Here is a 576,716-nt window from a genome sequence, read left to right as displayed (position 1 = left end):
GGCTGAGGCAGGGCCTGGTTGGCAAGGTATTACATGCTATCAGGCCTGGACTGGGCTGAGAGAACAGACTGTGCATTTTGCAAGTCCTGGGCCTCATCCTTGGATGCCAGGAAGGGGGTAAATGATTGGGGGGGGAGTATCTAGGAGCATTACTACAGAGGCCGGTAATGCCATTTTGTAGAATTTGAAATAGGGCTGGGTGGGGAAAGTCTGAAACACTGAGAATTTACCCAAAATTACTAAATTAAGCCAGAAGGAACTGTTCAATGGACAGAGAACTGAGTTTCCAGGAGATTTTAAGATATCGTTCACCACTGCCATCCATGAGAATAGAGATTTCAGCTGCATATGAGAACTTGTATTGGGGTTTCCCGTCCTTGGCATCATTGACAGTGTAAAATTTAGCAGCATCCATACCCTCTAGCCTCTTCCCACTAGATGCCAGTAGCAACCCCCACAATCATAACCATTTGTCCCCTGTAGGGCAAAACCCACTTTATTTTAGCCATAAAGAATGCCATGTGTTGTACACATATCTGAAGACAGAGGATGAGTTTTCATGATATGAGCCAAGCAACTTTCTCTCTTGTATGACTTCTTACCCTTGTTGACCACTGTGAAGAGCTTGGAAGCCATAGTCTTTCATGTATAATACATGTCTTCCTTTGTATGCAGCCTTGTTTCTAAAATTAAAATGAAATCTTGTGTCTTTGCTCTCAAAGTCTCACAGGCTCCATGTTGTTCTGAAATTATTTGTATTCTATGTTCTATGTTCTGAAATTATTTGTATTACCTGTTCTGAAATGCACTTTCCCCATTGGTGTGATTTTAGTGAGTCCTTCTTGGTTTCCTTTGACCTTCCTCGTCTCTCTCCTCACCTCTGCTGCCTCCCCCCAGTAGCTGCTACTCCTGCCTTTTGCTTTGTCTCCTCTTGTTCCAACTGGGCCCATCTATATTGACTCATCTCTTTTGTCTTATTCTCCATTGGCTTCTTGGAGGCCTACCTTCTCTCCCTGTACTCTGCTGCCCTTCTCTGTGGAAACTGGCAAACCATGTCTTCTGACTGAAGCAAGGTTGAACCTTCCATTCATGTTCCCACCTCTCTTTTCCTGACCCCTCTTCTTCCTGTCTAGCATCTTTCTTTGTTTTTCTTTGTTTCTTGTCCCCTGGCAGCTGATACGCAGCTTCTTCCTTCTTTACTCCAATTGTGACAACATGTCTGTGGCCCTCCAGTAGCCGGAGTGCGGACAGCCTGGTGCAGTATATTCTACGCGATATGCTTTAACATCCAGTAGATAACAGATTGAATGTTTGTCAAATGCCTGAAAGTTGGCATCACCAACATCCAGCCTGATGCCTGGAGCACAGCAAGTGCTCAAGGCAAAAACATACTTGAACTGAACTGAAGCAAACTCTCCTTTCCACAATAGCTTCCACAGTCCAGACCTCAAACCTGAAATTTCCTTCCTTCCTAAGTCACAACATTTTCTTCTTCAGGCTGAAAACTCCCCTGCATCTATGATTTGATTTCTCAAATCAAAGACATTATCTGAACCTACTGCACAGAATCCTTCTTCCAAAAAAAAAAAAATCCTTTTGCTTTTTCTCCTAGTGCACTCTCCAAAAGAAATCCAATTTTTTCTGCTGATCTGAAGCTTCTAGCAAACCCCTTTACTTCCTGGGATTTAATTATGATGAATATGTCCTTAGGGCTAGTGCCAATTGGATTAGTAAATCAGCACATGATCACCATGCAACTTTTGAAGCTGTTCCACACACCCATCCTCTCCTTGGTGGACTGTCCCCACTTGCTTTCTTGCCCCAGTGCAGAAGCCTCTCTCCTCTTCTCTCATACTCTGGCTTCCTCTCTGCCTGCAGCTTTCATGGATGGCCAAGTGCAGCTGCTGCCTACATTATTCACTTTTTGGTCACTTCCTGCTTCCTGTTCCCCATTCTCTCACCTCCCTCCACCCCTCTGCCATTTTTCAGATTTCTCTCTTTTCCCTTCTGGTTATTGAAGTCAGTTTAAACCTGTTGGATGAATTGAGCCAGTGGTATTAGCTCTGCTGGCAGATGAGGAAACAAGGATGAAGGGGTGAGGTGACCTGGTCATGTCATAGAGCCACACATCACTGGCAGAGCTAAGATGACAAGTAGCATCCCCCCCTTAGCCTGTGGATTTTTTTTACCTTGTCTAAACCATATTGACTTTATTTCTTTAAAATATTTAATTATTTATTTGAGAGAAAGAGAGAGAGACAGCGCGTGCATGTGAGCGAGAACGTGAGCAGAGAGGAGGGGCAGAAGGAGAGGGAGAGGAGGACTTCCCCATGAGCATGGACAGATGAGGGGTGGGACTTGATCCCAGAACTCTGGGATCATGACCTGAGTCAAGAGAGACGCTTAACCCAACGAGCCATCCAGGTGTCCCAAAACCATATCGACTTTACATGGATCATCAGGAATGGCAACAGGGGTCATTACTCAGTCCCTACAGAATCTATGAAATGCTGTGTTTTTACCCTTAAAGCTTTAGTTAATGCAAATCCTACAGAAGGGATCCACATGAATTCCCTCTAATACTTGTATAGAGGTGGTGGTGGTCAGCCACTTTAGTCATTCATTCTTTCAAAAATTATTTAAATACCTACACAGGAAACAGTAACTTCAAACATATAGTTCTTCAAATTTGCAAAGTCCTTTCATGAGCCATCATTTCATGTGAATCCTTAAAATGATCTTGCAAAGAGGGCATTATTAACTCCATTTTACAGATCATGAAACTGAGACTCAGAAAGCTTAGGTGATTGAATGCAAGACACAGCAAGGAAATAACAGAGCTGTGACTTAGACCCCTTTCTTCTTGACTCCAAAGCTCATATTTTTTCTATTTTAGCATTCTACTTTACACATGAAGGGGCTGCATTTCTAAAACCCATTTAGCTTAGTTTATGAATATTTATTGTTAAGAGTAGAAATGCATCAAATTTACCGACAAACAAAGTAAAGGCAAATCAGTAATATTATGTTTAGCTATTGATATGAGATGGAGCTGCTTGCAAAATTAGAATTCATTACAAGCAATAGATCTTTTTCATGACTAGGTTTTGCTGGATCTTATTATCTTGTAAATAGCACCAAAATAAAAGACTTGGAGTTTAATAGGGTAATGAAACAAGTTGATTTAGTCCCCAGATGAGCACAGTGGGCAAAGGCCTGCCTGATTGCTCACTCACAGTACCCTGGAGGGCTGTGGCAGGGTCTGGGGGCCCAGACTGGGCTCTGCAGAGCTGCATGGGAGACACCTGCATTTTTAGCATTGGGAGTTTGATCAGGATTTTTGTAATGAAGTCAGAGGCAAGGAAGATTTGGGTTATATTATAAAACTGAATTATGTACCTCTTTGAAAACTAAAAGGTGGTTTCTATGAATCACTGGAACAGAATCAAGCCCCAAATGCCTGAATCCGCCTAGTACAAGGAGATGTAGTTTCCTCTAAGCCAGAGACTTAGTCTTGGGTCCATGGAGGGACTTCGCATGCATGTGTGTGCCCTGAAGGTCAAGGGTCACATCAAGGACATATATGCTTATTTGCGTGTTTCTTGAGTTTCAAAGAGAGGGCAGAGAAGAATGGTTAGCTACTGATAAAGAGGGCACAAGTGAATACTGACTAAGGAGAAAGTAAGCTCACAGAGAAAGAGTGGGGATAGGAGAAGGTCCCAGGCAGAACCTAGCAAATCGGCCAATGGTAAGATATGTCCGATATTTTACTAAAATGATTCTCAAGTCAGTGCCATGTGAATCACAGATGGTATGATTGGATCTCATGACAGGGGGGATTATTGATGCCTTTTGACCTTGGCCTATGGGGGCACTGTATGAGGTTTATAAACTCACTAAAATTATATGTGATGTTTTGCATATACCTGCACATGAACATATTTCTAAGGAGAGGAGCTCCAGTGTTTCATGAAAGTCTTAGAGAAGGTCCTTAATCCATAAAGGTTAAGAACCACCGAGCTGGAAGAATTGTTCATGAAGCTTTGAGTTTCTGACAATGGCAGTGATTCAGCCTTCTTTTTTTATTTTAAACAATATTAATTTTTTTAAATATTTAATTTATTTATTAGAGAGAGAGAGAGAGAGAGAGAGAGAGAGATCACAGGTAGGCAGAGGGAGAGGGGGAAGCAGGATCCCTGCCAAGCAGAGAACCCAATGTGGGGCTCTATCCCAGGACCCTGAGACCATGACCTGAGCTGAAGGCAGAGGCTAAACCCACTGAGCCACCCAGGCACCCCTCAGGTTTCTTCCTATGTCCTACTTCATCTTTATATAATCTTTTTTCCTTCTCTCTATCTCTCTCTCTCTATGTCTCTCTCTCTCTCTCTCTCTCTCTCTCTTTCTCTGTCTCTCTCTCTCTTTTTACTCAGCACTTGAGTCCTGCACTGGCATATGGGAAGAAGACCACTTAAGTAAAGAGGCACAGACAGGAGGGCTCGGGCTGACCACATAATTGAGGATCAAGTTCACACACAAGACAGGGGATTTCCCCTTTGATTGTGTATGACACTATAAATGAGGGAGGCCATTGCCAGATGGAATACTTCATGGGCTATTTATCATTATAAAGTGGGCAGGAGGAATTGACTGAGCTGAGCTGGTGGGTTAATCAGAATTCTGAGCAATGGCTTCGTTACATGATAATTCAGCACATAAGATTGATACAACCCCTGTCTTCATTAACAATATAAATATTTCTTTAAAATAACATTTTGGAGTGGAACACAGAATCATGATAAGTTTCCTCTTTCACTGAACTGCTAGGAATTTATTCGCACCTAGTTGGGTGGATGGCACTTAGGCTTCAGTGCTCCCAAGAACCATCCACAAGACATGAGATACTGTGTTATAATTCTCACCTTGCCAGGGTTTCTAACTTGGAAGGTTAGAAAGGAAAGGAAGCTGTCCTTGGCATCAGTAGGAAATCTCCAGGAGCAGATTGGATCTGTGACAGGACTGCCTCAGAATAATCTAGAATCCAAGTGGTGCTCTTGAACTTCTCAATTCATTCCCAGTAAGAGCCAGAGGCTGTTGCTGGTATGCCCCATTTATGGAAGAGGTATCCTTCTGAAAATTAGTGAGTAAATTACACAAACATATACATATATAATGAAGCTTAAATTAACATATTATGATCACTGTTGCAGAACAACAGTATATAACAACAGTTATAAAGCAAAGCATCTTTTTATAATATGAATATAACCACTGATTTTATAAGTTTGTGGTTTTGTATATTAAATTTGCTTAAACTAAAATCTATTTGTATGTGAGCCTAGGGAACCAATAATTGCTGCTTTCATGTGTTCAAGCTGATTGGGTCAATATTTTCATAGGGTCTCTAATTCTTTTTGTAGGGAGCAGATGGCCCTGTTACATGACTAATAAACTATGAAAATTGAGCATATAAGAAAACATGAGTATTTATAATCAAATAAAACTTGCAACAAAGTTAAAATGAGACATGTCTAATGGTTTGCATGATAAATGTATCAAAATATCAAGTGGTTTCTATAAGTGGCTATAATTAGCATGACTCCTGCAGGCCAATGAAGCATTTATAGGGACAGAGGTCATTGAAGAGAGAAAGGAAAATGGACTGGTGGCCTCTTCAATGGTTCCTAATCCATGACTTAGGGAGACTCAAGTCTTTCCTTCCTTCATCTGGGCATAGCATTGACCCAAAATTCATGGAGCTCCTGATGAACAGAGATTTAATGTGTCAGACCTAACCCTACAAGAACAAACCAGGTAAGTCGTATTTACCAATGGGTGGTTCCTTAACTTGTGTAGAAGTCAGAACCTCCAGGAAAGCTTGTTAAGGCATAAATTGCTGGACCCAAGTTCCACAGCTTCTCATTCATTAAGGCCTAGGGTTGGACTCAAGAATTTGCATTTCTTTTTCATATTATTATTTTTTTATTTATTTTTGAGTAAGCCCCATGCCCAGCACAGAGCCCAATGTGGGGCTTGAACTCAACCCTGAGATCAAGACCTGAGCTGAGATCAAGAGTTAGGTGGTTAACCAATTAGCCACTCAGGTGTCCCCCCCTTTTTAATTAAATTTATTTATTTATTTTCAGAAAAACTGTATTCATTATTTTTTCACCACACCCAGTGCCCCATGCAATCTGTGCCCTCTCTAATACCCACCACCTGGTACCCCAACCTCCCACCCCCTGTACCTTCAAACCCCTCAGATTGTTTTTCAGAGTCCATAGTCTCTCATGATTCACCTCCCCTTCCAATTTACCCCAACTCCCTTCTCCTCTCTATCACCGCATGTCCTCCATGCTATTTGTTATGCTCCACAAATAAGTGAAACCATATGATAATTGACTCTCTCTGCTTGACTGATTTCACTCAGCATAATCTCTTCCAGTCCTGTCCATGTTGCTACAAAAGTTGGGTATTCGTCCTTTCTGATGGAGGCATAATACTCCATAGTGTATATGGACCACATCTTCCTTATCCATTCGTCCGTTGAAGGGCATCTTGGTTCTTTCCACAGTTTGGCGACTGTGGCCATTGCTGCTATAAACATTGGGGTCCAGATGGCCCTTATTTTCATGACATCTGTATATTTGGGGTAAATACCCAGGAGTCCAATTGCAGGGTCATAGGCCCTCATAGATATATACAGAACATTCCACCCTAAAACAACAGAATACTCATTCTTCTCAAGTGCACATGGAACCTTCTCCAGAATAGACCACATACTGGGTCACAAATCAGGACTCAACTGATACCAAAAGACTGAGATTATTCCCTGCATATTCTCAGATCACAATGCTTTGAAACTGGAGCTCAATCACAAGGAAAAGTTCAGAAGGAACTCAAACACCTGGAAGCTAAAGACCACCTTGCCTAAGAATGCTTGGATCAACCAGGAGATCAAAGAAGAACTGAAACCTTTTTTTTTTTTTTTTAAGATTTTATTTTCAAGTAATCTCTACACCCAATGCAGGGCTCAAACTCATGTTTTTCCCTTGGCTATCAAGACATCACACTCTTTGGGTTTTACTTTTCACTTATTAGCTGCTAACTTTTCAGTCTTCATTGCTGGTTCCTCCTCTTCTTGACTTCTAAACAATGGAGTTCGCCTGGGTTTAGTCCTTGGCAGCCTTCTCCTTTCTACTATGTTCACTTCCTAGGTGATGTCTTCTGGCTTGAAGACTTTAAAATTTTTAAATATACACAATGACTCCAAAGTTACTCTAATGAATGTATAATGCAAACTCTAATCAGTGCTCTGAAGAAAAGATCACAATATTGTAAGATCATGTACGAGGGGTTCTCACCTCACTCTAGAACAGAGTTCTGTAAACTTTAACCTGAGGGATTGCATTCAACCTGGGACCTCTTTTAGCCATATAAAGTTTTATTAGAAGTTAGCCATGCCCATCTCTTGGTATCATTCGTCTAAGGTTGCTCTTGCACTAAAATGGTAGAATTGAACTGTTGCCACAGAAACTATGCACCTTGCAAACCTGACAATATTTACTATCTGGCCCTCGGTAAGAAAATCTGTTGATCGCTGGCTAAGAGATCAAGGAGTAAATGATATTTGAGTTGTGGTTAGAAAGGTCAATATGAGTTATCCAGGCAACCAAGTGAGAAGAGTGTTCTAGAATAGCACTAAGTGGGCCCTGTGAAGGAAGGGAGCTTGGGGAATCAGAAGACCCAATGGAAAGCTAGTGTGGCAGGAGAATGAGATCCTGATAAGACTGGTCTAATATGGAGGTAGTTGTGTACTTCACAAACACTGCCTAAAGCAATGCTTCCAAAACTTTATTATGCATTAATGGATTCTGATCCAACAGGCCTGGGATGGGGTCTGTCATTCTCCTTTTCAAACAAGTTTCTTTTTTTTTAATTTATTTTTTATTTTCAGCATAGCAGTATTCATTATTTTTTTCACCACACCCAGGGCTCCATGCAATCCATTCCCTCTATAATACCCACCACCTGGTACCCCAACCTCCCACCCCCTGTACCTTCAAACCCCTCAGATTGTTTTTCAGAGTCCATAGTCTCTCATGGTTCACCTCCCCTTCCAATTTACCCCAACTCCCTTCTCCTCTCTATCTCCCCATGTCCTCCATGCTATTTGTTATGCTCCACAAATAAGTGAAACCATATGATAATTGACTCTCTCTGCTTGACTGATTTCACTCAGCATAATCTCTTCCAGTCCTGTCCATGTTGCTACAAAAGTTGGGTATTCGTCCTTTCTGATGGAGGCATAATACTCCATAGTGTATATGGACCACATCTTCCTTATCCATTCGTCCGTTGAAGGGCATCTTGGTTCTTTCCACAGTTTGGCGACTGTGGCCATTGCTGCTATAAACATTGGGGTACAGATGGCCCTTCTTTTCACGAAATCTGTATCTTTGGGGTCAATACCCAGGAGTGCAATGGCAGGGTCATAGGGAAGTTCTATTTTTAATTTCTTGAGGAATCTCCACACTGTTCTCCAAAGAGGCTGCACCAACTTGCATTCCCACCAACAGTGGAAGAGGGTTCCCCTTTCTCCACATCCTCTCCAACACATGTTGTTTCCTGTCTTGCTAATTTTGGCCATTCTAACTGGTGTGAGGTGGTATCTCAGTGTGGTTTTAATTTGAATCCCCCTGATGGCTAGTGATGATGAACATTTTTTCATATGTCTGATAGCCATTTGTATGTCTTCATTGGAGAAGTGTCTGTCCACATCTTCTGCCCATTTTTTGATATGATTGTCTGTTTTGTGTGTGTTGAGTTTGAGGAGTTCATTATAGATCCTGGATATCAACCTTTTGTCTGTACTGCCATTTGAAAATATCTTCTTCCATTCTGTGTGTTGTCTCTTTGATTTCTTGACTATTTCCTTTGCTGTGCAGAAGCTTTTGATTTTGATGAAGTCCCAAAAGTTCATCTTCGCTTTTGTTTCCTTTGCCTTTGGAGACATATCTTGAAAGAAGTTGCTGTGGCTGATATCGAAGAGATTACTGCCTATGTTCTCCTCTAGGATTCTGATGGATTCCTGTCTCACATTGAGGTCTTTTATCCATTTTGAGTTTATCTTTGTGTAAGGTGTAAGAGAATGGTCAAGTTTCATTAACACGACAAGGATGCCCACTCTCACCACTCTTGTTCAACATAGTATTAGAAGTCCTAGCAACAGCAATCAGACAACAAAGAGAAATAAAAGGTATCCAAATTGCCAATGAAGAAGTCAAACTCTCTCTCTTCGCAGATGACATGATTCTTTATATGGAAAATCCAAACGACTCCACCCCCAAACTACTAGAACTCATAGAGCAATTCAGCAACGTGGCAGCATACAAAGTCAATGTACAGAAATCAGTGGCTTTCTTATATACTAACAATAAAAATACAGAAAGGGAAATTAGAGAATCGATTCCATTTACTATAGCACCCAGAACCATAAGATACCTTGGAATAAACCTAACCAAAGAGGTAAAGGATCTGTATTCGAGGAACTACAGAACACTCATGAAAGAAATTGAAGAAGACACAAAAAGATGGAAGACCATTCCATGCTCTTGGATTGGAAGAATAACCATTGTTAAAATGTCTATACTGCCTAGAGTAATCTGTACTTTTAATGCTATTCCGATCAAAATTCCACCAGTATTCTTCAAAGAGCTGGAGCAAATAATCCTAAAATTTGTATGGTATCAGAAGAGACCCCAAATCGCTAAGGAAATGTTGAAAAACAAAAGTAAAATGGGGGCACGTTACCTGATTTCAAGCTTTACTACAAAGCTGTGATCACCAAGACAGCATGGTACTGGCATAAAAACCAAACAAGTTTCTAAGTGATGCCTAAAAGCCCAGTGCCATATGTCACCTAGAACATAGAAAGACATTATTTCATTAAAGCTGAGGGGTCAGATGAGGGGCATGAAGGAGATGAAAAAATCAAGGATGATTCCTGGTTTCTGACTTGAGCAGCCCAGTGAGGCTACTTTCTGGTAAGGGAAGATGGGAGCAAGCCAGTGTGAATATGGAAGTAATGAGTTAAATCTTGGATAAGTTGAATTTGTGATGTCCTTGAGACATTTACATGCAGAGAAGCAGGTCGCTGAATGTTAAAGGTTGATGCTAGAGGTGGGGGGATTAGGATTAAGGAAGAGTTTTTCAAAACTAGGTGAGTGAATATGAGGAATTTAAGAAAGGAAACAGATGAACACAAGGGAAGGAAGAAAAGAAAAGAAAGAGAGGCAAACTGTAAGAGACTCTTCACTATAGAGAGCAAACTGAGGGTTGATAGAGGGGAGGTGGGTAGATTCCTAAATGGGTCATGGGTACTAAGAAGGGCACTTGTTGTATGTCAGTGAGGAATCACTAAATTCTACTCCTGAAACCAATATTATACCATATGTTAACTAAGTAGAATTTAATAAAAACTTGAAGCAAAAAAAAAAAAAAAAACTAGGTGAGTGAGACTTGAATATTTTCATAGGCTTAGGGGAAGGTATAAGTGATGAGGCAAGGTCTTATGGGGCTCAATCCAGAGGAATTATTCCCCATGGCCAGGAAGAGGTTGGGGTATGACTGGTAAGAATAGGTATTTATGCAGGTGTTTTGGGTGAAGCTTGAGGACACTTACTTGTCTCTATTTTCTCTGTGAAAAAGGAATCAAGGCCACCCACTGACACTGAGGTGATAGGGTTGAGAAGGGAAGAAGAGCAGGGAGGGATTTATGTGAGTGAGTGTATGTGCAAAATGTTAAAATTTTGTGTCTTTTAATAAGATTTTATTCTTTTTCCTTTTAAGTATTGTGGTTAAGTGGAAAAGAGCACAGAACTTGGAAAGAATTAAAAAAACTGCTATTGACTTTGTTTGACCCTTGACAAATCCTTTCCTTTGAGTGAGCCTCAATTTTCTCACTTGTAAAATGATAGGGGTTGGAATTGATCCCTAATGTGTCATCTAGTTTTATGGTTCTGGCTCAGTATAAGAAAAGATGTTTAACTTTAGCATACAGATAAAGAAATATTTAATAGAAGTGTTTACATTTTATCTTACATCTTAATGAGGAGTACCTACTCTGTCTAGAATTGGATGAGAGTCAAATAAACATTTTATTTCAAATCATCCCAGAGGTATTCAGTGCATTACAAATAATAAGAAATATGTAGGGATTTAAGTCTTGCAGAATTTCTGACTGAAGGTACACAACACTGTGCAACACTTACAATCTTCCTTTTGTTGGGTAATCCTGAGTCCATCTTCACCAAATGTGGCAATGGAGGGAAGGGGATTGTGACCTATGTAGGGCTTCAGAGGGAATCTTTTAATCCTGTTCATTCGTTCTAGGGCCTGAAGAAGAGTCATGTTCTGCTGATTTTCTTTACTTAAAGTGAAAGGGCTCTTGGCCACATTACCTTCACCTTCACATAATGACATGAAGCATATCCTATCAAAAAAGCGTTCATCTTTCAGAAGATATTGGAGGAGATCCTTGAGATCTGGGACCACATACAACTTGTCTTGATATTTCTACAGTAGTTGAATGAGGATTTATTTTGTTTTAAGTACTGTTTCTTAGAATGAGAAAATTAGATTTTTCCCAGCTAAGGTCTGGCTCACAATTAGGAAAGTCATGACTGATTCTTGTGTTTGTAATTTTACTTACAGAGGATATGATTCACAGCAATAGTCTTTCCTCCTAGCTACCTCAGAGGCTTTGGTGACCATAACTATTGAGTATGCTGAGCTCTTGGAAGCAAAGTGTTATATACATATACAAGGTATTTTCCTATGCATTCTAGACGCTTTATAGCTGAGGTAAATTGTAGAACCAAAATAAAAAGTTTGTAGAGTACTACTTAATAAATATAAATGGATATCCTGGCCATATCTGCTTCATGGGGGAGTTGAAAGAACTAATTGATGCTTCTAAATTCATTGAAGTCTTTGAATTAAAGAGCCTAGAATCCACAGGGTATGATTACCTTCAGTATTATAAATGTTATAATTAATACACACATATTTTCCAATTCAGATGCATAGCTAGGACTTGTTCAAAATGCATAAACATTTTAAAATGAATATTTTGGGGAGTAGCTTTTATATCCTCCAGAGTTCTGACTCATTTGGGTGGTCATGGATTGATATGGACTCTGGTCTCACCCAAGTACATTTTACCACCTGTGTTTTATAATTTTAGGAATCTGTCTTGCGTTCGCAGCAGGAAGGAGTGAAACAGCCTTGTGTTGTGATTTATTCATGCTTGACAGAAATCAGGAGCCAAATAAAAGGGAGGACAGATATTTCTCTGTCTAACAAGGTTACCTCAGATTGCTTGATGTTCTCTGTGACATTTGCTTGCAAAACATTCTTCCAGCTTCATTAAACTGTCTTTGGTAGATAGCAACTAAATATGCCTTGTAGTCTAGATTTTCATGTTCCCAAATGATTGGCCTTAGGGTTGGAATGGGAGGAGGGATGCACAAGGGAATGGGCTCCGATGGGGGCAGACAACGGAGAAGGTAGCAAAGGAGTGGTCTTTAAGCAGCAGAGATCTTTGGGACTTTTTAGAAACATACTGTATTTACCTTCATTTACAGAGAAAAGACATACAATTAGTTCAAGATTACAAAGGAATGTCCCATTTAGATACATCCTGTTCAGAGAACAGAGAACAAAATGCCTCTGCCCAAGCCGACCTGGTCAGAGTGTTCCAGGGAAAATGAAGTGAGACTAATGTTTTTATACTTCAAAAACACTTGAATGCTCTTAACTTTAAAGTTCTTTAATTTTTCTAATAAATTGTTTACTCCTATGACACTACCATCTCTCCCTACCTCAGACTTTAGACACAGGCAGCAGATACAGGATCAGAACATCCCAGATCTACTTCACTACCTTGTAAGTTACATATTCTAGAATGTCCTTTGCTCTTCCAATGTGAACAATAGGCATTGCTCTCTCCTCATATAAAGGGATGACAATAAGATGATCAGAACTACCTACGCTAACAGATTCTCAAACACACTGACTCAGACGTGAAATAGGAAAGACAATAATGACAGATCTCACTCATTATTAACACCCAGGTTGCCAGAGGGGACCTGAGATTTTCCTTCTCAGAGATGGGTGTGAGTGAGAAGGGAAGGGGAGAACAGTAGACAGTTAAATTGACTGAAGCAGTCTCAGCTTGCTACTTCTCCGCCATCTTGACTCCTCTTAAATTGAAAAGGTGATGGTGTTCATGATGCAATATGCTAAGGAGGTTCTTTAAAAATGTGAATTGACTATCTCCAAAGGGTACTAATTGACTCTCATCAAATGACTATGGCAACTGCGAGGATTGTATTTTCCAATCCCAAAATGGGAACACATAATTTGAAATTGGTACTGCCTGGAAAATGCAGGATATGTACTCTATCCCATGCTCTGGTTCCCATCTCTGTCTTTGTACTCCCAAAGGCTGAAGGAAAACATTTGTGATAAAGTTCTAAGGTTTGTCATGAATCTCATTTTATGTGAAGGGACATTGGCATTTGGAATTGGAGTCCTGGGGCTGAAAGCACATGTGCATAATGTAAATATCTTAGTTATCATTCATTATGCATCTTTGGGAGGTACATTATTATACATAATTATGCATATGCCTGTAAAGAGGTATGGTGCTTACCTACAGTGACCACACTTCCTAAATCTGAAACTGAGAAGTATAATCAGAAACGTGGTCTGACAAGGAGATTGGATTTTTAAAAATCTGGGCTGTCTTGGAAAAGCTCAAATGTCCCTCGGCGGTAAACTGTGCCCAATGTTGACATGCTTTTTAACAAAGTACTAGGGGACTTGAAGCTGGGCTCAAGTCTGTAAGACCCTAAAGCATGGCAGCATGGGCCTGTTCTTCAGAGGGGAAATGTTAGAAGGAGGTCATGACTGGGTAACCCGAGAGCCCTTTGGTTGTGTATCTTCAGCATCTGGGAGGAATGAAGGACACTTGTAACAGAAGATTTAAGAACAGAGAACATGGTCTCCATTTGGTGGGGGTGGGGAGGGGTGAGGAAAAGAAGAAACTAGTATTTCCAAGGGGAGGTAGTAGCCTAGCATGGGCTGGGGGCTGGAGCCAAAGACCCTGGCTCACCATGTGTCAGCATGCAAGCCATTATGGGCAGGCTTGTGTCCCCCCAAATGTGTATGTCGAAGGCCTTGCCCTGGGTCCTGCAGAATATGATTATATTGAGAGACAGGGTCTTTAATGAGGTAATTATGTTAAAATGAGGTCAACAAAGTGGGCCCTAATCCAATATGACTTTTATCTTACAAGAGGAGGTTAAGGCTCAAAGATAGCAAGGGGAGAAAACAAGTGAAGATACAGGTCGGAGATAAGGCCAAGCAGAAGGGGCCTCAGAAGAAACAAACCCCACCAGCATCTTGATCTCCAGCTTGCCACCTCCAGAACTATGAGGCCATACATTTCTGTCATGTAAGCCCTCCAGACTATTCTGCTTGGTTAAAAAGCCGTAGCAAACTAACACACAAGCATAATGTTGATATGATACAGGGGCTCCAATAGGAAGGAAGCCATGTGGAACTGGGAGAGAGTAGGCCCCCTGGGAGTGGCTTGGCCCTGGAGTTGAATTCATCTGCTCCTGCAAGTGAGCTTCAAGGAAGAAGGTAGAAAATGTGACACTCTGTGAGACCTTACAGGCTGTGAGGTTTTTATCTCTGGCTCTCATGTGCCCAGAGGGATTTGAGCATCATGTATATCCAGTATGAAACTGGACCAGAATTTACATGAAAACAGTTTGCAAAGACACGGAGAAGGTTTGTGTGTGGATTCCTGATGCTATGGCTGATGGATGTTATTATCCACTAGTACCCCTACAAAGGGGTATAGGATCATGAAACAGCGTCATCTTCAACAGATAACTGTAATAGTTGTGTAAATTTGATGGTCCCCAAGGACAAAGTTCACTGGCATCTTGACTAGGTACATTGAGAGGGATCTGGGAGGAAGAATTTCCTCTGCCCTTCCAGGTCTTTCTAGATGGATTAAGAATCAAACTGACATGAGACAGATGAACAGGAGAATATCAATTTAATAGCATACATACAGGGAATCCACACAGCCATGGAAATCCCAAAGACAGTGAGGCAACATGATGCTTATATGAGGTCAGGAGAGGGTCAGGGGTCGGAGGATACAAAGGGGAGAAAGACCATTAGCAGGAAGGTGAGAGGAGGTGTTTGGAAAGCAAAGGTTGCCCTATTATGCACGTAAGTTTCTCAGGTAAGGAGGAGTCTGCTTTAGCTCTCTTCCTGTTACCAGCAAGCTTTTCCTGAATCTGCTGGGTTTGGATTACTTTTAAGTCAAAATGATGTTCATGCCAAAGGGGTGCATCTTGGGGAGGGGGCCTGCCCTTGGCCCTCATGAAGATCTGGACTTGGCTTGGGAATACAAAGCCTGAGGAGAGTAGGAAACAGGGTGGGGTTCCTGACACCTCCCCCTGCCATGTGTCCCCATCCTCTGCACCAAGGCCACTCTCACTGCTGGATATGCCCTGTCTCTTTTCCTTCTTACATCCAGCATATGAGGAAACAGGCTCAGAGAGCCAAAGGGACTTACCTAAAGCTGCAGAGCCAGTGAGCAACAGAGCCAGGGAGAGAAGCCAGGTCTGCCTGACTCAAAGCTTATGCCCCTGCTTACCCCACATGCCATCTCTCCCCCTGAAAGTATATAAATAGACCATCCTGGACTTACTCATTAAATCCCAGGATGCTAAAATGAAAGAACAACTTCCTTCCCTGCATGACTTGAACACATCCTGAAACTGGAAGGAGGCACTTTAGAACAAATGGAGGGGAGGGGAGAACAAAAGTTCTACTTTTTTTTTTAACCTCAAATTGCAGAGCCTGCAAAGATTGGCCTGAGAATGGTTGTGAGGGGTTCCTTAGATACCTGGAGGTCTGTAAGGTAGAAATGGGGGTTTTGCTATCCTCCTGGCCAAACAAACAAAAATGCTCGCAACGTGACAGAGAATAGATCTATGTTCTCCTCAGGACTGTGCAGGCAGCCAAGGCCCCAAGTGCTTTGACCTTGGGCTGGGATTCTGTGGAATATCACTTCTGGCTTTGGACTGGTGACTTAGCCTCATCATCACAAACATTATAGTTCATCAATATCAACCACTCTCCTACCTCATTCTGTTGTCACAATGGTCCTGAGGTGGTGGCTAGTCTCACCTACATTTTACAGGTGAGGAACTGGAGGCTGGTTCACACTTAAAAGAAACTGGAATCACCTGATCCTTTTCATTCACTTTTTTTTGGGGGGGGGTTGGAAAGGAAAGTTTAATTATTACCTCATATGTGCTATTGGTTAGAGAAGATTATTCAAATAAATAAATGCAGTTTGATATGTCAGAATGTTTCAAGATGTGTCGCTCCTGGTGGGGAAAACCTAAAAAAATGGTGATGACTGGTAGGGCTGTTTTCGGCTTACTTCACATCCTGAGGGCCTAATGCTGGGCTATTAGAGAAGTCAGGGAAGTTTAGAATAAACCCTAACCTTTGGGGCCACCTCAAGGAGAGTGGTTTCTGAGCTGACTGAGTCACTGGAGTAACCTACTTCTTTGGCAAAAGCACAGAACACAATAGATCAGTCCTCCCATACCACAAAAATAACTCACAAATCCACAAATATGCACAAACTCTACACCTGTACATGAGCAATCTGTGGCTCGAGCCCCACTCTGATGCTAAAATATAGCACTCTCACCTCCTAGTCTCCTCCCTGTCGCAGGCTACACTTTGCTTGAATGCTCAGATCCATTGGGGTTAGAAATCCCAAGCGTAGCAACGGTGTCCAAGCAGAAGCAGCAGTCAAATGTCCCTGACTAGCACAGGAAAGGCCTGAGTGCAATAATCAAGCTCAGGAGCCAAATCAGAGTGGGTTCAGTTGTAGCCGGCATGGCAGTGGGGGTAGGAATGGCAAGGGGGGTGCAGGCAGCCCCTGGCTTTTAGGTTTTGCCCCAGACCTAGGGAAATCTTGTGCTTCCTGCCAGTCCAGATGAGGGCATCACAGCTAGTTAGGAGAAAAACACCAGCAAAAGATGCTTTACTTTCCTCAGAAGTAGCAATAATTTCCATTAATGACAATTAATGACAGCTTACCATATGCCAGATGCTATTCTACGTGGACATGATCTCATTTAATTTTACTGAGTGACCAGTGACAACCCTGTGTGGCAGGCATACTTATGCCCCATTTTATGTGTGGGGAAACAGAGACTCAGGAAGTTTCAGTAAGTTCTGAGGTGACACAAGTTCATAGGAACAGAATTTCTGATGAGTGTGAATTCTGAGTCCCTGTTGTACCCACTAGGGCAAGGGACTGCAACCTTTTCTGTAAAGGGCCAGATAGCAAATATTTCAGACTTACAGACCACGTTCTCTCTGCCACAATGACTGAACTCTGCCCTCCTCCAAAGGCAGCCTAGATGATATGTAAATGAATGGGCATGGCTGTGCCAATAAAACTTTATTTAAAAGATAGGCAGTGGGCTGGGTTTGGCTATAGTATGCTGACCTCTAAATAAGGCTTTAATACTTGGTCTTACAATTACATGCCCTGAGACAAGAGCCTGATCTTTTGGAAGGAAAGAGAACTAAGAATTTGGGGTTTGGCCCCTGAATCATGACACTACATTCTGTGGGAACTGGGGGGAATTCTGTACTGCCTTTTTCCCTTAGTTTTCCTATTTTTTTAAAGATGTTATTTATTTATTTATTTATTTATTAGAGAGAGAGAGAGAAAGACAGAGACAGAGAGACAGAGCATGAGCAGAGGGGAGGGGCCGAGGGAGAGGGAGAAGCAGACTCCCTGCAGAGCAGAGAGCCTGATGTGTGGTTCAGTCCCAGGACCCCGGGATCATAATCTGAGTCAACGGCACACACTTCACTGACTGAGCCACCCTGGCACTCCTAGTTTTCCTTTTTATGGAAAAAATGAGATTACTGTGAGATCTATCTCTCTGGAAAACATGTTTTCAAGGCAATGGGGAAAACATACATGGCCCACATGTTGAAAAGTGAAATTACTGGGCAAATCTTGAGTGCTAGCTTTTGCTTCCACAGGGGAGTGACTGGACCACCAAGCCCTGATTTCCCCACAGATTATGATGACACCCTGACCCCTGGTGTCTTGGGACAGAGCAGCAGGTGAGTCAGTGGCACTTGCATATCTGTATGAAAGTCAATTCCTATGGCAACAAACAGAATCAGAAGCAGCTCCCTCACTGTGTGAAAGAACAATGGGAGGGTAGGAAACCAGAAGGTGAAAATCAGACAAGATAGGGAATTGCAAGGAGAGTCAGTTAAGCTCAGCTTGAGTGGCCAATGCTGATACCAGAATAAACTGCTGATGCTGATAACATGCCGTCTCTCTCAGCAATAAGGGGTTGTTTTCATAGGGTGAGAGAACACTCTTCTTTGTGGAAGCTTGTGTTCGTGACACCATCAAGCAGTCAAATAATATGCTCCTTCCTCATGAGGAGCTCCTTGGTGCCGGTGGCCAAGAGAAGGCACTTCCTTTTGCCTTGCTGTCTGTCACATCTGGGCACTGGGAAGATCTTCAATAGTCCCCAAAAGCCCATCCCTAGAAAGAATCTACCCATAGGGTCCTCGTGCTCAGGGAGATGGTTTTATCTAACCATCTGTATTTCCAGAAGAGCAACTGAAGTCCGAAAGGTGGCTAACAGAAGCCTCTTTGATGTACAGCAAGACTGGCTCTAGAAGCCAGGTTTCCTGAATCACTTGCCCAATGAGTTGTCCCATATTTGGAATCTGAAACATTTATTGCAACACACTCCTGTGTATTACAGCTATTTTCATGGAAACAGCTGGATTTGGGCCAGTGAAAACCCATCCAGAATCTCCTTACATATTATGCATGTTGGCACATCTTTAGTTCATAGTCAATTATTGGGCCTCCTTCCTCCCGAAGAAAGGAAGAGAAAAGGTCCTATACACTTCCATGTTCCCATGAAGTCATTTAAACATGTCTGCAGACAGTACCTTGTTCTTTTGCCTTTGTTCCAGTGGTTATGACTTGAGGTCACATTGGAAGCAGTTGAAACTGCTTCTCGATCTGCATCTAAAGAACAAGTATTATCTATTATATGATACCTTTTTTTTTAAAGCTTTCCATTACTAACAACTGCCAGATTTAACCACTCTGTACTACCTTTTAACTAATACTCAGCAAATTAGGCCACTGAAGTTACCAAACAATTAACTATTTTTCTTGCAGCTTTGCCAGTCCATGAGGAACTTAAACAACAAAACCCCTTTCTTCCTGGACATGGCAGGTTAGCTTTTAGACCTATTTGCACAGAGCTGTAGTAGTTTTCTAATATTAATTTGTTATTGAGAGAGAGAAAGAGAGAAAGAGAGAACATGTTTACCACCTATAAGTGTAGGGGGTACAGAAGGAGAGAGAGAATCCTAAGCAGGCTCCACATCCAGTGTGGAACCTGATGTAGGGCTCAATCCTAGGACCCTGAGATTGTGACCTGAGCTGAAATCAAGAGTCAGATGTTTAACTGAGGTGCCCCAGGTCTCTAATAATTCCAGGTAGTGTATTTCCTCCACATTGCCAAGGGGTGTGTTTATATCCTATGCACTGTGCACTTGAGGAAATGTGGGGGCAAGAAGAAGTTAAATATAGAGGTGAAGAAATTGGGGTTTGGAGAGTAGGAGTGGAGCAACAGTGGGAGAATTACCCCAACTCTGTCCTCAGCTTTCTCATTGATAATGTCAAGAAAATAATGGCACCTGCCTCAAGGGACACAGCCGCTGGTGAAATGAGCTGATGCCGTCGGTATGTGGCAGACATGTGCTCTGAAAGTGTTAGCCATTATTTCCTTGGGGAGCCTGAGAAGTTTATACTGATTATTTGCTGTGATGTGGGAAGAAATAGGAAATATTTATTTTGAAGTCGTGAACAGTGTGAAATAAAAATACAGAAATGCCAATTGTTAGTGGTCACACACACACACACACACCCTCTACATTAAGCCTACTTAAAGTCAGTTTCTTCATCAAAAGTTCTGTGCCATGAGAGAATTTTTTTTCTCTTAGCCCAATGCCTTCTGTTTTCAATGCAGTGGGTGTGTTTTATTATTGCTACATCATTTCCCACTGAAACATCTTTCCTCCAGAGTATTTCATGTCATTTATAGCTACTGGCAGAAACATTTTTTCCATATTTTGTCAATTAAGCATATCACCCAATATAATATTTACAGTCTTGTATCATTTACTGAACTACTTGGAGAAAAAAGGGAAATAAGAGCTGAGGGTAGAAACCTACCCTGTTGATTTCATTAGTGAAAATTAAATATAATTAGGAGGCTTGTAATGAACATACTGATAACTTTGATAAGCATTTCAAAGAACAAATTAATATTTAAATATTTAATATTTGTAACTCAAACTTTTACACTGATGTTTGCCAATTCTCTCAAAACAGACAAGATCTGCCTTAGGAAGCAGATGGCACAGTGTGCTTATGCAAGGTAAGGTTGCCTATTGCCAAAACCTGGGTAGCACAGAGTCCAGTTCATTTGTGTTGGTAAGGTTGGTGTGGTAACATGAGCAGGTCACAGAAATCTTTGGTTTGGGTATAAGCTTATGATTAGGTCTGAATTGTGTTCCCCCTAACTTCACATTTGTCAATATGTCAGAATGTGGTTGTATTTGGAGACAGGGTCTTGAAGAGGTAATTGAGTTCCAATGAGGTCATTGATGTGGGTCTTAATTCAGTCTTAGCCTTCCAGTCTCCAGAACTGTGAGGAAATGACTTCTGTTGGTTAGGCCTTCTGGTCTCTGGTACTTTGTTATGGTGGCCCCAGGCAATTAATACAAAAGTCCAGTCATTGATGTTGTGATCCTGTCAGCTGAGGCAGAGAATTGTAGCGGTCAGTTAGGATTTGTATATCCTTCTGCTTCCATGACTCAGTGCTTGAGGAGCAAAGCCATCACATACCCATCTTGTCCAGAAAAATGGTTGCCCCTTGGGTAGCAGAAGAGCCGGGCTTTCCATACACAGGTCTGGCACTGGGCACCGGGGAGTGGCCAGGAGGTGGGAAACCTGGGTGAACGACGTACAGGCTAAGTTGACATGAAAGTATGAGGAGTCAGTGCACTGGCACTTTCAGTGACTGCTGAGTGAGCCGGGTGAAGCTGAAAGTGCCAGTGATCGAAATGCTTAGCCGTGAATGTGAGTCAGAGGCTGAGGTCTGCTTTAGCCAGAGGTTCCCCTTCCTCTTCCAGCAGTGCAGGGACGATTGCCAGAATGGGCAGCGTTGAGCTGAACAGACAGCATGCTTCAGCGACAAGAGCATCGGGCCTCCAGTCGGGAGGCCTGGTCTCATAATTTCAGATTCCAGATATTTGGGCAACTTGTTGTCCTAGAACGTATAGGGTATTTATTTACAAGGATTTATCATTATTTATAATGATTTATAATGATTTATAATGATCAGGTACTGAACAAGAGGCAAGGAACACAAAGGAACTTGTGGTCTAGAGGGAGAGGGAAGGAGCTAAAGAGGGAAACTGTAGCAGAGGTGGGAACTTCCACTTAAGCTTAGTCAGGACACCCCCCCCCCATGAAAATTTAAAACACTGGGTAGGACCAGTGTGCTCAAACTTCCCAAAAGCAAGAAAGAAATAACAGGCTATTAAAGTATCAGCAGGTCAAAAACTCAGGGAAATGGGACTGAAGTGTTTTGCCAATCCAGGCAAACTTTGTTTTCAGTTGTGACCTCACCGGGTGAGGGGGCTGAAGTGAAAGCCCAAGGCCTGCCCTAGAGAAAGAGACTAATAAAAGACTCTCTCCCATATTAAACTTAGACCCCAGAGGATTATACTCTGGTAGAAAGTAGGAACCAAAGGTATTCTCCTTCAGGGTTAACAAGAGGAGTGGAAATAAAAGAAATAAAAGAAGAGAAGCTTGTCACTGAGAGTTGTGGCTCTGGTCTGTCCTCAGAGGAGATTGGAGCCTGTATTGGCATTGTCTGCACTGGCATTAATGGGTTGTCAAAGAAATATCAAGCTGTGAAGTATACTGAAGGTGGTCTTGGACTGGTAATGGCCCCAAGCACCTGGCAGAAGCAAATGCAGATCCTTCTGGAAGAAACTACCTTCATGTTCAGTCTAAAAAAATGCCCACAAATAATTCTACAACAATGATACATACACCCCACCTCAGTTTAAAGAAAAATAGTGAAACATTTGGACAATACATCAAATAAATTTGACCTGATAGATTATGTAGAAAATATTAAAATCCACAACTATACTACACACATTCTTTTCAGGCACATCTGGAACATTTTAAAACTTCAACAACACCTTGGGCCAACAGCAAGTCTAAACATATTTCAAAGTATTGGAATCAGCTCACTGAAATAAGCAGAAATCAATGGGAAAAATACAGCTAACATTGTCCCATGTATTTGGCTTTTATATTTTTCATCACTTAACTTTATCATTTTTTTAAAGTAGACTTTGCGCCAATATGGGTCTCAAACTCATGATCCTGAGATCAGGAGTCACACACTCTACCAACTGAGCCAGGCTTCCTCCCCTTATCTCTTAACTTTAATCGAAAATGTAGACATAAAAATATGGCACAAGTCTTAATTCTTCTTAATTTCTTCATTTTCCACTGAGTTACAAGATGTATACAGTAATGTATAAAGTATACTAAACTTTGGTATCTGGCTTTACTTTTTTTTATTTTTAGAATTAACATATAGTAAAATCGACTCTTTGGTATAGAAGTCTGTAAATTTTATACCATTTGTAAATTCATATAACTATCACCATGATCAAAATGCAGAATTATTCCATCACCCTACCTTTAACCTCTGGAAAACCCTGATCCAGTCTCCATTTTTACAGTTTTAGTTTTATCTTTTCAAGACCATCATTAGAAAAAAAAAAAAAAAAAGAAGAACATCATTAGAGTATAAAAATACATACATGTGGACTGTAACCTTTATAGATTGGCTTTCATCATTCAGCATAAATTCCTCCAGATCTATCTAAATTAGCGTGTGTATCAACACTTCATTCTTTTTTTATTGTGGAATAATATTCCATGATATGGATGTACCCGAGTTTGTTTAATCATTACTTATTGGAAAGCATAGGGTTTTGTTTCCAGTTTGGGCTGTTTTTAATAAAATTTCTATAAACATCCATATACAGGTTTTCATGTGGATATACATTTTCTTTTCTCTGGGCTGAATGCCCATGACTGTGATTACTAGACCGTATATTTAATGTATATTTAATTTCATGAGAAACTGTCAAACTAATTTCTAGAGGGTCAGTAATATTTTAAATTCTTACCGGCAATGTGTGAGTGATTTGCCAGCACTTGGTATTTTCAGTAGGTTTTAGAAAACTTTTTGTTTTGAAATAATTTTATTTTTTAAACAGGCATTTAATTAATTAATTAATACATAAGCTCCACACCCAACATGAGGCTTGAACTCATGACCCTGAGCTTAAGAGTCATGTTCTACCAACGTTTGCCATGTCTGATAACTAATTTCCTAACTCCATCATGACAATTTTCTCCAATGTTATCTGCTAAAAGTTTCATGGTCTTAATATTATGTTTAAATTTATTATCCATTTGAGAACAATGAGATATGAAGTTTAAATTTAGATTTGATTTTGTTGCCTGTGCATGTCCAATTGTGTCAGCATCATTTGTTGCAAAGACTATCCTTCTGCCATTGAATACTTAAGTTTCTTTGTTAAAAGTCAGTTGGTCATTCTTCTGTATGTCTATTTCTGGGTTCTCTATTCTGTTCCATTAACTATGTATTTATTTCTCTGCCAGTACCATACTGTCTTGAGTATTGTAGCATTATGATAAGTCTTCAAATCAGGTAGAATGATTCCTCTACTGTATTATTCTTTCACAGACCTGTACCCCTGGGGATAAAAATATATGTTTATAAAAATAAAAAAATTAAAAAAAAAAAAATTGTTTTGGCTATTTTAGCCTTTACCTTTCCATATATATTTTAAAATCATTTTGTCTATAATCTACAAAATGATCTTGCTAGGATTTTGGTAGGCATTGTATTAAACCTTATATCATTTTAGGGAGCACTGACATCTTTACTATGTAGCGCTTTCTACTCCATGAACATAGTGTGTCTCTCCATTTATTTAGGTTTTTAAATTTCTTTTATTAACATTTGGTAGTTCTAAAAATATTTAGTGCATTTTTTATTGGATTTATATGTAAGTATAAAAAAGACCAGGGTTTCACTCATATATGGAACATAAGGACTAGTGCAGAGGACATTAAGGGAATGAAGAGAAAACTGAAAGGGGGAAATGGGAGGTTGAGATGAACCTTGAGAGACTCTGACTCCAGGAAACAGTCTGAGGGTTTCAGAGGGGAGGGAGTGGATGGATGAGGTACCCTGGTGGTGGGCATTAAGGAGGGCGTGTGTTGTAACGGGCACTGGGTGTTATATAAAAACAATGAATCATGGAACACTACATCAAAAGCTAATGTACTGTATGGTGACTAATATAACATCATAAAAAAAAGAAAAGAAAAGGAAAAAAAAAAGACCAGGGTAATGAAGGTGGGGGTTGTAATTTCAAGTAGGTTAATCAAGGTAATATTTGAGAAAGGACATGAGGGTGTAAGTCATGCCAGTATCTGGGAGAACATCATTCCTGGTAGTAAAAAACTTGCCAGTGCAAAAGCTGAAAGGTGGGGGGTATTCTAGTCATGACAAGAGTAGGGGGCTAGTTGATGGGTAGGGTAGGGCAAATGAAGGGGAGAGTGGTGGGAGAAGCAGCCAGAGAAGAATGGAGGGATAAGGCTGTACAGAGCCTTCTAGTCTGGGCCTTACACAAGACTGGCTTTTATGCTGAGTGACTTGCTGAGCTACTAGAGGGATCTGGGCAGAGGAAGACCATGAGCCAACTTCGGTTTTAAGAGGACCTTTGTGGTAGGTGTGTTGAGAACAGACTGTAAGTGATCCAGGATGGAAGAAGTGGGACCACTTTAGGAGGCTTGGGCAGTAAACCAGAAGTGGTTGGGTTCTGAAGATTTGGTTCATTCAATAAATGAGCATTGACCAATGATGAAGGCTGTAGGGAGTCGTCAATAATGCCACCAAAACTCAGATAATGAGCTGGAAAGTGACAACTATGAAACCAAGTTTGGAAAGGAAAAGTACATTACAACAGCATGAATAACCATCTAATTGCAAGTGTTAAAACCTAATTAGTATTCAGTTTATAACACTTAAGGTGCAAACAGCAGTGTGTGGGAAGTGTAGGATGCTGTCGGACCCCTCCTCTTTGCTTGGACGAATGGCCGAGTCTCTATTGTCTGCAATGGGTCACCACAGAAATATGTATGGCATATCTACTAGCTTTGAAAAAATTGTAAGGACTCAGTATTAGAAATTGGCAATTAATTCAGCTGAAATCATACTGCACCATAGGTTTACTCCTTGAGAAAACCAAAACTTGAATTAAACTGAGTCAATCCTGTTAATTTGAGAAGCCAAGCAGAAATTTACTCAGCTTTGTTTCTGCTACTCAGCTGATGATATGTGACCCCAAATCACACCTCCAGTTTTTGATGTGTGCATTCATAAATGCTTGTCACTGGGCCTGATATAATTAAATGTATTTTGAAATGTTTTTCGAGGTACATTGCCCCTCCATCCTCAGAGTACTATGGCCGTTATACCATAGATCCTCATTAGGCAAAGGCTTACAAATCTTCAGTGACTTCATAAGGATGGATTATAAAATTAAATCAGGGTTTTTAATGTTGAAACTTATGAGCTGTAATTTTATTAAGGCATATTTTTCTTCCTCCAACTGCACAAATCTGCAAATATCTTATACCGTTTGTATAATCCCAGTACTAGTTATAGACTATTTACTTGTTTTAAGAATTAATTTAGACTTGAATGAATAACTGTATCTTAATATATATAAAATATGTTGAACTTATCCCTGTGATTACTTCATCATTTTCTGAAGTGGGGGAGAGTTATCCATAAGGTGACTTAAAACTTAGTGGAAGATTGAATTCTGGTACACTGAAAAGAAATTTTTGAAAATTTAAAAATTAAAAATAAAACCTAGTGGAAGCCTCCTGAAATAATGAAATAATAAATATGAATTCTCTAGCTTTTTATAGAATCACTGGGTAATGTCATCTTAGAGGTAGAAGGATGCTTAGCCATTATCTAGACCCATCTCTTCCAAAGGAAAAAATTATTTCTCCAGGTTCCCTAAGATCTGGTCATCAAGCCTCTGCTTGTACATCTTCATCAAGGAGCTCACTACATATTGGAACAACCTAGTCTCATCAAATCTGTCTCCCAAACCCCTCTGTCTACTGGCTCCACTGGATTAAATCAGAGCTGGTCTCCTCACTTCTACTTGAGAACCCTTCAGACACATGAAGCCCACTGTCCCTGACCTCTAGACCTTTCCCCAAGCTGATAGCCTTCCTCTGGATGTATGTATGTTAGTTTATACCTCAGTATTGACATCCTTAGCTTTGAATATCAAACCCTTTGGTATCTCTGTTAGGCCTTTCCTGGAGCTTCCCGAGGGTTCTGTCTTAGAAGGTCATTTACCTTAATAAGAAAAAAATATATCCATATATATATATATATATATATATATATATATATATATATATATCCAATCTCCTGGAAGCCAACCCAACTCAGAGTCATGCAAGCTACTCTTCAAGTGTGTATAGGGTACCAAAGAATGTAAATACAGTTAAATCTTTGGGTTCCTTTACACAGATATAACACTCCTCCCCAGGTACAATCACACAAATGTATTTGCTCAAATTTTCTGAAACCTTGCCACACATTCTGTCTCCCCATCCTGTAGCGAATTGCTAGCAGTTAAATTTCAGAGTAGTGAATTAGGCAACTAAATGTCCTATTTGGTTAATAAGGGGACAGAAGTGGCCCACAGAAAGCTAGGGTAATATTATCTCAGACTTCTCAGATGCTGAACTGGATCAATTAGTCAACTGTTTGAACCACCATTCGGTGACTAACCCTGAGAAACAAATGCTAATTTGCTTGATTTGGGTTTATTAATAATAGCTAATATTGATTTATGGCTTAGTATGGGCAAGACCATGTGTTAAGCATTAGATTATTTAATCCTCAATTTTATTAGGGAAGTTTCATCATCTACATTTTACAGATTAAAACCTGAATGTTCAGAGGGGTCAAGTAAATTTCCCTGGGTCACACAGCCAATAAATAACAGAGACAGAATTAAAATCTCAATCAGTCTCACTTCAAAAGCCCAAGGGCTTGATCTCCGCATCATTCTGTAGTGGTCTAGGGACTACATATCTATAGCTGTAACATCAGATTTAAGGCACATCAGGCAAGTCTGTGGCAAAGGTGGCAGTGGCGTTTTGGTGAGTAAACTGAATGCTGGACCATTCTAGCAGAGATATTGTCAGTTTATTACTAACTATTCCTCTATTTTTCCCCTCAGCATCATTGTCCAGGACTTTCCACTCCCACGACTCATTCCTGGATCTTATCCTTCACCGAAAAAGTTATCTCTGGATTCTGAAATGTGAACTATATGATAGGGTAAAAAAATTCATCCTAATATGTGAACAAGGGAAGGAGAGAACACATAGGACTCAGCATCTTCCTTATCCTCTCTGGTAACATGCTCTTATTTAATGGGAGATTTCTGGATGCACACCTCTGTGTTAGATATTTAACCTTGAACACTGATTAAAATGCTGGGGTTTCAGGTCACGGAAACTCCTGAGCATGCTGGTGGAGGAGATACATTGGATCAGATATGACCTTGGGAGCCTTCATTGAGTACAGCTTTGTGTAGAGTTAATTCTACAGAAACCTGATGAAAGCCTTCAGTTAAAAATTCTTATATCACATATATTTTGCACAAGAACATACACTTCTTGGGGTGCCTGGGTGGATTTAATCAGTTGCATATCTGGCTCTTGATTTTGCCACAGGTCATCATTTCAGGGTGGTGTGATCAAGCCTGGAGCCCTGAGTACAAAGTTGGGCTCTGCACTCAGTGGGGAGTCTGCTTGAGATTCTCTCCCTCCCTTCCCTCTAAAATAAACAAAATCTTTTTTTTTTTTTTTAAAGAACATATGCTTCATGTACAGAATTTGAGCAATATTTTCATCTGTGGAAAAACCACTGATCAAGCCACTTAACCAGATCAACCGGGTTCTTCAGTTTCTTAACACAAAAAGTTATATTGAATAATAAAGCTATATTCTTGGCTGAAAAAATAAAAGATAAGGTGATGCATGTGTATTTAAATATATTTCAAATAATAGCCAGATTACAATCACAAAATTCTAGGGCTTATTGGCCATAAAGTGATATACTAAATATTGCTTTCCAATTTTTAGTTGTAACATGTGAAATAGATAAGCACATCCTTTTGTCAACAGCAATAGGAAATGCAAATCTATTAGAACAGTGAAGTGAACTATTTGATATTAATGAAGAGGGAAATTTTTTAAAGGAAATAATAGGTGTTTGGGACTCTATCACTAAAGATCTGTTTCAGAAGTTAGAGGTTGTTTTTTGCAATTGATTCCATGTGGGTAACTGTCTTCCAGCAGTTGTTCTCATGTTTTTCCAAAGTGAGCAGAGAGGGGAATGTAGAAACTAGAAATCTAAAGAAGCAGAGTAATATAAAAATGATAAATCAGGGGCGCCTGGGGGGCTCAGTGGGTTAAAGCCTCTGCCTTTGGCTCGGGTCATGATCCCAGGGTCCTGGGATCGAGCCCTGCATTGGGCTCTCTGCTCAGCAGGGAGCCTGCTTCCTCTTCTCTCTCTGCCTGCCTCTCTGCCTCCTTGTGATTTCTGTCTGTCAAATTAATAAATAAATCTTTTAAAAAATGATAAATCAAGTGAGGTATGTGGAATTCATTTAGCAAACAACAAATGCTTTCATTTGAATGTCCAGTCTGCACCATGGTTATCTAGAGTTTATTACGAATAAATAGTATAGCATAATTAAAGCTTCACCCTAGTGGTCTTGGAAAATGGTATAGTTGGGGCACCTGGGTGGCTCAGTTGGTTAAACATCTAACTGGTGCTTTTGGCTTGGGTCATGATATCAAGGTTGTGGGATGGAGCCCTTCATCTGAGTCTATACTCAGCAGGGAGTCTGCTTGAGATTCTCTCCCTCTGCCCCTCTTGGCACTCGTGTGTACTGTCTCTGTCTCTCAGATAAATAAATAAACCTTTTAAAAGAAAAGTGGTATAGTTCCCCATTTGGGGTCCCCATTCAGAGTAGTTTAGTATTAGCATTCCATTCTTAAAATAAGCAAAAGAGCCAAAATAATTTTGTTCAATGGGAGACTCACTTTGTTCCTTAAGGCAAGCCAAAGCAATAGTGTCCAGATTCGTTTCTCAGGGTTGTTGTATCAAACTGCCACAACAGAAATGTATTGTCTCCTGGTTCTAGAGGTGAGAATTCTGAAATCAAGGTGTTGTCAGGGCTGAGCTCCTCTGAAAGTGCTAGGGGAAGAAAAACACTTGCCTCTTCCAGCTTCCGGTGTTGCCAGCATCCTTGGCTTGCAGATACACTGCACCAACCTCTGTCTTCACCTTCACATGGCCTTCTCTTTTGTGAACTGTATCTTTGAATCTACACTCCCTTCTTCTTATAAAGGACACTGATCAGGGGCCACACGAATCCAATAGGGACCCATCTTCTATTGGTTATGTCCACAGAGACTCTGTTTCCAAATCAAGTCACCTTCTTACGTGTGAGGGGTTAGGACTTCACCTGCCTTTCTGGGAGACACAGTTCAATCTACAGGAGTAGCCAGTACAATCTATCCTATTTTTGAAAATTTCTTTATTCACGAAAGCAATGCCAAACAACTGTACTTCAAGGGCAGAATCTCTGCAAGACTGGACTTTGGAAACTTGAATGAGAAACTAACAAAGGGCCGAAACAAGAACTGGAAAACTCTCTCCTAACCCTGACATAACCTCTTCCCACCCACCACCTCTGCTGCCCAGGGTACCTTAGTGTCTTCTGAGGGACTGCACACCCCAGCCCTAAGTTTTGATAGCCATTTCTCACATTATCCCTGGTTAAGAGCATGGGGTGCCCTTCTTCTGAACTGTGTGTCCCTCAGTACCAACTACCAGGCAAATTGGAGGGGCTGGCACAATTCCTTTAATTGAGTTTCTTACAGTGAAGTTGTTTCATGACTTCTATCATATGGTGTCAAACTCACTGCTCCAACTCTATTATCTTTGGTACACTTTATTTTTTTTATGGTTTCATCAAAAGAAAAATACACTTCTTGATGCATTCCATTCTTTTATTCGTATACAACTGAACGCCTAGCTCTCTATTCTGAACCTACAACTCAACGTGGGGTCTGGCCCATTGACCTTTACAGTCTGGTGGAAATGAGCACAAAAATATTTTCTGGGAGTTCTTTTTTTTCTAAATATTATTTTTGACAAGTGCTGGGCATTTTAACTGATCTTTGACTTAAACCCCGGCAGTCTTATCTTTTATGTCTTCCTTTACTCTCATGGTTGCATTTGGGTAATTATTCTGAAAAGAATGTCAAAACACAGCAAATGGTTTAGAATAACTCTGTTTATATCCCTTAGAGTGAGAGGGGAAAGGTCTTGGGAGAGAATTAATAATGTCCTATGGCTGCTTGCAGGGGACATCAAACAAATTGATAGTGATCTTGTTTGTACTGTAAGATAGTACTGAAATTCATAAAGATGAACTAAAGCTGCAGAGCCAAAGGCCTGGACCAGATGTAGAGGGTGTCTCTGTGTGGGGCTTGGTTGCTCATTAGCAGAGGAAGGAAATTTGGATACAAGATGGGTGGTCAGTAGGCCCGTTGGAGAAACGTCTTTGTGGGTGCAATGAAGGCATGATTATTTATAGCAAGCTTCAGGGTATATTTGCTTTTGCCTACATTGTGAAATTATTCTGAACAATTTTGAGAATCACTGGCTTCCATCTGCATCTCAAGGGAATCCTTCCAGGCCACTCTGAAAGGAACTTTATCTTTTTCTCCTCCCAGGTCACTGACTATTAGTGGGACAAATCATCACTCCATGGTACCAGCATGTGGAGCAGAAAAGAGCAAGTTGTCCTTTAATAAAACTAGAAAACAGCAATATTTTCTCAGAAGAAATCACAATTTTCATTTTTAATGTGTTCTGATAAAATTGCAGAAGATTTGGGGCTTTCTTTGCTGCTCTCAGGTCAGTAGAGGTCCTTGACTATTATTTCCAGGCCTTCAGTTGAGCCCTCCTCCACCTCCTGGCCTCCCAAAGAACCCAATCCACACCCAGGGAATTCTATTTCACTTATAAAGCACAACATGCAATGAAGGCTTGACCTTTAGGGTGGGAAGTGGCATGAATGTACCTGCAGCTTATTGTAGATATTCTAGGAGGAAAATAGTTCCCGTTTCCAAACAAAATTTGTACCCAGGAATGGGAAAAATTTTCCAGAGCTCTGGGTAAGAAGACAGTGGCCAGGGTTCCCATCCCAGCTCTCACCCCGACTCCCCATGTGGCCCTGAGTAGGCAGGCCTCAGTGTTCCCCTCTTGGACATGGTTAGGTTGGACTATTTGAGATCTAAGGGGCTTTTCTTGGTCAGAAGCTGACATGCTTCACAACACTCCACAGCTGGCTTCTTGGACCTATCTATGTGGTGAGGATCTTCCCCACCCTGCTTCAGAGCCAGCTGTATTCCCCCACTCTGCTCCTTCCCTTTCTCATTATTTTGCCTTTTCTCTTTCTTTTTGCTGATCCCTCTTCTCTTCCCCCCCTGGCCCAAATTAGGAACAGGTAAATTCCTTTTGGGCTCTGCTCAGTGTGCAAGTGGCATTTGGCTCTAATGAGGCTGTCAACCTCTGTTCTGTAAACAAAGCACACTTCTTATTTCAAACAAGTTTTACTATGTATTTGGGGAGGGCTTTTCATACCACTAGAGGAGGCAGAGGCATCTGAAAGATACTGCAGTAAACTCGTTTTCAATCTAGGACTTGGGGGTCCCTTCATGAGGCTGCTGATGTCAGGTCTGCCCTCCATAGTCTCCCTATCCTCAAGCCCTCTCCCCTACCCCCAGACTTCAGGGAGTTTCCCAGGGCTGGAGAGAGAGCTGATTGTATGGGACTCCTCTCTGAAAGCAAGATCCTCTAACTGAACAAGTACAGTTATTGGTCTGGAAGCTCTAGGGGCCTATCCATCTCAGGAGCCACTGAGACATTCTTCCGATGGGTGTCTCCATGAGCTGGCTGTCACAGCCTTGTTCGGGCCACTACTGTGAAGAATTTGCAATCCTCCCTCTCCACTGAGCAAGTAGAGTTCTGATTTGTTTTATTTGTAGAGCAGATTTTTGTAGCCTTTTAGGTTTTCAACAGTCACAAAATACTCTCTCTGCTCTGATGTGGGACCTTGGAAATGAACAGAAGCCAACATGTATTTGTCACATGCTCTGTGGCCCCTGGTCACAACTCCGTAGGGTAGATGCTGTGATTATCAGTCCTATCCTGCAGCTAAGGAAGTTGAGGCATGCCTTCAATAGCATGTCTGCCTTTATATAGCATGTTTATATAGCATGTCTGCCTAAGAAGGAGTTGAACTCGGTGTCAAACACAGGGAGTTGGGACAAAGGGATTGACATGCAATAACCATGAAATATTCCCACGTGCTTTCCCACAGGGCTATGTTCGGGAAGTGGTGGGGCTGGACCAAGAACCCATGTCCTCAGCCATTACATCCTGCTGGGGCATGGTAGAGAGAGGAAGGGGCTCAACTATGCTCTGCCCTCACTCTCTTGGTTCTGTTGCTACAATAATTGAAGTATCGGGAGGCACCAGGGTGGCTTAGTTGGTTAAGCATCCAACTACTGATTTCAGCACAGGTCATGATGTCGGGGTCCTGGGATCAAGCTGTACATTGGGGTCCATGCTCAACGGGGAGTCTGCTTGAGATTTTTCTCTCTCCCTTTCCCTCTCCCCTTACCCTCCACCCCTGTTCCCACTCTCATGAACTCTCTCTCTCTCTCTCTTAAATAAATCAGTCTTAAAAGAAATAAATAGCTGAAGTGTGGGGAAAATTCTCTGAATGCAGCCACCAGTGGTAGGCTTCCATGCTTTGGAGTGTCACTCTTTAAAGCATAAACCTGAAAGTAAAGGCATACCTTGAGAGTTACTAAACTGGGAAACTAAAATGGCAGGTAAATTGTAATACCTAAAGCCTGGGCTTGAGGCAGAAACCAACAGGGCAGGGGTGGGAGGAGGCAGGGTACTCAGTAAAGTAGACTTTTAGCGTTCATACAATGAACTATCTGATAAACTTGGCAATTGTCATAATATTTGGTTTCATTGAGAACACAGCCTGTTAGCAACAGGGAATAGCTTAATCTGTTAATTAAATACAAAATTCAGTTCTCATAAAAACATCATAATTAGCCTTTTCTTACCTAAGGATATCTGCATCACCAAATACTGGATTTTCTCAAGAAGGGAAATAAGGGGCTTCTTACTTCTGTGATGCTTACCCTGGCTTTGTCACTGTAGCTTTGCAAGTTCAGCACTCAGGAGACTGTTTTTTCCTTCTGGATGCTTTTCTTGAAATTAGGGTATGCTACTATCCAGCGACAGCAAATGACTCAGTTAAATTCATTGCTTGAACTACAAAAGATTCATATATTATAAGCATGAGTCTTGCTGTGAGTTTCCACTACTTTAAACCCAAGGAAACCCTGTCTCTTCCCCCCTCCTGCTAGAAAAACACCTCCTTTTAACTGTTTTAAAAATCAAATCAGCTAACCATCAATGGGTAAAGTTGATCATTGTATAGAACGAAATCAAAGGGGCAAACACTTGAAGATGTAGAAAATCATAAACATTGGTGTAGGTTGGATGGTGAAGTGGTTAGGTACCCAGGGATTCTGAAGGACCTGGTTTCACAATCCACTCTTTTATTTGTTGAGCCACAGGATCATCATTGGTAAGCCAATTATTTAACATCTCAAAACCTCCTTCTCTTGTCTGGAGTTAATTATACGTACCTATTGTAGTTTCATTGTTGTGAAGATTAAGCAAGCTAGTATAAATGAGAGGCTTGATTGGCCCAGGACCAAGGTCATGCCATGCTCCCGTCACTGAACTACCTGTGGTTTTCCACAAAGCCAGGTTAGGCTCTCTCTTGGCTCTTTCAAGCCCTTCTAGTCCCCTTGGCCCAGCTGTGCCCTTTTCATTCTCCTGGCATCCACGTACACATCCTCTAGGCATTCAGAAGTCAGCTTCCTTAAGAAGTCTTCCTTATTGTTAATTGTGTTAACTGTGACAGCAGTTATGTTTTGTTTTAAAGTCCTTATAGTAAGTTACAGAAGCATAATAAAGTAATTATAGGTGAAATGATAGAATGTCTATAATATGATTTGAAATACTACAGGAAGAAAATGAGAGGAAGGGAATGAAGGAAAGAAGGTTGGCAACTGTTATGTGGAATTAATTAGGCTATGAGTATACAGTGGCTTAGTGTGCATTTCTGTTTACTTTTCAATATGTTTAACATTTTCCATGAAAAGCAAACCTCCCTCCCCAAGTGGATTAGGTGTTTTTCCTAGATATTCCTTAACAACACCTTTCTGTTCTCCCTTAACCACTCTCCGAATCACCTGGTTCCTGGATAGTCCCCACTATTGGACCAGGAACTCCTTCAGGGAGGAGACCTCCGCCTCATTCATGTATGTGTCACTGTGCCTAGCACAAAATATCAAAATGTAGAAAGATGGCTTAGGAGAAAATTGTCCATTGAATCTAATATACATTTTGTTTGGAATGTTTCTTTTATGTTTTGAAGCTTCCTTCTCCAAGGAACTTGTTTTTAGGACCTTCCCAAGGTAATTTTAGGAGCCGGTAATCCTCTCCTATTTCAGCCACTGGCTTCAAGAATTAATTAAAGAAAAAAAGCCATAATAACACATCATGTGCTAAGAATCGAACACTCTCCATCACCAGTTGTCTTTAATTAGAAGGAGGTGATTTTCCACTTTACTCAAAGAATGAAACATCCACATTTTCCCAACAGCTTCAAGCTGCAACTTTGATTTTACACATGTGTATGGAACACTTCCTTAACCACTCCACAGCAATGGCCGTGGCCTCCAAAGCAGTCATTTTCTAGGTCTTGAATATAGACTGAAGGCACATTTATGACAGTATTGGTGCTGCCTTATGGGTCTCCCACACATCTGCTTGCCTGGACCTTTTAGATTATGTATAAAAGTAACAACATATATTTAGAAAATAATGTATGTTCCTGAAGATCCAACTTCTGATGTTAGGATGCATTCCACCTAATTGTCAAAAGTCTGGAGTAGTCTTTTCCCCATCTTGAAGCACTGAGTCCTTTTATCATTCAATAATTAGAAGCAAGTTAGTAATTCCTTCAACAAGTATCTGTGAAGTTCTTACCATGCATGCCAGGCCCTGTTCTAGGCTCTGGGAACACAGCAGAGGACAAACCACATGAATGCTTCTGTCCTCGTGGAGCTGACACTTTAGAGTTCCACTACTCCCATTTTAGGCATGCAAACAACTAGTATTGGAAGTTTTTTGGGGACTGCCGGTGAGAGTTATTAATTCATGCACTACATTTTTCCCTTCTCACCTACTAGTCAAGGACCTAAGGTAGTTATTCTCCTCTCTCCCTCCTGTATCGTTGGTTTTCTTTTTTCTGTGAGATCATTTCTATCAGCCTACAGACACTTCATGATTTCTCCCAATTAAGGAAAAACTGTTTCTCTCTAGCAACCACCTGCTTTCTTTGCCCCTCTATACAGTAAAAACTCCTTAAAAAAACGTTGTGTGTACATACATGTCTACTTTCTCTCCTTTCATTTTCTCCACTCATGTCAGCTGCTCCCTTCCACTGTAAATGTTTTTGTCAAGGTCACCAATAACCTTCACTTTGTATAACCCAATGATCAACTGCTAGTCTCCTGACTTTCCTCTTTCCTGACTAGCCCCATTCCTTCTTAGTCTTCTGGGCTGGTTCACCTCTTCCCTCCATCCTGTATCTTTACTCCACCGGTACTCCTCCCCCCTTGCTGCTGTCATCAAGTCTCATGGCTTTATTTGTTTTTTATTAAAGATTTTTATTTATTTATTTACTTACTTATTTGACAGAGAGAATGAGCACAAGTAAGGGGTTGGGAGCAGAGGAAGAGGTAGAAGAAGGTTCTCCCCTGATCAGGAAGCCCAATATGGGGCTCCATCCCAGGACCCTGGGATCATGACTTGACCCCAAAGCAGATGCTTAACTGACTGAGCCACCCAGATGCCCTAAATCTCATGGCGTTAAAGACCAGCTGTATACCAACCACTTCTAAACATCTCTCTCCATGCTAGAAATCTCTCCTGAAATCTGGGCTCACACATTCACCTGCCTGCTCGATATTCCCACTAGGGTGTCTAGTAGACCTCAAACTCTGCATAACCCAAATTGACCTCCTGATACTTTACCCCCCTCCAGTGGCTTCCTGTCTCCTTTAGAGTAAAACTCAAGTTTCTATAATCACTTATAAGACTTTCTATGCTTGTTCCCTCATCCATGGTTTCCTCTTGTCCTTTTTTCTGGCCTTTTCTCAAACATCACCTTCTCAGTAATACCTTTCCTGATAACCCTATTGAAAAGTACGACCTGGGGGTGCCTGGGTGGCTCAGTTGGTTAAGCATCCAACTCTTGATTTAGGCTCAGGTCATTATCTCAGGATCCAGGATAAAGCCCTACATCGGGCTCTGCGCTCAGCGGGAGCTCTTCCTCTGCCCCTCCTCCCCTCTCAAATAAATAAATAAATCTTAAATAAATAAACAAAAAAACCTGAAACCTTCTCTGCCCCATACTCCCTACCCCCTTAATTTTTATCCATAGCTCTTGCCATAATTTAACATGCTGTATATTTTACTTTCTTGCTCATTTTCTACTGCCCCCCCGACACTGAGAATATAAACACCAGAAGAGTCAGGGCTTTTTTCTTTAATCTGTTTAATTCATCACTGAATCTCCAGTGCACATGGTAGGCACTCAGTAACTAGTTATTGATTTCTTGGAATGAATGAATGGATGAATGAATGAACGCTTTTTAACCAGGTGCAGGAGATAGAGTAATCAACAAGATATGGCTCTTACCCGGAGACGCTCACAGTGTAAAGAGAAGAAATAGAAAGGTTAACAGAATTTCTATTCAATGTGTTAATTTCAATACTAGGGATACATGCCAAGAGGGCTATGGGAACACACAATAGACCTTCAGTAAATGCTTGGTAAATGTTCAATGAATGATTTCTGGTTAGTTTTATTAATAACAGAAATACTTTTCTTGAAACACTGTCAGCCTCCTAATGACTCTTGTCCTTTTGAGCCCCTGGGGAAGTCCTGAAGCTAAAAGAGGCCCTGTTGATAGAACACTGTCCAGCTCTACCCTGCAAAACCTAAAGCACCAATCCTTGTTACTTGCTAAAATCGCAAAGTGAAAATGGTGTTAAACTGAAAGCCAAAAACAAAAATATGCCAGGCTACGTACCTCCCAAGAGAACTATAAAAAGACTTATTACTCTGAATTAAGATGTAAATTGCATAGTCTTTTGTGTCAATATTTGCTGATTTTATATTTCTTTTAGCCAAAGGTGAGTCAGTTTGAGGTGGGGAAAAGAGAAAATAACAGAAGCGTGAGTAGCTGAAATGGAACTTTCCTCCTGCTGCTAAAACTTTGCACTGAAGCTGTGTCTGACAACAAAGCAATAGATTGAAAAATGAAAAATTGAGTCGACCAGTTGTTCTGTCTGCATGACATGTATTCTTTGACTTCTTTCCCCACTGAAATGATATCGCATATACGTGGTTTGAAGGCTTGAAACTGGGCCAGTGGCAGGGAGGGTATCATGAGAAGCATTTGGCTTTTCTTGGGTAGTAGGAGCTTGGCAGTCAGCATAAGCTGTTCTACAGCTATCCTAACACATATCTATCCCAAAGACAGTGTGCATATTGGGGTCCCCAGTACTCCTGTTCCACTTTTTTTTTTTTTTTTTTGCATCCTGAGAATAGTATCCCTTCATCTGTACTAGAAAAAGATGACGTTTTCACAGGAGCCATTGGTAGCTGGTACTGTGGGTATAGTACCCACAGAGAGGAGCACAGAGAATGAAGAAAGAGGACCAAGTCCAGTCTCATGGGAATCTCTTCATTGAAGGGGCCTGTTAGAGAGAGGGCATGAAGAGAACAGTCAGAAAAGCTGGGAGAGTGGTTCATTTCAGTAGTCAAGGAAAGAAAGGACTTATGATGGAGGTAAGCAGCATCACATGTCTCCAAAAGGTCAAATAAGATTAGCCATAAGTTTGGATCAACCTAAATACCCATCAACTTATGAATAGATAAACAAAAAGTTGTATATCCATGCAGTGGAATATTATTTAATCTTCAAAATAACAAAGCACTGATTTGTGCTACAGTGTAGATGAACCTTGACAATGTCATTCTAAGTGAAAGAAGCCAGTCAATTAAAGACCACGTAGTATATGATCCTGTTTATATGGGGTGTCTAGAATAAACAAATCTATAGAGACAGAAAACAGGTTAGTGGTTTCCAGGGGCTGCGGAGGAAAGAACAGTGACTGATTAATAGGTATATGATCTCTTTTTAGGGTAATGGAAATGTTCTGGAACTAGAGGTGATAGTTGTACATGTGAAGGTAATAAATGCCACCAGATTGTACAGTTTGAAATGGTTAACTTTATGTTAATGTGAATTTTACCTCAATTGAAAGAATGCAATTAGGCCTGACTAGTGGTCATGTGACCAGAAGCCAAATTCCCATCAGTGGAGGCATGACTGACTGCTGAAGAAGGGGAATGCAGGGAATATAGAGAAAAGTTTCAAAAAGTTGAAAAACAGGGTTAAACTGGGAGAGTTAAAGGAGGGTGTCATTCATTCATTGTTAGATGAGGGAGACCTGAGCCTTTGTATTAGCTGAGGAGGAGGAGTCACTGAAGAAAGTAAGGTTGAGGATACAGGGAAATGCTGACTGTCTAATGGAGCAAGGTCCCTGCAGAGGAGATGGTGATGGGGGCCAAAGCAAAGGGATGGGCCTTAAATAAAAGACAGAACCATTCCTTCATTCATTTGGGAGGCAGGAGGAAAGGACGCCAGGGCAGGAAGCTGTGAACATTCCCATCTATTGGGATTGCCTCTATGAGATGTGATGAAAGGGCAATACATAGAGAAATGATTAAGATTGGTCACTTGAAATGGCCCTGCGTGGTTCCCAGAAGCTAGCTGACATCTTTTCCCATAATTTTTAATGAGGGAACAAAGACTGGTCTCAGGAGTCTTACAATTTTATTTATTTCAATTGTCTAAATTAAGGTCCCAGTTTTTCACCTTAAAAATTTTTATCCCCCCCCCACACACATGAATTTAAGTTTTTAATTCTATTTGTCTAATGAGTATATATAATGGTGATGATAAAAACAAGAGTAAATTCAGTGAGTACTCCAACTGTAATAATCTGCAAGTACAGTGTCTGAGGCATCGAAAGTTCAACACCTTAGAGAGTTAATTAAGTCAAGTTAATTGGAAAAGATCTAATCTCCAGATAGGTAACATGGTTGATTATCTTATTTATGTTTAAACAGAGTAACAGAGGTCATTACAAGACTTTTTAGAAGATTATTGATTGATATATAGTTTCTTAATTAATTTTGATTGACAATATCTCTTGCTACTTGAGTTTACCCTCCCCCTCTTTGGAATCTCCTCAGCACAGTTTATGTATTGAAATCATGATGATTTAGCAAATGCTTTTTTTTTTTTTTTGTATAACCTAGTTTTAAAATTAAAAAAAAAAAAAATCCCCTGCCACTGGCATTTTACTATGACTCTCTACAAATCAAACATGTGTAGCATGCAGCCAAGGGCGGAACTGAGGAGATGGAAGTTTCTGGGAGCATTAGAGATATTAATGCATGGTTTAGTCTCCTTTGATCTTCCTAACATTTTCCCACTCCCAAACTATGTGAAATAAACACACACTTCAGTAAAAAATACCAGCATAGGGGAACCTGAGTGGCTCAGTCAATTAAGTGTTGACTCTTGTTTTTGGCTTAGGTCACAATCTCAGGGATGTGATGTTGAGCCCCAGTCAGTTTCCCCACTCAGTATGGAGTCTGCTTAAGACTCTCTCTCATTCTCCCTCTGCAACTCCCCCAAACAAATAAATAAATAAATCTTAAAAACGAGGGGTGCCTGGGTGGCTCCATCCCTTAAGCATCTGCCTTTGGTTCAGGTCATGATCCTGGGATCGTGGGATCGAGTTACGCATCGGGCTCCCTGCTCAGTGGGAAACCTGCTTCTCCCTCTACCTCTCCCTGCCACTCCCCCTGCTTGTGCTCACATGCTCTCTCTCTCTTTGTCCAATAAATAATCAAAATCTTAAAAAAAAAAAAAAAGAAATGCTAGAGTCACTTCTGACCACTCTGCTTAAAGCAATCATTTCCAATAATGGAGCTGGAACTGGCTGCTTCGTCCCTAGAAGGCACTGTAAGTAAGAGAGAGCATCAACTTGAAAGGCTGTAGAAAGAGTTTCTAGTTTGGATAGTTTAGACTAATGGTATCTTCTAGGTGCATTTAATGATAAATTCTTTCATTACAAGATCTACAATAAGGTTGAACCAAAGTGATCTTGAAATCATTCATCTATGTATGTATCTGTGCAAATTTCACTGAGATTTCTGTGGAATGACATGACAACTATTAAAACACTTGTTTATCTAGGGGTACCTGGTTGACTCAGTCAGTAAAACACATGGTTCTTGATCCCAGGGCTGCTAGTTCAAGCCCCAGGTTGGGTGTAGAGATTACTTAAAAATAAAATCTTTTTTTTTAAGATTTTATTTATTTATCCATTTGACAGAGAGAGATCACAAGCAGGCAGAGAGGCAGGCAGAGAGAGAGGAGGAAGCAGGCTCACTGCTGAGCGGAGAGCCCGATGTGGGGCTCGATCCCAGGACTCTGAGATCATGACCCGAGCCGAAGGCAGTGGCCCAATCCACTGAGCTACCCAGGCGCCCCAAAAATAAAATCTTTTTAAAGAGAAAAAGATACTTGTTTATCTAGATCCCTCTGTTTCCTCCAACATATTAATTATGCTAAAATACATTTCGTATCTTTCCTTACAACAGTAGTTGTTTCTAAAAATATTCCCAAAATACATTCTAAAGACAAATTAAGTTTCTTTTCTGCAATATCCCATATATTAACACTAATGATTTCAAAGCATCTATCTGGAGCACACCATGGGCTTTTGGAGAAAAGGAACTCACGTGGATTCTAACTCACTTTAATGTGCTTGCTTACACATTTGCAAGTTACCTTCACCAAATGCCTGCTATTCTAACCATTTTAGAAGCTTAAAAGATGAAGTCCAAATGATCAAATTGAAAAGAATGGAGAAAATTGACAATAATACATAAAGCAGCTGTGTTTAAAAGAAACCTTTGAGTATTCCCCACCTCATCACTGGCACAGCTGGAGGGGAAACTGCCGTAAATGAGCATGTTTTACATTTGGACAGTATAATGAATTTTCCCATAACACTTAAGCAATTAGCTAAGCATTGGTGTTTTGCATAGAATTTTGTCCTTGTTATAATAATTTCTTACATGTTTATATCACTTTAGGGTTTACGAATGTGCTTTGATGTATATCGTCTTACTTTAACAAGTTTCGGCACCAGACACTTGCTGCACTCCGTAAGACATCTCATTTAGCCCTCGTGATGACGCTTGCAGGCCATAGGGTCCGGGATCGCAGTTTGTAAATGAGCAGACCAAGGCATGGCTTCTCACCCCAATCCAAGTGACCCAGAACCCATACTCTTGGACACCATGCTGTGTGGCCTCTGAGTCTTGCTTGTCCTTCCTGCATGTTGTACCCACTCTCTTACTCACCTGCTATCCCCTTCTGTGCAAAAGCTCTGTGGCTAGTTACTGTGGAGGAGTAGTCATGTAAGAAAGACGTGCTGACCGCTGAAAAACATTGCTACAACTGTAATAACAGTAATTGTTAGTATTTACTGGGCTCAGCTGACTATCTGGCACTGACTGGGGGCTTAGATGTCTAATCTCCTTGAATGCCCACATCATACCTATGTTGCACTTGAACCTGACCCACTTCTGGGAGGCTCGCAGCACTAGTGTCATTCTTCATTTTATAGATAAGACCTCAGTTTCCTTGAGCTTAAAGGACATGTCTAAGGTCACAGTGCTTAGCAGTATGGATTCAAGAGTCTGGGTCATCTATCTTCCTGTCAGTACCCTAACTCTCTCCACTACACCTCACAAATACCAGCCCTTGGCCACTCTGCCCCACAGATGATACTCTGTATGTTTGTTTTACCATTTTATTTCCACAGCAGGCACCAATACTGCAGTAAAATTAATGATTGTGTCCTTCTTTAGTGCTCCTTTATTCAAATTGCTTTATGCCCCAAGGATAAGCAAGTGATGGCCTCTCTGTGCATCTGTGTCTCTTTTTTTATTTCATCTTGTTCCTGACAACAAATTGAACTTCTGATGGGGATAGATAAGATTCTGACTCACTGAGCTTCAAGGCAAGAATGACTCAGTAGAATGAATGTGTTCTCTGGGAAGTCTCCAGAAGTGATCTTAAGGAAGAAGAGTATGTACCAAGAAAACTATTTCTCTTTACAGGATAAGGGACTGAGTCAGTGCCCCAAAGCATATAACCCATTTTGTTCAGACTTCTGTGAAACATCCAGCTACTTTGCTTCCATTGTCTGGGAGGAAGCGAGCCTAGAGAACAGAAGAACTGGGTTCTAGACCCAGCTCTAGCACTAAGCCTGTCTCTTCATTGGTGAAAAGAGGGTGTTATACTAAATCATCTCTGAATGAATGTCTTCCTGCTTCAAAAATAATTGTGGCTACATTTGGTGGAAGTCTTTATGAACCACATTTATGAAACCCATTCCAGGGGCACCTTGGTGGCTCAGTCATTAAGGGTCTGCCTTCAGCTTATGTCAAGATCCCAAGGTCTTAGAATTGAGGCCCACATCGAGCTCCCTGCTCTGCAAGGAGCATGCTTCTCCCTCTCATACTCCCTTTTCTTGTGTTCCCTCTCTCACTGTTTCTCTCTCTGTCAAATAAATAAAATCCTTTGAAAAAATGAACCCCATCCCATTTGCTCATCATTACAAGCCTACTAAGTGGGCATTTGTCTTTCTCCATTTTACCAATGAGGAAAGGACGAGGGCTCAAGACCTAAGTGACTATCCAAGGTCATACAGCTAGAAGTGGTGGAACTAGAACAAACTCAAGGCTCTTTGCTCTAGAATTCTATCTTCTTTTTTACTATCACACATCTATATTGGCTTTTTCTATATCTGAGGTAAACATTGATCTGGGTCTTACTAATTAATGTGATAGTCCCAACAGTTGATTCAGTTGTTTGTTTAGAATTTTTTTTTTTTTCCAAATGACCAATCATTACCTTGATTTGCTGACTTTCAAGGTCGAGCAGACTATGCTACCATATTGTGGGAGAATAACCTTTTTAGAAAGTAAATAACCTCCTGAATAGAAGTTGATATTTATAAACATTTCCCTATAGTTAGAGCTTAAAATTACTCAGAACTCAATAAATTTCAAAGAGACTTGCTCCTCCTGCAAGACGAGCCAAGATCTGCTTCTGAACCTCTTGCAACTTCTGTTTTCCACACAAAGTCTGAGGTAGAGACTCTGATTAATATGTGACCTATCATCCATACCTTCTGACAGAGCCCCGGGGATTGCAGATGTAGCTAGAAAAAACACCTAGATGGACTTTTGGCTGGGGTTCTATAGGGTAATTCTATCTCAAAAGTAGAAAAAATGTAAGTTACTCCTTTTTATTACTTGGTGGGGACTTTCAGGATCTATGGTTTCAAAGAATCTTGTTAAGTTTGATTCCATAAACATGCTCTCAAAGACAGAAAGTTCTGTGCTAAGCATGGGCAAGAAGAGGGATGAAGAAAGGGATGGTTCCATTCTGAAGGAGCTTTGATCCAAGTAAGGAAGACAAGCAAATCATAGTTATACTCCACATAGGATGGAGGGAGAAATACATGAAAATATGAACCAGGCATGGGTTATGGAAACCCAGAGTAAAGAATAAAGTAAATCTCACTTGGTGAGGATGGGGGCTTGGGGAGGTGATAAAGAGTGGGCTTGATGATCAGGTAATGAAGGAAGGTTTCATACAGGGAGCAGCCACTGGAATGATGACTTAAGGAAGGGCATGGCTGCAGGAGACAGAATGGAAGAAAGATCATGCCAGGCTGAGAAAAAAAACAGCATGTGGAACGTCACAGAGGCATGGATATACATATCAAGATATTGATGGTCTTGAATTTCACACTTTATTCTGTAAGCAGTATGGAAACATTGTGGGTTTTTGAGCAGGAGACAGATGTGATTTGTCTAGGGTTTAAGAAAGAAACCTTAGGTGGCAGCATGAAAGGATGAATTAGTGGACAAGGGAGATACAGGAAAAATTGGATGTAATCATGAGGTTATTATGACATTGATGATGAGATTCTGAGTGCCTAAAGGGCAGTGATAATGAAAATACAAACATGAGTGCAATTCTTTCAGCAATTTTACACTGAAGAGGGAGAATTCAATCATTTGGATGTGGGGGTGATGAAGAAACCTATCAAGGATGACTTTCAGGTTTGGGACCTTGGGAACTGAGTCAATGGCTCCCTTCCACCAATAATAACAAAGATGATTTTTAAAAAAACACAAAACTTGGGGTGTCTGGGTGGTGCAGTCAGTTAAGCATCGGACTCTCAGTTTCAGTTCAGGTTGTGGTCAGGGCATTATGAGATCTAGCCTCACATTGGGCTCCGCACTCAGCACAGAATCTGCTTGGGATTCTCTCTGACCTTTTCCCTATCCCCCTCCAGCTTGTGCACTCTCTCTCTCTCTCTCAAATAAATGAATAAATTCTTAAAAAAATTAAGAAAAAATACAAAACTGGCATTGCAGTTATAATGAGGCAGGCCCTGTTCTAAGTGCAGTCCATAGATGGACTTGTTTAATTCTTACAGCAGCCTTTATGTGGTAGAACTTCTGATCATCCCCACTATAAAACACGAAAAAACTGAGGTAAAGGAAAGTATGGTTATCTGTCCAAATTCGCACAGATAGTGTTGTAGGAAACTTGACACTAGAATCCACTTTGGTTCTTGAAACTTGAGCTTTTTAATCACTACACTAAGTCACCAAAAGGACATGAGAGTGCCTGTAACCCCAGGGCCTTGAAAAATCTTCATGTATTGTCAAAAACTATTACTGATGTAAATACAAAAAAGTACCTCATAACTATTTTAATTTCTATATTTTTATTGTTTATAAGATCGAACAGTTTCATGTATTTATTGACCATATAAAATACGTTCTGCCTGTTGGTATCATTCACTAATTTCCTTATTAGAATTTTTTTCATTATTGTAGACTGATTTATACATAAGGAACATCAGGTCTTTTTTTATATATTAATTTATATTTCATGAATTTGCCAATATTTGGCCATGTATGACTTATAAAAATGGCAATTTCAGATGGTTCAGCCTCATATATTCATTCCATTAGTCATAGTAACAACTGATATATATTTTGTACTTAATATTGCCAGGCACTGTGCTTTACTCACATACATTACTTCATTTAATTCTTATAACTACTCCAGGAGGTATGCATTCACAACTCCATTTTAAGATAAGGAATCTGAGGGACAGAGGGGTTAAGTAACTTGCTATAATTCATGAAGCTAGTTGATAGACATGTTTGGGAGGCCTATTGGGAGCAAACCATGGACTTTCTGGGGCGCCTGGGTGGCTCAGTGTGTTAAAGCCTCTGCCTTCAGCTCAGGTCATGATCCCAGGGTCCTGGGATCGAGCCCTACATCGGACTCCCTGCTCAGTGGGGAGCCTGCTTCCCCCCCCCCCCTCTCTGCCTGCCTCTCTACCTACTTGTGATCTCTCTCTCTGTCAAATAAATAAATAAAATCTTTAAAACAAACAAACAAACAAACAAACAAAAAACATGGACTCTCTGACTCAAAAACCTATGATCTCAACCACAGCATGATATTGCCTTGCATTCTTCTTCTTCTAGATAACTTTTAAAAACAAGTTCCTCCAAAAAAAAAAATGCTGGTGGAATTTTAATTGGGATTTCCTTAAGTATAGATTAGTACATGCACAATTAATAGAGTCCTCCTATCTAAAAGCAAGATATGTTTCTCCATTAATTCATGTATTCTTTATCCCCTTTATGTAGTTTTATAAATTTATTATAGGATATTCAAAATGATAATTCCAAGGATTGACTGAAGGTTATCCTTTGGGCTTTAAACTTTTGTGTTGCTAATGAGATAGGATTTTTTTCTTCCATTATATGATCTAAATGTTGATTACTTATATACGGAAAAGCTATTGATTTTTGGTACATTACTTTTGTAGTTATCCATGTTATGGGATTTTTCTCTAATTATCTCTTCCTTCCTCTCTGTCACAAAGCCACCATCTTCTCAGCTGGATGACCACCTTTCTAGCTGGCCTCATTGCTTCCTGGCTTGCCCCCCTAAAATTTGTCCTCCATGCTGTTGTCACAGTGAACTTTCAAAAGTACCAACCCCATGCACCTTGCTGTAAACCCTTAGGTCAATCCATCCCTATCCCTTTAGGAGATATGTATGCCTCCTAATAAGGTACCCAAGCCTCCCTATAGCCTGCCTTGGTCTGTTCCACCTACCTCTCTGATAATGTCTTCTGCTACTCACCCACGTGGATTCAACATTGGAGCCAGACCAACCATTCATATTTCTCATAGTACGATATGAACGCTCAGGACTTGCCACATATTGCACTCTGGATGTTTTCTTTCCATCTCCACTTTCGCCTGGGGAACTGCCTTTCAGGTCTTAGCTCCTTGACTCTTCCCTGAAGTCTTCCTTGAGTGTCCTAGGCAGCTTTCCCATGCCTTTCTTTTTGTCCCCACCCCACACCATGTATATACTCCCATTATCACAGTTGCCACACAGGAGTGTCGTTGTTCCTCTACACCAGTTTGTGGTTGAAATGGATTTTAGAACTAGACAGACCTGGGTTTATACTCAATACAACCACTTGCCATTTGTGTGACCTTGGCAAGGGCATATTGCCCCTTGTAAATGAGAATAAACACTCCGCAGGGCATCTGTGAGGATTACTTAGGACAGTGTGTGCAAAGTAGATAGCCCAGGGCTGGGTGCATGGTAGATGCTCAGTATTTCTTTAAATTAACAGTGTAGAAGATGAGAAGAGGGGAGACTAATCAGTAGGTGTGGTCTTCAGGGACAGAGGTGTTGCTAAGGAAAATTGAGAGCAGGGAAGGGGATAGCTTATCTCTGGGCCATTATGTATGAGGGCTACGGGAAAATGAGCACCCTCCATGGAAGGGTATTGCTAGATGATGACATCTTAAAGGAGATTCGAGTTTTAGTTAAGGCAATGGAAGCAGCGGAAGGAGAAGAGTTTAAGGTTTCCACCGGGAGTTGCACGTGATGTTGTGCAACATCACCACCTGGGACCCTCACTCCTCCTACACCAGAGACAAAGTTGGCCTAATAGCTTGAGATAAAAATGGAATCATAGCAGTAAGTCTGGGAACAGAGTCCAGATGTGGAGCCACCGCACATGCTAGTCAGGTTGGGAGTGACGAGAGTCTTACTTTACCAGCTGCTCAGGGTTCTGACAATCCTGAGGCCAAAAACTGCCTGCGCCTTCCTTCTGAGTCAAGTCCAGAAAACAAATCCCAAAGCCCTGCCTCACAATATGATTTCCCCAGCCCTCTATCTGATAACCTTATTTCCAACTCCAGTAACAAGAGGCACTCTAATTACTTTGTACCCCTTTCTCTTGGGATAATCTGTATGGCTTTAGTTATCTAGCAGCTGCGATGCCATGATGGTGGGACAAGAACACCATTATCTTCTGTTATGGTCTCTGGCCCTTAGGCATCCTCTGCCTGGGAAGGCCTTTCTGAGATTTTGGCTGATATCTTAATTTTGGTGGAATGTAAACCCTGATGCTCTGAAGTCTAGAACCTAGGCAGGCCTGGATTGGAGTTGACCATTTCCTTGTCAATAATTTTGCTTTTGTTTGTGTAGCTCAAATCTTTGCTTTGGTAAGGAAAGAGATGAGAACAAGAGTGAGAGTGAGTGAACGAGACAGAGACAGAGAAAGCAAGGGAGGGAGGGAGGGGTGAAAGCAATTCACTGTGTCTTTTGTTTGGAGAGATAAGTCAGTCAAAACGCAGATGTTGGAGACCAACAGATGTAGGTATAGGCCCACCTTCACACTTTTTAGGGCTGTGGTGTGGGCCTGGTTATTTAATGTTTCCATGCTTCAGTCTGTCCATATGTAAAATGAAGATATCATTGCATGAGCATGAGCACTAGCAAATAAACATACAAAGAAACTGTGAACTTTTTTTCATGAACTTAGAAAGAAATTTTTCACAAAGCAAAAACCGGCCTGGAAATTGTCTGGTCGAGGGCACTGTGGACTCAGGCTGCACCCAGATCTGGGCTGGAATCCTGGTCCGTGTGTTGCTAAGAAGGTCACATCACATTTCAGAACCTCGGTGATGTTCTAAGTATTAAACTTCTTAAATCGAATTGAAGTCAACATAATGCATGCATAAAATGCCTAGTGCAGTTTCTGGAAAGCAGCAGGCCCTTAGTAATTGTCAGCTCTTACTGTGGTCATCATCTTTCTCCTCCTCCTCCTCCTCTTTGTTTTATGAAAGGTGACCCAAGCAGGGAGATGATAATTTGGGGAAGGTATACTAAATATACTTGCTTTTCCGGTTTTGGTGTCAATAGCAGCAGCAAACGTTTGTTACCCCACTGGGTGATTAAGTGTTGAATAATCTCAAATAATGAAAATGAAAGCGATATGGTGGTTTGGCTTATGTCTAGTCATCCCCTATCAGAACACAGGACAACATATTGTCTACAGAGTCCCTGAAGTTCTTCATCCTCCAAATTGTGAACCCTCCCAGCATGGCAGGGATCAGGTAGTAGCTCCGTGTCCTGAAGCAGCAGTTATCTATTTCTAGTCCTCACATTAAAGAGCTTTTTCCCTCTTTTGTGTGCATGTGTGATGAGTGGGTGTGTTCAAGGAGACTGGCTAGAGCGTGGAAATGTGCCAGATCTTTTCCCTCTTTGTCATTTAAGAAAATGATTCAGGTTTCCATTTGGGGAGTTTCTAAGGGTCATCTTCATCCAATTATGACTCATTTTCTGTTTTTGTGTTATATTCTTAGACTTGAAAACTCATACAAATGGGATTTTATACACACACACATACACACAGGTTTTCGTAATAGTGGTAGTGACTAAAACTCACTAAAAATCAAAGAGCTTTGTGAGGGTGTCACTTAAAATTGGAGAAAGAAAGCTTTTTTTGTAAAAAAAGAAACTCTATTATAGGTTGTAATAATTCCTTCTCCTCTAACAATGCCAAGGTGGTGAAAGAATTATTTCAGATATTTTTTTAAAAGTATGGATTTAATTTGTCAAGTCTTGAATTATTAACAAAAGAACAATAACAAAATATTTCAGTAGGTAGGCATGGACACACACCTGGGACCAATTAAATATTTTTCCTTCATCTTAATCAGAATGCTCAGGCTTTATTTCATGGTAGACCTACATTCCCCAATTTTGAGGGTTTTTTTTTTAAATGTTATTTTTAACAAGCCAAGTTCAGTGATATTATTTGGGGATTTATTTAAATCAAATAAATGACTAGATCTAACGGTAGTTATAATATACCTCATATTTGAATTAATTTTACAGATTTCAAGTGACTTTCATATACTATTTCATTGGATTCTTACACTAGATAGCAGATAAGTCTTGAAAGGTAAGCTGGCCAGGCAGTATTTTCTTGTTTTATAGGTGAGAAAACTGAGTTTTCCACCAGTTAAGATCACACAGGATTACACATCAGCCACAGAGCCAGACTCAAACTCAGGTCATCTGACTGCCAAATCAATGTACTACCCTTCACCTTGATCTCTCTTTGTTTCCTTTCCATTCTTTTAAAATGGTGTGGAGAACTGTACCAGTTTCCTGCAGCTGCTGTAACAGAGTCCACAAACTTGATGGCTTACAATAAAACTTTATTTTCTCATAGTTCTTGAAGCCAGAAGTCCAAAATCAAGGCTTCAGCAGGGCCATGCTTCCTCTGAAAGCCCTAGGGGTATATACTTTCTTTCTTCTTCCTAGATTTGGCGATCCTTGGTATCCCTTAGCTTGTAGCTATATCACTCCAGTCTCTGCCTCCGTTGTCACCTGGCCTTCTCACTGTGTGTCTTACTGTGTGCCTCTGTATCTGTGTCCAGATTTCCTTCTTTTAAGGACGCCAATGATATTGAATGAGGACCCACCCTACTTCAGTATGACCCCATCTTAACTAATTGAATGTGTAATAATGCCATTTCGAAGTCAGTTCACATTCTGAGGTCCTAAGCATTAGGACTTGAACTTCAATCTTTTGGGGAGACACAATTCAGCCCATAACATGAATGAATGATGGCTCTCTTCTTCTTCTTTTTTTTTATGGCTCTCTTTTTTTTGCAGTATAATTTCATAAATTATGCTAAAGGCCATACAATAGGATCACACCAAGAATTAAAGGACAGTGAAACAGAGTAGAGAGCCCAGATATGGACCCTCAACTCTACAGTCAAATAATCTTTGACAAAACAGGAAAAAATATACAGTGGAAAAAAGACAGTCTCTTCAATAAATGGTGCTGGGAACACTAGGCAACTATATGTAGAAGAATGAAACTGGCCCATTCTCTTACACCGTACACAAAGATAAACTCAAAATGGATAAAAGACCTCAACATGAGACAGGAATCCATCAGAATCCTAGAGGAGAACATAGGCAGTAATCTCTTCGATATCAGCCACAGCAACTTCTTTCAAGATATGTCTCCAAAGGCAAAGGAAACAAAAGTGAAAATGAATTTTTGGGACTTCATCAAGATGAAAAGCTTCTACACAACAAAGGAAACAGTCAAGAAAACGAAGAGGCAACCCACGGAATGGGAGAAGATACTTGCAAATGACAGTACAGACAAAAGGTTGATTTCCAGGATCTATAAAGACTCCTCAAACTCAACACACACAAAACAGACAATCATATAAAAAAATAGGCAGAAGATATGAACAGATACTTCTCCAATGAAGACATACAAATGGCTATCAGACACATGAAAAAATGTTCATCATCACTAGTCCTCAGGGAGATTCAAATGAAAACCACATTGAGATACCACCTTACAACAGTTAGAAGGGCCAAAATTAGCAAGACAGGAAACAACATGTGTTGGAGAGGATGTGGAGAAAGGGGAGCCCTCTTACACTGTTGGTGGGAATGCAAGTTGGTGCAGCCACTTTGGAAAACAGTGTGGAGATTCCTCAAGAAATTAAAAATAGAGCTTCCCTATGACCCTGCAATTGGTAAATACTGGGTATTTACCCCAAATATACAGATGTCGTGAAAAGAAGGGCCATCTGGACCCCAATGTTTATAGCAGCAATGGCCACAGTCGCTAAACTGTGGAAAGAACTAAGATGCTCTTCAACAGATGAATGGATAAGGAAGATGTGGTCCATAAACACTATGGAGTATTATGCCTCCATCAGAAAGGATGAATACCCAACCTTCGTAGCAACATAGATAGGACTGGAAGAGATTATGCTGAGTGAAATAAGTCAAGCAGAGAGAGTCAGTTATCATATGGTTTCACTTATTTGTGGAGCATAACAAATAGCATGGAGGACATGGGGAGAAGGAGAGGAGAAAGGAGTTGGGGGAAATTGGAAGGGGAGGTGAACCATGAAAGACTATGGACTCTGAAAAACAATCTGAGGGTTTTGAAGGGGCGGGAGGTGGGAGGTTGGGGGAACCAGGTGGTGGGTATTAGAGCACGGATTGCATGGAGCACTGGGTGCGGTGCAAAAAAAAATGAATACTGTTATGCTGAAAAGAAATTAAAAAATTTAAAAAAAGAATTAAAGGACACTTTTTTTGTAGACACTGACAAAAACACACACACACAAATAACTTAATCCTGGTATGTTGTTTGGTTATTGGAATCTACTACAAAAGGCCAGGAGGTTATCGCTTTCTGGTCATCTGGGCATGTTTTCTCCCATAATTGACCTTTCTTCTTTGAGGAAGACCAAAACCTTTTAGTTCCCAAGGGGAAGGAAGGTTACTAAAGTCATAAATTTTTGAAAAATGTCTTTAGGCATTTATTTGCATCTTTCATAATGTGTTCTGGGTACCACAAGAGCTGGAATTGAATTCATGTTTAAGTGCGATTCTCATGAGCAGCTGCTTTGAGAGGTGTTTGGAGGGATTTTATCATTAGAGAGGAGTCATCAGAAGGTATTTCCTTCCAATTTGGGCAGGAGTGTAAGTTTAGCTTTGAGGGACAGCCTGGATCAGTGTTTTGTAGTGCAAACCTCCATTTTCTTCATGACCACAGGTCTTGCAGAAGGCCTCTAAATAAATCATGGAGATTCAATGAAATGGACATTTATTGAGCCATTCATCTGTACAAGGCTGTTTACTGTGGTGGAAACAGAAAGGAGTCAACCAGGCTTCTTACCATATGGGAAATCTAGCCAAGTTGTTTAATTAAAAAATACTGGCAACCTACTATGATTCAGGAACTCACCTGCTAATGTGAAGGATGTGGAGAGAGAAGGAAGAGGAAGGGACAAGTTCACAGAAGGTGCTCCATTTCTAGTGCACTAGGGAAGGCAATTACGAGGCTTTCCTAATTTAATGGGTTCAGACTATAGATGGACAGAACTGGGGCACCTCACACAGCCTGGGGCCTCAGGCAGAGCCTCAACCTGGCACAACTTGGAGGGCCCTTATTCACAGACCTTGTGATATGTGGGTTTCTGCCTCCAGGAGGAAAGGCTGCCTGAGCAACTCGGATGATGAATTAAACTCAGAAGGTAGAGCAAGGAGAGATCTGCCACTAGCTCATTCTATTCTGCCAATTAACTGCTTTCTCTAGGTATGTGCAGCCTGGCAAATGGCACATGGAAGTCTCCATCTGAGTCTGCCAGTGGGGTTGGGGACAGAGCTCTGATGATAACAGGAAGAGCAGGAACTTCAGAAATATTGCCCTGGCAGCAAAACAAAGAAGAGTGGAAGGGGGAGAGTGTGGAGGGAGTGAAGCCAGAGGCTATTCATCACAAGGGTCCGTTTGGAGGGAAATGCCACCATTTCCAGTCGAGCCAGTAACACGGTCTCCCCACTCCTTGTCTGCCCTGCTACAACCCATTCCCCATCCAGCAGCTAAATTCAGTGGTTTAAAGTGTTAAGTCAAATCATGTCACCTGCTGCTTGCTGCCTGTGAGTGTCTTCTTATTGTCTCTTAATACAGATGACCTTGGTGTCCAAGGCTTGGGAATAGCCCAGCCTCCTTCTTCAAATTCTTCCCATTTCTCTCATCCGTCCCTTTCACTTTCTGCTCTCCAGCCAAACTGCTTTCTTTTTAGGACTTGAAACGCAAAGCTCCTATCTGCTTTAAAACCTTTGCACTGGCTATTCCCTCTACTTGGAGAGCTTTTCCCCAGATCTTATTATCCTAATCTGTCAGATTTCAGATAAAATGTCATCCACTCTCACAGAGGGCTTTACCTCACCACCTTATCTGAAGTATCCTCCCTATTGCCCTATCTCCTCATCCTACACACTGGACATTGCTGATTGCCTGGCCAGCAGGAATCCTCCAACCCTTCCCACTTCTCTCCTAACAGAAAACTCATTTAGTTCTCGTCTTCATTCCTTCCCCATTCAACCCTGAGTCTTAAGGTAAGCTGATGGTGCTGCAGGTCCAGGAATGGACATGCTTGGTCTATAGATTACTGTAGCTCACTTGCCAGTACAGGTTGAGGAATGGGCATAGGATCCAACTCTGGAAAATTTATTCAACAAAACAGAAATGTTCTGCACACTGTTCTATGTCCTGAGGATGCTGCAAGGAACAAAACAAAGAAAATGTTTTCTTTCATGAGGCTTGCATTCTGGTAGGCAGACAGGCAAAGAGCTAGGGCAGAAACATGCAGAGCAGCTAAAAAATTATTGCAATAATCCAGGCCTGTGATGGTGAATGCAGTGACAGTGAAGGAGTGCAAAGTTGTAGATTCTGGATATGTTTTTAAGGTATAGTTGATAGAATTTTCTGATATATTGAAAAGAGAGTAATCAAGAGTGATACCTACATTATTTTCCTAAGAAACTAAAGAATAGAGTTGCTGTCCACTAGATGAGCAGATGGTAGGTGCTATGGTCTGAATGTTTGTCTCCCCCACGCACCCCCCCCCCAATTTTGTATGTTGAAATCCTAACCTTCAAGGTGATGGCATTAGGAGGCAGGGCCTTTAGAAGGTAATTAGGTCATGACTGGTATTAGTACCCTTATAAAAGAGACCCTGGAGAGCTAACTTGTCCCTTCTGCCACATGAGGTTTAATGAAAAGACAGTCATCTATGAGGAAGCAGGTCTTGCCAGACACCAAAACTACCAGTGTCATGATCTTGTACTTCCTAGCCTCTAGAATTGTGAAAAGTAAATATTCATTGCTTATAAGCCCCCAGTTTATGTTGTTTTTGTCTAGCAGCCTGAACAGACTCAGAGAGCAGGATAAGCTGGATTTAGGGAGAAGGGTGGGAGATGGCAGTCAGGAATTCAGTTTGGGACCATTAAGTTGGAGATGCCTATTAGACATACAGGTAGATATATCAAATAGTCAGTTGGTTATCATGATTCAAAGGAGATGTCCAGATTGGAGATATAAATTTGAGGGTCATAAGCATATAGATGATGATTTAAGTCTTGAGAGTGGATGATATAACCACAAGACTGAGTGTAATGGAAGAGATAAGGGATAAGAAATGAGTCCTTAAGCTCAGATGTGTGGCAAATGAGAAAAACCAGCAAAGGAGGCAGAAAAGAATGGTAAATTTGTGGTTTCATGCAAGTCAAGTAAAGAAAAGTTTCAGGACAGACAAAATAAGTGATTGATCAATTGTGTCACAGGATAACTAAAGGTCAAGTAAAGTGAAAATAGAGAAATAACCATTGAGTTTAGTCATATGGCAGTCCTTGTTGACCTGAACAAGAATAGTTGGGTTACAGATAGGTTGAGCCTGATTGGTATGGACGGAAACAGAACTTACAGAAAAAAAAAAAATCAAAGACTGGGTTCATAGGCTATTCTTTCAGGAATTTTGCTGAGAAAGGAAGGAGAGAAATTTGGGTAGAACCTAGATGGAAAATCAGTCAAAAGAAGATTTTGGGTTTTTGTTTTTTTTTTTTCTTTCAAATTTCTATCAAGACCAAAGAAAGAATGACATATTTTTATGCTCATGCAAATGATCCATGAGAGAAGAAAAACTTAAGATGGAGAAGAGATGGGAAATTGATTGGAACAAAGTTCTTGGTTCAGTGAGAGGGCATGGAGTCTACTGCACAATTCATCCATCGTATCTGGGCAGAGTACTGTGGGTGCAAATATAAGTAGGTGGGCGTTTGTGGGAGTTCTCTTCTGTTTTCTCATTGAAATGGGAAGCCAGGTCACCAGCTGGAGGACAGTAGAAGAAGTATTGGAGGTATGGCAAAAGAAAGGAAAATATCAGAGTTTTCCACGGCAGAGGAAGAGAAAATGGAGTAGGAAAATATGATCCCAATGCAGTATTGAGTTCTCCAAAGGTAGTGACCATTAATCTCCAAGTGAGACCAGTTGTTATGGCTGTATGGTTTTCTCCTGGAACATTCAGCTAAACAGGTAGAGAGTGAGTATGAGAGAAGATGGCTACAATGAGATAGAGAAGAAGCCTACTACATAATTTCTGGGGAAAATTTCCTCTCATTTGAGTAGGCGTAGATCCAGATTGTGTGGGAACTGCAGCCTTTATAGTTTGAGAAAAATGATACAAAATTGCAAATATAAAATTATTTATAAAACTTAATGTATAGAATGAGAAAATACATGATGGGTTGTGACTTTTAGAAATCTGACCTCACAAGTTCAGCAAAACAGCACATTATTTTTATTAACTGCCTGACAAACCACTAGAATGCTTTTCCCTCCCTGAATTTTTGGCAGAATACTATTTGATTACCCCTTTTAAAAGCATGATTGTGTAATATTTCTATAGAAAGATAAACTAGTCCTTTCTCTAATGTTTAAAAATTTATATTTTATCATTGGTAACTTACAACAATACTTTTATATAATTTAGAAACAATTCAAAGCTTTTCATTGGACATTTTTAATTAGTGAGAACTTCCATTTTGGTAGGTTTGAATGAAAACCAAATTTTCTCCTTATGGTTTTACATGTTTGATGGTAGGATACATATTAAAATTTGTGCCCAGCCCCTTCATTTCATGATTCAAGGCGAGTCCCCACAATGGGCATTGGAAGTATTCCTGAAAGCCATTGCTAGTCTGGAATGGCTGATGAGAACTTAAGTTTGCGTAGAAGTAACTGAGAAAGATATAAAAATATATTACTAGATTCATACTAAATGTATCTACAACTGAAGTCTCCCTTGGCTGGATCCCTAAAATTCCCATGGTCATTCTAGTGCCCTCTGACATAAGAGGAAGTGTGACAGCAGAGGCCAGAGTGGAAAGAGACAGAGGCCTAAATGAAAGTACTTAAAATACCTTATCTTTGCAAGTTTTACAAAAACCTATGGCCATGTGATTGCTAGGCTGTCCCCAGAGTTTGCATAAGAAAAGGACCCCAGGCTTAATTGAGCTTTATTAGCATCGATTAGCCTTTCTCTGTTCTTGAGACCCCCACCCTCAAGAATGTCTCTCTTGCTCTTCTGGAAGTTGTAGTCTTTTTCAGTGATACTTAGAATTGCTGCAGCATCTTGCTCCCCATCCTAGGATAGAGCCAATTTTAAGATGGCAGTGTGGAGAAGGATACTAATTGGATCCTTGGTGATACTGTTGAGCCATTGATAACCAACCCTGGAACCTACTTACTTCTAGACTTCCTGTTACACAAGATAATAAATTACCTTACTCTTTAAACCATTTTGAGTTGGAGATTCTACTACACATAGCAGAAAGCATCCTTATTCCCATTGTTTCTTTTCTTCTAAGCATTTATTTTCCCTAAAATTACCTTTGGAGTTTACTCTTTTTTGGGGGGGGTATCTAAATGTAAGTTCCACAAGACTTTCTCTTGTCCAACATGATAGCTACAAAACCCAGAACAGTGCGCAGTTCATAGTAGATGTTCAATAAATATCTGTTGTATTGGACAAATGAATGAAGTATGGCATTGACTGTGAATGAGGCCGGCAATGAGTCTTCACTTTTTTTTTTTTTTTTAAAGATTTGTTTATTTATTTGACAGACAGAGATCACAAATAGGCGGAGAGGCAGGCATAGAGAGGGGGGGAAGCAGGCTCCCTGCTAAGCAGAGATCCTAATGTGGGGCTTGATCCCAGGACCCTGGGATCATGACCTGAGCTGAAGGCAGAGGCATAGCCAATTGAGCCACCCAGGTGCCCTGAGTCTTCGCTTTGATTATGCTTTACACTCCCAGCTATGCACCCTCACGGAAAGAAGCTCATTTCAGTAAAAATATTCTCTTGCTATTTTGAGTTTGCTGTGCTGAGGCACTGCAATTGTAGATGTTTCTCTGTCCCTCTCAAGGTAAGTGGTCACTTGTTTTAACCTGTTGACAAGGTCAGTCTGGGAAATTGATATGTAAGCACAATGGTTGCATTGTCTTGTTTCCATATGAGTACTAGATTATGGGCTCTATATCAGTTTAAAAAGCTAGACCTCTTGGTGGGGAAAAGAAAGGAATTTTCTTTGGAGAGTAACTTTTGGCTCCTCAGTCTGGTTTGTTCCTCATATTCCATCTGTCATCATGTTCTGACATTTCCCCAAACGGAACATCATCTGTGTTTGCCCTCTTCTCTTTATTCCCTGAGTTGGCTCCTTCTTGGAGTTATCTAGTGCCCTCAGCACTTTCACAAATGTTCTTCACCAACCCATTCTCTATCTCTGACCAGTTTCATCCTTAATTCTCTACGTTCATAATTGCTTTCTGCCAAAGAGTCTTTAGTGGCTCCCTGGAGTCTTAGGGGGTAAGGCCACATTAGTTTCCTCACAGTTTTAAGGAAAAGTTATTGGATTCCCTGGAGACAATGACTGGGGACATGTAGAATTAGTGCTAGTGACACCATGCAATTCCAATTAGAGGATTAGCAAGGCAGAGACAGGACAATTCTGCAAATTAAAGAATACTGCCTAGGTACAAATATTTTCTTTCTTTTTTCCTTTCTCTTTCTCTCCCTCCTTCCTTCTTTCTTCTCTCTTACTCTTTCTCTCTCTCACTTATGATGTGCCAGGCACTGAGACACTATGGTCAAACCTGGGCATACAGGAAAGAATAATACACAGTTCTTGTCTCAGGGTGCTCACTGTGTAGTTGAGGAGACAGACATAAGCTGATGTTTATTGTGCAGTGTGGTGAGGATATGCATTTAGTATGAGAGCCTTTGAAAGGGACACCAAGCCCAGTCCCAGTAACTCAAGGAATGCATAGAGGAGGTGAATCCTGTGGTCATCTATAATTGATGAATATGAGTTAGTTCAGTTTGTGTAGACTATTGATGGAAGATATTCCAGGGGTGGGGAAAAGCATGCACAAAGGTTTAAAAGCAAAAAGGTACATAACACATTCAAGGCAGTTTGGTTGATAGAGTGGCATTAGATAAAATAAAACAAGTAAGAAAGAGCCATAACATGGAAGACTCCAAAAGAAATGTTTAGGCATTGATGGGTTTCAGCAAAAAAAAAAAGACATGGTCAGATTTACATTTCAGAAATGTCACTATAGCTTCAGGGTAGAAAATGGATTGGAGAAGATTCTCACATTAGGGAGATCAATTAAGAGGCTGTTGTAGTAGCTTAGGTGAGAGACAATGGTAGCTTGATGTGGATGTTAGCAGTGATTGTGGAAAACACTGAACATATGTGGAATATATGAAGATATGGTTTACAGGAATTGGTGATTAATCAGTTATTGGGAATTTGAAGGAGAGGGAGAAGTCAAAATAATGATGGGGATAGGCAAGGATTTCTTAAACAGGATACACATTTTAAAAAACACACACAAAAATGAAAGATTGATATATTGACCTCATTGAAATTAACAACTTCTGTTTATCAAAAGACACCTTTCTTTTGAAAGTGAAAAGGCAAGCCACAGACTAGGAGAAGATAGTTATTTACATATATCTCTCAGAGAACTCATGTCTAGAAAATATAAAGAAATTCTACCCATCAAGAATAAAAAGGCAACCCAGTTTAATGTCTGAGTAAAAACTTAAATAGCCATTTTATAAGAGGACTTCCATAGGGCCAATAAGCACATGAAAAAGGTGCTCAGCATCATTACTCATTAGGGAAATACACATTAAAACCACAATAACATACCACTATACACCCACCAGAATGGCTGAAATTTAAGTCTGGTGATATCAAGTGCTGACAAGGATGTACAATAATTAGCCCCTATATACTGCTGGTAGGGCATGTAAATTGGTACGACCATTTGAGAAAATTGTTTAGCAGCATCTGCTTAAGTTAAATATACCTATTCTGTGACTCAACAATCCCACAGCTTAAGTTAAATATACCTATTCTGTGACTCAACAATCCCACTTCTGGGTATATACCTGAGATAAGCAAATGGCTGTGCCTACCAAAAACAAGTACAAAAAATGTTATCATTGTTATTCATAAGAGCCCCAACTGGAAACAACCCAAACATCCATCACAGAATGGATAAATGAATTATTGTATATTCATACAATTGAGTATTACACAATAATAAAAAAGAGCAAACTGTTAATACATATAGTGACATGGGTGAATCTTACAGATATAATATTTGGGAAAGTCAAAAGAGTACCTACAATATGAACCTATTTACATGGGCAGACAAAATAAATCAAAGCTGATGGATGTCAAAATACTGGTTATCTTTGGATGTTGGTACTGACCAGAAAGGGCACTCAGGAGACTTCTAGGTACTAAAAATATTCCGTATCTTGTTATAAGTGGGGGTTACAAAGGTATATACATATATAAATATTCACTGAACTTTGTACTCAAGTTGTTTGTACTTTACTATACATGTGTAATACTTTATAAATAATGAAATAGGAGTCTATTTCTAATAGACTAATCCTAGAAATAGGATTTCTAATCCTAGAAATAGGATTTCTAATTTGAGGAACTGGGTGGATGGTAGTGGATGGAGTTGAAGAATATCATTGTAGAAGGCTGGGGCAGGCATAAGGGTTTTAGGGAGAGGATGAGGTCAGATTTGGACACTCTGAGTTACACGTGCCTAAACACACTGAGATAGATCAGACTAAACCTTGGGAAAGAGATCCAGACTGCCCTTTTCAAATTAGTGGCTATTTTATGCTAATTGTACATGATGGCCATAAAATAAGATAAAAGGATGGAGCCCATAAGATTCAAAATATGAATGATCTTTGCTTTTAGAAACCAGAAAATAGTGAAGTAATGAATAACATTGGTGGAAAATAGTGGAATCGGTTGATAAAGGGCCTTAAATCTTCATCTGAAGAGTTGGGGATTGATTCAACATGTAGTTGAAAGCTATTATGGGTTCTTGAACCTGGGAGGAACCTAATAAAAATCCTCCTTAAAATAGATTGTTCTTGTAGTCATGTGAAGGATGCACAGGGGCAGGCCATGGCTGGCATGGGAAAGACCAGCTAGGAGGCCAGGTGCAGTCACTCAGGTTTGAAGTCAGAGGGGTGCCTGGGTGGCTCAGTGGGTTGAAGCCTCTGCCTTAAGCTCAGGTCATGATCCCAGGGTCCTGGGATCGAGCCCCGCGTCGGGCTCTCTGCTCAGCAGGGAGCCTGCTTCCTCCTCTCTCTCTGCCTGTCTCTCTGCCTACTTGTGATCTCTGTCTGACAAATAGGTAAAATAAAATCTTAAAAAAAAAAAAAAAAAAAAAAAGGTTTGAAGTCAGAAAGTCCTGGCCAGAAGAGTCCACTGGGAATGAAGAGGAGAAGATTCAAGGATAAGAAATGGTAAGGAAAAAATCAACAGCACTTGTTGCCTGATGATATAGGGGTGTGAGGGAGAAAGAACACTGAAGTCTAGCTCCAGCTGAAATAATATGAGTTAGCGGACTTCTTCAAACCAGTGCTTGAACCTGCTTCACAGTTATTGAGCACATTTAATGAGGTAACATGTGTAAAGTGGTTAGCACAATGCCTGACACATGCGAAGTATTCAATTAAGTTAGCTGCTATTATTCTATCCACAGCTGCTCACTGCTGGAGAATTTCACACAAACAGGTGAGTTGGTTCCACTTTAAATTGATGTTTACCCACCTCAAGTGGGTCCTTAACACAGCTTACTCTTTCACTTGCTGTACCTGCTGGTATAAATCTTTTCCACCTTCCCCAAGCACCTTGCCTCACTCCACTTTTCACTCTCAGTATATGACCTAGCCTCTTGCATAACAGAGAAAATAGATGCCATCAGAAACCCTGTCAACATTTGAGCCACCCAGCTCACATGTTTATGCCTGCCCCATTGTCTTCTGCTCACCTGCTACCATGCAGATGTGTGCTATACCAAAGACTAGGACCCTAGATGGCACCACTCCCTGCCTACTCTGAACCTTTAGGAAACTTGGGGTCAACCCATCACGTGTCTCTTCCACCTCTTCATTTCTAGAGCACAGCAAGTAAATGCAGGGCTCTTAACTGCTTGGATTCCCATGCTGGCTTTGTCTCTTACCAGCCATGAGCAAGTCTCTTCACCTTTCAGCATCACCAGGTCCTCAACTGTGAACTATCCTTTGCTGTGAGTAAGGGCCATCTTCTTGGGTTGATGTGAGCCTTTAATGAGATCATGAGTGAAAAGTGCTCAGCCAGTGCCTGGTATGTGTGTTATCTATTACTTCTTGAGTCTTTCTGTCAGCACTTAAATATTCTCAATTCTATTTAAAAAAAGGAAAAAAAAGCTGTTGTGTATCCCACAATCTCCTCCAACTATTGCTTCATTTATTTTCTGCAATACAATGAATGAACAAATATTCTGTGCATGTTGTATTCAGTTTTACCCTTCCCATTCAGTCTTCAAATCTTTTCAATCTTGTCAAGGTCACCAATAACTGAAATGTTGCAGGATCTGCCAGATACTCTTCTGTTCTCATCTTATTTAACCTTTCAGCAGAATTTCTATGTTTTCTGGCATGCCCTCAGATTGTAACACTTCACTGCCCTTGATTTCAGGACCCCTACATCTTAATTCTCTTCCTACCATCTGGCAGATCCTATACAGTCTTTACCACCCAATCCTCCTCTACCCAAACTTTAGCTATTGGTATGCTTAAAGCTCTGTTCTAGATCCTCCCATGACTTTAGTTACCATCCAAACCTGTTTAAGTCGGGACTCTCAGTTGCAAGTGATAGAAATCTAACTCAGATTATTTATGGGGATAAAATAATTCATTTGCAAGAATATTAGATTGTCTTGAGAACTCTAAAGTCTGATCTATCTGTCTGCTAAGAATGAACTGGAGCCATGGAAACTAGAACCTAGGGAAGACTGTCCATCTACCACTTTATTCCTCCCTGTATGTGTGTCTACTTCGTGATTTTTTTCTGGTTCTTTCTCCCTGAATGCTTCTCCCCCCAGTCATCACGGCAGAACATGACCACTGCCAGTACCTTGGTTTCCAAGTTCTCTTTTCCTCAGTCCTGTGTCCCAAATGCTGAGAAAGAAAGTATGTTGTCCAGCCCAGGGCATGTGCTAGGTCCCTGATTAATTCACTGTGTCCAGAGTGTCTGTCAACCAAGTTAATGATGAATGGTGGGGTGGGCAGCAGGAAGCCAATCCCCAGAAATTGAGGGAAGTTTGGGAATAAATAAAAAAGCAGATGTCAAAGAAAAAGTAGTTATACATTTATCAAATAGTTAATGAGTGCCTACTATATTCCCAACCCCATTATGGGCAGTTATTGAACACAACAGAGCCCCTGCCCTCTGTATTCTGGTGGAGGCAAACTAGGGTAAAGAAATCACAATATAATCTGAGGTGATGATGAATATTAGGAGACAAAATGAGATAAATGGATTAAAGAGTGGTATGGAGGGACATTCTTGCCAGGATGATCAGGGATCTGCTAGGATGATCTGAAGAGGTTATTTGAACAGAGACCTGGATGAAATGTGAGAGCAATTCATGAGAATATCTCGGAGGGAGAGTGTTCCAGGCAGAAAGAAGAGCAAATATGATGGCTCTGCAGCAAGAGTGAGTATGACATGTCCTAGTAAGAGCCAGAATGTGCATGTGGCTGACGGGGTATGATGGAGCCAGAATGCATGTGTGGCTGACGGGGTGTGTGAGCTGAGGGCAGAGTGATCAGCACTGAGCTTGGAGAAGCTGGCAGGGTCAGGTCATGAAGGGACTGCTTAGCTCTCTAAGGAATGGTGTTATAATCAGAGCATCCTGGGAAGACTTTGAAGAGGTTAGAGAAGCAGTGTAACATGATCTGATGTATATTTTTTAAAGATTGTTCTGGCTGCTATGTTGGTAATAATCCCCAGCAGGGTGAGAGAAGAAGCTGGGAGAGTGGGAGGAGCCTGAGAGACTATGGCAAGGTCCAAAAGAGAGAGGACAGTGACTGGAACCAGGGTGGTGCTTTCTCTGCCGGGCCACAGTGATTTCCCACAGCCCATGTCCCAAACTGGGGTCTAGGTTAGAGTGACAACTCCTGGAGCAGAGGGTGGGGGCTTCAGTGGGACCTACAGATAGGCTTCAACACTCCTATCCTAGTCCCTTCAATGCAGAGGGGAGCTCACTTAAATACCTCCTCCTTCCAGGTGACCTAATCCACATGCCCAAAGGACACATCAAGATTTGCCAAACATGGCTGTCTGAACTCTTACTATGGAAGAACAACATTATCTGACTCCAGCTGACCCAAGACTGCTCTGGAGGTAGTAACATTTTACTCTGTTATGCGGAGCAGTGCCAAGCCCTCTTTGTTCACTTTAGTTCTTTCTAGATTGTGCCTAAGGGCCTGTAGGTACATAAGAAATGGAAGCCATTACTGGGCTGCTTACCTCTTAATGGCCACCACTTAACTACACAAACACCTGGCAGAAGCTTTGAAATGAAAGGGTTTCCTTTGTCTTGGCTTTTTTTTTTTTTAATTTCATAAATTTGACATATTACATTTTGTAAATTTAAGGCATACGGCGTGTTACTTTGATATATTTATATATTGTAACATGATTGCCTTCGAAGCAGATTTATCACATCACATCATTCTAGTATAATATTAGTGTCTATATTCATTACAATGTACATTATATCTCTATGGCTTATTTACTACTCCTTACAGGTTTATACCCTTAAACACCATCAGTCTTATTCCCCACTACCTGCAATCCTCTAGTAACCACCATTTTACTTTCTGATTTTTGTGGGTTTTTAAAAACTGGTTTGAATTTTAGATTCCATGTGTAAGTGATATCCTGCAGTCCTTGTTTTTCTCTGACTCAGCTCACTAGGGATAACATGCTCAAGGTCCATCTGTGTTTACCCAATAACAAGCTATCCTCCTTTCTCATGGCTCAATAATATTCCTATATAAATATATATGTGTATATATATATGTGTGTGTGTATGTATACATATACTTTTATACACACACACTGTATATATATACATATACATATATATATGTATATACACACACACTGTGTATATATACATATACATATATATACATATATCATATATACATATACATATCTTTAAAAGGATATATAGAGAGACACACACACACACACTGTGTATATATATACATATATATGTATATGTATAGTGTGTGTGTGTGTCTATATATATATATATATATCCTTTTAAAGATATGTATCCATATCTTGGCTATTGTGAATAATGCTACAATGAATGTGGGTAGACATATATCTCATCAAAATTCTGTTTCATTTCCTTTGGGTATAAACCCAGAACTGGAATTGCTATCTTGTATAGAAGATCTACTTTGACTTTTTTGAGGAATTGCCATATTGTTTGCCATAGCAGTTGGACTAATGTATATGCTCATCAGTGGTGTTATGTGTTCCCTTTTCACCTCCTTGCCAGCACTTGTTGTCTCTTGTCTTCTTGGCAATAGTCATCCTGATGGGTGTGAAGTGATAGCTCACTGTGGTTTGGATTTGTGCAACCCTAAAGATGTGTGCTGTTGAGCATCTTTTCATGTGCCTATTGAGCATTTTGATGTTCTCTTTGGAGAAATGTCTGTTCAGTTCTTCTGCCCATTTTTTAACCAGATTGTTGGGGTTTTGTTGTTGTTGTTGAGTTGTCTTACTTTCTCATACATCTTGGATATTACCCCTTATCTGACACGTGGTATACAAAAACTTTCTCCCATTCTGTAGGTTGTCATTTCATTTTGTTGCTTCTTTTGCTGTGCAGAAGCTTTTGAGTTTGATGTCACAGCAAAAGCAAAAATCAACAAATGTCACTACACCAATGTCTTGCTTTTTGGAATATGGTAACTTTGCTGAGCAGGGTGCTCAGCTGTAATCTCAGTGGGCCAGAAGGGGCTCCAAAATGAGGCTCTTATATCCTTTAGTCAAAGTTACTGTCTGGGCTAGAGATGGTGATGGGACACTAACGTGCTGCCCTTGTGGTTACCTATGATTTAAATTATTATTTAGTGTCTATCTTCACCTCAGACTGGATTCTCCATGTTTGATTGCATATCCTATTGCCTGGCCCATAGTAAGTGCTTAATGAATATTTGGTCAGTGAATGGATCTTCTGGAAATATGAGTAGGTCATTATACTTTTAGAGACAAGTGATGAGGGTAGTGGAAGATTCAAGAGGAGCATTAAAGAGTCTGGCTAAGTTCAATTGGTGTTAAGGAGTAAATGCATTTATCTAGGAGGTAAATCAGTATAGGATTTGTATCGCTAGTTACCACTGGCCCAGTTGGGGAGGTCAAGTCTAGAGGCCCAGGACTGGAACACAGAAACCAGCATCATGGAGTGACAACTTTTCCCGGAAGTAGGCAAATGCAGGGGGAAATGGATGAGTTCCAGATGCCTGAGCAAGCACCCTTGGCTGGGGAGAGGAACAGTGGATAATACAAGAAGCTGGATACTGGCAACTGGAACCTTAGTGCGGGACAGCTGGGTAGCAGGAAGTGAATCTATAATCCTAGGTGGACTCATCAACAGAAGTTGCCAATTCATGCACCTGGAATGCGGATCCTAAGCATAGAAGTATTGGGTCTGAGCAGCAGGCCCTGAACTAACAACAAAATTTGAGTCTACATTACTGCAAAGCATCTTGTCAGAGGCCAGAACTAGGTTCCAAGTGTTGGCAGGATGGAACTGCCAAGTGCAGACTGACTTGGTTGTGGGAAAATTTACAAACTGAGGGAAGCAGGCAGCTCCTGAAAGCAGAGAATGATGGGAGGAAAATGGTACCTGAATCATCCTGACCTCCTGGGCATGGTCTCGTCACTCTTCTTCATGTTCCTTTGGTTTTGCTCTTCTTTTTCCTTCTGTCAATTTCATTCTATTACTTTTATTATTAATTATTGTTATTAAATAGGTAATATACAAATACTTTTTGTATTCATTTATATAAAATTCTTTTTTTAAGATTTTATTTATTTGACAGAGAGAGATCACAAGTAGGAAGAGAGGCAGGCAGAGAGTGGGGGAGGGGGAAAGCAGGCTCCCCGCTGAGCAGAGAGCCCGACATGGGGCTCGATCCCAGGACCCTGAGATCATGACCTGAGCTGAAGGTAGAGGCTTAACCCACTGAGCCACCCAGGCACCCCAATTTATATAAGATTCTGATGTTACTATTAGTTCTCTGAAGTCCAGTATGTTCTAAGAAGTCTTTCTGACCCTGACCCCATTCTGATGTTTTAATGTATTTCTTTGGAACTTGGTTTTTTTTTTTTTTTTCATCTCCTTGGAGCTTCTGATACTATTTTGTTGCTGTTTGTTTTGTTTTGTTCTGTGTCCCATTATTATGACCTCAATTTTGTAACAATGAAAACTTTCTAGAATTTCATTTATGGCTATTGTAAGCTTTTAAAGACAAGGTCTATTTCCTTGGTAAACCCTGTTGTCATCAATTCATTCATTCAAAACACCTGTTGAGTCCCTCATCTGTACTAGGGACTTGTTTAATCTACAGAGTCATTGCTTTCAGAAGGAGAAGCCACTGGCCAATATAGAAAATATATTTATTGTCTGAGATCTTTTAAAAAAAAGAATAAAAGAGGAAAGCAATTAATATTGTGAATGCTGAGTAAGCAACCATACTTAGTCCAATTTTATTTTAGGACTAATAGTTGGTCTAGCCTAACGGATTGGCCTTTTGCCAGCTCTTTCTGCCCAGCCTCAAATGCAGCCCTCTGATACCTGTTCCACTGACAGGGAAGTTAGCTGTTCTTGCTAAAGGTCATCATTATTGCAGGCTGCTCGAGTTTATTGCTCCTAACCGGGGAGAATTCCCTTTAATGGGTTCAATTTTCATAAAGTCTTTCTGCTCTTTGGAGCAGCCATAATTTAGTGCCCCCAATTAATTGAGGGAGCTAAAATTTCATACATAGTTAACTACACCTTCAATCAGTATTTGGTGCCTAGAAAATAAGCCCCCAGTGGACATTTGCCCCTACAAGTCATGCTGCACTGAAAAGTTGGTGCCTGTTTGCAGACTGTTTCTCCTTCAAATGTTCAAGTTCAACAATGATAGCAGTCGGCAGAGTGGAGAGTGTTTCCAAGAAAAAGAGCACTCAATGCTACTCTAGGGTATCCAACAGAGAAATGGACGTGACTTTAACTTCCTCCAGGTAGATGAGTCAATGGTTATATTATCCACTCTTCAACTCATGCTAAATGAGTGAGGATCCCCAAGAAGCAATCCATTCTCTTTCAATGGGTTGTAACTGTTTGGGAGAAGCAGTTACTCAACCCAGTGCCTGACAGGACCTCACCAATTATGGATTGTTCAGATATGGCAGCTCAACCTATACACTCCTTCAAACCCCTGGGGAAAAAAATAGTTTGAAAAGGTTCACACAAGGGGCACCTGGATGGCTCAGTAAGAAGAGCATGCAATGCTTAATCTTGGGGTCACGAGTTTGAGCTCCACGTTGGTTGTATAGACAACTAAAAAAAAAAAAAAGTTAACTTGAAAAAAAAAAAAGGTTCACACAGATTTCTGACTAGAATGACCACTGTGGAGGAAGGGATGCTGATCATTGCCAACACACTGCAAGAGAATTGAAAACAGGTGTCCTCACAATGATTTCTCATAGTAGCATTATTTATAATAGTCCCCAAATTGAAACAACCCACATGTCCATCAACTGGCAAATGGTTAAACAAAATACAGTCTGTCCGCACAATGGAATACTACTTAGCCCTGAAGAGGAATGGCACCCTGAGACACATAACACAATAACACATAACACATAACACAATAGATGAAATTTGTATACGTCATGCTAAAAACTAGATTAGCAGTTATCAGGACATGGAGGAGTGGGAAAGGGAAGCAACTGCTTAATGGGTATAAGGTTTCCTCCTGAGAATGACAAGCATGTTCTAGAATTGAATGGAGGTGGTGGTTGCACAACTCTGAGAATATGCTAAAAGCCAGTGAATTGTACACTTTTAAAGAATCACCAGAGTGGCTTGTTTAATATATGGATTCCAGTCCCCTCCCTTATAGATCTGACAATCAGGAAGTCAGGGGTGGGTGCTGGGTAATCCATATTTTTAGCAAGTGGACATGTAACTCTAATTGTTAGGGAAATTTATAGAACACTGCTGCTGTAATGGCTCCCCTAAGAGTTCTTTGCTCTTCATGTTATTCATTCGTTAGTTCATGTGCCCTGGACTGTGCAATGGGGAGACAGAGATGGGTAGATGGGTGGTATAAATGGTCCTTGTCCCAGAGGAACTCACTTGTTGTACTTTGGGTACAGGCGATGGTTCTAAATGCCTTTTAAATTCTGATTCACCTTCTATTAAACAGCAACCAATCTAAAGAGAAGGCCCAGAACATCTACCCAATAAAATCTTTTTTAGGTGGAAAAGAAAAATCAAGATATTTGGCTTTGGACCAAATCATCCTCCTTCAGTCTCATCCTGCAGAGTCCACAGCCAACTTCCATAGTCCCTTTGGTTAAATTAATAACTGAGACACTTGATGGATGGTTTTTCAGAGGAGTGCGATAATATGGAAGACTCCACACTGAGATATTGTTTCTGAGGGAGCTTTGGTCCATGGCAATATAGATGGCTGAATAGAGCCAAAGTTTGGGGTGGAGGGTGGCCTTCCTAACTGATCAGTGGGAGGGGGCCTCACAGCAGATGCCTCTCTTGGCACTTGGAGAGAGCCACTTCTTACACTATTTGTTGCTGTCACAATGCCTTGAAAATTCTGAAGTTGATCTTGTAAAAGACTGAAACTTCTACACAACTGTGAGATTGATGCATTAATGATTGCTGAAGGTTTGGAGACAAATTGTCTGAAATGATGCTTGTGTTTCTGAATGCAATAGAAAAATGGATATTTTCTCTTTTTTTAGATTTATTTATTTATTTGAGAGAGAGAGAGAGAGAGAGAGAACATGCAATGAGAGGGAGGGGCAGAGGGAAAGGGAGAGAGAAAATCTTCAAGCCGACTCCCTGCTGAGCATGGAGCCTGACTCTGGGCTCAATCCCAGGACCCCGAGATCATGACCTGAGCTGACATCAAGAGTCAGATGCCTAACTAACTGAGCCACTCAGGTGCCCCTGGGTCTTTTCACCTAGTAAGTTTTTAAGAATTAAACTGAGGAAAAAGAAATCATAGCAGAAAGCTTAAGAAGGGAAGGAGGTACACTAAAAGAATTCACAGTTTCAGAATCCTTTGCTAATTCTGCTGCTGTCCATCTTCTCTTCATCTGGGGAGTTCCAAGGATCTTTAAGGAGGCCTCTGCATGGCCATTGCTGCTCTGGATAGAGCAATCAAAGACCGTCCTTTTTTTTTTTTTTTTTTTTTTTTTTAAAAAAAAAAAAGAAAGAAAGGAAAGAAAAACGTAGAATGCTGGAAAACTCATGAAGCTTCCAGTCCCTCTGCCTCTTGAGTGAACTAGGCAGGGCAAACTGGAAATGGAAGCCCCATGGTGTGACTTCCCTCCATCTTGCTGGCTACCACAGGGACCCACACTTATTTGTCCGCTCCATTCCCTTCTCCTTCCTCTCTTTTCTTTCTCCACCTCTTGTCCACTCTCCTTTGGGCCCTTATGAACATTCTAAGAAACCAAGGATGAGTTAGCCTTGGGAGCTCCCAGGATGTAGGAAGACATGGACAGCCAACAAGTGAATACGAGGCAAGATGACACTTGCTGTCAGATGCTTGGACAGGAGCCTGGCCCTGCATGCACCATACACTGCTGGTATGAGCCTTGCCAGGAATGTGAGATGCAAAAGAAGCTGACTTGCTGGTTTCCACTGGGGACTCATGGTTATGTCTTTCTCCTTCTTGCCACTTGGCCATAGCAAACATCCTAGGAGGCATTGCTTGCAGGAGATGTAATCAATACTTCAAAGTAAATGCCATTGGTGGAGGAGGAGAGAAAGTTTGTTAAGTGTAAAGAACAGGAAACAGGGTAGTCTTTTGTTTGAACAGGGGACAGGGTAGTCTTTTGTTTGTTCATAATAGAAAGACTGCCTCAAATACCTGGAGCACCAGAAACTAAGGACAACCATTTCCTTCCTTGGAGGAAATGCTTTGAAAATACAAGACCCCTTCCAGATTGCTGGGGACTCCTGGGTTCCCAGATGGTTATGTGATACACATTTTCGGGATGGAAATGTGCCTACTAAAAATCACAGAATAAGAATGCCTCTCTCTGACTACTAAATACTCAGGCTGTAGACTGTTCTATGTGACAAGCTAGAATTAAGGCCGGGAGTCTCCTGTCTTCTGTGCTTTTCGGATATTAATAAAAGTGCTGGGGAGCTCGGTTACTCACATGGGGCCACTGTACCGCACCTGCGCCTGAGAGCTTCCCTCAAGGGTGACCTGGAGTTCACACTGATTAATATTTGTTTGACTGGTCTCTGATGGAATCCTTGATTGCACAGAACTGGGAAAATTAGAGCTGGACCAACCCTGGCATGCTTTCTTCCTGAATTGTGACTGTTAAATAGGCCCTTGATGTCTATTGTCAGTTCTCCAAGCATTGCCTGTTATATATGCTATTTTATACGCTCTTTAAACTCTAAAATCTATAGAAATGGAAATACAGTCATGAGATATTGCAAGTTATCCGATGATGAGAAAAACAGAGACATATTGCTTATTTCTCACTTTTTTCTCATGTTACCAAATGCCCTTTTCTCCTCTAGTTGTTTCCTTGTGATTCTATGCCATCGTTTAACACCGCACATGTCCTAATTCTGCAATACAGTTTGCCGAGTATCTCTAGGCGTGGAGAATGGAGCTGAAGTAAAATGTATTTTTAGCCCATCATTAACTCCTGATTGCCCATGCACACAGATGCTATGTTGCAAAGGATGCAGGTTTTAGAGGAAGACAGAGCTGCCATTTTTAACTCATTCAGTGTGTGAACTTGGGTAACACCCTCACCTACAAGATGGGAATAATAGCTATCACTTACTCTGTGCTGGGGATTATTCTGAGTGCCTTACACATATAGCTAACTCCCTTAGGCATCAAAGCAACCCTATTCCTATTTTAATAGAGGAAGAAACTAGAACACAAAGAAGTTAAATAACTCACCCATGTTCATAAATTATTTAATCTCCCTGGGTCTCAGTTTCTTCATCTGTAAAATGTGATAATAATAGTACCAGATTTATAAGATTATTATGTTTATGTAGGCTACACAAATAAAGCCACTTAGAAAAATGTTTGGTATAGAAGAAGCCCTCTCAGTTTCCGTGTTATTATCTTTAAGGCACTTGGCCCTTCCAGAAGTCACCTTTTATATGTACTTACTTGCTTATTTTCAGTCTCACTCCTTAGATTCAGTCTCTCTCCTGTCAGATCAGGGCCTCTGTCTGGGTTCTTCCCTGTTATATCTTTTAAATGCCTATAACAGTGACTGTACATAGAAGGCAGTTACCAATTATTTTGTGAATGAGTGCATGACCATGTTAATGACTTCTGCAATGATCTGCCAGGAAAAATGACAAGTTCATGTTTCCATTTATTTCCTCCAAGATGACTAGTTCCCACAGAGCAGTAACTTGATTTGCCATACAGTAAATGGCCTTATATTCTTTTTTCTTAAGATTTTATTTATTTATTTGAGAGAGAGAGAGAGAGAAAGAAAGAGAGATAAAGAGCATGGGGGGGGGGGTGCAGAGAGACAGAGAGATAAGCTGACTCCCTGCTGAGGAGCCCGATGCAGAGCTACATCCCAGAACCCTGAGATCACGATCTGAGCCAAAATCAAGAGTCTGATGCTTAACCAACTGAGTCACCCAGGTATCCCACGCAGAGTTTTTGTTAAAAGTTTTCAATCTCATGTCAGAAGACAATATCTTCTCCGTATCACACTGTTATTCTTTGCTACCAGTCCTTGAAGTAATTTCCCTAGTTTCCTTTTTCTTTGATGATTTTTAGCTCTCGTTCACAGTCACTGTTTCCAGTGCTACTCCTGTATTAATTCCTGGTGATTCCAGTGCCAATATAGATGGTCCTCCCAATACCCTGGCTTCTCAGGTCCTTGACCTCTTCCCTTTGTCCAGTAGACTCATTTTCCCCCCATCACCAGGCACCCCCAGGGCCATACCTGAGCTCTTGTCACTGCCAGTAATTGCAACCCTCACTACTATAGTTTCACACATCCTAGTCTCCTTCTGCTACTCCCTGTCGTTTGGGTGACTCCGTCTAATACCTGGTTTCCAACTGCCCCTTTAGCTGTAGAAGATGCTGGAGTCTTCTGATCCTCCATACTTTTCACTGTCTTTCTTCCACCTGATGTCCTTTCTCTCCTCCTGTATATATCCTCAACTCCTTTGCTCCCCTTTCACTGTGTATAGCAACACTACAACCTACTTTATAACTGTACTTGCACAACTGCTCACGAGTGAGAAAAAAACCCACAAAGATTCTCCCTGGTTTGACTCTAAATTTACAACCATGACCCTGACATAGATCCTTCATGTGGCTTAGCAACCACACACTATTTGTCAGGTCCTTACACTTTCCTACTGTCCAAGATAACTATTTTTTACCTTCTCTTGACTCCTCAAATGTCCACCTCCTCCTGTTCATCTTCATTTCAGCAGATAACCACGTTTCTTCTTGACTAAGGAATAGAAGCGATCAGAACAGTTTCCTCAGGCTCCCACCATGACAACTATCTGTCTGTTTTCCCTCCTGTTAAACTGATGAACTGTACTAAATAGAATGGTCAAGTTTTAGTTCTCCTCATACTTGACTTAGCAGCAGCTTATTGACACAGTTGAGTATCTCTTCTCCTGGAAATGCTTTCTCAACAGTCAGGATGCCCCAACTCTTGCTTTTCTTCTCTTGCTACCTGTTCCACTTCAATCTCCTTGGCAGATGCCATCTCACCTCCCCAGTGTCTAAACACTGGAGTTGCCTTGAGTCAGTGTCTACACTCTTTTCCATGGTGATCTCAGTGAGTCTCATAACTTTAAATACCATCTACACATTAACAACTCCCATTTTATATCTCCAACCCAGACTTGCTCATCCAGCATGACATAATGCAATAGTTGCTACTTCCATTTTGTAGGTTATGTTTTATCCACACAAATTGTAGCAATATTGAACATGCTAAATGATTCTTAAAAATGTTTCTTTCTTCTCTTGTTAAAATATGCCCCACTGAGAATTTTTTTGTCTGTGTGCTTTTTCCATCGAGGTGTCCTTATTGCTCAAAACAGTACCTTCTTCCATGCAGTAGACGTTGAGACTATGAGATCAGAATTTCTGCAAGAAAAGCCCTGGCAATTGGTATATTTAATGCAAGGTGATTGCTATGTATCAGGAAGTTGGAGGAGGTCTCACCTAATCAAACCTATTAGTTGGTCTTCCTCACCACCCTGACTTAACTTTGTTCATTCTCTACCTTATTCATATTGCTCTGCCTCATTGGTATTTGATTTGTTTTTCTTTTCTTTTCTTTTTTCTTGAAGTTTATCAACATAACATTATATTAGTTTCAGGTATACAATGTAGTGATTTAATATTTGTATATATATTGCCAAAGTATCACCACAGTAAGTCCAATTAGCATCCACCACCATACATACTTACAGCAAAATTTTGTTTCTCATGGTAAGAAATTTTGAGGTTCACTACACTGCATTTTTTATGGTTCAGATAACGTGCCAAACATCCTCCAACCCCAGGGCCTTTGCAATTTGATATTCTCTCTGCTAAGAATGTTTTCTCCATGACTGGTGGCTCAGTTTACTCAGGACAATAATTGAGTTTATGCAGTTTAATTCACTTTATTCAGAGCTAATAAATATTAAGGACTATGCTTAAAAGATGCTGTAAGAGGAGGCCTTTCCCATCCCCATCCTTCTCAATCCCCTACCTGCTTTATTATTCTTCATAGCAGTTACTACTACCTGGGATTAGGTTATATATATATCTATCTATATATATATATAGATAGATAGATAGATATGCAAAGCACTTCAAATAGTACCTGGAAGAGAGCAAGCATTAGCTATTATTATGTTTACATTGTAGTCCACACAGACAGAATATATATATATATATATATATATATATAATATATAGTCCATTTGTCCATATATTTTGTCCATATATATATATATATTATATATAGTCCATTTGTCCATATATTTTGTCCATATTTATATATATATATTATATATTATATAATATATATATATATATATATTCTGTCCGTGTGGACTACAATGTAAACATAATAGCTAATGCTTGCTCTCTTCCAGGTACTATTTGAAGTGCTTTTCATATAATAATTTTTTCAATTTTTCAGCTCTAATGTTACTCTTATTTTACTAACTTTGTAGATGTAGAAACCAAGGCATGGAAAGTTTAAGTAGCTAGCCCAAGGTCACACCACTAGTAGGTAGCAGAACCTGGGCAGTTTAGCTCCTGAGACTGCCTCTTGTGAGGTGACCTAAAAATAGAGAGATTTGTGTCTGTTTTATTTCCCATTATATCTCTAGGGCTGAAACATGCCTCATACATAGTAGGTGCTCAATAAATAACAAGTTAAATGTTGAATCATTTGGGGCTTTTATGAGTCTTTTAGGACTGATATAACAAAATGCCACAGACTGGGTGTCTTAAGCACCATAAATCTATGTTCTCATACTTCTGGAGGCTGGAAGTACAAGGTCAAGGTGTCAGCAGGCTTGGTTTCTCCTGAGGCCTCTCTCCTTGGCTTGCAGGTGCCCACCTTCTCACTGTGTGTTCACATGGCCTTGACTCTGTGTTGTGTACAGCCCTGGTATCTCTTCCTCTTCTCATAAGGACCCCTGCCCTATTAGATCAGGGCCCTTTCCTTATGAACTCCTTTAACCTTAGTTACCTCTTTTTTTTTTTTTTAAGATTTCATGTATTTATTTGACAGAGAGAAATCACAAGTAGATGGAGTGGCAGGCAGAGAGAGAGAGGGGGAAGCAGGCTCCCTGCTGAGCAGAGAGCCCGATGCGGGACTCGATCCCAGAACCCCGAGACCATGACCCGAGCTGAAGGCAGCGGTTTAACCCACTGAACCACCCAGGCGCCCCCCTTAGTTACCTCTTTTAAAGGCTTTAAGACGACATGCCAAGGTAAAGAGAAATTGATACACCATGTAGTACATTGGTTTTCAAATTCTTTTCTTTTTCTATTAGTAACTGAAGCCCTTTCTCAAATGTAATCCCCCGAGGAATCCTACTACAGTAAGCCTGCAAATAGGGGCTTCACTTTGGAGAGCTGAGTTGAAAGCTGGGTGGACCCCCAGTGAGTTCTGCCCCTGAAAGGCCCCCTGACCAAATCCTAGGCCACCTCACTTTATGGAAAATGCTTTTGAGTCTAGAAAGCAGCTCAAACACTTTCCCTTCTCCATGTCTTGCAACAGGTTTGGTCTCAGCTTGGAGAGAGGGTAACTAAATCTTCAACTCAGGACTCATGGCCTTACCTTGCACCACTGGTCTCAGTGGAAGCCCAGAGACCCAGGCCATAGGGATCTAGGTGGGCCTTAAACCTAGACCAAGGGAGGGAGACAAGTGCCCATCCCAACCATAACAGGTATAGCTGGGGAGGCCTGACCTCACCCCAATCAGAATTGTGACCAGGCTGCTACCATCTTTGTATTAGTATCAGCCCATCATTTTTATGAAAGGCTTAGGCAGAGTTTGAGTGAGACAAACCTGGCAGTCCAAGTTCTCCTATTGTATGGATCTCTATCACCTTCATTTGAAAGCATAGGAACTGCTGAAAACATTATAAATTACTCCCAAGTGCCTCAGTTCAAATATTATTTCGGTATGCAAACTACAGTCATAAAGCATAATGAAATGCATTTGAATATCTACTTCTTTTTTTAAAGATTTTATTTATTTATTTGACAGAGAGAGAGATCACAAGTAGATGGAGAGGCAGGCAGAGAGAGAGAGGGAAGCAGGCTCCCTGATGAGCAGAGAGCCCGATGCAAGACTGGATCCCAGGACCCTGAGATCATGACCTGAGCCGAAGGCAGTGGCTTAACCCACTGAGCCACCCAGGCACCCGCATTTGAATTTCTGGTACAAAAGTCACCGTATAAATATAAAATATGAGTGAATGAATGTGGTCAACGTTGTATTTTATAAATGCAACTTGCCTCCTGAAGATTTTAAAGAGCTCCTGGACAATACTTGGAGGACCCCACTAAATCTATGACCAGGAATTTCATTGTTTTAATTTGGAAAGAAGCAAGAATATGAATATATATATCTGCACATGTGCATGTAGGTATATAGATGTACATAGAGACAGGGATCTAGATAGGTATAATGTAATCTTCTTCTCTCTATTTCCTACTGGTGCCCAGGTTTTAGGTAGCTTCTCTGGTGTGGCCATTCATTGCCTCCGAGATTCACACAGGTCAGAAATCAGAAGTATGCTTTGGACCACTTGCTGGCAAGGACCATAATGACTTTTGTCCCATGAAATGTTAGCATGGTGTACTAGAGTCCTGCTCAATGCTTTGGTGTGACCTAAGTCTCGGGGATTTTTGTTTCATCACAAGTGGTAGAGTCCCTATAGATGACTGAGTTTGTACAGCTTATATTCCAGTAGTGTAGGACATCAGAAGTGGAATTCAGAAGGTTTAAAGAGAATATTACAAAGATAATACAAAAAGTCTTTCTTATATTCGAGCCCAAACCCGTGTCCATCTCCAAACATAAATAAGAAGGAAGGTCTCATCCTTAGACCTGTGCTTTGCTTTTGCTCCTGTCTTTCCTTCCTTCACTTTGTTAGTCATATCCCATTACATCTTTTATATTACACAGGTAATACGAGAGTACACTCATGTCGTATGAGATTCTGGTTCCCATTGCTTCAGATTTATGTATTCTAAGAAATCTTTCCCACTCTGATACCTATCTGATAGTTTCATGACTGCCTCCTTAGAACTTTAGATGTTACTTTGTTCCCCATTATCAGAACTCATTGTCTATCATTTGGAAACGATTCTAGTGTTTTACCTATATGTTTTTCTCGCCCAGTAGATTACCATCTTTTCAAGCAAAGGGCTATATAAGGACCTTCTATATATTCTTTGATAATGCCCCATGCTTAATCCAATAATTTATAGTATTTGTAGCATCCCTGCTCTGTGCAAAACAATGTATCAAGTACTTTTTACATTCATGAACGGATAAATAAGTTTTGGAAGGAGAAGCTTCTGATTAGATTTAGAAGAGGTAAGCCTCAAAGACCTAATCACCCAAGCTTCATGACATTCTCTGACCTCATAATCACTTCCTTTGTCCCTGGATCCGGATGATTCTATGGTTCTTGGCTTGAGGAACCCTATCCTTGTCCCCAAACTACTCTTTGTCTTTTTCTGTTTGTTGGGAGCTGAGTTTCTATTCACTGTCAAAGACAGACTATCCATTACAAAGGCCTCTTCAGTCTTTGTTCTAGACTATTGTTTGGGTCAGTCTCTCTAGTGTGAGTTTTCTCAGTATGTGATTCAGTCCATAGTGTGCTTGGTAAAATGTAGATTCCTGAACCCAATCCTAGACCTTCAAAATAATATCTGTGATGGGGTCTGAGAAACTGCTTCTTAACATATTTACCCCCAGTGTTTCTGAAGCATACCGGTGTTTAAGAGCCTTATTTCTAATACTTTGGTGACTGCTGTTATAAGGTCTATCTTGACCCTTAGTGTCTCCACTTTGCCTCATCTTCTTTCAGCCACACAGAGCAGACTACTTCCTCTCTCTAATGGCTGTTTCTAATCTGTGAAGTCAGCTCTTGCTGATATGCAAAGCAGATCTGCCTACCAAGGACTGAACTCAGTGGCAAATGAAAACTGTCCTTTACATAGTTCTTCTATTGTCCTTTTCTTTAACTGTTTTCCACTAATTTTGGAACCCAGGTGCCTTCAGGGATGTGGTCTTCCAGGAGTTTTCATAATTTGGGCCATAACATAATATTTTAAATGAATATGGATCATGGTGTAGGCAACAATCCCACCAAGGAAAGGGGGAAGTTCTGTGTATATACAAAGTCGTGCTCACACAGAAACTCTTTTCAACATATTCAAAATACTGTATATTTGCTTTAAGTCCAGTACTATTTATTGTGTATGTTTTACATCCTGGATACTATACTAGGCAATATGGGGTTAAAAAAAATATTCAATCAGTTCTTACACATGATCTGTATCTTCACATTCTGATTGGTATTTGGATGCTCAGCTTCCTAGGCAGTTGAGTCAAAATGAAGGAAATCACTTATTCAGCAAATATTTAATGAATACCATGTGCTATGCTAGGTCCCAGAGACACAGTGGTAACTAGGACAGATATGGTGTTGCCCTCCTGGAAATGACAGTCTATGATATTTGGCCAATATATGGTGGGAGATAAAAGGTCTAAATTAGATATGTTATAGTTGAGATGTTTTATGAGAAATGCAAGAGTATATCTGGTTATGTGCATATGGAAGGCAGCAAAGGGTCAGGGCTAAAAATTTACATTTGGGCAGAGAATGCGGAGAGAGAAGAGAGAAACCAAAAAGCTAGAAAGTATTTGAAGAGATGCTTAAACTCACTAGACACCTGAGAAATATAAATTAAAACTACAATGGGATCACCCAGTAGAAAGACAAAGTTTGAAAAGTGGAAAATGGCAAATATGGATGAGGATGTGGGATCAAGGAGCCCTCATATAGTACTGGCAGAAGTGGAGACTGGAGCAGCCATTCTGGGTGGCAATCTGGTTAGCACATGATCACATTCAGTACATACTCCATGTCATAGGGATTCAATCCCTGAGTGTGCAGCTCAAAGGGTCAATGGGGGACACTAGCAAGGATGTTCATGGCAGCACTGACAATTATAATTGTTGTGGGGAGCTGGAGATTATCTTTGTGTCTACCTCTGTGGGAATGGATTGGCAGGGTGTGGTATGAGTAAGTACATCATGGGATATTATGTAACAGTAAGTAACAGATCAGATGGATCTAACTGATGTTGAGTAAATAATGCAAAACAGCATAGCACATATAATGCAGTACCTTTGCAGAAGTTAAAATATGTGCATACAAAATGACTCTGTATTTTATAAGAACACATACAAACAAAAGGATACACATGGACTACATTAGAATGATTACCCACAAGTCCACGGGAAATGAGATTGGGAGGTGGTGATGAAAGGGAGTAAATACATAAATAAAACAAGAGAAGACCTTTGTGCAGACCCAAGATAATGGGCCGTGATTGGAGGACTAATAAAACCCAATCCTCCAGAAACCCAAATCAAAAGGAAATATAAGATGGAGAAAGCAGTTTCTGCCAGACTGATGAGCACAGGCATTCAGAGGTTGACAGAGGTGAATGAATGAATTCATTGGGTAAGTATCATGTTTGCCATGCTCTGAGACTCCATGCAAGATGCACCCAGATGTTGGTTCCCTACAGGAGGTCAGGAGTTTATCCTTTCTCATTTTCTGGAACTCCAACTCATCCTTACTCCACCAAGGTTTTTATGTTTTAATTCTGGAGATAAATGATACACAAGTCAGAATGATCATTTCTGATCTGTCTCAGAAGATACTATCCTTCAATGATTTCAGAGTAAATGGGGCAACAAAAATATGTTTTGTCTCAATCTTCTCAGATATGAAATGATGATCATATGGCCCTCATTATCTCTTGCTGATTTATATCAACAGCCACCCAATCAATCCCCTTCCCTGAGAATTCCCCTACAATCTATCTTCTATGTCACCAGGATGATATTTCTAAAATATAAATGTTATCAACTCATTCTCTTCATTAAAAATGTTGTGTGACTCACTAGTGTGATCAGAAAAAAAAAAATCCTGCCAGTAGCAAGGCAGAATGATATTAGAAGAAGATCAGGGGTTTGGGGGTTAGACAAATCAACCTGATCATTAATTGGTTATTTGACCTTATGTAACTTACTATACCTCTCTGAACTTAATTTCTTTTAAAAAAAAAACTTATTTATTTGACAAAGAGAGAGAGTTCACAAGCAAGCAGAGTGGCAGGCAAAGGGAGAGGGAGAAGCAGGCTCTCCACTGAGCAGACAGCCCAATATGGGGCTCCATCCCAGGACCCTGGGATCATGACCTGAGCTGAAGGTAGATGCTTAAACAACTGAGACACCCAAGTACCTCCCACCTTTTTAGAAGAATTTTAATTTCTATACCTGTAAAATATTGGATAAGAATGCTTAACTTATAGGGCAGTGGTTCTCATGCATGAGTGTGTGTTAGAATTCCCTGGAAGACTTGTTCAAATACAGAGTGCTGGGACCTATCCTCAGAGCTACTGACTCTGTAGGTCTGGGATGGACTTAAGGAGTTGCATTTCTAGCAAGTTCCTAGATGATATTGATGCTAGTGCTACTAGTCCTAGGACCACACTTGCCATGCCACTATTACAGGTTCTTGTGAGGACCAGAAATGATGCATGTCCAGAGCTTCCCTGCTACACCATGCATAAATGGGCATTACTGTCATTGCTTTCATGTCCCGCTGTCTCTGGTTCTCTCCTTCTCAATTTTCATTGCCTACCCCCAGCCTGCACACATCCTGTGTGCCAGCCACAGCCAACCACTCACTGTTCCCTGAAATTTCTGTGCAGTTTTTGTCCTTGGGGGCATTATGTCTATTCTTGTCTTTCTTCCAAGAATTTCCCTGTCCTCCCCCCCACCCAACCCATACCACAATCCTACTTTGGAAGAACCTCCTCCTTTCCGAGGCCCAGCTCAAATGACCAGGAAGTTTTTGCATATCTTTTCCAGTTGGTATTATTGGTCTTTCCCAGTAACACTTTATCCATCTCTTCATTTATTGATTCATTTCATAAGTATTTATTAAGCGTCATTATGTGCCATACTCTGTGCTAGTTGTTGGGAGTACAGCAGTAAGCAAAAATGGATATGATCCCTCCTCTCAAGGATTTCAAAACTTTAGAGTGAAAAAGAGGTGACACTCAAATAAACACAAATGACTGTAAAATTATGATCATGACACGCAGTAAGTGGGGAGTGTGCTCCTGCTTTAAGCACCGTGTAACAGAGGAAGATTCACAGAGGTTTAAAGTGGCCCCTTTTGTATAGGAATCATTGAACTCTGTAAGGTGGAATGGGGGAACAAACAATCCAAAAATGACTTGAGCATGCACAGTGCCTTGTATACCATGAACTTATTTTCTGGCCCTTTACCAGATTATTTCATTAATTCTTATAACAGCATGATATATAATCTCCCAGTTAATACTTGCTGAGCACATAAAATATCCTTGCCACTATTCTAGCTGGTATCAGATGTGTCAAGATAAATAAGATGCTACATTTAATTAATCCCCCACCACAGTAAAAAAAAAAATAATCCCCCAAACACAACCACTTAACTCTCTATTTAAAACCTTTTAGCGGTTCCCCCTGTGCTCTTGGGAGAAGTCCAGACTCTTTACATGAGCTGTAAGGCCATTTGTGATCTGGATCTGGTATATATCTTCTGTTTCAACTGCTGTCCAACCCCAGTGCCCCCCATGTAGTCCAGCCAGAGTTGTGGTTCCTTAATGTGCCAGACTCTTTCCTAGAAACTCCAATCCTTATTCCTGTTTCCATTGGTCACTACTGGTGAATACAAGCTAAAGTTGAATTTGCCCACATTGGCATAAACCAAAGCCTAAAGACTTCTTTAAATCTTTTCAAGGGGAGGTGGTGGGTGAGAAGATGTTGCTATTTATTAAAGACAATGTCATTAACAATTGAAAGAGCATTCCAGTGGTCTTATAGTATCCCAGACACTTGTAGCTCCTGATTTAGCAACCTCATCTTCAAATTAATTTCAGATAAATATGTAATATTTTGATGAATCAACACAGCAATTTCTGCAGAGGGAGAGGTAAGTAATAGCAGCCCTGTCCTTCAAGAGAACCGCCCCTATTTTGTGAATCAACGAGGGACCAAGAATGTTGTCCCTTGTGGCTCTGCTGGGGACAGGGCATATCTCTGCATTTCAATTTTCTTAAACTATAAATGGAAAATCAATCTGTGTCCTTATCTGCAGAGTGCTTCAGGATCCCAAATGGGTCTGCTCCATAAATTCAAAGCATACCATAGAGAAAAGGCAGACACAAAGGTCGTGGCCGGATCATGTGGCTGCTCCTGGAGGGAAGGTTTAGTCCCTTGGGAATGTCTGCATCCTCTTCCTGCCATGCTGTTGACTGTTAACACCTGGCCTTTCTGTGCCATAAGAAGAAACTTTATTAAAATATTTTGGCACTTCTGCTTTTAGTAGAACTAGGAAGCCATGAAGCATGCAAACAGGGCACAAAAATGAAACACATCCTGAGGAGAGTTATGAAACTTTTTTAGACCCAAGAAAACTTTCACTTTAGACTGTATGTCAGCTTGGATGGGAGTCGGACTGGTTTCCTTTCATGTAAGCTAGCAGATCCATGGCTATTTCTGATTGTTCTCTTCTTGGCTAAAATGACCTACTGGCCTCCTAGAGACAGAGGCGGGCAATTCTAGCAAGGTTAAGCTGTGGAAACTCCCAGGTAGAGATGGGCCTCTGCTTTCCATTGCCTCCATCCTAAAATGTCAAAAAGTCAAGGTTGACTCACAGACTTCTGAGCCAACACTCTGTGAGCTGAACCAAATTCAGTCAGTTTATCTCATAATACGGTTGTTTGGGTACTTCTTTTCTCCACTAGAATGTGAGCATCTGGAAGCAAGGACTCTAATCCATCTTCTGTATTCTCCTCTTCCAACCTCCCTTTACCACTCCCACCCCACTCCAACTCCCCGATCCACCTCTTGCTTCTGGCACAGTGCATTACAGGCCTTCATGGAATTTACTGAATCAAAAAGTTGCTTATATTCATGTTAGTATGCTGACCTCTCACTACAGACCAACCTGTATTTGCTATAGAGTTGAATGCAAGGTACCAAGGGGTCATCTGGGACCTCACTCTTCTGGACGGTTCTAAGAAGTATTCCCAAAGCACAGGTCTTGAGTCCAACACTGTAGGGAGGCTTCCAAGGTGCAAAATTATGCCTTTTCCCCTCAAAATTTTCCTTTCATGTAATGAGTTAAAAAAATGAGTTATTTTTCCTTCTTTACCTGATGAGAAATATGGCAGTCATGCCATCCATTTATAAATAATATCACCAGTGAAATATCATGATATCTAATTTTCCTACCCTCTGTCATACCTGAATCCTATTCCTGATGTTAATTCACCTAAAAAAGAAATGGCCCCTGCCACTCCTGTATCTGCCAGTCTGGCAAGTGACACATACCTTCCTGGACACATCTAGGCAGGACCTGGAGGTGTAAAATGTTCCAGAATTGTAAATGATGCTGCAAAGCCATTCTGCCACAGCCAATTAAGAGAACAAAGAAAAAGGAGCTCTGGCCACTGCGTTCTGGTAAGCTGCTGGCAAATGAGATGTGTACAGCATTATCTTGTCCTCTCTGTTTCTAAGAAAGGAGTTATAATTATGAAAGGGCAAACCACAACGTTTGGATGCTTAGATAACTGTATCTTTGATGAGCATCCATGCTGTCTGAATGTGGGCTGGGAATCCAGTTAGATGAAAAGAGTCAAGAGATTCCCATTCGAGAACCATTTTGGAAGTTAGTTTGGCCTATCCCTGAAAGTGACAGTGTGAATAATTTTCATCTTAACTATTTATTATTGTTGTTTTGGACACCAAAGGCTGTAAGTAAAAACTAAAACAGAAATACGTTTCCAAATAAAGCTCAGGTCTTAGTTGATTGTTCCCATTCCAACTGGGCCCCTTTCAAATGAAAGTCATTTGCCATATTTCTGTCTTCCAGGTCCTCTGGACAAAAGCCTTGGAGTGATCCTTGAATCCTTTCACACTTCATATTCCAACCATTGGGGAATCTTATTGGCTCCACCATCAAAACATGTCCAGAATGGGACCAATTCTAACTACGTCCTCTGCCATTACCCTGATTTGCACCAATAAATTCGATTACTCAGTAGGAGTTTTTTTCTTGGATCTGAGGGCTTATAATTTTTCTCAGAATTAGAAATTTTCTTAGTATTAATTCATCAAGTATTTTTTTCTTCCCCCTCTCTTCTCCTTTGGGGACTCCAGTTACGCATATCTCAGGCAGCTTGAAGCTGACTTACTGCTCATAAAGGCTCTTGTTTAATTTTGTGGCAGGATTCCTTTTTCACTTTGTTTCATTTTGGATGATTTCTATTTCTATGTCTAGCAGATGTATTAACCTTCTCTCATGCATTGTTGAATCTGTTGCTAATCTTAATCCAGGATATATTTCATTTCAGACATCATTATTTTCATCCCTGGAAGTTCATTTTGGATCTTTTTTGTATGTCTTCCATGTCTCTATGGAATGTTCAGTGTTTCCGGTAGCTTCCGAAATATATGAAGGAGAGTTTACTGTTCTTATCTCCTAATTCTATCATCTGTATGAATTCCAGGTCCAATTTAACTGATTGGTTTTTCTCCTCATTATAGGTATTACTTTTCTTCTTTGCATGTTTGATAATTTTCGATGGGATGCCTGACTTTCTGATTTTTTTTTTCTTCATAGGGTGCCATGTCATTTTTAATTCTCTACAGATATTGTTGAGCTTTGTCATGACCACATTTCCACTTTTTGAAGGGGCCAAATCTGTGGCCTTCTTTATGGTACCCTCAACTTTTTCTATTAGATAATCAGTGTTACTGTGGCGTTTATTCCTTTGACAGAAACAACTATCTAGAAACTTCCCTGTGAAGTTGCCTTTGAACTAAAATTCTCACTTATAGGGCTCCTTTGTCACTTTTTGCATTTTGAGGGGATTTTATACTGCCATTGCCACTAATTTATTCATCTCCTTCCCACCTTTACTTCTTCCCTATACAGCTATTCCCCCCACTGTCCTTGTAGCTGTGTGTGGTCCTAGCCTCTGGCTGTTAATGAGCATGGCTAAGTGCCTGCCCAGATTCAAACTCCATATCCTTTTCAATTGGAACATTTAAGGCATCACTGAACAAATAAAAAGTAGATGTTGATAGGTTAATCCAAAGAATATAATTATAAGCAGGATTTTCCAAATTTCTTAAAATTTACCCTATTTGCTTCTGATGCATCTACACTATATCTTAATCAATATATTTAGTAAGAGTTGCACCTTAAATATATGTAATTTTCAAGTAGATGCAGATCTTGTTTGCTAAGGGAGGACTGCATGATGACAGATGAATGGAACCATAGCATTTCCTGAATCCAGTCTATTGAAATATAGTGTAAAAAATTAGGTGGCACAAGTGTATACCCTCTTGAAAGGCTTTTGTTGTATGATTTCTATGTGTGGAAAAAAGAAAGATAGATGACAGTTAATAGTTTTTGTAAATGGAAACAGCACCAAGAGTCTGCCTGAGGACAAATTGTCTATGAAGATCATATTTCTGAATAAAAATGGGATTTCCTTTGTGGCTTAATTTAATGAGCAATTATGGGAAAACATTATTAATTCAGATATACTCATTTTCCCAGTGGACTGAAGCTTACTTTTGTCTCACAGGTTTCTTCTTTACATTTGGCTATTATCTGTAACTTTGTCTTATTAGGCCCCCATCCTAAATTCTGCTCTGCTTTTTTGACATTCTAGCTACCTACCCTTCCACACAGTTCATTTGTGGCTCATGTTCTCATCTTGACCTCAAAGCAAAGACCCCATGAGCTACCTTGATAATGGTCCTTTAGATGTGTAGAGCACTTTTCACTTTACAAAGACTTTTAATTTATATTTCTTTTTATCTTCACAAGAGGTGCTTTTTCTCCCCCATTTTACAGAGAGGAACATTGAAGTTCAGAGTGGGAGTCATTAGTACTGTTCACCAACTGTTTGCACTTCTCCTCCCTTCCCATGCAGATGCTAGAATGGTACTTCCTGGCTTCTTTATGGTTATGTGAGGCCAGATGAGTGGTACTCACCAATGAATGGCTGGTGGAAGAGACACACATCACTTCTAGGCTGATAACTTAGTTATCAATATCATACCCTCCAGAGTACTCTTTTCCCCTCGCCACAGTGATTGGCAATATTTGTGACAATGGCTAATAATAGCATGATCTATTGGGATTTGGGGGCTGTAAATTTATCGTAGACACCCTGAGTGCTGCTTTCAGTAATATATATAAACTGGACTATAATGCAAGTCTCCTCACCCAAACCACTTTCTACTACACTGGTGTTTCCAGAAGGCAAAAATGTCTTCTAGCAAACAGAGTTAAACAGTGTTCTGTTTTAAACAGTGTTTTTTTTTTTTTTTAAAGATTTTATTTATTAATTTGACAGAGAGAAATCACAAGTAGACAGAGAGGCAGCCAGAGAGAGAGAGAGGGAAGCAGGCTCTCTGCCGAGCAGAGAGCCCGATGCGGGACTCGATCCCACGACTCCGAGATCATGACCTGAGCCGAAGGCAGCGGCTTAACCCACTGAGCCACCCAGGCGCCCCATTAAACAGTGTTTTTAAACAGTGTTCTGTTTAACTTGGTTTGTCCGAGTCTCTAAATGCTAAGATGCACTGTGAAGCTCCAGAGATGAATAGGTGTAAATAGTATATGAAACTTTCCAAAATTACTTGAACAGGAAAACCTATCTTTTTGTGCATAAGAATCACAGGATTTGCATTGTGCATAACACACTTTGGAGAGCATTGCACTAGACACCCTGTGCTGCTTCTCTTGATGTACCTTTTTGCATCTTCCTGGGGTTAAGAACTCTGGTTAGAGATGTGGTTAAGGAAGTTAGGTAGAGGTCTTGAGGAAGATTACGGTTAGACTGAAGACCACTTATCAGCAAGATCAGCCAAGTTGGGGAGCGTGGTAGCTGGGGGGTACGTAAAGGAGTAAGACAAAGACAGGCTGTTGGTATAAGCACAGTGTGAACATCAATAGGAAGAGAAAGGCAGGTACCTAGAGAAAGCTACAGATGATGAACAGCCAAATGAATCTCTAAGACACGTGGTTGGGGGGGTGCCTGGGTGGCTTAATGGGTTGGGCCTCTGTCTTCAGCTCAAGTCATGATCTTGGGGTCCTGGAATAGAGCCCCACGTTGGGCTCTCTGCTCAGCAGGGAGCCTGCTTCTCCCCCTCTCTCTCTCTGCCTGCCTCTTTGACTGCTTGTGATCTCTCTCTGTGTCAAATAAATAAAGTCTTAAAAAAAAAACACGTGGTTGGGGAAGATGGCACAGAAGGACAGTCTGGCATTGAGCACGAGAAAGGCAGGGTCAGAGGTGTAGCCTTGCAGACAGCTATGATACCAACCAGGAAAGCCTGCAGTTAGGGAACTCCCTAAGTACTAGGTACTTTGATTAGCACTTTATACATTTCCTCACTTAATCCTACAGGCATGGTTAGTGTCCCTGCTTCGCAGCCAAGGAACTTAGCCATTGTTAACCAAACAGTAAGAAAGCAAGTTGGAATTTGTATCCTTATAAGTCTAAATTCACCATCAGGTGTTTAGCCACGATGCCCTACTGCCTCCCCATAGTTCATGAATCTAGGTCTTACCAAAGATACCTCCTGATACATTGGTTTTTCTCTTTAATAACTTAGTTAGTGGACTTTGAGTGTATTGTCAATGGAGAATCCAGAACACTGGGCCCATGGGGTATACCAGAGGGGCCTTTCATGTTTGGATAACTAAGTATTCTGGTTCTCTTCTCAGAAGTCAATTTTACAGATAAATCATCTTCCTACATTGGGATAGTCAGTAAACAAAATGCTTTCAAAACACCTTAACAAAGAGAATTTACTTTCTAATTTAAGGCAACCTCATTTTCATCTCAAAAAGTAAGTGGTCACAAGCTGATCTCTTCTATGGATGGTCTCGGTCATTTGTAACTGACAAATAGTTTTAAGCTAAATGTTATTTTAAAAAAGATTTTATTTATTTATTTGAGAGAGAGACAGTGAGAGAGAGCATGAGCAAGGAGAAGGTCAGAGGGAGAAGCAGACTCCCCATGGAGCTGGGAGCCCGATGCGGGACTTGATCCCAGAACTCCAGTATCATGACCTGAGCCGAAGGCAGTTGTCCAACCAACTAAGCCACCAGGCATCCCGCAAATAAAGTTTTAAATTACTAAACCTCTAAAAGAAGGTGACTTCTAATTTCAAAAGTTTTTTTTTTCTTCTTGCATTTCTAAAAGATTGGATTTGGATCATTTTGTTCTCCCCACAATATTTAGTTTCTGTGATTAAGTCCACAGAGATGAAGAAACATGAGTCATAAATTTTGAAACTAAAAATCCTCTGATTCATCTAGAATTTTTTGAGTAGATGAGTCAGTGTATTGATTAACTTGAGTGGCTATGACATTTTCCCCTTTCATTACTAATCATCCAGATCCAAAATTTGTAGCAAGATACTGTTTCATGTTTTTTGATCCTCGGACTTAGTTTGCTGTGGTTTGGTTAGTGTTTTTTTTTTTTTCTTGTCTCTTCAGAGCTGAAAATCAAGCTATAAACAAAGGCATTGATTGACTCAGTGAGTTGAATCACTTGGTGTTTAATTATGAACTACTTGGAGATTGTTAAAAATTCATGCAGTTTTGTATTTGTGGTGGTACAGGTTTAAAAGTCATTAAGAAACAGCATGACTAGCTTAGATAATTAATATTTGGCTTAAAAAATAAAAACATTGCAATTATGAACAGCATGACCCATGGTCAATTATGTATCCCATTTTTTTCAAGTAAACCCCATAATTCAAATGGATACATTATTAAATTAGCCATTCATTCACTCATTCATTCATTCATTCATTCAACAAGTTTTTTTTTTTTTTATGATTGTTAACTACTAGTGACAGGAGCTATGCTGCAAACTGTCAAGGTTACAGAGATGAACAAAATTCTTTCCTGTCCTCTTAAAGCTTATAGTCTAGGAGACGATTTAATACTTCTGAAAAAAAAATACCCAATTGATGCAACATACATGTAGAAAAATGAGTAATAGCAGGAAAATTCCGAAGTAATTCGGAGAAGAGATATCTTACTTTCAGAGGGGAATATAGGAAAAGCTTTAGAGGACATATGGGTTTCTGAGAACCAAGAGTGGACAGAGAAGGCATGATTAGAAAGAAAAAAATCATGAAAGATAAGGGACATTCAGGGACTGAAACAAAGATATTTTAACAACTATGAAAGCAATGTAAAAGGCAGTGCTTCCCAAATTCTATCATTTGTAAGAAATGTGAAAGTCTTATTAAAATGCAGATTTCTTTCTTTGGTAGGTCCAGTGTGGGGAATGCAATCTGCATTTCTAACCAGCTCCCAAGTGACATACATGCTATTGGTGTGTAGACTGCATTTTGAGTAGCAAGGTCCTAGGGCAGTGCATTAGGAGTCAAAGACCATGGCGTGCTAATGGTCAACAGTATGATATGGACTGGATTTTATAAGTTGAGGTCAATGATCCCTGGAGTGGTTAGAGAATATTTCAGAGGAGAAGCAGAGCTACACCTAGGATGTGGAAGGGTAGAGGACTCAATCAAACCTGTGTGAAGAGGCAGAGACTCTAGGAAGGTAAAATATGGTGAACAAAGGTGCAGAGGAAGGAATCCATAAGGTGTCTCCAGGCAACAACAAGCAGACTGGTCTGGCTGGCATATAGGCATTGTGGAGGGGATTAGTGGGTTATGATGCTAAAAGCATAAGGTCAGGATGACATCATGGAGGGCCTTGGTAGTGAGACAAAGATGCCTGGGTATCAGCTTGTATACAAGCTTGGCATGATGGGAGTTGAAGTCAACAAGAAACAGAAAAGTACTATCGTATTATTAACACATGTACCCACTTCACTGGGCCTGCCTGGAGGGGATGGTTTCCCCATTTAGTACAGAGCTCCAGATAAGTACCTAGGAAGGAAGGCTGGTAAGGTGAGTGTCTGGCTGGATTGGGCTTCCACAGAGGGTATATTTGCTAATGCTCAGTACTCCTGTAACCAGAGAGAAATATCAAGGCTTAAGGGACTGAAGATTGGGAGGAAGGCAATCATTTCAGCCTTGGGGGATGCTGACACTGTCCAAGGAGGAAGTCTAGAAGAGGAGCTCTTAATGTTCCCTGCAGGATCATGGACCCCTTTGAAATCTGATGAAAGTTGTGGATGCTTTCACCCAAATGAACACACACAGGCAAGTGCAAACACCATCTGGCATAAACGTAGAGGTTTCCTGGAAATCTCTGGAGCCTGTCCATTTATTCAGAGGTTTGGAAACTTCCTTCTGGAGAGGAAAAGTGAAGAGGTAGAAGTACAAAGCCTTTGAAGAGGAAGCAGTAAAGACCAATAAGGAGCCCTCAGGTAGGAAGAGTCTAAACATTTCAATATAGGATTGCCTGCATCAAGGGAAAAAAGAGTTTCTGGGGGACCACATACGTCAACATTATCATAAGTCAATGAGGGAAAATACACTGGTCAGTCAAAGTCAAGGGCAATGTGCAGAAAAAATTGTAGTAGCATGCTGAGGATACAAAACTCTACAAAGGCAGTTGAGGCTTACGTTGGCAGTGAGGGAGTGAAGTTGGAGAGAAAGAAGGACTTTAAATAAGGGGAGAGATGGCAGAAAAGATGAGTAAGGCAGAGAGAAAGTCCAGGGTGAATATGATGAGAGTTCAGGAAGCTCATGTCAGTCAGTTACGGTGTGAGGTCATTGACCAAACAGGGTGTGTAGAGTGGGCAGTTTGAGAAAATGCTGGAATTGGCATTGTGAACATAATAGGGAATCCTTCAAAGATGAAAATAAGATTTGTGATCAATACCTGACGTAGTACTAATGATGAAATGTATGGTGCTATTGAGTTTGCAATATTTCTCTGTGCCAAGTGACCCCAAAGATTGACCCCAGATATCTGACAGTCTCCTGCAGAGCTAGATACTTGGGGCAAAACGTTGGTCATACAGGTTCCAAGCTATAATCATCTCATGCTACTGCAAGTTTGGTTTCTGTAAACAACTTCCCAAGAGTGGTTATTTCACCCATCTAGCCAAATTCTTCCTGTGGAGAAGCGGTGATATCTGTACAGCCGATCTATTGGAGAGGCAGCCATTGACAGTGAAATCAATTAAATACTGCACCTATTGTACCTAATTCACTTAATTGAAACTACTGTACACACATGCAGATGGGGTGCAATTTCATATTAAAATGTGAATGTAAATCATGAGCATCAGATAGCCAATCAGCAGGAATTTGGAATATATAATGGTTACTGGCATCCTACCCAGTGGAGTAATAACAGTCCAATTTGAAGCAGGCTGAATACAGGCAGATTGGGGTTTCCCCTGCTTCCTGGTGAAGGGTATAAAGGTCCTGAGGGGGAAGTTGTGCAGATCAGGAGGGATAGAGAATGATCCAGGCTAACATGGTGAGGCACAAGTGCATCTTGCAGACGAATTATAGGTTGTTCGTGCCTGCCAAAACTGTGAGTGGATTTGCAAGATTGATTAAAATGATGGCCCGCTGTGTAGATAGTCTGAAATCATCACATTCCCCTTCTGTCCACTCTGACATAGGCGCTCGCTGAGATAGCATGACCACAGCCCCTTGCACAGGGCCTGCTATGCCCAGTGGATTCTCGAGGAGGGCACTTTCTCCTTTTTCACAGGTGATTGCAGGAAGGAAGCACTGCTGTTTTGATAACAGCCCAGTGAATCCAGTTTTAGCAATGAAGTCTTCCACCTGTGGTAAAACTTAAGTTTAACTAATAAGTAGTTAGAATTTTGAGCCTCCATGTGAATTTTGTTGACATTTGTCCACATTACAGAAATGCAACATCTGATGACAAATTTTGTTACTGCATTTAATCTCCACTTGAGAGACAGAGAATGGTAATGGGGAGTTGGCAGAGGTGTGTATCTGCATCTCTAGCTGGTGGTAGCATTCTATTCCTCTTTGAAGCATTAGAAGTTCTCACTTCTCTTGAGCTGTGAGAATACAGCTGGACTCGCTGAGATGCCAATATTTTACCATTGTCAATTCATCTGGTACCCGAGAACACACTCATCAGTCATCTGCAGTGTTTTAATGAAATCACCAAAATGGAGTGTTGTAAAATTTGGGGTCGCAGCCTATCAACCACTCAGCTGTTATGTGTAATAAAAACCTAACACTGTATCCATCAAAAACATCTGCAGGAAGAGAAGGACATCAAACCTAAGCCTTCAAAGAGGAAGACATGGACCCGGGGCCCTTAGAGGTCACAAATGCTATACAGGGCCAGTGGAACACACATATGGAGAATCGAATAAACATGCATGGTCCACATGACTGTCCAGTCAGGCATATAGCAAGTAGACTGTCCTTATTGGGTGTCTTTCCTCTGTTTTGGTATCTCACGACCAGTGAACATGTATTTTCGAGGGCCTACTCTGCGTAGACCCTCATTTTTATGTCTGTGGTGATTTGCCCAACTGACTAGACTCAGAAAAGACCACATAATGGCCTTGGATATAAGTCACCCTCCTTTCTCCAGAATTTTCTAGGCCTTTGACGAAGTGTGAAGGGGTGGTAATGGGGACATGAGCTCAATGTTTTCATAAGGCCAGCAGAATCTTTTAGTAAAACATCAAATATTAATGTGAAATCATTTTAGGTAGAATGGAGTTAGTTTTATGTAGAGTGAGTTTCTGTTCTGAGGGTAAAGTCCATGACAGAGCATTTAAAGAAGGGACGGGTGATAGCAGTTACTGAGATACTCTGTATCTGTGCTTGAAAAGGTGCAGAGAATAGTGTACCACCTCCCCCCATCCCTCTCTAAAGGCACACACACCATGCTGGACTGTGCGCCTAGGCTGCCCTCTTCAATACCACAGGGAAAGGATGCTACTACCCTCTCTCTGGGTCAGTACTTTCTGAGAGGCAAAACGTGATTGTTGGAGACAGGCCATGTGAGTTCAAATCCCAGCCCTGCCACCTTCTAGCTGCATGACCTCGGGCCAGACCCTTAATGGCTCAATGCCTCAGTTTCCCCATCTGTAAAATGGTGATGACCACTATTGGCCCTGTCTCACCGGGTTATTCTGAGGACTAAGTTTGTAAAGAAAGTGTTTAGAACAGATGGAAGCCTATCATAATAGCAATCACTGTGTAAATGTAGTTGGTGGTGTGGGTGGTGGGGGGAGAAGGCACTGAGTGGGGTGAAGCAAGAGGGTAAGTCCCTGAGACAAAGACCACCCTTGGCTTGGAGGTTGAGGACAGGAGGATGTGGACACTGCAGGCAGGTTCTGGGATTCTGAGAACAGATGTGACTTGGGCAGGAGCAAGACTCAGAGTGATTTCCCTGCAAACCCAGCACGGCTCAGGAGCACAAGATTAGAAATGATGGGGATTTCCCCAGGCCAAGGACACAGAGACAGGCTCCCAGTCTTCCTCAGCTGAAGAGGTGCAAACAAGAAAGCAAGAGAAGCTGACAGGACTTCCAGAGCTGAGGGGGAGCCAGGGTTGGGGGAAGGCCAGCAGTGGGGAGTGCGGGACGCAACAGTGGCAGCTTGTGTGGGTGTCAGCAGGTGAGGACAGTGCGCACTTGTCCCTGGAACCCCAGTGGTACCTGAGAAGACAGAGCCCCTGACCTGACTGACAACATGTCTGCCACCGGGCAAAATGGAGAGCAGAAAAAGGGGCAACTCTGCTATGTGCTACTTACTGTTAATGTCACTTTACAGATGAGGAACGGGAAGCAGAGGAAGATTATGTAACTCACTCAAGGTCACAGGGCTATGGAGGGACAGAGCTAGGATCCCAACCCTGTTTCTGGGGCTGAAGGCCTGGAGGGAGTGTGCACATGCAGAGCTCAATAAAGCAGGACTCAGTCGGGCTTCCTCCGATTATAGAAAGCATGCTCTGTACCTTCTGCTGGGCCTTCTTCCCTGCCCAGGACTTGAGCAGGTCCATTTTATGTGTCAGATTGAAGCTTCCAGCCAGGGTGCTCACCTCAGCCCTGCTAGCCTTTCAGAGCTCACCTGGCAGGTTTCCCAGAACAAAACAAGGCAGGGTCACTTCATTGCCAGGAAAAGAACCAGATAACACTCATTCGAGCTATTTTCACATGGTGTTATTTCTTACTCTATGAAATAAATATGTCAGGCATCAGACCTGCAGTGACAAGAAATCTCCAAGAACATCTTAGAGACTGTTTCTGAGGAAAGGCTTAATCCACAGATTGAGGTGTCATTGGAACAAAGATACCGTAAACCTTTAAGCCTAGAATTGTTTTGGCAGCCAAGCCCCATGCTGCCTTCTGACTCAAACAGAAAGTTCCTCTAATTGATTTAGATATCTATAGGCTATTTTACCAGGCCTCTGTTTCACCTGAAATGTTGTGCCTTCTTGACTATAGCTCCTATAATCTGACGTCTTAAGGCATGAGTGAATTGGACAGGAGAAATTCCAAGCTAACACATCAATCTGGACACATGAGAAATCCTGGGTTGAGCCTCTACCTCGATAATTCAAGGCCATGCTGGAACAGAATGGGGACAGTGGAGTATCAGCATTGGAGGGCTTAGCTGCACTGGGTTTTGGTTGTCTGGCCTTGGCCTTGTAGAGGCCCCTGGTAGAGAGCCATTATCTGAGTTGAGTCTACCTTATTCTCATCAAGCTCTACACAGTCACACAAGCCACAGAATTTAAACACTTTGTAGGGGCGTGCACACATAATACCTGTTGTGCTTTTATTTGTAAAAATCTCCCCTACTTATGCAAAGAATATTGAATCTTATTTTCTTTCTATGTTTGGAATTCTGGCTGAGCTTATTTAAATCTTCACTGACTTACCTTTAAGCAGTATCTCGTCTGAATGCTTTCATTGCCTAATGCTAATAGTACAGTTTTTCTTGATGCTTTTGGTTTCATTTTGCTTCCTACTAGGTGATGGCATTTTTAGGTATAAATGATCACAGGCAAAATAATGCAATGAGGGATTTAGAGCCACAGAGAAATATTACTGTGTGCTTTCCATAGATAATAAAACTCTCCCTATAGGTATGAAGGCACAAGACAGAGCAGGCACACCTCTGGCCTTCTGAATATAGTATAATAGAGTCAAATCTTGATTATCCACATAGACCTTATCCTATTTGTGAGTAGTTTGCATTAATTTTTTTAATGTCTATATAAACTTCCCACACCCCCATTCAACCTTCTCCCTCCCAGTCCAACTCTACCCATTGATGGGCACAATTTATATTCTCATTTGCTGGGAGTAGTGACCAAAGTTAAAGATGTAAAACAGAATAAGGAATGCAGGGTTAAGTAAAAGACAAAATATTCAAAGCTAAGACAGTACACTTTCAAAACAAAATAGCAACAACTTTGGGCTTTTTGGACAGCTTGAGTTATCTGTACTACAATTCCTCTCCCCTTTATGGCTTACCAGGAGTTGGCTACAATTACCATTTGGTGTTGAATCATGCACATGTGAGCAGACCTAAGCCAGGGAGCCTGTACATCTTCCATATGGAGCTGTTACAGAAATTATCCAGCTAGGGTTTAAACAGTGAAATGAAGAGGCCAGTCTTGCTGGAACAGTAAAGTAATGTGAAGATAAAATACCAGGGGACAGAAGAGTTGACCTCCATTTACTTATTTTTCCTATGCTACTCATTATTCTATTTTTCAAATAAAAATGGCTGTCAGAAATAGAGCTTTGGGTGAAATTCATTAAAAGCTGTGTTCTGCGGGCATGTGCACTCACGTTCTCCTCTCTCTGAATAATTGGTCACAGTGAACCAAACAAACTGTGAGTGGACTGTAGTGAACCTAGCAAACCATTCTTCAGATAGCTGTGAAAGCCTTTTCTCAGACTCCTTTTCAAATAGAAAAGTGATCTGTGTATATGAGAAAAATACTGATAAGGAGATGGTATGTATTATCCAAGTAAATAGTTAAGACTTTTCAAAGGATTCTTCTTGGAGACTGAACATTAGGTTTTGTAAAATTATACAGACATAAAATGCAGTGAGGCCATGTTCATCCAAAAGGAACTTGGAAATCGGTGTTGGTTGTAAACTTTGGTTAGATTCATTCTTCCTTCTTTCTTCTGGGTCTTTGTGAGTAGTTCATAAAAATCATTCTCGGTAAAGCACCTTTAAGCAGAATCTCATTTGGATGCTCTCATTGCCTCATGCTAATTTCACAGTTTTTCCTGATGCTTTTGGTTTCACCTTGCTATTATTAAATAGGGGGATAAAGAAGAAAATCTAACAGTGGAGGCTGTATTTATTTTTTCCTATCTCAGTTTCATCTGGCATTACGTGGCTACGTGATGGAAATACCAGTGTTTTCCTTTTGTGCATTATCCGTGGATCTTGCTTTTCTAGGTAAATCATATTATGATTGCTGTGATCATGTTGCAAGTGACCTGTCAAGTTCATGTCCAACTGGAAAAGAATGAGAGCCTGTACATGAATGACAAAATGTCTTTACTGACAGTACCTGTGGACCAAGTCATTTAATGTTGGATTAATTTCTTTGAAATTTAGTCCCAGGTGCCCTGCTGGGGTAAGACTTCAAGTTTATTTAGCATGACAGAGGAAGTAAAATAGTCAGAAGCACATCATTTCAAAAGCCTGAACCAGGAGGTAGTCTAGGAAATAGACTGAAAGGAGGGAAAGGACAGTAAGATGAGGGCTCAGGAAAACTGGGGGGCTTTGGACTAGTCACTTGCCCTTCCTGAGATGATATTTATCCTCTGCAAAGTCAGAGCAATAATATACTCACTGTGTTCTTGTGAAGATGGCGTGGAAGAGTTTTCCAAGCCATAAAATACCAGAGGTTTGTACTGGATTCTTATTATTGAGAAAGGGGATTGCTATTCTCTAAGAGAACAAAGAGACTGTTGGTTATTTATCTTTATGTCATATGTAATATGTGATTTGTTGTTGTTTAATAACTATAGAATGTTTATATTCCACTAGGATGCCAGCTGGCAGAGTTTACACTGAAGTCAAAATAGATAAAGAAGGAGATGGATCATATTGGAAGGAATAGTGGGAGTGTTCTTAAGAGTTCTATGTTAATAGTTATGTCTTAATCAGTTTCCATACCCGATTTTTCAGTTAGCAGTTTATGAGATGTGTTTTGGTTTCTGTGAGCTTCTAAATTCTATTTGGATACGCTGTTGTGCCCCAATCCAAATTCCCTCATTTGGAAAGCCAATAAGCCATTAACAGCCTTTATAATTCAGTTCCTAGAACATGCGGTGTTCTCTGGGTACTATCATCTGCAGATACTCAAGAAGGAACCCAGTCATTTCCTGGATTGTTTTTTTTTCAGTGACACAATGTCATAGTGACATTCTCAGTTCTCTTAGTCACTCAGGTTAGACAATGAACGTCACTGACTCTAATCACTGTGCCTTGTATGCAAACTCTCCACACTTCCACTGAACACCCTGTGCCACCTTTTTTTTCTTTCTTTTCTTTTTTAATATTTTATTTATTTATTTGACAGAGAGAAATCACAAGTAGATGGAGAGGCAGGCAGAGAGAGAGAGAGGGAACAGGCTCCCTGCTGAGCAGAGAGCCCGATGTGGGACTCAATCCCAGGACCCTGAGATCATGACCGGAGCCAAAGGCAGCGACTTAACCCACTGAGCCACCCAGGCGCCCCCTTGTGCCACCTTTTCAATCAGCCCCATGTGTTGGTGTGACTTTATATTCCTTCCTGAAGTCCCATGAGGCATAAGTACAACAGGCTGGCCAGAATAAGAAAAACTTGGAAACGTCATACCTTGGTGACAGGAAGTCCTAAGGTGTTAGTGACAATGACTGCTATTTTAGAAGCACTTAGGCTGAAGGTAGCCTTGGAAGTCTTTTCCAGAACTGCTAGGGGCAACTATTCTAGAATCATTAGCAGACATTGTTGGTTGGCAAGTTCAACAGCCATTTTCAGCTCCCTGTGGATACCAGGAAGTGAGGTATCTGTAGCTAGGTTTGGCAGTGTGGTTCAGTGCAGGACCATGAGACATGAGGGAAAATCTGTTGTAGGACCTGGGGAATGCTTGTGGTTTCCTGATAACAGGGTATGTGTGGCTCCCCCTTTTTATTCATTTTTTTAAGTTTATTTATTTAAGTAATCTCTACACCTAACATGGCGCTCAAACTCACCACCCTGAGATCAAGAGTCACACTTTCCTCCAACCGAGCCTGCCAGGTGCTTCCCGCATTTCATTCTTCCCACTAAAATGTAGACACAATGTCTGAAGCTGCAACTGCCTTCTCCTGACCATGAGGTGATAAGACCTCACTACCATACGCATATACACACAAAGCCCAAACTTTGAGTGTAGCAAAGTAGAGATGAAAAGAGCCTAAGTCCTTGAGAACATTATTGAGCTCTCTGCCCAACTCTGAGACTGCCTTATTTTATACCTTCTGTTAGGTAAACATGAATGTTCTTACAGTTTCAATGACTCTTCTGCAGGTATTAGTTACTTTTAGCCAAAAGCATTCCCAGTGCATGACACTTTCAAAAAATAAAGATGGAGGCATTTTTCCTTATAAATACATAGGACTTCTATCCCTTTGTTTGCCAACAAAGCTTTATATAGTTGAAGGAGGCATCTGACAGTAGAATGATTTCATTAGACATCATTTTATATCTACAGTTTGGATTATTGATTGCTAATGGGCAATCCTCCCACCGGAAATGTAAATGCTCAGACTTCTCCATAGAGTCATAGCAATATTGCTATTTTCATTACTCCCTTCCACAAAGGAAGTAAAGTTAGTTTTTTGTAAGCTGAATAAAAAGCATCCTAAATAATAAGAAATAAATAAATACAAATTAACATCAAGTAGCTGACAAATAGTCCTCCAGACAGATTTTTTAAAACAGAAGGAAAGAGGGAGTCTATATGAAAACCATGCCCTTAGCATAACTTGAAGACAATGTCCAAACTTCAAATAACTATAAGTGAAAAGGCAAAATTTACCGGTTCCCAGAACGTGATCTCTCATGGTCTTAACCCATGTCTGCCCTGCGAAGGCTCTGTGGCAAGCAGAGGCAGATGAAGACAAACTTATGGGAAGATGGAACAGGGAAGTTAACAAAAGGTCCTAAGTTTGTTTTAAATCTACTTTCAGAAAGACTAAGTCAACACTGAGTTTGAAAGTATTAAAAGGAAAACTTTCTAGGAAGAGCAGAGCATAAACCACAAGGAAGGAACTTGAAATTATACATTATTGAAGTGATATATATGGTCAAGGCCTAGTTCAACAGGCATGCATGAGGTAAAAGGACAGACAGAGTATAAAGGAACAGCTTTCAAAACACATAGCTTTTGGGGGGGAACACAGAAAAGGAGGAGAAAAGAATCTTTTGGCAATAGGACAGTCAAGAGGAATACAAAAGAAAAGGGGAGAAATTCAGGACCCTGTGAGACAGAAGAGAGCCACAAACCCTAAAAACTTTCAACCTCCCCAACCTCTACAGAATTACCTGAACTTTTCTATATACTGACAGAAGCAGCTACCTATATTAAATCAGCTTGATTGCCATAACAGATATCATAGACAGGTGGCTTAAACAATAGATACTTATTTTCTTGCAGTTCTGGAGGCTGGGAAGTCCAAGGTCAAGGTCTGGCAGGGTTCAGATTCTTTTTTTTATTGTTTTTATAAACATACAATGTATTACAGGGCTCAACTTCTTGTGATGGGTCTCTTCCTAGCTTGAAGTCAGTCACCTTCTCATTGCGTCCCTCCATGGCCATTCTTCTGTGCATGCATGAAGAGAGAGAGAGAGAGACATCTCTTCTTCTTATAAGGTCACCAGTCCTAAAGGATAAGAGCCCTACACTTACTTACCTCTTCAGAGGCCCTATTTCCACATGCAGTCACATTGGAGGTTAAGGCTTCAATGTACTCAATTCGAATCAATGAATTGAGTGGATGCAGTTCAGTTCATAGCAGTGTTGTTAACTTAAAAGTCCTATAAAATGCCCTAATAACATAAAAATGAACAAAATAAAAGAAAGCTATGGCAGAAAAATCAGGAAATAAGAAATACATATGAACTGAGGGTAATACCCCCCCAAACCAAGACAAAACATGACGTCTAGAAAAAAAAATAAAATAAAAAATATGGGAACTACCAAGCATAATTAGGTGTACTGAAACCAGCTCTTAAGGCTATAAAAAACCACCTTGAATCAGAAATTCAGAAACCAAAAGTAGGAATGGAATGAAAACAAGGAGAAATAAGAGCCTTGAGGGACTTTGGAAATATATGGAAGAAAAAGGCAAAATTATCTCATAAAAGAAGAATACATTACAAGGGGCCCAAGGGAGGGAGAACAGGTTGAAATGAAAAAAGACAGGGAGATAAAACCAATAGAATAAAAATGCCATAAAAAATAAGTAAAAATGGTCATGGAGAAGGAGGTAGAAAGGGAAGAGAGATAAAGAAGGAATAATATTTGTATTATTGGAGTCCCTGGAGAATAAATGGCAAAACACTGAAACGGAGCTAAGATTTAAAATTATACAGTAAGAAAACCTTCCAGAAATAGAAGAAGACCTGGATTGACCCACGGCACCTAGGGAAATTAACAGAGAATGATCAGCTCCAAGACATGACCTGGTAAAAGTATTAGATTTCAAAAAGAAAAATAAAATCTCTAAGGCCTCCAGTCAAAAAGATCAATTAGCTTACAAAACAATTAGACTGACATAGACTTCTCAAAACCAACATACAAATTAGGGCAACAATGGAACCCCACAGCATTAAAAAAAAAATAACAACAATGAAAGATAGTGTGAAGCAAGGATGATATATCCAACCAGACTATAGGCAACCAGTGTGCAACATACAAGAACTCAGGGAATTCTGAATTCCTTAGCTCATTTTGAGGACTATCATAGGGGGTGACCTTCATCCAATTGTTATGACTGGGGAACTTCTACAAAAGGACTGACAGCGAGCATATTAAATACATATTAGACAGAAATTAAGAATTGTGGTGGGATATTAATGCACAAAACTACATATTGTGGCAGTACAAATAATTCAGTTACCATTAGGAGGAGGAAGGAGACTGAAAGACAACATAGGAAAGGTGATAGGTGTATGTTACAGGAACTGAGAAGAACACACAGGTAAACCGAACAGTAAAAGTTTATTTTTTTTTTTTATTTTTTAAAAGATTTTATTTATTTATTTGACAGAGAGAGATCACAAGCAGGCAGAGAAGCAGGCAGAGAGAGAGAGGAGGAAGCAGGCTCCCCACTGAGCAGAGAGCCTGAAGTGGGGCTCGATCCCAGGACCCTGGGATCATGACCTGTGCCGAAGGCAGAGGCTTTAACCCACTGAGCCACCCAGGTGCCCCCCAAGCAGTAAAAGTTTAAAAAAGAAAGTCAAGTATGTTAAGAAACAAAAAAGTATAACCACAATAGAGAATGCTAGGACCTTCCTAAATAAATAAAAAGACCTTCCTAAATAACAGAAAAATTATAAACAAAAAGAAAATTATTTGTATCTTTAGAGAAATGCATGGAAAATAGAGAAAATAAGCATAATGATATAATATTATGGCACATTTGAGAGAAAACAGATGCTGATAAGCTAAACTCATCAATTAATTTTTTTTTTGAGAGAGAGAGAGGGCATACAGCATACTCACACACATGCGTGGGAGTGGAGAGGGGTACAGAGAGAGAGAGGAAGATCAAGAGAATCTTAGGCAGGCACCATACCCAGTGTAGAGCCCAATGTAGGGATTAATCTCTGGACCCTAAGATCATGACCTGAGCTGAAATCAAGATTTGGAGGTTTAACCGACTGAGCCACACAGGTACTCCCATCAATTAATTCTTAATTAATACCTTAGTTGGCTCATAACAGAGGATCCAACTATAAGCCATATACAAAGCTGGACCTGAAACAACTTGATGTGGCAAGACTACAAACTAAGGGATGAATGAAGAAATAACTGACAAATGGAAACCAAAAGACATGTGATACTGATACCAGACAAAGCAGGTTTCAAGCCACAGAGCATTAACTGTGACATAGTAGAAAATGTTTTTTATTGACGATTTTTTCTTGGCTAGAATTTTATCAATTTTGTTTATCTTTAAAATAACCATCTTTTGGTTTCACTGATTTTCTACATTGTGTTTATTTTCAATGGAATTGATCTCTCTTCTCATCTTTGTTTTTTTACTTCCTTTTCCTTGTTTTGGGTGTTCTTTGTCTATATGCTGTTCTTTGTCTATTTAAGGTAGGAACTTAGGTTACTCATTTTAGATCCTTCTCCTTTTTTTTTTTTCTAACTTATGCCCTTAAGTTATACATTTCCCTTTGGCATTGTATTAACTGTGTCCACCAATTTTGATAAGCTGAATTCTTATTTTCATTCAGTTCAAAATACTTTTTAATTTCCCTAGAGGATGGCTCATTCACCTATGGGTTATTTAGAAGCAATATGTTGTTTAATTTCCAAGTATGTGGGCATTTTCCAGATTTCATTTTGTTATTGACTTCTGTATCAAAACTGTAATAGTCTAAGAACATAATTTTATTTCTTCTCTTCTTTTAAATTTAACTTTTATTTTATGGTTCACATTAAGACCTATCATGTTGAATAATCCATGTACCCTTAGAAAGAAGGTATATGTATATATTGTAGCCAGGTGGAACATTCTATTAATAACAGTTAGGTAAAGGTGGTCAATAGTGTTCAGGTTATTGGCATACTTTCTGAAGTACTGCCTACTTGTTTTATCAATTACTAAGAAAAGAATCTTGAAATCTCCAATTAGAAGAACAAATTTGTCTGTCCTTTTAAACTGATCTGTCTTTTTGCTTCATGTATTTCAAAGTTCTGTTGTTAGGTATATAAACCCAACAATAAACCTAACCTTAAAGATTGTTATGTCTTCCTGAGGAATTGACCTCATCGTTATGTAATGTCCCATTTTATCCCTGATGGTATTCCAATGTCTACTTTGTCTGAAATTAATATAGTTTTTCAGTTACTGGTTGTTGGTTATATATTTCTTCATCTTTTATTTTAAACCTATTTATTTCTATTTAAAGTGGGTTTCTTGTAGATATAAGGATACATATTAGGGCTAAAAGCTATGATTTACAATAAGGATATATCATTTATGAATATTTATATACCAAATAAGACATCAACCACCTTTAAGAAGCAAAATCTACAGGAGATAGCACTAATAATGGAGAGATTAATAAATGACTCTCAGCATAAACAAAATCAAGTGAACAGTAATTAAGTAGGGAGAGAGAAAAGCTAAACAACACAGTCAGTTGGGTGGATTTTATGGATATGTATTGAATTCCCATATAAGAGCAAATGCACATTGTCTCAATAAACCATGGCACAGGCACAATATTGATTGATACTAGAGCATAAGGAAAATATCAGTGACTTCCATTAAACAAAAATATTATAAATTATACTCTCTAATCACAATGTAATAAAAGTAGACATTGTTACCAAAACAAAAAATAGAAAATGCTTTTCAAGTTGAAATTAAGAAAACCTTGTATTAAACTTTTCAATAAAATAGAAAATGTAAATTGACACTATAGAATTTACAAAATAATTACACTGAAAACACTATATATCAGAATCTGTGGCATAGCAGTGGTTTAAAGCAGTGATCAGAGAATAATTCAGTGCACTATTCACTTCTCTCAATAAAAATGAAAACTGAAACTAAATGAAATATTTAGCTCAAAAAAACCTAGGAGAAAAAAAATCAGAGTAAGCAAAAAATGAACAAGGAAGAAAATAATAAAGTTAAAAACAGGAACTAATGAAGCAGAGGATAGAAAATGTAGACATAATTAATAAATCAAAATCATTGGAGACTGTTTCTTGAAAATTATCGAAATACTCAAACAGTAACTAACGAAAAAAGGGTAAAGTAAAATTGTACAAAACATTCAAAGATAAGAGGGAAGAAATTTAAATAAAACTTAAGATATTACTTTCCATATCTGTATGTAAAAATATTTGAAAATCTTAATAAGGTGATCACCTACATAAGGTGAAAATCTTAATAAGGATGATTTCTTATGAAAATGAAAATCTAGATTACTGAAGATGAGCTTTTTAATTTTTTTTTTTTAGAAAGCTCAGCAGACCAATTTCCATCAAAAGAATACAGAAAGCTTAAAGGTTTTACACCCATACCAAAAGAAACACCAGGCTCAGGTGATTTTACAGGGGAATTCTACCAAATCTTCAAATAACAGTTTGCCCAATGTGCTGTAAATTCTTCCTGAGCAATGGAAAGAAAGGAAAATCTTCTAGTTCCTTTTACAGAGCAAGTATAACATAGATACCTAAATTAGATGAAGGTGATATTAAGAAACAAAACTAGAGAACAGCATCACCCATGAATATCAATGCAAAGATACCAGATAAAATATTAGCAAACAGAATCCAATACCATATTATGAAAACAATACGCCATGACCTTGTGAGATTCATTCCAGGCATATAAGGTTGGTTTAATAATAGGATATTCATTTATACAGTGTACTAATAGATTTAAGGAAACAAGTCATATAATTATCTCCATGGATACTAAAAAACTTTTGACCAAATTTATTATTCATTCATGAATAAAACATTGAAAAAAAGAGTAATTTAATATGTGATGAAAGTGTTATCTCAAATCACTGGGGTCAAGCTAGTATAAAGATGGACTTTTCCATAAGAATTTCTGGGAAAACCAGGAAGTCATTTAAAAAAAAAAAAAGTCCTTTTTTTGTTCACATAAAAGACATGGATAGACTCCAAATAGATTGGGATCCAGATGTCAAAAATGAAACTGTACAAATACTGGAAGAATTTTGGGTGAATTCCTCTTAACTTTGATGTAAGGAGTGCCTTTCTAATTATGTCTCAAAATCCAGAGCCAACAAAAGAAAAGCTCAATGAATTTGACTATATACAATTAAAAAATACATGGCAAAGAACACTATAAACAAAGTCAAAGACAACTGACAAACTGGGAGACAAATATGCAACATATACCACAGACAAAAAGGCTTCTATCTTTCCTATACAAAGAACTCTTAGAAGTTAAGGGACAAATAGAAATAACCTAATGTAATAAATGGGTAAAAGATAAGAATAGACAATTCACACACATGAACACATGGACATGCAGACACACACACACAGAGCACATTTCCCAGCGCTGTGTGCTGAAAGATGTAGGAGCAATGATACCCCAGTAGCAATGAATACACCTAATGCCCAGATTTTGTTTTCTAAATACCTTGCTCCCATAAAACCAATTGGGGACCCTCAAGGAATTGGTTGATTCCAGAGCCGGGACAAAGCAAATGCAAGAAGAGCATGGAACATGTTGTTACTAAGAATAAAGAATTGCTCAAATGAATGGGTGTCAATAGGAAATCAGGTCTCAAACTAAACCAGCTCTCAATGGCCAAATATGGTATAATCTGAGAAACAAAAGAAATAATGAAAGTATTAGTTTATAACTTATGAAAGATAATAAGTATACATGAGTCCGTGGTGATATAAATAATTCAATACATCAGGGTTGTTCTTAGAGAATGATGACAGTTGATAGAAGAAGAAAGAGGGAAATAAAAAATCACCATTAAAACATCACAATAATTGTTGTAGTAACATCCCTTAATGGATGTTAAAAGAGATGGGCAAAATTTTGTGGAGAAACAGATTATTTCTACAGTCTAAAGGCTCTTCCTCAAGGTCTTTATTAATTATAAGGGGAAAAGTCATTACTTTACAGTGGAGACACCCAGTGGACACTTTAACCAGGTGATCAAGGTTATTATCACCAGTGATAACGTTAGCACCTTGACCTCTGTGATAAAATACACTGAGGAGGGTACAATATCACTTCTTTGATATTCTTACCAGAATTGCATGACCTCACCCTAATCATGAGAAAACATCAGACAAATACAAGGACATTCTCAAAATAAGCAGCCAGTGCTCTTCGAAAGTATTAAGGTCATTAACATTAAGAAAAGACTGAGAAACTGTCATCACAGATCAGAGGAAACGAAGATGACATGTGCAATGTGGGATTCCAGATTGGATTCTGGAACAGAAAAACAATGAGATTGGGGGGGAATGGTGACAAGTGAATGATTTCTGTAGTTCAGTTACTCATATTGTATCAATTTTAACTTCCCAGTTTTGATCCTTTAAGGACGGCTCTGCAAGTTGTTAACAATAGGGGAAGCTGGGCAAAGAGTATGCGATAGCTCTCTGTACTGTTTTTGCAACTGTTCTGTGTGTCTATAATCATTTGTAAACAAAAAGTAAAAAAAGAAAAAGACAGACAAATACACGTCCCCTTCTGAAGCTGCCATTCTGATGGAGAGAACAGAAAAGAAAGCATAAACAACAATACGTTTTGAAAAAATGGAACCTATCTTCCCAGGAAATATATTGATAATCTGGAGTGACACACAACTTTAAGACATCACAGGGGGGAAAAGGGACTTAAATTCCTGCACTTTCATAGTGTCTCTTTGCTGTCTTGAGTTGCTGTCGTGGTTCTTTTAGGAACCCTTGCTGAGTTTTGGGTGTTAGTATGAATACATGGAGCCTTAAACAATTTGAATCAGGTGTGATGAGGACCTGGCTGTCATCTTTCCTCATTCCTTTCTATTTCGTTTGATGGAATCCTCTCAAAATTACTTGTCCTTCTCATGCCTTCCCAGGAATACATCTCCCTGAGGGAATTCCTACTAACGGACATCTCTTAGAGAAAAGAAGGCAGGGTCTTGGTCCCCGGGATTGGGTGGGGGTTGGCCCTGGGGCTTCTAAGTTCAATCTGTGCACAAATTTTTTTATATGAAAGTTTAATTTTTATAATTATAAGGTAATACAGGATAATTACAAAAATTTCTGAAAAGCACAGAAAAGTAAAGGAAAAAACCATCCAAATCTCACCCCATCACCTTCTCCCAGAGACTACTATTTACTTGTTGGTGCATTTGCTAACAGTTCCTATGCACCTGTTTTGTGTAGTTGGGAGCCATACTGTTTATATAATGGTGTAACATACCTTTCACATTCCGAACGCAACTTTTTGGGGGGCTAATACAAATCTTTTGTAAATATAACTAGAGTGATCAAATAATGTTTCCTCATGTGCCTATGGCCTAGATACCTCCCCAAGCTCGGGCTATTTCATTTGGAGGACTGACTTGTTCTTATAAATGATGCCAATTATTGGCCGGCTTTGTGGAGAAGCTTGTGATGGAGAGGAACGGGCCCTGGGCTTAACACCAGAGACATGGCTTAGAAGTTGGACTGTGTTCCTTACAAAGCTTTTAGACTGGGTTCTGCTCATTTTCCCTCTCTGATCTTTTTTCTTAGCTGCAAAATGCCATCATCGATCCACGATCCCCAAGGGTCCTTCAAGCTCTAACATTGTAGGAGAAGAATATTAATTTTAGCTAAAGACTTTTGCGAAATTTTTCAGCAATTTTAAAATTCTGTATGTCCATGTATCAATGTTGACACTGATATTTACATGTTGATACCTTGAAGTTTATATAGGACATATTTATGTGGTTTAGAATGTCAGGTAATGGCACTCACACAGTCTCGTTTTGCCAGGAGGCACACTCTTTGGCACCTGGTAACTCTAAAAAAAAAAAAAAAAAATTAAAGTCTTATATATTATCCCCTGTTTAGTATAGAAAGCCCCTGTTTATACATTACAGTAGCTTGCATGGTCTTAAGCACATTCCAAGAGGAATACTAAGTCCTTATTAATGGACTTACCGTGAGAAGTTTGTTCCTTATTTTATGGTTATCTTCAGGTCTCACTGAGATTGCGAACTGTCCTAATGCCTCTTCAACCTTAGAAAATGTTAACTGTAAACAGAATTCTTGCAGCAAGTTTTTGTCCTTATGCTGCTGTCAGTGAACTTTGAGAAACTACACTTTGATGAGTGCTATGCATAGGTTCTAACCAGCTACGTGGAAGCTTATTAACACAGGCTAAATTGTTCAGGGGAAAAAAAAAAACACCAATTGCTCATTAAAAATGTGCTTTAGGTCAAATGGAGATACTCTAACCAAAACTGTGGCACGTGAAAATGGAAGGGAAATACTAGGTCACATGTTGGGCCTTCACTAAATCTTGACCATGGGATCAAAAGATTTTTTTTTTTTTCAAAACCAGATTTTCTTCACATACACCACATTTGTCTCTGATGCATTTGAGATGGATAAGCAAAGTAAGCAAAGTTTTTGCCTGCTTCAGGGAAAGAATATGGTTGCTGTTGGGTCTAAGTGAAAGATTTGCTCAAACACAGCCCAGCAAATCAGCATGGGGAAGGAAGAATTCTGTCCTGATAAAAATCAATAGAGGGATTTTGGGAAATGGGAAGCATATAAGTCCTACATTGGCAGGATTTTCATAACCCACATATACTATGTAAAGGCTATCATGTTGGAGAAAACACACATTCTTTGTGAGATTAATGGTTTTGTTTTGGTTTTATTCTTTAATTGAGAACTACTTTGGTCCATTACAGTACAGAGAGTTGGCATAACTCATTCCAAGAGGGTCTGCTTTAAATAAGGTAAATTGCACGTGTTTTCTAAGTAGAGCCTGCATTTTCTCTCTTTAAGCAGTGCTACGGGGCAAAGTGTCTACCTAACTTAGGACCTTCTGGAGCTTAATGAACACTTGTTGACTAGAGACTATCAATCCTCAGAACAAACAGCCACCTCAATATTCTCTTACAGACTCTTGGATGGAATTTGCATTTTTCTCCCAAAGAAAGGAGTTTCCTTAATTAACAGTTTAAATAACAAGTATTTTATCATGTAGTTAAAAATGGTATAAGATGCAATGGTTTGAGATTTCAGGACTGCAGAATTTTGGCATTCAGCTGAGACTTGGAAGACATGGTTATGTTGCCAATTCATATAGAACTAGCTGTGTGATCTTGGTGAACAATCTGGGCCCCTGTTGGGCTAGGGGAGGGATGTGGCCCTCTTCTTGCCTATAGTCAAGGAGTTTGGGACTGGAGGAGACCTTTTAATTGGATTCCTCATAGCAAAGCCAAGTAGACCATTGGGTGGAGATGGACAGGACCTACTGGCCTCCTCCCAGTTGATCCTGTTATCGCTGGCTGTAGATCCAGAGGGCTCTGATTCATGGAGGTGGTTGTAGGTTTAAGAAAGGAAGAGCCTAAGCTTGGCCATTGGGTAACTGGTGGAAAGCTTCTCGGCTGTGCATCTACTTCCATGCTGCCGACTCTGAGTCTCTCTTCCATCATCGCAAGCTGATCCAAGTGCTGTGGAAAGAGCAAGAGGCAACCACCAAGTTGACTGGGCAGCATGGCCTCTTTGGGGCAATAATTTCCAGGACATCAGGTGATGAGGCAAAATTTCCCAGTGCTGATACCTCTGTTCTCCCTCCCCCACCATGGAGCAGCTGGACTAATTGTATCTCTGATGCCCATCCTTGAAATTTTCAGTTAAAGGATGAATGATTTCTGGGGATCTAATATTCGGCTGATGTATAAGAATCTAGGGTACAGAGCTAATGGTAACTGTAGTTAATGAAACCATACTATATACTTGAAATTTGCTAAGAGAGTAAATCTTAAGTACTCTCACCACACACACACACACACACACACACACACACACACGGTTACTATATGAAGTGATGGGTATGTTAGTTTGATTTGGATCATTTCACCGTTTATACAAATTTCAAACCATCCCTTTGTATACCTTAAATCTATATAATTTTTATTTCTCAATGACACCTCATTAAATCTGAAAGAAAGAAAAGATTACTTCAAAGCATAAGGGACTTACCAGTGCATTCCACTCCCTGAAAATAGAAAGGCAGAGCAGCTTAAAGTCTACTGTAGGCAGTCATTTCATTTCTCCTAATGCCATTCCTAAGGATTTGATTGTTAGCAACTTAATAGTAAAATAAAGGTTTCACATGATGCTAAGAACCAGGAAGCTTGAAACAAACACATTGATTTAAAACTCTTAAATGTTTCAAAGTGAAAATCTATAACCTGAATCCTTTCCAAAAAATATTCCCAAAAGATGATTACTCAATAAAAAGAAGCTTCTACTTCTTAATATTATTTTGACAGCATCAAAACTTATAGCTTATTAACCAGACGCTGGCCCCCACAGCATGTGTGTCCTTTTACCAAAGGAAAACAGAAACAAAAACACAAACACAAAGGAAATCCCTACAAACACAGCCAGTCCACGCAGTGCTGCTGATTCCCACCTGATGGAGAAGTGTTTATATGGGTCTTTTGACCATTTACGAAACACTTTCATAGACATTAGGTTCCCTCTCTCTGGCCACTGGGAAAATGCTTTAACTTCCCTCTGGAATTCAGCCCTTCAGCCTTGCAGAGTGAGCTCCGGGAAAAGACTCTTGACAGCCATGCTGCTCAATGGGTTTTTGAGAGCAGCCCAGGGACAGGGCTTGGAGCTCCAGGAAGCAGATTTCTCAATCACCAGACCAGGAATGGAGATGATTGATCTCGGTGACTCTTCATTTTACCTCTCTCATCATTATAAATTACCAATCTGCACTTGGCCATGGATGGAGGTTGGGGGGTGGGTGTTGTACAAAGGGACTTCAAATCAAGGAGCCCTAGAATGTCAGAGCTAGAGGGTTTCAATCCCCTTAATTTATAGACAAGGGAATGGAGCCCTCAGATGCAGAAGTTGATTCCCCAGGGACATCTCAGAGCCAGCCACCCGACACTCTCCCCTACCCCAGTCAGCCTAAATATTATCTTGAACCTAGATTTCTAATCTCCAGGAAAAAGACCCATGTGAGTCTCCTTAAGTGATGAAGCAAGAATTGCTCCACCGTCTTCTTTCTTCCTCTTGCCTGACTGACTTTCTTTCATATGAGGGCATGGCTCAGCAAACTGCCTTTCCCCCATTCAGCCACAGTTGAGATGAGGGAAATTGCATCATGAGAATTTTTTTTTTTAATCCAACAGTTAACTGATGCCACTGCAGTCCCAAAGTCCCAGGGTGTCAGAGTTGCTGGGAGGGGCCACAGGACTGTAAATAGTAATGTGGTAAGCATGGATGGGGACCTGAGCATTAATAGCAAAGAAACGTGGGGACAAAGCCTGACTGTGGTGCTTATGAGCTCTGTGACTCTGGGCAAGTCCCCAGGCTCTGAGAGCCTCAGTTTCCTTTCACCAGATGTGTAGTAGATAATGGCAGTGCCTACCTCAGAGAATCATGATGCAGGAGTAAACAAAATAACATAAGTAAAATGCTCAGCACAGCTCCTGGTGCTTAATAAAGGCTCAGTTGACATCATCTCTTTATTCTTAGGTTAAATATGTATGAGGAGTCACAGGAATATCCCACAGAAAATCATAACAGCATCTTCTTCAGTACTGTATACCTAATTAAGCAGTGATTGATGTAAAGTTATGTGGTATTTGATATTTAAGACCCAGTAGGAACCGAGAGCCGGGAACAGAGGAGAATCTCTGAAATGGGGTCATTGTCTATGATCATCAGAAAGCCCAAGAGCAGGGACTTGCAATTTTGACACCAGATTGAGATCCACAAGACCGAAGGGTAGAACCAGAAGTTCAGAGAATTGTCCTGATCTAATTTCAGATCACCTCCTGGGATCACCACCTTTAGGGAGACTGGTGGGCTTGACCCTGCAGGGACTTGCTACCTCTCGGATCCTGTGCTCGGCTTTGATGACATGGAGGAGGACCTCCTGTCATGAGGCTTACAGTTTTGGTGGGGTGGGGGGCTCTGCCACGCATGGCTCTGCCGTGGAACAGGCACAGAGATTCTGAAGTTAAGAAGGGTTGTACCAGCCACAGGAGTGGAAGGTGATGCTTCCCAAAATGGAGTCCATGCTTCCTCAGATGAGCTGTTATCTGGGCCAGATTTTCCTTCCAGAGAGTAACTTAGCCAGGTCAGAAAGAAATGCTTAATGTTTTAAGTGGAAATCTGAGGTGTGACAGGATGACACATGTATCACACGCTGTTGATTTGTTCATTTCTCAGAACGGACATTCACGGTGAAACTTTCTTAAATTAATCTTAATTGTAGACACTATCTACCAGAGCCCCTGTGATCTAGCCTTTACTGCAGCTCTAAGAATGGAAGATTTCAAGTTCTTTGAAATGAAGATTAGTACCTGGAGACTCCAAATTAAACTCCTTTAGAAGTAATTCAAGACAAAAATCTCACTTTAGAAAGCCAGAGAATCAGCATTTCTATACAACCAAGCCTCTTAAATGATTTCTGGTTTTATCCCCAAGAGATAAAGACCCATCCAGTCTCCTTGAGTCATGAAGTCTTCGGTTTTGATTCTGTTCTCCTGGGCCAGTGGTCCTCGCAGGAGGTTCTTTGCATCAGGGTTTGTGAATCTGGGATATTGGTGAGGTGTAGAGCGGGCCCAGTCAGAGAGAATGGGAGAAGCCTACCCGACAGGGGAAGGCCCCAGGGGAGAGGCTGTGACTTCTGGAAGTTGGGCCAAACTCCCAGCTTGGAGCTGTGTTGCCATATCAGAGAGGGACAACAGCCTGGCCCAGAGGAATCTTCCACTTTCCTGAGGTGCCCCAGGGAGTGGAATGGGAGGAACGCAATGGGACTGGAGGGACTCGATGGCTGAGCCACCAGGAGGACAGCAGCGGTTCCTTGGCTCTGATTTTGTGCTTCCTATAGCTCCTGCCCTCCCTGAAACCTGCCTTCCCTTTCCTCCACTGGCTTGCTGCAGGAAGCTTGGCTCAGAGGCACATCTGAAGGTCCACTCAAGAGCTCAGTTCTAAGGCTCTAGGGCCCCATCAGAGCCCGAGATGCGCAGGAGGAGAAGGAGGAGGAAGGGAGAAGGCAAGGCTGCTCCACTGCCTGGGAGCTGGTGTTGACTGGGGGCCAGTGCTGGGCCTGGGCAGGCTGGCCAGCCCCTACCACGCTGCCTCTCTCAGCATCCTCTCCGTTTCAGGAGGGTGGCTGCGAGTAAGGGCTCCTTCTGCCCAGCCCAGCCTTCCCTCCTGGTTTTGATCTCAGGAAGAGAAAGCCCCTGCCCCTTTTCCGAAGCAGCAGCAGGCACCACTTGTCTCTTCTCTCCTTCCCGCAGGCACTTCTGTTCCAAGTGCTGCCTCTTGCTGGCTCCTTCTGCTTCTGCTTGGTCCTCCTGCTGACTGGGAAGAAAGCGCACCAGTGCAGTGATGGGGGTCTGGAAATCTTAAAGAAGCAGCTTTATTACCGTTGGAATTTTATTTACCCAGCACATTATTATTATTTATTGTTTGTCTTTCCACAATCAATATAATCTGCTGAGAAAAGTGAATATAAAGTGACCATAATCACCACATTTAAATGTTAATTGTGGATATTCTGAGTTTCCTCTAAGGATTTTCTAGTAGATCAAGTTCTAGTCCTGGAAACAATCATTATTAGCAATCAAGTCCAATTTGAGAATCATTTACCGAGGGCACGGAGGTTGAGGGCAGTCAGTCCCCGCCACCTCAAGGGCTCCCAGTGGAAGGTTTAAGACTGGAATGCCCACGAATCAACAAGCCACAGGGATCATTTGAAAATTCCCTGTACCACTTTTGCCCATAGTTCTTCGACGGTGGAGGCTTTGACCAGAGGAGTTTACAAGAAGTCAGACTGATAAGGCTGTCAACCTGTATTTGGTTAAGAACCTGGTTTTATGCAAAATAAATAAACATTTGAACAAGGCCCCCCTGGGTACTGGAGGAGCTGTATCTTAGCCCCTTGTTTCTGTATGTTAGCGCTGTGCTCCTTTCTCAGACTGAGATTACAGAAGAGGTGAAACTCTGGGCCCCTTCAGGGTCAGACTCTGAAGGCAGCCGCTTCTTGTAGCACCTTCTACTTCATTAAAGCCGCAAACGGGCTTCCCGGATTCTAGGTTCCTGTCTAGTTTCTCCTCAAGGAGAAATGTCACATCTTGAGCAAAGTACCCAGTCTCCGTGCCTCCGTTTCTCCTCAGGGGAGGGGGAAGTAAAGCAGAGCTATTTGGACGATTTTGAGAATATGAGATAGTATTAGAGAACAGGATGAAGAAAATGAGCCCCAGAGAAGAGACTTTGCTCAGAGTCACACAGATAGGGTCAGAACTGGCACCCTGCTCTGTCAAAAAGCTGTCTACTGCGATTTCTAAGAGTCCTAGCCTTAGGATTTCAGTAATGTGCCAAGACGATTCCCTCTGTATAATAACATGAAGAAGGTAAATGAGAATTCTGGGACTACAGAGTACTATTGCTCCTGAATGCTGGAATCAAGCCCTACCCTTTCCTACACCCCTTCTCCCTTTGGAGGCCAGGAAGCCTTCCGTGAGGGTGTTGGCTAACGGGGTGCACCCTGTCCTGGACCACCACTGGAGGCTGTAGGACAGGAAGAAGCTGCACGTGGAGGGAGACAGATTCTCCGGCCAGAAGGGAGACAGGCAGCCGGTGGGTGGGCCAGTGGGCACATACCCCACGGCTTTCTTGTTTCCCAGAGGAGGAAAGAGCAGAAGTCGTTTGCCCCAGGCAAGCGGCGGTTGTGCGGGGAAGGTGATCGTGCCGCCGACTTTCCCAGCGTCCTAATCCCGAAGCCACGGTTCACACAGTCGCAGTCGCTAATGCCTCTCCTCGCGCCCACGGAATCCGGGGCCCAGAGCTCGCGCACCTACTAGGTGCGCGCCGCGTCCCGCAGCCGGGCCCGCCACTGCGGCATGCCCGGCCGGCCTGGGTGCAGACACGCGGCGCCGCGGGGACGGTGAAGGTGACCGTCTTCTCCTTTCCGGCCGCGCGTGTCCTGCGCTGCGGGCCCGAGGGATGCTCGGGCCCGCCAAAGTTTGCTCCGGCGCTGGGGAGCTGGAGGAGAGTACCTGAGCTGTGTGGGGGTCGACCCCGTTCCCCGTAGCAGCTAGTGCGCTCTTTTTCTGGTTCCAAACAGTAACTCCCGTAGTGGGAGTAGGTGGGGGTGCACAGGGGGGGTCCCCTTCTCGGAGCCCGGGTCCCAATTCCCCGCCCGCATCCCTACAGCTGTCCCCCGGGCTCGGGCCCGGGGCCCCGGCTCCGCGGCCGCTCCCACCAGCTGATTTTGACAGAGGGGGGTCCCGGGCGGCGCAGGCGGGCACAGCGAGCCCTTGCCAGATCCGGGGCCGATAACGTGCCGGCTCCATGTCGCGGCTTCGGGCTGCCCAGGCTCCGCCCCCTGTGAGTGTGTAAGTGTGTGATGCTGCCGCGGCCGCCGCCGCCTGTGCAGCCGCCGCCGCCGCCGCTGCCGCCTCGGCTGCCGCCGCTGCCCGGGTCGCCCCCGCCGCCGCCGATCCCGCCCCCGCCGCCGGCCAGCAGCCCGCCAGGCGGGCGGCCCCTCCGGCCCGAGCCCCCTGCGCCTGCCGCCGCAGCGTCGGGGCGCTGGGTGCGCGGGCAGCCGCGGAGCGAGCGGACCCGAGCGGGCGACCGGGCACTCGCCCGCCCGGTGCCACCGCTGCCGCCGCTCCGGAGCGCAGGACCCGGCACCTCCGGCGTCCGCCGCCGCCGCCGATGCGGCCTGGGCACTTTTAGCCGGGCGGGAGGGCCGGAGAGCCGGGCCGCCGAGAGCCGCGAGCGAGCCGCGCCGAGAGCCGCGCCAACCCGCCGCGAGCAGGGACGGACGCCCGCCCGCCGCCGCCGCCGCTGCCGCCCGGCCGCTATGGATCTATTCGACTTTTTCAGGGACTGGGACTTGGAGCAGCAGTGGTAGGTGTTGAATTTTGCCTTCTCTTCGGTACGCAGGTCCCCCGGCTGGGGCTGGGCTTTTCGCCTTTGTTAAGAGGAGCCGGGGCTGTGGTGGGGGCGCCCCAGACGCCCTCCCACTTGATCTCAGCCACCGCTGGCCCCGCCGCCACGACTCCTCGGTGGGGTGCCCGGGTGGGGAGGGGGGGAGGTGCGGCCCGGGGGTGGGATGACGGTCCCGAAAGCGTCGCTTGGCACCTCAAGTGCAAAGAGTTGCCTTTGGCCCGAATCGGAGCCCGTGCCGCCTGCGGGTGAGCCGCACGACCTCCGCGGGGATTTTCTCTGCGCTCCGCGGGCCCCGCCGGCCTCCCGGCGCACCGGATCCTGCCTGCCCCAAATGCTTCAACTTTCCAGGTGACCAGCGCCGGCGGCCGGCAGCAGGGACGGGCGGCGGCCAGGTGCCGCCGGCCTCCCTCGGCTTCCTCTGCGGCCACCTCCCTCGCCGCCGCCGCCGCCGCCGCCGCCGCCGCCGCCACCTCCTTCCCCGCGCCGCGCGCACACCTTTCCTTCCACTCGCTCAGCCCAAGTTACCCGCTCTCGGGCGCCTGGTGGCTTAGGGGGGCCAGCAAGCGGGGGACCCCGGGTCCGGGCCGATTTCAGCATTAGCTTTCAAGACTGAGGGTTTTTGAAGTTGGCCCCCGAAGTCCGCTGCCCCAACGTGTACGCACGTGTAATGACCGGCTGGACCCCTGTCCGCCGCCCCCACTGGGAGGCAGCCGCAGGTTTGTGGCCAGCTCGGACTAGTCAGCTTTTCCCAAAATACCGTAAACTTGACGCTCAGAGGTTTTGAAAGATGCTGCAAAGGTGACTGGAGAGCCTGAAAGTTGTTACTCACTGCATGCTGTGAGCGCGCGTGTGCATAAATAGCGATATACATATCTATTAACTTTTGTAAAAACTCCATCTTCTGCCACATGCGTTATTATTGTTAATCCGTCACAACATTTTAACATATCAATTGTCCCCCCTCCCCCCACACACAGCCCAGGGAATGGTGGTGGGGACAGGATGCGACTGCAGCAATTTAGAATTGCATCCTTGCTTATTGCCTTTTTAAATGTAGTTAAGATAATCTACCATACCCACCGATTGTGTGAAATCTTCTGCAATGTTAAACTGCTGGCAGCCGTTGACTATGACTGCTGTGTATTTTTACAAGGATTTCCCTTGCTGATGTGATATTTTAGGCAATTTCCTTCTTTAGAAAAGGGTCATACTCTTAGCCAATAGCTTCATTATGCCAATCGTGACTCCTTTAGTTGCAAATCCAAGATCATCAGAACTTAAATACATTTTTTTTTTTACAGCAATTCTGGATAAATCCTTGAAGCCACCAAATTACGCTGTATCAGTATTAATCTGTAAGGCATTTTTTTAATACCATGCAGGGTTTTATCAGCCCTGCAGAAAAACACGATATTACAATTTTTAATAACCATGCTGTTATTTAAAAGTAAAGATCACAATAAAATTAGTCCTCAATTAAATATTACGCTCCTGCAAACAGCCTTTACTCTGCTTCGCTAATTTATTTTGCAGACAGCTGATAACCAACGCATTACTATTTGCATACAATTTGCCTAATATATGGTGTGGGTAACATCATTAATTTAACAGACGTTGTTATAATTGATTTCGTGGGTGTAGTTCAAATGTTAAACATTTCCAAGGTATTAGGCTTTTTTTTAAAAAAACGTTTATTATATTATTTAACTTCAGTTTAAAACACGAAAACATGCAGTTGTATATTTAAAGAGGATGGACACTTGTGATTTCTTTTTTCAGAAAGACACATTCCCCCCAATCTGGGGACTTTTTTTTTTTCTTTTATTAAGGAAAATCCAAAACCTTTTTCCCTCCAGTTCTGTAACTATGCCACATCAGTTAGGAAACACGCAGACTTGGACAGTCCGCAGATATGATGTGAAATACGGGTGAATCAATGTAACAATGTAACACATCTGCATAAATAAGCCGGCCTTTTCCCTCTGTGCCCATGCACCAGGAAGATTTCTCCTTCTTACTGTGTGATTGTGAGGGGCAAACTTCCTTATGAATCTGTGTGTAAACATTTGTAATGAGGATTGTGCATCTGTTTTGACCACCCCCCACAACCACCTGTAAAAAGGGAACATAAATGTGACAATGGCGGATGAACTAAAAAACTTGATAGTGTCTTGAATGGAAATCTGTACCTTTCCAAACTCTGAGGACATCTAGAGCATGCCAATTACATGTTCGTTATATGTTCACTGCCCCTCCTGGGGAGTAAGGAGCTGCTTAGAGTGCTGGCATCCTTTCTGCTCCTGCCTCGCAAGAGGTCCAAGGAGGAAACAGGCGCCAGCCAAGTTAAGGGTCTCATTTACATTGGATCTTTTCTCAACATTCACTTGTGGAACAGCAAACTCTGAGCTCTGTCTACCGCAGCCCTAGATGTCTGACAACAAATGGATCAAGCTAGCTAAAAGATAAACTCATTTACCTAGACTTAATGAAGGAAGAATTTACATACACAGGCATATGTGTTATTTGCAAACACTCGACTACAGTAAACAAAAAAGTACATGCTCATTTCTAAACACACATTTGTCGGGATGGATGCAAATGGGAAGGATGGGGCATGAATGACACTGCAGTGTGCTCCCGCGCTGGGTCTGGGAGCACTCCAAGCCCAAAGGAACATAGCCCTGGATTTCACAAACTGCACGAGTATCTTAATACGTTGTGTTCTGGACTCGACTGAAGGGCGAAAGCACAAGTTCTTTAAGATTGTTGAATGAAGGAGCGCTGTTTGCCTGAGTATGAATTTAATATGAACCATTCTGTGAAAGAAGAGGAAGGTGCAGATGTCTGCCTGTGTGCACATGTCTGTCTGTGTGCACCAAAGACACCATTGCTCTTAAAAGAAAATGAAAAAAGATGAAGACAAAAATGAAATGTGATTGTTTATGTGATCCTATAGGTTTGCCTGTGGTTAGCCAGTAAATGAATTCTTGAGGTGTCCGGAGATCCCGTAGCTAGGTTTAGGCTTGTTTATTACCGGGGGGATGTCATTAATCCCCATTTAGGAGGGCATAAAAGCAAAATCAGAGGACCTACCTAGTGTGCAGCCTGTCAGTCCTGGGAGCTTCCCTGCCCATCCTGCCCCATATTGATTAGGTATCGCTTTGTGACAGGCCAAGGTCCTTTTGGGGGAAGTTTATCTTCTTTTCATTATTAAACACCAACAACAAACCACAAGAAAGGACAGACAGGTACGGAAAGGAACCACAGAGTTCCACACCAAAAATGAGAAGCAAACCACCACAACAGCAAAATCAGACTGTGGAAAAAGTCTCATGAAGATGGTGGCAAAGCCGAGGGGAGGGTGGCTGCATCCTGGCTGCGAAGGATCGTTTGTAGTTTCTAAGCGATGGCTCACAAGTAGCCTCATTAGAGGCCAGCTTGCACACGGGCAGTTATACAGGAAGAGACTTAAACTCACTAAACTGTTATATAAATAGAAAGTTCAAAGGTCTGCGTGGGGCTGTCAAGGCTGCGAAGGGGCCATGTGCAGGCCAGGCTTCTTCTCCTGGGGGAAGGGTGTGGGGCAGAGGGGGAAGGAGCCCCTGGGGGCCTGCCCCAGCAGCCCCTGCTTTTCCCTGTTGGCCTCGACTTTGCGGGGGAGGGGGAGACCCAGGTCTCCAGACAAAAGTGAACTGTTTCAGATGCAGCCTGGCCGCCAGCAAGGCCTGTGTAGCTGTAGTTGTGTGCAAGAGTGGCCCAGACCTGGTTATGGATGGGAAGGTGTCTGGCAGGTGGGGGGCGGTACACAACCTGCGCCAGCCTTGGGACTGGTGGGGTAGCAGGAACGTGGAGGCCCCCTGGCAGGGTCCTGTTTTGACTAAGGACTACAGGTTGCCAGGATTTCTCATTCTCTACCTGCATCCATTTCTCTCTCCTGGTTCCCCTCTCTTTGCCTTCCATGCATTCATTCAGGGAAGCCTGTGGGTTTGAGTCTTTTAAGGGAGTGTCTGGGGAGGCTAGATGGGAGGCAGTGAAGTTAGCTAGCGTGATAAGAAAGGTCTCCTCTACAACCACCTCCCCGCCCCCTGCCCCTTGCAAACATCCCCAAAGAATAAAAGCTATCTCTGTACATCTTAGAAAGGCACATCTATTGGACAAGAAAGAAAATGATCTCATGTTCGAAATCAGTTTAATGATACATGAATTGTTTTGCTAATGATTCAGTCAAGCATTTAATAACTTTAAAATCTACAAATCAAAATTGAAAATGACTGCCTTAAAAATGAATCTGTCATTATAGACATAAACGAGATTCCAAACATTTAAACATTTTGCAGATGGATAAAAATTATATTGTATTTAAACATGCTAATTATTGTTGAATAGAAATGGCTTTAATGTGCTGAACCTTTATTTTATGCCCATTATTCTTAGCTAAGACTATTTCTTGCTTGCAAAATTTGTATACGTTTCATGTAATTTCAAAATCGTAAAGGTCCAATAAAATGGCCATCTCTGGAATCATCTAGAAGCTGTAGCCTTATGAGCTTGTAGCTCATACCTCGGAAAGTGAAACTGCCATATCCTTGATTAGCCTGTAGCCATGTAGACAAAACATTGTTCCAGTGATAACATTTTTTACTTTTAATTTTGTCTTTCTTTTTCTGATTGTTGTGGGATAAAGAAAGAGAGATTTTAAGAACTTGTTTACTGATAGCGGGAAGGAATGTGTTGCTGATTAAAGAACCTGAGACCACAACTTGAGCAAGCCTTTTGACCAGTGTGTGTGTATGCATGTGTGTGTGTTTCACCTGTGTATTCTAGAATACATCACCACTGCTGCTACTATTATTTGTGTGTTTAGTCTGTGCCCCGGGCATCAGTGAGTGCTTTGAATAGTCAATCTCACTTTATCCTTCAGACATCTTTATGAGACAGGACCTGTTACGATCTCTATTTTACAGATGAAGTAATGGAATCACTAGCATTGGTGATGCTGGCCAAGTTCTACTTGAGATGGAGTTGACCCCAGAGTCCATACATACCGTTGACAACTGACATTTTGTCTGAGCCTTTTCAACATGTGGAATACTTTCTTGTGTGTCACTTCATTTGGTCCTTATAAATTAGGGTGTGCAGCTGTCATTCCCATTTTACAGATGAGCCAACAGCTCTAGAGAGGTTGTTTGACTCACTTAAGTTCACACAACCTGGTTAGTAGTAGAGCTTGGTCAGAAATCCACACCTCCCGATTTCCAGCTCAGGTATCTTTCCCCAGAACCTCATTGCCTATTTTTTATTATTATTGTGTGGGTCTGTGCCCTTAGTTGCCATTGAAACAAATGGTTTGGATTATGTATACCATACTGGTGTAAAAAACAACAACAACAACAACAACTATGGAATTAGCATGTAATTGACTAACCATGGAACTCTGCTTTTTTTCTTTTAAATAAAATAAGAACAGTTTGTGTACTTACATAATCTCTTAGCAATTCTTTGGTGAATGCCCCTTTAATGAAAACATGTGAATCGCAAAATAAATATATATATACACACACACACACACACACACACACACACATATATATATATATGACTTGAATTTTGCTTCTTTTGTGTGTGTGTGTGTATACACATATATAATATATATATAATATGTGGAATATATATAGAATATATATACATATCCTTGGGAACTGTCCATTTAAATTTGAATGCTTTAATTTTGAAGATCTGATACCTGAACAAAAAGAAGACCATGGGATATTTGGTTGTTTTGGAACCTCAAAGCTGGGAGCCTGAGGTGGATAACATTTCTTTCTAAAGCTTTGTAACCTCCACATCTGTTCTTTGATTTGATCCTTACATTAACCTTGTGGGTTTCTCAGGACCACTATTATTAGCTGTATTTTATAGATGAGAGAACTGAAGTTCAGAGAGGTTAAATGACTTGCCTAAGTTTACACAGTAAGTGGATGATCTTAGGATTTGTGTTTATTGCTCTTTTCACTGTGTTACTTGCTGTTGTATTAAGTCGTTTATGTTTAAATATCCAAACTGCTTCCTAGGGAATGGTATATCACCCTCCTACATCATCTAGCACAGTGCCTTTCCCATTATAGGTGTTCAATAAACATCCGTTGATTGATGTTAGAGCCCATCAGCTCAGAGGGACCTATGCAAATGCTTGTATCTTTCAAAGATAGTTGCTCAGTAAATCCTGGTGATAGTACTGGCCCTCTGCCTCTTTGATAGTGTTTTGTCTATAATCTTTTTGAAGGTCTCCTAGCCAGTCTGGTCTCTTTTGCAGAATGTAACCAGGAATAAAAATTGTTACCAAAGAAGCTTAAGAGTAAGAGGCAAAATTAGAAACTTTGCTATTTATTGGTGTGATTGAAAAAAAAAAAAACAGCAGAACTTCTGTGAATTCCAAGATATGCATAAAACTGAAAAACTCAACTTTTAAGGTACTGAGCACGGGAGTTAACGGACTAGTACTGTGTCTCAATCCGTACGGAGAACGTTAAAGAAGAATGTGTGACAAAAATCTGAAGGAACTGAATGGTCAGAGGTTGGGATTCCTCCAGCTTTCCTTGAGTTTCAGCCTTCATGACTTGTATTTCATCACGAGAAGGCTGTTTTTCTACTTAACTGTAGCAGATCCATGCCATAAATTATCATGACTGTTAAACAAAGGTCCAGCACTAGGTTCCTCTAATGTAAAACTTTTATGTTGCACTTTAATGAAATTTTATATGCATGTTCAAAGCAAGGCACACTTTACACTGTGGAGAGGCCAATGCTCTGAATTGTTGAATTTATTTTAAAGTAAATCTTTTCGATGACCTTAGCTGCTAACATCCACCTACTTACTGAGCTGAGAAAAATTATCTGAGGGCTTAAATAAAATGGCATGATTTAAGCAGAGCTGACAATAACACTACAGCTAGAATCTGATTTTGATTATGGATTGCTTGGTTTATGGAATGCTATTTTTTTTATATACCTGTGCATTTTGCTTCATTTGAAAAGAAAATCAGCCAGTGATTTAAAGTAATCTTTGATTTGGTTCTTCAATAGGCCTGTGCTCGTAGATGAAGGTATAAAAGCCACACATTGGGAAATAAGCTAAGGAAACAGGTTTGGCTTTCATTACAAACTCAAAATCACTCATCTGTTTATTTTTCTAATGTTCCTCTTGCTGGGGAAAAAAGGAAAAGAAAAAAAAAGCCACATTACTTTCATCCTATGAAGAATGATTCGTTTCATTGCATTTCCAAATAAGAATTTTCTGTACTGTCTGTCATCTTCCATCAGTGGAAACCAGATCTCGGTAGCAGATACTGGTTCGCTTGGTGGCCTTGATTAAACTCTATGACTGGAGTCCGAATTTTGGGTTCTATAGGCGACATATCTTCTGGAAAGAGCATTGAATTTTTTTATATAAATCAAAAGGTAAAAACCTACTTATCTTATCGTAACACTGCCGCTGCGGTGTCTGTTTTAACAGTCATTGGAGGAAGAAGTTTCTGAGGAGTCCGATGTCTCCCTGGTCTTTGGATCTCTTAGCATGGTTTGATCAAACCAACCTGCCAGAAGGAGCATGTTACAGACTCAGTTTAACCTTCTGACTGTGGTAATATGTACATAATGACCTGGCTATCTAGTGACTGATGAAAAATGCATTCACAGAAGCTTTACTTCTCCTTTCAGGATGACAGTCAACTAATTTTTTAAAATACATTAATTTTCCAAAGGAACTGACTGGTGGGGTTTGCATGCCAGGTCGGCATGGCCATAGTAACTAAATTAAATTTCGGGATGATGGATGTTTCTGATTACGTGCCATGGAATCATGGCGAGGTCTCATCAATTTGCCATTATTTATTTGCTGGCAAAAAGTCTTGGCTTCTGGATGTAGAAATGAATCAGTCCCTCAAACCTGCCTCCTCATGGGATGGATGAGGAGACTGAGGCAGAGGATGGGGAAAAATGGCTTGCTCAAGGACATACACTGGGTAAGTGATACGGCTGGGTTGGGAGGCCTCATGCCGTGGTCCCGTGTTGGTCAACTCTACTGAGAACTGTTTCCACTGTGTACCTACTCTGTGCCCAGTGCTTTGTGAGGCAGTCCCTTTTAGGGGAGTTGAAAGGGATGTAAAAACGACCTTCTGGTTCTGCTGAGTTGACCGTGGAACATAGAACTAGATTCGGGGAGATAGTATATTATGGATAGAAATAAAATAAGAATTCAGAGATAGCGAGACTGTGAGCTAGAGGAAAAAAAAACGTGTTCTTCACTGAGGCCTATGAAACTTTTTTAAAAAAAGATTTTATTTACTTGACAGGAAGAGAGAGAGAGAGCACACGCAAAAGCAGTGGGAGCAGTAGAGGGAGAGGGAGAAGCAGAATCCTCACTGAGCAGGGAGCCCAATGATGTGGGTCTCGATCCCAGGACCCTGGGATCTTAACCTGAGCTGAAGGCAGACACTTAACTCCCTGAGCCACCCAGGAACCCCCTTTTGTTTGTTTGTTTTTGTTTTTAAGATTTTATTTATTTACTTGACAGAGAGAGAGAGCACAAGCAGGGGGAGCAGTAGAGGGAGCAGGGAGCCCGGAGATCCATGAAACTCTCTGGAGTACCATTAGCACAATCCAAATTGAAAGCCAGAAATTTGGATTGTTTGGAGGACCAGGAGTAGCCAACACTTAGTGTTAAACAATGACTTTGGACCCTGAGTTCTCTGGTTTGACAGTAGCTCACGTTCATCACATGATTACTGAAGTTATGTTTTGCCATGTGTATTCTGACCACCATTTGCTGGGGGAAGGGGACAAGCACAGAACTCTTTTTTTTTTTTTTTTTTTTAGAATTTTATTTATTTATTTGACAGAGAGAGATCACAAGTAGATGGAGAGGCAGGCAGAGAGAGAGAGGGAAGCAGGCTCCCTGCTGAGCAGAGAGCCCGATGCAGGACTCGATCCCAGGACCTGAGCTGAAGGCAGTGGCTTAACCCACTGAGCCACCCAGGCGCCCTAAGCACAGAACTCTTGACAAGAGACAGAACTCTGAATTATGGAAATATTCATGCGAACATTCTTCAAATAAACACCAAATGAAAATTGTTTTCTCGAATCCATTGAAACTAATGTTTGTAAATTGGCCCAAATGCTAACAACATCTCTGTTTTCAAAAGAAGCATGTATTCTGGCTCTCGAGATACACCCAAATAGATCCCTTCTTTTGTTCTTTCTCCATTTTAAACAAATAATGCTCTCATTTTTCAGGAAAGTAGGTACCAATATTTTGATTTCTGCATTTCCTTCCTCTAAAGTGTGAGTTGGTGCCATCTAATTGGGGTTTATAGCTCTGTTTATGATTAGTCATTTCACCACCAAATAATTCTTTTTCTGACTGTCTCATCCCTCAAATCTCAGCTGTGTCTCTGGGGAGCCACTAGTTGTCATCTTCCCACTTCCTCTGCCCACTGAACTCCCTCCAGCCTTGTCGAGTTAGCCTCCCCACTCAGTGCTGCCATAACACCCTGAACAAATTTGTGACATACTGAAATTGATTTGAGGGATGGGAGTATGGCTTTTATCTCTGTATTCCTAGTGTCTGATCCATTTGGGGTGCACCATCGTTCATCTGTTCGATTCATTCAGGCACTGTTCTAGGTCTCAACATTTTAAGTGTAGGTGGGAAGCCATAGTAATCAAAATTCAAGTGAAAGTAATAAGCAGAGCTAACATTTCCTGTGTAACAGGCTCTGGTTTGTGTTATCTGATTTCCCAGTTTTACAGGGTGGGGAGATTGGGATATAGGAGTTCACTGACTTGCCCAAGGTCACACAGCTGAAATGAAATCGGGCCACATGAATCTTTGGCTTCTCTGCTAACCAGTGATGATACCCTGAGAGAGAGGCTAGAGAAGTGGCAAGCCCTGCGTGGTGAGATCTTTGTCATTGCAACTTTGGTATTTACAAATCAGGTTGGGTTTGAGACCATAACCAAATGGAACATGTAACTGACGTGATATGGACAGCAAGAGACGGAAAGATTCTGCTCCTCTTGGATGTAAGCAACAGATTAGGTGTTTGGCAGGGAACTGTACTGATCTGTAAAGTTGGATTTAAATCAAACTTGACAAGAACAGGGGCTCAAGGAGGGTGTGGATTTTGTTTGTTGTATTCACTAGTGTGTCTGCACTGCTTAGAACCTTGTCTAGTGCACAGTAGGTGCTTAGTGACTTTTGCTGAATAAATAAATGGGTTGATCTACAAGAACCTGCTTAATGCATTCTGGGGTCAAATGTGTACAGAGATAGTTTAGAGCTGCAAGAATGAGGTCTAAAAGAAGAACTAAAATCACAGAGGTCAGGCAGAGTGGTAGGTACAGGGAGGTAAGTTGCCTTACCTTCAACAGATATATTTTTGAAATAGCATGCTTATTAATGTTTTATAAATTAAACACTCTATATGTGCACCTTGCTTGCCAAGAATCCTGTGGGGGAATTCTTTACTGATGTGAATAATCCCTCCCAAATAGCCCTAAACTTATGAAGTTTGCAATTTTAGATTTTTACATATAGCATTTTTTCCCATAAGTTATGCCTACATTTAGTATCTATAGTAATGCTGTAAGAGTAATTATGCTGACTTAAAAAAAAAAAAAGATGTCTTGATTTATTACCATGATTGGATGAGGCTTTTGTCTAGTAGGGGGGGAAGCACACACCTTCAACTTTGTGAGCCAGATGCTTTGTTTATTTTATCTTTCTTATTCTTTAAAAAAAATAGTTTCTGCTTTGCAGGCTAACCTAGGATTTGGGTTTTCCTAACATATATTTTTAGACTGAGCACATTTTCTATTTAAGCCTCTGGAGGATTCAGATTTCAGTTTCATCCCAAGGATGTGCAGAAAAGTTTCCATATGTTCTGTAAGATGGTTCGATAGTCAAGGTAGGAGAATCAGCATTTACAGAGTGTCATGTCATGTGCCTTATGCACATGATCTCTATTGAACAAGCAACCCCAAAAGATAGGTGTTTGTTTTTACCCCTGCCTTCACAGAATTGGGATCACCTATGTCTGAGTTTGATGGATGATGGGGAACATTTTGTGTCTGTTGGCCATCTGTGTGTCTTCTTTGGAGAAATGTCTGTCTGTGTCTTCTGCCCACTTTTTTCATTCGATTATTTGTATTTTAGGTGTTGAGTTTGATGAGTTGTTCATATATTTTAGATACTAACCCTTTATCAGATAGGTCATTTGCAAGTGTCCATTGATTGATGAGTAGATAAAGAAGACAGAATATTACTCAGCCATCAAAAGAATGAAATCTTGCCATTTGCAATGACATGGATGGAGCTTGGGAATACAGTGCTAAGTGAAATGGTCAGTCAGAGGAAGACAAATGTCATGATTTCATTCATATGTGGTATTTAAGAGACTAAACAAGCAGAGGGAGAAAAAGGAGAAAAAGAGAGAGAGGGAGAGAGAAAGAGAGAAATTAAGAAACAGACTCTTAACTATAGAGAACAAATGGAGGGTTACCAGAGGGGAGAAGGTGGGGGATGGGGATTAAAGAACACACTTATTATGACGAGCACTGAGTAAGGTATGGAAGTGTTGATCACCATATTGTACACCTGAAACTCATGTAGCCCTGTATGTAACTCACTGGCATTAAAATTAAAAGCTTTTAAAAAATAGTTTGATGGGCAACTTTAAAGCATTAAAAATAGTCTTGGGAGAGCGCCTGGGTGGCTCAGTGGGTTAAGCCGCTGCCTTCGGCTCAGGTCATGATCTCAGGGTCCTGGGATCGAGTCCCGCATCGGGCTCTCTGCTCGGCAGGGAGCCTGCTTCCCTCTTTCTCTCTCTCTGCCTGCCTCTCCATCTACTTGTGATTTCTCTCTGTCAAATAAATAAATAAAATCTTTAAAAAAAATAGTCTTGGGGACAAAAACCCTTTAATTTTTTTTTTATTGTTTTCTCTGTGTAAAATTAAAGGTGACAAAATACACATTAAGGAAGAGATAAATGGTGTTGAGAAAATCTGAGACATTTAAGTGCAGATAAAACCCCCAAGTAGTTCAATTAATCAGATACTAAGATACATACTAGGAAGAGAGACAGTAGGTACTTATGAGTCTTTAATAAATTAGGTCTCATAATCAGAAATGAAAAGTGCCTGAATATTAAAGATCCAGGAAAAGGGCACGAGCCACAGTGGACCTTTTTCAAAAAGATCTATTTATGTATTTTAGAGAGAGAGTGCAGGGAGGAGGGGCAGAGGGGGAGAGACTCAAGGAGACTCCCTGCTGAGCGCTGAGAAGGATGCAGGGCTCGATCCCACAACCTTGAGATCACAACCTGAGCCCAAACTGAGGGTAACAAACTGAGGGTAACACCCAGGCATGCCCCACGATGAACTTTTTAAAGAGTTAACTATCATATATAAACTAGGTCCCTTTTCCTATAGTTAAGTCATTTTGGTCAGCTGGTTTTGAAGTTCTGTAATAGTGCGCATGTATTCAGACCGCAAGTGGTAGAAGTTCCCATCTAGAATGATGAAGACCATTATTTTTGGATTTTCATTAGGATTTTTCCCAGAAATACATGAAATGCCAGTGCACACTCTAATGTCATTGAAAATTGACAGAAGCGGCACATGTCTACTATTCAGGCTTTTGTAAATAATCACAGTTATTTATATATTTTGAGCAAAAAATAGAAATTTGATGAACCTGTTTCAAGGGGCTTGAAAAGTTGAAGTGAGTTCTAAATGTTGATTACTACCAAATGATGACAGCCAAGCCAGTATTACCTCAGTTGATTAATTTATAAGGATACTGGTCAATGATTTTAACCAACAGCTATGCATAGTAGAATCCTAATGGGATCTGTCTGTTAAAATTACATAAAGTCAGGCATTTGATTTATTTTGTAGTTTCTCAATGCTCAGTTTTAACTTCATACAAATAACGCATTAGTCACCCGGGATAAATGACACATTGAATAAAGTTGTGATTTTGTCTGCTTCTCATAATCTGATTTAGCACAGGATTACATCTGACTCTGTAGTTTATTTCTCTCCTAAATGTTTGGAGGGAGAGTGGGATCCTTACGTCTCCTGCTTCATATCTCAGCAGATGAGACCAGACCGTATCATCCTTACCCTGCCTCCTGTGTGTGAGCAAGTCTTTCTGATTCGGGTGTAGTATTAAGAAATACTACAGCTAGGGCACCTGGGTGGCTCAGTCAGTTAAGCATCTGCCTTTGACTCCAGTTGTGATCTTAGCGTCCTGGGATCAAGCCCAACGTCTCCGGCTCCCCTGCAGATGGCTTCTCCCTCTCCCTCTGCCCCTCCCCCAGCTCATTTGCATGCTCTTTTTCTCTCTCAAATAGATAAATAAAATCTTAAAAAAAAAAGAACTATCACAGCTACAGTGAAGCAGATGGAGAGATTTATAGACAACACCCCTGTTAATGCATGAGGAGCCAACACATTTCAGTTTTGGTTGGTAACCAATTAGAGATTGGTTAAATTTTCAGACCTGGAATATACATTATTATAAAGTAAAAATGTGAGAGACCACTAAACTTCACGTAGGTGCCTCATTCCAGCCCAACTTGTGGTCATGCCTTTACTCTTGACCCTGGGGTTAGGGTGTCTTTCCCTTGGACCATGAATTGGGGTAGTGGTTGTTCCAGGAGGTACATCCATCTGATCCTTACAACGTGATCCCACATTCAATTGTTGTGCCAAGACCTGACAACATTTTCTACTCCGATCGCTGTTACTGGAATCTTTCGTTAGGTTCATTGCCTTAATGGAAGGTGGAGAGGTGAGTTTGTGCAACAGAAAAGCTTTGAAATCTATTTGGTCTGCAGTCGCTTACCAAAATTTGAGGAAAGGAAGGATTTCACATTCATGGCTGACCGGAAATATGTGGGCTTATATTTTTAAGATGTAAAAAACACGATTAGTAGAAAGTTCATAGAACTTCACGGACATCAAATAACTCCTAAAAACAGGTATATGATGAAATATGGGCTAAGTTTCTCTAAATTAAACGTAATCATAAAAATTCAGGGGAAAAGCAATATATTCTGAAAAATTTATGAGTTTTTCACAGGGGGAGAGTTTGCAGAGCTTGACAGCCCCCAGTGCATCTGGCCCTGGCACATTCCTGTTTGTAATGAGAACCTTATGAGGTTCTGTGCCTGCTCCCCAGGGGGTATCATAAATGATATGCAAGTCAGAAACTTCATGGCTCATGGCATTTCTCAGAGATGTTTTACGTAAGCGGCCTCACCCAGCTACAGGGGGAGAAGTTGGGAAGAGAGTCTACTCATAAATCTTCACTGAGCTTTAATTAAGTTATTTCTTTCATATTGCTCATAAGAATTAGAGAGGGGGAGACCTAACTGAATGAAAGTGACCATCTGACGACACAAAAATGGTCCAGGTTCTTGGGGTTAATGTGATTCTCTTTATTTCATAAGCACCCATTTTTTAAAAGATTTTTATTTATTTATAGACAGAGAGGCAGGCAGAGAGAGAGGGGAAGCAGGCTCCCTGCTGAGCAGAGAGCCAGATTCGGGACTTGATCCCAGGACCCAGAGATCATGACCTGAGCCAAAGCAGAGGCTTTAACCCACTGAGACACCCAGGTGCCCCAAGCACCCATTTTTTTTTTTTTTAAACAGCAACAACCAGAAAACCACAGAAGAGTGAATACCAGTAATGAAAAGTCAAACGGACAGAGACACAAAAAGAAGGGAAAGTGCAATCCTAAAGTTACAGCCATCTTTCCAGGTGTTTTCTTCGTCTCGTTTTTCCTTTCATTCCCTGTGTGCTGTACAAGATTGGAAATGACCACAGTTTCACTTGTGTAGATGAGTGATGTTGGGGAGCTGGAAGGTCATGCAACCAACATGTGTGAGTTCATTGGATTTCCTGAATGTAATTGTGATGTTATTTTATCATCAAGAGATGGGTGTTTATTCCAACCCCGATGCAGCCTCTTGGTAGTGGTGGTGGTGGGAGGATTGGGGGTTGGAAACGTTCAAGTTGAATTGGCTTGTGTATTGATGACCCTTGAATGTGCTCCTGCCTCCTCTGGGAATTCTGGCCCCTCTCTTTGGATGCCCAGAGCTTAGCAGCCTTCAAGAAAAGCCTGATGTTGCTTTGAACTGCACAGCCCTCAGGGGTGGGGTGCAGAGAGGGCACCAGGCTGGCTCCATCCATAGAGTTCATGACTCTCAATCTCAGGGTCGTGAGTTTGAGTCCCACGCTGGGTGTAGAGATTACTTAAAAAATAAAAATGAATTATACAACCTTCTGTCCTCTTTCCCTTACCTTGTTGTCACCATCTTTCAAATTGTTGACATTTATTCCTCAAACAGCTTAATTGTTTCAGTTTTCTTGACTTCCTTGGGTAGGTCTAATAGCATTTAGAAAAAGACAGCATGAGCATCGCTGTCCTTTTCATTATCTTCTTTTTAATCATATCTGTTACATCTGAACAATTTTCAGACTTGTTTACCCTTTATTAGTGAGCTGGGATACTTAGAGCAGTGTTTCAAAAGGGGAAAAACAATGCTGCTTCCTGGGAGTCATTTAACTAATTTCTCCTAAGGACTGTTTGTGCATTTTACCAGAGAAATATTTAAAAGGTTGTAGTGAATGAGGCAGCTACCTGGAAGACTGAGGAGATTAGACAAAATAAACATTTTTTTAAGATTTTATTTATTTATTTGACAGAGATCACAAATAGGCAGAAAGGGAGGCAGAGAGAGAGAGGGGGAAGCAGGCTTCCCGCTGCGCAGAGAGCCCGATGCGGGGCTCGATTCCAGGACCCTGGGATCATGACCTGAGCCGAAGGCAGAGGCCTTAACCCACTGAGCCACCCAGGCGCCCCAAAATAAACATTTTTAAAAAGATTTTATTTATTTATTTAACAGACAGATCACAAATAGGCAGAAAGGTAGGCAGAGAGAGAGAGAAGGGAGGAAGCAGGCTCCATGCTGGGCAGAGAGCCAGATGCGGGGCTCGATCCCAGGACCCTGAGATCATGACCTGAGCTGAAGGCAGAGGCTTTAACCCACTGAGCCACCCAGGCGCCCCATAAAATATTTTTTAAAGGGAATAAAATAATTTCTGCCCTTCATAAGTTTATTTTGAAACAGTGTTGAAGAAACCATTCCGTTTCCTCTCTGAGGAAAAAAAAGAGAAAGGGCAGAAATGACATCTTGCAAAGTGTTTCAGTGAATTCCAAATTGCAGGTCACAAACTGTTGCAGCTGATAGAGATTTATGCCCCACCAACTTGAAGAATCAGAGAAATCCTCTTGTATTTAAGTTCTCAAATTATTCGATCTTCTTCTTTAAGAAAATGGAAAGATGCGGGAAATGCCAGGCATTTTGCTTCGGCCACTTAAGCCACACTTGTTTCTATCTCTGGTGTCTAATAGTGAGGCTGAATTTCCATCAACAGATAATGGATGAGGGAGGCTTCCTAGCATCAGTCCTGATACTCTGCCGCCCTTCCTTGTTTATTGACAGGAGAATTCAAGCTCTCTGTGAGCCACGTTTCTTTTCTTTTCTCTTTTTCCCCTAATAATGATACTTCCCACTTAAAAACTGAAATGTAAAAATCATAAAAGCTATAAAAATATATAAAGAAATATGATCAATTGTCATGAATCAATTTGAGCTCCTCTTAGTGGTGTGCGGGCACCATGATAAAGGCAGCTGTGGCTTGATTCTCGAGAAATGCGAGATTGGCAAGAGCAGTTGCGGTCTCGGAACTTCAGGCTTGAGGAGGTCTTTAAAGGGCTTAGAGCCCTTTTCTCAATATCCCTGCCAGTGGGTACCCAGCGTCTGCCAGTCTCAAAAAACTGGAGGAGAATGAAAATACCTCTTGAGGCAGCTAATTCCATCCTACATGGGTTATATTTCTGCCCTGGAGATTATGCGGAATAAATGTAATCTCTTCGGTTTGCCTGAGCCCTTCCTGGGTCTGAGGACAGCCCTCCTGTGTTCACTGTGTTCTCATTTCTCAGGGTGAATGCCCCAGCCTGGGGACGATTGCTTTGAGAGATTCATAGCCACCCTGCCTTGAAACGCAGGTGGGAGATGGCTATGCCCCAAAGGCTCTCGTTCTGTTTCTAGGGTGGACAGAACAGGGGGAGGCCCTCTGCCTTGTACACACAAACTTCCCTCTGGATAGCTTCTCCTTTAATTGCCACAATATGGGAATCTGAACAGATCGGAAGACTAACAGGAACTTTTCCAGAAGGAATCAAATAACTAATGTTGAACGTGGGTGCCATACTGACCCACACTTGGCAGAGGCAGTGGCCCCCATGTATAGAGCAGCAACTGCACATCAGACAACCCTCTGACCGCTTTCTGAGCGTGAACTTTGCTAAACCTTCCAGTAACCCTGTGAGGTAGTAGACATGTTTATTACTGACATTTTTACAGTGGGGAGATTGAGGCCCAGAGAGGCTAAGCCGTCTGCTCCAGATCACATAGGTAGGCGTCGAGGCCGATTCGAACCCGGATCCTGTGACACTGCACTGTAATAACACAGTTCCTCAGAGACAAGTCTTGAGGTGTTACTCCATACTGGTCACCTCTGAGCAAACCACTACTTGGATGGTGGGAAAAGCCCCTCTTCTTCTTGCTGGGATCTTCACTTTGTCTCACAAGAATGAATGAGTCCTAAGTATGAATGAATGAATCCTAAGTGTTTCGTCTTCTGAATTGTGGAGTAGGACGTTCACTCATTCCTTCAATTGTTAAACATGTTGTGAGTGTCTCCCATTGGCCAGGCACTGGGGATCTCGTGGTGGCCATTGTAGAGATGGCCCCTGGAGTCCGACCATGAAATGCTTGAAGCAGGAGGAGAGTTGGGCAGACGTTCCCTCTGAAGATCCTTCCAGCTGCAGGGATTATGGCCCTCTTTCAGATGGCAAAAACAGATACCCCTTTACCAGTCCTGCTCAGTCTACCCTTTGGTATCCCTGCTCTGGTTGATCCACGCTGGAGATTTATGTGAAGGGGGCAAGCATGAGAAACAGGATCTGGCCGGAACCACATTTCCAAAGACACCATTCTGAAAGGGCTTGAGTCATCAGTCATTTGTTGAAACATACGACATGGGGCATCTGGCTTTCTTTGTGGTTGTCAGGAGGCTAGGCTGACCCATTGCTACCTCGAATATTTTCTTCGGTGTCTAGTACTCATTCCCACCTGTTGCACCAGAGGGATCTTAAGTCACAACCTAGACCTTGTGACACGGCACTACATTGTTGATTACCGCAGACTTTCTTTCAGTCAGTGTTCATCAAACCACATCCCAGGCTGCACAATTGATGGATTTACCATAAAGCCCTGAATTCTTCGTGCCAAAAGGAATCTAACTTACAAAATAACTTTTTCACACCTTATTGTCACTGCTATTAGTGGGGCATCCTAAGGGGAATAATTTCTTGCTACCCAGGGCTCTTTTAAATAAATATTTAGTTTAGAATCCAGACCAGAGACTCCACCTGGGGGCTTAGCCTAGTAAGGAGACTTGCGATTCCGTTTTGTTTTGGTCGAGTCTTGGCCCTGGAGAATGAATTTTGCTAACAAGACCGAACACTGCCAGCTGTTTCTCTAGAGAGTCACCTTGACTACCAGTGTGGGTGATAGATAATGGCCCTTGTGTTATGAAGTCCATCATATTTAACTGGTCGACCTCTTCCGCAAGAAAGTTACACATAACTATGGGCCGAAACCTTTCTAAGCCACTGTCCTCTGCCCTCAGCACTGACCCGACAGGTGACCGACCTTTGATGGGGACAGGAAGGAGTAGCAGGTGGTGCTTGGTCACTTTCTACTCGAGTGGAGGTTACTTTGTGGAGTTTCAGGTAGGGGAGTGTGTATGTCTTGTGTTTAACTTAAGACTGGCTGACCCTTATCAGGAAGGTTGTAGAGGGGATCCCTGCAGTAGATAAAAGTTGAACTAGATGACCTTTAAGGTTGTTTCAACTGCTGAGTTTTTATGATACTTTAAAATCCCATAGGAGAAAAGCTGTGGTATAGGGCACTGGCGGCGAATCTCGGGCTTGGCATTGGCAGAAAATAAAGCCCCAGTCAGATCATACTATATTTACTTTACAGTTTAGAAATGTATGGCTCACAATATTTTGCCTGATTTGGGGGGAAGGACTATGGTGAGAGGGAGACTAGGAAGGGTACCGTAATGTCAAGTGCGGCAGACAACAAAAACAGCATCGATGCCCCAAACTTCAAAAAAAAAAAAAAAAAAATTAAACGATGGGGATCCACCAACACATATAGTGTCCAATACATTCTTGCCTCATTTGTGAGCTCAACAAATGGAGCCTATTAATTACGGTTTCCGTGCATTGACATTTAAATGGTGCCTTTATCTAACTAGACACGATGAAGCTGGTCGTTGTACTCCCAAACCTCTTCGTTCGTGCACTCCTGCTCGGTGCTGGGACCACACTCCATTTGGTTATTGACATGCTTGTTACAGAAGTGGCTTAGCTCTTCTCTGGGTCAGGAGGGAGATGCTAACATCCTCACAATGGAGAAGGTATATTCATCTCCCTCTTACCCACTCACTTTCTGTGTGTTTTCCAAATCAAACCCAGGCATCTTACTCTTCTTTGTTTTATAACACCATGGAATAAATACTACAGTCTTGAAAACACATTCTTAATGAAATCAGTTTGGTTTGTAGGAAATGTCTTGACTCGTGTAGACATGAGCATAATACAAAGCAAAAGGAACTACAAAATGAACCAAAAAAAGTAAATGAGAAAAAGAGAGCTTAAAAACTCAGGGAGGGATTTGAACAGTCCCTTGTGTCCCTGCATGTGGCATCAGTTAATGATATTAGGATGGGCTCTTCAGAGACACGAGGAAGTTAATAATAATGTTCACCTGTGCACGTATATCGTGTATACATGTCTGTGTAAATATATGTACAGATGCGTGCATACATAAATTAGCTGAAGATTCTAGGCTTTTGTGAAACTTAAACTCTTAAGCTAGGTGGTCCTGATACTCTCTTCCACCTCCCTCCCCAGTCTATACAAACAACCCTTCTTACTGGGTTAGACTTTTTGTTTGGTTGAGGACTGTTTTGTCTAAACAACTTATGTCATTATTTTCTTTTAAACACTCTTTATTTTAAAAACAGTAAAATAATCAATGCCAGCTGCCCCACACACTTATGCATTTAAAGGAAAAAAAATGATATAAAACCAGCTTACATCTGAGATGCTTCAAATGTATAAAGTCTCTTCATGGCCAGGCCGTATTCTGGGTCTGCTGCTTGTCAAGAACTATTTTCAAATTGTTTTTGGATCCAGGGAAAGCCCAAATTCATGTTGCCCCATGGCCTTGGCCCCTCTTTAGTTCCGAGACCCCTGTGTATTTTAAGGGAAATGTAATCCATATGTTTCTGATTCATTTACATTCAACTCATCAAAATGTTGTTTTGTAAGAGCCATTGGATGTTCAAGAAGCTTCCCCACCACCCCCACGTCTCCTCAAGAAGGGCATGTTTTGCTGAAGGTCAACAAACTGGAATGGCCCACAGTTCTGAAGTTCTCAGTCACAGCGTGCCTGGGGGCTCCAGGGGCAGGCGCAGGGCTCCCACGGTTTTCTGTGGGGTTGATGGGCTCGTCAGGTCACATAAATCTTCTGGCTCTGTTTTGGATGCAGTAGAAGGGATTTCTGAATACATTTACACTGAACAGGGAATGGACTCCCCTTAACTGAAAATTTCATTCAGCTCTTCAGAGAAGAAAGGCGTTTGTCCCAATTTGTCATCTGAAATAAAATGTCAGAAAGTGGAAATCACTCCATACCTCAACTGTAATGTGCTTTTTACTTTACGCATTTCAGCTTTTGAAAAAATCGCATTCACTTCCCCTGCAGTTAATTTTTTTTCCCTACTTACTAAGCAATGTGATATAAAACAATCAGAAATATCTTTGATTGCTGCTGGTGGCAGACAGTGTCCCTGAGAAGAAGTGTGCATGGAGGTCAGTGTAGTGGAGAGTAAAGACGGCACATGTTACGAAGGCCGTGGTGGTCACTTAGTGGTACTCTGCCTTCCATGGCCCGAAAATGAAATTTGGCCTGATGGAAGCATGTACAATTCCAGGGAAGCCTCTGATGGTGCCACTGTCACCTTTCATGCACCCTGGAACAACACAGAGGACTAATGGCAAACCCAGTACAGCCTCTAGTGATTACTTGATCTCAAGGTTCAGATAAAACTCATAGTCGTTCCACAGCCTGGAAAAGAAACTTTTGTCTTCTTCTTGCTAAGAAGTTCTCTCTCTCACTCTCTCTTTTTAAAATTTGTTAAAACGTTATTTTGTTTATTTTTATTATGTTATGTTAATCACCATAGAGTATGTCATTAGGTTTTGATGTGGTGTTCCAAGATTCATTGTTTGCGTATAAAGATGTATTCATTTGGGCACCGGGTGGCACAGTCACTGGGCCTCTGCTTTCGGCTCAGGTCATGATCCCAGGGTCCTAGGATCGAGTCCCGCATCGGGCTCCCTGCTCTGCAGGGCGCCTGCTTGTCCCTCTCCCACTCCCACTGCTTGTATACCTTCTCTCAGTGTCTCTCTCTGTCAAATAAATAAATAAATAAAATCTTAAAAAAAAAAAAGATGTATTCATTTATTTAAGAGAGAGAGCATGAGAGAGGGGGTGTGCATGCAAGTGAGGTGGGGAGGGTCTGAGGGAGAGAGAAATTCCTCAAGCAGACTCTCCGAGGAGCATGGAGCTGACTCGGGACTGCATCCCAGTACCCTGAGATCACAATCTGAGCTGAAATCAAGAACTGGATGCTGAACTGACTGAGCCACCGAGGCACCCCAAGAAGTTCTTTTAAAAAATAATATGTCTACTTCCAGGAATTAACACTGAAACATATCATATGAGATCATTTGGGTTTTCAAGAGATAATTTCCTTCTATCACAAATATCAAGAAGTCTTAGAACCAAACAATATATATCCTTGTGTGTGTGTGTGTGTGTGTGTGTGTGTTTAAGTAATCTCCAGGGATTTCTAAACCTGATAATGCCAATCCTTGGGTTTGTCTCAATGTGGAACCCTGTAGCTATATGACTACCTAGGTTCTCAGTCAGGGCCATGTGAAATTCACGTGACTCTCTCAGGTCAGATTCGATCTCATCATAAATTCATACTTTTATAGCTTGTGAGCATGTGGCTTCAGGGTGAAAGGGGAGAGGTCAAACAAGTTGTGTCTGGGAGTCCTACCGTAAGTTGAAAAGGCACTGCAGGGGTGGAACAGGACCTTGCTCCCTCCACGGACAACCCCCTGCTCTCCCCTGTTATGGTGGGGCAGCTTTCTGTGGAGCTCCTGTCCCTGTCAGCTCGGGGCAGTGAGCAGGGGCAGAGAGCTGCCAGTGAAACCTTTGCCCAAATGTGAGCATCTGTCCCCACATGGCCTGTGAGCCAGAGCCTTTCCCTTTGTGCTTGTGGCTGCCAGAGTTCACACAGCTGGTCTCCCAGCTGTGTTCTGGTCCCAGCGGGTTCTGGCTTGCCTTTGGGCTCTCAAAAACCTCCCCCAAAAGGTTCCAATGCAAAATAGTCAAACCACGGCTGTTATTTGCTGGCCACCTGTCCCGACCTAGAGTCTTCACTTCTCCAAGGGTGGCAGGTGCACAACACTTTATATTTAACTTTGTGGGCTCACGCTGAGGCAGTTGACACGGCTATGTAGTCATTTGTGTGGGCTGGATGACCAGCTCTTGTCTCCGGTCCATCTGGTGATAAGGATAGTTTCACATTATGTGTATTTTGGGGGCTTTTTGTATTAAGAGGTGAGAGCGGGCTTCCTGAGCACGTACTTGGTTGTTTATTGAAACAGGCACATGGTGCATCTACAAAGAATCTGGGGAAAAAAAAAAAAAAAAAAAAAGCTTTGAAGGGAAACTTTAGTTCCTTCCTGCAGGGGCTGCGATGCTATAGGGACCTTTTGGGGTTTTGTAGTCACTGTCTTACTATTTGTTCTGGGGCTCCATTGAGTGGGACTTAAATTTTAAATGCACATTACATCCTTGAAAATACTTGTAGTACACAGTTGCACCACACTTGATTTCCACAGACTCCAGCCAGGCAGAAATAGCATCACTAGCCCGTTCCCAGTGCTGGCAAAAAATCCCTCAAGAACCTTAATAAACTTTTGGGGGAGGTTTTAAGATCTACCTATCTTGTTGATATGATCATGCTTATTTTTTTAAAAAAGATTTTGTGGCGGGGGGATGGGAGGTTGGGGTACCAGGTTGTGGGTATTATAGAGGGCATGGATTGCATGGAGCACTGGGTGTGGTGAAAAAATAATGAATACTGTTATGCTGAAAATAAATAAATTAATTAAAAATGTTTTTAAAAAGCCATATTAAAAACAATAGGAAAAAAAAGATTTTGTGTATTTATTTGAGAGACAGAGAGCATGGGCAGGGGGTAGGAAGAGATGGAGAAACACGTTCCCCACTGAGCACAGAGCCCAGTGCAGGGCTCGACCCCAGGACCCTGGAGATCATGCTCTGAGCTGAAGGCAGTGGCTTAACTGCCCGAACCACCCAGGCACCCCATCATGCTTATATTCTCATTTATTGCAACTTCAGCCTTTTGGCACATCCTCATTTATAAGCCATTCCAATACTTCAGTGTACACACAAGAACACACATACATAAAAAGGGAAACCGAGGCACAGAGAAATCATGTACCTTTCCTGAGGTCAGATTTTATGTTGGTGTTAGCATTGAGAAATCATCTCTGAAATTGGCATTCAGCCGCAGTCGCTAAAGCATTTGCTCCCTGCAGCATCTTTGTGGAATGCAAGGGTGATGTATACGCACATAAATCTTCATTAAGATTAATGTGAGATATTATCATAACTGTTAATGTTAATATCTATTTTCAACATTAATAACCAGATGAATAAAATGAGGCCAATAGATCTTGGTTCTGTATGTGATTAAAATTATTTATTTTCATTTTAAGTGAAAATGTTAAGTCAATTGCATGGTTTCCTCTGGATTTGTAATAGAGACATTGTGAAACATACGCATGCACATACACCCCATTCATGTAATTAAACCGATTCATCAAACATATTGTTGGAGAATCTCGGAAATGTGTAGGACAGAGGATTAATTAACTCAGAAGCATGTAAACCCTAAAAAGTTTGTCAGTCTATTTTTATTATACATATGCTCTTCCATGTATGATTTGTGACAGCTTAAGGACAGATGGCCAAGTGATTTACAACTCTGACTTCAATTATATACCATGTAGTTCAAGTGAAAATAGCTCTCTTGCAGCCCAAATAGAGATGTTAGCAACCATTTATAAGAAGTGTTTTGAAATTCGAATCAAAGTCAAAGCCCGATTTGTTTGATTTCATGCACAAAAAAACTGGATCTCCTGTGCCTAAAATAATCTCTGAATATTAATCTCTGTTCCTTGGGCGGTTTTAAAATTGTGCAAGTTTAAAATTAATGTTTTTCTTCTCTTTTGTGTAATTCATAGCAGATATTTCAACCCTATCACCTCTCAAGAAAGCCCTTGGATGCAGCTCCTCTAGATTGAGAAAGAAATGACACACTGCTCATTGTAATCATGTACACAGGGATAAAGAGGATGGTCAAGGGGAGAGAATTCTTTTTTATGTCTTGACATATAAAGGCAACCACCCCACCCTCATATTTTCATTCAAAGGACCCTTCTTTCTTGCCACTTAAAGTTACTCTGAGTATGTCAGCACTGATGTACAACTTATGTTAAAGCCTGTGGGGTGTGTGTGTGTGTGTGTGTGTACATGCACACGCGTGCGTGCATGTGGTCCTCGTGGTTGTCGTGATTTGAGGAGCATGAGTCTCCCTCCTGCAGACTGTAACCTAGACTTTTAATGTGACGGACGAAGGTAAAAATAAATATATGCCCCTAGAGAGAAGAGGTGGTAATATATTTTTGCCTTTCCACTTTTAATTTGCCCATTCTAAATACTGTACCTGTAGGGTTTGTATAACTTTATACTTTCCAGAAATATTCTATTTTTGTAGGCTAATCATTCAGTTTACTTCTCATTTCTTCATTGCCTTTCAGATAAGTACTTCCCCAGAAACTTAGTATTAAAATTTGCCTTTCCAAATGTACCATATGGAATTCCCAAAGGAAATTATTTTCCAAGTGTCAGTCTCACTCATGAATTTGGCTATAGACTTGAGTTCTTTTCCTAGCATCACCCCCTCCCCAATTTAAAACATTTTCATAAATGAAGATACAGAGGGACTGACAAAGGATCCCCAGATACTTAATTTCTGTAAACATTTATTTGTGTAGGATTTTCCAGAATATTCCCATCATAAAGGGAGTGTAGAGGCAAAGTCTGAACTGAGAAACTTTGAATAATCTGAGATGCCTAGCGTAAAGAGCACTTTTCCATTCTCAGGGCTATTTTCCTACCTATACTCAGAGACATTTTCTATCTGGACTGCTGATGCCTTCCAAAGAACAGGCGACAGGCCTCATGTGTGTCCTGGGACACTGGGCTTCTCTTTCCCTGGACTCAGGGGCTGTGGCTGCCACATCAACATTTGGAGCTACAGCTTAGAATGTTCTCTGTCTCCTTGTCGACAACTGGTGCAGACACCCCTCCCTGCAAGTTTTAAGAAATCAGGTCAGTTGAATTTTCTAGTATTTTTGGAATGCAAATTACCCCTACACAAAGCTTCAACTGCAGTTGTAATTGTAGCTTGTTAAAAGTGAAAAACAGAGTAGTCAGAATTCTATTAGGAAGAAATAGTTTGGGTAATATTTTTCTGCTATATTGACCTTGATAACTCTATAAAAAGCAAGTGAGTACATTTCATTTGTGTGTGTGTGTGTGTGTGTATGAGAGACAGATAGACAGAGACAGAGACCAAAAGACAGAGATAGAGAGACAGAGGTGAGTCACTGGTTTCCTCTTCTTCCTTTCTGTAACCAAACACAAGACACTAAAAGAGCCTTGACATAACATTTAAAATCTAAACTACAGCCAATGTCAATATTATATAGCTAATATTGACTTTAATCAAAAAGGCCTGGCTAATGTTAAAGCTTATAAAGAACAAATAAAATTGTGACACTTATCACTAAACTACCACTATTCAAGTCTAATGGAGCTATTACTCAGATTTGGTCATTTTACCTCATCTATATTACAGATAAATAACTCATACTTAAATAATCAGAATAGAAGCCTTCATAAATATACATTAGGATTTTGACTATAGATTTCAACACTATCTAGCTGTAGATATAGCTACAAAGAGATGGATGTTAAATGTAGTAAGTTATCACTTAAATATTTTGTAGTATCACTGAAAGGGATCACACCCAAGCCATAGTTGGAAAGAGTTTAAATGCTAGAAAAACAACTGAATTGTCCAATTCACAGAGAAAGACCGGAAGAGTGCTCTGAATAGTTAAGCCAGTTTGGAGATGAATGAAGGAAGCAACAAAGGTTATTCTGTGTGTGTATGTGCGTGTGTGTGTGTGTGTGTGTGTGTGTGTATACACAAGCACATACTTACATATATAATTCATCTCATGGTGGGGTCCTAGGGTGTCAGTCGGCTCTAATGATGTCCAAGAAATCTAGAAGTCCCAAGTGAGTGCCCTGAAGACTCAGAACCTCCACAGAGCTGGAGGTCTTGATGACTGGCCAAGTTAAGGACTTCTGGGACTCTGCAGTTGCCCAGGCACAGCTCAAAGAGACAGACCCTTAGACGTAGTGACATCTGTAGAGGTTTCTGAGAGCAATTACAGTAGTCATTTTGATTCCATGTAGTATCATTGGAGAGCAAGAAAACTTTGGTAGAAATGGCTTAGGAAATATGGGCAAAACCCTTGGTGTTCTACTCTAAGAACTTTCCCTTCTCCCCTATTGAGGGGTTTAAATACTTCATCAGTTTATTCTTATTTTATTCCAGTGTCCTTTGTTTTGGAGATTATTATTTCATTTTTAAAGATTTTATACATTTATTTGATAGAGAAAAAGAGATTGCACAAGCAGAGGGAGGGGTGGGAGAGAAGCAGACCCCCTGCTGAGCAGAGCACCTTACTTGGACCAGGGGATCATGACCTGAGCCAAAGGTCGACACTTAACTGACTGAGCCACCCAGATGCCCCAGAGATTATTATTTCTGTATAAGTACTCCATCCTGTATGGGTTGCCAACTAAGTGTGCATTCCCCTCACCCCCATGGCTTCTGGCATCTCCCCATTGATAAACAGTACTAAGACAATTTTTAAAAATACCTTTGAAAAAATACATTACTGTCACTGAAATTTATCTCCAAAATGCAAGATAACTATCAATTCACACACAGTTGCAAGAAATAATACACAGAGATCCTCTGTACCCTTATCCAGTTTTCCACTTGAATAGCTTACAAAACTTATAGTACAGCATTACTGTCATTATTTTGAAGCACATTTTCCCAGACTTCACGAGTGGGAGACCCTTCAGGTTGATCCCTGTGTTCTTTTGATCTTTGAGCATGTTCTTAACTTCTAGTACAGTGAGATGTTCTGGTTTATCTTGTTCTTCCTGGCTTCAGCCCTGAAGAGCTTTGATTCCTTTTATTGGAAAATGGTACTTAGAGAACAAGACGTGGGGATTAGGTGTGCTTTTTAAAAATTTAATTTAATTTAATTTTATTAATGTATAATGTATAGTTTGCCCCAGGGGTACAGGTGTGTGAATTATCAGTCTTACACATTTCATAGTACTCACCATTGCACATACCCACCCAAATGTCCATAACCCTGCCACCCTATCCCCCATGCCCTCCAGCAACCCTCGGATTGTTTCCTGAGAGTAAGAGTCTCTTATGGTTTGTCTCCCTCCCTGGTCCCATCTTGTTTAGTTTTTTTTTTTTCCCTCCTTAATCCTCACAACCCCGCATCCTGCCTCTCAAATTCCTCGTATCAGTGAGATCAGATGATAATTGTCTTTCTCTGATTGACTTACTTCACTTAGCATAATACCTTTTAGTTCCATCCACTTCATTGCAAATGGCAAAATTTCATTTTCTTTTGATGGCTACATATTATTTCATTGTATATATATACCACATCTTCTTTAACCATTTATCTGTTGACGGACATCAACATTCAGGTGCACATACCCCTTCAGATCACTACATTTGTATCTTTAAGGTAAATACCCAGTAGTGCAATTGCTGGGTCATGGGGTAGCTCTATTTTCAACTTTTTGAGGAACCTCCACACTGTTTCCAGAGTGGTTGCACCAGCTTGCATTTCCACCAACAGTGTAGGAAGGTTCCCCTTTCTCCGCATCCTCTCCAGCATCTGTCATTTCCTCACTTGTTAATTTTAGCCATTCTGACCGGTGTGAGGTGTATCTCATTGTGGTTTTGATTTGTATTTCCCAGATGCTGAGTGACGTGGAGCACTTTTTCATGTGTCTGTTGGCCATCTGGATGTCTGTTTTTGCAGAAATGTCTGTTCATGTCCTCTGCCCATTTCTTGATTGGATTGTTAGTTCTTTGAGTGTTGAGTCTGCTAAGTTCTTTATAGATTTTGGACACTAGCCCTTATCTGATATGTCATTTGCAAATATCTTCTCCTATTCTGTCCATTGTCTTTTGGTTTTGTGGACTGTTTCCTTTGCTGTGCAAAAGCTTTTGATCTTGATGAAGTCCCAGTTGTTCATTTTGCCCTTGCTTCCCTTGCCTTTGGTGATGTTCCTAGGAAGAACTTGCACAGCTGAGGTCCAAGAGGTTGCTGCCTATGTTCTCCTAAAGGATTTTGATGGATTCCTTTTTCACATTGAGGTCCTTCATCCATTTTGAGTCTATTTTCATGTGTGGTGTAAGGAAATGGTCCAATTTCATTTTTCTGCATGTAGCTGTCCAATTTTTTCACCACCATTTGTTGAAGAAACTGTCTTTTTTCCATTGGACATTCTTACCTGCTTTGTCAAAAATTAGTTGGTCATAGAGTTGAGGGTCTGTTTCTGGACTCTCTATTCTATGTGTCTGTTTTTGTGCCAGTGCCATACTGTCTTGATGATGACAGCTTTGTAATAGAGCTTGAAGTCTGGAATTGTGATGCCACTGACTTTGCCTTTCTTTTTAAATATTCCTTTGGCTATTCGAGGTCTTTTCTTGTTCCATATAAATTTTAGGATTATTTGTTCCATTTCTTTGAAAAAAATGGATGGGATTTCCATTTCTTTGTGTCTTCCTCAATTTCTTTCATGAGTACTTTATAGTTTTCTGAGTATAGATTCTTAGCCTCTTTGGTTAGGTTTATTCCTAGGCATCTTATGGTTTTAGCTGCAATTGTAAATGGGATGGACTCCTTGATTTCTCTTTCTTCTGTCTTGCTGTTGGTGTAAAGAAATGCAACTGATTTCTGTGCATTGATTTTATATCCTGACACTTTACTGAATTCCTGTACAAGTTCTAGCAGATTTGGAGTAGAGTCTGTCCGGTTTTCCACATATAGTATCTTATCATCTGCAAAGAGTCATAGTTTGACTTCTTTGCTGATTTGGATGCCTTTAATTTCTTTTTGTCATCTGATTGCTGAGGCTAGGACTTCTAGTACTGTGTTGAATAGCATTGGTGATAATGGATATCCCTGCCATGTTCCTGACCTTAGCAGAAAAGCTCTCAGTTTTTTCTCCATTGGGAATATTAGCAGTGGGGTTTTCATAGATAGCTTTGATACTATTGAGATATGTGCCCTCTATCCCTACACTTTGAAGAGTTTTGATCAGGAAGGGATGCTGTACTTTGTCAAATGCTTTTTCAGCATCTATTGAGAGTATCATATGGTTCTTGTTCTTTCTTTTATTAATGTATTGTATTACATTGATTGATTTGCAGCTGTTGAACCAACCTTGCAGCCCTATAATAATTCCCACTTGGTCGAGGTGAATAATCCTTTAAATGTACTGTTGGATCCTATTGGCTAGTATTTTGGTGAGAATTTTCACATCTGTGTTCATCAAGGATATTGGTCTGTAATTCTCTTTTTTGATGGGATCCTTGTCTGGTTTTGGGATCAAGGTGATGCTGGCCTCATAAAATGAGTTTGGAAGTTTTCCTTCCATTTCTATTTTTTGGAACAGTTTCAGGAGAATAGCAATTAATTCTTATTTAAATGTTTTGTAGAATTCCCCTGGGAAGCCATCTGGCCCTGGGCTTTTGTTTTTTTGGAGATTTTTGATGACTGTTTCAATCTCCTTACTTGTTATGGGTCTGTTCAGGTTTTCCATTTCTTCCTCATTCGGTTTTGGTAGTTTATATGTCTCTAGGAATGCATCCATTTCTTCCAGATTGTCAGATTTGTTGGCATAGAGTTGCTCATAATATGTTCTTATAGTTGTTTGTACTTCTTTGGTGTTGGTTGTGATCTCTCCTCTTTCATTCATGATTTTATTAATTTGGGTTCTTTCTCTTTTCTTTTTGATAAATCTGGCCAGGGGCTTATCAATCTTATTACTTCTTTCAAAGAACCAGCTCCTAGTTTCATTGATTTGTTCTATTGTTGTTTTTTGTTTTTGTTTTGTTTTGTTTTGTTTTGTTTTTGGTTTCTATTTCATTGATTTCTGCTCTGATCTTTATTATTTCTCCTCTTCTGCCAGGTTTAGGCTTTCTTTGTTGTTCTTTCTCCAGCTCCTTTAGGTGTAGAGTTAGGTTGTGTGTTTGAGACCTTTCTTGTTTCTTGAGAAAGGCTTGTATCACTATATATTTTCCTCTCAGGACTGCCTTTGCTGTGTCCCACAGATTTTGATCCATTGTGTATTCATTTTCATTTGTTTCCATGATTTTTTTTTCCCAATTCTCCTTCAATTTCCTGGTTGACCCATTCATTCTTTAGAAGGATGCTGTTTAGTCTCCATGTATTTGGGATCTTTCCAAATTTCCTCTTGTGGTTGAGTTCTAGCTTCAGAGCACTGTGGTCTGAAAATATGCAGGGAATGATCCCAGTGTTTTGGTACTGGTTGAGACCTGATTAATAACCCAGGATGTGATCTATTCTGAAGAATGTTCCACATGCACTAGAGAAGAATATGTAGTCTGTTCTTTGGGATGGAATGTTCTGAATATATCTGTGATGTCCATCTGGTCCAGTGTGTCATTTAAGGCCTTTATTTCCTTGTTGATCTTTTGGTTAGATTCTCTGTCCATTTCAGTTAGGGAGGTGTTAAAGTCCCCTACTATTATTGTGTTATGTCTATGTGTTTCTTTAATTTTGTTATTAATTGGTTTTTATAATTGGCTGCTCCCATGTTAGGGGCATAGATATTTAAAATTTTTAGATCTTCTTGTTGGATAGACCCTTTAAGTATGACATAGTGTCCTTCCTCATCTCTTATTATAGTTTTTGGCTTAAAATCTAATTTATATGATATAAGGATTGCCACCCCAGCTTTCTTTTACTGTCCATAAGCATGGTAAATTGTTTTCTACCTTCTCACTTTAAACCTGGAGGTGTCTTTGAGTCTAAAATGAGTTTCTTGAAGGCAGCATATTGATGAGTATTGTTTGTTTGTTAGTTTGTTTTATCCATTCTGATTCCCTGTGTCTTTTGATTGGGGCACTTAACCCATTTATATTCAAGGTAACTATTGAAAGATATGAATTCAGTGTCCTTATATTGCCTGTAAGGTGACTGTTTCTGTATATTGTCTCTGTTCCTTTCTGGTCTGTTACTTTTAGGCTCTCTCTTTGCTTAGAGGACCCCTTTCAATATTTCCTGTAGGGCTGGTTTGTTGTGTGCAAATTCTTTTAGTTTTTGTTTGTCCTGGAAACTTTTTAATCTCTCCTTCTATTTTCAATGATAGCCTAGCTGGATATATTATTCTTGGGTGCATAGTTTTCTCATTTAGTGCTGCGAGTATATCATTCCAGTTCTTTCTGGCCTTCCAGGTCTCTGTGGATAGGTCTGCTGCCAATCTAATATTTCTACCATTGTATGTTACAGACTTCTTGTCCTGAGCTGCTTTCAGGATTTTCTCTTTGTCACTAAGACTTGTAAGTTTTACTATTAGATGGTGGGGTGTGGACCTATTCTTATTGATTTTGAGGGGGGTTCTCTGTGCCTCCTGGATTTTGATTTTTGTTCCCTTTGCCAAATTAAGGAAATTCTCTGTTATAATTTGCTCCAGTGTAACTTCTGCTACCCCTTCTTCTTCCTCTTTTGGGATCCCAATTATTCTAATATTGTTTCATCTTATGGTATCACTTATCTCCTGAATTCTCCCCTCCTGGTCCAGTAGCTATTTATATCTCTTTTTCTCAGATTCTTTATTCTCCATCATTTGGTCTTCTTTATCACTAATTCTCTCTTCTCCCTCATTTAGTCTAGCAGTAAGAATTTCCATTTTTTTATTGTACCTCATTCATAACTTTTTTTTTCAACTTGGTTAGATTTAGTCCTTTTGTTTATCCAGAAAGTGTTTTTATTTCTCCAAAAAGGTATTCCCTAGTATCTTCCATGCTTTTTCGAGCCCAGTTAGTACCTTGACAATTGTTATTCTGAACTCTGTTTCTTTTTTTTTTTAAGATTTTATTTATTTATTTGACAGAGAGAGAAGTCACAAGTAGGCAGAGCAGTAGACAGAGAGAGAGGGGAAAGTAGGCTCCCTGTTGAGCAGAGAGCCTGATGTGGGGCTCGATCCCAGGACCCTGAGATCATGACCTGAGCTGGAGGCAGATGCTTAACCCACTGAGCCACCCAGGTGCCCCCTGAACTCTATTTCTGACATCTTACTAATGTCTGTATTGATTAAGTCCCTAGCCATTGGTACTGCCTCTTCTTCTTTTTTTTTTTTTTTTTAGGTGAGTTTTACCACCTTGTCATTTTTCTAGATAAGAATAGATGAATGAGAGAAAAAAATACTATAAGGGTATCAATGACCCCAGAAAAATATACACTAAACAAATTGGAAGAGACTTGAAACCAGCAGGATAAGAAAGGAGGAGTATATATATATATTCCTAATATATATATATATATATATATATATATATATATATATATATTCCTCATATGGTGGGGCTAATATATATATATTAGCCTCGTGAGTGGAATGGAGCCAAACACTTGATTTTGCATGCATGTATTTTGGTCTGTTATAAGAGACTGCCTCCCAAATTTTTAAAGAAAGAAAAACATATATAGATAGATAGATAGATAGATAGATGAAAATAAGGGTAAACACAATGAAGGGATGGACTATGAATGTAAAGATGAAAATTAAAAAAAATTATAAAGGAATTGATAAGAAGTTGGCTGAAAAAAAAAGAAGAAAAACAAAGAGGAAAGAATGTGATTAGGCTGGAGACTGGAACGAAGTCATGTGCTAGATTTAGGATATATTTTGATCTATTAGAAGAAACTGTATCTCAAAATTTTAAGGGAAGGAAAACCTTATATGTATACAAGTAATAAGGTTAAATACAATGAAGGGATAAAATATGACTATAACAATGAAAATTTAACAAGGTTTTTAAAAGTTATTGATAAGATAAATTAGTTATAAAATGTTAAGATAGGAAAGAGGAAAAAGTTTTTAAATAGAATAAGAATAAAATTAAATTAAAAAATTTAACTTTGAAAGACTAAGGAATCATAGGAAAAAAGCCATGAATTCTCTGTGCTATATTCCTGTAGCTCTGAAGTTTTGCAGTTCTTGTTGATCGGTGAACTTGGTCTTGGCTGGTCTTGCTAATCTTCTGGGGAAGGGACCTCTTGCAGTGAGCGTCAAATGTCTTTGCCCGAGGTGGAATTGCACTGCCCTTGTCAGGGACCAGGCTAAGTAATCTGCTTGGGTTCACTTTTGGGAGTTTTTGTTCCCTGAACATTTTCCATAGAGCTTTGGAGGATGGGAAAGAAGATGGCAGCCTCCCAGTCTCTGGCCTAAAGAAGCCAAGAGCTTGGGGCCCCCCTCCTCAGTGCACCCTCAGAGACAAGCAGTCAATCCCTCCCGTCTCCCTGGTCTCCAGCCACACTCCATGCTCACCCTACCTGTGAATGTTTCTATCTCTGGTGCATGGTCCTGTTTGGAGTCCCCAAACCCAGCAGATTCCTTCCATGTACTCCTGTGCCACTCCTCCTGGGGGATAAAGGTGAGTCTCCCTAGATCTGCCACTTGTGGGGTCCCTGCTCGAAAAGCAGTGGTCTAACTGCCTTGGATCATGGTTTAAGGTAACCCTGAGCTGAGAGTTCCCTCCATGGCTCTGTCTCTGCAGCAGCTTCCCTTATCCAATACCTGGGAGCTCTGCTGCACTCAGACATCCCTGGTCTTTCTGTGACCCTACAGATTCTGAGACCACACTGTCCCCATGAGGACTCCACCACCTACTTAGACTCTGGAGTGACATCCATCAGTGGAGCAGACTGTAAAAGTTCCAATTTTGTGCTCCCCTGCTGCACTGCTTGCCAGGAGCCGGCCCCTACCCCCATGGTCTCTCTTCCCGTATATCACCAGAGAGTTACTTCTTTGCACGACCTACCTTCCAGAAAGTGGTTGCTTTTCTCTTCCTAGAATAGCCGCTCTTCTTTTCTTCGATTTCCTGTTGAACTTGTAGGTGTTCAGAATGGTTTGATAACTATCTAGCTGAACTCCTGGAACCAGACAAAATTCAGGTCTCCTACTCCTCCACCATCTTGCTCTCTCCCCCAACCCTGCTTTTTTTTTTTTTTAAGATTTTATTTACTTGAGAGAGAATGTAAGCATGAACAGGGGGAAGAGGCAGAGGCAGATGAGAGAGATGAGAGGTAGACTCTCTTCTGAGCAGGGATCCTGATGAGGGGCTTGATTCTAGGACCCTGGGATCATGACCTGAGCTGAAAGCAGATATTTACCTGACTGAGCCACCCAGGCACCCCTAGGTATGTTTTTTACCAGAATTCCATTATTTCTATGCCATATAAGAATATGCTGTCAAGAGATATTCATCTCTGCATATCTGCAGGTACATGCATATATGCATATCTATATCTATGTCTGTCCATCCATATATGTTAGCATACCACGAGGTTGTACTTATACCACCTGTTCCAGTCAAAGACCACCTCATTCCTGTCTCCCCTCTTTGCTAACTGCTAACTCCCTTCTCTAAAGTTTAGAAACCTAGCTCTCTTGATACACAACACACGTTTTTATTTGGCTCAATCCTACCATACTAACCCACACCATTATGAAAAATTGATTCAGGCAAGAATCACTGATAGATTCTGAAAGTAGTGAATGGAAGCTTGAGGAGGAGTTAGATATTTATACAGTTTCTAGGTATCAGTCCACAAAATGTTGCAAGAGGAATAGTACCTTGGCAGTGGAGAAACCTGGGGGATCCCACCTTAACCAAGTGCTTAGGGATGCTATCTCTGATAGTAGGACACGTGGACTTCCTATACCTACTGGTATGAGGTATTGGAGAGGAAACAACATCACTTCTATGTTGTTCTTGATGAAAATATGGAGCTTGAATCTAATCCTGAGGAAACATCAGACAACAAACCCAAACTGAAGGGGTCATGAAAAGCAGAAGAATGGAATAACTATTTCAGGTTAAAGAGACTAAAGGCACATGACAACTATGTGTAAGGCATGAACCTAGATTGGCTCCCGAGTCTGTTTTTATTTTTCTATAAAGTATAGTTTTGAGGCAATTGGCAAACTTGAAATAAAGTTGGTAGATTACACCTAATGATAGAGAATCAACATTTAGGTCTTGTCTGGAAGATTGAATTGTTTTCAGACTAAAAGTGTTTTTAAAAAGAGATAAGTAAGGGACTACTTGTGTACCACTATCATTTCCTGGAATAGTCATAGTGTCCCTTCTAAGCCACCTGGTGCCATCTTATCTAGTTCAGCTCTGATGAGCCTGCCTCTATATTCCATTGTTCCTGGAAGTTTCATTCTTCTGACCACAGAGAAACATTTTCAGGACAGTGTACATATTGTCCCTTTGCTCACCTCTCCTCACGAGCTCTCCAGCGACCATTTGTGTCTAGCTAGCCTGAGAAAGTGATGATTCAATGAACTATAGGCAGTGTCCTTAATTGCAGATTTCAACTTCCCTGATATGCCCAAAGTAGCTTATGACAAATAACAATTTGGTAGGGGAAGAGCAAAGACAATTGTAATTCATTTTGTTTCTTAAATTCATCTCTGGAAAAGGAAGAGCAAGAGGACCAGTAAAAAGTTGAGGATTTGTTACTTAATTAAATAATTGATTAATTTTGTATATGAGCTTTCTTTTAAGATTGTATTTATTTGACAGACAGAGATCACAAGGAGGCAGAGAGGCAAGCAGAGAGAGAGGGAAGCAGGCTTCCCGCAGAGCAGAGAGCCCGATGTGGTACTCGATCCCAGGACTCTGGGATCATGACCTAAGCTGAAGGCAGAGGATTAACCCACTAAGCCATCCGGTGCCCCCCCCCTTTTTAAATTATGTTATGTTAGTACATAACATTTAATTATGTTATGTTAGTACATCATTAATTTTTGATTCAGTGTTCCATGATTCATTGTTTGCAAATAACACCCATCGTTCCATGCAATCTATGCCCTCCTTAATACCCATAACCAGGCTCACCCATCCCTCCACCCCTCTCCTTTCTAAAACCCTCCATTTGTTTCCCAGAGTCCATAGTCTGGTCATGGTTTGTCTCCCATTCCGATTTCTTCCCCTTCATTTTTCCTTTCCTTCTCCTAATGCCCTCCATGATATTCCGTATGTTACTCAAATTAGTGAAACCATATGATAATTGACTTTCTCTTTGACTTATTTCACTTAACATAACCTCCTCCAGTCCCATCCAAGTTGATGCAAAAGTTGGGTATTCATCCTTTCTGATTAATAAGTAATAGTCCATTGTGTATATGGACTATTAGTCATGAAACTATGAGTAATAGTCCGTTGTGTATATGGACCACATCTTTTTTTAGTTGTCTCTCCAAAGGCAAGGGAACCAAAAGCGAAAATAAACTTTTGGGACTTAATCAAGATAAAAAGATTCTGTGTAGCAAAGGAAACAGTCAATAAAACAAAGAGACAACCCACAGAATTGGGAGATGATATTCATTAATTTATTTATTTGATATTTATCATCATAGGTAGACCTCACTTTATGTATTCTGTCTACTTTGGGAAATCATTAGTACATTTGTGAAGTCTATGGTATTTTTATGTATCATGATGGGCTTCCCATTTAAAGAGAAATTGAGGGATGCCTGCTTGGTTCAGTTGGGGGAAGGTGTGGCTCTTAAATTCAGGGTTTTGAGATCAAACCCCACATTGGGTGTACAGATTACTTAAAAATAAAATATTAATAAAGGGGAATTGAGATAAATTCCTTTGTAAAATAAGTCATTCCTTCTTTCTTTTGACCAAGTAAATATTTTCTGTGTTCTTCTGTCTTTTACTTCAAAATATATGTATCTGTTAGGGAAATCCTTATGATGTTCTTGGTGTCCAGCCTAGACCTCAGACAGAATCCTGGTCACAAGGTCTTAAAAGGCAGAGAGTGGAAATTGGTGCTGGGCATAATGTTATATGGGAATCAGCTGGATCAAAAAAGATTCTAGAACTGGGGAGGGAGGGCAGTGCCTTCCCAACAGCATTCTGGATTCATTTCAGTTCCTTGTTGTTGTTTTTGTTGTTTTTCCTAAGTAGCTGCAATAGTTTAAAATGATGGATACCGCTAAAAGAAACCATTGGGCCTCAAGTCACTTAAAACAGTGTGTTCAAAAAGCCACATAGATGTTATTTTCTTTCAACTTCAGCATATTAAGTGCAGTGGTTCCTTTTTTTTTCCTTTTGAACAATAAGACTTTTCAGGGGTGGGGAGGATGGGCAGGTAGTGGATACATAAGAACATCCATACAAATACCATCAAATGTTGAAAGTGAAACGTCCCAAATACTGAAAAATTCTTTTGAAGACTTTTCCTTAGAAACTTCTTTAGTTCTCTTTTTCTGCTAATGAAGTTGAAAATCATAATGCCAGATTATATTGATCCAAAATGTGTCCCAGATTCCACATCTTGAAATCTCATGAAACATCAAGATTTCCACACAAAGCACTGAAAAGAAGTAGACCCATTGTCTGCCTCTTAGTGAGAGAATCTGTGTTATCCCAGGGCTGGCCTTGGTGGGTTGAGAGAGTGATCCTATTATGACGATCTTTGCCATCTCACTGGAGCTTTCCTTCAATCCTGTGTCCTCCTTCACTAAAGGGGGCACTTCACAAATGGGGCAGTGTGTTGTCATTGAATGAGAAGTGGAGTAGGAGGCAGGAGAAGCTCTGCCACCTCCTGGCTCTGGGCTTCAGCTTCTCGAGAAGGACCAGAGAGAATCTTTCAGGCACCTTTCTCAGGCACCTCCTCTGTTCCTAAGAAATGGCGCCTTGATACGCACACCCAAGGTACAGGTGAACACAGCCATGGCAACGGGCATATCAGTAAGTGACTCTACTGGCTGAATGGACATTTCTGTTCTCAACCTAATCATTAATATTTTTAATTGATGGCTTCTAGCCTATCAAAACCGAGCTTAAAAAGTGATAACTTGGGTGTGTGTTGATTCTCTTGTCTCTGATGTGAAATGATTTTTGAACCACCTTTGGATATGTACAGATCCTCCAGTGAGGGTCAAGGAATCGAGCTTTGAAGTTTCTAGCACCCTCACGACCAGGTTTCAAACCAAAGAATGAGATGTCTTGCAAAGCCACCCAGATTTTCCTATGGATTGCCCAGTGTTCATAAAGATGCTTTAAATGGAATTGGAACATTTTTCTTTGCTTCTGTTGTTGAAAATGAAGAGATGTAAGTGTTTCTCTTGGAACAGCTTGCTGCTTCCTCAGCATGTTAGCTGCCTATCTCTCAGGGCGGTTGTGGCTATTAGACAGGTTAATGTGTCAACAAACGGGCTGAGAAGTGGGTCTGGCCTATAATAAATAGCAAGGCCTACCTCACAGGGCTCTGGGGGGCATTAGATGAGTTGATACATCTAATATACATTATAAAGGATCTAGAACAGTTCCTGTTATAATTATTATTCTCAGGTCATCTGGGGGTAGGTTTGCTACTCACTTCATTTGAAGAGTAGATGCTCCAAATACAGTAGCTATTATTCAATGATCTTTGGTCTGGCACATAATAGGTGCTCAATAAATATTAGTTATCATTACTGTTATAGTTATTTATTATTACACTATGAAAAGGCCAAGAAATCTCCAATTTGGTTGAGCTGAAAACATTTTCTAAGGTCAATGATTTGGCAGGTGTTCCCTTAGGGCAATTTGCAGATTGTTCACAATTCCAGTAAGTTTTGTCCCCTCACATGTCCTCAACTGTCCATGAGAATTAACTGGATGCACTGAGATCTCCTTGCTCTGGTAATTCTTGTAAATTACCTCCTCTTTTTAGCCTGCTGGCAAATGTCTAGTATAGTAAAGCTGCATGTCTTTCTGTCACCAGCAGGTGCTGATGACTAACACTTGATGTGTCTCAGTCTCATTTTTAAGACTGGAAGCTGGGAAATCAGGGAAATAAATTTGGGCTGTACTTAGTGAATGGGGACATTGGAACTTACGTACAATGAATCAGTCCACGGCAAGTAATGCCAATAGGTGTGGTCCCCTCACTGTTTTTGTCAGAGAACTTCAATCTTAAAGCCTCCTGCTCTTGTTTGTTCAATCCCTTTGTAAATATTTGAGTGCCTACTGTCTGCAAGACACTCAGCTGAGTGAGTACTTTAGAACTGATGACCAGAGTAGAAAACATACATTAGTAGAAAACAAAGTAGAAAACATACATTAACTTCACCCTGGGCTTTTCTTTTTTTATAGGCACACACACAGGAAAAATGGCTTTAATGGTAGTTTGTTTAAAAAAAAATAGAAGCTCTGTCATTAAAACATACTTTCTTTATTAAATGTGTATCAGAAAGATTAAAGCAAAAAAATAAAATTAATATATAGTTAAAGGGGTGTCTGGGTGGCTCAGTCAGTGAAGCATCTGCCTTTGGCTCAGGTCATGATCCCAGGATCCTGGGTCTAAGCCCTAGGTCGGACTCCCTACTCAACGGGGAACCTGCTTTTCTCTCTGCCTGTCCCTCCCCCTACCTTGTGCACAAATGCTCTCTCTCCTTGTCAAATAAATAAATAAAATCTTAAAAAATATAGTAAAAATCTGAACAGAACATTCAAATGCATTTTTGGGATGATGAAGTGGAGGTGAGCCTCGATGGCACAGTACCGCATCCCACTGCCCTTTGCAATTAGTCTTCACAAAACACTGACTTTATGAGGAGGACTGAAAACTCAACCTCACAAAAGAAGCTAATTTAACTTCATACTGATCTACATAAAATGAATTCTCATGTTCCAGAACTCTGAATATTTTCCTGCTGTATCTTCCTTGTGGCAATGATATATAAGTCACATTTTTCCAACCTGTCTTTGACCTTGCATTTATTTTTTTTAAAAGGTGTATTTATTTTATATAGAGAGAGGAGCAGAGGGAGAGGGAGAGAATCCTAAGCAGACTTCCCACTGAGCATAGAGCTTAGAGCCTGAGCTACCGAGGCTCCCCCTACTTTGTACTTTAAATAGAAAATCTGTTATATATCAGCATATTCAGGAATGCTACTGTGCATGTCATTGGAACAAGAGGAATGCAAATATGTATTCATTCATGCATGAGCACTTCCTATAGGTGAAACATGATATAGAGCGAGGAGAGTGGGACCTCTAAGAGACTCAGTCTTTCCATCTGTGATGGGACTGTTGTGAAACTCCTAGGAGGCAGTATAGGGGAAAGCACTTGTAAACTGTTGAGCACTATGCAAATGTGGGGGTTGGTTAAGGGGTTAGCTCTTTTCCATTGTTAGTTTTAAATTTGGAGATGTTATAGCCATACGGCAAGTCTGTCCACATAATAAGCTGGAAATATTTGTATTCTTATTATGAGGGGATCAGATATTTGGCTGCTTCAAAAGGCATGCAAGTCAGCTGATTTAACTCAACTTTTATTTTTATTTTTTATAACAGCTGTGTACTTTTGTGTATTTACAAGAGATCATGAATTGCCCTTTTAAAAAAACAAAATATTGGACTAGCATCTGCCTGTCTTATTTGTTCAAGTGTTGTTAACACTCTTCAGGGGTGGTGTTTAATCAGTTCATCATCATCACCAAAAAGTACATCATTGAAATCTAGATTTAGTAACACAGCTAAGGCAGATCACACAAATTGACATTTGTACATTTTCCTGATTCTCATTTTGTGCAAAGCTAACTTAAGATGCCAATGACTCACAAAACATATTGTTTAAACATGTTCAGATTGCTAACAGACCATACTGTTATGCCTTTTAGATTCCAATAAACCATATGAAAATGCTAATTATTGAGTCTACATTAATTTGTATAAATTATGCAAATTGAGTAGCAATTAAGCACTACTCTGGTTGAGGTAGATTCCATGCTATTTTTTAACTTAATGTTGGACTGACATAGATTCTGTTCACTAAAATAAATTGTTTTATTGTTGAGTGTTTACAAAGCAATTGCTGATGGTAATTGGTTATAGATGACACTATTGTGCATTTCAGTAAGATTTATTTAGCACACACACAGGAAGCATGGTCAAGGAACGGCTTTATGGCAGTCCATTCAGAAAAAAAAAATAAAGCTTCTGTCCATTAACATAGACAGTCCTTGTGAACGTTATTTTAGAAAGATGAAAATAAGATAAAGGGAGAGCACTTGGAGAGATGGAGTTAAGAATATTTGAAAAAAATAGCCTGCAGCAGGAGGTCAAAGCATCTTGCTCAGTCTTTTGAGCAGAATACTGGGGAATAATTGTAATTTTAGATGCCTTCTTGGCATATGGATGAGAAATTCAGCCCTGATTTGGTCAAGGCAGTTGCATGTGCTTTGCTCTGAAACACAGTGCTTTCTCCCAAATCACAGAGCCATGCACAAGCACCCTACCTGACTAGTGTGCCTGGGGGTGCGTGAGGGTGTGCACGCACACATGTGTGTTTTCAGCAGTTGGTGGCACACCATCTTCATACGCAACCAAACATTAGTTACATTATTAAGGGTCAGCATCTTGGGAGAGCTTAGCCAATTTTCAACTAACTCTGCAAGAGATCATCTCAACCCGTTTCTCTGGAAGACAGGAATTTGTAGTCTTCTATTCCCACTGAACAGAGCTCCACACCAACCACCTTTCAGTCTTTGGGAGTCAGGTTGGGTTTTTCAGATGCAAAGGTTAAGTGTGTTGGTATGATAATTGTGAGAGGAAGATAAATCCTTCCTTTCTTCCAAAATTATTGTGGGGAAGGAGTGTGTAAATTATGATTTGCAAGGGCAGTAATGGCTTTAATGTTGAAACATGGCATTGTGGTGATGAGCAGAACATGCCAGACTTTGGGAATTTATTTCATTTTAGTTTCTCTAATCGGCGATGGATTTGGGGGACTTCTAGATTCATAGTAATTGATCTTCCTGAGAGTTTGACCAAAATAGTGAGAAGATGTTATAGAATGTCTACGGAGGTCATATTTATGTCATGATTCTAATAAGAACTGTATGGAGACAAATCTAGAAATTGATTAGTTTTACTGACTCCGTGAATGTGTTTTCCATAACCTCCAAACTGATTTTCATTGGATTTCCTTGGCTTGAAATATATCAGAATTCTGAAAAATTCATTGAGTTAATCATTAACTTCAGTTTTGGGTGTGTAGTATTTTAATAATGAATGACAAATCTCCTGCAGACTTTTTTCATTTTTAATTTTATGGCTTGAAATACAGCTCACTAAATCCTTTGGTTTTCCTTTACAAACCATACTTAATTATAATTCCTGTTACTTTTGCCAGATTTTCTGTTTCCCTGGCTAAACCCCTTGGGGGAAGCAAGGTTTTAGAGCAAGTCCTCTACTATGAAAATGTCATTCATGCTAGCTCACTAAATCATTTAGAGCCCAAGGATTTGAATAGAACTCTACTTCCAGCAAAAGAGGTAAATCTATGCATTACCATCAGAGTCAAAATTTTGTTTGGGAGTGGTGGTGGGCCGGCACTGAGCCAAGAGTCCCAAGACCTCTATTTGGGACCAGCTTCATAACTTTATGCATATTCAAATTCTGTGTCTGAGTGTCCTCATCTGTGGCTTCCATGAAGATCAAATAATACGTATATGGGAAAGTTCTTCAGAAATCTGAAAGGACATATAAATGGCAGGGTTTTCACTTGTGAATAGAGCAAGGTATTGAAAAGTTGGCATCATGCGTCGACTGAAGCTCATTCCATGATACCAGACAGGCCTCAGTTTCCATATCTGTGAAATGGTGAAAATAACAGATCATCTACCTCATGAGATTGTTACAAGGATTAAACAGATTCATGTCTGGCACATAATAAGGCACTTAGTAAAGGTTAGCTATTACTCTCAGGACCCATTGTATTGCTGTTGACCAAATAGAAGCATTGCTCATTTCGCAGTACTAGAAGCTCTCTGATAGTTTTATTTCTTTTTGTGTTCATCGTCTCCTTATGGAAGTTTAGATGCTTAAAACTGTTGAATTCTTGGGCACCTGGGTAGCTCAGTTGGTTAAGCAGCTGCCTTTGGCTCAGGTCATGATCCTGGAGTCCCAGGATCAAGTCCCACATCAGGCCCTCTGCTCATCAGGGAGCCGGCTTCTCCCTCTGCCCCTCGCCCCTTTCATGCTCTCTCTCTCTCCCTCTCAAATAAATAAAATCTTAAAAAAAAACCCTGTTGAATTCTAATTTGCCAACATAGTGCCATTTTGTTTCTACAGCTTGAATCAAATCTCGTGACCTGCTTACTCAGTAGAACAGGATGGCCCCACAAATGACATCCTGAGATGTCATGCAGGGAAATGATAAAGAAGTGTAGTTTTGTGGACAGAGGGACATGGATTCAGATGCTGACCTTTTCACATACTAGCTGAGTGACCTTGGAAAGTTAATTTCTTAGTGCCCCAGTTTTTTCATTTGTAGAACAGAGATACTCATAATAGCTGAGTCATAGGGAACCTGATTATGAGGTTTTCCACACAAGGACTTGGCCCATAATACTTACTAATCTTTGCTGCTACTGCCATCATTGTGGTTATTCTTCCAAAAGTATTGTTGTTTTGATTGTTAAGAATTAAGTCCAAATTCCTGAGACTGGCATTGATTGATTGAAGTATGGTTAATGCACACTGTTACATTAATTTCAGGTGTGTAACATAGTGATTCAAGAACCCTATATGTTATGCTGTGCTCAGGACTGTGGTTACCCTCAGTCAGCATACAACGTTCTTGCCATACCACTGACTATATTCTTCATGCTGTAACTTTCATTTCTGTGATCCCCAAGACTGGCATTTAAAAGCTCTATAATATGGTCTCCCTCCATTCTTCCTTCACATGTTGAAAACGTAAAGAATAAGTATGTCCCAAATATTGCATGGGACATAATTATACTGAATAATAAGTCATTATTTACATAAAATTCAAATTTAACCTGGCATCCTGTTCTCACTTGCCAAATCTGCCAGCCTTCCTCCTGTGTGTGCTTCTCCCCTTCTCACTTCCTTCCCTTCCTCCAAGGGGAGAAAGGCCTCTAGGAAGAGAGAGCCTCCCTACTTCCTAAGTCTCTACTTAAGAGCTGCTCAGACCCCTGAGCATGTGATTATAGCAAGAAATATTTTTATTCTTTTCCTTCATTTCTTGGTTAATATGTCTTTATTCTTGCTCCACAAATGGGCAGTATATAGATAAGACAGCCTGCCCACTTTCCTTGTGGCTCCTCGCTGCAGGGGCCAACCCCATTCACTGACCCTCCCACCCACTAGCTCTCCCTGCAGTCCTCCACTCTGGACAGTAGCATCTGCTTCTCTAGTGTTGCATAAGCTCTCCTGCTGCTTCGTGGCAGGGTGGTGAATAATTGCTGAGCCCCTGCTGCAAGCTCTTCCTTCTACCTGGAGTGCCCCCCCCATCCTTATGCCCACATCTCTCTCTTTAAAAGTTCTACTATCCGTGAAGACCCTAAATCCTGTCCCTTTAGTCATCTTCCCTGGACACTCATCCTCACCCGCCTTCCATCAGGGGGCAGCCTTCTTATGCCTGGCTACTTCTCTTATGATGTCAGAAGCCTGGAGGGTTGTGGTGCCAGCTGGGAGTCACTGTCCCTTCCCCTAGTGGCATCACTGAGGTGCATCGTTGGCAGTTGAGCGGAACTGACCATATGTGTAGAGGCCCTAACCTACCATAAGCCTACTAGAGACAGAAACTTGGCATAACTACTCTCAGTATGTTTTCCTGAAGAATTAATGCGGACATTTTGTGATCATTTTATCCCAAACTAAAAGAATTTTTAACTACCTGTATTGAAACTTTGTTTTTTCAATTTTTCAATTATTTTATTAACATATATTATTAGCCCCAGGGATACAGGTCTGTGAATCCCCAAGTTTACACTTCACAGCACTCATCATAGCACATACCTTCCCCAATGGCCATAAGCCCACCCCCCTCTCCCTACGCCCTCCCCAAGCAACCTTCAATTTGTTTTGTGAGATTAAGAATCTCTTATGGTTTGGCTCCCTCCTGATCTCATCTTGTTTCATTTTATTCCTTCCCTACCCCCAAACCCCCTGCATTGCCTCAACTTCCTCATATCAGGGAGATCATATGATAATTGTCTTTCTCTGATTGACTTATTTTGCTAAGCATAATACCTCCTAGTTCCATCCACATTGTTGCAAATGGTGAGATTCATTTCTTTTGATGGCTGCATAGTATTCCGTTCCATATATGTATGGAATATATATATTCCATATGTCCATTAGCATGGTAAATTGTTTCCCCCCTCCCTTACTTTCAATCTGGAGGTGTCTTTGGATCTAAAATGAGTTTTTTGTAGACAGCATATTGATGGATTTTTTTAAAGGTTTTATTTATTTATTTGACAGAGAGAGATCACAAGTAGGCAGAAAGGCAGGCAGAGGGGAGTGGGAAGCAGGCCCCCTGCTGAGCAGAGAGCCCAATGTGGGGCTCGATCCCAGGACCCTGAGATCATGACTTGAACTAAAGGCAGAGGCTTAACTCATTGAGACACCAAGGTGCCACTGGGTTTTGGTTTTTTATCCATTCTGATACCCTGTGTCTTTTGATTGGGGCATTTAGCCCTTTTAAATTCAGGGTAGCTATTGAGAGATATGAATTTAGTTCCATTGTGTTGCCTGTAAGGTGACTGTTACTGTATATTGTCTCTGTTCTTTTCTGGTCTACTATTTTTAGGCTCTCTCTTTGCTTAGAGGACCCCTTTCAATATTTCCTGTAGAGCTGGTTTGGTGTTTACAAATTCCTTTAGTTTTTGTTTGTCCTGGAAGCTTTTAATCTCTCCTTCTATTTTCAATGATAGCCTAGCTGGATATAGTATTCTTGGCTGCATGTTTTTCTCATTTAGTGCTCTGAATATATCATGCCAGTTCGTTCTGGCCTGCAGGTCTTTGTGGAGAAGTCTGCTACCAATCTAATATTTTTACCATTGTATGTTACAGACTTCTTGTCCCAGACTGCTTTCAGGGTTTTCTCTTTGTCACTAAGACCTGTAAGTTTTACTATTAGATGATGGGGTTTGGAGCTATTTTTACTGATTTTGAGGGGGATTCTCTTCACCTCCTGGATCTTGTTCCCTTTGCCATATTAGGAAAATTCTCTACAATGATTCGCTCCAATATACCTTCTGCTCCCCTCCCTTGTTCTTCTTTTCTGGAATCCCAGTTATTCTAATGTTGTTTTGTCTTATGGTATCGCTTATCTCTCAAATTCTTCCCTTGTGGTCCAGTAGTTGTTTGTCTCTCTTTTGTTCAGCTTCTTTATTCTCCATTGTTTGGTCTTCTATATCACTAATTCTCTGTTCTGCCTCATTTATCCTAGCAGAGCCTCCATTTTTTATTGCACCTCCTTAATAGCTTTATTGATTTCAGTTGGTTAGATTTTAGTTCTTTTATTTCTCCAGAAAGGGCTTTTATTTCTCCAGATAGGGTTTCTCTAATATCTTCCATGCCTTTTATGAGCTCAGCTAGCGCCTTGAGAATCGTCATTCTGAATTCTAGATCTGACATATTACCAATGTCCGTATTGATTAGGTCCGTAGCCTCCGGTACTGCCTCTTGGCGTGTGTGTGTGTGTTTGTGTGTGGGGGGGTGAGTTTTTCCCACCTTGTCATTTTATCCAGATAAGAATATATGAAGGAGAGAATAAAAATACTAAAAGAGTGTCAAAGACCCCAGAAAAATGTGTGTTAACCAAATCAGAAGAGATCCCAAATTGTGGGGGGAAAAAAGGGGATAAAAAGAAGTTCAGGGAAAAAAATTAAAAATAAAGAAAAAAAGGAAAAAGAAAATATAGATATTAGACTGGTGAATAGAACAGAGCCACCCACTTAATTTTGGGAGTACTTTGGTCTCTTAGAAGAAACTACCTCCCAAAATTTTAAAGAAAGAAAAATGTGTGTGTGTGTGTGTGTGTGTGTGTGTGTTTGTGTGTGTGTGTGTGTATACACACACACACACACACCAAAATCAGGGTAAACATGATGAAAGGATGGACTATGAATGTAAAGATAAAAAATTTTAAAAAAGTTCTTAAAAAGGATTTGATAAGATAAGTTGGTTGGGAAAAGAAAGGAAAAGAAAGTGGAGAGAATTTTCTCAGGCTGGAGACTAGAACAAAGCCCTGTGTTAGATTTAGGGTATATTTTGATCTATTAGAGGAAGTTGTATCCCAAATTTTTTAGAAGAAAAAACACTATGTGTATACAAAAAAATAAAGTTAGATACAATGAAGATTAAAATATGACTATAATAATGAAGTTTCAAAAATATTCTTTTATGAAGGTATTGTTAAGATAAACTAGATAAAAAAACGTTAAAAGAGCAAAGAGTAAAAGTTAAAAAAAATTAGAATAAGAAAAAAATAAGGTTAAAAAATTAATTAACATTGCAAGACTAAAGAATCACGGGGAGAAAGCCATGAATTCCATGCTTTGCTTTCTCCTCCTCTGGAATTCTGTGGTTCCCCTTGGTAAGTGAACTTGGTCTTGGCTGGATGTTCTTGTTGATCTTCTGGGGGAAGGGGCCTGTTGTAATGAGTCTCAACTGTCTTTGCCCGAGGTGGAATTGCACCTCCTTTGCCAGGAGCCAGGCTAAGTAATCTCCTCTGGTTCACTCTCAGGGGCTTTTGTTCTCTGATCGCTTTCTGTAGAGCTCTGGAGGATGGAAATGAAAATGGCGGCCTCCCAATCTCTGGTCCGGAGGAGTGGAGAGCTTGGGGACCCCACTCCTTAGTGCACCCTCAGAGAAAAGCTCTCAATCACTCCCATCTCCCTGTCCTCTGGCTGCAAACCAAGCTCACCCGGCCTGTGACTGGGCATCTCTGTCTCTGGCCCACCTGGAACCTGACTGGAGTCTCCAAACCCAGCAGATCACCCAAAACCAGCTGCTCTTCCAGGGGGTTCTCCCCAGATCTGCCACTTGTGGAGTCCCTGCTCAAAGAGTAGTGGTCTGACTGTGCCATGGATCACAGTTTAAGGTAACCCCAAGTTGAGAGCTCACTCTTTGGCTCTGTCCCTGTAGCCAGCTGCCTTGCTCTAATACCTGCAAGCTCTGTGACACTCAGACACCCCCGATCCTTCTGTGACCCCATGGGACCTGAGACCAGGCTGTCCCTGCGAGGGCTTCTCCCCGGGTTAGCCTCTGGTGTGATGTCTCTTAGTGGAGCAGACTTCTAAAAGTTCTGATTTTGTGCTCCATTGCTCCCCCACTTGCCAGGAGCTGGCCCCTCCTGCTGTGGTCTATCTTCCTTTCGCTTTGGATTCACTTCTCCACAGGTCCTACCTTTCAGAAAATGGTCGATTTTCTGTTTCTAGGATTGGTGCTCTTCTCTTCTATCTCCTGTTGGGTTAGTAGGTGTTTGGAATGGTTTGATAAACTATCTAGCTGATCTCCTGCGACCTGATGTCATCTCAGTCTGCTACTCCTCTGCCATCTTGACTCTCCCCTTGAGTTTTTTTTTTTTTTAAGATTTATTTATTGATTTGAGAAGGGGTCAGGAAGAGAGGGAGAGAGAGAATCTCAGGCAGACTCCCGACTGAGCATGGAGCCTGATGCAATGTGGAGCTGGGATCCTGACAATCCTGGGATCCTGACCTGAGCCAAAATCAAGAGTTGGATGCTTAACTGACTGAGTCCTCAGGCACCCCACGCCCCATATTCAAACTTTGTAAAGAGAGTAATAGTCTTCATAGGATACATGAATATTAGGTTTTGATTTCTAGTGTTACCTTGCTACCTCAAGATCCATGGAAGTTATTTCAAAAACCAAAAGAGGAGACATTGACTGGTCTAATTGTATACTTCGCAGTTACAAACTTTGGGAATTGTCTTTGTGTGTGAATCCTAGACCCCCATTATGATATCGTGCCTTTGGTTTAATACCGGGTTAAACCAAAAGGAAAATAAAAGATCTTTACCCATCTCAGTGAGCAGCGAAATCTGAATCTATAGTTTGCAATTGAAACTATTTTTTTCCCCAAACCCTCTGAGGGCTGTTACTCAGTCTGGTGTAAACAATTTATTGTTAAAGTCCTAGAACATTTGCATTTTAATTAAGGAAAAATTTAATTAAACTGGAAACTTTGTTCATAAAAGGCAAGTTTGGGCAGATAGTACACTTGCTACAGCTCTCATTCAGAGATGATATACACTTTGGGAGTTCTGTGTTTGGTGTCATTTAAATAGTAAAATGGCATATGTGTCTGTCTTGTTAACCTATTCGAAAATGTCTCCCAGCCAACTTTGGATAGCCTCTGCTAAAGCAGATAGTCAAAAGAAATACATAAACTGTCTTCATAGAAATATTTTAATATATTTATGTCCATTATGACCATGGGAAATAAACTTGATGGTACTGAAACTAAGTATTTTTACTAAATAGACTCTTAATCTAGCACCCCATCAGTAGTTGGTCAGCATGGACACACAGCTTCATTAAGGACCATAGCATTTAAAAAAATACTTTAGTAAGACCTGTAAGCAAATTTCCTGTAAAGTGCAAAAATGGTGAATCAAACATTAGGAGGAAGTTCCTCATCCTGTTGAAATACAAAGTAGACCTCTTGATTTGTCACAATTCTTAGTGCAGCTGTGAGTATATCATGGCCCAGGTTTTGAACTCATTTCCCAACTTTCAGATTGACCATAGTGATGCGTTAATTTCACCTCAATCCAAGAATATTCTGAGTCATGGGATGCTTAAGTTTCTCTAAAGATAAGCATGGAACTGAAAAGGCTTCTTAATATCCTGTAAGCAAGTTCAGCAGAAATGGCAAAAGAGGTCAAAGGAGAGGTTTGGCAAGCTTGGATCAAGGCCTGGGGTAGACACCTATTAGGTGAGAGGTACATATCAACAGGCACAAACACCGAATGAGCTTCTCCCATGTGCTGGGCAACACAAAATCAGAGATAAGGCAGGTTTTTGTTAATTTTCAGGAGCTTTCACTGAGGTCCATTCCCTGTTTATGCCCTGGTGGCATGCCTTGCTTCTTTTTCCCACTGCTTAGCTAATAGCTGCAGGTAGAGCTTGGCTGGTTTGGGGAGGTGAGGATGATGAGGGTGTCCCTCTGTCCTGAGATGAAGTTCTCAGAGCAGAAGGGAGGGAAAAGCAGCAGTTCAGATAGAAGCGGAAGTGGCCCCATCAGTAGCATCAAGATTAAACAGCTCTCCCATCTGATAGTAGGAAATGAGGCATTTTCAGCAGGGCAAACTCCAATAGCTGTGTCCTTGTGGTGCCACACAGGACGTGTGGGGGTGGAGGTGGTTTGTAATGAAGCAAGTTAAGAAACAGACCCAGACATGGGCCATACTTCTCCTCTCCACAAAGGTGGCCTCCAGTGTGATTAGACCAACCCCTTCCTCCCACCCCACACTCTCAATGTCTTAAACAGAAATGCTGACTGATATTTGAGTAAATCCAAGAAAATCTATCTCTTCTAATGTAGTAGCTGTTTATCTAGAAATTAATTCAAACAGATGTCGTGGGGACTTGTATTGAATGCTTACTGTACCTAATAGTCACTGCATGGTGAGAAACACGCAGATTGTCAGGCTCAGCCCCAGAGATTCCAATAAATGGGTCCAGCCTGGGACCCAGAAGCTGCCTTTTTACAAGCTTCTAGCTTACACCTGTGCTGCTGGTCCCGGGACCACCCTTGGAACAGCCAAGTTGAAAGATACCTTTTTACTGGATCTGTGCTTCTCGCACTTGAATGTGTTGAAATGCAGATTGCAGCTCAGTAGATAGAGAGGGGCACCTGTCGAGTCTACCTGACTCTGAGAAAAACCTATTGATGAACTCACCAGAAGAATTTGATCCTTCCAAGAACAGCATTTACAAAGAAAATAAGGCTTGGATTCCCAAATAGCTACCATTTATGAATTCTTGCCATGTGCAGCATGGTTGGGCTAAGTGCTCTGCGTGCCTTCTCTCATTTAGTCCCAACCAGAACTTACTGAGTGGAGATGATCCCCATTTTACAGATGAAAGAGCTGAGCCTCAGATTGCTTGAGTCCCAACAGCTAAGTTCATGGCCGTCTCCAGCCTGGAACCCAGCTGTGACTGACTTTAGAGTCATAGACTTCTCCTTCCTGCTACACTGTTTCTTTTCAAGACCACTCAGTAACCCCCTGAAGACTTCCATTTGATACCTAAAGTACATGTCCTATGATGTGTTCTCTGCTAACAGAATGTTTATGGCTCCACATAGATAAGCAAACCAGCTCTACTGACTGGAAATTTCTGCAATCCTCCAGTAAGCGTGTGATGGATTACAGAGTTGTACTTTTCCTTAAACTCTGGGTAACCTTTAAATTTAGTCTTATGAGAGTTATGGGCAGACAAAACAATGTAATTTATTAGGTCTTATTATGTATCTTTTAACTTTAATATCTGTTTTCCTTTTCTAACTATCTTTCCTGCCTTGCTCAACATCACACAGCTAGAGAAACTGATTTGTGCCCAGAAGCCAGTTCTTTCCCTTAGGTCCTGCTGCCTCTCGTTCCTCATCTGTGAAATGGGGAGAATAAGACCCATTACTCAGGCAGATCCCAGTACTTGGTATTGATGAGGTGTTCAGTACAGGGGAGCTGGTGTTAGTTGGATTATTCTGATGAGGCCCAACATGGATTGGAAGCCCTTGGTGCTCCTTACCCCCAGATTCTCTGGAATTGAAATATACCTTGTCTAGCCTCCAGTTTGGACTTCTATATCTTCCAGCTTGTGGCTTTTGCTACCACCCTTACAGTTTCAGAGAGTACCATTCACTTCCCTTTAATTAAGGTCAGTGCCCCCATGTCACTTGGAAAGTTTCAGTGTTAGATTATGTCTGAACTGTGGGCTTAGAAGGACCTGATCTGAGTTGCCAGATCAAGATGTCATTTCTTTTATTGTAGCCCTAAACGCCAGCTTGTTCCAATTAGAAAGAACTGAAAGGCATCCGCTGAAAATATGTGTACTTTTGTTAATCTGGGGTTACTCAAGAGAATGGAAAAGAGGTTTATATATTACATTTGCTAATAAAGAGGAATGTTAAATATAAACAGTATTTCACGATGAGGACTAAAACAGAATATCTAAAACCTTACCAGGTCCAGCTGGTTCATATTTACATTGCCAGAAGGAAACAGTGCAAGTGCACACCACCTTGTGCATTCTTAAAATTAAAGGGACAAATCGTTATCTGCAGGATCAGTGGGAACAGACTGTCACTGACCCGCTAAAGATTGACTCCCATCCCCACCACCCCAGTTTTTCAGAATCTAAGAATGAATTCCATTAAATTGCGTTATGATATTAGGACCCAAATATAACAAGGAAAAGCCAATATAGTCACAGAAGCGAAGTTTATACTCCCCAGAGCTGAGATTATCCTGTGGTAGAATTCATATCAACTCTGCTTCCTTCAGGAGCAGACACCATTTCCCGGGAGTAAATGAATCCTTCTTGGTAGCTGCTCCCCCAGGTGGCTCTCAGGCCACCAGGGTCCCATTCACTTCAGTTATTGCTTCAGGTCACTTCATGGTGCCCTAGTGGCTCCAAAAGGAATGAAGGCAGCTTCCATGAGATCATAATTTACGGGAGTAGCTAGTGCACAAGGAGAACCTGCTGCGTTGTAAACCAGGCAAAATCCATGCCCTGGGATGCTTCTGAAACTTCCAAAATCCCATTACACCCAGTGTAAAGCTGAAACACAGCCACATTTGATCACCTTGGTGGGTAAAAATCATTGACCTCCTTCACAAGAGCAGAGCTGCCTTCTCGTGGTGACTTGCCCTCTCCATAGCAACGATGGGTGGGAAAACAAGGTCTACAAATGAAGGAGCGCTCAGCTCCGCCAGACACTTTTGAAAAGAAAGAGCTCAGTCATTCAAACAGCCTGAATTTATGAAGTGACATTTAGATTATGATATGACATTGCAGATTTGACATGACTGTGCTAATTGGGAGAAAATATGCTACTTTGATCAAACCAGAAAAAAAAGAAATAAAAAGACATCGTGGTTCAACTTGGAATAGAGTGGCTCATCCTCATGGCTTTTTGATTGTTGCCATTGGTCTCTGCACAGTGTGGCACACACAATACAATTAACGTGTCCCCACCCGTAGCCTGTTGCATGCCCGTTGTCAAAAGGAATTGGACATAGAAGCTTTCATATGAGTTGTTTGCCTACTTCTGATTCGTTGTGCTGACTGGCATGAGACAGGGAGCTGGTTTTATTGTGACATGACTACGATGGATGTGAATCTAACCCTCTATTATTCGCTGGGGAGTGTGGCCGTTAATGAAACCATTAGCTGAGCTAAGGCAGTGAAGAAAATAGGGAAATTACCATTATTCTGAAGCCATTAAGTAGTAATCCACCACTTTCTCTCCTTGCTCAAAAAGGCATCTTCTTTTTAAGGCCTTCCTGACTGTCCTTTAAAGATTCATTAATTCATTAACTTTCCAAGGAGATGGGGGTGGATGGCATAGTTGAAATTTTAATCAGTCCAGCGTATCATATTATTACCATTACACTGGTGTCTGTATTCATCGCTAGACCTCATCAGGTTAATTTTAAACAAACCACACATTGCAGCAGATGTTGTTCTGTTCCATGTGTAACAGAAAGAGCTTCCAATTGTAGAGTGCTTCAGAGTTCACGGAGCCCTTTCATGCTCAGTAGGTACACAGGACAGGCAGTATGTACCCCTATTTCACAGATGACTGAACTGAAGCTCAGCCAGCCAAAATCACCTGAGGAGTGACTATCAGGTTTCATACTCACATTCTCCTTGAACCTCTTTTTTTTTCCCCCTATCAAGACTTGTACTTCTCCCATGTAAATCCCTTGCTGGAAAAGTGAGACTAAACCCTCGTCAGCACACATCTCTTGAAAAGGAACCTCTTGTGTTGGGAAGCTGTACAAAGCATGTGCTGAGAATCTCTCAGTCCCTCTTGAGTCATAGCTAACCAGGGCTTTGAAGAGTTTGTTAAACAATGGCATTGTGATAGTTTCTCTGCTACTTCTGTATTTATGGGGAGGAAAGTCAAATGCTGTATGGACAAGTCATCTGTGTCTTCTGCAGCACCAGGAAGCTTGCCCTGTGGGTGGTTTTAGTTGACGGGGGAAAAAAAAATCAACATCAACGTTCTGCTCACTCAAATTGATTAAGGTCTACTTTCTGGCAAAGCACAGGGCTCTTAAAGACACAGGCCTGGGTCTATGGCCCTCAGGAGATCACTGTGCTCCAAGCAGTCATTAGAAGAGTTTATCCTTTAAAGGTATGGTGAGGTCAATTTCCACACCTGATCCTTGCTATGCTAAGGACCACCCACCCGTACAGGTGTGGTGCATATACAATTGTGATTATACACTTCAGGGCCCAAATGGGTAAGAGCTACAAATTAAAGTCTGCTGCACTAGGGTGTGGGTCCCTAGATCTCCTGAAGAGGAGTGAGCAGATCTCTGGCAACCCACTTTGGTCGGCATCCATCCACACCTGTCTGTGCTCCCGGGCTGAAGGGCAGTCACAGGACGAAGGAAGCGGGATGGGACATGAACAAAGACTATTTCTTGTCACATGTGTGTATGTTTTTCTAGATGGGCTGGAGCCCAGCCCTGAGTGGAAGCTCAGTACAGATTTGTGAAAGGAAAGGGATAATCTTGGGGGCCATCCTCCCCTTATTTACCAGTGAGGCCGTGCACAGAAGTGGTGCTTGGTCGTCCACATCCCAGATCGGGTCGCCAGGGGTAGAAGGGGAGTGAAATCTGTTTTAGATGCCTCCCTGGCCTGATCCTGGCTTCTTGGCCTTGGACATTGCTGTGTGAGTTAGCAGATGGTTTCCTACTCTGGATGACCGAACGAGGTCTCGCTTGCTGGAGCCTGTTAGAAACGCCCAGTCTCGGGGTCCCGCCCGCATTGTCCATTGGTCCATAGGGGATGCAGATGCAAGGTAAGGGCGCAGAAGCCCTGCCCTGGAGTGAGGTGTTGCTAAAGCTTGACCCACACCAAAATATGAATTTTACACTGAACGAGCAAAGATAATGTCTTGCTTTACATTTGCAGAAAAGGAAGGGACCTGACCTTGACTGAGGTCCCACTGAATGTGCTTGGTGTGTTAGAGCTATGCTTGCTCGGCCTGCCTGACCATGCTGTGACATGAGCACTACCTTCTGCATGGAATAAACTAGGAAATCAAGACCATAATACCCCGAGGCCTCAGGTTTGTGGGGCTCCAAAGCCTTCTGAGGCCAGCGAGAGAGGGGAGAGCCGGCAGAGGTGGCATTGCTGAGGCCTTCAGGCGCCGCCAGAGGAATTTAACATCGCTCAATAAACATGCAGTAATTGTTATTTGGGGAAAAATAACAATGGGCTGTCAGTGCTTTAAGTTTAGTTGCTTTTGTCAAGTGCTCCATTATCTGCATGTCTTACCTTCCACTTTTTAGTAACAGGGTTAAAGCAGATGTTCAGACCCTTGGCTGCCACTGTCCCTGTCACTTCTTTATTTTTGTCCCTCCACATTCCATGAAGACAGAAGTCTTTTAAGCCAAAACGTGTAATTATCTCCCACGGGAGGGAGCTGGAAAGACAGAAAACCTCCACAAGGTCAGTTCATTGAAAGCCGGTGATTGCCACTGGCTGAGGTGAGGTGATCCTTTTTGAACAAGGATGGTCACTGAGCAGGGGACCCTCCCAGGGCCACCATCTGCAAGAGGCATGGTGTTTCATGAGGTCTTGCACAGCCAGCCCTGGTTCATTCTGTGGTTACCTTTTCCCTGAACAAGGTACTCACCAGGTTTAAATACAAACTAACACTTGCCTTAATTACTTTTTACAAAAGATTTTGGGATTCACTATTTGAAATACCCACATGACTTCTTACATTAAGGACAGTTTCTTGAAAGCATCCCAGGTGGGAAATGATTGGATGCCTTAAAAAACAAGCATGTTTCTGCCTCTTTTTTGTTTGTTTGTTTGTTTCTTCCACCTGGACGAACAGCATGTGTGTATGTGTATGTGTGTATGTATGAGGGTGCATGCTTGGCTCTTGATTCGTCAATGTTTTAGATTGGGCAACATTGTAGTGGGCAGGTTTGCCTATATGTTTATTACTAATTTTAATATTTTCTCCTGCATTTAATTTTTTTTTAAAGTAGACTTCATGCACAACGTGGAGCCCAGTGTGGGTCTTCAACTCACAAACCTGAGATCAAGTCCTGAGCTGAGATCACGAGTTGGACACTTAAGTGACTGAGCCACCCAGGCAGCCCTTTCTCCTGCATTTGTTCATACAATTCTGTATGAACAGGCTATTGCCTTATTCTTATTTTGAGGCTTTGTCAACTGCCATGCTCTCAGGCTCATGAGTTTTAAGAAGGGGCCTTCTCAAAAAGCCTTTAGTGAGAAAGAAATGAGGTTTTGGGTCCATTAGCTCAGGTCTTGTGGGTTGCCAGGCCAGCCATTGGCAGAACGGGTGTTCCTGTGTGACAGTCACCACAGTCATGAGTCAAGTTGGGAGGAGATACTTTGAGTCTGTGCAAATATCTCAAGCATGGTGTCCCACAAACTTAGAATCCATTGGTGGACGTTGCCTGCAGAAATTCTTACTGTGGTGTTCTAAGAAGGATTTTCATTTCCTTCCTTTCTTCTACTTTGATTAATTGGAATTCTTCTGTAAAGAAGAGCTATCCTTTTCCACCTTTATATCTTTATTCAGTCATTTATTTATATTAGTAGGAACTCATGGGTTTTTATTTTATTCTATGGGTTATAATCTCATACCATTGTTACTTATTTTCTTACTCAAATTGTTTCAGCTTTAGCTACTGCAACTCCTTCATTTCAGATGGGAAGATGGGCTGGAGAGGGGGATGCCCTGTCCCAGGTCATACCATGACTTCGGGGACCACATTGGTGTTAGAACATAAATCTCTTTTTGAACTCCAGGTTCAGGCTTCTGCATTATATTGTGCCATTCTAGAAAGCATTGTGGAAAATATGTAGGTGCATACTCTCATCCTGCTGTACATTTTGCTTATCTTTTTTTTTTAAAGATTTTATTTATTTATTTGTGAGACAGAGAGCAGGAGTGTGCACAAGCAAGGGCTATGGCAAGCAGAGGGAGGAGCAGACTCCCTGCTGAGCAGGGAGCCTGGTGTAGGATTTGATCCCAGAACTCTTGATTCATGACCTGAGTCAAAGGCAGACGCTTAATGAGCCACCCAGGTGTCAGCACAATCCACTAGAGATTGGGATCTAAAATAAGATGGATACATTTTACCTTTAAAGTGTTTAGCATACTCGTTCGCCTGGGACAGTCCCAATTTGTACCTATTTTCCAGGTGTAATTGTCCATAGTGTCCTTTTTCTCCCTCCAAAGCATAGAGATTTGGCTGATCAGTTATACGATTGCCCCACGCCACTGGTTTTCAATTTTTTGCTCCCCATCAGAATCACCTGGGGGGCTTGTTAAACCACAGACTTCAGTGCCCCTCCCCTACAGTTTCTCATTCATTGGGTTTGGGGCGGGGCCTGCAAATGGGCATTTATGGCAAACTCTAATGTGATGCCAGTCCTGCCTTTCGGGGACCCCATTGGAGAACAACCGTCCTAAGCATTGGACAGACACTCCCAGGTGAGTGAACGGTTGAAGCGTGTCCAAGGCGTGACAGGCACCGTGCTGGCTGCTGGAGGTAAGATGTAGTCTGGTGGGAGCACAGAGTCCATGAGGCAGATGCAGAGGGACGAGACCCTGCAATGAGGGGTATAGGGTGCTCTGTGAGTGGGCACGAGGTCTATCTGTTGGACTCTGAGAAAAAGGTTGTATGGAGCTTCCAGTACCTTATCAAATCATTTTTTTCCTCATCTGTTCAACAAGTGTAGTAATCATTCAGTTGATTGGACACCAACCATGAGCCTAAATCAGCATTTCCTACCCTTCATTTTTATTTAAATTCAAGAGGTAAGGAAACAGTTGCTCCCCACTCCCAGTATGGGCACACACTAGTTTTGAGCACAGTACATATCTACTTGTTAGGTTGGATTGGATTCCATTTCTGAGTTATATGATGGAATGAGGATGCAGTCATTCCTTTCTGCTACCTGTCTGCATCTACTAGACATAATAGTGTTCAGAAATGACCTTGAATCTCTACAGGGTCCAGAAGGAGAAGTACCTTATTACTGTACTTATTAAGGGCAGAAACATGAAGGGATATGGCACATTTTCAAAGGAATTTTAGCAATAAGAGATGGAATAAGAGATTTTCAATGAACCCTTTACTTAACCACAAAGTGTACTTAATTAGAACAACCTATCCCTCAAATAGTTTAGTAAAATCATGTTTCCTTAGTGGTTCATAGTTTGAATAGTAATAGGGACGTCTGTCTTTCATAACACCACTAGGAAAAGTATTCCATAAGCCAATCACTCTAGCCATGTACATTTTCCAGTAAGAACCTAGCCTTTGGACTCTGTTCTCACCCAGGTTGAAGTTCGCATTAGACTCCGTCATTGAACGTGGCTTATCCTCATACCACCTGGTGAGAAGAGTTCAAGCTGATGGCATTGTCATTGGGTATCTAGGCTCTTGCTTGGGGTTGGAAATAGTCTTGCTTTCTAGGGCTAATTATTTGGCTTGGCCTCCACCCATACCCTGTTGACCAGAATTACCAACAGGTTTTCTCTATACTGTGCACTGATTTTAGAGCTAAGATGCAAACAACAATGGTGGGACTCTTCACCTTCAGAATCAGGGACATACCATGTCATTAGTATGGTAACATCACGAAAATTTTCACTTGTGGTTTACTATTAATGTTTGCTAATAGGAAGTAATCTTTTATACCACGTATCCCATGGCACAATGCCATGGGATACATTCCTTTAATATATTTTTCACCTTTCCCATCTAGTAAATTATGTTTATAGAGATGTAGTTAGTGACACAGGTGAGATAATAGTAATGGCATTCCTAATTATATTGCTGTACATAAAAAAGTGACATCGATATTATCAAGTACCATTAATAGTCCCAAATGGTGGTGGATGCAGCAGCTTCTGATTTGAACATAGCTTATAAATCTTGCTAATGCTTTTTCTCCCCTACACATTTTCCATTTTGCAGTGACTCTATAGCTAGTTTTTATTTAAAGAGAAACAGAACTGCTAAGGAGAGGCAGCATACCATCTTTGTATAGCAGTGGCTTTGGGGACGGAGTTGACACCTGCTCCCTAGATGGCCCGGGTCCATGACCTTTTTATCTGGTACACTTAGCACAAAGTGATCTCGTGCCCTGGCCCTTCATATAAAGGAAGAACAAAAGATAGGTGTGTTCATGCACACATATTACTGACTATTATGATGACAACAAACTTGGTAGCAATCATTCCTTTCGCTATTTCTTAGTAAAGCCAGTGTTCCATGCTGGCATCTCCAGCTTGTCAATGGCTGCTGCACATGTTCTGCCTTGCTCCCCTTGTAGAACTAAATTTGAGACCCAGTAAGTATCATTGTATCATGCTGTGTTTCCACATTGTTGTCTCCTTGACACTTTATTACTGTTGAATGTTTCAGCAGGATGGTACACATAAATTACATTCCTCTCTGTCTCCAAGGGATGGGTACCTCCCTTCGTTCTAATCCTAGTATCAATAATACAACAAATCCTGAAGTCTTGTGCCTCAACTTTTCCTTCTTGGCAGGCCAGGTATATTTAAGAGTCTTGATGGAAAACAGTGTTGAATGGTGTGACACGGTTTCATGTTTGCTGCGGTCACATGGAAAAATTTAGCCCTGACTAGATCTCGGTAGTAGTTTGTATTTATCAAGGGGCTAGTAAGTGCAAGGAACCATGAGAAATAAACATGTGATCAAGACACTGACTTTTCCCTCATGTCATTTGCAGTATTGTTGGGGAGATTATACGTGCCCACAAACACCATGACAAGTAGACAGAGTTAGGAGTAAAGAGAGAGCCTAGTGGAAATTCAGAGGAAGGATTGCTCCCTTTCCACGGTGAGGGGTAAAGAGTGGCTTTGAGATTGGCTTTGTACATGAGGAGATGAGAAAGGACAGATACAGGAGAAAAAAGGCAAAGAAAAAGGCTGGTGAACCCCTGAAACCCTGGGACCATCCTTTCCAGTGTCCTTTGCCCACCAGCCACCTGCCTGGTATGGGCCGGTGACTATGATGGGGATCCTCTGGCCCTCTCTGATTTTGTCCTCAGCATTTCTCTGTGGCAGAGCAAAAGCAGTTTCCATGAGTTTTATCTGGTCCCAAGGCCTCTCTATAATAAGACGCTTCAAGAAAGAAGTGTTGACTTCCCAAGCATCCAGGTTTAATCAAAATCAAAGAAGGAAAAAGCCCTTCCTTGAAGACCTCGATTGAGCTGGAGGTGCCCTCTTCTCTTTTGGGCTTCCTGTCTCTCTGGGTGTGTACGAGATCAAGGTCACATCTCCTCTTCCTCTGGCATCTGTCACTCTCCCCTGCTTGTCCTGCCAGGATTTCATCACTGGACACTTACTCATGACTTGACAGAGGCCTCATGCAAAACAGGACAGGGCCGCACTGTGTGGCCACTGTGACTCAGCCATCTCCCCACTGCAGCAAATACTTTTGGCCAGCTTAGCGCTCTGCCTGTGTCATGCTTTGGGACACTGTGCTGTGGGAGGGATGAGATCAGTTCGTTCTGTCCTGTGCCAGGTGGGTTTTACCCTTGGATACTCTGTGCTGGGCTATTGGCCAAATGTTTCCTTTCTAGCCACTATTTCCCAGGGTTTTGGCACACATGGGGTTCTTGCTATTTGCATTTCAGAGCTGGCTGCCACTGAAATGTCCATCCACGTCTGAAGAGGTGGCTACAGAAAGCAGCCATTTCCTGTTTACTTGAAAACACAACATTCTATTCTCACAGTGTAGACCTCTCCATAAGGTGGGGGAATACCTTTAGCAGAATGGATCTTGACCTATTAGCTCTTGGAATCAAAAGGATAAAAATGTCATCTTTTCACATATGTGTGCCTTTACATTGGCTAGATAGATCTTCATTGGCTAGATAGATCTTTTATCTTTTTGCAGGGGGCCGGACAGAGGGAGAGGGAGAGAGATCATGTTAAGCAGGCTCCACACCCAGCCTGGAGCTGGATGAGGGGCTTAATCTCCGGACCCTGAGATCCTGACCTGAGCTGAAACCCAGGGTAGACACTGAACTGACTGAGTCGCCCAGGTGCCCCTAGATAGATCTTTTGTCATTTTTAAAAGATTAAAAGATCGACCATGAAAATAATTCTACATTGGTATAAAGGTTTTGGCTTTTATGATTTTTTTTTGTTTGCCTTAATTAAAAAGTATGGATCAAAGAGCTGTAGGGAACTTCTGGAAATCATTGGATTTGTCCTCACCATATAGGGATTAACCATTCTAGGCTAATGGAAATGTAGTTGCCTTCCGAAGGTGTCCTGAGAAATAGTTTTCTCAGCCAAAAGATTGACAGATACTTATCAAATTAACGAATGAGCCTTTATTGGAAACACACTTTATTGGCTAGCACGGAAGTTCTGAACACATATTTGTGGAGTGGACGCCTACTTGGAGAATGGACAGACAAGCTGCTAGGAAATTTTCCAGCTGAGCTAAGGTGATTTTCTCCTGTTGCAGATAAAATCCATTTTTCTTATTCAGTTTGCAGACTGTGAGGTCCCTTGTCTATTCACCGTCCCCTCTATATTTGAAGGAAGTTATGAATTCTTCCCTCAGTCCAGTATTTCTCCAGCTGGATAATTGCAGCCTCATCTACCTTTCCTCAGAGTTTCATCTTCCCAGGCCTGGAAGAGTCTCTGTGATTCTCTGAGCCCCGAGTGCATCATAATCCCCTCTCTGTTGTGGGTCTCAGGCCTGGGTATGCCAAAGTGAGGTTTACAGAGGATTAGTGAACATTTTGTATCTAAACCTGGATGATAGGGCAATCACAGACTTCATTAGTGGATGAAGAAAACCATAAAATAATAGAGGTTTTGCTGGATTTGTGATGACTTTCTTAAAATCTGGTTTGAGCACTCTTCGTTCTTCCCTCTCCCAGCTGCTATTTCTAGAACTCACGGTGGTGATTAGACTGCATCAGGAAAGGAGACTACTGTGTTTCCCTCTTGGTTGTTGAAAATGATATGCTTAATAGTTTATTAAGCATTTTCAAATAGCTTCCTCCAAGAACTGGAGAAAGATTTCTCCTCTCTCATATAATTCTGTGGCTCTAAAATTGTCCTTTAGCTGGAAAATATTGATTTTGCTATTGTTTACCCCCAGTGGATTGCTTCTTATCTCCGAAACTGGATTTTTGTCAGAATGAGAGCTGACAGAATTCAGATTTAGTCAAGAAAAGTGTGTCAGGGTTTGCAAAATGGTAAAAACTGAGAACAAATAGGATGTTAACTTGGGACATTGTGTGTGAATTTTGTGAAATGAAGTTAAATCAGGAATCAGGACCTTTGTGGTATACATTTGTTGAAGATAATTTTTTAAATGCCCCAGCCCCCTCGCAGATGGAAAAGACTGATTTCCGTGGGTTTATTTATATAGATTAAATCATAAAGGGAGACTAAAAAGGGGGAACAGTTCAAATTTTCAACACAGAAGAATTGCCTAAGTTTGGTTTATCCATATCCTAGATGATTATTAATTTTTCTTCTCTGTGCTTCTTAAAAGTGTCCAGTTTTGTTTTACAATGACCCTGTGTTATTTTTTATACATACTCTTATTGTAAGAGTTCTAGGAGTCATTCTGGTCATTCATTGTACCTGAGCTTGGTCTTGGGGACCCCTACACAAAGGAGGGTCCTCTAACTCACAGCAAGTGAGTGGGAAGGTTAGGGGTGAACTGTGGTGTGAAGAGCCCCTATCTATACCCTTGTAGCCTCAGGCCTGTCTCCACCCAGGGAGGCTCCTGCTCTGTCCCCCGTCCTCATGGAGTCAGACACGTGGTGTTAGACATGTGGGTGCATTTGCTAGAGTTTCCTTTGCCAGCAAGCAGAACGTCTGATTGCATTTGGTTCCCAATGTGTTCTGGGCGGTGTTCCTGAACGGCCTGCCACGCTCCTTGGTCTGCTCACTTGGCTGTTTTGTTTTTGAGTATAAGGACCAAGTTTAATATTACAAAGTGATTCTCAGCTTCACCGTACACATACTTCTGTGTAAATGAAAAAGTCAAATCTGGGAGAATGGACAGCTTTAATGGTCTTCGATCTTTCTCTAACATGTTTGGTTCAAAGTCTGTTTTCCTCAAGATATGGAAATCAGGGACATCCCTCACTTACTGCATCTGTAGTGACAATTCCTAAGCCAGTCCGGACCCCGCTCTCTTCTGAGTATTTGCTGCTCTGTGGGAGAAAAAACAGACAGGAAATGAGTGGTTTCTCCCTGATAGCTTGGTCCAGATGGTGAGAGAGGGAGTTACACCAAAGATCTGACATCTAGTGGGATTCCAAAAGTGCTCAAGTTGGTTCTCCCTTTTTCATCAGAACATATCCTTTGAGGGTTAAAAAAGAAGAGACTCTTCTGTGGCCTTCTGTCTTGTGTATGTGTCATTTCTCTAATGGAACTATAATGAACAGACCGTAAAAAGCACAGATCTTGGGTGTTTAGTTCAACGAGTTTTGTCAGTTGCGTACCTCCAGGTAACCAACCACCACACGAAACAAAATACAGGTGAGATCTCTTCATTAGCAATTGATGCCAGGCCTGTACATAGTTTACAGTTTTCTAGAGCCATGTTCAAAAAAGTAAAAAGAAACCGGCAGTGCTAATTTTAATACTGTGGTTTAACCTAGTGTATTTAAACCCTCACGATTTCAACCCAAAATTAATACAGAATTGATACCAAGAAATGCTAACACTTTTTTGAAAACAAGCCTTTGAAACTTGGTCTATATAACACAACTAGCTTTTTGAAGAACATTGTAGAGAATCACACCTAACACAAGGTTTACTATGGTTGTCTCTGAAGGGACATTTTTCTCACATCCCAGAGACACTGAATTCTGGATCCTTGTGGACAGAAGGCAGACCTCTTTCTGTGACATAATCTGAAGACCTGAACTTATACTTGAGCCTCAGGCTGTGCCCTCAATCTCTCCTTTTCTCTTCCCATTTCTGCTCCCCAGCTTCCTTCCTCTTAGGTTACATGACTGAGTGCTTACCACGTGCAGGGAATCCTGTAGAGTTGTTGGTGAGGGAAAGCCAGGGACATTGTCCTGGCTCTGGAGCAGCTTAGAACCCAGTGGAATGAGAAACTTCCCCCACACCATCATAGACAAATAATAGACACAGCCCTTGGGTTAGATGAGACTTCTGGAAGATGAGGCCTAAACTTTAAAGCATGGTTAGAAATTGATGAGGCAAAGCAGAAGGAACAGGCACGGAGAATGAATAGAGCATGAATTAATTGTTAGACAGATGGCCTGCTCCACCATTTACAGGCTGTGTCACCTTGAGCCAATTGCTTTACATCTCTGGGCCTCTTTTCCATCATCTATAAAGTAGTGATAATGAGACCTCTGGACCAGAGCTGTCAAAAAATCAAACAGAAAAAGATTTTTAAGAAGCTGTTGCAGTGATTGGGTCATTCACTCATTGATTCATTCAGCAAGTGCTTTAAGACCTCTACTGCATGCTGGGTGCTGGGCTAGTTTCTGGGAATACTGTAGCATGGTGTGTATCATCCCAAACCTTGATGTCTGAGGGGTGTAATTTACAGTAGCTGTTTTATCAAGAGAAGAGACAGACTTGAGGAAGGGAGGGCTTAGTGAAGGGAGATAAAATTGGGGGTCTAGAGTGGTGCCCACCTCACAGTCTCCCTCCTGTTGAAAACATTTTGAGAATCTTCTTCAGTTTTTACCAATGTTCAGGATTATTTGTCTAGTAAAACCAGGAGAGACTGAACCATTGTAGGGATAACAGGAGCCACTTGGTATAATTTGCATTTGCCATGTCATATATATTATATATTATATATTATATATGGCATGTCATATATAATTTGCATTTGCCATATGACATGTCATATATGATATGGCAAATGTAAATTATACCAAGTGGCTCCTGTTATTTGCATGTCATATATGACATGGCAAATGCAAATTTATATATATATGTGTATATATATATATATATAATTTGCATCATATATTACATGGCAGATGCAAAATTTATATATATATATATATAAATAAATATATATATAAATTTTGCATCTGCCATGCAGATTTCACACTGGGATGGGGGATTGTGCTGCATCACAATCGTTCACCCCATTCTTCTGCTAAGTCCTTTCGTAGTGCTACCCGGATTAGGTTTCTGTTGACTGCACTGAAGGCATAGTCCCAGGCACCAAACCTGGCATCTAATGTTTGCTCCATGGATGCGGGTTAAGAAGCCAAAGGGGCAAATGGGTGGTCTGATACCCGTGCACATCCAAACTGTGATCCAAAGGAGCCTGGGCATACAAACTAGGACATATGCATTGTAGCCCTGTCTCTCTCATTCATTTGCTTTGTGACTTTGGACAAGTCATTTAACTCCTCTGAGCCTGTTACCCAACCTGCAAAAGAATGAGTTTCAGCTCCATGACCTCAGGGATCTCGTTTCACATTCTGTGATCGTCTGGTTCCCAGGGTTTGTGTTTTCCATGCTCCCAGCCCCTAGCATGCACACATTGTACTTTGGTGAACCGAACTCACACCCATGGAAGACAGAGCACATGAATGAGTGTTTCTGTGAAGATGTTTCATTCCACTGTGGCCACAAATGGGAGTGAAAAAGGGCAGCAAGGGGATTCTGGTCTCTGTTGGTTCTGTCTTGTCATCTTCCATGCCCTGAGTGCCTGATCATTGCTCTATGTGACAAAAAGGAATTCTGCTTCCTCCGATCTGCACTTAGAAGTACCCGTTAGCACTATGCTAGAGTGAGTCTGAGTTCTGCCCTCACAAGGCAGTTTCTGTCTTGACCTTTTCAATCTTTAATATGTTCTGCTTCCTGATTTGGGCACCAGATCTGTATTTGTGAAGAGGTGTCTGGCAGCACGATTGGCATTGCTTTTTGTGGCTGGTTACTATGTGAGCTTACAGTACTGGGGAGAGGATTGTGGACAAACAGCTACTGAACTGTTAGAAAGATGATACGAGCCAATGACTGGAGGTGTCCCACCCCATCCAGCCCTTCCATACAAAACTAGAATCACCGTAAGAGATCTGGAATATCTGTTTGGTTTTGCTGCATCAAATCAGGCACATACCAATAACCCTCTAGTTTATGGATGCTTGCTATTAAGTTTTGTTTAAATGAGTTCCTTCCCGAAAGCAACCAGCTTCTGTTCTGAAGAAATAAATAAAATGCATGAGATGAACTTTCCTATAACTGATTTTCAGTGTGGAGCTTTCTGGGTATAATTTAGAAGTAGCTGTAGTAGGTTTAAGACCAGAGAAAGTATATGTAGGTTTGTAGGTAGGAGGCCACACCAATATACTGGTAAATGACCGGAAGCCAGAGGGTAGAGGGAGAGATCAAGCCCTGTAGATTTCAGCTCAGTTTCCCATCTCTACCCTAAGGCATTAGATGCTGCTAATTCTTCAAAAGCCAAAGATTTGTTTTACAGAAGAAGTTCTGATTTGATTAAGATATTGCTTCCAGACCTAATGTTCCTTTAGCAAATCATGCCTACATCCATGATTGGAAATAAACTGCATGTTATCTAAGCATAAAAAAGCCACATGATTTGGAACTATTCTACAGAAGTAACATTTAGTGTAATTACAGTACATTTAGATTAATTACAGTGCTGGTTCCGGGCGCCACCACACTTAAGGTCGTAACAGTGTTTTTGTTATTAACCCTTTGTGGAAGAGGTTTATCTTCTGGCTGTCTATTTTTTCCTCAGGAAAATATTTGCATCCGATATAGGGATGGATCACAATTGAATGGCCTGTCTACTTTTAAGGTAACTTTAAAAAGATAGGATTTCAGAGGAATTATTTTAAGATTGCTGTTTCTGTGTAGAATCTCAGAATAGCCAGAGATTAATTTTCAAAAAAAGTGAAAATGATCAAAATGTGTAGACAGGAAATTGACTTGCTAATAAATGGCTCATGCCTCCCTTTCATAGGCTTTATAACATTGTCTAGAAAGTACAGAGTGGCTGATACTTAATCACCACATCCAGAACTTACCTATCCAACCTGGCTTTGGCTCCATTCAAAGGTTGCTGAACAAGAAAATGGTTGGCAGTTTCATTTGTTGGGAGTATCATTATGGGCCTCAGATTCTCATCTCTTGATAGCATTGGTGATTCTTTTCTAAAACAACCAAAAGTGATATGGAGGCAGATTTGGTAAATGAGGAGGTTGATAAGGTCGAATACACATTCTACTAAAAAACGAGCTGTGTCTCTCAAATAATGAGCTTCATTTTCATGCATGGTTCATAACTACCGCTGAAGGTAATTCCCTCTGAGGAATTCCAGAGTCTGTTGAGAAATGCCTATCTCCTTGAAAACAGTGTGTAGTTTCCTCTTGGCGCTGTTTCGAAGGTGCTGGTATTCATTTGAATGTCAAATTCTGCTAGTTTGTTCTATGAAGAGTTTCATTATTTTATGGTCCTATACCATATCAGTAAAAGGAGGTTTCTTAAAAATACTCAGTGATTAACTTCAATGGCACTAAAAATCATTCTGGCCTGTTATATGTGTTAAAAAAATCCCTCAAATACATCCTTCTACAAATGACTGTAAGTACTCTGCAAAATATTTGTCATGATAGCTAGCATATTACTTACCATGAGTCAGGCAGTATGTTTTCTGTGCTTTTAACTCATTCACCTGTGATTTTCTTTTTCAGATTTGATTTTTTTTTAAAGTAATCTCTGTACACAACATGGCACTCAAACCCACAACCACAACCCCAAGACCAAGAGTCACACTGAGCCAGCCGGGCTCCCTGCCTGTGATTTTTTTTTTTTTTTCCAAGAACTTAAATACCTATCTTTTCAAAGGCTGCCAATTACATCAGCTTGTAAAAGGCCAATCTGATATTTACCCCCATGCGATCACCTGTGATGAGTGTGTGCACCATGGGCAGAACTGGGGTGTACGACTTCCTGCCATTGTAGCCATCCTCTTGGAGGACGACGGCCAAAATACGGACGGTATAGGCAAGTTCTATTAAACGAACAAAAGAATCAGGGCAAAAGCAGTGAATTTTCTAAACTCCTGACCTGGTTTGATTTTTCTTTTCCCTTTCTAGTTTGTCCTGCTGGGTTCTATCTTGCCTTTTCGTAGTGGCTTTTTCGAGTAGCTCTTTTCAGGAACAAATGATGCCATAAATGCGGACTGAAATCAATGAGGTTCTGAGCTCTGAGAGTGAGAGGCACTCTTCCCTGCTTACCATGCTGCATATTTGAAGCCAGAAACCAGAGGCTTGGGTGCTGTTCCACACACAGCTCTCTCATTTACAGACCTATATATAGCTGCTCTGTTACCAAGCTGGGTTCCCAATACCCATCTTCCCCTTTGGAACTGGAGGGATATTTAGAAGAAATAATAGAGAGCACATATGTTCTCATGTCTGTCACCAAACATATAAGAGAAGAAATGGAAAACCACCACTCGGTAATAACACTGTAAAGTAAATGTTATAGCTTGGAATTCTTGGAAGTGTCTCCATCCTTCCCCGCCCCCACCCTCAGGCCCTGGCACTGGCTCTTTAGCTTCCCTCAGCTGAGGGGAACTTGTATACCAGTGCCAAAAGTGTGGATTTAGTCAAAGGGAAGAAAACAGCAATGGAAGCCATTCAACTTTCTGATGACTGGGTATGGCCTTGTTCTGCAGTACAGACCTCACTTAGAGGAAGCCCATCAGCAGACAGCAGGAGTCTCAGGCCCCAGGTAGGCCCTTAGGCCTGGGAGCTGCCTCTTAAATGCTGTGTGCTTCTGTTCTTATGGAAAATATGAGGGCCCACCCAAGGTTGGCACTTCCTGTCATCTTGTAAGTTATGTAGGGGTAGGTAGTTTGGCAATTTGAGTTGGTCTTTACTAGTGGAGGGGATGGAAAACGGGACTGATTTTTCCAGTTCACCATCACATGGATAGCTTGGCTCGGGGAAGGCCGTGTTGGGGGAGAGCTGGGTGAGGCCCTCATTTGAACCTCGCATCCCAGGTGGCACCAAAGACTTGGTAATTGAGGCAAACGATACTGAATGTAGTATTTGTTTAAAAAAAATTAAGGTAAAAAAATCCATGCTGAATGGAAGTTCTAATTGTTAAATACAGACAGGATCAGTAAGAGTGCTGTGTCACTAGCTGTAGGACACTGGGAAATTATTGAGCCTCCTTATGGGAAAATGTTAAGGAATGAGAGAGGAGTTGGCCAGCCCTCACCATTGTTACTTCTTTAGCGTGGCTCTGTCTACCCAATGACAAATAATCACATCTAATCACTTGGCAGGCTGCTCTGGCATCATGTAGACACAACCTGGGCTGTCCTGGGAGTTGTATTTTGATTTCATGTTAAGAAGCTGTGGCCGAGTGGGGACGCAGTCTTACAACACTAGAATACAAACTCATGGCAAAGCAGAGACTCTGCTGCTCAGAGCTTGCCAAGATGCTCAGGAAAGTGTCACCTTTGCCATCGCCTCCTGGCACCCTGTCTCCTGCAAGCAATCTCAGAAAGGTGCCAAAGCGCCTCACCTACAGAGTCCTGTCCCGTCTTATAAGGCATCGAGGAAAACATCTCCCTGGCTGTGCGCCTTACCCTTCCCCAAGCCTTATGGCAACTGAGGCTAAACACACACACACACACACACACACACACCCCTACTTGTCTCTCTTCTTCCCTCCCAGCCATCCCCTCTTGGTCCTCCTGTCCTCCTCTGTCCTTTCTCTCCTGTCCCCACCTCTGGCATGGAGCTAAGGGCTGTGCACCTGTGCGAGGCGCCAAGGGCCTTGGGAGGCTACTGGGTGCCCATTTCTGCAGCGATTCCCTTCTAGTCCCGGGGAGCCGACATGCAGAAATCGACACAGACAGAGAGGATGTCCTTTTCAATTGCAGTGAGTGATCTGAAAAATTAAAACAGGATGATGTGGTACAGCTACAGAAGCGGAAGGTCCTGTCTAAGCAGAGACCTGAATGTGGAGGGGAAGCGAGCGTGTTGGGAAGCTGCTGCAAGAGACGGCTGTGTGCCATTCCAAAAGGCCCCGAGGCGGAGATGTGCTTGGCTTGTTCAAGGCACAAAAGGAGCCTTGTCAAGGATGGTAACCTCACAGTGGATGAGGTCAGGGAGGTAGGCAAGGACCAGATCAGTGGTCCTTCAAAGGCTGAGATAAGCAATTCGAATTTTATTCTGCCTGCAGTGGGAAGGTGTTGGAGGAATTGGAAGAGCCCTCTCCAGCCTTGTATTTGGTGCTGGCAGGGTGGTGGCTCAGTAATTTCTCCAGGTAGGGGCTCCGTCACTTTTCCTGCTTTGTGTTTGTGTGGCGAGAGTGTCTGCTGACATGGTTTGTGCAAAACAGAGTGCCTACTAATCACTGACGTTTAATCTTTGGTTCAACAAGAATAAAATAAAGCAGAACTGTTTGCAGCATGCTAATGCTCACCTCTTACTCCCCACCCACAAGCTCATTTCTAGACTCTCCAGCATCCTGGCTCAGAGAGCTACGTGAGGGTAGATGAGGTACTCTGCCTTGTTCCTCCTGGGGCTTCTGTGGTCATTGTGAATGTCTGGTGCATGGCAGGGGCTTGGTGAAGGCTTGTTGGAAGGAAGGAAGGAAAGACACCTGCCACTCTTTAGGGCTTGTCTGCCTTTTATTCCCAGGGGTTATCATGAGCACGGAGGTGCTATGCAAACGGAAGTGAAGGAAGGGACTATCTGCAGAGTGAGAAGGAAACCTCAGTTTACCTGGAAGGGAAGAATGTGACCAAAAACAACAAACATGTTGTAAATAATTTCTCCTGCACTGTGGAATGATTCAATAAATCTACGGTGGCACTTACTGGTCTGGCGATATCCTCATGGTTAGGACTTAAATTTCACCTCTGCTTGATCGCTTGAATTCAGTCCCAGATACATTTTAAATATACATTTGGTTTATGTCTGAGACACTGCGGATGACAGGTATACTGTCAGAAGTCTATATTCAGTGACTAATAAAGCGATTACTAAGAAAGGAAAGTCCAAATGGCCAGGGAAGTATAGAAGAGCTGCCTCATTCAGTGGATGCAATCAGGGCAATGACCTGTCTGGAAGAAAGGTGTTTTTCTACAAGGCATTTGATGAAAGAGAAAAGCTTTGACATTACTCAACACATTATATTGGAGGCATCTCAAATTGGCCTCACCTGACTTTTCACAGTCACTTTCTACTCTGCTGTTGGACACCATTTCACATTCTTACTTCTTTCCTTCATTTCTCTTCTGTGCCTTTACTTTTGGTTTTCCAATGTTCAGGAAGACCCCTCCCTCACTTTCTCTGTCTCTAGTCACCTAATTATCCTTCAGGGTTCAGCTGAAGTGCAACCTCTTCCAAGCAGTCTTTCCAGATTCTTCCTGTGTGTTTCCTCTGGCTTATGTTATGTTCATTTTTTTAATTGTTTCACAGAACCACACTGTCCCTATCTTCCACAGTCCCTAGACAGTGCATTCCACAAAGTAATGCTCAATAGAGATTATTGAATGACTAAGTGGGATTACAATAATACCACACTCAGTCTTCTCCTCCTCTTCCTCTGTACTGGAAGGAGGGCATGTGAAGAGTTGGCTGCTCTCTGCCATGCTCTTTACAACAGGTCAGAACAGTTGCAAGCTCTGATATATCGCATACAGTCAAAGTGAAGAGGTAAGAACATTGATGCTTGTCATCAGTAGGGATCATTGACTTAACAGGAGAACTTATACCAATGACTGGCCTGTTAGTCTCAACCCAGGAAAGTGGCAGTGCTTGGCCTTGTGACGACAGCCTAAGATTTTGCCACAGTGTGTATCAGAAAATAGTTGAATCTTTCTCAGTGCTTGGAGTAACATTATGTAATTCATCTCTAGTTCATATACATGAGAAGAACAAATTCTGTATCCCCCATATTTTATTTTCTTAGGTTGTAAAAACTGACTTTTTTCAACCACTTTATTCAATATTCCCCCAAAGGCATCCACATCAAAAAATTTATGGATTTTTTTTATTAGAGATGATTTGGTTTTTATTCCTAGGAAACAGAGCTACAAAAATTTTAAGGTCATTAGCCATAATAATTTTAAATACATAGTCATTTGAGTATGTTAGTTTTAGCTTTTAGGTTCTGTGCTATCTTTAGTTTTTTTTTCCTTTTTAAGTTAATAATGATAAAAATAAATCCCATATTTATTAGCTTTTTTATCCTAAGGTGTTTAACAAACCTTAGGAATACAAGTATAATGTAGTAATTCATCTGCCTGCTCCTAGGTTTATGGCCCTGAGAACATTTGATTACAATTAGTTCTATTTCACTAGAATTGTCCACTGGTCAACAGAAGGATTAAGTCCAAAGGTATTTGTCAACCCAGTTAACCTGACTTTTGAGGTAGCATGTTAATACAGAACCTTCATAACTTTAAACTCTAAAATCTCTATCTTTATTCTTCTTTTTCTCCTTTCAGCAACCATTTGTTGCATAACAACTCTGTGTTGGATTCTCAGTTCAACCCTGGGGACAAAAAGGTCACTAAGGCTGTCAGAAGGATGGATAAGTAGATATGGATGTATTGTATAGATAGCTGTATATATATAACAAGATAGGTATATATATAACATATATATATGTATATATATAATAAGATAGGCTGTATATATATAACAATAAGGTAGGTAGGTATCCACACACATACATGTGTGTATATAAAGAACATATGAAAGTATACGTCAGAAGTACATTGTCAGGTATGTGCATATGCTAAGCCCTTGTTTACAGAACATTTCCTCTCTGCTAAGCACTGTGCCAAAGAGTTGACACACAGCATCTCACTTAATCTTTGTGACAACTCCATGAGTTATTATTGTCCCCATTTCACAGATAAGAAAACCAAGACTCAGTCAAACTATGCAATTTGCTCAAGTTTATTTGCTAAAAGGTGGTACAGTAATGGTTCAAACCCAATGTGTGTGATTCCAAACTCATGTTCTTTGCCCGTACTCATTCAGATTCAGAATAAAAGAGAAAAGAATGAAAAGTATGAAATTGGTTGCATGACTATGAATACTGAGGTGTCTATTTGTTTACTCAAGACATGCGTTGGGAATAAAGAGTCAGCCCTCAGACTCTGGTGCTTGGTCCTGATTTGTTGCATTTCAGTGACTGCTGCATTCCCTCCCCCACCCCTTCCAGCCAAAGACCACCTGACTGAATTACTTCACGGTGTGGTCCTTTAGCTATCATCATGGTAGCAAAGGAGGAACTTTCAGACTTATGTGTTGAAACAGCAGATGAGCCACCACGGTAGTCCATGAGGCCCCCATCCTTAAGAAACTCCACATGGAAGAGTTCAGGAAGCACTGAGCCATCAACCTCTCAAGATCTCAGACAGTGTTAATGATTTTGCAAAACACACAAAAGTTTCAAGTTGATTTTACCTGCAGCCCTGTAGACTACCTTTTACCCCTCTTAGGCAGTAGGTGGTTCTGGCTTCATAACATTTCTTATAATTGTGGTTCACTGTTGGTGTCATTATTTGTTTAATGCCTGTCTCCCATGCTTAATCATGACCTCCAGGGAAATGGGGACTGTGTCTTGCTGGGGGCTGCACCTCACCTGAAGCACTGAAGACCCCCATGACTTGCACTCAGTGAATATTAATCGAGCCAGGACTAAATGAATGGAATCTGATGGAAGATGAGACACACAGCACCATGACACAGATTTCATCTTGATGGATGCCACAGAGATCCCCATTCTTAGTTTTTAAGCATAGCCTTGGTTCAATACTTCTTTCATGGCCTAACAGCTTTGGGGGTTTTATGTGATGGAGGGCAAGACTGTTCGGTGATTACAAGAGACAGATACAATATTTACTAGCCTTAGCAACTCCTGAGCAAATGCAGTCCCTGGAGAAGGGCACACAATAATAACGCAGGAAAATCCGGCCGTTATCTCAAAGCCAAGCTCTACAGGCTTCAAGGCCATGACTCACAATTCTGTGGTCGGGGGCTCTGGAGTTCTCAAGGATAATTTATGGTGACACTGATGAGACAGAGTTCATTTAAATACAGTGACAGCTCAAGTATTTTTTTTTTTTTACTTTAGCAAATATTTATTTTTTTAATTTAATTTAATTTTTTTTCAGTGTTCTAGAATTCATTGTTTATGTACCACACCCAGTGCTCCATGCAATACATGTCCTCTACAATACCCACCACCAGGCTCACCCAACCCCCGACCCTCCTCCTCGCCAAAACCCTCAGTCTGTTTCTCAGAGTCCACAGTCTCTCCTAGTTTATCTCCCCCTCCAATTTCCCCCCACTCACTTCTCTGAATTCCTCCCACTCACTTCTCCCCATCTCCCAATGTCTTCCGTGTTATTCCTTATGCTCCACAAGTAATTGAAACCATACGATAAATGACTCTCTCTGCTTTACTTATTTCACTCAGGATAATCTGCTCCAGTCCCGTCCAAGATGATACAAAAGTTGGATATTCATCCTTTCTGATGGAGATGTAAGACTCCATAGTATATTTGGACCATATCTTCTTTCTCCATTTGCCCATTGAAGGGCATCTTGGTTCTTTCCACAGTTTGGCTGTTGTGGCCATTGCTGCTATGAACACTGGGTATAGATGGCCCTTCTTTTCACTACGTCTGTATCTTTGGGATGAATACCCAGGAGTGCAATTGCAGGATCATAGGGAAGCTCTGTTTTTAATTTCTTCAGGAATCTCCACACTGTTTTCCAAAGTGGCTGCACCAACTTGCATTCCCACCAACAGTGTAAGAGGGTTCCCCTTTCTCCACATCCTCTCCAACACATGTTGTTTCCTGTCTTGCTAATTTTGGCCATTCTAACTGGTGTAGGGTGGTATCTCAATGTAGTTTTGATTTGAATCTCCCTGATGGCTAATGATGATGAACATTTTTTCATATGTGTGTTAGCCATTTGAATGTCTTCTTTGGAGAAGTGTCTGTTCGTGTCTTCTGCCCATTTTTTGATGTGATTATCTGTTTTGTGTGTGTTGAGTTTGAGGAGTTCTTCATAGATCCTGGATATCAACCCTTTGTAGTGCCATTTGCAAATATCTTCTCTCATTCCATGGGCTGCCTCTTTGTTTTGTTGACTGTTTCCTTTGCTGTGCAGAAGCTTTTGATCTTGATGAAGTGCAAAAGTCAGCTTGTGGTTGAACAGACACCTTGCTGACCCCTTCCCACTCTATGATATACCATTGTTTCCAGGATTTACTCTAAACTGCCTGAGTCCTAAAGGGACCCAGGAGCGATGAACTGACCTCGACTCCCTGACCACAGAGGATTCGGTTTCCGGAAACAGAGCACATATTCATCTCTACCCAGCCTATTGTTCTTTGACTGGTTAAATGATGCTCTAAATGGAGGACTGTGATAGCAAAAAATAAATGTTTTATACGGTGCTAGAAAAAGCTTTAGGGGAAAATTTTAGTAAAAGATTCTTTCTTGTTTCTATAGAAACCAGTAGCGATCAGGAGGAGCAAGGTGTTCTTTCAAGTGTACATGGGAGTAAGGGGAGTGCCTGTGTGTGTGTCCCTTTGATCTCATTGGGAGTGGGTTACAACTCGCTGCAAATTCCTGCTTCCTTGCAGGTGGAGAAGGGCTGCGGTCCACAGCCGCTCAGCCTCCCAGATCCAGAAAGTCTCTTAACAGGAATCTCTTGTTGAAAGAGGAAGAAAAAGATAAACAGAAGGAAAGCTTTACTATCAGCTGTCAACAGGCCTTTAAACTGCTCCTTACCAGTGAGCACAAAATGTCCTGGGCGCATCCCGCCTAGGCCCCTGATAGCCTGGCTTGAATAAGCATTTGAGCCATCGGACAGTTCAGACAATTTGTTGCCCTGCCAACTTGTCTACTTCCATAACATCTTCTGCTTAATGAAATTAGAATTAAATATGTCCCTTTTAGTTTCATTTGTGAAGCTGTTACATTCTTGACAAGTGAATGGTGGGCACGACTTAAATCAGATTCCCAGGCAAATGCTTTTCTAAAGCCTAATCAATACTACAGCTTTAAAATGAAGTTTAGGTCAAATGTAATGACAGGATGAAACAGGCGTGTTTTGCTTCAATCTGACATGTCCCAGAAGGTAAAAGGAATATCTAGTAACTGACAAAAGGGCTTTCCCTTTGCTTGACATTTACTTTGTATGTAAACAATCCAGTATATTGGCATGTCAGTGTATTAGTTGGTTGTGGTCCAAAACATGAAGTGAATTTCGATAGTCTGTCTTTCTGCTCTCAAAACCACACTCTTGATCAACAGGAGAACATTTATTGCAGTGTTGCCTTGCAGTTGGCAGAGCCAAATGAATCATTTTGATATATAAACTTCCTCACATCTAAAATATATCATGAGAAAACAAAAGACTTAAGAGGAGTGGATTATGAAATAAAAGGAATGCCATTAGTAGTGCACAGGTTATAAACATCCACTGTCATTAATAAAATACTGGGACGAGCATAGAATATTGCATTTACTTTAACTTCCCTGAAGCTGCACTGTGGAGGGCAGGAAGTGACTTCCCACTGGCTGTGTGACCTCAGGTAAGTCACTTCCCCTCTCCGAACTTCAGTTTCTGTATCTCTAAAAGTAACCGCATTAGTAGTGAGCATTTCTCTTGTACCAAGTGTTTAGCTTTCATCTCTCCACTGTTAAAAGATACATTGGCAGAAGAGTAAACAAACTTCCCTAAGTCAGAAGCTTACATGGCATGAGAAATACCAGTGTTTGCTAGACACATTTTATTTCGGTTCCCTTTGTCCTGGGAGTAGAGTTCAAGTATACAATCTATCAAATCCTTCTATAGATTGCAGATGAGAAAACCTTGGGACCCAGAGGTTTTCTGGAGAATTGTGTGTGTTTGACTTCTGGGACTGAAGTCAGATATCAGCCTCATCTGCCATTAGTTCTCAGAAGCTCTTCCTATTTCTGGATAAACCTTGGTTGCTTAGTACGCATATAGTAGGAGCCCAGTAACTACTTGTTGGGTGAATAAATGATGGTATTATGGGATGAAATTGAAAGTGTAATGCTTATCAGATACACCTCACTAAATCTGTTGCAATGATTTTTTTTCCTCCCACACAATCATGTGTCTCAGGGTACTTCAGTTCCTAGATGCATCACTCCGATCCTCTGTCACATGACCGTCTTCTTTCTGTGTCTTCACAATGGGTTCAGGTGCACCCTAAGGATGTTATCTTGCCTGATGGCCTCTGTAAAAGTCTTGTTTCCAAACAATGCCCAATTCTGAGGTAGTGGGTGTTAGGACCCTGGCACGCCTTTTTTGGGGTGAGACACAATTGAACCCACAATGACCTGTCATCCCAAAAGCTGGTGATTTTTAGCTGTGCCTCTAACACTTGGGGCCCAGGGGGAGCTTTAGCCCCAAAAAAGCAACTCCAATTTCTGGACCTCCTTGCTGGACAAACCTGTGGGCTACTTAATTGTTGCTGAGTCCCCACTGTTAGGCCACCTGACCTAAGGCCATGCAGCATTGCTTTCCAAATATTCTGGAACTTGTCATGAATGTGTCACAAATTCAGCCTGGCTTGCCCTCTGCCCCCCTTCCCCCAACCCACAGTTAGTCCAGGTTGGTGAGTTTAACTGGATCTGAATGACATAAAGAAAATTTAAACTTTGAGACAAATTAAATTTAAATGGGAAACCAGATGGCAAAGCTGTCTTGGATTGTAAAGTACAAGGTAGTATTGATTAAAGAAAGGATTTCTAAAAGTTTTGCAGCTACACTGTGTACCAGTGGGAGAAGCTGCTAAAAGAAATCCTCCTAGGTAAATAATGCTCACTTAGAAAAAAAAAAAAAAAAAGAAAGCGCATTTGTTCAGAAACAGGCATTTACAATGCAGCATTATCATTTTAAATACTACTAAACCTTTTTGGGAGGTTTGAGAAAGTTCCTTGTCCTAAGGACAGATGGACACCTGATAAAGTATTTATGGCCCAATCTAATATCAGCTTAGGGTCAGAGGGCCAGTGGTTGTAGGACTAATATTTCAAGGTCCATCTACGTATAGGAAGCACTTTCTAGAAATTATGAAAAAAAATTTGCTGGGGCATTAGTAGTTATATTGATTAAAAATTGATAGGGACTTTCAAAGTACACTATCAAGGAATTGAAAAGACATTCCACAGAATGGGGGAAAGCATTTGCAAGTCAGGTATCTAAGTATATATAAAGAACTGATAGAACTCAATAATCAAAAAACAAACGACCAAATTAAAAATGAGTGAAAGCTCTGAATACACATTTTTCTGAAGAAGATAAAAGATCCATAAACACATGAGAAGACATTCAACATCCTTAGCCATTGATGCAAATCAATACCACAGTGAGATACCACTTTGTACCCTCTGGGATGACTATACTCAAAAGGATAGACAAGAAGTGTTGGTAAGGATGTAGAGAAGTTAGAATCCTTTTCCCATTAATATATGGGAAGGTAAAATGATGCAGCCACGATGGAGAACAGTTCGGTGGTTCCTCAAAAAGTTGAACATAGAGTTACTATAGGGTGCAACACTTCCACTCCCAAGTGTATCTCCAAGAGAACTGCTTTATCCATACAATGCTATTAGCCACAAAAAGGCATGAGGTACCAACACATTTCCGTGTGTATACAAGTACCAATGGAGTAGATCCTTCAAAATGGTGAACTGGATTTGTATGAATTCTATCTCTGTTAGGCTGTTGGAAAAAAGTGTCAGTCCCTGGCTTTCACATTCATTGATGATTCGTTGAAATGGTAACTAGATCCACTGTTTACACCTTAGCCCAGCAAAATTTCTTTTTTTAAAAAAATTTTTAATAAACATATAATGTATTTTTAGCCCCAGGGGTACAGGTCTGTGAATTGCCAGGTTTACACACTTCATAGCACTCAAGTCAGCACATACCCTCCCCAATGTCCATAACCCCACCCCCCTTTCCTGGTCAGCAATATTTCTATCAGGGAGGAGTATTTTAGCACTGGCATTTAGAATCGCTGCTGCACGGTGATAATAAATAGCAGACAGCCTTACAAATTGTTAGGGAAGTTACACTGGAATACATTAATCACCCTAGTTAGGTAAGAATCACCAAGCTGCTGGAAAAAGATACACAAAGAATTTTCAGTGTCAGGCCGGGAGCAGTGGCTTGCTGGCATTCCAGTTGGAAGATTTAGTGTCCTTCAAGCCTCCAGGACCCTGATCCCCAGCACCTCCACTAGAGGGGGAGCAAACCAGATCAGGGATACTAGAAAGTCTGGGCTAGCCTACAGTTTCTGGTGTGTGCCTGTCAAATGCAAGTCGATACTAACCTTGCACTATTTAAAATGGTGATCAAGACAAAATTTTTTGTCCTCAGGAATAGCATAGAAGAGGCATTGAAATTAGAGTCTGTTTCAGTTGAACATTGGGGTTATTTTGAATTATATTTAAAATAAAAAAAATAGCATGTGTGGAGGAAGGCTAACTTTGATGTGAACAACTGTTAGAAACCAACAGCACATTTAAGGTTAACATTGCTCTTATTTCTACACATGGAGAGCTTTAGTTGAAGTTAAATAATATAGGGATTTGCAATTTTATCCTCTGGAAAGAGAAGCTAAAAGGTGGAACACGACATGTTTCTCATGTACATTTTGATTCTTTCTTTAATCAAAACTACTTATAAAGACATTTTAAATTATCCTTTTTGTTTATTGTTTATAGCATTTGTGCAAAAATGGGCAATTATTATATATTTTATGTAACTTAAGATAAATTTAAACTACAAAAATAAAAGGTGGGGAAATGGAATATTCTGTATATTTGGGGAGAAAGAAAAAGCATCATTTAGCAATAAAATTAGTATTAGCTCTTGGGTTCTGATCTAACCACTGAAACTAAGATTGTGTGGCAAATGTGCATTTCTGAAGCTCCAAACTGAAAAGCTTAGAGCTGGATTTTCTCCTCCTTCACTTCATGTACTCTGCCTTAATAAGGAGGAGACAAAGGATAAGCCACCAATCTTTTAAGAGAATAATATAGAAGTTATGTCAGAAGGATAGTGGAGATTTAGCCCAATCTATATTTCTCACAGCAGCAGCAGGGTTTATGATGACCTGAATCACCCAAAGAAAGAATAAATAGTGTTCAGTAAGGATTTAGTAACAACTGGATTTTATCATTGTCTGAGTCCTGAAAATTGGTAACTTATGTCTCTCAGTGTACCCATGGTTCATGAAACTATTCAGTGATCTGCATTAGCTTGTTCAAAGTCGACAGCATCTCATCTGTTCTTACCAATCTATGAACTGATTTTCTGATATGTAGATTACTCGTGGCTCTCATGCCCTCGTGACAAAGGGGAAGGTTGGGGCTTTGTGAATGGATCTGATTGAAGAGCTCTATAAGGTTTGGTGTTGACAAAGCCAAAGTTAGTGGACTCTTCATTATGATTCATGGCCTCTCGTAGGCAGAAACACAACAGACTGAGCCCTAACCATGGCTCTGGGTCTGGTTGCTTTGATCCCAGCCAGTGACCTGGAAATCTCTCTTAATAATAGGAGCTCCTATGTGGGTCAAACTGTTCATGGAAGGAGATGTGCGGGGCTGGTGGGATGAATCAGTGGTGCTTTCTCTTGTCTCTGTGCTTCAGGAAGACAACTGATTAATTTGCTACCAGGTGGTTTTGGCCTTAGTGGCCTCATACCCACTTTCTAAGGTGTGACAGTGACGATTGCAGTTAACTGGTACTGGACCGTGCCCTTTACGCACTTTGTCACTTACTCTTCAGCAAAAAGCTAAGGGGTACACATTATTCTTTCAGTTTTAAAGACAATGATGAAACTGAGAGTCTGAGAAGCCCCTGCTGGTGGACTGATGTGCACATGTGTGTACACGTGTGTGTGTATACACGTGCGTGTGACTGGAACATGAAAAGGACATGAGAAACCCTCAGGAAGTGAAAGCCATACTTCTTTTGTCTTGGACCTCCCTGAGTATTTTGCCAGTGCCTAAGAGGTTCAAGAGATAGTAGGCGAATTGAATTAAAATCTTGCTAACTAGATTTTGTAAGTTGGCTTTCCTTGTGTAATTAGCTTTCTGACAATTTGTTTGGTAATTGGTTGATGGAAAGAATAATTAATAATAAAGGTTGTTTATTTGTAGGGTAAGCATTTATCCTAGTTTTCACTCCTTTCCATCAGCATTTAATTCACGAAAAGGCTTATAAGTTAACTACAGAGAAATCATATTACTAAATATTGAATAGTAATTACAATATATGATATGTTTTCCCTTTAATTAGCAAATAGACTGTTCATTATGTTTTAGATAATTGTTACATATCATTTGATTTTATTTCTTTATCATTTGTGGCAGGTGATTACATTTCCACAGGGTATAATTTTTTATCACATTATTTTGAAATTTGATTGCAAGATGATGCCGTACAGAATTCAGTGTATTCCAATCACCCTGAATTTGCTCACATTCTTTGCTTCCAGAAAATTTGCACTTCTTTTTCTCTTCCCTGTATATGCCTGATACATAACAATTCAGTATTAATGAACCCTGATAATTGTGCAGATCTCTCTAAATGCCCCAAATCAGAGACCTCAGAACTTGGACTTGGGAACTTCTACTTGTTTCCCTTTGTGATAGCTATCTCTTGGGAAATCTGTCTCCTTTACTAATAAATGCAAATAAAATATCAATGTAAACAACAATACAAAGCAATACATGTAATGCAGTCATGTGTAGTCATGAACGATACCATAATATCTAATGGTGTTATAATAAATATGAATGACAGTAAATGCAGATGTTATGTCCAAGCGTCTCTGACCCCTGAGGGAGCTCGAGAGCATAGTAGCGGCGGTGGTGTCTGGTCTCCTCTCCCCCTCTTTGAGTAATTGGGCCGATGATGCCTTTCATTGTCCTGCTGCAGGATTGACACTGCGAGTTTAGCGGTGACAGGAAATCAGTAACGGTATGTGTGTTGCTTGAGTACATTCAGACCTCCCTGCCTCTGCTTTGATAATGTTATTTATGATGAAGGCGAGATCACAGGCTGCACAGATTATGGTTATTGTGGTATTCAGGCGTCGGCAGATACGGCACCCAGATGTCTGGTCACAATTTGTCTTATTAACTTGATTACCTGATTTCCTCCAAGTTCTGCAATGTTGAAGTGGCAGCCCTTGCGGGTAGAGTTTCCCTGGATTAGCAATGTTCTAGGCCAGACAACCGACTTGCTTAAAAATGAGATCCCATCAGAAGAAAGGGCAGCGGCTACAATTATATGGTCTTACAAAGATTGTTAGGATATTACATATGGAAGCCAAACTCTTTCATTCCCTCATTTCATTTTGTCCCGAGGAGTTTAAATAATACTGCTTAATGCTATCAGGACGATGTCAGTACTTCAAGGGAATAACTTTCCTATTTAGATTTGGTCATGCAGTCTGTTTAAGAGCTATTCCCTTTATAATGGCGTGTTGCGGTTCCCATCATTCCTTAGGGCATACAGGGAGAATGGCATGGACCTCTTGAATAATTAATATGGTTTTCAGAGCAGTAGTCATGGAAACGCAAGCAGTGTCACATATTTGGATTATAAGAATTAGGCACATTTTGAATATTACATTGAACCCAAAGAGGTGGCTGTCCCTCAGAGTCAAAAATATTTTTCCCAATTCTCCTAGCTCAGTGAAATGAATCCAGGTTTGCTTGTTTTTTTTTGTTTTTGGGGTGTATGTGAGCCTACTCCATGCTTCAGAATAAAACCATTTTTATACTTTGGTGTTTGGATTGCTTAATTGGTTTCCTTTGCTCTATATTTGGATTCCCTGTTTAATTGAGATGTTTTCACATTTCAAGCTTCTGCTTTCATACTTTATCTAGTGCTGTTCATGGTCACAGGTTATTACTTTTCTATTAAAGAGAAAATGTAGAACTAAGTTTACAATAAAATAGCATAGACCACTTGCTGTCTTGAGTATCTCAAAGGTATCACATGTCTTCTCCTACTGCCCCAAACCTCTGATGATATTAGGATGGAGGGTTAGAGACAGTTGCTCTATACAAAAGGGCTACAGTGTTTCCATGAAGTTTCTAGACCTGTTCTGTTAGACCAGTTCTATAGCTCTTTTATTTGTCTCAAAAAGTGTCTCTTCAGAATCAATATCTAGACCTGTTCTGTTAGACCAGTTCTATAGCTCTTTTATTTTTTCTCAAAAAGTGTCTCTTCAGAATCAATATCGTCGTCATTACCTTGGGGTGTGTGTGTGTGTGTGTGTGTGTGTGTGTGTGTAAGAAGTCAACCAGGCAATAGCAAAAAGCTATCATCCAGTCTTCAGTAAGAGTGTACGTGTAAAGAATAAGAATAAATGGAAGTTATTTATAGAGTGTAAACCTTCTGGTTTCATAAAGCATGTTGTGCTGTTATTTGGTCAGGTCGATTCCACAACAACTGTAGTGTCTCATGCTCCTGAGCCTCTGCTTTCCTAGAAGTGATGAAGGAAGTGATTAGCAAAACCTTTAACAAAGAAACAGTGAAGATGATAAAGGAAAGCAAAGACCTCATTTCGTCGCTACCACGGGTTTTTTGTGTGCTAAAGAAACTTTGACTCATAACAGTGTGTCATCTCAGAGAAGCCTATGCAGGTCTGGGCTGTTCCATTGTGTGGCCTCCCAACTTGCCAAGGACCCCCGAGCTGTGAGGTCCTCCTTGGAACCCCCAGTTCTTCTCCTGAGTTCTGTGGTGTTCTCCCTTCTTCCTCAAATGTTACCGCAGCACCACGGTGCCTCACTTGCAGGAGGCCCCACCTGCTTGTCGCCCCTCAGTGCAAGCTTGGACTTGCATTAGGATTCTGGTGACGTTGCTGGCCTGGGTGCCATCTATCTGTTGATAAGTTGCAGCTCCTCTGTGATTCTTTTTGGAATTACCAGTCCAAGCACTGTACTGATGCTTCCACAGAAGTCCTCTAGTTCTTTCTTTGGTCCCCCAGTGGGTGCATTTTTTTAGATTTATTTATTTATTTTAGGGGGGCAGCAGAGAGAGAGAGAGAAGCTCAAGCAGACTCCCTTCTGAGCCCTGAGCCCTACAATGATGCGGGACTCAATCTCATGACCCTGAGATCAGACGTGAGCTGAAACTAAGAGTCAGATGCTTAGCAAACTGAGTTACCCAGGCACCCCATTACTGTTTTTGTTTTGTTTTTTGTTTTGCTTTTGTTTTTGTTTTTTGCTTTCTTTCTTTCTTTCTTTTTTTTTTTTTTTTTTTTTTTTACTGGAGCTCTTGGCCTTTAAATTTTCCTATGAACAGATCCAGTCAAAAAATTCTAAATACCTCTGATTGGAGGTGCTCTTCCTTCTTTGAAGTTCACAGTCTATGTTTCTGGAGTCTACCTGCTTGCAAGGACTTGTTGACTTATTCCCCTATGTCCCTGCTTCCCCCAGGGCTGTCACTTTGATGTTCTCCCAGTCCTTTCTTCTCTTCATTGTTTCTTAAGGTTATTTGCCATGGCTTTTCAGCCTTTTCCCTCTCTGCCATTGCTTTATTTGGCTTCTTCTTACTCCTCTTTGAAGGTTCCACTTCTGGGTCACCTCTTCCCCTTTCATGATATCTGGTGCTCCCAGACGGAACTAAGTGCCCTGTGTGTAGACCCCACCAGAGCACTGGCAGGTGTGTGGGGCAAATCACCCCTTATGATTGCCCCTACAATCCAGGAACCATGAGGGTCTTCAGGACAAGCACCCTGTCGTGGTCATCTATCCCAGCCCTTAATACAGTGTCCAACACATAGGAGATGCCCAATAAATGCCCCTGGCAATGTTGGTTCCATTTCAAACTATGGAAAGATTATCAAACTGCCTTGTTATGTTTGTTTCTTTCTTTCTTTTAACCTCAGATGATTTGAGCTACCTCTAGATGTGCTCCATTTGGGAAAAAACAGACACATCACAGGACACTCTGAGACACCTCGTCACCTAGCTAGCACTCTGCAGGACCAAGATAGTCAAATACAGACTGTGAAACACACGGATTTATTTATTTATTTTAAATATTTTATTTATTCATTTGTCAGAGAGAGAGAGAGAGAGAGAGAGAGAGAGAACAAGCGCACAAGCTGGGGGGAGCAGCAGCCAGAGCGAGAAGCAGGCTTCCCACCACTCCATCCCAGGGACCCTGGGATCATTATCTGAGCTGAGGGCAGATGCTTAACTGGCCGAACCACTCAACAATCCCAAAACATACTGGTTTAAAATATCAAATTATTTTGAAATGTCTCAATTCAGTATCCACATACATTGAAGAAAAAGTACCCCAAAAATGTGGAGTGTGAATATGAATGTGATATGAATGTTAGAATCTGGCCTCTTTGGCAAATGTTTGAAATGGTACTCCCCACCCTCCTCTCAAAATCACCACTGTCACCTTAATTAAGCACAGATAAAAACTCTCCCCTGGAGAGGGACTCCAGGAGTTACCCTAAGAAGGACACCTTTTCCCAGAGGCTGTGCTTGGGAATTACCTTAGTAGCAGATTTTCTTCCTGGGCTGGAGTCCGCTACACCTGCCTGAGCCACACCTGTGTCAGCATGGTCACTAAGCTGTTTTGAAGCATGAGATGTTAAGGGCGCTTGTGAACTTATGGAGAATGTGTCTATGATCAGGAATACAGCAGCAGATAAAATCAGATAGTAATTTGAAATAGAAATGTTTTGTTGTGACAATTAAGCATCATTGTTAGTCTCCATATGCTGAACTGAAAACCCAACTAGGTCTATAACTGATGGCTGAAATGGCTGAATATAACCTCCGTATTTGTTACCAGATTGTCTCCAATATATTTTGTCTGTAAATAATGTGGGAGTGGGACACATGTCTGTATGGAGCTAAATTTCACCTGAGATGCACACTCACAGTTTTCTCTGAGTTCAGTGCAAGGCCAAGCACAATTTAGTTCAGTGAATAACAGGCTTTTATCAGTAACATATATATCATGGCCATATGTGTTTTGAAAAATAAAGTGATTGTTGTCATTTGCCAGAGTGAAAAGAGAGTTGTCTGTAGTAATATATTTAAATGATGCTGTTAGTCACTTATGCCCCCAATATTAATGCTGTTTTCCTGTTTTATTGAATATAATAGGACAGCAAGAATCTTTTGATGCTCAGAGACCTAACTGGAAACCAGGCTAAATAAAAAAAGAGCAATAATGGGGGTGCTGGGAGTGGCCAGGAGGAGTGACCAGATCTGGTTCGTGGGCAGGGATGGAGGGAGCAGCCAGTTTTGACTTTAGGGATACCATGTGACTTTTTAATTTTAATTTTAAATTTTTTAAAAATTTTCCACGCTCTGCTACTTAGAACCAAGGTGCCGCTACAGAGCCAGATTTGCCTGGCTGCGCTTGTCCATTCATATCCTATTTGCCACTTGGCTGCTGCTGGTTATGAATCAGTGAGGCTTGTGCTTCTCAAATTGAACTCAGCATCCAGGAGTCTCAGCTTTTGAGGGGCTTGGCTTATCCTTGGAATGAGCCGGTCCACCTTCTGAAAAAGGATCCCCCGCCCCAGAAAAACTCCAGGTCGTTGCATATTTCTTTTAAGGTAAAATAGTTAAAGTAAGATAAAAAATAAATTTGGCCCATTATTGAAAATAATGGTGCAGTTCAACCAGGGTTTCGAGGGAAACTCTTTGAAGTTAGACACTTTGTTGAAGGAATTAAGCTTCTGACAGTTCTATTTAAAACAAACTCAGACCAGTGGTTGAAGTGAAACTACTTCTTAGTGTAAATAATAAGAAAAGTCAACTTTATACTATTCTTATGACTTAGTTTTTAACTTTTAATAAGCTTTTAGACATACAGAAGAGTCGCAGGAATCACACAAAGGGTTCACGTATCCATGTCACCTGGATTCCCCCAATGTCATCACTTTACCACATGGTTTTTTCCTTCCTTTCTCTATATAATGATCTCTCTATGCACTTTTTTTCTGAATTATTGGAGAATCAGTCATCAACATGGTACTCCTTTACCCCTAAATAGTTTAATATATATTTCCTAAACACAGACACATTCTCTTATGTGAAATTGCCCTTGGTGCAATACTGTCATCAGATCTGGAGATATTCCAAGTTTGCCAATTGTCCTAACATTCAGCCTTTATGTCTTCTTTAGTCTCCTTTAATCTGGAAAATTTGGTCAGTCCTTGTTATTTCATGACCTTGATATTTTTGAAGGTTATAGACCATTTATTTCACAGGTGTACCTTGTGTTTGGTTTGTCTGATATTTTCTTGTGGGGAGATTCAGATTACAGACTCTTGGCAGGACTATCACAGTGTTGGTTTGTCCAATTACTGGTGATGTTCTTGGATCACTAGGTTAGGGTGTTATCGGTCAGCTTCCTCCCCTGTAAATTTGTATTTTTCTCTTTATAATTAATAAGCATCCTCTGGGGAGATACTTGGAGGCTGTGTCTCCTCATCTCAGTTTCACCCACAACCCAATTGGAAAATGGACAAGAGCATGTAAGTAGACATTTCATCAAAGAGTGTTTGCAAAAGCAATGACAGTCAGCATCCTTGGCCATCAGGGTGATACAAATAAAAACCACAGTGAGATCATACTTCATGCCCCCTGGGATGACTGTAATGAAAAATACACAGAATGATAAGTGATTGTTGAGGAAGTGGACATTGTTGAGGAAGCGGAGAAATTGGAATCCTCAGACATTGCTAGGTGGGAATATAAAATGGCTTAGCTGATGTGGAAAGAAGTTTGGAAGTTCCTCAGAAAGTTAAGCATAGAGTTACCATGTGACCTGAAAACAGGTATCTACACAAGCACTTGTATGCGAGTGTTCATAGAAGCATCACTTATAGTAGTCAGCTAAATGTCCATCAACTGATGAATGGATAAACAACATGTGATGTCTCCATAAAATGGAGTATTATTTAACCTTAAAAAGAAATGGAATTCTGATAGATACTAAACATGGCTGACCCTTGAAAACACCACACTGAGTGAAAGAAGCCAGTCCCAAAAGACTACATATTGTATGATTCTGTTTACATGAAATGTCCAGAATAGACTGATCCAGAGAGACAGTACATTTGTGGTTGTCAGTGGCTAAAGGATGAGGAAATGGGGAGCAACTATTTAATGGGTGCAGTATTTCCTTTGGGGTAATCAAGAGTGTTCTGCAGTTGGTGGTGATGGTCACACATGCTTATGAATATACTAAAAGCCACAAATCGACATTTGTTGATGATTCATTGGTGATTCCATTGAATCAATTATTATGGCGGGTGCTAAGTGGTGATTTTTAATATACTGCCACTCCTGTGACATTTATGTTGGCTTTCTATAGTGAATACAGACTTACCTCTCTTCCTCTTTCTTCCTTTCTTGTGCTTTCAGTGTGGATTCTTCTGTTTTTCAATTGGCTGTAAACCTTTACCATCCTTATGTGTTCTGGTGCTCAAATTGTTCCTCGCTTGACCAGCGAGAGCCCTGTGAGGCTGGTCCTGGTGTCTTTTTGTCACACATTCATCATTCTTTAAGCCTGTTGTTACTTTATACATTAAAAAATAATCCTGGTTCATGCTATATTTTCTCTGTTCCAGCTCTGGAATCAGCTGTTTTCCAAGGAATACCATCAGTGGAAATGACATTTGAAAAGCAAGATCTGGGCACTCCATGTGTTTATTACTACTGGGATGCAATAAAATCCAAGCCCTCTTAGCAGAGAGAGCTAGAAAATTCAGGTGCATAGAAATGTGTGTCTATACATACATGCATACACACATGTATAAACATTAATTACATGTTTCTAGAGTTATCTAAATGTCATATAGACTTCAATATATATAAAGATACAGGCTTCAATATATGTGTATATAAAATACCTACACTTTATACACCACACACACACATACACACATACTTGCACACAAACCCACACAAATGAAACCATGAATTTGCTTGCACTTATGTCTCCCATTCCAATCCAACACTGGGTTTCATTCTATTCTTTTTTCCTTTCCGTATTTATAGTTCCTTTATCTGATGTTGAGAAACCTGGCTCCCTTTACTCACTGTACCCTAACTTATTTGCTCAATTCTAGAATACACAAAAAGTTTCAAAACTGCTAACCCACGACACTAGGAAAAGATGCCTACTAACTAGTGTGCAGTATTCATTTGTAGATTTATGTTTGTCTTTAGCCTGAAGGTGTATTGTTGAAAGACTGGTTTCAAAAGTTACCCTGGTTCCTTCTTCATCTCACCCTACCAGTCCCTGCCTGGAGTGTGGTTTATGTTCTTCATTTGAAAGATAGTTCAGTTCATTTGTTTCTTTGGGGGGTTTTGTTTCCCAATCTTCAGCTATTTATTTCTTTCTTTTGAAATCATTGTGAAACATTAACATGTTTTCAAATGTTAGAGGTTTTCACTTAAAATTATGTCCTGGAGTTCACTCCATAGCAGTTCATAGAGCTCTTCCTCATTTTTGAGCTTATTATAATTAAATCTCTGGTAAAGGAATCTCAAATAATTTATTGCTTCTTGACAAGAAAGGTCACTTAATCTTTTATTTTGAAACTGATTTTTAAATGCCTGTGACTATTTTAAAAGATGGCAGAGAATATACAGGAAATTGTTAACAATCCAAGAGTAAGAACTAGGAAAATGGCTGTTGTAATAATCAAATAATCAAGGAAGAGATTGAAAAACTGAGCTTTATTTTGTCTGCTTACCAGCTGTTAAAGTGAATCACCAAGGTCAACATGACCTAGTTATGTGTCCCTGGGGATAAATCAAATCGTCACTTTTTAATTTTTTTTTTTTTTTACTGAGTATCTGCTTTGTGCCATGTACCATTTGGATATCGAAGAAATGCAAGATATAGTCCCTGACCTTAAAGAGCGTCAGATCTAATTGGAGAAAGAAGCCAAACATGCATAAACAAAAATTTAATATTGCAGATGAGACACTTTTCCAGGATAGTAGATAATTATTTAACAAATGGATCGTTGACAGCTTCCAAGAAGGTCCTGACTGCTCTGAGGGTTCAGAGTGCTGGCCCGGTCTGGTCTGGTTAGGAGATGCCTGAAAACTGGCAATTGAGATGGGAGAGCACATGGCTCCGTATAGGGAGCAGGGAAGCCATTGCAGGATGTGGATCGGCTAGCAGGTGCAAATAGAGATGGTATAGCCAGTGGTTTTGAGGCCAATGCCAGAGCCAGACTGCCTGCCAGTTACCTTCATCTATAAAATGGAGGGATAACAATACCTATCATATCATCATGTGCTCTCAATAAATATTTGCCACTTTTGTGTGAAAACACAAACATGGGAAAGTGGGGGATGTCATTTAGGAAGAGCGAATAAAGCAGTCTGATTGGAGGGATATTCAAGTGTAGTAGCTAATATTTATTATGTGGGGCTTGCTGTGTGCTTACTGTGGGTACTCTGTGCTATGTATACCAGTCTGTCCACTCTTCTCACCAAAGTTAGGAGCTAGGGATTACTAGGTTACTAGATTACTAGACTCCCTAATTTGCAGATGAAGGCAAATTGAGGCACAGAGGTATTAAGTAACTTGCCCAAGTTCACACTCCCCCTGAGTGGAGGATCCTAGGTGTCAGATCAAAGAGTCTGAATTTTTTTCTGGAGACACTGGGGAGCTGTTGGGGGTCTTTAATTGTATGTGTAGGTGTGAGGACAGTTACTTCCATGAACTTGCTTGCTTTCACTATTCAACCTGCCTCTGATATTAGATGAAGCGAGAAAGAAGGGGAGAGAGAAAGAGAAGGAGGGAAGAAGAGAGGAAGGCAGGGAGGGAGAGAGCACTATCGACCGCTAGGCCAGTGAACGAATGATGGCTCTTCACTTTGAGCTACGTCTTTCAGTAGGTATAATGCTGTGTAATGGAGAAGGCATCTCACTGGAACAGTACAACTGTGTGGGCAGTAAGAATTTTGATTGGTGTTCATGTAGATGAAGTGTATGATTTTGGAATTTTTTTCAAACTTGAGAAAATATGATTTTCTTCTCAAAGGTTTCTAAATTAAGACATCTGACGGCACAGTCGGTTAAGCGACTGACTCTTGATTTTGGCTCAGATCATGATCTCAGGGTCATGAGATGGAGCCCCGTGTTGGGTGTGTCCTGCTTGAGATTCTCTCTCTTTCTCTCCCCCCTCTTCCCCTTCCTCCACCTCTCTCTCTCTCAAAAGATTTTTTTCTCAGTTTTTTCACTGGACTCACAAATACTGAATGTGAGGTTGCACAAATACTCTTATAGGTTGTAATATAAGTACTAGCCTTGAGTTAGAGGGTTTGTGGATACTTGGGAGAGAAGTCATTATGTCACTTCCGGGAGCTATTAATTTGGGAAGCAGGGGAGTTAGTGGTGGAGTGCTGGACTTAGCAAAAGATAATCTCAGCCACAGTTTGATAAAAATACTTTTTAGGCTTTTAGAGATTCAAGAGATTAATATTCCACACATGTTCATTTTAGGTGACACTAGCTTTCTTTCCTCTCCTGAGTATACATTATTACAGGAGGATAATACTCAAATTGTTGAACTAGAGTGGTGACAAGTATTTTAGTAAATCTGTGGAAACACTTTGGAATCTGAGCCCTGTCAGTCTACAAATTAAGCAAATATATGCCCAGTTCATCTTTCCAGTGCAGTTTAAATATTTGAAACAAAGAATTCTCCGGTGTTTGGAGAATGGGGCCGATATTGGACTAATAAGGGGTGCTCTTCTGAATACTTTCTCATGATTCATTGGCAAGCTGAGAGTGCTTTTAAAATCGTTTATATTAGCATTGACACCAGTGGGTGGTTCAACTCACAGAATTCGGACCGTCTGCCTTCTTGCCGGCCATCTTTCTTCCCCTCCCTTCCTTCCTTCTTCCCCTGCCCCTTCTAGCCCCTTCTATCTCTTCCCTCCCTTCCCTCTCCTTCCCTGCTTCTTGCTTTTCTTCCAACAAACATTTATGTACCGGGTAGCTTTTAGGTACCAGACCACTGTGAATACCGGGGACCCAGCAGTGAATGAGGCGGTAATTCTCCCTGCTCTCACAGCCCCAGTCTACATTCTTAAATGCCTTCCTTCCGGATTGGAGCACACACCCTACTCTGTTATTCCCCTAAGGATTCACTGACCAAGACCATCTAGAGGGGAAGGTAGTCTCTGCCTTAAACAAAAGCACGTATAAAGCATTTTGCATATTTTGGGGCATAGGTACAGGAAGGGGTGATTCTGTTTATCCTGATTCTGACAGTGTTTCCAAAGCCAGAAATGCCAACCACTCCAAAATTAGATGGCCAGTGGGAAATTACTTTTAAACCTATCACTCATGATGAAAAAGCATGCCTTTTAGTGTATGAATATTTTATTGAGCAAAGTACCTGTGAATAGCTCCAGAATTTTGTAATATGCCACATGAAGAATGTGATAAACATCATAATTGAAAAAAGAAAGGTGATTACAAAAACATGGCTTTGAGGGGCCTAATAACTCCTGAAAAGAGTTTTATTTGTTTTTAAACTAATAACTAATTAGTAATAACTAATAACTCCATGCATAACTGCTTGAGCATTAGTTCAAGGTCAGAGTTGAGTCCTTAAAAGGAAACATCACACTAAAGATACCTTTATTTCATGGCCACGGTAAAGAAGTTGCATGGGGAAGAGTGGCTGATCTGCATAGCCTGGCCCTAAGTACTTTTGCAAATGGGACAGATGGAATCCAGGGGCATGCTGGTTCCTGTCAGAAAAGCAGACGTGTAGATCTCGAGATATGTTAGTTTATGCCCCACAGTTTCCTGGTTCCTGGCATGGGCTTTGCACAGAGGAAGGCTTGTTGATGCCCTGTTGTGAAGGGTTTCTGCTTCCCCCAAACGGCAGTCCCCCAAGGTTGTCTTCAGGGATCTCCAGTGTGCTTTAGCTGTGGTGCCTTGCCTAGTCTGGAGAATGGCTCCTTTGATGCTCTTGGTGGACTTTGAACAGCCAGAACATGGCAGGCTCCGGTGCTCTGTTGGGCACAGGCTGTAAGGCAGCCTGTGCACTCATGTGAAATGTCAATGTTGATCCAGGAGCAGCAACATTTGCTCATATGGGAAAAATGTTGATATTTCTTTTTTTTTTTTTTTAAGATTTTATTTATTTACTTGTCTGAGAGAGAGAACAGGCAGAGGGAGCAGCAGGGAGAGGGAGAGGGAGAAGCAGACTCCCTGCCAAGCAAGGAACCTGATGTGGGATTCAATCCCAGGAGCCTGGGATCATGACCTGAAGCTGGATGCTTCACTGGCTGAGCTACCCAGGTGCCCCAAATGTTTCTAACGTTTCTAATGCAGTGATATGAGCCAGCCAGAGTCACTCTTTGAAATTACAGAATGGCAGCAAGAGCTGGTGCTTTAAGGGTTTCATTCATGAAGTGGGCAGAGGCCGTAGATGTGGCCCAGGCTGTGCAATTTTCACTGTTGTCACCTCATCAGGTCCCCCCTTAGTGAACCCTCCTGATTTTTGAATTTGCCACTTTGTACCCCAAGATCAAACTAGAGACAAGCTATTTCTGTAGGTCAGAGAGTGGTTGGCCTATGACTTCTGGATTCCAATAAAGAATGCACTGAGTCATTGGAGTTGGTCAGCGATTCAAGTCGCAGAAATTAAATGCGATTTTTCCTCTAGACTGGTAATTTCCAATTCTCATTTAAAAAAAAAAAAATCAAAACCCAGGTGTAAACTGATCAGTACACTTTCTTTCCAGCATGGAAAGTTGTGCTTGAAGTTAAGGTGGAAATGCCAAAGCATTATGCAATTTACAGTAGCTCCCCTGGGCAAGGCGGGTGTGTTTGGTCCCCAGCACACTGCTGTCACTTTCTTTATAATCGTCTTGCTCCGGAGTGTTGGAGAGAGCTGATAGGAGATGAGGTTAGATTAAAGTGAGTCCCAGGCACCCGTGGTCTGTCTGTCAGCAGAGTTTGTCCGGCCACAATGACATACTTGCCACGGAGATCAGAGGAGTCGCTGTAGGGTGTTGACTGAAAGAGACAGAGACCATGCCATGTGTAGCCAGTGGAGAACCAAGCAAGGTTGGCACTCCCAGAAGGGGAGTTGGATAATTGCCCAGGTCACACCTAGTCTGGTGGGTCTCTCAGTGTGGTAACAAGACAATCAACTTGATAGACTTCGAGAACTTTCCTCTTCCAGCATACTGGGGGAGACACAGAGGCGGTGAGAGACATTTCACTGCATTAATATGAAGCGAGGGAGACAGTTTCGGGAAAATACTGTAGCGCCTGCCTGGAAATCACCCCGTCTGGTGACATCCAGAAAAGGAGAACGTATTTCTTTGCCTGCTGGAATGGTCTGAGTTTTGCAATACAGTTCTAACCACCTGCTGTGTATGCCCCACCTCATGCTGGCTCTCGATGTATGTCGCCTGAGTGGCTCTTGGGTGTGCATTTCCCTTTCAGGAAAATTTCGCCCTGTCCTTGCAAACTAGGCACTCTTCCACAATGCTGATGTATTATACTGAAGAACTGTCTTGTTACCACAAATAAATTGCAGAAAGTCAACTGCAAAAAATACCCATATAAATAGTGCAGCTCTGAGGCTGTATTATGGGGGAAACCCACCTAGAAATGGAATCAGTTAACCTGTAAAAATGCTATCTTTCAGCCAGACTATAGCCCTCTTGTTCAATGGATTGGGCACCAAAGCTGATCACAGAGTAACTCTCCATGTCAAGACCTTTCCAGAACACAAGTGTTTTAGTAAAGACATCTGCTAATCATTACCAGAAAACACACAGTTGGATAGACATGAAAATATACTACCTTCCATAGAGAGCAGAACCAGCAGCATGAATACAGAGCTCTTCTTGGATTTGCTGGCTGCCTGAGGAGCAAAGGCAGCCATTGGCTGTTAAGAAAAAGAAAGAAGCAAATCCATCAATATGTAATTAACTCTTCCCTTTTGTCTAAAGATCATATTGCTCAAGGGGACCTAGACAGGCACACCCCTGTTACCATATCTGTGTGCTCTCTACCAACTTTCCCTGCCTGGTGAATGGCCATATACCCCAACCTTGCTTCTGATGATCCACTAAGAGCTCTCATAGCCACACTCGGCATGTTTTTAGACCTTTCTCTCTCTCCCTCCCTCCCTACCTTCTTTTTTCTTTTCTTTCTTTCATCTCTAGAGCTCCTGACACATTGGCAATTCTCCAGGGAATGCATTCCTGTCTCCCCAGATTGTCTGCTAGGAAGTGGAAGTAAACACAGTGTCGCATCATTCATGGTCCCAGGGTGTCAGAGTGTGGGAATGTTCTCAGTGGCATCCTTCTAGAAGAACCAGATGAACCTCATGAGGGCAAGGTGGAGTGGAGCTCAATATTCAAAAGGAAAGGTTCCCACATGTATTTTATTTCTTTTCTTTAGGAAATGTTTCCTACACCCAACATTCAGTAAAATGGTCACTTTTCATTATGATCTCATAGCTGGGTAAAGGAAGACAGGGGAAGATCCATATGTACCAAATGATTGGAGCATAACCCCAGAAGCCGTATGTCTCCTCTTGTGATTTTTTCATTAAGAAAACACTGGTACATATCCAAGCAGTGGGGGCAGGCTGGGGTGCAGTCTACTGTGTCACCCCTGTTTCCAGTTTCCCTTAAAAGCATGAGATGGTTGTTTTTGTTTTCCTCTGACTTACTCTTGCCGCCACCTGGGTATCCCAGACACACCTGTATAAGTGATGAGCTTGTGTGTGTACCGAAACAGTGGCAGTCCTTATTCAAATGTATGTTAGGTCTGCTTTTTCATCCTCTTGAGCTTCTCATTCTTGCTTTGCTGTGGTTCCTGGGTGCGTCATCACAAGATAATATCAGACATAATGTCCGTCCACAGACAAGAGCCACAGGGGGTAGGGGACACATAGGTCATCATAATCAGCTGATGGCAAAGTTCTCAGGCAGTCCTGGAATCAAAAGAATGCTCAATGTGTGTGGAAGTTTGTCTGCAAGTTGGTCTACTGGCTCCATGCTAGGGCAGAGCATTCCAGAGCTCTGGATTTGAGCTGAGTTATGGCTAGGTTAGTTCACCTGTGAGAACTTCAGTCTCTCTCTCTCTCTCTCTGGGATCGAGCTGGCTATCATGCCTACCTTGCTTCTGTCACTAAAGATCAAACAAAATACAAAACAAGTGCTTTAAATACCAAAGAGTGATTATTTTTGTGCGTTGTATATTATTATCTGTGTTCCTTCTTTGATAGCTTCCAGCCTCGATCATTAGCGAAGAAAATTCTTTTGCTGAGAAGCCTGAGGTTAGATTCTGTGTTATGTTGCCTTCCCTAGAAGTGACCACTTTCAAGTACTAATTTTACGTGCTCTTGAGCATTTGGCAAATGAGCTGGAACACTTTTGAAAAAACCATCTTTTCATTCAGATAATTGTTTCAAAACACAGACTTCTCCTGTCTGTTTAGAGTAAAGCTACACACCGTTTTCAACAGGAATTCTTTTTTTCATGAAAAAAAGCAGCTCACCCACAACTTGTTCCTGTCTCAGGAAAATGCTTACCACCACATTTCCTCATTAGCTTTGCCTAAGACAGGCTCCTGTGTCACAGCTCATGGAGCTTTTATGAGCCTTTTAGCCAAATGACTGATGTTTGCCTCATTATGTCAGATCTGAGGGCACTCCTGGCATCTCTCTTTATTCCCTGTCTAACACCATCAATCGAGCAGCTGCCGTGCACCCACGATCGGGCTGATTATGAAAATGTGCTCAGGAGCCTGACGCTGCCAGTTGTCTTTTATCTGAAGATGCTGGTACACACACTGCCTAGAGCATGCAGTTCTGTGACCATTGGATTGTGTTCTAGGATGAGCAGCTGAGAGGCATCTGAATCTGTTGGCATTAGGTATGGGCTGTGCGAATGAATTTGGGGTCATGATGGAAGGAGTTTCATTTTGATTTCTTGTCCAATAGATGAGTTCGTTATTCCCAGGGCTACGGGAAAAAAAAAAAAAAAAAGATTAAACAGTGGCCTGCTGAATAGAGAATATGTTTTTCTAAATGTACTTTAAAAAATGCAGGTAGGGGAGCCTGGGTGGCTCAGGGGATTAAGCATTTGACTTTGGCTCAAGTCATGGTCTCTGGGTCCTGGGATGGAGCCCTGCATCAGGCTCTCTGCTCAGCGGGGAACCTACTTACCCCTCTCTGCCTGCCTCTCTGCCTACTTGTGATCTCTCTCTGTCAAATAAATAAATAAGATCTAAAAAAAAAAAAAAAAAAGAAATGCAGGTAAACACTGGTTCTTAGGGAGCATCTTATTTCAGCTGTATCTTTACAAAGTTTTCCTGAATGTGTGATGACAGCTTCCTCCATGGCTGAAGGTAAAGATGCTCCATGAGGTTTGGAGCTTCTGGAACTGCTCCTGGCCAACCTGGCTGGTGGAACACTCTGCCTGTGATGGGGCTCCAGATTCCCAAGCAAATCCGCACCCCACCCACACTCCAGAGCCAGCTGCATGGGGTTAGGGGCTACTGGTCATGGTCTCTGGATAGTGTGGAGAGGTGCCTTGGGCAGCATGACTCTGTGACCTTGGTCTCATCAGTGCCACACGCATCCACCAAAGCTCACGCAGGACGACCTGTTCCTGATGGCAGTCTTATTGCCTGGCTCCTCCCATCCTGCCATTCATCTGAAAGTACAGCCACGTGGCATTTCTCTCTTCGTCCCTGGGTCCAGCCTCCGTTCATATCCTTTCTGGCTTAAAAAACCAGAAGCTTGGCTTTAAAACAATTTCATTCAGAACCTCAGGGTGCCCTAATGGTGTTTGAAATAGAGCATTCTAGAGACCCTGTACGGCAGTGCAGGCTGACTGTACAGAATGAGCTCCCCACATATTCAGGGGAACTCGGGGGAGACTGTAGTCAGAACTTGACATGCTACTTTCTAGTCATTTCTGACCAGCTTTTCATTCTCTAGACCAAGAAGGCCCTAGGGTGTTCAAACAGTGGGTGAGTGGGGAACAATTTTCATATTTGTTTAACCCTTTGTATCAATAGTGTCTCACTATTCACTGGGTGTGAATAAGGACCTGGTGTACATAAAACACAGAATTGAAGGCCCCCTGGGGCCTAAAGAGGAAGTTTGGTAAAGAGCATAAGTTTGCAACTCTGGCTTAGCATCAGACTCACCTAGGGAGCTTGGAAGACAGGTCCAGGTCCAGAACCCATCCCTAACAGTTATGTCCAAACCTCCAGGAAGTGCCCTGGTGTGGGTCTATTGTCATAGCTTCCTAGGGAGGAAAACCACATGTGTGGTGGAAGAAGCATGAGGGTCTGCCTCAAATGGGTACCATCTGTCAGTTTCCTGTGTACCAGCCAGGTGTCCGCTGCATTACCCGTGGGGTCTTCTTGAATCTTCACAAACACTTCAGCACATAGGAATACTATGGTTACCTCCATTATTCGGATGCAGACACTGAGGCTCAGGGAGTTGGGATCGTTTGTCCAGGGTCATACAAATACAAAACGCAGAACCAAGACTCTAAACCCAGGTGACATTGACTCCAGAGTCCCAAGCTTTTCACCATTATTCTAAAAAATATGGATCACCAAGTTCATGGTAGTTTCTTTGCAGAGTTTTTGTCTGTTTGAATAGTCTTTAAACTGCATGTGGATATGCATGTGGAGGTTGTTTATTAATAGTGGTCATAGTCATAAGAAGACTGGGCAGGAAATTTCAGTTTATGAGACATTGGCCCTTTGGAACTGCTTATGCTGAGCCAGCCAGGCTTTACCGAGGTCTGGAATCGATTCAGAAATACATCTGGGACACCTTCCTCAGGACCTCTTTTTACCTTATGTTTATGTCTGCTAAATTTCAGGTTCTTTCTCAGTGTACTGAGCTAACTATGTATCATCAGGAACAAAACTACAGTAGTTTTGTTTTTAAAAAAGAGAGATGTAATAGTGTATTTGAATTAACTGCTTTGACTTTTTTTCAGTGCTAGATTGATCACATGCATCCAATTTCACTCTCTTTCAAAGCTGTACCAAAACTACAGTGAAGGGACTTTTTAAAGGGATAAACTCCCAAGGACATGGGGGGAGATGGGGGCAGAAATCAAATTTGGGAAGCTAGAAAACATTCGAAGACATAGTAACTGATTTAGCAGATCTAAAATAGAAGTCCTAAGCAGGCAGTTGGAAAAGCTGAGAATCAGTCCAGTTCATGTCACAGAACCTTCAGGAAGCCCAGGTATTGTTCCCTGGAAGTGGGAGCAAATAGAGTCTGAAATATAGAGGATTGGTTGAGAACTGTGTAAGAAGATGTTAGACCCCTCATTCTCCTCCCTTACTCTTCCATTCTCCAACCTCTGCAGAACATGGGAGGTTTATTTTCTGAGAGCATAAAACAGAAGCTTGTACTGGGTTACTTGCCTGGAAATGGGGACATTAAGTAAATATACATGCACCACCAACCAAATTCATTGACTGCCAGGCTGCTTCCCACAATGCTAGCTACCAGGATTTGTTGTGATATTCCAGAAAAAAAAAAAAAAAGGAGGTGAAGAGAAAAGTTCACAAGGTTTTCAAACAGAAAGCTGGAGGAGGGGAGGGGAGGGGAGGAGAGGAAGAGGAACAAGCAGGTATCATACAACATGACAGAAATAAGAATGGATATGAACTTCATAGCAACATTGGAAGCTAGAAGAAAATTTTCAAGGAAAATTACTTCTTCCCTAAGGTTTCTACCTAGCCACTTTATTGGTCAAGTGGGAGGGTAGAATGAAGACAGTTTCAGACATTCAAGATCTCGAAAAAATTTGCCGCCAGTAAGCTACTGGAGGATTTGTTTGTTCAGTGAAGTAAGGGAATATATCAAGGAAGAGGATGGTACCCATACAGGAAGGGAACACAGGAGCACCAACATAGGAGACAGGGAAGGGCAGGCTTCTGCAGGATGATGGTGAAATGAATCCCACACGTAAAGGGGACCAGTCTAGGTTGGGCGAGGTCAGGAAGCTCTGAATGAAATTTATCAAATTTATCGAAGATCAATTGATGGTATTTCCACAAGTAGGGAGTTTGGGTTGGCATTAGTATTAATTACATAGAAAAATAAAAGATGAGGATTAACTCCAAAGCATTGTGCAGGAAAGGAAGATCGGAGTTTACTAGATGGCTTAGTGTTGAATAGCATATGTAATCATAAGAATGTTAAAATAAATATTGAGGGGACACCTGGGTGGCTCAGTTGGTTAGGCATCTGACTCTTGGTTTCAGCTCATGTCATGATCTCATGGATTGTGAGATTGAGGCCACATCAGGCTCTGTGTTCAGTGGAAAGTCTGCTTAGGATTCTCTCTACCCCCTCCCCTGCTCATGTGCATACATGTACTCTCTCTCTAAAATATATAAATCTTAAAATAATTTTTGATGTAACCAAACTTTTTCTAAGATATGTCAGGAAGATGGAGGGATGGGAAGGACTTCAGTTGGGAGAAAGAAGGAAGGTGAAGCACTCATCTTTCACTGAGGGACATAAATGGTAAATATCTGAAATTGGAAAATCAAGAAATAGCCATACAGTTGTGTCATGTAGAGAAATGGAGCTGTGTGTGGAAAGGATGAACTCAAGAAAAGTAATGCTTGCCTCTTGAGGAGGGGGAGGGGGAGGGGGGTTAAGGGCAGAGCTGGAGACCACTGTTTGTTGTAACAAATCATTTGGACCTAGTGGACTCTTTAGGATGGTGGGCATATGTAAAATTGATAAAATCCCAAGCATCTTCTCATTTTTGCAAATACCCAGTGGATAATAAATACCTTGAGAGAGACAATGAACAAAATAATAGAAGCAATCTAATAGCAAGGAAATGGGCTTTGTCCCTCCAGAGGAACATGAGCCTGCCCCCACCAGTGATGGTCACTTGCGCACTGGCATGACGGCCCAGTTAAGGGGCCAGGAAAACAGCACAAGGACCCCTTCATGGAGCCAGGTGTCTTCTCTCCTTGCCTAAAAATCTGGTGGTCCTAACACAAAGACTATGGGCACTTTCAGGATGACCTCTGAAAGGAGCAGAAAGTAGGATTCCTATGTTCCAATCTCCTTGTCTAGGGATCACCACTGTCCCTAACTTTGCCATTAGCATCACTCTTTAGTATTTAAGCTCTCTGAATGAGGCTAAATAGCAACATGTTGAACACTGGGACAGATCCTAAATACCAGTTAGCAAGGTTTAATGAAATCCAAGAGCTCAGCGCACAGGAAAATCATATTAACAGACATTTGTAGACATTTACATAATTGATGCGACTCAGTCGTTTAGCCAGGAGAATATGGGAAATATTTGTTACTGTTTTCATTTCCTTTTGTCTTTCTGCATAATAAAGATGTGACAGTGGTGATATATATTGACTAAGTCCTCAGAGAACACGATATATCTTGACACTGTGAAAACTCCCTGATAAACTGGAAGAAATTATGCTGAGTGAAACTCTCACTGTTCTTAATGAATGACTCCATAAAGGTGCTGTGTCAACACTTCCTGTCACCAGGTAGTGACCAAGGGGTTCCTGTGGCTGGACTCTGCAGAGAAAGGACTAGCAACATCAGATGGGGCAGAAGAGGATGAGGTTGTCCAAACTACTGTGTTTTCTGGGGTGCAGCTCCAGTTAGTTCATTTGAAATGGATTGTGCCTTGGAGTTTTCCAGGACCCTCTGTTTGTAGGGCTTTGCAACAAAGAGGAGGGCTTTTAAACTGGAAAGTATTTAATGGCATTTAAAATCTCCAGCCCTGCTGTTTTTTTGAGTTGCCTTAAGAAAGACCCTAGAAGGGGGTGGGGATCAAAGGTGGGCAAAGAAGGGAGTGCAGTAATCTCAAAGAGCACAGTGGGCTGGCCAGGGACTTTCTTTCTGTGCACCAGGTAAAATCCACACAGGAACCCTTAATTGCATGTTGTTCTATGGTATTATTAAGTGAATACATTTTTCATGGCCCACCTGCTAGTGTAACTAATTAACAGCCATTCTCATTAATTACATTGATCAGGATCATAAAATAATTTCAAATTGCTGAACATGATCAGCAGGAGTAAAATGGTTTCACTTTAATCCCTTAATGATTTTTTCATGATTAATCAAACAAAATATATGTAGTTATTTGATCCACTTTTTTCATCTTGGAACTGCAACTCAGGGCAATTATAGTAGACATAAAGTTGATGCAAACAGAACTACATTTCATGCAGTAGCTAATTAAGCAATAAGGCACAATGGGGTGGGGGGATATGATTATCATGAGATAATCACCCCCCTGAGGAGTCACAAAGCAAAAGGTACAGTTGAGTACCTCTGCTCCCACAGGGCTGTGATTACCTTCAGATAACCACATACCCCGTCGGCACCTTACTGCTAATCGGAAACTTTCTCTGTTTTACACAGAAATAAATTGAGGAAAAATGACTTTGATCATAGGAAATGGTTCACTACAGTATAAAGGTTTCATCTATTAATAGGGATAACATTAATAAGTGCTTTAGAAAGTTAAATAATCAATCATACTGTTCTCATGTTATCCATGGGTGTTGGAGCTTATTTTAAATTTATTGTTTACACTTTGGAGAATGCCCACATTTGGTGGTTTGGGTGTGTACAATGGAACCTCCAAATGCTCATACGTCTAGTAATTTTTTATCAAATGGGAAAGTTCTTGCATTCATGGTACCAAATATTTTTTTGATGAAATCAACAAAGAATAGTCGGGCAACTTATGAAGTCTAAGAACAAAATACATCTGTTGGATTTCAGCAGTGATCTCCTCCATCGCTTCCAGCTCCAGACTGAACAGTGGGAAGGCACAACAACTTAGGATAATTCAGACTCTTTCTAGGACATGGTTCCCTTCCCTTCTTCCAAAGAAAAGAGGAACGATAAAGATCACACACAAAGAAGAGCAAGCAAAATGACCAGTATCCTTCCTGTGCCCGGGGCTTGCCGGCAAGGTAGAAGGTTCTGCTCTCTTGGGTCTGTGGCATTAGCTTCTCTGTGTTCCTCACCTGTGCACTCCATGGTGTGGGAAAGGTGAGTTCACCCCCAACCCCAGACTGACTTATTTCTTCAGTTAGCAACAATAATGAGGTTAGGGCAGGGTCATGCGAAAGGAAAGCAAAATAAGAACAGAAATGCCGGGGCACCTGGGTGGCTCAGTGGTTTAGGCTGCTGCCTTTGGCTCGGGTCATGATCTCAGGGTCCTGGGATCGAGCCCCGCGTCGGGCTCCCTGCTCCGCAGGAAGCCTGCTTCCCCCCCGCCCCCTCTCTCTCTCTGCCTGCTTGTGATCTCTGTCTGTCAAATAAATAAATAACATCTTAAAAAAAAAATAAGAACAGAAATGCCACCAATTGTACCAGCAATTGGTCTAAGCAACAAAGAGTGGAGTTTAACGCCTCATGGCTGACAAACTTCCGTCTGGGCAAGGTGGCTCACAGTGTGCTAGTTGCATTTACTGTGCAGAACTATTTCCCTCTTGCTAACTGTAAAGAGATAGCCCATAAGCTTTATTTTGACCAATTGATCTTCCTTTTTTTTTTTTTTAGTAAAAATCACTATATTTGAATTATATTTAGTGAGCAGATCTATTTCATTTCATATTACCTCTCTCCCCCTCCTTTTGGCTAAAAAATTTAGGGCTTTTTCCAGAGCGGTTTTCAGTTTGTTTGTTTGTTTTTTTTCTATTTTAACTATGGAGCAATCACAAAGAACTTGAATGACTGTTGATTGGTGAACACATTCATCCAAATTGGCCCAGGTTTGTTTCAAATTGAGGATGCCCAGTTTAGCATCTGTGGGCTTCCTGAAGGAAATGTAGTAGTGTACTTATTGTGACCCTGCACAATGAAGATAAATTGTGTCACGTGCAGGATACATTACCGACTTTATGACATGCATGAATTGACAATTGAGTGCATCCCTTCCATAAATGCATCCTTCCATTGCTTATATTGTGTTTTTAATGTAACTTTGTTAACGGTGCAATGCTTTGAAAAGATCCAAAGGTAAAACAGTTGGACACTAGACCCAGGGTTTTGCCTTCAAGTGTCGGTAAGTGCTGGTTTTGAAAAGAACAGCCTCACTTTAACCTTGATAAGTATTCAATTCAAGCCATGTTGCTTGATCAGGTCAAACCATTTGGTTCCATGCAGCTCAGCTTGGCATGGGGCTCTCTCCCCTCAGAAGCCCATTTTGGTCAGGGTTAAGAATAAGCAAGATTTTATTGAAAAACAAAATAGGCACAAGAGATAGGCGATCAGTATGATCTGGAAACATTGGCTTCCTACGGAGTGCACTGGTCTCCCGGCTTATCTCAGATTCGCAGCGGTACTCAGGCTCACATTATGCATTACGAAGAGGAAATGTCAGTTATTAACTTAAGTAGAATAGGTACGAATTGTAAAAGGGCTTTTAAAGTGCCAGAGGCTGAAAAAGGAAATTAAATGTAGTTATTTATGATGGAGCTTTAGAAATACTTCAATTTGTTCTTAGGAGACCTGGCAGTTAGATTTGAAACTGTGTGCACTCTTCAAACTTGCACAATTCATGTCCAAATAATAATGCAGGCATCTTCCAGAATAATCATCCACATGTGCCATAGACGTGTTTGGCCGTGAGTGTTCCTTCCCCTTCCCCCAAGCAGCCAACCCTCATGACTTTAGCCGTCTCTATGATGTGAAACATCATGGTAGCTGATGAGTTCACCTGATGATGACAGGTGAATCTTTGTGGATGAATAAAGGTCATTTGGAAAACTCTATCAGTGGGACTGAGTTAATTTTTCTTTCTTTCTTTTTGGTTTGAATCTCTGCTGCTCGTGTACATTTGTTGGAGGCTGAACAGAGGAGTCTGCACCTTCCAACACATTACAGGTGTTTTTGATCTTCCCAGGCTCAGCAGACCTGATCACATCTTTAACGAGACAGCCCACATGATATCAATGAAGTGCCATCAAGGACCTGCTCAATGACCCAAAGAAGTGGGGACTGGCTTCGCAAGACAGATGGAAAGGGCTCCTTTAAGAAGGGATGAGAAAAGGCATTGCTCCTCCACTGGCCTAAATCCACTAATCTGATGTTATTATTAGCGATAAGGAGCAGTGGCCAGAAGAAAATCTCATTCTCTGCAGATGTCATTTAAATAGGACTCTGATATTTTCCGGTCAAGTCGACAGGCTTTAGTCAAATAGTGAGCACTTTATTTGTAAATGCGGGCTGGTTGGGGGGAGGGCAGAGAAAAGCTTCAGTTCAGCAGTTCTTCGGATGTCAGCTTACCAGTATTGATTAATTGTCCAGCAGTGGCAGCTGCTTCTTTATTAAATGTGCAGCTTGCCAGACCAGAGCTATCAGGTGTAGGAAATGTTTGTTGACAATTCACCATTTCTCCCATCATGACGCACCAGACTCTTCTGCGTTTCTCAACCACCGTTCCGGGGGGAAATCACCCTCTTGCCCTCTCCACCCATCGCCCCCCATGCAGGCTAACAATGACCAAAAAGAAGATTTTAGAACTATTTTATCTTTCTTCTTCTTTTTGGTCATTCTTAGCCTCCATGGGAAGATCTTGCTACTGAAGTACTAATTGTAATTATAGATGTAGCACGTATGTTGCTAATGAATCTTGTTCTCAGAATTGTGAAGCTATGCCTAGCTTGGGGAATGAGGGCTCTTAAGAAGCCCTTAATGCTCCATGGGACCAGTGGGGGTCCTATTTAACAAGTTATCTGCTTTTTGTTTTGAAATCGTGCCCCAGTGAGGGCAAAACCTTCTTGGTTTCCTCAAATATCTCAAAGTTAGAGGAGAGTTGACACTTTAGAAGAATCTGACATATATGTAAATCTTCAGTGGGTTTACCCCAAATGCACCTTTAAGAAACACAAATCCGATCCAAAAGCTTTCTAAGCTCTTCCCATCTTTCAAAATCAATTTTCAATGCATTTACCTTTAGGATTCCTCAGCTCCTTAATGCCAAGCGAGGACCCCGGAAGTAGAATGCCATTTGGCATTTGGCATAAATTACACGTGTGTGCTCAAGTGCGCACACAAGTTACAGGTGACTTTCTCCCCCTCCAATGGGAGAATTCATAAGGCAGTGACTTTGTCACTGGAAATTATATATTGTGAATTTTCATGAACAGTTCGTTTTAAAAGATTTTATCTAAGTCTCATAAATCACAATGCCTTAAAAATTTCAATATCTCAGCATCGTATCCACAAACTCTAGAAGGCTGTCTCAGCAAGCAGCATAAAAATGTTTGGTTTTACCCTATGTCCTTGTCCTCATCAGTGATACACAAAATACGGCCAGTACACTGATGATTCATTCCTCATTGGATAAATTACTATTGAGTGACTAATATGTGCTACACATTCTAGTTACTTGAGGTTAGAAACATCATGAGAAAGCAAAAGGCGATGCCTACTCTGAACAAAATAGCATTGGCTGATGTTGCTAGGGAAGGATGGGTTGAAACGGTGGAGTGAGGCACTCCCTTTGATAGTGTGCTCAGGAAATGTCTTTCAGTGGAGGTGATATTTGAGCAGAGACATGAAGGAAGCACAAGGAGAAGATTATTCTGTGCTAACTGTACAGCATTTACAAAGGCTCTGAGATGCGAGGGAGAGAAAGGAGGCCGGTATTGACATGAAGAGAGTGATTAAGTTGGACAGGAACATGAGATACATTCAGAGAGAAAAGAAGGCAATGAGTGAGTGAGGTAGGAAGCCACTGGTGGATTTGACTCAGGCAGTGACCAGATTTGATTTATGTTTCATTAATAAGATGTTGCTTTGACTTCTGAGTGGAGAATGGATTGGAGGGGGCGAGGGTGGAAGCAGGAGGTTATTATGGCCATTGTCCAAGTGGGAGTTGGTTCTGGCTTAGAGCAGAGTATGGACTTATTAGAGATGGAAGAAAGGGAATACATCTTGGAGGTAGACAGAGGATTAAGGAAGAGGGGCGCAATGTAGCGTCATTGTTAGGAGTTCACACATTGGAATGGGGTCCCTTCCTTGATTTTGATCCTAGGGTGAATTAGTTCACTTCTGTAGATCTGACTTCCCCATATGTAGAAAGTGAATAATAGCTACTGCACAGGGTTTTTTTTTTGTTGTTGTTGTTGTTTATTTGTTTGTTTTTTGTTTTATTTTGTTTTTTAATGGAATGTATAAGAACTAAAGCCAGTCAAAGGCTCATTAGCACAGTGAATCCTAATAAGTGCTCTGAAGATCATTACAAAGGGATGTTAAGAGATGAACAACTTTGGAAATTTGTGTAAATTTTTATTAAATTACCGATTAGGGACACCCCCCCCCACACACACACACACAATGTGAACTTTCCAATCCAATGGGTTAAAAAGTCAAGTCAGAAATTCCAGTTAGCTGAGAGTAATGTCAGTAGCATAGTTGACAATCTTGAAAGATTCCCATGCACCCCTCCCCTGCCCCAAACTGGAATCATAAGAAAGAACAGCATTGGAAAAGTAAATTCTACACAAAACCTAATGCTCAGTGTAATTTGAAGATCAAGAATGCCAAAAAGTGTGAAATAACTGTGAGTAAAAAGGGAGAAATGACCAAATCGCAGTGCCTGATCTTATTCTACAGCTCAGTCTCCTGCTCTGACGAAAGGCTTTGTGGAGACCAAAGGGAATCTGAGAAAAACTTCAAAAAGAGCTCGTGAGTGGAATTCCCTGAGTTCTTGTATGTTGAAACATTTTTTTCTTTTTTTCTATAGCCTTGATGAAACAGCTATATACAAAATCTAGTGACGCTCTTTCATTGGATTGAATTTTTTTTTAGAGCTGCTCCATTGTTTCTTTCGTTTTGTAAGCTCTGATGTCAGTCTTAACTCTGTTGCTTTTGTGAGTTACTTGAAGGTTTTTGTCAGGAGGTTTTGAGAGCGTTGTATTTATCTTTCTAATTGAATGGTTCTACCACCTTTTGTCTTTGAGTTGGTCTTCTGGATAATTTTCCTAGGTATGCATTGAGCCACTTTCAGTGAGTTTATTCAGCCCTTGCTTTATGTTTGGGGAATATTTTCTTATATTATAATTTTAAACATGAACTGTTCCAGTCTTGTTTTTCCTTTCCAGGGGCTCCAGTAATATGAGTTTTACTCCTTCTTGTCTTCCTTCCATTTGCACTACTTTTTCTCTTTTTCCCTTTTGTTTCTGTGTCATTGGCAATCTCTCTTGGTTGTTTTACTTTCTTTAAGGTCTCTTCTTAAATTTTCATTTGAAACTATTTTGCCTTGTAATTTCTTATTTTCCAGATAGTTTTGTCTTCTCCATTTTGTTCCTCTATTTCATGGGCTCACTTCTCATTCCTTTCTGTATTTTCTTGTACATTTTTAATTTTAGTTTAAGTTATTTTTAGTTTTAATTTCTGACTCAAGGTGGTTTTTCGTATCTTCAGATCTTTTTGAGAATGTTCTTTTTAGTCTGTCTCTTTACAGTGTTAGGGCAATACTTTTCTTGTTCTTCAAAATGGTTTCTTGGAAAGGGAATTCACACAGTTGTTGAGTATAAATTTTCACTTCCTATGCAATGACAGCTTCACAAAAAGTGATCATATATTAGGTCACAATGCAAACATCAGTAATGTCCATAAGGTAGAAATAGTGCAAATGACATTTTGTAATCATTGTATAATAAAACTTAAAAGCACTAACAAAATAAAAACTAGAATGTAACTTTTACCTAGAAATTTTGAAAGCTCCAGTTAACTCCTTCATGAAAGAGGAAATACACACTGAAACTATAGGTTCAAAGATACAAATGAAAACATCACACGTAAGAATCCATGGGATGCATTTCAAACAATGATGAGAGGAAAATTCATCACAGTGAACACTTTAACCAATAAAAATAGAAGATGGAAATAAATGGGAAAATAGATTTAAAAAACTGGAAAAAGAACAACAAAATACATCAAGAGAAAGTGCAAGGAGAGAAATAATAAAGATAAAAATGGAAAATAATGAGCTAGGGAACAGAAGAAAGAATAGATCTAATCAAATCAAAATCCTGTGTCTTTAAAAAAAATTACTAAAATAGAGAAACCACTGACTAAATAAAGAAAAATAAGGGGAAGGCAAAACTTTACCAAATAGTAGATAGGAGGAAGTATCTATTTGAAAAGAAGAAATTTTTAAAAGATCACAAGAGACTACAGACATCTAGGGAGAGTTGAAAACTAAATAGAATTGACAATTCCCTAGAAAAATACAGGCTGCCAGAACTTAGACAATTTGATTTAGAAAGCTTAAATTTATCAGCACCTATGAAAGCAATGGAGAAAGTTATTAACGAACTACCTCACAAAAGACCAGATGGTTTCATAGTTCTGAAACTATCTTACCTTAGGGTTGGCCAAACTTGTGATTATGTTGTAGATAATGAGTGTAGGTTTCTCACTCTTGGAAGAAGTAGCTAAAAATAAGCAAAGGGAGGAGGGTGGAATGAACTTATTTTTTTAAAGATTTTATTTATTTTATTTGACAGAGAGAGATTACAAGTAGGCAGAGAGGCAGGCAGAGAGAGAGAGGAGGAGGCAGGCTCCCTGCTGAGCAGAGAGCCTGATGGGGGCTCGATCCCAGGACCCTGAGACCATGACCTGAGCCGAAAGCAGAGGCTTTAACCCACTGAGCCACCCAGGTGCCCCTGGAATGAACTTTTGGTGTTGGATTTCATTTGTATCTAATGCAATTAGATGCAATCAATATGTATCTAATGAACTACTGTATTTCAGATAGATAAGTGACAAGAGTATGGATACAGATACACATTTCCTGGCTGGAGCTGCAAGGATCGCCTAAAAATAATGGCATCCTCATAGCAATGAGCATACCTAGCATCTAGATTTTGTTTTTTAAATACCATATTCCAACATAGGAAACTATGAGCACTTGGAGAATACATTGATTCCAGCACTAGGACAAGGAAAAATATGTCTGGGGTGTCCTTTTTTTTTTTTTTAAAGATTTTATTTATTTATTTGACAGAGACACAGAGAGAAAGGGAGCACAGCAGAGGGAGTGGGAGAGGGAGAAGCAGGCCTCCCGCCAAGCAAGGAGCCAGATGTGGGGCTTGATCCCAGGACCCTGGGGCCTTGACCTGAACCAAAGGCAGACGCTTAATGACTGAGCCACCTAGATGCCCCAAGTCTGGAATATCTTGCGTCAGAAGTAAGGAAGTGCAAAAAGTTGTTGAGGCGTGTCAGAAGGACACAGGAGCCAACATGAAAAAGCACATAATGGTCAAATCTCAGACAATTTGAACAATAGAATAAATAATGGTAGTAATGCAGTATAATTCATAGACTAAAATAAATCTCCATGAGCTCTTGCTGCTAAAAAGGAATAAATGAATGAATGATTGAAATACCAAGGCCCCATTTAAGAGAGACCATGCATGGTGTTATCATGACAGGCAAGATCACCAATGGATACTAAAATCTGTAGATGAACATTTTAAGGGAAACAAGATGTTAGCATGACCTCAAAATCTCTCCGCCAAATTTTGATCAGTGGCAAAGGGAAAATAAAATGAAAAAAAAAAAAAAACTAGCAATGTAGCAGATATCTCTTAAACTAAACGATGAAGGTTCCTTCGCATCACCAGTAATAAGATAGATGGACCTGATGAACTTCCTGAGGTGATGTGATGAGCAGAGTAAGATGACTTTAATGTCACTTATGTGGAAATCTTGCCCATATGCCTTACTTACATATAACCGTGATAAAACACTTGACCTTCTCAAATTGAGAGACCATGTACAAAACAGTTGACCAGTATTCATTGAAAGTGTCAAGATCATGAAACTTTGACCTTGAGAGAAAAGTATGGAATAGTCACAAACTGGAGACAGAAGAGACACAATTAAATATAGTATAGAATCTGGAATGGGATCCTGTAATGGAGAAAAGGAGATTAGGAGGAAAACGATGAGATTTAGTGTTTTTTTAATGTCAATTCCCTGTTTTGTAATAATTGGATTATAGTTACATTGGTTAATGTTGTGGAAGCCTGGGCAGAGGATGGACATGGGTTCTTTGTACTAGACTTGCAACTTTTCTATAAAGTCTAAAATTTTTTCCCCAAATTAGAAAAATTAAGTCAGTCTTACAAAAAGATTCATAACACTTTCTAATGACAGCCCACTTCCTATCAGCCCTCATATTTTTCACTATGTTCCCACGTCTTATAAAGGCCGTAGTATATTGTTATGAATGGAACGCTTGGATCTTCCCTAAAGTTCATATGTTGAAACCCTGCCTCCCCATGTGGTGGTATTTGGAGGTGAGGCCTTTGGGAAGTGATTCGGATTAGATGAGGTAGTGAGGGTGGAGCCTCATGAATGGGGTTAGTGCCCTTTTAAGTTTGTTAAGCCCCCCAGTGTGTGGTAGTCTGAGCAAACTAAGAGACATGTGAAAGCTCTACAGCACATTTCTCACGGTTTCTGTACTATGCAAGGACTACCAGTCTTTGTTCATGTAATACTAAAACTATACTGGATGTAAGAAACACTTCCAGAGTTTGCATTACCTCTGGGTCATGATTATGAACATCTAGTTCTCCTTGTACAATGTAAGAGACATGCACGGAAGTGCCAGTTAACAGAGGATTCTGGTTGATACAATGCCATGAAAAGGAGTTTTTCCCCAGATGGAGATCCGAGTTCATGAGAATGAACTTGTTCTCTCTCTTTTTTAAAAGCATGAACTCTGAGGGCAGTTGACCTTGTTTCTGGGCATTACACAGCTCTATTGTCCCAAGGCACAGAGGAGAATTTGGCCTGGTGTGCCAAGCACCATATGTAGGGTCCTGCGCATTTAGATGTGAATAAGAACGTTGAGGTCCTGCTATGTGCTCAGTATTTCAAGATGAGGATACAGACTCTCTGAGAGGAGCACTAAATGGCCCCCATGCTCACTCAGCTTGCAAATGACCCTTTCACCCAGATCTCCTGGATTCCACAACCAAAGTTCTTTGCATTATCCCCCATCGTTTCTAGAATGGGGGTATGAAGTCACTTGAGGACACAGTCAGTCTAGACTTGGGAAACAACATCACAACGGTATGTACCCATACTATGTACACACCACTCTTTACAGATCTTGCAGGAAGGCCCTGTACGTCACCGATATGTGACCTAATACAAACTTACTTTCATTGTCTGAAGATTTAGATCAGTAAGTTTATGGCATAAAAACTTATTTTGTATTTCATCATAAGAGAAGAAAACTCTTTGGAATCATTCTAAAGCTGTTTTCTTTTCTCTTAAGCTACATGCGGATAAGGTTTCCGGTAGGCCCTTGCTGTTTGATCAGACCTAGAGAAGGGTTTGGACTCGGGATGATTCCTACCAGTCATGTGCAGTTTAGAAATAGAATAAGACGAGCCTTGTAAGAAGTGGTTGCTGCCTCACCATCTTTAGAACTCCTGCTAGAAGAGCGTATTTAAAGTATCTTATAAAGAGGCATTTGTATTTTGTGTACTGGGAGCTCACCATACAGCCAGAATCTAGCCCTATTGCTTTTCCTGAGGTCTAGGAGTCAAGATGACCCCTGAGAGTAGGGTCCTCTGTTGGCACTGGCCTTGCTCTCTATCTGGTATTTGATTAGAGAAGTTGACAACAAAGTCATGGTGGGTTATTGGAGTCTATGGTCTGGCAAGTCTTGTTCCAGAGCTAACAGCCCTGAGTTCTACATGCCCCAGCATGTTGATGCACTTGTCCAGATGCAAAGCTAACAAAAGGTTGTCCAATAAAAATTAATTTTAGTTTTATTTAAAATAAATATCTCTCTACATATCTGTATCTTTATCTATATCTATATCTGTATATATATCAGACAGTACTTTTCTATAAGGAATGGGATATGGGGTGTCATGAAGTCCGAGGAACACAGAATCCATGGGAAATTCGGATTGCCTGGTGACTTTGGGGAAGGTGCCTGGTTCTGCAGGAGGCAAAGATATTTGTTTGTTTTTTTGTTTGTTCGTTGGTTTGTTTGATTGGCAGAGGAGTTGGCAAAATATTCCAAACTGTTCTGTGGGCATATCTAAAGTCTGCATTTTACATTCTTGTCCTGAAATTCAATCTTATTTTGTAATGGCATCTGTGTGTAAAGGTGCTTTTAACAATAGGAATGTTTAGTGCAGTGTAGAAAGTCTTTGAGCCAAATCCTGCCTTCGATGTGCACTTAAGTTTCCATTAAAGGGGAGTCGCAACTGAGCTTGCAGAGCTGAGGGTAAAATTTGAATTCTGCTGTAGGAAATCAGAGTTTTAGAAGCTGGGATATAGAATTTCACTTTCCCCCCTGCTGACATTGACTTTCCTCTGGAGCATCACCAACTAGTTCAGTTGCGATTTTTAAAATTTTTATTCACTAACCCAAATCTAGAGATACAAATCCAGGGCTTGTGGGGGGCAGGTGTCTCATATAGATTTGTGATATTCCTAAGGGTCTGTGAGATCTTAATCACCTTCATATTTTATTTATAAAGCAAATATTTCATGACATTAGAACATTAAATGGATTTTATTCAACCATGTGCAATGTGTAATTTTCTAAAATCTCCGATTAATTTAATATGGGTGACTTTCGTTCTTTGATATGTGGCCTTACTATAATTTACAACAAGCTATAAATATTTGAAATGCCATGGGAATGTGTTTTGGATAATAGTATTAACACCTGCCTTATATGCTAGTTGGGTTATATTAAGCTCTGAACATACATGGGTGTGTTTCTGGGATACCATTTGAGTGGTGTTCCATGTGAACTTGTGTATATAATGACTGGTTGGATTACAAGGGGTTCTCACTATTTTCTTAGCTCTTGATCCAAAACCAAGGCTCAGTTTTGGGAATTTTATTGCAGCAGTCCTCCTTTTACACACTTTTAAATTTTTGTCAAAGCAGAACTGCCAAATCCAATCCTTCCCCGCTTCTGTGGAAAGGCAGGAGGAAAGACCACCTGCAGTCCGGAGAGGCGAATTTTCTCTGAGATCAGTGGCCTGCCTTTTGCTCTTCCTGCATCCAGCTTGTCCTTAGGAAGTAGGGGAAGTGTGAAGCACTTGCCCAGCTCTGCTGCTGAGTAATTGGAACATCGCTGAACCTCATTTCTCTTATCTGTAAACTAGGATTGTTTTAATAATTATTACACTCACAGAGTGAGGGAAGGAGGGCAGGCAAGCTCCTGGTATACAGTATGGGTACAGCATGATCACTGCTGTTTTTCCTTCCCTGCTGTGGATAATCCTGATTGGAAATGACTTGGTATTAAGTCACACGTGGTAAAAATGGTCTGTGCACTGGCCATTTGGTCACTTGGATTAATGGCCCACCCACAAGGAGAATCTGGGGTATCTGACTCCTAGTTTAGGGTTTATCCTACTTGATGGGCTTCCTGCCCTCTCTATATTTCTTGGCAAGTGCTGTGTCTGCTGTTATGCATTTCCTTTCCAAACAATACAACAAAACAAAACAAAAGAGAAAACTAAGGTTTTCACATGTATGAACCTCTAGTGAGGGCAGATCTAGTTGTACTTCTCTTCTCTGCTTCCCCCTTGCATTTTGAGGGAGCCATAAGAGTATGTGTGAAAGGTGTGTAGCCGCCTCTTTTGTAGTCTACCAGATTAGTGATTCATGGAGTCAGCTGGGGATCTATTCCTCCAAGTGAATTTCTGACATTCCAACTGCATCTCTAGTGGGTAACTTGCCAGGAGAGTCTTGTGGACTGACGTGCTGATGTGACTGACACACCAGGTGCGGGCACAACCTGGCATTTTGGAAGTGGCATCAGGTTATCTCCGCACAGGGTGACACTGGCTTCAGCTGGTTCCGTCAGCCTTTGCAAAGTCCATGGTGTTAAGAGTTAGGATAAAATCTGTTTTTCATAAATTCCATTTCTCCATATAAATAAATTCCCCTAAAAAGGTAAGTCAGGGACCTTATTAAATGGTAAATACAGCTAAGGAAGAAAGAATACCTTGAAAGAGTTGCATTGCAAATTCCAAGAAGAGTGGTTTATTAAAAATGTTTGAGGGGTGCCTGGGTGGCACAGTGGGTTAAGGGTCTAACTCTTGGTTTCTGCTCATGTCATGATTCTGCTATAAACATAGGAATTCATGTATCACTTTGAATTAATGTTTGTAAATACTCAGCAGTGTGATTGCTGGATTCTAGGGTTGTTCTAGATTTGACTTTTTGAGGAACCTCAGTACTATTTCCCAGAGTGTCTGCACCAGTTTGAATTCCCACCAACAGTGCAGGAGGGTTCCCCTTTCTCCAAATCCTCACCAGCACCTGTTGTTTCCTGTGTTGTTGATTTTAGCCATCCTGACCGGTGTAAGGTGGTATCTTGTGTGGTTTTGATTTGCATTTCTCTGATGATCAGTGATGTTTAGAATCTTTTCACGTGTCTATTTACCATCTGTATGTCTTTGGAGAAATGGGTGTTCATGTCTTCTGTCCATTTTAAACTGGATTATTTGGGGGGGGTTGGGTGTTAGAGTTATAGAAGTTATATATTTGAAAGATTTTATTAGTTTGAGAGAGAGAGATCATGAGTGGAGGGGAGGGGCATAGAGAAAGGGAGAGGGAGAAGCGAGACCCCCTGCTGAGCAGGGAGCTGGATGCCAGACCCTGTTGAGGGAGCCAGAGATCATGACCTGAGCTGATGGCAGATATTTAACTGACTGAGCCTCCAAGGCAACCCATAGAAGTTCTTTATATACTTTGCATACTAACCGTTTAGTGGATATGTCATTTGCAAATATCTTCTCCCATTCTGTTGGTTGTCTTTTAGTTTTGTTGATTATTTCCTTCACTGTGGAGAAGCTTTTTATTTTGATGAAGTCCCAATAGTTTATTTTTGCTTTTGTTTCTCTTGCCTGAGGAGATATAACTAGAAAATATGTTTCTATGGCTGATGTCAAAGAAATTACTGCCTAGGATTTCTCTAGGATTTTTATGGTTTCAAGTCTTACATTTAGGCCTTTGATCCATTGAGTTTATTTTTGTGTGTGGTGTAACAAAGTGATCCAGTTTCAGTCTTTTGCATATAGTTGTCTAGTTCTCCTAATGCTGTTTGTTGAAGAGACTTTTTTGCATTGCATACTCTTGCCTTCTTTGTCAAAGATTAATTGACCATATAATCATGGGTTTATTTCTGGGTTCTCTATTCTGTTCTATTGATCCATGTATTTATTTTTGTGCCTTCCATGGTGCATTCTTGAGATGTAGCTTTCTAATTTATTAAAGTTAACAACAGCTAATGCTCTGGAACTGTTGTAATTTTGAGAATTCTGTACTTTGGAAGGTAACACTTCTAGGGAGGCATTTGAATTTTTGAAGGTAATCTCTTGGGAGGGGATGGCTTGTTGCCTCCTGCTTCTGGATGGTTCTCAATGTCTTGCTGTTATGTCTACAATTTGTTGAAATGAAATACAAATTTAAGGTAGTACGTTTGGTGGTTAACGTGAGTCTGTGAAAATTAGAAATATATTTGTGTATACATATGCAGTATTAGTTTTCTTTGGGTCGATAGGGCTGCACTCGTTCTAGATGCTCTAGGGGAGATTTTCTTTTCTCATCTCCTCCAGTTCCCAGAGGCTGCTTACTTTTCTTGGCTGTTGGTTCTGTCACCCTGACCTGTGATTCTACCATTTCTACCCCTTTCTCCTTCTCTGATTCTGCCTTCTTCCTTGAAGAACCTCTGCGATAACATTGTTCCTGCTTATATAATCCAGGATAATTTTCCCATAGTAGCACCCATAACTCAGTCACCTCTGCAGTCTGTTTTGCCATGTAAGACAACATAGTCCCAGGGTCCAGGGATTTGGATGTGGGCCTCTTTGGGGGACATTATTCTACTGACCACACATATGATTAACTTTGTGCCTCAGTTTCCTCATTTGTAAAGAATGGACCAAAACACCTCCCACCTCCCCATGATCCTTTCTACTCTTTGAAATTTAGTGAGGGGTTTCCCCGAAGTGCTTTAAGCACCTTGGGAACCAGTTTTGATATGAATAAAAGTGGTTAAAATGATGTGCTAGTTGAAATCTGAAACATGAAACTCAGCATTTTCTTGGGTTCTTACCTGCCCTTCCCTGTATTACTTGGTATCTCCCACCACGTTTTCACTGACCAAATGTGACTATAGTTATTCTCCTGCTTGTAGCCACTTAGCCCTTAACCCATTTGACATCTCCTTCCCTGAGCCATTTGAGGGAGCCTCCCTCCCATACCTTCCATGGTGCCCCCAAACTACTTCCTCATACTTGCCTTCCTTTGATTCCCAAAGTGTCCTCTTTCTTCAGACAGACTCAGACACTCACTGTACCCTGAGTGGGCTGTGTAAACTCCCAGCCCTGTATCTCATGTCACCCTCATTCCCTAGGCCTCCTTGGGTAGCCTCCCCATGTGGCAAGCCTCTGGTTTCAACTCATCGATAAAGCCTTGCTTGTCCACTCCAGCCTTCAAGGGTTTCCCTTCTATGAGCCCTCTGCTAGTTATAATCTATATCACTCATTTTGGCCACTGTTAGGGAGTATCTCATTTGGTCAATTATCTTTACGTGTCAATAGGTCTTATTTCTCCAAACAGTTATCCTCTCAAGATCAAGGGCCATACCTTTCACACTGGCCAGCTCTCCACACAGCATTTAGCACCCAGTAAGCCTTAAATACTTGTTTCTTGATAACAGTGTGTGTGAATAGAGATTAGCTTTTCAGACCTTTTGTTCTGGGATTTATTTTCCTGTGCTATTAATCAGGCACTTCAGGCCATTTAAATATATGGACATTTAATTTCTTAACTTACATATGGAAGCCTCCTCTGTCTGCTATAGAAAATTATGTACTGGTTCATTTTTGTGACTATGAAACTATATGAAAGCTCATGTAATTCTGTAGCAAGCTACACAGGCAACATTTTGTAGTTCTGACAATAGGGACTTTTCTTCAGCTTCCCTCCATATATCTGACCAAGCCCATCTAAAGAGCTCTCTTGTCTCTGGATATTTTCTCCCTGCTTGATAGGTACTCTCTCCCTGTGCTCTGTTTTTGTAAGGAATCATCTGTTTTTTGGTTTTTTTTTTTTTTTTTTTTGGAGAGAGAGAGAAAGCATGAGTGGGGCTGGTGGCAGAGGGGAAGAGAGAGGGAATCTTAACCAGTCTCCACACCCAGCACAGAGCCCAATGTGAGGCTCAGTCTCATGACCCCGGAGATCAGGACCTGAGCTGAGATCAGGAGTTGGATGTTTAGCCGACTGAGCTACCCAGGCACCCCAAGTAAGGCATCATCTTTTTAATTTCCTCCAAAGATGCCCCCAATATGAGGCAGTAGACTCTCTATGAAAGCTTCTACCTGCCACCACCCTTGCTGCTGCCAAACTGAAAAGTATATGCAGCCGTATTAGCAAAGGAATACAGATATTGTATGTGTAGGAAAATGTCTCTAGGGGCTTTCAAAGTGATGAGAAGACATGATCTTTAGACCTGTCCCAGGTTTGTGGGTTCCATAAGAGGTGGATTTGTGAGTTGATAATTTGCCTTGGGGCTGACTGGTCGCAGGAGAAAGCCAGCCCTGGACATTTAGTGCAACAGAATTTTCTGGTTAGGAAGAAGAGAAAATAACCAAAATGTACAAATATTTATGAGCTTAATGGTGAAAATTCCAAGTGATTTGAGGCCTCAGAAAATGGCCTTCCTGATCCTGTATTTTTTTTTTAATTTGATCCTTTAAAAGGAAGGGGAGGGAAAGACGAGGGCTTGATCGTCCATAGACATTACAAAATAATCACCATATTTGTGTCAAAGCTGTCTTTTGAGGCTATAATAATGATCACATCACAAATTTTAAGACAGTCTTTCACTCCAGTTTCTAAATTGGAGAGGCTCTTTCCAGGACACTCAATGGTAACCATAAGGATGGTCTTTAGCTTTCATTATGGCATGCCTCCATTTTGTACCCCCTAATGTACAAGGCCATAGAACTCAGATGTATGAATTCAGCCTTTCATTTGTCATTGCAGTTCCCCACTTAGCATTAAAATCCTTAATTTTGAAGGCTCAAGTGGCCTACTGTGCTGGCAATTAGCCAATTGCAGGTGCAAAATCTTGAAGGCATCGATTGAGAGGTCTTGGTGGGAATCATCTTAAGAAGTAGATCTCTCATTATGCACTGGGGTATGGGATTTGTGAAGGGTAGGTATAAAGAATAGTAAATGGAGACAGATGCCATTCCAGGAAAGAATTGTCAAAGCCAGTGAAAGTGAACTTGACATTGCTTGTCTGAGGGTTGACCTTTACTATAAGCCCTTCACAATAGAAATGGCCAGGACAAACTGGAAAGGGAGGCCATTAGAGGCGCACCATAGTGTTTCCATCTGCCTGTGAGAGCTCAGTAGCTGTGCAGCTTTCTACCCCTCTCCATCCCTTAAAATCAAGGCCTGATGTTTGGGCTTGGCTTATAAACCCCGGCCCAATTTGTCCCCCAACTTTGCCTTCCATCGACCCCCAACCCCCACCCTATGGCTCCTGAACCCTGTTCTCTAGTTTCCTATTTTTCCCCACCCAGGTGTTTCCCTCTTTCTGAAATGCCTTTCCCTGCTCTATGCCCTTTGGCCAATCTGTCAAAAACTACTTCTTCAGATCCTCATCTCTTCTGGCAAACTTGTCCAGATCCTGCAGCACCTTGTATCTCTTTTTTTTTTTTTCTTTTTGGTACTTAGGCCTGAATTAGAGTGATTTATGTCTCATTCATCTGTGTATTCCTATAAAACCTAGCCCAGTGTTTTGGCACCAATTCATTAAATTAATAACAACCATATATCCAGCTTAGGAAAAACTTGGCGTAAGAAAATCTGAGCACATTTCTTTAAATAAGATATATGAAGAGTTGAGAGCTCATTAATGACTTAATGGAGAGGCTGGGGGCCATCTGAGACAAAGAGCTGAATTGTTAGGATAAACTATCAATTGGTGATCAATTGGAAGAAGACAAACCATTTTTAAAACTACAGTCAATGAGAAAGTGGCTCACTGACTGATGGTACTTAAATTGGCATGCCCCTTTGCAAGAACAGTGTCACATAGCCCTGTGACACCTCCAAGCTGTGTTCTGTTTTTTAGGTGGTTATGCCTTTCTGAAATATCCGACATTATTGTCGAATTTGATGGGAAACAGCATTGTCCCTTGGAGGGAGAGCAGCATCTGTTAATGGCACTTGTGCATCTAATGTTAGGGGTCTGAGGGAACAAATGAGATCCAGTATTCCTGTTGCCAGCCCCTCTAAGCAGTGATCCCTGCTTGGCATGGTGAGCCCCTCGGCCTCATCCCAGCCAGCTGGACTTGTGGAAACCAAACTCAGCCAAATCCAAATTTCTGTAGCAGGTGACTTCTTGCACGGCTGTCTTTTGTTGGCTATTGATGTTCACTCTTTACTTTTCTTTCTGGGCAAAGAAAAAGGACTGATCATTTTCCCTGAATGAATGATTCTGTGTGAGAGATCCTATGCATTGCTGTCCCATCCTTGCTTTCTCTTTTATTTTTTGTTCCCCAAACAGAAGTCCATTTCTGTTAACCAGAATAATTTTTTCTTAGCTCCAGTGATTTTTTTTCATCAGGTCCTGCATGTCTGCCATGAGTTTATATGACCTTGGACACTCCGCACACTTGCCTGCCTTTTCTTCCTGTCATTTCCAAAGCAAGGGAGTTCAAGCCGTTTTTTTTTTTGGTGAAGAGAGTAAACAGAAGCGTGAAATGCCAGAATGCTCTCAGCGGCCAAAGATAAGACTCTTCTTAGCTCATGCGCCATTGTGGAGTCTCTTTGCAACTAGCTACCTTAGACACAGAAGGCGTATGATAAGTTGGGAAGAGTTATAAAGGAACTTTCCTTTAACAGTGTCATTCTGGGCATTTTAAAGTTTGGAGAGAGTTGTCTGTTATTACTGTGGCTCCACATCATAATCCCTAAAAGAAAATTACTGTATGTGAAATTAAAACGAATTGTTCTTGATTTTCCCATCTCTGTTCTATTTGTGCCTTTAGGGGGCCTTCAAGGACTAGGAGGCAGAACATCATGAAAAGAGATATATTTGTTCTACTCCTGAGAAGGCTCGATGCTCTTGGCCTCGCCGCCTGTGAATCATCCTGTCTTTTCCTCCCTTGAAGGATAAATATGGCATTCATTCCAACCCATTTAGCCCATTATTCTTTTGTATATAAAATAGGCCCAATTAAGACATTCTTGTGTTAATTTCTGGATTCTATGTATGGCTAGAAAGAGTTTAAAAATATCCATCGCAGCAAACGTCTCAAAATGTTTCATGCATACTGAACATACAGCCCTGCCCCCCCTTCCCCAACCGATGGCAATAATTCACCCAATCATGGAGATTTGCGATTTTCTGTTTTCCACTTACCTACATTAAGGGTCTGTCTATGCACAATCCAATATTTAGATGAAAACATGTGTTTGTAAATATCTCGGATTTAAACTAAGAGTTTCAGTTTTTATCCAGATGTCTGGCATTGTAGAGACCCAGACTAGGAGGCTTCTCTCTCTCTTTCTCTCTCTCTCTCTCTCTGTGTTAACTCATTCGTGGCTACTCCAATGCACAGATGGAAAGGGACACACTTCCCTTGTTCTTCTCTTGCTCATCCGCTTCTGCCTCCCCTGCTCCTCCCCACTGATATGGGGGTAGGGTCATTGTGTTTGGAGGTGTCTTACTGAAATTCTATTTTGTGTCTGCAACTGGTTATGCCAAGTCACTAGACAAACCACATTTAGCCAAGTTTGGAAGGTTCTAGATCTTTGGAGACTCATTGAACTTCTCTTGGGATCTGGCTTCTCTAACATGGAAAACAAGAGTACAGGGTTGAACAAGGACCCTGTAAATGTCAAGACTCTATTGTAACCCAAAGTTCTAGGAATTCCTTTTGTTCTACCCAGTATATAGATATTAACTGCTGATGGATATTACTGTGCCTGTGTGTCTTTTGGTATCTCTACTGGTTTTGAAGTTATTTTGTCATCTTGTGGGGAAATTGTTAGAGTACACAATAACTGAAATTATGGTTCTTGAAATTTTTTTTAATAAAAAGACATTTTAAAAGACAATTCCATTTTATTTATGTTGATGTTACTCACAGTCACCTCACATTTACTTCTTATAAAATCTTTCATTATATATATATATTTCAAATTTAACATAAATAAAAATATATACCTTTTCAATAAACTTGACATGTAAGAATCTCATACAAAATATCTATCCCCAAGATACCATAATATTTGGTTACTAGAAAGATCAGCTTCCAGAAGAGATTCAATAGTTTCTCTGAATTATGATACAAAGCTTTGAATTTAAAAATGTTGCTTTATGTTAAAAGGTATCTTACAGCAGGGAGAACTTGATAAGCCTTTAAACTGAAGTGACATCTAGTGAGAATATATAAAGTATATATAGTGAACCTTCTTCTTTATTCATGCTCCCTTGTTGTCTCTCTCTCTCTCTAAGCTCTCTCTCTCTCTCTCTCTCTCTCTCTATATATATATATATATATATATAGAGAGAGAGAGAGAGAGACAGATTATTAGAAGAAGCTGAAAGATATTTATAACCTGAATTCTATCCCTCCTGTAACTAAGTCTTACAAAAATTCTAAATATCTGTTTGAGTCATTAAACAAAATTCATTTTCTTACCTAGGGGACAATCGAAGCTTATAACCTTTGAGATGGAATGAATCTAATTAAAAAATCATACCATCTCATTCCTTTATGAAACGTTCCCTGTCTGATGTCATCAGCAGAAATTGGGACAAGGTAGAATTGACAAGAGGATCTCATTTTAGATGGGAGGGTTTATTTAGTCATGGTTATAATTTTCTTGATGAAGAAAATAAACAAATTCTGCTACTGGAAGACATGGGTGAGTCCTACACTGGAAGAGATTTCTAGCCGAGATGGACACCTACTGAGCAACACTTCTGGAACTAACCCAGTTTGTTGCGCCCTGTGTCTCACTGCAGGCCATAGGCCCAGGCACTGTTGGCCAGCCCATCAGGAGGAAAGAACCACCCAGGCACCTGAGGCAGTTTATGTGTTCAGAGGACAAAACCTGTGTGGGAACACTCAAGGACTCTGGGGGAATTGAGGTGAACATTGTTTTTTCCTATCTCTTCTCTGGCTGCTTGTATTCCGTTTTTCTTCACTAAGGCCTGTTATTCCTCTCAGAATCCCTCAAGCTGGGGCTTTGAGAGGATTCTCCAAATAGCCCTACATACAAGCCCTCTGGCTTTCAGAAAGGCCCTATAATATGTCCTGCAAGAGCCCCGTCTGACCTCTCTTATCCTCGGGCTGCAGACTTCCTTGCAAACGGCTCAGGAGCTAATGGTGGCAAAGCGATGCCAGGAATGGTGGGTGCCATGTATGTGGGGTGTGGCCTTACTATTGAGGCAGGACCAGAACAGGGACTTCTGACCAAATATATGGCTGAGCCCTGAGCTTGCGTTATACAAACAATCCTCTGACTGCCCCCTTTGACTTCTTGTCCCACATAGCTCCAATGTGTTTGGTATACCGACATTTTAGCAGAGCTGTTAATGACCAGTTTGAGAAACACGAGTTTCACCTTTTACTCCTGCTGCTGATCTTCTATGAGGCTGTAGGGTGGCTAGAAGAGAAGGGGGTCAATGGAAGAGGAGCTGTCGCATCGATGTGAAACTTTTCTGTATTGCTTATAACCACATACTCCACATACACATTCTGGAAACAACCATGTGGGGGTGTGTGTCTGAGTTACATAGAGAGGTCAAGGGGATGATACATGCATAAATATATAACATTTGTTTTTGTCACCTTGCCTCTATGGGTGACTTTCAGCTGCTATTTCACATTAGGGATAGGTGGTTTTCTGAGTTCTGTCTTATCTACCAGCACATTTTTGTTTGCTCTAGCAGTTTTGCACAGAAATTCTTAATTGGGTTTATTGTCCTGACAAAGCATTTTTCTCAGTGTGATTAGAAGTTCATCATTTGAGAGAGTGACGGTAATTACCATCTCGATGCAAGCCCTTTTGTGCTTTGTTTGGGAGGACTAAGTCCTCCACATACCACTAAGATGAGCATACAGATGTAGTTAACATCATCAAACCCTGGAATTTGGGCTGGGCAGAGTTGTCACCAAGACAGGAGTCAAAAGCATTCGTTTTTTCTTAGGGAATAATGCCTTGGGCCATCAGTTGTATAAAATAAGGCTTGTCTGTCATTCCTACTCAGTGACCTAGCATGTGATTTTTCTTAGGAAATCCATACATGGTGGTTTGTGGCTGGCAGAAGAGTCGGGTTTGTAATAAAAATTGTTTTCCTGTTTTCAAGAACAACCCTTTGTCATACCATTCTTGTTCATAAGCTATACCTTAGAACTCCTCAAAATATAAGGCCAGGATCATAAACAAAACAAAACAAAAAGAAAACACTATCTTAATTTGTTCACTGGAATTATAAATTGGTGCATTTCATCTTATCTGATTAATTTCAGAATCATTCAACATCCCCAGGTTTCAACACAGAAAATAGCCATATCATCTCTTTTTGGTTGTAAATTAGATTGGCCTTACTCTGAAAAGATGTCCAGATTGGAAGAGCTGGATTCTAGTCTCTCTGACATTCTGATAATGATTTGTGACTTTGAGCAAATCGGCTAACACATCTCTACTGAGTCTTAGCTACTCAGTCCCTAGTGGGGCTCTTTTTTTCCCCCTCTCTAGGAGGTTTCAGAATTCTGCTTTCCCCAAAGGAAAGCCATGCCTGTCTAGTCTCCAAATTTTAGCCACCTGTCATAACCACTCGTTTCATGAAAACCTTTTATCAGAAGTGCCAACTCATACCATAAAGGATTGATGGACAATCTCTTCTTTTTCCTAGTCTGCCCTCCATTGGTAGTATTAGTGAGTATTCACACACTTAACGACTCTGTCAGAGTGCAAAATAATGATGGAAAACACTCTCAAGGAAGAGCTGTCCCAGGCATTAAAAGCTTACAAACCAAACAAGTGTATGAATTCAGAAGAGGTGATCTCTGAGAGCTGTCTTGGCCTGGCTGCTATAGAAGTGTTGTAGAAACTAAGGGCTGACATTTTTTGAATTTTGGTACTTATATTAGAGCAGAAGCCTTTTGGATGAGATTGGGCCCAGTGGTTGGTTCACTAATTTGAAAGTCAGAACAGGGAAGTATTGAAAAACTATAATATATAAAACATTCTACTTTTTTTAACATGCATTTTATACACACACACACACATATAGATAGATAGATACAGATATATAGATATATGAGATTTATTTATTTATTTTAGAGAGAGTTGGGGGAGGCGCAGAGGGAGAGAGAGTCTCAAGCAGACTCCACGCTCAGCATGGAGCCCCAAACAGGGCTTGACATGGGGCTTGATCTTACCACCCCGAGATCACAACCTGAATTGAAACCAAGAGTTGGATGCTTAACCGACTGTACCACCCAGGTGCCCCATGTATAAAATATATTTATTTACTAATTTTTGGTGGTCTTTTAAAACGTATTATATATAATATAACAACATCTAATATATGGAATAATACGTCTCAGGAGATCAGCACTCTCTCTTAGTGAATCACTACCCTTCTCTTGCCCTCGCTTTCCTCACATGTAAAAGAAAGTGGCCACATAAAGTGTTCTTATAACTAACTGCCAGTGATTTTGTCTGACTCTCATGAAGTAGATCATGTGTTGTCATTAATATGGAGAGAACCACACCACAGACTTGGTTTTTGAAACATTTGAGAGGCTTAGAGCTTGAAAAAAAAAATGTTTTTCAGGGCACCCGGCTGGCTCAATTGGTAAAGCACATGACTCTTGATCTCAGGGTCATGAGTTCAAGCCTGACATTGGACATGGAGCCTACTCAAAAAATTCTTTTTCTTAAGATCTGTATGAATGGGCGTGTCTTGAAAAAAATGAAATGATGTCTTTACATGTTTGAGTCCATAGTGGCTAACTTAGTGCCTGGCATGGGGGAGATATTTGCAGAAACTGACTAGAGGAAGAACAGAAGTATTGGGAAGTTTCTTTGAGTCCTTATGATTTACAGAAGTGTATCAATTCTATTGGGTAGTTCATACATATATGTCCTGTGCAAACATTTGAATAAAGATGTCCTTTTTCACTTGGTCTGGAATGAATGATGACTTGTTTAAAACCACCTCAAATAATTTGTGGAACATGGAGAGTTATAACTAGATAAGTAAGTAAAATAATACAAATAAAGAGATGACCCCCACTGGGAAGACTTGGTGAGATGTTAGTCCTTAACAGAAAAGAAACTGCACCTTTCAAGGTGTCTTCGAGGCTTCAGGGGACACGCTAGACCCACAGTCTGCAGCAGAAGCTGCTCTTCTCCCACCCAGCTCCTTTGGGAGCTCTGCTCTTTTCACAAGGGGTTTCCTAAGTCAGCAAGCACGTGTGCCCTTTAAAGCCTACAGGGTCAGTGGAAGGGCTGTGATAAGCTGACAGTTTTATATTCAGATAGTGATTTTGTAAGTGCAATTTGACAAATGTCACACATTTAATTTAGTTCTTAAGCTGTTTCTAAACAAGTAACTCTAGACATTGAAAGCTAGTGATAAATACCATAGCATAGTTTTTTTTTTTTTTTAGGAGCCAAATCTTTACAATTTCTGATTTATTGGGCAATTTTGAAGTGTTGAGAAATGCATCTTCTAAAGTTAAGCTTTTTTGAATCCACAGAGGTGTTACAACCCTCAGCCTTCCCCCGTCACTGCTCTTAAACTTGTCACCAGCCACTCTCTTTGGGGATTCTCTCCTTTACTGCCAATGTATAAAAAAAGAAAAATCTTGTGCACACAAAACTATAATGGCCTAGCTCTATTTGTATTTGATGACAATGTGACATTTTAATTTAATTTTATTTTAAGATTTTATTTACTTAAGAGAGAAAGAGTGTCGGCAGAGAGGGTAGGAGCAGTGGAGGAGGGAGAGAATCTCAAAGAGCTCTGTGCTGAACAAGGAGCCTGACCTGGGGCTTGATCACATGACCTTGAGTTCGTAACCTGAGTCAAAAATCAAGAGTCAGATGCTCAACTGACTGAGCCACCCAGGGGCCCCCCGGCATTTTTTTTTTTAAAGGCTTTGCTTTCTTTTTCAGTGCAGCATTGAAGTTGCCTCCTGCCTTTGAAAGTTATGTAGCCATATCACCAGCATGATTTTACATTCTGTACCTGTGTCAGTATACCTTATATCGCCTATGTAAGTCACAGTTAAGTTGCTGTTCATAAAGGGATGAGTTAGAACTCATTTTTACATTTTCCCCTTTATGTATACATACATTTTTTAAAAATATTTTATTTATTTTTTTGACAGACAGAGATCACAAGTAGGCAGAGAGGCAGGTAGAGAGAGAGGAGGAAGCAGGGTCCCCGCTGAGCAGAGCGCCATGAGGGGCTCGATCCCAGGACGCTGAGATCATGACCTGAGCTGAAGGCAGAGGCTTAACCCATTGAGCCACCCAGGCACCCCATGTATACATACACTTTTTTATAGAACAATAATGACCAGAGGGAAAATAAGACTAGATTATTCCAAATAAATGTATCTAGTATTCACTTCTTTTTACATTTCTTTTTGCTCACACATCAATAGAATTTATAATGTCAAATAACATTCACTGTTACATTCAATGTAAGACAAATTACCATTGTCCAAAGACAGATGGTAGGGCATCTGAAATCCAGGTGGGGATTAAAATCTCTGTCACAAATCCAATCCTATCTCCACTCTTTCCCCATGATGTTGGTCCTTTTTCCATTTGGAAATTATCTAGATCTTAAAACTGTATTCGGAAACATCGATGCCCTAAGAATGGATTTCTGCAAACTCCCGGAGGACGTCTAAAATTTGGTTTGTGTTTAGCCAATAGCACAGTACAAGTGAACATGAGAAACCTGCGGCAACATTCAAGTCTCTGTGTATGAGCTCCATTTTATCCATTGGCTTCACCCTTTGCGTGCTGATCAGACATAGTGGCCTTCATGCTGTATCCATCTGGCAGGCATCTGAGCAGTTTGCTTGGGAGTAGGAGGGACCTGCCACTTCTCACCAACTCTGTCCTTGCAATGTGCTTTCTGTGTGGCCTTTGCTTGTCCACGGGGATTAGATACTCCAAAAAAGGGAGATCTAACTTGAGGATCCCCACCCAGCAGCCAGAGCCGGTAAGGTTAGCCATGAATACAGACCTCTAGGCATTGAGCTGCAAGACAGATGCCTCTGTGGCCAGTGTGACTTGTGGAATTGTGATCTTGTCAGTGACAGATGTGCTTAGTGGTGCTGACTCTTGACCCCCTTCTCCCCCTAAAAAGGCCAAAGGAGCAAAAGGAAACTTCAAAGAACAGGAGAGTTTGGTCACCCCTGGCAGGCCCAAAAGAACACATACTGTAATCAGCCTCATTATCCGTCACATTTTGCCTTGCACTTAATCAAACTGCATTTCATTTCATGATGTGGTGCTGCCTGTCTCTTCCTCCTCTGGACTGGACATCAAAGGATTCAGTTCTTTCATTTCCCTAGTCTTATTAATGTGCTGTAAAAAAAAAAATCACAATTTCTTTCCACCATTGGAGAAATGTCTTTGTTCCTAAAGATAGAGGATCCTTCAGCCTGTCTGACTTCGAAGGAGAAGTAAAATGCATTAGTTCAATTTAAGCACGAAAGACCGTTATCACCAATGACCTGTTTCAGCAGGGCGTATCATGGGGATTAATGACAGACTCAGGGGAGCTGATGACCCACAGCAAAACCAAAGGGCCATTAACCCCCATCAGTCATTTAATTCCCAGGGAAAACCCATTCAGAGGTAATTATTGCTGTTATAATCTGAAAAAAAAAAAAAAAACAGAGGCGCATGAATTACATTAATGAGCTCTGATCATTTTATTTTATAATGTTAGTCCAAGAATAAGTAGATGGACTTAGAAATGTGAGTTTCCTTATTTGGTTTTCAAGGAAATATTCTTTTGGAAATGTGGCCCACAAGTTCAGTGGACTCCCTCCCCTGTTCTGTGCTCAGTTCCTGATCCCAGATGGCATGGACTGCAGAGACACTGACTTCAGGCTGTATAGTCCTAGAGTGGCCTCTCTGGACCATTTCCTTTCAGTGCGTTACTTGTGCTCAGAGTAGGGAGGAGGAATTGGAAGCCAGACAGGCCTTCTGCTTTCTAGCCTGCCGCCAAGTCTCTGCCCACTATGGGAGCAGGGTCAGCTCTGTCTCTCCATCCTTCCTGCCCTCTCCCCTACCTTCAAAAGTATGGACCTCTGTGCGCCAGATGTAGTTTACCAACATGGGGCAGATGCCAAAAATACATATAGATCGATATAAAGGAAAAGTAGATTAGCTGCTAGGATTCTGAGATGGAGGGATTCACTAGTTTCCTCAGACTGCTGTGACAAATTACCACAGACTTGGGGTCTTCAACAACAGATATTTTTCCTCTCGTACTTCTGGAAGCCAAAAGTCTAAAATTGAGGTGTCGGAGGGACGCACTCCCTTTGAAGCCTTTGCCTCTTCCTGCTTCCGGTGTTCCCTGGTGTTACTTGGCTCGTGGGTACATCACTAAGGTCTCTACCTCTGTCTTCGCATGGCCGCTGTGTGTCTCTGATCCCTTTCTGCCTTTCTTTCATAAGGACCTCAAGTCATCTGGAGATCCTTAATGGGTGGCATATACACTACAAAAATCCTTTGTCCAACTAAGGTTCTGGCTGGACATATCTTTGGGAGGTCACTGTTCAACACATGACAGGGAGCAAATTCTATCTGTATAGATAACAAGGGGGAAGAATCAGAAAGAGGAAGCGAACTGCTTTTAAAATAGTCGCCCCGAGAGAACCACAATTGGAAAAGTCATGTATTTGCCCGCAGTCATTCTACTTCATTTGGCCATTTGGAAAAACATAGTTGCATTAGTGGGTTGCTTCCTCTGGTGCATATCTTAGCTTGGCATTATAAAAAGATTCACGGCACTGCGAATGCGTGGGCTCCTTAGAGCCAAAGTGGTCATGTCCATCCTTAAACATCAGAGCAAGAGAAGGTAGCTATGAGATATTCCTTTAGGAGTGCAGTCACAATGCTTATAGATAATGATATGCTAATTGCCGTAAAGATCCAGTGACAGTTTCTTCAAGACTTTGCCGCCTTCTCCGGATTGATGTAACACCTGCATTGTAGTGGAAAACGAACTTTTCCTCGGCAGATGAACTGTGGCGGTCTCTAGCAGGCACCTCTTGGAATGCTAAGCTGTTAGTTTTGCTCTAACTTTTCTTGGATGTGTTGGCTGGCATTGCCCATAAGGATTAGCCTGTGCAGCAGACATAAATGTAGTTTTTGAGAATTATCATCGTCCCAGTTGATAAACTGAAATGAAAGACGCATTTCCTAAACTATGTCCTGTTTTAAAACAATTATCCAAGGGCATCGAAACCTCTTACAGAGTACTAATTACTCTCACGTTAGTCACGAGTCTGTGGTGAGTGAGTGTGTGAGTGTGAGTGTATGTGTGTACACGGCAGGGGGTGGCTGGGAGGAATGGCCTTAGTTTTCTCGTCTGTCAATGAGGGCACAGGACCAGCTGACCTCTGAGAGTACTTTCAAGTATAAATAGTATAAGCCCCTACTATTGTGACTAGAACAGCAACAGGCATGCCTAAAAGTTTGAGATAAAGCCTTATGTGCTTTCAAGTGGCAAGTTGTTAGTTTAATGAGTCAAAACTTTGAAAAGTCAAATATGAGATTAATTGCACAATTAACCTATTCCTATTAGTTGATTGAAACAAATTGTTTATTAAATTAATTTCCAGTTTGTAATATGTAAATTTGTAATCGAATTAAAATCCCTCTGTATTTTCTTAACACAAAAGGCACATTGATACATAGTTTGATGAGTGAAACATAGCAAATGCTAAGAAATCAGCTCAGCTGCAAGAATGATGCTCTCTTACCAAGCTCTTTGCAGAGGGAGAGCCGGGCCAAGCAACCAGACCCTCTCAGAACAGTGGGAAAGCAAGAGTTTTCACGAGTGTGGTGCACTGACCAGTATGGTTCACGCTGCCCTACATGAATTTGAAAAATCAGCATTTCAGAGATGCAGAGGCTTTTCGAGATCATCAGGCTCTCTTCTGGTTCTTTGAATCAGCAGTTGTGTTTGAGTGCCTTTGGGTGAAGCCAGACCTTCCCCTATGTTCCCCTGTCCCCCTGTCGGCCCCTCAGAAGGCTGCTCCTTCTGCCCCACGACTGCCCTTCAGAAATTGAAAACCAGAGCCCCTAGCGTGCCTGGAGCCTTGTCTTTCTTAAGCAAAACATCCCAGCCCTTTCAGTCAGGGTCCACAAGCTTGTGCCAGAGCCCCCTCTGCTTCCCTGGAAGTTGAGCACATTCCATTTTGCTGAGCACTAGCCCATAGAAATGTTCCCTGTGGGGAGTCAGGGTGACCAATTAGACTTTTTCCTTCAAGGTCTTTGTGCAGGCCTGGGAGACTCCTTGATGAGAGGGCAGGTGTTTCCTGAAAACATCCCTAAGTAGGCATTTCCCAGCAGGCATAAGTCCCTCACTGGGCTTTGAAATGCATGGAGGACCCTATGGTGCATTTTGGTTCCCATTTTCTGGGTAAATGACTGGGAGCAGTGGTCAGGCGATACCAGATACATTTGCACTTGCCTTTATACTGTATTTCTGGTTTGTTTGTTTGTTTTTGTTTTTTGTTGGGGGGAAGTATTTCTCTGCTTCGTTGTCCTCAAAGCCTTCCCTCATTCTTGCAGGTGGGAAACCCACAGGTGACCTGGGGGCACTCTCCAAGCTGTTTTCCATGCTGTTGCCAGCTGGCCCTTCGGTCCGCACCCCCCCCCCCCCGCCCGTTGCCCCGCTGTAGGCCCAGGTGTAGAAACTGTCTCTGGGACTTCCCTCCACTTCCCACTGTTCCCATTCCTGCAGGAGCCTGGGAGCCGTGAATGGGTCTGGCAGACATATGACCTCTCTTGCTCCTCCTCTCCTCAGTCCTATCCCCTGGGCAGCTCCTGGCTAACCTTCATTGGTCCGCTCTCCTCACTGTTCAGCAGGTCTCTGGTTCGGCCTGACATCTTCTTCATGGCTGCCATTCCAAAGCTTTCCTTTCTCTGTGAGCCTTGCCCTCCCGTCTCCTAGCTCTGAGCAGTTGGACTCATCTTGTCACCGCATCTCTCCAGCACTTGTCACTTTCTGCCTTAGGAGAAGAGTCCTGCCCTCTCCCCCATTCACCCCTCAGTCTTGGTACACTGGAGCTTTCTCTCCTCTTTATGTCAGTGTTGAGGGTCGTGGAGGTTATATTTGCCTGAAGACTCACCCCCAGAGAAGCTGCAGCCTGAATGCGAATCAGCCCCTTCTCCATCTGAGAACATGTTCATGCTTAAACCCAGGAAGGAACAAGGACACAAAGTCCTGGTTTTGCTAAGATTGCTTTGGGGAAGTTTTCAAAGAAAGCAAAAAAGATATGTATGGCTGTCAGGCACACACAAGCAAGACAAAGCCAAGGCGAAAGCCTGACGGATCTGACTGGAAAAGATACTACAGCAAGACAGTTTCAGATTGAGGTCCCCTCCTGCTGAGTGAACTCAATATAAAGGAGAACTGGGAAGGAAGAGGGGCCGGATGAGCTGTGGGGACCCTTCTGCTGAAGAGTTCCAAGATGCAGGATGGATAGGGATTGGCTCGAACCCAGGTGTTGATGAGAAACTCTATCTTGATGGGCTTCCAGGGAAGGAGCTGAGGAGGCAGGTAGGAGCCGGCCTTGCAGCCTCTTGTGTTCATGAGGAGCACAAGGCATTCTGCCAAGGCTCAGACCTGCTGTGGTTCAGGCCTCTGCCTCCGTGCAGCAGTAAAGGACCAGATATAGCACAGATAATAATGTCATGTCTTTGTGTCTGTTTTCAAGCCTGCCTGTGTGAGATGAGGGATTCCATTGAAATGCAGCCATCATTTTGAGTTTCAGTGGCCTATGAACCCAGTAGTGAAAGACCGAAAACTAATTTCTCTTTAACTTGAATGCTAACTTAATAATCATATAAATACCTTCATGTTTAATGCTTAGGCAGAATTTCATTAAAATTTCTTTGACGTCAAGCCAAATTTTGAAGTGAATTGGAACTGGTTTGCATTTCTTAAATTGGTCTTTCTTTGGAAATAATGAAAAAGTGTTAGAGTCTTGGCCAAATTCCAATGACTGTGACTCAACTTGTTAAAGTTAAATTTTAGTATTTACACATTACATAGTATAATATTTATACTAGGCAACAGATTGGGACTATGGAATTCAAAATAGGATACACTTTGCCTTGGAATTCCAGCACGGTAACCATTACCCCCCAGAACCTGGGGATTATCTAATGCCCAGACTGGGGCAGCTGGAGCAAACAGTTTTAAAGGTAAATGCTGCTAAGTGTGCAGTTCTCGCTTGTACTCGTGTGTTGGGTTTCATGGCACTGTGTACTTTGTATACTGGCTGTTCATTGATTTCTGTCTCATTGAGATACTTGTCCACCACACCAGTGTAGAGGGAGTAACCAAGAGGTGAATAGGATCACAGAAGGACTCTGGAAAGGAACCCCTGCAAACACTGTGTTTTACTTGTGAGTAAACTGAGGCCTCAAAGAGTGACATAATTTGCTTGAGGTCACCAAGCTAGTTAGTTGTAACTCTGAGATGGAAACCCCAGTCTCCAGACTTCTACCCGGGTAGCTGTACCACTCCCAGCAGGAAACCCTCATGCACTGCCCGAAGGTTATGTATTTGTTGCTGTAAAGTGTGTTCCAGGGTCAGTGGGAGGCTGGAGGGCAATTGGATGATACATTTGTTCCTTTCTTCTTTCTTTGTTTGCAGTAGAGAGCAGGGTGAGGGGCAGAGGGAGAGGAAGGGAGACAATCTCAAGTAGACTCCCCACTGAGTGCAGAGTCCAATGTGAGACTCCATCTCACTACCCTGAGATCATGACTCACACCAAAATCAAGAGTTAGCTGCTTAATCGACTGAGCCACATTTCAAACCCTCCCAGTCAGGCTTCTAGGGGAGCTGTGAGAAAAGAGCTCAGGTCCAAAGCCAAGAGGGGAAGGATTCAGCAACCCTTTCTCCCCAGTCACAGCCATGCATGAATGGATTGTCAGGCTAACCCATGAGAGTGTTTTGTTACTGAGTGGAGGGTTGGACAGTTGACCCCGATGACTTCTGTGGTCTTTTCTATTCTTTTTTTTTTTTTTAAGATCGATCCATTTATTTATTTATTTATTTATTTATTTATTTATTTGACAGACAGAGATCACAAATAGGCAGAGAGGCAGGCAGAGAGAGGAAGAAGCAGGCTCCCTGCTGAGCAGAGAGCCCGATGCAGGATCCCAGGACCCGTGGGATCATGACCTGAGCTGAAGGCAGAAGCTTTTACTCTCTGAGTCACCCAGGCACCCTGGTCTTTTCTATTCCGAGATGCTCTGGTAGAAATCTTCCTCACCCCTGAGTTGTGGATGCGCCTGTGTGCCCACACTCATGCCCTTAACTTTCACTGCGGCCCACCATTCAGCCAGACCATTGGGTTAAGAGCCTCATGTTGTGTATACAAGACAACATTGAGGCAACCAGTTACAAAAAACACATTTTGTCACTCACTTGGCCATTAGTCGGCCCCTCTTATTTTATTTAATAACTCTCTCTGCTTTGTGCCAAACCATGGGCTTTCCTTGGAGAGCTTCCAAGTTACTTTTCTCTTATAGTAATCCCACACAGTCTGGAATATGACAGCCTTTTCACATGGAGTTTGTTGCCTGTAGACACTAAGGCCTGTTTAGTTTTTAGTGATCCATGAGCATTTGAAAGCAAATTTCCCAAATACATTTTATTGGCTCAACCTCCTGTTTACAAACCCCTGGAGCGGAAGAATGCCCCTTTCACTTCCTCTGTTGCCTGGCCTTTCTCTCCCAGAGCAGTGAGCTGGGAGCCCTGAGTAGGGGTCAGGGCACCTGAAGAGCAGCACAGAGAAGAGAGCACTAAATTAAGAGTCAGGACTTGGGCTCTTGCCCAAGTCATAGATGACACTGGGCCACCCAGTTTCCCTCTTTATGCTTGATCTGCCCCATAATGGGAAGTGACAGCTTTGATCTTAATACCCTCTCAAGACCATTTGATTGAAAGTTGTTTTCATGCTCAATTTTCTCCCATTTTCGCAACCTCAATTTGTACTACAATAAATTGTTTTGCAGGTGTGTGGTGCCTTTTGGGTTAATTTTGCTCCTATTAGAAAATGTATTGTCATCTCTATTGTAATGTCATGGAACCATCTTATTAATCAATAAAATTGATGGTTTCATATGTGGGGTTTGATAAATGAAAAACAACATCTGACTCTGAAGATGTAATATGTAAACAGGGCGAACCCATCTTTGACTGTTGTATTCGACTACAACGTAAGAGGGCAAGTGTGGCCTCACTTATCTTGAGCAATTGAGCATATAGTCATTTGAAGTAATTTAAATGTCTTGTGTCAGTCTCTCAAGCTACTTGCATATGAATAGAAAACACAGTTTTGGGTCACTTTCAGCTGGTTCTTCTTACTGAGGTTTACTGAGTAATAATACCTTACATCTTTGTGGAAGTGGAACCTATTCCCTATTCTCTCTCCCAAAGGTCTGCTTTGTCTTCTCTTAGTGATAACAAGGATAAGATTAAGTAACATGGACAAAGCAAGTTATCTTCACAGATGTTTTCATACATGTGATCATATTTGAGGGTCACAGCAATACCTAGAGAAAATTACTAGTGAGAAAAGTCAAGCCTTGGAGGGCTGAGGTAGCTTTACATGATAGAGCAGGTGTTAAAGAACAAAGAACATGGGGCTTCAAGCTTTGCCCTATCTCGCCCATTGGACACTCTTTCTGTGTGAGATATTTTTCAGAAGAGGCCTTTGAAAGCTTTAATGGGTCATTCTCATGCATCCATTCCCTTGCCTCTGCTAATATTGAAACCCTACTAATGCCATGTAATGGCCTGAGACACTGGGAGGATGAGAATTGTATCTGTGGTAGACGAAATAAGGTTCCCCCAAAAGACATCTATGTCCTAATTCCCCCCAACTTGTGAGTATGTTACTTACAAGGCAGGAGGGACTTTCCTGGTATCATTAAATTAATATCATCTTCCTGACGATAAGTGATGTTGAGCACCTAGTCGTGTATATTGGTTACCTGCGTATCTGTGGGAAAATGTCTACTCAGATTTAATGCCCATAATTTCATTGGATTCTTTGCTTTTTTATGGTGTTGAGCTGTATAAGTTAATTATATATTTCAGATAGGAACTTAAAAGATATATTATTTACAAATATTTTCTCTCATTAACTAAAAAAAAAAAAAAATTAAGATCCTCAAGCTGGGGAGGTTGTCTTGAATTGAACCAGTGGGCCCTGGGAGGGTGTGTAAGAGAGAGATGCTACACTGCTGGCTTTGAAGATGGCTCCTGGCCTGGATGGAGGGTGCAGCATCAGGTGACAAGGAAGATGGGTCACAAACATCTGGATCTCTCTCAAGCAAAATGAAGAGCCTGAGGATTCCACTTGTCCTGAAGAGTAGGGACTGAGCAGTAGAGGATCCACTGTTCCTGAGGAATATGTGCTCTGTCCCAGTCTTGGCAGAGTCATTCCATCTGCTTCCATGGAGGCAAGCAAGCCCACTAAGCAGCCATCGATTAGGGATCTGCGTGAAATCTACATACATGAAATATATATGAGTGTGCCTATCTCTGACTCTGACGATCCATCTCGCACAACAAAGCATATATATCAGCACAATATTCAACATCCATTAACTTAGGGACACACTGTGGAATTTGAAACAGCTGAAGCTTGAAGTTGATCATCTCCTTTCTTTCCAGTTTGCGTTAGAGCATACACTACGATGAATGGAGGCAATTACAGGCGGATTCAATGACAGTGCCATCATTTATTGGAGTATAATTCTTCTAGCCAATCAGTGCTCTAAGTAATGATAAATTATATTAGACTTCCAAGTATGACTTGAGCATGTTGGTGACTATGGATCAATGGGTATCTGATACTTGAAAAGCTTCAGCATTCTGTTCTTGTTGAATCTGTAATTAACAAATGAAACTAAACTAATCATAGCAAATTGTTCATTTGACTACATTCTTGTTTTTGAGCACACTGCTGAGGAACAAGAGTGTGAAGTGCTGCAGAGAGGGGGCCTGTGCTCTTATGTGTTGAGGTGCCCATCAGCAAATGAATGCAGCTATCAGAGCATTCGGGTGGTGTGTTACTGTGATCAAATGCTTCATCCTTACAGGCTGCTGATTCATCTGGCTCACACAGTATGTGTTAATCAATGATTGTTTTATATTAAAAGGCACAGTTTAATTTTGCTACAGATTGGCTGGCGATTTTCCAAGAAAATATCAGTAAACTTAGGAGTTTCAAAAGTAATGTGTTAAATGTATGTGAAACAGGTAGAAAGAAATTGCTAGTGGTTTATGCTAATCAACATTATTCCTAGCTATTACAATCATCGTGGAAAGAAAATAAGCATAGAAGCCCCTGAAACCACACAGGGTTTAGATTTAAAGGCACAGCTACTGATAGGTTAAGTCCCACTCTATAGATATGAATGGATTTCTATATCTGAACAAATGCCTTTCTCTTATAAAATGAAATTGACATTAGCCTAGAAGAGTGCTTAGGCTCTGATATTTCAGAGATGGGCCTGCATTGGGCAATCCCCACGTGAGCAGGGTGCTTGCCATGCTCATTAAAAATATTAGGGATCACAATGTTCAGCAACTGCTTAGCATGATTTTGGTTTACTAGTTTACTACGTACCAGTGATACTCAGTTGAGTCATAGCATTAATACGCCCATAAAATACAGTGCAGTGTCTCCGTATGGTGCACTGTGTAGAAGCATATTAAACATATTACACAAACAGAGCTCAAGACCTCACATACAATTGATCAACAATGCGCCAATTAGACAATACCACAGTCATGAAAAGAAACACTGGCATATGTGCCCAAGGCCTAAATGAAAATGAGATTGAGGGAGCAACTGAGAATAGATAAGGGGACCGCTGGGTTAGACTGTTACAATGAACCCAAAGGTTTGAAGTCTCCTATGGCCCTGAGGTAGAGCTCTGAACCCAGTCTCATTCAGGGTAAGTGGGGTATTGCCTAGACCTAGAACGTTGCTCTTTTTAGGCCTGTGCCATCCAACAGAAAAATAACAGAGCCACAAACACAAGCCACATAGAATGATTTTAGGTTTTCTAGTAGCCACATTAAAAAAGGGAAAATGAAACAGGTGAAATTAATTTAATAAACTTTGACTTCATGTACGACACATAGCATTTCAACATGCTGTCATTATCAAATTATAAATTCTGTATTTAAAACTGTTTTCATGTCAAGTCTTTGAAATCTGACAGTGCAGTTAGAGATGATCCCATTACAATTTTTCTCCCCCTATATTGTGTATTCCTTTGGACAAGTGGTTCTTTTGAAAACTTGACCATGAGGCTGAATGTGCTGACTACAAAGGCAGGCCAAGAGGGATCCTGGGACTTACTTAAGGGCACATGGCTTTAAGTGAAAGCCTCACTCTCTGAGGTCTTTCCACTGCATAGCGTCTTCCTTCCAAAAGTTCGTTTTATATATGTCCCTCCATTTTATGGGCTATTAGCTGACTATTAGTTATGGACTACTAATAATGATAACCCCTAGAAGTCTATTTTCTTCTCCTCCTCCTCCTTCTCCTTCTTCTTCTTTTGCTTTTTTTTTTTTTTTTTTTTGGAAGACCATTTTCAATAAAACCTTAAAATAACATCCCTTCACTCTCATACTGAGCAATTTTTCCCATGTTCTAGAAGAACAGAATTAGTAAACAGCTAACAGTTGAGCATTAGGCAGTTAGCTCATATGGGTCTCAGTGTCTTCTGTGCAGTGGGAGGTCAGGAGGTCAGAATGAGCACCTGTCCCTCCTGGTTGGCAGGGTTGTTGCAAATCTCATATGAGATCATACCTGTATAAAGTCCTTTGCACAGTGAGAAGTAGCCTGCAAATGTAAGAGTCTGTTGCTTTTCAAAAGAGAAGCAAAAATCTAGACTCCTGGCGTGTAGCAGATTCATTTCTGTATTTATTTTATAATGATGTTGATAATAAGTGAATCTGCTAAGTCCTCCTCAGTCAACCCCCGATTTCTTCTCCATCCCCCCAGCCACCTGCTGCGAGTCCACGTATACAGAACTTTTGTCAAGGTGGGGACATTGGGGTTTGGGCCCCTCACTAGATACTGAACAAGCAGTCAGCACGTGCACACTTTGGAATGACAGGCTTACTGCAGGTGAGCAAAAGGCCCTCCACCTGCCTCTCCTGCAGACTCTTTTCTTTTCACAAGATCTAGAAAAACAAGAAAAGCTAGCACTTTATTTTCCGTATTAATTGGCAGGAATATTGGCCATTAAGCCTTCTGTGACAGTATTTGCTGTAGAGAATTTTCTCTTTATTCAGTGAGGATGGTGGAAGGGAAGAGAAACTATGCTGCCAGACATTGCCATGGCACCTTGAGCGACAATCAGGTAATGATTATAATGATGACAGATACAGACCTGCTGTTTGATCAACAAGAGCATGTTAGTTTTGTTTCAGTGTGAAATAGTAAAACACTAAATTGCAAGGCATTGTCCATTTTTATTCACTGCTCTTTTCCCATCACTAGCAAGCACACCTAGGATAAGCATTGTTAACTGATGTCATTAACATGTGTCATGTTTCCAAAGATGAACATGTTGTTTTAATTTGATTTTTAAATATCCACAACAGTCTCTCTAAGCATTTAAATAAAACAGAAATAGTTCATTAGAACAGAAGGAAACTATCTGGATATATTGGTCACAACTAGCTTGCAAGCATTTCTGACAGCAGCCCTCTGTTGAAGGGAAAATTGCAAAAATTGCTAGTTATTATCATTTTTAATAAATAAGCCTCTTCTATCTTCCTGCCTTGCTTCCTCCCTCCCTCCCCCTGGCTTCTGGGTGATTGTGTTCAACAAGCATATTTTCAGTGGGACCATTTCTATTACAGAGTGATTGAGCTCTGATTTACACATCAATTACCCACCTTCATGGAGATTTTCATGCTCCCCTAGCTGACATCAATGAAGCATAACTGGGTAAACGCTTTATTTCATACCAGTTTTGGATAACTGAGACTGATAACTAATCATATCGAGAGACAATGTGCTATAATACAGGAAACAATAAATGCTTCCCTTTGAAATCTCATCTATCCTTTAGGAGCTCACCATTCACATGCTTATCTCAGGCATCCATTTCTTTCCATATGGCACTTCCTCTCGGTATCAGAAGTGCAATTAGGGTTTTACCCTTGAGTATGAGCATCTGCAAAGACCAAAGTCTGATTTTCCTGCTTCCCTAAAGAGCAGAAAACCTTACCCTCCCACCGCCACAGTCATAGACCAATTTCGCCAGACATGGCCAAGCCTAGGGACTGGGTTTGGCTGCCTCTTTCATCTTTTGTTCACTTGTCCATGTTTGTCTCATGGGATCATCTTTGGTTAGCATGTACTTGAACTAGCCAATGTGCAGGGTGTGAACCCTTTCATCGTGCAAGGCCCAGCTGGAACACAGCTTCCTGATTTTGCTTCCCACCCCACCCCAACCTGAGAATGCTCCCACAGTACTTTATTCCTATGAGCACAGCATGCCTCACCCTGTACTAGGATTATTTTGGAATAGATTTGCCTCCTCTTCTGGGCTGTGACTTTCTCCAAGACTCGCACTGTGCTTTATTTTTTTCCAAGCACCAAACATGGTGCCTGATGTGACGTAGGCACCTAGGAAAGGTTTGTGGATTAAATAAACAAATTCATGAATATATTAATTAATAGATCTTTGTCAACATTTGTCACGAACTTGGGTAGAAAAAATGTGTTTGCCTGTCATTCGTTCATTCAGTCAAAAAAAATATTTATTGAGAACTGAACACTGAGTTTGGTACTTTTCCAGATAAATGGGAAGCAAAAATACATTCGTTCCTCCTGGTGACAGTTTCACTGAATACCCACAGTTGTCTCAGACAGATCAGGAAAGAGGGGAAAACAGAGAGTGGTGCCAGAGTAGAAAGGAGAGGAATGGGTGGCATGTAATTGGAAGTAAACAAGGGAATACTGAGGTCTCCATCCCCTGTGCCCACTGTGATGTGACGTGACATTTTCCCCAGGGACTAGCTCAGAGGTGTGTGAGTAGGCTAGGGCTGCCATATCAAAGTACCGCAGAGGCAGGTTTTAAGCAATAGAAATGGATGGTCTGTCTTACAGTCTGAGAGCTAGAAGTCTGAGATCCAGGCATGGGCAGGGTTGGTTCCCTCTGAGGCTGTGAAGTTGGCGGGGGGTGCTGTGTTTCAAGCCTCTTTCCCTGGCTTGCTGTGGCTTGGCGGACATCTTTGGTTCTCCTTGGCTTGTAGCAGTATCACTCCCATTTCTGCCTTCATCTTCATGTGTCTGGCATTCTCCCCATTCAAATGTCCCCTTCTTACAGTGTCACCAGGCATATTGGATTAGGGGCCCATCCTCCTCCAGGATGACCCCATCATAACTGACCTAATTTCATCCATAATGACCCCATTTCCAAGGAAGATCACATTCTGAGGTATGAGGGTCAGGAGTTCATATGAATTTTGAGGGGAGCACACTTCCACCCCTAATGGTGTGGGGTGCCTGGTCAGGCATCTCATCAAGGCAAGAGGGAGAAGAGGGGTCCAGGAGAAAGTCACCATGCTAGGTCCATGTGACACATGAGGAAACAGGCGTGGGCCGTGAGAGCAAGCAGAGGATCAGAAGAGCAGCCAGAGCTCTGGGGCTGCTTGCCATGGAGAGGCAGAAGCCCAAAGGGTGAGCTCTTAGGAGGTAAATTTTGCCTAGATAAAAATCAGCCAGTCCACGCCGATCAAAGGGTTTAGTGAGACATGAAAAGAGAGTCCACCTCAAACTGTCCATTATCAACTGTTTGTTAAGGACATTAATTTCCTTAGTTGGCAAGTAATTAAGAATATGATTTCTGAGAAAATATGGTTTTAAGTAGTTTTTAAAATTGTCTTGCTTATTGGTAACAAAAAATAAAACACCTTCTAAAAAGTGTCATTTTTGAGAAGCCAGGTTCTGTTAGGGCTTTGACTTGGAAAAGAATTCCCAATATTTAACGGGCATAGAGGCAGCAGGTATGGAGCTGGGGATGTGGCATGTGGGACAGTGCCAGGATCTGCCTTGGCTGGACAAGAGATTGTCAAGAGCAGAGACTTAAGCCAAGCCCTGGCCGGCCCAGGCCAGAGACCTTTTGAACCATCAGGGGCACACAAAGCTTGTCACCACCGCTGTCTTATGTGTGGATCCATGCATTCATGTCTGACAACACAAAGCGCACTCACATTTCCTTCCAGTAGCTCCAGGTTCAGCTCTCGAAGCTCTTTAAAGCTCAGCATTAGCCTCCACTCTGATTAAAGAAAGACCTATAAATGAGATAATTTCAAGTCAACATAAAAGCGGGCATGAAGAAACATTGGACAAATAAACAAGAACAGAATAAAACTGATTATGTGTGATTGGCAGTGGTGAACAGGGTAGGTGCCGACGAGAGAGGGAAAGAGAATGTTCTATGGCATTTTGATTTTTATATGGCTTCAGTTTTTGGACCAGTTCAAGCGTCATATAAGTAAATACATTCACTATATTTGCTCTCTCATTGCCAGTACTCTTGGTGGTAGTGTCCACTTCAGGCCCTTGCTGGAAAGAAAACTGCTTTGGGAAGCTTCTGAATCATGGAGTTGTGTGCAGCTCTCTTGCGTTGGCTATACTGAATGCGAGGTACTTGTAAGACACCAGTTTGTGTGAGCCATGGGTCAATGAGCCAGAAAAAGTGAGAGTGAATTCTCATTTTTAATGGGTGTATCAGAAGTAGAGTTACTTTTAAGTGATTTTCACTAAAATTGGAAGTCAGACACTTAACCTAAGAAAATGATACAAAAGCCGCCGAGAAAACTCAGGGATGTCTATATATGTCTTGTGCAATGCCGTCTTCTTGTAGTGCGGTTCCTGAGTGTGGAAGAGGTGGGGCTGCTTGACATGGAGATGAAGGAGACACAGGCTCACATATTCTGAGCTGCTGGGAAGAGGACGGAGATGACACTTGCTGAGGACACAGAGCCCTCTCTCCAGCAGTCGCGGATATTGGACTATGTCTCTTAACTGACGGTTAGAGTGCATGAGGACAAGAGAATTTAATTTCTCCACAAAGACTGCTTTTAAAGTACATTTTAACAGGCTTCTAGAAAGTTATTGAGAAGTTGAGTGCCACTGCAGGCAGATGAGAACATTTGCGTGCTGGACTCATGGCCATTCAGTATAAAAGTTGCATTTCCATTAAAATGGAATCCTCTGGAAAAAAAACAAAATGGACTTTTAGTGCGCTCTTAGAATATTGTCAATAATCAATATTCATTTGAGTGTCTACCTGTGCTTGCTGTTCTGAGAAGAAGCTTTAAGAGCCCCTGCTAAGCCAGGATATTGTGCAGGGAGTTCAAGTTTTAGAAATTCCCCCTGGATCATTTGTCCTGTGCCTGTGCCATTCTTGCGGTAGCTGCTTTTCACCTTCCAGACATCCGTGCCGACATGTATTAGCAATGTCGATTTCTGCATAATAGAATACATCTGTTCCCCACAGAGGCCTGGTTCTTGATTTACCTTCATGTTAAGTCCATCAGATTTAAGCACACCGAAATGGGTCCAATAAAGAAGTTTATATACAAATGATCCTATCATATGTGAAGACCAAAAGTTGTTTCCTATCCAATGCCTGAGATCCACTCTGGGACCTTCTGATGCTTTTGGCCTGGCTTGTGACCAGGGCGTGAGGATTTATATGATCTTCCCTGGGTGATTTCCATGTACAGCCAGTACTGAGATGATAGAAGATTGGTAATATTTGGAAATATTTTAGATTAAAAAGTTATGACTTTAAACCTCATGTCAGTATTAGTTTGTGACTGAATTCCCTATATATAATGCCTCTATCACAAAGATCATTTTTGAGTCTATGGAGAAAATGTCTCAGAGGGTAGCTGATGACATATTCTTTGCCCTAAGCTGTTACTAGAAAGGCTTTAGACCTCAACAGTAAAAAAAAAGGTGGCTCTAATTTTTGTGGCATGAAGGGAACTTGTGCAAACTACATGTCTCAGACTTTTTACAAGAGCTCTGAATTAGGAATCAGGTCAGTGGTGTCCTGGACATAGCTCTCATAGTCTGGAACAATCTTCTGACCCTCCATTTCCCATCCTTACATGGAAATGATATTTGCTGCCCTGCTAATTTGCTGGGTGTGGCTGGGGCACACATGATTAATGTGCAGTGAAGTTCACAGGGCTGAAGGTCAAGACCGGTTGGGGTGCCAGTGATCCCAGGCATTAGTAGTTTCAAGAGCCTTTCTTATCCACCTTCATATTTAACCTTGATACCACCTGCAGGAAGAGGGAAGAGAAAGATTATTCCCATTTTACAAATAATGAAACTGAGGCTTAGAAATAGAAAGTGCTTTATAAATGATCAAGTGACTTGGAAGTGAAAGAGGTGGAGCCCCAGCTCAGGTCTTCTGAGAATGGTGACCATCATTTCTGGACACCTGCAGAATTCTTGAGAAACTCCATAACCTGTCGGTTGATCTTGGGTTTGGTTTTTACTAGGTTTTGGCCATTCCTAGATGTAATCAACTGCCTTTGCCACTTAAGTATTGTGTATTTGTTAGAAGTACTACAACATTTGCGGAATTTGATAGGCTGGTGTAAATAATTTTATTCTAAGCCTAAGGCAGATGCTTTTTTTAAATATCTGTGTTTGTATGTCTGTATTTGACCTGGCTTATTTATGTTCAAGAAGCTTTGCTGTGGTCACCTGTAGTGTGGTGTCAGTGACTTAGAAAAGACAAACGTTTCCTTTAAGGAGTAAAGTCTAATGGGAGACATAGAGGACCCCGGTGAAATCATTATAAGCTCATAACAGTGAACCCCCTTAATAAGCATGGTATAACATAGTACCAGGAGTATACAGTGAAGTATTAGGTATACAAGGAGTGAAGAACTGATTTTTTTTTTTTTTTTTAATGAGAGCCGGTGTCCATGAGGAAAGAGTCCGTTTGGTGAAGAGAGTGGTTCTATGCAGAGGTCCCAATGAGTCCTACAGTCTAAACATGACTTAGAGGTTCCACTGATTTTAGAAACTCCCTTTCAAGGCTGTGTTCATATCTTCAGATCCACGGTTCTCATGCATCTCCCCTATATGTGTAAAATAATTATGGCTTGCTTTTAACTTTATTTAATAGTTTTGAATTTAGTACTTTATATTTTTTAAAGATTTTGAGAGAGAGAGTGCACACATATGCATGAGTGGGGGAGCAGAGAGAGAGAAGCAGATTCCCCGCTGAGCAGGAAGCCCAACATGGGGCTCCATTCTATGACCCCAAGATCATGACCTGAGCTGAAGGCAGGTGCTTAACCAACTGAGCCACCCTAACACTTTACATTGAAGTGCTGATGGATATTAACAGATAAAATAAGTACATAACTTGGGGGGTAATTTTGAGGGTATTCAATAGCAGAGATTTTTTTTTTAACTAATAGAAGCTGTGTAAAGATTAGGTCAATGTCAAATTGAAAACAGGACTAGCTATTGACAAAAAAAAGGGTAGCACTTAGAACACTGGAACATGTAATAAGTATAAATACAAATTTTATAGAAGGCAGAAATTCATTCAGGAGAGTCATAAGGAGTGAGTTATAGCTTATGTTTGTCCCTTGGGTGAATTAAATATGTATTTTTTATGCTTTTACAAAGATATTAGCCAAAATAAAGAAATTTTAGTGCCAGATGGATTAGATAATGAGATTGAATTATTTACTTTCATATATGTTGTCACTACAGTAAATCCTATATTAATATTTTTAAACAAACTTGTCATTTTAAGATAACAGTGTTTTTAAAATATTTCCTCACCTAGCTTTGTAAAATCACCAAATTAGGTAAACAATGATTATTATTATTATTATTTTTTTAAGATTTTATTTATTTATTTGACAGACAGAAATCGCAAGTAGACGGAGAGGCAGGCAGAGAGAGAGAGAGGGAAGCAGGCTCCCTGCTGAGCAGAGAGCCCGATGCGGGCCTCGATCCCAGGACCCTGAGATCATGACCTGAGCCGAAGGCAGCGGTTTAACCCACTGAGCCACCCAGGCACCCAACAATGATTATTAAACTTCATGAAATACACAGAACAAATGGACTTCAACTGGTTTTCACTCTCCCCCGCTCAGCCTCTTCTTGCAGATGTAGTTAATTTTTTATGATCCCTTTAGGGTGTGTATGTTCGGTGTAAAGAAACTAATGTTTATTCTATACTAGAATCCAAATTTAATTCCTATATATTTTTTTCCTACTGGCAATCTCTAATCAAATGCAATCCTAAGGAAAGTTGACTAACAGAGTGCCAACAGAACCGATATTTATTCTTGAGTGCAATGGGAGCATGGGCTGCAGAAGGCACAGACCATGGGGGTGTTAGGCAGAGACGAGGTGGGGCACTGGAAAAATTGGGTTCTTGCTTCCCAGTGCTGCTACAAACATGATACAAAGCCCATTACCTTTCTGAGCTCAATTTCCTCATCTGGAAAATGAAGAGACCAGAACAGCCTGACTGCCAACATATCTTCCTGCTCTAATAGTCTTTGTTCTAAAAGATGAGCCTGCATCATTAGCTCAAGCATGCTACTACCAGGAGTTAATGAGGATGACCTAATTGAACTTTCTCAATCTCCATGAATCTACATGTGCTCTGGATTTTATCATCCTAGTGATGCACCTGTGGCTTCTAGTGGTGAAAATTGGAGTTACCTATGTACATGATCGGTTTAAGTGCAAGATTAGGAGAGTATCTGAGAGAAGGAGAAGATGAGGAGGAGAAATCACTTGACCTCTGAGGTGGAATAGACCCAGATTCACAGCTTCTTTTGCTTTTCTCTTGTTGAGGGTTTAACCCAACTCCCCTCTTCTCTGGAGCACCTTAGTTTCCTCCTGTGTTAACAAGGGCAGTTTCTCAGGCAGAGGCGAGGGGAATGGACAGATGGGTGAAGAAATCAGAGCTAACAGAAAAGCCCCAATTCCAGAGAGAAGCTTCTCACCATCACACCTTACATTGGAGTGAGTGACAGAGTAACAAGTAACTTGTTATTTCTGTCCTTTTCCTATCAGCTAGTGGGGTGGTCAGGAAAACTGGAATCCTAAGACATAAGATGCAGAGAGAGAGAGAGAGAGAGATCGATCAGAGGTTTTTGGTTAATTGAGAGTAAAGTGAGTTATGAGTGGTGGGTCAGTGGTTTTGATGGCACCATAATGTGATGAACTGTGTTCCGTCTTGGGGAGAAAAAGCTGGAAGAATGTCCTGACTTGCTACAAAGGAAAAAGTCCTCTGGTTGAGCTTTTTGGCTCCACCTCCCAACAGGGAAATAGGTTTTCACACTCATAGGACCAATTCCCCCAGTCCTCCTCAGTGTGAATAAATTTGAACTGTTTAGCCCAATCATATGGTGATTAATTCACATTTCTGGACTGAGCATTTCTTTGGGGGCCATGGAGCACTTCCTTGCTCTGGACAACAAGCCCACAGTGTACGTGGTACATCACATCATTGTGGGACAGCCATATGCTTTTCTCTGGTCCCCACGGGGCAAACAGGTTCAAATGCAACCTGCCTGAATCATAAGAACTTTAATTGAGTAGATAAAGAGGTCTCCATAATTATAAACTGCAGTAGGTATAACAAGAGGCTAAATACATAGCTGTGGTTTTAATTAGCCGGTGCTTCAAATTAGTTATTTTGGTTTCAGTCAGAAATCGGTGATGTGATGTTCTGCACTGTGAAAGCCTTATCACTGTGGAGGTCATTCCCCATTACACCTCGCCCTGTGAAGCTTTCAATACAACACCATGCTGAGCAAAGGAGGAAGAAGTTGGAACGATTTGGTTGCCTTCCAAAAGCGGTGATACTCCATGGAGATTCAATTCATTCTCGCCAGAGATAGGAGAATTAACTATTCTTTGGTATAGGTGTTAAAAAACGCAGCAGGCACTTTGCTTGCAACAGATAACACCCATGTGCACACTCAATCTGCTATTCACATTTTGTCTGGAATTTGGTAGCTAATGAACTGATGCAAAATGGAGCCAGGAGCCTCCCTCACAAATCAAACCCAGGTTGAAAGCGCCCAGAGTGCCCTGGCTGCTGGCCGCTCAGTGTTGCACAAGTGGAAATACGTTTCCTTTTCTTCTCCTCATCCTTCTCTTCCTTCAGGGTTTTCATTATATCTTTCCCTCAGAGAAGAAGGAAGGTAGTTTGCACAGCCAAGAGACCAGAGCACCTCAGTCCTCTTCATGGAAGAACTGAATGTGTGATCTATGGGCCTGTCATTCCTGGCTATCAGATGCACTGAATGAACAGATAGCTAGAAAGCTGACATCTTGCTCACATTTTTTGGAAGCACGAGATTTGGGCTCTTGTTTTTGTGTGAAGAGCCAACTGCTGTGGCAGGCAAAGAAATGAAGTGTCTTCCTTTGCAACAGAACTTCCCGGCTTGCCTCCCCCCCACTAAATATTGCTTTAACTTGGTGCACCTCCACCTCTGATGCTCCACCTCTCTTTCTTATATTTGGACACACTAATGATGGGCTTGGGAGATGCATGGCCCGTGCATCGTGCTCAAGTCTGATCTCATGCTCCATGTGCACGTTCTGAAGATGTAACTCTGTCTGCTTGATCACACCTCAGCCTCCAACACAAAGACACTGCGACCCATGGCAACCGTGTGGGGTTCCGATCTCAACTCATGACCAGTGAGGAGAGATGATGCCAGCAAGTGTCACCTCTGTGGATGGTGTCTGAGACTCTGAAGGACAGACTGCCTTCCAGGATCTGGACTTGTCATCTTTCTCGACCAGACGGGCCCATATGTGGGGTCTGGGCATGGTGTAGTGCTGTCAATCTCCCTTGTTTTCTCCAGATGGTGATAACATTCATTGAGCCCCCTCATGCCTGGCCTAGCAAGCTCCTCTGTGTCTGGCATTGTTTGTATTGTGAAAGTATAATGTACGTCTGAGCATTCTTTAAATGTGGCCACTTTTGAAAATCAGAGGAATGAAGTGTTGTTGATTCAGAAGATAAGGCTATCAAAGTCACTTTGAATCTGTCAGTTCAAGGATTCCTGTGGAGAAAGGGAGTGATTAAGTGTAAACTCATACTCCATGTATATAAATATCTAGTTAAGCATGGCTATTTCATGCTCCGGGCTCTTACTTTATAAATTAAAAGTTATGATACTCATGAGCAAACTAGAAGACCAAGGGTAGGCACTAAGGTCTGGGATGTATTCAAAACCTGTCGACTCTACTCTTCTATCATTTATCTCTTGTAATTCCTTTAGCTATTATGTTCATTTGCATGCCAATTATCTAATTAAGTCTTAACATGGCAGTATTAACATGGGGAAGGAAAGCAACATTTGTACACCACCTGCTAGGCATTTTATATATGTTCGTATGACTTAGATTGGCTCCACTTATATGTGTTCACTTCAGGTAAGATTTTGATCAAAGGCAGGGGAAGAGAAAACCCAATGGACAAAATAAATCCACCACTTTTGAGACATACAGGTTATGGGGTAATAAGTATATTCTTGCCTAATTCTTCTTTGGGAAGCATTTCATACTAGAAAATCCCAGGGCCTGGAGTATATCTTAGATATTGTCTGGAAGCTTCTGTACTGATTCTCCAATGGGAAAGCCTGAAACATGAAGAGTCACAGAGCTATACAGCATTTATAAAACATGTGTGCCTTGAGGTCATTCAAGGCTTTTGATACCTTTTGTTGTTAGCTGTTTGCCATTCAAGCCAGACACTTTCTTTGTGAAGAGTTTCCTAAAGAGGCTGTCAGTCTCCTATGACACAACTATGAGGAGAGAAAAGACACGCCCACCACAAAAAAGGAGTGTGAGCAAATTAGTGGTTCAGTGTTTTGTAGACTTCCAAAAATGCCCGTAAACTCCCCTATGATTTCATTACAACAGGCTAACTTTGGCTGTGGGCTCAGGACAGAATTATAGGTGGCCTGTGACATCTTGGTTAATTCCTTTCCCTTAGGACTTTATGACGTCTGTGAATTCTGAGCCTTAAGCAGTTGGTAACACAAAGCAACTTGAATTCAGCACTTTTTTGCAAGTGGACTGACTTTCAGGGAGCATCTAATTGCCTGTGGTACTCAAGTAGGGACAAGAGAAGAAGATTCTGGAACACTCACATGGGCATGAGTATGGTTGCTAATAAGCATGTTTCCATGTTCTTCTATATTCCAAAGAACTAGTCATGATCTTAAACCCCTTGGGAGTCAAGAAAATGTTTCTCCACTCCCCATGCAGTATATCCATTTGGGTAGCCTTGGATTGTGTTGTTTTTCTTCTTATTGATAACAAGAGAGATCTGAATGACATGACTAATTAATATTTTTCTTCTTTTGTCTTTTTCTTTTCCTATCAGTCACTATGAACAAGACCGTAGTGCACTTAAAAAAAGGGAGTGGGAGCGGAGGAATCAAGAAGTCCAGCAAGAAGATGATCTCTTTTCTTCAGGCTTTGATCTATTTGGGGAGCCCTACAAGGTAGCTGAATATGTATGTAATTTGTCTTTCTGGAAAATGGTTGCTTGTTAAGTTTTTGAACATACTAATCAACATTTCATCTATTATTAAAGCACCCAAATCATTTCCAGGAGAATATATTTGACAAATAAAATCTATAAACACATTGTATTTGGGGCAACTGCAGCTTTCTGAAGAAGTCTTCAGAGGCAAATTCTGTCCTCGGATTTCAATGGGACTAGTGAGTCTTCCTGTTTCCGAGAAGTTCTGTCTCACCCAGCACTTCCTACAGCAAGCAGTGCTCCCTTGATGCTTTTCCCCACCTTGGTTATTGGCAAGGCAGCCCCTGAAGACTTCATCAGAAAGTCAATGGCTGTGTCTTTCTCCTCCCAATCAGTGCCATCTGTTGCAAGCAAGGCCACTGTTTTCCTTTTCCGTGTTAGGTTGTTAGTAGCTGTGGAGTGGTTTGAGTGCTCTTTGAAAATCCTTGTTCTAGGATGAAGGGAAAAGCTGATCATTTCCTCCTGGTGGTTAATCATCCTGGATGAGGATGGGGGGGTGGGCAAAGGGGTAGCATAGCCAGGTGGATTGCCTAGCATAGCCACTAACACTCCTGCTGCTCTCTCTATAACTACTGATTTCATGATGACTGCCTCTGAACTTTCTATTCAGGGTGGGGCTTGGGGGAAGAATCTGGTGGAATAGCTGGCAGCTGGTTGGTGTTTATTGAAATTTAGTAGCAGTGTAATTTCCCATAATGAAACAAAATGATGTAAGAGTTAAAACAACAATAGAGGGAAATTTCTGAGAGTCATGCTTTTAGACGGGCACCAATTAGGGGACAATGACTTCTGGGAAAGGAAAGGACTGCATTGGCACAAGTACCACGTTGGGGTATAGAGTGGTATAGAGTACGCTGTTGGGCTCAGTGACCACTGAGAGCAGAGTCTTGCTGCCTTGTTCACGATAAGTGAGCATCTCTTGAATGAGACTCAGGTGCCTTCCGAGTTCAGGAAGTCTGACAGAGAGAGTTAGGTTACCTAAACTGCTGCTTTCCAATTTGTCAATAATAGTATAATCCTTAAAAAAGCATTTCTCCTATCTCAATTGATTTAATTTACATACTGCCTTTGAACATGTGCATTTTTAAAATATTTTATTTATTTATTTGACAGACAGAGAGAGATCACAAGTAGGCAGAGAGGCAATCAGAGAGAGTAAGGGGGAAACAGGCTCCCCGCTGAGCAGAGCCCAATGCAGGGCTCGATCCCAGGACGCTGAGATCATAACCTGAGCTGAAGACAGAAGCTTAACCCACTGAGCCACCCAGGCGCCCGTGAACATGTGTATTTAAGGATATGATGAGTTTAGTGAACATTTGTTGGAGGCCCACTACATGCTAGTCACATCTTAGACAAATGCACAAAGAGGAGTAAGACATCATGAGCGATGGAAGGGAAGCGTACAGAGCAGCTGCCACAGAGGTAGGCAGGCAAGAGGTTAGTGGAGACTTGGTACCTCATGCCAAGGAGACTGGACACAATTCTGTACATGAAGAGAAGTTACTGCACAGTTTCAAGTAAGGGCATGGCAGGACAGACAGAGCATTTTGAAGATGCTGTTGGCAGTGTGGTGAGTTGGTTGGAGGTGAGGCAAACGAGAAGGCAGATAAAGAAGATTTTGTAGTTAGCTAAGGGGAATTCATGGCAGAGAGGATTTAAGACAGCAGAGGGACAGTGACATGATGAGATTGGATGTCTGACTGGCTGTGGAAAATGTGAGGAGTAAATGATTCTCATATTTCTGACTTGAGAAGATGGCAGTCTCATTAACGGGTTGTTCAGGAGGAAACAGCATTGGTGCTTGCAAAGGAAAAGAAAATTAATTCTGTTTTGAGCACAGTTGGTTTGAGATGCTGGTGGGATATGAAGAGAGGCCTACTGGTAGGCATTGGGTGTAGGGATCTGGAGATAATGAGAGTGCTCAAGAGAGTTAGATGTGAGCAGGGAGGTGGTCATGGAAGCAGTCAGATGACTGAATAAGGGGGACAAAGAGAGAGTCTTGGGGAGGAGCAGGATTTAAGGAGTAAAAGAGGTGGCAACGTAGACACCAGGAAAGGTAACTAAAAAAGAGTGAATGATCACAGAGGTAGGAAGAGAACTAGGAGAATCATTTAATAGAAATCAAAGGGATATAGGGTTTTATGGAGGAGGGATTTGTTAGTTATTTGTGTCTGGGAGAGCAGGAAAGCTCACCCCTGGAAAGTGGCTGTTGGATTTGGTAGTTGGGGGATGGGGGGATCAATGACCTTAGGAAGAGTTGTTTTATTCTGTTGATGGTGGTGCTCATTGTGGGAAGTAAACTGCCTGGGCTCAGGGAGTAAATGGGAAGTAGTAAAACAAAGAAATACAGTAACTTTTTGTGTGGAGGGAGGAAGAAAGGAAGGTAGGTTAGAACCTGAAGGGAGAAATTTTATGGAAAGAGGCTCCTTTTTTCATAATGGGAAAAATGTGAACATGTTTAGAGATTGATGGGAAAGACCAGATGTCAGTCAAAAGGGAGAGGGTAAAGGGACAGGAGGAAAAGGTGACGACAAGTGGAGCAGGGTCCCAGAGGAGATGAGCAGACACAAAGTCAAGAGTTTGTGAAGAGTGACTAGCCATGGCAAGACATTGTGGCCTTCATTTTTTCCAGAAAATGGAAGAGAGGTCAAAGGATGATAGGTGCCTTATCCATTCTTAAGAAAGGAATAACCAGATGAGTTTTATGTCTTAACTTTGGATGAGTTAGAAAAAGGAGGTTTACTCAGAGTCATTCTTAAAGTTTAAAGTCTACTCCATGTTCAATGTTATTAATATGATGAGGTGTAGAGCCCTTGGTTTATCCCCTCTTTATAACTTAAATCATGTTGAATTAATGGTCTTATACCTTTAAGGTAAATGCTATCTCTTATTAAAAAGGTCTGTAATATAGATACATATTTATTTTTAGATGTCAGCAGTGTGTTTTTGAGTAGGCAGTTTAAAAAAAAAAAAAACCCTGTGATCAACATTGCCAGACATTTTCAGAAGTCATCTGTCTTGCTATGACAAGAGTGCATCAGGTAGAGATGCTAGGAGGGAACATTCATCTAGCTCAGGGCCAGGCCTGTTGTGTGATTAGTAGCCTGTTGCCTTTCTGTTTCTCAACAGGTGATAGAGGTTGTGATTCAGTTGAGACTGTATAGGAGAGGAATTGAGCTAACAGTTGGTGACCTAGTGATTCTGTTTCTTTCACCATTGCTTTGATGATCAGCTACCATCTTATACTGTGTCCGTGTTCAGGATTCCCTGAGAAAGCACTAGAGGGTTTGCTTTCCCTTCCCCCTCCCCCAGATGATGATACTAGAACTGATGTTCCCCTCCATCAGCTCTCTATACCTGGACTGGTATGGACACCCTTGGGGTATCTGGACATGCCAGTAGCAGTGGAAGTGTTAGAGCTGGTCCATGGTCCATTGGTAGACCCTTCCTTAGGGTTGTGGTAGGAATACTTATCAAATTAAAAATCAAAACTCCTGGTGGTGGATCAGGACTTTCAGGAAATTTCTTGCCACCCTAAAACCTAAAACATGGCCTATTAAGTTATCTAGTAGTGTTGGTAGTTTGTGAAGTAGCCAATAAGCATCAGTCCCTAAGACCCACTGCCTTTCTCAGCAGTTAGAATAAATGGTTATCTCTCATCATCCTGGATGATTTCTTTCCTTTCTCTGCTTCACCCCTACCATTCCCAGAATGGAAAGAAGGTTGACCACCCTTACATTCAGTTGGTGAATGGGGCTCCATGGGACTGCTTCTATTGCGTATAACTTTCAAATCTGACTTTGTGCTATGGTGTTGAGAAGGATGCCTTCAAAAGTGCTTGAAGAACCTGAAGCTATTTGACGTGTCTAAGCCAGTGTGGAAATACTGGGAAGGCTGAGGAAATGGTGTGTAGCAAGTGGCTGCTATCTGCCAGACACATGCTAGGGCTTTATATGGGCCTGTTTAGTCCTTCCAACATCTGGAGTACTTGTTTTCCTCATGTGGCCCACAAGGAATCTGAGACTCAGAGAGGAGAAGTGGCTTCTCTACAGCTTATATCTGTGCCAGCAGTGAATCTAGAACCCAGTTATGTGGTTCATTACCTGTAACAGGAAGCTGCTGATCTTTCCACAGGGGGTGAGAAGACCTGATAAGCTTACCTAACTCCTGTGTGACTTTGGTGAAGAAAGTTTATTTCTCTGACTTATAGTCTCCTCCTCTCTGAAGTGAATAATAATACCTGATATGAAGTAATCCCTGATAATAATAATAAGCAACAACCACAACTGACATTGTATAGCTCTTTCCACTCTATGAGAATGAGGAAAGTGAGTCACAGAGAGATTAAGTGGCTTATCCAAGGTCATTTTTATTGGGGAGGTAGAAGCCAGACTGAGATCAGAGCTGCTCTCCTGACTCATGTGGTTGTTGTAAGGATCAAATCAAATGAACCGGGGACCTTGCTTTGAAATCTGCAAAGTGCTCTACAAGTTCAGCATGTTAATGTTATTATAATTAAAGAAAGAAATAGCAACTTACAGCTTAGAGAGATTAACTATAAAAATATTACAATTAGGAAAAAAGGAATTACTAAATCATATACAAGAGCCACACTGAAATAAAGGGGGGAAATGAGCCTCAAAACTTAAATTATTTTGCTACTTTTTATTAAAAGAAATACTATGGTACAATTGCCTCCTAGTACATTAATTTTCAATGAACCTCTACTACTGATTTGTAGATAGCATTAGAAGCAAACTGAGGCAACTTTGCATTTCTTAGAATAATGAGAGGCAAAAAGCTTCAATATGAAGGAGTGCTGTTAGTCATGGGCCACAAACCAGACATATAATTTATGCCTGAAAATACTTGGAAAATTAATTTCCTTGATGATGGAGAAATTGTGATTATTTAGAAAATAAGAACTGCAGAGGTTACCTTTAAGAATCAACCAATCATCTAGAATGGGAAGTAAAGAACTGGCCAATGGAAAGAAGCCTATAATTGAATGAAATGGCCAACTTTCATTTTTGCCATTTTTATAATGTCCAATCAAAACTGCCAAGAATACCTTGCTCCTTAATAGGAGTACTAAGAATCCAGAGAGTGCAAAAGAACATTCAGTGCAAATCAAGTCTCTGGGGTCTATAGTCATCCCCATTGTGTAGGGGCATAGAAATGTATTTCAGGCCCCACTGGGGTTTTTGTTTTTTTTTTTTTTTAAAGATTTTTTTTTTTTAATTTATTTGTCAGAGAGAGAGCGAGCGAGAGCAAGCATAGGCAGACAGAGTGGAAGGCAGAGTCAGAGGGAGAAGCAGGCTCCCTGCGGAGCAAGGAGCCCGATGTGGGACTCGATCCCAGGACGCTGGGATCATGACCTGAGCTGAAGGCAGCTGCTTAACCAACTGAGCCACCCAGGCGTTCCCCCACTGGGTTTTTTATCCAGTGGCTCTTCTATCTACATCTAGAGTAATTTAAAAAACTGGTTGACAGTTACCCAGCACTGGTGGTGGAAAGGCAGAGAGGTGAATCAGGTGACCTGGACTGTCCTGCTAATTATTATTTGGAGATTGTTAAATGGTGGACTTTTTGAGGCTATGTGTCTGTGTGTCCTCTGTGCCTAACCCTTCTCGTGACTGTTTTGAATTTACCAGTATGTGTCTTAAGCATGGCCATGGTAATTCCTACTTGTAGCCACAGCACGTCTGTTTTGCAAAGCATATGGATCTTCCTTCAATCAGAAACTCAGAAAGTGTCGCCAGTGAACTCAACCTTGAACTGTCTGCTTCGCAGTTCTGATCACAAGTCCCTGTGAGACCGTTGCTCTGTGAGGAAGCTAGTCTAAGGGAGTTGACACCCTTTCATTCCTCCAAGGTATCCCAGCTCTGGCCCTGTGTCGTCTGTGCACAGGAAAACCCCACACCTGGAGCTCTTAGTTTAGCCCCCCAACTCCACATAGAGATATGCCTTCACTGAGTTAGACTTTAATGCAGTGCTCTTTTTTTAGTCATCATAAGAATAAGCCACATGAAGAACATCTTTGCATCTTCTGTGAAGTTGGTGCTAAAAAATTTGTTTTCTTGTTAAAAGGTTTCTTTTAAAAGGTTTATTTATTTGAGAGAGCAGGAGAGAGAGAGAGAGAGAGAGAGAGAGCAGGGGGAGGAGCAGAAGGAGGGACAGAGTGAGAGGGAGACAGTCTCAAGGAGACTTCACACTGAGCGAGGAGCCCCACACAGGCCTTGAGCTCATGACCCATGAGATCATGACCTGAGTCAAAATCAAGAGACAGATGCTTAACTGACTGTGCCACCCAGTTACCCCATGTTCAAAGGTTCTTATAACTGAACCAAAGAGAAGAATTCTTTTTTACATTTTAGTATCTGGCAACCATTTGTCTTATTTAATAAATTAAGATATGCCTCCTTTCATCAGACAAACAGAATTCAGTACGCTGTGAGTTTTTCTTTTTTGCCTTAGCTACCAGGAAGTTCAAAGTTCAATTTAATGTTCAATCATAGTAACCAAGTCAGCCTGACTTTTGATTTTCTGTTTGTTTATTTACTCCAAGCTATTGCAAAGCCTTTATTTTGATATAGGTAGGCTATGACTTATAATTGGATTCAATTTGTGTCAGCAACAATTTTTTGAGTACCTGATATGCACCTGACCTGGTGCTCAGTCCTGAACTGAGGTGAATGAAAGGTGGTCTCTGACCTTTAAGAGTTTATAGTTTTATGCAGAAAAAGAAATCATTGCTATAGTAAACCCTACATGGTGGGAGGTTGATTTCCTAGATCTATTCAGAGAACTTTAGTTTTCTTCTAATTTTGCTTAAGTAGACATAATTTTACACATTGGCTGGTTTATAAGTTCTAATTTTAAACATATTTTAAAACCTAGAGATGGGGGGAAAAAAACCTCAGCATGCATTGGAAAGCCAGATCATTATAACAGTAGAAGTAAATGAAGAGATATTCAAACTTAACCAAGGTTCTCTCCATTGAAGAAAAGATAAGCACATCCCTTTTATTTACTGTTGAACAGGAACAGGAATGTGACTAGCTTGCTTGCAAGCAAATGAGTCTTAAGATTCTTGAGTCTTGATTATGTTGACCTGGAGAGAGTGAATTACTTTTCAAGAATCTGAGGTATTGTCCTGGTCTCTCTGACATCTCAAGGCAAGGTTCTGATGCTGTAGAGCTTAGTTTCAATGGAAGTTCAATGAGCTTTCAATAGAAGTCCAGTAAACTCCCAAAGAAAGTTCAGTCAGTTGAACTTGGAGCTTTCTGCTAGCTAAGGCAAAAAGAGAAAAGTTCTTATAGAATTCTTCTTGTGTGAAGGAAGGAAGCAACCTCCAAATTCATTAAATGAGTCAGTGTAAAACAAAGGCATTTAACATGAGAAACAACATGGTGTTGTCTCCCGCTTTGCTGGGTCAGATCCTTAAGGATAGCCAGGTATTGGTGTTTGTTAAGCCATCATGTGACCCAAGAGGTAAACTCTTTGAGGGGCCAGAGCAACTCTGTAAGTATTTAAAGCTTGCACTAAATCCTTTTTTTATAAAATATTTTATTTGACAGAGAGAGAGGGATCACAATTAGGCAGAGTAGCAGGCAGAGGAAGAGGGAGAAGGAGGCTCCTCCCTGAGCAGAGAGCCCAATGTGGGGCTCTGTCCCAGGACCCTGTGATTATGACACAAATTGAAGGCAGACGCTTAATGACTGAGCCACCCAGGTTCCCCTGGAGCTTGCATTAAATTCTTACTGGGCCCTCAGCATTATAAAATCACTTTGTTTTGAATTAAGGGACTGAATAGGAGGGAGACTGGGTTTGGCTGCTACCCAAATTGTTGGTCATGCACCATTTATCAAAGGAGACCACTCTACCCAGAGTGCATTCTGGTCTTGGCTGAAGAGTAATTTGTGCCATTAAAATGGACAAACCTAGGGATTTTCAGGGAAGAGAAGTGATCTCTACCTGTCTCTATCTATTAAATAGGCCTTTCAAATGTACTTCTGAAAATGGAGCAATTATTCAGCTGAGGTTTATATGGAATGTTAATTGTTTAATCACTGCTTTAGCACTAAGGTTGCATGTGATGCAATATCAGATGTTCTTGTGGATAAGAAAACTGAAACAGACATTTATTGGATTTCCAAATTCTCCACCCCCAACAGGACCCTCGTAGCAAATATTGAGTGTACTTTTTTGTAATCTCTGGAATCCTATTTCCCTCACAGCCCTTATTTCTTTGGAAATGTCTTATACGATTTCACACATGCCATGAGTTGGATACTGCTTACAATACATGGAGATCATGTTAACAACAAGGCCAAGGTCACCAGTTTGATTCCCTCTCTGGTTGCTCCTTCTTGGTATCCTTTGTCGGCTCCTCTTCTTCTCTCGGTCGCTTAAAGGTTAATGTTCCCCAGGGTTCCTCCTGAGCTTGATCTTCTCATTCTGTATTTTCTTTCTCTGGGTGATTTCATCCATTTCCAGCACTTCACCCTTCATTCATATGCACACTTCCATCTTCACATACAGAGAACAGCACACAGCCAGACAGCCTAGGTCTAGACTGAGATCCCAGCCTTGGATAGGCACACTCCCCATCGATGTCAGGAGCTTGGGCTGGGTTAAGGGCATGTAAGAGTTCTGAGAAGTTAAACATCTATCTTCAGTGGATGCGGTGTCATTGGGGAAGTTGTCACCCCTTCCTGCGAATGGAGGGCATGCCTATGGTCCCAGAGACCTAGAGGCTACATAGGGTGGGTGTCTAACCCATACAGTGGTCCTGCTACCACATGTCTCCATGGAAGCCAATAGCCTTGTCTCACTGCAACATCTTGGGCTAGAGTAGTACAGCCTAAGCACAAAGAAGTCCTTTGCCCTTCTGAATCCAACAGCTTGTTTTGAAAACACCTTTGGCAGGTACAGGGTATAATAATAAAAAGTCACTTTTAAAGATGAACAGCTGAGCTTTCATCCAAGTCATTTCTTCTAAGTATATAGGTATCTACCGTTTTCTAGTTATGAAAGCTGTGCTTTATGTATTACAGAAACCCATGCAGCAACTTAATTATTGGAAGAACAAGCACAGCCATTTTTAACAAGCTTAGTATTTCCTATGGGGGATGATATAGCCGGATCTGTTGATTGTCCATAGAATGATTTAGTTGCCAACATCACTTTGGAAATCTGGCTTTGTTTTCATTTACGTAAGCAATAGCTTAAAATTCTTGAATAATTTTTCTAAATCATTGAAAAAACACAGGAGAGCTTGAGTCAGTGCTGATGAACAATTGCACCACTTCAAAGTAAACAAGTATGAGTCATCAATACATAAACACAGTTGCCCCAGAATATGTGGGCAGACACTAGTAATTTATACAGTCCTTTGATTAAAAGGAATTAGATTCGCTTTAGTCATGTTAGCTCAATTAGATGTTGAGCTTTTCTAAACCAATATATTCATGATCGCACAATTTCACTGACTTCCTGATCCAATGGGCTAAGCCTTTTTCATGGTATAATGTGGCACAAAGGGCTGACATGTCAAGAACAAATATATGTTGAACATTCCATTACAATTCCGGTGATCACTAAGCTGAAGTTGTTCATCACAATATGGAATGTAACCATTCAGCTTATCTGACCTAAAATAAGTTACATTGCTAATAAAATTTATAAGTGATGTAATTTAAAACTTTCTCCCAATGAACATATTTAAAGACAGGCCAGGGAGCATACAGACATTAAGCACACAGCTCATTCCAAGAGGCTCTTTCAATAGTGTTACTGATTTTTTTTTTCTTACATAGCACATGAAAAGTATAAAATTATATAGCAGCATGAGAATTTTAAAGCACCCTATATGCTAGTCTACTTAGGACATCTGTTTGAAACATTAACATTAGGAAACACAAACCTATTCATTCTCTCTCCTCCCACCCCCATCTTTTTGTTATTTTAGACAAACAAAGGGGATGCACTTGCCAACCGAGTCCAGAACACGCTGGGAAACTATGATGAAATGAAGGATTTGCTAACTAACCATTCTAATCAGAATCATCTAGTGGGGATCCCAAAGAATTCTGTGCCCCAGACTCCCATCAACAAAAATGAACCGAGCTTTTTCCCAGAACAAAAGAACCGAATGCTCCCACCTCACCAGGATAGCACTCATCCCTCAGCACCAATGCCTCCACCTTCCGTCATGATACTGAATTCCACTCTCATACACAGCAACAGGAAATCAAAAGCTGACTGGTCACGTGATAGTCATAACGCTAACATTGTCCCAGCCAACCAGGCCAGTGGTCAGCCAAACAAGCTGCCGCCGTCTACACAGGACCAACCCCTAGCCCGACTGGAAGACTTCTTTGTCTACCCAGCTGAACAACCCCAGGTTGGAGCCACTGAAGAGTCAAACGTGTCTGCAAAGGAAGACAGTAGTCTCAAGTCCAGTGCAGGGGATACGTTCAAAGAAATCTTTCAGTCCATCTCATCAGAAGAATCTGAATTTACAGTGCAAGCTCCTGGGTCTCCCCTAGTTGCCTCCTCTTTGTTAGCTCCCAGCAGTGGCCTTTCAGTTCAGAACTTTCCACCAGGGCTTTACTGCAAAACAAACATGGGGCAGCAAAAGCCAACTGCATATGTCAGACCCATGGATGGCCAGGATCAGGCACCAGACGTCCCTCCAACACTGAAACCTTCAATTGAATTTGAGAACAGCTTTGGGAATCTGTCATTTGGATCACTCTTGGACGGAAAACCCAGTGCAGCCAGTTCAAAGCCTAAACTGCCAAAGTTCACGATTCTCCAAACAAGTGAAGTAAGTAATTTTTAAAGTTTTGTTTCTGTTGTTTCTTTCACCACCCCCCCCCCTTTTTTTTAGTTCACTGCTCTAACTTCTATGGTCAAGTATTGACAAGCAGCTCTTATTTACCTTCTTGAGCCAGAAATGAGACTCTTCAAGGTCAGTCTGTGTCCCAATCTTCTGTCGCTTGTGACTTGAGTGATTACCATTCTGCAAATACAGTTAAATCTCCATAATGTGGAATGGCCAAAGACAAGGTCAGTCTGAGTGAGTGAAAAGTTGCACTTACAAAAGAGTTTCAGAGAGCGCACTTGTAGTTATATGTACAAATTAATAACACTGGATATTGTAATCGGTCGTAAGCAGTGTGAGGTCCACGAAAAGATTGGGAGTCACCATAGGCCTTCACTAGCAAATAGCATTTCATAAGCATAAAACACAGAAGCTTCTTAAGGTACAAGAATGTAAAAGTGTGATTTGCTGGCATCAGAAGTGGAAGGCATTCTTTAAGAATCTTGGTTTCTTGAGTGCTTATGGGGCCATTCCTTGGCAAGATCCTAACGTTATCTTCCATGTCCCTCAGTCTTCCCTTCTGCACCACTGTCTTCCACATGTACCTCCATAGCCTTCTTACACTACCTTGATCCCTTCTGTCAAAGCCAAAGGCATTGTGCTCAACCACAATCCCCCTGGGTTTAGAATGACTAAATGTCCTACCCATCTTTGGAATCATTGCCTTATAAAAGAGAAGTTGGAGGGACCCAAGCTTCTCCCAAAGGAATGAATCACTAATGATTGGATCCCAGACCTTGTGGCTGCTGGGTGGGGGACATGTACTGGGTGCCCCTCAGATGCCACCATGTAAGCGGCTGCCTACAGTACCTCCAGCACTTGATTGGAAGAAGCTACTTCTTTTAGATTGGATTCCTGTTACTGGTGCCTGAAGGCTTGAAAAGATGTAGAGGAAGAAAGTAGGTTGAAACTTTTGCTCAATAGGAGGCCCAGACAGTCGATGTGAATTGTTGCAGATTCCAAGTTAGTGGGGTCTGAATTAGAGAAGTCTGACCATGTGCACCTCTGGCTCTTGCGCCGTTATTCATTACTCGTATTCAGCACACGCGGTGATTGCAGAGGACAATGGGACCGTGAAGTGGGAAGGAGGAGTGGGGCTGTGGATTATATTTTTGGAATGCATGCTTTCCATATTGTTTCAACCCTGAGGCGGTTTTGCTTCTTGTATCATCATTCATCAAGTCTTATCAAGCTTCCTCCTAAGTATCTCTCCAGCCAGTCACCTCTTTACCCTCCCTGCCTTCAGAGTCCCCATGGGCCCCTGTGACTGCCCCTCCTCGCTGCTCTCCTTCCCTCTGGTCTCACCTCTCTTCCAAACCGTCCTCCATGTGGGCTGACTTGATGGGCACATCCAGCCATGTCACTCCCTGCTTTTGATTCTTTTGAGCCTTCTCATTGCTTCCAGGACAAGGTCCAGATTTCTTAGTTCCGCATAAAAGCTCTTCACTCTGATTCCACACTCCTTCTCTGACTTCCCATTTTACCATGTCTTTACATGCAAAGTCTCAGCATCGTGGAGCTACCTGTGGTTCCCTGTCACATCATGTGTCGTCACACTTCCTTGCTTTTGTGCCTGCCGTTCTCTCAGCCTAGAATGTCTTTCCCTACCCTCCCTTGTCTTCTGGTGAAATCCTGTTCCTTCTTCAAATCTGCTTGATTGTTCTTTCTCTGTGAAAGCTTCCTTGACTCCACAGGCTTACTGTAGACTGCTTCCTCTGGGCTCCTCTAACACTTTACGTACACCTTGACTAGCACTTTACTTCATGTACTGTAGTCACTCATTTCATGTGTCTATCTCCTCTATTAGACTGTGAACTCCTGGAGAGCAAGGGTTGTCTCCTTCCTCTCTGTGTCCCGAGCGCCTAGCAAATGCCTGGCACATAGTAGATACTTAATAAATGTTTGTTGAATGAATGAATTTCAGAAATGGTTACTCAAGTACATTTTCTAAGCCATGGCATTAATCAACTAACACGAACCAAGGGAAGCAAATACTAGCAAATCCATCATCAGTTTTATCTCTTGAATGGTACCCTGTCTGCCTATGTCTTACTCTGCTCTGCTACTACACAGTTGTTTGGAAATCCTCATCCTAATTTCTAGGGGATGACTTCATATGGGATCATAATGCTTAAAATCCAAACAGAAGCCTTCCTCAAGAGAGGAGTATAATGAGAGGCTTCTTGTCCCTTTGCTTGCCCTGCTATCTACGGCAGTGCCATCACTCAGGGCTGGTCTGGGAATGGCACTGGCACATCAAGAGGTCCATCAGCTTGCATCCATACCTCGTTAGCCAAGTGACAGGTCACAGACCCAGTGAGATTCACTCCATTATAATCCTCTCTCTTGTATCTCTTGTACATTCACAACATGGCTGACCCAGACTCAGAAATGACTTCATGCTTTTTTTTTTTTCCCTTAGTGCTTTGGCACACCAATGAGAGGGGCATTTCCAAAGAGAGTCTGAGCTGTCTTCAGCTCTGGAGATGATGATCCAAGGAGCTGCTATGTGCACTCAGCCTTTGGTGATGGTACAAATAGATTTTGGTAGAGCCTTGTATGAAAAATGGGTCAGGTCCAATAAAGTAATGATGAGAGATCAGTGGAGAAGATACCTATTTTAAAACCTAGGTCTCAAGGAAGTATTTGAAAAAGGGGTGAGACAGAGGCTTAGGGCCCTAAGGTCAGGAGGACATACTGGCTTCAAGAGTAGTGGGAAAACTCAGGATAGGACGAAAGAAAAGAGGTCCAACAGCCTGCCCGGGAGCTTACAAGGGTGTAAATTCAAACATGGGCATAAATATAGACAGGGTTGAACATTATGGAGCTTTGTACCTAATAGAGTTTATGTGGCTGGATGCACTTTTCAAAAGCACTCAGCTTGAGAATTCAGCCCCAGTCTTTGGTGTCAAGAGGTTCAGGCATTGGGATCTGGGTGTCCAGTCAAAGTAGCCATCATTGATGAGTGGTAGCATTATTCCTTGGAGTTACTGCTAAAAGGGTTTGTCCAGAGAGCAGTCACAGGGTCTCTGTGAGTATTTCCCACTCTGACCCTGGATCTAGGGAAAGAGGCTGTTCCATGTATTAGTGAAGTGCTTTTGGGAGCAGAGGGGCAAAGTGGGGTAGGTGGGGGTTTGAACACCAGAAAACACAGCATTCTACGATGTACAAATAAACAGATAGGAATATACTTGTGAGTTGAGGGACAAAAACTATTACTGAAATGGAATGAGCCTGTGTGTGTGTACGTTTGCTTGTATGTCTATGGTCGTGTATACAGTGGGGAAATTTTAATTTCAGCCCATCCTTGTAATAGTCCTTTGGCTCTTAGGATTTCTCTATCAATGATAAAGATTCTAGGAGTCTAAACAACTTTATTGCAGAAGGTCAGCATTTCAATTGAAGCATGATTTTGGAACAAAATAATTTGTTTAAAGACTTAGTTTTACAGAATTTACTAACATTCCAGGCAACTCCCCATTCCCAACCCACCAAAAAAGACTGATATGTTCTGCAGTTGAACTTAGGAGAATTTTCTAGGAACTGCATCTGAGAACAGTAAAAGATTGACATACACCAAATGGAAACTGGGGGTAGCTTGCAGATGGTATTTTATTAGGAAATGAATTTGCTAATAAATGCAGATTTATATGTGATTTCGTGATGTATGTTTTTGCTTACGTTTCTCATTAGGATAAAATCTTTTGGTGTGGCTAGCTTTGCTTTTGGGTGCAATTCATCGGTAGCCTGGTTTGGGAAGTAAATAATTGCATGGAAATGAAAGGATTGATGACAGGTAGTATTTCCATCCTAGGTCAATAAGCTTTCATAAGTACAGTACTAATGTGTAGAATGCTATCACCATAAAGGATTATTTGCCTTACAAGTTGCTCTTGGCTGTGACCTAAGGCTATTCCAAGGCTCTGAATGCCTCAACATTAGGAGGCTCTTAGAAGAGTTTAATGGAACTGATACGAATGATGGGATCTGGCTTTAGCTAATTTTAGTGGCTGGCTTTGTCAACCAGCTAAAGTTATGGCCCACATTTGTGACTGTGCCTGTTTTGGTTTGTATCCTATGCAGTGAACACCATGGGTATAATTAGCTTTATTTATTATGAGGTAGATAGGAAGCTCAAGTCCCTTGCATGAGAACTGCGGAAAACGCTGGGAACTTAGCATTTGTGTGCTGTGTATGCCCAGGCAGCTCCTTCAAAAAATGGTGGATCACCAGCTGCTATGTGCAACCGGGATGATCATTTTCCACTTGATGTACCTCATGAGTTTAATTTTTTGGCTCATTCTTACAGAAGTGAACTAGTATCCAGTCCGAAGCTAGGACAGGTCTTATTCTCACCACAAAATGAATGAATATACCTCTGGAATTCCTCCCCCTTTCAGGGTGCCCCAGAGGCCTTGACCTTAGCACATATTTCCTCTGAGAAGGGAAGCCGGGAATGCAGATAGATCATGGAGCCTTGTGTTGTTTGTGATGGTGAGGTCAGAGGTGCTGCATGATTAGTAAGGGTGTCTTGCTCTGGAGACATCAGCTTTTCCTCTCCATGCTTTCCCAAGGCTCTTTATGGTTCTCAGCCATGTTTTCCTTCCTTGGTGCCCCCACTCCGCGCTGTCCCTTGCCCTCCATTTGCTCATCAGCACTAGGCCAACTGAGGTCTAGAGCTCAGCTTGGGCTTAGGAAAGATCTTGAAGATCCCCAGTTATGTTTTGTTTTGGGTTTTTTTTTTTTTTCCTTCTCATTTCCTCAAGTTCTGTTCTGTAGCATCTGTATTTTCTTTTCTAAGGCTTTATGTGAGTGATTCTTGCCCTTGGCATTCTGGAACAATATCTGCTATTTCTTGGTGTTCTGTGATTTTAAATCCCTTGTCACTTTGAGCATTCTTTTGGTTGGAAAGAAGCCAAAAAATTGACTTATTTTTATTCCACAAGGAAAAACTAAAACCCTTTAATTCCTACACCATACAAATTTTAGTCCTCTTTTATAAATCACACATTTTAAAACATCAGTATGTATTCATCATTTCGGTGCATCTTTAGAAGAGAGCTGAAAGCCAATTTTATGTGAAGAAGCACGTGCTATAGTAGCAAACAGGGTTTAGATGAGGTCCTACTGAGCTGTGGTTTCCAAATCTGGCCTTTACTTGCTCTGTGAACTTGAGAGTGATTTTGGCTCTTGTTTTGTGGGGACTTCACACTAGCTCACAAATGTGGTTTCTTCCAGCGGTCCATCCCTGAGGGTGAGCTAATCCTTTGTGATGGGCCCAAACCTGCCTTGTTTGTGAAGTGACTGCAGCCGTCCCCTTGTCATCCAGACCCTACCAGGAATCTGGGGACAGCGTGGAGGGATGTGATCTCTGCCAGCACCATCCCCTTACTGTCATCCCTCAGAACAGCTGGGGAAATTTTAAGACTAGGTAACTAAGGGGAAACTAGAATTGGATCCTCTTTGGGGATTGGATACTAGTTCGGCCCAAATTCAACTCATTTAAAAAAAAAAAAAAAAGATAAACAGTTATCTGCTATACTTCACTGGAAAACACCAAGCTGTGAACTCAGGAAATAGCCTGCTAATCCCTTTGTCGCTACCCACTCACATCATGAAAGATGGAGAACTTCTATTTTCACATTAATTCTCAGAAAATATTTTGACAGATTCAGCACGCAGTAAAGTGATAAGCTTTTGTTACGTGTGTTCCAAATCATCCTGTTATCACTGGATATATCGATTAGCTTAGTACATTCTGAGCCAGTCATAAAAACAGGCTGCTCACATTCTGTGTTAAAGAATAAGAAAAATTGGCAAGTAGATAACCATATTGATTCAACCCAAATAGTGAATGCAAAGGGCTTTAGAGAGGAGTTATAAACTCATTATGGCTCTTGTAAGTCTCTTTAGTATTTTTTTAATTGATGTGAAAACAAATAATCTTTAATTAACTATCTTTTTAAGAAGTACCATGCTTTGATTACCAAATGGAGTTTATAATATAAGTGACTATAATAGAAACCTCTCCTTTTTCTACTTTATAATTTACAAATGCTTTCACATACATCATCTTATTTTCCCCCACCTGTATTGAGGTGTGATTGACAAGTAATAATTGTGTATGTTTGAGGTATTCAAGATGTTTTGATATACATGAAAATTGTGAAATCATTTCTATGATCAAACAAATTAACATATCCATCACCTCATATAGCTGCTGTTTTGGGAGTGTGTGGTGAGAACACTTAAGGTTTACTCTCTTTGCCAATTTCAAGTATACAATACAGTATTGCTAACCATAGTCACCATGCTGTACCATAGATCTCTAGAACTTAGTTATCTTGTGTAACTGGAACTTTGTACTGCTTGACCAACATCTTCTCCTTTTCCCCTCCCTGTAGCCATCTTATTTGGATACTATTCTATCAGAGTCCAGGATTATCATTATTCCCTTTTCATAGATCAGAAGTGTAGTCTGAGAGAGACTTAGAGTTTTTTGTATAAAGTCACACAGCGAGCAAGGGACTCTCCAGGGACTAGAAGCCAGGTCTTCGGTGCCATTTCCTTGATGGCATTTGGTGCCCAGGATGCTACTGTATATGTATGGCTTAATTTTCTCAAAGTAGCTTCTCTGCTGGCATGTAAGGGGCAAGAGAATAACGAGCTGAATCTAGCTTAAGCTGAAATTCTCTTGCTGGATTCGTATTTCAAAAGTCTGAGGCCAAGCATACCAAAAGAGCAATTTTTCTTGTGGTATTACAGGTTATAGTCATGTGTTTTTCATTTGCAAATATGGTGAGAAGTAGTGTTTTTGCAATATCCCTAAATGAGTAACATATGACACAACTTGTTAGAGGATCTTTTCTTGGTTCATAAATTTTCTGAGTTTTTGCCTAGTTGGTAAGATGACTTTAGCAGACTTTAACAGAGCACTCAGACAGCATAGCTCAAATTTGGATTTCTGGGACTGAAACTCAACCACTGTGGAACTAAACCTGACATGTGAATGAGAGGTCAGTAAAAAGCAGGCATGAACATGATTGCTGTAGAAGGTACAGTAAGACTTCTCTCAAGTGTTTGACTACTCTCCCCCACCCGCACCAAGTAGACTGATGGAAAAAGTTTACAGATCATCAAATTGCAAGAGTAGTTAACAAAGGACAGACAGGATCCCTGGCTTGTATTTGTAGGTACTAAGAGGGTGAGTCTCCCTGGATGTCTGCCTAAGAATGCAGGTCAGCCATGGATGCCTGCGCAGAAAGTCACTGTGAGCTTAAGCAAGCTACATAGCTCTGAAAGGTCTTTGAAAAATGTATAAGACTCTGGAAATGGATGATATATTAGCTTTCTGTAGATGCCCTAACAAAGTATCATAAACTGGATGGCTTAAAATAACAGAAGTATGTTCTCTCATGGTTATGGAGGCTAGAGATCCACAAAGGTGAAGGCAGGGCTGAACCGCCTCCACTTGCTCTACAGGCAAATCTTTCCTTGCCTCTTCTAGCTTCCAGGTGACCCTTGGCTTATAGCAGCATCACTACCATCACTGTCTTTCCAATCACCCATCTTCTCCTTTGTAGGTCTCTCTGTGTCCTCTCCTCTTCTCTTCTTCTTATAAGGACATGGGTAATCAGATTTAGGGCCCACTCAATATCCAAGACAATTTCATGTCTGCAAAGACCAGATTTCCAAACAGCCACACTCTGAGGTTCTGGGTAGACATGAGTTTTGGAGGCCACTACTCAACCCACTATGAGAGGGGTCATTCCTTCCCTTCCCAGACCAGGAATAGAGGGAGGCCAGGCAGTGTTCATTGTGAAAAACCCAAGCTGGTACAGTGGAAGCTGAGAACTACCCCATCTCAGAAACCACTGCAGGTTCGGAGCCTAGTTCTCTAAGCTCTTCACCTTGACTGTGCCTATTAGCGAGATCGTTTTTGTGGATAAATGATTAAAGTACAACTGTGGAAAAGTGATTTTTAAAAAATATTTTAGAATAGTAAGAATAAAGGTGTATTTTTTTCTGATTAAGTAATAGAGAAGAAAGAATTTGTCGATGCAATGGACTCAATTATGAAGGAGAGCTTAGGTGGCCAGGCTTATTCTGTGAAATAAATATTTTCCATTGTATGGGCCATCCAGCCAGTGGCAGGTACTCCACTCTGCCACTGTCATATGAGAACAGCCAGAGATGGTACCTGAATGAATGGGCATGGTTGTGTGCCAGTAAACTTACACTTGAATACCAAAACTCCAATACCATGTATTCCCATGGGTCGTGAGATGTTCTTTTGATTTCTTTCAACCATCTTGGAGCATATGAGCCATACATTAGCTTATGACCCATACAAAACCAAGCAGTGGGCTGGATCCAACTTAGAGAACGTAGTATGCTGACCCCTGGACCAGATCTAGACAAAGCCTCAGAAAGTAAGATACATTTGGTATCCTTTGTGTGTCATCAACAGGAAGATGGCTTTGAGCAGAGAAGGGAGAAAGGTTGGCCCTTCAGCAGGTAGAGGGCAGGATCCTAGAGACAGGAGAGATGTCAGTAGTCAAGGTAGAGCTGGCCCCTGGAGTAGAGGCTTCATTAGGTCTTATACAGGTGGATAAGAAGGCTCTGCATGCAGAATCAGAAATACCTTTCACACTACAAATCCCATCAGCATTCAGGAGGGTTCTTTTTCCTTGGTAACTCATGAGGTAATGATGATTTGTCTTTTGCTGTCTTAGAATGGGAGTGCCTGTGTTCCTGGGGCACTGAAGTATGGATTTGACTTGGGTGTGAGGTTATAGGGTTGTTTTTTTGTTTTTGTTTTGTTTTATTTTGTTTTAGATCCCAGGAAAAGCAAGTCATCCTGCACAGTCTGAGACTTTGTCTTCAATGGGACAAAAGGACCAATGTTCTATGGCAGTCTGCATGGGCTCTTTGGGGCTGATATGTGGGGGTGGGGCATTTGTACACGTATCTCCCTGGGAGGCCTGAGAAGCCAGTGGACTTCTAGGGTAGTATCTAGGCTCTGAAGAGCTGCTAGGAGAAAGGATCTGTCTCCTCCAGGCTTTAAAGATGAAATGAAATTGAGCTAAGGCTTCAAAAAATTAATATATGTGGGTTGATGGAAAGAAGGGAGAGAGATCTTAGCCAGATCAAACGAACTGAAATAAAGCCTTAGAAGTTGGTGGAGTTTCAAGGGCCATGCTCCTGTGATGGAGGGATGCCACAATAGCTCTCTGCTTGAAGTATGTACCATAGAAGAATTGTTACATCTGTGTCATAATTTTATTAATGAGGTCGGGGGTGGCCAAGGCAGCTGCCATCTTGTACAGTCTCGGGAGTCACCATTCACATAGACTACACAGGTGAACAATGACTCCTGAAGCTGTTTTTAAGGAAATGGTGCTGGCTTTAGAGCAAACCTGCTGTTGGACCTCCCTTTCCTGTCAGCATCTAATTCATCCAGATCTTCAGGCAAACTTACCAGTGAAGCTGGCCTCCTCTGGGATACCCAGAAATGCCCTCCCAGGGACTCACTGGAGATGCAGACCAGGATGCTTATGCTGACTAGGGTCTCACTGAGCATACCCACACAGAGTCTCTCTGCAGCTCTGCTTGATTTGCTTGAACAAATGTGATCTTCAGATCTTCGGGATGATGAATAAATCTAACATCCTCCCAGGCAAGATTAATGGGTAAAGAGGATCCATGTTAGAGAATTCAATTTGAATCCACAATCCACCTATTATAAATCTCAAAGGAAATGGTCTTGTTGGATAAGTGAGCACATTTGGCTCAAGAAGGACATTAAAAAAAAAAGTGTAATATTTTGAGTTGTTCACATTGAGTCTGATATTATGAACTGTGATATGTTAAATCTGAAAATATTGTCATCTACATCATTGGAAAGGTCTGTTAGATTATCTATAAGATATTTTATTTTATGTTTGTTTTATTCATTCAATGATTCGACAGACTTTTATTGAGTACCCATTGTGTGCTGGGCGCTATGCCAGGACCTTGAAGGCCGAGATGGTGAAGACATGTTGCCTGATCTTAAGTAGTTTAAGTCAGGGAGATGTGGACACAAAAACAGAAAAATCACAGTGAAATATAATAGATGCTTGTTGAGTATTCTTTGGGAGTGGAGAGAATGGTTAAGACTGTCTGAAGTACTCAGGAAAGCCTCTTCAAGAAGGTTGAAACTGGTGTGCTGGCTCTTGAAGCATGATTGGAAGTTGTCTTGGTGAAGTGGTGGTAAGAACATTTCCTACAATGTCAGCCTACATCAGGCTGTAAATGGGACTGGCGATTCCTGAGAGGCCAAATAATCCACTCTGTTTGGGGAGTTTGGGTAGAAGATTGGTTGGGAGGATTGGGGTCTTAGTGTCAGCCCTAGGTTTTGAAGAGCCTTTTAATGCTCTAAGCATTGCAGATGGTGTTTTAGATAAGTCATGCCAGAAGAGGGATTGGCCAGGATTGCAGGAAGGGAGTAGCAGGCATGATAGGGCTGGTGAGATTTTAGACAGAAAAGAGCACTGAGCAAGCTATTAAAATGTTCCAGGCCAGAAATGCCATAAATTTGAATTAGGGCCATTTTGTTGATTTTTAAGGTTGATTTGATGAGATTCAGGGATCATTGAGAGAAAGCTGGCAGAGAGGTTCTAAAATGACTTTGAGGTTTCTAGCTTGGGCAGTCAGTGGTTAGGGACACCAATTACCCAAGATTCTTTACTTTGATACCCAAATCCTCACAAAGCAAGTAAGTTTCGTCTATCTCTTTTATTGTTATGTTGTCATGATATTATAGGCTTTGAATGTCATGATATTTGATTAATGTTTGCCCAGTGCTTTTTGTGCAAGTCTTTGTACAAAAAATCATGATTATTTTCTCATGCTTTGATGAAGGATTTATTTCCTATAAATGACTTTTTTGGTTCTTCACTTAAAAATTAATATCTTATCTCAGAAAAATGCTAGTACTTCAGGGAACATGGGAAACTATGCTGAATACTTTCATAGAAATCACAGAATTGAAAGTGACAATTTTCTGTAAGTCACGGAGTATATGAAATACCACATTGTTTTGTATGCTATAATTTTTGAAAATTAAACGAACACATTTCATTGAATTTCTCTTGTAATGATTACTGTGGACTCTGCTATGATCCTTCCTGATTTTTTTCCCTTTAGACTCACGCTGTCTCCACAGGGAATGTGCTTTCCATGGAGTGTTGGTGTAACTTTCCACTCAACACTATCCTCCTCCCAGCCATGATAAAATCTTCAGGAAGAAATTGCATCCTTTGACTTTGGTGAAGCTGGAGTACGGTTATTGCAACTGGCTATTTAGATAAATTGTTACCTTAGAAACTGTTAAGCTTTGCTTCCTTACCTTTATTTGGTGGACATGGTCATTGCCTTTTCAGTTAAGGTCATGAATTTCTGGTGGAAGCAGGAGAAAGGAGCAGAATTGAGTTTACAACATGTTTGTGCTCCATGTTAACCAGGATTGAAATGTGTTTTTCAAATATAGGAAAAGATCATAATGTATTTACTATATTTTACTTATCTACACTTCTTCTGTCCTCAACTGTTTTACCTTCTCTCTGTAATTCCTACTTATTTCCTTATTTGAAAATTCTACTATACTCAGACTTCAGGAGCTGAGAGCCTCATTTTTTGGCAGTGGCAAACATAGAAGCCAGGTGGGAAAAGTTCTCATCAAAGGCCTCACTGTATCCAGTTACAGGGCTGAGCCTTGAACTCTAGACTCATAGCTCTGGACATTAAGTTAAAGGAAAAAGTCGTCAGTAGCCTAAAGAGCAATGGTATGGTTTCTAGAATTAGAGAACCTTCATGATGGAAGAACTCTGCAAAGCCAACCAGTTCCACTGGTTTCAAAAAGATGCATCAGTCTGCTATTAGGCTTCAAGTTCCTTGCTCAAGAATAGGCAAGTCCTTGTAAGCCATAAGTGAAACCTTCATCGAAGAGTAATTGCACCAAAAATAATCACGTGCAACATGGAACTTGGCTAGTCTCCACTATTCAAAGATACAGATTAAATTTCCTTCATAGGGTGTTGCAGCAAATATATTACTATGTGAAAAAAATAACATCTAGTTTCCTTATTTTGACTTATGAAGGAAAAAGCATCCCTACCACATAAATATGTTCTTTTTACCTTCTGGGAGGAAAAGAAAGGAAATTGCAGTTACAGTGTGTTATTGAATCTTCTTGGAATTTGCCTGTAGAGTTTGGGAAGTTTGAAAGATTGAAAGCCAATGCCTTCTACACACACACACACACACACACACACACACACATGCACACAAAAAACCAAAACCAAAACCAAACAAATACTCTCCATTTGCTTCAGCACTGTTTAGCCCTTAAATAGAGTTAGTCCTAATCCTATTCAAAATGTCCATGTGTTCTTTATTAAAGCTTTGAGACAGCAAAATGTATAATGAGTTGGGAAGAAATTACCAATGAAATGTTACACTTAGTTTGTGGATTTTAATTGCAACATAATTTATTATGTGATTTCTATAGATAGACATAAATATATTTCTTTTCAAATTGTTATATAACAATATAACACATAAAAGCCATATAATAAAATAAGCAAAAATTATACTTCGTCACTGCTGAGAAAAGATTACTATAATTTTTTTAGTGGCAATCTGATAGTAAAGTCAAAGTGGCATGGGGAAAAAAAGATTTCACTAACAGAAGCTTAAAAATTGCGTCTTCATAAATCAAGAGGATATAGTACTTAGAGCTAGAAATAACAGTGTTGTGAGTCCTGTTTTGAATATGCCATTAGGCATTTTTGTCTTTGCAGTCCTATTTAATCTGTACAACATTATTTATTCCAATAATTAGTGTTAACTTTCTTGGCAGTAGGCAATATAATTACCTTTAAAATTTAAATGGGATAAAAATGCCTTGAGAACATGGTTTAGGAAAACTCTCAATATTTATTTTCAATTGCCTCTTTAATTATTCATTTATGTAGTATTTAGAAAAAAATCTTGGAAACTGGGAGGCCACTGACAGAATGACATCCCAGATATATGGCTTCATTTCCTCAGTTGGTTGAGTAACATCCAGGCCAGCTGAGACCTTAGTCTACACGCCAAATTGAAGTGCCCCTACCTGTGTGCCTTGCCGATCTAAATACCCTTCATTTAGATCAGCCCATGCTGCTTTTTCTTATGCTGTTTGGTTCTCCTTAGAAAAAGTCTCTATCATCATCCCTGTTCCCCTCCCTTTCCAGGTATGTAAAATCGCAAGGTTGTAGCTTTCTGAATTATAAGCTTTGAACTCTCCATTCCCCAGGCAAGGAGGCACTTACTTTAGTTTATTTGAAGCCTCTTAGTGCCATTTATGTGACTCTTGATTTCAAATATAAATATGAAAGCAATTATTTTCTCAACTATATAAGTTAATTAGAAAGTACTTTTTAAGCTTAATAAACCCTATAATTCTGAATAAGCATACTGGTTTCAAAGAAAATCAATGTTTCTAAAGATGGGAGGCCTAGAACTAGCCTGCTCTGAGCCATTATGAAGAACAAAAGAAATCTCCAGGTAACATTGATTGTTATTCAATCATTCATTATGTAGTGAGCACATCTCCATGCATAATGTAGTTTCAGTCTTTATGGAGGACTCAAAAATGTTAGAAGAGATGACTGGGTTTTTGCCAATTCCAGTCAGATGCTTGGCACAGAATAGGTGCTCATTAAACATGTGCTGAATAAGTAAATGGATCCATGGAAGAAGTAAAGAGTCCATAGTGTGTCTGTGGCAAGCAGAAAATAGTCACAAGAAAACACATCTTCTCTGGTGGGGTAACAAGGGACAAACAGAGGGTATTTTAGGAACAGGCCTTTCTTGAAGATGAAGACCCTAAGATTGACCAGCCAAGAAGGCTAGGGCTTGAGGAGGGGAGCCCTCTAGGTGAGGGGAATTAGATGACCAAAGATGAAGAGTAGAAGTAAAAAGAGTTTGGGTAAGGAGCAGCCAGTCACTGAAGCAGCCTTGTTTGACCTTGTCTAATACCCCTGATGTGCAGAGTACGGTGCTGGGGCTTTGGGGGAAACAGAGTTGGACAAGATTGCACACTACATTAAAAAAACTTAACTCTAGCAGGGCAACTAAGATATTCACACAAATAACCACAGAAGGAGACCAAATACCAGGGTTCCAGGAGCCCAGAGAATGGAGAGGGGCAAGCTGGCTTGCAGATCGAGGATAGTTCTGGGGAAGTGTCACCATCTACACCAAGTTCTATGAAGCGCTGAGGTTCATTATCTCCAGGAGCCTTAGACCTTTCTGAGAAGCTGATGAAACCTCCAGTTCCTTTCCCCGATTGAACAAGTCCAAACACGTATATATATGATTGCTTAGATTTCTTGAAGACTACCTGTACAGCCTATAGGGATTCCCTTTACCCCAAACTGAGACCTCTGGCATAGCAGGAAAAAAATGGTTTTGGAAAATGGTAAAGCCACATTCAAATTTCAACCCTGTCACCTCTAGCTATGTGAATTGGGCAAGTTTCTCAAGCCCTCAGTCTTGGCTTTTTTGTCTATGAAACAAGGACAGTAATACCCATTTCAGAGTAGCAAGGCATAAAACTAGTCAGAAGAAGTCACGAGGTTATGTTGCCAGGTGCCAAACACAAGCAGGGGGATTGGCTGCAGAGCTAGGTTGTTGTTTTGTTTTTGTTTTTGTTTTGTTTTGTTTTTTAATGTGTGGTCTTTCTTCTATCCATTCCCACCAACAAGTTATTTGTTTTACAATAATCCCCAGTATATAACAGGGAATGAGCATATGGGGCAAAATTAACTGGGAAATATCCTATACTGGATTCCTAGGAAAAGCAAATTAGAAAATGAGGCAAGTGTTCTCTATTGATGTTGTCCATCACAGTGTGCTGGAAGAGTCATGGCTGTGGGTGTGTGTGCATGCATATTTCTGTGTATTTGTGTGAATAATGGGTATTTGTGGTCTCTTTGTTTTACCCTTCCCTCCAGAGGGCTTTCTGAAACCATATTACCATATTTCCCCATGGTCTGTTTTGATTTACTGGTGGGTGCCTCGATATTTGGGTAGGACATCCATATTCACACAGAAACACACACACAAACACAAAAGTATACACACACACACAAACACAAAAGTATACACACACACACACACACACACCTGTATAACAACAGAACAAAAGTAGCAGGTGACAAATACATACTGTAGTTGTACAAACTCATAACGTAGCTTTACAAACATGATATTTAGAGAAGAAGTAAGAGGAGGGTGGCATACTGGGTATTTACCCTAAAGACACAAACGTAGTGATCTGAAGGGGCACGTGCACCCGAATGTTGATAGCAGCAATATCCACAATAGCCAAACTATGGAAAGAGCCTAGATGTCCATCAACAGATGAATGGATAAAAAAGATGTGGTATATATACACAATGGAATACTATGCAGCCATCAAAAGAAATGAAATCTTGCCATTTGCGACAACGTGGATGGAACTAGAGTGTATCATGCTTAGTGAAATAAGTCAAGCGAAGAAAGACAACTATCATATGATCTCCCTGATATGAGGAAGTGGAGATGCAACATGGGAGCTTAAGTGGGTAGAAGAAGAATCAATGAAACAAGATGGAATTGGGAGGGAGACAAACCATAAGCGACTCTTAATCTCACAAAACAAACTGAGGGTTGCTGGGGGGGGGGGTTGGGGAGAAGGGGGTGGGATTATGGACATTGGGGAGGGTATGTGCTTTGGTGAGTGCTGTGAAGTGTGTAAACCTGGCGATTCACAGACCTGTACCCCTGGGAATAAAAATATATTATATGTTTATAAAAAATTTTAAAAAAATTACAGAGTTCTAAGTACAATAAAAAAAAAGGAGAGTGGAAATGGGTGGTTGGGTTTAAAATCAAAAGTTACTCAGCTGGTCATCATCTAGGTGACTCTCATTGGCTTTGTGTCCTGTGAGTATTTTGATTGCAGGGCTTAAATGTATGTGATCCTAATTTTAAGAAAACTGGTAGAATAAATGCTCATTGAGCAAACAAAAGCCCTTCCATTCAGCTTTTCATTGCTCTGCAGTTATTTTCTCCCAAATAATATGGGTAATTATTTGAAAGTACTTTTAGCACATACGCCTTGGGGGCAAGCCTTGTTCCTGACAGCCATAGTCTTTGAATGGAAGTGCCAAAGACCCCCTGCCAAGATGGGCCACAGCCAAGTGTCATGTGAATCTGAGTCTCACAGGTTACATGGGAAGGAAAAGGCTTAGAAGGATGCAGAATGGAAAGTCTAAAGAAGAGCAATGCGGTCTTGTGTGAGACTAGGCGCTGAGTAGGTATTTCATACATGTGTGTTAGTGGATGGGTGGATGATGGTAGGTGGATGGATGGATGAATGGACGAATGGGTGGCTGTTTGGCTGGAGGATGGTGGGCATTTTGAGCTAGCCTAGTGGTGTAGCAAGATTGGAATCTTCAGAATAGATCAAGGCATGGTTACTCCTTATGTAAAAAAGGAAAATTTTCAAAACAAGATCCTTGGGATTTGGTTTACAATAGTGAACACTCTGTATTTCTCTGATCAACCACTTCCATAAAATGATCTTAACCTGTATTATTTGGCTTTCTTCCCCTTGGTATGGAGAAACTCCAATAAATTGATGATTTGAGTAGGTACAAATTCCTAAAACTCAGGTGTTGGTGGAATGTATCATAGATATTGTGGTGCTCAGGAAATGGCATATATTACTCTCTTGATGTTATTATTATCAGAAATATAGTTGTTCTGGAGCTGGAAGAGTGGATATGCATTTGGCTACACCACACCCTTGCATGAGGTGAGCAGGGTGCAGAGATCAGACAAGAACTTGACCAGCAACAGCTGGTCTAACTTGTGGTCTTGGGTCTTTTTGTATCCAGCAAGTCACATCTCTTCTTTGAGCCATGTATTTCTTGGCTCTGTCAGAGGGAGAAGTAACCCCTGCTTTCCTTTCCTTCAAAGGCTACACAAAAAATATACCAAGGTGATGTATACACGGTAAAGTGCCTTATGCATGTAAGATGAGAGTGTCCCAGATCCTTTTCTCTACCCACTCAATACCACATATATGTCCTTTATTGCTGTGATTATGAGCTGGAGTATATCTGTCTGTGTAGTAGTCAGCAGCTGAATGGATTGATTGTTGAGGTGAAAATGCCATGTTTTGAGCTCTTGTTTTACGTATTTGTGAAACTCAGGAGTTGCCCACGTAGAGTTGCCTTTTCTACTTCACTTTCTTGGGATAAGGGGAGGGTCTGGAGGGTTCCTGGAGCATTGCTACATTAATTAATTAATTAGCTAATTAATTAATTAATGTACACTTTACATGTTGGTCTGGGGTATTTCTAAGCGCAGAGTTTACATCCAGGGCCTGTTCTCCCTTCTCCTTTGCTGAGTTGTAACTGCAGTTTTTGTCAGCTTTCCAAACCTGGCCATGCCTCATTCCACTCAGCCTTTCTTGTGACAAAAGATGAGCCCCAGGTGACTTGCCTATTCCTGGTCAAGGTTTAGGGCTGAGCTAAACTTGTAGTTGTCTTCTTGTCTCTCAGAAGTCCACTTTTCTGGGATTGCTGACTTTGTTGGCTTTTGAGATTTGGGAAACTATTTAGAACATTTCTTTTTATGAGGCAGCATTGCCCGATAGAAACTTGCTTTCTGTTGACTTTACATCATTAGAATGAATTTGTGCCTGCCTCACATTAATTTTACCCATACCTAATTGCCCCCAAAGTTACCCTGTGTGAAAGCCTATGCAAACATTTTAAATGAAGATAAGCTAATGCACAATGTCGATCTGAAAGGCATTAAAAAATTTAAAAGCATTGTCATCAGAGAGGAAGTGATGGGGAGGCTCTTCTTAATCTGAGTGGGATCATTATTGTTAGAAAATGATTAATGAATATAATTGGACCTCCCTAATCGGAAACCTTTCAAATTAGAGTCAGCCCTTAGAATTCTGACTTCTTTCAATTCAGCAATGCCCAACAGCTTTGATTTTGAAGGAGGCTTTTGGTTGCTCTTTAACTTTGGACATTTAGCTTCAAATGCAATCTCTTTCAGCAGTGTGGTGTGTGAACCTAAATAGCATTTGCTGAGAAAATCAATTCATTTCAACAAAATATTTTTAGAAGGCAATATACCAAATCTGATAAAGGGATCACCTGTAAGTACATCATTAATGAGGCAGAGTCTGATTCCCTAACCTGGGCCCTCTCTTCAAAGCATAGATTCCTGTAACTGCTCAAAATGGAACTTAGGCACTCAGAACAAATATATACCTGGCCACCTACAGACCTATTTGATTTACTGAATGTCAGAGCAGAGCTCCAGACTTTAAAAGTGAACCTCAGTAAGCAAGTATCAATTTACAGAATGAGTACCCCAGTTGCTAAATTGAGAAATGCAATTGTAATTATCTGGCAAAGCGGAAATCAGGTCATTGGAGTTGCACGTTGGTGGTTGTGCCATAAAATCAAAAGGGAAATGTCTTGATTTTTTTTAACCTCAGGTGTGTTAGCACCTATTTTTCCATAGACATTATCTATATTACATATGTTTAGACACCGAAGCTGTTCCGAGGATCCAACAGCTTAAGTGGAAGTAAATGTGTAATTGTTAAAAAGCTTTTCTAGTATACAAGGAGGGAACATTGATTTTCTGATTTGAATAGTATAACTTGGGACGGGATCCATGTTGGACATTTTCAACTAAAGATATTTCTGTAGGTGCTTAAGTTCAAATTAAATACATTAAAACCCAAATTAGAATCAATCTGATGTGAGCCAGTTTAGTCTAAGCCACGGTCCTGGACAATGACAAGGGAAGTGCTAGATCAGGGCTTGGTTAGGCTCTTGGCATTGACTCTATGGAGGAGGGCCTGGAAAGAGGGAAGGGCAGTTGGATGAATAGTGACCAGTGGCTAGAAGTAATGCAATAATTAGTTTGGCATACTCATTAGTTCTTGCATTATTTAAACAAAACCAGGAACATTTTCAACCTAGTTAGTTATGCCTGTCCCATAGCAAAGGTTATTGGAGGATGCCAAAGGAACACACTGGGTCACCTAAAGCATTGGCATAGAAATTTTAAGGTTTCATTCTTGTTTAATGCAAATTAGCACAGGGGGTCACTTGATTTTCCTATGAGTTCAGTTTTTTTTTTAATAGTGGTAAGGTATTTGGAATTATGAAGACCTAAATGAAATGTCTGAACTCTAGAATGGACAATAGAATCCTTTTGGACGAACAGCTATTCCGGTGAAATACCACTGTAGAGAGGAGCCATTTCAGAGGTCATGTTCATGAACACCTAAGGGCTTTGAAATTTAATGCTCCAAATTGCCACAGGTCTCCCTTTTTCTGAAGAGCTCCTTCCCCATCCCCTACCAAAACATTACTTTACCTTCATTTTTTAAAAAATTGCCAGTCTATTTAACTCTTGTAAAATTTCAAAACTCTAGTATATCACTTTCATTCATTTATTTCATCCATATCATTCTCTTTTATGTCTCTCTTTCTTTCCCTCTGTCCCTCCCTCTTTCCTCCTTCCTCCTTCCCCCACATTTTAATCCTACACTCCCTCCCTCCTCCCTCCCTCTCTCTTCCTCACCTTCTCCTATACTCCCTCCCTCCTTACCCCCCACTCTGATATGTGCTTTCATTTTCTTCTCAGAATATTTGAAGTCCAAAGGCCTATGTACTTTGTAATTTCAAAAATTGCCGACATGGAATCCAGTAGCCTATTGGCAGTGGAAATTATCAAGTCTGTGATTTTTAGCAAAATCTACATGAATCCGGCCTAACTAATAAAAATGATAATAAACTGTTGCATTTCTATAATGTTTTCCCTTCTGGCAAATTCCTGACAATTTCATATATATATATATATATATATATATATATACATATATATATATACACATATATATGCGCCATTCGGAAACTGAGGAAAGAAGTGAAATCATTGACCTCATTTCACACATGATGAATAAGAGGCCCAGGCAGAGAGAGATACCACACCTTCCACCAGCAGGTCATCAGACTCTCACATGAATGTACACAGCAGCAGTGACCCCTTCTCTTCTGTTCTTCATTTGTCCAGACAGCTCATGGTGGCTGAGCACCTACTCTGTGCTGGATACTGTGACAACATGTGACCCAAATGACAATATGAGTTATTCTGAGTGGGATACTTTGGAAGTTAAAAGAGACATGAACCAGTGCTCAGGCAGTCGACCCCAGGTGACAGACCTGTAGACAAGTGACTTACTAGCCTCTCTAAGCTTCTCTCGTCTCAACTGTGGAAGAGAATCACCCACCCACAGGTAGTGTGTGCATGGTGCCTAACGGTGCCTGGTTCACACAGTAAGTCCCCCCAAAGCATTCATTTCTTCCTCTTCACTGGAAATGTTCCCATCACTGGAATCCCATGCATTTTTGTCTAATACTTAACGGCCCTGAGCACACACTTTCTTCTGTAGGGGTGTGTAGCATGCACACACATCTTCTAATGCTATTTGGAGCGTAATTCATTGGAGAGCTGTGTGTGCCTTATTTATCTCTGCATTTACCAAGAAACCATTAATTAATTGATTAGTTACTGATGAAAAACACTCATTTAAGAGAAATATTTTTGAAAACAATGTGGGTATAGAGAGGCAGGTAAAATAAAGCATGCCTGCATGGAATGAATACATAAGAACTTGGGGGAAATTAAAGAGCTCTTGTGGCCTCGTGCTCCAGCAGTGGCTATGACCAAGGGAATTTTCCCAACTAAATTCTGATATTGGAATCATCAGTTTAGATTTCATAAAACACATATTGCATTTTAATTGGAATGGGGTGAAAGTGAAGAAATGGTCATATGTATATGACAAGGGTTTTATTTAAAAAAAAAAAAAAAGAACATTTTGAGGAACCTCCATGCTGTTTACCAGAGTGGCTGCACCAGCTTGCATTCCCACCAACAGTGTAGGAGGGTTCCCCTTTCTCCGCATCCTCGCCAGCATCTTTCATTTCCTGACTTGTTGATTTTAGCCATTCTGACTGGTGTGAGGTGATATCTCATTGTGGTTTTGATTTGTATTTCCCTGATGCTGAGTGATGTGGAGCACTTTTTCATGTCTGTTGGCCATCTGATGTCTTTGCAGAAATGTCTGTTCATGTCTTCTGCCCATTTCTTGATTGGATTATTTGTTCTTTTGGTGTTGAGTTTGCTAAGTTCTTTATAAATTTTGGACACTAGTCCTTTATCTGATATGTCGTTTGCAAATATCTTCTCCCATTCTGTCAGTTGTCTTTTGGTTTTGTTAACTGTTTCCTTTGCTGTGCAAAAGCTTTTGATCTTGATAAAATCCCAATAGTTCATTTTTGCCCTTGCTTCCTTTGCCTTTGGCAATGTTCCTAGGAAGATGTTGCTGTGGCTGAGGTCGAAGAGGTTGCTGCCTGTGTTCTTCTCAAGGGTTTTGATGGATTCCTTTCTCACATTGAGTTCCTTCATCCATTTTGATTCCATTTTTGTGTGTGGTGTAAGGAAATGGCTCAATTTCATTTTTCTGCATGTGGCTGTTCAATTTTCCCAGCACCATTTATTGAAGAGGCTGTCCTTTTTCCATTGGACATTCTTTCCCACTTTGTCAAAGATTAGTTGACCATAGAGTTGAGGGTCTATTTCTGGGCTCTCTATTCTGTTCCATTGATCTATGTGTCTGTTTTTGTGCCAGTACCATGCTGTCTTGATTGATTATGACAGCTTTGTAATAGAGCTTGAAGTCCGGAATTGTGATGCCACCAACGTTGGCTTTCTTTTTCAATATTCCTTTGGCTATTCGAGGTCTTTTCTGGTTCCATATAAATTTTAAGATTATTTGTTTCATTTCTTTGAATGTTGAAAATAGAACTACCCTATGACCCAGCAATTGCACTACTGGGTATTTACCCTAAAGATACATATGTAGTGATCCGAAGGGGCACGTGCACCCAAATGTTTATAGCAGCAATGTCTACAATAGCCAAACTGTGGAAAGAACCTAGATTTCCATCAACAGATGAATGGATAAAAAAGATGTGGCATATATACACAATGGAATACTATGCAGCCATCAAAAGAAATAAAATCTTGCCATGTGCGAGGACATGGATGGAACTAGAGGGTATCATACTTAGCGAAATAAGTCAAGCAGAGAAAGACAACTATCATATGATCTCCCTGATATGAGGAAGTAGAGACACAACATGGGGGGTTAAGGGGGTAGGAGAAGAATAAATGAAACAAGATGGGATTGGGAAGGAGACAAACCATAAGTGACTCTTTATCTCACAAAACAAACAGAGGGTTGCTGGGGGGTGGAGGGTTGGGAGAAGGGGGGTGGGGTTATGGACATTGGGGAGGGTATGTGCTATGGTGAGTGCTGTGAAGTGTGTAAACCTGGCAATTCACAGACCTGTACCCCTGGGGATAAAAATATATTATATGTTCATAAAATTTTTTTTAAATTAATTAATTAATTAATTAAAGAACAAATGATCAAGTTTCATTTTCTACTATTCAAAAAAAAATATTGCCAAGAACTTGCCTTAAAACTTGTAATTTTGTCCATTTTGGGATGAGTTTGAGGGTTTTTTCTTAGATGTTTAAAAATAACTTACAGAGATTGCAAAAATTGGAAGTTTTCTCATGGTGGTAGCTTTGTTTCTTTATTTTTAATTAAAGTCAATTAGGTGCATATCAACGTGTTGATTTGGTAGCAGCAAAAAATTCAGTAGTGCCTTTCATAGTAGAAAAATGTTGAAAGGCATATTTTCAAATGTCATTTAGTTGATGAGATTTAGAGTTTTCTACATATTTAGTTTGCTCCTTAAGATGATATTGGTACTTAGATAAGAGCTCATTATCTTGAGACTTTGATTTCCCTCTGCTTGATCCTGCTGTGAAACCGAAAGCTTGTGTCTGTAACTTCCTGGTCTCCTTCTATATAGTGTTTTTTCTTTTCTTTTGCCACACAACCCCAGGCATAGCGAAGTGTATCAAAATGTCGAATGGAGGAGCACCTGAGGGGCTCAGTGGGTTAAGCCTCTGCCTTCGGCTCAGGTCATGATCTCAGGGTCCAGGGATCGAGCCACGCATAGGGCTCTCTGCTCAGTAGGGAGCCTTCTTCTCCCTCTCTTTCTCTCTGCCTACTTGTGATCTGTCAAATAAATAAATAAAATTTTAAAAAAAAGTTGAATGGACACTGGTATTTAAACAGTTGAAGGTGTTAGAGAAATCCAGCTGGATAAACAATTTGGACTTACATATGATAAATAAACCTCATTGCCTTCTACTTTTCTCCTCCTCCTCTCCTTTCTTCCATTCTGAATACCTGCTCTGGCTAGACATCAGATGCCCATACATAGATGCCTTTTAGACATCTGGACTTGGGTACTCCCTCAGGTGCCCCATACTTCACTAACATGGAACAGTTGATGGTGCTACTATGTAATCACCGAAGATCCCTTCCCACTCCCTCTTGCTCTGTTGCCTATCAGTCATGAAGCCCTACCTTCCTTTACTTTGAAACTATAGCTCCAGCCCTTTGGCCATCACCTTATGCCAGGTGATCGTCACATCTCACCTGATTGCTATACCTGCTTTTCTTGTCCTCCGTCCCCTCACCCCCACCTGCTCCAGTGCCTTCTCTAACTTGCAGCCAGGCTGACCTGCGAGTGTCTCCAATTGCCTAAAGACAGAGATGAAGCCTTTGGAATCACCCTTTGACCCGACCTTGCTGTACTTGCCAGGGGTGTCTTAAACAAGACACTTAGTTTTTGTTTTGTTTTGTTTGTTTGTTTGTTTTGGCACTTCTTGAGGCTAAGAGTCCAAGTTCAAAATGTCCACAGCAGTGATTTCTTTTGGGGCTTCTCTCTTTTGCCTGTAGATGTCCTCTCTTCCCTATGTCTTCACATGGTCTTCTGTGTGTCTTTGTGTTCTACTCTCTTCTTCTTATTAGGACACTATTCATCAGATTAGGCCCAAATGACCTCATTTTAACTTAGTTCACTTTTTAAAGGCCCTGCCTCCAAACACAGTTATACTCTGAGGGACTGGACCTTAAGGCTTCAGTATACAAGTTTGGAGGGGACAGCTTAGCCTGTAACACTTGGATTTGTGATCCCGGCAGTCCAGGAACGCATACCTGCTGAAGACCTATCTACTAGATGTGGAAACATGTCAAGAGTATGATTTTCAGGGGTGCCTGGGTGGCTCAGTGGGTTAAGCCGCACCTTCGGCTCAGGTTATGATCTCAGGGTCCTGAGATCGAGCCCCACATCAGGCTTTCTGCTCAGCAGGGAGCCTGCTTCCCTCTCTCTCTCTGTCTGCCTCTCTGTCTACTTGTGATCTCTCTCTGTCAATAAATAAATAAATAAATAAATCATTAAAAAAAAAGAGTATGATTTTCACAGTGGGTTCCTGGGGTGTTGGGGAGTCCCCGAGTTTTAAGCTTGTGTGCCCCCAAGACTGCTCCTGGGCATAGTGCATATCTTCTTGTAGTCCGTGGCTTCCGTTGACCTGATTACTTCAGTGGCACTGCCAATGGTCTGTTCTGTAGGGCAGGGATGAATGGATGCCCTTTGATAATGCTGGCTCTACCACTGGATCCCAAGGGCTTTCCCCCAGCATAAGGCCATGCTGATGTGATCAGATCTAATCATTTGCTTTCAGCAAGCCTATTTGAAAAACTTTATCCTTAGCTCCTCTGAGTTGATTTGCTGCCACAGAGTGAACTTGGCTACTCAGAGAGCAGTTACCAAGGTTAACCTTGGTGCATTTTGTCCCCTTCTAAAATGGATGGAATCTATTAGCTATTGGTTGGTTCAGACAGACAAATTATCAATAGCCTATTCTATCCCTGGTATATTTGATTGGCAAGCATTGTTTGCAGCCTCTAAAGTATTCTTTGTGTACAAAATTCCAGACTCACATGCAGTTGAAATATGAAATTAAAATGTTATTGAAAGACTCAGGCTTTCTCAGCCAGGCCTCACAGTTCATCTGATGGGAGGCCTGTTTGAATCAATGGACCCCTGATGTCGTCAGACCCAGACTGCTCTATTCAGAGGAGAAGAAGTATCTAGGATCATAGATCTTCCAAAGGAATAGTGCTGCTTGCCTACACAGACTGCAGTTTGCAGTGTGGGATCATCAGCAAGAGAGAACTTGATCAATTTAACCATAGCATATTTGAGGAAGAGAATGCCTCAAACGGTCAGCATATACAGTTGACCCTTGAACAGTGTTGGGGTTAAGGGGCCAACCCCTGTGCAGTCAAAAATCCATGTCTAACTTTTGACTCCCCAAAACTTAACTATCAATATTCTACTTATTTTACCAGAAGCCTTACTGATAACATAAACAGTAGACACATACTATGTACGTTATGTGTATCATGTACTGTATTCTTTTTTTTTTTAAATTTTATTTATTTATTTGAGGGATAGAGTGAGAGAGAGCAAGCATGAGCAGGTTGAGGGGCAGAGGGAGAAGCAGACTCCCTGCCAAGCAGGGAACACGATGTGGGACTCAATCCTCATTTTAGGATCATAACCTGAGCCGAAGGTAGGGGCTTCAGTGACAGACACCGAGGCACCTCATATACTGTATTTTTAACAATAAAATAAACTAGAGAAAAGAACATGTTATTAAGAAAATTACAAGAGGAAATATATTTATAGTGCTGTCCCATGTTTCTAAAATAAAAATCTGTGTATATGTGGACCTGTGTAGTTTGAACTTGTGCTGTTGAAGGGTCAACTCTATAATCATTCAATGGCAAGTCAAAGATCACTCCGCCATGTGGCAGAAAGCTTTTTGTTTTCCACTGGATCAGCTGTTACCACCAGTTCTTTGGCCATGTGGATCAAAGACTTGTTGAACTACAGGGCATGAAGGAAGGACGCATAGAGATCATCTTGTCTAAACTGCTTAGACACTGGGGGAAAATGAGGCCCAGTGATGAGAGGGAACATGTTGCTTGGGTCAATGTATCATGCCAGCAACAGGGCAGGAACCAGGATTTAGATCTGACGCTCAGTCCAGCCTTCTTTCCTTAATATGCAGAGGTGATTAGAGCTCACCATTTTGAGGGACCGTGACCAACCAGCTCAGTCAGTGGAGGGCAGTAGAGCTTAGTGGTTTAGAGCTTGCATTCCAGAACCAAACTGCCTGAGTCAGGATCTCATATGAGCTCTCTGACCTTCAACAATGTGTTCTGTTTGTATTAGTGTGCTATGGCTGCCATAAAAAATTTCCCAGCCTAGATGGCTCAACTCACAGAGTTATTTCCTTACAGTTCTGGAGGCTGGAAGTTTAAGATCAAGGTGTTGGCAGGGTTGTTTTCTTCTGAGGCCTCCTTGGCTTGCAGATGGCAGTGTTTTCCTGGTGTCCTCACCTGGCCATCCCTCTCTACATGTCTGTGTCCTAATCCCCTCTTCTTATAAGGACACTGGTCATATTGGATTAGGGCCCACCACAGTGACCTCATTTTTCCTTAATTACTTCTTAAAAGGCTTTATTTCCAAATACAGTCCATTTGAGATACTGGGGCTTAGAACATTAACATACAAATTTTGTGCAGACACAATTCAGCCCATAACCATGACTCTAGGTCTTGGTTACCTGATCTACAACCTAGGAATGATGATAGGTCCTACTCCAAGGTGTAGGAATTCAATGAGTTGGCTCCCCTAGAGTACTTAGACAAGTATGTTGTATGTGGTAAGCCCTCATGAAGCCTTGCCTAATGTTCTGGAAAGTTAGGTTCAGAATAGTTTTGAGGCTGTCTTATTGTTGACCATATAAACACAGCAACAGTATACATTCCTCATTTCCAAATGATCTTTAATTCACAAACCAAGACCAGATCTAAAGTACTTTGTTAAATTGGACTGTACCAAATGGATCAGTATAATTTGAAACACACCAAACCTTCATACAGAGGCTTCTGAGAGCCAGGAACATATTATGTTTAAAGAGACAGTCCTAGATAATGTCCCCCGAGGGTAAAAAATAAGTAACAAAAGATAGAATTATGGTTCTCCCGGGGCATTATTTAATAGAACCTTCTTTCTTGATCAGTTGACTAGCACTAGAAATTTCTTTTGGGCCTAGCACCCTGGTGGATGGGATGTATGAAATAGAGACTTTTGGAAATGTACATACATTTTTCTACTTTCATTCATTTACTAAACAAATGTTTATTTCGTGTATCTTACATTGCAGTAATTGTCATCTCTCCCCTCAAGAAACTCGTACTGTACAGGGGAGATACAGGATTAGAATCACATGAAATGATAGACACGAGAAGGGGGCCACTAACTCAGAAGCCCTAATTCAGCCTAAAGGAGCCTGCAAAATTTCCCAGTGGATATGAGTGAAGACCGAAATCATGAACTATGACTATGAATTGGCCAGAGCCAAATGAGGGTATAATATCCATAAAGTCTAGGGAATCTGGAAGAACAGGTCATGAGTGGACCCATCATAGTTTGCTGTTGCTGGACCATCTCATGTGCTGACCAGAGTGCTGAGATTGAAGGTTCTATGCCATTTTAGGAGGTCAGGCTTATACTCTGTAAGGTGGAGTTGGTATGCATAATGGTCAGAATTACTGATAGCTGCACTTACTCCTAGTGAGTCTGAATGAAGCTTCCAACTCTGTCTCTACACAGCCATAGCTACTCATCACCTGGAGATGGCCAGTAGCCTAGCTGTAGGCAGTGGCAGTTATCAACAAACAAAATGAAGTCAGAAATATTTGTCTTTCCTAAAAACAACTAGTCTTGGGGTCATAGTTTGAAGCTATCCAAGTTTTTAGTTTTCTAAATGTTCTTCCTTGCCTGATTTGTAGGTGTGATAGAAAAATTCCTCAAAAGAACTAAATTTAAACGAGAGGCAACAATTTGGGTTTATAAGGGTTTCCTGAATAAAATAAAAGATAGAACTGTCCCCACATGGTCATCTGAAAGTATAAGGTATATACTTATAAGGTATATAAGGTTCATAAAGTACAACAGAATGTTCAAGTAACATCATCATACCATAGCCATGGGTATCTTGGCCCGAATTAGCTGAACTTTCTAATCAGCATTAGAAAGTTCAAAGAATGATTCATCTTAGTATTTTTGCTTTCTCTTATGGACAAATTATTTTTTTTCACAAATCCAAGCAAAACAAAACACCTGAGATTACCTATAATAAGGTAGTCTTTTAGAACACAGTATATTGGTCAGTATTAACCAGTTTGTATCACAAGGGTCCATGGACTGCACATAACATTCTGGAAAACTTGACTTTATTTTCAGTGTGCTGTTTTAATACTTGTGTTTTTGTTCACCATGGAAGAGGTTGCTGTTAAGGTAAATTAAGGTTAAATGGTCACTTCTGGTTTTGGTGAATTTTGTATAATTTTTAAGAATCATGGGTTACTAATTTCTGGCAAGATGAAGTCACATCTGTTTTAACACTAGACATATATACATACAAAATTTAAGATACAGTTGCACATTCTATTTACTTTCTTGTGTTATGTGTGCAGAGATAATGGATGTTATCAACATCTAGTGAGGCTCTCACAGATTAGTTTCTCCAGAAAGCCAATTCTGAGAAGGAGATCTGTACATGGAGAGCTTTTTGGGAAATGATTTTAAGGTCAACACCTATGAGGGAGTAAAGAAACTGAAATAACCTTTCAGAGTTGTCCTGAATTGAAACTAGGTTCCAGGCCTTTAAACCCCTGCATCATCCAGTTACTGTCCCTGGGGAGGGGTACGATTTTGGGTGAGGAGTTCTCTTCAACTAAGGGCAATGCCTGGGAAGGTAACTCAATTGAGGGTAGCCAGCAGCCAAATCTCCGAACTGCTGGAGGAATGGGTGCTTCTCTCTGGAATAGGGACAGGGGTCTGGGACACCGGGGATACTACATGGATCCATGCATTTACACAAATCTGCATATTCTTTGCATCTGATGGAAAGTGGGCTTTCCATTGATGATGGTGCACTTAATAGATGCTTAGCTTAGACTTTTCCTGCCTATTTTTAGTTCTTTCACTGTTCGTCTCTGGAGTGCCCTGATGTATGTATATTTCCTTAAACTGTCTCCAGTTGATGTAACCTGATACTTGTTTCTGGCCCCTTGGACCACGCCTGTTGCTGAAAGGCTATCATTTGCTATATACTGACATAATTCTTTCTTTTGTATGCCTGTGAGTGCCCAAGCCCATTGGTTGTGCTTGCCAAAGGAGAGGAAGTCATTGTTTCAATCCTATGAGAGTTTCTGGTCTCAACCTGCCAGTAAGCTGTCATTTAGTATACACGTACATTGACTTCATGTCCCTTAACTCATGCCACCCCTTCAAAATGAAAGTAAAAATCAGAGTCCCATTTAAGAATGAAATACTTAAGGACAGAAAGCTGTGTTATTGGCTAGGACCAGCCTACTGCTGGTGCATTATTGGTGAAACTGTTCCCTGGATAAGATTGCTAATTCACAGGCATGTGCTCTAGGGCATGACTCTTGTTAAGCTTAAAGGGACAATTGCATACAATCTAGTGTCCATACACCTTGCCAGGAGGAGGTAGAAGAGGGGCAGTGAAGCTCATCAAGTTCCCAAGCTGCCCTTGAGCAACACGCTTGAGTATTTTCATAACTTAAAACCCTGGCTTCATTGGGCTTAAATTACCTGGGGTTTGTTTTAATCTTTTGGTGCTCTAACTCAGGAGAGATACAGTCACAGAAAATTCTAATTCATGGTGCAATTGTCATTTAATTATAATGAATGAGTTTAGGAGAATTATTTGGTTAACAATTTCCAGTAAGGGTTTTTGAGATTCTGTGTTGCTTTTAAATTTGAAAATAGAATGTCTGTTTCAAACTATGCATGGGATAGAGGAAAGCAGGTAATATCTTAACCACCATACACTGTGCCCTGTTAGTTACCATTTGTGTGGGCCAAGTTTTATTTCTAGCCCCATTTCACTTCCCAAATATCAACTGAGCACCTATAAAGTAGAAAGCGGTATTCATCTGATAAGACCCCATCTGGTGACAGGTAGCGAGGCTATGCATTTGGATGGTGCTGATGTCCGGTCACAATGGAATCAGAGCCATTGGAGACAGTGCCCCAACTCTGTCTGAGATAATGACACTGTAGTCTAACGCATGTATAGAGAATCAGAAGACCGCCTGATGAATAACAATACCATCTGACAGCAAATAATCAACACGGGAAATTTAGGCCACAGCAGCTTGCTTGCTCTTTACACTGTCATGGTTGATTGGTTATTCTCATCACCCTTTGTTTAAAATCATTTCAGAATTAATTGGCATTCATTAACGAAAGTCTTTGCAGTGGAATTGCAGAAACAGTCATTAATGTAGCTAATAAACATAAAAAAGAAAAAAAGGTCCTATTACTGGGTCCCTACAGGCTGTTAACTAACATTTTGAATAAGAATACATAAACATAAATTAAGCATTTTTCAAACTGCTAAGATTGTGGGAATTTCACACGACAGTCTGTAATAATGGTTTGAACTCGTTTGTTCCTTCTTAAAATGTGTGCTCCAGAGAAAGTAGTTCAGGTTAGGAATCAAATCTTGAATGACCTTTCATAAGAACGAACTCTGGAAAATATCCACATTATTTTGGAATATGGAATGATGCTGACCTCTGTTTCTCCCCAGGGACCTAGACACTGGGACTTGTAATATTTCAAATGAGCTTTTAACCTGCATCCTTGTATATTTTCATATGCACAGATCCATGAACACCCAAAAGGTACAGCATTCTGGAAGTAATATGCAACCAGGCCAGAGAATCCATCTGAATTTCTCATTTTTCTTATTTTTCCTGTGATACCACCAGGCATTTCCAATGATCTGAATGGAAATGAAAACAAAATATAGTTTTAAAAATTCATTTTACTGTTCAAAGGATAATGGTCATATGGCAATGTGTTTTTAAGAACAGTACAAGTTGTGGGAACGGAGAGAACCTTTGCTCTAACATTAAATACCATAGTGGCTTCCTTAATTTACCTACCCCCAGCTGTGAACCTGGAAGTTTTGTCAGTGCTCTCTAAGCCCTGTGGGCAGTCTCCTGGCTGCCTAGGACCTATGTACTGATGGCCAGAGGCAACTTTCAGACACACCTGCTGCTTCAGCTCCCACTTTTTCAAGCGTATGACTTGCGAGGGTAACATTTGTTCCCAAAACTGTTATTGACATTTGTATTTAGTATTATAATTATGTAATTTAACTCAGCATTGTGTAAGCCAAAGAAAAACAAGTGTGAAGAAAAGGAAGTTGTTTCTTCTATGACATGATATTTGAACAAAATTAGTTCTGTTAGTTTCCTACTATTCCCATAACAAATCACCACTGATTTAGTGGCTGAAAACAAATTTATTCTCTTTTGCTTCTAGAAATTAGAATTCTGAACTGGGAATCATAGGCAAAAGTCAATGTGCCTGTGTTCCTTATGGAGGTTTTAGGGAAAAATTTGGTTCTTGGCTTCTTTAGTTTATAGAGGCTACCTGCATTCCTTAGCTTATAATCACTTCCTCCATCTTCAAAGCCAGCAATGCACCACCTTCAAATCCTTCTCTCTGTGACTTCCACTCCCATCCTCATGTAGCCTGTTCTGTCCCTGCTTTCACTGTCACATCACCCTGACTCTACAGCTTCCCTCTTCCACCTTTGAGGACTCTTGTAATTTTGTTGGCCTGGGATAGTCCAAGGTAATCTCACTATCTCAAGACCCTTAACTTAATCACAGCTACAAAATCATTTTGGCCTTGGAAGCTAACATATTCAAAGGCCCTGGGGATTGGGCTATGGTCATCTTTGGGAGAGGCATTCTTTCCTCTACCATAGTCCAATCTCTGGGCCCCCCAAATTTATGTCCATTCCACATGCAAAATATATACACCTGATCCCAACATACCCACAAGGTCTCAACCTGTTTCATCCATAAATTTCAGTTGATTAAAGAAGTATTGAAGAGGGCACCTGGGTGGCTCAGTGGGTTGAGCCTCTGCCTTCAGCTCAGGTCATGATCTCAGGGTCCTGGGATCGAGCCCCAAATTGAGCTCTCTTCTCAGTGGGGAACCTGCTTCCTTCTCTCTCTCTCTGCTTATCTCTCTGCCTACTTGTGATCTCTCTCTGTCAAATAAATAAAACCTTAAGAAAGAGAAGTATTGATGAGACAACAATTAAAGGTGAAGGAAACAGCTATAAAAACCTAAAATATCCTGGACTCAGATTGCTTCTTTAATGTCTTAAGTTCCTAGTCCACTTGCAAGAATCTCAAATGGCCTATCCTGGAGGATGCCCTAGAGGTTTGCTTCATGTGAGAAGTATGCTGTAGAAATCCAATCTGCGATCTGTACTCAGAGACTTTGACATTGGATGAAAAGATTTATGTATGAGTTAACAATTGTATGGGTAAAATTCTATAGTTTTTAATGTATCAAATGTTGTGATACCCCCTGGAACAATCTTTTGATTCAATGACCCAACTACAGGTTGTACTCAAGTCCAGTTGAAAAAGCTTCTTTAACTCTAGAGTGTATTTCTAGGCTGAGTTACTGTCTCAGATGAATAAAGAAAGTTGGGAATTAGGGTTCTAGTGTTGAGGTCTTGCCACTACATCTTCTTCCATGGGCAGAGTGGGCCAATCACTGACCTCCCAACTCCTCATGCACATTTCTCTCCGTGCCGTTGTTCATACCATTTTCTCTTGCTTGCAGAGCCCTTCCCTCTCCTCTTTTTTTTTCTGGTCACCCCTCTTCCTGGCCAACAGGAGACATATATCTTATCTTTGGTTCTCCTTTAAAAAGAGCCAATTTAGGTAAATTTGCAACTCTGAACTTTGCCAATTTGATGAATAGTCTCTATACCTGAGTATCTGAGGTCATTGGGTCTGCAGCTCTGGATGTCTTGTCTACTGGAAACTATTATGGAGCATCTAGAAATAATGGGACTATAGCTGGCTTCTAGTATGTGTTATAGGTTTAGCCGAGGGAAAAAAATGTTTTGCTCAGGTATTTGAACATAAAAATACCAGGACAGTTCATTGGTAATGGGATGCCCACACACTTTTAATAAAAACCAAATATCCTCAGAACTACAAATGCTGAACATATCACAGCAAAACCTAATTTTATTACCGTGGCAAACATACACATGTGTGTCTGGAGAATACATGTAATTGCAGTCCTCCTAGTATAGGGGATTTAATATTTAACTCTTAACTACAACCAAAGTTAGTCCTGATGTGATAAAGAAAAATTGTGTTAACCTTTGGTAATTAGAATATAAAACCAGGAAGACTAAAAATTGTTAGTCTAACTTTTGTTTATTGACTAGAACATCTAAATGGCTTTAGGCATCACAAAACAATAAAAAAAATGTGACTTCCTATTGGGTCTTTGATCCATTTTAATTTATTTTTGATGCTGTATGCAGTTTCTGAATATCTTTTGTGGCTTGTAATAAAATAGCCGCAGTGCAATTTTGCATGTATGTCAAGCGACGCGTGACCTGCTATGCAAATTTAATACCAAGGTGCCAAAGCTGAATTCATAATGTTTCCCAGCTACAGAGCTGTTTAAGGCAGTTTAGAAATCAATGAATATGTAATATGAAGGTGATAAGACCTAAATAAAAACCCTATTTATCTACTATGAAAAAGTATTTATACACAGAATACTTAGCACAAGCAGAAAATGGACAGAGTTTCCAATTATATGGTTTGCATAAACAAATGTTAAACTGCGTGCTCTGCATAGATAATAACGAAGGCAGTCCCTCTGCATTGTGCTTTCAACTTTGAAAATGTTTACAGATGTGTTCTCCCTCGTAGGGTATAAATAAAATGAAGTGTGCTGCTGAAGCAGTGAATGTCCTCTGAGTTCTAGTATTTCTTCCATGTAATACATCAGCTTAGATTCTGTACTTGGTCTAGGACTGAACTGTGTTACTACCAAGGTAAACAGATGTGTGTTTCGTGGAGTCTTGCTGTCTGTTTGGTAGTTGGAGAGATCGATTGGCAGCAATTGATGAGAGCAGAAAAACCTCATGCCCAGGTTGTTTTCAAATGTGTAATATTATAAGGGTCTCACCTTTGGATATGCCACTATTTGAATCAATGTCATGATCCTGATGCTGACAGAGTAGCCATACCATGACATGAAGAGACATTTTGGAGTTGACCGACTGGTTCCTTGTATAGTTAGTTACTGGCTATCCCACAGATGGAGATGGATGCAAGTGAAAGACTGGGCTTGATCAATGGGAATCAGTCCTAGCTTTTTATCATGAGAAAAATATATTTGTCCTTCCCCTGAGAGGGTTACAAAGCAAGCTAGTGTGTTTGTGTATATGCAGTGTGTGTGTATACACATGCATATATGAGTATGCATGTGCGTGCAGGTGTTTAGGTGTGTGCATGCAGGTGCATGCACATGAACACACACACACACACACACACACACACAAACACACACACACATTCAGTCTGCACTGTTTTATGATACCCCTGCCAGTCAGATTCCAGACATATTTATATGCTTTGACTTAGAGGAAGCTGCCACAGTAATTAGTAGTGTGTAGAGCAGTCGAGGAAAATGTAGAGGTGGGATTTGAAAAAGGCATCCATAATGCCATCTGGGTGGTGCTGATACTTGGAAGGGCTGGGGATGAACCTATCTAGAGGCCAAATGCTGTCATAATAAAGTCAGAAGGAAGTCCAAGTGATCAGGGACATCACGACTCTTGGTGAATAATAATGAACTTTCATACTGGGTCTGTGTTTGGGTCTTTCAGGGGGGAAAAATCAGTTTCTAGAAATGCAGCACAGTGAAAGCCACAATGTGTCCTCAGACAAGTTGCCAGGATAGACGCTATAGAGAGAAAACTGGTGGGTCTCTGCTTTTGAATTTTCCCTTGCCATATGTTTCCCTTGGAAAGGAGCAGATTCACTAAAAGGGCTTAAAAATCAGACAGTAATTCTGAGGAAGGACAAAATAAAGACTCAACATATCCAATATAATCTCAAGATTTTCCTAGCAAATTGCATTTGTATTGGTGTTTGTCATTGTGTATTTTCTGTTAAAGCTTAAATACACAGTAATTTATGCATTTCACTGGAAGGTTACATATTGCTTTCTTAACGAGATGTGATGTCAGGTACTGTTCATCTTATTTAACAAATGGGGAAGCTGTCAGGGTAAGTAATGTGATCCTGCAAAGATTGCTGACATATTTGGGTTGTGGAGACTGGTGAAATGGAGATTTGGCAATTATCTGGGTCATTTCATCAACAGAGACAGCCAAACTTGATAATTCAGACAAAAAATAATCTACCTTGGCCACTTTTATTGAACAGATGACCTGAAAAATAGCCAAATCTCTACTTGCTGATGCTCTCTTCAAACCAGCCTTGTGTGCCACAGGGCCAGGCACGCAGGCTGACTCCCAGGGTAGGATCTCCTTCTACTTAGCTTAATTAAATGTACCAGACACCCAACGTGATGGAGTTACCCACGGGCGTACTTGAGCCCCATATTGAACCAAAGAAACGTATGATGTTGGCGTGAGGAGGTTCAATTTTCAGTGCCCACCTTGTGCTGAATAAAGCCACGGTCTTGACACTTCAGCCTGCTCAGCCTCCACATGCTCCCCTCCCCTAATGCGTTCTTCCCAGGAAGCTATTCTGACCTTGGCCTGTTGCTGATGCTTTCAGGAAGAAGCAGTTCATAAGGGATGTTTTGGAATATAGCTACAGAAAAGCATTAAAAATTGACGTCATCATCATCGTTGTTTAGAAAGAACATCTGTAGACGTTATATTTCAAGATTTGAATTTACTGCTGTGCAAAAAACAGGCCAAATTACATTATCTGTATTTAGCCCTAGTCTGTTGCTGTACTCTTGAGGATTGAATTGGCAAGCAAATGTCCTGTCAGAATACTTTCTGGGGCTGGAGATCTTTCTAGCTCTTAGAGATTGTAAGGCTCAAAATTAACTAGAATCCTCCTAATAAAATTTTTGTTTGTCACATAGGGCTTTTGTCTTTTGTATTCTGTGAAAACCTTTCTTTCATAGGTATAATAATAAGGAGTGTGTGTGTGTGTGAGTGTGTGTGTATGTGTGTGTGCATGCATGTGCATCTCTGTGTGTGTTTTGCCCATGTGCGCATGTGCCCACACCATTATGGTACATTGTCTTGGTGGATTCCACTCAGCTGTGCAAAAATATGCAATGCTGGCAGGAGCAATTATGTCATGTCCATAATATTGAAATAGACCTCCCAGATTGAGTATGACATGATGTTTGAATCAGCAGACAAAATGATGTTCTAAGTGATGTGCTTGTAAGCATTTTGATGAGCATGAGCTTTTGTGAGAAAAACGTCTGACCTGTCTCTCAATACCTGGTCAGACACTGGCCAGTTTTAACACTGAACGTGATCTTTTTTTTTTTTTTTTCATGAGATGTTTAAAAACTGGATAGGGCCCTCTATCTCTTCTGATTTCCACTCCTTCATGGATATAAAAATTCTGGTTTTGGTTGTCATGATAAATAACAAAACTTTGAGGGAATTCATATAAAGTCCAAATGATGAAAATGAATCCAGAGGGATTCAACACCTTGACCATTTAAAATACAACACATTGACCATTTGCAATGATTATCCATGATTTTGGGTTTTCAAAAACCAGAAAGTTTTGAAATTATTTGAATACTCATTCAGAAGAACACTGTTTTCCTGAGTACAGATTTTTCTAGACTCATTGCTTTAGAATGTAGTTTTCAGTGCATCTTATGGACCTATCTTGTGGCATACCCCTGCTCTCATTTTTAACCCTGAAGGGTAATCTACTTAGCAGTTAAATTGATTTCATTTGCGGTTTTGTGTCTGTACATCAGTCTGGGACTTACTGTGAAATTTGCCATCTTTGCCATGACCAACCCATGAAATTTGTCATCTGTCTTTCTGATTTACATAAAACTCCATTTATAATCATCAAACCCAATTCACAAGTGAAAAGTGTCTGGCGACAATCCTCAACATGGAGCATTTTGACTTTGTATTTGGTGTGCAATGAAAACGTAAATTGTGAGAGTGAACCATGTACAGATATTTTGACATTTATATATTTAGGTTTCATTTGATCTTAAGTATGCCATCGTTATGAATTCATTTGCTATTACTGGAAAAGTACTTAATATAATGGATTCATTTCGTATCCATGTGGATGTCACATGTTCTTTTATACATGTTCTACTATAATTTTATCTCAATTTCACTTTAATTCAGAATTGGCTAATGGACTTTATCATAACTATAGTCATTTTTAAAAATCCAGACCTCCCAACTAAATTTTCTTGTACGTAAAGCTATTGAGCTATATGCCTTAGAAACAGCAAAGTTTACTTGGTCCTTCTCAGAACTATGGGGTAAAGCAGCTCCATTAGAACAGTGTGCATTGTTGACAACTAGGAACAGAGCAGTATAAACAGAAATGGGAAGGTCACCTGGGTGGCACAATCCATTAAGTGCCTCACTCTTGAATTTGGCTCAGGTCGTGATCTCAGCATTATAAGATCGAGCCCAGTGTGGGAATCAGGACTGGGCATGGAGCTTGCTTAAGATTCTCTCTCTCTCTCCCTCCGCTCCTTGCCCCCTCGCTTGCATGATCTCAGTATCTCTTTCTTTCTCTCAAATAAACAGATAAATAAATAAATAAATAAATAAATAAATAAAATGATGTTACAGGTTAGTGGTGGTGAGAGAAAAACAAACACCATCTCTAAGCGGCTTTTTTCTGTATTTGATTTTTTTTTTCTGTTAAATGGTGCCTTATCAATCCATCCTTTGTTCTCACTGTCCCGCCACCCAATCTTAGTACTTTTTCTGTCCCTTGTGTGTGCATCAGGAGGGACACTTCACCTGGTAAAGGAATATTTAGCACTGTCAGGAGTGTCATATGAAAGCCCAAAGTGCTGATATGTCATTCCCCTCCAGAGGGTTCTTGTAACTCACTTTGATGCTTAGTGAAACCTTGAAGAGTAGAATTACCTAACATTGCAGCCCAAACCCATATGATTAACAGTGAATCTTCCTAGGGTATTTAAAGCAAAAGTGGCTTCATATCCCATTGTATTAGAAAGAGCAGACAGTCTGCATCAAAGCTTTGGATTGCTGAGAAACAATAGCATAAGGTCATAATTTTAGCTTGTTTGTAGAGCAATAGTGAACTGTTTGCCCAAGATTCAATCTAGGGTAAAAAGCCCCTCTAGACTCTCTTGGAAAAGCCAGCAAACTCACTGAAGCTCTTTGCCTATTAGGCTCAGGATGAAAAGCGAGGCTGAAAGCTGCCAATATTTATATACAGTAATTGATTCTGTTGTTTTATCTTCTAGTAAAACCAGTCAGGGGGAGAAAAAGACTTTGAGGGGCCAGAACAAACAAAAGTACATATAAAAGTATTTAATCACGGTGTGGTGTAAAGGTGTTTAGTCCTCTCGATCCTACTGCCTGGGTTTCTTGCTTTAACAATGTGCCATTTTTCTACTTTAGGATCTACCACAGTCTTCTAATTCAGGAGCAAATTTCATACCAAAGTTCTTTCCCTCTCCTAGGGCCATGAAGACAAAGGACTACTCAGCCTCTACAAGATACTTGTTTTTTTTTTTTCTGGCCCTCATTTATCACTAAATATGAACTACTCCTCCCATTCATGAACAGAAACCATGTGTCATGCCAAATGCTTCCTTTAAATTCATATCTGGTTCCCATATTGTGGCTGGACACGTCTCCCAGAGAGAGTGGGTCTCATGACTTGAATGTGGCCCCCAAAGCACATCAACTTGGAAAAGTAAAACAGTGGGTTTATTGTAGGTGGCTCATGGGTTTTGAAATTTAGTTTTTGTTTTGTTGGCTTTGAGGGTAAAGCCCTTGCTTTGTAATGACTGATCCAGTGGGACAAGCAGTATGTCAGTGGTTGATTCTAAGGTAAAGGAATTTCAGAGGCTTTACCTTAAGGTTCTCAGCCTTGTTTGCACTCTTGCCCTGCCACTCATGCTGATGATACTGAACGTACACCTCCTGTCCACAATCACATTTCCAAATGCACAGGACATTTTTACCTAGATGCTTTGCACATACAAAAAAACCAACTATTTTATTCTTTTTTTTTTTATAAAGATTTTTATTTATTTGACAGAGAGAGATCACAAGTAGGCAGAGAGGCAGGCAGAGAGAGAGAGAGAGGAGGAAGCAGGCTCCCTGCTGAGCAGAGAGCCCGATGCGGGACTCGATCCCAGGACCCTGAGATCATGACCTGAGCCGAAGGCAGCGGCTTAACCCACTGAGCCACCCAGGCGCCCCCAACTATTTTATTCTTAAATGTTACACTTAAATTAATGAGTTATGTTTATTAATAGAAACATATAAAACTCAAAGATTGAGCTCTATATTCTTTTACAACATAGTATTTTTCATTTTTGCCTGCTAAAAGACCACCATTCACACAGGCGCCCAGGCTCAAACCATGCCCCTCACATCCCATCATTTGCTGCCCCATCCATTTACCACCATGGCTTTGCCTGTCACCACCTTCTTTTCATCTCCTGTTGGGATTATTGCAAGAGCTTCTCCAACTACAACTACTATTGGTTCTGCTATCAATTTCTGCTTTCTCTTCCATCTAACTCACTTTCCATATTCTTTCATTGTCGGATTATTCAAAAAACAAAAACCTTTCTCAGCATTTATTTCTGTGCTCAAAAAGCTGAGTGATATGATGTTTCCTGAAGAGTGAAATCCAAACTCATCCTAACCCTCAGGCCCAAGCCCTTCTCCCATACTTCTTCAGAGTTCCATCTGCCCCTTGAGCCTTGTGCTCCCACCTGTGATGAAGGATGATTTCCCACCTCTGTGCTTTGGCACGGAATGGTTTGGGTTGGAATAATCTCCCTTCCTTTCAAAATCCTATTCATCCTTTAAAGTCATCCACAAAAGTTCCTCTTTCTGGGGCATTTTTAGTGCTCCCATATCTCCGAAGCAGAATTGATGATGCTTTCCTCTTTGGACCTTTTTGAATATTTTAGTCATAATATATCTCACACTTTATTTTTTTTTTATTAGACCACCTCTGCCTTTTCCTCTAGAATTTATGTTTCCTGAGTAGGCTTCTTGTTGTATTCATCATGGCATCCTCAATTTCAAACAGAGTATTCAACATCCTCAAATTCAAACGGAGTGGGTACTTTACAAATGTTAATTAAATTTACTGGAATCAAATGGGATCCACAGGCATGACTTCATGGCAGGAGCCCTATGCTTTCTACTGCTTGCTTGGGCTTCATTTTTTATTGTGATCAAAACAGCAATTAGACACTTAGTTGGTCAGGAGGAAGTCTAGCGTTTCACAAAAGGTCAGTGATCATTGTAGTTGACTTGGAACTTTCAAGACTATGACATGTGAGTTTCACTGATGGCTGAGTGCCATAGCTGAAAGGACCATAAACTGGAATGGATGAGAAGGGGGAAGGGGGGGTTCCAAGCTCCCATAGCTTCTCATAGGAAGCTATGAATTCTCTGCTTCTCATAGGAAGCAGAGGCAGTGAACTTAAGGGAACAGGATATACATCTCACAATCTGTCAAATGGAAGGAAAGCCAAATTAAGCTTGTTCTATGTAGTTCTAAGAGATGGAATCCCAGTCAGTCAGGCAGGCCAGTTCTGGCTGAATGTTGAGTGATGTATGCATCATCCTGGGGCAGAGGAGGTGTGAGGTCCCTGTTGGAGAAGGTACATGAGGAGACGCTGCACAGGAGAGTCAAGTATTGGTTGAGGATTTGAGCTAGATGACCACAACTTAAAGACCCTTCTGGCCCTACAGTCCTACAGTTTTGTACATTTGGGAGGGCTCTCCTTGCATTCTGTGTAATGGGTATGAACTGAAGTTGTCCATGGACATTTTAATGCTTTATCAAGCAGCTAGGTTTCTTGAGCCCCTTAACTGGTTTATTTGGTTTATTTATCTAGCTTCTTTCCTTTTTTAAAGAGATTATATTTATTTATTTCACAGAGAGAGGGAGCAAGATAGCACTGCAAGGGGGAGCAGCAGAGGCAGAGGGAGAAGCAGGCTCTCTGTTGAGCAGGAAGCCCAATGCAGGGCTTAATCCCAGGACCCCGGGATCATGACCCAAGCTGTAGGCAGATGCTTAACCAACTGGGCCACCCAGGCTTCCCTATTTATCTGGCTTCTGATGTAACCTTCCTAATCTCAGTGCCAGAAGCACATGTGCTGTCCAGTTAAGTCTGAAACCTTGTTTCTCAGAACCTTGTAGTGCATTTGCAGTTTCAGAGGTGAGGGTTCTTGTGGCCATGCTAACTATAGTTCTTCCTAGGAAGCCATATGGTCAGGATACTGTTTAGGACACTGTCCCTCCAGCAGGGAAACAAGTGCTTAACCTTGGCATATAGAGCAGCAGGATTGTACCTAGAAGGAACTGTTCATGGTTTCTGTAAAGGATCTCCCACCGTCAAACCCACCAGCAGTACTTTTAGCATAAAGGACACATGTCACGTAAGCTCAGCTATTGGAAAATTTGAGAAAACCCATATGTTAATGGTATTCACAAGATGAGAAGAACACCCAATACTGTAATGCCTGTACTTTGAGTTGTCTCCACGTGCTCCATTTTCCAGATCAAGAATGTTCAGGTTAGGACCATGGGGTGTGTTGATGTCCTATCTAGCTTGGAGCCCAAGGATGCTCTTTCTTTAAGGCATAGAAAATGAAATGGGAGAGTTCTTTTGCAAAGAATATGGCTATCTGTATTTCAATGGCTGCCTCACTGACCATTTACAAGGTTATTCCATACTCTATGAGTGAAGCTTACTTTTGAATGTAGTGGGAAAAAACAAATCATCAGCCATTTTGAACACTGTCTACAAATGTGTTGTCTGATGCCCACTTAAACAGAAGATTCTTATTTTCGGAGAGAGAACATTCTTTCTTCCATCTGGTTTTAGAACCAAGCCACCTCTCTCAGTGGTCTGTCATCTCCTTGAGGGCAGAGATTATGTCTTGTCTTTTTTAGTGTTTGCAGAGCCTGTCAGGGCCACCTGCACCCATACTAGTGGCTTTGGAGCCATTTGCTGGAGTAAATGGTATTAGTTTAATTTGGAAAGTTTTGATCTGTTCTGGCTTTTAATTTTGGGTTTTTTTTTCCCTAACAGTGGGTCCAATGCTCAAGTTGGAAGAACCTAGACTGTAGAAGAAATCTCAAAAAACAATATGAATATACAGAGAAACAATTTAATTCTCATTTCTAGGGATAATAATAAGGTGACCGCTGACATTCCTCTCAATTACCCCTTTTTGAGTTGATATGCTCTGCTTGCTGTATTTGTACAAGGATATCTTTTATTAAAGTTTGATCCACTCATTGTAGAGACTGGAATCTGTGCATTGTAATCCTTAACATATTCATCTGTTTTAATTATCCAAAATAGGGTCTCTTTGGCACTTCTGTGTTTGGAAATTCTGTCCCAGAATTAGGCAGACTTATTGCTTTATAAAAAGTGTACCCTGTTACAGAATTTAAAATACTATGTGTTTTTTCTATTTCTTTTTGGTCATTTGGGGAGAGGAGTAGAAGTTGCATTTAGAGAGTATCTTGTATATGCCCCAAAAATGTGATTGGTTTTGGTATGCAGGATTTAATTTCATTTCTACAATTCCTTGAAGCAGGAGCTATCATCATCCCAATTCTATGAAGTTTGAAACTGCAGCTGTGAGGGATTCAAGTATCTGGCCCGAGGGCACAGCATATAGGTGTTGAACCCAAATCTCTCCAGTTTCAAAACTGATGTTTCTTTATACTACAATATACCCATTCAGTTGGACTTTGGCGCTGTGGTAAGGTGTGTGGGTTTTTTTTTTTTTTTTAATTTTTTTATCAGAAGCAGGGAGGGGCAGAGGGAGAGGGAGAGAGAGAATCCCAAGCAGACTCCATGCTCAGTGTGGAGCCTGGCATGAGGCTCGATCTCATAACCTTGAGATCATGACCTGAGCCGAAGTCAAGAGCCAGCCACTTAACTGACTGAGCCACCCAATTGGTCCGGTATGGTGTTTGATGTTAGCAGCTGTTTTAATGTTGATCCTGTGCGTGTCACCATTAGAACTTTGTAATGCCTGTCATTTATTCCAAGAATGGCACAGATAGAAAGAGATGCAGGGGGGCACCTGGGTGGCTCAGTGGGTTAAAGCCTCTGCCTTCAGCTCAGGTCATGATCCCAGGGTCCTGGGATCGAGCCCCGCGTCAGGCTCTCTGCTCATCTGGGAGCCTGCTTCCTCCTCTCTCTCTGCCTGCCTCTCTGCCTACTTGTAATCTCTGTCTATAAAATAAATTTTTTAAAAAGTACTATTAATAAAAAAAAAAGAAAGAGATGCAGGAAGGCTGGTCTCTCAAATTTTAGTGTTGGTGATGTCAGGGAGCTGAGATTTCTAGTGGTTGAAAGTATAAAATAAATTCATAAAATAGAAAGGATAAGCCTTGTTGTCAGAATTATTGTGCAGCACCCCTCCGCCACAGGCATCTTTTAAGCTCCATTAAGTTATTGTGGCATTTGTTGCCTTGTCATTGTTACCATTTCTTTATTTCTTCTTATTTTTTTAATGCCTGCTCAATTTTTGTTCCAAAATGCTCTGATAATTATATCTTAAAAAAAATCTTCATTATATTATAGATGAGCTTGTCTGTAAATTTGCATGTGTTAGAGCCTGAACTGCATGTCTTAATGACCACATAGAGATATTTACAGCATCCTAGGAATTCATGCCATGGAATAAAAAAGGAGTTAAATTGAAGATTAATGTTAAATTGAAGATTAATGCTATCTCATGTCACTCTATTAAAGATAACTACTCACATGTACCATTGTAGTCTAGGTGAAAAGTGAGTTTTACATGTAATAACTTTGTTCTTATATTCTTTGATCAACTCAACTCAGTTGGAAACACAAAAGCAATAGAGAAATCTCCAGCAGGTTAACTCTTTGCCTTTCATCTCCTTCAGTCACAAGAAGAAGTCTAGAAATAGGGAAATATGATACAAAATGGACCACTTCAGACCAACATTTCATGGGTCAACTTTTACAGTAAAATTGTAGGCTAATCAAATTCTAGAATAGATTGAGTATCAGCCAGATGTGCTGGAGTCTTTTCATTGCTTCTTGACCTACTGTTAACTTGAATGTGAAAAGATAGCATTAGAGCACAGGGTGTTATACACAGCTACTGAATCATTGAACACAACATAAAAAACTAATGATGTACTAACTGAACTGAGCTGGCTAACTGATCATAATAAAAAATAAACAAAAAATGATAACATTAGAATGAGTACAATGGCAATTTTCAAAACATGTCTTTGTGTGTTCTTAACACTAAGACTAGTGGCTGGCACCCAATAAATGGTGGGCACTTAATAAATGTGGTTTTTAAGTGTATGAATTAGCATCTTTAATGTGAACCCTTGGGGGGAAAACACAATGTACTATGTACCACCTCTATAAAATTATAATTACTATTATCTCATAGGGTTGGTATAAGGATAAAATTATATAATCATGTGAAGTCCCTTGACTAGTATGTGGCATATTGTAATCACTTAATAAATATTAGAGTATAAATTAGATAGTAATGGCTTCTTACAGTGACTTTGCTGTTGGAACTAAGTTTGAGACACACACATGCACCTACACACACACACACACACGGTGTGGCATACTAGAAAGGGCAACATCCTGGTGGCCAAGAGCAATGGTTTCTGAAACTTGTTCCATAATTTGCATGTCCTCTGACCCCAAGAAAGCATCATTAAATATCTTGCTTCATTTGTCATGCCTGTAAAATGGGAATTATAATACTTGAACTGCTATGAAGACAAATCCTCTCTCGAGGGTTTTTCTATGATATTTAATGGCCACAAGCCAATGATCATCTTAACATAAATTATGAAAGCCTGATATGAGAATAGATTTATGATTTATAAATACTTAATCTGAAAATTGTTATTGTGATGATGATCAGAGACTCTGAAATGGTGACAGATTATTTGAACTGAAAGAATTCTTCAGGCAACAGATTTGAAAATAGAGTCCCAGTTGAGTGACGTAAATTTGCCAAGGCCGGTCATTGTCACTAAGGGGAAGATTCTTGATTAGAAATTAGGTGTTCAGTTGGTGATGAGCTTGATCAAGTTATTTTTATTGCATCACTGACTTGGATGAAAAAAATGGCACAACAGAACAGAAGACAAATAAGGCTCTTAAAACATATGCAGTGATAAAATGGATCTCTTTGAAAATGGATGATTCCCTGTCCCCTTCCTCTCTGCCTCTGTTGATAGTGGTGCCCATCCATCATCTAGGCAATATAGATCCGCGAGCAACATTTATAAGTTTTTCTAGGGTTCTGTTCCATCTTCCTGCATAGACAAATGGAAACATTTAAGTTCTATGACTTTATAAATAACATAGCATTTAAATTATTTTATTGTGGTGGAATATATAGAACACCAGGTTCACCATTTTAACCCCCTCTTTTTTTTTTTATTTTTGGCTGTACAGTTCCATGATATTAAGTACATTTGCAATGATGTCTAACCAGTGCCACAGTCCATTGCCAGAACTTTCATTATCCAGAACAGACATAGAGCATTTTGGAAAATGAACTAGAACTTGATTTTTGGAAAATGGTGTTGGGATGGTGCATTATCTCCATGTAGATAAGTGGGTTTGTTTCATGCATTTTTCTCCTGTTCAATTTAATTTAAACAATTGGTTTTATCTTCTGAGCCTGTGCCATACTCCTCTGAGGCAATCTTCATGATTTTGCATCTGTGAAATCCTAACAGTTCCATAAGATGGGAGGAGACATTGGTATTAGGTCAATTGGCTTGCTGACCTATAATTATATCTCTCTTGAAAATAATGACATGGCTAATTTTAGTATTCTTCATCCTGATTGCTGTTTTTATTTAATTATTTAGAAACCTCTTTCTGTAATAATGAATTGTACCTAATGAAGTTATTAGCATTACCATGTGTTTAAATGTACCAACTGTAGTCAAACATAATCATGAAAATGCTTAATGTAGCAAGTTTAGACTTCATTGTCAAGAGCAGCTGAGGGAACAGGGGATGAAGGTGATAGCTCCATGTACAGTAGTTTTCCCCTTGCTTGTATATATCATAGTCTAAAATTTTCTAAGAGAGAACAAAGTCTTCAATCCAATTTGGCTCTGGGAAAAAAAATCTTTTTGTAAAATGGATAAACTGACATTTTCCATACCCAGTGATTCATCATGTATTTCTAAATTCTGATAAAAATTGTTACAAGTCTTTTCTGTAGCATTATTTGAAAATCTACATTATTATGTATGACAGACCATGTCAAAATAATTGTGTGGGGGACTAGTCTGGGTTAAGGGGAATCATATTTGATGTTACTAATTTTCACATTATTTCACCCATAAAAATTCTTCTAGCAGCAAAAGTTTTATTGCACTGTATTTCAGAATCTCTAATTTATTCATGGGATAAATGTTTCATATAATGAATTTTCAAGTAAATGTATTCTGAAATTCATGGATAACCATGGCTGCTGTAAAACCATAAAAATTTGGTTAAAATTGAGGGATCTCTCCATTCCTCTTGGAAAGTGTAGTGGGGAACCTGAAAGATTTTATGTTAATGAAAACAATATTGTTCAGCTTTCCTTTTTATCCAATATAGCCCTTTTATTGAGTTCAAACCATTATCACAATTAATAACTTGAAATGGAAGCACTTCATCAATTGTGCTGAGCTACTACCACAGTTTAAAATGTAGCGTGTGCTAGGCCCATTTTATGTCATTTCACACATGCCTTTTGCTAGACAAATGCTCTCTTTTTTGCCTTCTGAATGTCTTGAGTGGTAGTCGTTAAAAAACCCTCTCCCTTTTGGTATTCTAACCTGCCTTTCTCCCCACTGTGCCTTGTCTACACCTGTGGATACTTGTGGTGGTGGTGGTGGTGGTGGCTGAACTCTACATTGAATGAGCCTCTATGGGCCTTGCTGAGGGGCATTGCTCTACCTTGATCCATGTCCCATCAAGAGAGGTGAATAAAAGCAGGGGTTGTGAGCCCTGGGTCTCATCTGCCCCCATTCTCACCTATAAAAGTGGGATCAGATTACTCCACCTGGGATTTTACTCTAGTTTTCATTCTTTCTGACTGGCAGAAGTAAGTGGTAATCCTAGGAATTGGAAGAATAGAATTTGTGTTTATCATGAAGATCAGGAATCCCTGTGATGTGGGAATGTTGCTCAGGCCAAACCTGTGGGATTACACTTGAAGATTAAGTTCACCTAAATAACTCTGATTTTGAAAGCACACTCTAATACTGCATTTGAATAGTTTTTAAACAGTATCCCCCACTTAAAAAAAATCTGGAGTTCATGCTTCCACAAGATGATGTTTCCTGGGGACAAGGACAACACAGAAGTTAAAAGATCACATAGTATAGGTTCCTCTGTCTAGACAGCCACTCTGGTTTGGAATTATTCCCTGAATAATGGAATGGGCAACCCTGCTCAGAAAACCAAAAAAGAAAGAAAATGGGCTATCAAATATGGTGTTTTAATGAGTAGAATCTGAAATTCAAGATCTAATTATTTGTCTCATTTGGAGAGAGGAACTGTTGCACATTTGTAGCTGTCCATTTATTCAACAGTGTCTACTGTATACTACTATGAACCTGTCACTTTCTTAGGCATTGGGGACATAGTAATAAAGCCAAGCCCCTGCCTTCATTCACCTCCTGTTCCTCAGAGGGGTGGGAGACGGGGGACAGAAAATACACGGCAGCTCAGTTTTTAGAAGAGTGGTTAAGAGTCCCCATTGAGAAGATGACATTTGGGAACAGACTTAAAGGGGGTGAGGGAACGAGCCATGGGGTTCTGGGGGTGGGGGAGAGCCTTCCAGACAATGATAGCAAATGCAAGAGTGTGTCTGAGAAATATGAAGCATTCCATTGAGGCAGGATCAGAGCACGTGAGAGGGAGAAAGGTAGGAGTAGACAACAGGTTAGGGAGCATCTAGCAGGCCATTTGTAAGGGTCCTGGATTTTCCTGTAAGAAGCACAGAGGCTTTTGAGCAGTGTGAGCTAGGCACACTTGCATGGCATGTTGGTCAATTAAAACAAATACATCAAATTTAGTTGATTTTCCTTAGTATGTGACATAAGCTTTGACATAAGCTTTGGTAAGAAGATGTGGTATAACCTATACCTTTGAGGACCAGCACCTTCAGGGCAGGGGAAGAAGACCAGCCTTGAACTGAAGGATGCCCAGTCTGCCCTGATCTTAAATAATGAGCAATAGATTTCACAGGAAATGCCTCTAGTATAGAATTTCCAGAGGTTTCTGTTCCATCCAACAGGCAGAATTTCCGACAATAAATTCCATTCCCAAACCACAAGCAGTCAGCCTAATTACAGGCATCTGAACCATCCCCTCTCTCCATTGGTAGAAATAAACTTGAAAAGTCTGCCCAGTTATTGACTTGTGTGCCAAAATCAATGTGAGGTAGTCAGTTCTCAAATAGAAGAGGCTGAGGAGAATGTAGGAAGAGGCTTGAAAAATCAGCCTCTTCAGAAATGCAGGAAGAAGATGTTTGCCATCTTGGGGCTGGGGGGGGGTGGCATACTTCCTAGCAGCCTGTGTTGGAGGGGCCCGATGAAGTTAAATGAGTTAATCTTAGTCTGCTCAAGAAGTTAGTTCCATTCCAATGGCTCTTTCAGGGGATGAAAATGCAAAGTGAATCTCTGGATGACCAGATACATGGAAACAGGTTTTAAATGACTACAATGTAATTGATCTATGCTGACATCAGTTGTGACCCAGGTAATAGTAGAGCTAAAACAATTTCAAGTGGGTCAAGACATCCCTGGAGTACTTGCTGATGTGATATAGAAATCTCACAGCGATGTGTCTTAAGTCCTGTAAATCATGTTAGACTTAATGAAACCTTTTGCAGGAGCGTTCCATTTCTATGATGCATTTAACTGCACTTGTTGACATGTTGTATCTGGAGTGAAGAAATATGGAAACTTTTATTAATTACTGTGGGCCTAGGAAGATAAAATATACAGACACCTCGTTTTTTTTTTTTCCAGTAAGATTCCGAGCGTATATCTTTATGTGTAATTACTCCCTAATTATTTAAAACACTCTCCCTTAGACTAATATTTGCACGTCGGCTTTGTGGGTTTAGTCTGTGATGTTTATTTTTTTTTTTTCTGGTAGAAACATCTGACACTCAAGTCTGATCTCTGGTGTGGTCAGTATGTTTAGTTTTGTTGTTTTGGCACAATCAAGTTTGAAAAATACCACCGGTTTAGTTCAGTTCTATTAGATGGATTCCACTGGAATGCCTGTTCTGTGCAACACTGTTTATACGGCATCGTCACAGGGAACCCATAGAGACCACAGCCCCAACACAAGGTTACTGAGAACCAAAATTTAAAGCAACCTGTGTGCTTTTGCTCTTTTGCTCTCTCTTTTGCTCCTCTCTTTTGCTCTCTCTCCCTCCCTCCCTTCGATCAGTCCTCTCTCCATCCTTGTACATGAACATACACTTAATCTTTTGCCTGCAAGTCCTGTCCATTATCTCTTGTCCCCCTCCCAGGGCTTAATAACTATCCATAGCCATTGCTGCACAACCATTCATTGTAAGTCACAGTCATAATGGTGGTGGAAAGAGCAACACATGGGCTCTGCCTTGGTGCTTCTGAAACCTAAATGTTGCCATTAGTTACTCCCCAAAAGATGGTGGGAGCAATTTTCTAGTAATATTTTGATAGTAACTATATAAACATATTTGTCATGCTATTCTGACTCCTACATCTTCATTCATGGAAGAACATTTTATTTACATTTTCAAGTAAGAGGGTGGCAGTTTAACTGAGACTTGCAATTTATCACTTGCTTTGCTTTCCAAGGCAGATCCTGGAAGTTGTTCCCCACCACCTCCTACCCCTCCCCTTGAAATGGATCTGTGATCATTCTTTCAAAATGTGTGTTTTCTGTTATGCTCACAAGGGAAAAACAGATATCTGTATCTGCATATTTTTATTCATATCTATATCAACCCTTCCTTTACATCCTGGGATAAATTTCCTGCCTTGAGAGGCTGAGATGATTCCAGTCCATTGGGGTTTATATGTCTCACTGCCCCTTGGCATTCCAGGCTTAAAACATACACATGGAGAATTCATCTCACTTGGTGGAGCAACTTTCTTTTGAGTGTATATTTCCTAATCAAAGCAAGACCATCCACAGTGTGAAGGGATTTTTTAATCACAAGAGTCAACATGAATCTGAACAAAATTGGGCAAGGCTAGAAGAAACTTACATGTGGATAGAGGGAAACTTGAACATGGAAGTGAAGGGCACATGGCTCAACCACTTATTTGCTTTGTGACATTGGAGAAAGTCTTTTGGGGTCAGTTTGCTCTCCTGTAAAATGTGGATAATAGACCCTGCCTGGGGCATCATCGTTAGTCTCAAATAAAACAGATGCATTGAAAATCACTTGTGAGGATACCACGAGATAAGGTTTATCAAGTGGTGATCATGTGGAATCACTTAATAGACGAGAGCAGCTATTATTGTTGGAGCAGATGGATCCCCGCTCATTATTATAGCGCCATGCACCCAGGGCCATCAGTGGGGGCCATGGAAGGATTGTGGACTAATGATTGTTCTCTGTTAGGGACAGATCATTTCATGCTTGAGGAGACAGGGTAAGCTTCATGGAGGAGTCATGATTTTATTCGTTTTGCTTCACAAGTGTATAAGAAATGTATTGTCACACAGTTCTAAAGGCTAGAAATCCAAAATCAAGTTGATGGCAGAGCCATGGTCACTGTGAAGCCTCCAGGGGAGGATTCTTCCTTATATCTCCCAGCTTCTGGTGGCCCCAAGTGTTCCTTGGCCATGTACTTCAATCTCTACCTCCTTCATCACATGGTCTGCTCTGTGTATACCTCTCTGTCCAGATTTCTCACGTCCTATGAAGACACCAGTCATTTTGGATTAAAGGCCCAACTTCCTGTTGTATGACTGCTCTTAACCTCATGAATTACAGCTGAAACACTCTGTTCCCAAACAAGGTCCATCATAGTCACAGATACTGGTTGGGGGTGGTGGTGGTGTTGCAGCAGTTCAACCTATCTTTTTGGAAGGATGTAGCTCAGCCTCTAACAAAAGGTCTAAACTAAGATTCTGATCCATGCTGGGTGCTGGTATTAATTCAGAAGGACAGGCAGGCAGGGCAGAGTGAAGGAGGACTTATAAGCGAGGGACATCATGTGACTTGAGGTTCTGGAGAAGAAAAGCACAGTTTTGTCCAGGAAATAACATGCTGATATGCTTGTCCAAGCAGTCATTTCCCCATGAGTGTGGCGAAGATGTTGCAGTGAAGGTGGGCCATGTCATGTATGTCCAGGCCTTATGACATTTGGAATCATACTGGTCCCTTTGGCCTTGTTGCCCAACTTGGGGACTGGCCCTTTCCTCCACTTGGTCTTACAAGAAGTGACCCTGCAAGAGGTCCTAGACTTCCAACCTCTCCCCACTTCCACATGCCCCTCTTTGTTCAGTCACTATAGGCTGTCAGGCTGACTTCTTCCTATAGCTTTACTACCTGGGACATGGCTATGCTTCTCTTTCTGACTTGTTCCTCTGCCACCAGGTCTTCTGTCTAGTTGATTTAACATACTGCTGTAGAGCTTATCACCCCAAGCCCCTTCAGTGGTTCTCCAACACCAATACAATGAAAGTCAGGCTCCTTGCTATAGGACAAAGGCGTGAATGTACCTGCCTCTTCATGGTTGGACTCCATTTCCCCATAAGGACTCTTCATTCCCATCACACTGAACCCCTACCCAGAGTGCCTCAACCATCCCATGTGGTGTCATGTGCAATGCCTTCTTTATATCACTTTGCCCTGAGGAGTGCCTTTGTTCATGGTCTTGTTAGTTCCTTCTCAGCCTTCAACACTCAAGTATTATCTCCCCCAGGAAGCCTTTCTTGATCCCCTTTCTGGTCTTTGACAGGTGCTCCTCCTTCTCATGCTTCCCAAATATAGAGCTGTTGTCACTTCTGTGCCCGGTCTCATGGCACAGTGTACTACGGGCACTGATGACCTTGGCTTTCCACTCTACTACATAGCAAGGGCTTGAGAAGGGCCCGTGTCTCATGTGCCTCTTTAGCCCCCATGCCTATCATGGGGCCTGGCCCAGGAAAGACTGCCAGGAGAGGTTCACAGCTGGAGACTGGAAGAGCAGAGGCAGGCTAACGTCATGGCCTAAGAGTTACCCCTGAGATGATTGACCTGCTAATGTCTTCTGGCAAAAATGCAGGTAGAAGCATCCTCTCTAACCCCTATAAACCCTGTACCTGAAGAGGATTTTAATGCAACAGAGAGAGAAGGGGAGAATCTTTCTAATTATACAGCCCACGGGCCCCTGTCGTTTGGCAGGGACCATATGAAGCACTCACTTTTCTCTGTCTTAATCCACCATTTCCCAAAGTCTAATTATTGAGAGAACATTAGGCAGAAGATGGGGAGTGAGGAAAAAACTTCAGTAGACAATCACCTTGTAAACATCTTGTGATGGGGATAGCTATTATACAGGAACGCTCAGTACCAACTGAAGCTCAGGCGAGTTTAGCTGAGCAAATCAATGCAAGTTAATCTTTCAGTGTCAGCTGGCTGAGTTTTGGACGAGTGATGAATGCCTTGACTGGAAAGATGGAATGCCGGAATGCCAGCCAGTGCTCTGACAGCTACAGATGGTGCCAATTACTGCCAGTGGCGCCTGCCCTGCTGTGAACCCAAGATGTCTGATTTGTGGCCACAGGAAAATGAAAAAGAGGCCTTCCAGCTGGGCCTGTCACCTGTCCTCTATTGTTCTGTAACCAAAATTGTATTCAGGTGTAAAGACTTTTTGGCGATGGTGGTGGGGGAGGCAGTTCTTGAGCATGGAGGGGGACAGCGTGCCTCATGTTAATTACACAGCTGCGCTAATTGAAGAGAATATACCTAAGAAGGGTGGGGCAAATCACTAGCAAGGTGGGTGACTTCTTCCCACCCCATATCCAGCAAACGAAAGACTAACTATAAATCATCCTGGATTACAGACAAAAGCAAATGATAATAGCCCACATACTTATCTTTTCTGTGGGACTTTAGACATAGCAGCAGCTCTTAGTGCACTGTTCAATTCGGTGTGCCCTTGCTAGAAGAATTGTTGTGCCTATGTCCATGCTCAGATCATGGTTAACGAATGACCCCACGGTTCATGGCAGCCACTCTTGCTGGATGAGAGCTCCTGATGCACTTTAGCTACATTATTCTTAATCTTCCCAACAACCTTGCCTGTGAGATATTATGCCACTCAAAAATGAAGGGACTCGGCAACAGAGAGACTGAATGACTTTCTAGAGGGCTCAAAATTACTGAACAATGCCAAATGGATTTGAGTACAATTCTCCAACTCTTAAGAATACGTATGGCCAAGAACAGAAAAGAAGACTATGGGTTTCCATTCCAAATAGTTGAAGAATGAAGGGGTGGATCAGTGTTGGCTGGAGCAGTAATGGTTCAGACGGAGAGCTAGGGAGTAGGAGTGGAATAGCAATGGGGCACGGAGACAAATGTAATGAGTACATCATTTACATTTTTGCTGTTATTGGTAGCCACATTTTCTCTCCAGTGAGTCACTGCTAAATCTTAACAGTTCTGGCCTTAGATAACAGTTAGGCACCAGGATGTGTTTCCCTGAAGCAAGTAAGGTGATACGGACAGCTGGCACCCAATAGCTCGAGTCAAGAGGAAATACCACCCTATTCTAGTTGCTGAGCCTTGGAGTGGCATTGGATTCTTCCAGAATACCCGAACAAAGCTTCTCCAGCCACACTCATCAGTAGTTCCATCATCCCTTGGGAGCCTCATAGATGCAGAGTGAGGAGTGGAAAAGGTGGCTGCAAAGCACTGAGCTAGCCCAGGGGCAGTGTCACACCCCCACGGCCTAGTCTTAACCCCCACACACCCCAGCCCTGTCCACACGGATGTGGTCCTCCACACACAGTGTGGTTTCCCTGGAGGTAGGGGTGTGATGGCTCTCTGCTGGAGTTCTCGTCTCCAGATTTGTCCTGGGTCTGGGATATTGTCTGGTGCATTAGAAGACTCTTCCCCCTTTGATAAAACATGAAACAAAATCAGGCTTCAGCGACCTCTGGGAAAGCCTCAAAGACTTAATACATGGTCTTAGAAGACATTCCCTCTGAGTCTGCGAGAAGTTAGAGATGGAGCTGGGGTCCTAAGGAAACTTGGCTCACCAAGAGGCAGCTGGTACCTTTAAATCACTCTGCTTTTCTGACATAACTCTCATCTTTGGTAAACTTTCAGGACATTTCTCCCTTTCCTACTTTGTTCCTTTATAATTTTTTTTTTCCTGATTCAACACAAATTACCATTGACTGCACTTCTACATTTCTGTCTCTTTGTGATATTTAATGGAATGAATCTAGACATCTGTGATCTCTAATTGATTTTTCCCCCGAAAGACAATTTGTTCTAAGAACTTAGGCAACTCACACTTACTTTATTTGGAATATTGTAACATTTTTGGACAAAATATCTGGGTCATTTTCATTTTCCTTCTGCTTTTCTAGGTAGCCAAGAGTATCCTCTAGACTGTGTTGAGCCAATGTATTTTTGGAGGGATTTTATGTAAAACTAATATAGTGGTGACAGTCAAGTTGTCCTCAGTAATGGCCACGTGGTGATCATTTCAGGGGTTCTTAAGATCATCAAGGGTCCCCTGGTTTCCTAGAAGGGCTCATAGGACTGAAGGTACAGTCTTACTCACGGCTCAGATTTATTATAGACACAACAGCAAGGATATATAGCTGGATCAGTACGGGAAATGATCCATCAGGAAGAGTCTGGTGAAACCCTCGTGGGGGCTTCTAATATTGTCTCTCTCCCACCAGGGGCCACACTGAATGCTCTATCCCCAGCAGCAAAAATGTTGCAACATGTGTGACATGTTTCTGCCCAGGGTATCCCCTTTGAGACTTAGTGTCCAAGACTGGGGTCTGGTCACATAGGCCCACTCTGCCTAGCCACTACCAAATTTTCACATTCCCAGAATCTGAGGGTCATCAGTGCCCCGGCAGGTAAAATAGCCTTACACTTAGGGAAAGTTCTCTATCAGTGTGTCTTAGAGAGGCCTGGTGGCTTCCTTCTAATGTCTCCTCATAAACATTTGGACCTGATAGCAAGTTGGAGCTGACCTGAAAAGCTTCCAGGATCAAGGTGCTGTCCTGATAGGGCACACACACCTGAGGAGCCCCAGGCTCTGCGGGCTAACAGAGCCCCCAGTGTGACTGATCTTCCACTGCAAGAGGCCATGGTGGGTCTAAAAGATAGAAGTCATGCTTTCCAGTCCAATTTAGATGTTTGCTGTTCTATTTACTTATTTATTTAAAATTAGTAATGATCTACTGATTGAGCAATTTAAGCATAATAACATGGAGATCTGCTTTCTTTCTCCATGGAATTATTGGGCTGGAATTACCTAACTGCTAATAGTTTGTAAATTGTGATGGAGAAAAAAGCATTTTGTCCTCATTTTATTAAATGTGACCTATAGGAATTGAGCTATTTTGCCCTCAACCTCAAACACAAACATTTCATAGATTTCAGGATCCAGTTAACAGTAGAAATATATTAGTAAACAAATGGCCCTATAAAAACGACCCTCTAAGCACCTGGAAATCAGGTCAGAGGTTCCAGATAAGTTTTTTTTGTTGTTATTTGTTTGGTTTTTTTTTTTTGTTTGTTTTTTTTTGCCAGTTGCGTACATTCTATTTCCAACCATAACACTTTGGAGAATTGGTGGCTTCTGCTCCAAATGACTATGAATAGCTAAATCACTGTCTTTTAAGGGGGAAAGCGGCTTTCGCGTTACAACATTTAGAAGTAAAGGTGAACGGAGAGCATGACACAGAGGTCAATAAGGGTTTTATAGTTTACAAAATCATCCCAGCGATTCTCACAATTACCCTCCATGGTTGGCATTTTTGTTCCCACTTTAGAGGTCAAGAAAAATGGAAGTGGGCACATGCTGAAAATCACTGTGAACAGATAGCGAAACAGAGATCCAAACATGGTCATCCTGCCCTCCTCCCACCAGCCTCTCTGCCCTTCACTGTCACCATGAGGCTCGGAACCATCATCGGGCCTCATCCGGCTTCAGCCAGGAAATGGCTTTTACAGTAGAGAAAACATTCTCCGTAGCCTCCTAGCACCTCAAGCCTGATGTTTCTCTTGCAGACACTCCTCACTTTTTCCATTCAGGGATTCATAGAGTCCCAATAGAAGGTGCATTTTGTGTGTTTTGATGTTTGGGGCAGATGAGAGCTACAGAAGGTCCTTCGAACGAGGGAAGATATCGGGAGACATAAACCTGCGGACTTACCAAATATCACATACGACGTCCCTTCTGAGTATCATGGGGGCCAGAGAAGCTCTAGCTGGTTAACAGTCCTGCCAACAGAGGAGACCTGCCAGGCTCCGGGGCCTATTGGCCTTCCTAGCCAGACCTGCTGCTGTGGAGCTGAGTCATCAGAATTAACACTCTACAGTGGTTTGTGCAGAGCAGAGTTGAGGGTGGAAGCTTGGAGCAAGTTGCCTTCCCTGGGCCTGGCTGCTCACTAAAGGACTCTCTGCCGGCTTCTGAACCCATTTTCATTTCCTGCCAGCAAGAAAAGAAGGGGTAAATCTGGCACAATCCGTAGGCCATAGGCCCCAAGTGGACAGTTCTCTGCAGAACTGGAGAGGACGATGGGCGGGTTTATGTAACATTAAACCCAAGCGGGCACTTACCCACTTTGCCTCGGTGCAGCTCGGTTAGGACTTGGCACGAATGAGTGTGTTTGCATTTCCTTCCACTTGGCCACTGGCCAGCGGGGAGACTCTATTTTCCTTGTGGAATTCCACTTGGCAGATCCTTAAAAGTCACCAGAGAACTTTTCCTAAGTAATAAAAAGCAACTTTTATTGAAAACTAATTATTTCTTTCAGATGAATATGCCAGCTGTTTGAAAATGTTCTGGTCACGTTAAAGCATATTTTAATAGTGTGCTTACAAATGCAGATTCAGTTGTGAAATCTTTTTTGACAGTAACTTATAAGCACTTTATTCCAATGTGCCTTGAAGCCCTAGTTCCATGCAGGTCTACAAATCTGATAAATGGGGAAAATATCCACTAGTTGTATAAATCAGTGATTTGGGGACTGGGCAAATGTTGTAAAATTCAACATATAACCTGGAGCATGTTTTCCCTTTGAGCTAAGACTGACAGAATAAATACAGATTTCATCCATTTAGCAGTTTAAAGCTTTTAGAAGGAAGTGGGATCTGATGACTCGGGAAGGTTTGGGTTATGTTGGGTATACTTGGTGTTGGGTTTCATTATTGGGGAAACTTATTCTGGTGTGTTTCCTGGGTTCTAGGCTGCATCCTAGCCATAGGGATGTGTATGAAACACTCAACTGAATTAGACACTGTCTTTGCCTGCCAGGAATTGACAGGCCCATGGAGGTGGATCAGAAGTTGGGTGAGAACAGATATATAAACAAGTGAGACTGATGTGGGTGTAAAATGAAGGTTTAAGGGGAGTCTTGAGCAAGCCCAGAGCCTGGAGCACATTCTGACCAAATGGACCAAAGGAGAGCATGAGAGAAGAGGGACTATTTGAGTGAAGCCTTAAAGGACTAAAATGTTATTGTTAAATGGACTATGGAAAAAGGCCATTTCTCATGGAAGGAACAATCATAGAGGCACAGAGGAGCACAAGGGCATGGTCTCTAAGGGACACTGTAGAAGGAGGTGAGGCTGGAGGGAGCAGATGATGGAAGGTCTAAATGTTATAGCACAGAGGTTCTCTTTTCTGCAGAAGTTTTGTGAGAAGGGAACTCACATACTTGGACTTTGTTTTAATTCCACTGGAGAATGGATCTGTGGGACAGGAAAGAGGTTGGGGAGGCTGACCAGTTAGCAGCTGTTGTAATAGTTCAGGGGAGGGTTGATGAGAGCTTGAGAGGGGCATTAAAACAATTATCTAGTGAATTTAATTAGATCTGGCTAATCTGGGAGTGGGAGGGTGGGTGGAGGAGGCACTTTAATCTCAATCACTTGCTTTTGTTGACTTGACTTGGCCAGATAATTGTCTCAACACTCCACTTTGCTTTGCCTTGTCAGAATCATTGTATAGTTTGGACAAATTGCTTGGTATCTCTAGGTTTCCTTTTTGCCAGCTGTAAAATAGGGATAAAAATTCTTGCCGCCAGTGGTAATGGCCTCATAGGAATGCTCTACGCATTTGTGTGAGAGCTAGCATATTCTTGGCATGAAATGATCATTAATAACATTTCTAATACTTCTGCTACTGTGCTTCAAGATCTTATGAAAAGTCAACATCCCAAAATACTAAATATTTTAAATACGAGGAAACATTCAGGAGTAATAAAAGGGTGACACCATCTCATTAAGCAATAATTCCTGATGGTTTCCCCTTCATTCGCAAATCCTCTCTGATCCATTTTCACTTAATTCACAGAACTTCATTTTATAAAACAAATGCAACATCCAGTGTTGTCTGGAGAAAATTTCTAGGATTTTCTCCATGAATTGGAGGCTCCCTTCCACCAGCTCAAAAGATGCCCCAAACTCCTAGAGGTTGCCTGTCTGTGGGTGACAGTTGAAATTCAGTGGTTGTCTCAGAGTTGGGCAGAGTCCTTTGCTTGTGGTCCTAGGGCCCAGTGATTGAATGATGCTTTTTTAGTTTTCAAAACGGTGATGACAACTTTAAGGGAAAAAACAAATGCCTTTGCTAATTGATCTCAGGCTATTGTAGAGTGTTAAGGAAATAAATGGGCTGAATTAAGGGGGGGTGGATTTCGTTGGCATTTTCTTTCAGGAATCCAGCCTCCCCATCGTCCCAACACATGCAAGACAAAAATGTACATTAATGAGATGCACAGTTCTGTTGTGATGCATTGACATGGCAAGAATTACATTTTTCAAAATGTCCGGGGTTGGTTGGCCAGGATTAGCAGTGCTTAAAACAAAACAAAATAAAACACAAAATAAAAACACCCAAAGCCAACAACGCATGTCAGTTCTACCACCAGCAAACAAATAGTGAAACTATTCCCAGGGCGTAAAACCAGTTTACCAGGAAACACAGGCAAGTGACAGCTGAGCTCCCCATTGCGGTGAAGTGTGACTTTCTGATGGTGCCATGGCCAAGCTATGGAAGACAGGAAGCTTCGTTTCAGCTATTAACAACCCATGTGATGTGGAAGCACCTTACTCCTGGATGAGAAGCTTAGCAACTGAGAGGACTCTAAGCACCGGGCAAGATCCCAGACACCACTCTCAGAGATCAGCTCGCAGTGGCATGTCATTTCAGTGAGACAACGGCTTCAAGGAAGGGCATCCAGTTTCTTAAGTGGCCTAAATCCCCCTATTGCTCCTCTTCCTCCTCTGTTGACCTTAACCTTAGACCCTGCTAACCTTAAAAATAAAACTATCAGCTATTGTACCAGCAAAAATGTGTTTATTTGGGAATAGCAAAGAATTGCAATTTGGGACACACAAGCTACAGCAAACAATCTGAAGAACAAAGGAAAGGAAGGCTCTTTCATAGAGGACAGAGAGAGTTGGGAGGGGCTGGGGCAAATAAAAAGCCCACTAGAGTAAACTGAGGTTTTGAAGTGTAGTGGCTTCTCATTGGCTGAGTTTCAGCAGTCTCTCATTGGCTGGACTGTTGTCAAGCGGGATAAAATCTTTCCTTCTCCTGGGGTCATAAAGTAGTAGCTTCTTCCTGATGGGATTGCAAGGTGTGCCTGTTTCTGATGGGGTCTGCCTTTGGTAGGGCATGAGAGCTTTCCCCTATTAGCTTCCTGACTCCATTTGAAATGACGTTTCCTTTGAGTAATGTTCTCATTTCCGAAAGATTTATCTCTGTGCTGCTCCAGATGTCTTAGACCAGCTTCTAGAGAAGCAGACCTTTTCATGTACACTCCTCGGGACGTGGCAGTATAGAGCCAAGCTACATGGCCTTCCCTAGCTGGTTTTGGTGAGGGACCAGCTGCAGTGAACTGCATCTGAGGTGGCAACATTTGAATGCATCTGAATGGGTTGCTTTAATAGGAATGGGAAGATTTCGCCTGCAGGATGGTAGGGCTGGCCCTGACTTGATAGGAGACTACTGACTCACTTCTGTACCACACTCCAAACAGCTCAGTGGAAGCATTTTCCTTCAGATTGCAACCTTTGCCCTGTCTTAGAGATAACAGGGGAGGGATACCCAGGTGGCTCAGTGGGTTAAGCATCTACCTTCGGCTCAGGTCATGATCCCAGGTTCCCGGGATGGAGCCCAGCATTGGGCTCCCTGCTCGGTGGGGAGCCTGCTTCTCCCTCTGCCTCTGCCTGCTGATCCCCTTGCTTGTGTTCCCTCTCTCTCTAACAAAATAAATAAAGTCTTAAAAAAATAAGTAACAGGAAAGGGAACATTTGGGACAGAGTGTTTACTTTTGAACTAGATAGAGAACCCTGTTTATTTTTAGAAAGGAAGAGTTTAAAAAAACGTTGGATACAGATTTAAAAGGCCTGAGTTGCAAGGAGAAATTCTGCTGATGGTTTTATTACTGTGATTTGGGGTAAGTTACCATCTGTCTCTTCTCATATAAAAGGGGAATGTCTAGTACCAACTCCACTAGTCTCTCAGCATTGGTTAGAGGGCCAAAGAAGATGTTTCCTATTCTCATTCTTTGGAAACAATCAAGGGTTGTTTGGGGTGAGAAATGTGTTATGAGCATATAGCCTGTGATTGTCCACATTAATTACCTGTCAGTAGAGGCAGGAAGAATCCAATAACCCAGCAGACCACTCATATTCAAACAATAGTGAATGACATGTTTGTGGGTTCCTTTTTCCTTGTATATAAATAACACTAGCTTAGAAGTGAGTTGATCTTTGGTCAAGAGGTTATCACTGACTCTGATTTAGAAATGCAGTTAACTTTCCATCAATGGCTGTGGTTGACCTCAAACAATTATAATAATTTTTTTTTCCCTGTAAGGTTTTGGCTGGAGGTGGGATTAACTCATTTACCCAATCGATGAACTGGTGAGAATAAAGCAATCAAATATTAGTTTATTTTGGCCACTCATGCAACATACTGCCCACAGATTTTAGGTTATCTCATAAGGACATTTGATTATGGATGAGTGATATTGTCGTTCATTTATTCATTAAAATATTGGTAACTCATATGTCTAGGTACTAAATAATGTAGGGTTATTTTATTTATTTATTTTTTTCTGTAAACCATTTTGTCTCTAAAGCCTACCATACTTTTCTGTCTTTTGTGTGTTCATTCATCTACTTGAGAAATTTCAAAATGAATCCTAATTTTTTCTATTAGACTCTGCTAGTACTCCAGAGGTGGGGTTTAGTAGACTTATTATATGATCCCTGACATAGAAGAGTCTCTAAATTGATTTTTATGAAAATGAAAAAATTAAAACACAGCTGATGAGAAAAACTATAATTTTATTAAACCAAAAGCCACACTTCCTTAAACTCCATGATTTATTTTTTTTCTGCTTCTAAGGTTTTTTTATATTTTTCTCCTTTGGAATGCTATCATTGGGTTCCCATATCAGTCGGTGCACAAGTCACCAACATATATCGTTAATGCTTGGAAATTGTAGCTTTCAGTCTTACCAAGCACAGGAAAATGTCTCCATTTGACAGTGGGTTCACCCAAATGCTGATTGGGGAGAAAAAAGAAAACTAACCAGTTATGTAGCCGTGTGTATATGGTCTGGAATCTAAACAGAAGGAGATCAAAACCTACTCAGCTATTTCCACATGATGGCCTCACTTGCAGAAATAGTATCATTCTCAGTAACACTATTAAATATCCTCACAAGGCATCATCTTATGTAAGTATAATGGTGTAGAGCCAGAAGCCTGGAGACAGAACATGTGTGCCCTGGCTCTGTGCCCCCCGCCCACCCAGGGGAGACCTCCAGGACCATATTAACCTCACACAGGAAGGGTGATGGAGAAGCATTTGCTCTGTATATTCTCTGCCTCCAGTTCTGGTTTATGGATTCTTTTCCCATAAGAGGCCCTTTTTGGCTCTTGACCTTGAGGTCTTATCTGATCTCAGTTCAAGAGTTTGGTCCAAGTTTGGAGGAGGGGACCGCAGGGGTGGCAGTGCTATGGCGACTACCCATGGAAAAAGGAATAGTAAAGATTAAAGTTATTAGATACAGACTGTGTGCTTGGGACTCTGCTGGGCCTGTACAGATGTCATCTTATTTGAACGTCTCAATGTCCTTGAGAGTAGGAGCTAGTATTGTATTCCCACTAGTGACCAGCCAGCCTTTCCAAAGCCATGTAGGATGTATGGAGTCAGGATTCAAACCCAAGTTCATGTAGACTCCCCATGTTATGCTCTTTTCCCTATACCACACCGACTCCCTCTCTATCTGTCCACATTGAACCTGGATATGACAGATGATAGCCATTGAAGACAGGCTATTTTCTTGGGTGGCTTAAGTTGACCAATACCATCGTTTTGAAAATGTTCACTGAAACCACTTTAGGACTTTAAAAGATTAAAAAATCTAGCTCCAGATTTCCCCATCAAAAGGGAGAGACCCCCCTTCCCACCACTTCCATAAAATAATGGGGGCAGTGAAACCCATCCACAAAAATAGTCTATTATATCCCTGGTTTTCCTTATATTTTGTGCCTTTGTGTTTTTCATGTGCTTTTAATCAGTTTAATCAGGTGTGAGAACTGAAAGTACCTTTCACGATCATCTAGCCTGTTTGACAGATGACTAAATTTGAATCCAGAGGAGACTCTTCTTACTTGCAAAATCACACAGCAAGCAAGTGGCAGCAGTAAAATGTAACCCTGAAGAAACTGTCACTATGTGCCTATAGCTATAAGTTAGATCACCCAAACTCATTAGGCAGCTGTTAAGATAAGAATAGACTCTTGGACTTTGCAGTGGCTTGACAGGTATGTACAAGTGGCTTGCATGGAGATCACATACATTTTAGGCATTAAAGCAAGAGACAGCACTTTATCTTTGATGATAGAAACATCGGAGACCTAGTAAAATCATTATTCATTGGAGAATGGGTACAAAAACACTATCTCAAATGTTTCTCTTTGAAGATCTGTGTACAGTTATATACCTACCCACTCTTTCTCTACTTATTCTTTCCGTCCTATATTTAGCTCTTCGGAATTTAAACATAGCCTGTGTTTTTTGTTTTGTTTTGCATTTTGTTAGAGCACATTAAAGACTGCATTGGAGGTAGAATATGGCTGAAAAGTGCCTCTACCATATAGTTCATAATTTTTAAAACAAGTCAACATATTCATACATATTAGAATATTAAAATTTACCTTTCCAGTACCTTCACCTTTTTCCTGCTTATTTAAAGAAATGAGTGCAAGTTAGTGTAGTCTCTTTGATTGAGCAGAGCAAATAAATTTCTCTAGATGCACATGAGTTAAAAATCAAGATGGTAGCTCTGTACATTTCAGTCTATTACCTTTAAGACTCTGTTTCAAGTCTTTTACAGATCAAAATACAAGTTAATGTCCAAGTTTACTAGGCAGCTTTCTGCAACACATCCATGTTAGTTTCTGGATAAAAATTGTACTTGATTCACCATGTCCCCTCAAAACTTGGACTTAATGTTTTCATAATGGGGAAGGAGTAAGTGAAATTCTTGGTTTAATAACTCCATTTTATATGAAGTGGAACTCCATTTTGTAGGAAGTGCTAGAAATGACCAGTATTGAGTTTAAAAAGTATAATTAAAAGCGCCAAAGTTAATGTAAACTTTTCATTTTCCGTTTGCTGAGACCTATAGCATGTGATAGTGGAGTTACTGCATCAGAGTCAGAATGCCTTGGACATCTGTTTTTCTGTCTTTAAAGTAAAAATGGAACTCAAATTATCTTTAAGGTGCCTAAAATGCTGACATCATGTGGTTGGTAAACTTGCATCTACTTTGCAGGTAGGGAAATTAAGAACTCTGTTGTAAAACAAAATGTGTTTTGACTATGATTGTTTTGAGTATGATCTTACTACATGAATAGGATGATTGGATCATAATGTTAGTCTTCAAAATAGAATTGCCTGGGGGCACCTGGATGGCTTAATCGGTTAAGCATCCAACCCTTGATTTTGGCTCAGGTCATGGTCTCAGGGGTCATGATATCAAGCCCTGTGTTCAGCTCCATGCTGGGTGTGGAGCCTGCTTTAGACACTCTCTCTGGGATGCCTGGGTGGTTCAGTCTGTTAAGCATCTGCCTGAGGCTCAGGTCATGATCCTGATGTTCTGGAATTTCTGGAATCAAGTCCTGAATTGGCATTGGGCTGCCTGCTCAGAAGGAGTCTGCTTCTCCCTCTCCTCTGCTCCTTCCCCCAACTCATGCTCATGCTCTCTCTCAAATAAATAAAATCTTAAAAAAAAAAAGCATCCCTAACCCCCACGTCTTATTTTCTAAATACCATTTTCCTTGCTCAGTGGGGAGTCTGCTTCTCTCTCTGCCTGCCTGTTTCTCTCTCCCCTTCTCTCTGACAAAAAAATACATGAAATATTCTTTTAAAAAAGATATTCCCTCTTATTCCTCCCCTTTCCCCTCCCCCATCTCAAATAAATAAATAAATAAGTCTGTTATTTTACCAGCAAAAATGGGTTTATATAGGAATAGCAGATAATTGCAATTTGGGACATGTAAGCTATGGCAAACCATGGGCAAGTTCTGAGAACGAAGGAGGGGAAAGCTCTTCAATGGAGGTAGAAGGAGAGTTGTGAGGGTTTAGTAAACAAAATGTCCATTGGAGTAAGCTGAAAGCTGATATAGTAGCTTCTAATTGGCTGAGTTGTGACAATCTCCCTTTGACCGTGGTCTTGCTGGGTGAGGAGAAAATCTTCTTCCTGCTAGAGTAGTCAGGTAGTAGCTGAAGTATTATAGACTTGCAAGGTAGAGCTCTTCCTGTCTGGTCTACTATTTTCTTTTCTTTTCCTTATTTTTTTTTAAAGATTTTATTTATTTATTTGACAGACCTAGATCACAAGTAGGCAGAGAGACAGGAGGGGGGAGGGGAGCAGGCTCCCCACGGTGCAGAGAGCATGATGTGGGGCTCGATCCCAGGACTCTGGGATCATGACCTGAGCCAAACGCAGAGGCTTTACCCCACTGAGCCACCCAGGCGCCCCTGGTCTACTATTTTCGACTAGTAGGGCCTTGGAGATTCCCTCCACTGGCCTTCTAACACCATTTTGAATGAGGCTTGCTTTTATTAATTTTGCCACTAAATACTAGTGGTTCATGTTTTCTGTTCTGGACTTACCATTTCCTTCATGAACTTGTATCACTCCATCTTCCTGCCAGGACTCAAGAAGTCTGCAAGTTCTCTAGACTTACTGCCTCAGAGATTTTGTTTGAATACTGTTATAGCCTATATTGTCTTGATTTATCCAAAATTTACTTCTTTTTATACTGTTACTTTTCTCTTCTTTTATTGATTTGCTTCTATTGTATGTTTATTGGCAGAGGTAAACCACATACTGTTTGTTTACAACTTCATTTTCAGCTGCCTCCTCCCACTCTCACAATCGCTTTCTCTAATCTTGCCTTAAGATTTTCATTTTCTTTTCAGTTTACAGTTGATTTTTCCCATAAAGCTTTTGTGATACTACTGCCTTGTGAACCTGAGTTATAATGGCATGGTATGGTGATGATATAATGCAATCAACTATTGTGTGGATGAGGTGTTTCTCAGTGAATAACAGTATTTCTCAAGTATGTGTTACTCCATTTTGAATAATAGAAGGCATTTGGTGTCCTTCCATAGTAAGAGTAGATGCAAGTGAAGATTTTACTGATCTAAGTTTGTATGTTTTTTTAATGAATCCGAGAATAGCAGTTGTTGCAAGTGTTTAAATAGAACAAAGGAATTCCTTTGTAGAAACACACAGACACACAATTACTCTTCCTGTGTATGTATATTTTGTTCTTCATGTCTTGCTAATCAATAAAAACTGACTGCTCAGTAACAAACCTTTGAATTCTGGGTGAGGAGTGAGTATATTTGGTATATTTGTCAGTGTGTACCTGTGTCTATAGGTTGAAAGTTGTGGGGGGAGCATTGGTGTACAGGAGATAGCTCTGTTTTCTACCCCTTTCTACTATTTTCATTTTACTGGAGGACCCTGAATTCTTTATTCTCTTAACCATGACTACTCACCCAACAACAAACATTGATTGAGGACGTGCATGAAAGAGAAAAGGCTAGAGCTCTCATGTTATCTATAAAAAGGACTCTTTTTCAGCATCAGAATAAGGCCTACTAGTTATTTGGTTAAAAATGAAGTCCTTAATGGTTTCTGTCATAAATAAATACCTACATGATTACGGGGTATAGCATACTGGCAAAGAGTGGAAAAAAACTGTCAACCACAGAATGGATTTCTTTGAATGGCTTTTATAAGAGGGGTTAGAAGCATAAATAAATGCACTTATAAGAAATATATAGAGGGGCACTTGGGTGGCTCAGTCAGTTAAGCTTCTGATTTCGGCTCAGGTCATGACCTCAGTGTCCTGGGATGGAGTTCCCTGTCTGGTTCCCCGCTTAGCGGGGAGTCTGTTTCTCCCTCTGCCCCTCCCCTCACTCGTGTTTATGTGCATGCGCTCATTCTTGCTCTCTCTCAAATAAATAAATCTTTTAAAAAAGAAAAGCATAGAAAGAAATGTGTAACTGTGTGCTTATATTATATTGGGATTTCTGTATAGAAACAGCAAGAATTCTATTCCTAAGCATTTATATCTTATGTGTCCAAAGAAAGAAGTAAGCCAAGGTGCTAAGAACCCCAGAAGATCACCTTACACTTTTTAAATTTCTACCTTCTCCTTCCTGTCTTTCAGTGCCCAAAACAGCTGTGTGTTATGAGGAGCCCCTATGAGGATAATTAATTTGGGGTTCAGCAAGGTTAAGTCGCCATCTGCCCTGGAGTACCCTGCCAGTAAGTGGCGGGGCTGGGACTCCAACTGGACTTAAAACCAAGTGTGTTGTCTGTTTTTCATGATCAAATTTTATTGTTGGATAATGGTGAGAATTGTGCATGTATGTAAAAGTATAAAGAAGAAAACAAAGTCAAGGCATGATATCATCACCCGGAAATATCAGCTCTATTGGTTTAGGTGTGTGTGCACATAGACGACAAGAATTCAGACCATCATGACAGAGTTTTGCACCTTGTTTTACTCCTTTTAATATAACATCATGAACATTTCCCCACATCATTACATAGTATGCACGATTGAAATTTTCAACTCTTAGGGCCTTTCACCTGACTTACGCTGCCCCTTTTCAAGGTGACAGTGTCCAAAAGGGAAACAGGACACATGCTGATGTTCTAAGAGCCTTCGAATATTTATGATGGCATTGTTGTGTGGAAGCATCATGTTAGTGTTTTGTTTTGTTTTTGTCTCTGTTTCTTGTTTGTTTTGTTTTGTGTCAGTTCCAAAGAGGGACAGCATGTTGAGTGTTGAGTGGGGACTCTGTAGCTACCTGTCAGGTTTTTAAGCTGACCTTGCTTCCCTTTATACCCCTCTGGTTGTCGTAATCCCTCTTTTGTTTCTTTTTTTTTTCCTCTTTTGTTTCTTATCTATAAAGTAGGCATGCCCCTTCCCAGTGTGGGGAGGATTCAGTGAAGATTCGGGATCCCTTAACATGTAAGACTGTGGCTAAGGAAATAAAAGATAGGCTGAGATTTCTCAATGTCTCTACAATGAGACACAAGTCTCAAGGTCTCTACAATTTGTCAAGTCTCTACCATGGTATGGTGGGTGGCGACCTTTGCGCCTGACTCCCTGCTTTCCTTACCTAGAGGGAGCCCTTAGGGGATTGTTGCTCTTGTAAATATCCCCTTGTCAATATCCTTTTGTGAATCAACTGGTTATTAGCACTGCTAGGGTTCCCTGTTTTCTTTTTCTAAATGCTGTATGGCCCCTAGCCAGCCATTTCCTCTCTGTGTCTTCATCTTTAAAATATTGGACTCTCAGAAGATTGTACTAACTAATCTCCACATGCCTACAAGTTCTAGACTTGGTATGTGATTTTCATCTGGACCGTGAGCAGCTGACCAAGCAGGAGCCCTCTTGTGCAGCTCCACAGGCAGGGACGGGAGGTGGGGGTGGTGGAAGACATACATTTTCTAATTTCAATTAATCCCTTCCCCCACATATCCCCACTTCAGGATTTCTTTTAGAAGGCAAGTGCTTCTTGGCTTCTTAACAAAACAATGTTTTGCTGTGTTAATTTAAGATGGATCAGCAACATATGGACTCTATTTTCCTTGAAATATCCATTGGTTTCAAAATGAAACAAACAAGAAGGACTTTGGCAAATGTTTTTAAAAGTATTTGGAAACATAACCCAGACTTCCTGTGCCTATGCCTTTCTATGAATGTGATGATTATTGTTCCTTTTTCTTTAAATCCCGAAGCCTCCAGTGTCCATGACGATTATATGTGCACTTAGGAGCCAGTGGGTGTAAACGGACAGTCAGACTGTATTATTGGAAACATGCACCATGTAGCTTGTCAACTTAAAAAAAAAAAAATCATAGCCAAAGCTAAAACGAGGAAATATCAGTTGAAATGGCTCCTTTATGAGTAGTGTGTGGTGATGCTATAGGCAGACAAGGAACAATAGTCTTCTACTTATGTGTATTTTTTTTTTATTTTAAGAGATTTTATTCTTAAGTAATCTCCACACCCAGTATGGGGCTCAAACTCATAACCCCGAGATCAAGAGTCGCACACTCCACCAACTAAGCCAGCCAGGTGCCCTTACATCTGTCTATTCTTAATTAATCTTGAATCCCTGATAGGCTTTTCATTGAAAATTATGCTTTCAGCCTTTGGATATTGGCCCTTGTTTGTAAAAGGTTACTTAGCTTTCTCGTAGCTATAGCCTAACCTTTTCTGGCTGAAGCCTTTAGAAAATGAATTATTTCATAGCATCATTTACCTTCTTTTATAACCAGAGTGTTTGGGAAACTCCAAAGAAACGAACACAGGTTGCAAAGCCGGGCAGAATCCCTCTTACTTTTATCGTATCAATCAGAGTGTTGGTTTCTCTAAAGGGATCAATGCCGTTTATCTGTTGGAGCACATTAAACCCCTGACTAAAGGATTTAGGCTAGTGTTTTCCCTTCTAGAAAAGAATTGCCACAGCCATACAAATCAGCAGAGTAAGAGGTTAAAGGCATTTTATGGATTGACTCATTCATTCATTCATTCCCCATTATCCGCCACCTTCTGTCTTGTGCAGGAGACAAAGCAAATGAGCAGTGGCTGCCATACCATGCCCTTTGTAGAGAAGCGCTCAGGGTGCTGGGAAGTCGAACAAGGAGGGACCCTGTGCCATCGGCGAAGGTTGTTCAGAGTGGATTTAATCTGAAATCTGAGGGCCAATTCATTGGGAAAAATTGGTTGGGAACGTAATCCCAGCAGGTAGAAACAGACTGTAGCGAAGCCCAGCAGTGTGAGAGCGGTCCAGGCTGACTTTGAAATTTCGGCCTGTGGAGCCATTGGCTTGGTGGCAGAGACACAGATGGTCTGGGGACAAGGTTCCCCAACACAACAGAAGCAGTAGACCTTTGATTACTTCTCTCAGAAAAAATACAAATCTTATTCAAGTACATGTTTCACTGTGACCTTCTGACTTTCTTCATGGAACTTTCCTGACTCACTCATGCAGAGACACAGGTATAAGTCAAAGTTATTGTTGGCAGTCACATAGACCATCACAAACTCCTACTCCCCCTTGAAGACCCAGTTGGAAGGGCTCCTGTGCAAGGAAGCCCCTCTTGATCTCTGCCCACTGGTATGCTCATGTAGCACTTATCACATGTGACAGGTATTCCTTTTTAAAATGGCCTGTCTTCTGCCCCAGTCTGGCCTCTCTGTGTTTGGCTCACTGCTGTGTCTCAGAGCCCAGCAGTAGTACCCAGTCCCTAGGAGGAGCTCAATAAGCAAGTTCTGAATGTACAAAAAAATCTGCATGAAGCCCACTAACATTCTGTGAAGGACACAGGCACAGCCGGGAGTGTATATGCAAACAAGAAAAAACCTTTTGGCCTTAAAAGCACATGGAGGTAATTCAGTTTGAGGCTTCCTTGCAAGAAATAACTCTAAGGCACCCAGTAGAAGGTGTTTGGTTTCCCGAGGTTACTTCCCAGGTAGTCCTGCTTGGGACTGTTTTGTGGTCTAAAAGTTTCTTTTTTTTCCCCTTGCTGTGATTTTCACCAACAACAAATACTTCAATGGGATGCTAAACTGAGCTGTATTAGATCAGCTAGAAATCTTTTAGGCTCTCAAAGCATGGGTATTACATATTCAAAACAGGACCTAATGTTTCAGAGCTTCATATTCTACTATAATTATATGGTTCAATGCAAGTGATTATATCTCTTCTTCAGTAACGGGCTGAAAAGTTTTGGTTTGCTGGTTCCCTCATAATTTACTGCCTAGGTATAATAGGCCAGTCTTGCGGAAAAAAAGATGATAAATGATGCTGGCTAGGATTCATAGATTTATTAAATTTCTATCAAACAGTGCAACAAAAAAAATCTGCTTAAGTTAGAAATGGGCTCAAATTTTTTAATCAAAATTCATGAGTCCTGATGCTTGGTTCAGTAGGTCCAAGGAAGGCTTGAATTGAAGACTGATTAAAGAAAATAAAAGGCTTATTTGAAGTAATTTTTCAATGACGGCTTTTAATTGGATGTTAAATCAAATTCTTATCTGCCTTTCTGCAGATAGCACATTATATAAAATACAGTTAGTGGCACTACCACTGTAACCGATACACTGAATAACAATTGACTTCTCACTTTACGCAGAGAGGGGAGAAGGGCTGTGGTTGTCAGCCTGTCAGAAATTAAGTATGTAAATTAATGCTTAAGTGTATGAATATGAATATGATTTACAAGAGGCTGGGAGTGTTGTTGGGGGAAAATACAGAGGTTTTTCCTTCCCCTTCAAGGTTAACAAGTGCTTGGTGACCTTTTCCAGGCGGCATGCAGGAGTGGACGCCTCAGGGGTGGGGCACATGTGCATTTTGCCACTGAGTTCTGGCCGGGTGCTAGAACATTCTCAAAGAGCAAATACTGGACTCATTTTCTCATGTCCCTTTCTGCCATCCATGAATGTCAGCCCATAGAGGCAATTTCATTAGCATTTCCTCATTTTCCAATATAAGCCGTTGGTGAGGCCAAATCTTGGGCCCTCATCCAGCCTCTGCAGAGGACATGTGCTGTGCCTCTTGGAGGGAGGGGCCTGCCAGTGTAGGGGAGGGGGGCTCAGGGAGCACCCCAGTTGCCATATGGGAGCACTGGGGTCCCTGCTGTGGTTTGGGAACCATGGTGGGCTTTCCTGGAAAAGCGTGTTCCCTTCTGGAGGCTTCCATGGGGGTAGGGGTGGAACAAATTCCTGACTTAGGTGGTGGTGGTTTGCAGGAGTTAATGGAACTTTCCCGCAAATGCTGAGTTAACTCCCAGGATAGCGTTTATGGATTGAGGGAATGGGGTTTGCATAGACTGGTTTTCTCATATACATTTTTAATGGTAGATCTTTAGTAGACAGCTCATTAATTTCATGGTTCTTTATTGCCAAGAATAATATCCTGTAGGCTTGGGAAAAGTTTTTCCCGTTTTTGTTCTGATTTTAGAGGAACTGTAAAAGCTGTGCTTCACAGAATTTTAACAGGGGAAACCCTAGTACATAGCTCAGATCCAAATACATCTTCGTTTCCCTGTTACCCTAAATAGAATTGCATGTGTACTGGCTCTCTGTGTTTGAAATGACACACAATGTAGTCATTTTGCTGCTTGAAAATTACTCAACCTAGTGCAATTTATGTTGCCCAGCTAGGTAGTCTTTTTTTAAATTGCATGTTTTGTTGACCTTTTTTAAGAGCAGACTTTAGTTTAATTGCCCGATTCTGAATTTTGTTAATACTAATACTTACATCTGCTACATATTGAGCACTTACATTGGGCCAGGCCAGTCACTTTATTTATTTATTTTTAGACATTTTATTTATTTGAGAGAGAGAGGGCACAAGTTGGGGAGGGGCAGAAGAGAGGCAAAGAGAGAGGCAAAACTCTCTACCAAGCAGGGACCCAATGCGGGACCCCAGCCAAAGGCAGATGCCACCCTGACACACCAGGCGGGTCACTTTAGATTGCTGGTCACAGTAATCTGAGGTCAGTGCTGGGGCCCCTGAGGAATGGCCCATGGCCATTCTAGCCAGAGCTCAAAGTCAAAAAGCCCCGCGTTGCAGCCCTGCATGGGCTGACCCCAGATCCAAAATGCTGCTGCTCAAGGCCCCATGCTTTTCTCCTTCAAATCTTCACTGCTCTTCCAAGGAACTGGCCTGAAGCCCATTTTACAGACAAAGAGGCTGAGGCTGGGGAAGGCGAAGTTATCAAGAGCACACGTGGCTGATGTGTAATTTGAGTCAAGATCTCTCCATTTCTTCCCTGTGGCCCTTCTTCCAGCCCTCCTTGTGCCACAGATAAAATCTCCACCGTGAGGCTAAAGGCCTATAGCCCTGATTCTCATCCAGAGTCTCCTAAACAGCCACCCTTCCACAGACCTCATCTTTCTTGAGTTTAGTTTGTGAAGGAGCGAGTATGTACCACAGTTCCCCATCTTCTCTCAAAAACTCTCCCTGTGATTGTGTTCTATTGGTTCTCTGCACCTCCAATCCACCCCCCCCTAAATCTATCATCCAACGTCTCTCCCTTCTGTGCTCCAGCCTGGGGGTTATGTCCGTGTTTTGATCTTGAGAAAACTCGGTCATTAGATTTATTCATTCCCAGCGCTGCTGGCTGTCCGCCACACACTCCTACCTGTGCTTCCTCTCCCAAGAGTCCCTTCCCATGCTCCTGGCTGGCTGCTGCCTGCATCAGATTCAGATTTAAATCTAAATCCACCAAGGTGCTTGACCTTTAACCTCCAGAAAATCAATGAACATTTGTAAGCCTAGTTTTCTCATTTGTCATCTGGGAAGAGTCAGTGCCCCCACAGAGTTTTGCCAGGATTAAAACCAAAGTAAGGAAGGTAGAGGACTGAGCACAGTGCCCAGCACGTGACACGCCCTTAGCCAATGGGAGCTGTTGTTACTGGTATCAGTCCTTGGTCACCTATCATAGCCTGCCTTACAGTGTCATTTTTAATGGCTGCGTCTTGCTTCCCAGAGAGACCACCAGCACCTTGGAACTATAGGTATCGATCCGTGTAGCTCAATAAAAAGGCAAACCCTTGACTCTTGTTTCCGTGGCCAGCATTTACAGTAGTTCATTTACATTCTGTGAGCTGAGTAGAACAATTTGTGCTTATTTCCAAATTCTCCAGTGTTTACAGACTGTAATTGAAACCACATAAAGATGCCACGGTTAGAACACAGAGCTAATAATTCTGTGCTAACAATATTGTCTAATATTTTAAGGAAAGAGCCAGTTTGAGAAAAAAATGCTAATTTCACCAACATTTATGATGAAGTTACTGACTTGGTTTGTCCAGCTGCAGCCCAGTGACAGTGCTGGATTAGAACCTCTGTAGACAGCAGGAGAGGACCAGCAGTGTTCCGCAATGAGTTCATTAGCCTCAGTCTGATGTGCGGCAGACTAAATACACTCCGTGTATTGTGCTGCTCTCCGAAAGAGGGAGTTGCCTTGGGAATGAGGGGGGTATGGCACTTCTGGAGCATTTAGGAATTCCTAGATTCATAAAGTAGTGTGTGTGTGTGTGTGTGTGTGTGTGTGTGTATACAATAGTAGAGGCCGGGAGCTTATGAATTCTGAATCTATCTTACCTTGGCTGGCCCAATGACAGGTGTTTAAATTACTATAGTATGGATACCTGTCACCCTTAACTTGTCCTCATGGATTCTGCTCCTTTACCTGACATGACTTGTTTATCTGTCCTCCATGCCTTTTTTTTTTTTTAATATTTATTTTTTTAAGTAATCTCTGTATCCAGTCTGGGGCTCAAACCCACAACCCCGAGGCCAAGAGTCACGTGTTCTTCTGATGGAGCCAGCCAGACACTCCTGTCTTCCATGCCTTTTAAAAAACTTTATTTTACTTATTGATATTTTCAGGGGGGTAGGGCAGAAGGAGAGGGAGGGAGAGAACCTCAAGCAGGCTTCACACCCGGCACAGAGGAGGATGCAGGGTTTGATCTTATGACCCTGGGATCATGACCTGAGCTGTAATCAAGAGTGGGATGCTCAACAAACTGAGCTGGCCAGGTACCCCTGTCCTCCATGCCTTTAAATGTGCGCTTCCCACTGTTAGGAATGCCATCCTCCCTCTTCTCTGCTAATTGATAACCATCCCCACTCTCCAAATACAACGGAGCCAAGTGACTATGTGAACTTTGGGAGTCCTTGTGTTTTCTGATGCCAGGCTGTACACTTACCCTTGTGTGTCTGGTATTCAACACATTGCCTTGAACCTAGGATGAGCTCTCTGAATGTTTACAGATGGAAGGAAGGAAGAGAGTGGAAGAGGGAGATAGAAGGAGTGGAAGAGAAGCAGAAGGGGACAACTTAGTCAAACTACCGGGGAATCCAGCCACTCATTAATAATCTGACTATGGAGTTTGTGCATCTAGTTTTATTCCTGAATAGCATCCCAATTAAAAAAAAAAAATTGGATTCTAAGTGAGAATGTCATGGTCACATTAGTATTGAACGAGCCAGAGCACGCTCGTGATTTAATTATGTTATGTGAAAATCTAAGTAGTGATGTAAGAACATACCCCTTTGGGGACATTCGCTGTTTTTTAATTTAACCTTTGAGGCAGTTGAAACCATCTCCTCAATAAAGTGGTATTATCTGGTGAAGACCTTAATGAACATTGGCAGAAATTCATGTTTTTCTTTTAACTGCATAGAAGAAAAATAGTATATTACTTGTGCAGATATGTTTCTAATTATAGCTTTTGCATTATACTGTTTTAATTGTCTTCTTAAATGCAGTGTTTGACATTCTGCCAAGAAGTGCTCAGTGATTTCTTCATTGAGCACAGGATTTTTAGACATCGACTCCACTTCTTAAAACTGTACATTTGAACAACATTAAAATCTCTTCTTTCCTCCTAGAATCATGTTGCCGCTTGTACTCTTCCTTTCCCAGGGCACCTCTTCCCTTGGGCCTGAATGCCAAGGCCAAAGTCAGGGGAACCTGAACATTTGTAAGGCTCCCTTCTCCTTTTTCAGCTCTGAGACCTTGGGGATGTTGTGAGGATATAGCTGTTTGTCAGGGAGGAAATAGGATTAAATGAAATGAAACCATACCAGAATCACTCAACTCCACATTTTTATAGTATGCATAATCTGCTTTTTTTTTCTTCCTGGAAGTCATGAAAGATGTTCTTTATTTCTTGTTTTACAAAAATAGCTGCCCCTGGGTGTTGATAATGCTAGCTTAAATTCTTCAAAAGAATCCATGAATTGTAACTGCTCTGATAGTTCTGCGGCTATTTTTAAGTTTGGGTTTTTTGCTCAGAAAATTATACACTCTGGGGTGAATTTTGTGTGCAATTATATATGGCTGGAGGAAACTTTTGAGGCAAGAACATAAATGGACTTAGCCGATTTTGTGACACGTGCATCTGGTCCCACGCACTTTAGCACACTTTCATATATCTCATTAAATCGATTCTGACCCGTTTTTCATGTAATACCTTTTCTGATTTCTGTGGTTGGCAAAACAGCAACATTACATCTTTTGAGGAAAGATACTACCAGCTCTGCCTGGGTCTCCTGAGAGCTCTCATGTGTGCCCTATATTTTATGGAGTAGCAGAAAAGCTACATGTCCTTGCTGCTTAGGACCAGGACAACTTGTGGACACTGAAATTCTAGCCAGTGTCCTGAACTGACAGTTTCCCAAAGACCACTGATAGAAGAGGCCACGTGGAGTCTGTGTTGTTCCCACATATGCTCCCCATTCTAGGGCATCCACCACTCCCTCGTCTGCCACTCAGCCTTTCAAACCTCGCTCCCACTCCTTCTGGATAAATCTTACCTCCCAATCCTCCTGCAGGCGTCTAGCTAAGATGTATGTAATAAATTTCACAATATCCCTAGATTGAAGCAAGCTCTTCTGTTGCCAAGAAGGGACAATGTGATGGCAGACCTTTGTTTCTGATCAAGAACTACCCGCCCAGTTCATCAGAGCTACTATCAAGAGTAGACCAGGAAAGCAGAAAGCACAACTGGAAGCCTCCAAAAATCACAGAACCTAACAAAATTATGTTCCAAATCCTATTAAAAGAGCACTAATGTACATCACACATTGATTTTACAAGAGACCTCATTATGCCATATATTATATGCAACACACTTGAGCAACTGTACTATTAAGACTTTTAATCTCTATTAATCTAATAAGCTAAATCTAATAAGCATTAATTCAACATTTAATTACCAATAATTGTATTTGGTTTCCTAGAATTCTAAGGAAATTTTGGCAACTGATTTGCTTTTTCAGATCCCTTAAAAGTCTTTTTCTGGGAAATGTGAGCTGATAGCTGTTTTGCCTCTTGAATGAATTTCCCTAGGAAAGACCATCATTACCAATGCTTTGACCTTAGAACCCCTGTAATGTGTGTATCCGGGCTCCAGAAATAGCCACTGATGGACTGAAACCTCTAGAGGACTCACAAGGAATTCCATGATAAAAGCCTGGGGACCAGAATCCTCTTGGTTCTCTTTTTGTCTCAGTTTTGTGCCTCTCTGCAAAACAAACAAACACCTCTCTCTCTCTCTCTCAAAAAAAACAAAACAAAAACAAAACAAAACAAAACACCAAGTGTATCTCTGAAGCACCCAGAAATCACAAAATATCACAGAGTGGTGGCTGAAGATGGTATGAAACCGGAAGATTTATTTTTTTGCCCTGAGGATACAAGGGCTGTTTATGAGCTCCCAGTATGGATGCAAACATCTGACCTTAATGCCACTAATGAAATTAGCCACCATTGACCCCTTCTTCCTGCTTTGCCCGCCCCCCCATTTCCTTTCCAGGACAAGACAGAGAGCCCTGCTAGAGAATCCATTCAGCCTTTGGGTATGGATTCTGCATTGCTGGAGGGACAGTTGGCCACTGTTGATGGGGAGTGTATCAAGTGCTGAAATGTGATGATTCTTCCTTCCTGTTGAGAGATTGTTCCATTTAAATGCACCGTTAAGAAATAATATGGAATATAATGCATTCCCTGCCCTCCAGAAGCTCATCATCTATTAGGAGGACTAGAAATATACAGAAAAGTGTAATGACATCTGTAACAGCATCTTTCTGGGCTGTGTACAAATCAGATGATGGCATAAACAGGCTAATATTGTTCACTGTCTCATAGATGATGATTTTCATGTCAGTTGTACTGGCAATTATGTTTTTACAAGTGTCAGAGGGAGTTTGGGAGTTAAGGGGATAGATGAGTATTTGAAACTTCCTGATTGCTTTCCATCTCAGCATCAGGTTATGCTTTACCTACGTTCAAACCAGAAACTCCCATGTTCAGTCAGTTCTTCCCATATTGTATTTTGGGCCCTATATTGATCATGACTGAAACTGCTTTTGCCACTTTTGTTTTCAAATCATGGTGATGCTGAAGCAGTTAAGTGTTTTGTCTGTGCTTAATTATGATATTTAGTTACAGGAAAATGTTTCCATTTTTTTCCAGACTACCTTAATCAGAGCCTTTGGTCTTGACCTCCCAGCTCTGGATCATGTTGTATTTGCTCTGCAACAAAATAGCAGAGGGGTTCCTGCTCCAGTTACACTAAATCCTAAACGAATGAGTAGTGACAGGTTCCGCAGTAAGGTAGAATCCCCTGAGTGATTTTTGCCTCTATGGGCCAAATTTTGACACAGACAAAAAGACACAGGCGGTCGCTGCCCATGTGCACATAGTCTGAAATGAGGTCACAGCACCACAGTGACAGCACCTTATTCTTTAGGTAAGAGAAACATATTGAATTTTCCAACAGCAAAACTGCAAATACCCAAACATCATTAAAGCTATTCTACAATAAAATACCTATGCATATATTTATATTTGTGTGTGTCATATATTATTAAATATATACATATGTATATTTAATAAAGATGCAATGCTTTTGTACATATCTGTCCACTTCTGTCTACCATGCCATCTTAGGAGACATTTCCCAAATTTTGCTCAGTACTCCTGAATACGTTCTCTGAAACAAACGTGTTGTCTCTCATCTGAGCCTTTTGTTCCTTCAAAAAAAAAAAAAATCACTGAAGCAGAACAGCTAATGTTAAAACATTGGCAAGTTTTAGTGTTTGTGATTAGTGATTATTTAAAAGTTTGACGGACTGAACTTGACCAGCAAAGTATGTCATATATGTACTAACATTTAAATAGAGTGGTCTTGGTGGAAGAACAGGGCTGGCTAGGGTTGGCGGAAGGCAAGAACAGTTAGCAGCTGAATACAGTAATGCAGGTGCTTTGCAGACCTTGAACTGACACGATCTTATATGTGAGAGATCTATGCTTTCTTCTTTGCTGGTGAAGGATGAGAATTCTGAATTTTATGCCTTTGAGTTGTGAACATTTCATTTGATAGTGGTTATTCGCATCCTTTGTAATTTATAAACAATCAACTTATTTATTTGACAGAAGAAAGGCAGTTCAAGAATTGACTGATTTCTCTATGGTATCTCAATCTTGGTAAATCAGAGTCTTCACTCACTGTGTCTGAACAGTACTGAACCTGCCCAGGCACGATCACCAAAAGTATAGCTTTGAATTTTAAATATAAAATAAATAAAACCGATGCTTTGCTGTGAAAACTTCCTCATTCTCTGGATGATTAGATAGATAGATAGAATGAATTTATTTTTAAGTAATCTCTATACCCAACATGGGGATTAAGCTCACAACTCTGAGGTCAAGAGTCACACACTGTACTGAGTGGGGGTTTGGGGTTCATGTCACATGATCATAAGCACATGGAATCAATGACAGGGTCAGAAGTCTTGAATTCTTGTCCTCCAAACAGGGAAATCATGTGAGGAAGTTGAGCTGTAAAAGCCTGTCTGATTAAGTTTCATTCTGATATATTTAGGAAATGTTGTTCTCTAACAGTATTGCCTCAGGGTCTAACTTTCCAGTTGTGACCAGTAGTATATCACATTCATTTGGTATAGGGTAGGGGTTTACAAATTACAGGCACCTGTTTTTGCAAATAAAATTTTATCAACACACAAGCATTCCCATTTCTTCACTCTTGTCTGTGATTACTTTTGTTGGTTGCCTTAGGTGCCCAATAAATGAAACTTGTTCATAGATTCTTAAGGAATAGGGGTACTCCTCATATATTTGATAGATGTTTTTGTGGTTTTGTTTGGTTTTGGGGGTGATTCTTTGGCAGAAATTTCTAATAACTTGCTTTAATAAAAATAATAGGAGTTGATTGTGGAAAAGTGGGAAACTGCAGGAAAGTGTAAAGAATAGAATGAAAATTGCCTATAAACTTAACAACTAATAATGACCACTAGAGACATTCATTCAGTTATTTATCTCTGCCAAACACAATCATACTGTGTATGCAATTTACTGTCATGCTTTTTTGAGCATTCTCTCTTATCATTAATTTTTAAAACTTTATTTTAGAGGCTGATAATATAATATTATGGAACATGATTACATGATCACATCGTATTTGATTTAACCCTTCCCCCTTCATTGAACAGTTAGACTTTCCTTTCTTTGGCACAGTAAATAGAACTCCAATAAATAGTATTATGCATGAGTCATTTCATGCATGTCAGGCTTTTTTCCCTTAGGAGAAAATCCTAGAAGCGGAATTATTGGATCAGAGGTATGAACATTTTTAAGGCTGTTGATATTTTTTTGCTGAGTGTCCTCTAGAGGGACGAGAGAATGCCAGTATCCCCTACCTGCCCTTGACTAACATAGGTAGGTGGCATCACTTTGAAAGTTTTGCTGTTTCAAAAGCTTACATGTATTGTTTTGAAATGTATGTTAATGAAATATCTTCCTTTCCTTCTCCATTGGCTATTGTTCAGGCATTTAGAGATGTTCTGACAGTTAAGGCTGAGTCTTTGCTGTTCAGGAGGCTTTGTGGGAAAAGGTGTTTCCCAAAGTAGGCACATCATATCTCTCTTAGTTCTGAGCCCAGGCCCCCATAATGATTCAGATCTTGCTGCCAGGGAAAGACTATGTTCTAGGTAGAAAGATCAACAATCCTGCACTTCTTTTTTTCTTTTTTTCCTTTGAGAGAGAGAGAGAGAGCACACAAGCAGCAGGGAAAGGGCAGAGGGAGAGGGAAAAAGATAATATTAAGCAGACTCCATGCTCAACACTGAGCCCAACTCAGGGCTCGATCTCACCACCCAGAGATCATGAGCTAAGCTGAAATCAAAAGTTAGATGCTTAACTGACTGAGCTCCCCAGGTGTGCACTCCCCCTTGCCCATCCTGCACTCTTGGTGCTTAACTGGGCAATCCCATACCATTAGACTCTGAACTCACTCTGTTCTGCTTGGTGTCACCTGGACATAGAATTGAATCCTGGAAATGTTAGACAGGGGATTTCAAATGTGAGGGAGTCCATACAGAAAGCTACGTTTCTGTGTCTTTCCTTCGGTTCGCATGATCCTTTAAGATATTTACAAAATTGTAAGCCATTCTGCTTTTGAAGTTTTGAAAAGTTCAAGAACTGGACTTAATTATTTGCGTGACTTTACGGGGTTCTGGGACATATGTTATTTCTTTTGAACTATGGGGGGTGGGGGAAACACATTTAAACCCAAACCAGAAAGAATGAAGGGCTTTGCTCCTCAAGAAATATTGTGAAATGAGTTCAAGGATTGTTACTGAGATAAGAAGGTCTGAATGCAGCGTGACAATGAGGGCACAATGTATTCAGAGAAGCAAAGTGGTTCTGAAAATGACATTTTCTGACATAGTTCTCGACTGACATTATGGTAACTACAGAAAGTGCTGTGTGTAGATGGTGTTGATTCCAAACCACAGTAGTGGAAGTAGAGGTAGGGGTAGTTTTGTTAATGCGAATGCCTCCAATCTCCTCTATATCCATCCTAAATAGACTCTGATAGCTTCAAGGACACTGATCTCTGATCTCGTCTCCCACTGCACTTCACCTGGGTACCTCGATTAGGAGAATGTGTGAGAAACCCAAGCTGCACTCAGGCTGGGATGAGAATCACTGTCCTGCCAAGCGAATCCAGTAATTTCATCAACTTCCTAGGCACATTGTAGGGGGAGGAAAAAAAAAAAAAAACCTGTGAAGAGCTTTTCTTGAAACTTGTGTTTTGAGCCACAGGTGGAGAAAATAGAGGGGAAAACTCTCCTGAATGAGCGTACTCGTTTTTCTAGGAACTTCAGCTGCCACAAAGCCCATTTTATTCTTTTCATAATAATAAATAGCATTTTAAAGTTAAAAACAAAACACTGTAATGAAGCTCTTTGTTATTTTTTTGTTCCAATGTATCATAGTTGGACTTTTGACTGGATTGGAAGTACAGCTCCCTCCCAAGCTCAGGCCTGGTATGTCCGGTTTACTAACCAGAGCCCCTGACCTAGCCAAACAAGGATTTAAAATGGAAACAGTGGCATAGCTCTTTGCATCTGTGAGGCATCATTGACCTGAGCTGTGTAAAAACCCCAGGTGGAATTTTCTATGGGTCTTCTTTTAAAGTATTGATGTGGTACAAGTTCCTGCTTGTACTACCCAGTTACAAAAAGCAGCATAAAGGACAAATGAGAGATGTCCCCTTTCTTCCTTTCTGACAGAATTCACAAAAATGTCCTCAGACTTTCAGTGGTGTCTCTGTGGCTCCTCAGGAAGAGAGATAGCCCTCAAGCCTTGTGGAGAATCTCTTCAGGGAGAGAGGCCATGTTCGCACCTGAGGTGACTCCACGGATAATGGAAGGGCCAAGCTGTTTGTTGCTGAGAAGCAGCGAAATCACTGAAAATAAATAGGGACTTTTCTGTGTGTAAAAGAGTGAAACACTCTGAAACATACTTTTGCATACCTAGACTTTATATCTTTCATCTTCTGGAACACTTAGAACATTTTTAAAGTGCCTTTAGCAAGGCATTGTTGGTTGGAGGGCTTGTCAGTAGAGTCAAATAAAGGCCTCTGCAACTCTTAGGAAAGTTTGAAGTCATTTCTTCAAAACATAAACATGCAGGATTTAAAATATGCCTGTATTAGCCTGACTTTCAGTCCCAAGCCTGCAATGATAACACCTCAGCACCTTGGTTTGCTGGTTGAGGATTGAAGTGGAACTCGTCTGTTTCTGGCTCTTTCTGTGTTACCACATGTGTCCATGTGTAGCGTTAGGAGGAAAATGGAAAACATAGTCTTAAATTGTAGTAACACTCTTCCTAGGTGTTCTGGCCTCAGTGTCTTTACATATAAAGTGAGCCTTATGTCTTCCAACCACTTGGTGGGTTTGTGGGGGCAATTAGGAGTGATTGCATGTTGGTCAGGCCAAAGGGCTGGGAGTTAGAGCTCCAGCTGCAGTTGAAATATTCAGCTATTTGGAGACTTTCAGCGATCATAGTATTTTTTAAATCATTTTCACCTATTCTTTTAAAGTATTTTTAGATATTTTGCAGTTTGAGGACCAGTCATTGTACTTAGAGCTTAGTCCTGTGTGTGTATGTTGGGGGAAGGGAGACATCAAATCACAGAATGATAGAGAAAGGGAACGACTGGTATAGCATAGCATTCATCTGAAAGCATCCACTGTCCAGTCTATCGCGACTTCTTGTCCAGTTCCAGCCCTGACCTTTAGGTCAACTCCCTCCAACTCACAAGGCTCTGCAGACTGCAGACTTTTATTGAAAGTGAGTGCTACGGTTTTCTGTAGTTTGGGACTTTGTTAGCTCTAAGCACCTTTCTCTGCCGATTATGACTCACACCATAGGACTTACAATATCAGGATGCTGCTTGGGCACGGCCCATTGTGTCATTTAGTATCTTATTAGGAATATCTGGAAGACCGAGTTGTCTCAGATCTCTATCCAAGGAGAGGGCTCTTCCTTAGCATCTACGGGGGCCCTTCTAATTTTGTGTCCCCTCTCCCTCTCCTAAGCTCTCAGAGACCCCGTCGGATCCGGCTGTAGTAAGTATCCAGGATTTCATAGAAAGCATTTGGGCTACTAAATCCTGCCCTAATCCCACTCTTTTCATTCCTTGCACTTTTCTGTCATTGTATTAGGGTTATTTCCACAGCCCACCTGTTTTGTGACCAGCCAGTATTGAACTTGGAGAGGATAAAATTGAAGTGTATGGGGGAGTACAAGGCCACTGACCTTCACAGGCTAGGCTGATGAGGCTTTTTCTGGGTTACTCACTTCTGGAACTCTGGGTGTGTTGTGTTGAGTTACTTTATATTTTTAAATACATGCATCATGGTCCTTTGCAGAACCACAAACACTGACTTTAAAAAAACGAACCAAAACAAAACAAAGACTCCTTTTTAGGATTGAGAACCTCAAAGCATTTTATAGGCTAAAGATGTCTAGACTTCACCGTATGCTCCTGGTAAAAACTTTTCTAGCACTTGGCCTGGTGCTGGACACTCAAAACATATTTGCTGAATTGAATTCTGCTGCACATTTGACCGAAGGAATAAAAACCCAAACCCGAAATCTTGGTCCGTAAGATAGGTGTTAAACTGCAGCCTGGCTTTTAGTGCTGGATTCTGGAATCTGTATTTGATGACGCCATACCCCAGACACTCACTACAGGGTTGATTAGCTATTTTTCACGTCTTGTCACCTGATTATTTTTTGTGAAAATCAAGGTAGGAACTTAGTAAGAGAAATCGAGGATGAACACAGGGGTGCTCAAGTTCTGGACCTCCAGATAGACAACGTGAATCCCAAGTGACCATTTTTTATCTTTACCAGTCTTTATAGTGTTTCTGATTGGCAACATAGCATGCAAAAGGTGTCACCCAATAAAGGAATTTGCTCAGGGAATAAACTAACACCATAGGGTTTTCCTGGGAGCAGAGGGAATAATTAGACAATAACTTTTAGAGACTTGATTTCAGAAAAGCTCATGCTTTAATATTCAAATAATAATTATATTAATCTGTAGATTAGTCAGCTGAAATTTTAAATGCTTTGGCACAAGCTTAATGAGAATTGTCCTATTGGTGCCAAAAAGAAATCATATAGTCGCCTTTTAAATACCAAAGAAATTCCCCATTGTTGTGATAAAATACAAATGTGCTTAGAAAGGGACTTGCATAGTGAGCAGAAATAGAATATATAATTAGAACAAAGAGGGCTTAAATCAAATTAATCTTCATCTGACAGGAACAGTTACATTTACATCATTGAGTGCAAAGTCATAGCCAAAATTGAAATTAGAAACAGATAATTATGATAAGAGAGGACACTTATACTGACTTTTCTCATGCATAATTGGAAAGCATACAAAATGCAATGCTTGTTCTAATTAGAATTAGCATTAAAAGATGCCAGTTTTGATGAATTCTGGGGTTTGCTATAGAGTAAGTTGTTTAAATAATTGGACTATGGACATGCAAATTTATTGCCCTGTTTGTTCAAGATCAGAACAGGAAACTAGTTTAAGAATACAACTTTAATAGTAACAGCAATGTGACTTATGTTAATTTCTTTTGTCAATGGCGTATTGTAATTTTGTTGGCTTCGTTTTATTTGGTTTTGAGAATCTGGTTAAAACCTTAAAACCTTTGGGGCACCTGGGTGGCTCAGTGGGTTAAAGCCTCTGCCTTCGGCTTGGGTCATGATCCCAGGGTCCTGGGATAGAGCCCCGCATCGGGCTCTCTGCTCAGCAGGGAGCCTGCTTCCTCCTCTCTCTCTCTGCCTCTCCACCTACTCGTGATTCTGCCTGTCAAATAAATAAATAAAATCTTAAAAAAAAAAAACAACTTAAAATCTGCCTTTTTTTCCTTTTGCAAAGCCTCTTTTTGCATGTATACCTACATATACATGTGCCTTATAAAAACAGAAGACCCACTTGTTCACTTGGCATGCACGAGTTTGTGACATGAAACTCTTTGTGATATTTTACAAATGCAGATTTCGAAAGATTTTGTGATACAATCCCGTTATTTCATCTTCAAGCTGAAATTTGCTAGTTCTGAATGATTGCACTCAAAGGGAAAATTTGCTTCTTATTGACAGATCCTTTTGAAACACTTGTTCCTGAATTCCTCACTAGAATCAATGTCTTTGGCTGGGGGACATGTGCAGTGATCCTGGCAGTTGAGAGAGGCAGGGTAAGGTGTTGGCACACATTCTGGGGCTTCAAATGGGACCCCAGGAAGTCATTACTCTGTGGGACATGATTTACCACTCTGTATTCTCAGCTTTTCCTGATCTCTTGCCCTGTTTCTCTTTACTTCTTTCTTTTTCCTTCTTCTTAGGTGAATCTTCTGGTTTCTTCAGTAGCAACAGTGGGCTGAGCTGTCTAAGTAAGCCACCAGGGACCCTTGGGTATGATTGCATTCTTTCCCATTAGACCCCGTATATCATATGGTGATGCACATTACTTACTAGATATTGGGAAATTCCTAATGCCATCTTTATCAGTAACGTATGGGTTCTTGGTGAGAGAGACAGACCGAAACATACCAGTGGAGTTTGATTTTAAAACCCCTTACTTCTTGACTGCGGGTAGAGTTTTAACTATGAATAAATAAGGTATACCTTAGATGCTTTCTGCAATCAGATGGATCAGGGTCTATAGAACCCCTTTCTGTGTAGCATATGGGATTTCTATGTAGGGCAACATTGAATGCCTCGCCATCTAAGTGACATTGTAGATTTCCTTCCTAAGAAGGTCTATATAAGCAAGGATTCTGATCTGGCAAGGATGGTTTTACTTTTTGTCTTGGCTTAGTGTTCTCTCATGAATAACTTCTTAACTGAAAGGTCTTTTTTAAAAGATGTTATTTATTTGACAGAGAGAGAGAGAGCATGAGCAGGAGGAGTGGGAGAGGGAGACACAGATTCCATGCTGAGCAGGGAGCCTGAGAGCATGACCTGAGCTGAAGGCAGATGCTTAACTGACTGAGCCACCCAGGCGCCCCTGAATGAAAGGTCTTTATTTGAGGAAATGACATCATTGAAGTAAGTGTGAATGTGAAGCGACAAATGGCATCAATGAGACAGACCACCCCAGAAAGAGTTCTGTTAAGAAGCAAGCAGAAAGAGACGTACGGGCCAACTGAAGGCAAGGTCCACTAACACAGGCCTCTCCCGCACCCTAATGGACCCTGCCTTCAGTCAGCCTGTATGTCTCCATCTCTCAGTTGAAAACTCTTCTTCTCAGAGTATCCTTTCAACCATTTGCTGAATGAACTAATTTGTTAAGAACTTAAAAGGGCTGACAGACAAATTACGGCCATGTTGATAGAGGGTGATTATTGGCATTACTGACTCACTTGGTTATTCTTTTTTTTTTTTAAAGTTATTTATTTATTTATTTATTTATTTGACAGAGAGAGAGATCACAAGCAGGCAGAGAGGCAGGCAGAGGCAGAGAGAGAAGCAGGCTCCTCACTGAGCAGAGAGCCCGATGTGGGGCTTGATCCCAGGACCCTGAGATCATGACCTGAGCTGAAGGCAGTGGCTCAACCCACTGAGCCACCCAGGCACCCCTCACTTAGTTATTCCTAATGAAATAAGACAGCATTATTTTCACAACTGGGCTTGTAGTGTAGGTGAAGGATATTTAATGTTTTTTTTAATGAGCCATAGTACACAGCTGTTTTACGTTTGTGGATCTCACTGAAATCAGTTGTAGATTGTTTTGCTTCTGAGTCTTCTGTAGAGAAGGGATTACTGTACAGTGTTATAGAGTGTCTTTGGGATTCCCTTTCCAAATGGAACAAAAATGTGCCTGCACACACACACGTGTTGGTAAGCCCCAGTGTTTTGTAGGACCCTTCAGTTTGGGGGCACTAACTGGCTAGGTTACAGATGAGGCCTTCCCACAGACAACATGTAGAGAATACATTCAAAAGAGAAGTTCCTTCCTTGGGTAGAGATTACAGGGGGAGGGAAGCAGCATTTTGGGTTCACTGGCCAAAATATGCTCAGTTTGGCAGAAAATTACAGGGTACAGTTTTATGTGTTGATTTGTTCGCTGTACAACCTGTCTGTGAGGGAATCAGAGCTTGTATTCTCTCACTTCCTCCTCCTCCTCTTCCTCCTCCTCCCCCTCCTCCTCCTCCTCCTCCTCCTCCTCCTTCTACTTCTTCTTCTTCTTCTTTTTTACAATCCCAGCCTTTGCCATTAAATTCCCCTCCGTAGCCCTTCTCATCCATTTCTGGATGAGAAGGTGGAGATTCAGAGAGGCCCAGGTGCCTGGCATGTGTCTGCAGAAACTGCTGCTTCTCATTTCACCCAGCGACACGGAGTGGGGACCCTGCTTGGGAGGAACTTGATAGGTGAAAAAAACCACATTACAAAATAGACAAATGCAAATTTTTACTGTAAAATAAGGCTTACTAGAAAAATCTTTACCATTGGACTTGCTTTCTGGAAAGGCAGGTGCACCATCCTTCTGAAGGGGCTATTTCGAATACACCGGAGAAAAGGCAGTTAGAGTGGCATGAAGGCTGCGAGCAAGCAGGAAGCATGAGCGGTTTCCCCTAAGGGCAAGAATACAAACTTGTAGCCGAAGAAACTAAGGTGACCAGATAGCAGGCAGGGCTGATGAGAATGTATTTTTGGTCCCTGTTGGGAAACTGTTAAACATTTTTTAAATGGATTGTGCTTCGTGTCCAAGTGTGTTCCTGGCTACCTTGGTCAGAATTATAGAGCCATTTCTGGGTATGTAGGGGACAAAGACTTCGGCCCTGCCCCTCCAAGTTGGACTTGGCTCCTGTCTCCCTCTCGGGGCTGTAGTTTCACTGGGAGTCTAGAACAGACATTCCAAGTGATTTGGAAGCAAGCCAGAGTTGTTAGAGTGATGTGAAAATGCCGCTCCTCAGACTCAGGACTCAAAATTAATTGAACAGATTCCAAACCCAGACCCCTTCTCATTGCCCTGATATTAAATTTTGGGCTGTTTCCCAGGAAAGATCTGCAGATTTCCAGCTGTCCAAATGGGAAATTCATTTCAAAGAAGTACATTCTGCATTCAAGTAAAAACAGTTCTATAGCATTGTGATTCCTGCTGCCACAGGCAGAGCTTTCTTTGTGAACACATGCCTTCTTTATAAGTTCAGTTATCAGCAAAATTCATATGGGCCAGTTCAAAACCTTTCCAGATTATTCCATCATCCACCCAGCTGACATACATTTGTTTGGTGCCCACTAGCTGTGAGTACTGTTAGAAATTAGCCCCTGCCTTCATGCAGCTTGCGGCTAGAAGGGTAAGTCAGGACAGTATATGCGCGTGAATAACCATGACTCAAGGTAGAAACTACTATGAGAGGTAGAGACAGTCCTGCCAGGGTTGCCCGGGAAGGCTTCAGAAGCAGGAGATGGCATTTGGCCTGAACTTTGAAATTTCAGTGGGATTGTAATTGTGGAGTTGGGGGGCAAGTGTATGGTTTCAAGGGCAGGAGGCGGAACAAGTGGAGGAAGCCCAATAAAGACACAACAAAGGGGTAAGATCTCATGCTAATTTAAATTGCGTAATAAGTGATACTGCCAGGGAGTCCCTGATCCTTTGAGACATTAAAGGGATGACCATGGCCTCTGAAGAACTTGAATGGGGAAAGCCTCTCAATCCTTTATGAGGACTGATTGGAGAACATATTTTAATGCAGTGCCTCCCCCTATCTGCTTAAGATGAACCATATAGTATATGTGCATTTCACTATAAGTGTATCTATGCAGTACCAATACCATAATCTTTAGAAAAGTCTGCTTGCAAGGTTGGCCCTTGGCTGGTGTTTGGGAACTTGACTTCAGAAATAGTCCCTAACTATAAAAGCTGGCTCACTGTGCCTAGACTGTTCCTACAAGCAACGTGCTATGTGCTGAACACCTGCCTTCTTTCTGAGGGTCTGGATTTGGAGTACGTGCTAGGTAGAAAGTTCCCACGTGGCCAGCCTTGGCTGCAGACCTTGTGTGCTAAGTCTATAACAGGCTTCCCTGGACAGAAGCATCACATGCATGTGACTGCACATTCACTGTTGGGGCAGAACACACTCTTTCGACAGTAAACTCTGTGTGGCCCTTCAAGGCAGGGAGGGAACATGAGGAAACATTTTTCCCTTATGGTGTTGTCATGTGTCTTTTCACTGTGGGCAACCTTAGCGATGACTCTAACTATACGCTGACTGACTCCCAGGAGTTCTCTGAATACCACAGAAGAGGACTACGGTGTACCTAGGACTAAATGGCTTTTCTGTGTCATCTAAGAGAAGAGACCATCCATTTTCAGATGCAGCAGTTGCCACAAACAGACCTGAGACCTGTGTTTGGTCCTTATCACCGTCTCCTCCTTCTCTTTTCCATCTGTCATTGCAAAAAGGTGGCCCCTGATTTCCATATTGTACTACCTGGTAATGAACATTCCTTCCACCCTATTTCATTCCCAGAATAGAAACCACTTCTTAGCCCATCACCATCTTGTCTGTGTTGTGAGTGGCAGTAAGTAATTCAAGTAAAGACAGTAGTAAATATTTTTTCTCCTCTCACACCAGGTGATCCTCAGTCGATCTGATTGCTGACTCATTTGCTCCCTTGCTGTAACAGATGTTGCATTTGGAGATGGAAATCAATGTTACAAAGTATTAACAGGAGGAGGACTTAGAGGAAAGTGAACCCAAATGGCTCCCTGCTTATTTAATATGGCATGATCTTGGCCTGTTGTTATGTTGGGTTTTGCCAATAGATTTCAAGAGACATAATTTTAAGTAGGCAATTAGTTCTGTGAAGTGCATACATGCATCCCAGATAGCCAAGGTAGGAAGACAGGACCCCAATTTGAAATGCAAGGACAGATCGAAAGTTTACTTGCAAAAGACACCTGCAGAATTCATGCAAGACTGGATGTAGGCAGGAGACCGTTGGCCCTACAAATGTGTTTTTTGACCCATAATAGGTTACAGCCTGATTTAATAGGTCACATTTCACTGCCTTTATGGGCATCCTTACATCTTCTTTTCAGGGTAATTATCTCAACACACATCTGATGCGGCAATGTAATTGACTCTTGCTTTGGTACAGTTATAGGTTAATGAACCAGACTGACTTTTTAAAAACTAAATCACTCATGTTTTGTTTTTGAAATGAAATAGAAATGTATTTAGAAGGCGATGTTTGATACATTAAAAATTCTCAGATGGCTGACAACTTTGATTTCTCATCCTTTATGCATCTCAGTGTGTAGCCATGAAGAAAGGATTATAGAGGCATTTGAAAGGAGCTCCGATGTTTGAAATTTGGAATCCAAGAGGAAAGAATGGCAAAATGATGCTTTTTATGAGTTTAACATGAGATATATAAAATACCATGTGATGATTATAGAAGAGTGGTTTACACTTACAAAGGTTTGGTTTAATTTTTTTTTCTACCCCTATGAATTTCAGGTGTACTATTTGGTGGTGTTAAAATTTCTCTCAAAAACCATTCCAAAAGTCTGTTTGGAATGTAATTGTTTTATCTTCTAATGAAAGCTGTGTAAAGATGTCTTTATTACGAATCTCCAGATAATTGAAAGCAATGAAGAAATAAGGGATATTTGGGCTTAGAAGTGGGAGTGAGAAAACTGATGCCTTATATATTTTATTTTACATTTTTTAATTTGTCATGTAGTTATACTACTATGGAAACAAAACCAGCATAAGAAGACAAAATATAATGATAACAAATCATCCATCTACTGATCAAGAAGCAACTGGTTATGTATGGTATAATATATTTTCTTTCTTCAAGAAGCTTATGTGTGTAAAAATGACAAAACACTAGAAGACCATGCACTGAGATGTTCTCTCTAGTAATTTCTAGGTGGGGTGAGTCTATAGAGTCTTTTTCAATAACTCTATTGCCTAAATTTTATTTAGATACCATGCCATTTTTGGTTGTAAGATAAAATTACATATCTTTGGGGGCTCCTGGATGGCTCAATGGGTTGTGTCTGACTTTGGCTCAGTTCATGATCCTGGAGTCCTGGGATCAAGTCTGGCATCAGGTTCCCTGCTCAGCAAGGAGTTGGCTTCTCCTGGTGCTCCTCTCTCTGCTCCTGCCCTAGCTCTTAAAGAAATAAATAAATAAAATCTTTAAAACAGTATGTATCTTTTAAAAAGAAGTAATTAGTTTGGGGTGCTATGAAAATAATAATAACTATACATTTGAATGCAGTTAATTTCCCCCCATCCCAGATCTTTAAGAGGAGAAAGTGCCCCTCCAATATAGGCTGTTTCTAGCTCTTATTAACCAGCCTCTTGTAACCAGATTGAATGAAGGCCAGGGCAATTTTACAAGCACTGGGTGAAGAGGGTAGCCTCCTGAGTAGTAAATGAGATTCATCCTCAAAATATGCAAAACTGGGGAGAGAATTATTCAGAATGACAAATGCAAATGATGAGTATGCTATAGAGATGAAAAGCTGCTGTTGGAAAAAAACATTGTCAAAGGTCTGGTAAAATTAGCTTGCACTGCAGGAGCCCTTAAAGTAGGAAGATTTTATGGGGGAAAATAGGACAGAAGGTAGTTTTTCTTTTTGTCCTGGATGGAAACCATCTCAGCCAGGTACACTGGCTTTGGAGAGTCCTTCAGTATTAGAAGTATAGACAGAACAAGGATGAAGATGCCCTCAAATGTACAGGAAAGTAGGTGTCTCCCAGGAAATCAGAGGGAGCAGTCATTCATTTTGCAAGGAGTTAAAATATGAGAGATGTGTGACCACCAGGCTCCAATCAGTTATTTCACGCACACTGTCTTGAGCTTTTGGGAGAAAACCTCCATTTCCGAGAGTTTCCTCTTCGAATGAAGATGTAGGATTCAGTGTTCCCTTATTGCAGCTACAACCAGCAGCACATACTGGTCGGAAATGGCAAGGCAGAGATGGCTGCCTCTATCCTAGCAGATAACTCACTCACCATTATTGGTTTATCGCCCAGATCGCCCCCAAAATGAATCAAGGCCATCAAAAATTGAAAATGAATATTGGCAAACATAATTCAAATAATGTTTAAAAGTGATTAAGGCACTATTTAGGAGAGTAAGGAGGAGGCATACCAGAAACCTTCCATACAATCATCATCCACAAGTGAGCACTTATTTTAGCTCTGATAATTACCTTTTTAGCATGAGATAGATGTCTTCTTCTCCATGTAGGAGCACAGACCAACACAGAAGGGAACAGAAGAGTCTGGAGACAGGTGCCTATCCCCTTATTGACGCAGACCATTCTTCTGCACTTAATGACAAGCTCTTTCACTATCTTATCTCTTCCCCTCCTTTTCCTTCTTCCTTCCCACTTTGCTGACTTCATATCCTACCTCTCTCCCTCATTCATCAGCCTTTCTTGTGTCTCCTGCCAAATTGAGATCTCTCTGCTATAGAGTTGGCTACCATGGCTATAATCTTCATGGTCCCTTCCTTCTCCCTCATGTTTATGGGAACTTAGGTTTTGCTTGGGGGGAAATTGCATTCCTTTGGCCTCAAGACCAGTAGGTAGGGAGTGAGGTCCACAACTAGATAGACAGACCAGTCTCTGCAGAGGAATTGCCCAGTGCTGTTCCCTTGTTTGTAGGCCACATGGCAGAAAAAATTAAAAATCTGTTAAGCGTTTCCTCACATAATCAACTTTGGGGGCCTATTCATGATCAGAAGAGCTGGTTGGACTTTATTGGACTGGAACCTGCAGATCAATTTTTATGGATTGGGTAGTTTAGCTCTTTTGCTTGATTCTTTGTAATTATGCACGATCAGTACATCCTTATCTGCCCTTAGTGAAAAGCATAGTGTAACCTTCTCCATTCATTTTTATATGGTTGGTGTCAGCGCTGGAGTGCACTTGGCCTTCCACAATAGCACAAACATGGCGGTTAAGGGTGCCAATCCCCCATGCAGTTGAAGATCTGTGGATAACTTTTTTTTTTTAAGATTTTATTTATTTATTTGACAGAGATCACAAGTAGACAGAGAGGCAGGCAGAGAGAGATAGACAGAGGAGGAAGCAGGCTCCCAGCCGAGCAGAGAGCCTGATGTGGGGCTTGATCCCAGGACCCTGGGATCATGACCCGAGCCAAAGGCAGAGGCTTTAACCCACTGAGCCACCCAGGTGCCCCTGCGGATAACTTTTGACTTCACTGGAACTTAACTACTAATAACCTGTTGTTGACCAGAAAGCCTTGCCAAGAACATCAACGGTCAACACATCTTTTGTATGTTATGTGCATTCAATATCATCTTCTTACAATAAAGTAAGCTAGAGAAAAGAAAATGTTAAGAAATCATATGGAAGAGAAAATATTTATTCAAGAAAATCCATGTATAAGTGGGCCATTGCAGTTCAAACCTACAATGTTCAAGGGTTAACTACTTACTCTTAAGTTTGTCACATTGCATCTGTGAGGTAGACTTTGCTGGCCTCATGTTACACCCAAGCAAAGTGAGAGCCTGGGTGGTATTCATTTCTTCTGTCTGCTGTAATGAGTTAATGCAAACTGAGTGGCCTAAAGCAACCAAAATTGGTTCTCCAATAGTTCTAGGGGCTAGAAGTCCAACTTGAAGGTGTATGTGGGACTTTTTGGAAGCCCTTGGGGAGAAGACTCCCTTGCCTCTTTCAGCTTTTCCATATTCTCCAGTCTCTGCCTCTGTCTTCACATCAGCTTCTCTCTGTGTTGATGTGTCTTCTGCTATTCTATGTCTATCTCAAAACTCTTCCTTACATGAGGATACATGTGACTGTATGATCCAGGACAAATTAACACCTCTGAAGACACTTAAATTAATCACACCTTTTGTCATAGAAGCTAACATTTACAGATTCCAGGGATTGAACATGGACATTTCTTTCTCGAAACCATTTTTTGGTCTTCCACAAAGGTTATTCAAACCAATAAGTGGCAGACCTGAGACTGATCAAAATCTGGGTATCTTGATACCAAAGCTTATTTTCTTTCTAATACCATCTTAAATTATGCCTGCTCTCTGCTCCAGAATAAATGTGGAGATGACCTTTTAGAGTCCTCTTAAGGAGAAATGTTTTGGAGATATTACGAAAGATTTCTTTTTTATTTATTTGAAGGGGGAGAGGGCAACAGGAGAGGGAGAGAGAATCCTGGAGGTGACTCTGCTGAGCATGGAGCCTGATGCAGGGCTGGATCTCATGACTCGGAGATCATGACAGGACCCGAAATCAAGAGTCTGATGTTCAACTGACTGAGCACCTCAGGAGCCCCTTGGAAATACTGTTAAGAAATCAGAATGACAAACATAATAACAAATCACACCCACAGTTGATACAGGCAGAATGTTGTTTTGCCATTTCTCTATAAGGGAGTAAGGGTTTTCCTTGGTGTATTTCACACTGAAGACTTCGGGATATTATTTAGACTAAACTACACTAAAAAAATATTTTATATCATTATGCATTTTAGTGAGCTTATTATCATTAATATGTTTAGCATAAAATTTATTAGTGATATGCCCTTTAATTTAGCCTGTCTAATTGGTGCTAATTTAGTTAGATTGCATTAAATTACACCATTTAATGTAGCTATACGTGGGTCAAGAAATCTATTTCAACAAGATAGGTAATTTTTCATGCAGCTGAACAGTAAAAACATATGACATTGAGATGGCTAAAAAATGCAATATTCCAAAATAAGAATTTTCCTAGAGTCCTGTTGGAAAGAAGTCAGCACACAGAGTTTATCTTCAGTCTCATCTCATTTTCCTGATCTCTAAAAGTTAGGCAAAGTACAAATGAGGAAAAGGGGATTGATTCTTTCCAGCATACGAGAATCTTTACAAATGATCCTTGTTCCAGCCTTCCATTTCTGATTCACAATGTTATGGAGCAAATAACATTGTGGTGGGGGGTGGTCTCCCATCTTTGATCTACAGGCTTTCCTATTCAAATCTAATTGGCTAGTCATAATTTATTGACATTTCCCTTCTTTATATGGAAAAAAGCACTTGATATTCGGAAGACATAGGGACAGAACTAGAACATCACTGCAAACCATCTCAGCAGTGCATGGTGCTTAAAGGATGAAGAGCAGATGCAGGCGGTGCATTGGCATGTCCCCTGCTGCACGGTATCCAGGTCATACCTCCTGTTTCCTTTTACCTCTGCCCTTAAATGATGCATATTACGTATCACCCATAGATGACTCAGTGGATGCCTCAATATGACTGGGGCTCATTCTAGAATATAAGAACAATCTTCAGGTGTGACTTGTGCCTTGTCTCTCTAGAAGAAAGCATTACCTTGGTCCCTGTGAGATCTACAGAATTGCCATTAGACCCACAGGTGGCTTTTTCTGCTGCTTCTTTTTGGATAGCTCAAACTCGGGTCAGAGCTGCTGAATGATACACAGATTGAACAGAAACCTCCAGCTTTTTCTACCAGGGTCCACAAGATCACAGGAAAGTCAAGCCCTGGGTGCCTTGTAAACTGAACGTGGGCACATTCCCTGGGTTTCAGCACAATCTAGCTTCTGCGTTTCCTCCTGGGCTTTCCACAGTAATGGGGGCAAATGGCTTACAGCCCAGTTGGCTTGGTCATCATGTACATCTGAAGCTTGAGCCTTTAGCGAATGTTCTTTTCAGTGGCAAAGAAACACTCACTTAGCCTGTGAGTGAACTGAAGAAAACTTATTAAATGCCAGGGAACTTGCAAGGTGCACCAGCCCTGGCTGTCTGCATCTGAGTGTGTGGTCACTCCCGCCTTTGCCCTGCCCACTGGGGCCTGGCTATGGGTAGTACCCCATTCCTGGCACCGAGTTTCTGGGTATCTTTCTTGTAGGACACAGCTGAGGTGATGTTTTTGTTCAGTGCCTAGTGCTGAGCTCTCAGTTTGCAGACCCAGGACTTGGGGCACAGTGGAGCTGTGCTGAGACAAAGTGCAGGAAGCCAATGAATTTGAAGCGGGTTTCTAAAGGCAAGTCAAGAACAAGTTGGGACTCTGGCAGGGGTGCCTCTGCTTGCTGAACCCCTGAGCTGAATACCTTGATGAGCTGAACCAGTGCCTGGTACCTCATGCTAGCGTGCTCAAGGTTTAGCTCGCTCTCGCTGAGTACCAGTCCTTCTAATAATAAAATTAATTTGACCATTTGGAACAAGATTTAGTAATGGACCTCATCCAAGCCTCTAAATATGCATATTCCACTTTGGAACTGTACATAATTGCTCAATTGCACCTGCAAATCATGTTGTTAGCTCACTAATTATTCAAATAGTGGGGGCAATTCCACAATTGTGTGTGTAATTGTGTTAATTGTTAATGCAGTTAGGTACAGGTGCACCGTGACTAATTACACACGCAGAAGCAGCTCCCAAACAGCCCACTGTCTCCATGCATGAGCCGTCCCTCTCAGAGGCAGGAATAAGTGGGTGACACACACAAAGCCACAGGCCATCAGTGGGGGTCAATCTGGTGAGGCTTCCACTTGGGAGCCACAGCATATACGTCTGGGAAACAATTAGGCCTTTGACTAAATTCAGCTGTTTATGCATTTGCTTCTCCTGCACCCCCTCCTCCGCCCCCCACATTAGCAGAGAGAGGCAGGGGGTGCATGCATAGTTACATGCTCAGACCCGGTCCCACAGTCACACACAGACCCGTTTGGGGAGCTGGCTCTGCTCATCTTTTCCGTAATGGTTTCCTGGCCTGGTGAGATGAGCCTTTAGTCAGGGGTTCTATTACTCTCTTTCCTGGTCACCCATATGGTTCCAGGACTCTCATTCATTTGAACCCAGTGTCAGGATAATTACGCCACTTTCAGGGTAAGCTACATCCTGGGAGGTGAAATTTCAGGAGTTTCTGGGACCCCCTAGTGCTTTATGTCTGTGGGACCAAAACAAGGACTCCTGCCATGTTCATTCTTTCTTTTTTTATTAAATTAATTTATTTATTTTCAGAAAAACAGTATTCATTATTTTTTCACCACACCCAGTGCTTCATGCAAACCGTGCCCTCTATAATACTCACCACCTGGAACCCCAAACTCCCATTCCCCTGCCACTTCAAACCCCTCAGATTGTTTTTCAGAGTCCACAGTCTCTCATGATTCACCTCCTCTTCCAATTTACCCCAACTCCCTTCTCCTCTCTAACTTCCCATGTCCTCCATGCTATTTGTTATGCTCCACAAATAAGTGAAACCATATGATAATTAACTCTCTCTGCTTGACTGATTTCACTCAGCATAATCTCTTCCAGCCCTGTCCATGTTGCTACAAAAGTTGGGTATTCATCCTTTCTGAAGGAGGCATAATACTCCATAGTGTATATGGACCACATCTTCCTCATCCATTCGTCTGTTGAAGGGCATCTTGGTTCTTTCCACAGTTTAGCGACCGTGGCCATTGCTGCTATAAACATTGGGGTCCAGATGGCCCTTCTTTTCACGACATCTGTATCTTTGGGGTAAATACCCAGTAAAGCAGTGGCAGGGTCATAGGGGAGTTGTATTTTTAGTTCCTTGAGGAATCTCCACATTGTTCTCCAAAGAGGCGGCACCAACTTGCATTCCCACCAACAGTGTAAGAGGGTTCCCTTTTCTCCGCATCCTCTCCAACACATGTTGTTTCCTGTCTTGTTAATTTTGGCCATTCTAACTGGTGTAAGGTGCTATCTCAATGTGGTTTTAATATGAATCTCCCTGAGGGCTAGTGATGATGAACATTTTTTCATGTGTCTGATAGCCATTTGTATGTCTTTATTGGAGAAGTGTCTGTTCATATCTTCTGCCCATTTTTTGATGTGTTTGCCTGTTTCGTGTGTGTTGAGTTTGAGGAGTTTATTATAGATCCTGGATATCAACCTTTTGTCTGTACTGTCATTTGTGAATATCATCTCCCATTCCGTGGGTTGCCTCTTTGTTTTCTTGACTGTTTCCTTTGCTGTGCAGAAGCTTTTGATTTTGATGAAGTCCCAAAAGTTTATTTTCGCTTTTGTTTCCTTTGTCTTTGGAGACATATCTTGAAAGAAGTTGCTGTGGCTGATATCGAAGAGGTTACTGCCTATGTTCTCCTCTAGGATTCTGATGGATTCCTGTCTCACACTGAGGTCTTTTATCCATTTTGAGTTTATCTTTGTGTACGGTGTAAGAGAATGGTCGAGTTTGATTCTTCTACATGTAGCTGCCCAGATTTCCCAGCACCATTTATTGAAGAGACTGTCTTTTTTCCACTGTATATTTTTCCCTGTTTTGTCAAATATTAATTGACCATAGAGTTGAGGGTCCATATCTGGGCTCTCTACTCTGTTCCACTGGTCTATGTGTCTGTTTTTATGCCAGTACCATGCTGTCTTGGTGATCACAGCTTTGTAATAAAGCTTGAAATCAGGTAACGTGATGCCCCCAGCTTTATTTTTTGTTTTTCAACATTTCCTTAGCGATTCGCATTCTTCATCTTCTCTCTCAACTCTTCACCCTCTTCATTCTTGGTGTTGGGTATGGGTGCAAGTCCTGCCAGCTATTAGATGAGCTGTGTGCACCCTTCATGCTGCAGGAGATACACTATAGATATGCCTCAATGTTTCAAGACTCTCCCCTTGAATATCAGATATTCTGCCCAATCATCCCCATAAGCCTTAAGTCTTTTACCCTTTGATGGATCACAGTGTATTTTGAGAGTTCAATCAAAATGGTGGAACCTCTTGCCAGAAAATGCCCATAGGCATGCACATGAAATTTTTCACATGATTTCAGATCCCCCGAGACCCCCTTCGTGGATCCCAGGTTAAGAACCCATTCCACCAATCCTTCCTGTTTTAACACCAAGTGAGTCACCCAGTTCATCAAAGAGCCTTGATTGAATTAAATACATTATATTATGGAAGTCTGCTTTCGGATATATGATAACTAAATGAAGTTGGTAAGAATTACAGTCCAAATATACTCAAGTCTCTTCTCTCTCTCTCTCTCTCTCTCACACACACACACACACACGCACACACACACACCTGTGAGATGATCGTTTCTATTTTTTTGTTTGGAAGGATATGGTCAGCATTAGCTGTAGGTTTCTGTTATTGTCATGACCATCTGTCAGTTTCATAGTGCAGCTGATAAATTTAAAATTGAGTGAGTGTCCACCACCAAATATGCATTTGATGATTTGGAGCTTTTGTGCTCAGGAAAGGAGGGGAACATGAGTTAGGGTGGGGGGTGGTGTAGACACATAAGGGCTTGTGTCACCATAGACCCATTTGGACACAGAGTGTGGGAATCCCAGGCTGCGCATTCTACCTCAGGCCCTGTAGGGTCTACTGACTGTGTTGATCCCATGCTCTGTAAGCCTAGCTCTAAGGAATTGGCTTTCTTATGAGAATCTTTACATACCCTGCCTGCTATAAGGAAGACAGGTCTGTAGGAAAACATTATTTGGCACTGGCTCGTGAGCCCAATGTCAAAAGGAAAATGGACTACATGTGAGACAAATCAGTTTGTGAGCAATATGAGAGAAACTTTTTAGGGAACATTGAAGATAGGGGCCCAGGGAGCCACCTGAGTGTAGGCTTGGTCTGGTAGAAGAGATGCAGTCTGCATCATTGCTGCATGGGGGGATGGAATTTACCAGCTTCATATCCAAGTTTGTGGCCCAGCAGGTGTCCAGTGGAACACAAGGATAATTCTTGAACTTACCTCTCAGGATTGCTTTGAGGATTACATTAGATAATCCTTGTGGGGGATTTAGCACAGTGCCCAGCACATATTAAGTACTCAGTAACTGTGGCTAGAGTTTGTATCATTATTAATCATTATTCTTATTACAGTTCTTATTTCTATTGTTGTTACTCTATGAATATGGGGAATTACCCCACAGTACTATTGTCTTCTCCCCCTCCTCCAGTGATTAATACTATCCATCCCCACCACTGAATGTTGTTCTTACCTCCTTTTGTCATTTGCTTTCTTTCTCTATCTCTTTCTTTCTTCTTTCTTTCTTTCTTTCTTTCTTTCATGAGGGAGAGAGTGGGGGTGGGGGAAAGGACAGAGGGAAAGAGAGAATCCCAAGCAGGTTCCCAGGGCTTGATCCCAAGACCCTGAGATCATGACCTGTGCCAGAATCGAGAGTCCAATGCTCACCTGGCTCAGTCAGTTGCATCCCACCTTAGGTCATTTTCTTTTGTCTGCCTTGTAGCATAGGCATTCCTGTGTTTGTCTTATCCCACCAACTAGGCTGTATGACTGAATTAATTTGCTAAGGCTGCTGGAGCAAAGTACTACAAACAAGGTGGTTTAAACAACAGAAATGTATGGTCTCAAAATCTGAGATCAAGGTATTGGCAGGGTTGATTTCTTCTAGAAGGCATGTGAGGGAGGACAGTTCCAGGCTTCTCCTTGGCTTAGAGATGGCTGTCTTATCCCTGTGTCTTCACTGTCTCTTTCCCCTCTGCATGTCTTTGTCCAGATTTTACCTTTATGATCATGCCTCATTTTATTACCCTTGCTTTATTGGACTTTGAAGATACTGTGCTTTTTTCTGTTTTTGTTTTGTTTTTGTTCTTACAAATTGAAGGTTGGTAGCAACACTATGTTGAGCAAGTCTATTGGTGCCACTTTTCCAACAGCATTGTCTATGTCACATTTTGGTAATTTTCACAATATCTCAAGCTTTTTCATTATTATTGTATTTGTTATAGTGATGTGTGATCAGTGATTATGACTCACTGAAAGTCCAAATGATGCTTAGAATTTTCCAGCAATAAAGTGTTTTTATTTAAGGTATGTACATTGTGGTTTTTTTGGACATAATTCTATTGTACACTTTATAGATTACAGTGTAGAGTAAACATAACTTTTATGTGCACTGTGAAACCCAAAAACTCATTTGACTCGCTTTACTATGATACTTACTGTATTGTGAACCACAGTATCTCAGGGTATGCATGTGTGAAGACACCGGGCACATTCAGCAAGCCTGCCCCCTGTTTAATGAAAGGTTCTGGTGACTACTTCTAGGCATTATGAGTATTACAGTTTATATATATGCCAAGCACCAGCACATAATAGACACTCAGTAAAGGGTGGTTATTAGTCACAAATGTTTACTGAATGAATGCATGAATTAATTAAAAACCTAGGTTTCTAATCACAACTGTTGGCCAGAGTTAAGTTTTTTACTTCTTTGTTAAGATGGTATCTCTTTCATTGCATTTCATGATTTTTGACCCAGTCCTATGTAATGGAAAGTCATTTGTGCATCAATATATAGTGGTGTGAAGTTAGTCAACTTTCTGAATCAGTTTTTTGAACAACTATCAGTGTGTGTGTGTGTGTGTGTGTGTGAGAGAGAGAGAGAGAGAGAGAGAACAAAAGTAGTCCAAGCTGCCTCTTTGAGATGTGCTGTTTAATTTGTGAATAGGCAAAGCTATTTCATTATTACTCCAAACTGAAATATGTCTACTGCATTTCAAAAATATCTGTCATTTGGGGAAGGTATGTGCTATGGTGAGTATGGTGAAGTATAAACCTCGTGATTCACAGACCTGTACCCCTGGGGCTAATAATACATTATATGTTAATAAAAAAAAATTTAAATATCAGAAAAAAAATCTGTCATTATGTAAAAAACTCCAAACCTCCCAATAACAACAACGTATTATAGATGATTGGCCTCAACCTCCAGTAGTTAGGAAGCAGAAGACAGGCACTCGTTATGAGACTAGGAAAATGGAAAGTTCATGTTGACATTGTTCTTCATTATATTTTCAGTTTGTTAGCACCGAAGTGTCAAAATCAAACTCAGATTTCCTTTTGCCTGCTTGTGTCAACATTGCAACAATGGCTTAATGGGCATTATTTGCACTTTGGTTGAAATAGATCGGAAAATCAGTAACACCAAAAAGCCAACCTCATAATCACCAATTTTTAACACTGTGTCAATTGCTATAAATCACAGAGCTATAGATATGTGCAGCTGTCATGTTGAAGGTGATTAAAAGGTGCTGAATCTCTAATCACTATAATGAAAGAGATTGTCATCAATATAGAAACTCCAGAGCTGGAGAATTGTATTGATCTGAGTGGAGGAATTTGCAAACTCTCTGTCAGTTAATCTCATCGTTCTAGAACTGTAGCAGATACCTTTACCTTCCACATTTGGTGGAAGACGAAAGTCCATATTTTAGTTAAGGATACTTTGTTCCATTTCAGCTTCCAGGTTCTAATGTGAGCCTGCTTAGTCATTTGTGTGATCTGAGAGCTGATGTATCTCTCCCCACTAAGTGCATTTGGCAGCATATTCTGACCGGTTTAGACCTCATGGAGAAATCATTTGTGGCAGAGAGAAGGACTTTAGCGATTGTTTATCTTCCTCAGAATTATCCACAGGCGGCTGCTGGTTTCATGCTCACTCCAGAGTGGTATAGAATCGTGTGTAAAATGCATACTAAATGGCCTAATGCAATAAAAATGAAGCATGTCCTTCCATTAGCTTTTCTGTTTCCAGCAGTTCCACACAGCCACATATCAAGAACCGGGTCTGGGGGGCTCCCTAGTCCTACAAAAGCTGTGTAATTGCGGGTCCAAGGGGCCCTGGCTGTTGAGAGCCGGGGGGCCTCCACTGGCGTGCCCGGAGCAGGGCCGACCCACCTTCCCGCTGGCCTGACCCTGTTCACACCACCCTCTTCTGCATGCTTGGGTGGTCAGATTCTGAAATTTCCCCAGGCTCGGTTTGTCATGCAGTCACGTTTCTCATCACATCTGAAGGCTGTTGTGCCTTGCATGGTAATGAGGCCCTCTTTGTTTCAGCTGCCGCCCTACTCCCAGGAGCTGCCATCCGTACCCAGTCCACAGTCTGAGGGCTAGCACTGCAGAGCCAGAGAACCTCACGGGGTCTCTCGAAGCTAGCGACTCACCTAGGGCTCAGTAGGGTTTTTAAAAAACTGAATTTACATCAGTTTCAGGTTTGAAGCTGTTATGTGTACTCCGTTTTTTTTTTTTTCTTTAATGCACTAGAACAGATTACCGTGCTCCTGTGTACAACTTATTGCATACTTACTACAGAGGCTGAACTATGTGATGCCCCCTTAGATGTGTTCTAGGGAGAAATGATATACCTGGAAGGCATTAATTTCTTTGTGAAGTTAGGAGCCGGGATGAGATACTTCCCACCAGAATGACTGAAGAATATTATTGTCTGTCATCTCTCAAAATGCTTATTTGGTTGTAAATCACTTTAAATTGTGTCCTAAGAACACACTGCCTTTACAGAGATGCAAAGATGCCCATGCCTTATCTCAGCCAATGAAGAATCTAGTTCTGCCGTCCTCATCAGGACCCCAGAAATGAGTGGTAGCTTGAAGCTGGGAGTGGACAGTGGATTGCATTTTCTACTGTCCCAGTGGGATCTGTGTCCCTTGAGTTGGGATGGAAATACTGGTTATCACCAGAAGTGATTATTTCATCCTAACATTGCAAGAGGTCCAGGGGATCACAGGGATATGGATGGAGGCTCATAGACTGTATAGATCATAGAAAGCCTCAGACCCCTTCATTTCATAGCAAGGAGGCTTTGGCCAACAGAACAGAGGTGATTCACCAAAGACACATACTTGATGAAAAATGGACCCAAACTATCAGAATAAATAGTGAGGGATGCTTCAGGTGATGTAGTTTGAAGCTCTCAAATGTTACGAAGACTGTCTGAGAGTCCAACCCTTACTGAGCACTCTGGGTTAAAGTATAATTTACCTTCTTCAAAGGAATCATTGCTTGTAGGTCATTATAAAATGACTTCCTTTCAGTCTTAGTGGTTTCAGTATGACCAATTCACTTGATCACCAGTCATGGTATTATTTTGGGGAGCTCCGTAAAATCTGGGATATGTGCTCCTCCAGTTTCTTCATTTCCTGGGTGAGAGACCCAGAGAGAAGAGTAGAACCCAGGCTCTTCTGACCTCAGCTGCAAGATTTTCCCATTGGCTACCCTGTCCTCCCTCAGTAAACCATACATTTTAAAAATTCCTTCTCTACTGTTGGTTGAATTAGGCAGGCTTATTATGATGTGTATTTATTGTCCAACCAGGGGGTCTGGAAACAGGGAGATGGGAATAAAAGGATACTGATATGTTGAATTGACCAGAGAGTGGAACTGGTTGTCAGAGGGTCAGCTTGGCCATGATCAAGGTCAAAGGAGCATTTCAAACATGGCTGAACCACAAAGTTTTTCATGATAATACCAGAAAGAGTAGGTTTCCTCTGATTAGAGCCAGATAGAATAAACAAATGAGTACTCAAACCATTAGAGGGAATTTGTGAGAAATGCAGCCTTTGAAAAATTTGGCTTTGAAAATCCCTCAAGGGGGACCCATTTTGCCATTAGATTCTCAGTTGTGGGCCAGTATCTATCTATTTTATGTACATTCACACACGTATTTCACATCTGTAGAGAGAAACACTGAGGTTTCAAATTCAGAAATCCATAGCAGGCTAATTCAAGTTTTCTTTTAAAAAACTTTCACTTCTGAATCAGTTGTCTTCATTCAACAGGCTTCACATAATCTTACCTTCTGGTTTGATTTAATTTGTTATGTACAAAATAAAAATGCCACCAAGTCCTCTCATGGCCATTTTAATCAGCTTCTCTTTGAGATCATTTGAAATAGCCCATTAAGCTACACATTGCACTTTGTATAGATTAATCTGAAGTGCTTGTATTGGTCGTAGTAGTTGTGAATGCAAAGACATAATCATGATATCTTGTTTATCCTACAGAGCTGGGCATATATAATCTTATGCTCATCAGAACAATGGAAAAATTGGGCTTATTGAACTGCAACTTGTATGTTCACTACATTCTGTTATATTGGTACAACAGAGGAGTTCTACAAAGTGAAAATAATTAACACAACTTTAATAAGGGCTACTGCATACCTTTTTTTAGTAACTTTTTTTTTCCTCATACAATGGTTGAAAACACAGGTTTGAAGTCATACCGACATGGTTTTCTGTCTTGGATCTATCACGTTAACTGTGTGACCTTGGGCAAATCACTTAACCTCTCTGAACCTCACTTTCATCATTTAAAAATGGGGATAATAATATATATCCTAGGCTTTGACAACATTATAGTTTGCGTTTTTGAAACTAACCATTAACTTAGTATACTGTTAAGCAATCCGTTGTGAAAATCATTATGCAAATTGCTGTTGTTGGGATGGTCTGCATATAGTGCTCAGTGTGCCTTGGGGGCAACAGTCACCAAGTGTTCACTCTAGAGTCTAGACGGATGAGGCCTGGACCTTGATATCAGGCCATAGTTTGGTTATCGATTTTGTGTTAAAATGGTCATTTAGATGCCTATTGTTCACAGAAATGCTTGTGGGGCACTTGTATTAGGCCAGGCTCATCCTTGAGCTTACTTAATCTCCATGACCATAGGAGGACATAGGCATATGAAGGATCATTTACAGATGTGGGACATGTATAGCTGCTCCAAAACATGTTGCTCCAGAAATTAACAGATACTATTATTTTCTGCACCTTAGTCAAAATTTACAAAATGAGTTTATTCATCTAACTTCTCTTCTCAATACTTCCCTTTTCCTGTCTTTTTGCTTTGATTGGCTCAGGTGTTTAGACTGAACATGGTGCTATCGAGGCCAAGGCAATGATCATGAATACTATGCCCCTCCAGCCAAAGAATCTAAGCAGGAGCTCTGGCCTACTGCCCAGCATACTCGGCTCCAGACTGAGCTGTACTCTGACTTTCCAATGATCCAGCCTCTGGTGGTGCTGGTGGGGGAGGCCGCCAGAAACGGCTTTACCAGAGGTCTTTCATCACAGTCTTAACAATTGCCACAGCATCACACTATTTAAAATTTTTTAAATTTAATTTTATTTTTTATTTTTTACAAACATATATTTTTATCCCCAGGGGTACAGGTCTGTGAATCGCCAGGTTTACACACTTCACAGCACTCACCAAAGCACATACCCTCCCCAATGTCCGTAACCCCACCCCCTTCTCCCAACTCCCCTCCCCCCAGCAACCCTCAGTTTGTTTTGTGAGATTAAGAGTCACTTATGGTTTGTCTCCCTCCCAATCCCATCTTGTATCATTTATTCTTTTTTAAAAAAAATTTGAAGACCATGGCCATTGCTGCTATAAACATTGGGGTACAGATGGCCCTTCTTTTCACTACATCTGTAGCCATGCTCGCCAAACTGTGGAAAGAACCAAGATGCCCTTCAATGGATGAATGGATAAGGAAGATGTGGTCCATATACACTGTGGAGTGTTATGCCTCCATCAGAAAGGATGAATACCCAACTTTTGTAGCAACATGGACGGGACTGGAAGAGATTATGCTGAGTGAAATAAGTCAAGCAGAGAGAGTCAATTATCATATGGTTTCACTTATTTGTGGAGCATAACAAATAGCATGGAGGACAAGGGGAGATGGAGAGGAGAAGGGAGTTGAGGGAAATTGGAGGGGGAGGTGAACCATGAGAGACTATGGGCTCTGAAAAACAACCTGAGGGTGTTGAAGGGGCAGGGAGCGGGAGGTTGGGGGAACCAGGTGGTGGGTATTAGAGAGGGCACGGATTGCATGGAGCACTGCGTGTGGCGCAAAACCAATGAATACTGTTATGCTGAAAATAAATTAAAAAAAAATTTTGAAGAGACACTCCATTTAGATGCCATTTTCAGGGGTAAGGCAGTCACTTCTCTCCCTACTGTCCCCCACTGCCCCACCAGTTCCCAACAGAATACAGAGGAGACTGTGTAAATAGAGCAATTAGATCTTCCAGAAGAAGCTTGAGTAGAGCTGCTTTAGTAGTTTAATGGAACTGAAGTGACTTGAGGCAAATCAAATGGAATCATGAGCTAATGAGTCATCCATCATGAGGATTATGTAAGTTAGTGGTTGTATCATATGATGACAAAAACTTGACATTTTCTGTCCAATGGACCAGAGGTTAGCCCCAGTCCTTCCATTCACCTGGCTGTGTGACCTTGGGCCAATTCTTTTACCTCTCTGCACCTCATTGGTTCTTAGCTTTAAAATAGGCCACATGTTAGAAGGTTGGAGTATATAACCCCCAGGTCCTTTCTCTGACAAAAATATATTGTGAGATGAAAATATCCATTACTGGACAAGCAATTGAGAAGTAGTCCATTGACAATAAGCTCACAGATGACAGATGGCACATGTATCATTAGAGAGTTGTTTCATTTATTACCTGGTCCTTCTCCTCCGTGCCCTCCAGCAGATTTAGTAGATCATGGTTAGAACTTGAACGGTTTGGACCAAAGGCTTCCACCATACCTAGAATGGCTATCTCAGGAGGTTCTTTTTCAGAATGCCTATCTTACTCTAAGGGACCAAATTTCTAAAGATGGAAAGGTTGCCCCTGCCAGCACTATTTGTCTCTTTCCCCATTCCTTGAATGGAATGATTAAAGGGGAAGGGTATGTTGTGTTGAGTGATCAAGTGTCTTCCGTCATTCCAGCCTTGGCCTGGCACCAGTAAGCTTATCTCACCACATACTCAGGACTTCTCAAATCAAGCTTGACCATGACTGTTCATGGGAAGACAGTTTTCATGGCATATTTGGAGAGCCCATGCACCTGTAGGGATTTCTTTCATTTGGATGTAAATGGTGGAAACACAGAAGCCAGAGGAAGAGTGAAGTAGAGTAGCAAGCCACTGACCTCAGTGTTGAACCTAAGACCTCAATGCTTAGCAACTTGGGGGTCCTGGTTGAACCTAAAGGTTGGTCTACTGGTGATGACAGCAGGTGCTCTTCAAAGCATGGACTCTGATTCATGATTGTACAGGTGATTAACCTTCAAGATGCTCTTCTTCCTCTCTCAGGTTTTCAAAATGCCATTTCGTAGGTCTCTCTTTATGCTGTCAGTGGTCTTCTTCCCATTTCTGTTGATGGTTTTGAATTTGTGAGGACATTATTTTCTCTGTCACAAGTATCCTTTCATCCCATGGGGATCTTCATTGCAGTCCATGAACTTGGCTCCTGAAGTCCTGTGGCTTTCATGGGAACTCTGTAGAGTCTATGTTTATAGACCAGCAGCAGGAAATGATGTCACTGGGGAGCTGTTCTTAGAGTTTTGCATAAAGGGGTTAAGATCTTCACATTAAGGATTTAGGAGATCTCACTTGCAGTTGGATTATCATTTACAGAAAAGAGAAACTGAGAATCTTGAGAATGCTAATTTGAAAGCTTTTCATTACAAAATAGATGTTTGATGCTGCTAAAGACCTAGGAGCATTGTGATAAGTTGTCATGTTTGCCTTTGGAGAACAGTTCCAAAAACAAAGGCAAAAAAGTTAGAAATTAATAAAATATGTTGTATAGATATCTGTGTGCAAGGCCAGATAATTTCGGACTGGTGTGATCACAATAAATTTTTATTTCCAATATGCCCTCAGCCCAGGGCCTTTTGGGTACCCAACTAAATGCGCACTAAGTACTGGTAATTACATCATTTAAGTTGGCACATTGCTTGTGATTTTAGAAGTCCCTCTTCTTTATGATAATCCATTCGAATGAAGAATGCCCTTAAACTGATTCTAAAGATTGTCAAATAATACTTAATAGTGTAATATATATCAGTGAGTTTATTTATCTCGAGTCAGGAGCTTTTATAGATTCCAGCTATGTGTCTTCTCCACAAATCTTGTTTTTTGTGCTCATGGCTTCAGTGAGAATAAATGGAAGTTGTGGAGTCTGGAAAGGCCACTGGAGGGGATTTCCCAATCTCCTCATATATCAGTGTCTCTTCGTGTCTGTTTCTGATGGGGTCCAACAGCAGGTCAACATCCTTAGGTAAAGAAAGACTTCCTCAGAGTGAGCAGCAGTCATTGAAAGTAAATTAATGAAAGACAGTGACTGCTGATCTCTTTGACAAGAAGGAGTTCTTGCTGCCAACATTTAGAAACCACTAGAAGTGGTCTCCATTGGAAACCAGGTTTCGACTTTCTGCCCTGGGCTGCCAAAAGTATTGCAGTAGAAAATGTGAAAGTAAGTTGAACTTTGAATTATAATTTCAATAACTGTCTAGTGAAATGGATTCGTGCTCTGGCATTGCACCTTGGAGGCTCGGGGTTGATTCGCATAAGATAAAAATCTGTCTGGTCTGACAGTCGAAAAGGTCGCAAGCACACTTGAAGTCCGGTGGTCTCAGTACAGTCCCAAATCTTGATTAAAAAGGGAAGATTTAGGAACTACTATGGAATTTTTCAAAATAATCTTTTTAAACAGAACCACTTCTACATGTTTTGGCTTCAAGTTTGTTGACTTAGCCAAGTCTAGATTGTATTTTCACTAACATTTAGCAATAACCTCTAACTCAATGAAATTTCCCATGATTGAGACTCTTTGACTTTGGGGTCACCATGTTATTTTTGAAAATGACATCTAATTGTTATTGTGGTCTCCCTGATAATGAAAGTCAAACTGTTCATATTTTAAATGCTTCCACTGAAGTTCTAAAGCATAATGTCTGTCTGTTTCCATTTTGAGAGTATTTGCTGGAATGGCTTGACATTTTTACTTCTGTAGATCATGTGGACACTACACCATTGAGATTCTTCATTTTAGATCGAAGACTTCTTTTTTCTGATACTATTTTTAAAAAATTATTTACTTTAAGTAGTCTCTACACCCAGTATGGGGCTCAAACTCACAACCCTGAGATCAAGAGTCACATGCTCTTCTGGCTGAGCAAACCAGGTGTCCCTAGATTGGAGACTTCTATTAATGAGACATCATCTGATGAATACAGGTTGAAGTTTTGAAATTAATCTGCTTTGGACTACAGACTAATAGACTTGTTTTTAATAGATGGGAGTCACTTTTGAGACTGGGTTCTAGGCCAGCTCCTTTGCTTTATATCTGGAGAAACTGTGACTTGCCAAAAGGCATACTGTGCTGTAGTTGCTACCTGTCCAAATCTGTTCCCATATTGAAAGTTAAGGTCAAGTGTCCCTTCCTTTCCTGACTTTTCCTGGATCTGCAGACAGTTCTGCCTTCTGTGACTTTTGTTACAACTATTGTCAAAGCCAACCATATGTCTTTTTTTTTATTTTATATTTTTAAGATTTTATTTCTACATAATCTCTACTCCCATCATGGGGCTTGAACTCACAACCCCGAGATCAAGAGTCGCAGGCTCCACCAACTGAGCCAGCCAGGCATCCCACATCTGTTTTGTTTTGTTTTGTTTTGTTTTTTGTTTTTTTTTTTTAAAGCAGGATTGCCATGAAGTCTAGATTTCTAGGATAGTATTGACGTGAAATAATCACTTTCATTCTTCCCTTATTAGATATTCTGGAAATCCACATATCTGGTCATCCAATGCACGCCATCCTCATCTCATACTCATACTCACTCAAAGAAAAATCCTCCTCCCATGTGCCTGATTCAGGGATCTGAAAATACATGCTTTGTCGTCACTGTTTTAGGTACGCAGGTTCTGTATGCTCGTCTGGAGTAGATGTTTCCTGTGGACATTTAGTCTTTTATCATCTGCTGCATTTTACTGAATTTCCCATAATGCTTCTTGTAGTGCACTGTGCAGAGTGGGGATGCAATGTATATTTTCCATTCAGGATGGTTTTCTTAATGCAAACAGAGTTTTTCTAAACTCCCAAGTTGGGAAGTACTCCAATGCACTGATTCGGGAGTAAGTGTGGTTATCTCACCGAGTGTATTTTATTTGTATCAGTAATGTGTTGTAATTGTATGTGGAATTATAAACACCGGCCAAGTGCCGTTTATCTTGCAGATTTTCACAGCTGAAAAGTAACCAATCCTGGGTTTTCATGCAGATGTGAGGCAAGCAAAGATCATTGGTGTCATGCATACACTGTCCACGTTGATTGGTATAAAACACTAGGCTCCATAAGCCATGGTTGTCCAACATCACTCCCTCTTTGGTCTTCAGGGTATGATGCAGTGGGCTCAAGATGCACCACAGAGCAGGCCCACGCTTAATGCCACAGACCCCTTCTTTATGATGCTATATCAAGTGTCTGTGTTTGCAGACTAATATTCTGGAAAAGCATTACGCCCTTCCATGAACCAAATGTTTCAGAGTGTCCCATAAATGCTGGGAAGATGGTGCCTTGGGACCAACTCTCAAGCTAACTAGAGATTTAACTAAGTAAGGCCCAGGGGAAGTTTAAGAAACAGGAACTTCTTGTATTTGTTCTATTGATTTTTCTGCCAACAAAATAGTGTGACCAGTTGTGGTGTTTTCAAATAAAAGCATCAGGACTTAAGTCCGCATTTAGGAGCAGTTTCCTGGGCACACGTGCAGGTGCACTTGGAGGAAGACTGGATGGAGCCAGAGACAGGCCCCAGTGCCAGTTCACCTAACAAAGCAGGAAGGATAAGGGCCAGGATTGCAAGTCGTTATTTATAATCAAACGAAAGGGTAATTTTGCCAACTCTCTGTTCTCAAATATGAGACCATCTTTCTGGTAATCAAACTATTATTCTGACACAGTTTACTTATCAGAAGACCAATTTGTAATTGTGACCAGAAAATGGAGGTTGCCTTTCAATTCATTTGAATTGCAAACCAGGTAGACAACCTATAGCTGCCATTGGCATATATTTTAAAGCAAATTCAGGCACCTACATTGACCTCCTATTTACATTTCTTTGAGGAGAAAAAAAGTCGCAAGAAAGCCATCAAAAAACACATTTCACAGCAGGCAAATTAATTGGTTTTACAGTATTTGAATGGAGGGCTTGTCAAATAAAACATGCCGTGACAGTTAATAGTGTCATTTAGAGCCAGAAAATTATTGGCTTATTTGTTATTGGATAAAAGGAAGGCAAACATTTTGTATTAGGAAGTTTTAATGTGTTTAAAATCCTCATTAGGGATTAATGGACATGCTTGCTTAGCATAGTGCCTCGTTAATTTGGGGCTAAACAGTTACTTCTGTGTTTCAATCTCAGTGTTGTTTCTTAACATTTTTTTTTTTACTTCTCTTTAATTAGATCTTGCATTTGAGTTTGGTCTCTATACCATTGGAGAAGTAGAATTAATTAATGAGATTTATAAATCTAATGGAATTTATTCTTAGCTATCGTTTCATTTTAGCAAGCAAAGAAACCACATGTAAGTGAGCACAGATCTAAGAGATTTCAGAAGTATAGAAAAAGATGTGAACTTCCTTGAATATATTTAGCAGTGTCACTTGGCATTAATAGATAAAATTGTTTTAATTAGAGTTATAAATAATAGGAGATCTGGAGAGGATTCAGTCCCCATGCACACGGCTTGTTCTTTGGGCTCATCACTGTGGGAGAAGAGCAACTGTAACTTTATCTGTGGAACCACCGTGTCATCCACTGACAATTAAGATGATCCTAAGTGCAGGGTTTATAGAGTCAAGAAGGCGCCAAGTTCATTAGAGGTTAGTCTGAAAGTGGGGCCACTTACAAACTTACAAAGCCTGTTCCACTTACATGGCTTTAAGGCAAATTTAGCTAGAAGAAAATCCAACTGAAATCTGGGTTTCTCATTTTGAAGCAGACATTTAAATCATTAGCTATGTATTTAGAAGACTGAAGTGGCTCCTTTAGGGTGAGGGATTGTGAATGTCAAGGAAAGACCTTCATTTTGCACAAGTTTGTCAGGCTCTATGAGACAAAGATAGGTATTTAAAAGGTTCTTTTATAAATGGGGTTACAACACTTAATTGAAGAACCGATAAGACAGCCTGTGGCAATGTCTTCAGAAGCTACCAGAAAAACCTGAGCTCCTCCTTCATATTTTTTGCCCCAGTGAGGAAGTCCTTGTATCTTTAAAAACCATAAATGCTTTTGAAGAACGTGTCAGTCCCAGGTATGTTATGAAAGATAATTGCATTTTGAAATATTTCATACTAAGCATCATGTGATAAATATTTGCTTAAATGCAAAATATTTAAAACAGCCCATCTTTACACAATTTGGAAACTTGCCCTTCCAGTGTTGTCTAAGAATGATCTTTCTCAGGAGGGTATGGGTTAATCGGGTTCTCTGCTTCCCTACAGACAGAGTTGAATTCATTTAGCCCCCGAGAGGAGATCCTCAAGCACTGTGGCCATATTTGGCCCTGGGCTTAATTTCATCTGGCCTTCTGAGTAATATTATGGGCTTCGCCACTGTGGGGTCCCAGAAAATCATTACTCCTGCTCCTGGGCTCTCGGCTTGTTTCATGCAGAATGAAGCCTCTCGCAGATTAGAGCAGTTGGAGAACTGTGAACTGTGGGTAATTAGCTAATCAGTGTTGGAAAGGGCAGTGCTAATAGTGGGGAGCAGAGTGTCACCTCCTCCTAAATCACTGGAGCTACTTGGCTTGCAGCTCTCCCCTTTCCCCCACCTCCTTCCTTTATCTCTATACTCAAGATATGCACACTGTCTCCTGTGTTTCCCGTGTAGCTAGCTAGCTCTTTCTCTCTTTCCCTTTGACAACTGCCAGATAGCTCTGTTAGACTTTCCTAGCAAATCCACGTTCCTGTCCTCCAAGACAACTGTTTCCTGCCTTTCCTTTCCCTTTGCATTCCCAACAGGCACCCCGCATTCTTAGCTGATGACCTTGCCACCCACTGCAAGGAGCAGTATAGACACAATCAGACTGTATCTATACAATCTATACAACTGCTGCATCTTCCCGTCTTTGATTGCTCCAACCCAACTGCTTATGTATCTAAACACTCTGCCTTCCCTCTTCTTACAATGGAAGTGTCCATGCTCCTATTTTAGGCTGTCCTCTCCAATTGAGTCCCAATGCGCTCTCTCCTTCTCAAGGACTTTGCTTTTATAACCATCCACTCTCTCTTTTGCAACACTTTTTTCTCCTCCACCCACTGGTATATAAAATGCCTTAATATCATCCCTCTTTTTTTTTAAAGATTTTATTTATTTATTTGACAGAGAGAAATCACAAGTAGATGGAGAGGCAGGCAGAGAGAGAGAGAGAGGGAAGCAGGCTCCCTGCTGAGCAGAGAGCCCGATGCGGGACTCCATCCCAGGACCCCAAGATCATGACCTGAGCCGAAGGCAGCGGCTTAACCCACTGAGCCACCCAGGCGCCCCAATATCATCCCTCTTAAAAACAAAAAACAAAAAGGAAAAAACCTTGACCTGGCCCACATCACTACTTCCTCTCCCCCCATTTGTCCTTTCCCTTTCACAGGAGAAATCGATTATCCATTCTCTACTCCCATCCTCCCACTCCCTCCTCAACACACTCCAGTCAGCTTCATGCTCACAGCGTGTCACTGAAACAGCTCTGACCAAGGTTGCCCATGACCTAGACCTTGCCAAACTCAACCGCCAAGTCTGCATCCTTATCTTACTTAATGGTCACTTTCTCTTTGAAGCGCTTTCTTCTCCAGTCTTCTGGACACTGTGCTACCTGATATTCCTCCCGCCCCCCCTCCCAGTCCCTCCTAAGAACTTATGTTTGCCTTTGGAATCCATGGCATATGATAGATCACATGCTATGCTATAAGGAAGGTGGACTCTTAGCAAAAGACACTGCAGATGTTTTTTTGTCAATGGTCTTCAGGTTCATCTTGGGACGACTAAGGTGGGAGATCAGTTTCACAGGTAAGGCCCACAGGGTGTGCGTGCTGTGTGTTCTGTGTGACTCGTTGTGTTAAGAATTGCCTTCTTAATTATTCTGGCATTGATTGGTCTAAAAATTAATTTGCCTCTCCCATGCATTTCAAAAGCATCAGCAGGAAAAGATAAAGTATATCTGGGATTTGACAATGATCATTCGTACTCCATGGAGAGAATAGTCCATGGATAGGAGATAGAGAATTGAATGTTGAGAAGTCTACTGCAACATAGAATAAAATGTATTTAGTATAACAGAATAAAATAGAAGGTGAATAAAATTACAAAATCTAAAAGATGCCCAAGAGATTATCTCACCTGGCAACGTGTCTGAGATGAAGGTTTTTCTGTGGCAAAATGGAAACTGTAAGAACAGTGGTATGTGTGAGTATGTTTGATGTTGGTATAAGTTTGCTGTCATAGACCTTGAAGAATCTGTCATGTATTTGGAGATTGTACAATTCCTACCTTTTGGATATTGTTTTCATTATGGCCTTCATGGCAAATGAAAAAGTTGGTTATCTTATGTAGATCTCTGATTATTTTTATAAAGCTATGTGAGGTACAAAACATTAGGAACTTGTGATATATCCTCTTGCATTTGTCGTGGAGGCTGGAGAATGAGGAAGTGAATTGTCCCAAACCAAACAGCTAGTTAGTAGTAGAACTTGGACACTTAAACTCTTTCCTGTCAGTATGTCTTTCTTCTGCTACTTTATTAAATCATAGTTAGCTGAAAGCGAGATGGCTGCCTTGCGGTGGCTTAGCTGCTGTACATTGTGAGAATATGCTGTGATTGTGGAGTGGGTAGGAGTATCTGGACACTCTAAAAACTCTAAATTTCTTCTTTAAATGATAAAATTCAGAAGTGAACTTGCTTCTCGGCATTCCTTCTTGACATGCTTAGATCATGCATGTTGGCCTTAACAGCTTTAACAGCAGCCATTGACAGAGTTCAGAAGCTGCCTGACATCACTCCAGTTTGTCCATCTGTAGTTTAACAGTTTCCTCTTTTACCATAAGAGATTTAGGCCTGGGACACAATTCAGCCATTAGCATGAATGGCAGGCAGTACAGCAAGAAGGGATTTAGTGGGATCGAGATCTTAATTTTAAACAGTTCTTGGTTGCAGTGCCCTAACACCCCAGACAAGACAACACTGGGTATCCTGCAGGCCCTGAGGGGTTTGTTGCAGGCCTAGAAATGTCAAAAGGAAGGGACCATGGCTAGAAGATCCATGGGTTTTAGGGCAAGCACCAAGAGCCGGCAGAAGGCTAGAAGCACAAGCAGGAAGAGGCAAACAAGGTGGAAAGTAGCAGCACATTTAAGGAATCTATGCACAAAGCCTTGAGAATGTGTATGCAGGAGGTAAGGCCCCAGGGCACCTGGGTGGTGGAAACACAGTAGCAGCAGTTGGAATGACCTCACTGTCCAGCTTGGGTGACCAGAGGAATGAGGGGTAGGCGGCCAGGCACTTCCAGATAGGCTCTTGGTTTCTTAGGGCAATCTTGCTAGATGTGTACCTTATTTTTCTTTAAGACCATAACCCTGCTCCCCATTTATAGCTCACTCTTCTATAGAACTAGTTATTACACCAGATAAATGAACAGTGAGCTAATGGCTATTCAGAGCTCACTGAATTAAGTACTCTTCACTTGAAATTCCATCTGCCATTAGGTCCTCTCAGCTGATGATGGGCCTTTCTGCATATGCATCCCGCCCTTGCCCATGCCTAATGTAATCAGGGACAAGATGTCCTCATAATGAAGCACATCACCCGCCCTTCCCCCACTCCTTCCACCCTTACTCCCCCTTGTCTCTCTGTTGTCTTACCCCCTCAAGTTCCCTCTCCAGCCTCCTTTGTCGTCTTCAGGGAGAGCCACCAGATGGAGCAGCAGCCCGAGACTTGTTATACATTGGGCCCCTGGATAGGCTTTTCATAATTAGTTACCTGCACGGGATGTTTTGGGGGCCAGTTTACAAGGGGTTCTAAGTCTCAATGTGATGATGCCTCGCCACAAGCCTTAGAGGCGACTTGGGATAGAAGTCGGGGAGGGAGCTTACGATGTACATCTCAGCCCCATAACCACTGTAAGAGTGTACCTTGTATTCCCCTCCTATAGACACTGAAACAGAAAGCCAGGCAGGGAAACAAATGCAGAGAAGTTCAAGTACCACAAAACAAATTAAGTATCAAAGCTGGGATTAAAATCCAAGTCAGCCCAGCTTCAAAGAGTGTATTCTTTTCACTACCTCTTGATGCCCCCAGAAAATATAGTAAATTATCTCATTTATTTGCTCAAATAAATAAAATGTAATTGCACTCACTGCCTTTTTAGTTTTGATGCCATGGAAGAGTCTACATAAAAGGTCATTTTTTTTTTTTAAGCCGGCCTGAAATGGCAAGGACATTAAATTCCTTTGATCTTTATGCTCTACTTTTGTTTCTTCTGTCTTAGAGGGAACCATGACTACTAACTTATTTTACATGGGGTATTTGGACCATGTGACTCTCTTAAAAATGGACGGGAAGCAGTATTTGAAAGTAAACTCCAAATTTGTGGGCACCCAGGATTTCAGCTGTATTAAAAAGAAACTGGAAGATGAGCTGTTTAGCTGTACCATGTAACAGTTGTGAAATCTTTTTTGTTTTGATTAAAAAGTCCTATTACCTGAGGACTTCTGTTGGCAGCTTATGTAATATTAACTGTTCCTGTTTAATCAGGGCCTCATGAATACCAACTAGAATAGGGATAGATTAAGGTGAGGCAGGAAGCAAGGGACTGACAGATCCTAATGGGAACTGGGTTTGTACTTTTCCAAATTGGAGACCCAGGATTCCCTAGGTCGGGTGGGGAGATCAAGGGATCAGAACTGCAGAGGCTCCTCCCCCTTGTTTTTACAAATGACAGACCGTGGGGATTAAAAATTTTAAAAAGCCGGCAACTCATTTGGTAATGCAATATCATAACCTGACTTTTCGTTCTATTAGTAATGCCACATCAGGGGAACTCCGTGTCCCGTAAATCAATCATGGGGATAAATGCGGCAATTTGTTAATGAAAATACAAACGGAATTACTTCAGAAGCTGCCATGGATGTCAGTCATGCATATTGTTTGACTGGGCCGTTGGCATGGTGTTTGACACTCTGTGTCACTTGCACTTGTTAGGGGAATGCAAGCATTCGCTGGCAATTAAACCTGTGACTTTTGAGTTTTGCTTCACGAAGTCTTTGTCAAGGTGGAATATGCCTGGAATCATGAGCTTTGATTGCCAGATATTGTGGGACAACCTCAGGGTGCTTTTAGGGGAAAAGAAAAAAAAAAAAGAATGACCCTTCTCTTGCAGTCCCTTAATAATAAATACACTGACAGGCAGGCACTGAGCTCTCCCTGGCCCCAACCCTGGTTAATCATGTGATGATCATTATTCTTTTAATGTTTTACATTAATCTCCATGTTTTCTATTAGTGCTAGCTGCTGCTTATGTCTCTCAATGCCACAATCAGGGTATTTTTGATATCTTGTATTACCCTAATCGCCAAGAAGTATGCTCCAAACTGATTAATTCTGGAATGATTAAAACATCCTATGCAATTCATTTATTGTTGCTGCAGTTAATTGAATATTTGATGATTTAAAGGTACCCTCATTATTTCCAAAGATATGTATTTATCACCAGGCAGATGATCTGTGCGTGGTCTTTCTGTGGGTACATGGGGTGGCAGACTGCGCTGTCACATGCCAAGAGGGTAGGCACTTGGAAGGGCTCTCCATCAACGCCCCCACCTGCCCGCCGTGTGCCTGCCTTCCCTGGCCCTCAGAGGACCTGTGCCCAGCACGAGAGGGTCATCTGGGGCCAGGCGGGAGAGCACAGGCTTGCCTCTGCCACGCGCAGCCTGCTCTCTGCTCTGGGAGGAGGGGGCAGAGAGGGGGATGGAAAGGCCGCTGCAGCTCTGAGTGGTTAACTTGCGCTTTGCGGACTATCTGAATGCTCAAGGGTGGATTGAAAGAGAGGAGAAGGTGGCTCGGGAATTAAGCAGCAGCTTGGCAACTCAGCGGGCAGCAGTTCTAATCCCCGTGTCACCACTAGTTCTCTTAGTCTCCTTTCCCACCTGTCCGAGTGACTCCAGAAGTACTGCGAGAGGAGTGTGTGCGTGTGTATGTGTGTGTGTGTGTGTGAGAGAGAGAGAGAGAGAGAGAGAGAGGAGGGGGAGTGCCACTGGGCAAAATTCCAGGGCTGAGCCCCTGCCTCAGTGCAGCTGTCTTCAGTGTGCAGAGTGACTCCCCCCAAACCTGGAGTGCAGCTCCGCAGGGGATCTCAGAGACTGGAGTGGCCTCAGGTGGCTCCACCACTTTTCAGCCATGACAGATCCTTGGTCTCTCACTCCCATGTGGAGTGAGGACTACAGTGGGGACCTCGGCAGCTGGGAGCTTCTGTCGGACATGACTCTGTCCGTGAACCCGGTAGGTACCCTCTCCCTGCCACCTGATCAGACCTCCTGTTCTGTATTGTCTATTTCCCGTGTAAATGTTTGTCTTCTCAGTTTGCATGGAGTCTCAAAGCCAGAAATTATGTTGTCTTCAGTGTCTTCAGACCCTCCCCCTTGGCACCATCCTGAGCACAGTGTGAGCTCAATCAGGATTTGTTGTCTAAAGAAATAAATGGGAGAACTGATGAATAGGCGGCCGGGTGGTAAATAACGATCCTATTACCCTTGTCAGGACTACCTTACAATGTCTGTCCTGGTGGGTCTCTAATTGTTTGTTTTGCCATCCCATCCAGACATTTAACTCCCAGAGAAAGAGGCCAAGTCTCAGAGCTGTTTGTATCACTGCCCCCCTGCAATGCCTAACACTATTCTAGGCGCAGAGGAAATGCTCCGCTGCTTAATTCAAAAGCACTTGCAGGGGGAGAAGCATTTGCTGCTCAAATGTAGCTGTCTTGCAATGGAAAAAGCTGTGGGGCAGGGCTAGAGAAGTTTGCAGGACTAGTGACTTCATGCCAATGCTGGATTCCGGGATTTCTTAAAAAGAAAAAAAATCTGAACACTCGGTGTGGACACAGACTTATTTGACTGCCCTTGTCAGCAGTCCTTCCCAAACCTGAGTGCTACTGACACCAAGAAGTCGTTATTAGATTTGCTGCAAAACCCCAGAGTTGACAACTCTTTCTATTTTGACAGCAGATCCCCCATAAGGAAATAGATACTTTATAATATCAGGTGTAGGGATGATATTTGCAGGGGGAGAGAGTAAGTCAGTTCTTTCCTGGAAAAGATGAGAAAACTCAACTTAGTAATAAAGCAGTGAGGAGAACAACAGGACAAGGGGTACAAAGCACGTTTACATTACTTATATGCTGCTCACAGAAACCCTGTGAGATTTGAAAAGAGTGGGTATTAGTATGATGGCGATTTTATTTTATTCTACTTTATTTTACAGTTGGGAAAACTGGAACTCACAGGGGTAAAGTTACCAAGTCCTGTTCCCAAGTGGTAGGGCTGGAACTCCCACCTAGTTCCTTATACACCCAGAAGCAAGTGTTCTTGTGGTGTCTGCACATTGCTTGAATGTTTTTCTCTGTGGTTGGAAAATTAACATTATGTTTTTTGTGTGGGAACAAAAAGAGCAAGGGCCTTTTTCCGAGAGCGGGACATACATTTTTAGCCCAGGAGGCCCACACAGACAGAATGCAACAATGATATTGAAGATTTAATTCTGCTAGAATCATTTTGACCTTTGGCAAAGGTTATTTCTTAGAAGTTCAAGGACTGTCTTGGAAAATACAGTTACTAGAGCATTGAGCAATGGGATGAGATTGTATCTGTGGTTAAAACTAATCCGTTGAGTTCTGCAATACTGCAGGGCGTTAGACATCTGCCGGTGCATGTTCCACAAACACTCATTCTGCATGGAATGGTGGTATTTGATGATTGGGAAACAAACAAACAAAAATCACAAAAACTAAAAAGCCCAGAATTCAGCGGTCAAGAAAGTTGGGAACATGTGTTAAACAGTTAGATAGATGTCTTGGAGCCTTTAATTCGCACCATGGATTTCCACATAGGGGTTGGATGGCAGTAGTTCCCACACCTATCTGGACAGGGACTCTTTAATTTTGCACAACTAGTGGCTGTGAGATGGTCTTAGGGAGCGGTACACACAGTTTCAGTCCTACATGAACTATGTGATTCCTCCTATTTACCTTTCTCTTGAGTGTACAGACTCCATGAGGGAGAAAGCTGTGTCTCCTTTTGCTTTTCATGGTACCCGCGCCTAGCATAAGGCTGGAGGCATAGTCCCCGGCCCTCAGAAAAGTTGTTGAATGAACGAATGTACTGTGCTAGGCCAAAGCATACCCATAGTTCCCTATTGCGGACCTGCATTTAAGGTCCTCTGGAAAGTAACGCCTGGCCCTCTTTTCCTGCCTTTCCTTCTACTGTTCTTTCTACCCAGTATTAGAATGTTACTGTGCTGGGAAAGAGTGACTATATGATGTATCATCCAAACTGGGACATTTGTGAGGGGGATCTGTGAGGGGAAAAAGGAGATACTGTCAATAATGACTCCAGGATAACAGGTGTAAACCGGAAGTGTACCGAGTACTGGATAGTCCCTCCTTTATGGGGGACTCTTTCTCAGCCTGCCTCCCCCACAAAGGATTTTATGCTTCTGAATCAGGGACTTTTACATGAAGAAGGTACTGAAAAAAATGCAAGGTGAAATTAATACCACTACAGCAGTGAATTTAATGCTGAATTAAGATTTGCTGATGGTTATATCAGGTTTTCTTGCAAATTTGAGGGAGACTGGGGCCATATTCTATTTTCCATTTCCCCAAGTAGAGTTATGTTCATCCTTCAGTCTATTGGAGTACTAGGGGCTCATCACCTAATTGCCCCTGCGAGATATTTGGGATGTATAGTCTCTGTGACTGTGCTGTCTTTAGAGGACTGACATTTCACCTTCTGAGGCAGTGATTTAAAGAGACCAAATGTTCTCCTTGCCAGAACTGGAGGGAAGCAGAAGTGACAAATTGCAGTCCTGGAGAGGGGGAGGGTATGAAGGAGAGAGAGAGATTTGGGGGATGCCTGCAACTCACACAGGTGATGTCACACCCGGCAGACCTTTCTTCGAGTGGTTGTCCCATGCCCACATCCCCCGCCAGTCACTGCCTTCAGACTGGTGCCTTAGTTTGGTGCCGGCTTCTGGCTTTCACTGATTATAGAGTCCCTGGAGGATAAATCCATGTGCCAGACCTGCAGTGAGTCCTTGGGACATTTCTTCGAGTTGCTTGAATTTTGATTGATCAGGAAGATGTCACGCTGGGAAAGACAGCTCATGGGATTCACTTTGTATGGTTGTGAGATGCTCTCTCAGTGCCAAGGCATGCCTGCAATTTACACAGGAGTCTGAAACTTGGTGTTTCAGATAAAAATTGCAGGCAACTGGTTAGACTCCTAAATTTGAAAAGAACTTAATTCAATCATAGAAGTATGTCCTATAGGCCTCATGTTTTTAAAATCTATGATTATGAATAATATATTAAACTGTGGCAAAGGGCCAAATGGGCCTTCAAGATGAGGAAGTCGAGCTCCTTCTTTGGATAGATGAGCAAAGTAAAGCCTGGGTGATGGGGAGGGTGGGGGGAAACAGCCCAGCATCCCACAGAAAATCGGTGTCGGAACAAGCTACTCTCTTTCTGCACCTTGCACTATGGTCTTCCTGCTTCATTAAGGCAAAACAAAAATGGCCACTAGCAGATACTTTCAGCTTTGTACTTAACAGGGGAAAGCTCTATTTCCTTTCTTTACAGTTTTTCCTACCGTGTAAACTATGATAGAACAAGCTTCTCTGAGAGTAGCTAAATGATGCTTAATTTCTGTTTGTTTATTTTATTTTAGGTAAGCCTTCCCAGTGATCCAAGCTGTGTTGAAGAAATCTTGCGGGTGAGTTTAAACCTTTATTCCTGTGCCTTTTAATAATGAAGCAATCTATCTGCTTCAGCTGTTTCAAGTAATTACTGTGCTGTTTCTGGGAGTATCCTGGTGGGGAATCCTCTCATTCCACTTCAAGACCCTTCTGCTTATACCTCCTGGCTCATTTCTCACTTATCCTCTCCCCATCCCTGGCCAAGCTAGTCTTGTCATCTCCCCAAGCTTTTCTTTCATCCTTGCACCTTTCCTGGTCTTTCTTTTGATTTTTTTTAAATTTATTTTTTATTTATTTTCAGCATAACAGTATCCATTATTTTTGCACCACACCCAGTGCTCCATGCAATCCGTGCCCTCTATAATACCCACCACCTGGTACCCCAACCTCCCACCCCCCCACCCCTTCAAAACCCTCAGATTGTTTTTCAGAGTCCATAGTCTCTCATGGTTCACCTCCCCTTCCAATTTCCCCCAACTCCCTTCTCCTCTCTAACTCCCCATGTCCTCCATGCTATTTGTTATGCTCCACAAATAAGTGAAACCATATGATAATTGACTCTCTCTGCTTGACTTATTTCACTCAGCATAATCTCTTCCAGTCCTGCCCATGTTGCTACAAAAGTTGGGTATTCATCCTTTCTGATGGAGGCAGAATACTCCATAGTGTATATGGACCTCATCTTCCTTATCCAATCGTCCGTTGAAGGGCATCTTGGTTCTTTTCACAGTTTGGCGACCGTGGCCATTGCTGCTATAAACATTGGGGTCCAGATGGCCCTTCTTTTCACTACATCTGTACCTTTGGGGTGAATACCCAGGAGTGCACTTGAAGGGTCATAGGGAAGTTCTATTTTTAATTTCTTGAGGAATCTCCACACTGTTCTCCAAAGAGGCTGCACCAACTTGCATTCCCACCAACAGTGTTAGAGGATTACCCTTTCTCCACATCCCCTCCAACACATGTTGTTTCCTGTCTTGCTAATTTTGGCCATTCTAACTGGTGTAAGGTGGTATCTCAATGTGGTTTTAATTTGAATCTCCCTGGTGGCTAGTGATGATGAATACTTTTTCATGTGGCTGATAGCCATTTGTATGTCTTCATTGGAGAAGTGTCTGTTCATATCTTCTGCCCATTTTTTGATAGGATTGTCTGTTTTGTGTGTGTTGAGTTTGAAGAGTTCTTTATAGATCCTGGATATCAACCTTTTGACTGTACTGTCATTTGCAAATATCTTCTCCCATTCCATGGGTTGCATCTTTGTTTTCTTGACTGCTTCCTTTGCTGTGCAGAAGCTTTTGATTTTGATGAAGTTCTTTTGAGACTCCCCTCTTTTGTTAGTATTATCCCCCTCTTCAAGCAGCCTACCCTAAATCTTGGGCTTTCTGCTCTCTGGAATCTCAAGCCTCAACTTCACTGCTGCCTCCCTTGCCAACACGGGTTGAAGAAGGTTGTGGGGGTTGCAGACTTGTTTCATCCTTGCACAAGGATGAGGGGACAAGATGTGGGAGGGTGGAGGGCAGTGAGAAGGAGAGACTTGAGAGAAGGTAAGCTGTATGACCTGTTCCCAACGGGAGGGAATGTGTATGTAAGAGTGACAAGAGGTGGCAGTGACCTCTCCAAGAGCAGTGCTTAAACCAAAGGCAATACCAGAGCCTAGCCTGGAAAATGGGTCTCCCATCTCTAGCTGTTAGCACCATAAGGCAAGGCAATGTGGCACGTGAAGAACGGGAGTCATGGCACTGAGTCCCAGGGCCAGCCCTGCTGTTTGTCACTCTGCAGTTTGGACAGAGAACTCCATCTTTCAGAATCTCCATTCCTTGTCTGTGAAACAGGATGATAATACCTGTTCTAATTCCCTTTGAAACCACCAAGAGGTAGAGATGCTCATTATTATGATAAATGATGATCAGTGTGGCCATGAAAAAAGCACACAGTCTTGCCCACTAGGGAAAAGAATAATCTGTGTGCCATTGAGAAGTCTGCCCCCCATCCCCACACTTACCAATGTGAGGAACTCTCCCCACTTCTTCCTGAGACTCCCCGTGCTGTGTTACCTTCTGTGACAGCACAGCCCAAGGAAAAATAAAGAGGACAGAGTTGTTTATTGTCAAGTTCACCTGGCCTCCAGTTTTACCTGTCGGGGATATGCGTGCCGCACTTTCAGCCTATGAGCATTGTTACCCACAAGATGATACTCTGATCATAGATGAAAGTATCTGAATTGGGGATATACTGGCCAATTTTTACAAAAAGATCTATTTATTTTAGAAAGAGACAGAGAGAACACGAGAAAGGGGAGGCAGAAAGGGAGAGGGAGAATTTCAAGCCCACTCAGGCTGAGCACAGAGCCTGACATGGAGCTTGAACTCATGACCCTGAGAACACAACATGAGCTGAAACCAAGAAGCAGACACCCAACTAACTGAGGCATGCAGGTGCCCCTCTATGCTACTTTTGGAAGCGCTCAGGAATCCCTCTGTCATCTTTCCTGGGGCCTAAGGGTTGGAGTGGAGGGTGGGCAACTGTTGAGAAATCCACTGGCGTGCTCCACCTGGGGACCACAGCTGCCTGTTCCTTCCATTGTGTGGAGATGGTCAGATCAACAAGAGACACAAAATGCTTGCTCATGTGTGTGTTGGCTGCATTCCTGAAAGAAAGGTAACACGGCAAGAAATCTCTTCCTCTCTCCCAAATGAAATCAGTGGTCTTTTCTTAATTCCCAAAGAATGTGGTTCCCATTTCAAAACTTTCACCTAATTGGTCGCAATTGGAATCTCTTCTTAAGAGTGGCCTGGCCCTGGGGTATATGGGGCTCCCACGCTGCCCCACTGCCCAAGTGAGGAGAGCCTGGTGAGCACCTGGCGGAGGCTGGGGGCCCCTGTCTGCTAGAGGAGCCACTTAGAGAAACAACAGAATGTCACTTAAACAGGAAAGAAAAGAAGCAGGTTGCCTTAATAAGCTCGTAAAAGCTAGCACCCTTTGAGGAGGTAACAAAAGTCCTTCTGTTCTTGAAAGAGAATCTAGGGAAATGTCTTTTTTTTTTTTTTTTTTGAAGGACTGTAGATTGTATAGAATCCCGGGTATTTTTCAACAGCATCATTAATGAGTTGGCTTTCCTTCATTGAAGAATGACTGACATGTCTCATGCTTAGAATAAAAATAAGCATTCCAAAGTTTATGTCCTAAATTTTATGAGTAATTCTTAAATTTGTATAGCCCACATTGTGTGGCACAACAGGTTCATGGTCATGTTTGTTTGAGGGCTGTGGAGCCCAGCGGATAGTTCCACAGCTCTCTGTGTGGCCGTGCTCCCCAACTGCCTCCTCCCTGGTGGGTATGGGGGGGGCTTTTCCCTTCCTTTTCCCCTCCACCTCTCTCTGACACCATCAGCGTTTTTCAGATCAGCCAAGAGCAAGGGCACATTCTGCCTCATTAAAGCGTAGCTGTGGGGAGGAAGGGGTTCTGGCCCTGGAGTAGGAAGCCCTGGGTCCCTCACTTTCTAACTATGTGGCTTCTCGATCTCTTCGTGCAGCAAACAGGGGTTAATAACTCACCCTCCCACCATACGACCCACCTGCAGTGAGAGAATCATTAAAGTGTGCGCACGGTTTGCGCGGGGAACATGGAGAGCTCCGTCTGTTTGCTCTCTCAACTTCCCCACCTCACTGATCTCCCCCCTTTTTGCCCTCCACAGCCCAGCAGGCTAAGCATGCAAACCCACTTCATCTCCCCTGGGGACAGACTTCTTTTATAAACCAACTACAACAGAACTGGTCTCACCCCTCTCTCAGTCCCTCAGTCCCCAGGCAATGGAAATACTTTTCCCTAATGCATTTTATTTTTGCCTCCTTTTCCAAAATGCTGTTCCAATTCAAACTGGTTGGCTTTCTTTGTGCTCCTGCTTCTCATAGCATCTTAACCCACCTCCTCTGGTCTTCCAGGGCTAACTTGACTGATAGGGTGACCATATTTTTCTGTGGCACATGACTGCCTTTGAAAACACTTGAACCACATTACGTTATTTTGATAAGAGGAAACATGGGGTAGTCCCTATTTTTTTTCAGGAAAGTAAGGCCCAGAGAGTTTATAAATGACCTGCAACGTGGGTGAAGCTAGGTTGTGGTGGAAGCAGAAAAGGAACTTGGTCTGCATTTTACTATGCCAAACCAGCCACCACCCTCTCACAACCCTCTGGATTAAAAAGAAACAAAACAAAACAAAAAAAAACTGCCCCAGATGCTGGCTGACTTAGTCCTAACCACTCTAAGAATCCCACCAAAGCAATGGAATTTGAGCAGGCATCAGGAGTTAATTCTTTCTTCCTAACATTCTGAATATATTCGAATATCACGTCAAATAATAAAATAATAACAATGGCACATAACTGCCACTGATAAAAAAATAAGAGCAATGTGCCATTTCCAGGCAGAACACTTGAGAACACTAGGTTGCGTACATCTTGCGGCAGTCCTAAAACTCTGCATCTTGAGTCTGTGATAGCGCAGCCCAAGGAAAAATAAAGAGGACAGAGTTGTTTATTGTCAAGTTCACCTGGCCAGCAATTTTACCTGTTGGGGGTATGCATGCCACATTTTCAGCCTGTGAGTGTCGTTACCCACAAGATGATACTCTGATCATAGATGAAAGTATCCGAATTGGGGATATACTGGCCAATTTTTACAAAAAGATCTATTTATTTTAGAAAGAGACAGAGAGAACACGAGAAAGGGGAGGCAGAAAGGGAGAGGGAGAATTTCAAGCCCACTCAGGCTGAGCACAGAGCCTGACATGGGGCTTGAACTCATGACGCTGAGAACACAACATGAGATGAAACCAAGAGGCAGATGCCCAACTGACTGAGGCATGCAGGTGCCCCTCTATGCTACTTTTGGAAGAGCTCAGGAATCCCTCTGTCATCTTTCCTGGGGCCTAAGGGTTGGAGTGGAGGGTGGGCAACTGTTGAGAAATCCACTGGCGTGCTCCACCTGGGGACCACAGCTGCCTGTTCCTTATGTACACTAGGTCGCGTACACCTTGCTACAGTTCCAAAACTCTGCATCTTGAGTCCCATTTTGCAAAACAAATACCTCGCTATGCATTTGGCCCTTGTTGAAGCACTCTAGTCCATTCTGCCTTCCCCAACTGTGGTCTCCTTTATGACTAGTATCATGATGGCATCAGCTACCCATTCCTTCCAGCTGCCGTTGTTTCCCTGATTCGTACAAATCCAGTTATGCCAAAACAATTTCAAGTCATTTTTCAAACAGACCAGAAACCACCAACCCACAGCACCTCTCCTCCAACTGCCCTTCTGCCATAAAACATGCTGTGTAGATCCACTTGTCTTCACTACTTGTCAAGTACATTGTTGCCCTAGTCTAACATTTTGCAAATCAGAAACATCAAGGTGGGTTCCTGGGTGGTTCAGTGAGTTAAGCCTCTGCCTTCAGCTCAGTTCATGATCTCAGGGTCCTGGGATCAAGTCCTGCAAGAGCTTCCCCCTCTTTCTCTGCCTGCCTCTCTGCCTGTTTGTGATCTCCTCTCTCTCTCTCTCTCTCTCTCTCTCTCTCTTTCTGTCAAATAATAAATAAAATCGTAAAAAAAAAAAAAAGATAAACATCAAGGTGATGATGGTCCCAGACTGTGCACCTGCTTTGGTCAGTGCACCATTTGCTCTTTCAACTCAAGCTACCCTCAAGTCCAAACAGAAATGAAAACTAACAATAACTCTGGTGGTGTTCTGCAGTTACAATTCATCTATCAGATAAGGGACTCTGAAGCTGCTCATATGTAATAATATGGGCCGCAGCAGCTTCTCTCCTGAGCTCCGCGGGGTTTGATGGGTCCTCAAGTAATCATTTCTGGAAGAGTTCAGCCAAGGAGAGCTGCATGCACTAAATGCTACTAGCTGAGGATGGATGTTCAGTGATTATTTGCTTGGCAGTGGTATGATTTATTTGTTCCTCGCAAGAATTTACTTAAAAATATCAACAAACTATCAATTAAGTCCTTTCTTGAGTCAAAAATGCAGATAGAGCATGTCTCTTAGCCCTGACACTGAACAGATTGTGTTTCCTAGCAAAGTACCTTCAGTAGTTGATAGTTTCATAGTCTAACATCTGTAAGCGTAATTCACTGTTTATGGGGAATGCTGAATTTGCTAAGATTTACGGAACTTGATTTGATAAACTGTATAATATTACAGATCTCTCCCTGCCATATGGATCAGGTTGGTAAACATCGACATGGGTACCTCTTTTGGATGACGGCATGATCTGTGTTTACAGCATTCTAAATTAGGGCAATTCCACATATTAGGTCTGTGTTTGGGTGTACAGTTTTAGCATGGAGAGATCTTACCAAATAATTACAGGACGACTGTGCACAGTACTTGCTATTTTTTTTTTTACTTTTAAAAGGGGAAACAAATGAAGAAGCCCATCTTAAGAATGAAAAAAAAATGGATCAGAGAACAAAATTGGTCGATTATCTCTGAAAGGAAATTTGATTATATTATCATAACTATGCACCATAATCAAGCACCTTTCAGTTGAATTTCTTTGATAAATTTAACCAATAATTAGGCAATTGATTTTATATCCTGTCAAATTAATGTATAAATAATTTTCAAATTGGAATCATGCAAATGATTTTCTGTATAGCAGTCTTAAATACTAGTCCTTCCAGAATGTTTCAAAAAGCATCTATCCTATTCTGGTGTGGACTTTTAAAATTATAGTTTCTTGAAATAGTAATGTAGTGTTCCATCCAAGAAAGACAACAATTGCTAAATATAATTTAGACTATAATTAATGTTAACATTGATGGTGTCAAATAAATGAACTAACTACTGATTGCACCCTCTGCTATTCTGATGACTAGCTCTTACCTAATGACATTGGGGAATATGTAAATTTGTCAGCAGGTGAAAATGTCCTTGACTGGGTAAATTATGTGGAGTATTACCTTTTCTGAAGCTAATTCAAAGCACTAATGGACTTAATACGTAGCATGCATATGTGAGGTGAGCAATTCATGGGAGCAAATTAGCCCATAAGAGATATTAGCCATTATTTGCCTCCCAGTAATCATTCTCTCTTTTCTCAAACACAAACCAACCCAGAAGAAAGATGCTAAATTTAATTATAACAACTATTATGTGAACAGTGTATGTAAGCCATCCAGTATGCTTCCAAATGCACTTAGAGCCTGTCAAGCAGTTTAAATATTTTCATGTGGAATCTAGGGGTTTGCAGCCAGTGTCTGATGTGAATTTTAAATGGTTATACAGACGTCATTGGGAGAATGAGTAACGTGAGTAATGAGGTGACTGGCCCAGTGATTCATGGGAACCTGTCAAATGTGGGACATGTCAGGGAAGAGATGATGTCAAATACCAGCAACTTAGCAACTCAGCATTTAGCTGTCCAGGGAGTGAACAAGAGTAGCCCCTTTAAAGTCACCAAGTCAATATATGAGTCCCTGAATTTTGTAGGTGTGCTATATAAAAAGAAGTCTGTTTTCTGACAACCTGTTTCCTTCTGTGAATATGGTGATTTATTATTTTCTATTGAACTGAATGAAAGCAGGTGAGAATTTAAGCCATGTGTAGAATTTACACCTGCTTTCTGTATCTTGGGTGTACAGAGAGGGTAATGAAATAGTGTATTGGTTTGCCAAAAAGCAGGCTAGGCTTATCTGAAAGAACTAATAGCTTCCAACTGTTGTTTGAGAACCAACCTCATTGTCCCAGCTGTGCTAGTGGGATTGGATTGGAAAAAAAAAAAAAACGTAATGCCAGGAGGTTGGCCATTGCACTTGCATCTGTATAGATGTAAGATAAGTGTCTCTGGAAAATACATTGAGAGTGAAGCCTCCCAGATTCCATTGGTAGGCATCTTCAGTTTTGAAATGAAAGAATAGAACAAAGCTCACACCTTCTCCTGTTAATTGAAAAAAGCATCATGGGGAATGAGGAAAAAAATGTGAACCCCACAACTGGTCTAACCAGAAGACATACATAAGCCTAAGTCATAATTTATTCTGTGAAGGTCAGACAGGAAAGAATCCAAAGGATGGTTCCCATGGTCATGGCTCTAGAGCACAGCTGATGATTCACTGCTTTTAGGATAAGTAACACAGGGGCACCTGGGAGGCTCAGTAGGTTAAGCATCCAACACTTGACTTTGGCTCAGATCATGATCTCAGGGTCCTGGGATGGAGACCCACATTGGGCTCCCTGCTCAGTAGAGAGTCTGCTTGTCTCCCTCTCCCTCTGCCTCTCCCCTTGCTGTGCTCTCTTGCCCTGAGATAAATAAATAAATCTTTTAAAAAAAGAGTAAGTGACATACCATGAAAAGCAAAACCAATATGGAAATAAGGGGGGCTGAGCATGAAGTTTTGTAACTGGAGCTTCTTTGGACTTAGTCTGGAACATACAGATCCTAAGAAGTGGGAAAGGCAGTATTGAATGAGAAGTGACATAATTAATCCACATTTGTGGAAAGCACTTTGCTACTGAGGCAACGTGGCAGATTGAGATGCTACCTTATGAGCAGCCTGTAGGCCTGATGTCTCTTGATAAGACATAAATAAAGGCCAAAGGCTTTGAATGTACACATGGGTGTTGAGAAGAGAGCTCTTGCTTGTCTGGGACGGAACCACAGCCTCCACTACCACAGAAAGATCCTACAAACAACTCTTGTCCAGGAAGAACTTCTGTCACTAGAAAAAGTAGTAATAATAAAAAAAGAAACACTCAAGAGCTATGCAAAAATACCAAGAGAAAAACAAAGAAGAAAAGGAAAAAAATGTATAAAAATGTTGTTAGGGAACAAATCAAAACTATGACCATCACAGTAGCAGGAATTATTAAAAAATGAAGCAATTTTCATCAAGATCAAAAGCTTCTGCTCAGCAAAGGAAACAGTCAACAAAACAAAGAGGCAATCCACAGAATGGGAGAAGATATTTGCAAATGACAGTACAGTCAAAAGGTTGATATCCAGGATCTATAAAGAACTCCTCAAACTCAACACACACAAAACAGACAATCCTATCAAAAAATGGGCAGAAGATATGAACAGACACTTCTCCAATGAAGACATACAAATGGCTATCAGCCACATGAAAAAGTATTCATCATCACTAGCCACCAGGGAGATTCAAATTAAAACCACATTGAGATACCACCTTACACCAGTTAGAATGGCCAAAATTAGCAAGACAGGAAACAACATGTGTTGGAGGGGATGTGGAGAAAGGGGAACCCTCTAACACTGTTGGTGGGAATGCAAGTTGGTGTAGCCTCTTTGGAGAACAGTGTGGAGATTCCTCAAGAAATTAAAAATAGAACTTCCCTATGACCCTGAAATTGCACTCCTGGGTATTTACCCCAAAGGTACAGATGTAGTGAAAAGAAGGGCCATCTGTACCCCAATGTTTATAGCAGCAATGGCCACGGTCGCCAAACTGTGGAAAGAACCAAGATGCCCTTCAATGGACGAATGGATAAGGAAGATGTGGTCCATATACACTATGGAGTATGATGCCTCCATCAGAAAGGATGAATACCCAACTTTTGTAGCAACATGGACGGGACTGGAAGAGATTATGCTGAGTGAACTAAGTCAAGCAGAGAGAGTCAATTATCATATGGTTTCACTTATTTGTGGAGCATAACAAGTAACATGGAGGACAAAGGGAGATGGAGAGAAGAAGGGAGTTGAGGGAAATTGGAAGGGGAGGTGAACCATGATAGACTATGGACTCTTAAAAAACAATCTGAGGGGTTTGAAGGGGCGTGGGTGGGAGGTTGGGGGAACCAGGTGGTGGGTATTAGGAAGGGAACATATTGCATGGAGCACTGGGTGTAGTGCAAAAACAATGAATACTCTTATGCTGAAAAGAAATTTTAAAAAATTAAAATATTAATAAAAAAAACAAAAAATGAAGCAATTTTATCTAAAAGGATAAAAAAAAACCCAAGAGCCAAGGCAGTGATACAAGAGCCTAAAGATACTATTTTATTAAAAGTAGATAAATCAAGGGCTGCAAGGAAATGAATTACAGACAGAAAATCATTAGAATTAGCACGTTTAAGATCTGTTTTTATTTTCCAAGATAAATGAGTAATAGCAATCAATCATTTGTTAACCTCAGCAAGGGAGAAAAAAAGGAAAAAGCACAAATACATAAAGGAAGGAATAATAAAGAGTAATAACTTTTCAGATACAGAAGAAATACAAATAACTGTTAGTGACAATTTACTCACCTAGGCACAAATAAATATGAGAACCTAGATGAGACCGACAATTTTTCCGGTGAAATATAATTGACTCAGACTGTCTCCAGAAGATAGAAAATCTAAACAGACTTTTCACCATCAATGCAATGAAGAGGAATCCCACTCATTCATGAAATCATCAGTCCTAGGCAGGGTTTCATAGGGAATTTAAACCAAACCATGGAGGAATAATACAGCTCAATGGTTTCAGAACATGGAACGAGAAGGAAATATTGCAAAGTATTTTTTTAGAAGAGTCAAATTAGCACATAATATTGATGCCAACATCTGACAAAAACAGCATACAAAACAGAAAATTACAGAGTAACATCACTTGTGAATATTGATGCAAATTTCCTCAATGAAATGCTAATGGAATCAGACAGAACTTTAAAGGATATGCACCATGACCAAGTGGGTTTTATTCCAGGAAAGTAAAGCTGGTTCAATATTAAGAAATCCAGGTATATAATGCTTTTTATGGATAGGATAAGAAAGAAAAAACTACATGATCATCTTCATCGATGCTAAATTATACTTGACAATACTCAACACTTACTCTAGATAAAGTAGAAATAGATGGAAACACCCTAAATGTGGTAAAATGTATCCATTTCAACCCAAAAGCTAGTATAACATTTCACAGAGGAATTCTAAAAGCGTTCCCATTGTAGCTGAGAAATCAGACTAAATGTTCTTTATCACCATTATTATTTAATATTGTCCTGGAGGTGAGCCAAGGCAATTAAATATGCTAAATAAATAATAGGTATTAAAATAGGAGAGAATGTGTAATATGATTATTATTTGTAGATTATATATGTGTGTGTATAATGTTTTCCTGAAATCCCCAAAAGAATTAACCAAAAGCACTATTACAAATGATACAACACTTCAGCACTATTTCAGTGTGCAGAATAAATATATTGAAACAGTATTTACATGTAAGCAACCAATTGTAAGATAAAATGGGCCAACAGGCTCCATTTATATCTTATGAATTCATTTAACAAGAAATGTGCCAGAAGCTATATGAACACACTAAGTCACTACGAGATACATCAAAGAACATTTTTAAAAAATGGAAAGGTCTATTATTATTTTTGGATAGGAAGGATGATATGGCTAACATTTCTGTTCTCCTCCAGTTGATCTTGGATTCTTACCTCACACCACATAATACTATTATTTCTAGGTACATTAAAGATTAAAAATGTAAAATATTAGAAGTAAATGTGGGAACATTTCAGAATTCTTTATTTCCAGCCCAAGTCTCCTGATGAGCCAATGGAGTTGGTGGTAGTCAGAAGAAAGTTTAGAGTTTTGAGGAAATTGGAAAAAGTTAGAAGTAGTCACTGACAGGGAGAGAGGTGGCTACCCAAGGAATACTTTTAGTAAGATTATGAGGCAATGTCAAGGTTCTAACCTGTAGATTGTATGATTTTAAGGATTTTATTTATTCATTTGAGAGAGAGAGAATGAGCAGGGAGGACACAGAGGGAAAGGGAGAAGAAAGCTCCCCACTAAGCAGGGAACCCAAGGAAGGGCTCGGTCCCAGGACCCTGGGAGCATGATCTGAGCTAAAGGCAAACGCTTAACCAACTGAGCCACCTAGGTGACCCAAGACTGTGTGATTTTTTTTCCTGGAAGGCTTAGCTCATTACCCAGAAACCACTGACTGATGGGTTGAGAGCAGTCTGGAGGCCTCAGAGAGATTAAATAAATTATCTCAAAGCACATAATTATATAGCTACTAAGGGAACGAAACAGGATTGGAACTCAGGTCAGCCTGAATTTAATGTAGACCCTAATAATAATATCAAATAGTTGCATAGCCATTCTTTGGTAGCAAGTGTTATTATCAGCCCCACCACTGCAGATAATGAAATTGAAGTAATTTGAGCCTAAGTAACTTTCCAAGTTCAAAAGCTAGCCTGTGGCAGAAGGGGCGCTGGGGGTCAAATGTATGTTTAACCTTATTTTTAAAAAGTGCTGAACATTTTTCAGAGTGGCTATACCATTTTGCATTCACACCAGCAAATTATGAAAAACTTAACTCACATCCTTGATGGCACTTGATCTTATTATTATTTTTTATTTAAACCTTTTTAGTAAGTAAGTAGTGGTATGTCATTGTGGTTTTTAAATTGCAATCCAAAATTGTGGTTTTAAATAGCCATCCCAAATGGCTAATGATGTTGAACATCTTTTCATATGTTTGTTTTCATTTTTGTGTGTCTTCTTTGGTGAATTGTGCATTCAAATCCATTGCCCACTTCAAAAACCAGATTGTTTGTTACCTTAGTGTTGAATTTTCAAAGTTCTATATATGTGTTGGATAGAGGTTTCTGGTCAGATATGTGCTTTGGAAACATTTTCTTTCTTTCATTTCCTTGACAGTGCCCTTCTAAGAACAAAAGTTCTTTGGTGAAGTTGAATTTATCAGGCTTTTTTTCATGGATTATGATTTTGGTGTCAAGTCTGAGAACTTGTCATCTAACCCAAGGTCATAAAAATTTTCTCCTGTGTTTTGTTCTAAGAATTTTATAGTTTTATATTTCTAAATTTAGAACTTTAACCTGCTTTGAATTAATTTTGGTATCTATTGTGAGGTATAGGTTGAAACTCATTGTTCATTGTGTTTCAGCACCATTTGTTGAAGAGACTGTCTTTCTCTATTGGATTGAATTTGCATTTTTATAAAAAGTAGATTGACCTTATATATGTGGTTCAATTTCTGGATTCTTTAGTCTCATCCATTGGTTCATGCCCCTGGTCTTTCACCAATACCATAATGTCTTCAATACTGTAGCTTTATAGCAAGTCTTAAAGTCAGGATAATGTGAATCTTCCAACTTTGTTATTTTTTCCAAAGTGGTTTGACTGTTCTAGTTGCCTTTCCTTTCCATATGAATTTTAGAAACATGTTGTCTGTTGTCTGTATTTATAAAATATCCTGCTAGTATTGCATTATATCAATAGATGAATTTACTTGTGCCTTTTTATTTCATGAACATGGTGTGCCTCTGTATTTATTCAGGATGCCCACACCATTTTTAGAAGGACATTGATAATCTATCATTCCATTTTGGGGGAATGATGCTGCAAGGAAAATCCAAAGCCCTAGAAAAACTGCATGAACAAAGTTATTCATTACAATATTATTTGTAATAACAAATATGCTACTATATGTCCAACAATAGGGGAATAGTTAATAAAATTCTGATTTATACATTCAAAAAATAATTGGCCATTAGAAAAATGGTTTTGAGGATGATGTAGCAACATGGGGAAAAAAACAACCTTACAATATACTGTGAAGGGAAATAACCAGACTATAACATTTTCTGCACTTACTTTTGATAGCCAGGTAAAGATATGACTAAAAAGAAACTAAAGGAAAATACCCTGAAATAATAGTTCTTATTTTGTTAGAGTGACAGAATTATGGGTGAGATTTTTTTCTTTTTCTAAATTTTCTCAATTTCTAAAATTTTTATTAGTTTTATAACAAATTTTAAGAGGTATCTGCTGAACTGAAAAATGCATTTAGCAAGAAGTAAAGTAGGATATAGTGAGTGGATCCACAAAGGGAATGGCGGGAGAGGCTAGCCAAGAGAAGATTAAATCAGAAGAGGGAGCAGGCCACTGCTGCCTGAGGGACTTGCAGTGTTGGAGTGAGGCTTGAGTCCGGATTTAGGCTAGGAGGACTCAAATGGTGGAACCCAACCCCTGAGGGGCAGTTACAAGGAGATAAAGATCCTCGATCTCACTCACAAAACTGGAATACTATGACCTAATTTTCAGGATTAATGGGAGAATCAAATGAGCTAATGTATGTTATGCCCCTAGAATGTGCTTGGAATGCCAGGAAAATATTAGGTGTGCCTGGTAGACTCCCGTTCCCACCATGCAAGAGCCAACACCAGGACTGCTTCCTCTCTGAAGCCTTAACTGTACAAATGAAATGAATCCCTCTTTCTTTTGGGTCCCCCCACCACCTTTTCCACTCCCCACTTGTCACTTTCATGCAGTGGGGTGGTTTGCCTCTCGTGGCATGATGTCACATTCCTTAGATCAGAGTCTGTGTCACACTCATCTCTCTGTCCCCTTAGCTTAGCCCAGAAGCCCCTCTATCCACCCCCCCATATGTACACAAAGGTGACAAGAGTAGGTGTATAAGAAGTACAGAGTAGCTGTTTATTGGGTGACTGAAATTTGTAGAGAAATGGTTAGAGAAAATGGCCTCACAGTGTCATGTCTGCCCTTGGTAAAGTAATATGTTTTCCATGGAGCTATTGTAAGTTAATAAGAAGATGATAATGTTTAGTAAGTAGAAGAGTTATACAAACACTAGGCATTATAATGACTCCATTTCTTATTTCTTCAGTTAATATATTTAGTGCTACTTTTTGTGCTAGGTTTTTCCATTGCCAAGCATTATTTAATACCTTTGCTCTAACCTATTTTTAATATTGCTCCTCAAAGTACAATAATGTTGGCATTATTGCTTTAAATAAGACACTGATTAAAAGCAGAGGTAGAGGCCCCATATGCTACTATAACTGCAGAGAGCTGATTCAAATCTCTTAAATAATGTTGAAGGGGCTGGTTTGGTACCATTCACTGTGCTTATTATCACTGTGGTTATAAGAATGATGCTTCCATGACATGTGGATTTTTTTTTCTCTCCAAAGGGAGTTTTCAGACTTTTTTTTAATGGCTAAAAAAACTGTGTTTTGCTTCTATTAGACATACTCAACCTTACAACAAAGGTTGTGTCAAAACAGAGCATCCCCCTACCGCTCAGTAAGCCCATTCCTGGGATAAGAGCACTAATACAAACCAGCTCATCCCACTTCCCCCTGCCAACATGTTAATTAGAAATTGTCAGATCACAAAATATAGAATGCAGGCCCATCGAAAGTTAAGGCAGACAAAACCACCTCAGTAGGGGTGCCTGGGTGGCACAGTGGGTTAAAGTCTCTGCCTTCAGCTCAGGTCATGATCCCAGGGCCCTGGGATTGAACCCCACATCAGGCTCTCTGCTACACGGGGAGCCTGCTTAAAACAAACAAACAAACAAACAGTCTGGACCTCTGGTGGTTTTCTCTTCAGTACCTTCCAACTTCTCAGGACCTGATGGGACTGAAGAAAACCCAAGGAGCTTGTCCACCCTCAAATTTTGCAGCCTCTTCCCCGCTCTTCAACCCAACAGCCCTCTATAGGGCACAACCTCACATACCCAGCACTTTTGATACCAAAGTAAATGGTGGTCTGTGTTCCCCAGCCAAGACCACAAATCCCCTGCCTTTGGAAGAACTGGGATTCAGAAGAAGGCACTGGACTGGGCATCAGGAAACCTCAGAGCAAGGCCTGACACATCCACAACCTGCTTTTCAACCCTTGGCTTGTCTCTGAAGCATTATTGGCTTTGGGTTTTCTATTTGTAAAATCGAAGTGTCGACTAGTCTGCTCTGTCCAGTACAGTAATGGTAGCCACATGTGGCTGGATAGTGAAGTTTAAGTGTGTTAAATTATAATAAAAGTCAGTTCCTCAGTCCATGAGGCACATCATAAGCACTCAAGAGCCCCATGTGGCCAGTGACTATCATTGGACAGTACAAAATAACAGCATTTCCATCATGGCTGGAAATTCTAGGGAAGAGAACTGCCCCTAACTTATCTCTTAAGATCTCCTCTGGGTCTTCTTTCTGAGTGTGATCATTAAATAAAACCAAATCTAGTTTTACTTTTTGACTATGTACCCTTAGCCATGTTTAGAGTCTATCTGAATAATTTATTTCCATCTGAGGCTTATGTAGAATCTATTAGTCAAATTCTACTCTAGTTCTAAACAGTACTCCTACTATATAAAAAAGGACCAAAAATCAGACTAAGTAAGTAGAAAGAGATAAAGTTAATGGCCCCATAAAACAGAGAAGAGGAGAGAAATTGAAGGCAGCACAGGGAAAGTGCCAGGCCTCAGACAAATTCTTTCCCCTGTGTTCCACAGGAGTGATAATGCCTTCATCCCCAGGCTCTGGGAAGCAAAGGATATGTAAGACCTTGGCAGGGCCCCTTCTGGAGAAATGGTACTATTAAAAACCTGGCACCTGGTTCATATGTACCCCTCCTTCCTTCTCCTTCCTCTCTTTCACTCCTCCTTTTTCCTACCCTCTCCAGTTTCTTCGTCTTGTGAGATATTCACCTAAGGTATCTCATGAAAAGGCAACATTTGGACAGTTCTGGAGACTTTAGATGACCCGTTACTTCAAGGGGGAAAGTTACTCACCTACACCATGATCCATACTATCACAGGGACCTAGATCTGGATTATTAACCTCAATATGGCCTAAATCCTAGCAATAGCCACTAGGACTTTACATCCATGGCAAGGCTCATTTAAAAATCCAAGGCTCCTCCTTACAGGTGGACTTAATTGGCTTTGATTTGCCATCTAGGTTGTGTGATGCACACATGTGACAATGAATTGAGAAAGTAGTGTGAGTAAGGGCAGTGGTTTCTAAACAAGTATAAAGGAGCTCCTAACCACCCCCAAATCTCATTGGCCTACAGGAAGGTAACAATGCCTGCTTCCTGCTGTTTGACAATGTTCCCTTATAGAGAGCCCATCCTTATGGAGCTCAGTGGTGGCAAAAGCCTGGAAGGCAAAGCCGCCACCTGCATGGAGGTCCTGCATCTGCCACATGCTGGCTGTGTGACTCTGTCCCGGAGGTGGGTCTTCACTGGGACTTGGGAATCTGCTCTGAGATGACAACAAGGAGAACTGCTTGCCTGGATTCTTGAGTGGATGGAACACAGTAACAGAAACGAAACATCCAAACATCCAGGGACTTCTAACCACTAAATACATGCAAACTTTTATTGGATTTAATTGTGACTCTTCTGAATGGTTCATCAATTCCGAAGATTCCCAAAGTGTGACTTTGAATTCGGCATTTCAACCCTTCATAGGCTCCCAAGCTGCCTTTGCTGAGGAGTATAAATTACCCCACAATGGTTTTTCCTATTTATTAAATATATAAACTCCTTTCATGTCTTTTAATACAGGGCATTTTTCTTTCCTTTTGGTTCATAAGGCACTTTGCAGCTTTTCAAATTGTCACATTTGTTTAATTAGCCCAGACACCCTGGCACATCGATTGCTGTCAGCTGTCTAACAGTCTCTGTGGGTAGCTTGCAAATCCCTGTCCGGGTTTGTTTTTAATGATTTTGCACATTTCTTTTCTTTTTGAAAGCAAATGAAGGACAAACTAGTTGAGCAGGAGGGAGTGGCAGGAGAAGGTGGGGTGCTGTCACACTGGGGAGAAGCATGTGACTAGAACCCAGTAGAAAACCACCAGTGGACAACTGGCGTTTGGATGAGAGATATAAACTGATCACACAATTTGTATTTGTCTGAAGCCCAGGGGAGAGTCCTCCATGTTCATTTATTTACCTCAAGCCCAAAGTGACCTTTGCTCGAAAGAACTTTTCCCTGGAAAAGTTCTCTTTTGGTGTTCTCTTTGGATCTTCTCTTTGGTGTTTTCCTAAATGTGTAGCAGGGAGGAAACGTATGGATCTGGTTACCCCCAAGAGATGGTATGGGCTGAAAACAGATGTTTAAAGAGGATTTAGAGACATCTATGGACAGTGGATTCTCACAAGGTCATTAAAAAACAAAAACAAACAAAACAAACAAACAAAAAAACCTTGGCAGGGTGGGCAAATCGTTTCCTTTTCATCTCCCTGGCGCTGTGATTCTGTCATTCTAAGAGGAAGGACAATTCCATACAAGTCATATTGGCTGGAGTTTGAGCTGTATTGGTGGCCTGATGCCTTATTATTACTAAGCTCAGAAATAATGAGAGAAAAAAGCTATGGCCAAGTTGTTCACTGGAGGATCTTTCCATGAAAATAGATATTCTTTTTTCCTCAGCAATTGAGCCTTTGTTCGATCTAAAGGCAGTTATCGTGAACTCCTCATTACCATTTTTCTTAATGTGATAAGTGTAAACTACCAGAAAGCTATCATGTTTGAAAAGCTACAGCAGCCCTTAGAAAGGAATACAGATGCATTGTGTGTCTTTAAAAAGGCTCAGCCTGGGGATTGCACGAAATGTCTCCTCCTGCCTCCCTTTGCCTGGACTTGTCTTTCACTTACCGTAGAATCCGAGTCTCTGCACTTGCAGTCCCCATCTGTCTGTCCTACAGCGTGAGATCAGCACATCTCTTTGGTGGTTTCTGGAACATAATAACAAATTGAATGTGACTCTTTTTTTTTTTAATCCAGTTCTGATGGGTTTATTTTAGTTCTACTTTTGAACAATAGCTAGTAATTATTATCCTATACCTATTCCAGTTTCAAATACTCTAGTTATGTAGTTAGAGCTCAGCTGCATCCTGTGCCTGGATCTGGTCCAGCTACTCAGCTCTTAGATACCTTGCAGATAGTAGACACCCAAGAAAATGTTTTTTTCTGTTTGGTGAATGGAACCAAATGTAGATCAATAAAGATGGTGCTGGGGGAGTGGCCAATGAAGGTGTGTGAATTTTATCAGATCGCTTTGGCTGACGTGCATCTAAAGGAACAAATTAGAGGTTAACCAGAAAGAATTCTTTCATGTTATGAGGGTATGGTGTGGCGTTCCTTCCAGGGAAGTTGCTCTGGGGAAAAAATGGTTGTACTATTATATCATATTTTAAATGATGGTCATTTGGATGTTGGCGATGGCAAAAAAAATTTGAAACACAAAAGCTAGAAACTGAACAATAAAGTTTAGAAGTCACTTTTGAAAGTGAATAATAGTTGTCAAAATTAGCTTCTGGATGAAGAAAACAAATTCCCAAGTTAGGGAAGAAATGGCCTTCAGGAAACCTCAGACTCCTCTGATGCCTGGACTGGACCATCGAGCGGAAGCCTTTACCGAAGAAGGCAATTTAGATTGGAATCAATCTTGCAACATTTCCTAATGGGGTGGCCAGTCTTCTGTACTGATTAGTTCACCTAATGGAGACAAATGTCCTGAGAAGGATCCAGATTTACAAGGCAATCATCTCGTTAATTAGGTGGGCTGTGGCCTTAGGTTGCCACTGCCAAAAACATGTGTAGAGATCCAAGGGTGTGGTTGAATTCTGCCCAGTATGTCACCATGGTGGTTTGTCTATCTGTTGCTGCCTTTGAAGAGGTTTCTTGGTGGACTTTGAATATGGAGCATCTGAGTCCTGGCCCATGACCATACACATCCCCATTATATTTAATGAATGAAGTGGAATTCATTGCATCTGGCAATGACAAGAATGTGGACTGATTGTCTGAATGAAAACACGATGAAGCCACAGGATCATCGATCACCATGGTCCCCAACTGCAAATTAGAATTAGGCCCTTTAAAAGTAGAACAATACATGTACAGCCCTGTGGCTGATGGAGAAAATTTTGAGATTCCCTGAAACACCCACTGGGACTGAAGACTTTTGCATAAAGCAGTCAATTATTTATTTGAAAGAAAGAAAAAGCACCAGGATTTTTATACCATGTCAGTGAAATCATAACTTAGTGTTAGAAACTTTTAAAAGAATTAGCCATTTTTCCCCCCTGGTGGATTGCATTTTGTGTTGGCTCATTGTTGGGAAGTTGTGTTTAATAGGACAGTTGATTTTATATGTCTTCCCTACCAGCACTTGCATAGAAATCAGAGATGCAGTCTCAGGAGACTGTCTTAAGACCATTACAAAGAGAATAATATTCATTCAATTTCAGAGAACAGCAAGCATTGTGACCACTAGAGATGCTTGGCGGGAGTATTAGTGATCAAGCCCAGAAAAGTCTATAGTTCTACTGTTTTTGGATTTTCCAAGAGCTGAGCAAATAGTCAGACAAATGGGGCTGATATCCATCTCACTGTAAGATAGAGGGCCCTCCCTAGGACTTCTCCCCCACTGTCCCTGGGAGAATGATGAATTTCCTTAGCCAATTTGGTCAGCCATGTTTGTATGTCATGTAAACAAACAAACAAACAAACAACAAATGCTGTTTCAGATTTGGTTTTGCATCATAAATATCCTCAATTTTACTGCGATGAAGAATATGATCATAGGCTCATAGAAGGCAGTACAGTTGGTGCATAACCTCCCTGCCCCGCCTTTCTAAGAATCCCTTAAATCCTCCTGCCTTTAGAGATGGGCCTGCATTACCTTCTAAAGAAATAGGCTCCGTGATTGGAAAGCCCACAGGAATGGAAAATGTTTTATAGTTTGAGCTAAAATGGGTTTCCTGCTAACTTTTACGCATAGGATGGATCTTAACCTCTTAGTCCACAAAGCAGATCCCAGATCTCTTCCACATGAGAACCCTTACGGTATTTGAAGTCACCTCTTAGACCTTCCCTCTATCTCCCTCTTCTGTAGACTAAATGTTCTCTTTTAAAGTGCACTTATACATGTGATGAGTTTTCTAAGCTCTTGTGGTCCTCATAGTTGTCCCCAGTAGAGAGTGCATTATTCTGATGTCCTTGCTGAAATGGGCCATCGAGATTGGCATTCGCTTTCCAATGTGGTCTCTCCCATATAGGATACTAGTGTGTGCGATCAACTACTGACAACCACATTGTGGGCGTCACACTTACCTTCCTATCACCTGTGTTGGTATCAGTTCTTTTGGCTGCTAACCTCCCTGCCAAACTCAAATCCTTGGGGTTTTAGCCCAGGAATCATAGCCAAGTCAGCTGGGCTTCCTCATTCTGCGTGTTTATGCTTGGTTTGTGGAACATATCTGTGATTTTTGTTTACCTCTGCTAAAATTTCATCTTCCTGGTTTCAGGCAAGGTTTGTAAGATCTTTCTGAATTTCAATTATTCGCCATGTAGTCTCACCTACAATTTGGTTAAGAAGACATTCTGTATTTTCTGAAGCTATTGATTAAATGAGATAGCGTTTCTGACAATTATTTCTTTCAATCAAAAAGTATAGTAAAGGGGTGCCTGGATGGCTCAGTGGGTTAAGCCGCTGCCTTCGGCTCAGGTCATGATCTCAGGGTCCTGGGATCGAGTCCCGCATCGGGCTCTCTGCTCAGCAGGGAGCCTGCTTCCTCCTCTCTCTCTCTCTCTGCCTGCCTCTATGCCTACTTGTGATCTCTCTCTGTCAAATAAATAAATAAAGTCTTTAAAAAAAAAGTGTAGTAAAAAGTAAGGCATTATTATCATTAAAACTGGTAAACAGGGGCACCTGGGTGGCTCAGTGGGTTAAGCCTCTGCCTTCAGCTCAGGTCATGATCCCAGGGTCCTGGGATAGAGCCCCACATCGGGCTTTCTGCTCTGCAGGTAGCCTGCTTCCTCCTCTCTCTCTGCCTGCCTCTCTGCCTACTTGTGATCTCTGTCAGATAAATAAAGAAAAAATCTTTAAAAAAAAAAAACTGGTAAACAGGGAAGGACCCCAAATGACAGAGCCCCATGGAATATCTCTAAAGGCAGCCTTCTAGCTTGACTTTATGTACTCAACAGTTTGTGTGAGCTTATTCTGCTGCTCCGTAAATCCCCCTTAGCACACAATAACACAACATAGCCCCACCCTTAGCTGTAGGAGTTCTGTGTGAGGTTTGATGGATGCCTTCCTGATGCCAAGATGTGCTGTGGCCACTTCCAGTCTCCAAATTAGGATCTCATTTCCCAAGTGCTGCCCATGATCGAGACTGTGGCCTGACTACACTTAAAAAGGCTCTCGAATCTTAAGTAAGCAGCCCATTTTATATGAGCATCTTTAGGACAAAACATTTTGGGAAATACAATGTCTATCCTGGGAGGGCCCAGAGGAGAAAGGAAAAGAGAGAGACTGACCAATAGCTCTTCCCATGTGCCCTGCTTCCTTTCATGGGAACTTGTATGACCCTGGCCAAAGGGCTCCATCCTCCAGCCCTTGTCTTCCCAGGGCCTGCTAGGAAGTGGAGCCTGCCAAGGGAAGCAGGCAGGTGCATGTTTCTGCAGGGGTCCCGTGCTCACTGCCCGCACTGGGATTGACAGGCTGTGCAGACTACGGTCACCCTGTGGGTTCTCTCCCAGCTGCCAGCTCGACTCCCTATGGGGGACCCAGGCCAAGGCCTGCTCCAGCACCCATGGTTCATTTCCTATTGAACAGCTGGCCTCACTGCTGCTGCAGAGAACAGTGCTAAAACCCCTGCCTGGGAGAAGCAGAACCTCCTGCAGGCCTGTTAGCAATTGATAGTGGATTGTGGACTGAAGAATTGTCCTGATGCCCAATTCCCCAGTGCCGACCCTGCTGGGAACACCAAGGGCCTTTGCCTCTTTCTGCCTAGCAATCTTTATGCCTCACTCCACCTCACTCCCCATTGCTGGCTCTTCAGAGAACCATCAGGGCCCATGAGTAAAAAGGTTCTAAATCATTTATTCAAGCAAATTAAACTTTCCGGTAAGTTATTGACAGCCTCCTACCCACCCACCCCCGAAATATATGAGGTTTTGCTCTGGAGGAGGAAAGGCCCTTTGAAGAAGCAGCCTGGACCCTAGTGAACACACCCACATGCAGAGCTGGGACCCATGGACTGGAGTTCCTAGTTTCAGGTTTTCATCAGTTCTGGAGTAAGGAAGGTGCCGATGTTCTGTGTCCTTAGGCCCTGTGGCAACCCAGACTATGCCGTGTCTGATTTTACTTTCCTATTATGCTTCCTGGCACTAAAAACAGGAAGAAAGCTATCCTCTCCCCCAATGGCAGTTGGAGTCCAAGGTCACTTAAGTCTAAGTCTCTGAAAATAAACTCCAACCTAATTTTGTGGGCTTCGTCTGTTCAATCATATTTGTGTTTTAAAACCACTCAGTTGCTCCCACTGTTATTCTTCATCACAAGAATTTGTACTTCCCAAATTGCAGCTGTTTTGGCCTTTGCATTTCAATAGAGGGGAGGGGCAAGGTGTATGGAGCCCCTCTCAGCTGGAGCCCTGGTCGGGAGCCTGAGCTGCCTGTCTGCTAAGCTCATGCGGGCAGTGCTCAAGGTCTGCTTGCAGGGCTCGTCCTGGCGGGTCTTATGCATATCCAACGCCATGTCGTCCAGACCCTTGAGCCATGCAGTAGCTCCCTTTCCCTTGCGGCAGGCCTGAAGACGTGGCGGCAGAGGTTAAGAGTGGGGACAGCTGCGAGAACCCCTGGAGGCCATCTCAGCCAAAGCCCATGTGCTGCAGGTAGGAACACTGAGGCTCAGAGAGGGCAAGCAGCTTGGCCAGGGTCACTCAGGTAGCTCTCTGCCAATCTGAGACATGAGTTAAGTTCTCCTTACTTTTAGTCCAGGGATCTTTGGGGGATCATTCTGGCTCTAACAACAATAATGAAATATGTAAGATCGCACCATTTCATTCATGAATATAGTTATATGAAAAATTAATCATCTCTTTAGTTAAATCTTCACGGTAAGGACCTTAATATTTATGTTACCGCTGTTTAACCCAAACATACACCACTTGAACATCTACCACATAGAATGTTCCTCTGAAAGGAATACACATGCAGACACACACATGCACACATGTATGTGCACACACTCGGCTCCTCTCACCTTCACTATGAAGCCTTTCCCAAAAGCCTCACACAATAGATTCCTTCCAGAACCTGGGCATATTCCCCTTGGGAGGTGGTTAACATGTTAAGCAGAGTGAGTTCTTCTCGAGGAGGAGCTTGACTTCATATCCTTTCTAGATCCCAGGATCTTATACATAATGAATATTTGGTAGAAGTTAGTAGAACAAAACAGACCCAGCCATTTACTAATTGTGTGACCTTGGATAGGTCACTTGATCTCTTGTGTTTCCAAAGGAGTTATGATGGTAACTCCTGCCTCTTTATTTTGTAGCATACAAAGACTGAGTGTGGAAACTGAGTGCTTGGCACACTCTAAGTGCTTGGTGAATCTTGCTATGATTCTTATTATTAATTCAAACACAGAAACTTAAGACACTAATAATAATAATATCTCATATTAACTAGTCACTATATACTAGGCACTGGAGATACAAAGTTGAGGAAGACAAGGCTGGGACAACATCCTAGTTACTACAAAGAACAGCTAGCCAGGCAGCTCTGTGTTAGGGGAGCCTGGAACCCAGACTTTCTTCTGCTCCTCAGCCAGTGGTGCACCCAGCTTGTGTGTCTAAGTCCAATAAAGTGATTCTCCCGACAAGTTGTTTTAGATTCACCAGAGTTCTAGCCATGAACTATGATACGGATAATATGGTATAGAAGTAATCACTTGTGGAAAACTGGGCCTTATCTGGGCCATTGGAATGGCTCAATTAGTTGAGCATCCAACTCTTGATTTTTGGCTCGGGTCATGATCTCAGGGTCCGGAGATTGATCCCCCTGTTGGGCCCTGTGCTCAGCAGGAGTCTGCTTGAGATTCTCTCTCTGGGCCCCTCCATACCACCCCTCTCAAGTAGATTAAAAAAATCTTTAAAAAAAAAAAAAGAAAGAAAGAAAGAGAGGGATGCCTGGGTGGCTCAGTCAGTTGAGTGTCTGACTCTTGGTTTCAGCTTAGGTCATGATCTCAAGACCATGGGATCGAACCCTGCACTGGGCTCTGTGGTCAGCATGGGGTCTGTTTGAGATTCAATGCCACCCTCTGCTCCTCCCCCAATTAGTGCTCTAAACAAGTAAACAAACAAACAAATAAAATCTTTTAAAAAAGAAAAAGAAAATTGGGCCTTTTCTGATTTTTCTGGGTTTGACATTGAAGTCTTCAGTTCACACTAATTTAAGCATCCACACCATGGTAGAGATCACATAGAACTCTCTGTCGCTTGTGAAACCTATTCTTTGTCAAATGCTGAAAGATGATACATCATTTCTTCCTTCGTTCTTTCTCCATTAACCATGGTAGTCAACTCTACAATAATAGTCGACCTATCTGGGGTAGAGGAAAGAATGTGTGCTTTGGAACTGGTCCCCAGCATTCACTTGCCACTGTCCAGTGGCAAGATGAGCCCCTGCTTTAGTTCTTTCTTGGGGAGTATTGAAGGAGGCTGGAGATGAAGGAGCTTCAGACCCATTTCATGTGCATGGATGCCTCCATCTGTGTTGTTAATGGGACTGGTGCTTGGTGTTCAGTACGGGTGCTCAGCCCTGGAGCCGGTTGTAGAAGCTTTGGCAATACTCTGCAGCAGGTGCTCATCCCTACCTGATGAACAGGCAGACTTAGTATAGTTAGATCGGGATGCATGGGTGTTCTTATCTTGAGAATAGCAGAACATAAAAACAGATTAATATCCTTCAAGTGTGATTGAAAAGGATGACAATGGAAAATCTGCTGTGAGCCTTTCATACTTTACAGGGCTAGCTCATTTTGATAAGTGAAAGAACTTGCACCAAAGTTTCTTGCTGAAGATAGCCTTTCAGGAAATTATATTCCTTTCAACTACACCTTCTGTGCTTTAATCAAATGCATCAGTGGTAACACAGAATTGGCTTGCCATTTCCTGAAATCTCACATTTCCAATAGAGAATCAGTTGCTGAAAATTCAAACACAGTCATGGTTCCATGTGGCCTGGCTAGCAATGTGGCATGCTTGGACAGTGATTTGAGATAACCCCATTCTGCCACAGAGTAAATTCAGATGACCTGAGGGAGAGGGATACACCTCTGAGGAGGGGGTTCATCCTTTCAGGTGTCTGAAATACATTTTCTTTTTTTTTAAAAGATTTTTATTTATTTATTTGACATAGAGAGAGAGATCACAAGTAGGCAGAGAGGCAGGCAGAGAGAGAGGGAGAAGCAGGCTCCCAGCTGAGAAGAGAGCCTGATAAGAGGCTGGATCCCAGGACCCTGAGATCATGATCTGAGCCGAAGGCAGAGGCTTAATCCACTGAACCACCCAGGTGCCCCTGAAACACCTTTTCAAAAACCCAGGGGCAGTGCCTAGTTGCTGATAAGAGACAACTCTCCCTGATCCCAATGAGGGCCTTCCTGCCCCTTGGCTAAATAAGACCTGTATGTTTTACCTGAGACAGATTTTGGAGAAGACCAACCTTCATCAATAAAAGGAAACACCTAAAATGTAACATAAATCCTTCAGTAATTAGAATTAGGCTTCCAACTCTTGTTGCCAAGAGTTACTTTGGGCCAGTGTTGATGAATGCAGAAGTAGCATAGGAATGTTATCAACTGCATACAAATGCACAACTCAAAAACACTTGAAAATAGTCTCTCTCTTAAGTAGGTTAAGCATCCCCTCTAAATCTCATATGCATTTTTAATGTCCTTAGCACCTCCTTTTAAATAGTGCTAGGTAGACTCCAACCTGTGTCAGCCCTTGTCTGAATCATACTTACGAATTCTGCTTCAGCACTGCTGCTGTGAATGAATCCATGAAGTACCTCTTCATACATCAAAGGCTCTTTTTGAACTGGGTAATTATAGAAGGGGGGAAAACACGTTTTAATGCTACCTGAGAGTTCTTATTAATATAACCTTTGAAATGACTAATTATGTTACCTGTAAAGATGGGGAGAAAGTGTTATGTAACTGGCTCATTAAAAATAAATAAATAAATAAATAAAAAGACCTTTCATAAACTTTGATCCTCTCCACTCCTCCCCAAAGCTCTCTTTTTTGTCCATTATTGCCCTGGTTTTTATGTTGAGTGTTTCTACACCAGAATGTCTGATGAGTGCAACACAGGCTGGTCTGCTCCTGCTTCACAAACTGTGTCATCCCTGGTGCTGGGACCTTGGGCCTATGATTTAGTCACCCTTCTTCCCCGAGTAAATCATGTTGGCCACGAACCTTAAGACTCAAGCAAGGTTTGAACAGCAGCTCTTTTCAAACTGGGAGTTTGAATCAAGAAGGTGCCCCTGTTGATAATGGGGAGTGGGAGCTGCAGGGACCTCTCCTTCCTATGTTGAGCCTTGAACTCACAGGAGCACCCTGTGTCTGGCTGGGCGGAATGGCACTACCAATCTCATAGTAACCTTCTCTGTGAATGAGAACAAATTCTCCTCAGTGGCCTTGTCTTTGCATGGAGAAATCAACGACACATGTCCAAACTTGTCACTGTGAGGCTCCGCCAAGGGAAAGGAGTATCAGAGTATCCAGACTGAGGGAGCAAAGGTAGTGAATGTACTGCTTTCCCCCTCCACCCCCCGCTGAGCTGGGCAGATCACATGGGAGACAGGATACCAGGAGCTGGAAGAGCCCCAGGTCATCAGAAGGTCCTCCTGGAAGCACCTAGGAGAGTTGACAGAATGCAGAACCCAAGCATTAGAAGAAAAGTTAAAGGTTCCCAATGAATGAATAAAGAAGCTACAAATGTCTCAGACTAGAGAAAGGCAGCACCAGGGGATAGGATTGCTGTCTTCCACCAGCTGAAGGCTTGCCATGCGAAGAAAGAGGAGATGAGATATATTCTGTGCGGTTCCAAAGTGTGATCCTTAGAGAGTGACTCCTGGGAGACAGGTGTTTAGCTCACAACCAGGAGGAATAGTGAGATCAGACTGTCTCAATGTGGGACAGGCTGCTTCAAGACTTAGTGAGCTCCCTGTTCCTGGCTCTGTGGGAGTGGATGTCAGATGGCCCCTTGTGTCATAGATAGGCTTCCAGAACTACAATGGGGCAGGGGAGCAGATGGAATTGATTTAAGTTCTCCTGAAAACAATAAAGGCCAGCTGAGTCCTTAAGTATTTATAAAGAACCCTACTATATTTAGTGCCAAGAAAGTATTTCATTTGCTAAGTGCCCCAAAATAAAGTTTCTTTGTTTTTCCTCACCAGGAGATGACCCATTCCTGGCCTGCTCCTCTCACTGTCATGCATACTTCCGGAAACTCCGAGAAGAACTCACTTTGCATCCCAGGACAGGTCAATTCTCTTGCTACCTCCATTTTCCTTTATCTTATTTCAGTTGTACCAGTCTTCCAATTGGAGTCTTAAAAATACTGATGGCCTCGATGTTCTAGTGCTATAAAATCTAGACTTCCTCAGGGTGCCGGTGTAGCTCAGTCAGTTGAGCATCCAACTCCTGGTTTCAGCTCAGGTCATGGTCTCAGGGTCATGAGATCAAGCCCTGCATTGGGCTCCATGCTCAGCACAAAGTCTGCTTGAGCGTCTTTCTCCCTCCCTCTTCCTCCCCATCTTCTCCTTTTCCTGTTTACCCTCTCTCTCTCAACTAAATAAATAAAATCTTTACAAAAATCCAGACTTCCTCTTGCCCCTCGAGATAATATAAATCTCCTTTTTCCTGAAGCAGAGTCTTTTTTAGAAGATTTTATTTATTTATTTGAGAGAGAGAGAGAGAGAGAGAGAGAGTGCAAGTGAGAGGGAGAGAGAGAAAACACAAGCAGAGGGAGAAGGAGAAGCAGGCTCCCTGCTCGGCGGGGAGCCTGCTTCCTCCTCTCTCTCTCTCTCTGCCTGCCTGCTTGTGATCTCTCTCTGTCAAATAAATACATTAAAAAAAGCATATATACTCAGATGTTGGCCTGTATATTGTACTACCTAGAGCCCTGTCACTGTCCAAGTTACTGTGTCCAGAACTGATGAATTACAATAATGAGCTCATCCATTTAAGAAGACCAACTTGTTGATGTAACAACAACATCCAAGATTTTTTTTAATTAAAAAACCTATACTCTTCACCCTAATGGGTCGATTTTCAATTTTGTTTATCACCTTCCATTCCTTGCTCATAAGCACACAGATCTTTACATGCCAGCACATCATATTGATGGAGCTTCAAATTTTTTAAAGACTTTATTTATTTATTTGACAGACAGAGATCACAAGTAGGCAGAGACACAGGCAGAGAGAGAGAGAGAGGAGGAAGCAGGCTCCCTGCTGAGCAGAGAGCCCGAATGTGGGGCTCAAACCCAGGACCCTGGGATCATGACCTGAGCCAAAGTCAGAGGCTTAAACCACTGAGCCACCCCAGCTCCCTGACTTCAAATGTTTGTTTTCCTCACCTTCTCCCAGTAAGATTTTTTTCTCACCATCAGTTTTTAAAATGCTGAAATCACCATGGCTATTCTAATAACACACTTAAAAAAAAAAGTAATGTTTTTCTCCCTTCCTTCCTTCCATCCAATTAACCACCCATTCATCTATCCATCCATCCATCCATCCATCTGTTTATCCAGAAACCACTTTCTGAGGTCATATAATAAGACTTAAAGTTAGGGATGAAGAAAACCCCTCCATGGGTTTTTAGCTAAATGACAAAACAGTGCAGGAAGTGTCTTCACAGAGAACTGGAGGTTCAGAGAAGTATCTAACAGTCCCTGGGTGTTGAGGAACTGCTCAGAGAGGTGGCATAATTTGTAGGATGCCTACAAGTTTGACAGGTGAAGGACTGGAAAGAAGAACACTCCACTGCATAACAGGATGGGCTAAGGCACAAGAAGATGTAGGATCATGGCATGATCCATACTGATGCGGTCTCAAGTGGCTGGTTCAGAATTCATGTAATGAGAAGCAGAGAGAGATCTGAACCCGAGGCAAATGAGTGCATCTCTGTAGAAGACCTTGAGTACCAGTCAAGGAATTTAGACTATTTGTAGAAGGAACCCCATCATCCTTAACATCCCTGCCAAGGGATCCATCCAGACATTTCAGGAGTTGAATCCATCTCTGGTTCAGCAATTGCAGTGTTTTCAGCTGTGTTCTCCAATTTTGTAGATAATTTGTGCAAGTTGCAATTTTGACCAATAGAACTGGTTGTTTAAATGGGCCTTTGTAGTAAGTGCACAATTTGGAATCAAGCACAAGTTGCATTTTCTGCCAATTATCTGTGCTCCCATCGACCCCATGATAAAGGTAGAGGCAACTGGCATGAAATGGTGAAACCAGGATGGATATATACCCACTCTTTTGTTTTACTTGGTTCCTGCCAAAATGTTGGTTTGAAAGAAAAGTATATCAACACTGTAATGCTGTGATGTGCATTGCCTCATTCTAAGCACAGCGTATCTAGTAAATAATTCAATCCTCATTGAAACCCAAAGAGATTGGTAATCCAACTCTCCCTAACTCACAGATGAGGAAACTGAGGCACAGAGTAAAATAATGTTCTCTGAATCACCCAGCTAATAAATCAGCGAACCAGCATTTTGATTCAGGTGTTATGACGATGTATTTATCAAACAGGTTTACAGATGCCTTGGTTCAAAGTTCATTTTCCAAAACATGGCCATGTACAGTAAATACACTTGTCTAGGTTCACCCCTTCCCTCAGCACTCTTTCCGGACCCAGGTGTCACCATCCTCTCAGAAAGCATCCGTGTTAGAGCCGGAGAATCACCTTGGGGGCTGCAGACCCGGCTGCTTTTAATCCTGGCTCTGCCAATCACTAGCCAGATGGTCCAGCTTTAGTTCTTATGAGCCTCAGTTTCCCCATCTGTGCTATCTGTGCATGTATCTGCGCACGCATGTCTGTGTGTACCATGTAATCCCCATGGGGTTTTCAGCTCAGAGAAGCAGTGAGTCTGCAGACTTACAAAAACAGACACAATTGAAAATTCCCAACATACTGAAATTTATGCTCACATTCCAAATTGAAAATGCCCTTTTCTCAGAAGGAATAAAAGGACCCACAAGGAAGAGAGTACACTGCTGAGTAGAAGTGAGGGAACTGATAGTGTCCCCAGGGGAAGTTCAGTAAAGGCTTCACAGAGGTGATCCAACTCTGGTGGCTATAACTCAAGCTTTCTTGGAATCCAGCCACACTGATTCATTTACATATCAGCTGTGACTGCTCTTGCAGGGCAGTGACAGAGTTGAGTACTTGTGACAGAGACTATATGCCCAATCCACCCCAAAGCTTAAAATCTTAAGTATCCTGCCCTTTACAGGAAAAGTTTGCCAGTCACTGCTCTGGACCAAAATCCTGTGGGAATGTCTGATTGTGGGCTTATCATCACAGTTATTACTGAAAATATTCTCACTTAAGCTTGTGAAACAATTGGATATCATATTCTGTTACTAAAATCACTTACGTGACATGCCTATGAAAGAAACACACAGACCAAAGTCAGGCCTCTTTTTAAAAAAATTATATTATGGTTTCACTTATTTGTGGAGCATAACAAATAACATGGAGGACAAGGGGTGTTAGAGAGGAGAAGGGAGTTGGGGGAAATTGGAAGGGGAGGGGAATCATGAGAGACTATGGACTCTGAAAAACAATCTGAGGGTTTTGAAGGGGCGGGGGTGGGAGGTCGGGGTACCAGGTGGTGGGTATTATAGAGGGCATGGATTGCATGGAGCACTGGGTGTGGTGAAAAACTAATGATACTGTTATGCTGAAAATAAATAAATAAATAAAAGGAAAAAATTATATTATGAGCATCAATAATTATGGCATGAACAATGAAGATTTTTCACACAGCCAAGCTATTTCCAGTTGGGATTGGGTGTGTTTGTATGGTAAATTGGGTGTTATCCAAAGGTGTTTCATTTGTTTGGAACTCTGGTTTTAAAAAGTCTTATGCAGCTTAACATTAAAAACAGTAATAAAGGGGCACCTGGGTGGCTCACTCAATAGTAATAAAGGGGCACCTGGGTGGCTCACTCAATAGAGCATCTGGCTCTTGATCTCAGAGTTGTGAGTTCAAGTTCCACGTTGGGTGTGGAGACTACTTTAAAAAAAAAAGTATCAAGAATGTATAACTCCAGTAACCCTAATACATTAAATATTGCAATCCTCAAATTCATTTCGTAAATCACTGCCCCAATGCCTTGAACAACTGACTGTTCAGACCTAAAGTCCAGAATACTTGGATGAAGATTAAAACTTCGGGCCACCTTCCTGGGACCAGTACAGGGACTGGCTAGCTGCATGTGTCACTCTCTAACCAAGTGTTTGGTTTATTTGACTTCTGAACTTGTCATTTGATTCCCAGTGGTATAAGAGCCCAAATTTGCCCCATATGATTGTAATGAAATCCCTTGTAAAAAATAATGGGTAGAAATATTGTATATAGTGAAGGTCATACAAATGGTTAATCCCCCATTTATTTGGCATCCTGGGAAAGAAATGAGGTGTTCTGGGCAATCAAAATTCTTGGATAACCAAAGGTCCATCCTTCCATAGGAATCATGTAATACAAATCATTTTGAGATATAATTAATATTTTTCTGACTTCTTATAAATATTCTACTAAACATGCTTTTGTCTTTCTTGATAACTTAGACATTATGGTGAGCACCAGTTATTGGACTATGCTATAATTATGCCCTCAGGAGCTATTAAGATGCATAGGAATACTTGCCTCTATATTAAATAGCCATAGATTCCCGTGCTTTGTTAAGTTCTAACTTGGCTGTGTTATCTTTTTTGGCCTCCTTTGCTATTGGTTTTCATGTCTCAGTGTTCCCAGTGGCTGTGCCTCTAGGACAGTTTCCCCTTCCTCGCCATCTATAATTTGCTAAGGATTGGGAATCAAATGGCCATCCATGTTAGAGTTTTCTGTCAAAAGTCAGTTCTCTATCAAGTGAGGGTAGAGAAGCCTTTGAGAAGCCTTTTCCATCTCATGTGGAATTTATGGTAGTCTTCTGGAGTGGTAATCTTGCTGGAAGCGAAGTCTCCTTAGCAACAAAATCATGCTAAATAGATCAAAACATTCACTTGCCATGAAAGCATGGCATTATTGTTCTTGATTACTTCTCTTAAAGACAAATGCTGTGACTTTGTTTTTCCTTATATAGGGTGGCACGATTTGGCTTCAAAGCTAGATTACTTACAGCAGCAGTGGACATAACCAATTCTTGTATTCCCTTGAATTCGTTGTCTCCCTTTTGAAGTTCTTGTCTTGTAGTCAGTTCTTTCCCTTCTATCCCTATGGTGCCATGCGTGCTCTGTCCATTGTCATAGTGCTTCTGCCTGCGAGTTTGGGCAGGATCCACACAGGTGTGCCGTGCTCCCAGAAAGCACCATGTGTAGAAATCTGTATTTCTCAAAATCAGTGAATGAGTTGCGTGCAGGATAACTTTAAAATCAAATCTAAATCCCTTTAAATAATGTGCTCCACTCGCATATTTCAAATGGCTTCCTGTATGTCACCAAATTTGTAATGAAGTTTTAAGAACACTTGTCTTGTGAAAACGAGATCCATCTATCGTGTATGTATCACAGTTAAGGTAGAAAATTGGAGTTGTTCCTATAAAAGGGAGCAACTGAGCACATCTATTAATTTTGGTCTTGTTTACATTTCAACAAAAACCAGGATCATTTGTTAGTTTGAACCAGAGCCCCTTTCCTTCCCTAGAGATATCATTGCTAGCTAAGTGAGAAATTAAACACTTGAATTTCACACATGTGGGTCATTCGTTCCCATGTTGCACACGTTTCATCAGTCTGATGGAATGGCAGTTATGGTCATGTTATGGCAGGTGTGACTAGCAAATGTTTATCCTTCAAATAGACCTAGGGATAGAAGCCGACTTAAAGGAATTGTTAAGAGTGGCTTCTTTCTGGCGAACACTAGGCAAGTTCTGCCTTCAACAATAACAAATACACCTTTTGTTCCCTCTGTAGTATTTCACTAATATTTGTCTCATGTGTTCCTCCTTATAGGAATCCCAACACCTGACTCCAGGATTCACCTTACAAAGTAGGTGTTTTTAAAAAATTATACTTAGTCCAAACATTCATGTCATCTCCTCCCCTACTTTCTTCTCTTTCCTACCTGATATCATGAAAACATGAATTGACAGTGGTAAAAAGTCATATTGTGATATATCCAATTGGTTCCTTTACTTTTTCATCTGTGATTTATGACAGAATGCTAAAAATGTGTGTGTGTGTGTGTGTGTGCGTGTGTGCGTGCGTCTGTGTGTATAACTGGAAGGGCTGCATGTTTGAAGATCGATCTCATTCAGAGTGATCATTTGACAGTAGGAAATGTGGGTAATAATTGAATGTGCCCTTTCTTTTCAGAGTGGAGTGACCCAACCAGCAGAGCTTCTACGAAGTTAGTATCACTGGAGGCGTGAGTATTGGGTTTCCAAAGCAGGCTTCTTCAGGGGCATTTGGAAAGGAAACATTGCCTCAGTGCTGAGTGAATCTTGTTCTCTCTCCTGCTCCTCGAAAATAGGACACTTGGCTCATAGTAATATGGAGTTCGATTAGAGAGGGGAACGAGATCTCCCACAATAAACGAGTAACAGTAAAAATGAATGAGGTCACCATTAGACTCTTTAGTGAGGTAAATACAGGCTGGATTAATAAGACCTGGAATATGAAAACACCTGTGATTCTTGACTAGTTGTCTGAACATTATGTAACATCCACCACAGACCTCATCATACATGATATTCAGACATGACCAGCTAGGATGAAGTAAGGATACATCTCAGCAGCCATGTTGGGACATGAAGTGTTGAGTGGATTGTTATGGCCAGTCAGCTTGAGACCTTGCTCTTTGCATGTCATCTGGTGACTGTATATTACAGACAAGCAAGTAGATCCAGGAAGAGGTGGAATAAGAGATTACGTGGTGCTGGGTTAAAGTTCAGAAGCCAGGGCCCTGTGATTCTCTCAGCACTGTCTTCATTTGTTATAAATGCTAACTAAAGGAGGGGTAAGGAGAAACCGATTTTCTCAGATTAACTACTGTAGATTTTGTAATATCCATTTGTCCGAGAATATATCAAGGGAGTATTTCTCTCACAACTTCTTCCATTCCTAGTAATGGAAAATGAAAGTCAGCTTTTCTATGTGAGTAATAGTCACATAACTTGAAAATGTTTGAAATGGAATAATTTATGACATTCAAGTGGTCTAAGGGCACATTTGAAGTAAATCACTTACCTTTTGGAAGATCGCAAATAATTATCTAAAACAACTGGGAATGACTCCCAAATAGACCATGGTTCTAAGAAAGGCAATGGCATTTCTGTGTTCGTAGTTCCATTGAACAGCAAAGCCCCCAGAGCCCTGGCCCCATCATCAGTTTTATTGTTTGGTTTTCTGGCCTGATCTGTGCTTTCTCATTCCAAGTTCAATTTCAGCAACCAAGAACTCTCATTTAAAGAGGTGAGAAAAAAGTAAGAAAGGGGGGAAATAAAGCCCTAACCCTGAATTAAGGACCAAATTATGTGGAAACATGGAAATCCAAATCGTCTTTAATATTGTTCATTTCAGCTTTTCCATTCATTGCATCTTTTTTTTTTAACTTTTTATTTTTTATAAACATATATTTTTATCCCCAGGGGTACAGGTCTGTGAATCACCAGGTTTACACACTTCACAGCACTCACCAAAGCACATACCCTCCCCAATGTCCATAATCCCACCCCCTTCTCCCAAACCCCCTCCCCCCAGCAACCCTCAGTTTGTTTTGTGAGATTAAGAGTCACTTATGGTTTGTCTCCCTCCCAATCCCATCTTGTTTCATTTATTCTTCTCCTACCCACTTAAGCCCCCATTCATTGCATCTTAAATTGCCCTTCCCCTTGTGATTCTGTGATTCTAGTAAACAATAGGTTTTATTCTCATACTTTGCCCTCCTCCCATTAAAATGTCAATAAAATTAATACACATACACACACACACACACACACACACACACGCACGCACACACACTTGAGTATTTAGGAAATCAACACAGGTTTCCAGAGTTGAAAAAATATAACAGTATTTTTCCCACTGGAAAATGATCTTACTCCTAAAGCAAGAGTATTAGTTTCCTGCTGTGAAATATGCTGATTTCCATATAGAACATAAAATTCAATATTTCAATAGTTTGTAACTAACAGAAATAAACTCGTCAATTGTGATTTATAGTTAGAAGCTGCATTTCCAGAAAACAGCATTTCATAGCACAGGGGTATATTGCGTAATTCAGTAGGACTGAGGTTCTCTATGGGAAGAGTCAATAAAACTGGAAGGTGCTGAGTCCACTTTATGAATGAGCTGCTCTCTTTTTTAGCTACTGGATTTAAGGGCCAAGTGTTGTCCATCAGATTTGAGCTGGAATAAGTTCCCTTCTTTATTGTAGGGTGTGGATTTATTATTTTTGCTTTTAGCTTCCAAACTATTATCTGCTTAGCCATTTCTATTACTCTCCCCTATTTTACTACTGTGTGCTTTTCAAGCCAGCTTCTAGGATTTTCCATGTGGCAGGGTAATCCTCCAGGCAACTAAGAACTTTCCCTGTGTAGATGGCCATTGGTGGCCTGAGTTGGGTGGGAAACAGCCCCGAAGTTAGCCCTTGCTGCAGGAGAGACACCTTCCTGAGACTGGCAGGAAGAGAGTAGAGATTCTTGCAAAGCAGAATCCCTTAATTACTGGGAGACATTATTAGTTTTCCACGTATTTGCTTATCTTCCCCAGCTGATGAAATCCAGACCTTCCATTTGGGCCTGGATTGTTTGTAAGGACTGCATGCATGGGTAGCAGGTTCAAAAGCACTAATCTAAGTATGTCCAAATCCAAACTGGGAACCCGCCAGGCTCCCTCTGTGTTCCTGACAGCCACGCTTTCTCTGGGCCTGACCCCAGAAGTCTGACTGGCTTTTGGAGAACTGGGTCTTTCCTTGCTCTGTAGATTTCACTGCCATACCATGTTTTTTATGGGATGTCCATCCATGAGGTGCTGTCCTACCCGCTCTGTTTAGAATTCTCACCGCCTATTAGGCAAGAGCATTAGACAAAGGGAGTTCCAAGATCTGAGTTTGCTTCTCTCTGCAATGGTAGTTACAGTATTGAGGGGAAAGCATTGATTCAGATAACAGGATTTAGATAATATGAATGTAAATTATGGGGGAACTTTTAATTTCAAAATATACAGATACAGCCCCCTAGGGGAAATTCAGAAAATTAATGAGCTATGTGTATACACATAAAGGTATACACACAAACACTTGTCAGAATTCAAAAATAGAACTTCCCTATGACCCTGCAATTGCACTGGGTATTTACCACAAAGATACAGATGTAGTGAAAAGAAGGGCCATCTGTAAGAAATTAAAGAAGACACAAAAAGATGGAAGTCCATTCCATGCTCTTGGATAGGAAGAATAAACATTGTTAAAATGTCAATACTGCCTAAAGCAATCTATATTTTCAATGCCATTCTGATCAAAATTCCACTGGTATTTTTCAAAGAGCTGGAGCAAATAATCCTAAAATTTGAATGGAATCAGAAGAGACCCTGAATCGCTAAGGAAATGTTGAAAAACAAAAATAAAACTGGGGGCATCACATTACCTGATTTCAAGCTTTACTACAAAGCTGTGATTACCAAGACAGCATGGTACTGGCATAAAAACAGACACATAGGCCAGTGGAACAGAGTAGAGAACCCAGATATGGACCTCAACTCTACAGGCAAATAATCTTCGACAAAACAGGAAAAAGTATACAGTGGGAAAAAGACAGTCTCTTCAATAAATGGTGCTGGGGAAACTGGACAGCTATATGTAGAAGAATGAAACTGGACCATTCTCTTACACCGTACACAAAGATAAACTCAAAATGGATAAAAGACCTCAACGTGAGACAGGAATCCATCAGAATCCCAGAGGAGAACATAGGCAGTAACCTCTTCGATATCAGCCACAAAAACTTCTTTCAAGCTATGTTTCCAAAGGCAAAGGAAACAAAAGTGAAAATTAACTTTTAGGACTTCATCAAGATCAAAAGCTTCTGCACAGCAAAGGAAACAGTCAAGAAAACAAAGAGGCAACCCACGGAATGGGAGAAGATATTCGCAAATGACAGTACAGACAAAAGGTTGATATCCAGGATCTATAAAGAACTCCTCAAACTCAACACACACAAAACAGACAATCCTATCAAAAAATGGGCAGAAGATATGAACAGACACTTCTCCAATGAAGACATACAAATGGCTATCAGCCACATGAAAAAATGTTCATCATCACTAGCCACCAGGGAGATTCAAATTAAAACCACATTGAGATACCACCTTACACCAGTTAGAATGGCCAAAATTAGCAAGACAGGAAACAACATGTGTTGGAAGGGATGTAGAGAAAGGGGAACCCTCTTCCACTGTCGGTGGGAATGCAAATTGGTGCAGCCACTTTGGAAAACAGTATGGAGATTCCTCAAGAAATTAAAAATAGAGCTTCCCTATGACCCTGTCAATGCACTACTGGGTATTTACCCCAAAGGTACAGATGCAGTGAAAAGAAGGGCCATCTGTACCCCAATGTTTATAGCAGCAATGGCCACGGTCGCCAAACTGTGGAAAGAACCAAGATGCCCTTCAACAGACGAATGGATAAGGAAGATGAGGTCCATATACACTATGGAGAATTATGCCTCCATTAGAAAGGATGAATACCCAACTTTTGTAGCAACATGGACAGGACTGGAAGAGATTATGCTGAGTGAAATTAGTCCAGCAGAGAGAGTCAAGTATCATATGGTTTCATTTATTTGTGGAGCATAGCAAATAACATGGAGGACATAGGGAGATGGAGAGGAGAAGGGAGTTGAGGATATTGGAAGGGGGATGAACCATGAGAGTCTATGGACTCTGAATAACAACCTGAGGGTTTTGAAGGGGGAGGGGGTGGGAGGTTGGGGGAGCCCGGTGGTGGGTATTATGGAGGGCACATATGGCATGGAGCACTGGGTGTGGTGCATAAACAATGAATTCTGTCATGCTGAAAAGAAATTAATTAAAAAAAAATAGAAGAGGTTGGATTTGGAAATTAGTAAATAAACAGTAAATATATCCTAAAAAAAATCAAAAGTAAACAGTTACACTCTAAAAAAAAATTATACTCTTTAGTAATTAGACTTAACAACATAAAACCTTTAACCCTTAATAAGTTCTAGAGGGAAGAAGACCCGATGGTTTTTGTTTCTCTCCCCCTCTATGAGTCTTAGAACAGGCCTTACCCAGGGCTTCTAAATCCAGCGGAGTTTCTAGTCTCTTAAAAAAGGTCCCTCTCCCAAAAGAGGGTAGGTCATGGGCATCTGAAGGTCAAACTGTATTTTTCAGGACTCTAGACTCATATATTTGTGTGGTAATATCATGTCCATTCTGCCTCTGAAAGATCCGTTTATTTCCATTACGAGATTCAGGGTCTGAATGTACACACCAGACATTGTGTTACTTTCTAGTTTCTTAATGAAGCCATTGAGGACTGATGGAGGAGAAAACTGAAACCAAACCCAAAGAACTTGGATTGTCTTTGTCGAGTTGGATTGCTTCATCTGGTTTATAATATCTTGTCAATTCTTTGTCAGTACAGTGGCTTTACAAAAATTCATGACCTTGTTGGTCTTTTACAAGCCATCCTAAATAGGAACAGATAAGATACATTCAGTATCCCTGAGAAGCATTTTCAGACAGCATCCATGTACTCAAGTGTATCTGTGTACTTGGTCCTTGACGTCAGCTAATTTTGTGAGCACTGTTGAGAAGATATAAGCTCCAAACATCCAGCGCCTTCGTTATACTTGGTTGTTAGCGTCTGGACCCTGTCCAGTTGGAAACCCTCCAGACCCCCTTTTAATCAAGCCACTCCTGTGTTTTAAACCCTGTTCTCTCAAACGTCTGGATGGTTTCCATAAAAGCCCAATATGTAGGCAGATGTAGCCATAATGCCTTTCTTGCCATAAAAACAGTTCTTTCACTTTCAGTCTTAGCCACAGGTTTTTAAACATTCCAGCCATGAACCCAGAGACTTGATGGAAGGCCTCACAGCGACAGACTAGTTGTAGCCAGTCTCCATTCCCCGGCAGGAGATGGGTATGTACACTATATGAATGGATACTTGAAGGTAGTGCTAGTTAGGAGGAAAAGGAAACATTTTGTCTATGAGGGCCCAGAAGGGCAAAGTGAGTATACTGCTCCTTGGCAGGCAAGCCTGAAGGTAGGCCTCTTTCCCCCCAACCACAGCACCCTTTCTCGTGGGCGTTCATGAGTTCAGGGATTCAGAACAACCCATTCGGCATGTTGAACATGGAAGACTTGGATGGCTGAAGTTAGTTATAGCCAAACCTGCTCAAAATTGCCTTAAATAAAGCATGGTTTCTAAACTCTTCTCTATGTGGTAGGAAGACTACAAGGACTATTAGAATGTTTTCACTTTACTATAACCAATAACAAGCATTATATTATTTCTCAGGTGAATTCTGGATTTTTTTAACCCCCTCAAAAAACAAAACAAAACCAAACAAAAAAACCCTCGTGTTCATTACAATCCTCACCATCCTATCTAAAATTTCCTCATTGAAAAAATCTGATTTGAGATTCAAGGACCACCAGGGACTCTTGTGGAACACTAGCCCACGTCTCCAGCAATTTTATATACTCTTCCATAAGTAGATGTTTGGTCTGCTTTTTAGCTACACCTCTGGTAGCAAAGCTACTATGTCATGAGGCAAGGGGATGGAGGCTGTGATTTTCTTAATCAGATGAATTCTTAATCAGAATCCGTGATTTGGCACTTGGAATTTGGATCGGCTATTGAGGAGTGTGAAGCTTACCAACACCCAACTCAACCGCCCTGACGACCTGGCCGGTTATCTTGATGGCTTTTACTAGTTGTAGCCATTCCAGTTTTCAGGCCAAGATGCCTGCCAACTCTTGCTTTGAGCCTGTCTTGTAGGCTCTGCATCTTAGAGCTTGCCAGCTTTTCCTAAGGACTTAATATTTTTCTGGATGTTCTCCACCACATCAGGGACAGCCACCTGGGAGCAGAGAAAACAAAATTTGGCAGCCTGTTCAAGCTGTGAATTAAAGGTAATTCACAGTTTGAAATGAATCAGCATGAGGTCCTTAAGAAGAGTAATCAGACATTGAGAGGATTTTATTTTGAGGATTGTATATTGGCTAATGGGACAACAAGCAATATTGGCATTTGGAATGTTCATGTCAGGAAGTGCTGAAGCTGCTGGTACTTGACAGGCGCCAAGACTGAAAAGTGAGGCTTCTTCAGCGGGAGGAGTGGGCTTCCACTTTCCTGACAGAAGCTCAAAACAGGGATGTCTTGTGCAGTGAGCATAAATCTTGAAAGATCAGATTTGATTTCTGTGTTGTTCACGTGCCCAAGATTCATCTGTTTCTGGTGGATTGTGAGAATCTGTAATTAGAAGCCAATGTCTCCCTCTCTTTCTCTCAGGGAAAAGTCAAGTATCTCTTTTTTTCCACCTGATTTGCATCCATTTTTATTCATTCATTCAGGCTTTCTTTCCTTTCCACAAAAATGCATGAAGCCACTGGTTTGTAAAGCTTGGGGTGAAGCCTTGTGGTAAATTCACACGTCTTTCCTTCCAGGAGCTCCCAGTGAAGGTTACACTCACACTGATGACACCAGTACCTCCACTAAGTCATATCAACTGAGTGTCCACTATATGCCAGGCAGTTTGTCTCTTGATAACAAGCCTGTGGGAGTCACCTTGTTTTTTTGCCACAGGGGCAGTACCAAACCTTGGAGACATTGAGTGAGTTGCCCAAAGAGCTACAGTACAAAGCCAGAATAAGACAGACTTCAGAGCACATGCCTTTAACCTACACTAAAGCCATTCCATGGACACTTTGGAGATGGCCCTACTGATTTCCATTCAGTTGTGATCTTGCCCAGGCATTAGGCTAAAGTGGACTGACCATAGCTGCAGACCAGAATGGTAGCTGTCAGTTTAGTTTAGATCAGAGAAAGTATTAGATCTTAATACTGCATGTGTGGACATGGACACCGTGTAGGTGAGCATGGGTCTGTCCTCAACTCAGGGCCAACAGCTCAGTTGTGTCATCATGCCTATAGAATGAGTTCTTCAGAGAGGTAGAAGGATCTGTGACTCTGAGGGGACTTACACCACCATGTCAAATCCCTGGGAGGCCGATTTCTGTGACCTGTGGTAGGAATAGCATCTCTCTCTCTCTCTCTCTCTCTGTTTCCAGAAAGCTCCATTTTGCCATATTTAAGCCAACATAAGCCAGCTGATACTTAGGTCTATTTTTATGAGAAACTCATCCATGGCCTTTCATGCTTACCAACTTGGTTGATAATCAAAATGTTTTTCTATGTCTTCATTGTGAAATAATGTTAAAAACTATTCCCAATGTGATCAACCAACCCCAACTTCTCTTTGATGTTTTGAACAATAACTGGGAGTGAAGGAAGTAACACACGTGGAAAACACCAGAATTAAAATAATTCCACTTGCATAATTGAATGTAGCTACAACCAAGGCTACTTTCCTGTGCACTGTGATTTTTAAGATTTTTTTTTTATTTATTTGATAGAGAGAGAGAGAATGAGCACAAGTGGGTGGAAGGATAGAGGGAGACAGAGAGAGAGAGAGAAAGAGAATCCCCAAGGAGACTCCCCCCCTAAGTGGGGAGCCCAATGTGGGGCTCAATCTCATGACCCTGAAATTATGACCTGAGCTGAAATCAAGAGTCAGATGTTCAACCAACTGTGTCACCCAGGCACCCCTGTCTTTCATTGTCCTAAAGACCCTCACAAAATATGTTGGCCCTACCTTGGTATCACAGCAATCCCGTTAGCCCCAGGTGAAAAGAAACCAGGTTGGGTTTGGGGGAAATCCTCACCCAATGTCCCCGAGCTAGGGATGAGGGAGCTGGAGCTAGAAGCCCAAGTTCTGCATGCCCATTAGAGCATAGTGCCTTGTCCCCAGATCCCCCCGATGGCCACAGGACTGGAGCACATCAACCAGAGTACCGACTAGTCTTCCAGGAAAAGAAACAATAGCCACAGTATAGACAAGCCTCTAGATCATTCCCAGAAATTAAAAAGAAACAAGCAAACCAACCCAGCAGAGGCTGGAGTGGCTGTGAAGGAGTATCTGCCCTGCTTCTAAACTATTCATTCTTCTTTTCCATCTTATCAAGCATTTCACAGCCAGCTCATCTGCCACAATTACGTTGTCAGGAGCACTATGTTTAAATGGTCTGCTCTTGACACCTTCCCAGAGCTGCTAAAAGCCCTTCCATTCTACTGACAAGTGGGGAACAGTATTGGTAGAATACTGCAGATGCTTGCACAATTCCAGCTGAAGAGTCAGTTGAAAAATCTGACCAATGCTTTTCTTTGTGACCCATCCATCCATGTCCATAAAGAGGGCCTGAACAGGAGAAGGTCTCAAAGCTATTCGGTGGACATCTCCAAATATGCTGCCAAGATGGGGACCCAGAGGGACAGAGGGATGGTATACCTTGTAAATCCAAATGAGCACAATATCATTTCTTTGCAACCCCCTGGGATCTTGGCACCCAGTATCCACCAGTGCAGCCCTTAATACACCGTCTGGTCCTTAGCTCAGGAAAAGGGGAATCTAGGAAGGGGGTGGTGGGGGGAAGGTAATGATTTACCCAGAAGTCAGCCTGTAGTTCTGCCACCTCCATTCCCCAGCTTCAGGACCAACCCCATTTCTGCATAGGTTGGCCACTTCTTAAAATTCCAGACTGGGATCTCAGTATTGTAATAATGTGAAGTTACTTCTAGATTTTCAAGAGAAAAATCTTCCCAAAGTCCCTCATACTCATATCTAGAAATTCTCTAGGATATGTGGAAATTGAAAAGGTTATTCTAGGTGTCTCCAAAATCAGTTTTGTGTAACCTGTAGTACGGTGAGAAAGGAAGCACAGAGACTATATGTGAACTTGGGTCATTCCAGCCATCACTTCCAGCCACCTTCTGTATGCCCTTTCTACTACTCCCAGGCTTGTCCCTGCCAGGCTCTCACCCCAAACAGCCACATTCGCACAGCCACCACTAGTCCCAATCCTGGGGACCTGGCCTGCCCTGTTCCCCTTCATCCTACAGTGCTTCATAACAGTAAACCAACCTTGCAGAGGAGTTTTCCTCTTAGCAGTTGAATGACCTGCTCAGGATCACACACCTAGTTAGTGAAAGAGCTAAAATTTCACTCTAGGATTCTTGGATTTCAAAACTCGGACTTTTAGGGCACCTGGGTGGCTCAGTGGGTTAAGCCTCTGCCTTCGGCTCAGGTCATAGTCTCAGAGTCCTGGGATCCCCGCATCGGGCTCTCTGCTCAGCAGGGAGCTTGCTTCCTCTCTCTCTCTCTGCCTGCCTCTCTGCCTACTTGTGATCTCTCTCTGTCAAATAAATAAATAAAATCTAAAAAAAAAAAAAAAACACCTCACTTTTAGCTCTTCTACTATAACTGCCACACTGGCATCACATTTCAGTTGAATAATCATTAATCATTAAGTATGAAGGAAAAGAACACTGCTAATAATAATCATGCTTTCTAATCCCGTGAGGCTTTCTGTTTCTACACATACTGTTATAACCAGTCTCTCCCCAGTCCTGGGAGCCAGAAAGTGGGGCAGCTCAGATGCCAGCTTCCTCACTCCTTGCCATGTGACTTCATGACATCACTTAGTGCTTCCCCGGGACTTTACTGCATCATATATAAAATGGAGCCTCGATATCACTTGGGTTCCTTAGTAAAGTGTGCTGCTCTCAGAGGAGCTCATGAATGGAACTGCAGGCAGTTATTCACATCCCTTCTCTCCCCGTGGTAGAAATCAGGCAAGTCACACTTGCAGGGGTTGAGTGAGGTGCTCTTTTTGCTAATATCTGCCATTGCATTGATGTGCTTTGAATCAAAGATAGACACCCTGGCGCTGACAGAGCCCTTGACTTAAAATGAATCACTGTCTGTGCCACTCCTTTCCTAGTTAGACCAGCCGTACCCAGAACGTTTCTGGCCATTTCACCACATTCATGAGACTGAGTGCATTTTCCAACCTCCGCACACCCAAGGTTCCGTTTATCTGGTTTAGTGATAGTTTGTACATTTGTGGACAAATTTGAAAACGTTCCACCCAAACGCATATGTGTTACAGTTTCACTGTCTTAGAGCATGCAATTTGGGGTTAGGTCAGCCCTTCATCTTCATGCATTTTGGGGGGTGCTCTCTAACTTTGAGATTGAAGAGGACCTGAAGCTGTGATCTGTCTTGACCTTTACTATCAGATTAAAATTCCAGTTTGCTGTTGTGGTAACTATACCTTGAAAATTAGATCTCGACAGTCACTACAAAATTTGAAAGTGCACTGCTGCCATGAACTTTGAAAAAACATTGCTTACCATTGTCAGCGACAATCGCTTAATAGAAATAATCTGCCTTGCCCTCTGCTAGAAAGAGTTTGGGGGGATGCAAAAAGATTATATCTTGACAGGTTTTTTTTTTAGCATAAAAAATGGTTGTGCTTTGAAGCAAAGCTGTTTTCCACATGAAATTTAAATCGACTTCAGCTTGATTTATACTATTCAGAAAGAACTGTGATATTCAGGATGGCAGGAAGCCAAGATGCACGGTAAAGACATAGAGGCACAGAAAATCTACTTTTGGGGATCCATCCCAGACAAACCCTCATGGCCCTGGGGTTCCAAATGGCAGCCACTTGCCAAACAGATATTGTGGGACCCAGGGCTCAGCACTATAAGGAGATGTCCAATAGCCCCAGGACAGGGAAATGAAAAAAGCAATCCAGGTTATCTCGCTCGTAAAGAAGATGAGGCATTGAGGCATTTGAAATTTCAGGGATTCTCTGACTGCCCTTCCTTTTCAAATTTTCCCCAAGACAAACATGTCACAGTGGGTCTGACTTTATAATTAGCTGGGGGGGGGGCTCTGTCTGTGGTTCCATAACAGGATTTTTTTTATACAACTGGGCCTTTAAAATTTACTTTTTGACATGTTCATAATAGGATTTCAACATGTCTTTCCTACACAACATGTGGAAAATCTCTCCCTTGAATGCTCTGAAAGGACCAATTTCTGACACAGGTGATGCTCTCACTCTGAGAATTGGGCATACTCATTCCCACACAGCCAATATCAAACATTAAACCTGTTAGATGGTATCAGGTAACTGGGCATGAGGGATGTGGAATAGCAGAAGACTGAGGGGTAGCTTGGTCTAAAGGCACTTGGGGGCAGGGGCGGGGAAGTGGGGATACTTGAGAGCCTCTTCCTTCTGGTCTGGTCAGTCTGTGTGCTGAGGAGATTGAGATAGCGCTGATTAGACTGTGATATTCCTCCAAACCCAAGGAACTTTCCGGGAAAGCCCAGCCGGTAATCCCTTCCACTCATAAGGACTGTGGATCCCCCAGATAGCATCTTGAACAAAATAGGCCCACAAGTCTACAAGCTTCTTAGGGAAAGGGGTGCTATAGATTTGCCTGAATGTTCTCACAGCTTATACAAGACCAACTACACAGGAGGTAGACAGCAAACACTATTGAGCAACTGGCAAGTAAAATATCCAGAAAGCAAGAATGATCCAGAAGGTCTCAGTTCTTTTAAATGAATATTTACATTTTGATATATTTTATTCTTCTATTCATCAATCCACATTGAAGAGGTAGTATCATAAGAAGAAATATAGAGACACATGTCGGTGTGTCTGAATATGGTGGAAAGCCATATAGTGTAGAGATCGAAGTGGATATGCCCTGGAGGCAAATTGCCTAGGTCCAAATCCCAGCTCCATCATCTTTAGTCATGTGATCTTGGGCAAGTTGCTCAACCTCTCTATTACTCAGTTTTCCTCATCTGTAAAATGGGGATGGTAATAGCACCTACATCATAGGATTAAGTGACTGAAGTGCTTATTGCAGCAATTGGTACATAGAAAGTTCTCGGTAGACATTAATTATGGTGATTAATTATGCTCATAATTAGTACTGTCGTTATTACTGAGTGCTCCAAGCCACTGTCATTTGCATTGTGTTCCATCTTTGGCCACTACAGGAGCCATTCACTCAATTCCCTGAACTGTCCTGGAGGTTCCCAATTAGAGCAAGACCTCTCCAGGGCTAAGAAACCCAGACTACATTGAACATTTCCTCTGTTGACCTACCCCCTCCAGCCCCCGAGGATAAAAATGATGAAAGGCTAAAATATCTGGAATGCATACCCCTTGGGTACTAGGCACATTCTTCTTCTCGGAGTACATTACAGCATCTTATCACAGCCACAATTGTACTTTTAATTCTGTGCTAGTTTTTAAAAATAAAAGCTGGGACTTCTTCCGTGCCAGGCATTACTCACAGTTGTTTCTATCCCCAAGGTAACTGAATTGTCCTAACCCGATAAGATGTAGGCACTGCTCTTATCCACGTTTTACTTGGGAGGAACTGAGGTTCATGAATTGAAGAGACGTTCTCATAGCCAATGATGGTGGGTTCGTGTCTTGGACCTATGTCTGGCTGAGTCCAGGAAGAGACCCTCGAACCCTGGCCTTCTTAACTACTCATGGAATGATCAGTCCCAGAGTCCACCTGAACTTGGTTGTTTGGGACTATGGCAGTACCTCCTTCCTCAGACGTAACAGAGAGAACAACAGAAGACCAGAACTTGACCAAAGACATTCTTTGCCCCTGATGCCCAGGATCCCCTTTCACCTTTTATAAAATTGCCACTGGAGTAATATCCTGAGTCATAATTGTGGACTACTTGGTTCACATACATATGAATAACCACTTCTGAAATATTATAATAAGCATGTTGGCAGTTGAATAATCAGGTAGAACAGAATCCTTTCTTGAATCCTCCCCTCTTCTTTTGAATGCATAAGAGGATTCATCTGAATCAGAAAACAGAGGAATGAAATTTCATGGGCTAGCCCCCACCATTCTGTGAAATAAACACTTTATTCCCTTGCCTGGACAAATCATTCCTGAGTTGCATCTCTGCTTCTGTTTCCTTGGTCTGAAAAGACATTGCAGACTCTGCCTTTAATTATGATCAGGCTTGACTATGAATCCCTTGAGAAATAAACTTGTTTTTGCTGGGAGGGAAGGTAAAATAACATTTAAATAGGTTTTAAAAATAAGAAAGAATTCTCAGAAGACGTACTATTGTAGAACATGCTGTATATCAAAATATATAAGCCCATAGTTGTAACAGTGACTTAGTAAACACATTGCTGAGTGAACTATGAAAAATAATCCACTGAGGTGCTGTTTCCCTTACCCCTACGCACTGAGTTAAGAGAGCATTGCCATAAAGAAGATATGCACTGTTTAAAAATATTTGTGCATTTTTTAAATATCTCTTTTGGACCCAATAGACTAATCTTTTTTTTCTTCCCTTGCTAGGAAAAGTACACTGTAAGGAGTTTAGTTGAGTGGTGTATTAAGCGAAGGTCAAAAACACTTTTTTGAAGATAGCATTTCTGAGCAAAGAAATGCCTTTCACACTATTAGTATTTAGTATTGCATTTACTACTGGCACCTTTATTAGCATAAGATCTTGAATTCTGTGAGTAAAATAAACATATCAGTACAAGGAAATGAATTTCCATGTTCTGGAAATTGATCTTTCTCTGGACAGCATAAATTCTGCTGGTCAGACGACTACCTCTGTGGAAGGGGAACCCTCTCAAAAACCATTCTTGGCATAGAATCTTGTTTTAAACTCTTAGAAGCCCTGTCCCCAAGTGATAGACTAGTAGGTTTTCCTAAGCATATGTCCTGCTATTGCCCTTGCTAAACATTTAGCTCTGAACTGTGAAGTAAGTTGGCTTTTAAAATCATACCACAATTAAGGTTTGTTGTCTTTTAATTCCACATAAAAAAAAAGTTTGATGAGATATGAGAGAGTTCATTATACACATTGGAGTGTGTCAAGCCATTTCCAGTTTAAAGCCATTACATAATCTCCCACACTTGAAGGCGTGGCATAAAACTCTTTTCTTAATTGAATTCCAGTAAAAGATTTCAAAGAACTGTTTCTCATAAATAGCAATTCAGCAGTCCCTCCTTCTCAAAAGAAGGCAAAGCAGAAAGCAGGCAAATCATGACAGTCTCTCATAATGAAAACACTGAGAGAATATTCACCCACGAATTCGCTCAAGTACCGTGTCGTTTGGCTGCATGATGGTTATCACCAAGTGATTATAACTCACATTTTATGTGGGAGAGAAGAAAGACAGACATATAGAGATGTTTTCCCACTTGAAGCAAACCTGTCACCAAAATTCTAGCATATATTTCCAAACAGATTAAAAGGTAATTTTTCCATCCTTAAAAAGAATCCTTCACTTTGAAAATGATTCACTGCAGGTTTCCTCTAAATAGTATGCTCATCTCATGCATTTACAATATGGTTTGATTTTCAAAACATCAATTTACATGCACTATCCAGAAACAAATCTATTGTGCAAAGTGGTGCTTACTTGTATAGCATCAAAAAGTAAAAATTTCTTTTTTTGAAAATTGGGGTCCATGGTTTATAGAGTATGCTCATCATTAATATTAATGATTTATAGTCTAGTATCTTTTGCTAACTCAAGTAGAGATGAAGATGTCACAGGCTACTTGAGAGGTAATTCCATAATGCTCATTCAGAATTGGCAAAATGTCGTATTTCAGCAGCAGCCAATCAGACGCGACCTTGTTTTTGTTCTCATGGGAATCTAATCCTGGAGTCCCTTCTTCCCCCTTCACTTTGCCTGGCCCATGAACACATTCCATGAGCTGAACACCAAACAATAAATTAGTGAGAAAATTAGGGCAGTTTTCATTACTAACATCTGGGGTGGAATGCAATCCTTGATGGGCAGAATATTCACAGTCACTGCTAAGTAGACAGATAGGACTTGGAGATGGGGCATAGCATCTCTTGGAATGTGAATTCTCTAAAGCATCCTGGCAGCCCGTGTGGAAAGTTTCCCTCGGAGCATCATTTTGAACAGAGCAGGGTGCCATATGATGTCTGTGAGCACATCCAGGTTACAGAAGACACACCTCCCCACGTGCCCTAGGATATGTTCATCCAGGTGCTGGATCGTTTGGCTCTTCAATGTGTTCAGTCTTTGTTGGCAAGAGGGTCAAACCATGCAGGAACACTTACAGCAATATAGAGATATGCACTATATGGATTTTCTCTTCTAAGATGCTTTCTTTGGGAAACTCATATTACTTTGCATGAAAATAAACAGCCCCAGGGGAGCCTGGGTGGCTCAGTTGGTCAAGTTTCTGCCTTTGGTTCAGGTCATGATCCCAGGGTCCTGGGATCAAGTTTCGCATCAGGCATCCTGCTCAGCAGGGAGTCTGCTTGTCCCTCCACCCACCACCTCACTCATGCTTGTTCTCCCTTTCAAATAAATAAAATATTTAAAAAAATTTTAAAGCAAAGAGCCCCAGATATAGATGCAAGTATTTGAAAACCCTCATCCAATAACTTGGCTAAACACGGTTTTGAACTTCCATATGGAATTTAGCTTGAGCAGTTTTGCCAAAGGTTTTTTTCAGTACTGGTTATACAGGGTTAATCCTGGGTCTTTTATTTATGGGACACTGGTTTCAGACTTTGTTTTTCTTTCTTTTTTTTTTTTTTTTAAGGAGTCATTTATTTATTACAGAGAGAGAGAGAGAGGAGGCGCAGAGGGAGAAAGAGTATCTCAAGCAGACACAGGGCTTGATCTCAAGACCCTGAGATCAAGATTTGAGCAGAAATTAGAGAGTCAGATGCTTAGCCACCTGAGCTACCCAGGCACCCCTTCAGACTGCTTTTTTTCAAATATAGTTTGTCTCAGATAATTTCTGAGATCACACGAGCTTCTTAACTGTAAAACAAAAAGGTCCGTTTCTGCACCCAGTTGTGAGCACTGGGAAGGTTGGCCAGAGAATCAAGGAAGCTTTGGCTATATGGTCTTAAACTTATGTCACACAAACGATGTAAACATTTGAGGCAAATCTATTCAGCAGGAAAGAAAATAACCTCGCCTTTCTGTCCGCGATGTGGGCATGTTAAGGCAAAATTATTTTAGATATGAAATATCTAGCTTCACTCTCCCTCTATCATTTACCATCAACCATCACCACGGAATAGTAATTGTTTTTCAGGGGGAAAAAAAAAAGGGCTTTTATGATCCAACATTTTTGGGAGCCAGTGGGTTAAAAAAAAAAAAAAAACTAACAAGTCTTTTCATTGTAGAAATCCTTTGAGCCTTTAATATGCTAATGTTCACTGTGTTTCTACAGGAGGGGTATAGAATATGAAGTGTTTCCCAAACTAGGTGGGCCATAGAATTTTTCCCCCGGAATACCAACCAAGGTCCATGCAGATGTAGCCTCTCTTCCTTAGCCTCCTGGAGTGGAGATGCCCCGTTTGTGGACCTTGCCACTCCTACTTGGCTTCCCTCTAATTATCCCCCCATCAGAAGTTATATGTTAAATCTAATGGCCCTTTTAAGCAGCTTGGTGAAATTACAGTGTGTATTTGGAAATCGTGGAGACTTTATTTTTGCATCCGTGACATGGAAGGTGTTCCAAAATCCCACCAACTGTCACTGTGAAGGTTTCCTTTGTGAGGCACCTTTTGTCTGGTTTTGGTTTTTCCTCCCAGACCACCTGCAACTGTGAGTTTTCTCCTGAGTGGGTGACTCCAATCCTCCCATCAGCTTCCCTCCCTGTGGGGAAAAAAGCTGGCTGAATAGAGAAAGAATCGCTACACACTCACTGAACATTCTTGGCAGATAATTTGCTGCCATGTTTTAGAAAACCAGGGACTGGATGTGCTTAAGAGATTTCTATTAGCTATTGCCGAGAGAGATAATAGTCCTATTATCCTGGTGACTTTTGAGACCATTCTGAATGCTGGTATTATTGAAAATGCAGTAATGAAGTCAACTCTCAAATCTAAGCATGTGGATTGTCCACTTCAAACTGTGCCTTCCCGAGCTGACAGCTCTGGGTGGTCTCTCTGCACACACGCACCCTTTTGTGGGGGTGTGTTTTTGAAATGCGACCTTGCATAATGTTAGATTGAGGAAAAAAAATACAATTAAGATTTTTTTTTTTAATTTTGAGAAGGAGGTTGCATCTCACACAATCCAGTAATCCAGAGCTGATATAGTCCTTCCTGAAGAGCCAAACTGTGTTTTCAACAAGGCCAAGAATGGGTCCTTTATTTAAGCACTTTCTTTAGAACAGATCTCCTATGACAAGAGAGTTACCAGGTAATGAAGCTGGTATTCTGGTCTTCTGAATCTACATGCTTAAAATGAGGGTGTTTCTGTGTATAAAGTCTGCCATTTAATTATCATTTTGAATGACTTTATTGACCAAAGCATCAGTTTTGTACACATTTTACAACAATAACTGTAACATGCAAGCCATGTATAATTTTCATTATGTCTTGTGTCATTCACATTATCTGAGGCATGATAGTAGATAATTAGTTGATTGGGTATGAAAGCACCCGACATATTGATGGGAAGCAGAGATGAGCTCTGACTAGTTGCCTTCACCAATTACATGTTGTTATTTGTATTTATTCCTGATGTATACTCATTATTGGTAACATGCGTCTTGTAAAATTGGTAGAAACTGAGATCGTTTGGTGGTGGCATTTGGACTATATTATGGCACCTATCTTATGCCATGGAAGAACTCAAATATTGACAGTTTTTATTCCTGGGACTAACTTTTTGCCTTTAGGTTTTCTCATGCTTTTTATCACTACTGATTTTATGCCTCTGTGTCAGGGACCCATTTTTGCAAATATCATGTTTCTCAGCAAATTGATAGGGTTAAACTAGAAAATTTGGCAGTAGAAGAATGAAACACACACAAACACAAATAACAAATATAAAAATACAGATTGCCAAGAGGCTGGTCCAAAAGTGCAGTCAGAAGTTGTGAGGCAGGACAGCTGATGGTCACACATGGTGATCTGTGCACAGCAAAGCTCTTCTTTGCACTATCTTGGTTCCCTGGACCAGGAAGTTGCCATCCAACTCCGTGTAGTGTTTACAAAAGCTGGTTGAGTGAGTGTCTTATTCGTTGAGGTTTGGGAATCTCGGATTGAAACATCATCCAGGTGATAACAGGTTACCTTTCTGAGGGAATTTTTGAAAGGCACCCCAGTAGACTTCCTATCTAGATTCATGATTATTCTTTGAGGAAATACCTGGAGTAGATACAGAAGCCCAGCTTATTTTGTCAAGTCACAAAGTCATCCTATGAAAGGTATGCTTCTTACTCTGAGTCGAGCCTTCTCTTGCTGTCCTTGTATTTTCCTTTGTCCATGGGGAGAATGAGGGGGAGAATGGTTCTGGGAAAACAGGCAGCAGAGTGAGAAGGCATGTGTATTTTCATCTACGAAGAGAAGTAGAAATTAGATTCTTAGCAGTCAGAAGACTCTTATGTCTGCCATCAAATAAAGTTCTGCCAGCAAACCAGCTGCAGGTGGACCTGGCGTTGGGGTGGAAGGATCCTTATTTTTCATTTCTCTCACTGCAGCTGAGTTCTGATGAAAGCCAAGAGACAAGGTGAAAAGAATAAAACAAGGCCTCCGAGATACGCTGATGCTGCACTGTGTCCTTTGTTAAGGTCCACCACCCTCTGAGCACATCTTCATCATTTGGTGCATTGTTAAATTAGTTCTTTAACTCTTTAAAGAGAGATCTTTAACTCGAAGAGAAGCAGGCAGAGAACTGATTGAATTGGACTCTGCCAGTGGCCTACCTTGAAAGTCCAGAGTGGATTGGCTTCCGCTGGGTAACCGGTACAGTTTTTCAAAAGGATGGCCAACTCCAGCTGGTTGGGGATCCAACTCAGTGACTTCACATCAGCCGGAAAGGGTGGAAAGGATTCTCTGTGTCTGTAACTGACTTAGCAGTCGAGAACTGGGAGTCTTGTTGATGTGGTTAATCTGGACAAAGGGTGTTGCCTCTGGGGAAAGGAATCTTTCTATTTGAAGTGAAGCCCAATGGTTTGACTTTCCCCAGATTTGACAAAAACAATAGTCTGAATGTGTTTCTTTTTCATGAACATGCATTCCAGTGTCCTAGAAACAGGTATAGATTTGTGCAAATTAATTTAGCATAGTACAGCAAATTGCTGCTGTGAGATATATTTTAGAGTTACTTCCTAGCTCAGGCTAATGGCTAGAATCAAATAAAACATAAAAATTGGTTTACACAGATTGTTTTATAAATCAGATAAGGCTTTGTGTTACCTACCATTGAAACTGGACGCATTTTTGCAAGCAACGTTAAGGGTTGTTCATGTAATACTTTCATTATTTCCAACAAGAGTGAAACAAAATAGAAATAAGCCCATTGAATTTAGCCACCATTAACTACCATTAACTGCAATTTTTCCTGACAAGCTCGCTCTCATCTGATGATGAGTGAAACATTGGGGGAAAGTCGCCTGAAAAATTGCATAAATGCTAATGAAATATGCCCTTTATTTTAAGGGTGCCCAGTTTGGAATTTAAAATAGAGCAATTTATAATGTGTTAGTAGCCAGAACTCCATCTTATTTTAAATAAAATTTATTTTTCTGCTTCTGGTGAGACTCTAACTCATTGTGGGAAGGCTCATGACATTTCACTGCACTATGCAAGTTGCAAATGGAGTATCTGGAAGTAACATTATTAGGGAACCGAAGACAATGATAGGGCAATAATGCATTTTACAGTAAAATTTGATGGTTCTCTGAAGATCAATGAGTGTGTTTGTTTACTTTGAAGTGAAAGGACAATGGCTTCCTAATGGAATCTGGAGAAACGCCTGAATTAAAGAAATCTTTGCCAGATGAAATAAACAGCTTTCCCAGTCTGCAACGAATTTGGAAAATACAGCAAGTACTTTGCAGTAGGAAGAAATATCCTAGGTGCTGTCTGTGATAACACATCATTATAAAGCTACCCCGGGAATGCGTGCAAGTCCTCTCATGGCCACACAGAATAAAACAAGCTGCAAGTCCCATGGGTCTTGTCCTGTTCCAAACATTGATGGAAAGGGCACTTTATAAAAGGAGAAAGAAACAGCAGGGCACCTTCATTTGCATCACCAAACCCTAATGATGGAGGAGCTTTTATGGACACACTGTGTACACAGAATAGGTTCAATTTAAAAAGAAGCTATTTTACACTGGCCTTTAACCTGCCAGAATTTAAAAAAGAAGAAGAAGAAGAAGAAGAAGAAGAAGAAGAAGAAGAAGAAGACAACAAAACAAAGACCATTTATCTATGTAACAATACATTAAAAAAAAAAAAATGAGCCTGAGTGCAGAATATAGGGTAAGCAAGAGCATGGGTCTCCCATGGTTTTCCTCTTTGCCACTTCTCTTCTCAACCAGTACACATCTTAGACTTCACGAAGCTGTATGTTTATCAAGATATGGTAAATGTGAATGGTGACTAGGCTATGCAGGAACTCAGTAGCTAAGCCTACTAAGAACAGGACTCAGAACTTGTCACGAGTTTAAAACTAAACTGCATTAACTGGGACCAAAAATGAACTGCTGTCTGATATTTCTGGCCTTGATAAAATGAGTTGGGGAGATTTGAGTTCAATGCCTATGGACAGATGTTCCACAGACAAAAAAAAACGAGGGTCTTAATTGGCACGAATTAGCACCCTCCTTGACAGGGAGGGAGTGACAAGGTGATTTCTATGGCACCCTTTCCCCTGCTGACTCCCAGAACTGTTTTTTCCAGGACAAGGGGAGGGCAATGTAAATAAACTCCTGCTCTTAGCCTTCAAGGATTTACTTGTGCCCCCAAACAAAGAGAGGCTTCATATTTCTAAGCTGTCAACTTAGGGAGATTCGTTGTCTAAGATATACATTGGCTTTTATTTTTAATTAAATAAAGTGTAATTAGTAGGAAACGATCAATACAGTAGAGTGACAGGCACTTTTTTTGTTGGTCTGTTTGCCCTTGCTTAAAGAAGCAGAAGTGAAAAGGAAAAACAACAACAACAACAAAAATGCACAAACACACACAAAAAAATAAAAATAAAAAACAGAAGAAGGTGTATTAAGGATGAGAACAACAATCTTGGCACATTCTAGATGCTCACATTCATATAGAACATAGGTGATGTTTTGTACTAGCGCAGATCCCTGCAACGTGCTGTGTGTAGCTCTTGTCACCGCTCTGCTTCTTACCCTCCCCTCTGTAAAATGGGAAGAGCCAGCAGCCTTGTGAGAGGGCACCAGTATTGCGAGGATGAGGGAGTTTGGACAGTAAACGTGAGGGAGAAGGTTGTGACTGCATTCTAATAAATCTTAAGCAAAGCTATGTGGAAATCTGCTTTAAGTTTCTGCAATGCTCCTCACTCTATATAATTGCAAGCTTGGGAATTATGCAAAAGTAGTTATTTTGCATTTATTTAATTTAGTGCTAATAAGGAATTCAAAGAATGGATTAAAGCCATTTTTAGTAACACGACAGATTCTCTCAGGCTGTAGCATGATGGTATACATTTCTGAAGAGCTAGAGAGGGTAGTATGTCTAGATAAAGCCTTTATTTTCTCCCAGGAAGACTAAGGGATTAGATTTGCCCAGCAGAACAGACCTGAGACATCTCATTAACAAGACCCACAGTTGTGCAAAATCCTATGTGGGGTTGGGGCAACCGGATGTCAGGTTCCTTAGAGGCAGAGCCTGACTTAGGCATTTCCTGAGAATGCACTTGAAGGAAGAGAAACCTTCTGAGGAAGTGAAGAGAGCAGGATGGGACAGGGGAAGACAGCTAAGCAAGGTGGCAGTCTCAACTAGAGCCTGCCTTTCGGTTACAGAGCAGCTTTCAGAAGAGCAGTGGTCAGTGCCCAGAGGCGCTAACCAACATTTTCTTCAGTGTGAATAGCCTCCTTTTGAGTACAAAAAGACAACACACGTGCTCATTTGGGTTCCTATTTGTTTACATGCTATGGAAACACAGGAGATGTTAATCCTACAAATGAGCTCTTCTTCATAGCTGTCCATCCTCCTATGGGTTTCCTGTGCTTTCTGTGGCACTGCCACTGAGTCCTGGTCTTACAATCCTCTCCCAGGATTGTCCACAAACAGTGGTGAGGCCTTCCAGAACACCGGAGCATCCCAGCAAGAAGTCACTGCACATGCTATGTAACTATCTTCTCCGAGTTCCCATCCACACCCTGGAGTGTAGGGCCCACCCTCCTGCTGGCTTTCACAAACCTTGCGCCCCTCGCAGCACATTTCTGCTCCCTGAGTGTGCAAGTGGGCACTACCAGGTCACTTTTCTCACTGCTCCACAGATTCTAGACAGCCCAGCCATGACTTTCAGAGACTGTGGCCTCTGTTGCCCTTGAAGGGATCTCACTCAAAAGCACTGCTTGCCAAGAGTTATGCTCCAGAAAAATCCCAGTGGTCTGGATGAGGGATGCTGAAGGCCAGAAATAAGGTGAGGCTAGGGACAAGAGGACAAATTGGAAAGGTGGTCTGTGTCCCATCAAGAGGAGAGGATGGCTGACAAGATGATGGGAAGGGTGGGGTAGAGATCTTAAAGTTACTCAAAGGGGTCTTGCTTGGAAATTCAGGTAGATGGTGATGCTATCGAGAGACATAGGAAGCAGAAGGATGAAGTGCCGGTCTATGCTACAGCATGGATAGACCTCGAAAATGTCCTGTGAAGTGAAAGAAACCAGACACCAAAGGCCACATATTGTACGATCCCTTTTATACAGAATGTCCAGAGCAGGCCAATGCAGAGAGACAAAAAGAAGACTAGAGGTTGCCTAGGGCTGGGAGAGGGGCAAGAATCAGGGAGCGATAGCTCAGTAGTACAGAGTTTCTTTTTGGAGCCATGAAAATGCCCTGGAACTAGGTATGGGTGATTGCTGCACAATATTGCAAATGTATGCAAAAGCATGGACTAGGGACACCTGGGTGGCTCTGTCAGTTAAGCATCTGCCTTGGGCTCAGGTAATGATTTGAAGGTCCTGGGATCAAGTCCCACATCAGGCTCCCCACACAGGAAGCCCACTTCTTCTCCCTCTGCCATTCCTACTATTTATGTCAGTTTCTTTCTATCTCTCTCTCTTTATCTCTCTCTGACAAATGAAATCTTACTAGAAAAGAAAAAGCATGGACGAGACCCATTTTAAAATGGTAAGCCTTATGCATATTTTACCACAATAATACATGGATAGCTGAATGGCTAGATCATAAAGTGGGTAGATGGGTGGATGGATGGACAGATGGATAGATGGTTAAATAAAACAAAGTAGGAGGGAGGACAAGCTAGAGATGATGAGTTCAGTTTTGTTTTCTTGGGCGCGAGGCATTTGTGGATTGTAGTGGTGGATTGTCCAGGAGGAGAGCTGGATCTGAGTCCACAGTTCATGACAGTGTTCTAGACTAAAGATAAAGATGAGGGGATCAGGGCAGTGGATAAGGCCACCCAGAAAGAATGGAAAAGCAAATAGATCAAGGGGAAGAGTGCCATTTGCAAGCAGGTAGATGGGGGGAGAGCCATGTCTGTACCCCCTTTCTCTCTCAACTCCTTATGTTAGGAGACATAAACCCCTTTACTGGCCATGCCTCCAGCATCAGTAATTATCTTGTATTCTGCCCTTTTCATTTATGTCATACTCTCTGGCCTCTGACCTTTCATGCTATGTGGCTCGCTTTTTGCTTTGAGGTCTTCTGTCCAGCATGTGCCAAAAGGGTGAGGTTTTAATCTCTGTACGGGGACAAAAACATGCTATAGCAATGTTTTCATTCTAAAATTTCACATATTTAAAGAGTTGGAATCTGCCTTCCAATGGCATTGTCAGAAATAACTGGAAGCAAAATTCAGCTTTGCCCCTCACAAGAATAGAAATGAAATCAATGAGGTTTACCGAAACAAAATGACAATAATCTCTCTTAAAAATAATCAGTATCTTAAATAGGGTAAAGAGAGAGACGGGGTTTGACTAAGTTTAGCTCGGGAGATATTTTCACTCAAGAGGTTTGGATGACCCAAGTTTCAGTTATTTCCTACTTCAGAAAATTGGTCCCTGGGACACTCCCTGCCATCAGCTTAGTTGATCTTTTCTCTTAGCAAACGTGTTTTTGTCTCACCCCTAAATGTTTCTTTCCCTAGGTCATTAGATGGTGAGGCAAGTATATAAAAAGGCAGCGATTTGGGAGTGTGAATGAATGCATTCCCCCCAAGCCATGTATCTTAAGTGGGGTAGAGAGCCCTGTGTTCATTCTTTGGGGTGGCCATAACAGGGTTCTACAAACTGGGGAGGCTTAGGATGACAGAAATGTATTGTCTCCCACTTCTGAAGACCTGAAATCCAAGATCATGGTGTTGGTAGGATTGGTTCCTTCTGAGGACTATGAGGGAAGGATCTCTTCCAGGCCTCTCTCCTTGGCTCGTGGATGGCTATCTTCTCTCTGAGTCTTCACATTGTCTTCCCTCTATATGTCTCCCCCTTTTTATAAGGACACCAGTCACATCGGATTAAAGCCTACCCTGATTACCTCTGTAAAGACCCTGTCTCCAAATCAGGTTGCATTCTGAGGTAGTGGAAGTTAGAACTCTATATGATTTGGATTTCAACCCATGAGGTACTGGTTCCTGATTTTGCCAAGTTCAGAAAAGCCTGCTCAACCACTACTTGGGCAATTCCCAGCAGATTTTCTTTTTGCTGTGGAGACAGACTGTGTTGGTAGAAAGCAGCCCCCATGTTCTTTGTGAGCTGGGCTGCTATGGTGTTTCCTCAAATCCTGAACCGAGCTGAGCCTCCAACCAGGCTGCTTCCCTGCCATCCTTCATTCTCGGACTTGGCTTTGCCACTTGATGCCAGGAGAACCGGCTGGAGACCAAGAGACAGACCAGGCTGTTGCCCCACATTGTCTCGCCACCAAATCACAGGGTTGTTTTGTTGTTGTGTTTTTTGTTTTCTTTCCAAGGGAAGGTAGCTATGGTGAAGCTGACAACCAGGCGGGCTGGCTGGGGTTTGGGGGATGGCAGGCGAGCAAGCGAGTTGTGTGTCTGGTTCTTCCTGCCGACACTGCAGCCTGAGGGTGGTTGTGAACCTGTCTGGGGTTGTGAAGGCTAGACATGGACAGCCAGAAGACAAAGGGAAATTTGCCCTCTGCAACTTTCAAGGCAAATTGCAAGGGGTTCTAGGGATCCCTGACTTAAATTGGGTGGTCATCTTACATTACCGGAGAGCAGCTCCCTAGCGTTGGCCCCAGTAGGAGCCCACTCCCCGATCCTATTTGTCAGGGTCTGGAAAATCGATTCCAGGCCTGGTTCTGGCTCAACAGAGGGGTCGCTGCTGCGTCTCTCGGTGGCCAGCTGTCAGACCAGCAAGAACGAACTCTTTTCCCTGACCTGTAAAAGGATTGGCTGAGGGCCACTCCTGCCTCCTTGTTGGGGCTTCTCCGTTCTTAACTGCTAAACTGCAGGGCTCCTGCCATCAGTCCTGATGTCCCCTTACATCAGCGCATCCAAATTGTCAGCCCACATTATACATGGACCTGCCTCTGGGTTTCATGGGGTTTGGGCAGGGGGAGGAGAGAGGAGCATCTGCGTGGATGGAGGCCTCTCTTTACTAGCCTCAGGCTTGGAAATTCTGAAGTCAAGGAGGGGTAGAACCATCTTTGCTGAAGAATTCCTTGGCTTGGTCTCTGCCCCATCCAGACGGCTGTCTCTTTAATGTAATGCTTTGTCGCTCCTGGAAAAAACAAAGCCCTTTTCCCTTGGTGCAGCTTCTGTTGGCTTTATCAACGGCAGTTTTAATGTAGGAAAAATGGAAGGCAAGAGGGATTATGTGTGTGTGTGGGGGGGGGGTGGAAATAGCTCTTTTTCTCTCAGCGTTTTTCTCTGTAGTTGTGAGAAGGAATGCACGTGAGACCCTCTGCCAATCTCTGTCATTCAGAGCAGCCTATGGGGTGGTTAGGGACCCGGACTTCGGCATCAGGCAGGTGTGGGTTCTCATCCCAGCTCCCTCTCTCCCACTTGGCCAGCTGTGTGACTTTTTTAAATAACAGCTTTATTGAGATTCAGATACCATAAAATTCACCCTATGAAAGTGAGTGATTCAGTAGTTTTTCATAGTCACAGCATTGTGCGCCCATCATTTCCCTCTCTGATTCCAGAATACTTTCATTACCCCCTAAGAATCCCTATGCCATTAGCAGTCACCCCCCCTTCCTTCTTACCCCAGGTCCTGGTGACTAGTAGTTTCCTTTCTGCCTCTCTAGATTTGCCTGTTTGAGACAGTTCACATAAATGCAATCATTTAATACATGGCCTTTCTTGTCTGACTGTAACGTGGACTAGCACTTCACTCATGTTTATGGCTGAATAATATTCCAGCACAGATTGAACTCATCATGTTTAACCATTCATCATTTCATGAGCATTTAGGTGGCTTGCACTTTATGTCTATTTCCTGATGGCTGACAATACCAAGCTTCTTTTCATCTACTTCCTGGCCATTTGTAGATCTTCCTGGGAGAAATGTCCATTCAGATCCCTTATCAGTTCTTTAATTGGGTTCCCTATTGTGTTCTCATTGGGGTTTCTAGGCTGCTTTACGTACTGTGGTTACTAGACCCTCATCAGATATCTTACTTGCAAGAATTTCTTCCCAGCCTCTGGACACTCATCTTAACTTCTCTGAGCCTGAGTTTCCCTGCCTAAAAACAAAAAATATATATACAAATACAACCTCCCAGATTTCTTGGAAAGAGTCAATGGAGTGGCCCATTGGTGCACTTGGGCAAGTGAATGTCTGGCATGCCTTAAGCTTCCCTGAGTAAGCATTGGCTAACTTAGATTCATTGTGAGATGGGGCAAGGTGTGAGCTCTCAAGTCATAATGACCCCTCTGACAGGTATTATGGAAAAGGTTCGAAGTACTTTGATTTGGCTAACATGTTATTCCTACAATGACTGGAGCAGTTTGGGGGGGGGGACTGATAACATTTTTATTCCAAATACATTTTACAGTCGTAGAAATGAGGTAATAACTATTGGCCAGTATGGGGATCTGCCACTCTTCATATATCTGTATTTATAGCTCTCTCTCTCTCTGTTTTTCTCTATCTAGACAGCTAGGTACCCATCTATCACAAATCTGAGTTTGTGAATAAGAGGATAGAAATAGCCTAGTACTGGAGCAGGGTATTCAGACTCTGCACTTTCTTAGCTAAAGCCAAATCACCAAAGAATGTATTTTAAATTTTCTACAATGTTCACCTCCTGTATGTAAAACCTACTTTGCTGGCTCTCTGTTGTTCTTAAACTACTTTCTTCCACCAAAGACAGATGATTTCCTCTGTGGTGATTCTTTATTTTTTTTTTTAAGATTTATTTATTTAGGGGCGCCTGGGTGGCTCAGTGGGTTAAAGCCTCTGCCTTCGGCTCAGGTCATGATCCCAGAGTCCTGGGATCGAGCCCCGCATTGGGCTCTCTGCTTGGTGGGGAGCCTGCTTCCTCCTCTCTCTCTGCCTACTTGTGATCTCTGTCTATCAAATAAATAAATAAAATCTTAAAAAAAAAAGATTTATTTATTTATTTTAGAGTGGGGAAGGGGCAGAGGGAGAGGGAAAGACTCCTCAACAGACTCCCCACTGAGCAAAGAGCCTAACGCTGGGCTTGATCTCAGGACCCTGAGGTCATGGCCTCAGCTGAAATCAAGATTGAACCACCCGGGCACTCTGCTGTGGTGATTCCTTTAACGCTGCTTCTGAATGTATTGTTCTCAGACTTGTCTCCCATTCATACTTACATCAGCAATAATAGAAGTAGTAGGATTTATTAAGTAGTAGAGGTAGTAGGATTCTATTAAAAATAGAAGTAGTAGGATTTATTTAGTAGGATTCTATTAAAACATCATCAATAATAGAAGTAGTAGGATTTATTAAGCATTCACCATTATACTCTTTTCACATGTTATTTAAGTTACTGTTCACAACAACCAAGTGAAGTACGTATCAGCAGTCTCCTTCTAGAGATAAACAACAGAGGCCCAGAGAGGTCAATCGGTTGGTCTAGATTTGCACAGTTAGTAACCGCAAGAGCTCAGACTGGACCTCTAGTCCATCCAACTTCTAAGTCTTTGCTCTTTCCTTTATATAATGTTGCCTCTTAGGTGATTGGATTTATCAGTACCCTGAATCAATAGGCATCTTGCTTGTTTCTGTGTTTCTAATTAGAAAGCCAATCCCTTCTGAGCCATCAAGGAATGGTAGTACATAACAACTGAGTTCAATGTCACTCAGTTGTCAACAGTGGGCCCTCCCCTATTTTGAGAATCCTCCTTTCTTAGAAATACAGCTCCGCTTTTTGGATCAAAGGCAGTGCTCAGATGAGGGCCTTAACCTATATTCAGCAGGGTCCCATGGTTAGGAAACACTCCCAGTGTGTCGATGAGCCACAATGAATTCATTTGCACCAAGTCAAAGTTTGGAGAGAGATGGCCAAAATGACTCAACATGGCTGGCTTTCTGCATCAATGTGATTGTGCCGTGTGCTGTAATTTATAGTGTAAACAAGTTTTCTACAAAAGCTAAATATATCATGCAACTCATTTAACATGCACAGAAGGAGCCATTGAATTCTTTCAGTCCCATTACTCAAAATGTTCAGAAAATTCCTCTGTATTAGAGCCAGTGCTGGATGGCTCTGCAGCCAAGTGCATCAACATAAATGTTGAATTCCTGGAGGATATGCATGTTTTAGGGGGAAAATATATGCCCAGACATTGTGGAGCCCCTTCTAAGACAATTCTCATTTTGTTCAAACAATAGGATCAGATTTTCAGTCCTGTTACCCAGCATCTCTACATTTGTAAGGCTTGCTGGCAGATGTGAATGTCAATAAACTGCTGATGTATTTTGAAAGGATTAATACTTTATGAAATGTGGAAGTGGAAACTGAGGTTTTTTGTGTCACTATCTAATTTTGTTTTTACTTACATGGAAAGAATCCCTTGTGGAAAACCATATGTGGTGCCTCAGAACTGCTTAAATTGGAGTAATTATCAGAACAAATGGTGTCATTGGATGATATTAGTCTGTTTGTATTCCTTCTGTCTACCCAGTGAATTGATATTAATACAGACTTTTAGAAATACTTGAAACATAGTCATCTGTGATTCCATTTTTGCTTTAAAATACATGTTTAAAAATTGATCTAACCTCCCTCCCTACTTAAAACCTACCTCTAGATCGATACTTTTCCTTTACATATTTCCTTATCCAGAAAGGATGTACCCTTTCTCTACCTCAGTTTTAAAGGACCCAGGTCAGCAATGGGGATGAAGTGTTATCAAGTATATTTTGGGACTCACAATGACCATATGGTTTTTATCATTTTATTTTTGGATGACATGATGTAGCATATTAATACATTTCTCAATATCAAGCTGTTAATGTACTCCTGGAATCTGTTAGATTAATATTTTGGATAGATATGTGGTCCAGTTGCATTTTATGTAGATTTGAACATTCCAGATTTGAATATATCGATATGACAATATTAATAAAAGCTCTGTACTCACAAAATTGTTCTACTTACAGCCTGCAAAAGCTATCTGTGGTGAAGGTACAGTTCTGTTCCTTCCAGTAACTTTTGCTGTAATACAAGGACATGTTTCTCTGGTTTTTCTTGTTTTCAAATAAAATGACACCTGATATGTCTCAGATAATCTAGGCTAACTGTCTTGAGTCCGTAACCAGAACAGATGATAAAGATTGGCTGATTTCTGTGTGCTAGAGACTTGACGTGAGTTCTTCCATTTAATTATTACAGAATCCGTGAAGATGGGGCTATTATTCATCCAGGCACTTAGAAGTTCAAGGGATTTGGTCAAAGATGACACAGCTACAGCTGGGGAAGGTTGGACCTGGGCCTGTCTGTAGGGAAGATTCAATGATGACACTGAGCCCATCACTGTGCTCAAGAGTCATATGCAAGTAGAGGGCTTTGCAGAGAGGGAAGCTGCTGGTCTCCCAGGACTCTGAATATTGGCTAGTTCCTGTAGATGTGTTTCCTTGGACTCAAGCTATGGCTAGCTTAGCTCACATTCGTCACTCTGAGCAGAGAAACAAGTCCATTAGCCATTGTTATGTGTTTATGATAATGATACCATGAGCCTTTGCTAGAACTTAAATGTGGCAGCACATTTGACATGAAACATCAGTAAATGAGAATGTTCGGCCTGGCACCAGAATCTGAAAAGCAGCTCCTGGGAGGAGTCATTCTTGACTGCCTGGGGTGTTTTGTGGCAGGGGGGAATAGCCCTCCCACAGCACCACAGACACCGTGCAGATGACCACACGGGCCATGCAGGCCAAGGCTTAAACCACAGCTCAGTAGAGTCTTGGCAAAACACCCAGTGATCCTTCCAAAAGAGGGTAGGACAAGAAGCTCCTGAGATATACTTCAAGTCCATCTGCCACTTGCCCCCTTTCTCTTGGGGGAGGCTGTCATGAAACCATTTCCCATCATCTTCCTAGTTTTGATGAGGTAGAGAATATTCTGTTGCACCCTTGCCAGAACAGACCCGCGGCCTACACAGCCCCTTCACTGAAACCTGGAATTTGTTCCTCGATAACAGAATACCCCCCAACTCCCTCTGCTGTCATACGATATCTTCTGCTTTGCTGTGGTCTTTTCTGGTGTTGGGGACAAGGATCAGGTGAAGCTGGCACCATTGGCAAGACTTCCTCTCTCTCATTACGTGAGTATGAAATGGTCTGAATCAACAAGTAAATCACTGTGTCTTCACCAGTTCAATCACTCTGGCCTTGGCCTTAGCTGTGGCCTAAGATGACTTGTATAGTCCTACTGAAGAGGGCAATTTCAAATATTAAGATCCACGCTTGAGATATTTTTTAAAGGCAAAAGATTCTCTTTTCTCCTTTGAAATTATCTCAACATTTGATTTCAGGTCCAGATGGGCTCACTGGGCTATGGTCTTCTCTGGGGCAATCTACTGTTAGATGTTTTTACACAAACACACCCCTGAAAAATGATACAGTGGTGTTATACTGTGCGTGACATTATTGAAAACCATCTGAATTCTATTAGGCAGTTTGTCATTTGCATGATAACTTGAGTTCCCGCATTGGGAAAATTATATAACCCAGAGAAATATACCAAGAAAATGAAAATCAAATTCAAAATAATGACCATGCAGCAGAAAATTGGTATGGTGCTGAATTTATGTGATCAATTCTAAGAAGTCCGATGTTGAAGAGATACAGTTGTTACAAGTCAATAGTCATATATATTAAAGCTCATACTATTAGCTTTGGCTTATGTGTACAGTATAGATATAAATCTACATGTACCCCAGGTACATCTAGAAAAAGAATATTTATTCTTTTCTTTTTCCTACTATTGCCTTTTAGTACTCAGCATTCTGCCCAAAGTGACTGGTGGGCATTTCCAGATCTCCAAGAGACATATTGTTTCATTCCCATTGCACAGGGAAGTAAATCAAGGTTTGGAGAGGTTATATAAATAAAATTTAGGTTCTCAAACTAAATTCCATCCAGTATCCATGAAGCCAGCATTACTCCCCAAAATAAGACTCAAGTAGTTATCGTGAAAAGGCACTCTATAGGCTTTCAACATACACATTCAGGGCTCTGAAGGTTGCTTCTGAGCAAGGATTCTAAATCAACCAACAGCCTCTGAAGCCCTGCTTTTTATATAAAGGTTAGATACAGGTGTATATTAGAAATGCCTCCTGAGAATGGCAAGCCCAAAGAAAAGCTTCCAGTGCAGGCCATCTTTGGCTCATTTCTCTGGATCAGCAGGTCACCCCACAGATAGAAGGAGAAAGGTATCAGGACCACTCGTTTTTGTTTTTTTTTTTTTTAAACTCTCACTTGGAACTGTGTGTTTCATGTTATGATGGGCTTTCAAATCTCTGGGGCATCTTAAGCACTCTGGGAGGATCTCAGGAAACTCAAAACAGCCATGATGAGTTTAGAACATTTTTGAAAAATAAATGAGAACTGAAACTTTCCAAACTCCTTAAGGATCTTTGAACCATGCCTCATCAAGCATCCAGTGATGCTTGCTCGTTGGTTCCTCTGCCAGTCTTTGGGTCACCAACAGAGCCTTTTGTGTTATTGTTCCAACCTGTAAAGCACTGTTTCTTGGGTAGTAATAATGACAGCAACAGCAATAATGACCAGGATGCCAACAGTAGCTACGTATGCTAACTCCTAGGCAATCTGTAAAAATTTGCTTTTTCTGATCATTCCCAAACTCTCCAGAGTAACATATTATTGTCGCTCATTTAATACGTGAGAAAATTGAGATTCGAAGAGTTGGACTAACTAGTTGAAGAGAGCAAACCCAACTGAAGGCTCCATTGCCATAGAACCATCTATAGTAATGTTTCAAGCCTTCTGTTTTTTCCCTCTTCATAATCACCTGAGCATTCCAGTATATGATTTTATGGTTATAATTCACATAGAGCCTGCTGCAGCATTGTGTCCTGCATTGTCCCAGTGAAAAGAGCTCTCTGAAGTCACCAGTTTCAGTTCAAGACCCAGAGAGTTGGGAAAAGAGATGACCATGGGCACAATTCTCCCTTCCTTCCCTAGGGCCCCTGCAGTGTTTTCTTTGCTCGTTCTCTCTCATATGCCCCAAATTTCATTATTGGAGCTTCTATAGGGTCATCTCTTCAGGACAAGGACTTGGTTTTGTTGACATAGTTTTGGGGGCCATTTTACTTCTTAATAATATAGAAATTGTAAGTCGTGGTGAAAATAAAAACCAGAGCATTTTCGTGCAAAGACAGGCACCGTGAACTACTAGATCCCTAACAAATATCTAAAGTCACTAAGGAGGCTTTGTTCAGTTTTCATCTCTTTGAAAAGCAGAAGAATGATTGTCACTTTTTAAGATTACACACACAGGCATACATGTAAACATGATTTTCTCACATCGTGGGTTACCCAGTGTGTGATGAATTTGTCTATGGAGCTGTGACCTCGTGAAAAGAACTTACCATTTTTTTTCTGCTGAGACTACCTTAACTGCAGTGGGTGTGAATGGTGCTGTTATAATAATTAAATCCAAAATCTTTCATAATCCTCCTCTTTCCCTAGAGTAATGTTCAGTATTAGCTATGGAGAGAAAGGCAAACAAGTACATGTATATTCAAGAATAAAGCTTAATAGGTCAGTGAAGGAGCAGAATGAAACGAATGCCTAACACCTCCAGAGATAACGAATGGTGGTTTGCCTTCCTAGTTACTTCTTGACTTGTGTTTACTGGGACTTGAATATATGCATCAAATTGGCCTTTATTAATAACCAAATCCATACCCAGCTTGTTGCTTGGGGGGGGGTGTTTAATGTCAATCGCTATGGAGATTGTTTGCCTATTTCCAAAATTTTACATTGGAAGGCCTTTCATTTCCATGCTAGAATCACATAGAGTTGGTTGAAGGGTGAAATAACTGAAGAGTAGTCCGAAGACCATAAACCCATTTCTGTGTTCAGCTTTGAGACTTTGTGAGACATTGCCTGAGTCAGCATGGGTTACCATGAAGCTTACCTTCAGACTGTTCAGCAAATGAAGATGAGAACAAAGTTTCACAAAGGCTTTGCTTGTGATTACTTGTTAGTGGTGTTAATGGTGTACATTATTTCTAACTGTGATGACGTAGTTACAAACCTATGATACCCTGCATTCATTCTGCACTTTCATAAAATATTTCACCTGCTTTAGTTGACATTATGTCCACTATGGGCACCACCCCATCAATGAGCTTAATTACCATCCCATTTAACACACAAGAGACACAGATGAGGTTCAGAGATAGTAAATGATTTTCGCAAGATAGCAGTTTATGATTAGCCAGCAGTTGAATCCAAGTATCTTGACTCCATGTCAATATGTTTTGTGGGTTTTTTGTTGTTGCTGTGGATTGTATTTAATATACCATCCTTTGTAAATTATACCTTCTGGGAAGACATTATATACTCTGGAGTTCTGGCTGGAGATGGTCTAAGCTCCATGTTGGCCTCCATGATTTCCTCACTGTGTGATCATGAGAGGTTCCTTGCCTCTCTAAGCCTCAGTGTTTCAGTCTGGAAGATGGGGCTAATGATAGTCCCTCCTTCATAGGGTCCAAATTACAAGCTTCTGGTCAAATACTTAGCACTTTCCTGACACATAAATGGATCTTCTGAATGGAATGAATTGTTGATAATCTGTTTTGCTCAACACTTCTATCACTTCTATGGAAATTAACTGTAGGCATTGCCTACCTGTATTGAGATACACAGAGACACACACACATACACACACATGGAAAATGAAACCCTTTATGACCAGCATAGGTAGTTTTAAAATATCTGAGTTCTGTAGCTTATGAGAATCATACAGTCTTCATTTTCCACAATGTGTTATGAAGAATTATTTGTTCACAGTCATTGGCCCATAACTGCAAAAGAAATGGGAAGATACATTTTGTCTTCTTCTCTAAGATCTTCAAAACATCCATTAGTCTCATGAAGGACAGTCATAAATCCTGCAAGTTTAGTTCATCTGAAACCAACTCTAACACCTACCCTTCCCACCAATCAATCTTTATATCAGTCTTTGGTTCTCAGACCTCAGGGAACATATCCTGGTCTTAGGTGGCTGAGCATGAAAGTGGGGGAGCCATGCCTTCTTCAGAGATTTAAGAGTGGATACCCATACTGAACTGAACCTCTTTCCAACATTTGAACATAACTTCTAAAATAACGTATTCCCTAATTTATCAAATTAGAAGTTGCCTTTTGTCTTCTGGCTTCGCTTCTGGAAAAGATACATCTATCTGTGTGACCTGGCACAAAGCACTTGGCATCTCTGAATCTTTCTTCCCTTATCTGCAAAATGAGGGTGGCGGACTGTATCATTTCTGGGAAGACAGAAGTGAATAAGTGGCAACTGCAGCCCATGCAGGGATGAGGGACTGGTGTGGGGACACTCGGTGGAGAAGGCCATGCTGTGATCCAGCTGGAGCTGGGGCTGAGGAAGAAGGAAAAGGTCTACTTTTGGAGGTGGAGATTTTTTCTCGAAAGCTTTTGTGGAGAAGGTGGGATCTGGCTGAGCTATGGAAGCAAAATAGGAATTTCAGAGTTGAAAAGGAAATTCTAGCCTGGGAGATGAGCCTGATTCAGCATCTGGAAGCAAGAAAGAGCAAAGCACGCTCAGAAAATGGTCATCCATCCAGGGAGACTGGGACTGCCTTCTGTTTGAAGGCTGGGAACAAGGTCTAAAGTTGTACTGAATACATAGAAATACTAATACCGATTGGACTTTGAAGGCTGTGTGTATCTGGAATTTTAAGATAATAAGTCACTCTTCCTGGTGTGGCTTGAGTTTGGGGACAGAACAGGTGACACTGTAGAAAACACGTATTTTTCAAGTGTCTTGCCTTAGGAGAGAAAGATTTCTCATCCACATCAAGGGCTTACATCTCTTGGATCAAATTTTACAGGAAGCAATTGGTCATATATCAAAAGGTTAAGAACTAGCCATTTCTCACTCAGGTATTTTGTGGCCACAGAGCTGCCATGGTGCAGAGGGCTCTGTGAGGCAGTAGAAGGTCACTGGGCCTTCTGCCTCTGTCATCCAGAGAGCCCCAGCAGACTACAACAACAGCCTCTTGAGCTTGAGGCTGTTACCCTGGCCCAATTCTTTCATGGGAGACGCAGAACACGTTTTCCTGTAGAGATCTAGTGTCACGTTCCACTCCACAGTGATTGATCAGTACATTTATTACACTTTCAGTAGTAAAAATATATAGACTCTAGTCATCTCTGGAGATGCTGAAATAGTCCTTTTTCCCCCCTTGATTTAGGGGAAGATAGAGAGGGAAGATGTGTGCGGAGTATGACATAAATATAAGTGCTCAAATATCTAATTAGCTGAAAGAATCTTGGTTCCCTCTGCACCTTTGACAGAATTGCAGCTGTCCGATTGTAGCTCCAATATTTTATCCTCATTGCAAGATGTATCTGAGGATGATTTAGAAAAGACACTTTCTAACATGAACATCACCCTGCTTTTTTTGTAGGATGCTTGAGGACGACCTGAAGCTGAGCAGTGATGAAGATGACCTTGAGCCTGTAAAGACCTTGGCCACTCACTGCACCACCACTGAGCTCTACCAGGTAGGAAGAGCTTCACTCTTGGTTTGGGACCTCAGGGGAGGGAACATAAAGGGCCGGGAGGGTTTTGCCATCCGCCAGCCTACCCTCTGCTTCATCCCTGGGCTGCGGAGAGAGGAAAGGAAGCAAAGTTAGGCACAGTATTCCGGGACAGGTGGAATCAGCTCACAGTTTCATTTAAGCCACAGTGAGGAGAGGCTGAGCTCTTAAACGTTGCTTTCCCCCCCTCCCTCCGCCCCCTTGTCAAACACACGTACGGGTCGTCAGTAAGCAAGAGCGTGTCCTTCCCTCCCTTGGACTAAGCATTGTCTCAGGTGAATGTAACTTTCCTTTAGTGATAACAGTGCGAGGCTTACAGCCCATGTTCATTAATTAATTAGGGCATAAATGCGATGCTGCACTCCCCTCTCCCAGGTGCACCACTCGACAGCACATGCCGAGAACTGGCACCCAGCATCCCGTGGCATGCGCGGGACTGCAGGCACAAGGACGGTTGGCAAAACTTGCCACTGCACCTTCTTCTTCTATTCTGCATTATCAGTGTTGCCAGCACTTCCCATGAAAAAGATGGCAGAAATGTGTTTTCAGCATTTCTAGTGAAACTGGACCTGTTGGTTGGAAAAGGCCAAGGGGTGGTTTCTGAACCATGAGAATGGCAGTGTAGTGCGTGCTCTGGGTGGTGTGTGTGCGCTTTCTCTGTGACACAACTACTTCACATGTAGGCTCCTTGTTTTTTTTTTTTTTAAGATTTTATTTATTTATTTGACAGAGAGAGATCACAAGGAGGCAGAGAGGCAGGCAGAGAGATAGAGAGAGGGAAGCAGGCTCTCCACTGAGCAGAGAGCCCGATGCGGGGCTCGATCCCAGGACCCTTGAGATCATGACCTGAGCCGAAGGCAGAGGCTTAACCCACTGAGCCACCCAGGCGCCCCCACATGTAGGCTCCTAAAGGATATGTTTGTAACCTTGGGGGAGGATCACAGAAGGAGCGCCTTTTCTTTTAAATTTTTTTAAGATTTTATTTATTTATTTGAGAGAGGGAAAGAGAGAGAGAGAGAGAGCATGAAAGGGAAGAAGGTCAGAGGGGGAGAAGCAGACCTGAGCTAAAGGCAGTTGCTTAACGGACTGAACCACTCAGGTACCCAAGGAGCGCCTTATATTAAAAGTCGGTACTTGACCAGGTTCTTTTTACAGTGGAGTCCACTGCATGAGAAAACTGAAAGCAGACTGTTTTAAGGAATGCTCATGCACTGGTATACCAATATCATTATCAAATGCCGAATTGCAGGGGCGCCTGGGTGGCTCAGTCATTAAGTGTCTGCCTTCCACTCAGGGTCCTGGGATCGAGCTCTGTTTTGGGTTCCCTGTTTTCCCTGCTCAGCGGGGACTCTGCTTCTCCTTCTGCTCCTTACCGCCCCCGACCCCTGAACTTGTGCTCTCTCTCTCCCCTCTCTCAAATGAATACTTAAAATCTTAAAAAAAAATACAGAATTCCAAATTCACTAAATGTGTTATGAAGAGTCAACAAAGAAAAGCTTAGGAAAAACTCTCAGGGCTCACCTACTCCATTCTCATACATAGTTGTTCACCATATCGGAAGCCCCAAAACTTGGTATAATTTTAAAATTGAAAAAAAATTACAATACAATAAAATTGAGGTCATTTGCAATGTTATGTGGCCAACACCTGACTCCCTCTTACTTTCTTCTCCTTTATCCACTTGCGTTTTTGTTAATATGTAACAGTTGCATTTTTGCACGGTGGGGCCTTGTCAAGATCAATCACCCTTCATCTCCCAGGGGCTTGCTGTACCTTCCTGGATGCAAGCAGTCCCTCTCCTATGCGAGCCATGGGCTTTAGAGCTGATGCAAAATACACACTGAAATTCCAGGGTCTGTTATTCCTGCTTTCTGCATTTACTATGCCAGGGACAAGCACAGCATTGGTAAATAAAACCAAAAAACCCTAGATCATTGATTTTGACAGATGTGACATTACTTTTTAATGGAAATGTTTAAAGCAATAATCAACAATAACTGAAAATAGATTTTGCACATTGAATTCCTCTCTATGTGATTAAATAAACACGCTCTGTTTTTTCAGCTTCTCAAGTTGTTTTATTCTGTGTTTACCTGAAGGAGTGGCATTTGTGGGTCCACTGGCCCCAGTCATCTGGGTTTTTAGGATGTGTGTTCGGTAACTCCGTGTCAGTCTTGGGACCATCAGATAATCCTGGTTGGTGCATTGGCTGCTCTCCATGGTGTTCCGCTCTTAGCCCAGTCATGCTTTCATCAACTGAGCTTCTCATCTGAAGCGGAGATTGACCTGGGAGATCCAAGTTAAGGAAGAATGACAACTTATTCCCTCTTGCTGGGCCCTGGAAGCAAGAAGTAGTTGTGAGCTTATAAACATTTACAGATAAGCCTTCCTCGTGGCCCTCTTAAACACTGATTGGAAGTCCCCTCTTTAGGAGCCATTGGTACCTAGACCTTCATTTTGGCTTTGGTGTCTATAGCGATCTGCTAGGAACAGGACTGAACATCCTAACTGTCCCCATCCAAAGGCCTTCACTGGATGTGAATGACCTTTCATCCCCTCTGACCTCTGACAAGTTTCAAATCAGAAGTCACAGGAAGAAAAGGCCAGGTTGCCAATGACAATGCTCCAAGTCTCTTCCAGGAAAATCACGTGACTCAAAACAAGAGTTTCTCTTCAGAAACTGACACAGGTGGACAGCTGAGTCATCACCTTTTCATTATATTTCTTTCTCTCCCTCTGCCCTAGAGAAAGACAGGACATGCTGTGATGCTATACTCATCATGGCTTTCTCTTGGACCTTCCCCAGTTTGGGAAATAATCCTTGAAGTTGACCTTGGACACTGGAATGTTTCAGAACAGGGTTCAAATGGGATACAGTGTTCTGTACTTAGCATATGCATAAATATCCGTGTTGCAATGTGTTTCATTTTTCAAAGCTGGCTATCACTAACGCAATTGCCGCTCTGATCATCACAGATATGAAACCTGGTCCAGTTTTCCTTTGGGTCAAATGTGTCTTTGTGTGCTTCTTGGGACTTCGAGGACCCCTGAAAATGAGGAGTTAAACCTGGAATCAATTTTCATTTAAAGCTAAGGAGCAGTTATTCATGCTGTGCTGGCAGTTCAATGAAAGATCTAAAGATAGAGACCTTGCACTTCTCTTTCGATATAAGCAGCCTAATCAGTCTCAAATGTTTTCTTAACAAAGAAATTGTATTGACAGGTTTATTAAAATTGCTGTCTTTAAAGTTTTAAGCTATCCACAATTTGACCTATTCCAAAGACTTCTAGAATGTGTGGTGGCCAAACTCCAGAGCTCCCTCCAACATATATCCGCAGAACCAGGTAAACGTCCACTTAACATTTCACTGACTGATGATCTTGTTGTTGGATATGCGCAGCTCTGGCCGTGCGTCATCATACTCCACCAGCAGGATGGTCTGAGGGGCCCTGGGCTCTCAGGCCCTGGCCATATCACACTGGGATCAGAAGCAGCAGACTTTAGAAGTACAAAGGCTGTAAAGAAAGGGGTATTGTTCGAAACCACCTTCAGAGCATTTAAATTATTAATACCATCTTGTTATTAATGCGAATTAGATGGAAATGTTAGAGGACTTCATTTAGCTCCATAAGAAGTATAGAAAGTGAGTACTGTGATGGGAAATGTTGGGTCAGGGTCTAGGCTCAACTCTTGAGCCCAGCCAGAGCTTAGAGTGGTATTGATGCTTTAAAAACAGCAGAACAATTCAGATTTGCTTTGAGCACAAAGGCATTCTAATGAGTTGTGTCTGGATATGTTGTTGCAAGTAGCCCCCTTGTTCCTCATTTTATTTAACCGGATCTTTTTTTTCTTTTTCTGCACCTCACACACGTTAACATATACAGAACAATTGTGTCTTCTCTCCACTTCTTAATTGTATTTTTTCGCTCAAGATTGTCATTACCTCACACACACGTAGCTTGTTTTTAACCCAGGTTCTTGATTTGGGTTTTGTATTTGATCCAGTTTTACTTGTTTGTTTTTATTATTGTTGGGACAGCTCCGTGACCAGGTCGTTCCCAGATCATATTGCAGATGAGCTGAACTCTATGGTAGCAGAAGTCTCGAATATTCTGGCCGCTTTGGGGGGATGTGTTCCTTATACCTGGGATGCCCCTTACACTTTCGAAACACAGTAGTCAGCTGAAACTCAAGCCCATGTTCACGTTTAAAGTTTGCTAATGAAAACAATGCAATGCATTTTGCTCCTGCTCTCAGACGGCTCTTGGGAAGCTGATGTGCTGTCGCGAAGGCATTCGTTTTGACAACAGACACTCTTCCCTGCTGTAATCGGTCCTCTTGTTTTAGCTACAGTTCTCCCTCATCATGCTGAACAAGTTGTTACCTCCCCGGGGTTTCTCTGTATTTCCATTTACTTTGTTATCAGCAGAAAGGCTGGGGAAGGCCCCCTTCAGCAATGACATCAACATGGCATACACAGCAAGAGAGGTCAGCCTGTCAAAGCCAGGGAAACAGCAGATGGATTAGGATGAAGCCAGGTGCAAAATAACTTTGATAGAGTCTCGTAATGTAAACAGTTTATCTTTCATTGCCTTTCGTTGAAACCCCCCACAAAATGACAGAGTTTGGGCAGTTAAGGCTGTGGAATATAGCTGAATAAAATCCGTATGTTGTCATACTCTAACTATGCAGCAATTAGAGAATGAGAAGACATTTTAATTTATTCATTAAAGATAGGAAAGTAAATAGGATAACATAAGGTTAATAGAATAACATTGGCCTTCATATTCCCAAGATTGTGTTTCCCATTTGGCTGTATTAGCATAGAGACTAGATTAATAAGAAACTGCTTAGGGCTTGTATGATGTGATTTTTAATATGCTCCAGGCAAGTCTGTGACTGTTTAGAAACCCATGTGCTGATTTTTTCATTGTAATTAGCTCTTCTACTTTTAGTACCAAATATTTTGAATTGCCTTTTTATTGTGATCTCAATAAAATGCTTAGAGCACACAGACATGCAGAGAATCACCTTGTTTTTACATGTGGTGCTTGTCACAGTTGATGACCAGATACTGGATAATGTCCACTACAGCTTATGAAGTTTCCATCTCTGAGCATTCCAACTGCAAGCCACTGGCCCCTTTGCTTAGCTGAACACTCCCACAGAGAGTTGAACTCAGACATGGGTGAGGGTATGCTGCACACCCTAAGAGCCAACTAGAAGCAAAAATGGGTCTGACCCGTTATTTCAGAAAAGGTGAACCTCATGTAGAATAGGGAGCTATCTGCGAAGGCAGAGGCAGGGGTAGCAGCCACCCCTGGGAAGCGGAGGATCCCTAAGTTGACTTGAATTAAAGTTACCCTTGTCACTATCCCTGGGTTGGTCCAATCGTTTTCTTTCTCTTAGTCCCCTTCGTTGCTCCAGTTTGGGTCCCAGATCCATGCTTGGAGCCTGGAGGTCCTGGCTCAGTCATTCTCCAATAAACTCCAGACAGTGTACCACAGGTACCGGAAGTTTATTGGAAGTTTCCAAGTCTTGAATTTAACCAGGGTTCTAACATATACCAGAGCAATATGAACATCTCCAGTAAAAGCTGGGTAATAAAACACCACCCGTCTGAAAATGTGAGATTTTGAAATTCATGCGCTGGCTTTGCAAAATATACTGGGGCTTTGATTTAGGGACCAAGAAGGCTTTATTCGTCCCCGAAATATCTACCATCTGTTGGAAAAGGTACCAGGCAGGCTACAAACACCCATGACATTGTCCTGAATGGGAAACAGAATCTATCTTATTCCTAAACAGCCATATATATTTTTCCCTATTTATTTAGTAAAAGCAAAGAGCTTAGGCATTGTAAATACACAGAAGAGGTATCCAAATTTGAGATTAGCTACCAACCTAAGATTAACTATTCTGAATTCAAGTAGATGGACAGATAAAAAGCAGCAGACACTTCCAGAATCTATGGGATGGCACAACCCATATTTCACAGAGTACCACACAGGACTCTCCGGAACATCAGATAGAAACATTTATGAACTTGGTAATAAATCTTGTCTATTGCTAATGGAGGTAGGCTCAGGTTCCATATTTATCCCTGAGTCATATGTATATAGAGATACTACAGTACTTTGTATGAATGTAGAATACCAGACCTTAAAATGACCATAGAGAGCCTTTGCTCCAGCTGCCTCATGTTACCAGTAAGTACACTGGGGCACAGAGAAGTCAGTTGGTATTTGGTGTTGTGAGATAATAGAAAATGTATATTGATATATTGGTCTTTGTGCCTGGTTCCTGTCATGGGACTCTTAAGACCCTTGTCATTTCCTAATTTGATAAGAGCACTAGGAGCATCTTTTGTTCTGACATTTGGTCTTTGACCCCAGTTCCTGATACAGGGCATGAAATCCCTTAGAATTTCCTGGGTGATAGGAGTGTTCTGAGGAGGTGATTCTGCATGGGCTCCTGGATGGGAGCTTCTCACCAAAAAGACCAAGTCATGACTAGAGGCTTGTAACTTTCAGCCCTCTTCTCCCACTCACCCCTGCCACACACACACACATTTCTCTGGAGAGGGGAGAGAGCCCAGAAACTGAATTAATCATTAATTGTACTTATGTGACAAAGCCTCCATAAAATCCCAATAGTGTAGATTTGGAAAGTTTCCAGGTGGGTGAACACACCCACATCCCAGGAGGGTGATGAACCCTGAGTCCACAAGTATAGAAGCTCTGACACTTAGGACCCATCCAGAACTCACCCTGTGTATCTCTTCACCTGGCTGTCCATCTCTCTCTTCAACCATGTCCTTCAATGAAGTGGTAGACATGAGTAAACTGTTGGCCCAAGTTCTGTCAGCCCCTCCAGCCAGTTAGTCGAACCTGAGAAGGGAGTCGTGGGAATATCTGGTTAATAGCTAATTGGTTAGAATGAAAGGTTACAACCTGGGCCTACCAGGAGTATCTGAAGTTGGAGCCAGTGTTGTGGGATGGAGCCCTTTGCCTCCAGAGTCTGACATCATCCCTAGGGAGAGCATGTCAGAAATGAGTGAAATTGTAGGATGCCCTGCCAGTGTGACACAGAACTGCTTGGTGTGGGGACAGCCCCTCACACATCTGGTGTTAGAAGTATTGCAAATGTGGTAGCAGTGTGAGAGGAAAGGAGATTCTCAGGTGGGAGACTAGTGGGTTTTCTAATACAGGTATATGGATAACGATGGCTATGGTGTGCTTACCTGGAGTATAACATGCTCTAAAGGGACAGAAAGCCTGAATACATTAGGATGTTCATGCTAAGGATGCATCATCAGTATTCACTCCCATGTAGGTTGTAGAATACTTTTATACCATTGGGTACCTACTATGCACTAAGAATATCCTTCCCATTTTCCTGGTCACATGTGGTAAGGAGAGCATCTCTATTAGGTATTGATCATCTCCCACCACAAGATACAGGTCCTTTTGCAAGGGGGGGGGCTCTAGTACCAGGGGCAAGAGGGCTTGGATTGGTCAGGGAAGGGGGGGGAAGAAAATTCAAGTTTCAAACCCATACACCATGGGGGAACAGAGTAACCGAGTGCCTCTTACACTGACCCTTGTAATGGAGAGAATAAATAGGTCTTTATTTATAAGTCTTTGCATCTTCCCCCAAAGACTGTGCATTTTTCATTTAGTTACAACAGATCAAAACCTTAGTTAGAAACCAAATCGCCAGCTGACACATGGGTCTTGCTAAAGACACTTGACAGGCTCCTGTCAAACTCCACTCACGGGCCCAAGCAGGACCCACTCAGGGGCTGCTGTTTGGCCAGCACTGGCAGGGACTTGAACCTAGGTGGGTAAAGCTGAATAGGAATTCAGCGAGTGGTGGGAAACCATAAAGGACTCTGAGAAAGTCAGGGTGAAAGTGGAGCATCAACGTAAGACCGACAGTGTGGTGAAGGGGCAGTTACCGATGTCTGATGTCCAGGGGAGTGGTAATGAGGATGGAGTTAGGCACCCTGGACTCCTCATCCTCTCTGGGTGTGAAGATGAGTCTCAGGGGCCTTTGTGGCACCTCCAATCCAGACACATGCATCCTGGAGCTCAGCTTTGCCTCCTGCGTCCACAGCAGGGCTGAGACTGCTCAGACTCCATGCTCATTCCTCACTTGTTTATCTAGTCAGTGTTTATTAAGTGACTATTAGGTACAAGACGGGGTGCCCTCCACCTGGGATGAGTTTCCTCCAAGCTCTGCCAGTCAGGCCTACTTCATAGATGCATGGAACACAGCAAATTAAATTAAAATGGGAGAAGCTCAATACTCTAAGGAGAGGGAACATGGAAGTTCAGGGTTAAAACACCTGACATTTCCACATTTCCTTCCGGGTCTCTATCCAAAGGGGAAAATACAATAGGTGGTGTTTTCCTGAAGATTTCAGGCCCTATTTATGTAGTCCGAGATTCAGGCAGGCATCCAGGTGTTGGAAAAGACTGAGTCACATTTTCTCCCCTTAATCTGCAATTCTGACTCTGCATGTGTGTGCTCCCAGCTGAAACCCCAGCCTATAGGAGATAATATAAGCCTCTGGCTGTTCTACTTATTCCAGTGAAATCTATTTAAATGCTGTAATTAAGCAATTCATTTTTATATTTGGGCAAGTGTTCTCAGTATGTCTCTTTAATTGATTTAACCAGTTCTGTAGATTGATTTTAGACCATCTGAATACCCTAATGATGAGTTCACTTGTTAATAGAAGAGTTTTCCCTTCTGAACTTAAGCGACCAATACAATTTACCAATACATATCATTAGGTTAAGGCATGGCTGTGTCTCACAGAACGGTCCTGTGAAAAGATAAAAAAAGACAAAACATAGAAACTCAAAAGCAATGGAATTGATTGTTCTTCTGCCTCATTTCCATAATGCCCAATGCGTAGTTATTTAAAATTATCTGAGTGATTGACTTCTCTTTTTTTAATCAAGAAATGTATTGATTAGACCCAATTTGAGTGTATCTGCTAGCAGAACACCAGGAAAAAAAACCTAGAAGCAGGCAAGGTAAAAGCTACAGAGAGCAATGCTCATAGAATCACATTTTTTGCTTGATTGACAGCATGATTACTGACTACGGAAAAAAGCAGCACCTGAATACATAGCCTTGTCAAATGATTCCACCACTACAATATGTCTAGGCCCTCTAAGTGCTCACCTCTACAGTATCAACAAAGAGGAAACATATTGTATTGGGTCTGTTTTCTGCCAATCTGGGGGCAAGGGGAAGGTATTATGGTAAGTCCAGATATCTTGGTTTAGGACATGCTTCTTAAAAACCCGAAAAGATCCTCTCATTTTTAAATTTTTTAAAGATTTATTTATTTATTTGAGAGAGAGAGGGAGAGAAAGCGCATGAGGAGGAGAGGAGCAGAAGACGAGGAAGAGAAGGAATCTTAGGCAGACTCCCAGCTTGAGCATAGGGCCAGATGCAAGGCTCTATCCCAGGACCCCAAAATCATGACCTGAGCCTAAATCAAAAGTCAGACACTTAACCGACTGAGCCACCAGGTGGACCAAGAGTCTCTCATTTTAAAAAATAAATGTAGTATGTATGTTTGTTGGATTAGAATAACACTGGGACAGAATCAACAAAGAACTTTTTTAAAGTTAGATCCTTTTTTAGAAGATGTCAAACAAGTATATGTAGCATTTTCTCCCTAAAAACACATGATGTTATGTTTGCCATGGAGGATGGGACTCAAGAGACAGCAATTTTCTTTTCTTCCTTCTTTCTTTCCTTCTATTTTCTTATGACAGCTCTACAGTTTTTATGGTTCACGTAATTCGGTATGGTCCCTGAATTGCTTGGACCTTGGTGGAACCAGAAATTTCTCTGCATAGAAGAAAGACAAGATCCTTCTTATTTTTAGGAAGACAGTTTTAATGAGTGAGCAGCTATGAGCAACTATGAGCATGTCCTTAGCCACATCATCCCTCCTGAGGAAATAAATTTTCTGCTTAGCAGGATACCATGGATCGTACAAGGCTAGTAATAAGAGAAGAATCCGTTCATACACATTCCTTGGAATGAGAGAAGTGCATTCTCCCTTGGTATATAATTTTCCAAGATACCATATGACAGAGGAGGCTCACCTCAGGGCTTCTCAACCGCAGGGTCAAATGTTAGTGAAAAAGCAAAGCACAATCCTCCTGGAGTGAGATGTGAAAGGGGGGACCGCTGATGAAGAAATCACTGGAAAGGATGGAGGTTTCCTAGGCTTCCTTGAGGAGGAGGGGTGGGGGAGAAGGAGGGAGACAGAGAGATTTGAGAATATGCACCTGCATTTGTGTCCCCATGACACCTCAGGTGCCCTGGCCTCTTGGCCACCAGCACCAGACCCGAAGAAGTTTCAGGCCAGAGGCCTGTGCAAAAGTACAGGGGTCTCTCCTGCTGGCCCAGACAGGTCAGGCTCTAAACATACCCAGATCTCTCTCGAGTAGGACTTTCCAGACAGAAACATTCTATTTAGCCGAGAACTGCTCCTGACATGGAGAGAGGAACACAGTGGCTCCCAGAAGCCTGGTTGGAATAACTGTATGGGTTCAATACCACAACCCTGCCCAGAAGTCATCAAGCACATAAACTCTCTGGCCATGCAGATGTGTGCCCCAAAGCCCAAAAAGCAGGCACAGTCCACATTGCATTTACATGGCGCATGATGGTTTCTAGGGTGCCACCGTGGATGTTGGCTGCTCCCACCCACACTTGATATAGATGGGACAGGAATGATTATCTTCATTTTTTAAATGAGGAAACAGACTCAGAAGTGTCAGCCGCCTTGCTAACATCCTGACGATAGTAAGTGTCAAAGCTGGGAGCTGAACCCAAGTTTCTGAATTTCCCGCCCATCACTCTTTCCACTGTAGCCCACGGCCTTTCACCACAAACAGTGGAATCTGTTTTCTAGAATTTTAATTTATCATATCATCCTTTCTTATAGTGGAGCTTCCTTAATGGTAAGATAAGTATCATGTTAGGGAAATGTGGCACAAAATAAGTAGAATATAGCTTTTAGAAAGCATATAGATGTTGCAAATTAAAGCGGCATGGGTGTTAACTATCTAGCCTCCATCTTCCAATCAGTTTAAATTACTTTAATGTATGTTTTTAAACTCAAAATGAGCTGTAATCCCAATATGCAACCCTCTTAATGTGTGGCAAATTACATGAGATCATTTCATTTTGATTCCCCTCCTTTTGCATGTTTCGGAACTTGGGCTGGTGTTTTCATGTCCCGTTATCTCAAAAGAGGAATGTTCTTCTTGCATTTTTTTTAGACTACTTCTTAGACCTTAAAGGCATATATAGTTTTCCCACAGATAATTCACTTAACTTTCTCTCACAGTCGCTGAGTTGAATAATTATAGCAGGCGGAACACAGTATCACATTAAAGCAGGAACAAAGAACGCACATTGTGAGCTCTGTCTCAGGTCTGGTGGCGACTCCCTGTAACCATTTAGCTTAGACATGAAAGGTGATGAGCACACAGGAGGATGATGTGAGCACGTCTGACTAAAGCGATTGGCTCTCTGGAATGGTCCCAAGTTAATTTCCAAAGAAAAGAGAACTTCTCAGCAGAGACATTTTCAATCAATAGCCAAGCAGCCCAGAAAACATTAATTTGAATGAAGTTATTTTCCTATGATGTTCTGTATGAAAAGACATAGGTTTCAAAAAAACCTGGCCTTGGACATGATTATGTTCCTCCTGATCAGAGAAAACTAACTGGGTCTAACTGACAGTCCTGAAGCACAGAAAAGAGAAGACATTTTCAAAAACCATGTCACTGAATGAAAGCTAGGTTAAGCAATGTCACTGTGATTTCTCCCTCCCTGTCTTCTGCCAGTGGCATGCCCAGGCTATCACATTCTGTGTGCTTTCAAAGGAAACCCCTCGAACACCATGCTAGTGCCTTTACAATAACCAAAGTCTTCCAAGAACAGACCTGTTTGGATTGTAACAGACAAGGGAACATGGGTCCCTGTGATTTCCACAGTGACAGGTCTTCATCTCACTACCATACGCCATTCCGAAACAGCGAGGAGTAGGGGAGAAAGGGTGATAGAGAAGGCAAGTGTGGGTGTGCACAGCTGGGCAGACTGGGCCCAGCCCGCCTCCACACCAGCGTCCACCTGTTCCTTCTCGCATCCGTTCCAGGGCCAGATCTGCTCAGAGACACACTTCTGTATCCTGCCTACCTGTGAGATGTGACTTGGGCTGACCACACACACATTGCTTATTGTATCATTTTCACCTGCTACCTCCCGCTCTCGCTTCCTTGCTGCTCCACTGTTGGCCAAACTTCAACCTCAGGCACAGATGGTGAGAAGATGATTTTTGCCACTGAGAGCCAAAGAAAGTGCCCAAATATTAATGGATATTTACCTAGCAACAGAACCTGAGATTTAATAGAGAAGGACTTGAATTTCCAGTGCTAATCTCTAAGCTTGAGAAGTGTTTCATTTATTTAAAAAAATGGCTCCAGAGTGTCTTGAGCTGTTGTGAGTAGAAAGTCCGGAATACTTCCTTCCACACCGGTTACCCAGAATGCCAAGTCTGGTGTTACAAGGAGCTGCCATCGCCCACCTGCAGGATTCACAAATATAAAGGTCTCCAAACAGATGCTTCTTGAAAGGGTCTGAAGACCCCAGAGAGTACCAAGCTGCTGCTTAAATGCTCCCCATATTACACATTATTTCTATAGTCTGCAAAAGTCTAGGGGAGTACAAGTTTGGTCCTGATTACATAATTATGCTACAGAAGTATGAAAAAAATCATCGCTAAAACCCTCCAGGTGCTTAAACAGTTTGATAGAATGTAGCCATTCTGCCATCAGTGCCCCCAGCTGTGTTGCTTAGCAACATTTTAATTCCAGAAGAATCCAAGGAGATGCAATCCCTGTGGAGAGGGAAACAGAAATAAGAGGGCTGTTGACAGATGATCTGAGTTGTTTCTTCTAATATACTGTGAAGATCACTAGCTCTTTTCATGAATGATAAATGGACTGTACACAGATCAATGGGTTCAGCAATAAACTGGAGCCAGGCTCCGTGTCTAAGGTGACACAGGCCGAGAGGCCCAGAGGTTTCCTCATTTCAGTGATTTGGTGTGTGTTTTCTTAAAGGTTCCACCAGAGGAGATTGATCTGAGGGGTCGGTCATCCCTTGGCCTTTTGTAGTATACACTAATAAAAATCATTTTAGAAGTGGCTACTTTGGCCTTGCTCTCACCATGCAGGTGCAGCCAGGGGTCAGGAGTTGCTCAGGGTAAATGGGTCCCCACCACAAATCTGAAAGTCCTGGATGTGCCCATGACAACCCCCCCACCACGTACCTGCTTTCCCCCCACCCCCCCATCATAACAATCCAAGCAGGCCCACCCAGGGGCTAATATCTGAGTGCAAGGTGGAGAGAGGAATGAGTGCCTGTGTCTGAAAGCTGCACTTAGACAGGTACCCATGTGCCCCGGGAAAGGAAAATTGCTCCATGTCTCCAGTCTGCTTATCGTAAGCAGCCTGCTTCCGTTAGCTCCTTGTGTTTCGGAAGAGCAATTTACATTGCTTATTGTTTTGGTAACTAGTTGTGAAGATTATGCCTGCTAATGTTGTCTAATTGCATTTTTTTTTTCTGTTTACAGGCTGTTGAAAAGGCAAAACCTAAGAATAATCCTGTAAAGTAAGTTATTTTTTTATTAGTTGGAAATTTTGATTTGAGTGGACCCCATGCACATGTCACAAAAGAGACCTTGAATTTTTAGTTCCTCTCTATTTATGATGATCAAGAAACCAAAACAAAGAAGGAGGAGGGACCACCAAAACACAAAACCCCAATCTCCAGTTGAGTAGGGATCAGCTTTTATTTTGATTTGATTTGTGCCTGTGATCCTGATGAGGCAGTGCCCCAGGTTGTGCCCAGTTTACATAAATTAATATGTGCCCTCCGTGAAGAGCTGCCACATACTATTATAATCCTATTCAGTGCATGGTACTTCAAGCCTTTGGGTCTTGCACATGCGAAAAAGATTATATTTTTAATTGCAAACCTTGGACCTATGACAGGGACTGAAATGGCTGAAAATGTGCCAAGTGATTTCCAGCCACGTGGGGAGGTTTGGCACCTTGGCATCAAGTCCTTGCTTCTCTGTTAATGAAAAGCTCGTAAAAATATATTTAACCAAAGGCTTTTCTAACTAACAGAGAGCTGTTTCCAAGGCATTTTATGGGATACTCTTAAATTATAAACAAGCAACACAGCACTCTTTTAAATATAGTATATCTTAGATATCCCAACTCTTCCAGAAAGGAGACTTTCAAATTAAGAAGGATGTTTGTCTTATTGTTTGGGTTTGTGACATCTGATTGCAGTGTTATGCGGACTGGGCCCACCAGCCATGTGGCCTAGGGAAGCCCTGCTCTCCTTGCTGGGTTATCATAGGCCTTGCGATGTCACATCTCTAGGAACTCCGTGTTAATCTATGATGGCCGACTTCCATGGTAGTGGGTACCAAATGCAGAAGTAGGGAGTGCATTGGTTTTTAATTGTTTCTTAGAGAATGGATCAGCTAATACCAGTGACATGGAGGCTGCTTTTCCAAGTCACCAGAGTAGTGTTTAGCCCACCATTATATCCAAACTCTAATTCATTTTTCCAAAAGGTTCTGTGTACTTTGTTTTTAAATTTAATTTTTCATAGGCTGCAGAATATACCGTATCAACTTTTGTAGTGTCTGGAGAAGCATCTGTAGTCTGGAGATATATTGTGCTCTAGTCATCCTATGGGAGTATTTCCGGTTGCTGAGTTTTTGTCTGGTTGTTTGATTGGGGTTGAAATCTCCCCTGCAGCCTGATTTCTTTTCTGTTTGTGCCCTGAAGGCTTCTCTACTGTACACCTGTGGTGGGATTAGAGGATGGTGCTAATGAGTCCAAGGCCAGGACTGCTGGTCCCTGGGTGGGCCATTAGCGATCTTCTTTCCCCTAGTCCAATTGCACCCTTTCCTCTAGTCCCCCCGTGTGCAAATGTTTGCCCTAGGTCACAAGGGATGGGGAAAGGGCTGGAGGCCCTCAGTGGGACAAACATCTCCAAGTTCAAGCCCTCCTGATAGGAAGTAAGTCCCAGGCTCCAACTTGGCATGCACAAGACAGCCCATTGGTAGTGTGTGGGGCTGCATAAAATCGGACTCTTGTGGCCTGGAAGTGGGACAAATTTTGTCTCTGTTCCTTGTGAGGATTTGACCTTACAGGTAATTATATTTTTTGTAAGCTCTGGTTAATTCACAATGCAGACTCTAATGTCAAGTGCTTTAAGGAATAGCATAAAGAGAAAACAGGAAAACTAGAAAAAACAAAGGATTAGTAATAGAATATGGAGCTTTTTACTTTTAAATAGACTTAAAAATCTGCTTAGTAATAAGCCTCAGTTGTGATCAACTGGTAGGTGTTTAGAATTGCCTTCTAATTGAATAAGGTGCCCTTCTCGGTGTGCATTTGGGTTTCCTATTGGACATGGCTCGTGATACCTACACCACCTGCCCAGCCACAACCACTGGGCACTTGAAGAAGAAGACCTCTTCAGGACCTCAGCTCAGGGACATAGATCCCAGTACACAGTTCATGAACACTGCCTGATAGCAAAGGAGAAGCAGGGTTTTTTGAAGTTTTATGTATAGTGGTCCTTTTATTATTTTGGATGTCTGACCGAGAATTTCGCTTACACATGGTGCACTGAAACCCCCAATACATGCTTTCCTGAATGAATGATGAGGTAAACAAATTAGACACATCCCAGAGAGCAGTCCTTCCAGGAACTGGCCTAGAGGCTTAATGAGACTGGTGGTCCCACGCTAGAGTGTCAGATTGGAAGGGGCTATGTGTTGTAACTGATCAAGTCATCCATTCTCCTCCTATTCTTGACTCACACCATGTTGCTCCGGTTCATTCTCGCTGCTCTGCTTCTGATGGGTACCGGCTTGCTCTTGTATGTCAGAATTAACATTCGATTGTGCATACAACGAAAAATGTGTACGGGCTTGCTGGAAAAGTCGAGGTCTGGAGGCATTTGCAACTAAAGCCTGAACACAGAGTGGCACATATGATCATATGTGTGATTGGATGTCATCCTCTGGTGCAGAGTTTGGCAAATGGCGGCAGAAAGAAATCAAAAGAATCGTTTGTGACATGGGAAAATTATATGAAATTCAAATTTCAGGGTCTTTAAAAAAAGTTATATTGACACATGGCGACACTCATTTGTTTCCATATTGTCTGTGGCTCCTTTTGTACCATGGTGTCAGAGATTAGTGGCAACAGAGATTGTACAAATCACAAAGGTGAAACTATTTACTATCTGACCCATTACAGCAAGCCTTTGCTGGCTCCTACTCTCGTTGGTCAGGAAGAAAAAGGCACAGAGGTGAGCTTTTCCCTGACTGTAAGGGTTAAACTATCACCCCTCTCTCTCTCTCTTTTGTCATTTTAAACATAGAACAGGCATTCACCAAGCCCTTTTCCTGTGTTCTGGACTTTCTGGGGCTGATACACCACCCAGTTCTCATTCAGAGCAAAGAGATGGCTCTGAGTTTACTATCTTTGAAGTCATTCTGGATATGAGATCCATTGACAGTTCAGTGATGTATTCCAAGTTGTGAGTGGATGAATCGCTTCCAAAAGGCATATGCACATTCTTGAATTCTGTCACTTCCCAAGATCTAACTCAGCCTGAGCATACTTTCCATTAGAGCTATGGTCAATGATTCACAATATCCATTTAGTTTGCCTGTTTTCCTCTCTAAAGGTTTGCCTCCTCTCCCTATTTCTCAGCCACTTGTTCAGTTTACTCTTAATACCTTCATGGTCGTAAGCCTCTTTCATCACAATAGGGAGACTGTGGTACACATTAATTACATGCCATATAAAGGAGAAATTAAATATATGCTTAGTGAATGTAAGCACATAATGTATCTGGATACACTAATGATTTTACCTTGGAACATTAAATATTACCTCTGAGAGTAAGAATCAAAATTGCATGTTCTTAAGATCAGTGATCAGGACAAGAGATGCTGGTGTATTTCTAAGTCTGCTGGAGCTGTGCAGGTATCCGATCTTGATTAGTTTGTTCAAACTGTGGCTCTTTAACATGTCAGAGAGACTTTCACTTGTATGTTAATGTTCTGCAGCAATTATCTTCAAGCATTCATTGTGACAACAAGGCCTGAGAGATGTACAGATTTCTTCTACCATATGTGACTTATCACATACATTTTTTTTAAAAACACATTTCTGTTATTAAGACATATGTGATAGTACACTTCTGCAAATGTGAATTGCTTTTGGCTAAAAGCCATGCACTAATAAGTTGAGTGGAATCTAACCAAGGTTGACATCTGTTACCAAAAGAGGGGGGGGAGGGGAGAGCAATCGAGAGAATGGTTGTCAAGCATAACATTCTTTCTTGCCTTTACACTTTAACAAAGTTAAACAACATGGTTGTTGTCTTTCGCAAATCAGGATCAGAACCCGCTCTGCTTAGGAAATTACAGCTTTATTTAGGAGCCAATCTATCTTACAGATATGGTGGTTTCATGATTGAAAATGACAAATAGCCACGAAGACTGTCCTGACACTGGTGTTTGTGCATTATTCATTTATTCATCCAATGAATATTTATGGAGAAGCTACAGTGTTCCGGGAACTGTGATAGATGCTGAGGGAATTAAAAAATAAATCTGACACAGGTCTTACCCTCGAGGAGTTTAGAGTCCAGTAGGAGAGATAAAATCAGTTTGTAAAGAACTAAATACAAGATAGAGATGTTTGTTAAGTAGGAAACAGATAAAGTATGAAGGAAGCTCTAAGGACAGAAAGCACTTCCAGTTAACGCTCTTGGAGAAGGTGGGGGTGGGAGGGACATTTTGCAATTGGAGTCCCTGTCTCCTGTGATGCTCTTGGAGCTGTGCAGGATATCACTGGAATCACCGTATCTTCTAGAACCAAGGAGGCGAAGGATTTTATACTGTGTTCTGCCAAACCCTCGTCCTATGGGATCATCTCCTTTAGGAATAAAAGGCTCCAGTCCCAGGGTTTGGCGTATGCTATCACATCCCTTTCCTGGACTGCTGCTATGCACTTTGAATAACGCAGGCTCAAAGAAGTCCTGTTTGGCCAGAGGATAGCCTTATCTGGCATAGGGCTTCATGGAATGCAGAACTGGATGTTCAGCTCCATGGGCAGCACAATGACCACACGGGAGCCTGGTTGTTTGAGAACCCTAGGGCCTCATACCTTGCATCCCATCCCTAATAAGAATATTTGAAATGAGCAGCTGAATTACAAAGTCAACCATGGAAAGGAAAGAAATCTCCCAAGTCTGAAATGATAGAGTATCTCCCATGTCCCTTTTATGGTTTCACACTAAGTGATTTTCATGGATTGGGACTATGCTGAGGGGCAGTCCTCAGTGACGATAATGGACATTTTAGGGTTATGTCCCTCAGAGTGAGATCTGTGACCACCTGTTTCCTGGCATTGAGGCACCCAGCCTGATACTCTCCCTACACTGAAAGTCTAAGCTGTCTTAAGTGGACTCTGGCCATTTTAAGGGTAAAGGAATTATAGCAATATGTTGTCCAGTAGCTATATTTAGATGTGGAAGGTTCCAACAGTCAGCTGCACAGCACAAATTTCTGGACATTCCCATTTCCATTGGCAATTGGAGTGGCATCATCTAGGCAGTCCCACACAAGGTAACCAAGACCCAGAGAGCAGACTGCTCAGAACTTAGAGGTGCCAGGAAATTCTCTTCACCTTGGATACTCTGCCTCTTTCTCATCACCTCTTAGGACACATACATTCGCTTTCAGACTTGTGGTTGGTTTTTAAAGTAATTTTAGCTAACTTTGCATAACAGCTTGTTTTCTGGGAGTATGACATCAAACATTTTACGGATTGCACAGAGCACTGGGTATTATACGTAAACATTGAATCGTGGGACACTACATCAAAAACTAATGATATGGTGACTAACATAATATCATAAAAAATAATAATAAATAAGGCAAAACAAACAAACAAACAAAAAATGTTTCCAGAAGTAATAAATCGGGAAGCTTTCAGGCACTTGGACAGTTAGGCCAACTTCCCTTATGGTAACTTTATATTGATAAGGAAGAGTTTCTTCAATACCCCAAGCACATTGGTTTGTCTCATTAGCATCATTGATCTTTGCAAAAGCATTAGTGCCTTTTCTTATGATGAAATGAAAGTAGAAAGCACACATCTATTGGTGAAGCAAAGGGACCTCACACAAGCCAGCAAATGTGGGATCAAACCACTTTAAAGGAAGTAAAGTCACTTTTTAAACAACAGCATTCATAAAATACTTCTTTATCCCGTCCTTCATAGAGTACTGTCTTACTTTCTAACTCTATGCTTCTTATCATGTGCTGCCTAGACAAGAACAGACAATTGTTTCATCCATTTACATGGTCCAACCCATCACATAGCTGATCTGCTGGAAATTCAAGCAAGCCAGGTGCATGTGTTCTTTTGACAAACATGAATTGTTCCAGGCTCAGTTGATGGGAAGATGAGTAAGGTACAGTGTCTGCTCTGAAGGTCCCCACGCTGTCCTAAGGAAATGCAGCCCTTACTGCACTACAGAATAGACAGGGTCTGCAGATAATGCAGAGGAAAGCATTCCACAAGGCACAGACAAAGGAAAGAACATCTGCTTGGAGTGAGCTCCCGCTCACTCCACAGGGGTCCCCAGGTGAATAGAGCCGATGAAGCCATTTAAGAGAGCAGAACAACACTAGCCAAGGGCCTGAAGAGAAGAAAGCAGAGACTGTGTTGGGAGCTGTGTCCGGTAGGTACGGGAAGGCAAGGAGGGGGGTCACTTCTTTTTTCAGTGCAAGGAAACACGTTTGGGGCTTGCAGGAGAGAGAAGGGAAGGAGTAACTGTGTGTGTGACATGACCGGATCACCCCAAGCATGACGCTGCCGGAGGTTCAGACCCACTTTTGACATTAAGAAGAGAGCAGTGCAGTGTAGATGGTACTAAGAAAATGCTCAAAAGGATTCTTTTGTTCTAGAAAGGTAAAGGTCAGAGTTAGGGAGGGATTACAAACCACCCTTTTTAAACTGTTTGCAGAGAAATAGACATATCAAATCCTTCCTGATTAGATCTGGCTAGTCCTTCTCAGTGGACTTTTATGTAAATCTCAGCTCACAGGGAGGGTTCCTCCGGCTGTTTCCTTGCGGCTTTATCCACCCTTGATTGTTTCTTACAATTTTAAACATTTTGCTCTCATACGGTTCCTTTCACATTATTCAAATGTCTAGTATTTTAGGCATGACACATAACACTATTATTTTAGCTTCATTTTCTGAGTTCATTGCATAGACATAAAAATTCTTTCTGAATTTATTTTTATCTGCCACAGACATAAGCACAGTAGGTCTATTTTGATTTCTAGGGAAATGAGGTGTGCCCCCATGATAACCACACATGGGGCTTCAACCAGTAAATCAGCCCTCCATTGACCAAAAAATATGTTCATAATCAGGAGCCTGGGGTCATAAGTTATTATTTAGTTGACTACTAGTTGTGCGAGGGGGAACAGAAAACAATGGAAATGACTCCCTTTGGCCAGGAACTGAAACAGGAAGTAAAGATTTTCTGCTTTATTAAACCTTTTGCAGAAACCAACAGCAGTTGTCTACAAAGCCAAAATTAAAAAAAGAAAAAAGAAAGGTAAACTATTTTCCCATAGGGAAGTGCTTCCATTTGTAGAAGTTACATCATGAGGGTAGATTACAATGTCATTACAACCCAAATTTTTTTTTTAAGATTTTTATTTATTTATTTGACAGAGAGAGATCACAAGTAGGCAGAGAGGCCGGCAGAGAGAGAGAGAAGAAAACAGGCTCCCTGCTGAGCAGAGAGCCCCATGCGGGGCTCGATCCCAGGACCCTGAGATCATGACCTGAGCCGAAGGCAGAGGCTTTAACCCACTGAGCCACCCAGGCGCCCACAACCCAAATTTTTATATACACTCCCATTTATATACTCAGTGCCTTAATACACCCTCATGCTCCATGGTAATTTACATCCAATATAGAAGCAGTGGTGATGGGCAGGCAGAGAGGCTGTAACTATAGAAGTTGTGAAATCTTTTCTCTTTTTCTGTCTCCCTGTCCTCATCACTCCCTAATATCTGACTCTTCTCCTCCTCCCAAGACCATATTCCTACATGTGTATTTATTCCACCTAGCTGGGGAAGATATTTCAGAAAAGCCTTGGGGCTTTTGCTCCTTTTTTAGCAGCTCTAGGAAACATATGACTGTCCACCTCCATGGAAGCCCAGGGCAGGCAGGGGGCTCCTTCCTACTCCCTATTGTGCCTCATCTGACCCTGCAGGGCAAGTTGCCAGGAATCTGCTAATAATAGCACCTCTGCTAGACACACCTTCTTCATCTCTCTCCTGCTCACTAGAGATGCAGATTACTACCAATGCTGGGGCTGGTTAAGTGTTAAATTTCACTTGCCTCACACCCTGATGCAAGAGTTTACTAAACAGATTAGACCCGCTTGCAAATCTGCTTTAACAATAGGTGCAGATGAGTGTATGTACTCTCTACACATATACGAATGTACACTGCTCAAATATAGATTAACCCACGCCTGTTTCCAAAAATGGATTTGATGTCATGAAACAAGATCCTCACACTATAAAAATATCTGCTTACATAGATGACGCCACTAGGAAAAAGCTATGTGTTTTTCTTCTTCTTTTTTTTTTTTTTCAAAGGATGTGTTTTTTAATCCACCTCAGTGAGGGCCCCCCCTGTTGCCAGATCAATGTGCAGAATACCGTCGCACATGTGTGAGCTTCTTCTGCTGGTGCTTAGTGATGGGTGCTAAATCTTTGAATGTAGCTTTAACTTTTGAGAACTCATCCAAGAGGTGACTCAGAGCCATGGGTGTTGAAAAAGTGGTCAGTCAAGGAAATGAACATGGCTATTTGTTCAAAATAATAGCGGATGTCTCCAAGAGGAATTTTGAAGGCTTTGTTGCAAAGAACGACAGCACTGGATAACCGCCCCATGCAAAATAGCAACTCCTCCCACATGTACCCTCACCATCCCCTTTACCCTCCTTTAACCCACTTTAACAATTATCACACTGTATCAGTCTATCAGATCCATCTCTCGAGCTGTCATCTCTCTGAGTTTTGAGGTTCACTTCCCATAAGAATGTAGAATCCATATGAGCGAGGACTTTGTATTCACTACTGTAACCCTAGCACCTCAAATAGCACCCATAGAGTAGGAGCTCAATATTTGTCAGATGAATGAGTGCAGGCATTGGGGGGCAGTTGGGGGAACTTCGAAGTTCAGCCATTCTTTTGAGTTCAGTATGAATATGAATTTAGTCTTAGAGTAAGCCTGTTTTTTTTTTTCCCCTGCCTTTTGGACAATTAATGAACACCTTATTAGCCCTACTGTGAGTTACTTATTTTTCCTGGAGACCAACCAAGCTTTCTTTTAAAATATTCTGAATTCCATGTTGCTTTAATTCTGAGGCATTTTAAAGTTTGGTTTACTGTCTTTATAGCACTAGAATTTTACCTCACAGATGGTGATTCCTTCTTCTGGTCTTATACCCACCTTCCTACTCAGAGTAACTTCCCACTCTTGCTTTTGAAGGGAAGGCACAGGGATATACATGTTGGTCTTCCTATGGGTTGGGATTATGCACAGGTGATTGCATTAGATGTCATTAAGCATTTTCAAGAATGACAGAAATTACCTTTTTGTCACTGTGGTACAAGGAAACAGAAAGGTTATTAAGTTAACAGCTGACAACACATGCTACTTCCTGTTTTTGAAAGGCCATCCTGATGCTCAGAGATTAGCAGGATGGGACACACAGCCAGTGCCCAAACACCTACACTTGCCCTCTTCCTCAGAGCTGGGGAGTCTGAGAAGCCCCGATCTCCCCTTCATCCTTCCCACCATACTTCACTGTCATGGTGTGAAGATGCTTTTGGTAACTTGCCCCACTGGTCAATTATCCCAGGAGTTGGTTGGCTCTGCTGATCCTTCAGCCAGGCTTGACACACAGACTCACAGACATTTCCAGCCACAGGCGTGTAGGCAGTAACTCCGAGAATGAGAACTAAACAAGCTTTCCTGAATTTCATGTTAATTTCATGAATAAGTAAGTACCGTCATTATTTCCTTTGGTCACATCTCGGTGATGGGGTTGAAACAACTTCCCTCACATTATATCAATGTGTATGAAAGAAACTGAAAACCCAAGACCAGGTTTCAGGAAATAATCCTACTACAAGGTTAATTTTGCCTCATACAGCATTTCCTAGAATTGAATTGCCCAATCTCCTCCCTCGAGGATTGCTCTTATGCTTGCAATAATTGAGGCGGATTTTAGTGGAAAATCACCTCTGGAGGAGGAACATACTTCAGAAGAGACTTTCTATGGGACACACTGTTTTCTGGTTCCAGGGGCATGTTAGCCATGCCTATGCTGTTCGAGTTTCCAATCGTTCCATTCCTTCAGGCAGCATGTTCAGTAGCAATCCTTCAGGCAGGGTAGAATAACTGGACATATTAGGGGAATTGACTCTGAATTGTGCTCGGGACTTACCAGGTAACAGGGCAGTAATCAAACTCTAGTTTTAACATGCACATGAAATGTTTTCCTAGTCGTGGCCAGACTCCCTGTAGTTTTTACTTTCGATGCTTACCACAAAACCACTTTGTGTAATGATTTAAGTCTGCAAAGATCCTGGTGGACAACAGGACAGAATTATGGAGGGTAGGATAAGAGGAGAGGGGACAGTGTTATTGCATATTGAAGCTGTCATAGTACCTTTGTAGGCATAGCACATCTATCAATCATTTCCTGCTTGTTGACTTTGTTAAGTATATAAAGAGTCTAGAATTCTCATGGCATGGTGCAGCACAACTAACCAGAAGACCCCGATTAAGAAATGTACCCCAACTCTCAAACTCCTCCCTCAAGTGGAAACTGGGACTATTATAGACAAAATATATTGAGCCTCTAAGATAGAGGAAGGGAAGGAGGAAACTGATAGGGAAGCAAAACATCAGGGGAGTCTGGAAACCTTGTGATGGCATTGATTCTGAAGGCTGGATAAAAGGTCCTTGAAAGAAGATTTGATTCATGGAGACAGAAAAGGTGGGTGTGGGAAGCCAAAAAGAATAGTTTAATGTGTGAGAGAGGGAAACAGAGCAGAGGGGATGTTTATTCGCTAAAAAGCAATATTCCTTTGTTTCCTAGGCAAAACCTACAATAGGCAGGAGAGAGACAATTCTCCCTGTTATGCTTCTGTTATAAGTCTCAATGCTTAGGCCACTCATTGGAGCACAAGAAAACTTGATCAGAGATGATGTGTCTAATGCCTACTGCCGGGTTTGAAATCATTCAGGCACTAAGAATAAAAGCCCAATGGCTGATCTATGCTGATTGGTTGGCACCCTTCTTTTGTGAGTTTTGTGCTCCAGATTATTACTATTATTTACTTTAACCAAGAGAGGGAAAGTAAAATGATTCCCATGATCCAGCCAGCACACAAAGATTTTTAAGTACTGATGTCAGTGGCATATGGTTTAGTACTTGGGTTTCCAGCAATCAAGAAGCAACCTTGTACAATATTACGGGAGCTCAGTTCCCCAGTGGGCATAACAGAGATGATTAGATATATTGAGTTTTTTGTGTCATTCAGGGAAAGCAGAGTCTCATGCATGTTGGTGTTAGCTTCCCCTCACTTCATTTCAATTTTCAATAACCAGTGTCATCACATGTAACAGCTTCTTTGTAATGAAACTTCATGTCAAATTGAATTTGTCTTTCAGGTGAAACGTTCTGAAATCTGATTTTTAAAATAATTTTTACTGCCGCAAAAATCATAAATATACCTCAAGTTCCCCCAAACGAGAATAATGCAGCCAATGAACAATAAAAACAAAATCTCTGTGTTTGAAAAAAAAAAAAAGTTATATTTCTGCTTTTGATATTTGACAGGACTGGGTAAAGAAATGCTCTGGTTAATCAAACTCATTTGGTTAACAGAGCTATCAAACAGAGAGAGAATGATTTTCAAGGAATTAGGAGAGAGTGAATACCCTTGACAAGAAACAATCCTTCCTCTGTGACTCAGTCATCAGCAATTCACTAACTGGAGCACACAGTTACCAACAGTAAGCACCTAGAAGTTCAGAATAACCAAGATTCTTGTGCCAATAGCAGGATGAGAGCCATTCATAGTGTTCTCTTATTTAAATAAACAAACAAACCAAAATAACAAACAACCCCCCCCCAAAAAAATAAAGGTAACAAGTGTCAGAAAAGATGTAGAGAACAGGGAAAACTTGTGCATTGCTGTTGGGAGTGTACATCAGTGTGGTCATTATGCAAAACAGTATGGAGGGTCTCCCCAAAATTAAAAATGGAACTACCATACGACCCAGCAATCCCTCTTCTGGTAATATATCTGAAGAAAGTGAAATCACCATCTCAGAGAGATAGCTGCACCACCACCCCCCCATGGTCATTGCAGCATTATTCATGAGAGCAGAGAAATGGAAATGGCCAAGACCTGGGATGGATGAGTAAAGAAAATGTGATGTTTGATGGACTATTACACAACCACAAAAAAATAGAAGGAAATTCTGCCATTTGCGGCAAATGAATGAACCTTGAGGGGATTATACTAAGTGAAATAAGACAAAGTCAAATACCGTGGGATCTCACATATATTTGGAATCTAATAAAACCCAAACTTCTAGAAACAAAGTAGATTGGTACTTGTCAGGGGAGGGTATGTGGGAAAATGGGTGAAGGTGGTCAAAGGGTACAAACTCCCACTCATAAGGTGAATAAGTTCTGGGGACCTAATGCCCAGCACGGTGACTATGGTTCATACCACCATATTGTATATCTGAGTTGCTCCAAAAGTAGATCTTAAAAGTTTTCACCACACACACAGGCAAGTGGTAACTATGTGAGGCGATGGATGTGGTAACTGAACTTACTGTAGTATTCAGTTTGCAGTAAAGCCCATCCAGTCACCGTGTTGTACCCTTTCACTTGCACAACCTTATATGTCAATTATATCTCAGTCAAGGTAGAGAAAAAGTTTCAGATGCTTAGATGTAAACATGCCCAGTTGGATTCCTCAAAGTATCCGATTCTGCTCCTGGATTTAACAATTTGATGTTCAGTCACCCCGTTGCTCCACCTGCTTCCTCCGACCTCAAGAAAAGTATAGCCACTTTTACACAGATGGGAAAAACATGGTGGTAGCATCTGTACAAATATGCCCATGTCCAGAGAATTTGGGTATTGCCTCCACAGTTTGCGTGCTCTCAAGCATGAAAATAATTGAATGATGGTGATTTTGTGATGGGTTGTCCAGAGAAGAACTTCCCTGCAACTTCTTAGAGGAGTAGATGACAGAAATGCAGATATGCTGATCCTTGTGAACCTTGGGATAGCAGGATCCAGGAGCCCTGGAGTCTCCTGACTGCAAACCCTACTATTTCAGTCCTTTCCTATTTGGACCATGATGTGGAGAAGGTCAGGAAACATCATTCTAGGGATCCGGGTGTTGTGCCTCCATGTTCATTTTCTTAAGGTTGAGCTTCAAGGTCATGATTCTCTCTTCCTCCAGCTAATTGGATGGGCTAAGTTAGCTTTTCCCAAAGTGTGGTCCATGGAGAGTGTCTTGAAGGATGTTCTTGAAGGATGTTAATAGGTGCTATCAAGGAAACAAAACAGGCAAATGTACGAGGATGGGGGCGTGTGATAAAGAATGTTCAAATAAATAAGGGAAATGCTAGGTTAAAAATGTTTTCTTCTAAGTTAACTCTGAACCTTTAATATTCTAATGTACAGTGTGCATGTCTACAATGGGAAAATGTAGTTTGCTGCAGCACTTCCCAAGCTCATTTGACCCAGAAGGCTTTTGTCAATAGAATCTCAGAATCTGCTTTGAGATATGCTGCAGTAAATAAAACTGGATTGCATTAATGATGTCAACTTATCAGTGGGTTAAGCAAAGTAATTCTCATTTGAGGGCAGCTCCCTGAGCGAGAAACAGAAGTCTCTTTAGCTAACCTACTTTGGGTATATGGAACCCCTGGGGCAGAACCTGGGAGGTTCACCAGGCTGCCAAGGGAGCCACTAAAGGGACCACTAGTCTGAATCAGCAGGCAGTGGTCCTGAGCAGAGTCTTCAAGCCACAGCCACACCATAAGCAGGTAACGTGAGCTGGAAAATTGGAATTATGGTCTAATGGATTAGCTAAATACAAATACCCATATTGTCTAGATCAGCATCCCCTGTATATGTCTGCCCCTGTCTTAAAAGTTTCTTCTTTGCAGATGTGTAAAGGGGGGTTTCGAGAGGATAGCATAATTTTTAAAGATAGCTATTTTTGAGATATGATTCACATACCATACAGTTTGCTGATTTCAGGTGTACAGTTCAGTGGGTTTATATATTCACAAATTTGTGCAACAGTCACCACAATCAACTTGAGAACATTTCCATCTCCCCAGAAGGAAACCCTGAGCCCACTGAGCCGTCACTCCCCATTCTTCACCCTGCACAACCCTTATCACCCTATAGCTATGGGTTTTTCTCTTCTGGGCATTCCATACGAGAGTGCCCTTAAGTGTCTGGCTTCCCTCACTTAGCATAATAGTTTCAAGGTTCACCCAGGCCATGGCATGAATCAGTACTTCACTCCCCTTGATGGATGAGCAATACTATTGCATCTTATGAGTAGACCACATCATGTTTGTCCATTCATCAACTGACAGACATTTGGGTTGTTTTCTTTTGGCTATTGTGAACAATGCTTCTGTGAGCATGGGTGCACAAGTTTTTGTGGAAACCTACGTTGGCCAGCGCTTTTAGGTATATACATAGTAGTGGAGTTGCTAGGTCATATGGTAACACTGCGTTCAGCCTTTTGAGAACCTGTCAGACTATGTTCTAGACTGGCTGATCCCTTCATATTCTCACCAGTGGTATATGAGCCTTCCCATTTTTGGACAACATCACCCACACTGGTAATTAACTGTCTTCTGATTGTTGCCATCCTAGTAGGTATGAAGTGAGAAACCACTGTGGTTTTCATTTGCATTTACCTGATGACTAATGATGTTAAGCATCTTTTCACATGCTTATTGGCCAACTTTATACCTTTAGAGAGATAGCCATCCAGGTCCTATGTCTTTTTATTATTTATTTGTAATAATTCTTTATATGTTCCAGCTACAAGTCCCTTATCAGACATAGTATCTGTAAAAATTATAAAAATTTTCTCCTATTCTGTGGGTTGCCTTTTTACTTTCTTGATGATGTATTTTGAGGCATGAGAGTCTCTGATTTTGATGAAATCCAGTGTATCTATTGTTTTTCTTTTGTTCCTTGTACGTTAGTTGTCATGTCATGAAGGTCTGTGCCTATGATTCCTTCTAAGAGTTTTAGTTCTTAGGCCTTATTGTTAAGTTTTTGATCCATTTTGAGAAGATTTTTATGTATGGTCTGAAGTGAAGGTCCACCTTAATTCTTTTGTGTGTAGAAATCCAGTTGTCCCAGCATCATTTGCTGAAAAGACTACTATTCTTTCCCTATTGAAATGTCTTGAGGCCTTTGTCAAAAACCAGTTGATCATAAATGTGAGAGTTTATTGCTGGGCTCCTATTTCTGTTCCACTGATTTATATATATGTCTTTATTTTAATACCACACTGTATTGATAACTATAGCTTTGTAGTAGGTTTTGAAATTGGGAAGTGTGATTTCTCCAACTTTGTTCCTTTCCAAGATTGCTTTGGCTATTCTGAGTCCCATTTACACATTTTTTAGCCTCACTTGACTTGTAAAGATGCTGACTTTTAGTTTAGAAGGCAGCCCTTGAGCCAGTATTTGGACTTTGTCTTTGGGACACAAAGACAAAAAGCCTTCACTCAGTATGGAAGTGGGTATTTCCAATTCTGAATTCAAGAACCCCAAGAGAACGGGACTGGAAATTAAGCCTCAAATGTATGCAAAGGTCTCTGAACCATGGTGGAATCAAGGTTCTCTCCAAATCCATGCATTTACACTCATGAATTGCTGTGATTTCAATTTTTCTTACAACCATGCGGGAGTCTGGGATTCCCCAGCCTCCATGGTAGGTAAGACCCACTAGTTGACTCTGCCCAAGGAATGTCACCCAGAAAACAGGAAAGCTTTCCTTTATTTTCCATTCCAAATGTCTACTGAGGGAGAATTTAATAACATTTTAAGTATGTTGGAGATACTGCAACAAAAGTAAATTATGACTGGTTATGTAATGCTTAGAATAAAATGACTAGATCATGTGGATAAAGCATCTCACATCATATGGTTTGGTAAGCTGGTGTTAAGTATGAATGGTGTTCTTCAATTCTATAAACTGATTCATTCTACTTACAAAACAGGGGGTGGTGTGGCTGTTGTAGCCCATAGTCAAGACCTCCCAGTCTGTGTTCTTACTTCTTAGCAGTTTCCTGTAATTTTATGAAATATTTTAATATGACAAAATCACTTCAATTACACAGTCATTATAAGTTTTTCCAAGGTTGAGTATGGATTGTTTTGTGTTCATTAGAGTGCAAAATTAGAATTTTCATTGCTGCAACTATAAACACTAGTTCAAAGGGATCAAGCATTTTCTTATAAAATCTTGGATAACCGATAATTGGTATTTTTACTATTTTCCAGCATCTTTTCATTTGTTGACACTATTGGCTGTTTTCCCTTTTTTGGTATATTTCAGGATGTTGAATGAGTGATTCTCTCCCAAATGGACAGCAGCTTGTGCCAGTGCAGGCACTGAGAGGCACAGAGGGAACGGTCCCCAGAGTCAGGAGAAAGAGAATAAATTATTTCTTTAATTTTCTCAGCTTTAGTTGGCCCAAAGTCTGGCAGTTAGACCTGAGTAAGTCTGGAAAAACCATCTGGCACACCTACATCTGTTCTCACATTTGCCAATCAGGCTTTATCAAAAATCAATGGCTCAAAACCATAAAGCTCTTAAAAGGTGCTAATTTGTGGCTAAAGAATAATTCAAATGCTGCACCATTTGGTCTTTGTGGAGTATTGTTTTGGTTTTAGGGAATTTAGTGAACCTGCTTAATCTTACTGTCTTGTGTTTTCTGGACAAAGAAGACAAAATGGAAAGTAGTTCTTATCCAAGGACTTTTTTCCCCCTCCTTTTGTCTCTTCAGATACCGGAATGGCAGTCATTGGGGTTTAGAGAACTCTGTGCTATTAATGGACAATCAGACATCCTTACTCTCTTCACAGTTAATAGGATTTTCCCAGCCAAACACCAATACTTGATTCCTTTTTTTAAAAAATATTTATTTATTTATTTACTTACTTACTTACTTACTTACTTACTGGAGAGAGGTTGAGAGAAAGAGTGTGGGGAGGGATAGAGGCAGCCAGAGAAAAAGAATTTTCAAGCAGGCTCCCCACTTGAACATGGAGCCTGACGTGGCTCTATCTCATGACCCTGAGATTATGACCTGAGCCAAAATCAAGAGTTGGACGTTCAACTGACTGAGCCCCCAGGTGCCCCACCAACACTTGATTCTAAATCATTGCCTACTTACTATCTCTGTTCTCCTACCTTCTTCCTGCCACTCGGAGTCAGTCATCTGTAAAGAAGCACCACCTTCACCCCTCTCCCTCCGCACCAGCAAAAGGGAGAAGGCATTCATTTATTCATTACTCTGTTTCCTCTTGGCCAAGGTACAGTCTCTTGCTTCAAACTCAGAACAGCTCATTGGTTTGTGGTGATCCAACAGCCACGGGTAGAGGAACAAGTTTATTATGGAAAGCACATGACTCTGCCAGATTTCACTGACAGATTTTGAAGCCAGAGCAAAGCAATTGGCTGGCACTCTTCATGCATTAATGTCCTTTGGCCCTCACCATGCTCATTGTTACACAGGTGCCCCTTATAAAGCACAGAGACATTTATAAGATAATGAAACAAATCATACCATTCACATACCAACAACTCTGGGGAGTTGACACCTCAAAAACAAATCCATACTATGACGACCCATACGTAATAGATGAAATTATGGTTTGATTCGATTATTGATTGCTTTTGTCAGACCTTATAGATTTGAGGATTAAATGGTTTGCTTTTGTACCTTAAATGCCTATATGCCTGGCACAAGGGGTCTTGTCCCTGAATTGCCAAAAGCACCTTGTTGAAAGGTGGCTTCCCAGTAAGTAAATGACTTCCAAGATCTGCTTTATGATGTGAGATTTAAGTGCATGAATATTAAACTCTACTTCTGTTTGCTGAAATTTGGAAACTGAAACACAGCAAACCATGTCTAACTTACTAGTAAGTAAAAACAAAGCATGTGTGACAGATCAAATATGGGCATATGTGAAAAATCACAGTGTGCATTAGTGGAGTTGAACAGGGTCCCGCAGATAGAGTGTAGGGAATCGAAATATACTTCAGCTCCTAGGAAAACACATGATTATTTGCTTTGTTGGATGCATATAGCCTCTGCCTAGAAGGGTTTTATTCTCTGCCAGGGAATCTATCATGTACCAAACCTCTCACAGGGTATCTAGCCATGGCGTGAGCTTCTAAAGCCAACCAAAAGCTTATCTGACTGCACGTGTTTATGAGGCTGGTGAGTATCTAGATCTTAGAAGGAGGAGGACTGTCTGCATGGATTTGTTACAGAAAAAGGAAGTTAGGAATGATTTTCTGGGATGGTTATCTTTGGTGGAGAAACTGGGCAAGGTCAAAAGGGAGCCTTTGGCAATCGCCAGCAGCCAAATGGGCCTAATTATATTTAAGACTTCAGCTCTCTTGACGGTAGATCAAGTAACATTAGAAACAACCCCTGTATTTTAGAGTCCTCTATAGAAAGTGTATTGAGTCTTACCATTCTGCAGATGGCTAAGCCTCAAATCCTCTTCAGGTAGAAGGGCAACTGTGGGAATTCAAAACTGAAACTCTATTGCATGCATTTTTTATTTACTTCAGGGACTTAACTGGTGACCAACAACCGTGATTAAACCCACTGACTAATGAAAAGAGAATAGTGAGAGTTGTAAATGAAAAAAACAAAAACACAACAAACTACCACGTATGCATGTCCATGTTTTGTAGGTATAGTTTTAGCAAACATTGGCTTTCTGTCACTTAAGGCAAACCTGTTGAGCTTCAGAGTTCTGACCTGTATGCCATGCCTTCCGTGTAGACGAACAGTGCTTGATTTTTTATGGGGTTGCGAAAATGGAGATCATTTGCACAGCTCCTCCCCCTCCCAGGGAAAGCATTCTGTAGGATTTGATGCACTTGAATGGAAGTATGTTGAGCTTCTAGTATGTGAGATACCATAGGGGATGCCGAAGTGGGGACGCCAGCATCCGCACACAGGGGCATTAGAGTTTAATGGTGGGATTTGGGGTTGGTGTTCAGATGCTTCCACTTCAAGATAGATCCCAACCTAAGTGTGATACAGAGTAATTTTTTTTTTAATGTTAGAATCAAGCCACACCTTTGAGTAATGTGGGCTTGTGCAGCTTCCACTGAGGTCTAAGGTCTATGTTCTTCATCTGTGTCAGATGTTACCAAGAGGGTCTTCATAGGCTGAATATCAGCAAACAACCCAACCAGATCTACTCCAGAAGGGATGCACATGCCCCCAAATCTAACCATTTCCCAGACAGTGATAAAAAGTAGATCTGTGTGATACTAGATCAAATCATTTTCACAATTTGTTTTTAAAAGCTGCTGTCCAGTTTGCCCCCATTGCCCCCTCAATCGAATCAAAGTGGGAACTGCATGAGCTCTGAGGCACTAGGCAGCTCTGATCTTGTCTAATCTATGAATCTGTTCTGTTAATGTACAACTTCCTGTCATTAAGCAGCAATATGGAGAAATCTGAGAATATCTAGTTATTTTATTCCAATTTTTTTAGGGCCCAACACAGGGCTTGAACTCACAACCCTGAGATCAAGATCTGAGTGGAGATCAAGAGTTGGATGCTTAACTGACGGTGACATCTGGGCAACTTTTTTAATGATAGCTTCATAATGACATGTTGTTGTCATCTCTGTGTTTAAAGAAAACTAGAAAAAAATGGAAAAATAACTTGAACTTTGTAGCCAACTTATACAGAGTCAGTGTCTAGCACACAGTAGGCATTTAATATTTATTTCAATGAATGGATGCAAGAAATAGTGAAGGTGACCTTAGCCTTTGGTACAGCAGTCCGCAGTGCACCACACATGCACACTTGTCCCAAGGGATGCTAAAGGTCACTTCCACAGCACAACTCTGGCTGTTGGCCCTGGCTTCAGGACTCCACACCCTCTCCGAGGGGCTTCCAGAGAGGCTGGTGACAGAAGACACTGAGTAAAGAAATGAGGAGCATAGGATATAGCAACAGTTCAAATCCCAGGACTGCCCCTTCCCCACTTTGGACAGATTTGTTTCACTTCTCTTTGCCTCCTACTCCTCATCTGGAAAATGTGGATCATGATAGAATCTGTTCCATAGGGCATGACAGAGAATAAATGTGTTGATGATGCATAAGGCCCTTGGAAGAGCGAGCTGTCCACATAACTGCTCTGATGTTGGTCCTTGCATCAGAAAGCCTGCTGGCTGGGTTCAGTGGCAAGGGCTCTGGACGTGGTGTCAGAAGACTGGGATTGGAAACCTAGATAGCTTTGTGGCTTTGGGCAAGTTCTTGAACTTTTCTCAGTCTTAGTTTCCTTATTTCTAAAATGGGCTAATGCCTCCTGTAATGTGTATAAAAATCCCTGGCATATGGTAAGTGCTGGATAAACATCTGCCGAGTCTGCTGGATGCAGGTTCTTAGAGCAATTGCCCCAAAAGCAAGCCATGGTTCAGTCGATCCAATATTTCTAATATTTTCCTTGCCTCATCTTGTGGCTCCACACTTCCCATGTTTTGCGCCCTATGCCAAGACTAAGTTGGGAGGTGGGGAAGCATCAAGGCTGTACTGTAAATTCCATTTGAGTTCAAAGCTTATTGTGTCATAAAAGAAAATAACAAAATATGCATTGGGGTCTTCTGCCAAAAGCAGCCTCGCCTCATCAAAGCCTGACAATTCTATTTACTCCATCTCTTCTGAAACGAGAAGTCTGGATAGAAATTCCCCTCCTCTGTAGCACTCTGGTTGCATGAGCTCCACACTACTAACAGTGTCCAAGTGGTGCTTATAGCTCAGGAGGAAGACGCCCTCCCCAAATCACATCACCTTTCTTACGCCAGGCAGAAAGGGAAATCTTCAGAGTTCATGGGAGTCACTTTTGTTGAGCATCTGTGGGGATATCAACTCATTGCAGAGCTGAGGTGGAAGCAGCCATAATGCCATCATTTCTAAATGAAGAAGGAGCATAAGGAGAATGCGGAGTGGAATTTATAGCTCATAATTATAGAGGATTTGTGGTTGAGTCCATCTTGCTGGCGTTTGCAGCAATCCACTCTCTCCCACATCAAAGCATCACCAAATTGCAATGACCCCCTTAGCATTTTTCTGACAGTTGAACCTTGCCCACCCCACTTCAATTAGTATTCATTGATTTTTGTCACTCAAATGGAAGCTTATTGGTGGATCTATTTGGGCGACCTCTTAGAATAAAAGTCTTGGTGTCACATGGAAAGCCCAGCTTATGAATTCTTTCCTAATGTTCTAATTGAAAAGTCTAGAAAGCATTTGGTTGATGCCTTCCTCCCAGCTCTGTTTCTTCCCTGATAATTTAAGATTCTCCAACCCTGAGACCTAAGGCTTCATTTCTTCTAGTGATTGTGTTTCCGGTTTTTTTGTTTTTGTTTTAATGAATTCTAATAATTGGTTTACCTTTTGGTGCCACTTTGAGTAATGTTAGGATTTTTTTACAGTATGCCCAAGGCTCACACTTTTCAGTTTATCCAGAGAACCTTTAGATTCTGGGACGAAAAGAAACTGGGACCTTGAACATAGACATACAGTAATAGCTACTAATGCTATAGCTGGAATTCTTGCATGAGAGGCAGTACAGCCAGAGTTGGATTCAAGGCAGGAGCTATGTCTTGGCAGAGACCTTACAGCAACCAGACCGAGAAGTTCCATCATTTTTGTCTTTCAGGAAGCTAACTCTGTTACTGCAAATCAGTCTTCTCTTTCTACTTTTTTCTCTCACCTTTGTCTCTTTCATCACATTTTCTCTTTCCTCTTCACTGTGTGCCTGTCTCCCTCTCTTACAGATTTTCCTGGAACCCTCTTCTCTTTCCCTTCTTGCCAGGACTCATGCTCAGCCTCGTTCTCATTATATAGAAGCCCACAGAATTCATGCAAAGCCAAGTGAAGGCTGCATCTGAGGTGAGGGGCCTCAAACTAGTGTCTTGCATTTGGTTATGATTTTGAACACTGAACAGCAATTCAGTCATGGGCAAAGAGATACTGTGCATTCTGCATCCCAGCCAGATGTTGGCTTCTTTTGTGGAGGGTCATGAAAAACATTAATGACAAAAGTACCGCCAAACTCCCTACTTTAGTAAGTTGAACAAATGATATTATCATCTTTTATGTATCCACTGTTAACTTGGACTTCATCTGAGCATCACAGTATTGGGTAAGAATTTGCCAGTGTTCAGGTTGTATTGCCATGTGCTGAGTTTATGAGATGAATGCAGAGATAATTAGGGGTTCCCCTTGTCCTCCAGAACATTCAGATAGTATCCAAAATCCCTTCAATAGAAGTTTTGTCTCTGTTTTTCATAAGCTTCCCACTCTGTTTATATATAACATGGTATCTTAAATATAAACCTATCATCAGGTTTAGCAAATCAATACCATAAGAGTATGAAATGGTCCCCAGAACTCTCCACAAGGGCATTTCACAGTAAAAGCAATTGAAAAAGAAGCTGCAATGGAATATCTTATGAGATAGCCATTTAGATCACAAAAGGGCCATAAAAGTCACAAGCAGTTTGTGCGAAGCAAGGTTCATAATATAACCATACAGGACTTGCTAGGAAGAAAGGAAAATTGCAAACCAATTTGTGGTTATAGCTTTTTCTGTCAATTCTATTGGGATTTAAAACTTGTAAAAGGTAGAAACTTCTGCCAGCTTACATTATGTAAAGAGTGTGTGATAACTATAATCATAGCAGCCAAACAAACACCAATTATTTGAAGCCAATAAAGTCTTTATTAACTTCAAAGCAATTAGTGCTTCTTGGGTTCATTTAGCCACAGAATGGGAAGGTGCCACCCAAGATCATTTGTCAGTAACAAATTTGGGAGACAACTCAGGATGTTTCATTTACATTTTTCAAAATAGCTTCACAAACGCTGGATGAATTGTTGCGAGGCAAGAATAGACAAAAGAACGGGCCTGCCTTTGAGAGCCTGTAAAGACTCTATGATTCCAAGATGGCGCACAGAGGCATTTCCTGCTATCAGATGGCTTTATCCATTGTTACAGTCTCTGCAGACCTGCCGGCCTTCTGAAAGTGATTGCGGCAATAATTCCTATCCATACTGAGCAACTACTGGGCACCACTCATCCTACATGCATCTTCTCTACTTGCTTGAGCAATTCTGCAAGGCCTCTTTCTCCTTCTGCATATAATAAAACTAAGGCTTACAAAAATTATTTAGTAGTAGTTGAGAATTCGACCCAGAGTTGTTTGGATTCCCCACCTGGGATCTCGCCAGGACATCAGGCTCCTCCTCCACTTAATGAGTCCGTTGATGACCGGAGGCACACACATCACACATTTTTATCCTTGGGTCGCTGTTGGCAATACTGCACTGAGATTTAATCTTCAAGTTCTCCCAGACTGGAGGCAGGAACTAACAGACCTCCTAGACATGTACCATTCTGCATTACTTGTGCTAGCTCTAAATTAATCCCTCCAAACAGTAAGAAAACTAATTAGATTACAATTGCAAGTCTTTTGGCATGAATCTTTATGATTCACTGTTGATTATAAGCTAATGCATAGCCAGTCTACCCAGGTCTTTATTTCCATCTGAGCAATAAAAGTAGTTTCTGGTTTCCCTTCAGTTAACATTTCTCTTTAAAGAGCAGCACTCCATTAATGAAGATACATGGAATGAAATGCTGTCTCTGCTGTACTCAATCTGATTTCACCAAACAAATGAAAAGTAATACTGCCTCTTTAAATGTCATTAGAAAACCTGACGTCTCGTAATTACCTTTAGGCTGTTGTATAGCTGAGGCAAGAGTCCCTGTCTTTTTGCATCACTTGTGATCTGCCCAAGTACTTTCTTCCTGTGGCAACACAACAGATTCCTCTGGGCCCCCTTGTCACTGGTCTCTATCTAGAGTAGCCTTTCTGGTGTCTATTTCTGTGTGTTGCAGAATCCCCAGTCATCTGACTCCATGACTGAAGGGCTCTTTCTACAGATGGTTCGCTGGTCTTCGCTAAGCTAGGGGCCAGCTGGGAACCCAGGTGTATTCCCTTGCCTCATCTACAAAACCAAAGACGAATAGAAACCTGGATGCATATGTAGCCCAAAAGAGTCCTGGAGTTCCCTCACAGGGCTCGAGCCAGTTCTGAACCAACTGACCCAAGGAGTCATGCCCAGGGCAGGAAGTGGGTGTGGACATCACAGCCTCAGGAAGAGCTAGGATGTGAGAAGCCAGACATCAGGCAAACCCAGGCCATCCCTACACTGCTGCATGCTAGCCTTGAGCTTGTCTCATTTCCTACAGGGGCATCAGTTTCTTCATTGGTTAACGGGGATCACAATCTCTGTGCTGGCCTCCTCACAAGGTAACTTCAAGGGACTTGAAGGAATGAGAGAGAATGTTTTCTTGTCCAAATGATGTGTAAACTATAAGAAGCTATAAACTAACATGAGATTATCCTTCCCATACACTGGCCAAAGGGGTCGATAAAGCATCAAGCCTCAACATGTCCTGGCCTATAGAAGACATGAGAAAGTGTCCTAGGAATCATCCGGAAAACCTTTCACCTCACTCCACATCCACATCTCTCAGCCAAAGGGGAAAAAGAGCGGAAGTGGAGGCCCTGGTGGGGACTGGGGTCATGCAAGGTTGGGGTCATCCAGGGCACTTGTCATTCCCACACAGTGGAACAGAACTAGTGGAGGACTAGGGGGAGCATTCTGTGCCCCCGAGTCAGCATGGACTGCTGTGGCCTGTGTGGAGTCCGCTGTCCCAGTGTTCCTTTCCCCAGCCTAGAAACTGGTTCACCTCAGAAGGCCAGGGCCAACTAAGAGCTGTACCCTGCCCATGAGTCACCCTGTCCCAAAGCTCTGTCCTCTATCCGCATTCAGCACAGGCATCACATGTTCAGATTTCGATTGCATTGGTCCCAAACCATTACGTGCATGACAAACAAAGCAAGGAATCTGAGGCCTCTAGCCACTGGAACCAGGGAAATGTCTGTCATGTTGCTCATCACGTACCTACAGCTGATGGGGGCTTCAAGAGCACAGTGCCCCAGGTCCCACCAATACAGTGCTGATTCCACAACCACTACTGGCTGACTTCAGGAAGGGATTCAGCATGAAGGGTGTTTCTGTCAACTGCAAACACCTCTGAGTCATGGGTTTCCTTGTCATTAGAAACTGCAAATATTGGACAAGTGGTTGTGCTAAGAGGAGCATTTAAGAACTCCTTCATAAGCCATGTTGGTGCTGTACATTCCCAACACTGAGTTATTTTACACTGAATTATGTCTGCCTGTTGCAGTACATTGGTCATTTAAATAATATCTGCTTCTTGAGAGAAAAGAAAAACATGTGAAGGTTATAATAGCCCTTATAACCTATTTATCAGGGTGGTACAGTTATAAATAATACTTCCCCAATTAATTGGTAACCTTAGTCATTATATGAACACAAAGAGCTAAGATCTTCTAATCTGCATGTCTTATAGCACTTTTATCATCTGTAATGACTGATGTCATTGAAATAACTTTATTAATGTCAACTCCAAAAAACAAAGATATATTATTTTGCTTTTCCTTAGGTTTGTTAGTAAGATGAAGGTGGAAATGCATGTTTTCATTCTGCTCCAGGTATTATATCCACTTGGAGTGGGGCGGGGTTCTCTTTCTGGAAGTGCATCAAGAAGTCAAATTTTTTGACTGGCCAAGCCCTTGGAGGATTAGCTCCAAACACCACTGTGAGGAGGACCCCACAACAAAAGGAAAGGAGTGGTGGTCACAGCACGTTCACCCTTACACCCATCCATGAGTGTCATTCCCTTGTTATTAACATGTAACGGGAGCTTTCTCCCTCTCTTGTTTGCTGTTGTCGCTGTTACTGCTAATATTAGGAAAGGTGACTTGGGCCAATATCAGCCTCAGGATAGGAAATATGTAGCAGACTCCACTGGGAACCAAGAGCTTGGCACTCTCCCCCTAAATCTGCCCCCAGCTTGACATGTCCCTTTTCTTTATGGTCTCCCAGTCTGTTCTGCTATCAAGTGAGAGGGACGGATGAGACACTCCAAGTCCCACTTAGAAAACTACCATGTGGAATGCTAGGAGTTTGGATTTGCTTCTGGGGGTGAATCTTATGGAACCAAGGGTACCACATGGTTTAAGATTGGGTATAGCCTGGTGCCACTTAATCTCCCGAGGATTTTTCAGATTAAGAACGAGGGTCAATTTTTAATTCTTGGGGTTTTACAATAAGTCATAGGCCTGCTCAGTGGCCCCTCTGCTTGTTCAGGTTTGGAAAGAAGGAGCTGAGGGCGTCTACCAGGCTCTTCATTTCTCCCTTCTGCATAGTAGGAAGAGCCCTAGTGTCGGTAGACCTGGATTTGCTCACTAGCTCCTCTGATTACTAGCTGTGTGGTCTTCGGCAAACTACTTCACCTACCTGAGCCTCAGCATCTGGGCAGCTTGGTCCAGCGCCACACCCTCTGAGGAGCCTTCCTTGCCCACCCCCAACATCCAACTCATACATTCCCTCCCTCCAGTTGAGTCCAGCTGGCTTCTAGGACTGTCCTCATCTCTCTGGAGAATTGCTGTAAGGACCGAGGTAATTTATGTTAAGTACTCAACCCTGGCACAGAGTAGTTGCTCAATAAACAAGCACTCTTATTCCTATTATCACTTATTAGTAGTTTACTTTGTCAGTCATCGAAGCCACCAATCTTACCTGATTCATAAAACACACACTGTTACATTTATTTGCATTCATTTGTGCATCAAATATTTAACCAATACCTTCCAGATGCCAGGCACTGTTTTAGGAACTAGAGCCAAAGCAGAAAAAAAAAAAGAGTCCAGAGCTCTGCCCTCATGGACAGTAAATAACGTAAGGCTGTAATGACAAAATAATGCTTCAAGATGATGCATGTTATGGTGAAAAATCAGGAAAGAGAACTAGAGAGGGTTGGGGTGGAGTTGCAATTTTAAACAGAGTGGTCAGGGAAGGCCTCAATGAGAACTGGCATCTGGGCAAAGAACAAAGGAAGTGAGGCCATGAGCCCTACAGAAGTTTGGGGGAAGAGCACTCCAGGAAGAAGAATATCACATGCAAAGGCCATGGGGCAGGCATGTACCTGTGTACCTGGTGTGCCTAGAAAGAGTAAAGAAGATAGCTCAGTTGCAACAGAGTTAAGGGTGAGAATGTTAGCAGAGGAGGTCTGTGTGTTCACTAGGAATCATTGTACAAGAGATGGTGGGCCAATGGAAAGGCTTGGGCTATGACTCTAAGTTGGGAGCCACTGGAAGATTTTGAGCAGAGGAGAGATCTGATCTGATTTATGTCATAATAGGATCACACCATGGTTAGTGAGAAATGACTGTGGGGGACAGGGGCAGAAGCAGAGAGAGCAGTAAGAAGGTTATTGCCATAATTCAGGTGAGAATGGTGATGGCTTGGATTATGGTAGGGGTGGTGAGGGTGGTTGGTGGATAGATTTGAGATGTATTTTGAAGGGAATGCAGATAACATTTGCTGATGGGTTCACTGAATGCAAATAGGAAAAAAAAAATACGGAAGAATGATTCCAAGAATTTTAACCTGAACACTTGAAAAAAATTGCTATTGCTATTAACTGCATAATTCATTATAACTATTATCAGTTACCTGATAACAATGAGATCATATGGAAATATCGGAATAATCTTTTCCAATAAGTGCACCAGGAGAATGTTAGTCATTTACTAATATTGAAGGGGGAATGTGCAGAATACAAAAGGACATTTCTCTTTAGCCAGCGGCTCTGAGTTTGGACGTTCATCAGAATCACCTATGAAGCTTATTAAAAAATTCAGATAAGTGGGCCGCCTAGGTGTCTCAGTCATTAAGTGCCTGCCTTCAGCTCAGGTCATGAACCCAGGGTCCTGGGATTGAGCTCCACATCAGGCTCCCTGCTCGGTGGGAAGCCTGCTTCTCCCTCTTCTACTCCCCCTGCTTGTGTTCCCCTCTTTTGCTGTGTCTCTTTCTGTCAAATAAATAAAATATTAAAAGAAAGAAATTCAGATAAGTGATCACATCCTGAGACCTATGACCCTGAGACTCTCTGTTTTAAGCATATGTGTATGAGCACCCACACCATGTTGTCACTGTTAGGTTTTACACCATTTTACATCAATGCCTGGTTTGTGGCCCATCACTAACCAGCTCTTACAATAAAATAGCTGATTGTTTTCAATAAAATGATCTCTTTCTCTGGGGTGTCTGTACTCATCAGCTCCTGTCCACCACCAGAGCAAATTGGCCACAGCCGATCTTATCAAAGGAGGAGGGGTTAGGAGGTTGATTGACTCACTTACGTGACCTTTAGTTCACTGAACATACTGCCGATTGACCTCAGTTCCTCTTCTCACAATGGAGAGAGATGGATTCATAAATCCCCAGGGTCCTCTATAGCTTCATGATTCTATGATACTATGATTCTGTTCTGTCATTATGAAACTGTTAATAGACAAAAGGCCATTAGAACGGCGTTATTTACTAAACCAGAAACCTAACTGACAGTGATGGATATTTTATTTAAATTATTAATGGATGGGGCACCTGGGTGGCTCAGTGGGTTAAGCCTCTGCCTTCGTCTTGGGTCATGGTCTCAAGGTACTGGGATCAAACCCTGCACCGGGCTGTCTACTTGGTGGGGAGCCTGCTTCCTCCTCTCCCTCTGCATGCCTCTGCCTACTTGTTATCTCTCTCTCCCTGTCAGATAAATACTTTAAAAAAAATTAAATAAATAAATTACATATGGGGATTAATCCCCAACCCCTGCAAGATAGCATAGTCATATAGCAATCAACCAAAGAAAGTCCCTGCCTGTCAGACATTAACTATGACTAATGTAGTTTGACAGTGCTCCACAGAAGACACATTGGAATCTTACCTTTCCAAGGAAAGGTAAGAGGTAACAGCCTCTGGAACAAGATCTTTAAGCAAGTTTCTTTACTGCCTAAGCTTCCATTTTCTCACCTGTAAAATAGTATTAAGTGGGTTTGCCTGGCACAGGACCTGGCACACTGTAGGGGCCTAATAAATAATCATCATCATCGTCACCATTGATATTAACTGAAGAATAATTTGTAAGCATTATGCATTTTCAATTATCATTACAGAAGGCTGCAAATAATCTTGTGAAAGCATATGTTTAAAGATTTTAGTGCTTGTTCTCCAATAGATCTTTCTGAAAATACACATATGGATGAACGATTGGCAGAAATAGAGCAGAACTTTTCAAAATGTGTGCCGACAAAACAAACAGGAAAACAACCAAAAGGCGGGATTGTTGCTTCCCAGCCATTCACTGGCTGTTAGGCCTCAGACAAGTTACATACTAAGAAGTTAATAACCTTAGGGTAACCTGGCTGGTGCACTTGGTTGAGTGTCAGTCTGACTTGGTTTCCACTCAAGTCGTGATCTCAGGATCATGAGATCAAGCCCTGACTTGAGCTCCACGCTCAGCACACAGTCTGCTTGAGAGTCTCTCTCCCTGCCCCTCCCCCCAACTCACATTCCCTCCCTCTCATTCTTTCTCTCAAATAAATAAATAAATAAATAAACAAAATAAAATCTTCTTTTAAAAAAGCACTCAATAACTTTAAATATTATTAGTATTGCCATGACTACATGCAATGTGAGTAGTAGTGGTGATTAAAAAAAAGATTTTGATAGAAGAGTGCTGAACAAAAGGAAACGGATATGTTCCACCTCCTAATGACTTCTATAGATTTTACACCCAGGTATCAAACTCAGAGGAGAGAAGAACTGCTTTTGAAATTAGATTTGTATAAGAATTTCTATTTATAAGCTGCAGATTGTTGATAGGCTAACGATAAGCTGATTTTTTCTGTCATTTGAAACCATATATATATATATATATATATGGTGAAATATATCTTCAGTTTCTGGTGAGGACACAGCTCCCACCAACCATGTGATCTTTAGTGTCAGGTGAACTCACCTCCCCCTAGAGGCTGAAAAGGAGATGAGAACCTTGTGCAAGCACAGAACACCACTCTGCCACTGCCATGTAATCATGAAGCTTGCCTGCAATTTGACAATTTCACAATAATTGCCATGTGTTCAATAAGAATGATAAAAAGGCAGATACAAAGGCAAATATCAAGGCCTCTGGCTGACAAAAGCAGATTTCAGAGAGAAATGAGAAAATAGCAACTGACTTCAGCAATAAAGAGAGTATATTTTATACTCCAGGTTTTTGTTTTGTTTTGTTTTGTAAAATCATGACTTTCTAGCAAATGACATCCCAGAAGATATTTATCAAAGAGGGAAAGCTATGGAAAGGAGCACCTCACATTCGCTTTAATATTTTGCCTTTTCTTTTGACATTTTCTTGCCTAGAGATCTAATTCCATTAAATATGTACATTTTTTTTTTGGCTGGAAGTCGTCTTCATGTATCTCTCAGATAAATCTTAAAAGTACATAAGGTCTGTAGGGCAGCGTTTTTAAGTGCAAATGAGACACACAGTAGAATATTGTCTATGAGGGTTTCCAAATTATTTATATTCCTGCAGAGATTTACCTTGTACTTCCTGTGATAATGATAAGAGGAAAGGTAAGATTCCAGTGTGCCTTCTGTGGAGCACCATCAAACTACATTAGTTATAGTTAATGTCTGATGGTCAGGTCAGTTAATGTCTGATGATCACTACTTTGATTGGCTTTATTAAGCATTGTCATTATCTTAACTTTGCCTGATGGACAAGGGACAAGGACAAGGTGTGTGAAAAAGTGTCAAGTTAACAGTGCTTTGGTTAACATTCCATTGTGTTTTTGCATATGGGTGTAGGTTGACTATTCTGTTTCACCTTTAGACTTTGCTAGAACCTTGCTTGGAGTGAAAGTACTTGCTAAATTGGAAGGGTTACATTCCAGATTCTATGAACACTGTCGAGGGAATTGGAATGTCTTGGAGTAGAACTTTCAAGCCTAAAATCTTTTTAAAATTTACTTATTTTTATTTCTTATTTTTTAATTTTAATTCCAGTATTACTAACATACAGTGTTAAGTTAGTTTCAGGGGCATGATATTGTGATTCAACACTTCCATACATCACCTGATTTTCATCAAAAGTGCCCTCCTTAATCTCCATCACGTGTCTCACCCATCCCTCACTCCCTCCCCTCTGGTAAACATCAGTTGGTTCTCTAGAGTTAAGAGTCTCTTCAGTCCATCATGCCCCCAAATCCCTTATAGTTAACCCCTTATTAGTAGATGCCCCACAAATCCCAACCTCTGGAAATCATCAACCTACTCTCCATCACAGGAGTTTTATCTGTCAGAGTGTCATATAAATGGTACAGTATGTACCCTTTTGAATCTGAGTTCTTTCATCCATGTTGTTGTATGTATCTGTAGTTTGTTCCTCGTTTTCTGCTGAGTAATATTCCAGTTGGGGTGTACCACCATTTATCTTGTTGAAGGAGATTTGGGTGATTTCCAATTTGGGGCCATTCTGAAGAGAAATGCTATAAGCATTAAAAAAAGAAAGAGTCTGTGTCTGGTTAGTCTCTTTTCCCCCTTTGCTCATTTGTTTTGCTTCTTAAACTCCACATATGAGTGAAATCATATGGTATATGTCCTTCCCTGACTGATTTATTTCATTTAGCATTATATTCTCTAGCTCCATCTATGTCATTGAAAATGGTAAGATTTCATTCCTTTTTATGGCTGAGTAACATTCCATTGTGTATATACCACACCATCTTTATCCACTCATCAACCTATGGGCATGTGGACTGCTTCCATATCTTGGTTATGGTAAGTAACGCTCCTATAAACATAGGGATAAACATGTATCCCTATGAATTAGTGTTCTTGTATTCTTTAGGTAAATACCCAGTGGTGTGATTGCTGGATTGTAAGATAGTTCTCTTTTTAACTTTCTGAGGAAACTCCATACTTTTTTTCCACAGTGGTTGTGCCAGCAAGCTTTAAATCATGCAGTTATAATTTCTTCTCTTTATTTTTCATTCCCTACATCTTCAACTATTTCCTGTATTCATAGGAAAGCAAGCTCTCACCTTTAGAAGGTCATCTTTTATGAGTAGTCATTGTGGTTGGGGTCAGGGAGCTGCAGTTGGAGGGACCCAGAGTTGGAGTAGTCCAGATTTGTTTCTTGCTCTGCAACAGAACTCCTGCTTCATTACTCTTTGTTTTCTGGGTGTTATCTTTATAGTGGGTAAGACCTCAGTAAAACAAGAGAAAATTCAAAGTCATTGAATAATTAAAGTTAGTCATAGTGCCAAGAAACTACTGCAGGGCTAGAGTATTCAGGTTGGCATGTGACATTAGTCGGAAACTCAGGACGGCAGTGCAGATTCCAGCCTCCTCAGGCAAGCCAGCAGAATCATGGCAGTCACTGGCCTGTGGCCCTGTGGGATAGGAGAGGAGAACACAATGAAGAGTAGCTTTTCCTTTGCATCCTGAAAGCAGGAAACAAATCTCTGTGATCATAAGCTTCTCTGCTTTCAGGTGAGCTATATGAAGGCAACAAGACAGAAAGATCCTATATGTTCTCACCACACACACACACACACAGACACACACATACACAGGTGCATGCATGCACATGCACACACAAATTATAATTATACAAGGTACAGAGGGATTAACTAGCCCTATTGTGGTAATCATTTCATGATATATAAGTGTATCAAATTATCAAATGGTACATCTTAAACTCACACAATGTGATACGTCAGTTATATTTCGATAAAGCTAGGCAACATAATAAAGACAGTGACATTAGACATTAAGAAGAAAATTGTGAGAGACCAGAGCAAAAGAAAGGGAATGAAGAGGAAAAATATAGTCCTAAATGCAAATAAACCATGTCCCCAGTCCACCTTCACCAGTTGGTTCGTCAGAGACATCTATCCACGGGAAGAGCTCATTCTTCTTTTCTTTGGATCATTGGATAATTGCCATAGCTTGACTCAACTAATTTTCCTATCACTGAAGACAAGGATGTGTTGAAGTTACTACATGGTGGAGGATATGGTAGGAATGAGGAGAGAGCACAAAATCTGTTGCTTTTGCAAAATTGTCATCGGAAGGATAGCCAGAACATAAATGATACTGTTTTGGCTTCAAAAGGGTAAGCAGGTGTCTTCGAAGTCCCAAATGAGCTGTGTACAAGCTTGTACAAACAAGCGCAGAATCAGGCCTGTTTGTTATTCACACAAACAGAGTTTAAACCATCTGAATTCCACAGTTCCCAGAATTCAGATGGTGCACAATGGTCCATAATGAGCAGCACCTGTGCTTACCTCAATTACCAGACAGTTCTGAACAACGGCAGAAAGGGCTTACTAGAATTTTTTTTCAATAATAGATTTAGTTATGTCTTTCATAATTGGATTCAAAAGCTCAAAATTTCATTTTGCAACTTGTTCATAAAATTTGTATGAAAAAGTCTGGCATTTATTCAAAAGAAATAGTCTATGAAGGAAAAATTGCAAAACAGCCAACCACTGGTAACTAAGCAGCCAAATTATAGTCCAGGCACTTGGCAAATACACCATCTTTTTATTATTTCAGTAATTGAATTTCTGTTAAAGCATGGAGCATAATTTAACATGAGGAATTTATTTATAATACAATAGTGTTTCAGTAATAAATGCATTATTATTGTCACTTTTAATGGAGTCTTATGTATTTCCTCTGAGACTGCGTGGCAGACTTTGAGACAGTCCCTGCACCAGTGTTGTTTGTAGACAATTGAATTAATTGGAGACAGGGTCATTAACTCGACCTGAATACCTCTGATTGCTTCTGTAAATAAGGTTAGAGAGCAAATGGCTAATCTTCATCGTCATTATAGATTCCTTTTATATTTTCACACTGCCTTGTACGTTAAGATCATTTTACTAAGCAGCTTTTCAAGACTCTCCTCATATTTACAGTATTGTCTTGCGTGGCACATAACCATAATTGTTTCAGACTTATATTACATTCTCCATATCTTTATAAAACACGGAACTAGAAATGAACCTATGTTGAATCACAACTCATAAAAACCATCAGACCAATAAATGAATAAACCACAGAGTATAAGCCATCGTATTAAAGGAAAGTAAAATCACAAAGCAAAAGTTGCTTTGGTCTCCTCTTGCAGATCCGTGTACAATTTGGAAACACAATTAACACAGGATGGGCTCCTGAAGAGGCAGTCTCTAAAGAAAGAGCACAGCAAGAGAAGCTTTGATTAAAATCTCTCTGTGTTTCAGTTGAAGTGGTGCCTTTTCTTACCCTTCTATGGCAATGTTAATAACATGCAAATTTTAAGAAGTTGTATTCTTTTTCCCTGTTCACTCCAAAATGGAGTTAACTAAGACCTATTGAAATATAACTATTAAAAACTTTTAAGTATTTGACTTGTTATTTTACATAGATTAGAGGCATATAAGATATGTAGGGGGGATTTGGGGGGAAAAATTCTCCCCTTCCAATGACTCAAATAGTTCAAAAAGACATATACTGGAAACATTTCTAAAATAGACTTTCTCAAATCATTTTAAAATATAATTCAGAAATAAAAGACCATTAAAAATGGACAATATTATGTTGAATAATGAGACTATTACAAGACACCAGAATGAGGCAGAGGAAGAGGAAAAATGAAAGAAAAGAAAATCTGTGTTTAATTATTTTTCTTGACAAGATAAAAAAAATTACTAAAAATATCAAAGATCATTGTACTAAATCTGTACTACTACTAGGTCATCTGTACTTCTAGAGAAGTGGGTTAATTCTATATATGCCATACCAACACCTGGAATTTATCATTGTCCAACCACCAACTGGAAACCTACCAGTTTTTTCCAGCTTTATTGAGGCAGAATTGACAAATAAAAATTGTATATATTTCAGATGTACACTGTGTCATTTTTACAAACATACATTGTGGGATGATTACCACAATCAAGCTAACTAACACATCCGACACCTCACAGGATCACCTTCTCTGTTTGCAGTGAAAATACTTGGTATCTACTCTCTTAACAAATTTCAAGTACACAATACTTTATTATGAACTATGGCCACTGGGGTGTATGTTAGATACCCACAACTTATCTATCTTACAACTGAAAATTTGTACCCTTTGACTAACATGTCCCTTTTCTTCCCAACCCCCCAGCCCCTGGTAAGCACCATTCTACTCTATGTTACTGAGCTGGACTTTTTTTTTAATCTAATTTAATTTTTTTTAGATTCCACATTCAAGTGAGCCCATGCAGTATTTTTCTTTGAGTCTGCCTTATTTCACTTAGCATAATGTCCTCCAAGTTCACCCACATTGTCTCGAACAGCAGTATTTCTTTCTTAAGGCTGAATAACTCTCCATTTTAAATACATAGACTGCATTTTCTTTATCCATTCATCTGTTGGCAAACACTTAAGTTGTTTCCCTGTATTGGAAGCCTGTCAGTGTTCATGAGTTTCATGGCTAACTGAAAGAGTTCACATTTCCCTTGTCTACTTAATAAATCTTGTCTAACAGATAAAAAAATAACCACATTTTAGTTCTTTTGGACTTTTTTGTCTTTATATATTACTTATAAAACTAACACACGGTAAGACTTGATAGTTAATCCTCATACATGTGAGTGTACATTTGTGTCTCCTCTTAATACATGACTTGAACCCACATAGAGGTTAATGCCAACATTGGCCAGCCACAATATGTTCTCTGCTAAATGTTGAATGCCCAGTATGTACTACAGAAGTCAACATTTCTGTCCTAAATCATGACATTATTTTTAAAATTAATATTATGTACCTCACTTGAAGGATGATATTGCTCCCAATATTGCTGTCCTTCTTAGCCAATCATCTTAACTGATGCCAAAACTATTTTACTTCTCTTAGTATTAGCCATCTTGGATTTTAGCTAGCAGTCACTCATGAGGCACGCACACACACTCACACACATACACACACTTAAACATGGGCACAAACACACATCTTTCAAACACCTTGAATTTGGGCATAGTTGTCTGCAATATATATTGAAACATAATTATTGTCAAAGGGAACATTTTAATATACAACATTTCTGGAAAACATTTCTCCCAACAGTTTTCTTGTTTTTGTTTTTGTGTTTTGTTTTGTTTTGCCCACATTTCCAACTAGCAAAGTAATATACCCTGATCTTGTCCTGATAAAGTTAGAGCACTGTAGACTCTTGGAAACTGCAATGAAATTGGAGATACCATTGATACCATCAGACAAGAAAATATAGTCACATCTCACTGAAAGTGCATGTGTCATGTGCTTTGCTAGTGAGCATATCTTTCTTGTTCTGTGTGTTTAATGCCCCTAAGTTCTGAACACTTTGTCTTCACTGTAACTCCCTAAGATGGACCTTTGTTTAAGGACCTTATCTGGGGGAAGGGCCTACATAATTGTGACTTACTATATATGTAATGTTCAGGACATGCACATTCCCAAGTTTTTCAGCTGGCCACAAATGTAATTTGCTTAGCTTCACAAGGCATTTTTAATTGTATGTTTTTAAAGTCTTTTTTATTCTGAATTCTATCGTCTTTGTAATTGCTAAATTTCCCAAATTCTCTGCATGATAAATTTCTCCACATGACAGATTCCTCTTAACGGCAAAATCAAACACCCTGACCTTATTACTACCAGCCTGTTTGTCATTATCACAGATCATGCCAGTTCTTGGAGAAATGCCCAAGTTTGTTTCCATTTCTTTCTAGTTCATCTTTTAGGTGGCTCTGTGTTCATTCATAATATAAGATTGCCATTCTTGTTGCTTTTGATCTAGATTCAAGTGTAAGCCCTGCCATTCCATATACAGGGGTCAGTGTGCTCAGCTACCTTATTCCTGGTGGCTGCAACCAGACTTTTGTCTAAAGCAGGCTGGATGTGAGATGAGGCTAGTGTGGCCCCTCTTCTTCTCTCATTTACACTTGACCTCCTTTAATTTAGCATTGATGAGAAGGGAGGCTGTTAGCTGGAAGGGAAGATTTTGGGCCAGAGAGCAATGCAGGATTAAGAAGATCCAGTGTTTCCTTTGGTTGTCATTCAAATAACAGGCATGGGGAAGCTCTGTTTAAAATAGCTGAGCTTTTTTACTTAGAGGGCTTCTGTATAGAAACCTTCCGGTATCAGCTTTAAATATGACATTGATAGTCTTAGGCGAAAAATGGGAGCGAATTCTTGTAGAAACTGTCTTTTTTTTTTTCCTGCCTGTTTATTAATGGTCTTTGTGATTTATAGTAAACGCTGGGGAGGATTTTCAGGCCCATTTATCATGGGAAGGGAACACCTTCTTGTTCTTAATGTGAGTGTGTCATAATTAGCAAGGCATGTGGGTTAGGAGATTTAGTTCTATCTTTTGTGAAAGTCCTTCAACCTCATATTTAATCCCAAATTGATTGAATATTTTTTCTTCCATGAGGAAATTAATTACGCCACTAGAAAAACCATCAAGTAGAAAGGGAGTTAATATCAAGCACAATGTAGATAGGGCTGGTTAATGTATCAAAATGATATGACAAGAGTAGCTCACATTTCACATGATTTGGAATAATGGAATCATCATCTTAATTAAAAATAAGAAGGTCTGTGTGTATGTGTAGCACGCAGTTTCCGTAAGAGCCACCATTTATTTCTCGTGTTCATGCGTGGGCATGCACTCTGCAACCCAACAACTGTTGCTGTAAATACCAATTACATTAAAATGACCATCCCAAGAAGTTGCGTTTTTGCCATGGAACTGAAGCTGAAGAAAGAGGCAGGTGATGACGGACTAACACTTAACCAACTGGTTGAAAGATTGACATTTTGGAGTTAAGTATTGTTCTTTACCAGGTGACCTCATGTGAATGGATTTTCTCCACCTTATAAGGCCAGTTGGAATACTTTTTTCATAACAAGAAAATTACATACAAGTATTATGCTGGGCACCTTAGGGCACACAAAAAATGACTAAACTCTGGCACCTGCCATCAAAAAATGGACAATTTAGTTGTATAGACAAAAGGTTAGCCTGATGAAAGAATTTGAAAATAATTAAGTAATAAATGGTGATGCAGAACAGTGAGGTATCAAGGAGAATTAAAATCATTGGGAAGGACCTTATGTTATTTGAATTTGAGCTTTAAAGATCATCATTTAAGCAAGCAGAAGTGGGGAAAGTGTCATTCTAGACAGAATAAACAGGCTAAGCAAAGGCTTGGAGACCATGCAAGAAGAGGTAGAAGACAAAAGTCTCAGATGTGCTGGAAAAAGAGGGGAATCAAAACTGGCACTAAGGTAGGGTGTCGATGGAGATAGATCTTGGGCAAATCCCGTAGAGAAGAGCACATCTGGCCACGAGGGAGTCATTGTGAATTCTGAAACCTAGAGATCTCATGTTGTACATGGTCACTGGGACCAAGTACAAAAGAAGTCAAAGCTTTTAGTCCAACAGGGAGCAAGGTCAAGGAGAGTAAGGGAAGAACACCTGACTTGCAATGGGAAGTGGGGAGGACAGGGGTGGGCGGTCACAAATGACAGCAGTCTCAGTAGATCAAAGAGTTAAAAAGTCTGATTACTGGGCCTATGGAAGTTTCTAGTGGTGAGGAAGCAGAACCAGCATGCATTGACCGCATCTGTCAGAAGTGTCTGTGATGGAAGAAGTTCAGTGACTGCTTCTTGATTTGGAACCTGCAGCTTAGTCCCACCAAGCAGGGCTGTCTGAGCGTCTTCTATTCCTCATGGTATGTGTTACGTTACTGCCTCCCCCTCATGGTAGGGTGACACACTGCAGTGCTGTGAGTTGTATTTTTGTCATTCACCTGAGTCTTTTAATGCTGATGTTTGTAATACATCTCAGGCACTATTATGAAGACACATTTATTAAGGAAGCTGTATGAGTTTTATAATTAGAAATTATGGATGTGACTTTGAATGCCATTCATCTAATGTCCTGCCATCCCACACACAGAAACTTTTTTTAAGCTATTACTTTTATAATTTAAAAAAACCTTGATTTTAAAAGCACACATATCAATATTCATAAATCTATGGGGATATTACTGGAAGAAGCATAAGAAACATTAACCGTGAAAAATGTTGGAAAATGGGGTGATGGACTATAGAGGATCTGAAGGTCTACTTTTCCCTGTGTCCCTTTCAGTATCTTTTGAATTCAGTATCATGTTTATCACCTATTTAAAAACAAATACAGGCTTTGAAAAGGTAGAAAGATAGAGGACCTGTAAATTTTCCCTACTTACTCTTCAAAATCTATTCGTGTATGTGGAAGAGTTATCTGCTGTGAGCTGTAGGTCTCCTCTGGACCAAGTGACATTTGTCATTTGAATCAAATGCAGCACAGTCTTGCTGACATAGAGCACTGATGGTCTTCAATGTTTTCAACATCACATTCTTGCACTTTCTCATTCAGCCACTTGAAGAAAACATTCAGAACTAATTCTGTGTCCCCGTTGCCTTTCAGTTTGGTGACAAGGGTGAGTTTTGTAGCGGATTCCCGATTGCTTTCATTTCCTCACGCCAACTTGGTGTTGCCAAAAGAGTCACCAGAGCCTGGTGAAATCCCCCCTCACACCCCAGCTGCACAACTTTGGCTTAGAGGTTCTGGAGATTCATGGGTAACCCATGAAGGTGGTAAGGATATCTGTTGTATCCACACCCCACTCACTGTTCTTATGGCAACCAAATGAAGTCATGGGAGTAAAAATGCCAGCACATTATCAAGTGCTCTGCAGTGCAAAAAGTATTTTGGTCTCATTGCTTCAATGATGACAGTATCCTCTTGGGACCACAGAGACATAGACAGTAGGCAGTGGAGGTACCCAGGAACCCTTTTCCCAGAGATCTATAGAGAAGACTCATTTAGGGCTTTACTCTAGGGTGTCTTAGGTGCACAAAGCATTTGAGTGTGTGTGTGTGTGTGTGTGTGTGTGTGTGTGTGTGTGTGGTTGATAAAGCCTCCAGCCATCAAAGCTTATTCTCTAAATCAAGCGCCTGTGATACATCAGGTAATAAATCAGACCTGAAGTGGACCAGACAATACTGGTAAGAGTGGCATTGAGAGACATCAAAGAAGAAATGTAGTCTAGGGAGAGGTTGGAAGAGGGATGCCCGCTTCCCAAATCACAAGGCAGCTCTAAGCATAATGGGCAACAGAAAGAAGCCATCAAGCAAGGAAAAAGGCAGAGGCTTCTGCTGAGCCACGCTGAGCCTATCTCCAGCCTGCTTCGTATTCTCCTATCATCTTCAGCCTTTCTGTTGCCTAGACTCTTGTGCCCACCTCCAAACCAGTTCTGTGCATACAGTGATTCTCTTCTGGGTATAAAACACCAAAGTACCTAGTGTGCTCCACATTGGATTTGTGACTAATGGAATTCTTTGTTGGACCTTGTTAGAGATTTTCTGGCATTCATATTAAATTCTTTCTGGCAATTCATATTCGTATTCTGGCATTTGTCTGCATTCTTTGCTTTGGTAGAGAGCAGGGCTCATGGGAGTCAGCATTCAGGGTCACTCACCTGCCTTCATTCTCTCCCTTGCTCCCATTTTTGTCAAAGCACTTTAAAGGCAAAAAGGACAAAAATACCTTGCTGGCTATGATTTTTTTTTGCCACCTGTCTAGCTGTTTGATGGAAGCAGCTCTGACTGATAGCAGAAAAGTCTGTGTGGCTTTTAATTATTTCCAGAAGAAATTAAATGGTGGTGTGTTCTCCCAAATGCAAAGTGTGGTGTTCTTAAGACATCACTGGCCCATTAGCCAGTGCTGACCAGCCTTACCGGGTGCCTGCTGGCACCTCCATGGTGCTGTCTTGCCCCAGAGGGTACTAGGTGGAAGCCAGGTACCTTGGGTTGGGTTTGGTTTTTTGTTGTTGTTGCTTTGTTCTGTTCTGGTTTTGTTTGTTTGTTTGTTTTGTTTTGTTTTGTTTTTAATTTCTTTGAAACTGCACATTGAACTTTGTCCCCTAGTATCCTTAAAAAAATTTTTCACCTTGACATTGTTTGGTACCAAGTCTCAGTGCTCTGGAAGTAGTAAGAGTGTCCCAGCTGCAGCCATTCCTACAGTGGGTCCCACCTTTGCCTCGGCCAGGCTAGTGGCAAGTTGCCTTTGAGCTTTGCAGGGAGCGATGGGCCTCATTCAAAGGTTGGCCTTTGGTCAACCACTGGTAGAGGCAGGTAGCCTCAGTAACGTTGTAAGCTTCTCAAAAGGAATCTGATACAACCTCTTCAGCCACAATTGCCCAGTTGACTTAAAATGGCATAAGGCGGTCCAATTTGCCTGTTGCTAAAGGAGGACAGAATAATTATAGAAACATAAAATCCACAGTTGATCTCAAAAGTGTGTTTTTTTCCTCAGTTTCAAAATCCCCAACTTAGGTTTTGCCCCAGCAGCTTATGTCTAAATAGCCCATGTAGGTTTTAGCCTCACTGCTCTCTCTATGGCACACCAACCAGGAATATCAGCCTCACTGAGCAGTGGGTTAGAAACGCAGAACTCAGGCTCCATCCAGGCCTAGCGAATTCAACCCTGAGTCTCCCGCTGAGTTGTGTGTATACTAATATTTGAGAAGGCTCACCTAAATATGTTCACTAGGTCCTCTCACGGCCTATGTGATATAGTAGACCCATTTTACAGATGAGGAATCAGAAACCCTATGTATGTTAAGTGCTTAAGTATCCAAGGTAACACTCAAAAGATCTTTTGACTTCCAATCCCGTGTTCTTCCCACTAGATTAAAACTACCTCTTTAAAACCAGTAGGAGAGGGAGCTCTCCTCTATTGACTAGATGGGCTGCTGCCTGATTCATGAATCTTATAAACCCATTAGATCTTTAAAATTTAAAAAAAAGCAATAGAGGAAACATAGCTATTTAGATGTGTGAAATAGAGTAAAAATGGAGATAGGCCACAGGCAGAAAAAGAAGACAAGGGCCTGGGGCTGGTCAGGCCCCAAAAGTCCCCTGAGTAGCTCAGTCATTAAATGTCTGACTCTTGGTTTCAGCTCAAGTCAAGAGCTCAGGGTAGTGAGATCAAGTCCTGTGTCTGGCTTGTGCTGGGCGTGGAGCCTCTTTGAGATTCTCTCTCTCTCTCTCTCTCCCTTGCCCCTACCCCTCCCACTCTCTCTCTCTCTTTATAAAATAAAATAAAATAAAATAAAAATAAATCATTGAAAAGGGATGGGGGGAAAGGCAGATACCCAGTGTGCACACGTTGAACAAAGATTATCTCCAGTGTAACCCAAATTACAGCTGGAAGTGATTTGCTTATCAACATTCATCCACAGTGTTAGTGCATTAACACCAAAGACACTTGATCCTGAGTTGCTGGTGATACTATTGGGATATGAAGCAGTTTACTTTCAAACTGTGCTTGGGGACCACCCAGGGAGGAAGATGCTGCTGGCAACACACTCTCCTCACATTTTGCCCAATCCCTGTTTCCACCAGGAAAACTCTGCTTTATGTATCATGCTTCTGCATATGCTTTCTACTGGATAAAGGGGCTGAAGGGATTTCCTGGAGGGGGTGGGATGGAGGTCAGAACTACTGACTCGGACCAAACATGGATTTTCCTACCCCCTGGCTGGGATAGGTTCAGGGTTCAAAGTATCTGCCTCTAGTGGCCTAGCATGATGAGGCAGATTGTTCTAATTCTAGAACCCAGAGTTCAGAAAGGAGAATGAGGAAGAGGGGTAAGATCAGCAATAAATTTCTATTCCTTTGCCCCAGGGCCATCCCTTTACAACGTAATGATGACTTCAAATATGGAAGCATTTCAAATTATCTTGTAGACAGACATTTCATTCCTATAAAACTGGAAAAAGTTCATGTTGATGAAGTTCATATGAGTCTCAACAAAAGACAAGGGTTTCATACAGGACTCCCCATCAACCATCTCCTGCTACATGTCGTTGGCATATCCCAGTCATGTGCCAAATATGTTGCCAAAGTCAATACGTCAGGCCTTGCTTGTCAAACCCTTCCCATGTACATCTCCCACCACAAAATTGCCATCCGTTTGGGATCCTTTCATTTTTGATGCCCACACAGCTTGATTGAGCAGAATGGCCAATTCATCATTCCTGTTTATCTCCTGAGAAAGGAATTTACAGTTAAATTAGGATTAGAATCAGCACTGATGCAGATGTTTGGCTTTCTGGAGGCTGTTAATCTGAATTAGTGAAAAGTCTGATTTATAAAATAGCCCTACAGGAATGCAGCCTTAATCCTCTGAGGCTTACACAAGAGCTCTGTGACTGATAAAGTGTTGCCAAGAGCAGAACACTGCAGAACTACCTTAGGGAGCAGACTGGATTGTGCAGACCTGTCCCCACATGCTTCTTCTGGGATCCTAAAAAGTCCCCCTCACAATCCTTTATACAGTGTACTTTCATAAGGATCAGAATCTTTGAGCTGGAAAATATTTTAAAGATCATCCAAACCCACTTGGGACCCACGATAGGAATATATCTATCATATTCTCTGTTGCTGTCTACCTGGTCAACTAAAGGCATTGGCTCACTGGCCTACAAAGCCTTGGCTTCCTTCTCGGGCCATTCTTACACATTTTTTGAGAGAGGGCACAGGGGGGAGGGGTGGGGGGGAGGGAGACAGAGAATCTTAGGCAGTCCCCACGCCCAGCACAGAGCCCATGTGGGGCTTGATCTCACCCTCTGAGATCATGACCTGAGCTGAAGTCAAGGGTCAGACGCCTAACTAAGTAAGCCACCCAGGCACCCCAGCTGTTGATTTTTAAGTATTTCCTGATGTTGAGGTGAGCTCTTTCCAACTAAATCTCTAGCTTGTTGGCCCAGTTTCACTTTAGGAGGCCCTCAGAACAAGCCACCCCCTTTCACACAGGACAGACTTTCTGGGTTTTTGAAGACTGTCACCATCTGAACCTCTTCCTCCCTGCCCCAGAATCTTCTCCAGACAAAGTCATTCCAGTTCCTTCATTCAGCTTTCCAACTCTCTATCTTCTGGTACAAACTGAACCTCTTTATTGCAGAAGAGGCCCAGTCAGTGTAAACATAGAGACACTGTCATGTCTAGACACTAAGGTGCCTAAACTACCTCTCAAAACCCACCTTTCTCCCTGGTGTGCTCAAGCCTTCCACAGCAGGGCCAACCCTGCCTGGACAAGGCAATGGAAATCCCTCCCAAACTTCTCTCCCACTGACCTGCTCTTTGATCCCCTTCCCTAGCCCTGGATTTCCCCTGGTAAGATCTTTGACTTTACTAAGCCAGGTCCTTTGTCCTTAGTCTGGCCCCTGACCATGAGGACCTACTAATTGGGGTTGGGGTTAAAATGAGGTTTCACTACTCACTGAAGATGGCTCATGCTGAGGAACATGAGGAATCGGATCTCTGAAAAGGTTGAGCCACTGACTTTGAAGTTGGTATAAATGTGGGTCCTTTGAGAAGTTTTATTGCATAAGGGTGAAGTCATAGAGTATCACCGTAATATTTACAGACTATGGATAGATGGTTTAGTATGATGAATGTTAATGATTTTTAATATAATACATTATCTTTGTTGTCACCACTAGCATTCTTTAAAAAAAAAAACAAATGACTAAAATATAAGAGGAAATGGTGCATGGACAGTAATTCTAATACAGTTTGGTGAATGAAGAATGTATTAAATGTATTAAATCTCCTAGGCAGAACCAAGTATTGCATGATCTAGCTTCTCTCATAGCCACTTTAATATATATGCAGAAAATAAATTGGCAATGTATGAAAATAAATGTAGCAGAAGGGGCGATTTAACTAGCTGAACAGCTAATGGGTCTCAGTGAAAATCTGTGAGTGAAATACTCTAATGATTTGCCCACTCGAAAGTTCCACAGTGGATTCTAGGCAACAATGTGGCCCTGGGCCAGTCATTCTCATATTGATGTTTGCATTGCTGGGTGCAAGGTGGGCCCAGAGGAAGTGAGGATCAAACAGGCTCAAATATGGGGCTTACATTCCTCCATACGCTGGGTGTAGCCAGAATCTCCAGCAAGCCTGGGAAGAGCAGATGGATAATAGAGGCAGAGGGAGGTACTGGGGAGAGCAATTTTGCTTCCATTTTAAACAACTCTTATTCCCTCCCTGTTTCCAACTGCCCAGAGAAAGCAGTTCTTTCTCATTAAGGTGCTCAAGTGCTTCACCCCAGCTGTAATCCTCTTTTACCCTCTCTGAATTCAAGCCCACCTTCCCTCTCATCCCCAAGCATCCATGTTCATTGGGGTGGGTATGAAAACCTGGTGAGCCTCTTCCTGTTCTTTCTACACTAGTCTCCCTCAAGGGGACATTGTCCATACTGACTCACCATGGGGTCCTTCGTAAGAACACAATAGATAAAGTCGTAAGAAATCTTAGGGAAAATAATCACAGGTCTCATTCTGTTGAGTCTCAGTCAAGGTCACTCTGAGGTTTAAAAGAGTCTTTATTTCATATCCATATCTATCTATATTTACTTGTACATCTAGTTATAGTCCACTTTTCATATATGGTTTCTGCCCACATCCACAATCCCTTAATCACAATTCTGAAATTTAAAAAGTCCTGAGAGCTGTCATCTTCCTGAACTTGAACAAACTCATTTCATGACAGAACCCGACCTCTTACTGTTAATGTTCTTGTAGCAATATTAGTGAGTTTTATTAAGTGACACTGCATCAATGTTATTGTATCAATATTAGTAAGTTTTATTAAGGGACACTGCATCAAAAACTAATGATGTATTTTATGGTGACTAACATAATGCAATTAAAAAAGGGATCCTTCCCCAGATCCCACTTGAGCTATTATATATATAAAATGGTATCTTCACATTGTTAAAATTAAAAAATCTGAACATCAGAATTCTTTTCCCATTCAGAAGGCTTTGGATAAGGAACATGTGTGTACAAACACACACATATGCAAGTTTCCATCTATGTCCATGAAACTTTACTGTGGTGGAGCTGATGACTAACTTTATGTGTTTCACCTCAGTGCATTCGTTTTTAGCGAAATAATCCCTGGGACTGTTTTGCTTCTTACAGCAATGGCTCAAAAATAATCCAGTAAATGGAAACTCTACCCAGAAATATTCCAAAGTCAATCTATACTTGAGTTTGGTAATATTGGGATAAGTGGAGTCTTAAGAGAAACCAGACATGAAGGCACAGATATGAAAGAAAACTAGAAAACCACTTGATTGTGTCTCAGCCCAGCAGCCCCTCAGCTCAGGGCTGCGGCTGCTCCATGCTGGACCTGAAACATACTTGGGAGGAACTGAGGCCAAGTTAGCATAATGTCTGGATTGGTCTCATTAAATCTGTTCCCTCTGTCTTTATTTAGTAACCAGAGACAGAAACAATTGATTAGATTTAGAAGGCACTTTGCATAAATGTGGAGTCTTTACTGCCATAAAGGAGAGACCTGCAAAAGAATGAAGGGAAGGAGACTTCTGAGTCGGAGGACCCTGCGCCCCCCCACCCCCCACTGTCGGGGACACACAGGCACGCAGGCGTGTGTGCGTGCATTTTCCCAGGGGATACAGTCCCCTATTTCTTCTGCTTCCCCTAATCTCTTGGTGTATTTGGCAGAGAAATGTACTTTCGGATAGCATTTACTTAGCCGATAGCATTTTAAAATGAGCTTTGCTTTATGAAAGAAAATACCTAACTGGGAGATTAAAAAGGCAGCCTTTAGGGAGGTAAGGCACATGGAGTGAAAATGCTCTCTGCACTGGACAGGTGGGGGCAGGCGAGGAATAGTGCTCTGTGCCTCCAGAATCTTGAGGAGAGGGGTCCTTGGGGTCCCTCTCACTCCAGTTTGAAAGTGGGACCACAGGATGAGGTGCCCCTGAGATGAGGACTGCACTCTCCTGACTGAGTTGAAGGGACGAAGAGAGCCTAGCTGGGAGCTGGGAGCTGGGAGCATAAGCAGCAGTGAGCCCAGCAAATGCAGGTGGGCAGCCACTGGCACAGCAGCAATACTCACCACCAGGGAACTTACTTCCAAGGGGGAGATCGGGCTGCTGAGACGGGAGTGGGGGTGAGGAGAGTCCTCCCCACCCCCTGAGGCTGGAACCACACTTCTCACAGTGAGCCTGAGGACGGGGTGAGGATATCACCCACCATGGCAAGAGACGGTGCAGGCTGATTTGTTATGGGCACAGTGAGCAAACGATTAGTAAGGAAGACTATTGATTATCAGTGAAGACAGAGTGGCAAATGGTGTCAATTTCCAAATGCTTTGCTTGGTCAATCATTAAATTACACATTTGAAATCAATCATTAAACTTGCTTGGTGCCTTATGAACATATCTCCTTCTAAGACTTTTACAAAGAGTTGATAAAAATTAAGGTGGAGGAGGCCAAGAAATGTGACTCTGGCCCCCTCAGTGCTGGGTGCTGGGCACCAGCAGTGAAAATGTTTTTCACAATCCCTGTCCTTGGAGTTCCCATCTCACTTTTCCAACTAGTGGGAGGCAGAGGCCAGCCTCGCCCCCTGTGGACCTTAGTTTCCTCCAATTAAAATGGGGGTTGAATTCACCCCTCCTTTGTGAGAGGACTATACCGTGTGTATAGCTGAGACCATAGCCCTGTGACAAACCTCTGGGTTTCTGAACAAGATGGCCATAGGAAATGAAAACTTATCTCAACCCAAAAAGCATGGGATCATTAAGAATCTAGGCTGTGTGTCAGTCTGTAGCATCTGTCTCTGGGTCCAGAAGGCATGCATTCTTGGCTTAAAGAGTTTATATAAAATGCGGGAGGCTAGGCTTTTCTGAGAGGGAAGATAATGTCGTGGAACCCAAAGAACTTGGCCACATTCAGGCCCTGTTCTAATGAAACGTTTGACCTTCAGCCACTCACCAGGCCTCCTGAGCCTCATATTTCCCATCTGTAGAATAGGGCGGTGTACTCCAGTTGGCCCACATCTGACAGATCACAGACCCGATGCTGTGTGAGGGCAGGCCCTTGGCCTGATGATGGGAGACAAGCAAGGCAATGAATAATGTCATTTTTCTTTCAGCCTACTCTTGGCCACACCTCAGCCGCCACCCGCAGTGCCAGCCAGTGGGGGATCTGGCAGCTCCAGTGACTCTGAAAGCAGCTCTGAGTCAGACTCAGACACCGAGAGTAGCACCACCGACAGTGAATCCAATGAGGCCCCTCGTGCAGCCACTCCAGAGGTGAGCGGTATGGGGGCTATGAGTGCGATTTGCCTCTCACCTGTCACCAGGTTGCGTGGCACTCCCAGTGCACATGCATGTGCGCATTCATGCACACACACACACACACACACACACACAATAAATATTTCAGTGAAGTACTTGGATATCTGAAAGCATTTTTTTTCCCTCTAAAACATATAAGTGCACAAACCCTAAAAGATGGACATTCCTTCCTATATGACTCACTTAGCTCCTCCGAGCCCCCATCTTCTCATGTGTAAATCTGGAAGAGTCATGACCGGGTTTGCAACTCCTCTTTTGAGAGAACCAGTCAACCAGACCTACTTCTGGCCCCAGGGATACTACCCCTGACTCCAGGTTAAAGTGATGAGTTGCCACTTGGCAAAGAAGACCAAAGAAATGGGATGGATTTTTGAAAATTTTGGTTGCATCCTCCAAATGTGTTTGATGATAATTCATGAAAATATTGAACACAGCTCCCTAAAATATCCAAATTACACTTTTGAAATAAAAAACAACGAGCACTTCCCCTCCTGTCTTTGCTGAGTCCAGAAAGACCCCTCAGTGGTCTGAAGCCTGTGCCCCTTACAGATCCACTCCAGGGCTCCATGCACACTTGTTCATTATCATCAGAAAGAAATATTGGAGAATGCAGTAGTGCCAACCCCACCATTAGTCATAGCCAGGACTGTTTGAACATGGGCCCTGGGCTGAGAAGCTCTTGACCTTCACTTTTTTATGTTATCCTCATAACACTTCTCTGGGGTCCTTGCTGTTACTATTCCCATTTTACGAATTAAAGAATAAGGTTCTGAGAGGTTAAGAGAGAACTTCCCCCAACCCTTGTCTACCATTGCCCTGTGTGCGGTCGACTCACAGCTACTCAAGTGTTTTTAATTCTGTCACCCTTTATTGGCTGGTACCATTAAGCCTCAGCTGATTGGCTTTCAAAAGAAGAGCAGTTCTAATAAAAATTATGGCTCTTTTAGTTCAACAGGCAGAATTCAGAGTTGGGAATAAAGCACCTGAGTTGTACGCATCATTTCCGTGGCTTAACAGCAGACACTAATGTCTGCATGCATGTCCCCAAAAACTGGTTATTGCCCATACACTGGGAAAGTGTGGTGGTTTTGGGGAAGTCAAATCTTTTCATCCTTCAGTAAAAAGAGAAAAGGCTTGTCCTTTTTTGCAGTGAATTACAGCACCATAGAGAAGGCACTGGGACTTTGGTGAATAGAAAATCTTTCCTGTTGAATTACACTTGAGGCACATTCACATTGCTTTTCAGGACCCACGATCATTACTTCTGCCTCCTGGTGAGAGGATGAGCAATGAGTCCAACCAAAGGATTTTGGGAACAGGTTTCCCAGCCAGGCCTCCGTGCCCACCCTCTGGGAAAACTCTCTGTGAATAATTCTTTCCTTCCTGGCTGGAGTGGCGACTGCTTTCAGAAGAGGGGTGGAAGCCTGTTGCAATAAGTAGATCAAGGCTGGTTTGTGGAGTATTTGTCTCTCTGGGTAATTTGATGAATTTAGATTCCATGTGTGTCTTTAAATGTGTGAATGGGCACTTAACATCCACAGCTTTTATCAACATTCAGTGTACTAAGGGTCCTTCTGGATTCTTCCAAGATGTGAGATTCACTCTTGCTGTTGTTTCTCATCTGCAGCCTGAGCCACCCTCCACCAACAAGTGGCAGCTGGATAAATGGCTTAACAAAGTGACATCCCAGAACAAGTCATTTATTTGTGGCCAAAATGAAACACCCATGGAGACAGTGTCTGTGCCTCCTCCTATCATCCAGCCAATGGAAGTCCAGGTCAAAGTGAAAACAACCCCCAGCCAGATCCTGGCTGAACCCAAAGAGAGGCCTCTCCTCAGTCTTATTAGGGAGAAAGTCCGTCCACGGCCGACCCAGAAAACTCCAGAAACCAAGGCTTTGAAGCATAAGTTGTCGACAACTATTGAGACAGCCTCTCAAAGGACGATTGGAAAAAAACAGCCCAAAAAAGTCGAGAAGAACACCAGCATTGATGAGTTTACCTGGCCCAAACCAAATATTATCAGCAGCACCCCCAAAGAAAAAGAAAGCATGGAGCTTCCTGACCCACCAAGAAGCCGCAACAAAGTCACTGCCCACAAACCAGTCCCTAGGAAGGAGCCAAGGCCAAACGTTCCCCTGGCTGCCGAGAAAAAGAAGTACAGAGGGCCTGGGAAGATTGTGCCCAAGTCCCGGGAATTCATTGAAACGGATTCGTCCACGTCCGATTCCAACACCGATCAGGAAGAGACCTTACAGATCAAGGTCCTGCCTCCTTGCATTGCTCCGGGAGGCAATACCGCCAAATCCAAGGAAGTCTGTGGTGTCAGCTTGACCCTCAGCTCTTTGGTCAGCAACAGTAGCAACAACAGCCTAACCACCGTTAGTGAAGAGCCTGCATTTTCACCCATCCCTGTCATGCAAACCGAGCTGTCCCCACTACGAGATCATGAGAACCTGAAAAATCTGTGGGTGAAGATTGACCTTGACCTGCTGTCTAGAGTACCTGGCCACCACTCACTGCAGGCGACACCAGCCAAGCCAGACCCCAAGGAGCCTGCATCCAAGCCCAAGCGCCAGACCACCACTGCAGCCGCTGAAAAACCCATCCTGAAGGGCAAGCGTAAACACAAGGTAGGCTGTCCTCCCGTCCTCCATGGTGGGCCGAGGGATCATGAGCAGCAGCTCTGTGTTGGCGAACTTGATGATATCAAGCCTCATGTGCAAAGAGGCTAACAGCCATGGAGTGCAGTCTCTGAAGGGCAATGATGCTTTCCATGGGAAATGTGGGATTCAATGTGACCTAGGAGGAAGTATTAGGAATGGTCAGCATTGGGCAGCCAATATGAAGAGTATCCGAAATGGCACATGGGAGATTACGATGGGAAGAAAAGAAGGCTGTGGAGACAGTTGCCTTCCCTGGGTACCCGGTCCCTAGCATTGGCTCCTTAAGCTGCCCAGCTTTCATAGACTCACAGGGTCACCCCCACAGTCCCCACCCTGGCAGCCGCAGGGTACCCAGGTGATCCCAAGCATTCAACATGCCCCACCCCCGGGTCTGTTAATCTCTCCAGACACACATCAGCATCACCACACCCTAGTTATACTTTGATGCTCCTAGCAGACACACAGTCTGCCCAGACTACTCGGTCCCAGAGCTGTGTGGTTGGCCTGACTCATGGAAACCTGACCTGGAAGAGGTTAGGACTGAATTCCAGGGCTACAAACTCTCACCAGAAGGGCAACCATCAATCTCGGCCTCGTGAGTTCGAGCTCTGGCCCTCACTCTTCACCCTTCTTTGGGATGACAGGCGTAACTTCAGAATCAGCCAATGCACAGGCATGTGTTACACATGGTTTATTGCTTGGCATGTTATTGGTTGTCTAAGTGACCTTTATATGTAACACATGAGCCCCACACTGTTTGCACAGCCTCATGCCATATTAGAGTTGCAGTGTTAGTTTCTCTGCTACTCATTGGTGAGGGCATTATTGATGGAAGAAGAGTCTGAAAACGATAAGTTCTCTTTACTTTTGGTCAGAGATTCCTGTGCCACCCAATCTTTAATCAGAGGTTCACAGTGCAGCTCAACTTGCTCAAATGCCAGCTTCTTGGCTGATTGTTTTCTGTCTGAGCAGAGGTGTGCATTTAACTCCCTGAGCAAAACTAGAAGTTAAAATGGAAGCAAACTGTCTACCTTGCTCATGGTTTTTCAGTGTCAGCATGTGCCATGTATTTCAAATTCTGTCTTTTTCTTCCCATTAAAGCCAACAGAGATCGCAGAGAAAATCCCTGAGAAGAAGCAACGCCTGGACGAGGCCCCCTCTATCTGCCTGCTGCCCCCCTGCATCTCACCAGCGCCACCCCACAAACCTCCGCACAGTAAAGAGTGAGTTTGCCCTGTCTTGGTAGGACACCTCGATTGTTTGGACCCCTCAGAAATCTCAAAGGAAGCCTTTTGGGGGCGGGGTGGGGTGGGAGAGTCCTCTTTCAGAGGAATGGCAAATAAGGAAACAGCCAGTCCTGACAGCTGTTCTACCAAGGGTGGGATGAAAGCTGGAATGCAGACTGCCAAATCTTGCATATTCCATGAGCTCTACAGCAATCTTTCTTTAGCCCAACTCATGTGAGGACCAAACTCGGACAAAGTGACCTTTTAGCCTGAAGGGAAGAGTAAAAGAAGTGAAGGAATTAAAATAAGAGAGCATCCAGATCACCTGCTTCTGGGCCACTTCCAGTGTTGATGGCGATGAAAGCATTGCACAATGACCCAACTCCTGCTTCCTCTTTGGTGCCATTCCGTGACCTAAAGACAGCTTGAGGGCTAGTAGGTCCATCCTGACATCCTGAGAGGTCAGGGGAGTAACATGTTTGAGGATGCCACAAAGAGGAGACATCTGAGAGCTGCCCCCCACCCCTCCGGGGCCATGGTGTGTCAGGGAAAGCTGGCTGGGGATGCATCCATTAGTGCCAGAGTCAGGCGGGAGGCCTCCCTCTCCTCTTCACTCAGATGGCCCCAGCCTTCCCTGGAGAAGTCCTGAGATCTGTTGCTACCAAGCATTGTGACCAAGTTCTTACATCTTAGAAGTATCAGTTAACTAACAGTCATGTTAGCTACTGGAACCATTCCGTCTGGATAATTATTACCATAAATTCATTCAACATTAGAGATTATTTCCATCAAAGACCAGTTTTGGAGCCTATTAGCAGCCCAGAACAGAGGCGCAATCTGGCTAACTGCTGCTAACAATTGATTTCACAGATTACTGTTTAACATCAGTGATATGGTATCAATCTGCCACAGATAAGATGTCGGAAATAAGTTTTCAGCTTGTGGTTGTTGAGATCCATATTGTTTGTAGATGAAAGGTAGGAAAAGACCAATTACCTCTCTATCCACTTGGTATAAAAAGGAGATTGGGGCCCCAAGCTTCTCCTCTCCCTGAGAATCTGTGGCTCTTCATACAATGCATGTGGTATAACTTTGCTCTGAGACATCCCTTCACCTACTTGGAGTTCTCAGACCCAACGACCCTTCCAGTGGGGCAAGCTGACCTCTTCACTCCCAAGTGAGCCAGCCCTGTGGGGAAGCAAGCTCCTTACCTGGGGATCAAGCATCGTCCTTCCATGGCCTCCTCCTTCCCTGGAAGACAGACAGAAATGGTATGGCTGTTGTGGCCATAGCTCCCCAGTTTCCAGGCTTCGACCCGTTCAGGCAACCCAAAGACACAAAGAAAGGGCAGGAGGTGTTGCCACAGCCATTAGTCTCTGACACTAGTCTCTGTAAGCAGTCCAGTGACCCTCCACTTCTCCCATCTCATGGAAGAGATACAATCAAGTATTAAGTAAATGTCTAGTAATTTGAGTTTGTTCTTCAGAAAATGGTGTTGCTAACTCATGGTCTTTATAGTCTTTCTGCTTTTGTAGTCATTAGAAAAGCAGTGTTTACCTAGTAGCATTCATCGTTCAGGAAGGGCCTGGACCAGATTCTTAAGCTCATCAAATAAACCCAGATCTGTGGAAAAGATCTCCAGAGCAGACAGAGAGAATGAAGCCAGGACTGGCCTCTCAAGGCTTTTCTCCCAGGAATCCCCTCCTCAAGTTCCATCTGCTCCTTTGTTCCTTGTTGACCTTCCAAACCAAATTCTTAGAAATTTGTAAACATTCACTTTTCTAAATGAATGTTCTAAACCCAACAAAGAATGCCACACACGACTATGACAGCCTCAGTTCTCCATCATCTAACAGGAGGGTCCTGTTGAGTCCCACCCCTGCCTCCCAACACACACCTCCTTGGGAGCTTGAAGCATCAGCAGGGCCTCTGAAGCACTGAGTGGTGGTAGTGACACACTTATCTTGTCCACTGTCCCCCTCTGACCTACAGGAGGTGTCCAAGTGGCAAAACCTGTTCTTATAATAAGAAGCCATAATGGTGATAAAGTTATTTCTAGAAAATACTCCCTGGTTATCCTTCACCAGGGAAGTTATTGAAGGCCCCATGGTTCCAGCTCACTACCAAACAGATGGAAAAGGGACCAGGGGACCGGTGCCCACTACACAGAATGTGCTGGAGTGTGTGTGGTGTTGTGTGTACAGTGGCGATGGGAAGGCCAAGCACAACTGTAGTGGTCATTGGAAAATCAGACGCAGCTCAAGTAGTGGAGGAGTGGCTGTAGCTAATGAACCACTTACCTCCCATAGACACTCCAGCAATGCTTGACATCTCTCTGATGTCCACTGCTTCTGTAATGATCATACTTAATGCGAGCTGATAGCTGCATAGCTTCCTCATGGACATGGGTCCTAATTCAACAGTTTGCCATCTTTTTTATTGGGCATCACAGCTATCTTAAAATTGTTCTACATGTCAAAGCAATTTTTAAATTCCATTGGCAAATATTTTTTGATTAATCTTAACTAATTAATGTAATGGCAAAACAGTTACTGTTTTTAAATATTTTGCTGCTTCACAAAACTTGACAGAGGGCCACATTTATGAAACAAAAGTTGGTGAGGACAGCAAATGCTATTATAGTTGGCTAACTTGGGCAATACAGTGGAAGGGGAACAAGGAGACTGCATTGACTTCTACTATCTCAGGGAAATCAGACCACTTGAATGCTTGTTCATCTTTGATTTATTGCCTTGACATATTGTAAATCTATATTGCTAGACACTGACTGAAATTGACCAAGAGGAAAACATAAATTCTTGTTGACTTCATTTGCTATTGAAAACTGTATCAATAATCATGGAAAGTAAATGGCTGCTTAGTGCCATATTAGTTGTCTAAGAAAAGATTAAAATTCAAGTACTCTTCATTGATTAGGCTAAGACAGTAACTAAAATGAAAATCCATGACCCAATTACCATGTTAAGCAGCTAGCATAAGGTTTTAGCTGTTCTGTTTTATTTGAAGTCTCTGTTTCTTTGATGGTGCCCATTTAATGGGCAGATAAATCAGTCTGAAAGCATGGGAGTACTTCTAGGACTACAGATGTCTTATGGCGATATGACAAAATAGTTTCCAAATGGGTTCCATAAAAGGAAGCACATCAGTACTCCAGTATAACAGTGTAAGGTCAGGGGCTTCTTGTACCTTGGTATGGGCCTAGAATATGTTGAACATATGGTTTTCAGTGTGTCACGAAAGTATTTAGTGTGTTATTGATAGCTAAGTAATGTACAGCATAATATTTCTTAAGAAAATATCCCCCTACTAATTGTTTATTGTTCCATTTATTGTGTGATTATGCAGGTAAGTCCTAGGGCAAAATAAGTAGGAACCATCTTAAAAAATGATGGGATTAAAGTCTGCATCGGATTTTCCATAAAAAATCAAATTGAGAGAAATCTTGAAATGTTACAAATGTCATACTATAGCACCCTCCATTAGACAGTTACATTTATCATGGAGTTCTGCTTCAGAGACATGTGTTTATTCTTAGATACATCTATTTGCATTTATTTATAGCTAGAGCTCTTTATAGATATCTATGTCTACATGCATTTTTGTATATACTCTTCTTCACCATAGTTAAAGGACGATCAACTAAAATCATACTTAAATTGAAAGTATCCACATCATGGGAAAAATCACAGAAGAGAGACAAAACTTTGTGAAACTCTATGCTTTTTATTTACACAGGAACAGTTCATCCAGGAGAGCAAATAGAAGGAAGGAAGAAAAGCTGTTTCCTCCTCCACTTTCCCCACTGCCAGAGGACCCTCCACGCCGCAGAAACATCAGTGGCAGCAATGGCCCCTTTGGTCAAGACAAGAACATCCCTATGATCGGACAGATCACCTCTACTAAACCGAAGAGAAGTGAAGGCAAATTCTGTGCTACTTTCAAAGGGATATCCGTAAATGTAAGCATCTCAGAAGAAGTATTATAATCATCAGGTACAAACAGGTTGACCCAGCTTGTCTAACCAGATGTGAAACCTGGGGGGATGGGAGGAAAAGGCAGAGAGAACAGTGTATAGAAATACACAAACTCTCCATTATTTCAAATCTCGATTGTTCTAATGTAGGATGAATTTTTCATTCCAGTCTTACTTCTCCCAACAAATTATTATGCAGAGACTCGGGGCTTTGGACATCCTTTGGTCTAATACTTTCATATCTTGGCAGTGGAGACACACAAAGTACTGATCGGGCACATGGCATCAGCACTGATCATTTAGTGAATGAAAGAACCAGTGGATGAGGTGAGATTGCCCAACATCACTGGAATAGGGCTGGAACTCACAGTTGCATCTTCCCAGCACCCAGTGCAGCAGGTGTGAATTGTCTTTAAAATAGTGACCCAAACGGATGGAATTTAATAGGTGAATCTGTTGGTAAAAATTGCACAGCTGTGGTTCTAAGCTCAACTAAAGGATTATCCAGCCCTTTGGATTTTCAGCACCACTGCTCTGTTAGCATAGAAAATTGAGACTTTGCATCATTTTTCACATCTGTGCAGTCTTTCCGTCTGTCTCAGGTATAGGTACATAAAGCGCAAAAGCCACAAGCAAAGTGTCACCGGTGAATATTAATGACAAATGCATCTGCTTTTCCATGTAAATGTATGTATGTGCAGATGTGGCATCTGTATGCATCTAGTCTCCTTTAAGTGTAATGTAAAAAAGCAAATACGGATTGCATGGAGCACTGGGTGTGGTGAAAAAATAATGATACTGTTATGCTGAAAATAAATAAATTAAAAAAAAAACAAATATGGGAAAATCAATGAGCTTTCAAATGTCTTGATGCCAGCCTGGTGGACCCTGGACCAAACATGCCCATTTACCACTCCATGAAAAGCAACAAGGCCTCTGAGCTTGAAGGACTCCAAGGTAGAGTCCTCCATCATCTGAGATGACTGGCATGGCACGCATATCTAGGCCAATTTCATCGCTGGTATGGAGCAATTGGTCTATTGTAAAATAGTCATTTTCCATATGAAACTGTGTGTGTGTGCACGCATGCGCCCACACAATATTTGCATTCACATTTAAAAATGCTGACCTCGTTAGAAATTAAACCATCTACTCTAAACAGTAATTATGCTATCAATCCCATTTTTCATACTGAATGTAATTAATATGGTAAACTCCAACTGGTGCTCTTTTCTCTTGCAAGCTTTAGGAGGACATAAGCCAGACCTAGGCAATTCTCTTCATACAATGCCTGGTGTATTGGCACAGAGAATTAGGTGCCTAATAAAGTTGTGATTGTGACAATGGTAATGCTTACAAGCATCAGCAAATTCATATCTATAAGAACTAAAAGCTACTAGGGAAACCCGATAAATATGGTTCCATCAGCACCTAGAAGTGGATTGCCCTCCTTAAGGAACTCATTGGAGTCTCCCATGAGAGGCTCCAATGACTGACTACCCATTGCCACTTCTTTTCATAAATGACTTGAAACCTGGAAGACAAATACATTTTTGCCTTAGCCTGGAGGTTAGGAGGCTTGGTGCATGGTGTTAAAACTTCAACAGGTTTTCTATGGCCTGGGGCAAATTACAAAAACCACTCTGAGTCCATAAAACGAGTGGATTTGATTAGATGATCTGTAAGGCTTCTTCCAGCTCCCAAAGGATTTTCAATCCTGTGCTCTCAGAGTCTTCTGTATTTTACTTTGGCATGAAGTCTCATTTATTGATTCAATAGATGGCTGAAAATGGATGGAGAACACATTCATGTAACTTGCATGATCATGACTGAACACAGCCATTTCAAGTCATCTATGCCAGGACTGACAACAGTGTCATGTGCATAGTGGATGCAGTGCTTTGGGGTCCTTGTCACATAGCTTGATCATAGAGACAAGTGGGACCATCTTGGGTTGACTCCACTGCCTGGTCCAGGCCATCTGGCTTTGGCAGTGGAAACCTGGAGTTTTAGAAGGCTTCAATGTTTTTCTGTGTTTGGGTTGAATAAAATCCATGATGATTTGTCATGTATTTTCTCCCTATCCATCCCAACAATTGTTACATGGGTAGCCTCTCACCACATTTCTTTCAGTGAGCTCTTGGTTGTAAGTTTTGATAATCAGAAGATTCAGGGTCGAGTGGAAAAGATAGACTTGCATGGACATAAGGAATGTTCACATTTGGCTTCTATTTTGCAACTGACCCTCTTGAGTCAGGCAGGTATGGTGCACACAGTCAGCAAATTATTGGGAGCATGAGGCTGCAGGGCAGGGGGATGGGGTGGGGTAGCGATGTCAGAAATCAGAGATGGCACCAGTGTTCAGAAAGCTCTCAGTGTGAGGTAAACAATGAGACACGTGCTCAAAGAACTACGATATAAAATGTCTGGTGGGTGGTGTCATAGAGAGGGATTAAGACAGACTTCAGTTCTCTGAAGGGGCAAGGAAGATTAAAACCCCTCTGGCTGGAGACATAGGTGGTTTTCCTGGAGGAGAAGGCATTTGTTGAGCTGGGTCTTAAAAGTTGAGGACAGTTTAGAAATGAAGGGATGTGGTTAAACAAAATGTGATCTGTACATACAATGAAATATTCTTCAGCCTTAAAAGGGAAGGCCATTCTAACATGTGCTATGATGTGGTTGGACCTTGAGGACTTGACGCTGAGTGAAAGAAGCCAGTTGTATGTATTTTACCACAGTTTTTTTTTTTTAATTAAAAGTTAGAGCAAATTTTCACCAGGTGAAAAAGGAAAAGTAGTGAAGGGAAGGTTCTTTCAATTCTAAGACTGCACATGAACCAAAGCAGGAAATTGAAGAAGGCAGGTTGTGTCCAGTCTGGGGGAAGGTCTATAGGAATGAGGAGGAGGAGATCAAGAGGAAAGCAGAAGCCAGATTAGGGAGGACCTCACAGGCCAGCAAAGGAGCTCAGCCTTGGGTTTGCATTTGGATTCAAGGCAGTGAAATGCATGGAACTTTGTGGAAAAAGGTCCGGCAGCAGAGTGAAAATGGATTGGAAAAGCTGGCTCCGAGGTCAGAGGTCCAGCTGGGTTGCTGATGGTCTCGGTCAGAAGCCACAAGGGCCTGCACTTGGTGGCTTCAGAGCAGGAAGGGACAGATTTGAGAAATGGTGGGGAGATGCAATGAATAGGACTCTATAATGGATTGGATAAGGGTAATGGAGGGGAAGATATTAAAGATGAAATAGAGCAGGGAAATTCGCTTTTTTTTTTTTTTGAAGCTCTTTTCAAAAGAGTTTTAGGATCATTATCATTTTTTGAAATGGAAGAATTTACAGCACTTCAACATATAAAGCTGATTAAAGCAGAGCAGCTCAGATGGAAGGCAAGGTGGGGAGTATACTGGCTCCAATGCTTCTGGCCCAGGGATGACCACAGTGCCCTTACTGACATGGAGAAATCCAGTCTTGGTGATAAGGGAAGACCGTTGCTGCCACTAACAGAAAGAGGGAACTGGTTTTGTTATCAATTTGGTTTCAGGGCAATTTGATGGGCTAATGGCCATCTTGGTGCTAATGAGCCAGAGGTGATCACCACACAACTAGAGCGTTAGAGAGAGGGTAAGATTGAGGTTTCCATTTGGCAGTGATCTAGATATTATCCAATCTATGCCAACACAAATGGGATTGGCAAATCCTGTCAAGCTCAGGAAAGAAGAGACCTGAGGAATGAACCTTGGGAGACATCAACCTTAGAGAGATAGCAACTCAGACAAGCAGAAGAAGGAGGAGGTCCCATGGCAAACATGGTCAGAGGTAGAACAGTCAAGATCACGCCACAATTGCCGGGTAGGGAGGGCCAAGTGTACCGTGGTCTCACATATACTGTCACAGAAGCACAAATCTTTCCACCTACATTTTTTCGGCTGGATTCCACTCTTTCCATGGCAGTGACAGTTCAGGATGAAACCCAGAAGTCTCTTGCCCATTTAGTTTTTGATCTGTTCAAAATAAGTTTTCACCATCTCAAGACTTCAAAATGAGGAGGCATTCATGTGACATTCACTTCGCCAGACATCAGTCAAGGCCTCAGTGAACAAAAGGGCAGCTTCAGCTTTGGTTCCAGGGTATAAGTCCTGGTTTGCTGCACTGAATTGCAGAGTGACTGGAGTACCTTATTTACCCTAATGGAAGTTTTTGGGCTGTTCCCTTATCAAAAATTTTCATATCAGGGTCACCTCTCTTTCTCTATCCCCCCCACCCATGCTCACTCTTGCTGTCTTCATTCTCCTTCCTCCTTCTTGTCTTTCTCTCCCTACCCCCTTCTTCCTTTCCCCACCCACATTTCCTATAAGATCTGCCAATGGCTATCTTGTTGAGATAATGATGTAATCACAGCAACTGACTAGCTCCATGGATTGGTATTATCCTAGAACAAGCACTGGTGATCTACCAGGGTCACCTGTTTATTCTCAAGCTGTGTGCATTGTTATCTTTCTTTTGCCTTGTTTCCTACTGTGCTTGACATTAAAAGTCTATGTGAAAAGATGTTCTAAGAGGCTGAACCTTATGGCCACTGTCTGTCCTTTTCCCCAGGATGGAGACACTCCAAAAAAGACAAGCTCTGCTGCCATTACGGTTACCAACACAGCTATTGCCACTGCCACTGTCACTGCTACTGCCATTGTCACTGCCACTGTCACGGCCACTGCAACTGCCACGGCCACAGCCACTACCACAACCACTACCACAACCATCTCCACCATCACCTCCACAATCACTACGGGCCTCATGGATAGCAGTCACCTGGAGATGGCATCCTGGGCAGCCCTGCCTCTTCTGTCCAGCAGCACCGCCAATGTCCGGAGACCCAAGCTCACTTTTGACGACTCGTATGTTTCCCCAGATCATCACAGATATGGTGTGGGGGTGGTGCATGGGGATGGGTGCATTCAGGATGGCTTTTCTAGCACCAAAGTAAGACTTCAGCGGCGGCCCCTCATCCCCACACATCCTCTGTCTGCACCAAGAAATGTCTTTGGCCCATTTTGATCATGGAGCTCTGGTACCATTTCCAAAGACAGGTGCTTAATTCTAGGTTGCTTTGGCCCCCTTTCTTTCTTTCTTTCTTTTTTTTAGTATTTTATTTATTTATTTGACACAGAGAGAGAGAGATCACAAGTAGGCAGAGAGGCAGGCAGAGAGATGGGGGGAAGCAGGTTTCTCAGCAAGCACAGAGCCTGATACGGGGCTCAATCCCTGGACTCTGAGATCATGACCTGACCCAAAGGCAGAGGCTTAACCCACTGAGCCACCCAGCTGCCCCTTGGCTCCCTTTCTTATCCATGTCCTCAGATTGAACAGAGCGCCAGCAGCAGCTAGGTTCATTGGGGTCCATGGGATGTTCGTACAGTGGAATGACTGGGTTGCAGGGGCCAATAATGGATCCCAGTGGGCCATTACACACTTCACATCCCACTTCTGGGCTTCTTTCAAAGTTGGTTATTCTGCAAATGCTAGAGGTCACCTGCCTTCTCCAAGGCATTGTATTGGCATGGATTTATAGCAAAACTATTTGTGGCTCTTCAGTCTTTCGGGGAAAAGATGAAACTTTAAGGAGTCTGTTTTGTTTCTTCAGGGTTCACAATGCTGATTATTACATGCAAGAGGCTAAGAAGCTGAAGCACAAAGCTGACGCACTGGTAGGTTTTTCCCCTCTTGCTGCTTCCCTCCCATTCCAGTATCATGTTTTGAAGGGAAACAAAGAAATCATCTTATCAATAAGTCCAACTGTCTCATTGCTATGCTGACATAGGCAGATTGGGGCTGATTCATTCCTTACACCAGAATTCCCGAGCTCTTGGCAGCATGTTTCCCTGCCCTTATTCATGTTCTCACTCTTCTTTCCCTTGACCCAACTTCCCAACTTAAATGCCACATACTGTTGCAGGCTTTCGAGTGAATTCGAGATGACTTTTGAAACTGCCCTGGAGAAAGTGGGAAGTCCCTTTGGTTTCAGTAAATCAAAACTGGTGTAGACAGACAAAGTGGTTGACAGCTGGTCAGGTGGCCTCAAAAAATGGCTTTGAGAAACCCAGGTGTGTAGAAAAAAAATGCAGCTCCATGCTGCACTGATTACATGTTTCCAGGTGAGGCCCACAGTCAGGCTAGGACCCCACATAGAGAAATGAAGTTCTGTCATCCAGAGTTCTGAGGACATATGGCCCTGTTTCCTCCAAGGGTCTTGGCCACTGAGACCAACGATGATCTCAGCATGTTGAGTTGCCTTGATTACTCCTCAAGGGGGAGCCTTGAGGGAGCTACCTCCCTCAGGAGGTCCCTGAGACCTTGGGGGTCTCAGCCACATGTCACAATTACTCAGGAAACTTTAAATAAACCCAATGCCCAAGCCTCACCCCAGATAGATGGAGTCAGAATTTCTGAGATGAGGACCCAGGCATAGATATTAATACTCTCTACTGTCCCCAGAGAAGGGCAGTGCTTCAGTTCAGGGTCCTCACCTCAGTTCAACTCCATTATGTTAAAAAAAAAAAAAGCCCACTGTCCTCCATCATAACAGTGTGTCTATCCAGGACTTAGCTGGCTCACAATGTTGGACAGTCATTTTCCCACTGTGGTCCAAATTGCTCAGGTATTGTCTACGGCTAACCTTTCTGTGGCAGGAGCGCTCCTTTGAAAGCTACTGTCCCCTGATTCTGTAGACAAAAATGACAAGGCAGGCTGGGTACCCACTCCACTGGTGATGCTGAAGAGACTCATGGGCTCATGGCGTGGGACCATGTAGGAAAGGTTTGGAGGAACTGAGAAAAATCAGAGCCACAGATATAGATAGATAGATAGATAGATAGATAGATATAGATAGATATAGATAGATAGATAGATAGATATAGATATCTATAGATATATAGATAGATATAGATATAGATATCTATCTATATCTATCTGTCTATCTATCTATATATAGAGAGAGATAGTTAAGAGCCAACATCACTCTGTACCTTCCAGGGCTATGTTTATGTGTACCCCTAAAATCACTTTTTGTCTAAGCCATTTAGAAAATGCATTTTCATTTGAAGCAACTCCAACCCCCCTTGGGGGCAAAAGCCAGTTTTGGGGTTAAGTAAAAAAGTCAGACATTGGAATGGTGCATGACCCTCCAGTCCACAGGGCACGAAGAGATGCTGGGCATACTTTTGGTCTTTATGTTTCGGTGGAGGTGTGTGAAAAAAATACCTCAAATAACTCCCACAGGGTTTAGGGGAGAGGTGGTAATGATGGAAACAGAGGTTGAGAGACACTCATTTAAAGGAAGATATCTTTGCTAGGCTCATGTCTGTGCCAGACCCAGAGGCCCCCTGTTGTTTGAACCCCTTGGTTTATGGATGGGGAAACTGAGGCCTGGGACCAGGGTAGGACCTGGCCACAAAGTGGCACAATGACCACGTAATCGTCTCTCTGGACTTTTCAGTCTCTCCTTTTGGAAAAAGAGAGGTTTGGTCTAGAAGATCTTTAGGAAGCCTTCCTGCTGTGGGTTTTTGAATGAGAAATCACTTTGAAAAATCAAGTTGTAAAGAAGAATTTCCTCACAAGAAAGGCAGTCAGAGCCAGATTACCTAAGGAAATAATCAGGTGAGGCACGAGAAGGAGGAGATAGTTTACATACACACACATAGGTTTTCATAAAATTGCTTTGAACATGGTTGAAACCAATATTCTTCCATAACAGCTCACAGTGAGGAAACTGCAGAACATTTATTGTAAAAAGAGTCATTTACAACAGTGGTTCTGTAGGACTTGTAACTCATCATTTTATAGTTGTACTTAATCCTTTTCCAGAAACAGCTACTCTGCCATTTTGAGAATTGAAACCTTCATAGCTGCAAGAAAATATTTTGATAAAAGGTATACAAGAAAATTAAAATAGCTAAATCTGCATTATATTGGTTCTTTTTACATAAAATCTCGTATTAGTGGAATTCTTACATCCAACTATCAAAAAATTGAAAACATTAAATACTGTTATAAAATACTCACTATAAAAGTGTCATATATAGTATTCATTATACATAAAAAAGAAATCAGTATGTCTGAGTCAGTTTAATCATGACCATTATCGGGGCTAAAACCTTTTGCAATAAAATTTTACTAAACTAAAATATTTAGTAGTGCTATATTTTTTGGCTTTTTGACACACTATTTCAGGCCATCATTTACAATGAAAGTGATATGATTCTTGTCAACAGTCACACCGGAAGCTTCACACTTTTCATGACAATAGCATCAATTTGTTACTCCTCCCCTGGGGATGGGGTTGATGTGATCACGTAGACTGTATAGGGAAGTTGCCCATGAGTCTCATGAAAAGAAGAGTTTCAGGGCAAGCTCTGCCCATAGGATGCTCCAAGGCCCTGTCTAGTCAATTCCCTGGGGGGAGGGGTGCAAAATGGCCCTGGGGTTGAGATCTGCTCCTTTACCTGGGGGAGAAAAGAGACAATATGCTGTTAACAAGTCATCTTCTTGTTTTAGTTTGAGAAATTTGGCAAAGCCGTGAATTACGCCGACGCAGCCTTGTCCTTCACCGAATGTGGCAATGCGATGGAGCGTGACCCTCTAGAAGCCAAGTCTCCCTATACCATGTACTCTGAGACCGTGGAGCTCCTCAGGTTAATGGCCTTTCTGCAGCCATCTTCCTAAGCTCATCTCAGTCGTAATTAGAAGCTGCTATGTTTTTTTAAAACTATCATTTCCTCCTACTAATGGTTTGTCTTATGCATCTTCTTCTTAGAAGTCATCGTAATTAGTTCTTGCCATTTTTTTAATGTCATGGAAATTTATAATTGATGGACACTACTTTTATAAATTATCCCCTTCAGAGGTTGTAACATGAGTGTTATAATTTACAATATTCATAAAATTAAAATGGAAACATAGTGGGTAGAAGTATAATAATTTTACCATTTGGTATTGGCACTTGCCTTTTCAAAGTGCAGTTTTATAATTCAAGGAAGGTGGCGCTATCAAGATTTCTGTTATAAACCAAGTTTTCTCAGAATTTCTGCATTGGTTGTTAAAAAGGAGGAGCCACTGTTCCTACACAAAGTTGGCTTGAGGGCAGCAGGTATGCATGAACTTCCCCTGGGTCTGTAACTTCAAGGAAACAGACAAGGTGGTAGAAGGGGGAGGGATAACAATCAGAAGATGGGAATAGGAACCAATATATTAACTGCACAGATTATTGGTCTCATTTGCATTTGAAATGAAATTTCCTGGCCTGCCCCTGATCTTGTGGAATAGAATTTGTGAGTAATCAGAAAAATTCCTGGAAGAAGCGGAAAGAGAAGAAATGCCCACTGTTGTATTTTCCAGCAATGTGCAGATATTTGTAAAATAATTGAAAAGCACCATCATTTGCTGGATGGACTAAATAATTGCTTTTGTTTGAGTGAGCAGTTCCTCACCTGATAAGTCCTTTCTATTCGGGTCACATCTGGCTCGATTAATTGATAATGCCAGGCCTCGCTTTTACTGTTACAAATCGGAGACCCTTGTAATTAAACCTCCAGACAAACATTGGACACACTGAGCATGCATTTTTATCCAGCAAAGTCTTCCAAAAGATCAAAAGAATGCAAAGTATTATTTAAAAAAAAAAAAACTGTGCTTCCATAGAATCAGAAAAGGAAGTTCAAGTCACTAAAGTAGGGGGTTTATGAGGAAAGCAGCCTCACCTTGCCAGGCAACCACCTTTGGCTTTCCTCTATTCAGAGAAGCATGTAAGGCATCTATATCTCAGACTTGCTTTCTGCTCTGTGAAAGCCACCACTGCCATTCTGTAGCTTTTAATAGGAAATTGATTTCTCAGTGTATTCGAGGCCACCAGTGATTTTCAAAGATGCACAGGATGAAATTTCTGGCAAAAATTAAAAACCAAGGGGCAGCATTAGTGAACAGACACAGAGAAAATTCATGTTCTCTATCCATCCAACATGCAAACTTTTTTTAAGGCACTTTTTAAATTAGTAAGAAAGTTAAAAAAATACTAATACCTAGTGTTTAGATACACACATGCAGACATGCGCCAAATAATGGTGACCTAGGCCTCACCTTTGCTGGGGGAATGGAACCTGATCATTATAAAATGAGGGAAATTTGGCATTATGGAGGAAAACCTTTACAAATGAGCACTCATATCTTTTCAGCCAGTAATTCAACTTCTGAAAATGTGAATTTCCTGTACTGAAAAAAGTAACTGTGAGAGTAGAGCAAGTTATCTGTATGGTGTTAAGTTTGGCATATATTATAGCACACAATTAGAAGCAAACCAAATAATCAATCACAGAAGAGTAAGTAATTACACTGTAGTACACTCAACAGAATTCTTTGTAGCCAGTGAATATCAGCAATGATGGAGACTATGTAACTGCAGAATTATATACACACTACATTTCTGGCCATGAAAAGCATGTTTCTGCCTGTAGACCATGCGGGAAGGGAAATGAGATCCCAGCTGCAGTAGGGTGAAATGATGGGTGTTTCCCATCTCTCTATATTTTTCTTTCTTCTTCATTTTTTTTTTTTTTTAGGAAAACATATGCTTTCTTAAAGATACAAAAGCAGAGCATTGTATTTCATTTCTGGTAAAAATGCAGTGCGAATCTTGGAATAACATTTATTCCCATTAGAAAACACTTCTTTTTCCATTATTATTTACAGGGGAGAATGTATGGACGTTCACTTTAGAGTCAGTAGTTTGAAACTTTATCTTAATTGTTGATTCCTGAGCAGTTGTAAGAAATGATCAAGGAAGTTCCTCTGGCCTTGTGCCCAGTTTCCCCCAACAGTATCACAAACAAGACAGTGAAATTGACAAAATCCATGGACTTCTTTCAGAGTTTCACATGCACCCCTTCCTGTGCCCTCTGTTTACATTTACAGATTTCACATTTTTTGTAGAGCATGTGTGAGTATATATATGGGAGTGTATATATATATATATATATATATATATATATATTCATATGTATATGTATATATAAATATACATATATATATATATTTAAGAAAATTTCAGTTGGGAATAAAATGGGCAAAAACAATTTAGGTCTTCTGGTCCCTTGAGGCAACTGAAGTTCCATGAGCCACTCACTTCAAAAGTTGTTGCAATTAGAGGTTAACTAATATGAACATGGGTTTTAGTGGCATAATATGTGGTGGAGAGATTTTTATCACTCTCCGGCAGTATGCTGGCCACAGAGAGAGCCCAGTTTTCTTCCATCAAGCAATTATAGCAGCTCCGAGCCCTGGGAATCTGCAGTAGAAATGTATTTGTGCAAACAAGTGGGACATCACAATGACTTGACATTTCAGTGATCCAGCTGTCAAAGACAGTTTGATTTATTACATAATAAAAATCCTTTCACTTAATATGGCAATAGAAGGGACCCACACCCAGTTCACAAGTCCTTTTGCTGGAAAATATTCTTTCATAGCAGTGGAGCCATAACCAGGAGACAGGGTGCCCGGTCTTAGGGGGCAAAGCTCTGGGGCACCTGGTGTTCTGGGGAGGTGGTTAAAAATGGGGAGTCCATGGTGCAGGCTCTCCATCACCTTCTCATAAATAAGAACGACCCCAGGCTGCCCGCACACTTCCAGCTTCCTTTTGCAATGCTGAACTCAATTACTTATTCCTCCACAGGTACCTGTGAAATTGCATTAAAGCTCAGACAATGATTTTATGCAATGAATTGATTTTCAAGAGTCTAAACGCCCAGAATAGGATGTGCTCAGCTAGAAGAAAAAAATGAGAACCGTTCCACCTTTGACCACCCCAATGTGGAACAGTAACAATTAAAGAGAATGGAAAGACAAAATATATAAGCATCATAAATTAAAGGCTCTTAGACCGGCAAATGCTATGAAATTGACCTTCCTCTTAAAAAAAAATAAAACCACTTTCTATAGGCATATCTTCAAAACATGAGCCATTAGAAAAGACCTTTTTAACTGTGTGATTGTGGGCTCCCCATTCCTGTGTCAGACAGAGTCATGTATTATTTACCTTGTCAGTCATGAACTCAACTGAGACGGACACCTGTGGCCGCCTATCATCGCAGACCAGTCATGCTGGTTAGCTAGAGTGGTCCTCAGGACGGTCTGTGGCCAGCATGTTTTTTGTTTGTTTGTTTGTTTGTTTGTTTGTTTTTATTTAAATTTCAGTTAGTTAACATACAGTGTTCTATCAGAGGTTTGATACAGTGATTCAGCACCTCCATGCCTCCCCCGGTCCTCATCACAACAGGTGCACTCCTTAATCCCTATCACCTGGTCCCCTCTGCTCTCCCCCACCCAAGTCACCATCAGTTTGTTCTCTAGAGTTGAGTCTGTTTCTGAATCTGTCTCCCTTTTTCCTGCCTTTGCTTGTTTGTTTTGTTTTTTCAATTCCACATATGAGTGAGATCATGCGGTATTTGTCCTCCGCTGACTGATCTAGTTCACTTAGCGTGACACACCCTAGTTCCCGCCACATTGTCGCCGATGGTGAGCACTCATTCTTTTTGAGGATTTTGCCACACTATGGTAGCTCCACATCACTGCCCTAGAAGGTGGGCTCCACATTTAGCTGACCTCTCCAGAGCTGACTTCTGTGCACCACTCTTTGGATCATCACGTCACACTTGTTTCCAGGAACTCGTGTTCCTGCCCACCTGGCCTACATTTTCCTCACACCCCGAGCAAATGTGGCACTAAGGCGTTCAGGCAATGACCTCTAGACTCTCTGAAGGGTCATGCGGATGGCACTTGAGCTTGTCCTTTCTCTTCAAAGGTATGCGATGAGACTGAAGAACTTTGCAAGCCCCTTGGCTTCGGATGGGGACAAAAAGCTGGCGGTATTATGGTAAGTCTCACAGAGGTTGCGGGAAAGCAACTGAAATGTCACAGAAGGATTTGAAAACTCCAAATAGACTTAAGCTGCTTACCTCAGATCATTATTCTTGTTTTCCATTAAACTATTAAAGGATAACTAATGGATTTCTTCAGTTGCTGACTAAACATTTACTCTCCTAATTTATACCCTTATCAAGATGGGATTTTAATGCTTACCCCTTCTCTTTGAAGCATTTTCCTTTTTTTTACTTCTGGCTCTCAGTAACTATAAGGGAGGGAGCACAGCCTGTGAATCAGCATTTTTGTAGCATTAACATAATCCTTTCCTCTTCGCCACAGCTACAGGTGTTTATCACTTCTCTACTTGCGGATGTTCAAGCTGAAGAAGGACCATGCTATGAAGTACTCCAGATCACTGATGGAATATTTTAAGGTAATCCTTATTTTGTATATTTTATAAGTACCGGGTGGACATAATCACTAATGAGACATGGCAAGCATGTGATTAAATGTCAAGGTTGTTGCTGCAACAGGCTTAGCCACTGTCATCCCAGCCAGCCATGGCCCTCCTGCCTCTCTCCCTCGGGGCTCAGCAGAGAGCTCACGTTTGATTTGATTCCTGGGAGAGAAGGTGCAGTAGTGTGATCCCTTGATTACCTGCTGGACTGGCCAAATGACCCTTAACATCTTCCTGGTTGCAGTCAGGGGAATGATGCTGCCTTCTACCCCATCTTGCATGGTAGGGACACACCAGGGGACACAGGTTGTGTCCATGGTCATGGCCTGTCTCCTGTGAAGTGAGCAGCCAGCCCAGAAATGTCTTAACAGTGGGATAAGTCGCTGCAGCCACCCTGGGCTCTAGGGGGATAAACCATTCCCGTAAGAGCCCTTTAGCCATGGGTAGCCTTGGAGGGCAGTGGTTGCACTTGAAAACTACTGATCAAAATTAATTAATTGATTGATTAATTAAATAATAAAAAAAAACAAAACAACTGATTGCTCTGGTTACCAAAATAAACTAGCACATGGTCTAGGGAACTGGAGATTTTAATTCACAAGCAAAAAAGGAAGGGAAGGAAAGGAAAAAGAAAGAAAAAGAAAAGGAAGGAAAGAAGGAATTTTAACTGCAAAATAATGCCAAAATTGGGACTGAGCCCAGATAAAAACTGGCCACTGACTGGCTTCATGGTCTCTGAAGCTTCTGCTTCATTTGCAAACCCCCCCCCCCAACTGGTCATGATTTAGATTTGAGAAGGCTCAAGGCTCCTGTTCATCATGTCTTAAAGGAAAAGGATGATTATTTATTATTATTATTATTATTATTTCTGCCATGTGCATGAGACTGCTTAGCTAAATTGCACCAAAGCAGTTGTCCAAGATGAATTGAACCATGAGCCTCACATTGGTCTCCCAAGTGCAGTAAGTGGCACAGGGCATGGTTATAGGAGCACGCCGACTGGACTGGGGGAAAGAGCACATCCACCAGCTACTCCCTGGTGTGGCCACAATTCCATGAAGCTGGTACTCATATAGGGGTGATGCATCAAATACAGCAGCTGCCCATCGCCCCCACTACATTTCCGCTCTCCACCTGTGCCACAAAAAGGTGGCTCTCGAACCTGAGTGGGCATCTGGAGGCCCTGGGGAGTTCATGAACTCTGAGTCCGTGATCCCATTCTCAGAGTCCGCTACTGGAGGTCTGGGACAGGGCTGGAGAGCTGACATGTGTAATGAGTTCCTAGGGGATCCTGCTACCACTGCTGGTCTTGGGCTTATGCTTAGAGAGCCACAGCTCTAGTATCTCTCCTCTTTGGCCTGTTCTTTGTGATGTTCAGGGCATGGTAAAAGTGCCAAACAGATGTTGAATAACTCACTCTTCTGGCAGCTGCTGAGCTGCTTTTAGATGAAAAACTGGAGTTTGCAGAACACAACTTAGATGCAGGTCTCCCTCCATGCTCCAGAGAAGTGTTGCCAGTCTGGGCTCCTGAAAATGCCTGACTCTCCCTAGCATCTCATTTGCAAATGGGGCTGGGCCGCAACCCAAGAGGCAGGGAGGAACATAACATTGGTCTTTGCCAGAGAAGGCCAGCCTGAGTCAGGCTGGGGGTTGGGGGGCTAGTCCTGTGCAATTTGGGCTCTGACCCAGTAATGTCATTGTGGTGAGCTGGACCACTGTCCTAATGTGGCGGTGCTGAATGTTCTAAAGGTATGTGGTCCCCTCAAATGCAGGAGGCCCATTTTTGAAACCAGCCCAGTTCCATTCAGAGGGACAAAGGATCCTCGGTGGTCCATGACAATGCACCCCCGGATCAGTGGCATTGCTAAACAGGGATTTGCCTGTCACTCTGCTCAGTCCTGGCCCATTCCTGGGAAGTCAGAAATTACAGCCCACGTTGCGTCCCAGGAAAAAGTTTGCCATGGGAGCTAAAGGTGAAAGGCTTGCCAGTACTCTGAAGAGCTTGTTTTGCAGAATAAATTTCAGATGAGGATAATTAAGCCACTTCTTGGAGAACTGAGTCTGATTTCACTGGGCCTTTTAGTATATAAGATCTTTCATCAAGTGACTTGCATGGTCCTGATTGGAGCCCGCTAATTATCCTACCCAGCTATTTTCATCGAGTGTGCGTCGTGGTGTGCTGACGTGCACTTAACATCCCAGCTCTGAGAACAGAACAGGAGGCATCCCGAAACGCTGCAATCAATATTAATGTACTCGAAATCACACTTCCATCTGTTTCTGAATTAATAAAACACAAAATAGATGTCCTTATTTCCCTCTCTCTCTCTTTTTTAGCAAAATGCCTCAAAAGTCGCTCAGATACCGTCTCCCTGGGTAGGCAATGGAAAGTAAGTATCTTACGAAAATTGCTTTTTCAGAAACTCAGCTATTTAAGAGACCCCCCCCCCAAATATTTTGTATCAACAACTCAGGAGCGAAGGTCAGTCCTGAGACTAGAGTAATTTTTGTGCACACGAAATTCTGGTCCAGTTTCAGCTAAGGGCAAGACAGAAAAGTTTAATGGGATGTAATTCCAAATTTCTTCAACTATTTGATCTTTAAGCCAAATTATGGTCATAAAAATATCTGTTAATGAGATGGCAAGCACCGTGACATTTAAAGGGAGGCAGGGTAAAGTTAACTCCATGGCAGTGATTATTCAATGATTCACTTGGTAATGAAAGACCAATGAAATATTCATTGATACATACTAAGTGCCATTTAATAAAACCAAAGGCATAATAGTGTTGAGAATGTGAAGGCACTTAGTCAGCCAATTATCTGAGCCTTCATGGTGATTTTTATGTTAATACTAAAACACCCTGACCTAAAATACATAAAAGCATCCACTCTACTGCTGATCTAAGGCTCAGCAGAATCCCCCAATTTCTCCTCTGCTCAGAGTTGGAAGAGCACCCACTGGGTTCTTGAGTCTGTCCCAAGCTCCCAGGGGGACTCAGGGAGGGGCAGGGCTGGTGGGTGGGGCACAAGGGTCCCTTCCCAACACCGAGTGTGTTCCTCTAGCTCTAAAGGGAAAGAGCTGGACTCCTTGGTATCTGAGGCCCCTGCAAAGAGCCATTCCTGCTAAGAGGAAGATTTGGAAGACCAGTTCTGTCCCTGTAGTGACCTGGCACAATGCCTGCCCTTCTGTGCTTGAGCATCAGTGTTCCTTCTGATTCCAGTCCCTCCCTCCTGACCCCAGGCCCACTTGCCACCACCACTGGGAAGGGAAACTCTGTGACTGCGGACCCAGGGTTTGACAAAGAGCTGCTTTTTCCATTTCTCCTTGTTTCAAAATTCTTACGTCTCTGGTCCATACATTTTCTTCCAGAGTATGATAGTCTCCTTTTGCCACTTTATAAATATCTACAAAGCGAATTCTCCAAGCAGTGGAACAGGAACTCTACTTCGATATCATAAAAACATTCAGAGTGAGGGAAGAGACCCATTAAAAACTCTGCATTATCTCAATTACTGTATTGAAAGGAAGTACCCTTTAAATTGTTGATTAAGTCTTACTTTTATATTGATGAACTAAAGCAAAAGAATGCTTCTCGCTAGAAGTTGAGAAAATAAAAATAACCATTGAAAGGCCCAGGGAAAGCTATTTCTCTGAGCACAGAGTAGAGTGAGGGCAAGTTCAGGTAAGCAGCCATTAAAGGATTTCTGGGATTTTTTTTTTTTCTTTTAATTCTGAAACGAAAGAACTAGAATGCATCCTAAGCTTGTGAAGTCATATTAAAAGCCTCCTGAAAGGATGTTTTAGGCAGCTTCTGTGTGAAGAAAGCTCACTCCCTTTGGTGGGCCAGAAAGATTTTGAATGAAGTAACTCCAGAGGGTCACCCAGGGGTTGCATCCCATTCATTCAGCAAACACCTCAGATGCATTTCCACATGAGAGGCACACCTGACTCCGATGGGATCCCTGTACTCCAGAAGCACACAGTCTAGTGGAGGGAGGTGACAGATGTGTACAAAGGTCTATGGAAGCCCAAGAGAAAATAAGCTTGGTCTTCCCTGGATGGTCACGGAGGGCATCTTCTATACAAACAAGACCATAGCCTGCTTTCCCCAACACATGAGTGTGGCTGGCCCCAACAAACACCTTCCAGAAGCAGCAACTCCTGACCATGAGGACTGGGGGAGAAAATTGCAAAGAAGCAGTTGGAAGAAGGAGAAGCACAATCTGCTTAGTACTGAACATGGATTGGCAGACTTTTTCTGAGGCTTAGATGTAATATCTGAGCACCATGTTTGGCACATAGTAACTTTACCATTTGAGCTGGAAAGCATACACTGTCCCATACACTTCGCCTTGGGCACTTATTCTAGCTTGTCAGAAACTTAAGGGTCTTCTCCCCTACTAGACCATTTGTTCTTCCTAATAAGGGGCTATTCATTATTTCATTTACCACCTATTTGCTGAGTGTGTACTATGGATGAGACACTCTGCCAGGCACTTGACAGGCACTTGACACCCCATCCTTGTGCTATATGTTGTGCTCCTACCCTCTCCAGAGCCTCTTCTATGTAGTGGATACTAAATAATGACAGAGGGATGGTTGGAAGCCAGTTCATTCGTTTATTTAACTAACATTCATTAAGTACATAGTATGTGCACCAGGCACTGTTCTAGATTCTGGGCATAGACATAGACAAAAATCCCTGCCCTCCTTGAGGTCACCTTCTGTTAGAAGAAACAGAAAAAACTATGTTTTTTGCTAAATGGTGGTAAAGGTCATAGAACAAATGGAAACCAGGAAGGGAGATAGAAAGGTTATCTGGGGATTGTGTGGGGAGCAGGACACCCATCTTGAATTGGAATGTTAGAGAAGGATGGTGGAGAATAGTCCATATAGATACCTAGGAGAAGTGCATTCCAAGCAGGACAACAACCATCTTCCAAAGTGGGGTGTGCCTAATGAGTCTGATGAACAGCAAGGGGGTGAGTGTGGCTAAGAAATGGATTGGACCAGTGTGCTAATGGTGAAAGCAGTGGGAAGTGTGTGCCTGTGTGTACACCCTCATTTGCATGTGTCCTGAAAGTTTGAAAAGAAAGGCAAGATCTACAAGTAGACCCCAGAAAGAAAACAGGACAAGGAACTCCAAGCTGTGTGGAAAGCCAGGTAGGAGTTCGAGGCCCCCTGAGATGAGCGTTGCATTGTGCCCTTGTAACCAGAGTCACAGCCTTCCTTAGGCAGGTTGGAATTCTTTCATCAGTAGAATGTGGCCTGCAGATACACTCATCAGGAAGTCACTCCTAGAGCCTCATGGAAGATCCACCATGACCAGAAGCAAACTCGTGCCCTAGCTTCCCTTGCATCTGCTACTGATTGTTTACAAAAAAGTAGGCAATAAGAGGCAAAGAAAACCCTTCAATGAGCATTTTGATGTTGTAAGCTCAAAAGACATTTTCAAGATGTACAAAGTAAGAAGAGGTGGTGTGTTTCCCTTTGTGACTTCTGGACATGATTGGAAATCATCAAATCCACCCTTTTCTTTCAGTCAAGGAAAGGCTCAGCAAGGGGAAAGGAAGGGACATGCCTGGAGAACACAGAAATTCAGGGCAGAGCCAGGGTTAGAATACAAGTATCCTGGGATTCCAGTACATTCTGTTCCCAGAATGACATGCTTCCCCTTTCAGCATTTGAGACACCTAACAGCTTTGTGAATTTTCTCCAGAGATTACAAATGAAGACATACCCACTTCTTGCCTTAATTTGGCATCGAAGAATTAATGACCACTACTTAGAGAAAAGAAAATAGCATTTGTAAGCAACCACAACAAAGAAATCCAGCATTCCCTGCCCTGTGTGTGTGTGTGTGTGTTTTGGGGTGGCTTTTTTTTTTTTTTTTATCATTAGTTAACCCTTTTGTGCTTAGGCTCTTTAGCTTAGAAAGGAGCCACTCCACCCCTGCCTTGAGAATAAATCTTTCCACCAAGAAGTGTCAGAAGGTCTCAGAAATTAGAAATAGAGCACCAAACTTTCCCACCCTCTCACAGACAAGTGCAGAGTGAGTTTGAGGATCCCCTTTCCCCCTCATACTATAATATACCAGAAGATATGCTCTGTTTCCAGAAATGGGCCAGAGCACTCACAGGGCCTGGCACAACTTGCATGAGTCTTGAGCCAAGCATATCTGTTTGAGTTGCCCCTGACTTGAGTTAGCAGCAATGGTTGAGGCCAACCATTGCCTCAAATCCTGTGTTCATGGTACCTGTCAGGGTGCATGTCCACTCTGTGAGCACAGATCGGCTCCAAGGAACACAGACAGCCACCCGGGAAACCTAGAGTTGCCAGCAGCTACAGCTAGGAATGGTGAGGGAGAGTGAGAAGATGCCTTGATGATCTATCTGCTCGTTGTGCCTGGAGGAAGGAAAAGGAGTCCCAAATACAAATTTCCCCGTTTCTTCCACTCCCCCTCAAATGTTCTACTGTAACAAAGTGGTACATCGGGACACCACAGGGCAGTCCTTGGAAGTCTCCATGAAGGAGGATAGGAAGGCTGGGGGAGGGGCATGGAGTTTGCTCACAGCCATAGGAAGCCACCCTGGCCTTCCCTGCTCTGTGTGGACTGCGGGGGACTCCTTGTTGCTGATGTTAAGGAACTGAACCAAAATCTATATCCAGACATTGGATCTGCCCAAAGTAGGACCTGCAGAGACTTCCCTTCATGAACAGCGCGCAGGTGTATGGTCAGCAATTAACAGCCATCTCTGGAGCATGTCTTTGAGAATCTTGAAGAGATATTCAGAATCTTAGTTTTTCCGGCTTCCCTAATACTTCTCCTTCTCCCCAATAGCCTCCTTGGGGGGCTTTCAAGAATTGCACTTTGTTTATTGTGGTGACTGTATTTGGAGCAAATTGTCATTGCGGTTTCCACAAAACACTTTGTTAATGGCCCAGTATTGCACATCAGGCCTTTCCTTGCTGCCAGTAGCCATTTTGGAAACAGGTAGAGACATCATCACAGCTCTGAGTGGCGTCTTTCTCTGAAACATCACAACACTTGTTATATATATTCAAAATAAGAGCTACATGTGTGGAGAGAATGAATGCCAGCAAAAGATTCACCCAGCTCCCCCTGCTATCTTAAAACAAAAGAATCAGTGTGGATGGAGTCACTTGGGGTTTTCAGAGGCAGTGAGACATCGGTGTTCAACTGAGTTAGAAAAAGAGAAGCATGGCTCATTCTAGAGCTTGGCCCTGTAGTCCTGCGTGGGTTGGTCAGACAAGGCCCGAATGCAGTGATAAATAAGCTGTTTCTACTCTGGGGCTTCTAGAGAAAACGAACGTGTTGGCAGAAGCCACAGAATGTCCTCTGAAAGCAAGCTTCACTGAAGCTGGGCTTCATATATGCTCACCACCCTAAACCTCATGTGCCAGTGACCTTCTCCTGAGGTCTCAGCATAGGAGGGAGTCCTCGAGGCTGCGATCACTCTTTGCGACCAGCCTCACCAGGTTGTCTCTTCCCCTTCCCCCAGGAACACTCCATCCCCGGTGTCTCTCAACAATGTCTCTCCCATTAACGCAATGGGCAGCTGTAACAACGGCCCGGTCACCATTCCCCAGCGCATTCACCACATGGCCGCCAGCCATGTCAACATCACCAGCAATGTGTTACGGGGCTACGAACACTGGGACATGGCCGACAAACTGACAAGAGAGAACAAAGGTATGCTTACCCCCTCCGCCCACGCTCATTAGCCATAGTAGGGTTAACGGTGCAAGATGCACTTGAGTTTTCCATGGTGCCTTATCTTCGCATCTCTCTGATTTCCAGGGTGTAGAGGAAAGAGAGGTTAACTCAGGGAGGACACAGTAACCAATGTTTTGTTTTTTTTTTTTTTCTGAGAGAGTGAACAAAGCCTGGGATTTTTTTTTTTTTCCTCCTTCAAAGCTTAAACTAATCTGAGCTGTGAATGTTGGCAAACAACCATTTCAGATTTGCCATCCATGGTAAGGATGGGCAACGAGAAACAGAGGTGAAGGAAAAAAAGAATGATTTGCAAATTAATTAAGATCCCGTTGGCCTCTGTGTGTCAAATTTAATTTGGGGGTTGTTTTGTTTTGTTTTGGTTTTGGTTTTTGGTTTTTTTCTTTTTTTGGAGAGTTGAAGTTGAACTGAGGGCCTACCACTTTCATTACAACTGTCGGCTCCAATGAGCACATGGTACTACAGCTTGTATTCAGAAGCAAAGGCCAAAGCTCAGCAGGTATTTTTCCCATACTGACAGCTGGTCTGAAGGATCAGGGTCCTGTTCATGGTAACATATGGTTCTTTGCTACAGAACCAATGCAGGGAGGACCCTGCTTCATCAGAGAGTGAGTCAGTGGTCTCTGGCAACTCCTGCCTCCATCTTGTGACCGTGGCTATCGCCTGGGTTCACAGAGAAGCCTCACTATGCTCATGAAGGAGGGATGCATGAACAGACTACAGTCTTGCCCTGGCCATTCATTCGGCTTGGCTGATTGTGGCAAAGAGGGGCCCAGCAGTTTAGAGGAGCAGAACTGTCTGGCCACGATAGGGATAGACGAGGCAGCAAATGATAGGGCAAATAGTACAGTATCTGGCATGCAGAAATTGTGGCCTGATTTCTTCCCAGTTACGAGTGTAACTGATATGCGCAAATAACCCCAGGGGTCAGTGTAAGTTTATAGCCAGGCTGTGGGTTGAAGTCTCAGGTGATGGAATGTGCTCTGATAGCCACAGAATCCTGGAATCATATAGATATGTAATAACATGGAGTAAGAAAATAAATATTTGCTGGTAGCTGGGAAGGGTGCTGATTTTGAAGCCTGATCATTTAAGTTGGAATCCTGTCTGGGTCATGCAGTGCTGGGCAACCTCAAGCAAATTACTTAAATCTCTGAGCCGCTTCCTAGCTTCCATTTCTGTAATGGATATAGTAATGTATGTTGCCTCATTTGTCTCTGTTTTGTAGATAAGTGAGGTGAGATTAAGAAACTAACCTCTGACATCACAGCTCTTAATGTTAGAAGCAGGAATTGAATCTAGAACTCTAAACCACTAGCTACACTGCCCATTTAGAGAGCGAGATTCATAAGAGGTCCTCAGAGAACTTCACTGAGCTCCTGCCCTCAGTTACCTGAGTGATGGGCAATTCTTCCCTTCTCTACTTCTCTAAGCTTCTGAAAATCCAAGGACAACTGGCCCAGATGGCCAGGTCCATCCAAAAGTTCTAGAATTGCAAGTGAAAGCATAAGCATCTTAAGACTTGCCTAGCTTGTGGGCCTCCACTCGCCTCTTTTATTTTGTATTGGTAACTGGAGGGCAGTTCAATATTTATGGATTTCCATCATAATTGCATCCATTTTCAAAATCTGTTAAGGTAATTCCTTCAAAATTAACCACAGAACTTTCCAGGAGCCATGTGCTGGCTGTGCTGATATCCAAGGGAAAAGGAGCTAATCTTATCTTTAGCACAGTGTGTCAGGAGTTGTTAAGTTCCCCTGATAATCAGAACAGCTCTGCAGTCTGCTCAGAGTCAGAGAGACTTCCCCATCTGTCTGGTCCACCTGGAGCTGGGAACGGCAGAGCTTGCCTCCTGACTGGGGACAACCATGTCCTTGCACTCCCCCCCCCTGCTCCATACCTGCACACCTGTGCAGCTTCAGGCAGAGGACTCTGGACCTAAAGTCAGCCAATGAGGGTAAGGCTGCCCCCTGGCCTTTCGTCTAGAAGCCTTATCCCCTACCTCCCCAGCTTCTTACTCAAAGCTACTCTTTAGAAGTGTGATCTGGGGATGACTGGGTGGCTCAGTCGTTAGGCGTTGGCCTTCAGCTCAGGTCATGATTCCAGGGACCTGGGATTGAGTCCCACATGGGACTCCCTGCTCAGTGAAGAGCCTGCTTCTCCCCCTGCCTCTCCTTCCCGCTTATGATTTCTCCCTCTCTCTCTTATGCTCTCTCTTTCAAATAAATTAATAAAATCTTTAGACAAATAAAAATTAAATAAAAAATGTTTAAAATTTAAATATTTTTTAAAAAATGGCGACCTGGATATCTAGTTAGGAATGCCACAGCAGGTTGTGCACAGAACACCCAGGGGGGCATCCTGGCTCACGGGCGGCTCACATTCATTCAGCAGCACCTAGGTCCTTTAGCATTCCCCTTAATATTGGGTCACATAAGAAAATATTTCAGGTGCCAAAAATAATTTACTCCTTTATCAGCAGAAATTACTTTTATTGCATAGTACAGGTTTAAAAGTATCACATAATCAAATGAAGTCAATACCTAGAGAAGGAGCCCATATGTTATACATAATGTGAAGAATCAGTGCACTGTTTCTGGCAATACCATCTGCGGGTCAATCAAGCACATGGAACATCCCAGCCCCTTTAAGGTAGACTTCAGTACACACCATCCCCACTGCTGCCAGATTCCTCACCACAAACTGGAACAGGCGGGATGTCCTCACAGTTAGGGCTCCCTCCTCTGTTGAGAGCTGACAAAGAGGACACCCAAGAGTCCTCCCATAACCAAGATCAACACAATTGTGGACAAATAAATGCAGATATGAAAAGGGGATGCCTAGATACTTTTCTAGACATCACATAGTCTTTTCCACATACCCCCTCCCCAATCCAAAGCAGACTGTCCCAAACCCCAGCTCCAGTGGTTAGCAATGTGGCCTCAGCACTGCCCCTTCTCCAGATCAGCTAGAGGGGAATCAGCCTGAGTAGCCTTTTCATCCATGTCCTTCACAGCAAGGAAGGAGTTGTTCACGACAGATATTTGCAGGTCATTTCCCTTCCCTAAAGGAATTGGTAATAAGACTTACTGAATCAGATGTCTTCTAGATGTTTATTTAGCATTAGCTGCTGATAGCTGTAGTTGCTGTCCAGGTTCACTGGCTATGTCTGCAACATGCCAAGAAAAATCCGTAAACTCAGTTCATTTAGACAAAGGGAAAAGAGAATACTTTCAATTCAGTAACACATACAATGGCAAATGGCCCAATGTCCTATTGACCATGGCTCCCTACCATTTTGTGTATCTGAAAGTCTTTCTAAATATTAATTTGTAATATCTAAAAATACAAATTCTCTATGTAATGTTAAAATATATTTAAATATATTTTATTTTAGGTATGTAATTTATGTGTATATTTTAAAATATATGTGTTATACTTTTTTATTATATGAACATAGATGATACATTTTTAGATAAAATGTTGTGATGTGTGTGTGCATGCATGCACACACAGACCTCACAAACCTCCACAGGATTATAATATACTTATAGAATCCACTATTGGAAAGAATATATAGTGATTTGCAAAAACTTACTATGAATCAACAAATTTAAATTGATTTGTGGTTTGTGAATCACAGTAACACAAACATTAATTATGCTGCAGAATTTTTGGATCTACGTAAAGATTAAAATAATCATGCCTCCTATATATATGGAGATTTGGTCCCCTAGAATAAATAATGAAAATTTTCCCAATGTCCACGTGGTTGTGTTATTATGTAAAGGCAGCTGAAGCAATCTGGCATGTATTTCTGTGATGATATTCAAAGGCCCGACCAAGGTCTGCTCTGATTTTCAGAATTCTTCGGCGATCTGGACACACTGATGGGGCCCCTGACCCAGCACAGCAGCATGACCAACCTCGTTCGCTACGTTCGCCAAGGACTGTGTTGGCTGCGCATCGATGCCCATTTGTTGTAGTGGGGGCCCCCATCTCCAGCATCACCACCCTTCACTCTACCTCTACCAGAGCACCAATGGTCACTGGTGGAACTCCACTCACTTGGGAAAGTTCTCTTTGCTTATGTTTGTTTTTACCCTTCTTTTGATATCTGTGAAAAACAGAAGTTATTGTAAGTGGACACTACAACTTGAGAGCAGTATGTTTTATTACTTAGTCATTTTTCAGTATTTTATATGCATTTCTCAGATCCCACCATTCTTTTGTGCTTGATACAATGATACAGTCCCTACAATATTGTTGTAAGCCCACACTACCCAAAACAAAAAATGAGAAGTACTTGTGATGATAACACATTCCTGAGAAATGAAATGAAATGAAATGCCATATATATATATATATATATATATATATATATATATATATATTCAAAGGACCTACAAAGATTCAAATTTTCCACAATAGCTATTCCCCAAACTGTACTCTTATGTCCAGAAAAAAAACATGTATTTCAGAATCCATTGTTAAAATTTTGTGGTTCCCACAGACCCAGTATCCAGGTGAGAATTTTCATTGTCAACCCACTGGTTAGATGTTGTAGCCACATCATAAAATCAAGAGTATTAAGAAAATAAACAAGCATAGCAATGCCACTCTCAAACCAATACTACATACAACCAGAGGACTTTCTTGCTGGCATCCCTTCTCTGATGCCCTATTTTTAAAATGTTAATGAGATGAAGTGGCAACATTTATTTTGACAACTTTAAGGCATCAGCTGGCATTAAATATTTTTGAACTCCCTGATCTGAAGCACAAATCCTCACCTGGGATTCTATTTGTGTAAAGCTCTCCTTCTGAGGGGCAGTTAAATGGGTGTACACCCTAGGAGCCAAAATACTGCACTCCAGTTTTAGAGATGAGAGATTAGAAGTCTGGAAATGTCCAAGGAACTCATACCTCTGCCTCTTTTGCAGCTGGTAGGCAGGTCCATTGCTGGAAGGATATTTTTATTGTATTTTGCTCAAATCTCAGAAAACAAATTCAAGTTATCACTACCTAGGAGTTAAAATATACAGTTTGCTTCTAATTATAATCCACATTTTCTAGTTCACAGTGTTTCTCCTTCTCCTCCTCCCCCTCCTCCTCCTCCTCTTCTTCCTCCTCCTCTTCTTCCTCCTCCTCCTCTTCCTCCTCCCCCTCCTCCTCCTCCAACTACTACCCTCCTCCTCCTCCCTCTTCTTCTTCTTCTCCTTCTCCTCCTCCTCCTTCTACTTCTTCCTCCTCCTCCTCCTCCTCCTCCTCCCCTCCCCCTCCTCTTCTTCCCCTTCTTCTTCTTCTTCCTCTTCTTCTTCTTCTTCTTCTTCTTCTTATTATTATCATCATCATCCTACTTCCTCTCTTTCTTCTTCTTTTTCTTCTTCTTCTTCTTCTTCTTCTTCTTCTTCTTCTTCTTCTTCTTCTATTTCTTCTCGTCCTTCCCCTCCTCCTTCTCCTCCTCTTCTTCCTCCTCCTCCTCCTCCTCCTTCTTCTTCTCCTCCTTCTTCTTCTTCTTTCTCTTTTCTTTGATATTTCTTTGCCTTTTGGGGGGCTCATTAACTTTTGACTGAATACTGAAATCAGTGATGTTATTCCAGTCTATATTAGCATGAATCATTTCCATGAACATTCCAGGGAAAACCCCAAGCTCTCTAAGTCGTGGCTAACCCTTTAACTAAAAATAATTCTTGAGGTAACACTTCACTCTAGGGTGATTTGAAAGAGCCCTGAAGATTGGGAACAGCTCACCTAATTTGGAGATATTTCCACATCATTTGTAACTATTGTCACCCTTTTTGATCCTCCACATTCATTTTATGTCCCCAAACATCACCATGTAAATATCATCTTTGGTGTTCCATCTCACCAGAAGAATCCCCCACCTGTAGTCAACACTTGTCATACGTTAGTTCTTTATGATTACCTGCTGGTATATGATTCCATGTCACCTTGATTCTGTTGAGTTTATTGAATTCTGTTCACTGAGTGATGACCAGACAAATAATAGACATATGCACATGAAAGGTGCAAACTTGTGTGATTCTCAAAGCCAGTCATGCAACTCTGTGATAGGAACAGCAAGGGATCACCCTGCACTCTCATTGTTGAGGTTAGATACATTCCCAGTTGCAAAAGTGCCAGACTCGAGCTCCACTCTGGTCATCTTTGAGTTCAAGACCCTTTGTTTTATAATGAAGTTGTGGAAGTTGTACTCCAACAGCTGAGGCCATGTGGTCAGGTGACACAGCAGCTGAACCTAGCACTATCTATGCTCCCGGTGTGGTTGAGCTTTATATTCGCAGTCTTTGCAACAATACACACACATGCAGATGTGCATACAGACAAATCAAACTGGAGAGAATCTTCTCTGAGCCTCTTAAAGGGGGAAAATGGTAATATGAAAGACTCCAAACACCTAAGGTGTGTGTCACATATAAAAATGAAGCTGATGGCTTTGTAGTGACTCAAGTTCTCTCTTCACATTTCCATGGCTTACCAGGTAGAGCACCTGACTATTACTGCATAATGAAGCCCACTGGCTTGACTTGTAAATTCAATCTAAACCATGATCCTAGATTTAGGATTTAGGGGTAGATTCTTGAAATTCAGTCTCCAGAAACTAGACACTTACATGTTAGGGGCAGTTTCCAAAGGAAACCAGCATCTTGCTTCGTGAATGAAAGGCCCATAGCTCTAGTTTCAGCGAGTCCTTTTATCTACTTTACATACAACAGGGAGGCATCAGAGAATCCTGCTACCTGATGTCACCTCCAGTGGCTGACCATACAGTGTGTGCCAAATCAGCAGCACGATGATCACATCTGACAATTGAATCCAGGATCATCACCTGATTATTTAGCAGATTCATTTGTAAAGCAGCCTAGAAGCCAATAAAACATAGAGGAGGAATGGCCTTCCTTTCCCCGGAGATGAGACAGTCTTTGGTTTCACACTTAAGGATTGTTGCTATTTTCTAGGCACTGTATCTATCACATTGTGAATGGTGATGTGTGTCATAGGTGTGTGCCTATGTGAGGGATGGAGATATTTTGCCAAGTAAATCTCTTCAGTGTACCAGTTTGTGGGAGGGAGGGAGGATGTGTGGATGGCAGTGAGAGATCCTGCCTGGAGACCTTGACGGAGGCTTGGTGAGACACATCTCAATGAGCACACAGAGATGGGGAATGGACAGAGTAATGGGAAGCTCCACCTGAGCAAGTACACAGAAGGATGGCAGCCACCACTATGCCTTCCTTTGTCACCCAAGCTCCAAACACAGAGAGTTTGACAAGTTCGTGTTAGGATGTTGGCTGGGCTTTGTATTTTTAATTAACTTTGGATTTTTTAGTGGTTTTGTCATATTACTGTCTGAGTTTGGTAGGTAGAATTAATTTGAAAAGAGTATACTAGTGTGGTCCTCGGGGTATAATTTAGCCGTAAGCATGTTGTTAGCCAGCCTGTAGACTGTTAATTACTTAATAATCTCATTGGGAAAATACTTGTAGTTTTATATTTGGATGACATAATTGGGAAAGCAGATTAGCTGCTGCTAACTTTTAAAAGACTTGAGGCTGACATAAAAAATTTCAAATCTTCAGTCAATAACCAAGTTGCTAAATTGGAAACCATTGCTAAAATGTGTTTCGTTGAGTTTCCAAACGTACGGATTTGCATTTGGATATTGCGCCGCTAAATGCATTGGAAAGATACTTGCTCTGTCATATCTTTCCCAAAGCTGTCTGATTTGGAGTTCATTTTATTCAAGTTTGCATCCTGGAGGTTGAAGTTGGAGTATGAAGTTGGAAAGCTTTTTTGAAGGCAGAATCAAATGAGCTGTGAGGGCTTCCCCTTCACATACTTCTCAACAGACTTGATAACATTCACCTGCGTGAGCTGGCAGGTGCAAGAACCAAACTGGATCACTGGGTAGGACTACTCAGTTAAGGCAAATGAACTGCTTGCTTAGAGAAGCATCACTATCCCCATTGAGAAACTGTGTGGCGAGACAGTGTAGCTACACAATATCAAATGAATGGGTTGATTAAGTGCCCCCCAAATCAATTCTGTGGGGGTCAGCTGTTGAGCCAGTTGTCACTGCTCCGTTACGCAACTGGCAAACTAAACTCCTCTTCGTCGTTATGATTGTTGTTGTTGTTGCTATTGTTGTTGTTGTTGTTGTTGTGTCGTTGTTTGTCATTTCCACCCGCACAGCCTTATTCTCATAATTAAACCCTGATTCATTTTCTCTTTGGTGTTAGCAAACTCCAACAGCAGAGATGGCATCTGTGTATTGATAACTGGCATTTACCCTGGCAGGAGGCTAATCGGATAGGCTGGTCTCAGACGTTAATCCTACCATCTGATATTTTCAAGGGAAAAAAAGTAATTCCCTTTCCATTCTCCTCCTTGCAAATCTAGAAGCCCTCTTTACCAAGAGCATCACATTTTCCTCTGTAATCCATCGACTCAAAGAAAATTGCATTGTGGGGAGGGCGGAGGGGTATGGGGTGGTTGGGGGGGTGGAGGGTAGGGAAGTCCTTCCAAGCCAGGCTGCAGTTCTTGCCCCATTCTGCTTCTGACATGAGATGTTAATGAATCATTCATCAGGCTCACATTGGATTAGGGGACACTGAACTGCTTTTCCAATCCATGATCAATCATCGTTCTTCTAAGAGATTGGAGCTTTGCTGTTTCATTAACTGTGCAGTGTAGACTAATGGTGTTTAATAAAAATCATTCAAAATTTCAAACTCTTTGCCAGTGACCTTTTTGCTTTGTCTTAGACTTTGAGGAGGGAAGGGGGAAGCAAAGGAAGCCTGCTCCCAGGCGCCTGGCAGCATGCTGCGGTGGCGAACCCAGTGGCCGCCAGCACTTGCTGGTAAGTGGTGGCAGCGTGCAGACCAGCTGGGGGAAACCTGCGAAGAATGCCACAGTGGATGCTTCCAGCCGGAGGTAGCTTGTTTTTACTGAGGGACTTATTATTCTCCAGCCTGTGCAGCAGGAAGCCAGCTGCCATATTCAGAGCTTAATAAGAACTATAAATGCTTTACCGACTTGGTTTCGGCCCACACCCCTCATGGGGCTACCAAATAGGAGAAGTATCTCTAAGAGGAGAACCCGGGAGTGACAGCGGTAGCCCGATACACTCCAGGTGCTTCAGCCTTCTGTGAACTCGGAGGCAGAAGACCTCCAGGCAGGAGGCAGAATTGGAGAGACCCCCAAACAGGCTGAGTTGGTGCTGCATTGCCCGGATTGAGCTTCTCCTTTGGTCAGTCTGGCATGCAACCAGTGGGGTACTGGTAAAATGTTTAATAGCCAGCTCTCTAAGAATATAAAACTCCTGACTTACTTGTAGGGTTTGCCAATTTCCATAGTGTAAATCTCCCCACCATGGCTGATGTCAAGCCACTGACTATGATGTCACAGTTCACAGAGTTGGGAAGAGATGTACACAAAGTTGGGAGTCCAAGCAAGACAACTCCAACACACTGCCAAAGGCAGCCATCCAAGGAGGGTTCTGATTTCACATTTATTTTCACAGTGACACACACTTGCAAGCACACAGCTGTGCACACATGCATACACTTGCGTGACAAGCTGTTTCATCACTTTCAAATGTGAATTGATCCTCTATGATGTAGGTAGTTTGTGATTCAGTGCAAGATGTATGGATTTTAAGCAGGAGAGCTAAGAAGAATGGCCTCTTGAGACCAAAGCACAAACAAATGGGAGTGGGGGTAGGGGGGTCATCACATCTCAAAGGAAAAACAACAGTGAGATCAGCTCTTAGAAAACCCACATAGTTGGTTGAAAATAGGATTGGTGAGTGTTCTTTTATCATTATTATTTTGTAAATGTCCAACTGGCATTTTTTTCCAACTGGTATTTCTAACTTATAAATGTAACTTGGATAAATTATTTACTCTTCATCCTTCTGATGACAACCTCTGTGTAGTTAGGAAACATTAGGGCCTCTATGGAGAATAGAACAAACCAAAATTCATTGCGTTTTCTTGTGATATGGAAACTCAGTACTTCTCCCACCTCCTTCTTGCTGTTCAGAAGATTTTTACTTTAGTTGTTAGGGATCAAAGTTACGTGTTCAACATGTGTTTTTAGTTAAAAGTGTCTACTTACTGTCCTAGCTCTGAATTCAAACCAGAATGTCTCCCATATCAATTACATGACTAATACTCAGAACTGATCATCCAAACCAAAATAATTCCCTTTTCTACTCAATATAAGGAAAACCAGAGTCACTAACAAGAAGGCATAAATCTCAGTATACTTTTTCAAGAGAGTGAGGTTTTCATTAAACACACACACACACACACACACACACACACGTGCGCACACATGCGCAACTTCTTTTCCTAGGCCTCCTCGTCGTAAATAATCCTGAGAGTACAATAGAAAGTCTCAAAGGACCCATTCTCTTGGTCCTGTGCATCTTCTGCAGTGAATAAGAGATCTGTATCTGTAAAGGTTGAAGAACTTGTCCTACGATCTTATTATTCTTTAAACATTTCCATGTTCTGCCTGAGCCCACGCTCATGGTTGAATGTTAGACCTGAAGGAAACCCATATCCTACTCTTTCTTTCTAGCCTTTCTCTCTTTTACCCTTGTGGTTCCTTCTGTGGCCAGTATACTAACAGGGTGGCAGGGGGTCTTCTGTCCCTTCATGGTATTTGGGCAATGTTTGTCCTACTGAAGAATGGTAACATCTGGGGCTGGTCTAATTGACATTGCATTCACACAAGGACTCGGAGTCCCTGTAGACAATGGACCAGTTAGCATGGATACAGAGAGTGAGAAAGACGTTCATCATCATCCAGTGATTGCCTATTTCAAAACCATCCTCCTTAAACAATCATATTCACCCACAAATATTACAAATGAGATCGATTCTGTCTCAAGACAATTTGTCAAATAGTTTTCTTCCTGGATGATTCGAGACTCTGGATATTCTATAAAGAGAAATGTCTGAGATGAAATCCCTCACATTATTCAGTTCTACAAATTGCTGTATTTATTCTGGAGACTGATATCAAGTTGTCTTCAGATAAAATTAATATATAAGTGAGCCCAGTTTCAATACCATGCTCATAGTGTTCCTTGGGATCATTAGATCCCTAAAACTCTTCCCCTTGACACACTGGTTAGTTGAGGAACATTCCCTTCAGATCCTCCAAAGAAAAGTCTGGTTTCATTTCTGGTTTTGTGGTTGTGGTTGTGGCTGTGGTTGTGACCTATTTCTCTCCCTCTCTCTCTCACCCTTACTCACTTGCTTTGGCTCTGGCTGTCGCTTCCCTGCTTGGGCTCTTTCGTTCTCAAAACAAATAAATAGTTGAGTTAAACGTGAGCTTTTGAATTGTACTTCTTCATGCTTTTAAGACATAACAGATTAATAAAAATAGATGTGTTCTAATTTAAAACATACCACCTGGAAAGGCACATTGTATTGTGAAATGATGAAATTAGAAATATTAGTCTGTTGAATCCATTTGTCCAATTGGAACTTTGTGGAGCGCTGGTTT

The 576,716-nt window shown here is 41.6% G+C and overlaps 1 protein-coding gene across 4 annotated transcripts; it reads left to right on the top strand.

The window, feature by feature from the left end:
* Nucleotides 1-116,571: 116,571 nt before the first annotated feature.
* Nucleotides 116,572-570,344, top strand: AFF2 (AF4/FMR2 family member 2). Of its 4 annotated transcripts, none has more exons than XM_045068126.1 (21): nt 116,572-117,000; nt 268,892-269,012; nt 279,027-279,887; nt 403,088-403,132; nt 431,168-431,254; nt 436,959-436,995; nt 437,322-437,355; nt 474,183-474,279; nt 487,998-488,035; nt 535,965-536,124; nt 537,797-538,801; nt 539,936-540,057; nt 543,817-544,039; nt 548,646-548,941; nt 549,688-549,751; nt 552,597-552,733; nt 556,894-556,965; nt 557,295-557,388; nt 559,750-559,802; nt 564,940-565,130; nt 569,037-570,344. In XM_045068126.1, the coding sequence occupies exons 1-21, from the start codon at nt 116,954-116,956 to the stop codon at nt 569,156-569,158; spliced, it is 3,906 nt and encodes a 1,301-aa protein (XP_044924061.1). In that variant the 5' UTR covers nt 116,572-116,953; the 3' UTR covers nt 569,159-570,344. The 4 variants fall into 4 exon arrangements, with proteins under 4 accessions (XP_044924061.1, XP_044924060.1, XP_044924063.1 ...); XM_045068125.1 differs by having other exon boundaries at nt 268,892-269,024; XM_045068128.1 differs by lacking the exon at nt 431,168-431,254.
* The last annotated feature ends 6,372 nt before the right edge of the window (nt 570,345-576,716 follow it).

This window comes from Mustela putorius, unplaced genomic scaffold, assembly GCF_011764305.1.
Source record: "Mustela putorius furo isolate JIRA1106 unplaced genomic scaffold, ASM1176430v1.1 tig00003899_pilon_pilon_pilon, whole genome shotgun sequence".
Lineage (NCBI taxonomy): Eukaryota > Metazoa > Chordata > Mammalia > Carnivora > Mustelidae > Mustela > Mustela putorius.
The sequence above is the reverse complement of the archived record's forward strand: the minus strand, read 5'-3'. Positions and strand labels throughout refer to the sequence as shown.

Excerpts from the sequence above, each read along its gene's own strand:
- AFF2 (XM_045068125.1), top strand. The coding sequence starts at position 116,954 with ATGGATCTATTCGACTTTTTCAGGGACTGGGACTTGGAGCAGCAGTG. Across the intron at positions 403,133-431,167 it reads GTGTTGAAGAAATCTTGCGG|GAGATGACCCATTCCTGGCC; the intron begins GTGAGTTTAAAC and ends TTTCCTCACCAG. Across the intron at positions 557,389-559,749 it reads CACTGATGGAATATTTTAAG|CAAAATGCCTCAAAAGTCGC; the intron begins GTAATCCTTATT and ends TCTCTTTTTTAG.